At 39.7% G+C, this 564,417-nt stretch overlaps 44 protein-coding genes, 11 long non-coding RNA genes and 1 other non-coding gene across 99 annotated transcripts in view; 28 read left to right on the top strand and 28 right to left on the bottom strand.

Moving 5' to 3' along the window:
• Positions 1–10,985, top strand: part of fut8b (fucosyltransferase 8b (alpha (1,6) fucosyltransferase)) — a 64,854-nt gene extending 53,869 nt beyond the window's left edge. For both annotated transcript variants that reach the window (XM_077711542.1, XM_077711534.1), the window contains 4 exons: positions 1,560–1,806; positions 7,305–7,481; positions 7,567–7,717; positions 9,482–10,985. In XM_077711542.1, the coding sequence (XP_077567668.1) occupies positions 1,560–1,806; positions 7,305–7,481; positions 7,567–7,717; positions 9,482–9,820 (914 nt within the window). In that variant the 3' untranslated portion in view covers positions 9,821–10,985. The remainder of the gene's footprint in view (positions 1–1,559; positions 1,807–7,304; positions 7,482–7,566; positions 7,718–9,481) is intronic.
• Positions 10,986–37,975: 26,990 nt separating this feature from the next.
• Positions 37,976–98,465, top strand: gphnb (gephyrin b). Of its 5 annotated transcripts, none has more exons than XM_077742726.1 (27): positions 37,976–38,045; positions 48,521–48,728; positions 50,452–50,582; positions 68,292–68,370; positions 72,804–72,861; positions 72,952–73,044; positions 74,947–75,041; positions 75,210–75,276; positions 76,739–77,011; positions 78,123–78,257; positions 83,986–84,027; positions 84,690–84,764; positions 87,781–87,837; positions 89,769–89,811; positions 91,768–91,905; positions 93,141–93,233; positions 94,276–94,331; positions 94,493–94,612; positions 95,226–95,296; positions 95,722–95,875; positions 96,111–96,232; positions 96,337–96,424; positions 96,518–96,591; positions 96,657–96,724; positions 96,860–96,963; positions 97,169–97,265; positions 98,046–98,465. In XM_077742726.1, exons 2-27 carry the CDS (start codon positions 48,643–48,645, stop codon positions 98,177–98,179), a joined length of 2,553 nt encoding a protein of 850 aa, XP_077598852.1. In that variant the 5' UTR covers positions 37,976–38,045; positions 48,521–48,642; the 3' UTR covers positions 98,180–98,465. The 5 variants fall into 5 exon arrangements, with proteins under 5 accessions (XP_077598852.1, XP_077598856.1, XP_077598853.1 ...); XM_077742730.1 differs by having other exon boundaries at positions 37,978–38,045; positions 95,238–95,296; XM_077742727.1 differs by having other exon boundaries at positions 37,979–38,045; positions 96,657–96,721.
• Positions 98,466–99,776: 1,311 nt separating this feature from the next.
• Positions 99,777–102,110, top strand: LOC144185932 (uncharacterized). Its single transcript, XR_013324814.1, has 3 exons — positions 99,777–99,828; positions 101,191–101,268; positions 101,358–102,110. It is a non-coding gene; the product is annotated as an uncharacterized LOC144185932 (long non-coding RNA).
• Positions 102,111–102,355: 245 nt separating this feature from the next.
• LOC144193359 (uncharacterized) lies at positions 102,356–105,373 on the bottom strand. Of its 2 annotated transcripts, none has more exons than XR_013325736.1 (6): positions 105,168–105,373; positions 104,892–104,984; positions 103,066–103,603; positions 102,820–102,915; positions 102,600–102,745; positions 102,356–102,523 (listed from the first exon to the last, which is right to left on the bottom strand). It is a non-coding gene; the product is annotated as an uncharacterized LOC144193359 (long non-coding RNA). The 2 variants fall into 2 exon arrangements; XR_013325737.1 differs by having other exon boundaries at positions 103,305–103,603; positions 105,168–105,372.
• Positions 103,758–104,346, bottom strand: LOC144193360 (uncharacterized). Its single transcript, XR_013325738.1, has 2 exons — positions 104,055–104,346; positions 103,758–103,978 (listed from the first exon to the last, which is right to left on the bottom strand). It is a non-coding gene; the product is annotated as an uncharacterized LOC144193360 (long non-coding RNA).
• Positions 105,374–105,869: 496 nt separating the features above from the next.
• Positions 105,870–114,479, top strand: pals1b (protein associated with LIN7 1, MAGUK p55 family member b). 2 transcript variants are annotated; one of them, XM_077712085.1, is made up of 14 exons: positions 105,870–105,984; positions 107,805–108,267; positions 108,675–108,883; positions 110,585–110,662; positions 110,760–110,879; positions 111,117–111,278; positions 111,353–111,430; positions 111,522–111,705; positions 112,308–112,388; positions 112,445–112,516; positions 113,212–113,373; positions 113,437–113,639; positions 113,713–113,823; positions 113,912–114,479. In XM_077712085.1, the coding sequence occupies exons 2-14, from the start codon at positions 107,940–107,942 to the stop codon at positions 114,086–114,088; spliced, it is 1,965 nt and encodes a 654-aa protein (XP_077568211.1). In that variant the 5' UTR covers positions 105,870–105,984; positions 107,805–107,939; the 3' UTR covers positions 114,089–114,479. The 2 variants fall into 2 exon arrangements, with proteins under 2 accessions (XP_077568211.1, XP_077568210.1); XM_077712084.1 differs by having other exon boundaries at positions 105,878–106,103; positions 113,912–114,478.
• Positions 114,480–114,524: 45 nt separating this feature from the next.
• atp6v1d (ATPase H+ transporting V1 subunit D) lies at positions 114,525–116,595 on the bottom strand. Its single transcript, XM_077712087.1, has 8 exons — positions 116,379–116,595; positions 115,868–115,985; positions 115,725–115,804; positions 115,544–115,656; positions 115,349–115,452; positions 115,181–115,247; positions 115,030–115,108; positions 114,525–114,965 (listed from the first exon to the last, which is right to left on the bottom strand). The coding sequence occupies exons 1-8, from the start codon at positions 116,549–116,551 to the stop codon at positions 114,821–114,823; spliced, it is 879 nt and encodes a 292-aa protein (XP_077568213.1). The 5' UTR covers positions 116,552–116,595; the 3' UTR covers positions 114,525–114,820.
• eif2s1b (eukaryotic translation initiation factor 2, subunit 1 alpha b) lies at positions 116,543–118,716 on the top strand. The gene is made up of 8 exons (XM_077712086.1): positions 116,543–116,730; positions 117,173–117,415; positions 117,485–117,564; positions 117,632–117,783; positions 117,897–118,003; positions 118,069–118,166; positions 118,238–118,381; positions 118,481–118,716. Exons 2-8 carry the CDS (start codon positions 117,175–117,177, stop codon positions 118,604–118,606), a joined length of 948 nt encoding a protein of 315 aa, XP_077568212.1. The 5' UTR covers positions 116,543–116,730; positions 117,173–117,174; the 3' UTR covers positions 118,607–118,716.
• Positions 118,717–118,757: 41 nt separating this feature from the next.
• Positions 118,758–127,506, bottom strand: rbm25b (RNA binding motif protein 25b). Its single transcript, XM_077712082.1, has 17 exons — positions 127,340–127,506; positions 126,795–126,899; positions 126,437–126,642; positions 126,265–126,322; positions 125,975–126,135; positions 125,712–125,894; positions 125,550–125,633; positions 122,951–123,222; positions 122,750–122,867; positions 122,603–122,692; positions 122,380–122,453; positions 121,313–121,463; positions 120,692–121,139; positions 120,311–120,597; positions 120,139–120,237; positions 120,016–120,063; positions 118,758–118,991 (listed from the first exon to the last, which is right to left on the bottom strand). The coding sequence occupies exons 2-17, from the start codon at positions 126,871–126,873 to the stop codon at positions 118,899–118,901; spliced, it is 2,451 nt and encodes an 816-aa protein (XP_077568208.1). The 5' UTR covers positions 126,874–126,899; positions 127,340–127,506; the 3' UTR covers positions 118,758–118,898.
• Positions 127,507–129,017: 1,511 nt separating this feature from the next.
• hsp90ab1 (heat shock protein 90, alpha (cytosolic), class B member 1) lies at positions 129,018–133,819 on the top strand. 2 transcript variants are annotated; one of them, XM_077734402.1, is made up of 12 exons: positions 129,018–129,185; positions 130,163–130,297; positions 130,367–130,573; positions 130,696–130,855; positions 130,947–131,080; positions 131,157–131,471; positions 131,540–131,705; positions 131,788–131,978; positions 132,061–132,208; positions 132,286–132,554; positions 132,847–133,180; positions 133,252–133,819. In XM_077734402.1, exons 2-12 carry the CDS (start codon positions 130,163–130,165, stop codon positions 133,368–133,370), a joined length of 2,178 nt encoding a protein of 725 aa, XP_077590528.1. In that variant the 5' UTR covers positions 129,018–129,185; the 3' UTR covers positions 133,371–133,819. The 2 variants fall into 2 exon arrangements, with proteins under 2 accessions (XP_077590528.1, XP_077590538.1); XM_077734412.1 differs by lacking the exon at positions 129,018–129,185 and adding an exon at positions 129,950–130,080.
• A 561-nt stretch (positions 133,820–134,380) lies between these two features.
• Positions 134,381–138,307, bottom strand: slc35b2 (solute carrier family 35 member B2). Its single transcript, XM_077712182.1, has 4 exons — positions 138,042–138,307; positions 136,882–137,072; positions 136,642–136,802; positions 134,381–136,090 (listed from the first exon to the last, which is right to left on the bottom strand). Exons 1-4 carry the CDS (start codon positions 138,059–138,061, stop codon positions 135,161–135,163), a joined length of 1,302 nt encoding a protein of 433 aa, XP_077568308.1. The 5' UTR covers positions 138,062–138,307; the 3' UTR covers positions 134,381–135,160.
• Positions 138,308–138,564: 257 nt separating this feature from the next.
• Positions 138,565–142,587, bottom strand: nfkbie (nuclear factor of kappa light polypeptide gene enhancer in B-cells inhibitor, epsilon). Its single transcript, XM_077710711.1, has 6 exons — positions 141,790–142,587; positions 140,127–140,229; positions 139,807–140,017; positions 139,602–139,690; positions 139,213–139,461; positions 138,565–139,143 (listed from the first exon to the last, which is right to left on the bottom strand). Exons 1-6 carry the CDS (start codon positions 142,092–142,094, stop codon positions 139,075–139,077), a joined length of 1,026 nt encoding a protein of 341 aa, XP_077566837.1. The 5' UTR covers positions 142,095–142,587; the 3' UTR covers positions 138,565–139,074.
• Positions 142,588–142,730: 143 nt separating this feature from the next.
• On the bottom strand, positions 142,731–146,583 carry slf2 (SMC5/6 complex localization factor 2). The gene is made up of 2 exons (XM_077710710.1): positions 146,446–146,583; positions 142,731–145,759 (listed from the first exon to the last, which is right to left on the bottom strand). The coding sequence occupies exons 1-2, from the start codon at positions 146,511–146,513 to the stop codon at positions 142,948–142,950; spliced, it is 2,880 nt and encodes a 959-aa protein (XP_077566836.1). The 5' UTR covers positions 146,514–146,583; the 3' UTR covers positions 142,731–142,947.
• Positions 146,584–147,021: 438 nt separating this feature from the next.
• On the top strand, positions 147,022–155,003 carry gtf3c2 (general transcription factor IIIC, polypeptide 2, beta). Its single transcript, XM_077710709.1, has 20 exons — positions 147,022–147,263; positions 147,885–147,973; positions 148,041–148,680; positions 148,734–148,852; positions 148,914–149,083; positions 149,155–149,213; positions 149,292–149,369; positions 149,438–149,536; positions 149,716–149,943; positions 150,077–150,188; positions 150,516–150,633; positions 151,871–151,902; positions 151,971–152,100; positions 152,177–152,321; positions 152,391–152,552; positions 152,629–152,707; positions 152,776–152,904; positions 153,000–153,197; positions 153,607–153,711; positions 154,513–155,003. Exons 2-20 carry the CDS (start codon positions 147,925–147,927, stop codon positions 154,645–154,647), a joined length of 2,787 nt encoding a protein of 928 aa, XP_077566835.1. The 5' UTR covers positions 147,022–147,263; positions 147,885–147,924; the 3' UTR covers positions 154,648–155,003.
• Positions 155,004–155,158: 155 nt separating this feature from the next.
• Positions 155,159–159,390, bottom strand: slc30a2 (solute carrier family 30 member 2). 2 transcript variants are annotated; one of them, XM_077710707.1, is made up of 8 exons: positions 159,018–159,390; positions 157,530–157,747; positions 157,312–157,458; positions 157,102–157,255; positions 156,829–157,039; positions 156,320–156,425; positions 156,115–156,249; positions 155,159–155,830 (listed from the first exon to the last, which is right to left on the bottom strand). In XM_077710707.1, the coding sequence occupies exons 1-8, from the start codon at positions 159,104–159,106 to the stop codon at positions 155,685–155,687; spliced, it is 1,206 nt and encodes a 401-aa protein (XP_077566833.1). In that variant the 5' UTR covers positions 159,107–159,390; the 3' UTR covers positions 155,159–155,684. The 2 variants fall into 2 exon arrangements, with proteins under 2 accessions (XP_077566833.1, XP_077566834.1); XM_077710708.1 differs by having other exon boundaries at positions 158,974–159,096.
• A 709-nt stretch (positions 159,391–160,099) lies between these two features.
• LOC144181383 (uridine-cytidine kinase-like 1) lies at positions 160,100–166,036 on the top strand. Of its 3 annotated transcripts, none has more exons than XR_013324671.1 (16): positions 160,100–160,234; positions 161,456–161,655; positions 162,121–162,227; positions 162,311–162,481; positions 162,684–162,755; positions 163,007–163,196; positions 163,263–163,324; positions 163,420–163,436; positions 163,769–163,867; positions 163,926–164,019; positions 164,100–164,162; positions 164,227–164,349; positions 164,478–164,585; positions 164,656–164,812; positions 164,943–165,069; positions 165,950–166,036. XR_013324671.1 is itself a non-coding variant. In XM_077709805.1 (15 exons), the coding sequence occupies exons 1-15, from the start codon at positions 160,104–160,106 to the stop codon at positions 165,017–165,019; spliced, it is 1,671 nt and encodes a 556-aa protein (XP_077565931.1). In that variant the 5' UTR covers positions 160,100–160,103; the 3' UTR covers positions 165,020–165,524. The 3 variants fall into 3 exon arrangements, 1 of the variants encoding a protein (XP_077565931.1); XR_013324670.1 differs by lacking the exon at positions 165,950–166,036 and adding an exon at positions 165,210–165,524; XM_077709805.1 differs by lacking the exon at positions 165,950–166,036 and having other exon boundaries at positions 164,943–165,524.
• On the top strand, positions 165,654–174,722 carry mpv17 (mitochondrial inner membrane protein MPV17). Of its 3 annotated transcripts, none has more exons than XM_077709875.1 (10): positions 165,654–165,707; positions 165,950–166,035; positions 166,606–166,679; positions 167,165–167,280; positions 167,355–167,447; positions 167,525–167,620; positions 167,996–168,028; positions 168,118–168,170; positions 168,579–168,667; positions 171,475–174,722. In XM_077709875.1, exons 3-9 carry the CDS (start codon positions 166,607–166,609, stop codon positions 168,646–168,648), a joined length of 534 nt encoding a protein of 177 aa, XP_077566001.1. In that variant the 5' UTR covers positions 165,654–165,707; positions 165,950–166,035; position 166,606; the 3' UTR covers positions 168,649–168,667; positions 171,475–174,722. The 3 variants fall into 3 exon arrangements, with proteins under 3 accessions (XP_077566001.1, XP_077566009.1, XP_077565991.1); XM_077709883.1 differs by lacking the exon at positions 171,475–174,722 and adding an exon at positions 169,925–170,053; XM_077709865.1 differs by lacking the exon at positions 171,475–174,722 and having other exon boundaries at positions 168,579–168,868.
• Positions 174,723–175,466: 744 nt separating this feature from the next.
• On the bottom strand, positions 175,467–180,583 carry dnajc5ga (DnaJ (Hsp40) homolog, subfamily C, member 5 gamma a). Of its 4 annotated transcripts, none has more exons than XM_077709834.1 (7): positions 180,397–180,583; positions 179,077–179,183; positions 178,438–178,582; positions 177,849–178,062; positions 177,628–177,784; positions 177,161–177,300; positions 175,467–176,984 (listed from the first exon to the last, which is right to left on the bottom strand). In XM_077709834.1, the coding sequence occupies exons 3-6, from the start codon at positions 178,566–178,568 to the stop codon at positions 177,164–177,166; spliced, it is 639 nt and encodes a 212-aa protein (XP_077565960.1). In that variant the 5' UTR covers positions 178,569–178,582; positions 179,077–179,183; positions 180,397–180,583; the 3' UTR covers positions 175,467–176,984; positions 177,161–177,163. The 4 variants fall into 4 exon arrangements, with proteins under 4 accessions (XP_077565960.1, XP_077565951.1, XP_077565977.1 ...); XM_077709825.1 differs by having other exon boundaries at positions 179,077–179,106; XM_077709851.1 differs by lacking the exon at positions 177,161–177,300 and having other exon boundaries at positions 179,077–179,106.
• Positions 180,584–180,655: 72 nt separating this feature from the next.
• cad (carbamoyl-phosphate synthetase 2, aspartate transcarbamylase, and dihydroorotase) lies at positions 180,656–192,413 on the bottom strand. 2 transcript variants are annotated; one of them, XM_077709776.1, is made up of 44 exons: positions 191,911–192,413; positions 191,331–191,470; positions 191,107–191,236; positions 190,898–191,040; positions 190,677–190,818; positions 190,430–190,601; positions 189,796–189,981; positions 189,623–189,732; positions 189,407–189,549; positions 189,176–189,307; positions 188,864–189,097; positions 188,571–188,792; positions 188,312–188,500; positions 188,114–188,238; positions 187,910–188,043; positions 187,721–187,833; positions 187,424–187,588; positions 187,238–187,323; positions 186,924–187,170; positions 186,742–186,840; positions 186,447–186,671; positions 186,196–186,378; positions 185,911–186,129; positions 185,657–185,824; positions 185,405–185,587; positions 185,216–185,320; positions 184,906–185,151; positions 184,695–184,776; positions 184,439–184,605; positions 184,203–184,367; positions 184,004–184,135; positions 183,720–183,921; positions 183,458–183,648; positions 183,236–183,376; positions 183,064–183,141; positions 182,853–182,994; positions 182,592–182,785; positions 182,414–182,488; positions 182,028–182,240; positions 181,825–181,950; positions 181,605–181,760; positions 181,267–181,368; positions 181,093–181,187; positions 180,656–181,016 (listed from the first exon to the last, which is right to left on the bottom strand). In XM_077709776.1, the coding sequence occupies exons 1-44, from the start codon at positions 192,014–192,016 to the stop codon at positions 180,917–180,919; spliced, it is 6,708 nt and encodes a 2,235-aa protein (XP_077565902.1). In that variant the 5' UTR covers positions 192,017–192,413; the 3' UTR covers positions 180,656–180,916. The 2 variants fall into 2 exon arrangements, with proteins under 2 accessions (XP_077565902.1, XP_077565893.1); XM_077709767.1 differs by having other exon boundaries at positions 182,853–183,141.
• Positions 192,414–192,566: 153 nt separating this feature from the next.
• On the bottom strand, positions 192,567–195,416 carry LOC144181367 (dynein regulatory complex subunit 4-like). 2 transcript variants are annotated; one of them, XM_077709788.1, is made up of 2 exons: positions 195,234–195,416; positions 192,567–194,675 (listed from the first exon to the last, which is right to left on the bottom strand). In XM_077709788.1, exon 2 carries the CDS (start codon positions 194,598–194,600, stop codon positions 192,783–192,785), a length of 1,818 nt encoding a protein of 605 aa, XP_077565914.1. In that variant the 5' UTR covers positions 194,601–194,675; positions 195,234–195,416; the 3' UTR covers positions 192,567–192,782. The 2 variants fall into 2 exon arrangements, with proteins under 2 accessions (XP_077565914.1, XP_077565922.1); XM_077709796.1 differs by lacking the exon at positions 195,234–195,416 and adding an exon at positions 195,072–195,088.
• trnaa-ugc (transfer RNA alanine (anticodon UGC)) lies at positions 194,942–195,013 on the top strand. The gene has a single exon. It is a non-coding gene; the product is annotated as a tRNA-Ala (tRNA).
• ift172 (intraflagellar transport 172) lies at positions 195,320–209,114 on the top strand. The gene is made up of 48 exons (XM_077709896.1): positions 195,320–195,732; positions 196,011–196,154; positions 196,259–196,371; positions 196,438–196,477; positions 196,588–196,653; positions 196,737–196,816; positions 196,906–196,993; positions 197,062–197,276; positions 197,348–197,471; positions 197,550–197,645; positions 197,834–197,995; positions 198,075–198,128; positions 198,188–198,291; positions 198,729–198,814; positions 198,928–199,040; positions 199,124–199,291; positions 199,366–199,502; positions 199,580–199,687; positions 199,808–199,892; positions 199,969–200,061; positions 200,129–200,206; positions 200,279–200,527; positions 200,628–200,706; positions 200,772–200,892; positions 201,230–201,374; positions 202,349–202,438; positions 202,518–202,615; positions 202,702–202,837; positions 203,090–203,206; positions 203,289–203,431; positions 203,495–203,588; positions 203,699–203,763; positions 203,850–204,030; positions 204,112–204,221; positions 205,116–205,245; positions 205,915–206,013; positions 206,097–206,206; positions 206,286–206,349; positions 206,434–206,520; positions 206,597–206,713; positions 206,776–206,880; positions 206,955–207,074; positions 207,284–207,379; positions 207,462–207,521; positions 207,627–207,725; positions 207,791–207,944; positions 208,027–208,118; positions 208,521–209,114. The coding sequence occupies exons 1-48, from the start codon at positions 195,694–195,696 to the stop codon at positions 208,608–208,610; spliced, it is 5,244 nt and encodes a 1,747-aa protein (XP_077566022.1). The 5' UTR covers positions 195,320–195,693; the 3' UTR covers positions 208,611–209,114.
• Positions 209,115–211,315: 2,201 nt separating this feature from the next.
• On the top strand, positions 211,316–214,774 carry msraa (methionine sulfoxide reductase Aa). Of its 3 annotated transcripts, none has more exons than XM_077710887.1 (7): positions 211,316–211,474; positions 211,765–211,877; positions 213,229–213,297; positions 213,362–213,481; positions 213,565–213,669; positions 213,874–213,980; positions 214,562–214,774. In XM_077710887.1, the coding sequence occupies exons 2-7, from the start codon at positions 211,799–211,801 to the stop codon at positions 214,730–214,732; spliced, it is 651 nt and encodes a 216-aa protein (XP_077567013.1). In that variant the 5' UTR covers positions 211,316–211,474; positions 211,765–211,798; the 3' UTR covers positions 214,733–214,774. The 3 variants fall into 3 exon arrangements, with proteins under 3 accessions (XP_077567013.1, XP_077567012.1, XP_077567011.1); XM_077710886.1 differs by lacking the exon at positions 211,316–211,474 and adding an exon at positions 211,498–211,652; XM_077710885.1 differs by lacking the exon at positions 211,316–211,474 and having other exon boundaries at positions 211,660–211,877.
• Positions 214,302–218,122, bottom strand: LOC144191200 (12-(S)-hydroxy-5,8,10,14-eicosatetraenoic acid receptor-like). Its single transcript, XM_077710884.1, has 4 exons — positions 217,723–218,122; positions 216,839–217,091; positions 216,624–216,773; positions 214,302–216,066 (listed from the first exon to the last, which is right to left on the bottom strand). Exons 1-4 carry the CDS (start codon positions 217,866–217,868, stop codon positions 215,599–215,601), a joined length of 1,017 nt encoding a protein of 338 aa, XP_077567010.1. The 5' UTR covers positions 217,869–218,122; the 3' UTR covers positions 214,302–215,598.
• A 611-nt stretch (positions 218,123–218,733) lies between these two features.
• Positions 218,734–220,940, bottom strand: gpr31 (G protein-coupled receptor 31). The gene is made up of 2 exons (XM_077734587.1): positions 220,393–220,940; positions 218,734–219,738 (listed from the first exon to the last, which is right to left on the bottom strand). Exons 1-2 carry the CDS (start codon positions 220,933–220,935, stop codon positions 219,277–219,279), a joined length of 1,005 nt encoding a protein of 334 aa, XP_077590713.1. The 5' UTR covers positions 220,936–220,940; the 3' UTR covers positions 218,734–219,276.
• A 1-nt stretch (position 220,941) lies between these two features.
• On the bottom strand, positions 220,942–224,503 carry LOC144208653 (uncharacterized). Its single transcript, XR_013328900.1, has 3 exons — positions 224,217–224,503; positions 222,066–222,242; positions 220,942–221,834 (listed from the first exon to the last, which is right to left on the bottom strand). It is a non-coding gene; the product is annotated as an uncharacterized LOC144208653 (long non-coding RNA).
• Positions 224,187–241,564, top strand: igf2r (insulin-like growth factor 2 receptor). Its single transcript, XM_077734599.1, has 51 exons — positions 224,187–224,407; positions 225,292–225,431; positions 226,509–226,627; positions 226,899–226,997; positions 227,069–227,201; positions 227,274–227,385; positions 227,942–228,050; positions 228,115–228,274; positions 228,339–228,531; positions 228,606–228,709; positions 228,781–228,945; positions 229,041–229,187; positions 229,278–229,430; positions 229,492–229,629; positions 229,704–229,854; positions 229,976–230,144; positions 230,223–230,338; positions 230,413–230,572; positions 230,638–230,814; positions 230,901–230,996; positions 231,269–231,370; positions 231,470–231,632; positions 231,710–231,886; positions 231,947–232,093; positions 232,176–232,354; positions 232,429–232,516; positions 232,582–232,791; positions 232,901–233,031; positions 233,105–233,208; positions 233,281–233,414; positions 233,492–233,688; positions 233,778–233,904; positions 233,988–234,119; positions 234,234–234,393; positions 234,466–234,574; positions 234,848–234,929; positions 234,999–235,135; positions 235,212–235,358; positions 235,428–235,586; positions 235,729–235,936; positions 236,008–236,163; positions 236,220–236,454; positions 236,519–236,655; positions 237,012–237,129; positions 237,383–237,529; positions 237,597–237,781; positions 238,659–238,842; positions 238,908–239,060; positions 239,125–239,194; positions 239,266–239,550; positions 240,001–241,564. Exons 1-51 carry the CDS (start codon positions 224,259–224,261, stop codon positions 240,154–240,156), a joined length of 7,509 nt encoding a protein of 2,502 aa, XP_077590725.1. The 5' UTR covers positions 224,187–224,258; the 3' UTR covers positions 240,157–241,564.
• Positions 241,565–241,975: 411 nt separating this feature from the next.
• slc22a2 (solute carrier family 22 member 2) lies at positions 241,976–245,097 on the top strand. Its single transcript, XM_077734574.1, has 11 exons — positions 241,976–242,408; positions 242,681–242,784; positions 242,846–243,000; positions 243,128–243,296; positions 243,362–243,476; positions 243,558–243,661; positions 243,886–244,100; positions 244,188–244,290; positions 244,414–244,526; positions 244,592–244,691; positions 244,805–245,097. The coding sequence occupies exons 1-11, from the start codon at positions 242,010–242,012 to the stop codon at positions 244,899–244,901; spliced, it is 1,674 nt and encodes a 557-aa protein (XP_077590700.1). The 5' UTR covers positions 241,976–242,009; the 3' UTR covers positions 244,902–245,097.
• Positions 245,094–250,226, bottom strand: plg (plasminogen). 2 transcript variants are annotated; one of them, XM_077734555.1, is made up of 19 exons: positions 250,075–250,226; positions 249,531–249,669; positions 249,271–249,377; positions 249,032–249,146; positions 248,792–248,931; positions 248,598–248,721; positions 248,403–248,521; positions 248,173–248,335; positions 247,792–247,916; positions 247,563–247,722; positions 247,256–247,443; positions 247,041–247,189; positions 246,843–246,936; positions 246,663–246,777; positions 246,479–246,553; positions 246,259–246,399; positions 246,088–246,194; positions 245,409–245,554; positions 245,094–245,322 (listed from the first exon to the last, which is right to left on the bottom strand). In XM_077734555.1, the coding sequence occupies exons 1-19, from the start codon at positions 250,124–250,126 to the stop codon at positions 245,158–245,160; spliced, it is 2,424 nt and encodes an 807-aa protein (XP_077590681.1). In that variant the 5' UTR covers positions 250,127–250,226; the 3' UTR covers positions 245,094–245,157. The 2 variants fall into 2 exon arrangements, with proteins under 2 accessions (XP_077590681.1, XP_077590689.1); XM_077734563.1 differs by having other exon boundaries at positions 248,598–248,718.
• Positions 250,227–251,290: 1,064 nt separating this feature from the next.
• naga (N-acetylgalactosaminidase, alpha) lies at positions 251,291–254,581 on the top strand. Its single transcript, XM_077710213.1, has 9 exons — positions 251,291–251,457; positions 251,918–252,074; positions 252,139–252,279; positions 252,751–252,962; positions 253,031–253,125; positions 253,197–253,358; positions 253,438–253,635; positions 253,701–253,841; positions 253,909–254,581. The coding sequence occupies exons 2-9, from the start codon at positions 251,920–251,922 to the stop codon at positions 254,113–254,115; spliced, it is 1,311 nt and encodes a 436-aa protein (XP_077566339.1). The 5' UTR covers positions 251,291–251,457; positions 251,918–251,919; the 3' UTR covers positions 254,116–254,581.
• A 10,112-nt stretch (positions 254,582–264,693) lies between these two features.
• LOC144186957 (uncharacterized) lies at positions 264,694–306,909 on the top strand. 2 transcript variants are annotated; one of them, XR_013324830.1, is made up of 8 exons: positions 264,694–264,785; positions 266,075–266,220; positions 288,704–288,878; positions 297,714–297,786; positions 297,952–298,032; positions 300,296–300,372; positions 304,102–304,296; positions 306,830–306,909. It is a non-coding gene; the product is annotated as an uncharacterized LOC144186957 (long non-coding RNA). The 2 variants fall into 2 exon arrangements; XR_013324831.1 differs by having other exon boundaries at positions 297,947–298,032.
• Positions 268,838–280,600, bottom strand: vegfab (vascular endothelial growth factor Ab). Of its 3 annotated transcripts, none has more exons than XM_077710355.1 (7): positions 279,956–280,600; positions 278,302–278,344; positions 276,267–276,463; positions 275,876–275,952; positions 274,470–274,502; positions 270,631–270,783; positions 268,838–270,198 (listed from the first exon to the last, which is right to left on the bottom strand). In XM_077710355.1, the coding sequence occupies exons 1-6, from the start codon at positions 280,007–280,009 to the stop codon at positions 270,648–270,650; spliced, it is 540 nt and encodes a 179-aa protein (XP_077566481.1). In that variant the 5' UTR covers positions 280,010–280,600; the 3' UTR covers positions 268,838–270,198; positions 270,631–270,647. The 3 variants fall into 3 exon arrangements, with proteins under 3 accessions (XP_077566481.1, XP_077566480.1, XP_077566479.1); XM_077710354.1 differs by having other exon boundaries at positions 270,652–270,783; XM_077710353.1 differs by lacking the exons at positions 268,838–270,198; positions 270,631–270,783 and adding an exon at positions 271,119–271,924.
• Positions 306,910–310,447: 3,538 nt separating the features above from the next.
• On the top strand, positions 310,448–314,588 carry mrps18a (mitochondrial ribosomal protein S18A). The gene is made up of 7 exons (XM_077712161.1): positions 310,448–310,592; positions 312,827–313,052; positions 313,225–313,256; positions 313,544–313,648; positions 313,719–313,842; positions 313,949–314,021; positions 314,100–314,588. Exons 2-7 carry the CDS (start codon positions 312,908–312,910, stop codon positions 314,242–314,244), a joined length of 624 nt encoding a protein of 207 aa, XP_077568287.1. The 5' UTR covers positions 310,448–310,592; positions 312,827–312,907; the 3' UTR covers positions 314,245–314,588.
• rsph9 (radial spoke head component 9) lies at positions 314,589–316,010 on the bottom strand. The gene is made up of 5 exons (XM_077712160.1): positions 315,585–316,010; positions 315,361–315,517; positions 315,123–315,252; positions 314,900–315,046; positions 314,589–314,821 (listed from the first exon to the last, which is right to left on the bottom strand). The coding sequence occupies exons 1-5, from the start codon at positions 315,809–315,811 to the stop codon at positions 314,661–314,663; spliced, it is 822 nt and encodes a 273-aa protein (XP_077568286.1). The 5' UTR covers positions 315,812–316,010; the 3' UTR covers positions 314,589–314,660.
• A 2,819-nt stretch (positions 316,011–318,829) lies between these two features.
• tmem63a (transmembrane protein 63A) lies at positions 318,830–325,467 on the bottom strand. Its single transcript, XM_077710503.1, has 23 exons — positions 325,246–325,467; positions 324,269–324,441; positions 324,115–324,194; positions 323,914–323,992; positions 323,798–323,835; positions 323,583–323,725; positions 323,292–323,343; positions 322,988–323,096; positions 322,852–322,922; positions 322,702–322,782; positions 322,413–322,530; positions 322,174–322,307; positions 321,906–322,049; positions 321,681–321,834; positions 321,501–321,607; positions 321,351–321,437; positions 321,162–321,227; positions 320,704–320,866; positions 320,370–320,475; positions 319,975–320,142; positions 319,797–319,912; positions 319,669–319,719; positions 318,830–319,585 (listed from the first exon to the last, which is right to left on the bottom strand). The coding sequence occupies exons 2-23, from the start codon at positions 324,437–324,439 to the stop codon at positions 319,445–319,447; spliced, it is 2,379 nt and encodes a 792-aa protein (XP_077566629.1). The 5' UTR covers positions 324,440–324,441; positions 325,246–325,467; the 3' UTR covers positions 318,830–319,444.
• On the top strand, positions 319,687–347,780 carry LOC144185836 (uncharacterized). The gene is made up of 3 exons (XR_013324812.1): positions 319,687–319,766; positions 320,727–320,852; positions 347,468–347,780. It is a non-coding gene; the product is annotated as an uncharacterized LOC144185836 (long non-coding RNA).
• On the top strand, positions 344,126–346,051 carry pou3f2a (POU class 3 homeobox 2a). Its single transcript, XM_077709661.1, is given in 2 exon segments — positions 344,126–344,273; positions 344,276–346,051. Coding segments are annotated over 2 exon segments (1,398 nt in total). The 3' UTR covers positions 345,526–346,051.
• faxca (failed axon connections homolog, metaxin like GST domain containing a) lies at positions 347,730–351,380 on the bottom strand. Its single transcript, XM_077710504.1, has 6 exons — positions 350,938–351,380; positions 350,339–350,474; positions 350,075–350,271; positions 349,800–350,017; positions 349,280–349,396; positions 347,730–349,216 (listed from the first exon to the last, which is right to left on the bottom strand). The coding sequence occupies exons 1-6, from the start codon at positions 351,207–351,209 to the stop codon at positions 348,921–348,923; spliced, it is 1,236 nt and encodes a 411-aa protein (XP_077566630.1). The 5' UTR covers positions 351,210–351,380; the 3' UTR covers positions 347,730–348,920.
• Positions 351,381–352,102: 722 nt separating this feature from the next.
• Positions 352,103–353,862, top strand: LOC144187424 (uncharacterized). Its single transcript, XR_013324860.1, has 3 exons — positions 352,103–352,154; positions 353,580–353,648; positions 353,735–353,862. It is a non-coding gene; the product is annotated as an uncharacterized LOC144187424 (long non-coding RNA).
• An 882-nt stretch (positions 353,863–354,744) lies between these two features.
• Positions 354,745–357,695, bottom strand: LOC144193327 (uncharacterized). Of its 2 annotated transcripts, XR_013325726.1 has the most exons (6): positions 357,494–357,695; positions 357,222–357,314; positions 355,661–355,959; positions 355,210–355,304; positions 354,989–355,134; positions 354,745–354,912 (listed from the first exon to the last, which is right to left on the bottom strand). It is a non-coding gene; the product is annotated as an uncharacterized LOC144193327 (long non-coding RNA). The 2 variants fall into 2 exon arrangements; XR_013325727.1 differs by lacking the exons at positions 355,661–355,959; positions 357,222–357,314; positions 357,494–357,695 and adding an exon at positions 355,455–355,654.
• Positions 357,696–358,704: 1,009 nt separating this feature from the next.
• On the top strand, positions 358,705–360,877 carry LOC144215889 (uncharacterized). Its single transcript, XR_013330523.1, has 3 exons — positions 358,705–358,920; positions 360,362–360,456; positions 360,800–360,877. It is a non-coding gene; the product is annotated as an uncharacterized LOC144215889 (long non-coding RNA).
• ccnc (cyclin C) lies at positions 360,612–363,943 on the bottom strand. The gene is made up of 12 exons (XM_077745079.1): positions 363,776–363,943; positions 363,386–363,492; positions 363,221–363,305; positions 363,089–363,158; positions 362,978–363,029; positions 362,849–362,904; positions 361,643–361,678; positions 361,484–361,575; positions 361,339–361,406; positions 361,191–361,270; positions 360,946–361,064; positions 360,612–360,857 (listed from the first exon to the last, which is right to left on the bottom strand). Exons 1-12 carry the CDS (start codon positions 363,805–363,807, stop codon positions 360,803–360,805), a joined length of 852 nt encoding a protein of 283 aa, XP_077601205.1. The 5' UTR covers positions 363,808–363,943; the 3' UTR covers positions 360,612–360,802.
• Positions 360,957–361,832, top strand: LOC144215895 (uncharacterized). The gene is made up of 2 exons (XR_013330525.1): positions 360,957–361,117; positions 361,208–361,832. It is a non-coding gene; the product is annotated as an uncharacterized LOC144215895 (long non-coding RNA).
• Positions 363,944–364,154: 211 nt separating the features above from the next.
• pgm3 (phosphoglucomutase 3) lies at positions 364,155–368,443 on the bottom strand. Its single transcript, XM_077736872.1, has 14 exons — positions 368,306–368,443; positions 367,891–367,998; positions 367,197–367,405; positions 366,936–367,120; positions 366,798–366,865; positions 366,278–366,411; positions 366,020–366,212; positions 365,804–365,961; positions 365,650–365,733; positions 365,487–365,585; positions 365,144–365,263; positions 364,730–364,852; positions 364,503–364,676; positions 364,155–364,438 (listed from the first exon to the last, which is right to left on the bottom strand). The coding sequence occupies exons 3-14, from the start codon at positions 367,401–367,403 to the stop codon at positions 364,349–364,351; spliced, it is 1,635 nt and encodes a 544-aa protein (XP_077592998.1). The 5' UTR covers positions 367,404–367,405; positions 367,891–367,998; positions 368,306–368,443; the 3' UTR covers positions 364,155–364,348.
• Positions 368,039–375,806, top strand: LOC144210261 (clathrin coat assembly protein AP180). 3 transcript variants are annotated; one of them, XM_077736839.1, is made up of 16 exons: positions 368,039–368,203; positions 368,580–368,736; positions 368,818–369,041; positions 371,221–371,363; positions 371,437–371,512; positions 371,585–371,687; positions 371,758–371,851; positions 371,920–372,031; positions 372,110–372,216; positions 372,647–372,688; positions 373,209–373,282; positions 373,864–373,876; positions 373,941–374,071; positions 374,195–374,268; positions 374,340–374,354; positions 374,739–375,806. In XM_077736839.1, the coding sequence occupies exons 3-16, from the start codon at positions 368,912–368,914 to the stop codon at positions 374,921–374,923; spliced, it is 1,299 nt and encodes a 432-aa protein (XP_077592965.1). In that variant the 5' UTR covers positions 368,039–368,203; positions 368,580–368,736; positions 368,818–368,911; the 3' UTR covers positions 374,924–375,806. The 3 variants fall into 3 exon arrangements, with proteins under 3 accessions (XP_077592965.1, XP_077592958.1, XP_077592973.1); XM_077736832.1 differs by lacking the exon at positions 368,039–368,203 and having other exon boundaries at positions 368,224–368,736; XM_077736847.1 differs by lacking the exons at positions 368,039–368,203; positions 373,864–373,876; positions 373,941–374,071; ... (1 more) ...; positions 374,340–374,354; positions 374,739–375,806 and adding an exon at positions 373,394–373,418 and having other exon boundaries at positions 368,231–368,736.
• snap91b (synaptosome associated protein 91b) lies at positions 375,293–388,355 on the top strand. Its single transcript, XM_077712237.1, has 14 exons — positions 375,293–375,305; positions 375,745–375,936; positions 377,774–377,845; positions 378,754–378,825; positions 379,051–379,112; positions 380,349–380,402; positions 380,566–380,628; positions 380,719–380,820; positions 380,978–383,408; positions 385,159–385,307; positions 385,487–387,185; positions 387,795–387,891; positions 387,966–388,111; positions 388,188–388,355. Exons 1-8 carry the CDS (start codon positions 375,293–375,295, stop codon positions 380,803–380,805), a joined length of 615 nt encoding a protein of 204 aa, XP_077568363.1. The 3' UTR covers positions 380,806–380,820; positions 380,978–383,408; positions 385,159–385,307; positions 385,487–387,185; positions 387,795–387,891; positions 387,966–388,111; positions 388,188–388,355.
• On the bottom strand, positions 381,855–384,037 carry LOC144210277 (inactive serine protease 35-like). Its single transcript, XM_077736860.1, has 2 exons — positions 383,884–384,037; positions 381,855–383,707 (listed from the first exon to the last, which is right to left on the bottom strand). Exon 2 carries the CDS (start codon positions 383,694–383,696, stop codon positions 382,542–382,544), a length of 1,155 nt encoding a protein of 384 aa, XP_077592986.1. The 5' UTR covers positions 383,697–383,707; positions 383,884–384,037; the 3' UTR covers positions 381,855–382,541.
• Positions 388,356–389,255: 900 nt separating the features above from the next.
• On the bottom strand, positions 389,256–390,957 carry LOC144186662 (uncharacterized). The gene is made up of 2 exons (XR_013324826.1): positions 389,473–390,957; positions 389,256–389,383 (listed from the first exon to the last, which is right to left on the bottom strand). It is a non-coding gene; the product is annotated as an uncharacterized LOC144186662 (long non-coding RNA).
• Positions 390,958–395,586: 4,629 nt separating this feature from the next.
• On the top strand, positions 395,587–399,469 carry LOC144190567 (terminal nucleotidyltransferase 5A-like). Its single transcript, XM_077710847.1, has 2 exons — positions 395,587–396,391; positions 397,587–399,469. Exons 1-2 carry the CDS (start codon positions 395,996–395,998, stop codon positions 398,400–398,402), a joined length of 1,212 nt encoding a protein of 403 aa, XP_077566973.1. The 5' UTR covers positions 395,587–395,995; the 3' UTR covers positions 398,403–399,469.
• Positions 399,470–412,330: 12,861 nt separating this feature from the next.
• Positions 412,331–417,345, top strand: elovl4b (ELOVL fatty acid elongase 4b). The gene is made up of 7 exons (XM_077710337.1): positions 412,331–412,567; positions 414,506–414,597; positions 414,696–414,883; positions 415,079–415,159; positions 415,588–415,759; positions 415,841–415,968; positions 416,092–417,345. The coding sequence occupies exons 2-7, from the start codon at positions 414,531–414,533 to the stop codon at positions 416,377–416,379; spliced, it is 924 nt and encodes a 307-aa protein (XP_077566463.1). The 5' UTR covers positions 412,331–412,567; positions 414,506–414,530; the 3' UTR covers positions 416,380–417,345.
• A 1,693-nt stretch (positions 417,346–419,038) lies between these two features.
• On the top strand, positions 419,039–425,192 carry LOC144192206 (microtubule cross-linking factor 3-like). The gene is made up of 9 exons (XM_077711283.1): positions 419,039–419,531; positions 420,046–420,270; positions 420,329–420,487; positions 420,561–420,623; positions 420,930–421,199; positions 421,276–421,653; positions 421,713–422,348; positions 422,478–422,794; positions 425,045–425,192. The coding sequence occupies exons 1-8, from the start codon at positions 419,400–419,402 to the stop codon at positions 422,586–422,588; spliced, it is 1,974 nt and encodes a 657-aa protein (XP_077567409.1). The 5' UTR covers positions 419,039–419,399; the 3' UTR covers positions 422,589–422,794; positions 425,045–425,192.
• Positions 425,193–432,566: 7,374 nt separating this feature from the next.
• Positions 432,567–433,493, bottom strand: cenpw (centromere protein W). Its single transcript, XM_077745054.1, has 3 exons — positions 433,259–433,493; positions 433,080–433,193; positions 432,567–432,877 (listed from the first exon to the last, which is right to left on the bottom strand). The coding sequence occupies exons 1-3, from the start codon at positions 433,343–433,345 to the stop codon at positions 432,851–432,853; spliced, it is 228 nt and encodes a 75-aa protein (XP_077601180.1). The 5' UTR covers positions 433,346–433,493; the 3' UTR covers positions 432,567–432,850.
• Positions 433,491–435,230, top strand: hddc2 (HD domain containing 2). 2 transcript variants are annotated; one of them, XM_077745044.1, is made up of 7 exons: positions 433,491–433,549; positions 433,730–433,806; positions 434,109–434,230; positions 434,299–434,401; positions 434,464–434,532; positions 434,613–434,751; positions 434,874–435,230. In XM_077745044.1, the coding sequence occupies exons 2-7, from the start codon at positions 433,744–433,746 to the stop codon at positions 434,969–434,971; spliced, it is 594 nt and encodes a 197-aa protein (XP_077601170.1). In that variant the 5' UTR covers positions 433,491–433,549; positions 433,730–433,743; the 3' UTR covers positions 434,972–435,230. The 2 variants fall into 2 exon arrangements, with proteins under 2 accessions (XP_077601170.1, XP_077601162.1); XM_077745036.1 differs by lacking the exon at positions 433,491–433,549 and adding an exon at positions 433,595–433,621.
• Positions 435,231–435,601: 371 nt separating this feature from the next.
• Positions 435,602–440,774, bottom strand: tpd52l1 (tpd52 like 1). Of its 5 annotated transcripts, XM_077712110.1 has the most exons (9): positions 440,590–440,774; positions 438,589–438,606; positions 438,152–438,267; positions 437,934–438,082; positions 437,398–437,499; positions 436,903–436,917; positions 436,178–436,216; positions 435,917–435,977; positions 435,602–435,838 (listed from the first exon to the last, which is right to left on the bottom strand). In XM_077712110.1, exons 1-9 carry the CDS (start codon positions 440,606–440,608, stop codon positions 435,719–435,721), a joined length of 639 nt encoding a protein of 212 aa, XP_077568236.1. In that variant the 5' UTR covers positions 440,609–440,774; the 3' UTR covers positions 435,602–435,718. The 5 variants fall into 5 exon arrangements, with proteins under 5 accessions (XP_077568236.1, XP_077568237.1, XP_077568238.1 ...); XM_077712111.1 differs by lacking the exon at positions 436,903–436,917 and having other exon boundaries at positions 440,590–440,772; XM_077712112.1 differs by lacking the exon at positions 438,589–438,606 and having other exon boundaries at positions 440,590–440,770.
• A 402-nt stretch (positions 440,775–441,176) lies between these two features.
• Positions 441,177–463,403, bottom strand: usta (uronyl 2-sulfotransferase a). Of its 3 annotated transcripts, XM_077712095.1 has the most exons (10): positions 462,142–463,403; positions 461,854–462,017; positions 461,499–461,764; positions 450,062–450,105; positions 446,667–446,822; positions 444,642–444,721; positions 444,405–444,558; positions 443,843–443,940; positions 443,611–443,768; positions 441,177–443,079 (listed from the first exon to the last, which is right to left on the bottom strand). In XM_077712095.1, the coding sequence occupies exons 3-10, from the start codon at positions 461,743–461,745 to the stop codon at positions 442,787–442,789; spliced, it is 1,230 nt and encodes a 409-aa protein (XP_077568221.1). In that variant the 5' UTR covers positions 461,746–461,764; positions 461,854–462,017; positions 462,142–463,403; the 3' UTR covers positions 441,177–442,786. The 3 variants fall into 3 exon arrangements, with proteins under 3 accessions (XP_077568221.1, XP_077568219.1, XP_077568220.1); XM_077712093.1 differs by having other exon boundaries at positions 461,499–462,017; XM_077712094.1 differs by lacking the exon at positions 462,142–463,403 and having other exon boundaries at positions 461,499–462,069.
• A 185-nt stretch (positions 463,404–463,588) lies between these two features.
• sash1a (SAM and SH3 domain containing 1a) lies at positions 463,589–558,887 on the bottom strand. Of its 10 annotated transcripts, none has more exons than XM_077742150.1 (20): positions 557,628–558,887; positions 489,684–489,812; positions 483,521–483,571; positions 483,162–483,211; positions 480,472–480,512; positions 480,303–480,392; positions 480,117–480,229; positions 478,682–478,780; positions 474,837–474,975; positions 474,353–474,750; positions 472,100–472,174; positions 471,137–471,280; positions 470,284–470,416; positions 469,916–470,085; positions 469,639–469,848; positions 468,653–468,803; positions 468,460–468,588; positions 465,759–466,699; positions 464,825–464,956; positions 463,589–464,739 (listed from the first exon to the last, which is right to left on the bottom strand). In XM_077742150.1, exons 1-20 carry the CDS (start codon positions 558,126–558,128, stop codon positions 464,482–464,484), a joined length of 3,954 nt encoding a protein of 1,317 aa, XP_077598276.1. In that variant the 5' UTR covers positions 558,129–558,887; the 3' UTR covers positions 463,589–464,481. The 10 variants fall into 10 exon arrangements, with proteins under 10 accessions (XP_077598276.1, XP_077598268.1, XP_077598285.1 ...); XM_077742142.1 differs by having other exon boundaries at positions 473,807–474,750; positions 474,837–474,972; XM_077742159.1 differs by having other exon boundaries at positions 474,837–474,972.
• Between the last annotated feature and the right edge of the window lie 5,530 nt (positions 558,888–564,417).

The raw sequence follows: 564,417 nt of genomic DNA, 5'->3' as shown, positions 1-564,417 counted from the left end.
GATTTTAGCGTTATTTTTAACACAATGGAGTAGTAGAACACAGTTGTGATCATATATACTATGAACTGATCGAGTTATGTATGGACTGGTATATCTCTTGAGACAAAATTGTGGAATGTGGATCAAACAACTAATTTCTTAGTGCGACCCATTAACTGAAAGTGAAAAGTTTTTGTTTTACTTGAGAAAATTTAGGCGAACAAGAGCAATGTATAATTAGACCAAGATAGGTTATTCCTTGGAGGATGTGATTCAGTTCATTTGCAAAGTGACTGGAGAAGCATCATGTTTATTGCTCAGTGTTCTCTTGTCTCTTTGGATTCAGCTCTTGAAATATGTATGAAGCCTTCTAGGTGAAAGCTTTTGGATCTAATTGAGTGGCTGTGGGTGGAAGATCAGTCCATTTGTGCCAAGTCTTAAAGCTACATACATACCTCCAAATAAATAAAAGGCCCTGATTGTTGTATAGGCGAATGTTTTTTTTTGTCTATTTCATAGATGTGTATACTGTGGTTAACAGGGTTTACACCAAAATGCTACATGTGTTGATAAAATGCTTCTTCCATCTTGAGATTGCTTCACTCAAATGCTTGTCCTTGTCCCTAACACGTTTTGATGGACCCCTCATATTAAAAGCAAATTTTATGCAATCCTTGTGGCCCTTTATTATTTAGGAAGTAGGTGGTGTACAGATGTTGTTTATAGCTATAATAAGGCTTGTCTTGTCTTCTGTGCTTTGGTGGTCTCAAACCTGATTATATGTAAAAGTGTAATACACATACACATGCATGCTTGTGAGGGTTTTATAACTGAAAGAAATTGAAGGTTGTCTTCCAGGCATATCCCTGCTGGTAAAATGAGATTATCAGGGCTGCGTGCTTCCAGTTTATTGTTTTTTTCATTGGCTGCTCATTAGATGCTACATTTGCACCACCTGTTTTCCCTTTTGTATGCATTTCAATAGTGTGCATGTGTGTGCAATTAAATGCACATGGTCAGACAGTTGGCCTCGATATGAACTTGGAGAATTCTGGCAATGTTCGAAGATCCTTTTTTTTTATGGTACCCGGAGAGTTGACCTTGTTTAATCAGCAACCTTTTGCCCATGGCATCTGGCAGTCTCTACTCAACCTCCAGCGCACATAGCTGACCACCACCATCTCCCCAAACATGACCATTAGCCAACCTATATTTAATTCAAAGTTACTCACTTTTGCCTTAAAGCAGGAGTATTTGAAGAAAAATAAATACCAGCTCCAGTTTTACATTTCCGTATTCATTAATGCAAGTCCCTCCACCAAGACCTAATTATTTGTTTCTTTGCAATCCAGTAGGTGTGTTTTCATTTGCACAGATAATTGGTCAGAACCTGCTTTGAAAGCGGACTGTAAAGTCCAACAAATGAATTGTTAGATTTAAGATAAATTTCTGTGTTTTGGTTATCCAAGTTAAGGAAATGTGAAGCTAAAAATACTAAGTTGTACAATGCATTGTTTTTTGGAAGTGAGAAAATAGGCCCATTAAATAAAATAATTATTTTTTATTCCTGATTTTTACAGGGGAAGCCCATGATAAGGATGTCCAGGTTGTGGAGTTGCCAATAGTGGATAGTCTCCACCCTCGTCCCCCCTACCTGCCTTTGGCTATCCCTGAAGACCTGGCACCACGTCTACACCGCCTGCACGGTGACCCCTCCGTTTGGTGGGTGTCCCAGTTTGTCAAGTATTTGGTACGGCCCCAGGCTTGGCTCGAGAAGGAGATCCAGCAGACTACAGCCAAACTGGGCTTTAAACACCCCATCATTGGGTAAGAATACTCACCTGTTGTGTATTTTGTCTAAGAGTATTTGCAGTGTTTACTATGTTTGAACATAAACAGAACCCTGATAATTAGGAAATGAAAACATAGCTTTGGACCTAATTTGTAAGTTTCTGTAGAGGTTATTAAGGTTAACTAGTAGCCTGCCATGCAACTTTTGGTTTTTACTCTAGTCTTAATAATCAGTTTGAATATAATGAGGTTCTCTTGTTCAATTATTCGAAATATCCACAGCTAAAAAAAGGCCTTCACCAACATTGGAACTTTCCAACATGTAATTATGTCGATATAAAAACCATCACATCTACTCATAGTCCACTAAAAGGTTTTAAACACCTAATTGAGTTGCATTTTTGTTTTTCATTAATCTCACATGAACCACCCTCTCCTTAATGTCCTGCTAATTAAAGATAACACTAATATAGCCGGAACTACATTTTGTCTTTAGTGAACAGACATATTCTTTAATGAGGCTTTCCTAAGAACTTCAAAGTATATTTAAATACAAGGTTTTAAGGGATTATAAAACCTAGTGTTGGATGATGAAACCAATTAGAAGTATTGCCTTTCGGTGAATGCAGCATTTGGTCCGATAACAGTTTTTGATATGTGCACGATACACTATTGTTAGACTATCTTTGCCTTATACATAAGGGGAACATGTCTAGATAGTTTTTGGGTATAGCTTTTGGTTGTATCTTAAGGTGTAGGTGGTTTATACCTTTGTGTAATGCTGAAAACATAAGAAAATGAGTATTTATAATGGTTTAATGTGCCTTGGATTCTTTTAATAGTATTTTATTGCATAAAAGTGAGGTTGGAATCTGATGTAAAAAGTATGAAGGACTCAGTTATCCTAAAAAGGCCCAAAATAGCACTATTGCTCCTCTACCACAAGTGTAGGTATTTCAAAAAACTCCTTGGGGTACTTTCTGAACATCTGTCTTGCTGGCAAAGTGTGCCGGACCTGTCCAGCCGGGAGCAGAACAGAAGGGAACACTGGAGGGACTGTATGTCAAAACTGACCCTCGGCTTAACATGAGGAGGTGGCCGAGGTACAGAAAAGTCTGGACATCTTCATTTTAGACTGATGCCACCTGGAACTAGTTGCAAAGAAGATAATGCATGGACAGATGGATGTTTCGTTACTCATTTTTCTCCCTTCTTTGCAAGACAGCTCGATGCCCAATTCAGGGAGCATTTGCATTTTGCCTGCAAGCCTATTATTCTCTTGCCTTGCATCAGCTATTATTGTAACCTACTCATCGACCCGGATGAGAAAATTTATCATTCAAGAATCTTGTGCATGATGATGAGTGCAGAGCAGGCAGTCAAGAGAAAATTTGCCGTAAGTGCAACTCACTTTGCTCAGATGGACGGAACTTTTTCTCACGTCCCATGAGTCTCCAACAGGCATCAAATACTGGGGAAGTAAAAAAAAGTTCAAAGTAAACAAGACTGCAAAGTCTTAGTTGTCCTCGAAAATCACGTTCGTACATTCTTGCCGCTCGAGACCGGTCCCTCACAACTTTTTTTTTTCTTTCTGGGGGAACTCTATATGGTTTCACTGCAAGCAATACTTACTAATCATGGTCCCTTTTGCCCCCCGCTAAGCTCATTTCTCTCTCACTCCTGTTACATTCTGAAAGCTTTCGTCTCCTTTCATAATCAGAGCGGCTGCTGTCTCTTTGAGTGTTGCTTGACTCTCCTCCTCTTTATCTCTTCTTTCCTTTCTACTTTCTCACTCATTTCTGATCTCGACTTGCGTTTCATTTGTTTTTGACACTAAGACTTTCAGATGTTGGACTCGTACCTCTCCCTTGCGTTCCCTTTGGCGCACATCTGTATTCCAAAGCTCCTCACACTCATATAGTTTTCCACACATCTGTTACGCTTCTTTGTGTCACCCACGCCTCTTCTACTCCTCACACTCGCTCGTCGTACACGTTTTCCTTCCGAATCGCTGAGAAAAGCTTTGATCGCTCTTTCCCGCCACACTTTAAAACTTCTACAATGAGCTAAATGTTGCAGCAAATTATATTTAAACTAGTGTCAGCATTCTTGGCGGATAATGTACGATTAAGGTTCAGGGTGTGTGTGTGTGTAAAAGTTAAAAATGATAGTGGTTTACCCTGTAAAGCGTCGGTCCCTAACCAACAGTCCGAAAGCCACCAGAACAGAAAGAAAGTCTCCAACCCAATCACAATAAAAATAAATATAACTCGCCCAATTTGTCAGGAAAAATCACACACCTATTTTATTTAGCCTGTATTGAAGATAAAATGCCATGTAAATGATAAATATGATCATTTCATGCTTTCTGACAAGGTTTGTCATAATTAAGTTGGACATTTGGTAGAATTCAGAAGGTCTACACTTAAGAGTAGCACTCGGCATGCAATCTTTTTTTGTTTGTGTCTTATGTTAGGTGCATTTCTTAAAGCAGGTGCATTAAGGATACATGAACAACATAAATATTCAGTTTAAATTGGCTCCATAAACACCAAGTGCTCTTTTTTTATTTCACCCCTAATCTGTGCAACCTAGCCAGGGCATCATGCAACTACTGAATAAGACAATAGTGCATCTGCCTAAAGACTGATATAGCTCCTTAGACGAGCAGCACAGTGATGTTTAAATCCTTTTGATATTCTTCCAAGATACTGACGTCACATGTAAATAAAAGATTCGTTGGCTGTATATAGTTTTTTTTTTAGGGGAGCACACACAAACATATCTCTTGTGGTGTGGGTGTCTCTGAAGTATTGTGGTACTCATTGCCAAGATGTCGTCTGAATAGAGTTGCGTACTTTGAAATAATGTCAGGGACTTGGGTGAGAGAACTCAGGTATGACATCAGGGGAAAGAAGAAGGAAAGTGATTGTGATCATTACATAACGAGTCAGAAAGACGAAAGGTGTAGAGTGGATAAACACTTTATCTTTTGTCACTTAAAAAATGGGCTACTTTTTTCATAGTGTCATATTGTCTTTCAAAGTTTAGATCTCATACAATATATTCCATCATTTTAGGACTATAAGCCCTTTACTTTTTCCAACAATGATGATCACTGAAGTTTATAGTATATGGTGCATTATTGGAATGATGTCTTTTGGTGTAAATATACCATAATATGATCTGGATAACTGTGTCTTATTGCAGCTTTGATGCAAATGATAGCAGTTGTTTTGCTGGGGTTGGCTTTTAGTCAGGTGCAGGTTATAGTCCGAAAAGGACATGTTATTCAGTAGAGCTGCTTTGTTTAAATGCTCCTTGCTCCTGAGGCTTGCTCCCAATTTTCTAACACATGCATGTCAGGCTCATTTAAGACCGTAAAATGTCCATTAGTTGTAAATGATGATGGTGTGTACTGTGTGTGCTCTGCAAATCGAGGGCAACTAAACCATGAAGCACTCAACCTCTTATCCAAAGCCATGGTGGTGTTTATTAACAGTGGGAGATTTCTAAGCAATGTCAAGTCTGCCAGAAGGCTGAGTCTTATTTGTATGACTATATCCTTTTCAATGCAATGAATAGCAAAGACTGTTTTGGCATTTATATGTATAATTTTTTTTATATAGAGCAATCAGGTTTACTACCAGGTTGTAAACTCACTTCAAATGATAGTAAAATAGTGTAATGTAATATACATTATTACTCAAACTCATTTAAGCCAGTTCAGGTTTGAGTCTCCTTGCTAATAGATGGCTGAAGTAGGCTCAAGCACCCCCTCAGGTGGATAAGCAGTACGTAAGTTGGATGAATGGATCTCCTTGACCTCCTTCGTTTTGTCTGCTACTGAGGGAAGCCCTCATCCAATTGAATGACGAGACTTAGTTAAAATTATCTGCCAGTAAGCTAGTAATCAGACTTTTTTTTTTGGGAGCTTGACACCCAACAGCAGTATGATGGAATATTGCAGTAGAGATTTGACAGGCAGGAATTTACTTTTGGAGAAGATGATGTACTAAAGTTATTAAAATAACGCCGAGAAAAGTCCAACAATTATTTACAGTTCCCAAGGGACAAAATCCTTGAAGTGATTTGTCCATTTGAAAAACACTTATGAGTTTTATTTAAAATATTAGACACTTTTATAAGCCAACTGGGTGGACAGATTTAGAAATAAAAAAGAACATGCAGTGAAAATGTGCTCCCAAATCACTCCTTGAACTGTGGATGCCAAACAAATAAACAGATTATGGTTTGAAAATAGACACAATTATGGCCAAATAGGCCAATTATCCAAATGGATAAAAACCCCTTCAATATCCTTGATTACAAATTTGTCATAACAAATGAGCCCACCCTTTTTTTCCCCTTTTTTAATAGGTTTCCGCCCTCCCCCTAAAAATCCACAAATGACAATTCCAATGTGGTTTCGTGTTTATGTAATGAATAACTTCTGGATGGAATAAAAATTGGGTTTCGGCATCCATCACATTGAGGCATGTGACATGAGGCATTTTCACCTATCCTTTCTCTTTTCGTTCACCTTCACATATTCCGTCTGCTGCTGCTCTGTCCTAGATTGCTCGAAGGAATGACAGAAATAACAGGAGTGTTGCCTTTTTTTCCCCCTTCCCTTCCCTCCTCTCTTGCCCTACATAAACCACTTCAACCAAACCTGTGCGTGTGTGTGCAATCACTATCTTCATTTGGTGGTCTATACAAAAATATTGGTGCTGCACAAATGGAAGGTTGATGCAACTGTGGTATTTGTCTGAAAGTTTTGGGACACAATGTATCAGGACACATGATGGAGTCGTTCTGGTGGGGTGGGATTTAAATGGTGCTTGGACATTTGGTCACCGGTCAAATGTTGACAGAGAGTTTACTGTTGAAGCCAGCTCTCAAAATTATATTCATGAGAGAGCGTTTAATATCTAAGAGAGAGATTTTAATATCTAAGTACTGTTTAATATCTATGTACTGTTTAATATCTAAGTACTGTTTAATATCTAAGTGCTGTTTAATATCTAAGTACAGTTTAATATCCAAGTACTGTTTAATATCTTAGTACTGTTTAATATCTAAGTACTGTTTAATATCTAAGTGCTGTTTAATATCTTAGTACTGTTTAATGTCTAAGTACTGTTTAATATCTAAGTGCTGTTTAATATCTAAGTACAGTTTAACATCTATGTACTGTGTAATATCTAAGTACTGTTTAATATCTAAGTACTGTTTAATATCTAAATACTGTCTAATATCCAAGTACTGTTTAATATCTTAGTACTGTTTAATATCTAAGTACTGTTTAATATCTAAGTGCTGTTTAATATCTAAGTACTGTTTAATATCTAAGTGCTGTTTAATATCTAAGTACTGTTTAATATCTAAGCACTGTTTAATATCTGAGTACTGTTTAATATTTAAGTACATTTGACCAGCGACCAAACGTCCAGTCACGGATTTAAATAGTCTTCCCTTTTATGTAAGGCCAAAATATTTCATTATATTTTTTTCTCTGTTTGTGTTCACAGTGTCCATGTTAGGAGGACAGACAAAGTAGGCACAGAGGCAGCCTTCCATCCTATAGAAGAGTACATGCTGCATGTAGAAGAGCAATTCCAACATTTGGCAAGACAAGGCCACGTGGACAAGAAAAGGGTGTACCTCGCCACTGACGATCCAGCCTTGCTGCAGGAAGCCAAGACGAAGTCAGTCTCCATTACACATTTTGCTATTTACGATCTGTACGTTGTGGATTTTTTTTTAAATCATGATTTCTTGCCCTTCTTTTAGGTATCCCGATTATGAGTTTATCAGCGACAACTCCATCTCGTGGTCGGCGGGCTTACACAACCGCTACACGGAGAATTCTCTGAGAGGAGTCATCTTGGACATTCATTTCCTTTCCCAGACTGACTTTTTGGTTTGCACCTTCTCATCACAGGTTAGTGCACCCTTTATTAAAAAAAAAATATTCACTGCATCACTGCATGCTTTTAAAATAAAACAAGGAATTTTTCCATCTTGGCTCTTCTTAAAAGAGTCATTGCAACAAACAAAAACGTTCAGTTCAGTAGTCCTTGCTGAAATATTCCTCATTGAATGCTTTCAAAATGTTGTTAATGTGAAATTTCAGGGCTGAAATGAGTAAGCAAACATATGACCTTAAATAACTTCAAATCAGATAATTGGGTTGGGTTATGATGCAACTAAGGGAAGTAAAAGAATTCTGAAAGCACAAAATCTATTTGCAAATTGCATACTTCAGAAAAAGAGGCAAATGTTTAAGTATATATTTTTTCTCTATGGCTTCTGATGGTTAAATTGTGCACACAAAACTCAACAAGTCTTTGTGATATTTTGTTTTTGTGTGACAATGAACCTGAGTGCATCAGTACGAATACCAAAAAAAAGCATTTCACATGAATGTTTTGTTCAAATTGTTTGTAAAAAAAACCGGCAGAGTTCACAGGAGTCATTTAAGCCACAAATGGAAAAAAATACATCTCAATTCTTGCCTTCTTTTCTAAACTTAGTGATTCTTCCCTCTAAGAACAACATGTTCGATCAATGAACTTTGGATCTGTTGCTATTTGTCGTTCGGGTCTTAAAGCGTGCAAAGTGAACCGAATAATTGGACATGTACATTCTAAAGTTGAGGAAAAGGTCAAATTCAGTTCACCTATTAATGTCCTTGTACTTTTTTATCTTTGAAAGCTGAATATACTTTACTTAGAATACAACTTGAAGTGGACCTTGCATTTCTATAGCAGAAAAATAAGTTATACTTCATAGTGTTTACATTATAATAATAACAGAAAGATTAGTTTGAGCAAGAAAACACTTGCCAATAATCTTGCTTCTTCTCAAATGTTGACTCCAGAATGCTTATAGTTGCACTTTTTCATAATTGCTGGCAAAGTAAAACAACACTTTGGTCCCATAAAATGTGCACCTTCATATTTTATATAGATTGCTGTCTAATTTCATGTTTTATAGTGTATTCGGTAAACTTCCAGACAAAGCAATTCTCCCGGATTGTCTGCACTTGGCTCAAAATCTTCAAATAACTAATTTGGCTTATTTTTGACAATGGCCATGGCTACATGGGGCAATTTCTCACTTGAGCAAAAAATATAGTGCTACTGCACTATTAATATTACAGCACTGAAATTTATGGTGTTGATTCCCATTAAAATACTTAGGAAAGCAATTGGAATACCTAGTCCAGTGGGGAAAAAACATTTTCCACACTAGGTAAAGAGACTTTGCTACTTCTTGGGGATTCAACTTTAAATTTAAGTCAACAATCCACTCGATGATTCAAAGTGACAAAGCATAAGAATCACTATCAACTCAACAAAGTGTTCATTTAACACTGTACAACCAAAAATGGGATAAAAACATCATCCACTTCGCTTGTCTACACTGAAGATCCTCTTTCCATTTCCCAATCAGCTTCACCCTCTTTTCATCCCTCATCTTCCTCATCTCCCATTTACTTGAATGGTCATTTGCCATTGACCAATCATATTTCCATCTGCAGAACCTTAACATATAAATAACCTGTTTGGTGATTTCTGCCATATTCTTTTTAAAAATCTCGCTATACCTTGAAACCTGCTTTTGGTATAAGCTGAGGGCCACTAACCCTTTTTCGGCAAACCCACCCAACCAATATCACAGTTCTGATTGGTTTCCATCTCAGGTGTGCCGCGTGGCCTATGAGATCATGCAGACCCTCCATCCAGATGCTTCGTCCTTCTTCTATTCTCTGGACGACATCTACTACTTTGGAGGCCAGAACGCCCACAATCAAATCGCCGTGTACGCCCACCAGCCTCGTAACAGCGAAGACATCCCGTTGGAACCCGGCGATGTGATCGGAGTGGCCGGTAACCACTGGGACGGATACTCCAAGGGTATCAACCGTAAACTAGGCCGCACTGGCCTCTACCCTTCCTACAAGGTCAAAGAAAAGATCGAAACGGTCAAGTACCCGACGTACCCCGAAGCTGACAAACTGCTCGAGTCCCACAAAAAATGAAAAGAAGGGAGTACGTAAAAATACAATTTAAATAGTAAGAGAGGAGACGAAAGCCGTAGACTCCGGTTTTCAGGGAAGGAGGCTGTTTTTTGTACAGGAGGAAGACGCCGGCATAGCACGCCGGATGAGAAGAAAGGACCTGCACTCATGTGTGATAGGACTGCACTCAGTATATGTTTGTGTGCGACTGTGTGTGTGTGTTTGTGTGAGTGTGTGAGGCGGAGGGGTGTGTATGGACGGATATGCACTTGTGCTTGTGTCAGGTCACACAGGACTTGAACCACTACTCCCCCCGTCTGACGCCTTCAAGCGGGGTCTGTCGAGTCTGTAGATTTCAAATAAACCAAGGAAACGTTTGGAAAAAGGAAAAGATCAAACTGTTCAAGGGCAGAGCGGATCGTTACTTTAAAAAAGACTAAAAAAAACTCCCTTTTCTCTCCATAACTTTCAAAACTGGAGAAACAAGTGTTTTATTTAATGAAGTGGATTTTGATTCTCTAACCGGCCTTTTGTTTTTGGTTTTATTTTGTTAAATGAATGTAGTGTATCCTGTTTTTTTTCACACTTCATGAAGTTCATACAACATGTCCCACGTGCAATTAATTTTAATGTACCTCTTGTGCTTTTTATTCTTTTCTTTTAATGGTCTTTTTTTTTGTTTTTAAGTGTGCTGCTTTTGCATTTTGTACTGCATCACGTATGTGTGTGTAAGAATGGGAGAGGGGATGTGTGTGCTGCTTTTAAGGGACCATGTCAGCAACTTGCCTGGTGGTGCCTGCTTTTATTTCACCGCCTCCGACTCAATTGTGTTTGTGTGTGTGTGTGCGTGCCTGGCAGCGTGGGATTGGGGGTCGGCGTATGCGTGTTTTGCAGTGGGGGGAATAAGGACAAGTTCAAGCACCCCCTTTGTTAACAATGATCGGATTATTAGGATGATGCACAACAACACATTCGCCAAATGAAGCACTCCACAGCTGTCTTATGTTCTCACATCCATCCTTTTATTTTTTTTACTTTGCTATTTTGAGAAAAAATGAGGGCCAATCTGTTTTTAGTAACAATAAGGCTATGTCTTTTAAAAAAAAGAAAAAATCCATCTTTAATGAATTTTGTTCCTGGGCATTGTCTTTGATGACCACACATCGAATAAACTTGAGAAACCAAATGTGGGTTTTCTATTTAAATTGTTGGAATTTGAAATGTGTGATTGAATTGTGCATCTTTTGATAAAAGCCATCCATTTTTTACACAGGTGGGCAGTTGCAGGGAGTGGACTGAGCAGTAATTGAACCCATTAAATTGTCAGTGTATTGACATTAATGATCTGCAAATAATTTAAAGTTTCCTCTCCATTTTTCGACTTATTAAGCATGTTGACAAGGTAAGTTCCATAACTTGTTTTATTATTATTATTATTTATATGAAAGTGACTTTTTATTATTGTGACAGTGCAGCAAATGAATTATTGGGTTTCTAATGTCAACAAGTCCATTGAACATTTTTATATTTAATAATTTTTGTAAGAAAATGTCTTCTTCTTAACATATACTCAATTCTATAAGCTTTAGCATCTCAACATATGTTTTCAGTCTGAGAATGTATGAAAAAAAGTCTTATTTATTCCTCAGTTTTCAGACAATATAGAAAATATGTCATCTGTCCCTTTAGGCATGTCTCCAATTATCCAATAGAATCCTAGCTTTTAAAATTTGTCCTCCACCCCTCCTGTATTTTCTCACGACTATCCCATTTTCTCCTGTCATCGGAAACGTTAAAATGTAACATTGTAGCTCATATGACTTCATTCAAAACAAATCAGCCCACTCAATGAATGATTTTTATTCCAAAAACAACCCAACTTGTCTACTGGTAGGCATACTAAATCAACGCCTGACATTTGTCTCTCCATAACCCTCTCTTGCTCTTATCCACTGGCCTACTTCCTGCATTTTTCCCTTGTCGTATTCCCTTCTAATCCCTTTGTCTTATTTATGTGATGTCTTGTTGCTTTCGCACTCAAGGGGGGGAAAACCCGAGGAGCTTCATCAGAGATTGTAGTTTAATTTTGCTATCTGCATGCTTCATTGAATTCCCATAAAAGAAAAGCCTAGCTGCACAATGTTTCCTGCACGGGCAAGTCATAATAATTCTATTGGTTTTTGTTTCCCCTGCTTTGAGAACAGTTTGGAGGCAATCTAGTACGTTTTGGCCAAGAAACGTTAATGCACCGCTCTGCATCAAGCATCTCTTTTTGAAATGGAGCCAGTCCCCACTTGGGCTTTACAAAATGTACATGCTAACCGGAGGCCACTTTAATTAAAATGTGCTCTTCGCTGTCACACAGTCATTTAAGAGAGATGTTAGCGCACTTTATTATTCTCTTAATTGGCCGCTGAATTGGAGCGTGCATTTCTTTTTTTTTTTTTGCAGGCAACTTCTTTTGACACATTGGACTTTTGTCCGCTGGGGAACGTGATGGTAGAATTCGCGGGTCGCTACCCTTTAAGCAGGGTTCGACCCATTTGCTCACATTGTTCCTGTGGAGAATTAAGGCCGTCCTATTTGATAATGTTGGTTTAAATCTGGGAGTTTTTGCTCAAAGAGTGGCAAATAGAAAAATGGATGGGTTTTAATTGGCATTCTTGGGATGTGTATATGAGATAAAGATAAAAATAATAAGTATACAAGTGCATTGCACTCATAATCATATGTTTTTCATCATGAGTAGGGAAATATATATTGTTTATCAATTATTCTATATTATTTGTCATATGAGGCAGCCATTATGCAATGATATGCAATACAATGTTTGAAAATGTGAACTATTTCCTAATTTTCCCATATTCATGCTTACATTTTTAAGAAATATCTTCATATTATCCTCCCAAAAATATTTAAATTTAATTTGTTAACATTCATTACACTATATTTCACCTAACATAAAACTACAATATGTACAAAATATATATACAATACAGTCATGGCTGCCATAGAGACTTTACCACTTAAAAGTGAGTACTTTTAGCTATTAAAAAATAATGGCTATAAATGAATAATTTGCTGACTCTGTCCCTGAATAAAATGTCGCTTAATTTAACTTGCATCCATTTAGAATTTTTAGCAAACCCTAAAAGATCCTAATAGGAATCCTGCATGTACATAGTGATATATTCCTTTAATAAGAAACTAAGGAGGGAACAACCATAATGGATATATATACGTTATTGGGGGGTGATGTACAAACAATGCATGTACAATAAGTGTAGCAATTTATCCTGCAAATGATGAAAAACGATGAAACACTTAGCAATACTGCCTAGCCGGCGGAGAAGTCGCTAGAGAGACCGTCACACTGCAGGCCATCATTCTTCTGACAGTTGATTTAATTCTGAATGACTCATGCAAAAGAGGAGAGGATATAAAAATGATTCTCATATGCACAGCTGCTTCCAACGTAGCTCTGTAGTACCATCAAATGTCACCTTTGCGCAAAAGTAGATAATAAGAACTTCATCATTCTGCCATCGGCCTTAAATCAAATCAGCACTTGGTCCCGCCCCTGCTTGACATTTATCCGATGACCATTTTCAACCTCCTCCCAGTAAACCACTACGTAAACACAATTCCTGGCAAGGCGTAGGCATCACTATCCCCGGGAGCAACAAAAGGGTTTCGTTTTGGCAACATGGAGTCCAAAAGTAGTGGACTTTGATGAGATTCCTGCTGGGAAAGCAATGAGTCACCCTGGAGGACTTTAAGTTTACATTTGACATAGTCTATAAAATGCTGTTTGCTTGCCAGTATTTTGAAGCATACACTTGTGTACTTCACACAAGTAACACCTGCGTGTGGGCGTGGAAAATGTGCTTTTAATGAGGGGCGTGTGCAGGATGACAGATTCTAGAAAAGCGCAGATGCTAGTTGGAATTCCTTCATGATGAGGCAATCTTTTTGCACTGACAATGGGCCCTGTCTTCTTTTTTTGTTCCACTACTATCTTATTACCTGGATTTGTTGATTTTTGTTATGTTAAATGCTATGGAAAGCCCCCAAATGTACCCTCCCCATTGATTTAAAGTATCTTACATGAAACTAGAGTGAGAAAAACACAGTTAACCCAGATATTTTTGCTTCTATGTTGTATAAAAATATATTTTTGAACAAGAAATGATCCCTGATGATTAGGATGAGGTTTCCCAATGCACTTTTCACATGTCATCAAGTTAGCTGCGAGGTTTTGAATAACATCTAACGCTAATTGTCTTACTATCTAGGTTGCAGGTGAAATACGCCTCTTCAATTTTCTGACATACTATTCCAGCTATTTATAAATGTAGAACAAGATAAGTTGAGTTTAAACAAAACATATTGTATTTGAATTCTATGTCCCATTTTTTTAGATTTGTGTTTATGACAAAATAACAAAATCCTGTATATTTAAACTCCACAAAGGATTATTGAGCAAAAATAACACTTTCTATATATACATATATAAGACAATATGCTGAAAAGATACTTTTTGTGGAGTCTAACGACCAAACCATAAATTGTAATGGTCATTTTACACAAAATTCGAAGACTATTTTCCTGCCTCATTAATTGGCAAATTTCCCTTTCCCACAAATTATTTCCCAAGATTTTTACCCTGATTTATGATCCCTTGCAATGCTTGCATCAGATTAGAGGTGAACAGCCTCTCTAATACCAGAAAAAAAGCATTGCAATGATTCCACATCAACCATCTCATCTTTCCGCCACTAAAAACTGGCATTGGAACATGAATGCATCGACTTTTTTCCATCCACCGTAAGTCATTGTCACGTAAACGTCCGTTGCGATGTGAAGCCGACAGCAATGCAAGGGAGAATCCCCCCCCACTGCACCCCCCTTTTAGACGTGTCGCCGCCTGCCAGCGGGCTTCTTGCCTGCCGTGATGACCATTAGTGTCTGGCTGCGGCTGCGGGAGATAACAGGTGATTTAGGGCCCTCTACCTTGACACAGCCAGAGAGAAATAGCCAGCTGCTGCTTATCTCACTCTTTGCCATCCTCCACTCACTTTTACATTAGGCACCCCCATTCAAAGCCATCTGTCTTAGCGCTCAGACTTGGAAAAAAAAAAAAAAACACTTCCACAGAGGGCGTCCTCATACCAGCTCACCATGTCGTAGCGACAGAGAGAAGGCGGTACTGGCGGAATACCTTCTTCCCACTGAATAAGAGCCCAAGGGGGCAGCACAATGGGGGGCTGCCGTGCTCACAAAGCTGCTGTACCTGATGCTGAGTGTTCTCATACCATCCTAGGGCTAATGGCAAATCAATGGTTTGGCTGAAATGAATGTGTCGGGGTTAATGAGCACAAAGGGTTGCCGTCTCTGACTGGTATACTTGCGCTGAAATAAAAGAGACATAGACTTTATCTTTTTTTTTGAAATGGACAAAATAGTGTCATTGGGGGTTAGCACTTTAGGGATATGGATATTATATATGGCCATTTTTAGCTTGATTATGATTAAAAAGTAAGTTGAAATTTGGTTTTCCGGTTACTATTTAGCAATATGGAACTATCAAATCTTAGATTAGCGAATCTCATATTTAAATGGTGATTTTTTTTTTAATTCCTATTGCATGGGTTATTGGATATTTGGCAGGATTGAGTGGGAAATACAATCAATTTTATCTAATAAGTATATAATTGTTCAACTCATTTTTTGGGGATGTTCCGTCCTTGTTAAAAAGTAAGTTGACATTTGGTTTTCTGCTTCTTATTTAGCAATATTGAACTATCAAATCTTAGATTTGCTAATCTCACATTTAAATGGTGATTTTTTAAATTGTTTATTGCATGATTTATTGGATATTTGGCAGATTTGAGTGGGAAATACAAGGAATTTTATTTAAATTGAGGCAGCAAGCCAAATAACTTCAACTCATATTTTGGGATGTCAAATTTTATCGATCATATGCTTCACTGCTTTTTTTATCATCATATAAATTTAATGGTAAAAGGGTCTTTTGCATGCTAACTGACACTCCTATGATTCATAATTGAAATATTAATTTTGTTCAAAACAAATTTTCGCACTGTTACAAAAAAGCAATGAAAAATAAGTACTCCGAAACTTCAATTTTGTATTTTCATGTGTTTTTTTTCACATTTGAAGCATAAGATTATAAAATATTCTTCATTTATGAAGTGACAATTATAGACTATATAAAATATGAATATTGTGTAGCCTCTAAGGAAGGAAAAAAAACAGATTGCCTCATCCTTTTTGCTGTGCATATGCGAGAAATATCTTTAGGGCAGGAAAGATAAATTGCCTGTTGAGCATCATGCAAAACTACTGCAAAGATTAAAAGAGAAACGTAAAAGATCGCGTCAAAGAATCCCTTGTAATAGAGTATAATCTACTTGCTTTCTGAGTCGTATATGTCTTTTTTTTCCTCTTCATTCTTTGTCTACTCTGTAATTATGGTGTCTCAGTGTGATGGCTGCAAGGCTGACATGCCACATTCTCTTGAGCTTGGACAGCCACGAAATAGAAAAAAAGAAGGGATGAGACAAGACTAGTTTTCTTTCCTTTTCTCCCTCCCAATTGCAAAAGCAATTTGCTCTGGCCACAGTTCTTTAAAAGGCTCTTGATTGCAGATTACAACACGAGTCTTAAGTGCATGTGCTCATTGCAACACTGCACTTGATGGAAATGCTTCTTTTTCTCGTTTGTGCGCACCTTGACGCCGGCAATCAATCTGCATGAAGTCCTGGGTAGCTTTACCGTAAAGTAGTAGGAAAACAGGCAGCTACATTTGCTCGTTGACATTATTTGGGCTATTTAAACATTTAAATTTACTGATTTCAAACCCTTCTATGTGTTTTTTATTATTATTATTATGATACAAAAAGGTTACAGTACTGCACATTTTTGCTCTAAAACAACTTCCCAGAATATACCTTGTTTTGCAGGCCACCATTATTAGGTTTTCATCCTAAAAAATATATAAATATAATATGCATACATGTATTTATTCTTTTTTTTTGTTACAGTAAAGAAGCACAGAATATCAAGGCTACTCAGTACTAAGTACTTCATCACTTTGTTCAAATAATGCTTCTGATAAATATGACCTTCTCTTTCTTTTAAGTTATTTTTTTCTTGATGATTTAAGTGCCCTTTTTTTTTCCTCCCTCCCCGCCAAATGCGGCTATTTCAATTTGTCAGACCAAAACACTAGACACACAAACAGGCTTAGATAGAAGTACTTTAGCTGGTAAAAAGTCATATTTTTCTCAAGGGGCTTTTTTTTTTTAGTCCCACAAGCATGTTCTGTTTGCCTTTCTGTCACTTTAAGACGTTCCTCTTGAAGTATTTTCCTTGCACGAATGTTTTCCTCCTGTTAAAACACCACCTTGATGCTTAAGTTTGCTTTGACATTGACCTAAGCCTACTAACTAACTGGTTATGATGTCAAGAGTGCGTCAAAAAGCTTCATGTACCTTCCATCCCAATGCAATGTTGCGTTTTCTATTGCAAATTACCTGGAAAATTCATAAAGCCTTTTGTATATTATTATTCTCCTTTCATCTGGCTCTTATCAAAGGCTCTGTTGTTAGTGTGTTCAGCATGTTTTTGTTACGTATTGTCCTGTCCAGTACTAGATTTCACTGACCTTGTTAATACTGCATTCTAGATCTCAATGTATTTCTTATGTATTTTCACAGTGTTAGAATTTTAGGAGAATTTTTTTTGGGTGAAATATTGTTAATTGCTCTTTTTAATGTACACTTGGAATTGAGGGCAAAACCAATGTGACACTTTGTGCTTTTTATTCTCCCTCGTTCATTTAAATTGTTGACACTTTTCTAAATGCCCTTGCGGCCCCCACTCAGTCAGGGAGTAGGTTGAAATTATGAGCAAATATTTTTTAGCATGAGTGAGCACGATATTCATCAGCCGCACAGTGAGGGAGCTGTTTCTTTACACCGAAAAAAAAAGAGCCGCAGATGTTTAAATGTGATTATTCGACAGCCTAAACAAATCAAACAGGTGACCACACTTTTCACTTTTATTAGAACACTTGGGAAATGAGCTGAAATTACATATATTTCATATTTTTAACCATAACACAGCGTAATCAACCCAAATTTCACTCTCTGTGTGCATGTCAGTCGTTGAAGGATTAGCCTCTGCACCACCTGTCTTTTTAATTTAATTCTATTCCATGACAACATCAAATTAAGTCGGATTTAGTGTTGAATGGTAAAGTAGGACTATTAGGGTCACTATCATAAAATATATTATGATATAGATTGTCTGTGACGGTACAGTGTTCTTAGTGGTTACCATGTATGCCTCATAAATCTGAGGTTTGGGGTTCGAACTTGTAGCCTGGCCTTTGTGTGGGTTTTCTCAAGGTTACGCCAGCTTTCCATAATTCAAAAAATATATATATTTAAAAAAATTAAATAAATGTTTTATTGATATTGTGTTTTAAAAGGAGAAATATCTGTTGTATATCTATATATATAGACACATATACATATATATATTTACACATACATATATACACATATACATATATATATATTTACACATACATATATACACATATACATATATATACACATATACATGTATATATATGCACATATATATACATGCATACAGATTACATACATAATGTAATCTTAAATAAGTGCTCCCAAAAGTATGTATTTTTTTCTTATTTTGGCTTAGATCTAGGCTAAAATAGTATAAATATAAAAACACATTTTAGGTTACTAATCCTTTGTTATAAGGACACTCAAGCTATTTTTCAATGACATCTCCATCTCTATAATGTATAAGAGTATAGATACAATGAATGTGATTTGTACTAACCTGCACATAGTTCTTAAAAGCCAACCACTTCCTTAACCATTATCAAACATACTATAGTAATTCTGCACTAATACTGTAACTTTTCAATGGGTTCTGATCATTGTGCAGCCTGCTCTGTGTGAGATTCAAAAGGCTAATCAGTGAGCTAATGACTTCTTTCCACCTGAACCAATAGGAGGCTTTGGCAGCTCAACAAGGGTTCCTGCAGATTGAGATAGGAGCGTACAATTTGACAGGTCAACCTTCAACGACGGAACTAATGAAGCTGCTGAGCAGGTATATTCGCTTACAAATGACTCTTTAAATTACATTGCGTTTAATCTCTTCCGGATGTGAAATCTGCCAAAGTTATTCTTTTGTAACTGACAGTCAATGTCAAGGTTTGAATTATTTTTTGTAAAGTACTGAAACGCCCCACGCCAACTGTGATGGCGGAAAAAAGTACTTTGTAATATGTTTATCATAATGTTTTAATATATGTTTTGAATAGTAGATGACAGAATATAAACAGACCAAGTTTTGGGAGTATTTTATATGTGAATTGAGTCTAGAAGTTGTATTTTACTTTCAGAGCTGTTCTAATGGGTATCATCAGCGATCTGCCAAACCTGAGCAAGCTATAAATGACAGATGGCACAACGTAAAACGTAAGTTAAGCGTTTGAAATTTTGCAACAGCATGTGGTAACAGTCTAGCATCCAACTTTAGGGAATGACAAGACAAACTAAGCTCTTCACTTTTCACAACTACATTCAGCAAACACTTCATAATTGATTTTCCTCCCCCCAAAACAGCTATATATAATTTTACTGCACAAAAAAACATACAATATGTGAAAAATCAATAAGCCCAACAACAACAAAACATTAAAGAACAATACAACCGTCCAAAACGTTTAAATACAATTGCTGCATACAAAATTGATTGTCTTTAACCTTGAAAAAATGCTATTTTCCCCCCCACCACTCATCATATAATATTAAAGCATTGTTTTTTAGTGAGCTTTCATGCTTATGTGCACCTTTCTGTAGAAGTCACGCGAAATGAATTTACAGAAAATTTGTGAAATGTGAAAATGTTTTCTCCCTGACTGGTCTAAGCTGCTTTTGTCTCTATTTTTTTTTTTTTGTCTTGCCTGTAGGCGAAGACAAGACAGCGAGTAGGCCTCAACCCAGATGAATAATGCACCATTCAAAGTCCCCCACGTGTGAGCCGAGCTAGCGAATGCCCCGAGGTAGCTCGGTACACCTCCATGTAAAAGCTTTTTGCCAGTCTTATGGCCTTAACAACCATTTTCCCAGGGCTCACAGCATAGAACCACTGTGAAATCCTCATCAAGTCATCCCAAAGGAGTGGCTTTGAAATGGCGGTTCGACCACACGCAAAGGTGTCACCATGAATATTCCTGGGAGTACTCGCCAATACTCTACTACTGAGATAAGGTAAAGACAGATCTTATCCAGTCCTGTGTATGGGTTTTGTCAAAGTGGCAGGGGGTGGGGGGGGAAAAGGATGGAGAAAGCTCACCACTTAATTGGAGATAAATGGAGGAGAAAGCACTGTGAATAATTTACACAGGCAAAAATTACATTAAAAAGCTTTGTTGTCACCACATTTAAAGTGGGAGGAAGGAATAGAAAGATACACAGCAGGCCAGTCCAATCATTAATTGAATGTTCGTCATGCATATTTCATCACTAACTCCATTTTGTTTCATTTGGACAAGCGAGAGCAAGATTTATGTCTTACTAATGTTATCATTCATGTACATAATTTAGATATTCGTGTCGGTATATTCAGTAGAAGTTGATTATTTTCATCCTGATGCATTTTTTATGGGCAGGCACAATGCGTAAATTTGATTTTTTTTACCCGTGTTTTTGTTTCTAATTCCGTATTCAATGTGTCAAATGTCAATTGCAGTTAAGATATGGAAATATAGACAGCCTGTCGTGATAATGTATGGATGTTATTCACAGTTCAAAAGTTCACAATGTAATGAAATCCACTCAGAGCTTAAAGTTGTAAATCATTTTGCAGTTGGAGATGAAAGCTCGGCCCCACTCGTTTTCAAATGTTTAAAAATGCATGCTCGCAAAGTACATTAAAATTCCTAAACAAGAAGATCCTCAGCTTTTAACCAACTGACAATAACTTTTAAATTATTTGCTGTAGGAAGTTTTTTCAACTCCAAAAATACAAAAATATATTAATATTTATATATTTTTTGAGTGTTGACATGCATACCATTTGCTAAATATCTCAAAATAGATATTACTTCTTATTTATACATCATGTTATTCTATAATATAAAGTCAATTTACATGTAAATATATTTGTAATATAATGGGGCTTTAAAAAAAACATTACTTGTAATATTCTTCATTTTAATATTTTACTCTGTTATTCTTCTAAATTTATCTATTTTGCTTCTAATAATCCTGCTCATTTTTCATATAAATAATATATATCCCATAAGAATAACTTTATTCTTTTAAAATTAGGACATAACGCTGTAGGTTATATGTAATTCCTGAAAGGTAATATAGTTTTTATTGTTGCATATTTTAAAAAAGGAAGAACTGAGTTGACCCTTAAATTCATAACTTTATTCTGACTTATTTTGAAATATGATTATCTGGTTATTTTATTTCATATGAGCATCAATGCCCATTCTGCAAACTTTATAACAAACTCAACAGTACCCATTGATTCTTTCCCATCCAAATTTATAGATTCCTCAAAAGACCTCAAAGTACTTCTCGTCAATGTTGCAGTGAGAGCAAACAATAACTCTCAGCAGTTTGTTGCCCAGTCGACTTTCATCTGCCTCTCAGTATCCATTACAAATATTACCGTTGGAGGCCCTTGGCAATTCTCAATGAAAGTTTAATGTGCTAATACCATGCAGGAACTCCTTCAGCTGCATGTAATAGCTTCTTCACACCCGACTATGCTGTTTTTACCAAAAAGTCCAAGCAAATAAACATTTTATATTGACATAAATAACACTCATTTTTAAGAAAAAAAAGTTTGACAAACTTATGATCATTTCAATGCCCCAAAAATACTGTATTACAATATCCCAAATCCTCACAAAGTACTATGCTTGTGAGAAAATTAGTACAATTACTTTGTAGGGGGCTAGTTTTAGTTACAGTGATTACATAATGTTTAATTACATTATTTGTAATGAGTAGGAGGGGGGTGGGATTTTAATATGCTGTGTTTTCCTTCCATAATTTCCATAATAGATCTTTTTTTGACACCCCCAGGTAGCTCAATTATTTCAATCTACAGGCTCTAAATATTAGATATTTTTATTTATCTATGTTAATTATGTTTTTAGAACAAAGCTAAATCATCCAGCAATATATTATAGCTTTTAATTGTTCCATAAAGTTAATTGTGCTTGAAATTTATTTGAGAAACACCCCAAAATTGAAGGTTCAAATCCTGGCTTGATTTTCATTTACTCATACACCCCTTAACTCTCCAAAAATAAACATTTTAGATGAAATAAAGACTCTGAATCTCCTCCTGAATGTGAGTATAAGAGCTTGTTCAAAGCAGTATTTCCTGACCTTTACTGAGTGAGCCATGGCATCCATTTGCTATCAGAAGAATGTAATGTCACACCAGAAAATAAGATACTGAGGCAATGATCTCTATTTACTCACAAATGGACACATTCGCTGTACAAAGTGGGTCTGTTTACTTCAACTTAAAGTTGAGTAACTAGCAGGAAACCATGACTAGAAGCAAAGGAAAACATATGAATAATGACAGTATATACTTTATATATTTAGCGATTTAGTCTGATTTTAATAAAAGTGCACTCTGGACTGGTTGCCAGCCAATTCGGAATCCTGTAAAATAAAATAAAAACATTCGGTGCACATGTTGAAATATTTCATAGTAAATCAATGATTTATTATTAGATGGGATGTAGTATTTTTTGTTTTAGAAAGCACTTTGTTAAATTTTATAAGTAAGATTATGACTATGCAATTTACATCATATATACATGTATATGTGTACTGTATATGTCATAAAAGTTCATATTTGGCATTTGGGTCAAAGTCAGATAGATATTAAAAGTGTTAAAAAATGCTTAATGTAAAAGAGGGACTTCTTATCATTGTGATACACTTTATTTGTCCCTATTTTACCTTAATATATGTTTTTAATCATGCTTTTTTCCTTCATTTTTGCATTACAGTATCTTGCCCTTGGGTGTGTCTCCCAATCAACTTGTGCATCCCAAGCTGTCTTTCCTTTCCTCGTTACACCATGCCTGCAATGGAGGATTCCACTGTTTGTTTGTTTGTTTGTTCCTGGTGGTGTTTTTGTCATCATTCATGCCTTGTGGGATGCTCTATTTCAAGTAAGTTGAATTGTTACTCTCACTTTGTGTTTTTGCATCCTCCAATCCTTCATTTGTACAATTTTCTTGGTCATGTAAACTGAATTTAATTCCATCAGTCATTTTCACCTGCTAGCCTGCTACTCCTAACAAATTAAAAACATAAAATAAAATCATAAATTCTAGTGAATTGCATCAATTGTATGTGCTCATCCACTAAAATCAAGTTCTGTTAAAAAGAGGTAAACATGGGAAAATTGTGGCTACTTTGGAATAGCACGATTATGTCTTTGCAATTGTGTGAGTTACTTTTAGACACTAAAAAAGCAAAAAAATCCATCTTTTGAAAGGCTTTAATCGGCCAGTCATTTGGTAGCAGTGGCAGGAAACCATAATAGAGTGAAGTGGAAAGACTCAGACTGAAGTAATAGCACAGTATTCTCTTCAAATAGCCTATTTGCTGCCTTTACTGAACCTATCATTTGTTTTTTGGAATGCAGTAGGAAGTCTGAGATGTCAGTATGAACCCACATGGTTTCTTCTTCTTCTTTTTGTGCATCAAATACTGAGCATCCAACTGCAAATGGCATTTCCCTGAAATGTTCTTGGTCTTTCCAGCTTGCAAAGCTTTTTCACAACGGAATCATGGCCATGTAAAAGGTCAAAGATGACAAGTTTGTCCAACTTGGTTGAAGAAAGGCGACAACGTAAATGAGTCCACAAAGCAATTGGAGCAGCTTCCCTTCACAGCGCAGTGTGTGACTCATAGATCATCTTGAAGGTTAGTGTACATGCTGTGTGTGCTATTACCATATGTGTCTTGTAGTCACACACATGCTTATGAAAGACTTGGTGATAGGTGGCTTTTTTTATTCTCTGATTAATTGTATTCCTGTGGAGAAACACATCAAAGACGTTATATGCACTCGGCTGCAGCCAAATTAATACTACTTTTAACTCCTGTTATATAAATAGCATTTACATGACTTGAACTCTTAACCATTTTATTTCTATGACGTTTTGCGCTATGTCAAAATATTCAACTTTAATGAATACCGAATTGTAAACATGTCATCATCTCATTGGTCGAGCTGATGTAATTATTTGTTATAACTTTGTGCTTTGGGGTGTTTTTTTCTGGCCATAAAAAGCAAAAATAGGACAACAAAATCTGGCGGTAGGGACAAAATTCCACTTGTGATTGGAAAAATCAATTTGAGCACTGAGGAAATCGTTCAAGTCGAGGCTACAGCAGATTGTATCTGTTTTTTTTGTGTGTGTGTGGCTGGACGTGGAGTAAGATTGCCAGATAGATGTTGTTCACCTTGTCAAACTGAGTATAGCTACCTTATTTTATTTGCTTTTTTATTTTTTTGGGCCAAGTTTGAATCTATTCTGTTGGACAGGTACACATTTACTGTCAATATTTGAAGGCTCAACATGCTCTATAAGGGAACATATGGCTCGGGAGCCACATGTGGCTCTTTTGATGAGTGTATTTGGCTCTTTGCTAACCTTTGAGCTAAAATATGGAAATTGCTGATGACAGAACTGAGATATTACATCTAGAACTGCTTTAATCCTCATTGTATTGCAGTATAGTTTCTGTAATACATCCTCTCATTGATTGGAAACAGCATAAGAATATATTTTTTTAAATATTCATTTTTTTTCACTTTAAAAGTGGTGAAATTCCAAAATGCTAAATCTATAAAATGCTTATGTGCATGTGTGTAGCTTTCACAGTGTATAAATTGTGTATTTTTTTTTAAATTAGTCAATTTTAATATGAAATTAATTGGATTGACGTCTATAGCTGTCAATGGCATGGTCTAAGTAAGGAAAATGTAGAAAAGGGAATGCATTTTGCTTTATTATATATTATGGCAGATTTGAAGTAATCATCTTCAGTGATATTTTTCTAATATACATTGGTTTTATCTACATTTTTAATAATATACCTTTTTCCTTTGATACTGTCCTTCAATATTAAAAAAATATTCATAAGAGAGTTTATGTAGTTTTCCAGCCAGGGCCTTTTTAAAAAAAATCAGGCTAGTCAACAGAGAAATAATCCGAAAGGCGAGACAACCCTTTATCTAACCCTTTCCATCTGACAACGATTATTGATTCATGAATCGTTGGCAGGGTTTGTGATGTGTCCTTGAACTCGCCCACATTTGCAACTTTTATTAAGTTCTTTGTAGCTGCTGCAAAAGACGACTTGACATTCCACATAACGCCTGAAAAATTTATATTTCTGCTTTATTCCTTTCGGGTTTGTCCTACTCAACTCTGCTACAAATTATAGCTACTCAATGTAGTCACATTCAACCTCCTTTGTCATAATGACATCAATTAATCGGTTATTAGGCCGCATCTACGCCGATATATATCCTTGTCTTGTGCTCTTGGCCCAAGCAGGGATAGAAATAGTCACTATTCTATTGTCAATTTCTTTGTTGTGAAATCGTAGTCTCACCTAAAGGTGATACACAGCCAACTTATTTGGAACTGTTAATGATCAGATCATTATTACTGCTTTAGTTTGGAGACTGTAGCAATAGAATGTAAAGTGGAATTGTAGTAATTAACTGTACAATGATAATGCTGTGTTAAATTCATGTTTGTATGAAATTTTAAAAGGCCCCATGTCAAAGGGTAAGGAAATTGTGGCTCGGGAGCCATATGTGGCTCTTTTGATGGGTGAATATGGCTTTCCGTCATATTTTTTCCTCATTAGACTCTTCTGCATGCATTCTCCCATTGATACTCATTGATTAGAAACCGTGAAATAATGTTGTCAAAAGACTTTTTCTGCCTTTCAAAGTGGTAAAATGAATAATAAATGCTCACATTTTCATATATTATTACTTTTAAATTCTGAGTATGACTCTCAAACAATAATGTTTGAAAATATGAATTGTTTATGGCTCTCTTCTTCCAAAAAGGTTCCCTAACCCTGCCCACTGGTGCTTATATTTGTTGTCCTATATCAAAAATTTAAGCAAAATGTCTTCTTTATTTTTCACAGATCATATTCATCTTGTATCACTGTCACTGTACTTCAATGTATTTGACAAAAAATATATTTCTTCTTGCTTATTCTTAACTACAGATGGATCTTGTTGGAGACCCACACTGGACTGATGGCAGTTCTGTTGGACTATTTACTGATGGAGCTGGGGATTGATAGACTAATGAGGTCCATATGCACCATTGACAGCAAGTGAGGTAGCCCCCCACTTTGATTCTCAGTCTTGGTTGACACCAACGACATTATTGGGCACACTAATCCACTGTTCAGCCCAGTGGCATCCTGAAATCTAATTTCCAAATCCATTTGGGAGCTCTGATATTACAGCTGCACCTGTTGATTGGCAACGCTGCTTTTGCCACATAGCCACCTGATTTTACTCATCCTGCCCGCTCACTCCAATGGTTTCTTTGCATAGTTTCCATAGCAACCATTGACTTCTATTCTGTTGTTTCTTTCTTCCACTGAGAGCCGCTAATTTATCAAAATGAGGGTCTTTGATGATGAAGGAAACTAAATTTCAAGATTTACATAATGAAGGGATGCCTTCCTTCTCTTGCTGATTATTGTTTTTTGATGAATTTCAGTCCCCTTATGTTCTCTCATGAGCTCAGCTGTGGCAGGCTATTTATTGTCTAAAAAAAAGAGCAGCTCAAAAACCCAGCTAGCATAGACAGTGTTTATGTAGGTCGCTTTTTGTGTCTTTTCTAAAATGTAGTCAGATTCCATAGGCTGAGGACATGCGTCAAGAGCTTGTTAATCTTTTTTTCACACTTTTTCATAAACCAAAATGACACCAAATGGGTATTTTTGGACAAAGTTAATCTACCGAATTTGCTTCCTTTAGAGATACAGTGAACCTTTGGGAAATATATTTCAAATGTACTTTTGATGGTTGAAAAGAAATGTCATCTATAAAAAGGATGGACGGAAACAATTATAGTTTTACCACTCAAGCCACTTTAAACATACATTTAAACTACTTAACATGGAAACATAATTTCCATAGAATGTGCTACTCATAGGCATTATTATTTTGGCAGTTGACAATTGTAAATCAACATGTGGTTGTGCTGTGTTTTACAGGTTTTCAATAAATGGCTGTCAACACCAGTATGACCAGTGACTGCGCTTCCACTATCACAGATGCAAAAGCATGACAAGTAAGTGCAACTTCTTCAGTGACTAAGACTTACTGTAAAGTTTTCAGTAGTACAGGTAGAGTAGATAATCTAGGAAACATAATATGACTCTTCATGACTCTGTTAAAGCCAAAACAACCATTTCTAATAGAAACATAATAACTCCTGCATTGTCACACATCTAATAGTGTGAAAGGATGCCATTTCACAATGTGAGATTACACACAGTTTGTTGCAATATCGCGCTTGGCTGTTTCATTTTCCCGCATCTGAACTTGTTATACTGTTGGTAAATTGCCAGTGTTTTGTGGTTTAGATGCAGTAGTGTTTCTAGAAAAAAAATCATGCTGGATTTTGTGGCATTTGGCATGATCACATCATACTTTTTCAAACTTTATCGTACATTTTAGTCAGTTTGCACATTTTGGCCGTCCATGGCCAAGCTTGGCGGTCGTCAATACGGCAATGTGAGAATTAAATCCCAACCGGACAATAGTGCGCAGTATTGATTTGTGGCTGTTTTGCGAGCTGCCTTCAGGCCCTCCAAGAGGGACGTAAAGCCCTCTATCAAAAGCAGCCTTCTTGCAGGATTTATTCCACAGCAACAAACTGCATGGCATCTGCGGATAGCGCAGAGGACGACTGTGATTTTTCCATGCGTGCAATAGAAAGGTGACTCTGAAGTGCTTGTTCAACTAGAAGTCTCATAGGGGCACTATACAAAACTAATATATAGATATGGGGATGGAAATTTTGCCGAGGCTTTTTGACTGGAGTACCCATGGCAATCAATACTTTTTCTGCAAGTTGAAAATACTACTAGAAGTTCTGCATTTAAGATTAAATTTAATCCAGACTATGTATATCTTGACTTCCTCGCATGTAGAACTGTGATTTTCCCGTTTTGTATTTGGTAGTATAAGTTTGCTAGTTGTTCTTATCCTTTTATTTAGTGATTTTGTCTGTTTTTCCATACTTTTTACAAGGGAGTGAGAACTGCAGTATTTCACCCACATTTTTCTTCCCCCCCTGACAAGATGCTGAAATAACATGACCTCTGAGTTTGCTTGTTTTCAGCTCTTATTCACACCATATACAACAACTCTTATTCCCCTTTTTGATTCTCTCTTCGGTTGCCCATATTAGCTTCAAAAGAAAACCCAAAACTGACACGTACCTCCCTTTAATGATCAGGGGGGCAGAGAAGCCGAGTTTGAAGCTCTCCCTAATATCCCTCTTAACACTAATCTGCAGGGAGTGTGAAGCACAAAGTGAAGGAGGGAGGCGGTCCGAGGGGGATACGAGAGGCGCTATGATTGTAACGCAAAAGTGACTTTGGGATAGAGAAAAAAAAATAAAATAAAATAATACATACCCAGTGAATGACCAGTGAACCCGTCGTGGCTATTTAATGTCTTCCCTGATGGACTGTGATTGGCTCATTAACCCCACCTCGGCGGGGTGGCAACTATGGCCTCGCTACGTATTCGGCTCACGTATGTCTGCACACGCAATTCTCCACACATGCAAACAAATATGCTCATTAACAAGCCGATGGAGTGGGCAAGCATTCACATATAATATATATCTTCATTAGACACACAGCCGATGGATCATTACGCTAAGTATGCGCTCTGTCAAGCCTGAACGTTGAACAACAACGATCCCTGCGTGGTGCAGTGCCACGCAAAGTTCACGTTTATCTCCAAAGCGATTAAATCGCCAGCAATGCGAATTTAACTCTGAAGAAAATGGACAAAAAGGGTTTTCATTCAGTTAAAATGCCACTTTGCCATTTTAGAATTGTTGTTCTTGTACTCCAACGGATCTCATTTAAGTGAGTCAGCTACATACGAGAGACAATTTAATGACAGTGAACTATTCCATCGCATCGCAAAAGATATCATTATTTTTCCGACCTTTTCCAAGTAATTTGACTGCAATGTCGAATCCCAGTTGATTGCCGGCATTAAAGCGCATCTAAATGCCAGATTATTACATCACGTGATCTTTTGCAAAAGCTACTTTTTTTTAGGGAATCTAGCAAGAGCCAGCCAGTTGCCACCAAGCTACAGCAATATACAAAGTACGTACATATATACAGATAGTAGTATATTTTAAGAAAGTAGTAAATAATGTTGAAAAAGTCCTGTTGTGTGGACTAAAAACGAAATATTTCATACACTTAGAAAGTCAAAAAAAACCTTTATTGTCATTATAACAGCTGCATTCAATTCTCATAGGCAGTCTGTCAAACATATTTGGTTGCATTTGCAAAGGGTGCACAAGCACCCTCTTGAAACCCGAATAAAAGAAAGAGAAATGCCCTCGACATGAAAACCAATGTCAGGCTTTATCACCACACTCTCCTTCTTTCACTGTCTTTCATCTCTTTATATTGTATGCCAAAGGAACACTCTTCAGTGGTTTTACATAGTGATAGATTTTTTTATTATTCATTTTTATTAATGATTTTACTTGTTTGGGGTTTTATTTAACTTTTGGTTTTCTAAAAATGTCATGTTAGTGCTATTGGAGTTTTATTTGTTTCAATGTAGGGTATTTGCTAGGTAATAAATGTCAAAAGATGCAAATTGATCAACATAATGGACTATATAGTTAGTATAATAGTTGGTTAACAATCTCCAAATTAAAAACAGGCGCTATTTGTAAGTACACAAAATTTACAGGAACTAGAATGCATATTATTGCATCTAACTTTGCGATGTATCGGAACATACATGAGGCGTATTAGTGCAGCATGTACAGCATTATTTACATTATATTGCATTATTTATTACTTGTGTATGTTTTGTTGTTTTATTTATGGCTTATACATGATGAATGTGTCTGGAATACTTTCCTGTTACAGTATACCAAAGTTATATTTTAGCACTATAATTTCAAGGTCATTATACTTAGTATAATGACAATAAAAATCATTTAATTCAATACGTAAAGCCTACTATTAATTCATGGGCAAATTACATATAATAAAAATGCAGGAGATATATTTCTATCAATAATTGTTCACAATTATTAATTCCAAACACAAGGTGAACAATATTGGCTCTTTCTTTCAAATTGCAGATTTGTGGTTACCTATAATTAGTTTGAGAATATCTAATATTATTTTTCCTTAAACTAAAATGACTTTTGACATCTGATCATGTATTGCATTTGGGAGAAAGTACTATATACTCTTATTTTTTCTTAGTTCACTGTCACTGACTAAATTCCAGACAACCACTCTTTATAATCCTTTTAATACATCACGACTTTATGACACTTTCTTGCCCCATTTAAACTCAAACATAGAAATCCCGGTTAAATACGACGCCGCCATCATTTCACTCTTTGAATAACTTATTTTTATTTTTCAACTCACAGTACTAACTGCTTACCCCATTTCAATTCTCTATTATTTTTCCACCGGTCTTTTTCATCTCTACTATTATGCTGACGCCAAACAGGCTGTCACGGCTTATTGCTTAGTTAAATTGATGAATGTGCTTCACATGTCCAAATCCTGTGACTGAGAAATTGCTCCATTTACACATGGAATGGTACTTGTTCGGCCATCTTACCTCCTACAATTTAACCTCCAATTCAAACAATACATTACCGTGAAAGCAAAAGGCCCCCCCCTCAATGGAGGATGAAGAAATGTCATTGCACATGCCCCCCACTCCCACCCACACACACACAGAGTAAAGTACAGTATAAGTGAGACTTCTACTGGTCCCTGAAATACATTCACACGACCCTAATTTGCACCAGCATTAGTAGTCAGAGAGTCATTTGCTTCGACATGTTGTTTCACACCGTCAGCAATATAGAGAACAGACGGTTGTAAACGTTGATCTCTGGCTGTGTTTTTATGCTCGGGTCACTGTGAGATTTATAACCTTTGACATTTGAGGTGTGGAACAATCAATTTTACACACCAGGGTGGAAATGCAAGGTTATAAAAGGTTGTTGATGGAAGGTTAACGTTTAAAGCCATTTGGTCATTTGACAATATGTCCCATTGTGATTACTAATGAGTTTGTGGTGACTTTTTGAAAGCACAGCATGGGAGGGAATTAAGACCTGTGAGCAACTCAGTACTGTATTCAGGCATAGGATTTTTGTACTTGTAGTCAGAAGTAAATGACGTGTAATTGTGATGAATGGAAGCCGAAGGATTTTTTTTTTCAGGGTTATGTTGAAACAAATTATGTTGATGGTCATATTTTTCTGTTTTGCTTTGAATGGGATTTTATATGGAGCTATTGAGGGAGATTTTGTTGCTTGTTGGCTGAGTTGAGGTTGAATAAGTTCTCGGAAAGCATTTTTTTTAAGTCCTAATTGAAAAATGTTATAGTTTTCAGCTGTTGTTTCATTGAAGTCGTGTCTAAAATATATAAAAAAATAAACATATTTTTCATTTACACTACATTACAGAAATGTAAATTTGACTAACTGTATTATATGTGCTAAAAAAACAACTAAAATTAGACCCTCCACATATAATTTAATTCAAATTCTTATTATCCCTTTAAATGGTAGCGCAAATTTCAGACCAAAGTCATCCAGTCACAGCCTCTAATTGTCAAAATTCTTTGGTCAGTATTTAGTAAGATGTCATATAATCATGTCCTCTAATTAATAGTATGAGACATTTCTTTGGTCGTCACTGATGTCAAGGGAATCTGAGAATGTAATCACATCCTGACAGATGTGCGCAGTATTGATTTGCGGCTGTTTTGCAAGTACAGCTTCAGGACCACGGAGAGCGACATAAAGCCTCTCTCTATCAAAGCAACCTTAGGATTTCTTCAATTTAAAATTGCTTTATTCATTCAGTACAAAGGTGAATATGTAATGCTTGTTGAATTAGAATTCTTAGGGGGTAGATTATTTGGTATGATAGTAGTGTGTGAAAACAAACTGAAGCAGTAATAAAATAACCTTGAGGGAAACTTAAACGGAATTGCTAATTAAATTATAATGCTATCATACGACGGTATTGTGTTTTTCTCTACTTTTGTTCACTTTATTTGAATTGTGAAAGATATTAGTGCGTGGTTAATGGTTAAATCAGTATTTTTAAATGCAGCACTCTTTTTTTATTGGAAAAATCTAAAGAGAAAACACCATCTGAAAATATTTTAAGTTAAAACTGTCGCCTATATTAACTAATGTCATTCTCACTATAGTTTTATCAGCTAAAATCACATAAACCTCCAAAATTATTTCAAAATCTATTTTTTTAAACTGAGCTAATGTCACCAAAAGTTTCTTTTAATAGTATAAACTATAATTTAATGTTCATCCTATTTTAATTATAACCTTGTAATAGTTACATTTCTGACCATTTCTCATGACAGTGGTTGAGAAACACTGAGCTAAATGAATAGATAATTTCTTCTTACTTATGCAGAGAACCAAACATCTCGCCTTATTGTTTCTACTTAGGAAAACATTAACATTAGACTAGCAAAGTTAATTTGTGGCAATGTATTCAAATGTCTCCCAAACTGCATTTACTCTTCATTTATTCTAATGCTTATCTGCTCTCTTGGGATTTCTACTACATGTAGGAGATAAATCGATCTCATGTCTGTCACTGATTTCTATTTAATGAACATTGTTGACCTCCCTCCTCAAATTTTCAGTAATTGTAGTAATGACTGCTCAGAAACGGTGTTTGCATGTTTTGCAATGGTGATAGTGGCATGATTTGTATTATGTTGTTTTTTTGTGTCATTAAATTAGCCAATTATTTCAGATATTTTCCAAACTATAAATTACCATTTTGTTTTTGGGCCTATTTATACACAGGTGCCACTTTTTCGCTGGCAGATGTGGGTATGCGGCGTTATTTGTGACCCAAAGTCAAGATTGTTCAGTGGTGACACTTAAGATGCAGACTTGAATGGATTTGGTAGTCATTTTGAAGTGAGATTGAACGTTGGAAAAACAAGTTGTCATATCAAGTTGTGTTGTTTTGACTATCTGAATCACAGTTAATGTTACGTTAGGACCCAAAAAAAAAAAACGAATATGTTTTTGTCCTTGGTCTATGATCAAATACAATTCACGTGTGCATTGTACTTTGAAAAATACAGTAGTAAATGGGTATGTCCGGCAGTGTACACATGCGTGCATCCATGTGTGATGATATTTGTTTCAAGACGAGGGGTTGAATGCATATACAGTGACTGCTTCATCGCTCCCATGTTTCTCATGCAGCTACTGTGAAGTGAAAGGCATAAGTAGAATTTACGACATTCTCCACATGCTCCAGCACCTAGAGGATGGGCCCATTATCAGCCAAGGACTCCAAGTCAATAATAATCTGCCAATACCAAAGACTACATTACCACTGGGCTTGATTGGCCATGCTTTAAAGAAAAAAAGTGTCCATGGGGAAGGGGAAAAAGCAACGGATTGAATCGAGTTTCATAAAACATTTCCACTACGACTGCATGCTAAAACATGGCAGCTATTTGCTGAATAGAATTTGAAGGAATAGCAGAATTAACTGACACAGATGGTAGACTTACTTTATTATTTAATTACTCATTTTTACAAGCAATTAAAAATACTTGTGCGCATTTGCATACCTCTTTCTCTCTCTTTTTCCACAGTTAAGATAAATTTGGATGTTTTGTCCTCCTTGACCCTCTGTTGAACTGTCTTACCCTTATCTTTGTCTTAAAGCACCACAGGATATGGTTTTCCTGTCACCAACCCCCTCTCCATCCCCCTTCTGGCCCAAAAAAAAAAAAAACGTAGCTCAGATCCTTGATGGCCTTCTGCACTGCGACACTTAGTTCCCGTCCATTGCCCGCTGCCCGCCTGCTAATCGAGAGTGGTGGAAAATAATGCATCACTGCGAGACACCATGTCCCCTAAAGCCCACAGAAGCAGGCCAAGGTCGCTCGTATCGTCGTTGCGCGACAGACGCCTCGCCTGCTGTGACCAAAGAACTATTTGCTCCTTTTTAAAAGGACAGAAAGATAAGAGTTAGTCCGACTTAAGAAGTCAAACAGGGATGACAAAAGCGTCAGCATTTTATTAGCGAAACACAATCAGAGAGAAGAAAAAAGAGGAGCCTTATCTCAATATTCCACTTAGAAGCTTTGTAATGAAATCCTTTGGCTTTTCCCATGCGCTCATACATATATGCGCTCATTCAGCCTATTTTCCTTGATCAGCATTCATTAATAATTAACTCACGCCCTATTCCTTTTCATAGAAGAGGATCGCAATTTAAACTAGCAAGAAATTAATTGGATGGCTAAAAAAAGGTGAGCCTTTAGCCTACACTCGCCTTGGAATTTATGCCAATAACAACTAATTGACTTCCTTCTTTTTAGTTGTTGCTGGTACTTTCCAGCGGTGGGTTAAAGCACCCCCTATTCTTTGCATGGCTTCTCCCTGTAGGGTGCACTATACATACATGCCCCCTGCCGACATGCTAATCTTTGATTAACTGGCCTTTATCCACGTGGCCATCTGTAAACCCGTTCAACTCTTGAGCATCATCAGCGCTTCCTTCTCAAACCTTAACTGGCTCTCTGGCTCACTGCCCACTACTTAGCACTGTTTGTGATCCCACTTTGCAAGTCCTTTAATCTCCCCTTGGCTGTACACACTGCCTTGTCACAATGATTTCTGATTAGCTTCTGAGGATGGTCCTCTTTTTACTATGGAAGAGCAACCAGAGAAGGATCATTAAAAACTGGGTGCAATCCAAATAACTTTAGACTTGTATTTCACTTCTTGGCGCCATTTTGGGAAGCAACATAGCAACAAATTGATTAATAAGACTGTCACATTTGCATTGCCATATCATCAGCACCAAACTTCATTACTATGAAACATCAGTATTTTTACTCGAGGGATAGTACTCATACGTTTTTAACCACCCACACATAATATATGCTTAAATGTCCCACTTTAATGCAACCAAAGATTGAATATTTGTAATTTATAATGACTTTGATTATTGTTACATACTTAAAGTGTAGTAATTTCCCATAATTCTGATTTCTGTAACTGTTATTTGGGAAAAAAAACATGCTCACAGACACATTTTGGAAAATGATAAGCTAATGAGATTCACTTGGTTGAGTAATTTCACATTTTATGTCTAGACCAGCATTCCAGTGATCCAACTAATTGTATACAGGTGATAAAAAGTCAATTTTCTATAATGTGCAATGTCCCTTTCAGGCAAGGTCATCCTCTAAATTATGAGTATCAAGGTTAATAGGATTTGACTTTTTGTAGTCTCCCACTCTCAACACAGCCATGAATTTAACGACGTGCTCAATATATCAATAAACATTTTATCTTAATCAAAAATGTATTTTTAGATGTTAACACAGTTACATAATTTAGATTAAAATAAATATTTTTTAAGGCAAACAATCATTTTTTACCATTTTTTCCCTAATATACTAATATGTTCTAGTAAATATTTTCTTTTTAGTTCATAATGCATTTTTAACCAAAAAAAAAAAAAACTGCCAATGCATTGTAAGTAATTAAATACCCTTTGTTGTCCCTAATTATTTATACAAATTCAAATTTTTTGGGCATAAATTAGCCTCAACCTTATTGATTTAAGTATATTTAAAACTCTCTTGACATACTATGACAGTGAAACATGTCATAATCGCCTTTGCCAGGTTTTGCGGTGCACTCATTTGCATAATCCATTCATTTAGGCATTTCAATTCCTCTCATTTCTCAAAAACTTTTACCTATTTGAAGATCCATTTACGGTTTAGCATCATGTCAAACATTCCCACTTTCCCTGATAATATAATGTTGTTTATTACTCATTAAATTGCAACCGATCTAAAAGAAACACCCCACAAAACTAATGCTAATCTTTATACCAAATGGACGGATGAGTGAGTTTTAAATACATCAGGGTTTTATAGGAAACCACTGGAACTTATACAAAGGAGAAAAATCAATACCTCACCTTAGAAAGAGTGGAATCCAAGTGCAAAACTCTATAACGTATAGAACCAACATCAATACATTTACCCCACTCATTTGTAATCAAGCCAACATGTACATGTAATTGGATAGCTGGATGTCACAGCAACCCCCCGCTGTGTCCCTCCAGGATCAAAACTCTTCACGAGCGATTGGGCTTCCACTCATGGCATGGAACTTTTACCCCTCCAGATGAACCTAGACGGGGGGGTGTTTCAGCGGGTGGCAACCTGCACTTATCAGCACCTGCCAGCATGCATGTGGCGTCCACTTCAGACACCACTAGCTTGATTTGCAATCCCAATTTCATCAAATATGCTGCCAGATAAACATAAACATGCACAAAAGTGCAGCATTTGGGTATGGATACATATTAATGTACTCCACCCCCATTTTTGTTAATATTCCCTCTAATTTCCATTCAATCCAGCTTCCAAATATCACCAATAACGTTAGTTGCAGCATAGAAATACATATTTCCCAACAAGCTACATCAAATTAACATGATTTTTGGTTGTCTGTGACTCCCTCCAACCCTTTTTTTGCTCAGCCTGGCAGGGGGTCTGTTCAAGCCACGCACCCATGACCCCCAAACACTAGTTGTTGTCAAGGAATTCTCTGGCCTTCTGAAGCTGTTGCTTTTTAATTGAATTATTGCAGCAGTGAGGCTCTTTTCGCTCACTGCCTTCCCTCCACTAATTGCTCCATTTTCCCTGTATCCTTTTCACTTGCTAACTCTATGCAATTTTCTGCTTGGTGTCTCTTTCCATTTTCTCCATTCCTTCTGTCAACAGTTTTACACAAACTGCCTGTAATGTTTTAGTTTTTTTTTGTAATCAGTCATGCTCCTTTTTTTTCCAACTTCAAGCAAACACAAATATTTCTGATTTTACAAAGTATTTTTTCTCGTAACGCCAGCATATTGTATCTTTTGAGTCCATTTTTTTTAGCTTTTTTGGGATGCCGTATTGAAGAAAAATGGATAAGTTTATAACTAGGGCGGTATAGAACATTATTTAAAAGGCATTAGAATATAAGTCAATCCTAGAATGTACATTCAAGGTTCATTCATAATGTGTGGATAAATACATTTTTATATATATTGAAGAAAAAGATGAAGGTAATATATGGTTTGACATTTAGTGAGTATCTCATGCAATGTAACACTCTAACAAATAATGTTTCTTCTGAAATTCAATAGCCATAAGAGTAAAAAGTACATTGCATTGAATTGACTCTGTGTCCAATGTTACTCAAGAAAATGTAATGGGAAAAAATGTTTGCTGTTATTGCCCATTTGTAATTTCATACCACAAAAGGCACAATCAGATGCTTAAAAACCTCACATAACCCTAAATCCAAAAAAGTGCCATCGGAACTGTCGCTAACACTGCGCAATTAAGGAAACTTGTTGCCATGGCAAATGTATGGATGTGTGGAATTGCTTCAGTGCAGCACATTTGTTTACTTTATATTCAACAGTCAAGATAAAACCTTCTGATGGAACCAACCACAGTAATTGTTAATATATTGACTAGTCGAAAAAAAACTGGAACCCCATCCCCCATTTACACACTGATGCACCGTTATTACTATATCAATACTCATGCTACCCAATTTGTTAGTGATTTCCTTTAGAAATATTAACATGAACCAATACATTTTAAATAATGTTTTTATTTCTTCATTCACAGCCTCATTGAGCTTCAAAACAAGGACAAGATGCACCAGAAGTCTACTTTCCCGAACCACACCCGCTGTTTGGCAACAAGTCTGCAGAAAAGGCAACATTTTCAGGTATTTCACATTGAAATTACTGAATTTCTTGAGTCCAGGCTGTCCCTAGAACACAATTGATAGAATTTTAATTGCGATCACAATTTTAGTCGCCACGATTAAAGTAAAATGTTAGGTTTTTGCCGCTCATCGACCGGTTGGCAGTCAGTTTCTAAAGGGAGAGAGCATGTTGAGGCTTCATTAAGTTGCCTACGTAACAAGCGAGTACTCCCTGCTGAGTGACAGTGAGGGAAAAATAGTAGTATTGAATCACCACCCGTTTGTGCTCAGCTCTTCTCAATTCTGTATTTTTACTCGTAAATATGCTTTATTCACGCCAATAACTTAGGAGAGGCTCGGAAGCATGATTTAGAAATGAGGAATGTATAGAAAATTGTCAAATCTACCCCAAAATGTTGAATTTTAAGCATTATTTCAGCACACGTTCTTTGCAGAAACCAGTCTTAAGTACTTTTTGCTTCTTTCATCATCTACATGAAGCCTAATGGTCTTAGAATCAATAACAAGATCTATAATTCCGTGAACTTTCTTGAGCTTCTGTTCTGATGTCTTCCCAATGGGGTTTGCATTTCTCTTCTCTCCTCTGGATTGGTTTTGTCTTCACCATGCTTGGTTTTGTAAATGTCAATTGTTCCCACGTGTCCACAAGGAGAGGCTAAAAGGTGCTTTCCTTGATTGTTTTTCCTGTTTGATCGTGACACTCATTGGTAACAAGGTGGCTCTGAAATATGACTTGAGATGATGATTAAAAAAAAAGAGTCTTGGCGAAGATACGACATTAGGTCACACTACCCAATGGAACCTGCTCTTGCTTATTAATTGCAATTTAGTCTCCTTGTGTTTGATGCACTGCGGCTGTGGCTGGCCAGTCGGCTTGCAGGCCGCTCCCCTCTGCACTCCTAGCACTCGCCTTCCTCACTATCAGCGTTTAAAGACTGCACTGACATCTGCTGGTTAAGACTTGCATTTCAAACGTTCAAGTTGAATCCGTCGTGCTCGGTACAGCCGCTATGCAAAGATATTTTTTTTAAGTTGCAGGAAAAACTCGGCAGCTATATTCGTATGCTAATATGGCCATTAGACCTCGACTTTGTACAAATGCTCCATTATTTAGGTGTGATGGGGGAGAGCTAAGCCTTTAAGAGTGGCTTAAAAACTCCCATAAGACATTAAGTCATGCCCTACTTTTTCCTCCTGCTACATATTTTTTTTCCTCTCTCAAAATCCACCACCGCCTTTTAATAAATAACAAGACTGAGATTGTCCACAGAGCAGCGTCGCAGTGCAGTTCTGACTTGTTGTTAGTATTACAGGCTGAAGGTTTGCCTAGTTGTTTTTCTTCTTGTGAACACTAGCTTGAAGTCTTACTGCTTTGTAATTCTTGAACTGATTGTCTTATAACTTGGTGGCTATGTAGAATGGGAAGGTATCTGTTGATCCTTGGAGCCCCTTTTAGGTATTTGTGTGTGTGTGGCAAGGATTATTACATTTTTGGACTAAGAAGTCTAGCACATACTGTTCTGCTTTTGAGTTGAGGACTCTAGAATACCAGCAATTGAACTCATAAAACTTCTCTGCCTTTTCTGAAAACAATTGTATTAATATTCTTCTATTATTGCTTTGTTATATTGTATATAGTTATATTATTTATTTGTATTAATACATTTGTCTATATTTTGACTTGAATTTCGAGCATGGGCGATAAATAGTGAACTATTCTATTCTATCTATGGAAAACGGATGACTAATTAACTCAAGTCTTTGTTTTGGTGGATATTATTGGGAATTTACGTCAAAAGTGTGTTTTGCGTTGTTAAATTGGTTTTCTTTTGGGGGTGAAGTCATTATGGAAGATAACAGAAGTGGAAAATAGCGAAAGTAGTACTTAACCTTATGGATTTGATTAATCGACTGCATTTCCGTCTTGTTGTAATGATGAGGAATATTTTGGCATAGTTCATTTCTATTTCTTTTTTTTTATATAACAGTCATCTTGTTAAAATATTAGTTACACCACATGCACTAAATAGTATTTTCAATATACCGGTAGTTTTAGCTGTTTCCTTTAAATTGTGCATTATTTTGAAACCTATCAGCAGCTCATAATCTTTACAATGTGACTCTTGAAATTAAAAGTAATAGTAAAGAGTGATTTGCTCTGTAGGGGATTATTTATCATTGAAATACCTTTTGCACTCACTGTAATCTTTCCTAACACTCATTTTCTTCTCGTTATCTTCACATACACACCCCCTAAACCCCTCCCACCAGGTAAATTAACATTATTGGCTCAGAGGCAGAATAGTAATATCATCATGTCATCACAGGGTTTCTTAATATCAGCAGGATTATATTGACAGAGACGATTAAATTGTCCTACACGGAATATCACAAATCTTCTGGGGGGGAGGAAGCTTGCTAGATTGCTATTAAGGTTTTAATGCAAGCAAGCCCCATCTCCTCCTTACTAAAGGCATTTATTTTTTACTTTCTCTTCTGCATTGCCACAAATTAACATGGCGTAATGGCCAACTGGCAAAGAAAGCCACCATTTGATAAATGGGCTTTATTGATCCATGAAATGGCCCAAAGCGAGCTGGGTTTTTTGTAATGAGCAGGCCTTAATGAATCAATGTAAATTAATGCTCCAGATGACCTCCTTGTAATTATTAACTCTATGCCATTGAGGACGGTCTATAACTGCCACATAATCACATGTTTCCAAACTTCATGTATCGACTAGGCGAAATATTAATTACTACAGTAGCTCCTAAATTAAAATAAAGAAATGTAGATTAGTTTGGGGAGAAATTCTTATCTAAATCTTACCCCGAGGGCTCAGTTGCTCAAATCGATTTAACACTTATTACTTGGAAGGACATTTGATTAGCTTTTTATGCACAAGCAGGTTTTGTTAGTTTCATCTTTTTTAATAGAGATTAAACATGATATTAGTGGTCTGATATGTAAGTCTTGTACTGTTTATTTTTTGAATTATTGTATCCTTGTTTGAAGCAGTCTTAGACTTTAGGTATTTATCAACACAAGGTGGTGCTCTTGTCGTCTAAAAAAAAGCTTCTTGAGCCATTGCAATGAAGATTGTAGATTGCATGCACTACTATTAACATTTATAAAATAAGGAAGGAAAAAAGGGAAAAAATATATGAAAAACATCAAAATGGGGACTGAATGAATAATTGGTCAGTTTTTAGTCTATTAACTCTTAATAAAGTACATGTTCTAATAAGAATGTAAATAAATGAATAAAACCTGGGCTATGAAAGGTTTAAGACCAGATAAATATTGTGGCACAATTAATAATAAATGATGAAATCCCCTGATTTAACTTAAATATTTGTTCTTCAAGTCAGGTGACTTTAGTCTACTTTCAAATTAATAGGGAACCAATGTAAAAAAAATATCCTGTCATAATGTAAAAGTAACACAATTTTCACATGATCAATTCATAGTATTTGACTTTCCTTTTGAGGATGTGTTTTAATGTAATTTATGATGAAAGTAAGCCTCTTGACCACCAACTCCTCCAGATGATGATGCAATTGTCGGACATACAGTAGTTATTTAAATTGAGACGGAAAAAGGGGGGATTGCAGCGTGCATGTCTTTGGTTCATTGAAATAAGATGAATTTGTATACACACTTGGAATTTAGCAAAACTTTGGACAATGTTGGCATAGTTCTGCAAGTCTGTACCATGTGTTGTTGTTGTTATATTTTTTTAGTTGTAAGCCTTACTGTCCCTTGAATCTTGCTGTACTCTTTCCTTTCCACGGCCTTCAGTGGGGTCCCGGCCATGTAGTGGTCTAGTCATTTCAATCTAAATGCAAATTTAGCCTCTCGCTAAAAGGACTGATATTAGTATCCAAATCAATGTGTCATGTGGACATGTCAGTCTCAACAACGGCTAAAGATCTCGGAGAAGAGACATTCTCTTGCCTTTTTTTTTTTTGAGGATTGGCGTTTCTTCTATTTAGATTTTTCTTCCGGAAATAGCTTGGACATTTGAAAGGAACTGAATAAGCGCCTCTGCCTTGATTTTTGATATTTATTCTTGGTTAAGAGTTTTTATAGTTTGATGTCATCATATCACAAAAAAGGGAGTATGTACTAGTACTTTTTTGAGAGTGATGGTGCTCAAAAAAGAACAAGGTAGCCTGAGAGGTCATACTCAAACCAGATAAGACAGTGAGAGCTTCAACATATTCTTGACAGGTTTTACAACTTGCTTTGTTTTAGTAGTTAAGTGTAAGCAGGAAGATGCTGGTTATATTTTAATATTTCTTTGAAAACGGGAGGATTCTGTTTTCCAGGAGAGAATTGCCAAACCTACTTTTCATACAAACTCCTTGCTTATTACTGCATATAAACTATATATGCTTAACACTTTTAATTCTAAGTAGGAATTCCCCTTTTCTTGGATGGCCTCAGTCTATTCTTCACACTTTATTGCTACCTAGTATGTTGAGGGACAACAAAATTGACTCACATTTCAAATCTTTTTTACTCAAAGTTATATTCTAAATAGCCATATTAACCTGTATAAACTATGTGTCATTTCCCACATAATGATTTGTGGTCAACCTTCGAGGTACTGTAGCACTGATCCAAATTAGGATTATTTGGCCCTAGCCCCACCGGCTTCCCACCTCCCATTTGGCCTTTCCCCCCCTCTCAAGAAACCCTCCAAAAAAAAAAAGCTCATTAGCCGTCCATATGTTGTGTTTCGCCTCCTCAAGCACTCTTGGCCCTGCTCTGTTGCAACTCACTGGGACTCACCACATGTTTACAAGACCCACAGAAAAACACAGCTATGATAAATCCATCCTCAATCCTTTCCCATTTTTCTCTTCCCCTTTGCCACATCCTCCATTTTGCCATCATCTGTCCTCCTCTCTTGGCTGCAGTCGAGCTAGGTGAGGCCGCATAGAGGAGGAATAACCGACTAAGAACGGAGGAGGAGTAAGAGCACCCCGGGGAGGCTGCGCTCTCGGGGTTGTTAACATGCAGGTTGCATATTTCTGAATTGCAGAGCAGCCTTATCTCTCTACGCCGGGTCACTCGAGCACTTCCTCACGAGTGTTTGTGCGTTAGTGCACAAGTGGGCAGAGTAAGTGTGCATGTGCATGGCCGCACATAAACACGTGCACATACTTATGCTGGGAAATGCGAATCTCTGACGGGGAGGGATTCTGGATTCTCTCTTCTTCCCTCTCTCATAGCCATCTCTCCCTCTCTTTCTTTCGCGCACTGCAGCAAGAAACACTCATCAAACTGCAACACGCATCCCACAGAAGCACTGAGATAGAGCAGCGGCGTATAGCACCACCGGTAGCAGCAGCAACAGACCGGGCCTCCCGTTAACACACGACAGCCAACAGCTTAACACTGGGCTCCCGCACTGGCATTTGTCTCAGGTGGGCCACTAAGGTCTGCCAGAGAAAAGCTCACACCACAGGAAATTATTTGTTCTAGCCAGAGGGTGGCTCTCAACGTCACTCGAGAGAACTCATCTTAATTTTGTGATATAGCTGATGTTTGTCGGTGTAAGTTGAAGATTTTGGTAGCTTTGTTTGTCCTTGGGAGGTCAGACTCCACTCACAGTTGCGATACACGTCTTCAGGCTGTCACTGCACATCTTATGAGTTTCTCTTCCTTAGCGCTTTTGTCTTAGTGGTTGTCGTCAGTCTGTGGCAGCAAGACTTTTGTTGCACAGTTTGTTGTCATCAGAAAAAAGCTTGGTGCGGTGCTCACTAAGGGTTTGGCAAGTTAAGATAGATTTTCTCTCATTGTATTTGTTTAATTATTTCCACAACAGTTTGAACAGTTGGATTTTAAAAAGGTTAGACATACTAAGGTATCCCATGTTACTGGCCTTTTACTGGAAAATTAATAAACAAAACATGGGAAGAGTTCCAATAGGAGTAATAAAATATGTGTATATGTGCTTGTTGTCCTGTATTTCCCTGTGAAGAGGGACATGTGATCACAATTAAGGCAATGACCCATCTTTAGTGTCACTTCATGACTGAATGATCCTGCACTTTGTAGATTCAGGTTTGCAGACCAGTGCTTAGAATAGATGCACTTTAAGTCTTGCTGAGCAACCTTGCCTCAATCTTAAATGGAACTGTTGACTTACATTGCATGTTGGTGCTCAACTGTGTGTTCTGGTTTCTCGAGGAATAGCTTACATTCAATACATTATTGTACTGTTTGGAATAATGTAAAGTTTTCCTGTTAATTTTCACCTTGTCTTACTTCAGGTGCAACTACAATAACCACTACAATATGTATTCAAATTAATTAATCAACTAAAAGCTTTCCAAAGTTTCAACTGTTGATTATATCCATTTGCTACACACATAGAGCAAATCTATGTTTGCAAGACTGAGTGTTCAAAGTAGCGTTCATAAACCGTCGTAAATCTGAAGACCCTCAGCATTCAATTATGGCAGTATTTATGTGGTCATAAATTGAGCTCTCAAAATGTAACCCACACATTGACCTAAATACTGGTGCCAGTTTGTTAGCATTCTCATAATTTTTATTTTGACATGATATTGCTCTCTTCCACCTCCATTAACATGAATGCTGTGTTTTATGGGTTGCGTGTTTGTTGAATCTTTTTTTTACCCATCTGCATTCCTGACTCATTTTTTGCTGACCACTTCTGAGTCAGGACTCTGTCATTCAAACAGCTGAATCTATTGGGGGTGCTAAGCAGTTTCAGTAGACTTTGTAGTACAGGTAAGGGCCAGTTTGATATACCTGTATCTGAATTGATAGACAAAGATCGAATTGAGACCCTGGAAAGACCTGGAAAAATGGAAAGGTGCTTTTGTGGTGTTCTTATATCTACCAAAAGGGTACGATGAGTAGTAATATGTCATCTATGAGCTGACTGTGGACATGTCATCCCTACAGCATCTTCATATGAAGGTAATATGAGGTGGAGGAAGCAGAGTTGGATCAGATATTATGATTGTTAGCTGTGTAAATGCATACAAATATGGGTGCACTTCATGTTTGTTGGACATTGCAATGATCTGTTATGGTCTTCAGAAGTGAACTTAGTGCAGGACCATGTCTCATTGAGTCTGGCTTTGCTATCCATCTCATGCCCGGTCAAGTTCGCCTTCTCTTTTCTCTCTCACCATCACTCTTTGCTTTTTCCATCCCCTCAGTTTCTCTCTCTCTTTCTCTCAATCACAATTTCCCTCTTGCGTCCACGTCCCCCTGCCACCATCCTCCCCACCGTTTTTCGGCTGCAACAGAGCTGACAGCTCTGCCCCAGTAGCGCGCTAACCAGATTACCTGAAATCACCACTGTCATTATCCCACACTGAGCTCACTGAAGCTTGAAAGTCACTCCCAACTTTTCCATTGGTTATTGGATATGTGTGGAAGAGAGGTTACACATCTCCAAGACAACCTAATGTCCAACAAATCCCACATTTTGTTAGTGTGTTTGTGTATTTTGGGTGTTTTTGTGTGTGTTTTTCCCAATCCTTTACAGCTTTATATGTCAAATGTAATGAAAAGTGTGTCTGGAATGTTCGTGCCAAAGAAAGGGAGGGATTGGATCCAGTTTCAAGAGATAGTGCTATATGAAGCGTGAAATGATAGATGGGAAGCAAACTCTGTGTATTTTTGCTATCAAATTCATTTGAATTATGCAAAATTAAGTCAATAATTCATCTAAATGGTTCATGGGCCGTTATAAGAGAGGTTTGAACACTTAAACACTATAATGTAGCTCAGCACATCAGCTTTGGTTATTTTTAGTCTTTCCCTTCACCCACCCGTGCCCCCTTTATGCAAGCAAACCTGGGTCTTACAGGCCCAGTATCCCTTTAAACCTCTCTCCAGTTATGTCCCAAGTTAAATGGACATTATATTTTATTATTTTCTCTAAAAAAATGCAATCTATTATCATTTGGGGTCATCCAGGTTTAAAGTCCCAATAATTGTGGTCAAATTTTTTGGAAATTGTTTATTTCAGTCTCATTTTTATATCACAAAAATAGGGAATTCTAATACATGTTTGCAGTTTTGTTTTAATATCTACTTTATATTCATTCCTGTACCTGCAGTAAGGAGATATCATAAATCAGCACCGGTCTGCATGACTGAAAATATGCTTGTTGAACCATGGCTTTATTAATAAGGGTCAAAGCGGGCTTGGAAAAACAAGAACTAAATCTGGGTGCCAGCTGTGGTCCTTCATACGGAATTCATCTTTATATACTGGCAGTTTGTTTGAGGTTGTTTGTAGCTGTCAGTTGTGATGAGCTCAGAATGTCGTAAGGCACAACCAAGTCTGTGCCTGTACTCAAACATTGCATCAGATGTGTCACTTTAAATAGGTAGAATAGTAAAGATTCTAGTATGCCTGAGTTTGGCTATGGATTATTTCAAAATCCAAGATAACAAACGTGTGTTTATGACATTCATTTCGAAATGAACTGACACAAAGTGAATCCATTTAGTAGTCATTGTCCCAAACTTATCAAGCTGAGACTCAACCTTCAAATTCAAATGCAATGGAAAAGAATACTGAGCCAATTACCAGACACTATTTAGGGCGAGGTGTTAAGGGCAAAATCTCAAAGTTTAAACACTTCTTGCATTAGGAGCCAATTACACGGCTGAAAAATTGACCTCCGGTAGTTTTAATGTCCAAGGCTGACATTTCTACTTCTCAAATGTCACTCTGTTAATTATGCAAACTATGTAATGCTACAAGACCCTTATGTGAAGATATACGAGGACCCCCCTTATCTGTAAACACATACATGTATATATTACAAACTGAATTGTTTTAGTATAAAATAGTGCCCTTGCGTGCCAAGCCGAGAGTCCATCCCAGTTGAAAATACTTAACTCACCATTAACCTATTAAACCTTTGACACTTATGCGTCAATAATATATATGTTTATGTTTTATTCAATTCCATAACACCTCTATTGTAGGAAAGAACTTTTCTGGAGGAGGTTTATATGCACAAACAATAATACTGACTGCACTGTTACATCTTTGTTTTTGGAAACTACCATTGATATCAATTTTAGTCAAAACATAGCATAACATACCTACATTTCTAGAGCCTTTTCGGGCTTGAACCCTTGGTCTCAAAACTGTGAGGCAGACATGCTAACCACTCTCCATTCCACTGCATAATTCCCCCAAAAAACACAATAGTAAAACTAATTTATTCCAAAGGGTGTGGTAGGCCCTACTGCCATTGTGGTGGGAGTCTGTCACAATCCACACACACATTTACTTCCACTGTAACACACAAACAAACACACTTGTCACCCCCCCCCCCCCTCCTTAAATGTCCTGAGGTAGAATCTTGTCTGATTACTGTCTCTAAACAAGAGGCCCAGGCAATTAAGTGTCTGCTGCTTATTCGCAGATGGGTAATTGTTTTTTTTTTCTTCCCCCCATTCACCCTACTCCAACTAACATTGGCACCAATGTAGTCAGGTGTTCCATGGATGGCATCATGGGATAATATCAACTCAGCCTCAGGGTTTGGGTCTTGTTTTCTTTCCCCCCACCCTTTTTTCTAATTAAAGAACAGCTTGTCCTCATCACTAGGGCGACTGTCCAAGACAACATATGATTGGCTAAAGAAGCAACAAGTCTAATCATCTGCTACTGATAAACAGACACACACGTATATTAGGAAAATGTGTACAATTGATAAATCACGTGCTGTTAGAATTCAAAGTGATGAAGAAGCGTTAAACAAAGCGGAACCTACAGTTGCATGCACCATAGCTCCTGATGTTTTCCTTTAGGAATGCTCTCTCAGTGAGGTGGAAGTAAAGGTTTGTGGCTCTTTGGAGACATGCCCTGCATGTTTTATGAACATGGGTAGCTCTATGCACCTCTCAAGTCTCCTGACGAGGGAGCGTCATGGAACTGTCTCCAAAAATAACCTGTGTAAACCCTCTAGTGAAATGGAGAGTAACCTCCAAAGTCAAACAAAATCTGTTGAAATGCCAGATGATTTCAGACTTGTTTTGATTCTCTAACATTTCCCCTTAACAACATTATGGTGAAAAAATGAAGCATTTTCACTCGTTATTTTGTTATCTAACGATACATGCACCCAACCTACCCAAAGAGAAACAGTAGACTATCTTCTTTTACCAAAATAGGCTGTTTTCAGCTTTTTTTCCATTTCTAATGACTTAATCTGAAAAATATTACAGTATACGTAGCAAATACTTAAGACATATTTACTTTCAATACTCTCTGACCATGACAAATGTGTAATGACAGTTTATTTTGACTATTCTTTTCCAATTTGCAATGAATTTGGTTGAACTCCTCTCACTATTTCCTCCAGCTAAAGCTTTCCTTGTATTCTTTTTTCTCCATACTTCCATCTTTGTAGAAGATTACGCTCCCTGACATACACTCGTGTCCCGCTTTCCTATAGATCGCTGCCTTCTCTCCTTGCCCTTGGCCTTGCATCTGCATCACGTGGAGTGGAAAGGAGGTGAATCACGCATGTTTACAGCTCCCTCAGTCAGCTGGGGGCTCTCCTTATTATTGTGATGGATGGCCAGGGAAAAAAAAGGCAGAGCGATGGCCCATGCCTCCTCATCACCTATCCGTGATCAGCAAGCAGCTCAACTGACAGTGAGGTAATTACCCCACCATTACAATGCGTACGCACACACATTTCGTCAACGTGGCGGCCCTGTAGAAACGCCAGCTGGGCTTCCTCTTGGCATCGGCCAGGGAATTCTCCTCCGTGTGTTGTTGTTTGCTCATATGCCCGCTCCAAAACACTTTAAGAGTCGGCTTGTGGTTTCCTTGCTGGATATTTGAACTAAGATCATGTTGGGAATAGTACAAATTTCTGACATTTTTTGGGGTTAATTTTAGGTCATGTCAATGCATGGTGGTAATTGGGTCTATCCTCTCTATCAAACACTAATTTGTGCTTAAAAACTATTATTTTTTAGACATGCACATTTCTAGAATATGTTTTCTTGATCGAGACAGTCTACTGCGTCCAATATAGATTTAATGTCTTTTAGTGGTTTGAATGGAACGATTCCACCACTCCATAAACCGATTTTTTTCATACAGTTTAATGGTAATTATGTCATTTTCATGGTTGGTTCAATACTGATACACATGGCAACATGCGTGAAGCGAGCCAATCAAGCTTAAAGTGTGGCCCCATTTCTTCCATGTATATGTGAATGTGTCTGTCTGTGTATGTGTGTGTGTGTGTGTGTTAATGAATTATGTATATTGATACCAAAGCTAGAGCATGGACATTTTTTCCATGAGAACAAACAAGAGAAATTATACACAGTGGAGGCGTGCAGTAATTCTATAAATAGCGGCAGAGCTTTTTTAGCCGGGGGATGCGGTTACATTTTTACAGGTCAGACTGTGATCTTCTCTCAAAAAGTCTGTGCTTTTGAGAGTCAATGTGTTTCTTCTTGGATCACCCCGACTTTGCTGGTGGACCCTTGGAGTTATAGCTTGGTGTATTATATCATAATTTTTGGCTATTTAAAAATATTATGAAATTATATTACTGGGCATGAGGCCTTTATTTTGTTCCCAACTTTATATTCCAAACATTAGTTGACTCTAATTATGTAAAGTAACATGTTTTTTAAATCAAATATTTTGGAGAACAATTAAGCATAATGTATACCGTGTGATTGACATCAGTTGAAGATAACTATCAAATATTAACTACTTAGAATTGCTGCAAGAAAGATGAGATTCATGAGATCATGCAGTCTGACCTTACATCCTACCTTGTGTGCATATAGAACATTTCATTTGACAGGAAGATATTTATATCCCAAAGGGAAGTCAGGGAAATATTCGCTTCATAGCGATGGTGCTGCTACATTTATTTTGTTTTATTCTCTGTATGAGCATAAGTGTGGATGGTTGTTTGTGCCCTGCGATTGGCTGGCAACCAATCTAAAGAATTGATACTTTTTTTTCCTCATGTAAAAGTTTCCATTTCAATCATCATTTTAAAACTGACACTAGTGTTTTCCCTTTCAAACAACAACTGTTTTTTCATGGTATATCTAAATCTTTTGACTTCTATTGCTAGCTTTAGTCCGAATTGAATGGCACATCCCATAAAATCCAATTGTAATTGTGTGTCAGTGGGGCAGCTGCGCGGTGCACGCCTTGGCGCGTTGATCACTCGACATTCTACTCATCTCGTCTGCCATTCTCCCCCCCTCCCCTCTTTTCTCCATCCTCACACTCCTTCTCAACCTCCTCCCTCCTCTTTCTCTTCTTCCTCCATCCCTGCTACATTCTCCTCCTCCTCCTCCTCTTCCTCCTCCTCCTCCTGCTCTTCTTCCTCCCTCTCCCCAGCAAGTTCGATGCGATCGGCTCTGGGCCCTGCCGTGAGTTGTCGGTGCGGGCGACAGCGCTGCTGAACATGGCGTCGGACGGGATGATTTTAACCAACCACGACCACCAAATCCGGGTCGGAGTTCTGACAGGTAAGAAGAAAAAGACACTCAAGCATTACCACTTTTATTTTAATCAGCCCTAAGCCAAAACTGCATGCATTTTTGTATTTTATTCTATTTTTTTTTACACACTGCGTGCACTGTAGCTCCTTGCGCGTTCTGTCTTAATTAGGAAAAACCCTCGTTACGGCCCATGACATCCAGCGGCGTGGATGCGCGGACCTCAAGGTGGGCTCGCCGTTGTTACCCTGTGTCCGTCTACTGGTGTCGAGTCCTTTAGGGGAGAGGATAGGAATGGGCGCGCGGTTTATGTGTATTGAATAATTTATGTGCCAATCTGTTTGTTTAAAGCTGCAAATTAGAGCCCGTGTGCTTCGACATGCGTGTGTATGAACACGCCGCGCTTCATTATTTATTTGGCTGGAGGTGTTGAGGGGAAGGTGGTGGTGTGTGGGGGGCTGGAGGGGGTTTACCTTGACTTATATTCCTTTGCCAAAACGCTCAGAATGGACACATGTTGGTCTCGCAGTTTGCGTGGTGGATGCCAGATCAGTGTGGGTTGGTGTGTGTGGGCGTCTGCGTTTGCGTGTGTTAGGCTGGGGGGATCCTCCACTAGACGCGATGACTGCGCGTCTCTCACGAAGCAATGTTGGGGAGGGAAGAAAAAAAAAGGGATGTGTTGGATCTGTTTGCCGTCAGCCTTCGTTCGTGAGAGCGGAGAGGCACTCTGCTGCTTCGTCATGTTAGTGTGGGCTCGTGTACATGCCCGTGCTAAACAATATTTCCGATGACGCGCCGAGCGAGGATGATGGGGTGGATGCGCGATTAAAGCTGTCCGGAGGAATAATCTCCCATCGCCCTAGCTCGTCTCCCCTCCTCTTTCTTTCCCTTAGTCCTGTTGTCCATCCTGTGTGGTGCTGCCTCGATCAATATTTCATGAAGGGCGAGCTCTCGCACACGCGGCAGACTTTATTCCCTCCACATGCAGAGGTGGTGGCGATGGGGTAATGACCGTGGCTCCAAATCTGCTAGGGAACCCCCCTCCTCAAAAAAAAAAAAAAAAAGCACCAGTCCTGCTTTTCACCCCCACATCATCAGTCCAGTCCGCCACCCGCGGCTGGACAGCGACAGTGCTTAAATTGGGCTGCACTGACCTTAGCATGCTAGTGCCGCATCAGCCATGTAGTCCAGGATAAACGTCTGCGTTTCTATGTGGATGCACTGCACTTTTGTTACCGTTGCCATATATCTTCTTATTATTTTTTATCGATCTCTGTTAGGTTGGTTGGTCGGTGACTCATACTTAGCGTTACTACACATGCTCAATCAGAGATTAACCTGTCTAATATTAGTCCATCCATTTTAGTTTGGGTTTGTCCTTGAGTGACCTGGTGGTCTATCATATTTGACTTTGGAGAGTAAGGAGTGTAAAACTTTGATTGTCTGGAAGTCGGTTACATGCAAAGGACTATTGACTATGTATTTTTTCTATAAGGAATTTATTACAATGAAAATACATGGCTTGAAAGCCATTTATAAGTAGGGAGTTCTATGCAGAAACATTGTGCAAGTTGTTCTAACTGTTTGATCACTGTTGTGTCCAATTCTGTAAAAACTAGACGCTAATGTACGCCTTTACTCTTGTTGTCGAACAACACAAACAGATGGATGCAAAGGCATGGCATCAGTCACATTGAATCCTAATCACAGTCCGTTATAGAAATCAAAGACATTTGCTGCTGCTTGAGTGCCAGCCCAGAGTCTGATCAAGCCAATGGGAATGGAAACAAAAGGATAGAGAAATTGTAAACCTTCTGAAAAAAAAATAAGCTACATTTTGTGATTAGTCAAATAGTCATCCTTTCCAGGTTTCATAACAGTAGAATATTGGGAAAAAAATGTCAAAAGTACCTGTTGCATGTTCTTCTGATGGTACTCTCCAACCAACCTAAAGGTGAGCTTCCATTAGTTTATATACTGTATACATGTGTGTGTGTCTGTGGTAGTTTGGTATAAATATATGTACATGTGTATATTATTTCATATTAATAAGAGTTGTATGGTAATTTGAGCTGAAAATACCCACATATTTAAAGACGGCGCTTCTGTTGGTTCTATCTTAAGACAATACTTAAGCATCAGCTATTGTCATTTGGGCTACCTTTTGAAATTATGATATATATTGAAAAATATAGATGATAGTTTACTTGGCGTTTATGGATGCTTTTTCATAGTCTTTTGTCATTTAGCCAGAAGGAAGTGCTTCAGTCTGTTTTGATGAATATGAGAGTTGGGTTGGGGTGTGAAAAATCATTCCTATTACATTCCACGCCACAGGATAATCACTCTGGATAATCTTTCTGAGACATTCAAGAGAGAGAGAGGGGCTATGAGGAGCTGGGGATTGTACATTTGGCAACATGTGAGGAAGGGCGTTGCATTTTCATTCTCTGATCCCAATTAGGATTGTTGGCCTTGGCTGGTTGGAGTTGTGTGCTCTGCTGAGTGTTCTAATTCCTCATTGTGTGGGCGTTTTTTTGCCTCCTGACCAACTTGACGTTCTAAGGAAGCCCTGCCTCTTTTTTGGAGATTCCATCAAGGGCAATGCTACATCAGAGAGGGTTAATTTATGTGTCATCAGTCACTACGATCCACAACTAGAACTCCAACGACTGCTGTGACAGATTGACGGTTTGATCTCGCTGTGGCGTATTGACAATTCTTACGTACATATGGCGACAAAAGCGACAGCCGTATTTGTCTTTTTGATGTACTATATTTGTGGCTATGGAGCAAGATGGCTCACATTGTCATAAGGAATAAAGCATCAAGGAAATGATGGTTGACAGTGGTACTGTAGTAAATGGTTTCAATGGTAGAATATGTTTGGGTATTTTCAGTAAATTTAGCATTAACTTGTTGCTATGTAAAGAAACTGCACTCTGATTGGTCAATTGTTATTTTCTATTTCCAAATATACCAATCTCTAGTTGGTCTATTGTGACAAGTGTTCTAACCTAAGACTGTTGTAACCATCTTTATCATTGCTGATCAATATACATTATTTCTATTTTATTTTCTATTTTATATATCCAGTTCTTAACACTAACTTTGAAACTAATTCCTACTGGGAATTTAAATGTGTTAGCCATATGAGATGTGTATTCACTTTAAATGAAAAATCAGTAACACGTCTTGAATAGAACACGATAGCAGGCAAGAGCGGTGCTCAATCTCCTTTCCCGCAAAGGTGAAAGGTCATCTGTCCACTGCTGCATTCAGTCACCAGGGGAGGAGATGAGACCCTGGCTCCCTCTACTCCATCATTTAGCCCCTCCCAAACCCTCCAGACAGGTGACATGAAGCCCAAGGGACATCTCAGTTTAGACTCTAGGCACGCACTTGAATCGTGCGTGGGTCGAATAATGGATGAATATCACCGTATATTTGATGAGCAGGAGTTTTAGTTTGTTGGTTTATTTGCATGGAGGGGGGTGATGGCAAAGTTGAGCTCTATTTCGATCATCTTTAGCTGAGAAAAAGACAAAGATGAATGGACTGATCTCTATGTTTATTACAGAAACAGGCATTGACAGCACGCGAGATTCTAACGTGTTTGCAGATTGCACTTTCAATCTTCCGCTTAGATGGAATTTATGCTCTGACTAGCCCCTCCAATTGGGATTACCGCATTGGCTTTTGAGGTCGGAGGAAACAAGTCAAACATTTCATTTGCTCACGCACAAACCTTAGACTCTGGAGTTAGTCCTAATGCTCAGAAGCTCACAGAGGTACCCCGCAGTGACCCAAATAAGTCACCGCTTTTATTCTAGTGCAACCTTCTTCACTGTACATTCTGGCTTGCCATCTACTACTAATACTGCATACTCATATTTAGCTTTGTGTACTGTATATACTACCAGGTTTGCATTTTAAGGTAATTGAAGTAATATTGAAGTATGAGAAATAGCTTTGTTGTTGTATCAGGCCCTTCCAAGCTGAGTTGCTATTTATTTTTTGATTTCTCGTTTTACATCTTTTCACACCTCTGCAACTCTGCTTAATTTGCTATTGTTGTTTGGTCGCTTACTCTAATGCGTTGCAGTGTTTCGTGCTTTCAAAATTGTAGGCTCAGAAGAGTTAACACTTAGTTGATACTCTTGGTTGGATATTTTAGGTAGTAATATAAATGCTAGTAATGTGTGACTTTTGTAATTGTGTAGAAAAGATTAATGTATTTTTAATGCAGGTCAATGGTTGACAGTTAGTGATACTCCTGGATAAATCTGTGGAGATGGATTACTCCACAATTCCATTTGGATTTGGATGTTACTATATTATCACTTTTAAATTTCCAAGTGAGTAGAGTTAACCAAAAAAAAAAATCAGTTTAATCCAGAAACAGTCTGAATTTGAAAAATAGGAATACATGTGCAATAGGTACACAAAATATAGCTTCCTCTTTTAGCATGTATCAACATTGAGTATGAAAAAATCCCAAAAGATGGGTGTCTAGTCTACCCACTTGCTTGAGTTCTTCTCCCTCAGCTCCCTCTTTTGACCTGGAGCTCTATGTCTATTCATGCATGAATCTCATCTAAGCTATTCTTCCCTCCCAGTGACATATAGACATCTGTTCAACAATAGGCTGACAAAACAAGGCAGAATAATCCTTCTCAAAATACCATTTGGTATGTTTACATTTTCCTCTGAATTCCATAATTAGTCCTTGTGTCAATCTCCATGTAGATGTAAATTGCCATTATATTCCTGGACCAGTCTTAACCATGAAAGTACCTTTATACGAGTTTTATCCTTCATATTTGCCTTGACTTTGTAACTGTAACAAGACATGCAACACACATTGACCCTTGTGTCACTTTGCCCTCTTTTGCTTGCTTATGTACACACACACACACATTTCCAGCTGTCACGGCGGACAGCAGTAAGGCTGGCGACCACATGAGCAGAATAGACAATGCTGAAGCAGGGACACACAAACAGAATAAGAATTAAGTCCTCTCCGCAAAGGAATTATTTTCCGTGCTGAATCAGCCAGAGTGGACTAGCGTTGTTGTAGTTGAGGGAAAATTGAGGCCTTCACTCCTCCTGCTTCTTAGCACATACCCATCGCCAATCGTCTACACAAGTAATCCTTCCTTACTGTAAATCGGGATGAGAATTGGAACATGGGACAGACAGTATTAGTCTTTTTGGAGATGGGTTGCCTTGTAAACGATGCAAGTTTAAGTGGGAAAAGGCCCAAAAATTGTAGTTTGTCATTCAGGTGAGGTGACTGATGGTCATATGAAACTAGTAGAGCCAAAGACATTAAGATTGCTGGATTTTAAGGAGTTACAAATTAGTGTTTTTCATACCAGTGTCTTTGTTTAGTTGTTAACTGAAGTCAGGAGCATGTTTTCTAAATATTAAATGTCTTCAATGCAGGATATCTTTGGTTTATCTTATAGTATTATGGTGATTATGTACAATTTTTGCTTTGACTTTTTTCCTTAGCCAGCCTACATACTGCATTCTAATATTTTTTTTATTAACTGTAGAAGTTAATTTAAAAGCGTAATTACAATATAAGGTGAGCATGTCCCATAGCTACTGTAAGTGTTCTTAGGGCTTTTGTTATTGTTGAGATGTTAATTACAGAAGGTTAATTAATCATGTGCCGTTTTGGACAGACTGTTATCTCACGTGGCAATTTCTTTGCTCAATTCATAGTAGACTCTTCTTTAGAAATGGCGGTAGAATGGACAGTAAAATTTTGTCGTTTATTATTTTATCAATTGTAAATGCACATTTTTTGGTCTCAAAGTACCAAGTCCACCAGTTATTTTTTACACTGCATTCAGGTTGTTTTTTTTTGCCTTTTAGCTGACAGAGATCGAGACCATCGCTTAAATCAGCACTTTGTGATAACCTACATGAGTAAAAACGTTGAATGATTGCGATGAAGATTTAGATAAGATACTTGGTTTCAACTGATGACTTCCCCAGACAGTGTATTGCTGTTGCAAGATCCTTTGTCCTTAGCGGAGGTGTTAATTAGACCAGTAGGGATGAGAAAGGTGGTAGAGAATCCAAAAATGTGGAGTGAAGTCATAGCGGTAGAGTGTGAACTGGTTTTGCTGATAATAGTACCTCAAAGGTGGTAAAAATGAAGATCTCTTCCAATAGTTGTTGACAGTAGGGCTTGACATTCACATTAGAAACTGGCTTTTTCATGCTATGTTTTCGAATAGTAATGTAGTTGTTGTTTGGGTCTAGCTTTCTATAACATTATACACCCTTTGGATCAAATTCTGCATAGGAGTTTAGCATATGAGGTATTTTCAATGTGGAAAGCAGGTTAAAAGCTTATGTATACCTTACAATGTTAAAATTGTGTTTTCTACTGGATTTAGCAGAATGTTTTTATTCCAATGACAGTTTAAGGCCACTGTAAGTCAAAATTCAGAATAGTAATTGGTCTTGGAATGGTTAGTCACTGGCCTCAGTCGCTATATATTTTTTTAGATTTTTATTTGTTCTCACTATAAGGCTGTATCCACATTTTTATGATGAGATTTAGATGATTTTGTTGAAGAAGTGAAGGTGTCGTCAGATGACAACAACCTCCTGGGATTCATCATTTTGATCTGTTTGATCTGTCTCCTGTTAACATACTCTGAAATTAAAAGGCTAATTTGTTTGGAAAGGAGTGCAAGTTTGATGTTCAGATGTGTATACACCACATCGTCAACGCTCAGATTCTTTGCAACCTGGAAAATGTGGATGAATAGCAACATTTTTACTTGAAAAGGGATTTCCTGAGACACTATTGTTCATTGTTAAATGATTTTTCATTGCGTTTTTGTCACTAAATAGGATTCCAATGACCGACATTTTGAGAGAGGACGTTGTTGGGTTTTTCTGACTGCCATCCTTTATTTTAGTGCTGTTTAGTTTGAGTCTTTTTTGCCAAACAGTCCAAAGAGAGCAAAGTGAAAGCACCTGTATTTTCCTCTAGTGTTTACTGTTGCTATGGAGTCTTCCGACATTGCTTTCATAATTGACAGCAATTGCTGCAGTCATTGGCCCGCTCACATGATACATTAGTAACATTAGTAGCTGTAATAAATCCCATATCAATGATGATTAAAATCGAGTTTGACTAATCCCAATACACGCCGGCGAGGAATATATCGTCATCGCTACCCATTAGAAATCCCCCTACTCCATCCGTGAGCATCTCCCTTTTTCCCCGGCTTGCTATTTCTGCCTTTCTGCTCTTTCTTTATTTATTCTCGTATACTTTTCTTAGTTTTATTTCTTACCTCGCCTGTCTGTCTGCACTCAACTCCTCTGCAGCCAAGAGCGGAAGCTAGCAGTAAGAGGGGAACATGCATGTGTGAATAATTGAGGAGGTCAGCGTCTCCCTAACGAGGTGTGTTTGATAGCTGACCTCGTGTGTCTTTGTGTGTGTATGGTCAAGATGTTCTTCTACATTCCCTCAATTATTCAACATCATGCATATCTCAATACTACCACAAAATCTTTTCAGATTATGACAAAAATAAGAAATTAATAGAGCCAGAAATATGCAAAAGCAATACATATATACAGGGCGACAGTTTGAGTGACAGGAAATGGCTTTGTTGCCCTTTTGCATCATTCATGGTTTTGCAACAGGTTTTCCAATGTGAAATAATGCGTCAGCATCTCCCTGTCCACAATGGAAGTGTGTTTCACTTGTCAAGGAATTGGAATGTTGTGGAAAAGTACATTTATTTCAGGAGTTTTTGATAAAGTCAAACTCATAAATAGATGCGACTGATGTCCTTTGCTACTTACATTAATTGCCCTTTTTAAGTTTCTTGCTACTGCAAGGTTGTGTTTACCTCAGGACTTTTGAAATGAATTGCAATTCACAGCTGTATCGAGACCCTGAAAGCAAGAAATCATTTGGAAAAAAAATACTTTAGAGTGTGATTTCATAATCAAAAATCTGGATTTCATATATCATTAAGCAAAACTCACATCTGCCTCACATTTCTGAGATTTGGGCTTTGCATCTTGGCTCTAGCTTGTACTGAACTTTATTACATACAACATGATGCATATTTTAAATATGCCTGATTATTCCGGTTGACATCAAGATGACATAAAAGCCATCTGAAAAATGTGTTCTTTAAATGGGCTCTCTCTTTCTCTTCCTTCCCTGGAGCTCCACCCTTGATTGTGCTAGCTCTGACTTGTACATGTATGTGTGTCCCTGTGATAAGTGATGAGATGTGTGAACTAAAGCAAGTGGAGCACTCTATTAGGCGGCTTCTTGCCTGCAGGCCACCAAACTACTCCACTATCCACAGTGGAAAGCAGTGAAGAGAAACGCCAGGCAGTCTGAAGTCTGATTCGATTTGGATTCCATAAATTTCAGCTACTGTTTATAGTAACTCTCGTTGTATCCGTGTGTCCAACCCTGATTTAGTGCTGTTAGTTTTTAATACAGATTTCTAGTTGTTTTCAAGACCTTTTTGGCTGTGACGTAATGGTGAATGGTATTGAAATGAAACAATTCAGGAAAAGAAAGTACTCTAAAATGTATTTTAAGAACCAGACTTACAATGACTTCGCCTTTAAGGATTACAATTGAACTCATGCAGTTGTGATGGTCCAGCTTAATTTAAATTATTACATTGGTTGCCCTTCAGATAAGATGATAGAGACAGTATTGTATTTTAGTACGACTGCGGGCTTAAGAGCGGAAATGTGTACACTAGCTGACATTGTCCAGAGAATAGAAGGTAATGAAGGTAGCTGAAAAGAGGCTGCTTCATTAGTAGAAGCAAGCCTGGGGTATTCTGTATGTGTGTGTGCATGTTTTTGGGTGTGTGTGTGTATGTAAAACATTGTATCTTGGGAAATAAGAGGAGCCGAATGGTTCATGCACACCCATATGCTCACAGATATACACACACAGCAAGTATTGTTGGTTTATGTGTAACTTTAATCCATAAATTTCTTCTATTTGTCTCTCAGAAAAGGCCACACTTCAGGAAATATACATGGTAAAAAAAATTGATGCAGCAAGCTACGTTAAAGGCTCTGATGACATTATTTTGAATTGGGACTTATTTTTCAAGCAGTGCTTCATGTTAGACAGAGCACTCAAGATAATCTTGCATTAGCTGATTGGCCCTGGTTGACAGATTCATGCTGTATAATCCAAGGCATCTCAGATGTTTCCTATATGACTAGAATGGTCCACTTGTGCGGTATTTGTTAGATCCATGGTAATTTGCTGTTATGTTCATATTGAAGATGGTTTTTCCATCTATTTGTGTACATTTCATGAGTATTTTGCAAATAATAGATCATATTTTTGTAATCTGAGTATCTATTACATGTAAATTAGGGTTTGTATCATCAGTCTATGTTTCTTTTTTTGCTTTCTAGAGAAAAGCAGTTGTAGCTGAGAGCTTCCGACTTGAGAACCATGTTGTTTTGTTCCACAACTTTTACATTGATTGTCCACGCAGCGTTGCGAAACCTCAGGCGTGTCGGCCAGGCTTTTGTTTTGTTTGTCTAGTATGAAATAGGATTTGTGGACAGTGAACGGAAGGGCTGGTCACGGAGAGGGCAGGCCCATCGGTGGGTGAAATCAGACCAAGATGAGACTGCCGTTTACGCCAGATGAGGATCCTGTGTGCCAATATTGTTGATATTAACTTCTCACATTGCCTAGATTTGCCATGCAGTTTTCAATTCAACTACTTTACACTTAATTGCAGGTGAACCGTATCCAATTTCATTGGGCACTCTATTACTTAACACCTGAAACCATCCGTCAGTGGCGATAGCCATAATACTGGTAAACAAAATGGAAATGTATGCAGCAGTGGTTCTCCCCAATGGCAATCTTGTAAGTCCATCCACCATATGAGTATTTCAGAAATATATTTTGTTACATTGCAACAGGAATTGTCTGATGTACGTCCTTCCTCTGAAATTGAAAGGAGACCAACAGCATGGCGATGAAAGTGGAGAATCTTTTCAGCTAGCAAGGATTTCCCAGCATTGTCCAACTCAATCAGTCCTCCGTAACAGTATGTCCCTCTCAATAATGATTAGTGTCCACCTACTAAGACCTGTTTGTACCAAACAGAGTTGATTGTCCATTTCACAAATGGCATTAGGTCTTGTTTGTGACCCTTTGATCAGTAGCCCGCCATTGATTTCAGATTGACGTCTGACATACCAACCTTGACTCATGAGCCAGGCTTACAACCATCCCTAGTCACCCTTGGCCGACTCTGCCTTGGATCCTCCCACTCTCCGTCCCTTTGAATAAGTGAACACAGAGGAACCACGAGAACATTGTTTTCTCTGTCACTATGGTCGATACCTGATCTGATTAGACTTCAGCGTTCATGCCTCTCGACTTGCTCTAAACCCACACAGCAGATGAAGAACAGGCAGGCTAGCATTAGCCAGTACACCCCAATAAATGAGAAGACTTCTCTGTGTGGATTCACACTGCTCATCCAAGAATACAGAGAAGCCATGTGTAGCTAAGCTGTAGATGTTGTGGGTTTCCCTGCATCTGCAGTTTGGAAGGATGAAGAGGTAGGTAGAGGAGGGGGATTATGGGATGGGTAGGGAAAAGGGCAGTGTAGGAAAAATTCCAAAGGGAGGTATTGGATATCCGCAGCTGTATTGATAGCACTGTAAGCACATTTCTATTTAAATCAATGGAGCGCCCCTCAAGATCAACAAAAGAAAGGTACCCGGTGCACTTAAAGAGCACGGCTACCGAGTACATAAACTACAGCAAAATGTGGGACATTAAAATGTTCAAACCTCTGAAAGCAGGTGGGACTTCTTGTGAAATCTCTTAACCATAACAATAGCTATATCTTGGCCTTAAGACGATCCCTCGTATAACCACCACACTGTGAGATTAAGAGCAGCTCACAGAAATTTACTTGATGAAGAGCTGTCTTCACCAGTGATATTAACATTTAATTCTTTTGCTAACGTTTCACTTGCTTCTCTACATGAGAATTGGCTCCATCAGGGCTCCATCTGCTCTGTCCTTGACCGAGACACGAACCCTAAATTGCTCTAAGTGGGCATGGCAGGGGTACTGCATTCAGGTGTATGAAAGCCAGCCTTTAAAGTCCTTGCAATTAAATTAATGTTAATTTCTTATTTAGAGTTCCATTGGTTCATGTTGTCAGGAGTCTTGTCTACTTTTGCTTGCACAAAAAAAACTCACCCCCTGGATGAAAAATGGCAAAAAACCCTTAGCATATTTTGTCTGGGTCTCCATGTGTAAACAGCTGTCAGAAAAACGACATAGCACTGACATGCCGTGGGCCATCAAAATGTACACAAGGCTTGAAAACCAATGTTGCCTCATATTCAGTAGCCACGGGAACATGTCACACGCTACATGCACACAAACATACCCTTGCACGACTTTGTGGTAATGCCATACCGAAGCACCGGCACATTCATCATGCCGCAAGTCATCATGAGCAACCCTCATTAAACACTGAGCACATAATTTATGATTAATATTTGCAGAGGGTGGCCTGTCATCAAGTCCTTTCAATTCATTGATTCTATTGATCAACAGAAAAATATAAGCCAAATTGATGACTGGGTTGGTTGTGTGTGTATACTTTGAAAGCTGCAGGGCAATTGCAATGGTGCTATGGAGATTCATGTTAGGAAGCTGGGAAAGTATAGAAAGAAGTTGAGGGTGTTGTATTCAAGGTCTCTCTGCATTCCCTTGTGTTGTAAATCGTCTCCGGAGCTTTGCGCGTGGCTTCATTAGTAAGTGTCTTTTCAATATTTATGCCCTTATTAATAAAACATCAATAAGAGAGGTTTTTTTGTGAAGAACTGTGGGATGCTGCAGTCTCCAAGTTAAGGATGTTCCCTTTTTAAATACAGATGCTCAGGTGAGAAATGTGCACGACTTGGCGGTAAACGAATTACGGTGGGTCACGCAGAGGACATTCTTAAAGAGATCTATTCAAATTCTAGATGGGACACTCATTTTGCAAGTGATTACTTGGAAATTGGATCTTTTGAAAGAATTTAGTTCTGGAGTGGGCATTGGTTTCTGAGTTAAATCTTTGTTCGTACTGTGGTTAAACCTTAATCATGTTTTATTTATCATGGCCCAGGCAAAAAGTGCCGATAGGACCAGGTTTGAGGGACTTCAGGGTCACCCTCTCTCCCTTAGCTGCACTTGTCCATCCCACTTGCCCCCTCTTTCACGGACGGCGCTGCCTTTTCTCTCCATGGACACACTTGCATGGAACTCAGCTGATAAGAACAGAGCTGTCTGTTCTTCGTTGTCTCTGTGTCTCTGCACATCTGGTGCATTCAGTGTGTGTGCTCATCTGCTTGCTGGTGTGTTTTAGGTACAGTTTACAGTCAATCCAGATATCAGATTTTTGGTGATGTCACTGTCCATATGGTGTTTTATGAGACTCCCAATGGAGGAACCCCATCTATATTTATATAGCATCTATTGTTGTTCAATTCAAGCCAAAAAATGTATGTATACATTAGTGACAGTTGTTTCCATACTGTAATTTAGCCATTTTGATAAATAATTTGTTCATCCATCACCCTTAATACTTATCCTTGTGAGGGTAACAGGGGTGCTGGAGACCCCTACTACTATACACATCATTTGTTCAAGTCATACTCAAGTATTTATTTAGTTCTTTAGTTCTCTTTGTTTCCATCCCTTGTTTTTTCTGCAGTAGCAGACCCGCCAGCTGCGGCAGTCAGGTGGAGTGTCGTTCTCCTTGCGTTACGTAACCCCCTCCCACCCCCAAATTAGATCCAACTTCAAATAAATGAAAAGCAAGCCGCTGTTTGCCTCCTTCCCCCCGCAGATATAAATAGCATTCTCACATCTTATCTAGAAACCGTGTTGTGGAGAGGAGAGGCTTTGAAACGCGGCCCGACGATTAGGATCCCATTGTTCCGCTCCACACCCCCCCCCCCCCCCCCCTCTCCCTTTCCCCGGCTGCTTACAGTAAGCCCTGGAATCCGTGTGCATGTGTGTGGATGCAATGTTTAAGCGCATATGGATTCATCTGCATTGCAATATCGTGGAGATAGCGGCCATGATAGCTGGCGTGTGCGCAAAGTGTCGTGGGCTACCGAGTAATTGGTGTGCGAGTTCCTGCTGGGTGTGTCTTTGATGACGGGTGCCGCGCTTGTGCTTCTTACCCCTCTGATCCTCTCAGAGTTAACAAGGTTGCTAAGATACATTGGATTTATATTAGATTTATTTATGCTGTTATTGTTGCTGCAATATTTTACTCAGGACTATGAAGCCTTTATTCATTTGGTAATGGAGATGCAACGTTACCCTCTCCTGGTATGGAGGCCGTGGGGGTTTAGGCACGTAGTTATAGATGTCAACCCCACCCCGTTACCATCTGGAGGCGGATTCGTACCTCCATTTATCATGACATCATTTAATCCAAAAGTCACAGCCCAGATTTTCTATTGAGCGTAGACCAAGGCAGTAGAAGAGCAGACGAGTAACCTCACTTTGGCTCAGGCTCTTTGGCATGGGGAGCCGCCGTCCTTGCTACCAGCAGATGTCATCTCAATCTAATGTCTGACCTCCATTGTGGCTTCTCCTGGCTGGGAAGCCTTTGGCACTCCTGGCAAGCTAACAGTGTTAGCACAAAAAGAATAGGAAATAATAGAGGTGGGCTGATGAGACAAAGGCTGCCAGGGCTCTGCTTCATTTCTTACAAATTTTTGCATATTAATGCAATGGCTATAAACAGCCACATAACTCCATGGTTGTACATATGATTTTTCCTATCTTAAGGTGCAACCCTATTAGTGGAAGATATAAAGGACATGATGAGTGCTGAATGTTTTAAATCCCAGAAATGATGGAGTAGGGACAACATAGTTTATGAATGCTGCCAGATTGACATACTCATAATAATTTAGAACAGAATATAAGGAGAAGTAAAGCCAGGCAATTGCCATTTAAGTGTTTTGACCTAGTCATGACACTATTTTACCAAAATCTATTCTTTATACTATCCAACATTTTTTTTAATAGTACATTTTGCTGTTTCATGATTTATTCCCCAGTGCCCTGATCTTCTTATTTTTTTCCTGGCTGCTTGATTAACCCTTCAGTCCCAAGTGCGAACACATGTTTTTTGATGTTGGGCACATACTCACATCCCGTATGATCACTTCTGGCCCGCATCTCGCTTCCAACGCTTTCCTCCCACTGAGTTGCCTGGGGATATCCATGCTTCTCCAATCACATGCAATCAGTCAGTCTAGCAGGTTGCACATGAACATCAGATAACTAAGATAATAATCAATGATCAAAATACATTGATTGACACCGAAAAATTACAAGTAGCACAAATTGTACATGCATCTATTCATCTCTTGATTTTGAATACAAAATGCAGGGTCTTTTTTTTACAATCTGAAGGCCTGTTACATTGCCACTCTAGCAGTTTTTGTTCTTCTTGTGTACACTTAACTTTTATATCCTACACCTTTGACATTGTGAATATATTGTCTTGATACTTGGTAACTATGTAACTTGGGCCTTGATTTCTTTTTGGAGGAGATCAGGGCTGATTACTTAATAGCATTTTTGGTATTTATAATCTGTATTGGATAATTATACATTGGGTGTAATGAGAGGGAAGAGTAGTAATAGTAAGGTTTGTTCTCTGACATAGTTTTGTCGCTGACAGCTATCTGTGTCCAAGTGCAGCCATGCAAAGGACTTGTCCTTTTAGCATCCACCACAGGAAATAGTGCTCTCCAGAGGGGGTGACTGTCACTACATTGGTTCATTGCTTCACAGTTTGATTCTGAACCGCTAAGCCTTTTTTGGGAAGTGTGACCAATTTGAAAATACACGTTTTTTTTTTTGTAGTCACAGATGTACTGGTTGGGTAATCATTTAATAACCAAGATGCCAATTAAAGGTGAATTTTCAGGTTTGTATTCAGGCCACCGTTGTGTTGAGTTTTCTGATCTTTGCCTGGCGTAATATACCAAGTCAATTCAAATACAGCTTCAAATATGTCTTTCAATGTTTAAATATGGCTGATTGATTATTTGATGGATTGTCCTGAGTGAGAGTGCCGGTTTAATGCTAATAAATCTTCATAATGCTCATTATCAAGCTTCTGGGTCACATAAACTGGACTAATTAAATATTAAAAATTAAGTCCTATGGCCTGCCAGTCACCAATTTACAAACCATAATTCTTATAAAGTTTGGGAGTCGTAGTGAAAAGACTGACAATATTTAAAAGCTATAAATCCAAGGCACATAATCTGATAGTGGACCTAATCCACTATAGTTTTAGTTTTTTCCTGTAAAGGTTTTTGCATTTTTATCCATGTTGTCCTGTAAATGGCCACTAAAATGTATCCAAGCGACAGGTAGCTTGAACAACCGGTAGAGTGACACATCAGTTGAACAATCTCCATCTTAATTCATGTTTCTTTCAACTATTATATCTTAAATATTCCTATGAAGCTTTTTTCCAATCCCCCAACACTCTCACATTATGTCCCCCTCTTTTTACACCGCTATTTTCTCAAGCCATCGCCTCTACCGCACTCATACAAATGGCTGACAGCGGCGAGGAAAAGAGGATACTTTCATAGAGGATGCTTTCATACCTTCAACCAGGGGTTCCCCCTCATTGCGGACGTGGAGGGGTGGAAGGCACGCACGCCTTTGACAGAACACGTTGATTGGTTCAGAATGGTTGCTGCCTCTTGTAGGAAAAAAGGAAAGGCTATTTTTAGATCAAGGGGTAGCTGGGAGAGGAAAAACTGAGGAAGGGCTACGTGTGTGTGCATGTGTGTGCGCCTATGTGAGGATTACTGCAGTCATGTAGGAATTTCCCCATTTCTACACACAGGCAGTCACACAGAGGGCTACACGATGCCCCCTTTTTCCTTTCTTTTCTCACCCCTTTTGTTCTTTCTCTCCTACCGCAGTCTTTCTCTCTCCCTCTCTCTCTCGGTGTCCTTCTTTTTCCGAGCTGGCCCAGTGTGCAAATGTCAGCACTCTCCCATTTATTTGCCAGCGCCCAGAGCAACGTCCTGCACACTCTGTTTACCTCCACATGGCTGCTCCCTGATCCACACCCTCAGCAACCCAAAAAAATGTCTCCCTTCATTTGATTTTTCATAACTTTCTCTTTTATCACTTACCGCCCACTCTTTTCACACATCCCCCCCCCCCCCCCCATCCTTCCCTCTCAGCCCCTCTGTTGCAGTTGCCATCTTTTACGCCATTCTTGCTTCACCTGGCGGCCCCCTCCATCCCTAGTTTACCCCCGCCCTCTTTTCACGGATCACAGCACTCCAACCGAGCAGCATCGTGACATTTACATCCTCGTCGACAGTTTGATTTCCATTGCTACACCGTCATCAACACTTTGCGTCGTTTTTTGGTCCGTTTTTGGGCACATTTCACGCCGCACCTCTGTGGTGCCGACCTCACCGTCACCTCGTCTCTTTTTGGGTTATTTTCTGAGCATATTCGCTTCTCGCTAATGCATGTAACAACTCACGTAGCTCACACCTGCTCCACAGTGATGGGGCCGCACAATGTGAATATCATCATAAATTAAAAAGGGAAGCAGGGGTAATACCGTCATATTAAATTTGATACAGTGGAAACACACTGGGGGAAAAAAGAGATATATTACCTGATCTTATATAAAAGTCAACTGCATGAAAATAGCGCAATTTTCATATAGTTACAATATTGATTCTAAGCATGAGATTTCAAAACACTACCATGAAATAAATGTTCACTTAAAAGTAAACTCCAGTACTAGTTTGATTTGATTAGGAACAGAACATATTTTATGCATGTTAAGGAACATATATATGTAAATATGTAAGATTATAGCCAAGGGGAGATCCAGGAATGTGTAACATGGACAGAGAGGATGCTTTGGCTGAATTAACTCTTCTTTTAAGGGAACTTCACAGTCACCTATAGAGCCAGCCCTTGTTCATGTGATGGAATGATGTTGGAGTGATGTACAATGCTTGAATTTTATGACTTAATTCATCCTGTATTTTAGTATCAGATCAATAGATTTAGAAGAGCATTTAAGGATTATTAAAGGAAATATTACTGAATAGTTACATTAGGCTTTAACGATCTAAACATGATTGTGGATTGTACAGTGCACAGAGGAGACTTAAGAGTGATTTGACACGATGCTGTGACTCGTCAACGCGTCCTCCATATTTGATATGGCAGGTCTGTTCGTAAGCAAATGCGAGTCACTACTGTAGACTAAATGTCACCAAGCAAAACAGCAATCAGCAAAAAAAAATGCAATTTTAGGGGTACCTGAACATGCTTGACGAATGCCTTCTAGATTTGCATAACATTTGTGGAACCACCTTGACCTTTTCCCAAAATAATTTGGGACCTGAAACTCTTTCCAATTTGCACTACTAATAATAACAACTGGTCAGTATGTATTGAGCATCTCACAAAAATATAAAGATAACTCGCTACAGTCTTGCAAGATGAGCTTACTTTTGATATTATTTCCCAACATTTGGTCTACTCCAGGTGCCAGATTTTTTGCACCATAGTCAATGTGTTCATTGTTTTGCAGCCTATCGTTTATATAGTTATTTAGTTTGCCTCTCCCTCTGTCTGCGCAGTGAGTGACAGCTGCTACCGAAACCTGGCAGAGGACCGCAGCGGGGTCAACCTCAAAGATCTCGTCCATGATCCATCCCTGTGAGTAATTGCCTCCTTGATGACTCATACACATGGCAAAACGGACCCGATACACTTTTGAATTTAGCATCCCAAATGAACACGATGGTATCTGTGTATTAGTACACACTTGATGGAGGGAGCTTTCTTATGAACAAGTCGAACAAAGGGACTAAAAATATCTCTTTAACGCAACGTGTCGGGGCTCAGTGTCGCCCTGTGGAGGGAAATTCCCAGCATGCACAGCAACAACAAAAGAGCCGCAGCGCTCTTCTCGCTCACTGTGACTGCAGGAGTCGTTAATTTCTGGAAGACGAGGGGAAATCTGCAATTGTTTTTTTTAAGCAGCATGAAAAACAAATGTGTTTGTGTGTGTAGCAGTTTTACAAATGATCTTTTTCAATGAAATTCTAATGCCAAACGTCGTTTTTTTTTCTTTTTTCAATAGGGATAGCGCCACAGTCTCCGTTTTTTTTGTCGCCCGGGTCATTGTCATTACGTCCATTGATTTACTGGAGCGAGGGTGTCGGCGTCAACGTAGTGTCTTCGCCCTCCCGCTTGAGGGACCCTGAAGTGCTCCTTTTGCTGTCATGTCTTGGCTACTTGTCCGCCGTGTTGGCTGCTCATGTCTCATATGATGTTTGCGCGTGACGCAGAGTGCGCCATGTTGTGTTTGTCATGCTAGACTGAGCCCCAGATTGTGATCGGGAACTTGTGACTCACTGTTTATAAATATAGAATCGGAAGAAAAAATACTAAGTTGTCACTAAAAGTCTTACAAATTAGATTCTTATATGAAACACTGCAAATTCCCTATTTGTTGATGTGTAAAATACGATTGGATATTCTGAGTGCAGGTTTAAAACCCCAACAGAAATTGTTAAGTTGTAATTTTTAGTGCACCCAAATTTAGGCTGGTGACGACATTTCAGGTCAAGGATTCTAACGTCTGATAAATGTCAGTGAGTGTCACACTTTTGGCTATTTTGGCAAAGAGGTGAGGAAGTAGAGCAGTTTGAACTGGATTTAATGCACCTTTCAGAATGGTTTCAGCACCATGGACAGATCTGCTCAAAAATGGCATCTAGAGTCCCGATTTGAACGTCTCTTGAAGTTTTGTGGGGGCAAATTCTGAAAGTGGCATTTTTACAGAAAATTCCCATTAAAATAGCTGGGAACTATTTTAAAATGTGGGGGGAAAAAAACAGCATGCTCAATCAGTTTCATTATCTCTGTTAAGATTCACTGTTAATGCCAAGTATTTTCTACCCACAATTAGCATCTTAAAATACACTGGGGATAAATCTAGAGCTTGATTCAACTCCAGTCAAACAATTGTTGATATTTTACACTAGATATACATCTAAAGCCATTTTTATAAATTTCTTCACCTTTTATATTTGGTTAAACAGTCGAAAAGTAGAATATTTACCTGCCAGCTTATTTCAGAGCGTGTAGGTTAAAATCATGCGAACGCAACATAACACAACGCTATCTACGTACTCTGAACTCATCAGGGATTTAAAGAGGTGGGCTTACCGGCCGGACCCCTCCCCTCTCTCTGCATCAGTGGAGAGGTGACCCCTTGAGAGCTCCCCTATATATGGATGGCCTGTAATGGGCTCCATGCCACTATGAGTCCAGTGTGTGTGTGTTTGTGCATGTGTGTGTGCCCCCCACAATGCACTGTGTCTTGCAAGTGAAGGGGGGAAAGAAGGGGAGTATGAGAGTGAGTGCCTTGTGCGGAAAGCTTTTTTTATTATTAATAAAATCATCCTGGCAGATGGGTTTCATCTTAAAAGTGTCCCACTACTACAGAGATTTGCAATAGGCACACACACACACATATACACTGAGTAAGTGTACCCCTGACGGTGTATCTCTTGGTGTTCTTAGGCCTTTCACTCACTGTGTTTCTCATTCTGCCTTTATCCTCTTACTGCACTCGTCTTTTATTCATAGATTTTGGACGTTCAGGCTTTCAGGCCCCTACTACTACCACCATACTCGAACCCCAGACGCACTTCTTATATTGAAACTACTTCCGAACCGTCGTCATTCTTATTCTATTGGGATTTTATGTTTTTTGAGGAGAAAAAAATAAGTCTTGGCTAAAAGGCTGCGCCTGCCCTTCAACATGAGCTTTTATTGATTTCTTATTCTCGTGGATGAATTTCAGTGCATGTTGGTTTGGATAGCTGACAGTCAATGGCGGGTTAAACTCAGGTTCAGATAGTTGGCTGATTCGAAATTGTTGATTTGATATAAGGAAGTTTAAAAATTAAGTTTCATGACAAGCCTAAATAGGAAAAATGTCTGACCAAGCATGTCATGACCTTTGATTTTATTTTGTGGATTATTTCTTGCTATTCAATTGACATTGAAGTACAGGAGTTGATATATATACGCAAATATGTGCAAATATGATCTTAACATTGTTGATTATTTCTAGATGTTCAGTTTATTTCTAATGTGCAAGATGCTGCTTCCTTTCTAGATATGACAAATATTTGTTGTTAACATATATGGCTAATATGGCAAAAAATAACTTCTTTTTATCTTTCAATTTGTTCTAAACTAGTGAACAAATGAGGCATAGAGAATACTACTATATAATATGTATCACATTTTTATACTAAAGTACAGGGATGCTGCACATATGCATTTTGTGAACTCTTTCAGACTTCTGAGTTTATAACTATAACGTCCAAGAATAGCAAGTTCAGCAAATTTCCCTGCATGCATTATTATGTAGATGTACAACTGCATGTATTGATCACAATACAGTAAAGTGCAAGCTAAATTCAGGCTCCAGTTAGCAAACTGTTCACGTTAAAAATACCATCCTCTATCCTTAAACCAACTTGGTATCAAGAACATTTAGCATGAAATCGGAAACTCGCTCGCTCATGATGAACAGCGGAGCATATAGAGGATTCAAACAAGGAGGGGTTGCCTAGGAAACAGTCGGAAGAAACCCTCGTTATTTGTGTTGAGCATATTTTCATTTGGGCTGAAACAGAGCCCCATAAAAACCTGGGGAGAGGGAGAGAGGTTATTTGTCTTGACAGCTCCTTTTACTCTCCTAAGGTATAACACACACACATTTAGGATGAGAATAGTACACAAACTTGTGAACGGATATGGCGAAAATCATCTTCCTTCCTTTGCACATCAGAAGCAAATCACTTTTGCCATCGTTGAAATGTCAGCAGGTGTGGGAAAAAAAGGGGGCATGTAGCGGTCTTTTTCACCATATTTACTCAGTACACTTTCTATTTTATTTTTAGTGTTGCAGGTTTTATTCTTGTGTGACATGTCAACCTGCCTGAGTGGCTTAAAAAGGCTTAAAAATTAATGTGCCCACAGTCGGTGGGTATCGTTTAAGTGGCTGTCACAAAGGAAAAGCATGATGCAAATCTCTTCTAAAAATAGTTTTCCTCTTAAAAAAAATGATGAGGCATAAATAAAAATGGTCTATGCGAAGACTGAGCTTGCTTGTTTGGGGGTTAAAATGTTCTTCTATATTTTACCACAGGAGGTCGCCAGGGCTTGACAGAAGCATCTTTTTTTTGGGTGAGCTGTCCTGCGCAAAGTCCTTTTTAGAAAAAGGATGTTCAAGGGCATTCTGACTCTCCTCTTTCTTATAGTTTTTGTTACCAAGGCTGGATTTTTTGACACACTTTAGTGTTGCATTTAAAGGGACAAGTCCATCATTATTAGGGTGGTGTGTTTCTAATACATGCAATGTTAAACATGGATGCTAAAAATATTTAGTATTGAATCTTAGAGGTATAGCATGAACTGGTTTTTAGTTTTTAGAGATGTTAGGACTTTTTTGACTGTATTTTGAACCATAGATGAACTTAGTATTGGTATAAAATGGGCTATAGTTGCCTCAGGCTTTATTCAAATATTTATTTAGGTAGCAGAATATCAGCGAATAGGAGTCAGGGTCCATTGAAGATATTTAGTGCATAAAGTTGTTGCATTGTAGTTCAGTTCTGCCAACAGTCCGCTGAATTTGTGCGCAGATTCGTCTGTTTTGCTCTTTTCGATGAGAAAAATGCGACTACACATCTTCAAAAGGCATTGCTGGAATTGTTAATGAAGACATGGGAAACATCTAAATAAAGTATTATCCTTTTTTGTGACAAACTATGGTAACAAGTACACATTTGGCACTTGAGCAAACGCCATTCTGTCAGCTAACGCACCTACCGTGCCGGAAAACTTCATTGTTGCCACATTTTTCATGCATTATTAACTATTTTTAGCATTTTATAAATGAATTTTAATGTTGTAGAGTGTATCTTATTATAGGATTACTATTCCTGTAAATGCTGAGTGGTTCACAGTGTTGTGTTTCCATCTGAGCTTATTATATTATACATAGATATGTTTAATATACACCTAGGATGTTTCACTGACTCTTTTTTTTCCTCTTTTTTTAGGCTGGGTGGTATGATTGTGGCATACAAGATAGTGCCGGATGAAATAGATGAAATAAAGGTACATGTTATATGACGTTTCTCACATTATTTGATGTCATTTCCGCCACATACTTGTCTTAAATGTGTGTGCATGCTGTCATTTTAACAGGAAACTCTGGTGGACTGGTGTGATGAAAAGGAGCTTAACCTAATTCTAACCACCGGAGGTACCGGCTTTGCTCCAAGAGACGTCACACCGGAGGTGGGTTCATTTTTTATTTTCGACTGAACGTGGATTATTGTTGTTTTAAATTACAACAAACCACACACAATCTGTTCTTGTGCTTCTGTAATGCACCATTTTGGATTTGTTTGACTTGAATCAAAGAGGTTTTGACTTCTAATAGTGAGTCTGTCCTTCCACTATGCAGATTTTTTTGGTTATTTATGACTCCAATCAGGCTTTAGATGTGTATGATTGGCCCAAAAGGCTCCAGATATCCATAAAATGAATCATCAGTATGGAAAATGACACTAATTCAACCATGTTTTGAAAAGAAGTGACTCCAAAATAACAAGAAAATGAGTTAAACACAGGTCACTCTCGTCAATTTTGAGGCGTATTGCTTTATGCATCATCACCCCTAAAAATAATATCATCACGCTTTTGTTTCCAAGAAGAAAAGACAGACAAATGACTTGCCATACTCCCATCTTTTTAGCATTTTGCTGACACAGGGGTGTGCATGTGTCTGTGTCTGTGTGAGCAATGATTAACATACAGTGTAATTAGCCCCAAGGCCTTATGGGAAATAAAGAGGCTGAAGTCAAATCCTTACTGATTCTCTTCTTTTTTTATATATATATATATATTTCATAATGTTGGATGTTGTAAGCAATTAAGAAATAATGGCTAGCAGGTGTCATTAAATGGTAGTTGTCAGCATTAAAAATGGAACTAAAATGATATTTAAATATTTTTCTTCCATTTATCAATGATTTTTGCATGGCTCTTAATATAAAAAATCCCATGCATGTAAGAGTTGCTGGTAGGCATGCAAATGCTCATCCTTCAGTGCCATTGACAGCTCTTGACATCCAATCTATTGATCGTTCATTCGTCCCTCCCAGTCGAAATGGATTGGACGTCTAGCACTGTCAACTGCAGCTAATGAGGTAAAAAAACCCTGTTAGGTTAGTGTGGAGAAAAAAAAAACTCATATTTCCTGCATGAAAGGGTGAACATTGCTTGCCACTTTAATGACTTTATTTTTTTCTTCAACGTTATAACATGTTTCTTATGAGAGAAATAAATTATATAGTCTTTTTGTGGACTATATTGCTAATCAAAAATCCAGCACGTTGCACAATAGCTTATACCATGTCCTCAATTTCACTGGCTCACACACACACACATGGGCGCACACTCAATTTGGCAATAGCTGAGCTTCAGCAGTATCAGTGGCCCTCATCAATCTCGTTAGACACCAGCAATCTCCCTGGAAGGAAGGCAAGAACGGAGAAGGGAGTAGAGGAAGATGTGTACATGTTGTCTGATAATGCCTTGTATCTGATTTAACCCTGTGTGCACACATAAATCTCTTCATCTCGATGCGACATATCGTGGAACTCAATTGGGTTTCAATTGATAATGAAAAACTTCTTTTTTTATGTTTAGAACAGGGTTTGGGAACCTTTTTGACAAAGAAAGCCATAATAAGTTCATATTTTTCCATGTTATTCCTTGTGAGCCATATTACAAATTTCAAAGTCAAAATACATACATGTAAACGAGTGCCTTATCAATTTTTGGGAGGAATTTCACAATTTTTAAAGTGAAAAAAATTGAATATTTTAAAACAATATTCTTATGCTGTTGCTAATCAAATAGACGATGCATTCCAGTCGTGTCTTTGTTGTTTTTATTTTATTTTTTCAATGTCATGGAATCACAGGTGCAAAGATTTTTACCTGGCAACCAAAAAATTGGTTGATTTTTATATTATTTTCGTTGCTTCATGCTTGTATTGATTTATTTGTGACATCCTACAAAATAAAACACCCTCCAAGTGGCTTAGTTTTTGTGCTTGGCTCTTTACGGAATTGGGATGCAATACACACAGAGCTAAATAATGATCCGTCTATAATAATGTCATTTCTCCAGGCCACTAAGGAGGTGATCGAGCGTGAGGCTCCGGGGATGTCGCTGGCGATGTTGATGGGATCTCTCAACGTCACACCACTAGGCATGCTCTCCAGGTCAGACACACTTTTTCTTCATTACCTCACCAAAGGCACTTATATCTGCTTCAGCATTATTCCCTGAGTCCAACAAAAATACATACACATTAGTATTTCAGAATTTAAAAATTGTTAGAAAATAGTAGTAGACTTAACACATTTCTGACATGCATGTTTATTTTGCAGACCTGTATGCGGAATCCGAGGGAAGACACTAATCATTAACCTACCAGGAAGCAAGAAAGGCTCCCAGGTAGGATAATCCAACTTCATTTTTTTTACTGCATTGTAAAGATGCTACACAATAGTGATAAAGCACATTATAGTTGTTTAGGATATTTAGACAGTCCAGCATACCAAAAAAGTCTTCTCTGGACTTATCCCATTAGCAGTCTTTTGATCACTGTAATGGAAAAGCTTGTCAGAATGCTCAATTTCATCCCCCCTTGCTCAAGTCAATAACTCCATATAGATTTTTACAGCACATGTGAGTGTGCATGTTCACAAGCATAGATGTGATATCATCACACATGCACACGTGTGCAAGTGCGTATTTTCCACCCACTCGTCTCTCTGACACACTTCTCCACCGTGCCGACCAGACGCACATGCATCCCAAATGATTTTTTTTTCCACTCTTGCTTTTATTCAATGACTCGGGCCCCTCCCACAGCGATTTGCTGCATATTAGCGTCTCCTTCATCAACTTGTAGTTAAAGTTAATAGTGCAGGCAGCACATTGCAAGAATTCATTATATACTGATGTTGGAATTTAAGGTCCAGTTAAGGCCAGACAAAGCCATGCATGTTAGTGACGGATATGCGTCTTTTATTATTGGGCTTCATGTACTGATTGACTGACTTTAATACCGTTAAGTATCTGTGCAGTGGAAGCTTATATGTATATGTAATACACTTGTGTATCTACATTACCTTTTGCTTGAGCCAGCATTTAGTCACTGACAATATAATATAACAAAGGATTCTGTTCTTTAGTGTTCTTGACAGTTCCCCACCTCCATTAAAAAAGCAGGGGTACTCCGAGAGACCCCAGCTTGTCATGAAAAAGCACACAATGTGCAGAAAGGAACATCTTTGGGCTTTTGACACCCGTCTGTACTCCTTTACCTCCAGACAAGACACCTTAGTTCTTTTTTTTCTTTTACAAATGTCCAGACAGCTCCATTTTTTTTAAGAATCAAGGTTACATTCACCGTGACTGTTAATAAGGCTTGGATGGGGAAAAAATGATGTTGTTGAAGCCTGTTTTGCAATTCTTGTAGATACAGTATGTCTTTGGCTCCATTAATAATGTATATTTCAGTGCTTAAAATATACAAGAAGATAAATAATTTCACACATTAGTTCTCGTCTCGTGAGAGAGGAGAATGAAGCGTTTAGCATAGCAGAGGAGCCAAAGGCGCACTCACAATGATTTTCAGTACTTTTCCGACTTCTTTTGTGTACATCACTTCTTTTTGCCTGCTTAAAATAGTAAATTTTCATTTATTTTTTAAATTCATTCTATAATGTAATCATTTTTTGCAAAAACTTATCAAGAAAGTGGTGATATGTCATAAAGAGGTTTTAATTGATCCATCAATACACTGAAAACAATTGAAAATATGCGTTTTTAAAAGAACAATACACTATAAATGTTTGCAAAAGATGTAATACTGTAGTAGTAGATTTGCTAAAATTTCTGTGCACAACAGGAATGCTTCCAGTTCATCCTCCCGGCGCTGCCGCACGCCATCGACCTTCTGCGTGACGCCGTGGTGAAGGTTAAGGAGGCGGCGGACGAGTTGGAGGACCTGCCATCGCCGCCGCCACCTCTCTCGCCGCCGCCCAACGGTTCGCCACGGCGTCAGACGGAGGACAAGGGCGTGCAGTGCGAGGATGACGACGAAGAGAAAAAGGACAGCGGTGTGGCTTCTACCGAGGACAGCTCCTCGTCACATATCACCGCGGCGTCCATTGCTGCCAAGGTAAGAACGCAAAGGATAAAAAGCGGACTTTTTTTTGCTTTATTCTCTTAAATTTATTATAGTTTTTCATTCACAAGATACATTGTCCCACTTGATCAGAACACATTTCATTGGGAGTCGTTATTCAAACATATTTAGGATTTATTTCATCGTTAAATATCAGATTTTTGAGCAGAAGCAGACTAAAGTATGGTTGGATTTTTATGGGGGAAAGATTAACTATCATTAAAAAAAAACAGGTGAAATACAACCTTAAGAATCATATGTCCAATCCATTGTTAACTTTGACCATCCATATCATTAAATGTTTTATTACTTTTCTTTTATAGTTTCATGGAAGTAAACTAGAATGGAATATCCACTTTTAAAGTCAATCATGCCAATGTATGGTATTATTTATATCCTCAAGTACAATATGAATGAGTTGATGAATTGTACTGTTTAAAGCCACTCATTTATTAATGACTCAACTTCAATAACAAAGTAGAAGTACAATGAAATCATCATGTATACATCATCCATTGCACGTGTGTTTCCATTCTGTGTTTTTTATTTTTTGTAACGTCTCTCCATCTCCATTTCCATCTTCCCTTGTTGCACTCAGGAACCTGCTTTAGCCCTCTTTTTGTCAGGCTACCATCCCACCTCACCTCACCAAAGTCAATAACATATGTTGGTAAGAGACCCCAATTCCATATAGCAACATCCATATTTTGTTTATTTGAGTCCTGTGAGTCTTTGACATTTAGTGTGCGTGTTGTATATTTATTAGTTTTGGTAAACTGACCAAGCCATGATGCAATAGCTTTACATTAAAGTGAGTATGCAGTCATTTTGTATTAAAAATAAATAAAAAAATACATACTAAACACATTAATTAATCAAATAACCTATATATATATATATATATATATATATACCTATAGATGCTGCTGATTTGTTTGGCCACTAGTGCAGAGATGATTACACTTAGCATCTGCTTCTTGATAGGAAACTAACTGTAACAAAAAATATATTTATTTCGCAGATAAGTTGTTACATATGCTACTGTGTTTGTGCTGTTTTATCCTTTAACTAATGTAGCTTTTGCCGTGTGCATATGTGATTGCAGATCCCAGACTCTATTATCTCACGGGGCGTGCAAGTGTTACCCAGGGACACGGCCTCTCTTAGTACCACCCCTTCGGAGTCGCCCCGTGCACAGGCCACCTCACGCCTATCGACCGCTTCCTGTCCCACACCTAAAGTATGTATACACTCATATCCCACACTTCCACACTGTTAGGCCATGTTACAACACTTCACTTCAATCTATTGCAAAACCATGCAAAATATGGAAAAGTGATCATTGGTTAGAAACAAAAGTACATTTTACATGATCTTCATGAACGAGCCTTATTTAAAATGGCGTGTTGACATGATGACAAAGCTCTCCTGCAGGATTAAACCAAAAAAAAGACAATGGGCCTTCCCTCTTTCTGTCCTTTTCTCTCTTTCACCTCACGTGTCAGTGTCATGCTGCTATGTGTCTGGCAGACAGCAGGCAGGTGCTACCGGAATGGAGGAGGCGGTTGCTATGGGAACCGGAGAATGGGATGTTAGTTAAGGGTGGGTTTGCAGTTCAGGCGACAGGAGAGGGATCTGTTTCTGTCCTTCTTTTTCTCATAGTTATTAATACTTTGCTGGTCTCAGAAAAGTAAGTACATTCTACATATTTTGGGATGCATATTTGCATAGGATAGTAGTTTGGCTGTTGATATTAAAACTGCTGGTAACAATAGCGGGTGCACTATTTAGTGGAAATGTTTAAGTGGAAAGAGTATGGAATGTAAACAATATGATTGTACTTTACTGTAATTTTGGTAAAGGAGGCTGGTTTAATATTTGAGGATAATTGTTGCTGACTTTGGTCTGTTTATGGAATGTGGAGAACTTGCCTTGACAGTATAATATTTTGCAGTACCCTATTTTACATGGAATTTTAGTGTTATCGTCACCTTACTGTTATTATATATTTTTTTGTTTCTGTTGTTGTTTTTATCATTTATAGTACAAGCTATCATTCCTTCAGGCAGTGTTGGTTGAAATTGTGCATGAGAGGAAAGAAAATATATGCCGTATATAAGTGTGTTTATGTTCTTAAATGTGACATAAAAAGGGAAAGTTGGTGTCCAGTTTGGAGAACCTTTAATGTTCTGATCTATGATTGGATAGTATTATTTTTTTGTTGACATTGGCAAGTCATTTGGCATTTTTTTGTATTTGCTTGGTTAACAACAAATAGTTTAAAGGCTTTACAGAAAATATCCTCATTGCAAACTGTTTCTGCTGATAATTTCTCTAGAAACAGAAACTTTCTGATGATACATTTGGTGTGCCACCTTGAAAATTATATAGTTGTTTTGTTACTACTGTACATGTAGCCTTCAACACGAGACAGTTTTTGCAATGCCAGACTTTGTGTAACACTCCCAATACACTAGACTCAAAAATGGCATAAATATGACATTTTGCATCAGATTTTTGTGGCTTACACTCTTGTTAGCATTTAGCACAGTTATATAATGATGAATTTGAATTAATGAAGCATACGGGTGGAGAGAACTTGAATCCGGGACAGTCAACCTTAAGAAAATACTCCCATGTAAATATTTTAAAAGTCATTTATAGTGTGAGTCAGTTTCAGGATGTCTTGTGTGACATTTAGATTAAGACTTTGAGACGTTTGACTATTTTATTTTGAATAAGCCCTTTATTCAAATTGATCAGAAATACTTATGCTCTGTGGATAAAGCATTCATTTGAATTAATAAATTACTGGAATCCCTTGAATGCTTTAATTGATGAAATTCTCGGTATTCGACAAGTTTTGTAGTTTCGCTGAAAAGTACTACATGAAATTCAAATCTGTCACTCTAAGAGATTGATTGGTTCTTAGAATTATAGTTAGAATAGAGTCAATGACATTCTTCTCACTTAGTTCTTGTCGCATGACTTTTCCTTGTAAGCAATTAAGATGCTCACTACAACAGTAAAAACATGTCTTGCAATTTTTATGGAGGAGAATTCCTGCTATGGGGAAATACAGCTTTGAGTAGTAGTTGTACTTGGTAAATATTCATGTCAGTCTAAAAGAATTATGATACTACATGCCTTTTACCCTCATGATCAAGCTAGGACTTTATTACAATATTGCAGTTGTTTATTATTGTTATTTTTAGTATTTAGTGCCCAGTGCCCATATGGAAATTTTCTCGCCACATTCCTTCTTCTGTTTTTGTTCATTCTTGCTTTTTTTTGTTAGAAAAGCTTAATATTCGGTTGCCAATTCCTGGAATTCAAGTAGTCAAGGGATTCCAGGAATGTGTCTTGTTATTATCAGTTGAGAAAAACTCCCCCTAAATCTTCCTCAATGCTAATAACTTTGATTTGATGCCATTAGACAGCTATTAAAGCAACTCATTTTCATATCATTTCCTTTTGAAAGTCTTGTAAAGACACGATGCTCATTGGTTATTCATAGAATATATCAAGGATAATCTTACCGCTGTCAAAAATGAACAAAATGAATGCACACTCAGCTCAGGCAGATAATAAGTTGTAGAAGCTTGAGGAACATTGCAAGTGCCATTAACGTTCGCTTATTGATCTGCCATCTGCCGCTCTGATTTAACACTCCATGATCATTCCAATGATTGTTTACCCTTATATCAATATAGCCTTTTTTTTAATTGCACGTCTACTCTGATCAACTACTTGATAGTATACGTTTGTACATTCCTCCAGTCCCCATTGAAGACATTTCGCTTTGTTCTGGCAGACTTTTGTCACATCTCCAAGGTTTATCTCTGTCTAGAACTGACAAATAGCATCTCTTAGATCCTATTTGGTCTCTATTAAAATAATGTCACCTTTGTTTTTTTAGCCAGACACTATTGATCTCCCTTTCCGTGTTTGTTTAGTTACATACTTTGTAGAAGGTTTGCCAAACCAAGTATATGTTATTGTCGCCTTCCCTGAAACTATAAAATGGCTTACTTTGTCTTGTGGCCCGCCGGAGGTGGAGACGATTTACGAGACGCGGTGAGAAAAAGCCAACGCGGTTGAGAGTTAACGACGTAGAGAGGACGCGGGAGGTAATCCGGGGGAGAGTGATGGGAACTAAGATGGAAGTAATGCAGACGAATTGAGCCAAAGATGCATCCCGTCCTCATTCATTCATTGTATACCCACAATGAGACCACTCTTGTTTTCTCTCATTTCTTTTTCGCCCTCTTGTGCGTCGTCGCTCCCCCTCCAGCGCCTCTCCCCTTTTTCCTCTCTCTCTACCAACGCGGCTCAGACTAGCGCACTCGCCCTCGCGCTTGTAAGCGTGTCCTCCCGGTGTGCGCGTGCCATTCTGTCTCCACTACAGCCAGAAGATGGTAAGTGCCGATTTTTTTGCCGCACACCATTGAGATGGATCCCTAAGAGTTGGCAGATTGGGAGTGTGTTGTTCAAAGGGGAGGATTTTGATTGATACAGGAGGAGGTGTAATGATGGATGGATTACGTGTGCGTAGTTTGGGGGATTTGTTAAGATTGTTGGTGTGTTTTGTGTGTGATGAAACGGTGGTGGTGGTGGTGGTGGTGATGCCAGAAGGGGGTGACGTTTGCAGGCCATCAGTGTGATGTGCTCATGTGACGGTGTCATAAAACTGGAGGCAAGAGTTGCAGGTCGAGGGGAATGATATTGGGATGCCAGATGAGAGTTTTGTTTGGCGCATTTCTTATTTATTTATTGTGGGTTGTGTGACCAGGTAGTACAGTGAAGTAGTTACTAGGTATAATACTTTTGTTGAGAAAGTGGGACCAATCAGATGAATTATAGACTAAATTGTCAATAGATGTGTGATGTAGTCTCTACTGAAGGTTTTAGTGATAAGATTGAGGACAAGAGAAATGAACTAAAAATGTGGATGTAACATTGTGGGATTATTTGCTATATATATAGATGCAGATCTAGTTTTTTTCATATATATTTTTAACTGAAAGTTGTTTTATCTTAGTTTTTATGTGGATTATTTGTCAAGTGTCAGTGCTTTTGTAGTAATTTGAGCCAGGCAAAGAAGGAAAACTTTAATATCTCTTGCTTTTTTTTCCCCAATGTCTCATATTAGAAAGACCATTTGGGTCAAAGTGCTTTAGGCTTGAAGAGCAAATAGCTGTCCTGATTCATGGTTTTGCGCTTCAATAGCTTTCTGGTTTAAAACAGATTCCTTCCTGCTTATTCAAGAAAATGTCAGAATATTTTTGCTTGGTTGCATCTTAACAAATTGATGGGAACCATTCTCATGTAAACTTTACATGTCTATGTATGTATATTGCTCACATTTTGAAGCAGCTAAACCCTCAAGGCAGAGAATGGGAGAAAATATGAATAGTGGGTGATGAAATAGCAAAAAAAATGAAAGTGAAGCGCTGGAGGGACTGACAGGAAATGAAAGGAGGACCGTATGAGAATGTCTGACCAGCTGGATGGAGCTTGCTCATTGGCCATGTGGGCCGCCATGGCAAGTGGGGACCAGTGAGCCTGTCAAATGTGCTGTGTTCGCTCCCACGCTCTGCCAACGCTGGCAAAGTCGCTCAGGAGCTCATTAATTTCCATTTTCCAACTCGCCTCTAATATGTTGGGACGCCGAGACAGCTGTGGGAGACCCGCCATGAATCAAAGTGCTGGAGGATGAAGCACGAGTGCTTCGTCAGCTTTGGTTATTGGTTTGCGAGGCTTACCTGACAACAGCTGTATGTGTTTACCTCTGCCAAACATCAAGGCGAGAGCAATTGTTCTTCTAAAGCACACATTTCATGTGAAAAGAAGAAGAAAAATGAGCAGTTTTGGTAGATAATTGTAGTATATATTATGGACGGTATGCATAATCATAGTTTTGTCTATTTGGACTTAAGTTAACTTCTGATATTTGAATGATTTTTCTTATAGTTTCACTTGGGTTGGATGGTGGCACTTGAAAATTTGTTTTAATTCCAAGGGAAAGATTCTTATCTTTTTGACGGTGTCATTCTATTAAAGCCGTTTGTTATATAATCAAAGCACTACTGACGGCTTTGGCTTTAATTTAATTAATTTAGTAATAATCCAACATGAGCTTGGTGTCTGTGTGTTATTTTCTGAGATTTAGATGTGATATTTCCTTACAGATGTGCCAAGGAAGTGTCAGATTTGGAGGAAGGTGCTTTACAAGGCTAGCAGATGTCTCAAGGAAGACGTGTTTAAAATGTGGTTTAGCACCTGTCGCCAACGCACAAGCTGTTAAAAAAAGGAGTGAACTGTCCAGCAATATTTATACAGAAACATATGTGGATTTTATCAGCACAGAAATGTGCCATATTTTTTCGAGGAAGAGTAGATGACATAAAATGATGATTTAAAATCTCTAGTGCCAAAGAAAAATTACCACTTACCCAACAATTCCACATTTTTGCTTTAACTTGTACTAAAATTCAGGAAATTCTTGATACGTTTCGTCACATTCTAAACACTCCGAGTTTCTACACATTTCTATATTTTACATTATGGAAGTATTCTTCCCACATTTTGACATTATATAAGACCAAGACAACACGTAAATAATACAAGGCTACCAACTGAAATTGAGATCTTTCAGTATTGTTAGTTTTTGTGTATTATCCTTAATTACAAGCCTTCTAGTGAAAATTGAATGAGAGACGTGGTAAAGTGTGAGCTCCTCCCTGCTGTTCTGACCTGACCTCCTCTATCCTATCTCCTGTTCTGTCTGTCCCATCTTTCCCAATCTGACTGAGACATTAGTCACACAGAGACTGATCCTTCCCCTTCCTAAAAGAATGGAAGGCTGTCCTGTCAGCTATCAGTCTCTGTCTGCCTCCGTCCTCACCTGCTTGGAGTCTGTTAACCCTCTTTCTCTTCTTCCCCTTCCTTTTTTTGTGTCGCACCAGGCGCGGCTTCCCTCTTGTTCGTCCACCCTAAGCATTGCCGAGGTACTCCTGCATGCTTCCAAGATCCAAGATCACATCTTGCCGGCATGATTTCCTCCCCCCTGCCTTTGTCCTCAACTCTATGTGCTTCCCTGCTTGTTTATTTACATCCCATAATTGTAATTGTCCCTGTTTCTTCTTGTCTTTGTGTGTTTTGACTATGTCAAATCTCCTTACATTCGCTTTCTGGTACACTAACTCTTGCTAGTGAACTTTTTACTGCTTTTAACTAAACAGTCAATGCATTGATTAATAGCCCTAATGAGACGTCCTTATACTATGCAATTATGCCTCTAAGAAGCATATTTGTCCTTCTTTAAGTACTATTTTTGGATCATTAAAGAACAGTTTGGCATTTGGGCGGTGCTTCATCATATCATAGAATATCAAACTGTAGATGCGTTTTATTTTTAGGATTATTATTTTAACAGAAATCCTACTAGTGTTTTCCACCCAATCAAGTTTGCCACTTTGGCGTCTTGGCAACTGGTTTGCTGGTATTTTTTCGTCATATTGTGTAACAAGTTGGATCTGATTTGGGATGGAGGATAACATTATAAAAGGCAGCTTGTTTGTTCAAATTCGCTGGCTCTTTCCCCGCTCGTCTATGTGCCTGCTTGTATTTGTGGCATGAAAATAAGTAATTATCCTATGGCTTCCCCCAGGCCTCACGGAGAGAATTCAGGGCTCACCTGGATGAGGTCATCACGCTCAAGTCAAGGTACTCTACCTTGGACCAGGTAAACCCGCTAACCTTCTAGTAACCTCTCACCGATCGACATTGGCATGCAGGTCACCGGCATCTCACGTAGCACCTGACCATGCTCATAACACGCACTGACACACATCATTTCGATGACTTTACTCTGAGAGGCCTGTTCCTATTATGTGCTAATTCCACTTGGGAAAATAATGATTTGATTTATGTCTATTGCCATAATCAACAAATATCAAATCATATTTTCCCTTGCATTGTAGAAAATGTGTCTCTGTGGTTGTAACATTAGATGGTTTAGTGAAATGACACCTGATTGGGGTATTATTTTTAATATTCCCATCCATATATGCATGTGGACACCAGGTTTTAGTCTTAGAGTTGTTCCTATAGCACATTACACAGGGAAGTGTGTGTTGTCACTGGTGAAAGTTAGGTAATAGTTGCAATAAATTAATAAAAGGTTAGTTTTTATTTTTCCCCAAAGCTGACCTGTCCATCCCCACTTTTAGTGGTCACTTGTTCGCATGGGCTGGTAATAAAATTACATTAGATGGACAAAATTATTTGGTTAAGGAGGTGCACAGCTCACAATCACTGTTTGAGAGTTTGTAATGTTTAATGAAATTTGCTTTAAAAGAAAACAGTACAGATTTTCTCATTAATTTTTCTATTTATTTCTATACTCGGAGCATAGGGGCCTCAATATTATCTTCAAAGTGAAAATATAGAAAAGCGGCCAGTGAAACGACTCACAATTTGTCAAGTAAATATTAATAATGACTATTTTCAGACATATAAACAGATTCTGATTTACTATTATTCATAAATAAGCAAGTATAAATACAGGAACTGATTGTGAACTGTCAAACTAGTTTTCTTGGACTTGAATGAAACAAAATCCTCACCACAACCAAATTATATATAGTATAGAATATTGCCCCTTGCATTAATGATAAAATAAGCTAAGATTACTTTGTTGTTTACAACTCCTTAACTTTAGACTAAGTAAGACTAAGTTTAAGTACTGCATAGTATAGTTAAAAAAAAAAACAGTGTAATGGTTTTGTCCACTTGGTGTACATTAACCAGCCCACATTTTCTTTCCCTCATCCCCCATCACCATTTTAGTCGGCGTCCCGTTTTCCAGGCATCTCTTATCGTCTAATTTAAGTTGTGCTCCCCCCCCAGCCACGACAACTTGGCCACAGATTTTACAGCGTAGACGCATTCTGTCGTCCCTCAGGCCGTTTTACAAGAGCACATCCCGATCGGTCAGACTCAGGCCGAGCAAACGGATAAATCCCCCTTCTTTTTTGCATAATTTGTCCGACAGCCCCTTTTAATTTTGTGCTGAGCTTAGCAGCACGCCGGTTACATCTCATCATTTCCTGCAACGTCTCCTCTACTCGGATGGTTATTAGCGCCATCGATTTCCTGCGGAGCCTGGCCACCCGGGTCTCGCTGACCTGGCCGCCATGGCTGTTTTGTATTCTACGAGGAGGCTGGAAAGGGCAAATCCGAGGGGCCCTTGAATCACATTAAAGGGAATAGTTAATGGGGACCGCTATTATACATAGCTACAAAGTATTTTAGCCAATGTTGGGCTCCTTTTCTTTAGATTGAGGTTGCCATGTTGAGGGATTAGTGTTTTTGCGCATGTACACAAATGCAGGTCAAAAGGCCTGATATGGTCAAGTGCCCATTAACCAATCAGCTGCTTTTCCTTACGTTAAAACTAATATGGTGCACTTTTCAAGGTCGTCAGATGTGTGCATGATGTGTGCGTGCTCACATTTGCATCTCCACAATCTCTATTGACGCATATGTTAGTTTTAAGGGGTGAATTAGAAACTTTTCCCCCTATATACTATGTCCAGCATCACATCTTCACAACAACAACTCATATTCGACCACTGTTCTCATTGTCATATGCTGTCGTTCCACTTTTTTGTCGTCTTTTGAGAAGAGCTTTTCTTTTGTTTGCTTTGTCTCCTCTCACTTGAGGTTTTTTTGTGTATAGTAGTCCGGCTAAAGGATTGATTTTTATGATATTATGGAGAATGGATGAACTTGTTTGCTAAAAGTAGATGTGAGTCTGTTTGAGATACACATTTCAGAGTTTTTGTCACTGTAGGTCGTGCAATTTTGTCTGTGGCTGTCGACTGTTAGTTTTCATACGTGCTTCTTCTTTTGATCTGTGTGTGGCTTTTAATGTTTTTAGCACCCTGAAATCTTTCTATCTCCCCTGTCTTCTCACTTCTATGCGGGTTGTGCTTTGGTGGTATGACTGACTATTTCAGTTTAAAGAAGGTAAAAATCAAGGATAAATATTGGTCATAAATTGTCAATCAAATTGAACTAGATTGAGGAATATTGCATTTAACTTTAGGGCAAAAAAAGTCAATGTCTTTCTATTTGGTTGTATTTAAGGATGCAGGATTTATTTTAGCAAAACATGACAGAATGTTATATTTTTATCTCATCTTTGTGCATCAACCTTAAAGTATTGTCAAGTCACATTAAAATATGACTTGAATGCTGTAAATATATACAGAATGAATTAATGAACTAGTATTTCTTTGCACTTCCAGAATTCTAAAACAGAGTACCATGGAAAATATGATTTGCATTTTTCCATTCATTTGGTACTCCCATAATATCATTATACATTGTCTCTTGTTGATATTATTTTTTCATATTCCAATCTTTTAATATCAACTCATTGAAATCAAATTACAAATCCTTTCATAAAAAAATAGCACTAAATCATATGCCCAATTCTCATTTATAATATTAAGTTGAACTCTTACTCACATTGACATGATAATTCAATAACACTAATCATACCGTTGCACCCCTGGAAATCCAGTCAACCACCTGAGAACATCCCCCCTTTCTCCTTCTTACCTTCACCTTTGTTGCTCCTGCTATTGGGCTGTCCCGTCCGTCTGTTTGAGTGTGCGTGTCTGTGTGTGTGGTGTTGTGGTTGCCGGGACCGATGCACTGATGCCTGTGATTCGATGCTTTATCTCCACTAGCTCCAGTGTAGGTTGGAGGGGCTTAAAGATGATCGCAGGAGGACCTTCAGCTCTCGAGTAACTATCCCGCCCCCACCCGCCCCGCTGCCCTTTGCCTCACCCTCCTGCGAAGAGCGTGCAAAACAAACGCCCCGCTCTCTACCCCCGTTTTTCTTTCTCTCTCTCTCTTTTCCCTTTCTTTTTAATTTACCCCGTGTTGTTCTGCACCAACCCCTGCTCCCATCGTTCTCACCCCCCCCGTCTACGCTTCTTTTCTTTTGGCGCAAAGTCCGTCTGCCTGTCTCTGTCCTCCCCTCTGTCGGCTTTGTCCATCCGTCTCCGCGGTTAACGTGAGTCCGCCGTCACTAGCCATGTCTGGTGTGTGTTGGATGTCTGTCAAGTAGATGTCATCAAGGCCGCTCCAGTAGTCTTTGTTTCTTCTTCTTCTTCTGACTTCAATGTCTGGGCTCTGTAGTTTTTTTAGCCAAGTCTGTCCAGTCTGTGCTTTCTGTTTCTGCTGCTCTTTTCTTTTTTCTTCAACTCTGCGAGTTGTAGGGACACGTCCCGCTCATCTCATCCCATCCCAAGCCGACACGTCGTCTAATATGTCCGTCCTTGTGTATCCATGACCTCTCATCCCTCATCCCAGCCCGCCCACTCACCTTGGCTGTTTTGGTGCCTAGTATGATGGCGGTGAGGGAGGGGAGGAGAGGTAAAGGGTCGCTTTAAGCCAAGCAAACACATACACACACACTTTGCCGGCTGACTCGTGCACTTGATGTCACTCCGGGAGGTTTTTGCATAAGTGAAAAATGGATATTAGCTGATAGTGAGAGTCAATGTGTGCCAAAAGGACCACTGTTCAAAAAGGAATAATGCTATATTGGTAAGTGTTGCAAAAAGTGGAATTTGTGAGACTGTTGGTGTTGATCAACACAGACTTCATATTCCAATAATACAAGTTTATATGTTCTTTTATAATTCACATCCACTAGTTTACATTGGTTATTGTTGTAGATTATTAATAGGGATGACATTAGGCCCACAAAATTTGAAATAATTTGTAAAAGTCATATCCAGTATGGTAATTATAAATCGTGTAGATTAATTGAATGGTAAGTGCCTTTATTTTTATTTATTAATAATATTGTACAAATTTGTTCACTTTTATTGCACATCCAAAGCATTTATTTACAGTTATCATATATCTGCAAATAGTGGCTTGTAGAGTTTGGATACAATCCAAATTTTATGGATCTTAATTATATCATTAAATGTGAGATTTTAAAGATGGATACTTGGCTTTTGCTACTCAAGGGAAATGTGTACTAGCTGTCCCTTCAGCAGTGTATGTACCAAATATTCCAACTTTTAAGTAAACATTGTTTTTAGCCAATGTCAAATCCAGAACCTTTTAGTTTGACACAAAGTCAAATTTAGTTTAAGACCTGCAAGGAACCTTAAAATATTCATTTTCACCTTATTAGAAATAAGGCCACTATTTGAGGAAAGGGGGTATTTGATTTGTGACTTCATTCTTATATTCTATTATTCTGAGACATTTTTAGTTGACATCATTTGTGCCATCAATATTATCTTAACCCCTTTCTTTTTCTCTCTTTCTAACATCAGAACCTCTACTTTTCTCCTCCCCATCATCCACATCTTACATGAAGCAAAAGCATACCATCTCAATTGGATTTCAACACTACATTCTGACACCACGCAATCGCAACGACTTGAATCCGATAGTCGCATCACATAAGGCGAACTCATTCATCGCGGATAAAGATGAATGATGCGGGCACTCAGTCTGTGATCTTGACGGAGATGCAGTGGTCTCCAACAAGCTGGACAAATGGCAGAGTGTATGGCGACATGACACTTTGCCACCTCCAGCATGTTAAAGAACCACTACGGTTTATCTCCAATTTCCACCGCTCTCTCTCTTTCTGTCCTTGTGTCCTCTATGCCCTGTCCTTCCCATCAATCCCTCTTTCCATCTGTAGGTGCAGTCACGATGCAGCAGCAAAGAGAACATCCTAAGATCAAGTAAGTGGCAATGTGGCCACCTCAGTTACTGTCACTCATTTGTGTGTGTGTGTGCTTCTTTTCATGAAAGTTGAGTCAAGAAGAGCTGCAAAATGTAAAGTATTAGGTCAATATGTATTAGTGGGATTACCATATCGGTTTCCCCAAGTCAAAATTAGTTTGAACATTGACAAGCAATATTAAATTAACAGTTAATGTATGTTAAGATATACCAGGGTGTCGCAATCACCACAGCAGAAGGATTCAGTCAATGATGAGCCAGACACATACTCAGGTAGCCTTCAGTGACAATTTATTAACAACAAAGTGCACCAAAACCTGGACTTAGGATGACATGAAGCAAAAGATACTAAAGTGACACCCTCAGATAAAAATTGTAAAAAAAAAAATGAAAAACTCCAGTCAGATTTTCAAATAAACACCCACAAAAATACAGGAAATTAGGCTGAAGGGTGCCACTGTCAGAACTGATGGTAGTTCAAGTCCAGAGAGGGGAATTAACTACATGTGTAAATGCAACAAACTATACATATATCCCATGATGTCTAAACTTATCTCAAGTCCTCCTATGCAACCCAAAATAATTAACTTCACCAACACAAATTCTCAATATAACAATGAATAACATACTTACAATATCAGGTAAAGCTGAGGCAAACAAAACTTACTTAACTCTAGACAATATGTACTATCTTTGAGAAAGTAAGGACTGCACTGCCTCGGCATCTACAATCACAGGGAGTCAAAGAGAGAACTAGAAAATAATAGGGTTTAAATAAGGACAGGAAGTGGCTCATGATTTGAGGGAGGATGATTGGGAAGTATAGTCACAGGTGTGTTGGCATGGGCAGGGCTTTGCCATAGGGGGTGGAGCTACAACTCCAGGTACGTCCAGGAGAAAAGAAAGCACACACAAAACAACAGATGAAAACTGACTAATTTCAAAGAATAAATGAGTGTATTCAATCTTGAATAGAAACTTTTAACTGTAATATTTTGCATATAATAAGACAAAAAAATGAATTCAAAAATTCAATTGTCCATAGACATATTAAGAGTCCTTAATTTGATTTGTTATGAGATTCCTAAATACAAATGTTGGCTTTAACAAATGTAACTTTGTCATAATTGGAGGAATTCTCTTACCTGTATTTATACATTAAATTGCTCAAAAAGATTTATATGCAGTATTCTAATTTTTAACCTACACTGAAGCACAACAAATCTACACAAAAGTTAATCATAGTAAAATGTAGCTGATAAAAAACCAAGTCTTTACATACATGCATATCACATTTTTTTGTTAGTTCCAGCACAAATTGCCTGTGTGAACATGTTTTTTTTTTTTTGCTGTGCGTACTCGCTTTTATTTGCTCTTGTGATGTGACATGCAACGTGTAATTTTGTGGGTTTGTCATGGCGCGTTTGCGCGTGCGGGTCCCATGCCTATGTGATGTTTTGCCAGGAGGTAGTTAAGCCTCTCGTTGAGCAGGCAGAATTTGCCGTGGAAGTGTAAGTGTATGTTTAAAGGCACGAAATTGGGTCAAGGCAAATCAAAGCGTTGCGCCGATTCGTTGCTGTGAGCCGGAGAGAAAGAAAAAAGGGAAAAAAAGAACAGATTATTTATTAGTTTCACTTTCTTTGTTCTTTTTTTTTTGTACTTTTGCTATCATTAGAGGGATATTATTAGACATACATGGATGCTATCAAAATCCTCCTAACCTCACTCAGTTATTTTTTGTCTTGTATATTATTCTATGCCAAAGAAAAGTATCCAAGTGCATGTACCGTATTATTCGGATTATAAATTACCAACCAAATAACCAAATGGTACAATAATCTGCTAAGTAAAGAATTGATATTTTCTACAATGGTCTCACATTAATTTACATGCACTTTTTGAGTTTATAAATGCTTAAAGTACATAATATGTTGTCATATTTTTTTTTATCTTAGGTCACAGTGCTGTAGACATAACTAAGGTGGCCCGGAGACACCGCATGTCCCCCTTCCCCCTCACCTCGATGGACAAGGCCTTCATCACTGTGCTGGAGATGACTGCCGTCCTGAGCACTGAGATCATCAACTACAGAGGTGGGAATCAGGCTTTTTTGTTGTTGTTTTTTTTTAAAAAGGCTCCCTGTCATGTGCAATGTTTCTTTCCACTTTGCTGTCTGACTCTTGGCCATGTTTAGATGTTTGCTGTCACACCTCTCAGGGTGTTGTAGCAACATGGAAATGCTAAGTCCACATGGCAGCTTTTTAAACACAGTCTGGCACAGTGCTGAAACAGCACTTTATCTGCACAACTCACACAAATGTTCACACAACTTGCTCGCAGGTTGGATAGGAAATATCTATCTATCTATTTTTTGATGGAGTGTCATTAGAGTAGCAGGTTAACCCTAACAAGTAGATGAGTATAGACGAATGAGATAATAATATGCATGTTAAAATGCAACCAAATGTCCATTCTTTAATGATTTCTGCGTCGGAGGATGTTTTTTTGTGCGTATCAAAATTCCACATCACTCACTGTGAGCACTGTTTTCATCTTTGTTGTGTCATAGACGTGACAAGAATATTGCTTACGGCTGTTGTTGTTGTTTTTGACTCTGAACTTTGAAGAAACGTCTCACTTTTAAATCCGTCTTTTTACCTGAATAATGCCCTTTGCAATTGGAATCAATTGGAAATCATTTCAGTTAAAGTTTACTTGCATATGAAGCACCATTTTTATTTTTATTTTATTATTCACTTTTATTTTGCCAGTGAATTTAAAGGCTTATAACCATATTACCATCTCTAGGGTGTGTTTCTTCACTTTTCAGAATACATATTCAATACTACCTACACAGTAAACAGTATTAGATGTGTAAGGGTAAGAAATACATGCATTTGTTATTGTTTTTTAATCAGTTGTATTCCATTTAAGTTCATTATGAATTCAAATACCAGCATTTTTGACAGTTGTAAATAGACATGAACTGAGAAAAGACCTTGTTATAACACAGTGGCCTAAACCAGGTCGATTTAAAGACAAATGCGGTGTTAGAGAGGGAGCCATCGTCAGGTTTGTCGTTGGGTTTAAGGTTTTTAGAAGAACAGGGCGGAGTAAGCGCTGGATTTGCAGGAGCACAGCTGGTGAGGCGACAGAGCAGTGAGAAAGAGGGGATTTGGGAGATGAAATATTTAGACAGGCAACAGCAGGAGAAGCTACCCTGCTGGAATACTGTGTAATACACTGTGTGTGTGTGCAAATGACATGTAGTATAGTCATCATAATATTAACTTTTGTTTTATTTTTCTACTCTTTTTGATGCTGATAGACGGGATGGGTCGAGTCCTAGCTCAGGACGTTTATGCCAAAGACAACCTGCCGCCCTTCCCTGCCTCTGTCAAGGATGGCTATGCTGTAAGAGGTAACGCTATTCTTTCCTTATTGTGTTGTAGTTGCTTGTATTCATTCTTGTTTGGCTTGCTTTTTTGTGTAAAGGAAAATATAGATTAAATGTTGTCATTTTAAGTATAAATACTACAGTATTTTTCGGACTATAAGACGCAACTGAGTACAAGTTGCAACAACCCCAAAATGCATAACGAAGACAAATAATATCCAAATATGCAGTTTTTGGGAGGACATTTTTTTTCGTTTTATTAAAAACTAAAAACAAAGTAACAATGGTCAAATAAGGAATCACAGATTAAATAGGCAATAGTTAATAACAATTTTCAGGCAACTATAGCCTAAACAAACAAACAGTCCAGAAAATATGGTTGTAGAATTGTGTTATTGCCGCTTAGTGCAATAAATCTACTTAATTTAAAGAAACAATCATTAAACATGAGGTAGTGGTACTCTTTTTGTCCCATTGTGAAGTTAGCTCCCCTACAGGCACTCATACTTGTCTCCCCACTCCACAATGAATGTCCTTAAGGCTAAGCTTAGACTTCATTGGAGGTGTTTCCCCTTGAGGCCCATGTTCTGGGGCCCAATCAGGGACCTGCAGACCTAGTGAGCAAGATGGGACCTTGTCAGCTTGAGGCACAGTATATAAAAAGAAAGTCTTGTAAGAAGCATCTGCTCGTAGTGCCTCCTTCCGTTAAAGACGGAAAAAAGAGCAGCCAACAGGTCTTCTCTTGTGTTTTATGCATCTGTTGTCCTGAGGGCCCACACTAGCATTCATGCTGCTTAGATGGTAGACGGTAGAAGGAACTAAATTGTGCCTGTGCACCTCAGGCTAGATTTTAAGTCATGAAAAATACAACACGAAAAATCACTGCATAGTATTATTGTTCTCCACAATCAGGTTCAAAATGCATGATGGGAGATATATAATTCAATAAATTCACATTGTCTGTCCTCTTGATTATTCATTCAGTAATACAATGACTAAATGACACACTCACAGAGTTCTTGTGGAAGATGACACAGTCGACTAATACTTTTTCTCGCTGTTTTAGCCGCTGATGGACCGGGTGACCGCTTCATCATTGGCGAGTCCCAAGCAGGAGAGCAGGTCAGTACTTGTATTGTATCCAAATTCCATCATTTACATTCAACATTGTTCTATTCTGTTTTGCACTTAGTATGCTTGTATTTATCTGAAATTGACATTGAGAGCAATAAGTGTCATGGCTGTGTATTTACCCTTGATTGTCCTTTTGTGTCTGGTGGCAGCCCACCCATACTGTGATGCCTGGCCAGGTGATGAGGGTGACAACCGGCGCTCCCATTCCCTGCGGGGCTGACGCCGTCGTTCAGGTGGAAGACACTGAACTCCTCCGCGAGTCGGAAGATGTAAGTCTGATTTGAATGGAAGGGAATGTCACCCTCAGCCTTAACAGTATCCACCAATAGTCTTTTTTTAAGATTATCTTTCCGATTGAGCCCAACATAACCTTGTCTAATAATTGTGGCAAGAAAATATTCATCAGTATCATTGTTTTATTGAAAGATACATGTCCCAAATGTTTTTTTTAAAAGCACACTGTTAAATGCATGCATTGTTAGGCTTTAAATTTTGAATATTGTTTTAATTAATAAAAGTACAATACATTTTAAACACAAGATAGTCCAAATAAACTATACATTTTTTCATTTATGCAACCATAACATGCAAATGACCATGACTGAAGAAATAAGGTTGAAACTTCACAAAAACTAAATACTATGACTTTATAATATACACTTAACCTAAACAGAGTATACAAAAATGTTCATAATTTTTATTAGTTTGATGTAAACATTATTTTAACATTGCATGCATCTCTGATATGGACCAGTATGACAATTAAGAAATTAATTTAAGTTGCTCCAATAATGCAGTATTATGTAAAACACTATATTTTCAGTCTAAATATATTTCGAGAATAAGCTGATTCAGTAGAAAAGCAACATTGATGTCATCTAGTTTGTCTTTCAGGGCACCGAGGAACTGGAAGTACGAATTCTAGTCCAGGCTCGCCCAGGCCAGGACATCAGGTTAGTTTTAATGAATCAATTCTACAAATAAAATCATTCATTTTAAACTTGAACTCGCACCAATAATTTAGATGCATTGCAATTTGCAGTACTTTCCATTTTTTTGTATATTTGGACCTCCAGTTTTTACTAAATGACTCATGCTACCAACCTTTGATGGGCCGGATTAAATGTCACAGCAACAGCAGCATAAATAATATTTCAACTTCTGACAAAACACCAGATTTTATCTTTTGATCACTCCCAACTATCAATGTGGTTTATTCAGTCATTTTAGGTGTAAATTCTTACAGACTTTTTAGCAGGCCCTCAACAGGGCATTGATTCAAACACAAATAATGGAACTATATGTAAAATATAGTCTCTTTCCCACATTTGTATGATGTCATTATACAATACATTTTTTCTATTATATTTATGAACAGGCCTATAGGTCACGACATCAAGCGTGGCGAGTGTGTGCTGGCCAAGGGCACCCACATGGGCTCCTCTGAGATCGGCCTTCTGGCCACAGTGGGAGTCACCGAGGTGGAAGTCCAAAAATTCCCTGTAGTGGCGGTCATGTCGACAGGAAATGAGGTACTTGACTATAAATGTTATTTTTCATTAAGGAGGAATATACAGTCAGAAAAGCAAAGTACAATTTACTTTGTGAGGTGTTCACTTGTCAGGAAAAAAAGCTGTATTTGTATTTTTAAATGGTTTTAAAGGGGTTTCTTAAAGTTTTTGAATCTTTAGAATCTGCTAGTTTTGCGTGTTTTACTCAAAATGCACTTGTTAATTTTATACACACTGTCTTTTAAATCTCATATAGCTTCTGAACCCCGAGGATGACCTCCATCCCGGTAAAATCAGGGACAGCAATCGTTCCACCCTGCTAGCCACCATCCAAGAGCACGGTTACCCCACCATCAATCTAGGCATCGTGGGAGACAAGTAAAACCTCCATTTTTTTTTAACAACACACCTTTCCTATTCCTTTTCCCCCTCACCGACTTCCCATCTAACACGGTTCTTTTTTCCTTACGTGCATCTTGCAGTCCCGATGACCTTCTCAACGCTCTGAATGAAGGCATCAGCCGTGCTGATGTCATTATCACCTCAGGCGGAGTATCTATGGGGGAGAAGGTATTCACCCAATCCACTGACATGTACTTATTCAAGTAAATACTGCATATTTCATTTTAAAAGACTAAACAAGATGATTTTTTTAATTTGCAGGACTACCTAAAGCAGGTGTTGGATATTGATCTTCATGCCCAGATCCATTTTGGCCGGGTCTTCATGAAACCAGGGTTAGTAGCAGGTTTTTTTGCAGGAAAATTAGTATTTGACGTCTGTTATTTTTATCTTTTTGTAGGCTCCCAACTACCTTTGCCACGCTGGACATTGACGGTGCTCGTAAACTTATTTTTGCCCTCCCAGGTAGTGTGTGAAGTTGAGAGATAGACTTGATTTATTCTGCTTTTATGAGAAAGTGGTCTTCATATATATGTGTCCCCTCTTTCTCTCTGGCGTCCTTCTGTCTTTCCGTCCTTCTGCCCACCCGTCCTTTTGTCCTAGGAAACCCCGTATCTGCTGTCGTTACTTGTAATCTTTTTGTCATCCCTGCCTTGAGGAAGATGCAGGGTATTTTGGACCCAAGGCCCACTATCATCAAAGCAAGGGTAAGTAAGCAGAACTGAAGCACCCTCACATTTATGCACACCTCTTTTTTTATCTATTTTTTAACACACAAGTTAAGATGACATTTTTGTCTTGTTCAGAAAAAAAAGGACCAAAGTTTTGGATGGCACCGTACACTATTTAATTCAAGTTTATTTGACTAAAGGTCATTTTTTTTTCTGATGTGACTTTTTGGTTGTGTTGCAGTTATCTTGCGATGTCAAATTAGATCCTCGTCCCGAATACCACCGCTGCATCCTGACATGGCATCACCAGGAGCCTCTGCCGTGGGCACAGAGCACAGGTAACAACACATACTTTTTTTGACATATGCATGTTTTTTGGGTGGCGAGGACATTGATACTTCTCGCTTTATTCAAAAAACTAGAGAAAATATTTTTCAGATGTTATGTATGTCATGAAAAAAATCCTACTGTAATACCTTGCTACAAATTGACTATTGTGGATTGGCCAAATCGTGGCTTAGATCTGCCAAATTTAGATATAAGGTTTATACTGTAAGAACAACAATCCTACTTGTCAACATCAGCCAATTGCTCCCATTTATCAATGATTTTTTTTTTAAACTGTACAAATTGTGACAATCCTTGAGCTAAAGTGAGTAATACGAGATATATTTTACAAAAATGTACAAAAAAATCTGCTACAAAAGTTGATATTTGCCTACAACTATTTAAAATGATTAAAAAAATACATATAATACAGTAAAACGTATAGTTTGACTGGTATGATTACAATTTCTCCCCTTAATTATGATTGCAATTCCCCTTATTAAGCGATAAAATAAAAAATACAAATTACGACGATTTGGATTAGAGTCAAAGTAAGTAAAACGTGCTTCCTTTTGCAAAAACGTACAAAAATAATAATCCCCTACAAAAGTTGTTATACGCAATTTGAAATGATCAAAAAACTATGAGAAAACTTATAAGTTGACAGGTATGATTACAATACAAAAATAAAGTAGAGGAAAAATGGCAAGTCACACAAAAATATTAGTGGAGATGGTTAATAATAATATGATACTATGAGTATACTTAGTCCAATGTGATGCTTTCCAAAGGGAACCAGGTGAGCAGCAGACTGATGAGCATGCGCAGTGCCAACGGGCTCCTGATGCTACCTCCCAAAACAGAGCAATACGTGGAGCTGCACAAAGGCGAGGTGGTGGACGTCATGGTCATCGGCCGGCTATGATGTCATGACCGCGGGGGCGGAGGGTCGCCGTCATTTCTAGCGCGAGGGAGGGGGGGTCGTAACGGGCGCTTCACGGTCGGTCGGTGCATGTCCACATATCATTGACTATTCTGTAATATGCAACGGCACAGCTAGTTTTTCTTGATTTTGGAGAACTTTGAGGTAGAGTCGACATCTCGTTGGTCACGGCTTACATTCTACTGGATGATGAGCTGTGATTCATTTCAAAAGATTATAGTAGTATTTCAAAGAAAGAGGATATAACTTTTAATGGAGAGAGAGAGAGTAAAGAAAAAAATCCAATTATAAAAAAAAGAGATTTATTCTGTAATATATTATTATGATTATTCTGCTTATTATTATGATTATTCTTCTTATCATGATTATATTAAGGCAACTTTGTTCCTTTCATTGCAATTGCTTTGTGTGTTCAATGCTAGACCTTATCTATAGCAGTAGCATTTTAATAGACAGCTGTAGGTGCCTGCCAGGACAACAACGAGAACAACAACAACAACAACAAAAAGACAAAAATAACAACAAAAAGATTCTTATTCTTTTCCCTCATCTTTCATAACTTTATTTTTTTGAACCAAGAGACATTTTAAGGAAGAATACAGATTTCCCATGGTGCTGCAGTTAGGAGGAAAAAGAGGGGGGACATGTCCAAGGTCCTTTTCTTCTTTTTGAGGTGACACTTTTTCTCTCTCATTAGTATGCATCATATCGGCTTCACAAAAAGCTTTGCTTGTCGTTTATCTCGTGAGTCTTGTTTATGTGCGCGGTGCCAAATTGCCCGGGTGGGAAAGGGAAGAAGAATTTTTAAAAAAGGCCGGTAGGGTGTTGGGCTTCATTCATTTTGAGAGGTTTTGGTAGAGAATATTTGCCCAATACCCTACTGTTCCTTATCCCTTTTCCTAGGGAAAAGCTTGGGGTGGGGAGGGAAATATATTTTATTTGAGCAACTATTTAAGAGGAAAAAAAATAGCAAGAGAAGAAGCAGCTTCTTTAATTGCTGACGGCCTTTTTAAATGACTTCACAAAATTGTACAGATTAAAGAGAAAAAAAATAGAATCATATTGTACAGATATGTGACCAGCACTCCTAAGGAAGTTATTATTATTATTATTAAAGCAATGAGGAGACATTGAACAACGCTGTACTATAAACATTTTCTGTAATGAACCTGAAACTGATGAAAGAGTCTACGATAATAAAAATCCTTGATCATTATGTAAAAAAAAAGAACACAGAGTTATTGTTGGGTTTCTTTTTTAATAAATTATATCTAAACCACCACCAGATAACTTGTTTTTCTTTCCTGCATAGAAAAAAATGGATTTTATCATCCTGATAAAGCTTTGGTTATCAGGGAGTTTTAGATGTATAAGTATTTTTGATTGGTATTTTTATTGATGTATAGGTGAATTCCATAGATGAGCAGCAAAATCCTCACTTTACTGTATGAGCGTGGTAATTGCAAAATTTCGCCACGCCACAGGAGGGCAGTAGTTGTTGGCTGCAACAAAAAAATAACAGCTGTTATGCGTAGGCCAACCAGCTGTTTAAATTTGGCACATGCGCGGTACCTCATTCTTTCAGGAAGCCATTTCTCTTCCGGCTGTCGAGACACTTGCATCCGAACGAGGTAAGTTTTCTTGCGTTTTACGGTCATAATTGCGTTTTATCACGCCATCGTGAGATTTATTAGGAATCGATTGTGCCCAAAACGCCGGTTAATCTGTTACTTTAATGCCAGCTTCAACACACCGTCGACAATTGAAGTTTGAGATCCTTTTCCTCTCCAGGTGTGTGCCGCATCTGAACAGCTATTTTAGCATTAGTGACACGACTACACTTTTCATTTGGCTTTAATCGTATTGTCCGTTTCCTGTCCATTATTCCGTCGTGTAGAAATACTTTAAATCTAATCAAACAAAGTCGCGATGTCAACGTAAGTATAGTTAGTTTGATGGGTAGATGACATCAAGTGGCACGACTTGTGTTGTATGTAAACAGATTTCACACTTAACATTATTGATGCAAAATAGTTATGTCAACTTTCTTATAACTGTTATCGCTACTGTGTATATTTAATCGCCTTATCTGTACTAAACGCCTCAATTTGTAATTGTTCTGATTTCACACTAAACATTATTGATGCAAAATAGTTAGTCAACTTTCTTCTAACTGTTATTGCTACTGTTTATATTTAATCACCTTGTCTGATAAAGGGAAAAGAAAAGCACAACACGGCGCACTTACTTATTTTCATTTATTAGCTTTTTCGTATATTACTAAGTTTTTTGTCAGATTTATCAACATGAGTATGGTTAGTTTGATGGGTAGATGCTCTCTCCTAAATTACATCCAGTGGTACAACTAATGTTGTATGTAAAGATAGATTTCACCACAAGTTCTAAACACCCATTTCCAATTTGTAATTGTTCTGATTTCACACTAAAAAATTATTGATACAAAAATAGTTACGTCAACTTTCTCCTAGCTGTTAACACTACTGTGTATATTTAATCGCCTTGTCTGAAAAGGGGGAAAAAAGCACAGCACGGTGAAATAACTTATTTTCATTTATTAGCTTGATTGTATATTACTACGTTTTTTGTCAGATTTATCAACATTAGTATAGTTAGTTTGATGGGTAGATCCTCTCTCTTAAATTACATCCAGTGGAACTACTAATGTATGTAGAGATAGATTTCACCACAAGTTCTAAACAACCATTTCCAATTTGTAATTGTTCTGATTTCACACAAAAAAATTATTGATACAAAAATAGTTACGTCATCTTTCTCTTAGTCGTTAACACTACTGTGTATATTTAATCGCCTTGTCTGAAAAAGGGAAAGGAATAGCACATAGCACTCACTAACTTATTTTCATTCAATATCTTGATTGTATATTATTAAGTTTGTTGTAAGATTTCTCCATCTTGCAATAATAGTTTTGCAACTCCCAACTAGTTTGGTTAAATCAAGTTCTCTCTTTTTAGCATCCGGATGCAGCTCTTCCAGAGTGTCCAGAACACACGCTCTCGAGGTTAAAGGAGAGGAGATTGGGCCAGATCAAGGTAAAATTAATTCAAAAGAAAACATTAAGCCTTTTTGGTGAATTTTAATTCTCTATATTAAGTTTTGTCTTCTTCTTCTTTGTCATCAGGTCCATATCACTTGTGACTTATCTGCACTTCAGAGATGACTGGCAGGCTTCTCAAAGGTTAACGTATTTGTTTATTGCAAAGTATCCAAGTCTTCATCCAAACTAAATAAAAGCTTTAAATATTATAATCTTGTGGAACTCCATGATGTGATATCTGATCTTTATGGTGAGGTTTCACTGAACATCAGTTGGTGTTGTGACCTCTTCTATAGGTAAAGTCCACAAGGATCTTATTAAAGATTAGAAACTTCATTTGTTAAAGTAGATTTTTCTTAAGTCAATTTACCAAGTACAAGACTCGTGTTTATTCTTTCTTCCAAGAGGTTACTCCCCTTGGTTTTTAAAAAAAATAAATACTAAATATATTCTCCAGCTTTTTAAAAAAATATTCTAAGTGTTAACTGCTCCAACTTTCTTTTAAAATATGGTTTATTTCTTGTGCAATTAAAAAAAAGTTAAATTCCCCTTGGTTTTAAAAAAATATATATTTCTCCAGCTTTTTAAAAAAAAATTCTAAATTATTATTTCTCCAACCTTTTTTTAAAATATTTATGCCTCCAGCTTTTAAAGAAATTATTTGCTGAATATATATTCCCCTGATTTTTGGATATTGTCCCAGCTTTTTTATTCTGTTCATTTCCCCAGCTTTTTTGACTAAGTGTTTGTTCCCCTAAATTTTTTGACTAAGTGTTTGTTCCCCTAAATTTTTTGACTAGGTGTTTTTCCCCCAGCTTTTAAAAAAATATTCTAAGTGTTTTTGTTAATTTCTTTCTAAGTGTTTTTGTTCATTTTTTTTTCTAAGTGTTTATTTTCCTTTTTTTTGTTCATTTTTTTTTTCTAAGTGTTTATTTTCCTTTTTTTTGTTCATTTTTTTTTCTAAGTGTTTTTTTTATTTAATTTTTCTAAGTGTTATTTCCAAATTTAAAATGTTTACTTGTTAATAAAATATTTTAACTTTAATTATTACTTGCATTTTTTTTAAAGACAAAACACATGCATACATTTAAAAGCTTTTATTTTGAAAAACTTGAGTAAAATGAAGCAATTCCTCCAGTCACCAGCAGGAAAAACAGGAAATAAAAGCTCCAGCTTTTATTTTGAAAAAGTTTGTAGATTGGTTCCCGTTGTTGGTCCAGCATCGTAAAAAATCGAATCTTCTCCACCCCCTGGTGGAGAAGATTCGAAAATTGAAAAAGGGGGATTAGTACACAGTTAGTTCAAAAAACAATGAGAAGGGCTCACCTTTTATTTTGAAAAAATGAAGTAGTTCCTCCTGTCACCAGCAGGAAAAACAGGAAATAAAAGCTCCAGCTTTTATTTTGAAAAAGTTTGTAGATTGGTTCCCGTTGTTGGTCCAGCATCGTAAAAAATCGAATCTTCTCCACCCCCTGGTGGAGAAGATTCGAAAATTGAAAAAGGGGGGTTAGTACAGTTAGTTAAAAAACCAATGAGAAGGGCTTACCTTTTATTTTGAAAAATGTCAGACTGGTTCACGTTGACCATCCAGCGGAGAAAAAAAAATTAAGGCGTCTGAGCCTATCTGTTCAATGGTGGAATTCTGTAAAACAAGAAGGGGCCAATACATCAAGTTTAGGACAAAGTATGAACTTTTATTTTGAAAAATGCATAGATCAGTGCTGGCTATTACACCAACACCAATCTATGCATTTTTTCAAAATAAAAGGCAAGACCTTGCAAATATTTTTACCTGACTTTGGTGGAATTCTCCCAATTCAGACATTTTTCAAAATAAAATATCTTCCCAATTCAGGTAAAACCTCACTTGCAAATTGTTAAGTAAAAAATATATTCACAAGGCCTTACCTTTTATTTTGAAAAATGCATAGATCAGTGCTGGCTATTACACCAACACCAATCTATGCATTTTTTTCAAAATAAAAGGCAAGAACTTGCAATTTTTTTACTTAACCATTCACAAGGTTTTACCAGAATCAGGGAGATCTTTTATTTTGAAGAGTGCTGTAGCCTCCTGTGTGGAATTCTCCCAATTCAGGTAAAACCTCACTTGCAAATGGTTGAGTAAAAAATATATTCACAAGGTCTTACCTTTTATCTTGAAAAAAATGCATAGATCAGCACTGGATGTTACACCAGAATTAATCTACACATTTTTTTCAAAATAAAAGGCAAGATCTTGCAAATATATTTTTTACTCAACCATTTGCAAGTGAGGTTTTACCAGAATCAGGGGGAGTGGTGTAGTCCATCTTGACTTGGGTGGAATTCTGGAAACAAAAAGATTTGCAAGGTCTCAACTTTCATCTTGAAAAAATGCATAGATCAGTGCTGGATGTTACACCAGAATCAATCTGTGCATTTTTTAAAAATACATTCGCAAGGAAGGTTTTACCAGAATTGGGGAAATCTTTTATCTTGAAAAATAAAAATATAACATTTGGGGCCTACTACTTTTGCCTCGAGTTTTTCAGTCAATCATTTCAAATCTATTCATTCTTAAAAAATAAATATCCTAAAAAGAAAAGTTATTTTACCATACGTTTAATTAAGTCAAAAATGACCCCTGCACTATGGTTGAATAAATGTCTCACTTATATTTTGTCAAAACCACATTTAAAACTAAAAGTTAAAAGATCCAAGCCCTGAGGTTTTTAAGAAAGTTAATGGGGTAAAAGTACATAATTGTTTTAATCTATCAAATATTTGCGGTTCCACTACATGGCAGATTTATTTAAATTCAGAAAAATGTGAAAAGCCACATTGAAACTGGCAAGTGAAAGCTACTTCTCTTCTTGCCACTATAGTATTTATTTTAAAAATTAAATTCAATAGGGATAAACCTACTTTAAAATTTTCCTTTCTCAACCATGTCTGGTCTACATTAACCATGATAATTGAGAAATTACTGTTTAGCCTTGGTCTTTAAGAAAGTTAAGGGGCTAAAATTATACAATTTATTTAAGTGCACAGTGCCACTACATGGCAGATTACTTTTTCAAATTCAGAAAAATGTGAATTTTTTAATTAAACTCAATAGGGATGACCCTACTTTAAATTTTTCCTTTATAGCAGCCATGTCTGTTCTACATTAACCACGATAATTGAGGGATTACTGTTTAACCCTAAGGTATTTAAGAAAGTTAAGGGGCTACAATTATATTATTTATTTAAGTGCCTAGTGCCACTACATGGCATAATACTTTTTTGAAATCAGAAAAATGTTTAAAGCCACATTGAAACTGAAGCGGAAGCTACCCCACTTGCTACTATAGTATTTTTTTTTATTAAATTCAATTGGGTTGACCCTACTTTGCGGTTTTTCATTAACCGCGATAATCGAGGGATTACTGTTAATTCCTTTCGCATCCACTAATGCATTTGTGTGGGTGACTTATCCACAGATTCTTGCTGTTAAAAAACGCAAAGTTAGTTAGTGATTTCATTCAAAATTTGAATGTATCATGATGAAAAACGAGCCAATTGCGCAAATCCTTGAATGCTGAAAGCTGAAGTTTAAATATTAAACGGAGAAAATCGGAACTATTCAAAAAATACCCCCTTTGTTATGGCGTCGACCAGTTGATCCTTTCTGGTCGTTTCGGCCACATTCTTGATGTTTCCCAGTAGTCGGCGGTGCTCGTTGAGGGACTGAAACACACAAAGGAATGATTAGTTTAAAAACAAAGAGCGATCGGTAACGCAATGCAGCCAATTTGTTTGCAAACATTTTGCCGTCATGGCTGCATCACGCTAACGGAGCATGCATGCTACCGTCAACGATCACTCTCAAGATGAGAACCGGGGCTTCGAAATCCCCAAACGACGACATACAACATGTGCAGCAACGTCTTGAGAGAAGTTTGTCAGCCATTCTTCGTCAAATCGTCAGCTCTGAGCAGCTCTGCAGTACACGCCCGTGCAGTCTCAATCGCCATTTTGCTGAATGACATCGACTATTTGAACTCCAACCTCGGCCACGCCTATTAAACATAGACAAACACAAAATAGAAATTGTTTTCATAATAACGTGCATTAGTCAGTGTGTGTGTGTGTATGTGGGGGGGGGGCGTGGCTCCTTGGTTGGATTTTAATACTTAACAAAAAAATACATTGTTTTCATAATAACATGCGTTAGTCAGTGGGCGTGGCGGGGGCGTGGCGGGGGCGCGGCAGTAAATACGCATTGATTGGGCTTTCATACTTAAAAAAATGCATTGTTTTCATCATAACGTGCATTAGTTAGTGAGGGAGCTGTAAATACTTTTTGGTTGGAGTTTAATCCTTTAAAAATACAGTATTGCACATTGTGAACATTGTGATGACATGTACTTTACTGTTTGTTTTTTACTTCTAGACATTTAAATGTTACTTGGTGAGCATAGCAATCATCACCCGATGCTGAGGGCAAAGAAAAGCAAAAAAAAGTCCCCATTTGGCTCCATCCCAATCCATCCTATTGTCCCAAAGGGCAACCTTTACAGTGTACGATCTTGTCTCACCGTCAGGTGTCGCTGTGTCACCTTGTTGTTGCCAAGGGAGACCGCATGAAAACACCTCGTGAACGTCTTCAATGGTTTCATAAGTCTTGGGACGACGCAACTCTCACTACGAGCCGGACGTGGACTACTGACTCCCCGAGAGAGACAAGGTGATGCTTTTCTTCTGACATCGCACCGCGATCTTTGCCTTTTTCCTGTTAAAAAGAGGGTAAAAAGAGCGCAGGGAGCAACAGGCTTTTCTTAAGCCGTATTCACAGACATTGGAGTGGTGAGTAAACTCCGCCGCAGACTGGACAAGGCTACGTAGTTGACTTGAGAGTTAGCGGTACCGCCACACTAAGCTAATCACTGCCATTTAAACATCACAAATAGGAGCTTTCTGAGTAGAAATGACTTGATTTTACATCATTCCAATGACTATTTAGTCAGATCGGGTCGTTTTACTTCTTGGTAATCGCTAAATAGTTACACGTGAAGGCTATTTAAACTAATCTCTTTGCAAAGCAGCATCGACATAGGCGCTGTAGTTACTCATTTATATCATATTCTCACTCAAAGAGAGACAGAATAAAAGATTGCATTGATGGAAAATATATTAAAGGGCAGATTTAGACGTTAGGGTAACAAACAAGTTTCATCTGAGTCACTTTTCATCACTTGTAGAAGGTTACAGTTTCTCTGTTACACTGTTACAATCATATATGGAAATCATGGCAGAATAATACAATGAATCAAACTAAATCAGAAACCATAACAAACTTAAAAGAATTGTGTGGGCTTTTCAAAAGGATCCACAATCATGTTTTTATGAACATATGGAGAAAAAAACGTGGGGAAACCATGTTACTGTACCTCATGAAGATCAAAATGTGCACCTTAGTTAATGATCAATGACTATATAACCCTGATAATTTCCTCTGGAGTACAAAAAAGTCCACCTCAAGTATATATACATATATATTTTGATGTATTTATTTAATCCTGAATAATTTGGGCAATCATATATTCTGAAATTCTGCAATTTTGCAGCCCCAGAAAAGGTAAACAAAGATCCCAAACCACATGATATATATTTTTGCTATTACAAAATACTTATTTTGAGCACAAAATATCATTGGAGTGATTTCTTGCTCAAGGGATGCATCCCTTTTTTTTTTCCTCCCCATTTTTCTTTTTTTATATTCCATTCAGTCATGTGACCAGTACAAATTTAATAACCTCACCTCATTTCATCCAATACAGTTTGTGCATATATCACTGTCCTATTCAGGTACCTCAGCCTGCTGAGATATTGGAGGATTAATTAAGGCTGCGGTGACAGATGGCCCTCTCCAAGTCTACGCTGTTTGTCAGCCGCCAGTCTAAACGGAGATAAATGCTTCCAGAGCTTCCAGCAAGAGCCGTGGCAGGGGGGGTGCTAGCTAGGCCTGCCAATTGTAATTAGCTCAGGCAGATCACCAAGAAAGGGGGAGGGCCACCAGGGGTCTGTGATATTAATGGTTATTGAACACCACCATTAAAACTGAGACTTTTCTTCTAGACACGCCCATAAATAGAGCAAATATATTCCTATGATGAACTAAATGGGGTCCAACGTATCTGAGGATTGCGGTTCGAGATATTTTTAGGTAAAAATTATGCATAAAATGATTTTCGGGGGTGCATTTTAATGGGATGCCAAGGGACGTCATCCATAGGCCAGGACGAGGGATTTTCAGGTGACTGAGGTTGTCGCTTTCCACGTTGAGATTAGTGCAAGAAGGTCAGAGGAAAGGTCAACCATGGGAAATCAGCACAGTATCTCACATTTACTCTAGTTTTTTGTTATTTTTGGCCATTTTTCAGTCTGTAATCAGGTCATATGCTATTCAAAATGACTGTTATTCTTGTCAACCCCCCCAAAAAATGCTTCAGTATTATTATTATTTCATCTGTGTATTTATACTGCTTCTCTTTGTATCTAAATCAGGATGACTCTTCAAAACTACGTCCCCTATTGGAGTAAAATGGCTCCTAGTGAGAGGTGGTTCTCCAGTTCCTCCTAACATCCAAGCAGAGCTCAGCCAGGACTGAGTAGGCCTGGACCGCATGCTTAAGGGAAGTGATGATAACATCCCACATGAACGGTTACGTGCAAGAGGGCTCCGGCCAGGTCGCCAACCACAGGGAGCGGGCGGTGGACTGTCCCGGCGATGAGAGCTGCCTGGTCAAGCCCGTGCACTGCAGCGCCCAGATGGAGAGAATTCAGCACTACCAGGAGGAGCTGAGGAAGAAGAGAGAAGAAGATGGTCGGGGGAAGCACGACATCGACCCCAATGCTTCGTTGAGGCTCAAGAAGTTGGCACAGAACCCTAAAGTGGGCCTGGACAATCCTACCTTTGAGGGGAGGGAGAAAACCGCCAAAGATGAGCTTTCCCAGGCCCCACTTGCTGGTGAGTTGACTGGGTTAGATAGGGGGTCCTTAAAGGGGGGTGAAAAGCGAAGTTGGGAGCTATTGGGAGAGATAACCAAAGACAAAAGGACTCTAAACAAAGACTCTTGAGGAGGTTGTGTAGAGGGCAGGCGTGGAAGTGGGTGGTATTTTTTATAGGAATCGTAAATTTGTGTTTGGATGCTTTGTTGGAAGCATGACCTTTGATTCCATTTCAATCTTAAAAAGACTAAATTGCTAGTTTAAACCATTAAATGCAAATCAGCTACATGGTGTAAAAAGTCATTCAATAATAAATAGTCAGCAGTAGTAGTGCTAGTTTTAATGGAGGTACATTTCCAATATGAAATAATGAAATATGATTAGCCTAAATCTCCAACAAGGTTTTTGGTATGTCTCTATCGACAGAGTTGGAGGACCTGCTGCAGGCTGTAAAGTGGGTGCAGCAAAGCTTGACTGACACTCCAAGCCAAGAGGATGCAGAGCTGCTACTCCAACTGCTGGCAAATGACGACTTCAAGTGTGCATACAGCATCTACACTGTTGTCTCCCAAAAGATGAACCGAGTCAACCCCACATCGCCCCTCACTGTGCAAGCGGAAGATCTCTGTCTGGAGGTAACCCTCGTGGTCTACTCTATTAACGCTATCAACTAAAATAAGTACAAAACTACTAATAAGTACAAAACTACTAATAAGTAGAAATACTACTAATAAGTAGAAATACTACTAATAGGTACAAATACTACTAATACGTACAAATACTAATAATAAGTACAAATACTACTAAGTACAAATACTACTAAGTACAAATACTACTAATAAGTACAAATACTACTAATAAGTACAAATACTACTAAGTACAAATACTACTATGTACAAATACTACTAAGTACAAATACTACTAATAAGTACAAATACGAATAAGTACAAATACGAATAAGTACAAATACGAATAAGTACAAATACTAATAAGTACAAATACGAATAAGTACAAATACTACTAAGTACAAATACTACTAAGTACAAATACTAATAAGTACAAATGCTAATAATAATAAGTACAAATAATAATAATAATAAGTACAAATAATAATAAGTACAAATAATCATAATTAGTACAGATAAGAATGATTAGTAGTAGTTATAATAATAATAATAAACAACATTTGTATTGGTCCCTAAGAAATGTAACATTTCAAAAATACTCCCAATGCACAGGGTGTACCTGTAACTCATATAGTTTATGAATGAAGTTATGATTTATTCATTATGTGCAAGTATTAGGGCAACCTTTAAGTGTACCCACTGTTTGCAAGGAGTACAGGTAACGTCTTCAGGGCAAACAAGTCAGTCGGCCTAAAGCAAAGCAGCAGTAATTGACTTATGTCCCGACACTGTTGAGCTCGTCTTGTTCCCTGTCACACAAAACCAGGGTCATGAATTGTACCAAGTTTTGCTACTATTTGGTTAAAAAGGGCCTTCCTCTGGGATTGGCATGGACTCCCCTGGCGAGACCAACCAACGTAGCAGAAACAAGCTGCACCAAGGCATGCAAAGTTCATTGAAAGGGCATCGAGCGGCACTGCGGCTATTCCAGTCTTGCCTTGAGACAACCCCATTGAGCGGATCTAATTTGCACTCAGACGTAGCAACGCCTCGGCCTCGCCGCGTACAGTAAACCGCTGTGATCTCACACGCCGGCCACGAATCCCGAAGCGCTTTAACAATGCCTAATAGCCGTGGCCGGCCCGCGTTAGACGTTCCTATTGGATCAACTAATCTGACACGGTGGAGTGGGGAGAGGGACAGAAAAAGAAACTCCAGCAGCTTACCGTAGTGCAGTTGACGGAGCGGCAACACGGGCCAGGGGAAGATGTGCGTCACTAGTGGAAAGGGACACAGTAAACTGCTTACGACATGTCAAAATATGTTCCAGATCCTGTATTTGACATATATTGTACGTATAGTCGACATCATCCAATCAGGCGGTAAATTCCATTGACTGATGTCTTTTTAGTTGGAATAATTCCATGTATGTGTGGAGGCATTTTTCATTGGAAGAAATGCATCTACTCATTGAGTGATGTGCTGTAACTAAAGGATTCAAATGGAGAATCTTGTGACTGAGAGGTTGAATGATGAGAATAGAAACAGTGGAAATGCTTAAATGTCTCTTTAACATAGGAACAAAACTATTAAATTGTTAACAATATTTTATGGCAGGAAGAATTTGCTGATGTGTAAAATTACATTGAGATTTAAACACAATGTGTGAGAACCTTATAGGTTCATGTACATGTTATGAATCTTATCTAGGTCCAAAAGATCCTCCAGTCCAGCCAACAAAGGGAAGGCTTGGAACTCAGGGCCCTGCTAACCAATCCTCATCTCCAGGTCAGCTGATTTTTGCTTGTTCATCTCCCATTATGACTGACATTCATTCTCATATCATTGCAAGAATGCTTCCTGACTCATGGTTCGTTATTTCCAGGCGCTGATGCAGGCCCATGACAGTTTAGCCGTTCAAGAAATATCAGAAGACAATGTGATCCAGTATTTTGGAGAAACTGTGAAAATGGTGCGGCTGCATAAAACCCGTGACACGCCACTGGTGAGACTTTAAATCAAGTTCCGCATTTAAAAGGTCAAAGTTGCAAGTACGCAATAGTACTGTATTATTTGGACTATAAGTCGCACGAGCCATAAAAAAATGGTTAAGTACTATATTTTCCTCAATGGATGACACATCTTCATTTTTTTTCTCCATATATCTAGCACACTGGATTATAAAGCGCCCTGTCAATTTTGGAGTAAATTTCAGACTTTTAAGTGATGGCTTTTTCACCAGGGTGCCACTGTACGTAACGACATGGACAGCGTGGTGGTGAGTCGAGTAGTGAAAGGCGGAAGCGCCGAACGAAGCGGCCTCCTCAACGAAGGCGACGAGATCTTGGAGATCAACGGCTTTTCCGTTCGCGGAAAGCATGTCAATGAAGTCCATGACTTGCTGGTGAGAAACTATTTAGTCCATTGGGTATTGACAAGCACAAAAGTGAATCAATATTCTCTTTTCTGGTGCGTCAGCAACAAATGCACGGCACTTTGACTTTCCTCCTCATCCCGAGCTCTCAGATTAAACCTGCCCAACACAGACAGACTGTGGTAAGTCTCTAATATGGACCGGTTTGGCCCGTCTGCACGCACCAATGTGATCCAAAGACCATATAAACAAAGCTTCCCACCTTGTTTGCAGATGCACGTGCGAGCTTATTTCGACTACGACCCCTCGGATGACCCTTTTGTGCCGTGTAGGGAACTTGGCTTGTCTTTCCAGAAGGGGGATATTCTCCATGTCATCAGCCAGGATGACCCTAACTGGTGGCAGGCCTACAGGGATGGTGATGAGGAAAACCAGTTACTTGCTGGACTCATTCCAGGTGGGGATTATGGGGGAGAAATTCAGAATTATGTAGCAAAAATTGGTTTTTGCTTAAAATGAGAGACAATAGGACTTGAATTAGGGTCTTAATATTTTTTAAATTGGGAATTGAATGTGATTCAGACTATTTTTATCGCAGTAATGTTATTAGGATTCAGCCAGACTGTAACAAATTAAAGAGAAGTACTACACGCCACATCAAACCAGTGGTATGAAAATCCAAATAATACATGTGGGCAGACTACCATGTTAACACTATCCAAGCCATCCTGAGACTAGAGAAAAGGCCGTCCCATCTGGTGAAACCAACAGATTAGACGCAACGCCTAAGAATTATTTGAGATTACTCTTTGACCTCAGATTGCGCCCGTTGGAAAAGGAGGTTAAGCAGTGGAAATGGAAAGTACGCCAATTTGTTAAGATAGCAGATGAAAACATGACACTTCTTCCTAGAGATGGGTATATAATTCATATACTTGCAGTTTAAAAATCATTTAAAAACACACTAAGTGTGTCAATGTACTTTCCCATGTTTTTTGAAAGGGATCAAATCTTCATCATCATAGCAAGGATGCTATTTTATTTTGTTTTTTTTATCAGGGAGATGCTTCCAACAACAGCGAGAGACGTTGAAGCGAACAACGCCAGACAGGAGTAGTGAACAACAACAACAACAACAAGGTAAGAAGATCACGTCGACGTATTCCAATCACAAATAACCTTGTTTTGCTTTTCAGGCAGACGTTGGTATGTAAAGAAGAACAAGAAACTGAAGAAGAAAAGCACATCGCCTGTCAGCAAAAGCACAGGTAAGAAAAAAATAACAACAAAAAAAGGAAAGTGTCTTTAATCACTTTGTTCTGGGTGTACGAGCTTTTGTCAGTGTACAACCGACGTGACCTGGCCTTTACTAGGCTGGGATTAGTTCCCCCCTTCCCAGACGGGATCAGAGGAGGCATCGGCAGGTGCCCAGCAGGGGCCTAAACGGCTTGGATGGACACTTTGCTACAAACAAATAGACAAGACATGCTTATCATGTGAAGTTGTGTGCTATGTTTGCCCTCCTGTGGTCTATAAAATGGATTTGAGGCCAAACTTGCACTGAAAAAGGCAATAACAATGGGCCTTAGTTCAAATCTGTAAATCTTAGCTGCGCACTTTTTAAGTATAGTCAAGTCGTGGCGCTCTAAGGAATACTTTGACATGGTTGAGTGGAATTGAAAAAGATTGAGCCAGATGTTTTTTTTAAAGTTGTGTATTCTGCTCACGTTGTACTTTATTGTTGGACATTTGGCTATGCAACACTTTGTTATTTAAGGTTACACTTTAAGCCATAGTTTTGTAGTAGTATTTAGTAATTGGCAAATTGTGCAGATAAATGGTTCTCTTATATTAGATTTGGTTTATCTGATTGTACTTTGTCAATAAAATCACTGCAATTATTCACAAATATATAAATATATTCATATAAGTAGTATTAAAAGATTTGACTATGTCTCCCCAGAATGCGAAGACGTCCTAACCTACGAGGAGATGTCCCTCTACCACCAACCCGCCAACCGCAAACGCCCCATCGCCCTGATCGCCCCCTCAAACAGCGGCCACGATGAACTCCGTCGCAGGCTTCTCTCCCTGGAACCGGACAAGTTCGCAGTCGCCGTCCCACGTGAGTTCCCCCAAAGTACTACTCCGAAAATTCAGCTATTGACATCAACTCTGGCCTTTCCAGACACCACAAGAAGCCCCAGGATACACGAACGAAACGGTCGCGAGTACCACTTTGTCAGCCGGCAAGGCTTCGAGGCTGACCTGTCGGCGGGGAAGTTTATCGAATCCGGGGAATACGAGAAGAACCTGTATGGAACCAGCACGGACTCAGTGCGACACGTGGTCAACTCTGGACGTATTTGTTTGCTCTCTCTGCACACCAGGGTATGATAGACTACTATAAACTAAAATACTGTAAAATGAAGAAAAACATCCTCACCCAAATGTGTCTTTCCAGTCGTTGAAGGTCCTAAGGTCATCCAACCTTAAGCCTTTCGTCATCTTCATAGCTCCTCCTTCTCAAGAACGACTGCGCACCTTGCTGGCTACTGAGGGAAAAGCACCCAAGGTCTATTTTTACTATTTAAGTGGTTCAAATGATGACAAATTGACCTCAGTGGTCATTATTGTTTAAAAATATGTCATTACCTTAACAGCCAGAGGACCTGAAGGAGGTAACCGAGAAGGCCCGCGAGATGGAGCAGGACTTTGGCCACGTTTTCGACGCCACCGTCGTGAACTCAGAGCCGAGTGAGGCTTTCTACGAACTGCGTAAGCTCATCGAGAAGCTTGATACGGAACCTCAGTGGGTGCCCACCTCCTGGCTCTGTTGAACTTCTCAGACTGAAAGCAAGGCAGATGTTACTTTTGCACATTTCTTCATTGTTTTTTTTTTTCCTCCCAGATGAACTCAGGTTTCTTACAGTTCTTTTCTGTGCATTTGTCTATCATTCTCCCCCCACGTTAGCCATAGACACATTGGAAATATTTATAACTGTAAATACAGATTTTTTTTTTTTTTTAGGAAAATCTTGTAAACATTTTACTCCTTAATTGTATACAACGTGAGGACCAAATCGACTTCTTCCTACCGGAATCAGTGTTATTTCTTTGTGTGTGTGCTCTGTCAAAACGCCTCCCAACAAATTCTATTGTTTGCAATGATTGGTTATGATTAAAAATGTCATACAGCAAAAAATACTCGCTTCACTGTCTAAATTCACACTGGAAATATGCAACTGTCTTCTTTGAGATTGACAAAATGCCAACTTTTCAATAGATTCCACGTTTTATTTGATGACATCACCAGTGGGGATCAATAGTAAACATTTTTGAAACGAGGTAATGACACTCAACACACTTGACTAGCACAACCATCTAAAGATATACAGCATTTATGGATCAATTACTTTTAAGTATATATTCTTAATGTACACCTATTTTGACTTCACTGTTAGTTCTGTACAAAGAATAGTTTCCAGTACTGCCGCAAAAGAACAAATCACAAGACAATTACCTTCTGGAGAAGACTTTGACAATAAATAAGTGTAGGGATTACTTTAGTTTTACTCAAAGAGCATATCTTCATCCGTTTCTTCGGTCAACATGTTGGAGGGCTCCGCGATGGGGCCCAACTTGGCCAAACGGGCGGCAATCTCCTTCTCGGTCCGCTCTCTCAGCTGCTTTTTCTTCTCCTGGATCTTCTTCAGCCTGAGATGAGCAAAAAAATGTGAGGTAACCATTGATGTGGAGAACTAATAAAGAAGACACTTGCCTATAGAACTCTTCTCGTTCCCTCTCATCCAACTCTGTTATGATGTAAGTCAAAGTGCGGTCAATCCGTGGGATGATAACTGGAAAAGGTGAAGATTAGAGGGGTTGGCATACAATTTTGAAGATCAAATGTTAAAATAGCTCAAGCTTACCATGCTCAATTGCATTGACGCGGCGATTGGTGATCTTGATGGCCTCATCCAGAGTCACAAAAGACGTCTGGAGATGAAGAGTAAAAATTAAGATTGCAAATGGGTGAGCATTAGTCTTTTGACTGAATCAGCAGTGGAATTATTTTGTTTTTAGAGAGCACCACCTACCTGCAGGGAAGCCAACTCCACTAGCAGCTCAACGGCTCTGGCGTAGTTCCTCTTCAATCTGGAGAGCTGCTCTCCTCCCCTAGCCAATCCAGTTAGCTCATAGCCTGACCATAACAAATAGGTAAGTAAAATGTAATGTGGATGGGGATGATTTTTCCCTGTTTTATAGGGACAGATTGGAAAATCTTGACTTACTGTCTCCGCCTTCTTGGTAATGCTCGAAAACAGGGAGAGTCACGCCTGCAACATTGTCCTTTTTGGCACGCACCTTCACCTGGGCTTTGTTGACGTTCTGAATGACAGTGGTGCTATGGGTGCAATATGCATGTGGGTTAATGGCGCCCAACATCCAGTCATTTAAGGTCAATACTCTTACCTGAAGTCACCAGCTGCAAATTTGGCCTCTGCCAAGGAGAAGGCTGCCTCTCTCATAACCTCTCCCATTTTGGTCTTCGTCTATGGAGGAAAGGAGCAATACTGTTAGTACTATTGCTCTATGACAGTTTCTATTGGACCGACCTCGATAATCTTGCGAAGGATCTGACGGAATCGCATGGAGAGAGCGTCCGACTTCTTCTTGAGGAGGTTGCGGCCAGTCTGGGCTCCTTTCATACGAGCCTTCATGATGGTCTGAGCCCTGCAGAAATAAACATTTCAAAATCATGTTGGTTTATCTTATGATTAAATGAGGAATGTAGTTTTCCCCCATCTTTGACTACAGAGCTCGATTCCAAACCACCTTCACAATAATAATAAGCAATAATCAGCAGTTTGTTCCATACAGATAGCTATAGACTATTTTTGCCCAGATTAACACACGGTCATTTTACAAAATGTCACATGACAGCTATGAGTCTTCCTCTTTTTTCATTCTGAACGAAAGATATGTCAAAATCGCATGTCATTAAATCCCAGTGGTGGAGTTAATGCAAAACACGTCCATGCAAAAACAGAAGCACATATCCTCAATATTGATATTATTGACGCAATGCTAAATAGCCTTAGCTCAGGACGCAATCAAAACACTCACATTCTGGATGGGAATACATCAATCCTGTCCTTCCCAGACATCTTGTCGGCTTTTGGATGGTTATTTTTGACCCAATTTCCAATAAAAACGCAGGTTTTCGTGCAGAGGTTGATGTGAGATGTCTTCAGACCGAGCGGATCAGCTGACTTCTGGTCACGTGAACCACGACGCATGCACGATGGGAGACACCCGCCACGATAGTTTCCGGGTCAAAAATTAGCCCAACCGAGAATTGACTCAATTACGCTGCTTATATCCTGACCCTAGGGCGCACACCCAGACGTAACGATCGGGCATTCAAACTCCCGGTGAAGCACATCTAAGGCCGCTTTCATCCAAGTGCATGACACAGGTATGCTTAAACGAACAAAATGGACTTTGTGCTGTTCGTTTAGTCGTGCTAACTAGCATGCGCCGCATGGGACGATGGAGCCGGCTACGAGTTAGCAATGCTACTAGCCTGAGCTAAGCATACACTGAACTCTTTTTGTTCTATGTGGATATGGCGTCATCTCTATGTTCCGTGGATTGGGACTCATTTCAAATCGTTTATGAGAGTTTGTCTTGTCGATCTGTGCAACAGATCGACCGATTGTACAAACTGATGCTGTTGCATCATATCGGACGACAAAAAGTGCGAATGGAGTCAACGACCTTCAGATTTCCTTTCGTAGCAAAAAACTACAAAAACTACAAAAAAATCAGCATCGTGTGTCCAGGACATCAATGGTTAAGCTTTTCTTCTCAATGATAGTTTCACTTGTGTTTTGATTGTTTTTTCTTTTCTTTAACAGCCATGCCGGGGCTCAGCTGTCGATTCTACCAGCACCGCTTCCCAGAGGTGGAAGATGTGGTCATGGTGAACGTGAGGTCCATCGCCGAGATGGGCGCCTACGTCAGCCTACTGGAGTACAACAACATCGAGGGCATGATCCTCCTCAGCGAGCTGTCACGTCGGCGTATTCGCTCCATCAATAAGCTCATCCGCATCGGGCGCAATGAGTGCGTGGTTGTCATCCGGGTGGACAAAGAGAAAGGTAACACCCCTTTCCAGAATTTTCCCGATCTCCCATGCCAAAGGGCTTCACTCATTGTTCCCCCCTCAGGATACATCGACCTGTCAAAAAGGAGAGTTTCACCCGAGGAGGCCATCAAGTGTGAAGATAAATTCACCAAATCTAAAACAGTGAGTGCCACTGAGAAGGGAGACTGACTTTCTTCAGAAAGAGTAACTCTGATCCATGTTATGACAGGTGTACAGCATCCTCCGCCATGTTGCTGAAGTGCTGGAGTACAGCAAAGACGAGCAACTGGAAAGTCTGTACCAGCGCACGGCTTGGGTTTTCGACGAGAGGTACAAGCGGCCGGGTTACGGCGCCTACGACGTCTTCAAGCAAGCCGTATCGTGAGTGCATCGTCATGGTTTTCTTTTTTAAAATGACTGAGCCTTTACATGACATTGGCAGCAATGATATGATGTGTGCATCATGATAAATCTAATGTGATTTGTATTGTTAGTGATCCTTCCATCCTGGGTGACCTGGACCTGACGGAAGAAGAGCGATCAGTTCTCATTGACAACATCAACAGGCGACTCACTCCGCAAGCCGTCAAGATCCGTGCAGGTATGCATGGCGATGAGAGGGTAGGGAAGAACACCAATTCATCTCTCCTTTCTTCTCCACCGCAGACATTGAAGTGGCATGTTACGGCTATGAGGGCATCGATGCCGTGAAAGAAGCGCTGAGGGCTGGGTTGAGCTGCTCTACGGAAGTCATGCCCATTAAGGTACACTCATACATGTCTTTTCCAGTTGTGTTTACACTTGGATTTATCACCATTCCATTTCATCCCTCCAGATCAACTTAATCGCTCCACCTCGCTATGTGATGACCACCACCACTCTGGAGCGCACGGAGGGACTCTCCGTCCTCAATCAGGCCATGGCAGCTATCAAGGAAAAAATTGAAGAAAAGAGAGGTGTCTTTAACATTCAGATGGAAGTGAGTTGTTGCATATTTAAAAAAACAGATTATATTCAATCATACAACTTTTTGGGTCAAATTTACCTTATTTTTAATGGTCCTTACTCTTCTCTTCAGCCCAAAGTGGTGACAGACACTGATGAAACAGAACTGGCTCGGCAACTTGAGCGGCTGGAAAGGGAAAATGCTGAAGTAGATGGTGATGATGATGCTGAAGAGATGGAGGCCAAAGCTGAAGACTAGGAGAGCAAACAGTATTCTGCTGTGAAGTTAAAAACTTGGCCACAAAAACTTCTGTATTTTTTTTTAGGAATGTTTAACCAACTTTGGCACAATAAAGTTGTTGCTCTTAACTTGGATTCCAGCTACTTTATTGACAGTCATGACAAGTAACTTCTTATCAAAGCATTTTTATTGTAATGTTCAACAGGATGTAAAATTGAAATAAACTCTTATGCCCAATGTATTTGAATGTTTATCATTGACTATTTACAACCAAGCAGCAGGTAAGAACAAGTTACTACTTTAAAAAGGTTTATTTAACTAGTCCAATCTTCTTAGCTTCAGTTTCGTAGATCAGCAACCGCCACATTTTGACAATGAAGACTTCAGCTTCTTCATCAAGAACCTAAAAAATAGGATAAAACACCAGGTTTAATTTTTAAAAACGCTAAACCCCCAGAAAGTACTTCTAAAAAAAAATTAAAAACTTAGAACTATTTCAAAACCTAAAATTGAGTGCAAGTGCTTTGCAGTACCGCAAGTGCATTGCAGTACCGCTAGTGCTTTGCAATACCGCTAGTGCTTTGCAGTACCCCAAGTGCTTTGCAGTACCCCAAGTGCTTTGCAGTACCCCAAGTGCTGCAAGTGCTTTGCAGTACTGCAAGTGCTGCAAGTGCTGTGCAGTACTGCAAGTGCTATGCAGTGCTGCAATTGCTTTGCAGTACTGCAAGTGCTTTGCAGTACTGCAAGTGCCTCGCAGTACTGCAAGTGCTTTGCAGTGCTGCAAGTGCTTTGCAGTACTGCAAGTGCTTTGCAGTACTGCAAGTGCTGCAAGTGCCTCGCAGTACTGCAAGTGCCTCTCAGTACTTGAAGTATTTTGAAGTACTTGAAGCATTTTGAAGTACTTGAAGTATTTTGATGTACTTGAAGTATTTTGAAGTACTTTAAGTATTTTGAAGTACTTTAAGTATTTTGAAGTACTTGAAGTATTTTGTAGTACTTGAAGTATTTTGTAGTACTTGGAGTATTTTGTAGTAATTTGAAGTACTTGAAGTATTTTGAGGTACTTGAAGTATTTTGTAGTATTTTGAAGAACTTGAAGTATTTTGAAGTACTTGAAGTATTTTAAGTACTTGAAGTATTTTAAGTACTTGAAGTATTTTAAGTACTTGTAGTATTTTGAAGTACTATGTAGTAGTTCAAATACTCGCAGTACTACAAGTACAAGAATACATATAAGTATTAGTATAAGTATTAGTATAAGCATAGTATGAGTATAAGTATGAGTATAAGTGTGAGTATTAGAATTGGTATAAGTATTAATATTAGTATTAAGCAGAGAGTGGACGGGCAATGGGCAGTGAGTGGGTAAAAAGCTGGTAGTGGTCAGAGAATAGTGGACAGTGTAGAATGTACAGTGTAACACTCACCATTGCAACGTCATCCAGAATGCCTTGCGGGGTCCCATGAGCCATTACCTGAGAAGATACAATAGTAATGGTAAGTGAAGTGCATAACCAGCACAGTAATTATAATAATAATAATAATAGTACCTTGGAGCAGACAAAGTCCACTAGAGTTGGTTCCTCTTCTCCAATATACTCAATGATCTTTTTATTGATCCACGGTCGCACGCGGCGTTCCATCAACGTCTGAGGAAGAGTGAGAGAGCCGTTAACTTCCACCCTTGCCACGGCGAGAAAAATACACGGAGCGAACGCTTACCGTGTCCACCATGGACCAGTCCAAAGGATAAGAGAAAAGGTCAGGTTTGGCCGTGGGGATCTTTTCGATGAGACTTTTAATGTGTTTACGCTTCTCCTCCGAATTTGGCCCTTTGGCGCCATCCGAACCGAGTCCCTTCTCCTCGTCGTAGTCTAGCGGCACAAGTTTCCTTTTTCGCGGTTGCTCATCTGCCTCCTCCTCCTCGAATTTGCCAAAGACGCTATCGACAGGGAGCTTCTTTCTCTTGTTCCCCCCCGTATTGGCCTGACTGGGACTTCCACCCGCACCTGCATAAAAAAAATAGTGTCTAGTCCAAAATAGGAAACGGCACAGTGATAGTATCAGTCGACATTTGTCTTTATTTTGAACAAAAAAACGCACCCATTTTGAGGCTGAGTCCGATCTTGGGTCGGTTCTCATCCTGAGGCAGCGCGTTGAGAGGCGAATTCTCATGGGGGATGATGATGCCACACGGCGACTCATCTCCCCCCGCGTCGGGCGAAGCGTCGCCGCTGGCCGACGACACGGATGGCGCCGCCGTGATGGGCCGCATGGTGGGTTTGAGGCAGGGTTTCACATCCAAGTCTTCATCCTGTCCGTAATCATCATATTCCTCTTCGCCCTCCTCCGCCTCTTCATCCTCCGAGCGAGCGTGATGCACCCGTCGCTCGGGTCTCTCCTGATAGATGGCGTGGTTCTCGCGGTAGTCGCGGCGTTCTCCACGGCGCTCCCGCGGGTGTGCCCTATGGCGCGGTTCCCGCGGCTCTTCGGGTTCGGGCTCTTGGATGACGGGGGGCCGCCTCATTCGCTCCTCCTCTTCCTCCTCCATCTGGGCCAATGGCAACGGCGCGGAGGTAAACGCACAAGGAATGATGACGTGACCTTCACAGAGACGACGCTCACGCACACCCACACGTACGTGCACGCACGCGCATCCCTCTTTGTCTCGCGCACGCACAATTTCCAGAACCGGGCGGTGGCGACGGCGGCTGCTGCATTTACCCTTCGCAGCTCTGCGTCTGGGTCTGGGTGTCCCTCGTCCAGCAGCCTCTGTCGGATTTTTTCCAGCTCCTCCTTCTCCCGCTTCCTGTCACGCTCGTCGGCCTCCGCCTCCTTCTCTCGGTCTCGGAGGCGCTTCTGCAGTGCACTGCCCCTAATGGCCGCGACGAGCAACGACAACTTTTAGAACAATGGCTGCAGCTCTCCCCCTCTCCCCATTTTTTTTATGCACGCCTGCCCCCAAAGACAGATATTGGCCCATGGCGTCTTTGATTGCAGTCAAGCCAAAAAAATATGCAAATTGCAAAAAAACTAGACTAATCATAACTGTAACCCTCCCCAGCTTTAAAAAGCATGCATGAAATTTACATGCAAAGTCATGCATTTATTATGATGTGCATACATGATTGCTGCAAGCATGTACAGTATGTTTACAATTCTGTCAAATAGACATCAAATAAAAAAATATAGATTTGGAAGTACAAAACACCACCTACATTGTCTATGTTACACATGACAACAATTTTATTTATAACAAAATAAATAGATCTTTTCAAAACACAAACATTCATGCATAATGTCAACACCAGTGTCTAACAAATGCATTTTTAGAGTTGACCATCAAATTGAGCATCAAAATACACAAATGCTGTCTGATGTCATTATGCATGTAGTCTCGACTTTTCGAAAGTACATGTTGCCATTGTTTAGCATCCAAAATTGAGAATGAAGAAAATTACACATCAGCAACTGAAAGAGAGAAGCTGGTGAAATATTTATCAGAAATTACATTGATGATGACATTGTACCATCAAAAACATTGTGACTTCAATAAACAGATACATTTTCAATAAATATGGTTATTTAAAAAAAGGATGCATAATAACATCAGACAGCACATTTGTATATTTTGCGGGTCATTTTATTAAGGTTGTTTGCAACTCCAAAAAAAAAAAGAATGTATTAGACAAGTGTTGACAATAATGCATGAATGTTTGTGTTGGAAAAGATCCATTAGTTTTGGTAACATGTCACATAGTATGTACCTGAAAGACTTTAAGCTCTCCTACCTGTAATATTTGGGGTCGTCTCTATCGTCATCGTAGTCTTCCAAGAACTCTTTTAGTCGTTTGCCTTCCTTCATCTGACAGACATGAAATGAAAAATAATGCAGGTGTCATTGCCATGCATTTAAATGGTTTAGGTTGTGATTTTTAAATTTATTCCCATTTCATCATTCTAAATGTCCCAAGAAAAATGCCTAATTTTAGGTTATAAGATAAGGGCCATTACCATTTCTCGTCGGCGTTCATCATCCCTCTCGGTTTCTTTGGAATAGTCGCGTGCTTTCTTCCTCTCTCGAAGTTCCCAATTTTTCAGGCGCTGTTGACAAAAACCACATCAGATGTTGACCGCTTTAACTCCAGCGTCCATTCCTACCTCCTGATAGGCCGCTTCTTTGTCCCGGAGTTTGCGTTCCAGTCTTCTGCGTTCATGGACCTCGTCTTCATCTTCTTGATCTCGTTTCCTTTCTCGTTCTCGATCCCGACTCGGCTCCCTACAAAAAAAAAGAGAAACATTGTTAGGGTATGTACAAAAGTTTTAAAATAAGAATTCACCAATTGTGACTTTTCTTGTTACCTGGAGCGACTGCGAACAGCACTCTTATCTCGACTCCTGTCCCTCTCCCATTCTCGCTCTCTGGTCCTGCGCTCCCGGTCTTTGTCCCTCTCCCTTTCTCGTTCTCTTTCTCGCTCTCGATCCCGTTCCCTCTCTCGCTCCTTCTCGCGTTCCTTCTCCTTGTCCCGGTCCCGCTTCTCTCTCTCACGCTCCCGTTCTTTTTCCCGCTCTCGCTTCTCCCGCTCAAACTCCTGTCGCTCCTTCTCCAACTTGTCCTTCTCCTCCTCCCTTTTCTGTCAGGGCAAAGCACAACATTTTTCAGAAGACGGGCACGGATCGATACGAGCGTTGGCACTCAACTTGCTTTAGCCGTTTCCAGATTGTGACAAAGGACGAGTGGCTTTCCTACGCTCGTACTCGTCGAGCCAAAATGGCTACCAATCCTCGCTTTTACTATAAAGAGCCAAGATTAGCATAGATGTCACTGGAAACACAATACGAGAAACGACAAGGAATCAAAAAGGTAAATTAAGACTATTTTGTTTTGGGTCGATGTGCCTCCATCAGCACGAGATTAAAAAAAATGTACAAAAACAAAGAACAGACGTCAGTCTTTGCTTGAACTAGTTGTTTGGGACTTACAGGTGATGAACTATGGACTCAGCCCTTCGCTGCCCCTACAAGGCTTTTAAGTTAGGCCTGGGAGGAAAGCAGGTCACATGGTATACAAGGGAAACACGTTATGGGATTGGTTTTGGCTTCAGCATCATCAACAGACAACCTTTCAAATTTCAATAAGTACATTTTGGAACATTCTTTGGCACAGATACATTGAAAAGTATTGGAGAAACTGTCTTACCCCTTGCCTGAAGTCACAGCGGCTCTTGGCGACCCAAAGCACACACACGCCCAAACACACACATACGTATGAATCAACTCTGCCGTTAGTGGCATTAAACACAAGGCTTTTGATGGAGGTATTGTTTGATAAAATGAACAAACTGACCAAGCCTTGGGGCTAATGCAGTACTAAGCTAGTATAACAAAGGAGTTACGGTTGATAAGTATTTCTTATTGAGTGATACCAGTTGACAGTTGCTACACTACAGTACTTACCTAGAAAAAATACAGGAACAATCCTAAATGTAAAAAAGTACTACTCAAATATGACCACTCTGCTATGAACATAACTTGGAGTTAATTGCTTGATTTGTTTATTCTATAAAAAAAATAATATTTCTTAGGTTAAGTGCAGCTCTATATAAACTATTGCCTTAACCAACTGAATAGCTTACCTTAATTGTCTGGTAGGTTTAACCTGTGGCTCATGATGACTTAAAAAAATTATAACCATCTAAAATTAGATTAGTTGGTCGTTTTTTTCCGACTATAATTTAATATAAAATAAATAAAAATAATAGATTTGCCACTCAAATTATGCATCACAAGCACCAATGAGCCCATTTGAAGGCAAACCATTATTGGTACCAAGTGGCATTTTTGTTTTGTGGCCATTTCCTTTTTCCTTTAACATGAATACGGCTATAGAATAAAAAAAACTATTAAAAAATTATTTGCACAAATGAAAACACCTACTCTTACCTCAATCCAGTACTTTTGGCACTTAAGTAATTTAACACCATTGATACTATGTCTATATATACACAACAGTATTAAAAAAATACCCAGTTTCTATTCTACTGTGAAAATAAATAAATCACAGCTCCCAAAAAAGGCATAGGGGTAACTGAGATGTTGTTTATGTTTTATAAATATTAGGAATAAATATCAGAACACTTATTGTGTGCATGCTCGGTATAATAGCATTAAGACTACGGCAGAGTGAGCCAGGCACTGAAAGACAATAACAACAACAATTATTATTTTTCAAATATGGAGACGCCACCTCAAAACATCACCACATGCAGAAACACATACCTCCAAAGTCTTCAGATCATTGTACTGCTGTGGAGAGGACGCCCCCCTCTCTTATTACCCCATACTTATTTATGCATCATATTTGGGACTACGGCCACAGTTACTGCCTTTAAACAATCATCACTATCATAAAAAAAAAAACAGTTTAAAGAAGAGTCGCACAGGTTCACGCACTCTCCGGCCTCGGGGGCGCCAAAAAATAGGTGCAAAATGCTGCTGGTCAAACGGGCCAAAGTGCAGTGCAGTTGCCGCTGTGCAAATCCCCAAGAGGGGGGCACCCAGTTTAGGTAGGAAATAAAAGAAAGCTCATACTTACATCCTATCCGCGCAACTTTTTCCAAAGCTCTGAGATTCATCTTGCTTTAGTCACCATATGATCACTATCATAATGGTGGGGTTTAATGAATAGATTAGCTTTTAAGTAACTTTACATCGTCTCCATGCATTGTTTGTGTGTTTGCATGTGGGTGATAAATGCATAAATAATCTACAATTCTTTGTTTTGCAATAAGTGTGAAGCAGTGTGTTTTAATGACATCCAATTCACAGGGCTGTTTGAATGATAGTCAAAAATGTGTCAACTGTGGCTCAGTGTGCAAAAGCTACAGGAGTGAACTACGTGATCAGCTGCTGTCCAAAAACCTGTAATGTAAATTAGCAGAGCCAGAAAAGGGGTTTTTACCTTGTGAGTGTCTCGAAATTTACTAATCTCTCGGGTAATCAGGTCTCTCTTGTCATCCTCCATATCCATTGCGTTCAAGTCATCCTGCAGGGATTAAGTCATAAATTGATTATTCACTTTGCATGATTAAAAAATAAATAAAAGTCTACAAAATGCACGCACCTCATCTTTTTTATCCTTTTTTCTCTTTCGTCGCAGGGCATCTTCGTCCTGTGAAGGCGCGCTGAGCTCGTCAGCATATTCCCGCATCAATCCATCGATAGCACCTTGGACGATTTGGTCTTTCTTTTTGGTCTCCTCGTCAAGAACCTCCTCTTGATCGTCTCCGTTGTCAGAGACTATTTTCTGGAGATAAAAGCACAAGTGAACTCTAAAGCACACATTTTAAATTAAAGATTAAACTTGGAATACAAAATAAGTCTTACCCCATTAGCACTCTTTTTCTTAGCCTTCCACTCATCTAGTTGTGCTTCAGTTTTTGGATCCACTCTCACTAGAAGACTTTTGTCACCAATGTGCAGCTCGTGAAGCAACCGCAATGCACGTAGTGTAGAATCTGGTTCCTTGTACTCGCAAAACCCAAATGCTGTCAATTTATCCATTTGAATACATTAGTTAAGGCCATCTGACTCATGCAGTATTCATTTTAAAATTGGACACAACATTTTAGGATCAAAGATTGACACTTTGGAAAAAATTAATTCCTTTTGTTTACCTTGTAGCTTGCCTGAAGCTCCCTGAACTCGTTTCCAGCTCAGCACTATTCCACATTTCTGTAATGAGGCACAAAAAAAATAGTCTGAAATATGTGACCATGCCAATAATGTATGTACCATTTGTAATGACAATTTTAAGAATGCAGAAGCTAGTAAAATCATCTCCCTTACTGCAAGTAGCTGTCGGATAAGCATGTCCGAGGCTTTTTCGGAAATATTGCCTACGAACACTGTGGTGGTGGGCCCAGCTTCTTCATCTTTCATTCGCAGATAAATATCCTTTCTGTGGACTGGAGGTTTGCTGACCACCGGCATAGAGGACACTATTACTGGGCTTTGAGTCATGATGCCCATGTGTACTGGGATCATTGGTGCTCCTGTAAAAATGTATACAATATTAGTGTAGGAATCATTTTGAAAACATTGATCATTTTGCCAGTCAGGTTTTCCTTGACAACTGAGATTTTGATGGGCGGTTCAGCCATACTAGAAATGGGTCAAGTATTGAAAACGTTTAAACCTATGTTACCTGGAGGGAAACCAGCATACTGGGGGGGCATCCCAGGAGGAGGCAACAGTGGCCGGTTCAAATGTGGGGGAAAGGACATCGTGGGTTCAAATCGAAGCAAGCTACCTGTTGGAAAATAAGGGAAACTTATCAAGGACTCAAAATATATTAATTATCTTAATTGATTGCTACCATGAAATCGATATTTGCTTCACAAAAAGGAAAAAGCAACTCGCCTGTTGCAACCTGTAACTTTAACCTTATGATGTACGTACATTCATTCACAAATCATTTCATCTGCTAACAAAGCTAAGGAAATAAACAACAAGATCCGAGTCAGCGTCCATTGTCTGCAGGAAAACATACTTAGTCGCTTTTAAAATACGTATTTATAAATGCAGCAGGAAGAAATACAACGATGACGCCAATCAAAAAGCATAAGCGACCATGAACCGCGCAACATTACCCGGCATGGTTAAAAATGCGCTAAGCTAGTTAGTTAGTTAAGAAAGGTAAAATGGTTGGGGTGGAAAATCGCGCAATCTAAATAACTTAAGTATACATACCCAGGAGTAGCTTTTATGTGAAAGGATCAAAACAGTGAAAACTGTTTTTTCTAAACGCAAACTCCCTAAAAGACTGTAGTTTGGTTAGCTAAAGAGCGAAGCCTGGCACGCCATTACGCGAGGGCAAGCTGCTTTGAAAGGCAGTCGAAGATGCGCGTGGTTAGACTTTCGGATCTGGCAACCGGGCGGTGTTACAATTGGCTCGGTTCACTATTCAGTAGACAGAAAAGATTGGTACAAATCGAACGAACCTAATTGGACAGTGTATGCGTTCATAATTGTAATGCTTTAAGCATAAAGATTTTATCCATCTTCACAAAAAAACATTACCAATCCCAGAAAGGGATATTAATTATTTAATGTTTAGCTGGAATCTACATTGATAAAAACTAAAGCCACGACGGATGTACATGTGCCACGGAAGTCCACGGAAAAGGATGTGATGAAGTCAAGTCCAGTTAAAAAAAAAACGCATGTTTACAAAGTCAACCCTTGAAATCCATAAACAATCAAAATCTATTGCTATAACTTGATGATAATTAATTTCCCGGAGAGTCCACATGTTTTTATGCCAACAAAGACCACGTGACATTTTTAAAAACAACCACCTAAGATTTACGTCACTAATACAGTTGACATTGTCCGTCCTTTACTTGGAGTAGAAGTTTAGTAAGGTGATACAAACAGATTATAATTCTCAATATTAACTATGTTGCGTCCGCTTTGAGGAATGTATTTTGAACATTATTGTTTGTTTTTGTCTGCATTGACTGACTGAAAACATGAATAATATCCATTCAATACATGCAGTACTGTCATTGCTATTACACATTTAGAAGATGCATCTTAAGTTATTTGTTCAGGCGAAGACTGGGTGAGGCTATTTGTTTAATGCAATTCTATCAGGTCGTTATGGTGTTTTGTTTATCTTGGTCGGTTGGATGCAGCTATAAACTGAGGGCTGCAGTTGACAGGAATGTGACGTCATTTAAAGCGCGGGTTTTTTTCACTGTGGAAAGTGCTAGAAGAAACGAAGCACGCCCTCTCCATCTTTAGTAACCCTCCCTCCGCTCAAAAAGGCCATGTTGTTTGTGCACATTTACTCCGGTACAATATTGGCTTGGGGTGAATTTCATCAAGTATATTTCTTTTTTAATTAAAGTGTAATTGTTTGTATCATATACTTTGACAGTAGTTAAAAATTAGCCCTTCTCGTGAAAACGGCATGGAAGGCGGAATCATCTGTGATGCCACTAGATGGCAAGAGCACAGTTGAATCAAATGGCTTCATATGAGATTTGCAATTTGAAAAGCACAATGTTTAAAAGAGGCGTACAAATACTAGTTCAATGTCTAAATAAGGGCACACTGAAATTAGAGGGGATGTATAAAGTACTTGAACCCAGCACTAGAGTTAATAATATAGTAGTAGTAGTAAATATGGCAGCACATCAAATCTTGCAATAAGGTTTAAACTACTAACTATATGTATAAACTAGTCGTTCATTCCGTTCGTCACTACAATGCTGCTTGAAGGACAGCTAAGCGTGGTTAAATTAAATGATACTACATTTCATACGTTGAATATAATGTTAAGATTGCCGATGAGAGACGACGTCCGTCTCCATTGGTGCACAATGGGCATCAGACATCTAGCCTTGTAATGTAATATCTATGGTCGACAGTTCATCGCGGATGGATATGACTTGCACCAAGTCGAAACGCATGTGTATAAAGAATCCGGTCTATTAAGAGGAAGTCCCTTTCTTTTTCACTGCAATCAGAGAGCAGAGGGGGACATTTGATTCTTTGCATTTTATTCAAGAAAGTCAACACAACAAACAAGGTTGGTCGGCACTCTTACTTATTGGTTATACATTACTGTAAAGTAGTGATCACCTTGAATTGCAACGTTTTTCCCATATCAATGTGATGATACCCCAGGCCTGAGCTATTACAATGCAGTATTTTTAATATTATTATTTACAGTCTTATTATTGTAAATATGGGTTAAATATATATTAACCAATATATTTTATTCAGTGTTTTAGCGTATGGTTGAAGGTCTTAGGATGCAGCACTGCAGATATGGGCGTTATGCCGAGCTTTGGTTGCATAAAACGGGTGGTGAGGATGATGGTCGACATTATTTGGATTGCGTGTTTTTACTGGAATTAAAACGGTCGGGAAAAGGCTATGTATAATAATAATAAAATTGAATATATTAGAATGGCAAGATTTTGCCTGGTAACATCTGCTCTGCATTTGGTTGTTACAACTATGTAATAGACATACACCCACTAGTCCCTAATACATTTCTATTCCCAGTGAATTAACCCACGCAATTTCTCCCTTTAAAGATGCGCCTTTTTCCTCGACAACATGACAGCGACGCTTTGAGCTTTCGTATGCGTCAATTGAATGCGAGTTAGGTGACGTTATCGTTTGAGTTGCCTTCCTTTACTATGTATCGCAAGAATACCTAGAATATTCTCTATGGATTGTGTTTTATGTCGTTTTGGTGCGTAAGCACGTGCGTTGCGCTGCCATTGTCTGCGTGTGGACGGGCGCCATGTTGGTTAAGGGCTACTTCCGTCATCTGGGGCGGTACAAGGGCTACTAGGTTGAAGAAACTTGAGGGAGGGGCGATAGGGTAGTTGTAGTTCTTTAAACTATTACTGTACGACAGTTTCTGCGCACTTGTTAGAAAAGCTGGGAGTTGTTCCTGAAACCCTTCTAACGTATGTTAAGCATACTCAAACAGCTTTCATTATTCATGAGATCCAAAACACTGACCTCTTTTGTTGTTTTTTGTTCCCGCAGATGCCTGAAGAAATGCAAGACGTTGAGACCTTTGCCTTCCAGGCAGAGATTGCTCAGTTGATGTCCCTTATCATCAACACCTTCTATTCCAACAAAGAGATCTTCCTCAGGGAGTTGATCTCTAATGCCTCTGATGTAAGTCTGCCAAATGTCGAACCTGTGTTATTAGACAACATTGTGACATTAGCTTTGTTTTGTTGACAGGCTTTGGACAAAATCCGCTACGAAAGTTTGACGGACCCCACCAAGATGGACAGCGGCAAGGATCTTAAGATTGACATCATCCCCAACAATGTCGACCGCACCCTCACCATCATTGACACTGGCATTGGCATGACCAAGGCTGACCTGATTAACAACCTGGGAACCATCGCCAAGTCTGGCACAAAGGCTTTCATGGAGGCTCTTCAGGTACATCTCCAATCTTGCCCAAAGCACCTAAAGAAAAATTAAAGTTTGTCAAATTGTGCGCCACAGGGTTGCACTTGGAATGTATTTACATGATACTCGACTTAACCTTTTTAATGTCTTAGGCCGGAGCTGACATCTCCATGATCGGTCAATTTGGCGTGGGTTTCTACTCCGCCTACCTGGTCGCTGAGAAAGTGTCCGTCATCACCAAACACAATGACGACGAGCAGTACCTCTGGGAGTCTTCTGCCGGTGGCTCCTTCACGGTTGCCGTTGACAACGGTGCGTTGGCCAATCTGTGACACAAATGTCAACATTGGTATAATTACTAATAAAGACATTTATTTATTCACTGTAATGCAATTCTCCACAGGAGAGCCCATTGGCCGTGGAACAAAGATCGTCCTGCACTTGAAGGAAGACCAGACTGAGTATGTTGAGGAGAAGCGAGTGAAGGAAATTGTGAAGAAGCACTCTCAGTTCATTGGCTACCCCATCACCCTCTTTGTGAGTAGCACCTGCACATTTAGTCTGAAGTATAGCCGCGATCTTGACCAGATTTTTTTTCCATGCATTGCGCTAGGTGGAGAAAGAGCGCGATAAGGAGATCAGCGACGACGAAGCCGAGGAGGAAAAGGCTGAGGCAGAGGTGAAGGAAGACAAGGAGGACGGCGAAGACATGCCCAAGATCGAAGATGTCGACGACGATGAGGAAGATGACTCCAAGGATAAGGACAAGAAAAAGAAGAAGAAGATCAAGGAGAAGTACATTGACCAGGAGGAGCTCAACAAGACCAAGCCCATCTGGACCAGAAACCCAGACGACATCACCATTGAGGAGTATGGGGAGTTTTACAAGAGTCTGACCAATGACTGGGAGGATCACCTGGCCGTGAAGGTACGCTAGGATGCTAACTCCATTCTCATAGGCTAGATGTTCATTCTTTTTGCTTGCTTCCCTTGCAGCATTTCTCCGTGGAGGGTCAGCTGGAGTTCCGGGCCTTGCTCTTCATTCCCCGCCGTGCACCTTTTGACCTCTTTGAGAACAAGAAAAAGAAGAACAACATCAAGCTCTACGTCAGGAGAGTCTTCATCATGGACAACTGTGAAGAGCTCATCCCCGAGTACCTCAGTGAGTATGTCTCTTCTGGTTGGCCTCCTTCGCGGGGGTTCTCTCCCAGGACGGTAGCGTAAACATTTGTGTATTCCTCCAGACTTTGTCCGTGGCGTGGTGGACTCTGAAGACCTGCCCCTCAACATTTCCAGAGAAATGCTTCAGCAGAGCAAGATCCTGAAGGTCATCCGCAAGAACATTGTCAAGAAGTGTCTGGAGCTTTTTGCTGAACTGGCTGAGGACAAGGAGAACTACAAGAAGTTCTATGAAGGCTTTTCCAAGAACATCAAGGTAAAAAAAAAAAGGACCTATGTACATTTTTCAATGATACCCTTTGAAGCACTGACACTAAAATCTAACCTGTTTAATCTAGCTGGGCATCCACGAGGATTCCCAAAACCGCAAGAAGCTGTCAGAGCTGCTGCGCTACCACAGCTCCCAGTCTGGAGATGAAACCACCTCCCTCACAGAATACCTGACCCGCATGAAGGACAACCAAAAGTCAATCTATTACATCACTGGTCAGTTTTCAGCATGTCTTGAATAAGTTACAATTGCTTACTATTGGAGAAGATCTGACTCTGGTTCCTCATTCAAGGTGAAAGCAAGGACCAAGTGGCCAACTCTGCCTTTGTGGAGCGCGTCCGCAAGCGCGGCTTCGAGGTTTTGTACATGACAGAGCCCATCGACGAATACTGCGTGCAGCAACTGAAGGAGTTCGACGGCAAGAGCCTGGTTTCGGTCACCAAGGAGGGCCTGGAGCTCCCTGAAGATGAGGAAGAGAAGAAAAAGATGGAGGAGGACAAGGCCAAATTTGAGAACCTCTGCAAGCTCATGAAGGAGATTCTGGACAAGAAAGTGGAGAAGGTAAGCATCTCTGGAATTTTCAGATAGGGGCTATATGCAGAAGCACTTGGACTTTTTCCCAAACTAGTTGTGTTGTTGCGACAGGTTCCTAGTTGAGCATTACTCGAGTCCTGGTGAGTCGGGCCTGCTGAGTTTGGAATAATTTGGACTGTTTTTAATAACCAAACTTGTGAATCTAACTTAAAAAGTGCCTGGGTTGAACATTTTTGATTGTCAAATTGCATGCCATTGGCGCACGCCTACTCGGATTGTTGTGGACACATACCTGACATCCGTTAATTGTCCCACGCAGGTGACTGTCTCCAACCGTCTGGTGTCTTCACCCTGCTGCATCGTGACCAGCACTTACGGCTGGACGGCCAACATGGAGAGGATCATGAAAGCCCAAGCCCTCAGAGACAACACCACCATGGGTTACATGATGGCCAAGAAGCACCTGGAGGTCAATCCCGACCATCCCATCGTGGAGACCCTGCGACAGAAGGCCGAGGTCGATAAGAACGACAAGGCTGTAAAGGACCTGGTCATCCTGCTCTTCGAGACCGCCTTGCTGTCTTCTGGTTTCTCCTTGGATGACCCTCAGACCCACTCCAACCGCATCTACAGAATGATCAAATTGGGACTTGGTAAGAAAACATTGCATTTTTTTGGTCATTTTCCATTTTCAACTCTCCAACTAACTCCTTTCCCTCTTCAGGAATCGACGATGATGAAGTCCCCATCGAGGAAGCCACTTCCACATCGGCCCCAGATGAGATCCCACCTCTAGAAGGTGATGGCGAAGACGACGCTTCACGCATGGAAGAAGTCGATTAAATATAACCCGTCCCTCAGATTTGTATCAATCGGTCTCATGTTTCTATTGTTCATCCTTTAAACTGCAGTAACTTTAAAAACGATTAGTCATTCATGTTGTTTGGTGGACCGGTGTATTGCTCTCGTTCCAGAGCATTTATCTGCAAGACCCTCCTTTTATTGAAAAGAAGCTGTTTGGTTTGTTTGTTTTTTTTGCTGTAAAAACGGATGCTGACCGGACATTTCTGTTTATCGAGTACCCTGTTGCACTGAGTTTTAAACGAGGGGAGTGAACACGGGAATGGTACATTCCATTTAATTGGGTCTGAAGGTTTGGCTGAGTTCTGCACGCTGCATGGAGAAAGAACTGACTGTAAGATTCCTTTTTGCCTGAGTCCAGGCTTGTGTGTATTCAAGTATTGTTTTGCAAAAAATAAAACGTGAAAATAAAGCGATACTTAACTCATAAATGCTGACTTTGACTTTTTTTTTTACTTGTATTACTACAACACTAAAACTTTGCTATGTTGGCCACTAGGTGGACATGTACTACCAGTAAAAAGGATCATTATGCATTAAAGATACTGCAAAACGTTACTAAATTTGTATAGTGATGAATGTGACATGACCTAAAATTATAGTACATGTCACCTTGGAAAATTATGGTTGGAACTATAAAAATACTTACTGTCTCATGCAATGACATACTCTTATCAGTGTTCTAATTTTATAAGATTCTATAGTCCAAGTCAATTTCTGAATTTTCAGAATGTCAATTCATGTGGATATAACCTTTCCTAAATTGCCAACACGAGTTGAATCAGGGCAACTGGTCATTTTATTTTATATTTAGCTTTTTAATATATTACTCGTACATTATTTCTTTTGAGGATATACACAATTATCCTTAAAAATTCCATTGAAATTCTCTTAGAAAATGTGTTATTTATTTAAAGTTTCAAAATACCTTCCAACTTTTTTTTTGACATAATACCTTATTCCCTTTAAAAATGATGAAGAACACCATTCTCATATGCGAATATTTTATTATCAATCCACTTAGCATAAGTAACAGAATGTACCGTGAATGTGCTTCGGGTTTCTCCTCGCTCGCCCTTCATCATAATTAATATTCAATGAGGAGAGCTTTAACACAAAGGATGCAGTGCAAAAAGACATGGTCGATAGAAACTTTCAAGATATATTAATATGATTTAGACTCAATGCTGGGAGGGATGTGTTTTAAAAAAATAATGTGGCACCTAAAACAACTTTTAAGCTTCTTATTTGATCACATTAAGGGGCCCAGAAATGATAATACAGGGCACACATATGAGTTTGAAATGTTTGTCTAGCACATTCAAGCTATAGTACAAAATCTCACCTGTAGACACGAAGGCCACTTGTATCAGACGGACGATATTTTGATGATATCGACCATCTTAAGTATTCAGTGTGGAGTCAATCACCAACTATGTCGTCAACTGTTTTAGCCATGAAAGTCACCTGCTCTATTCAAAAAGAGGGGTCAAGTCATCAATACATTAGCAAGTAGAAACATGTCACTTTACCTGTAAAGGATATTTAGTGCATTTTGCATTGGTGGGCAAATTGTATGATGTATTAACAGGACTTATTTTGGAGGAAAACATTTTTGTTGTGACTGGATTGGAGGCACGAAAGAAAAAACAAATTAAATCAAATAAAAATCCCTTTCGGGCAGTACCTTAGACATCAAAACAATGGACGTGCGGTGTGTAATAAAGAAACAACCACAGAAAACGTGGTCACAGTTCTCAGTTTGATAGGCGCTAGACCTTCTGCGGTGGCGCCAACCGCCGTCCCGACTTCATCCGACTACGGGCGTAAACCCGCAGAAAGAGGGCGAGGAAGACCACGGCCACGCCGACGCCTCCCACGGCGGAAACGGCGTGGCCGTAGAGGAAGCAGGAGAGGAGAATGGCGAAGGCCTGCCTCAGGGTCATGATGATGGTGAAGACGGCAGCGCCGAATTGGTTAATGGTGTAAAAAATGAAGAGCTGGCCGCACGCCGAGCAAACGGACAGGAGTACCGCATGGAAGGCGAACTCGGAGTGGCGAGCCATGAACGCCAGCGAGTCAAAGAAGGCGCCCTGCTCCAGCAAGGAGAAGATGGTGAATAGACACGAGAAGAGGTTGACCCCAAACATCATTTGCACTGAGGACATCTTATACTTGAACAGGTTGTCCTGCCAGTTGGAGGTGAAGCTGTCGAAGACCACGTATCCCCCCAGGATGACCACGCCACTGAAGGTGGTGACCCTGGTAGGCAAGTGTTTGTCGGCGGGACTGGAGAGCAAAAACATGCTAACGCCCACGGAGATGAGCGCCGCCGTTAGGTACTCCCAGTACTCGTAGCTCTTTTGGGAGACCATCTTTCCCATGAGCATGACGGGAATGACCTTGGAGGCCTTGGCCAAGACTTGGGTGGGGAAACTAATGTATTTGAGAGCCTCGTACTGGCACCAGCTGCTCATGATATTGGAGAGCGAGGCGAAGGAGTATTTGTACATGGGCGTGCCGTGGTGAGGTTGCTTGAATAAAAAGCACCATAGGCCCGACACGGTCAGGGCCAAAATGCGGTTCATGAACACCAAAAATTGAGAGTCCTTGAATCGTTCGCCATCTTCGTTCGTAGCCGAGGCGCCGTAGGAGCGGGTCATGACCCTCTCCTGGAGGACCCCCCATGTCAGGTATGATGCCTGGTATACCAAAACAGCATAGTCAGCAGGGAGATGGGGGCAAAGGTCAGGAGAAATATTTTGTTGCCACAATTGATATTCAAAATTTTAACTTAAGCGCATATTGGGTTGATGTTTGTTTTTTTTTGCAAGCTATGATTTGGGTTTCAAGTGTGCTTTAGAAATTTCATAGTTGCTAAAAATAATAATAATAATACAGTAGTAAAGAATTGTGCAGAATTTAAATTTATGAAACTTGCCTATTCTATTCTTCCAAAAATAAACTGTAAACGTCTCAATAGTATGAGCATATTTCACCCATTGTTCTCCATTTAACTATATTTACTTTCTAGTATATTTCCACTCTATTAAAAATTGCCCTCCCACAAATGCAACTTATAGCCCGAAAAATAGACATCCCGGATACCCCCCCCCCCCTTAGTAAAATATAAATTTTCAAAGAGCAAGTAAGAACATAAACAGCCGGTGAACTCACAAAGGATCATAAAAGGACACACCATATCTAAATTGACAGACTATCTACTCTTGTTTACTTAAAGGGAGGTGCTCACCTGCAGTCCCGCGGCACAAAAGATCAATCTTAAAGCCTGTCGGAGGGACGAACCGGATTCCCCCTCATTCCTTGAGCTGACTGATACACTATCCAACAAGCCTGTCTTTGCCTCATTTCCAAAGACGCAAGATTTGACGATCCTATAAAGGCACCCACTACCTAGAAAATGAAGACAAGTACCACATAAGGCACAATCATAGAAGAGTGAAATCACGGAAAACTAGATGTAGAGACAAACCTGTGTCCATGTAATTGCTGCGCTTCAAGTAGCGAATGAGTAGATAGCCGGGGATAATGATGGTCGAGTACCCCAGCATATTCACGAGGAAGCGAAAGAGCCACACGTCGCGCCATCCCTCCAACAGGGAAGGCTCTTCTTGAGCGGTGACGACAGACGGCAAAATAAGTGACAGCAGAACAGGACAAACCCTATAAAACATAAACAATATGCTTCATAAAAGAAGAAACATGACCAGGACTACCACCAATGTCAATACAATACTTAGATATTTTTTTGCATTATTTTTACTGGGTGAACAAATAGGGCAATGCCACTTATAGTACTTATAGTCCGAAAAATAGACGTCCCAGATTTCCACCCTAGTAAAATATATATTTTTAAAGAGCAAATAAGAACAAAAACAACCAATTTGTATCAGCAAATCTTTAAAAAATCAGGTGAGAAGTAGCACAAAAAAATCTACATCAGGGCATCCCTATGTGAAATTTGTGGTGAATATTATTGTGGTGATGACAAGAAAAATTGTAATAACATTTGTTTGCAGTACAGGACAGTCAATATTTTCCAGCATATTGACTATCAAGCACATCATTGGTGCAATTTGTGCATGAATGAAGAAGGTGTGCTCTTTTGCCTCCGTGGCAGAAGGATGACATCCCATCCGGGGTCCACCCGCTGGAAAGCCGCCGTTTCTGACTCACACAGAAAGTCTTTGTGTGGGACAGCCAAGACCTGAACTTGAATAAGTCAGCAATTTTGGTACAGGTTGGTCATCATTCCAAAGAGTTAAACTTTGACCCCCTAGAATGTCTTCAGTATGTTTGAGACACTATATTATGACACATTTATGCCATACAGTAAGGAAAATCTTGAAGGATGTTCTTTTCAAGAATAAAAATGTAACACAGTCTGTTTACTGGCATATAACGAGGATTATAACCCCGATATTATTGTAAACAAAACACAAGCAAGATCCTTTTTACACAAAAAAATATATATTTGGAAGCCTAACGATGGTGGCTTGCAGTAATTTAACGACAGGAATCAAAAGTTAATAAAACGTCCTATATATATTATTCCCGGTGATGGACTTTGACGAAACTTAACACCAAAGATCTCGCTTATTTCACCATTTTCTCCTACAGGCATAACATTACCTCTGTGTAAAAGATGACATTTTTCTCCTGTGTGGCCGAGATCTGCCACAGCCCCGACACACTCAAACTCCTCGACTGAATCGGTGCATAAAAACAGTCCGTCAGGAACACGAGGATACACTGGAAAGGTTTATTTTCTTCAAAACTAGCTGTCTTCGCGTGCTAGTGTCAACTTATGCTTGAAAAGCCGATGTGTTCACTTGAACAGAAAAGAGACTGTCCTCTTCTCTCTACGGGGGGATGCGGTTCAGGCTACGACGTTTCATTATCGCCGTCTTCTGTTTCGGAGGAGTTACTGCACTACTGCCTCTTAAGGGCAATGTTGTTACAGCATTTCAAATAATTAAAGTGTTTATTGATTGACAAGAAAACTACAACCTTTTTATTTTATAGTTTATGATAGATGTGTGGGAACTGTTCACCCCCAAATAATAAAGTTATAAATTAATTTAAAAAAAGATAGGCTATGCATGTTTGCTATATTCTACCAAATTAGTTTGAGTGAATAACACAAGACACATCATACCATTATCTTTTTATACATTTTATTACAAAACCAAAGAGCATGAAATGATGTATTAGCTAGTCAGGCCAGTGCAATTGACACCAGAGGCTAAAGCACAAATCTAAACTACAAACAACTTAAACATCATCATACGTTACAATTCCAAAAAGGGATCATGTAATCTTGCTTTAGCAAAATGATGTGCTTTCAAAAATAAAAACAGCCAAATAAATACATGACTGGTGAAATTGAAAAAGAGGGGATACCCATTTAAGAGGTAGATCTTTAAAGTGAACTTAATAAATCTGCTTATGCAAAATAAATTGTTAATAGCAGAGTATGCTCATGCAAAATGGTGCTTCTCCCCCATACATATGTTTGTCTAGAAAACATGGATACACATTGCAATCCCAAAAAACTGCAAATAGTACAATTGGAGCAGTTTTGCTGACAAAAGTTTGTAGTCGACATGCAGTAAGCCTCTGACTCGCCTTCATTTTAGCCTGTAAAGCAGCTCAGCGCGATATCTCAAAAGTTCACCCCCACCACAGACCTCCCCGAGATCTGAATGTCATCAAATGGAAATAGAGCCAGAATCTGAAAAAGACAAAGCCTTGTCACAACAATGCCACAACCCGTCACGGGACGCCACTTGCGGTTGCTTACATCATCGTTGCCGTCAGCCAGGTCCAATGCCGTCTCATCTTCCAAATTCCGCAACATGGTATCTGCACCAGACTGGCAGAGTAGATTGGAGATGGTGGCATCCTGCCTCCCCACGGCGAGATGGAGCGGCGTGCAGCCGTTGAACATAGCGGCGTCGACATTGGCTCCGTTGCTGAGCAGGAGCTTCACCGAGGTGGAGTCGTTCATCTCCACGGCGAGATGAAGTGCCGTTTTCCCGCTAGTCCCCTCCTGGAGGACGAAAAAGACATAAATAATAGTTAAATAGCTTCACCGAGAACAATTTTAATTGTCGTGAGATGTATGATATTATTAAGGATAGCTTTAAACTAACTGGGGATAAAACAAAGATATCAACGGGTTACACAAACCTGTATATTGAGGTCTGCGCCCTTCGTCAGCAAGAGTTTCATAATCTGGTGTTGCCTGCTGAGCGCCGCTAAGTGAAGACAGGCAAGACCTGACAAATGGGAAACATGAACGGCAGACCTAATATTATTGGATTTTTTTAACAACAGAAGACTAGACAGCGACTGGATAAGCTACATTTACACATTAGTACAAACAAGACTTCACCTCTCCAGTTTTGGGTTTCCAGGACTCTGGATAGCTTGCTGGGAGACATTTCACTTGCCATCTCTGCAGCGCACATGGTTAGGCCGTGATGACACGCCACGTGGAGTGCTGTGTTTCCATCATGGTCCTGTAACTCCATGTTGACCATTTTGATCACCAGGCTCTTAACCACGTCTGTTAGGTTCAAATAGGTGGCTAGATGCAAAGGACTCTGCAAAAAAAACATTTTTTTGACTTATTTGGCATGATAAACTTAATGACACTTACAAATTACACTACTACTGTGACGGGAGTTTCCACAAAAGCCACTTGTAAATTACCTGATACAAATTATTCTGTATATCCAGGACTTCTTTAGGGAATAGTTGAATCAACTGATTCGCAATTAATGCTTCCTCATGGATAATCGCCAGGTGCAGGATTCTACAAGTGGAAAAAAATGTGAAAGAAAACTTATTAATCAAGTATTACTACTATAGCAGTTAAAAATCAGCAGAACATTTCACATAATGGATGGAAAATAACATTTCTGATGTATATTAAGGGAAAAAAATGAATAACCTCAAAGTCTGAAGGGGAAGTTGTAGCAAATTAAATGTTGCCTTGTTGTGTGCAAAAGACAGGAAATGTAACCAAGCATTATCTAACGTAAAGAGCAAAACTGTTGTGAAACACTACTGCAAAACATACAACAACAGTAGACTTACAAATTTATCAGTCCTAGAATTAATCACATCTATCTTTTTTTGCTTAGTTTTCTTAAGTTTTGCTCATAAATAAACCAGTTGTCATAGCAATTTGCGTAGCAAATAATGTGGTTGAGGTTGTATTCAAACTGTCACTTGATACCTAAACAGACGCACAGTAACGTTTTTGCAACTACTCTTTTGAATGTTTCTATCATTAAAAACATATTTAGCTGTATTATAGTCAAATCGAAAATCAAATAAATCTGATTTTATTAAATAACATGCAATGAAAAACACTCAAAGCTCCTATTTTTTGGCCAATTGTTGAATTTTGCAGTTTCTTTTTTTATCTGAAATTCAATCCCACAATAATGGGTGACGCATACATGGCCTCCAGCCATTTCTGTCATGTTTGAAATTCTGTCATAGGATGCCAAATTCTCTTACTGTTTGGAAGTAACCACCCATAACCGTAATAAACGTTAAAATTCCCACACAAAAAAACACAAATCCAGTACTGTGCTATCCTGATGAACAAGTTTCTTGGATAAAAAAAACAAAGCAAAAAACAAGCTGTGCCGCCCTCACAGCTCAAGCTTTGTCTTTTTTTTTGCGTGGGGAAGTCCAGGCCTCCTCTCTCTTTCACTTCTGTTTTCGCTCTCCAAAAAAAGTTGAAGAGCAATCTGTATGCCTGCAAGCATGACAAGGTCCACTAAATACAAAATCCCCTACAATACCAGTAGAACCGGCCAATTCCATGTGGGGTATTATTAATCAAGAATAATACAACCACAATTTCCTATTGCAGTTTTGGCGTGTTCAATGAAGGCCTTCATTATATGTGACCTAAATAGTGACCAAAACTAGGTCTTGTAAAGTTAAATTTTGGTGTAAAATGGAGTTTAGAGTGAGAAATAGAAGCTTTATAAATGATAATATGACATATGCCAGAGGACATCTTGCAATTACTACATGCAGATTGGACACTTTAGTTCTTGCTGCAATGGTCATGCTGTGATGATTTATTTTGTTGTTTTGTTTTGGAGAACACAATCTGTCTCTGCTGAAAGAAGAAGAAAAAAACATTCCACACATGCACATGTGCTAAAACAATACAATGTTGCATTTCAAAGCAAATAAATGCAATTTTCAGATTGCAACATATCTTTTTCCCAGAATATATTTTGCCATTCCCATTTTACATGCAAAACTAGAAGACAAACAATATATTTGTATTTGTTTTCTTTTTCTTTTGCCATTTATGCTCCAACTTATTGACATGAGGTCAACTTACGTATCTCCATCCTCTGTGATTGACGTGATAATGTTCTCCTCTTTTTCGGTGAATCCAGAACAGGCCGCCGATGGTGATGGTTCCTCAGTGGCAATGTTACAGGCCTCCACGATTTCCGCCAAACTCTCCACCGTCGACCCGTACGAGGAATCCAAACGCTCATCCACGGAGGAAAACTTCTCCCTCGGCTCGCTTACCTCTCGCGGCTGCTCCTCCGGCTTGACTATGGAGCAATACGAGTCAATACCCGAGTCCACACGGCTCTCCTCCGCGAATGCATCTTTGCGATAGTCGCCGCTCGCCATAGCGGCTCTCCCGGTTCAATTTCCGGATGGAATTCAGAGTCTGCTAGCGGGGGTGGTGGTTGCGATGGTGGTCGTGGCCGCCACCGCCCGGCAGCACTCCGAGGACGAAGAGACCACCGCTTGTAGGGAAGACCGGGGGGCAAATTGTGGTGCCTTTCATGCCACTGGACGACGCTCGTCAAGCGCTTACGGTTCTTCGGGCGTGACGTGGTTTGCAGCTGCCTTTGAAAGTTTCGATGCTCATTACTTGTGTCGTCGCCGTGCGAGTTCCTCCGTATGAGCAACGCAATGCGAGAAAGGGAAGCGCCGACATGTTAAGAGGCGATCTGTTTTTGTCACGCGGGGAATCCCCTGATGAGTGGGGACTAGAAAAAAAACACAACAAAAAAAAGTACATTCATCTGAGGGCGCATGCGCAATAGCATTGTACTTTATCGTTGATACTTCATTTGAATAGTGTTAATCCTATTAGGACTCATTATAAGAGTATAATGACAATGAAAACATTCAAAAAAGTTTTATGAAGACTTCTAAGCACATAAACATGAGCATCCACAGTCCACATTGCAGTTTATGTTATATGTAGTGTTGAGTTTAAGACCAAGAGCAACAAAGTAATCGAGAGGTAAAAGTATATATTTTTTTATCTGCGATTTTATTCAACATCTTCCTAAAAACACTTATAAAAACAAATTAAGGTTTTATTGAACCTAGTGAACATGTTGGACAAGCACTCTCAAAAAAATTGACCTTTTGAGTATTTTTTTGCGTCACTCCTGGTCATGATCAATATTAACATTTGACTAAAACTGTCATGAACACTGCCAACAAGTAACTTAACATATCTTTCTTGTCATCGCTGCCATGAAATTCCGACGGATGACGGTTTCCAGTAGTCGCGATGCTTTGAATGAAGAGGCTGCATCTGCTGGAGGACAAGTTGCCACCCAGTGTAGATCCTGGCCAGAAGATCCTTCACTTTGCTCTTGTACAAACACTTTTCTGATTTCCTCACATAAGACACGACATGCATTCTCAAATCTGAGCAGAGAGTCAACAGGTGCTCCTTCTGATCCGTCGGGAACGACTCAAAATTGGAGGCGTGGTTGGTCAAGGTCAGCAAGCTGTGGCAGAGGTAGTATGACTGCTGATCCAAAACATGCGAGTCACCATTGGAGGAACTCTCACTGGAGCTGTTGGAAATCAAACGGCAGAGGGATGAAGGTTGCATTCTCAGTACATATGGGCGCAGCGCCATCAGCTTTATTTCCTTCCCGCTTGGTCTGTATAGACACGATCCGTCCAAGAGTTTGGAGATCATGGACAGGCTGAGATGTTGGCGAAGGAATTGGTGGGGGGTATTCGGCAGTAGCTGGACCAGATAGCACATGTTGTGGTGGTCATCCGTCACCTGGACCAGGGCCTGGCAGATTCTGGGGAGCGTGACGTCCCAGTCCTGGACATTGCTGATGATCTGATACATCAGAGTGGCCATCTTGGTGCTGCACAAAGTAGTGATGTTGACATCGAGGGCCACTCGAGCCAATGCGGTCAGCAGAAGGAGAAGCTCATGGTCGCCATATGCTGACGGGTGCAGGCTGAGGCAGTATGACGTGTACTTCAAAATGTTGCTGCAGTTGTGCTCTGGAAAGATTTCCCGTATCTCATTGGCGGAAAGCCGTTCACTTTGAATGTCCTCATTTTCCAGGACATCTTCTTTGGTGAACGCGGGATGTTCAAATGGGAACAGTGTTTCAAATGAGACACCCATATTCATTAGTACCAAAGTTAAGTCGGCCAAAGATGGAACCCACACGGTGAAGGCCTCACTCTTGGTTTTGGTAATATTATAGGCGGCTGAATTAGCCATGGCACAGAGAACCTGCAGGATCTTTTCGGAAAGCATCCTCTCAGAATGCACTGACATCATCTTGAAGAGGAACTGGGACACTTGAGGTGGACATGGCGAGTGATAGCCAAACGCTTGCTGGAACAAGCCTGCATTTAAGTGCAGTTTGAGCAACGTGGGGCTGGACCCAAGAATTATTTTCTGCACCTTGTTCTGCGCTTTGATGGAGCACTGTCTGAGTTGCAGGGAATCCTGACTGAAGATTTGACCCAATTTGTCAAGGTGGAAGACGGTCATACCTGGTGGGACCTCCTTAATCATGCTGGAGTCTACCGAGTGGTGTAGTAGGAATTCCGGTATTTTCTCAGTGTCACCAATGGAGATTTCCTCGGATACCCCCGACATGACTTCGTCACACGATGTACGGAGTTGCGCCTCACATTCTTTGGACTTTTTTTGAGCATCGATCTCATCGAGCATTTTGTCCAGGCTGTTTTCGTACGACAGCCTTCCAGAGATGGTCGGAGTGTTTATGGCACAGCTGGAAAACCCACCTGACTTCTTCGATTTAACTGGAGCCTTTGAAACCGGGTTCACGATATCCTCCAAGGACAATAGCTGATCTTCATCACTGCTTTTGGATGAGTGGCTTGAGTCTGATTGGATAGAGATACCTAGACTCAAATCCAGATCTTCATCGCACGAATCGACTTGAACAACCGGTGACCTGCTCACTTTGTTTTTATGTCTCTCATCTGTTGAGGGTTTGTTAGAAATATTGTTTTTGGGTTCGTTGCGAAAAGGTTTACATGCTTCGATATCATCATTTTTTAGCCTTGCTAATGATACGTAAGGTAAAAATTTAAGTCTGTATTCTGAGGAAATTAGATCTTCCTCAGGAGAAGCACTTTTAGTAGAAAAGTTCCTAGAATTTTTGCATTGTGGATTTCTGTCGTCACATTTGAACAATTGATTGGAGTCCTCGGGAATATCCGTCGTCCTTCTACGATGGCGCAGCTTTTTCTGTTGGGTTGGCAAATGATGAGAAATGCTTCGAGATCTCAGTTTCCGAGTCTTAATTGACAACTGGGAAGAATTTTGTTGGGGTTGCTGAGGTACAATAATGTCTTTAATCTGATCAGTTCTAGTTTTTTCCCTTCTGTTGCGTTCTTCGGGGATTGTATTAGAAACGTCTCCCAAGTAGACGATTTTACCGTCATAGGAATAGATTTTGAGCTGCCTTAGATACCTAGGCTCAAATCCAGATACTCCTAAAGAACATTGCTTGCCATTGACTTGCATGGACTGTTCATCCACCATTTTGGAAGGGGACGGTAAGGACTTGAGACGATACCTATTAAGGACACCGTCCTCACACTCTCTGTGGCGTTTCTGAGGGTACCTCAAGCACACGGCTGGAATGGATTTTTCATTTGGAGGTGCTGTCAAACATTTCTTCGCAGATCGTGTTAACCTTCGTCTGGAGTCAGACACAACTATGGACTTGGATTCTTTGCCCATGTTTTGTGAAGGAGAGCAAGTGCTTAGATTGGGTGATAGCGACTGAGCTAGCGATGAGCAGAACGGCATCCGAAGAAAGGGAGGACACTTTTCCTGGTGTTGTGACTCTGGGGAGCGTATTTGTTTCAAAGTACTGGGGAGTTGGTGCAGCAATGGCAGGTGGTGGCACTGTAACATCTCGGGACTTGAGAGCGGCAACCTTCTCCTGGGCAAGTCTATTAGGTTGGAGGTCTGAAATGGTTTCGTTGGAGTCTCTTTAATAATTGGGGAATAGTGTTCTCGAATTTTAAGCACCCTGTAAAAGAGAGAGAAAAAAAAGATGTAAATGAAACAGTACAAAGGGGAAAATTAAGGTTTTTTTGTTGCCTTAAAGGTGCATGGTTTTTATGCAGGGTGATTGCATATATTAGCAATGATTAGATTTGTAAATAGTGACACATTGTATTATTAGCAGTGAGACTAAAGATGAAATGAAATTGTTGAGCACTTATTTTGCAATTGAATTATTAAGAAATATGCATTCCTATGAAAAATGGGGTCTCCGTTTTGTTGACAATGTCACACCAATACACGTTAATTCAGTTATTATTATTATCATGTGGTATTATTCAAATTTTATGGTTGATCCCAAAAGTATGAATACTTTGTTTATCAATAACACATCGGAGGCCATTTAGGAGGCAACGACTATTAATCTTTCAGTGCCATTGTCGACGATGGACGTCCATTCCATTTTGACATAGATAGGCAGGCGATCTCTCAGTAAAGCTAGATTTTTATTTATATTCAAGGGCACAGCAAAACCTTTTGAAATCTTTAGATTGACAAAATTTCACGAATGCAGTGCAGGGAATCTCGCGAGATAATTCATCGGTTCAACCGGCTCCATAAGCAAATATGAATTTGAAGTTAGCGATAACCTGCAAAAACACCAACACGAGCACTTACCTCGCTGTTTTCTAAAATCTATACGTTACTCACCGACTATCCCGTTTAATTTCAGCTCCCATTTTCAAGCTGAGTCTAAAATAGTGCTTCGTTATTGTCATACGTCAGAGAGGATCTAAATATTAACATTGGCGCTCGAAGTAAACGAAACTGGGTGCGTTGCATTGTGGGGCTTTGAGTCTTCAACTGGCTTTACTTCTTCTTCTTCTTTGACCTTTATTTGGTGACGTAATCACAGCAGATGAAGGAATCTTGCAGTGCAAACCTGCACCCTGCAGGTCAATATTGCATATTGCAGATTTATGTATATGAAATGGGGAATTAAATGGGGGATATATTAGAATTTAATTGACCCCCCATTTAATAGATCCCCCATTTAATAGACCCCCCATTTAATAGATCTCCCATTTAATATATCCCCCATTAATTTTTTCATGAATCTGCAATATACCCCCCATTAAATATAGATTCAGATAGATAGATACAGATTAGTGGATACAGTTAATAAGGAAATACCTGACTAAAACTACAAATGAGATCATGCGCGTTTCAGCACGGCTAAATTGTAGGTCCGCAGTTCTCCTGATCGCCAGTAGGCGGCAATGTGAGATGTCCTCTCTTCTGAGTGTAAACATGGCGGGTTGACGGCGAAGCTTGAGTTTGAGTCAAATGAAGTGATGATTTTGAGTTGGAATCGGGTCGTTTTGATTTATTATACCAACTGCGAATATTGTCTAATATTCCCTACTATTTTAGTGTGCTTCTACTCTTCGGGTTGGGGATTCGAACCCGCGTGATCTGGACGTGTGTCTTGATCTGTACGGTGACTATCAGTCTTCGCCACCACTAAAGTAAGTGGAATCCACAGCAGGTGAGCTTTTAACCATTATGTATTTGGTTTATCATCTGATCTCTTTTAAGATATATCCTGCTGATATGTGGCTTTCTGGAGTACAACATTTTTACAAAAAGTACTTTGACGATGGCCTTAAAAACCCCAATATTTTACTAGCAAGTTAGCTTTAGCTGCATGTTGCCCAACCAGCTTGAGTGACAGAACATATTTTCAAAATAAAAACACATATTATTAAAGATCAATGCTGAATGAAAGAAAAGCTATGCTGGGTTATTTAAACATTCAAATAATTTTTACATTGCTGAATATATTAGCAGATGAGTTCATAACTTTCTGTGGTATTATGTATAATTAATTGCAAAATATTTATAATTATATTGTACTAGTAGTGGGAATCTCCCAGTGGCCAGTACAACAAAATGACTTAGGATGCTGTACAAGTTAGTGTTTTTGATTTTTATAAAACAAAGATGACTTAAATGAGTCCCCTTTTGAGGGTCAGCACGGTGGTTGAGTGTTTGATAAATCTGCCTCGCAATTTTGAGGATCATGGTTCAAACCCAGCCTCATCATATTCCAAATGATTTCATCAGAGTTAATATATACATCTCCACAGCTGACGTAACAAACCACATGAGGCAACAACAAAGAAGATAATGGTGAATGAAACGACGGTATCGGACGACCTCGACGACCCTGAGCCAGGTATATATACAACAATTCCCAATTTGCAATTTTAAACAAAACACTGACATCTCTCTTCTTCACACAGGCCAGGAGACTCCATCTAAGCCCTCCTTGGAAATAACATTTAGCTCTAGAGGTCGTCAACGCAAAAAGAACCCCAAATATGCCGACTACGACACAATGGAGGACCCGATTGATATCGAGTCATCGTTCAAGAAACCAAAAGAGAAACCAAATGTCCCAACATCCAGACAGACTTCTCCTCGGAAGCGAGGACGTCCCAAAAGAGTCCCTCTTCCCACCGTGGAGGTCTCAGAAGCACCTCACGTGGCTAATGGAGACGCAGCAATGCAAACCAATGTCACCTCCCCATCCCTCCCGGAGGGTTCTCTAGAAAATGGTACCCCAAAACCCAAGAGAAAGTATGTCAAGAGGAAGACGTTTACGATGGAACCCATCATACCACTTTCTTTGGAAAATGATGACCCAAAACCTGTCCCAAGACCCCAGAGAAAATACGTCAAGAGCAAAACGTTAACGATGGAACCCGTCATACCGCTTTCTTTGGAAAATGGTGACCCAGAACCTGCCCCAAAACCCAAGCGAAAGTACGTCAAGAGGAAGACGTTTACGATGGAACCCATCATACCACCCGAGGAGACCGTCAAAGAAGAAGAAGAGGCATTGGAACCAGGAATGCGCCCGAGGAGGAGCGCCGCTAAATTGTGAGTTACCCATTGTTATTCTGCATTTCTTTCTAATTAAAAAGTTGTCATAGAGCGCTGAAGTTCCTTCACGCCATGGCTGAAGAAGAGACACCAAAAGCCACCGGTGGGGACGTCACGGATAAATCGACACCAAATATGACAGAGGGGGAAAAAGGCCAAGTTCGAAGAGGTATTATGAGAAAAATAGTGTATATAGTCATATATAAAATTGTCATGAAATCCACGTTTAGGCCGAAAAAGGAAATGTTCTGATGGAGACGCCGCGGAAGACAAAGACTTTGTTCCCGTTGCGGATGAGATGGAGGAAGAAGAAGAAGTGGATGAAGAGGAGGATGAGGACGAGGAAGGGGAAGATTACGAAGATGCTTCCGATCTTGATTCCGAAATAAAACACAATAATGTTAGTATATCCAGACTCTTAATGTTTTTGTAAAGTAATTCTTAAACTAATTGTCATTTGTTTTCTTCTAGTCCTGTCGGCGCACAAATTTCCGCCCCGCTTTGGAAATGGTCTCCAATCACAAGAATTTGTAAGTCAAATATCATTGATCTTATTTTCCAGACACAGTAAGGAATAACTAAAGTTTTTTTTGGGGTGTTTTTTTTAGCCGACTCAAGCACCTTAGTGATTGGGTGTTCCCAGATTGGCTGCCCTCATCTCATACCTGGCATCAGGTGCCATCATGGTACTAACTTTGGCTTTTCCTTGTCATCACAGTTGGAAAATTTAACAATTTAATGTGTTTTTGTGCAGTGAACTGGAAAACTATCTACCTCAGGAGCATCTCTCGGCGGATTTCAAAGTGTCAAGAGAGAGTAGCGGCGACCAAATGCCAATTCAAAGGCTCGGCAGGTTAGCTTGTACTTGTAGGATTTCATAAAAAGTCTCGTTTTATTAACTCCATTTCATGTGGGCCTGATCTAATATCTAGATTTTTTTATTTTGTTTAAATTGGATTAAAGGAACTGGATCAAAAGCCCTATATAGTCCACTTTCGCATCATAACTACATTGAATTGATGTTTCACACAGATTTGAGGCTTCACCCGCCCACCCCCAAGGGTGGGACATGCACCTGTACACCGGTGGGCCGGTGTGGGCGATGGAGTGGTGCCCCATCCCCGACAACGCAGTGGGCTCGCAGTACTTGGCCGTGGGATGCTACAGAAACATGGACGACCAGCACTTCTACCATCAAACCTATTCTGGACAAGCGCTAGTGCAACTGTGGGATGTGGGGACTCTGGAGTACAACACCAGGTCTCCATTTTTTGTTATATCTTATACCACACTTGTTTTTGTACATAGATGGTTTTGCTTAGAAACCCCACATTTCTATGTATTGTATATAGTGAGGGAAATCTGAAGTATCACTCATTCTGTTCATGTGCAGGCCGAGCTTCAAACCTGCACTTGTCTACGGCCTAGTCGTGGACTCCAGATTTATCCGGAATCTCAAGTGGTGTCCATCAGGAGGTTGGGAAGAGCCCACCATGCAAAAAGAGGTATATATTATACTTTACTGGGTTAGTTAGGGTAATTGGGAAGCGCCAGAAACAAATTGTCAGTTTTGTGAATGAAAAACTGTTGTGTGTGTTAATATATAAATATATATACATATATATACTTATATATACATATATATACATCTATATACTTATATATACATCTATACATCTATATACTTATATACATATATATACATATATAACCTATATATACATATATATACATTCATGCATATATGTATGGATATGTATTTATTTATGTATGTATATATATATGTATGTGTACATATATGATATTCATGGAGTATTGATTATGTTTTCAAGGCTCCCCTGCTGCCCAGACTGGGTCTCCTGGCCGTGGGCTGTTCCTCGGGCGTGGTCACCATCTACAGCCTCCCGCATCCTGATGCCCTGCGTGCCAGCCATGATCACTCAGACTCTGGTAAATCTCTTTTAAAACTAGAAAATGCATGCATGTTTAAGGAAAATTGAGTACCTGAAGAAAACCCACACATGTCAATCACACTACCACCGGATGGGAATCGATCCCACTCTGCCCGAACCATAGTCAGGCGAACAAACCACTACACCACTACACCAGCCTCCTTTTTCAAATTGTTATTATTTTTTCCCCATTTTATTCTTTTGTTTAAAAACACTGCAGTGCATTTTTCTGTCCAGTAAATGTCAGTATTGCCCACCAACTTAATTTCCAGTATCCCATCCGCAGATGCTATCCATTCCCAGTCAAGGTAAAGCTAGAAGTACGTCGTCAATCCCCCACCAGCATCGCCATCAAACCTGACCACCTATTCAATTAACTTCTCGGCTCGTAACACCACCGTATTTAATGTCTTATAGAACCAACGTGGCGGCACCCGCTCGTTTATCGTGTGTCAAGCCTATACGTGATGCCAGAATGCACGCATTGAAGCATGACATCAATCCCACGCTTGTCTTCATGTGTTCCCAATGGAAAGCAACAACATACCAACCTCACATATTTAAATATAAAACCAAAGCCTGACATTTCTCCACTTGATTTTCCGCCTTTCCTCCCCCGGCCCAGTGCGGCGTGGCCTCTCGATTTCCATTTTATTTGCCTAAAATCGCATTTGCTCAACTCCATAAACCTGCAGAATATGACACTCTACTGGATTAATGTCAGTGTGTGAACTGGAAGTGCATTTTGTTGAATAAATGGCGCTTAAGGCCTTTTTGTCAAGCACAAAAAACTCTAGGAAAAACCCTGACATCATCCACATATCCATAGTCAGGTCATTACAAATGCTCTCTTGTGAATGAATGAGCCATGAAAGAGAAGAGGGGGTTGTAAAAAGACAAAGGTACGCACGCGGTGGTGCCTTTGGAGTAATTGACTGTTCCTGCACCCCCCCATCAGAGCAGGATCTATAATTGAAATGACAAAGAAGATGCATTACACGCGTGGAAAAGCTGCAAAATTTACAACGCTCGCTGTCTCGTCACGTCGAACTGACCCGCGGATACGTTACGTTTACATGCTCTGTCTTTTTCAAATATGTTCTCCTTTTACATCAAAAAATATCTTTGGTCCCCATATTCAATAATACAAAAAAATGCTGGTCTTTTCTAAGCAATTTTGCACTGAAACAGTCCAACACTAAAATGACTAAAAGTTACATATTTTTTTCCCATAGGTGATGACAGCCTACCATTCATCATTTACAAGGTAAGATTGTGTACATGCATTTTTTTTTATACTGATTTCAACAATAACATTCATTTTTCTCCCTTCAGCCTGATCCAGTGGTCACCCTAAAACTAGGTTCCTTAAAGGCTCCTAACTCAGACCAAAGCGGTCAAGTCCTCTGCATGGATTGGCTCCCCATTCAACCCCATGACGTCATCGCCGTGGGCTTCTACGACGGTATCGTGTCAATCTACCACCCATTCTTGCAGCCACTAGAAAAATCCCATTCCCTCCTTTTCTCTCCAAACAACAGGTATGGTGGGTTTATGGGATCTCGGCACCAAATCCGCATTGCTACGCTTCCAGGAGTCACCTGACTCCATCACATTATTCCCATATAAAAGCTTCCTTGCTCACGATCAGGCAGTGCGAGCACTCACTTTTTGTGCCGCTAGCAAGTAAGACGACACACTTGAATGGCATGAAATGATCCAAATATGTAAAAAATGACTCTTGTTTTATGATAGGTATCTGATGGCGACGGCGGGGGAGGACCGCGTCGTGAAAACGTGGGATTTGCGGCGCATGTACGGGCCGGTAACGACACAGAGACGACCCCTGATTAATGAGATCTGCTGGCCGGCTTGTAGTCCAGGACTCTTTTGGGCTCAAGATGTCACCTTTGCTGCGTAAAAACAAAAAAAAAACATTTTTCTTTGCTTATTTTGTTGTCTTCACTCATATTTATTCCTCTTTTTATTCCAGGAAAAACACAAACGGAGTCCATTTTGTAGACCATCAAATGAACACTTACTTTGCCATCCCCAGGAAAAGCTCCCTTTGGGTCCGTCTGCTCGCATTTATATTTCTCGTCCTTACATCGGGTTCAAACCGCTTCCTATCTGGTCGTAGTCCATCTCGTACTCCGAATGGCTGCACTGCGTGGTGACGTCGGATATGCTGGGTGAAGTCATCATCAGCACCTTACCCAACTTCGTCCACTTCACTCCGTCCGTCAAAAGGCCGGTGGAGAAGAGATATGTGAGTTTAAAGCTGTCTTTTTTTGCTTCTCAGATTGGCTCGAACTCCCAAGATTGTTGCAAATTGTGCTGTAATGGCTTATTCTCTCTCCTCAGCCTGTTTACGTGACATCTTTAAAGCAACAAGAAACGGAGGAAGATCAGAAAGTGTGCCAAGAAGAAGAAGAAGGGGAAAAGAAAGGGGATGACGGGGCAGAAAATGGCCACGGATTGCTCGATGCATCCAAGCGATCTGGTGAAGAGTACACAAATATCAAGAGGAAATACTACCTTCACTATTCTGACAACAGCATGGTTTGTATCAGGGCTTCATATCACTATGTTGACAATTTTCACATACCATATTTTCACAACTATAAGGCGCACCCTCAATAAATGACACATTTTAATTTTGTTTCCATATATAAATAACACTGGATTATAAGGCGCACTTCCCATTTTTGGAGGAAATTTAAGACTTTTAAGTGCGCCTAATAGTCATGAAAATATGGTAAATATTTCAATGTTTTTACAATTATGAAATTTTCATTTTGTTTCATTCAATTTTAAATATCTTACATTTTTTGTATGAATTAACCACACATTAATCACAAGTCTTTACATCCAATTAGATAATTTCCTATCAGAAAAGATCATTATTATACCCCCTTGAAATGTTATCATTGATATTTCCCTCAAAATTTTGTGTCATTTTTATCTCTAGGTGAACATCTTCAGCACTGCATCACACTTATGGAAGCAAATGAAAAACAATGAGTACGACCATAAGCTCAACCTGGACGAGCTGCCTTTGGCTTCACTGCACAAGGTATACACAAACATACACACACACCACACACACACACACACACACACACTCATGAAAAGATCAACTCCTCAAGGAGTGATGGCCCAGGAGACTCCTCATACTCTGCGTGCGTGTGTGTAATGAAGTGTAAAATAAGAAAAATGTCGCCCTGGGTGGAAGGCGCTGGCCATAGGAGCCTTTTGATGTGTTTAGCTTGAACACGAAATAAGGAGAAGGAGACCCGGTAGCTGATAATAGACTCTCAATGGGAGATAACATTTGAGGGGTTTTCTTAAAATGCATTTATTTGCAACATTTTATTAAATGGGAATAAATGGAGAGTGCTTTATTTAAGATGGACCAATTTTTTGCAGTATAGCACTATTTGACTGATATTTATACAAATTAATGTCTTCTTCCATCATTCTTTTAACTTAATGAAATTTTTAGAGAGACCTTAATACTGTTACTTTAGTACCTCCTAAAAACAGCAGCTTGATATCAAGTGTTATGAAATGCATTTTTAAAAACTGATGTATTTATAGCAGGGGTCGGGAAGCTTTTTGATGAAGAGAGCCATAAACAAATCATATTTTCAAACATTATTCCTTGAGAGCCATACTCAGAATTTAAAAGTAAAAATACATAAAAATATGAGTATTTATTATTCATTTCACCACTTTGAAAGTAAAAAAAAAGTCTGAATTCCTTTGAGAACATTATTTCACTGTTTCTAATCATTTAGTATCAATGAGAGTATGCATGCAGAAGAGTCGAATGCAGAAAAAATAATTTAATTTCTAACTTCTTATTTATCATCAGATTCGCCTGAATCCAAACCTCAAGTGCCACACATGGGTCGCTACAGGTGGTCAATCTGGTCTAGTGAGGCTCATCTGCATCCGAGGTCTGATCAACAAAGACATGGGTGACATCATCAATGGCGCTTCTCAATGACCTTCGGTACCAATTTATCATTTTTTCACCCCGACACGTAACGCCTCAAAACAATTTAGAATTAAAATAAAGTTAGCTTTTTTTTGCAGCTAAGCAATTTGCAGGTTTTTTTTGTTTTACAAGGAACTAGCTTAAACCAGGATAAAGTTAATAATAATTTTCCAATCATGTTTATATTGCAATTTGTTCATATGTACATTAAATTGCCAGATAGTAACTTTGCTTATTGTGTACATAATGTATACACATTTTTTAAATTATGTTGTTTCTTATGGAGAGCAAAATGTAATTGTTTTTTATTGTAATTTATATATTGCTGTCATTTTCAAATAAAGTAATTTTGGAATATTAACCTATTTTATTTCATGTCATTTGTTGGAAATTTATGACCAAACATTTGCAGTAAATGAGTTAAATGAACCAAAATCATCCATCATGTGCAATGTTTTATTTTTGTCAAGTTACAAAAAAAACAACAACATCACTTCAACGTCACACAGAGACAAAAAAGTATTTGTACGCGACGTCCAAAGAGTATTTACACATATACACAAAATATTTACACAGACAACACGACACGGGGCATCCATACATAATCCGAAATACTACATCATGGTCCTTGTTACGTTCACTATAGTAATTATATTTGTCATATTTCAGGAATTGGCACTTGACAGCTGACGAGCATGCAAGCATAGTTTTTTTATGAAATGACCCCAAAATAATTCAAATGTACTCCATTAATTTAATAATATCTGGTATTTTCTTCTTTATTTTAGACAGCATGCTGTGAACACAACACTAACTTTTTTCATTAAAAATGAATGACATAATTGGAGTTTTTTTGTTGAATTTATTATTTCTTGATTGGTTATTCCCAAAATGGTTTTAAAATATGTTAAATTAAATAATCGCCTTGGGGGAGGAACATTTAACATTTAGGTAAATTGGCATTCAACGTTTTCCGAGTGCTTGGTTGTCTTACTAGTGGTGGTCGATTTGGGATATTTTTCTTTTTTTTAGGGGGGGTGGGCTTGTCAGTCCCAGGGGTCTTGGCAGAGTGTGCAGTTCTGCATGTCATTGTGGTAGTGTTCTACTTGGATGGTGACGCTGTGGAAGCCAAATTTAGTGTGGAGGAGCTCCGTGGCCTCTTGCAGGACGGACTGAGTGTCAGTGCCCTCATCTGGATAGGAGTACAATAATACACATGGCAGGTTAGTGCAGTAGTATGACAAAAACAACAAACATTTATATTAGCATTTTTAATTACTATTTTCCTTTGTATAGTTCCATCATTCATATGTTTGTTTGTTTCTATTTCGTTTTATGGGTTATCTTATGCTGCTCATTTTTCCATCTATTTTCCCCATTTGTATAATTATACTTTATGCTTTGATACACTTTTTGTTCCTATTTATGATCTTATGTTTGTTTGCAGTATTATGTACTCTGTATGTGGCTATTTACCAACAGCCAGGTGTACAGATGCCAGGGTCCGTCCAAGCGTAAGCGCCCAAAGGTGCAGCGAGTGGGCCGAGCGGACCGCCTTCACAGTCAGCAGAACTTCTTTCACTGAATTGAATTCGATGCCTTTGGGGGAGCCTTCACAGAGGGGAGCCACTTTTTTATATATTGTACGAAAGGTAAAAAAAAAATTGCATATTTTGTCCACCTTCCATGAGTATCCGGAAGACATCTTTGAGGATAGTGAAGGTGGTGCAAAGGACAAAGATGGAGAACAGAAATGTGCAGATGGGATCCGCCACTTTGTACTCGGGCTGCCAATGATAAACAATAAAGTGTTATTAGCTGTACAACAGGGATGGCAAACTTGGATTGGTTTGTGTGCTATATTTGTGCCAATAATATCTCATCTTTACAATTTGAAGACTTTTTTTGGTCCAAAGTAATGATCACCAATGGAGATGTTGGAGTTGGAAGTATAAAGGAGTGAATGGACATATTTTGGTGGCAGTCAATTGTGGCAATTTAAAAAAAGAGACATTTTGGCCTAAATTTTTGCCCAAAAATCTTTGTGCAAATGTATGTGTACATATGTCACATATGTGTGTTGTTTATGATTATGTTTATATAAAGGCAGTCTATGTGGCCTTCATTTTTCCTGCATAGTAAGATCACATGACATTTGAAAGTCATCAGGGACGATAAATCCTGCCTGACCCGAAAGAAGATGACGATAGCAGCCACCATGACGCCCACGCTCTGCAGCAGGTCTCCCACCACGTGGATGAACGCCGCCCGCACGCTGGTGCTACCATGGGCGGCGCCTAGGAGGGCGTGTCCGTGAGGGCTCTGGGCCTCTTCGCCCATGGGGTGATAGCCATGGCCGTGGGCGTGGAAGGTTGTGGAGTGGTGCAGGATGTACGCCATGCTGAGTATGTAGAGAAAACTCGCTAAAGATTTTGCAGTCTTACGGAAGGGTCGGGAACTCACAGGATGTTGACCACCACGGCGAAAGCGGAGGTGAGCAGCATCACGTGACCTTCGATCTCATAGTCATCGCGGATGATTCTTTGTATGGCCAGGTAGACCAAAACGCCCGTCACCATCCAGATGGACAGGACGGAGATGAAAGCGCCCATGATCTCTGCGCGAAAGAAGCGAGGTCGCTGTCCGTGGTGCTGCGGGAGGCGTTGGTCTCACCTGAGCGGTGCCAACCGAAGGTCATGTTTTTGGCGGGGGGTCTGGAGGAGATCCACAGGGAGAAGATGCTCACCAGCATGCTGCCCAGGTCTGTCAGGAGGTGGGCTGCGTCTGTCATGATGGCCAAGCTGTGGGCCAAGTAGCCCCCTGAAGACGCCATATTTTATTTTAAATAGATAAACTTGAAACCACGGAGGGACCATAAACAAGATGGTTACCGATGATTTCCCCAATCATAAAGACCAGACAGACTGCAGATGCCAAGTATAGTTTCTTCTGAGCCAGCACGCCATCTCGGTTGGCGTCATCCCCACCGGGCGCCGGGAGCGCTGCGTGACGGTGGCAGTGGGAGTCACCGGCTCGCTGGAGAGCCACCTCACCCCCCACCGTGCCACCATTTTTCAAGGGGAAGGGCTCGCTGGGGTCTAGGAAGGAACTAGACAGCATTCATTCTTTGAGTGCTTGACTATACCAATTAAATGGACGTCTATGGCCTTCACTGGCCATGAATGAGTTAAGTAACATATAGCAGTCTAACAAAATGTATTTTCCATCTTTTTTAAGCACCCTCTGCGACACAAAATATTCTATTTAAGTATAATAAACGCCGGGACACAGATGATACCATGTGTAAGGGGGTGGGGGGCAAAAAGGTGCATGGTGATAATAGGTTTAATGAGGTGGAAAAAATCTCATTTGGACTCTGTTGAGATAACCACACACACACACACACACACACACACACACACACACACACACACACACAGAGGGGTCGATGTCCATTGTAAAAAATGCACTGAAGTGTAAAAGAGATTATGTTCAACAACACCTCTGGGATGTACACAAATACACATACATGAATGGTGTATTCTCTCTATTTATTTTTGTCCAATCCTATTGTTAAATAAAATCAATATTTTCCTTTACAGTGCGAAAAACAAAGATTAGCACACTTCATTGATGTTAGAGTACACTGTATGAATGTCTTTTTAACGCCAATGGTAAAAAAGGAGGTGGAAATGTGAGCTCCACACATTTTTTTTCCAAAAAAATAGCAGCAATCTGTCGGCGGACATGCACGCGCCGTGCCCGTTACAAATGGTGCATGAAATTTAGTGGCAGATGCACCTCAGTCACACTAACACTAATAAAAAAATATGTATACTACTACTGGGGTTGAAAATAAGAAAATGTAGAATGTGGTTTCTTGGAAATTATTGTTCTAAAAGGTTAAAAACAATACACCACTGCATTTTTAAGGCCCTGAGCAAGCAAAGGCCATTTTTCTATCTGATATAAATGACCATATTTGTTTTTAATGTCTCCTATGTCTGTTTTGCATGAATTTTTATCAGAACAGTTTAATTGTATGAAAGGCATATTTTCTCATGTAAAATATGCTTGTGCAATTAATAAAGAAACATATTTCATGCACTGAAGCCAAGTCAATTGATTATGGCATGCACATCCTTGCAGAAAATCCCTCATTTTAAGCCCCAAAAACATATTTTCTTTACCATCCAACTGGATATCTAAAGAAATAATTAAGCCAAAGATTGTTATTGCTCTGGTAGTTATAATGTTTGGGCCTGAATAACAAACATGTACTTGTTTTTCAAATTAAAACATGGGTTAGTCAAGTATATCAAATTTGTCACCCACCCAGGCTCTCCATGCACGTGCACGCGCGTGCGTTCCTCACCCACCTGTGCACGCGCTCGCAGTAGTTCTTGTGGTTCTGGTCGTGGATCAGTTGAGACTTCTCCGAACTTGATGCCTTTACATCCATGGACATGTCACAGGGATGGGGAAAAAAGTACTAGTGATGCTGAAGTACAAGATTTGGAGGGTGGTCCGCTCGCTTCGGGTCCGATGCCGTAATCACTGCTGGTGCAGGAGAAGGAAAGTCCTAGTGGGGCAGGAGGAGAGCGTTGCGGGGTGGGGGGCCTGCATTTTGGGTAGGAAAGGAGGGGGGTCCAAGAGTGAGGGTCAATACTTTATTTTTTTTTTTAGGCTGGGAAATAAATTGGCTTGCAGGGGCCCATGAGCTGGAAGCAAGGAAAAGTGCTCACTGCGGCTTCCCCCTGACTGCGGTCAATTCAGTGGACCTTTTCGTTTTTGTGTCTCATATGAGCGGATGCTCAAAATAGTCTGCCCGTTTAGTCCAAGCGTTACGGTAATTCAATTCAAAACAGAGACGCAGTGGTGGCCCGTGTATTAGTTTCACTTTTAAACCCTCAAAATACTCCCAACAGTAAAAGAAACAGCACTGTATAGCTCATAATTTAACATTGAAATAAAGTAGATGCATTAAAAACCCATACTTCACTCCACAAGTACAATATTATGTGAATCAACCCTGAATGTCTTTTTTTGTGATATTGTAACTGTCAAGATGTTATCATAATTTCAAGACAAGGTGTGTCAATCCTAGCAGTACAGATAATCAATATTATGCAGTTTCACAGATTCCATTTGGAGAAAATTACAAAAATGGGAAGTGAAACAATGAAATTTAGTGTAATTAAACGCAACACAACATTGGACTGTGGTGCCTTCATGGAAACACAAATGAATGTCATCCAACATACTTATTCATGATTAATCACATGTCAAATCTCCATTATATTGCCACATTTACTCATTTGATTTACATCCTCAGTTGTATTAATGTATATTTATATAGAAATGGAAACACATTCTAAAGCAACAGTATCTTATTACACATCAAAATTCCAATGACACGTGAAATGGTCTCCACCCGAACGTGTTCTGACGTCATGATGTCTCTGATGTTTGTGTTCCGCGCCTTCCGGACACACATCAACATGAGCTGCACCACGAGTAAAGCGGACCCTGACGAGTTGCCTATCCCCAGCGATGGCGTAAAAAACACGGACAGAATCATGTCCCGTTCTGACAGGTAAACACAACACGCGTGAGACGTTTATTGTGCCAAGTTATGGCGACGAAATGGAGGCAGATTTGGTAAAGCGGAGTTAGCAGGCTAACGTGGCTAGCTGGCTTTTGAGAACTACAACGAGACACAAAGAATGACGCTACTCTTAAAAGAATTCATGTCATGCAAAGTGAATTATTATCTTTGCAAGTAATCTTATTAATTGCTTTTTTTTCTTGAAAAGGTAAGTCTCTCAAGGAACAATTATTCAATTGATATATTTAGTATTATTTCTTTATCAAGTTTGTTTTTTCTAAATATAAAACCGTTATTTATTAAAAATTGTGACTTATTTTCATTAAAAAGTGTGTATATTAGTGTTTTCAATGTTTTTAAATGTAGTGTCGGCATTTTCAAAAAGATTATTTCTCCTAAATCATGATGACGTGTATTTTTGGCGACACCCACAGTTCTGGGCACGCCCCCATTTTCAAAATGATTATTCCTCATTAAAAATACCAACTGTTGTTATTGGCCACGCCCACGTCATTTGTTCGCCCGCCCCCATTTCATATTCATATTAAATGCTAGCCCTGACGTGATAACATCACCAAATACAATATCTATAATTTTTCTCCTCTTCTGCCACATGATGATAGCCTTACTCATGCGAGTTGCGGCCCCACCTCTCAGCTGCTTTCCAGGCATCGTTGCGTATTCCTGGAGAGGGCCGGCACCTCAACGTCCCACCGCCCTCTTCCTCAAGCGCACCGACATTAAAATCAATGTGGTGGTCTTTCAGAACGGGGAGATCCATGAGTGATTGGACTTTCTGCCTGCCTCCACAGAAACAAGCAATGTCAGATTTGACAACATTTTCAATCATTTTACATTTTTTTTAATAAGATTGAAATCTTGTGAAAACTGACTTTGCTCCATTCAGAAAAAAATGCCTGTAAAGAGCAGTGTGGGGTCGCCGTGAGCACATATGGCATATCTGATGGCAGCAAGCACTAAAAATTGCAATGTAATGTTCAACCATTTGAATGTGAGACAAATATATTATATCATAAAGTAGTACTATACCCAATAAGTGCACTTACATGCTTATATACATGCCCACAAATGTCTAAGAATCAATGTTACCAGGTTAATGTGGCTAGCTGCCTGCAAAAATGACTGGTGGACAAGATTGGCACATTTAAATGGAATAAAATGTCATCTTTTTATTTGTTCCAACTTTAGTGGCAGTGGAGAAGATTCCCTAGACGGCATCCCTCGTTGCTGTCCCCTGACGCCATCGCTGTCACCCCAAAAACGTGCCGGCAGTCAGTCCCGGAGGGAACCCCCGTTGCTAAGGACCAACAAGAGGACCATCTACACCGCTGGTCGGCCCCCCTGGTACAATGTCACCGGGACCACCTTCAAGGAGGCCTTTGTTATTGGTGAGGGAGTTGAAATGTAAATTCATATTGTAATAAATGGGTTTAATATTTTTAGTATTTTCATATAAGTGTTCTCAAACCTGTGAATAAATGAAGCTAATGCTAACTAAATTTCCACTGTTTCTCATAGGGTTAACTTGAAGTTAGGATATAGATTTTCTACAAGGTTAAGTTTTATATGACGCTTGACATTTCCATTTTTTTACAATGAAATGCTTTTAATGAGATTTTAGAGTGGTTTTTGTGTCATTTTTTTTAAAAGTGCTTATTTTGAATTTCATCTTTATGAGGCCAGAAATGGTCTGGATCATCATAGTCTGCACAAAACTCAAAGGATAGCAATAAAAATGATATAAAGTTGATGACATATAAAATGTTAACAACAGTGCGCCAGCGCGAAACTGTTTACGTCAATGGCGGCTGCTGATGCGTCAGCGACCTCATTTTTATTCAACTTTCCTTCAGGACTGTGCGGGGGGAGCGCTTCAGGCAAAACAACAGTAGCCAATAAGATCATCGAGGCGCTAGATGTTCCTTGGGTGGTTCTACTGTCAATGGACTCCTTCTACAAGGTACTAAAAATGAAGAAAAAGTCAAAATAACCTTAAAATTCTGGCACTGTCTCATGATGAGCGCCATATTTTGTTTTTTTTAGGTGCTTAACAAAGAAGAACAAGAGCTAGCAGCTAAAAGCGAGTACAACTTTGACCATCCCGATGCATTCGACTTTGAGTTGTTGGTCAACGTCCTGAGAAAGTTGAAGAAAGGGAAAAGAATTAAAGTTCCCGTTTATGACTTTACAACACATTGTCGACGGAAGGAATGGGTGAGTAGCAAACCACAATGGCAGCATTTCTCCCATTGACATTTTTACTATTCATGCTAATGTGTTAATTTTATAATAGAAAATAATCTTATTACCCTTTTGAACCAATCATTATAACATATTTAAGGGAAAAAAACTATTTGTTTATGACAGAAAATTTACAAATTGCCTTATTTTGTCATGTCCTTTTTTGTTGTTGCAGAAAACGGTTTATGGTGCCAACGTTGTGATTTTTGAAGGAATTCTGGCCTTCGCCAACAAGGAACTGCTGAAGGTTGCATTTTTTCCCCCTCCTTTGTTTCTTTTTCTCCAGCCGTGTGTGAACGGGTGCGATAAGGCTCGCAGTCTCTCAAGGGAATCTCCTCCCTCACAGTTATTAATGACCCCTGTCTAACTGGCGATTAACGCTTTCAGCGCCATTGGCGGCAATAGACATCCAGTTGTGGGGCATTTTTTCATCATGTGAATTTCAATGAGTTGAAAGATAGCAGTAGATGATGATTTTTGATGAAATCTGTTTCCCAGCTTTTGGATATGAAAGTGTTCGTGGACACCGACTCGGACATCCGGCTTACTCGGCGGTTGAAACGGGACGTGTCACAACGCAAACGGGACATCACCGGCATCATCAAGCAGTACAACAAGTTCGTCAAGCCCGCTTTCGAGCAGTACATCGAGCCCACAGTGCAACTGGCCGATATTGTGGTCCCTCGAGGTCCGCTCCATCACCCCCCATGTCATCTGGTTGATATTTTTTTTGATGGTTTGTGTCTGCTTGCAGGTGGCGACAACTTTGTGGCGCTGGATTTGATCGTTCAGCATGTTCACAGTCAACTAGAGAAGGTAAAAGTAAAAAATCAAGTTGGATTCAATCAAACGCAAGTGACTCACTTGATTTATTTTTGTGTCCTGGCGCAATTCTGTGTGACCGTGTGAAGCGGGAGATCACTGTCAGGTACTACTTTTACATTTTTTTCTCCTTAAATTTGATTCAAATTTGATGAAAAACATCAACAATATAATTTGGCCTAAAATGGAAATTGTGTTTAATGAGACTTAGCACCACCTTGTGGAATAACTTATTTGTCACTTGATCATCTTCATTTGATTTACAATTGTTATTTCGGCTATTTCCTTTTTTGCTGTATTTTTTCTTTCTATAGTATGTATAGTCCAATTAATCCATTTGAAAATAAATAAATTAATGCTGACATTTATTATAACAATTAAAATTGTAACCATTGAAAAAAAGAATATATCATAATACATCATATATCACTTTTTCAGGTCCGCCCTGGCGTCAGCCCCCCAAGGCCAGCCTCTCCCCGCCACTCTGAGCGTCCTAAAGAGCTCGCCGCAGGTGCGCGGCATGCACACCATCATCAGGTAGCTCAAACTCACTCCCGACGTCTTCACAATCACATTTTTCTATTCTCTTTATTAGGAACAAGGAAACCAACCGTGACGAGTTTGTCTTCTACTCCAAAAGATTAATGCGACTCTTGATCGAACACGCTCTCTCTTTCTTGCCCCTCAAGGTCTGGCTTTGTTTTCCTTTCAAAATGCTTATCAGCAGCACTGACTTATTTTCTGACTCTATTCATCTTTTTGCCAACAGCCGGTTTCAGTAGAAACGCCTCAGGGTGGGGTTTACCACGGCAAGAGGCTGAGCGGCAAACGAGTGAGTGTCGGGCCAATTATCTTGCGGCGAGAAGCCCCCAAATCACACATAGTGTGTTTTTTAGATCACAGGCGTTTCCATTTTAAGAGCGGGAGAAACAATGGAGCCTGCGCTCATGGCCGTGTGCAAAGACATCCGACTGGGGAAAATTCTCATTCAGACTAATCTAGACACAGGTGAACCTGAGGTATGACGCCATATTGAAAAACCATACCAAAAAAAAGACATTTTTTTTGCCTTATATTTAGTAATAAAACAAAATTTGGAATAATCAGAGTAAAATTTTTAAAGTGTATAAACGTTTTGTGAGTGCAGTTGCACTACCTTCGGCTTCCCAAAGAAATAAACGAGGACTTTGTCATCCTGATGGACAGCACCGTGTCCACCGGGGCCGCTGCTCTCATGGCTATTCGAGTTCTGCTCGTGAGTATGCCGCCTGTCAATCAAATCCGCATCCTGCATATAATTGACGTTTATACTGTTGCACCGAAAGGATCATGACGTACCAGAAGACAAAATTTTCCTGCTTTCACTACTCATGGCTGAGATGGGTGTCCATTCTGTGGCATATGCCTTCCCAAAAGTGCGCATCATTACCACTGCTGTGGATAAAGAGGTCAACCATCAGTTTCATATCATTCCAGGCATTGGTAAGACAATGAAAAAATGGTCTCACACACACACACACACACACACACACACACACACACACACACACACACACACACACTTGCATTTGACCAAAATAGTTATTGATTTTTTTTGCACCATTGGTTTCAGGTAATTTTGGTGATCGTTATTTCGGCACGGACGCTCCCTTGGACCGTTGTGAAAGTGATGATGGGATGGACTTGTGACAGCAGGTTGATTGAACCAAAACGTGGATGCAAATACTTGATTTTTTCGGGTGAGAAATCGAGCCACTGTGTTATTGCCAAAAGCACATCATTTTAAAAGTCATATCTGATTTCATTACAGCAACCTCAGATGCACGTAAAGGTTTTTTTTTTCATTTAAGAGATTAACATTACTCATTTATAATTTCAGGACAACATTGGAATGACTATAAGAAAAAGACTGAAAATGTTGTACTTCAACCACAAAACTTCTATTTACTTTATATGTGTCTGATAAATTTATGGTGCCTTTCAACATATTTGTGTCATTTTCCACCATGAGCCAAATGTCTATCTTAATTGTTGCCACCTCTTTTGTAGCTATTTGGAATGTTTTAATTTATTTTATTAATTGACTCTGACTCAACAACCAGTTAGTGCTTCTAATGTTATATTTTTATATGGTGGCACTTAAAGGGAATGCACCCCACGTGAATTGAGGGTTAAATAAACTCCTGGGTGTTAATATGTTTGTTTTTATTTTGTCATCTAAACCTTATTAAATGATTGTATAGTCAAAATGAACTAGGGTACTACATGAAAGTGTCCACTAGGTAGCGGTATGTTTTGTGTACGCTTTTTCACCTTTGATGAAGGAAGTGACGAGTTGTGATATGGTGCGTGGCTTTCAATGCCCGTAGAAAATAAGGTATTTAACATTGATTGTGGTAAATAAAATTACGTTAGGTTAAAACAGCTATCAATTTAAACTAAATTCTCATGTAGGAAATTATTCGGTGTCAAACAATTTTTTGACAGCAACTTTCGTTTTCTCTAGTTTACGGAATAACCTGCTCGTTATTAACATGTATTTTTCATCTGAATTAAGCTTCATTCACAATTCAGCAGACACGCAAAATAACAGTTAAATGTGTTTCTAATCTTTCCAAGGAGGAGTTGTGTGACTTTTCCGTGCATCCTTGAGGGTACGTTAACGCATCATCAGCCTTTTCGCTGTGCGGCTTAATCAAAATCAGGTACGCAAACATCTTCATACTTTTGTAATCATGTTTATTAATATCAGTTATTATTTTTTGACCATTTAAACAAGTGTATTTCCCCCATAAACATGAAAGTTTGTTATAGAAGTTCCGCCGAATACGCTCTCGTTTCAAGCTAGGTAACGTTATATGAATGTTGTACCTGAATCCGCACGTGATGCTGACATGTCATTAAGATAGACAAACATTTTAAGTTCATACATTTTTTGAAGAAAAACAGTACTTCGTTTGGTAAAAAAAATACATTCTATTTCTCTCATTAAGTAACCCTGTAACTATCTCAATAAATAGGCGAAGTAACGTCACTAATTTGCAGTTTTGACTGAGTGGAGTCACGTTGAAATGTCGTCACGTAACTAATATGAATATTTGACACAGTTGCGACGTTAAACGAACTCTTAAGTGTATTTTTAAACGGATATTTGACTAAAATTCTAAATATGTCCACATATACAAAATCTTTTGACTTGTTTGGAGATTTTTTTTTCACCAAACCGCACCATATTTTCTAAACTCGGACAATGTGGTACTGTTGTTCAAACAAAGGATGGCGGCCCTGTGGCGGTCCTACCAAGCCCTTATGACAAGACGCCCTTGGACAGTGCAGATTGTGACAGCTGGTGAGTGTATGAACACAATCTTATCCTGACTTTCACCTTGACTTGTGTTTTGTATACTTTTGAAATTACACAATAGGGAATCAATAAGGGGAAAGAACTTTGAACCACACACACACACACACATTTTGACAGAATACTGTTAGCTGTATTATTAATTGAGGTTTTTAGAGCACATTAGTATTGTTTACACCTCTTAAAGTGATTTCTAATTCTGGTTTGAAAAGGTTAACGTTGTTTTAAAAACCTAATTATAATTTATTTTAGTGACTGTCCAATGACTTTTCACTCATTTGTAGTTGTCCCAATACTTTTCTCCAGAACGTTCATATGATACAGTTGTAGATTATATGTCAAACTAAACCTGAGAGTAATAGTCATTTTTAGAAACACAATGACTGGAATATCAGTTATACTGCAGTAATAACGTTGACCACACGGTGGCGACATTTTTTTCTTACATTTGGGATTTTTTTGCATTTTTGCAGGTTCTCTTGTCGGCATTGGCGACATCATCTCACAGCAACTGATTGAGCGCCGTGGTCTCGCTCAACACGATGTGCGCCGGACGGCCAAAATGATGAGCATTGGATTTTTCTTTGTGGTGCGGGCCGGACGAACACTTTTGATCGGCTTGTTGATGTCTGCGAATTAAGATTTGTCATTTTCTTTCCAAAGGGCCCCGTCATAGGTAGCTGGTATAAAGTTCTGGACCGCTTAGTGGTCGGAGGAAGTAAAAGTGTGGCTATGAAGAAGATGATGATTGATCAGGTTGGTCTCCCACTTCAGACGGATTGGGGGTCAATGGTAGCCAATGAGATTAATGAATAATCAATTATTTTGTGTAGTTGTGCTTCGCTCCTTGCTTCCTGGGTGCCTTCCTGGCTTTGTCAGGAGTTCTGAACGGGCTAAGCATGGAGAAGAACATCGCCAAACTACGGCGGGTGAGATATGATTACTAAAGAAAGGTAGTTTTTTTTCGAAAAATTGAAGGATGAACAATCCAAAAAAAATTGAGTAGTATGACTCAATAAGTCATTACTTTTGTAACCTTGTGTACTGAAACACCACTATGTAATATTATTCTCATTTCATAATCTGGGTGACATCTGCAACCACGCGTGAAAGTAAACTCAATGAAAAATGACATTTGATAATTAGGAACATGTTTTACTCCCACAACAAAATCTTGTATATAGCGGACTTACATTTTCATATTACATGCCGTGACCTTCAACTCATATAGCAAATGCACACGTCCGCATTTGCTTTTTTGTTCCTGTTTATAACTCATTAACTGAAATGCAATGTCGTCACAGGACTATAAAGATGCTCTAATCTCCAACTACTATGTAAGGTTCCATTTTTATTATTATATTTTTATTATTATTAAAGTCAAGTTTGTTGGTTAACTAATGCATTTTTTAAATTTATTTATCAGCTATGGCCACCAGTGCAGATGGCCAATTTTTACTTCATCCCACTGCAACACAGGTTAGTATTATACTCCAAATTCTACATTTAAATTAAATTTAAAAACATGTAAGAATATATTTTTGAAAAATATTGCTTATAAAAGGAATATATTTTTATTGTGTTTTTAAATTAAAAATACATAAAGAAAACATTGTTTTCCAATTTTTGCCAAGATAATGAAAAATACAAGTATAAACAAAGTATTTTCTTAAATTACTTTCTCTTTTCACATTAAGAAACAGAAGGGTAAGAAAATACTATTTTCATCTTTATATTCAAATAAACTGAAATATATTTGGAAATACTTTGTATATTAAGAATATAAAAAAAATACTTGATGAAGTACTTAGGTCAACAATGTCTTTAAATGAATGATTGGATAATCAAAATATTTGTCATCTGATAATCAATTTGTGCTTTTGGCAGGTTGGCTGTCGTCCAAGTGGTCGCTGTGGCATGGAATTCTTACTTGACATGGAAGGCCAACACCGATTGAGCAAGACCTGACAGATTTGGTGATTATATATACATATATATATTATTGTTCTTCCCATGGATTCATGTATGGCACAAATATTGAAACCCATGCAAACAAATGGTTCCTTGACCCCAAAAAAGTGTTACAATGTAAAATTACTAGCCAATTTCTTATTACCTGTCCAAAACATGTTTTGCAAAAGTACTCAATGTGAATAAATGCATACTTTTAAACTTTATGTAGGCTTGGCTGCTATACATACAAAGAAAAAAAAGTGGCCGCAAAATCCATTAAGCACATATTTACGGGCCAACTTGGACCCGCATTATTTTGCTGATGAAAAATTAATTTTTACTCAAAGTGCTCTTTAGCAGGTGAACAATGTATCCAGTTTGTGTGCATATTTTCAAAAACTTTAGGCAGGAAAATGCTGCCGTCATTTGGACGCCTGTTATTTTGGAATTGTTTATCCAAGAATAGAATAGAGATGAGTTTTTTTTAATCGGGAAAAGTGTGTGTGGGTGTGGGTGAGGGAAAAGTGTGTGTCAGTGTCAGTGACGTAAAAGAATGCGTGTATAAAACACGCCGCTCTGGTCCGTCGGTGTGAAGAAACGAGCCTCAGCGGAACCCCAAGACGGCAAAAAAAGCAAGAGATTTGAACAAGTAAGATTTATTCATGAACTATTTGCATATTGTTGTTTTAGTTTTGAATTTAAAAGTGTAATCTGATGATTTGAAGTAAGTTAGTTTTTTGCGTAATTGAATGTTCAAGCATATTTTAATAATGTTAAAGTACTTTTATTGTACATACTTTAATTATATATCTCGTCTGTTAATATATCTAAATTTTATACAGTTAATTAATTTAATCAGTTTAAGCTAAACTACAATAATTGTATATTTTTAACAAGTTCATTTAATTTTAATCTAATAGTATTTAATTTTTCTACCTAATTGTTTTATTTTTATTTTCCCATTTAATTATAAGTTGTTTTAATGTAGTAGATTGTTTTTTTAACCTTTCCACTGATGGCATTCATTTTAGCTATTTACATTTTTTAAAATGATTCTATATCCAATAACAAAAGTGCCATCAGAATTAATATAACTACAATTGAAACAATTTCTATGACTTTTTGGCTGCCACTGACAACAATAGGCGTCCAGTCATTCATTCACCCCTGACCAAAATAGATTGGACGCCAAGTGCCATCATTGGCAGCCAATCAATTCAAAATAAACATGTGTATATTTTGTCAGTTGACATCCAAATTAACAAAATACATCTTTTCAGGGGGATTGCAGGCATGAAGTGTGCATCATTTCTCCTCTCCTCACTCCTCCTGGGTACCCTCCTCCTCCTCCCGCAGACCACTCAGGTCCTTCTTAGGAGGGGGGCCGCCAGCAACGGCATACCTCAGTACTTTCTCCGAGGTATGCCAGAGGAGGAGGACGCAATTGACTTTGAGCCAAACACGAGAAGGCGCAGGGAGCACATGCCGCTCTCCATCGATTTGACCTTTCATATCTTGAGAAACCTGATCCAGAACGCGCGCATAAAGGAGCAAGAGCAACTCCGTGTGCACCTCAATAGGAAAATGCTAGATGAGATGGGAAAGTGAAGGAAATAAACAAACACTGTAATGTCACATAGCCAGTATTGTAAATCACTTAATTTCATAGAGGAGGGACCTTTTGTGTCTATTTTACAATAAAAAAATATTCAACAAATGTCTATGAAGAGTCAATTTTTTGATTCGCTTTGATTCCACGTACAAAAAAAATACAACATCCAAGGGAGTTCACAATGTGAGTGTGGTCTGTGTTAACTCTTTGCAAATGGAGGGCCTTTATAAAAAAGTCTTAAATATGCACCTACTGTTCCTGAACGCATTTCAGCCTTTTATAGACAAATGAATGCATTTAAAGTGCTTGAAAAAACTTTACATCTGCTTTTCTACTCAGCTAACAATGTGCACGTGGACCGTTATTGCACCTCTGACTCATTGTCAAGGTCATCTTTACCTGAATGACAACATGTGCACAGTACATGAGCATATATCATATATACTATAAATAATAATATAACAAAGTGATTTGATACAAGCCATGCTGGTAAGTGAAAAGACTCATCTTGAATCACTTCTCCAAGAAAATGCTATTGTGGAATGTGTTTTATATAATACAATGACTTGACCCTTTAATACATTTTTTTTAAACCCTTACAAGGTACTCATTTGTGCAAAATGTCCAATTCAATTTATTGGGTTTATGTATGCATGCATGTGCATCTATCTGTATGTATATATGTGCTTATATATAAATGTATATGTATATTTGTACTTATATATATATGTATATATGTGCTTATATATAAATGTATATGTATATATGTACTTATATATATGTATATGTATATATGTACTTATATATATGTGTATGTATATATATATGTACTTATATATATGTATATATGTGCTTAAATGTATATATGTGCTTATATATGTATACATGTACTTATGTATATATGTGCTTATATATGTATGTGTGTATGTGTATGTATATTTGTGCTTTTTTATGTATGTGTATGTATATGTCAATCAATTTTGGCGCGTGTCATGGTGACGTCTGCGTCTTATTCGTCTTCGTCTCAAATTGAGTGAATCAGAGCGCGAGATGGCGGCCAAATGTCCGCGCCGCCATCTGCGTGCGCACACAAACACTTTAGGTGTTTTAGTGTGACTCAAATGCTTCAAGCCATTTCATCGACAATGACCTTCACACTCTTTTTACATCTTCATTTTGGACACATTTGTCATAGATTTTTATCCATCTTTATTTCAGTTACTCATTATGTCCGTGGACTTGGGAGCGGCGTTCTTCAGGGATGCATCCTGGAACCACTGCTCTTCTATCAGGTGCATTTTTTCCAATTAGATTTGTTCCAAATCGCATTCTGCAATGTAGCACTTGCACAGTACTATTTTCACATCCCAGAAAGTTGCCCCCTTACTCTCAACAAATATATACGTTTTAATGTCTCATCATGTTTAAACTATTATGCCCCAATTAGGTCCCATATTATGAAGATGCTAATATGACCCTTCATGTCCCATAATCCTATTATTAAGTCCCATTTTGGCCCATAGTGTCCCATACGACTCCAATTTGGATCCCATTATGACCCATAGTCGTAGCTATAATGTCCCATAGTATCCCATCATGCTGCCATCATGTCCCAATATGACCCTTAGTGTTCCTTAATGTACTATATTTTATCCCATTATGTGTAATTTTGTTTCATAGTGTTCCTTAATGTACTATATTTTATCCCATTACGTGTAATTTTGTTTCATAGTGTTCCTTAATGTACTATATTTTATCCCATTACGTGTAATTTTGTTTCATAGTGTTCCTTAATGTACTATATTTTATCCCATCACGTGTAATTTTGTTTCATAGTTTTCCTTAATGTACTATATTTTATCCCATTATGTGTAATTTTATTTCATAGTGTTCCTTAATGTACTATATATTTTATCCCATGATGTTTTACCCATAGTGTCCCCCACAATGCTACCATGTGTCCCATTTTACCCATAGTGTCCCCACAATGCTACTGTCTCCCATTTTACCCATAGTGTCCCCACAATGCTACTATGTGCCCCGTTACCCATAGTGTCCCCACAATGCTACTATGTGCCCCGTTACCCATAGTGTCCCCACAATGCTGGATCCCATTATGACCCATAGTCGTAGCTATAATGTCCCATAGTATCCCATCATGCTACCATCATGTCCCAATATGACCCTTAGTGTTCCTTAATGTACTATAATTTATCCCATTATGTGTAATTTTGTTTCATAGTGTTCCTTAATGTACTATATTTTATCCCATGATGTGTAATTTTGTTTCATAGTGTTCCTTAATGTACTATATTTTATCCCATTATGTGTAATTTTGTTTCATAGTGTTCCTCAATGTACTATATTTTATCCCATGATGTTTTACCCATAGTGTCCCCACAATGCTACTATGTGCCCCATTTCTCTCCGTGTCCCCACAATGCTACTATGTGCCCTGTTACCCATAATGTCCCCACAATGCTGGATCCCATTATGACCCATAGTCGTAGCTATAATGTCCCATAGTATCCCATCATGCTACCATCATGTCCCAATATGACCCTTAGTGTTCCTTAATGTACTATAATTTATCCCATTATGTGTGATTTTGTTTCATAGTGTTCCTTAATGTACTATATTTTATCCCATTATGTGTAATTTTGTTTCATAGTGTCCCTTAATGTACTATATTTTATCCCATGATGTTTTACCCATAGTCTCCCCACAATGCTAGTATGTGCCCCATTTTACCCATAGTCTCCCCACAATGCTACTATGTGCCCCATTTTACCCATAGTCTCCCCACAATGCTACTGTCTCCCATTTTACCCATAATGTCCCCACAATGCTAGTATGTTTCCCATTTTACCCATTGTGTCCCCACAATGCTACTATGTGCCCCATTTCTCTCCGTGTCCCAACATTGCTAGTATGTGCCCCATTTTACCCATAATGTCCCCACAATGCTGGATCCCATTATGACCCATAGCCGAAGCTATACTGTCCCATAGTATCCCATCATGCTACCATCATGTCCCAATATGACCCTTAGTGTTCCTTAATGTACTATATTTTATCCCATTATGTGTAATTTTGTTTCATAGTCTTCCTTAATGTACTATATTTTATCCCATTATGTGTAATTTTGTTTCATAGTTTTCCTTAATGTACTATATTTTATCCCATGATGTTTTACCCCTAGTCTCCCCACAATGCTAGTATGTGCCTCATTTTACCCATAGTCTCCCCACAATGCAACTGTCTCCCTTTTTACCCATAGTGTCCCCACAATGCTACTGTGTCCCATTTTACCCAGTGTCCCCACAATGCTAGTATGTGCCCCATTTTACCCATAGTGTCCCCCACAATGCTACCATGTGTCCCATTTTACCCATAGTGTCCCCACAATGCAACTGTCTCCCATTTTACCTATAGTGTCCCCACAATGCTACTATGTGCCCCGTTACCCATAGTGTCCCCACAATGCTACTATGTGCCCCATTTTACCCATAATGTCCCCACAATGCTGGATCCCATTATGACCCATAGTCGTAGCTATAATGTCCCGTAGTATCCCATCATGCTACCATCATGTCCCAATATTACCCTTAGTGTTCCTTAATGTACTATATTTTATCCCATTATGTGTAATTTTGTTTCATAGTGTTCCTTAATGTACTATATTTTATCCCATTATGTGTAATTTTGTTTCTTAGTGTCCCCACAATGCTGGATCCCATTATGACCCATAGTCGTAGCTATAACGTCCCATAGTATCCCATCATGCTACCATCATGTCCCAATACGACCCTCAGTGTTCTTTAATGTACTATATTTTATCCCATTATGTGTAATTTTGTTTCATAGTGTTCCTTAATGTACTATATTTTATCCCATTACGTGTAATTTTGTTTCATAGTGTTCCTTAATGTACTATATTTTATCCCATTACGTGTAATTTTGTTTCATAGTGTTTCTTAATGTACTATATTTTATCCCATTATGTGTAATTTTGTTTCATAGTTTTCCTTAATGTACTATATTTTATCCCATGTTTTACCCATAGTGTCCCCACAATGTTAGTATGTGCCCCATTTTACCCATAGTGTCCCCACAATGCTACTGTGTCCCATTTTACCCAGTGTTCTTACAATGCTAGTATGTGCCCCATTTTACCCATAGTCTCCCCGCAACGCTACTACGTGCCCAGTTACCCAGAGTGTCCTCACAATGCTACAGTCTCCCATTTTACCCATATTGTCCCCACAGTGCAACTATGTGCCCCGTTACCCATAGTGTCCCCACAATGCTACTATGTGCCCCATTTTACCCATAGTCTCCCCGCAATGCTACTACGTGCCCAGTTACCCAGAGTTTCCCCACAATGCTACTGTCTCCCAATTTCCCCATAGTGTCCCCACAATGTTACTATGTTTCCCATTTTACCCATAGTGTCCCCTACTCTACCCCATTTTGGTGCAATAATGTTCCCCATGTATATGTTTTGTTTATTGTTACTTCACATTTTGTCACATATTACCTATCATTATAACCCTTCATGATCCATAATCTCCATAATGTCAAATGTAGTCCCTTAACCCTGAAAAAAAATACTGTGCCAAAATGTTCTCTGCTTAAAATGAATTTTTAGACGAGAAAAACGCACCAAGTCTATGAAAATCGAATAATGAAGTTCAACAAATTATTATTATTTCTGTTGTTTCTGCACAATGTCACCCTAACAAAATGTGGTTAAAAGTACCCTTAAATTAAAGTAGAACAAAAATATATTTTTTCTCAACCTTATGTACTTTGAAATACTACATCGGAATGAGTCATGCATTCCAACGAGAACAACCCTGTCTATTATGGGATGCCGGCATCCATCTGCAAATACAGTCAGCGTGAACGTGACACGCACACAAACGCATCATCCCAAATGTGACTGCTACACTTAGACGCATTGCAAGCTAATTTTGACAACAAAAGAGGGACATGCAAACAAACTTTGCAAGCTATTTTGACAACAAAAGAGGCTGTCCTCTAGTGGACATAAAAAAAACTATTGTGATGGACTTCTTATGATAGAATATTCAGAAAAATGAAGAAAAAGCACTTAAAACTACATCCAATTCAAAAACAATGTGAAGAATATTACAAAGTAACCTTTTTTTAAAAATTGTCTCATTACAAAGTAAAAACACAAGTAGTCACTTTTAACCAGGTCAATTTATTGTCTCCTTTTTCATTTTTTTTTTCAAATTAATATCCGTTTTCTGATTATTAATGACAGATTGTCCTATTGGATTCTTATGAAAGGACACAAAAAACAAAAAAGTTTGTCTAACCCTAAACATGCTAACAAAATAGCATAATGACACTTGGCGTACTCTGTTCACATAACTTAAAAAATATTCATACACAAAACACATGGATAAAAATGTATGATGACCAACTCTGTGTTTTTTATGACCCAACAACAAAAATACAAATGTCATCAATCATTATTTTCCAATATTACTTTTGAAGTTAGTAGTCACATTTAAAATGTGCTCCGAAACAGCACAAATACATGACAAAAACAAAGTTGAAAATATTTCACTCAACTCTCACAAATACCAATTTTTTTTAGATTTTCCAACTTGATAAAACGGCTCAATTGAAAAATGCTGGCTTGATTCTAAATGAATAATTTTGCATAGTGACTCTCAACCGTTGCCATTTAAATAGTCATAATTCTATCATCAGATTAAATCAGATTAACTCTTAGTTATTTTATGCTTGCCACTTAACCCCAGTGTGTTTAAAGGCACAACACAGTGGGAATTTTCCATTACGTGGGGTTAACGTAACGAGGAAAAAAATACACTTTCCTCTTTGCCAGGCGGTCCATTTATCATGAATCTTTGACTGCTACAGCCGTCAGTGTCGGTGAATGAGTTAAAGATTCATCTGACTGTAAAATAAAGGAATCAGTCTTATATGTAAACATTGAAAATGGACTCGGCATACATAAGAGGAATAATAAATCCTCTTTCAATTGCCTTCATGATGCTACAGCCTCAAATCAAAAGGATGTCTGCCATTTTGTAACATTTTTGTCCTGAAAAGACAAAAATAACAAAAATTGGTTGGACTCAAAGAGCAATGTCTAACTTTGAACTGCAAGTCAGTCATTTTGGATGACTTTTCATGCTTTCTCATTGAGGAATCCACCCCAATGTACGCCAATGTGCTTTTTTTTGACTACTTCAAAGATTCTACATCCAAAAGTGGTTATGACCGTCCATCATCTTTGATGATTATGTGGGAAAAGACTGCAGCGCTACATAGGACGATAACAACAGCGTATACCTGCTAACACTCAGCAGATCTCACCACTGTTAGCCGGCTACATCAGTCAATTTGCTGGTTTACTTTAGTTTGCAGTGACTGGCACAAAAGGGAGAAAACTCCGGGGGGTACGTGCATGATGATTCCAACAACAACAAAAATTCACATGCATGCCAGATTTCCCAAAAGTCTGCGCCTCTCAAAAGAGGTCCGTTCCAAGAGGACAGTTTTACTCCGTCTCCTGGATCCCGATGAAGGACCTTGTGGAAACGGGATGCGGGGAGGGAGGTCCATAGAAGAAGAACAAGGAGAAGCTTTTCTCGGAGGAGGTCGCTGCCAGGGAAGGAACCCAACTTCTCTCTTGTCCATCCATGCGTACGTCGGGTGTCATCGTTCTGTAGGAGGAAAGCGAGAGAGATGAGCTGATGTATATTTCTAGTCGTCCACATGCAAATGGGTCACATTTGAATGGAATGCTGTAGTTTGGAATGCAACATGCAATTAGTAGGACGGAAAAATGTGGACATGCTGGTCGAGAACGGAGGCGGACAAAGAACGAGGCGGCTCTTACGAGTCATTTCGACTCGGGCAAGCTCTCTGGGGGCTTCTCCTCCTCTCGGGGCTCGGGCGCCGGCGGGATAGGCGGACCGTTGCCGTCTGGGGTTTGGTCGACCCCGCTAGATGAAGGCTGGTCTATGATTACCGTGTTGCCTGTTTTTGGAAATCAACGTCAGCGACAATATGCTAATGCTAACAATGCGTCTTGAAGACAACAGATGAATATTAAGGAGTATTTTAGGGGAGATGAAAAGTACTTGGAAAAATGCTTCATGTCAGAGTCAGATGGATATTTCACTTCAAGTTTAGGATTGTGAAGTTGTGTTGGCACGCTAAACGGCTACACAATTGGGCAATGTTGGCCATTTTTTGAGACGCTTTGACTGTTTAAATGATTATTTGATGGTAGTTGCTGAATAGTAGGATAGGGGCGCCAACCCAGTGGTCACTATTCACTATAAAGTCAACGTTGCCTCTCACCACTGTTTGCTTCAGTATTGTTCTGTTCATCCTGGTCCTCTGGGTCCACATACTGGTAGTTTTCATCATCCTCGGGGGGTTTGCACTTTCCGCAACAGCAGCAGCAACAGCAGCAACAACAGCAACAGCTGAACAGCGTGCAGCAGACCACCAAAGCCTGTGCACAACTCGGCCTAAGTTTGCCGCTTAGGATTGGAATGACATCCAAGTGGAGGACCTACCTTGAACCACCACTTGGACATAAGAAAGTAGTACTTGACACTCTCCTCTCCGAACTGCTCGGACACGTAGAGACCCAAGGAGCCATACTCGTCGTAGATTTTTCGCTTAGTCTCGTCACTGAGGATGGAGTGGGCGTTATTGATCTCCTTGAACTTCTCTGCCGCTTCTGGGTTGTCCGGGTTCTTGTCCGGGTGGTATTTAAGCGCCAACTTTCTGCCAGGAAGGACCAAAAGAGACTCCATGTTAGGGATGTTCCAATGCTGTATTTTTTTAAATGTAATTTTACTTGAAATCCGATGTTTTTCCAATAATACTCACTTATAATAAATACAAATGATTGATGAAGCTTGTAATTAATCCTATTTTTTTGTCCCTAAGTGAGCCCAACTGCTACATACTCAAGATTTTTTTTTTGTTTACAAATATTATTAGTTTCTAAAGAGACTTAGTAGTCCCATTCAGCGGACATTTTGCCTGGTGGTTTGATTTTGAGCACCATGCTACTGAAAACACGCACAATTACTGCATCGGACTGACCGATACTCCAAAATTTGCCGCGTCAGACATCACGACTTGTCGAGAGGCAACCTGTAGGCTTTCTTGATGTCTTCAGGTGAGGCTCCTTTCTCTAGGCCCAACACCTTGTAGACGCTCTCCCCAGTCGTGGAGGTCTTCCTCAGGGGGCCCGGGACGTGGGCGTTGGCGTTAGGGTCGACCATGGCTCAGCTCCGCTCTAAATGAAATACACTAACAGTCAGTATAAAAAATAATGTGTTTTTACAATGACCACATAGTAACTTTAGTAACTTTTCTACTGTTCTAATGACTTAGATATCCATTCTATTTATGACATTCAATGCAATATGTATAAAAATGTTGTGTGTCGTGAGCTTTATGTTCACAAAGGACAAAAAAGGCATTTCTTAATAAAATAGCCTAAATTTGCAAGGTAGGTGATGAGAAATTAAATTGTCAAATATCAGAAATATTGCAATGATTTGAATTTGTTTGCTTAGGCAGCAGTTTGCTCTCTTAGAATGCTACACTAATTAGAATTATTTTTAGTTCCATTATATACGTTGTAGGGGAAGCTTATCTAATGTAGTCACTGCATGTAAAAACAGACAGACGGACACACACACACACACACACACACACACACACACACACACACACACACACACACACACATGGGTCATTAGGCAAAGAAGATTACATTTTGCTGACCTCTCACATTAGGGGTAGGTGGCTCACAGTCTGGTCAAGAGGAAACAAACACATACACAAGATGGCACATCTTGAAATACATCAACACCATGAATTCTGCTTATCCCCTAAACACAAAAAAATGACATCATTAATCCCGATGTTTAACGGTAAATCCTGGTTTTGCTTTGGCGTTTCTCCTTACTCCCAGAAAGCGTATCAAAGTAATTAAAAACAGGCCAAACGAGAGCTCAAGACGGACGTTGTTTTAATCATTCTAGCCGGACACGCGTCCAGATGGTGGCGCTCATGGCCATATTGTGCACAGACTATTATGTAAGCATAGGCAAAAGGAATAGAGCACTGGTAAGTATTTTGAAGATTTGCAACAATGCAACTATCATTGACTAAAAGAAGTATTTTTTAGAAAACCTTTGAGTACTTCAATCTGTAAATCATTTTAACAAAACAGTTTAAAAAATATATATATCTTGCAAGATTCCTGCCATCCTTCAGGTCAAAATGGAAGGAATGAGTTAACATGTTGAGACTACTGTGCAACTCTTGTGATGCTGATGCTGATGATTGACAGGTAAAAGGGGCGGGGCAACCGGCGAGGTTGCATTCAGGGCTAAATGCTGTATTGTGAGAAAGCGCTTCATTATCATTTAACTCGTTGTGATTAAAACTCTTCTTTTTCAGCTCATGTAAATGAATTTAGGCTTTTCTGACTATATGCTTTGCCCAAGTGACGCCGCGTGATTGTCGCCCGTGTCCTTGCCTGGCTAGACCTAATCCTCCGGCTAATGTTAATCTCCCGGCACGTTGACAATTAACTACTTTCTATGATTCCACCCGACAACAAATAACTGTCATTGAGAGATTTAATGTCTAGAGTAAAACACAGAAGATAAGATAAAAATGGACGTCCCGGGACGTTCAAAGATGAACTATAGTATGGTTACAGCTATTTCAAGTACCGCCAAACCGCGTTGGAATTTTGTGCTATTACACATTTACCCATTTTCCATCTGTTGTTAAGCCTTAAGAAATTCTACTAAAATGTTTAGAACCCTCAATTACTACTGGATCTTGAATTCTGATGTATTGAATTTATAAGTCTTACCATGATTTTCTTTTGTTTTCCTCTATATATTCAAATGTGTACATGGATGCTGCACGCAAATGCAACCACAGGTTGATCAACAATACCTGACATCTTAAAAAATCATCTTCACTTTGTGCATAAAAAAATCTAAATCGAGCACAAAGTGTCAGATTTTCCCGATGAAATAGGCCCTCCCGAGGCTGCTTAGCATCGTGCTAACTAGGGTGTGTTACCTGATGCTATCTGGATCATCTGGTTTATTGTCCGGATCCCGAGTCATGAGCTCGGTACCGCGTAGGGAAGGTCAGCCGGGGCGAGTTTTCATGTGGCGGCAGCACTAACCGAACCCAGCCGAACCGCACCGGTCTAACCACAGCCCCCTCTCAAGCTCTTTCCAGGGAATGACGTTATACCACCGTCGTGACGCGTTCAAGTCAAACGGAAATACTATAACTTCCAAGTGTCAGATTCAACAATACCAACACAACAATCTCCAAGGTATTATTGTCTTTTAATCAATTTTTCCACAGTACAAAAAATATCCAATACCTATGTGACAAGATATATTTACCATCTAAAATGACACCTGGAGTACATGATAGGGTAATGCAGCACATTTAAACTAGATGAGGTATATGGCATAAAGGGAGAAAAAGCAGGTTTTTGGCACGTATATTCTTAAATGCTGTTGCTCAAAACAGCATTCTTTCCCCTGAGGGTTTCCTTGTAAAAGAAAAACTGCTCTGATGTAAATTATCGTCCCAACACAGTTGCCAGCAGTGCCATTCGGATATACATGCCGTTTTCAACCTGGCGGAAGTAAGCGGCCCTGGGGTCAGTGTCCACTTCCGCACTGAAAGTACAAAAGAATCCCAAAAGGTCAGTGGGATAATAAATTGTAAAGCCATTTAATAGTATAATCATCCAACCTGATTTCATTGACTCTGGGCATCGGATGCATGACGACCATCTTTTTCTTGGCTCCGGTCATGATGTGAGGGCTGAGGATGAACTGTCCAAAACACTGCAACCAAGACAGAAATTGAACTTTAAATGTGTATTTTTTTTGTTTAAATGAGCTAAGAGTTTAAAAATCATCTTACAGCCTTGTACTCTGCATCGGATGCAAAGCGCTCCTTCTGGATTCTGGTCATGTAGAGGACGTCAGTGTCGGGTAGTGCTTCCTCAATACTGTCAAATTCCTCCTGTAAAAACATGATTGAATTCACTATCAGTTTAGTGCAGACTTTACCATCAACAACTGACTAGTGAATGTTAATCAGATATAACTTAGTGACAGTTTTATAATGACAACATTACTGTTTAAAAGCTCATACAAAGAAGAGTGAAAACTTTTTGAAATGGATTTCTTTTTAAAGTTCCTCTTAATGCAGTGACATAACAGTAAAGAATGATTTTTGTTGTTGTTGCCCAAACCAACCTGTTTTATGCCCTTGGAAGCCACAAAATTGATGATCTCAGCTGGCATGTGGAGGTTCTTGGGGGCCACATAGCGCAGTGTTATGCGGTACTGAGTCAGCAATTTGGCCAACGAGTGGACAGTTCGGCCGTGCTTCAGGTCGCCAACCATGGTGATCTGGTTCAAAAGGTCAAACATTTAAAAGTCATTCCCTCAAGACCCACCGGACAGCGAACCTCACCGTCATGCCATTGACGGTCCCGAGCTCCTCGCGAATGGTGAAGACGTCCAAAAGGGCCTGAGTGGGATGCTCGCCAACTCCGTCACCTGCGTTGATTATGGGCTTGCGGCAGTGGCGAGACACTCCCTGCACAAGAGCATAGGAGTACAAATTAAAAAAAAAAATACTTTGAGTCGAGTGGGATTTTAAGAATATGGGCGCACCTCTACAGCGCCAGGTTTGGGGTGTCGCAGCACTATCACGTCAGCGTAGCCGCTCATGGTTTGTACAGTGTCGGACAGGGACTCGCCCTTTTGCGTGGATGAGGTGGATTCCGAGAAGTGGACCACGGAGCCGCCAAGACGTTGCATGGCTACCGCAAAGGAGCTGCTGGTGCGGGTGCTCACTTCGTAGAAAATGGATGCCATCACTTTGCCCTGTGGAGGCAATTGTAATTAATGAGAGCATATTTCATGCCTGAATTTTTTGTGGTAAGGCCAATGCTTAAATAAATGTGATGACTTCACTATGTCTTGACAAGTTATGGTTAGAAAACATTGTGAATGGTTGACTATTTCTTTATCTAATCTTAATTTAACTTAGGACTTACTTTGAGAATGTCCAAACTGACTTCCTTCTTAACCATTAACCGTAATGTGTGTGCAACGTTGAACAGGTGAGACATCTGAAACAAGACAAAAAAATAAAATAAAAAATTAATGTTATTTCAGTACATTTAAAGGCTGGCAGCTATTGATGGAGTTGATCATGCAATATAAATATCCAACCTGCTCTTTGCTGAATTGCTTGACAGACAGGACATGCTGGCCCACTAAGGGCTGCAGCAGAGGGGATACTTGAGGGTGGGCTTGCTGTACCATAGGCATCTGCCCTGGCATGGCTTGGGGTGACAGGAGCCTGGACAGTGGAGGCGGGTGGCTGTAACTTTCGCCCATGCCCGAGGGTGGCAATGTCACAATCTCTGTGTTTGAGGGAAAAAATGAGGAATCCCTAAAACAGACTTCCCTCATTTACCCTTTTTCCCCTACCTGGCGGCTGTCCCGGGTCCGACGAGCGATGAACCCGAGCGGGTTGTAGGTAGCGACCATCTCCGGCTGAACGGCGGGGACTGGCGGCCCGGGCGCGCAATAGACCATCTCGAGGAGGAGTCGGGCGAGGACGCTCGGGGGTCTGATGAATAAAAGTTATAACCACTTCAATGTTCGTCTGTTTTGTTAAGACTGGATTTGAACTTCTTACCATTGGGCTTTCGGGCGTAGGGATGGGAGCCACGGGCCATGTCCTCACATCTTCACCATAACCTGGAGGCACTAAAACCTGAACACAAAGAAAATAAGGACATTCATTTAAGTTTGAGGAGCAATAATATAAAGCCAACAACAATATACATCCCATTTCTGTAAAATTTTACCTGCCCATCGATGTAGGCCACCTCTCCTCGCAGGACCACTCGGCGAACTTTGCCTTTCACTTTTATGCCTTCGAATGGCGTCCACTTAGACTTAGTGAACTGCATGGCTGATGGAATCACCCACTCCTGCTCCAAGTCCACCTAGAAGAAAACACATGGGAAAACCAACTTGTCAAAAATAAGATTCAGTATTTATTCAAGGATCTTCAGTGAAAAATTAACCTCCACGTAGGTGTTGTCCTGCACAGGTAGGTTGAAGATGCGGCGCGGGTTGTCGTAAAGACGTCGGATGATGTCATCTAAAGTCAGGCGGCCTTCGCTAACGGCAGTGAGTAGAAGTGGCAGAAGGGTCTCCAGACCGGGGTAGCCTGGGGGAGGATTGTCGCTGTCCTTCTCTTCCACAGTGTGAGGAGCTACAAAAAAAAAAAAATCAGAAAAATGCCACTCTTTTCTTTTGCTTCTTGGAGGCGATGCCACTACTAACCATGGTCTGTGGCAAAGCAGTCAATGATGTCCATATTTTCCCACAGCGCCTCCATGTCCTCCCGCGAGCCCAACATGGGTCGCACTTGTGCTCGCTTGTTGCCCATCTCGACCAGGTTTTCTTCGTTCAGGAATAAATGATGGGGCGCCACCTCACATGTCACCTGGATGCCCCTTTGCTTGGCGGCCCGGATAATCACAATCTGAAAGTGGAGGAGGGAGGGCGGCTCATTATCATGAGTAGTACTCCTGAGTCTACTGTGTGAAAGAATAGTGTCTTCATACCTCTTCCTTTTTGGCCACATGGCAGATGTGCACTGGCCGCTGGTATAGTTGAGCTACCATCAAGACGGCAGCCACTGTCTGCTTCTCAGCATGGACCACGATGGGGAGATGTTTGGGCCATTTCTCAAAGTGCTTCAAAGAGAAGAAACTTACAAAAGGCGAAGTCAACAAACATTGCTAGCTGGTAAAGAACCCATACCTCCATCCACAAGGAAACATTGTCCATCTTGAGAGTAGAATAGGTGTCATTCAGGTACATCTTCAGGCCATTAGCCTGACTGGCCAAAGAAGGCAGGATGCCCGCGTTTTCCGATCCGGCGCCCAGGTAGAGGGAGTAGTCGCAACGGCAGCCAGCTTTGGCCAGCTGTGACGTTAAGTGAAGCCAGTGAGTCGTAACATGGGATGCAAAAGCAAGACTTTTGTGCTGAAAATCACCTTCTGTACGAGCGCCAGAGAGGCAGCATCGGTGATGGCTGGAGCGGTGTTGGGCATGGCGCACACCATGGTCACGCCGCCTGCCAGGGCAGCCGCAGTGCCTGAAGAAAAGTCCTCCTTGTGTGTGCCGCCAGGTTCCCGCAAGTGGACATGGACGTCGATAAGACCTGGAAGCCCAGACAAGCATTTTAAACTCATCCTGTATTTTTCTGGAAGTTAGACATACAAATTACTTAAGCCAAACTTAGACACTCACCAGGGAGGCGGACCAGTGTCTGTGACGTTATGCTGTCAATGTGAGTCTTCACCGCTGGACTTGGACCAATCCGAAGAAGCGCCTGGCAACAAGAGTTTCAATCACCAGATTTAAACTTAGACCAAGAAATATGACAAGGTGTACAAAGTTCTTAGCTTCACTGTAACTCTTTAACTGTAACTCAGGAAAGAGTTGTGTACTATCTACATACCTGAACAAAGAGTTTAGTACACTTGATGTCGATAATGAGCGGCACCGAGTAGTCGATAGCCATACGGCGAGTGCGGTAACCCTTGGTGACGAAAGAGGACAGGCGGCGTCCACCACTGTTTCTCATGGAAAGGTTGATCACCAGGTCAAAGTGGTTCTCCTCCAGGTAGTTCATGATGCTACGCTGTTTTTCCTTAGTAGGACATGCGCTGTCTTCCTCCTCAAATGGCCAGTCCACTGCCTTCACCTGCCCAAAGAAAAATACAAGTAAGAGCACTGGTAGAATTGAGAGTTCTGGTGCATCAACTTGCCTTGACACCATGTTCAGTGTAGAAATCAGCAGTCCCCAGACTTGCATACAGATCGTAACCGAGTGACTCCAGGGCCTGTACTGTGGGCAGCAGCTCACTCTTGTTCTAAAAACCCAGAACAAAATATATCATCCCATCCAGTTAACGGTATGTATGTATTCAAGATGACAAGTTCGGTGATGACCTTACCTTATAGCTGCCAATGGAGAGAAGAATGTTCTTCTTGGGAATCTTGAAGCCAGTGGAAATCATGGCTTTGATATAAGCCTCGTAGCGGTTTTCACCAAAACAAGCCACCTCTCCCGTACTGGTCATTTCCACACTGAGAACTACATCAGCGCCCGCCAGCCGCGAAAAGGAAAACTGAGGAACCTGAGAGCAACGCAAACAGTCAATGTCGCCTGAGGAAGCAAGGGGAAACGGTAGGAAAGGGGTACTTACCTTAACACCCACAATGCCCATGCCTCTCATTAGACCAACGGGCTCCACATCCTCGCCCATTATGATCTGTGTGGCCAGCGCCACGAGGTCCACACCCAGAGTTTTTGACACAAAGGGGAAGGAACGGGAGACCCGAACATTGCATTCAATCACCTTCAACTGATCATCCTGGAAATAGAAGGACAATCCATAATAGTGTCACAACATTTAAGCCCAGCCCTATTATTCATCAGGGATGAACTGCAACTGAGTACCTTAGCAATTAATTGCAGGTTAAAAGGGCCAGTGACTTGCAGTTCTTGCCCAATGGCGTGGACGATCATCTTGATCCTCTCAATGGTCTTCTGGTTGAGATCCTGAGGGGGCGTCACGAGTGTGGCGTCGCCAGAGTGCACGCCGGCGTTCTCGACATGCTCGGACACGGCGAAAGCCATCACCACCCCGTCGCGGGCCACTGCGTCTACATCTATTTCCTATTGGAAACTGTTATTTCAGAGACGGAGTTCTGTAATGCCCTTCTCTCTCTTTTTTAGTCTCACCTTGGCCTCCTGTATGAACTTGGAGATGACCACTGGATACTCCTTGGAGACAGCCACGGCATTGCTCAAGTAAGTCTCCATGTCGTCATCACTGTAAGCCACGTTCATGGCGGCACCGCTCAGCACATAGGATGGGCGGACCACGCATGGGTAGCCCACTGTCTCACAAAACCTGATAGCTGACTGCAGGGCATGGCACAAATGTTTAAGGCTAAACTTTCCATTCGCAAAGCAAAACGTTGTATTATTACCTCGGTATCAGAGAGTTCTTTCCACTGTGGCTGGCTGATGCCAATGGTGTCCAGCATTCTGGAGAACTTGAACCTGTTCTCTGCCGAATCGATAAATTCTGGCGAAGTTCCAAGGATGCGGCACTGCTGGCGGTGCAGAGACATGGCGATGTTGTTGGGTAGTTGGCCTCCCATGGAAAGGATCACGCCCTCTGGGTTCTCCATTTCGTAGATATCCATCACCACCTGGAATCTCAGACAGTTTTTCCATGAGCTTTTTTGAAGCAAGTCTCTTTCAACTACAAAATGTACGCACCTCAAAGGAGATTTCATCAAAGTAGAGGCGGTTGCACATGTCGTAGTCCGTGCTGACAGTCTCAGGGTTGTAGTTCACCATTATGGTCTTGTAGCCCATCTTCACCAAGAGAAGAAATGGACAGATTACTCAGACGTCCATCATGAATGAGCGAGCAGGTCGGCGAGGTTTCGGAGGCATACCTTCCGGAGCTCGGTGATGCAGCCTACCGCGCACCAGTCAAACTCCACACTACTGCCAATGCGGTAGACACCCGAGCCAATCACCATAACGTGCTGGTCGCTAAAGCTCAGGTCGTGCTCTGCGCCATTGTAGGTGAGGTAGAGGTAGTTGGTGAAAGCCGGCCACTCCGCCGCCACGGTATCGATCTGCTTGACGACGGGGAGGATGGACCAATCTTGGCGTAGCTTCCTCACTGCTAACTCGGTGCTGAAGACGGGAAGAACGAAGACATCAGTATAAACTATTTTCAAACTTATTTTTAAATTTGTCCCACCTTTGTACAGCCAGTGCGATTTGCTTGTCAGAAAAGCCCAGCTGCTTGGCCTTGCGCATCACTTCAAGAGGCATGAGGCTCTCATCCTGTGTTCCCAATCCCAGAATAGGATTAACAACCTCGGTTTTGGTAAAGTTAGGTAGTCTAGTAATATAGTCAAGGTTCTGCTTGTGTCGAACATCATACCTGGTTGTACATCTCTAGCAGTCGCTCGTGGTCAGCAATGTTCTTCATCTTATACAGGAACCAGCGGTCAATCTTTGTCAAGTCATATAGTTGGTCCACAGTGTAGCCAGCACGGAATGCGGAGGCCAGAACGAAGATGCGCTTGTCGGTAGGCGTTTGAAGCTCCTGTGAGCAGAGGGTGTTACTGGGAATGTGTCAAACACTGGAAACTCAACAAACCAGCTTTTAAATTAGATTTCTGTCCTGAGTGTAGTTCCCCTTTGTAATTTTGGGGTATTCTGTCAATGAGCTGCCCACCTGTTCAGAAACAGGCTTGATAGTGTGGTCAAACCCAACGCAGTTCTCTTCCACCATCCTCAAAGCCTTCTGGAAGGCCTCCTCGAAACTGCGGCCAATAGCCATTACCTCACCTGGAGACATCAGCCAACATTTTTTTATCTTCTCCCCCTTCCATTATCTATACTCTTGAAATCCATGCTCTCTTACCGACACTCTTCATGGAGCTTCCGATTTTAGTGGAGACCCTCAAGAACTTGCTCAGATCCCAGCGGGGCACCTTCACCACACAATAGTCCAGACTGGGCTCGAAATTGGCCGTGGTTGAGTTTGTGACAGAATTCCTGCAACAAAAAAAAAAACAAACCTGATCGAACTGACCCAATGTGGGGAAAATGAGGCGTTCTCATTAACCTGAGTTGCGGTAGTGGGATCCCCAGGCCCAGTTTGGCCGCCACGTATGCCAGTGGGTAACCTGTGGCCTTGCTTGCCAGGGCAGAGCTGCGGGACAAGCGAGCGTTCACCTCTATGATGTAGTACTGAAAAATACAAAAAGACACAGGTGGAAGTAGAATGACCTTTCAAGTGGTCTACACCATTTGTGAGTCTTACCTGGTCCGATTCAGGATTGAGCGCATACTGGATGTTGCATTCTCCCACAATCCCCAGGTGGCGGATGACTTTGATGGCAGTATTCCTCAGCATGTTGTACTCATGGTCATTTAGCGTCTGACTGGGTGCCACCACAATAGACTCCCCAGTGTGGATGCCCAATGGGTCAATGTTCTCCATGTTACATACCTGAACAGAACACAAGTAGTGGTTATTTCAAAACTCAACCTGAAACAGTGCCAAGTGACATGGAGCTCACCGTGATGCAGTTGTCATAGGCATCGCGCACCACCTCGTACTCTATTTCCTTCCAACCCTTCAATGACTTGTCCACCAGCACTTGCGAGGTGTGTGCAAAAGCCGCCGTGACCAGGGAGATCAGTTCTTCGCGGTTGTTGGCGAAACCAGACCCGAGGCCACCCAGAGCGAAGGCCGAGCGCACCATCACGGGGTAGCCCAGGCGTTCTGCAGCACCCACCGCCTGGAGGTCCCACAAGTAGTCAGTGGTCAACATTCAGCAGGTTTCTCCCGACCTACACTTTCTCCGTTCACCTGCTCTACAGATAAAGCCGCCTCGCTGGGCGCCACGTGCTCATTGATCTCCTCCATCTTCTCCACAAAGACTTTCCTGTCCTCAGTCATCTCTATGGAGGCCACTGGTGTACCTAGAACCTTCACATTGTATTTCTCCAGCACACCCAACTTGGTCAGTTCCACGCCGCAGTTTAGCGCCGTCTGTCCACCAAACGTCAGCAGGACGCCATCTGGTCGCTCGTTTTTGATGACCTTGGAGTCAAGGAGTCTGTCAGTGCGCTACCCACAAACCAGAAGATCCTAAAAGATGGCCTGTCTTCAAAGACATACCTGAGTGACATACACTGGCGTGATTGGCAGAAAGTAAACCTTGTCTGCCAGTCGCTTGGAGGTCTGCACTGTAGCAATGTTGGGGTTGATCAGCACTGTCTGGATGTTCTCCTCCTTCAGAGCCTTAATAGCCTAAAAGAAAAAAAGGGGAACCATTAGAATATTTTTGACTGTCAATCATCTTTAAAGAAGAGTAGTAGGTGAGGTTTTTGAGGAACGAGAATGACCAACCTGAGAGCCAGAGTAGTCAAACTCGCCAGCCTGGCCAATGGAAAGTCCTCCTGAGCCCAGGATGAGAACCTTCTTCGGTCGGGAAACGTCTTCAGGCTTGGGAGAATCCGGGTAGGTGAGATGATCCATCAGACGCTGCTTCACTGCGGAAACGTGATCATCACGTGTCACAATAGTGTTCAATGATTTTGCTTGATAAGGCCTTCAACAGATTACCAGATTTGCCAGCATTGCCCTCCTTGTGGTCTTTAACGGTGTCCAGATACACATCGAACAAACCAACCAGATCTGTCGGGCCGGCTTTATGCTCGGGATGGAATTGGACACTAGGATGGAAAAATTATTATTATTATTATCCAAGCTAGGAGTGAGTGTAGGTAGGGCTGTACCTGAAGAGTGCCTGTGTGTTGTGCACTATGCCCTCATTGGTGTGGTCGTTGGCGTTGGTGAAAAGAACCTCCCAGTCGCTAGGCAAAGTGTCAGGGTCCACCGCAAAGCCGTGGTTCTGACTGGTGATGAAGCAACGGCCGGTGCCCGTGTGGAGGCAGGGCTGGTTGTGCCCACGGTTACCATACCTAGCAACATAACAAAAAACATCTCAATCAAATCAACAATATGCATATAAATGGGGAAAACACAGACAATGCATTTTATGCTATAAATATTTTCAGACTCTTGTTAAATGGTGATCTGAGTCGAAGTGTTTGGTTTGGATACACTTTCCAAGTTGTCATACCACGTTGGTTCAAGTAACCTTGGAAAAAAAAACAGCTGTCGCTTTTTCGAGCCTTTGGTCTGTTTTTAATCAAAAACATGGAGGCTGAGAACGGAAACAAGTTCCATTTCACATGAGAAGCCAAAGAAGTAGGTCCCTTAAATCCAACCTAGGAAATAGTTACATGACCTGACCCCACAAGGTCTTTGACCTGTAAAGTCTGGATATAACCAAAAATAAATCTTCAAATTTGACAACACAAATATTTCGGATTTACTTTGCATATGAGATTGAACCGAGTTACTGACTTCATCTTGTAGGTCTTTGCTCCAATAGCCAAGGAGAGCAGCTGATGTCCCAGGCATATCCCGAAAACTGGTTTTGGGCGATCCACGCCCACCACTTTCCGCACGTTGTCAATCGTAGCCTGACATTGCAGTGGATCACCGGGGCCATTGCTAATGAACAAACCATCAAAATCTGAAGGGAGCAAAAAAAAATCAAATAAGTAAACAGTATCTTAATAAACAGCCTTAATTTGAATTTAATATCCACCTGCACTGTCCAATGGGTGGTCCCAGGGTACCACAGTGACGCGGGCCCCTCGTTCGGCCAGGCAGCGAATTTGGTGGTATTTGATGCCGCAGTCCACCACGGTGATCCGCACATTGCCGCTGGGGTTGAATATCTGTGGTGTCTGTAGAAACACAAAAAAGCGTGAATGGCTCAGCAAAAAAAGATGGTTTGGAGATAGAACTTTTTTTTTAGATAACTACCCCTATGGACACATCCTGGACCAGGTTCATCTTGTTAGGATTCTCAAAAGGAAAGGCCTCCTCGGGGGTTCCCTCCAGAAGCAGCTTCCCTAACATGGTACCTTTCTCACGGATCTTTTTGGTCAGCAAACGGGTATCTATGCCTAAATCAAAATGCAAACAGCTCAGAACATATAATCTAATATATATTTTTAACTGTGTTTTCCTGCCTTGTAGTCCAGGAACTCCTTGTTCCTTAAGCCACTGGTCCAAGGACTTGACTGAGCTCCAGTGACTTGGATTCTCCGATAGCTCCCCGATGATGAGAGCGGCGGCATGGATATTGGAAGACTCAAACCACTGGGAGGTAAGATCATTTGGAATTATTGTAAAAATTTAACAGGCATTTGATTAAAATGAAAATAATAAAAAGTGTAGCATCATCTTGGAGAACCTTGCTTAGTCCAAAAGCTCCATCTTGGGATGATGGCACGCCATAGTTGCCCACCAGCGGGTAGGTGAGGGTAATCAGCTGGCAGCGATAGGAGGGGTCGGTTAAGGCTTCGGGGTAGCCCACCATGCCTGTTTGGAACACTATGGGGGAAAAATCATCAATCATATTACCAAAGGGAAGAATAACATTTAAATTCAGCTTTTACAGTTTTCCACACTACGTACCCACATTCACAATTGCAGATGTTTCTCAACCATTCATTTTAAGTAGTAAAAACAATTGCATTAAGTTCTACTCTTCTTATGGCTTCAACGTGTTGCCACTAGTAAACACATCAGCTGCCATAGACGGCAATAGACGTCCAACCCATCTGGACTGGGAGGAGCTAGTAGCCACAACATATTTGCCGAGTTAGTTAAAAAGCACAAATTACAAAGGGACGCGTTGGGTCTTGAATTTTAGTCAACAGACAGGTTCCTCTGGATCGACTTTTATTGCATTTTGGTTAACAACATGGCGAATGCCCAAAGGGATGACAGCATGCGTTTTGGAAGGGAATGAAAAGCCAGATCTCACTTACCAACTTCCCCACTAACGGACACGTTAGCCCCGAAAAGGGTGCCCGTAAAACGCGTCCCATCCTCCAAGATCAGGGTCGCCTTTGTGTCGGTGCTCTTCCCGGACATCTTGCTTCAACTTCGTGGTGCTGTGCTACTTGCTGGTTGAACAAGATCTGGGGTCTTTTCCACGTGAAACTCGGGGATCGGGAAAAAAATGAGCCAAAAGAGCAATAGATGAGTCTCCTTTGGTGAAGGTTACTTGGAAACTGGAGAATGTCTGATGGGAGACGGCGATCGGTTTGAGTTTTCCCGGTTTATGGGTGGATGCCGATGGTCCCAAAAAGTCCCACGTGTGCGGGGCAGGTTAACTCGGCTTCGAACCCCCCACGTCAAGCTGGAATGAAAATTTCCGGTAAAGAGTGTCCACATATCATTAAAAAAATCACCCTCTTTCATTCGTCAAACATAGATCAGGAGGGAAAGACATTCTACTTATTGATTACATTTCGTATTCATGAATTTAGTTTGCAGTATTTTAATAAATAGCCTACAGTTCACGTTTTATTTTACAACCTAGGGAATTTATCTACTTCCCTTACAATATGCGCTTGACAGGCATCATCGTGTGCGTCATTTGGGGGCAGGTCTATTGCTCAACAACAACATATGGCAACAATTTCACAACAGCCAGATTTATTGTGACTTTTCCTTGCACAAAAGTACAAACAAAAGTATCATAACGTATTGAATCTCCTTTCAGAATATAAATATTGGTCATCATTATGAAACAATGTCAAAAAGCCCCAACAGGGGGCAAATGTCATCTATTTTTGTGTAAAATGTCTCAAAATAATAATATGAGTGACCACTTTTTTGATGACTTTGTGGACTGTTACATCAGGTCAAGCCGGATCAGCGCTCCTTCTACACTTTTATTTTGATCGGCAGCCAATCTTTGTTTCTCCAGTTCCTGGTTGGTCTCCTTGACTTGGCGTTGAAGGCCGTGTAGCTCGTGCGTCTTGTCGTTCAACATCAGAATCAGTTGTGTCCGCCTCTTGCTGGCCACCTCGGCATGACTCTGCAGGAGTTCTTTGCTGTTCCTCAGTTGCGTGTCCAGAACCTGGTCAAACACCAAGGTACTGAACTTGTCTTGAGTTTTGCCACGGCGGTTTTTGCACACAATCTTCACAATTTCTTCCATGAGGCCACCCATGGGGCTCCGATCATCCTGGAGGTAGATCGGAGGCTCCAAGGGTTCAGGAGTAGAAAATCGAGAGCCTTTGCCAGAATTGGACTTGATTTCCATTTCCATCTGGCGGAAGACATTTTGGACGGCCATCTTAGCTTGGAAGACCTCGTCAATCTTCTCATTGATCAATTTGGTCAAAGCCGCCCTCTCCTTGATGGCGGTTTCTACGTCTCGTTGAAGAAGCTCTTTGACGTTTTGGAGCTGCCAGATGACTGTCTGGTTGAGTCTGGTTTTCCGGCTCCAGTGATCTTGTCTAGGGTCTTCCTTTAAGTCTGGGATGGCTTGCTTGAGGTGTATTCCCATGGACGAAAAGTCGAACCCAAAGAGTCGGGAGCAAACCACGGCTTGGAGCTTTTGAAGTTTCTCAGATAATACAGCCAGTTTAGACTTAATCTCCGCCTGTTCCTTTTCAGCTCTTTGGTGGATCTCCAGCATCCTCTCCTGGTACGTCTTGCGCATCTCATTTATGTCCCGTTCAAGTTGCTGGAACTTCTGATTTGCCACATCATACTCACATTTCAGTTCATCCAGCTCGTGACCTTTGACCGTCTCATTGGGGTGAGTCTTCAGGATAGGGTTTCTCATAAGTTTGCGCAGTTTGACGATTTGAGTCTGGACCTTTTTCTGCTCCAGTTTTATCATCTTGACATCCTTTGCGTCCAAGCGTTGGTTTTTGTTCTCCTCCGTGACAAAGACTTGGATTTGCTTTTTCAGCTTGTCTTTGTGGAGAAGGTCTTTCTTCTTGCAGTCTTCCAGGAATGTGTCAAACTCCCTGAAGCGCTTATCATGGTCTTGCTGCAAATTGTGAATGAGGCTGCTCCAGTAGTACTCCCTCTCGCTAAGTTTGGTCTTTTCCTTGTTGGTCAGGTCATGTTGGAGCAGCTCCAGCTTCTTCTTATACTTTTGCTCCGTCTGAAGGAGCTGTTCTTTCATCTGCTGGCCCCTCCTGGCCATGTCTTCGTTATTCTTATTCTTCACCATGTTGACGGCGTCCTCAATGTCCAACTGCTCTTCTAGTATCAACTCGGAACGTTCCTTCTCATAGGGCTTGACTTCCAATTCCTCCACCTGCTGCACATGGCTTCTATAGTCCTCCTGGTCCTTCTTGAGATCTTCTCTGTAGAGCTTGATTTCACCCAAGTATTCTTTAATGTACTGTCTGTGGTTGAGCTCATCCATCTCGATTTCGTTGAATAGGTTAACATACTCTGCGTTGGTCTCTACCAGCTGTTGACCCGTCACTTCCCAGAAAGTTCGCAGCATGTCCACCTCCAACTGGAACTTGTTCCTCTCCTTCATTTCAGTTTCCACATCTTTTCGGAGCTGTTCGACCTGTACAATGAGGGCCTTCACCTCATCAGAGAGTTCAGGCGGAGGACCGGGTTCCGGTGGGAGCTTGGGGCTCTTTGCCTTTCCCTTTGGTTTTGCCTCCTTTTTACCTTTGCCTTTCTTGGGAGGCATTTTTGCAAGTTACTGGTGCAAACTTCTTAGCAGGCCTTTTAGGTAGGTTGGAAAGTTGATCATTGCCAAGCCATCCTGCGAACAAGAGCAACATCATCAAAGCTTTGCAAATTGTTGAAGTCATAAATCCTACCAATGCTCCTTTGTGACAACAAAGATAGATGTCATCATTGGAATTCTTGTTGGGTTTGCTCTAATTTTTGCAAAATAACCCGACATCAATAATAGGATTAACACTATTTGGTTAATACATCAAATGAGTTGAACAGAATACTACAAATATGAGAAAGTAATACACATTTAAACGAATATGATGGCCTATTTCAACCCCGTCATCATGAGGGGATGTAGCTCAGTGGTAGAGCGCATGCTTTGCATGTATGAGGCCCCGGGTTCGATCCCCGGCATCTCCACTCCTTTTCTTTGTCATCAGGATCACGAATTCATAGTCTACTTTTTGCATAAAAACACATCATTTCTGATCCATCTTTTTCCAATCTTACAGTTACACTTCGTTTTCACAAAAAGTAACAAAACACCTGGATCTGGATTGTATATAAAAGATCGTTTTCATTTAAGACCCAAATCTACTTAATAAGCGGACAATTACGATTTATAGTATTCTCTACCTACGTGGTGGTAACCAAGGAGATGAGTTTGTTGACTATGCAAGTCCTGCATTTGTACAGCATCATCACTCAGCGACAGTAGCTTTTCACAGTGTCCAGATGAAAAAAAACTGCTATTATATTTCAATCTAATGTTTGTCACTAAGTGCGTTTTTGAAGTGGTAAATTATTATTTGTCCTGATAGTTTTAGTGGCATTGTTAATGTGTTGACGTCAGAACTACGATCACTTTTCAAAAGGTTCACGATGACGTCCTAAAGATGGCGACTGTTTCCATAGCAAAATAGTGTAGACTAGCCAGTACGCGAAGCTAAAGATAGCCATGAAGAAAGCCTTCTCCATGGCACCGAGCGACGCCTCAGCCCATCGCTTGCTCCCCAAGATGCTAACTGAACCCAATTAGAAAAAAAAATAACCCGATCGAGGCTGTTTCCATGTTGCAGGCATACCACTAACGTCCAAACATGCAGCTGAAACACCTAAAGACGCTTTTAACACCTCAGGTAAGAGGATAATGTTGTCGTTTCTTATCACGATTGAAGAACAAAAACAAAATGTGCTTTCTTGCTTCGGATTGTGCATGGATCTAACTCATCTAATGTTGTTATTATCTCGTTTTAGAACGTGTGAAATGTGGTGCGTTTAATGTCTCTGTGAAACTCAGCTTCCAATTTTGAAATGTGTTATTATGAAGTTGCATGGTGGTCAAGTTGGAGTTTCCATAGTTAAGCACGTGTCTTTTTGTTTTTGTGCATTCATTTTTGTGCATTTATTTTTTTAGGAGGCTTCAGCCAAAGTCACATGCATGACTTGGGCTCCAAATAATGGCAAACTCGCAGTTTGCACAGTAGATCGAGTGGTGCTGCTATATGACGACCAAGGTGAAAGGAGGGATAAGTTCTCCACCAAGCCCATCGACTCCAAGGTATCTTCTGTCATCCTTTGTTTTGTCCTTTGCAGCATCTCAATGTCCCATCAATTATTGTCTCATTGAGGTTGCATAACATATGTGCCGTATTGTCTTGTCAGTATGGGAAACAGAGCTATGCGGTCAACGCCATGGCCTTCTCACCCGACTCCACCCGGATCGCCATCGGCCAGTCAGATAACATCATTTACGTGTACCGGATCGGCGAGGACTGGTAACGTGACATCATTGTGTCTCATATTCGGTGCCAATGTGTGTAACATGATTCCCTTCTTTGCAGGGGGGACAAGAAAACTATTTGCAACAAATTTATTCAGACAGTAAGTATAGTTATATATTTTTTTAATATTAAAAATAGAATACAGGAATTATTATACATAACTGTATCATACTAATGTTCTCATCATCTTTTCTTTTGTTTTTTTTCCAGAGTTCTGTAATGTGTCTTCTTTGGCCGGCAGAGCACGCTATAGTTTATGGTTTATTGGAAGGCAAGGTAATAGTGACATTACTTTATATATTATAAAATAGGCAAATATTCAATTAAACTTTCATCTCTATTTTTCATTCCTGTGTTAGGTTCGCCTTGCCAATGTCCAGACAAACAAGTCGTCCACTATGTACCTCACAGACTCCAGTGTTGTCTCATTGGCGTCCAAGTATATATATTTTTTTATTTCCTAACTCCTCCAAATCTTAAAGCCAACACAAACATTTAATCTTTGTTGCTGTTTGCAATTTTTTCTAGTGTCTCGGGGAATGGCGTCCTCTGCGGTCATGCCAATGGCAATGTCGTTCGCTATTTTTTTGACAACGAAGGCACGGTAGAATCTCAGGTGAGTTCAAATATTGGAAGAAAAACCCCCCAAAAAACTTTGTAATTAATTTTTACTTTCTTCTACAGGGCAAGCTTTTGAAACACGGGTGCCCACCATACGCACTGGCCTGGGGCGCAAACAGTGTAGTGGTAGGGGGCTGCGACAAGAAGGTCGTGGCCTATAACTGCCAAGGCGAAATACTGCAAACTTTCGACTATAGCCGCGATCCCAGCGAGAGGGAGTTTACAGTAGCTGCCAGCAGCCCCAGTGGTCAGTCGGTGGTGTTGGGCAGCTTTGACAGGTTAGCAAATGACCAAGTAGGACATTAATGATAGAAAATGAATATTCCCGTCACATTGTCCTGTTTTCCAGGTTGCGAGTGTTCAATTGGGCCCCTCGCAGAGGCATGTGGGACGAAGCAAAGTCCAAAGAGATCACCAACCTTTACACCATCACTAGCTTGGCCTGGAAGAAGGACGGATCCCGGCTTTGTGCTGTAAATGCACTCTCTGCTATGTCATTTTGTGCGGAAAAAAATCATTAGTGTATTACTAAGTGGTTGCTGTTTTGACAGGGGACGCTATGCGGTGGTGTGGAGCTCTTTGACTGCTGCCTAAGAAGAAGCATCTACAAGAACAAATTTGAAGTTACATATGTGGGCTTGAGCCAGGTATGGCAGACAAAAGTCAACAGTAATAAGTGCAAAACTAATGATTGATTTTCAGAAAATGCACTTTTAATTATTCTATGTCTCTAATAATGGATTTTACTTGACTTGTTATTTTTGCTTTAACAATAGGAAACAAATACAGTGTAGGATAATAACTCAATGATGCATTTTTGCCACTTCTTCTTCAGGTCATTGTGAGGAACCTCTCAACAACCGCACGGGTGGTCCTCAAGTCGCACTACGGCTACGAAATAGAAGAGGTGAAAATCTTGGGCAAGGACCGCTACCTGGTGGGACACACCTCCGACACCCTCCTGTTAGGCGATATGCTGGCCAACAAGCTCAGCGAGGTGATCCACTTCAATGATTGCCACACAAACTTTTTTTGTTTTTGTGCCCTTGTGTAATCGTCATACCTTCACCTTTAAGGTGCCTTGGCCCGGGGGCGGAGGAAATGAGAAGTTCTTTTTTGAACACGAGTCGGTAAGTAACCTACATAATAAAACGTCACAACAACTGGAGTTAATATGGTTGATTTGCAGGTGTGCATGATTTTTAATGCGGGAGAGTTGAGCCTGGTGGAGTACAGCGACAACAAAGTGCTGGGATCTGTACGAACTGAATTTATGAACCCTCACCTTATCAGGTACTCCCCACCAATAAAACAGCAGTATTTAACACTAAATTCAAATTGCCCAATCATAATCCTATTGATTATTATTGGTTGTCTAATTATGTTTAGAACACTTTTACCAGTTGGCCTTTATATAGTGTTTTACATGCACATTGAAAAAGAACACAGCCTTTCCACTTGTGTACACTAGAGGACGATGTTGAATTGAATTGAATGCTTTTATTTTCATTATTTTTATTTTTGTCATAATTCAAGTCTCAAAGTTACAAAAAAATATAATAAAATAAAATGAAGGAAATCAGGATACTTTCTGGTTATAGCTACAATAACACTAATTTTTTTTCCTTTCATTACATTAAGAAAGTACTACAACATTTAACATAAGAACAAGACTAATATTCAATTATGCCAAAATAATATAACACCAAAATTTATTTGTGAATTTTTAGTGTACGCATCAATGAGAGGAAGCACAAAGGAAATGAAGACAACAAAAAACTTGCATACCTCATCGACTTAAAGACCATTGCTGTTGGTAAGTATAATGATAAATGGAGTCTTTACTGACCCCTTAAAAAAACTATGTGACTTGCTCATATCAACTGCTGATGCTAATTCCAATTCAAACCATCTTTTTTTTTATCTCAGTGGATTTAGTAGCCGGTTCCACCCTGGGAACCATCAGCCACGACTCCAAGGTGGACTGGCTGGAGCTCAACGAAACCGGCTGCAAGCTGCTCTTCCGTGACAAAAAGCCGCGGGTGAGGGCCATAAAAGCAAGATGTTCCTTAAAATGGCAGCGCCTTTAAAAGACAAGGTTAAACCAGTGAAATGTCTTTTTCAGCTCCACCTCTACGATATCGACAGCGGCGTAAAAAGCACGCTGCTCAGCTTCTGCTCGTACGTTCAATGGGTCCCTGGCAGTGACGTGGTGGTGGCGCAGAACCGTGGGAACTTGTGCGTTTGGTATAGCATCGACAGTCCCGAGAGCATTACCATGTTTCCCATTAAGGCCAGTGGACTCGCATGTGACGTCATGGGATTGTTTTGCAATGGCAAAAAAATGTTTTTTTCCCTCACTTATAGGGTGACATCAAAGATCTGCAAAGAGCGGAAGGTAAGACGGACGTGCTTGTTAGTGAAGGCGTCAACACGGTGACATACACGCTGAAAGAGAGCCTCATCGAGTTCGGCACGGCGGTCAATGACGGCGACTACGGAGCGTACGCTTAACTCCGCCATCTCTGTCGCTCGTTACGTGGCTGTATGGTAATATTTAGATGCCTCTGTTGGTCCAAAGTGTCACAGCCTTCCTGGAGACTCAGAAGATGTCGCCAGAGACCGAAGCCATGTGGAAAACACTCCGTAATCTGGCTCTCGAGGCCCGTCAAGTGCACATAGCGGAAAGGTTTGCAAAATAGGGCACACACTGATTTGTTGACAACTGCTGTATTATACTCCATAGTCAGTTTTGTACTGTTTTTTTACTATATATAACTGCCAAATGTTTTTCTCATTGTTTCCATAGGTGTTTTGCAGCTTTGGGCGATGTGTCCACTCTTCGTTACCTCCACCAAACAAACCAAATAGCTGAGAAGGTTTCTAAAGAAATGGTGGGTGGTGCGTTAAGAAATGCTCAAAATATCCATTGACCAAGCACACTATAAGAAATGGTGTATTTATGTTTAGGGTGGGGATGGAATGGCGTTCTACCAAGTGCAGGTGCGCATGGCCATGCTGGACAAGAATATCGAGTTAGCTGAGATGCACTACATAGAGCAGGTAAGACATGGAAAGGAAACTTCAAAATAATTACAGAGTCAAAAACGAATGTCTTGTTTTGATACAGAATGCCATTGACGAAGCCATACAGATGTACCAAGAACTTCACATGTGGGACAAATGTATTGCAGTGGCTGAGGCTAAGGTAGACCACCTCCCATACATACTCCCAATTGAACAAAATTAAAACTAATTTTTATTTTGTTGCTGAATTTAGGGTCACCCAGAGTTGGAAACATTGCGTGGAAACTACTACCAGTGGCTGACCGACACAGGCCAGCATGAGAAGGCTGGCGAGGTCAAAGAAGGCGAGGGCGACTACCAAGGAGCAATTAACTTGTACTTGAAGGCCGGGCTTCCTGCTAAAGCCGCCCGTCTAGCTATGAGCAGGCCCAACATCACTAATAATGCTGACACTGTCAGCCGGATAACATCTAGCCTTGTCAAAGCCGAGTACTATGAGCAGGTGGGTTCTATAGGGTGACCCCCAATAGGGTCATATGTCAAACTCGTACACCATAGTCACAATTTTTGTGCTTCACTTTTCTTCATTTGTCGTCATACAGGCTGGCGATTTGTATGACAAGATACGCAACCACCAAAGAGCTCTGGAATGCTATTGCAAAGGAGCCGCTTTTATTAAAGGTAAATGGCTTTGGTATAGTATATCAAAATGTTGGAGTTTGAGTATATGTTGTTGTTTGGTGCAGCCGTGGAGCTGGCTCGCCACTCCTTTCCTGCCGAGGTGGTGAAACTAGAAGAGGCCTGGGGGGACTACCTTGTCCAACAGAAACAGATGGACGCGGCCATCACACACTTCATCGAAGCCGGGTAAAATGGTCTGAAGCGATGGCAGATGGACAGTTGGGAAGAATGACTCGCTCATTAAAACTCACATGAACTTTGGTGCTGGCAATTTGCAGTGAACTTTTGGATGCTACATTTAAGACCAAATCTAGTAGCGTAGTCAACTATTGGTGGAATTTGTGATTTTGGGATGCAGTTTGCTTCTTCTCCCTGGGCTAGTGTGGGTTCTCTTCCACATACCAAAAACATGCATGCGAGCCTGCTTGAACACTCTAAATTTCCTCTGTGTAAATGGTTGCCCTGGCAATTGGCTAGGCAGCAATTCAGACTGAGGAATAAAACAAATGTTGTCATTTTGTAGTTGCTCCATCAAGGCCGTGGAAGCAGCTATTGCAGCTCGCCAATGGAAGAAGGCTGTCCACATCCTGGAGCTCAACGACGACCCGGCCACTGCCGTCCATTGCCTTAAAATCGCTCAACACTACGCCTCTGTGCAGGAAATGGAGGTAAACTCCCTGGAAACAGGTTTTTACACTGTAGTCACATTATTTGGGTTGCCATTATATAAGTAGTATATAAATATATAAGTCTGGGGTATAAGAATTTATGCACTTTTTTCCTAGGCCTGTGACCTTTTAGTCCAGATATTACCATACTAAATATTGCCAATGCTTTATATTATTTAACTCTTTATCCACTGCCACTTTTGAAGATCAACTAGCAATAAGCCTATTGAAATTCACAGCAGAAGGATGATGTCACATCATCATCAAGTCACTCTTATTACTCCTGACTGGTGCTCATCACTTCAATAATCTACTGTAGCGCTCAGTGTAAATACTCAACATGGCAATTAGCTCTTCAATCTTTACGACTAATTGACAAAGTTGCTGATCCAACGATAAATAGTACATGGCGGCGATAGCCTGGAGGCAAAACTCGAGTTGCGCATTTGCAAGTTTGTCACAGCGGGGTGAATTATTGCTGACGGAAGAAGATGAGACACAAAAAATGCAAAGAGAGGAATAAAAAGCCACGCAGGACGCCGCTTGTGATGAGCTCAGCTTGGCCCAACCGCCTCTGCAAAGCTGAAAATAGTCGTCTATTTGCGTCCGTTTGCTCCACGGGCGCATTCTGGCAAAGTCATTAAGATAACAAGCTCGCCCCCGCCTGCAGGAAAGTGTGATTCGCTACAACAATAAAGATCACCCAGGCGGATGGCACACCTGCGGGAAAGAATAACGTGGCACTTTTTAATTGGAACAACGGCAAAATGCGCATTTGCTGCATTGCGTGATCATATCGCGCCCACCACGCTTTCACATTCTCAAGCATGAGAGATTGAAAGGCAAATATTTTCATGTATGTGAAGCATTTGGGGAATACTCAAGTACATAAAAATAATATAAGATGAGAATACTTCAAAATACAAAAAAATCTTTAATAATTTGCATCAATGCCATTTTTGTGTGTTTTGCAGGTGGCTGAGCACCTGTTTGTCAAAGCAGGCCACATTAAGGACGCCATTGACATGTACACGACTGCAGGATGCTGGGAGAAGGCTCACAAGGTTTTCTTTTTTCTCTTTTTAAATGGCTAAATATTCCAAATAGAAATTGAAATGTGGATATTGTTGTCTTGGGATGCAGTTGGCACTTAAGTGCATGAGCAAAGAAGAAGTCACTGAACTTTATGTGCGGCGAGCTCAGGAAATGGAGCGAGATGGCAAATTTAAGGAGGCTGAGAGGTACTTGGAATTGTTCTTCCTCAGACGGAAAAGACATTGCAAGTCAGACATATTTGTTTTAAAGTGGACCTTCCATATCCCTTCAGGTTATTCTCCACAGTGAACCAAACTGACCTAGCCATCGCCATGTACAAGAAAAATCAGATGTTTGAGGATGTGGTCCGTCTGGTGGCTAAACATCATCCTGACTTGTTGACCAATACACATCAACACTTGGCCAAGGTGAGTTTTGCATTTTATATCACCATACTTTCACAATTAGTAGTCTAAAAGAAACCATGGGTACGAATTGACCTGCAATAAAGACCAGGTTGACACTTGTGGTCAAAATAATAAAAAAGCCAATAAATACTAAATACAGGCGAATTTCATCCCTTTTGCTGAATGCTGTATAATAGAGCACAATTCCTTTATCTAAAAGCCAAAAGGCAAATAAAGCATAAAATCAAGGTTTTTTGTGTATAATCTTCAAAGGAGCTGGAAGCTGATGCCAAATTTTCAGAGGCAGAACATCATCTAATGGAGGCCAAAGACTGGAAGGCTGCTGTCAACATGTATCTAATCCGTGACATGTGGGAGGATGCGTATCGGGTACACAAACAAACACAAACATATTTTCCCGTCTACTGCATTACAATGAAACAATACAATATTAATGCACTTTTTGCCACAGATTGCTAAAAATCACGGTAGCCCCAACGCTCCAAAGCAGGTGGGCTACCTTTGGGCCAGGAGTCTGGGCGGCGAGGCTGCGGTCAAACTGCTCACCAAGTTCGGCCTCTTGGACTACGGAATTGAGTCGGCGTCAAACAGCTGGTAAGCCCCGCCAACAAACTCCCTGCATTCTCAAAATGAGGATGCTTTTCTTTGTTTTTGTAGTTTGTTCGACTTTGCCTTCGAATTGGCTCGCCTTTCCAGCAAGGAAAAAATACCTGAAATTCACCTGAAGCATGCCAAGCACTTGGAAGAAGAGGTACATTTGAAGTATCACTTTAAAGGAAAAATGGCAGAATTTATAATTGTAATTTTACTTACATGATCAAAATTGTTAAAATTGCTAAATACTCCATTTTTTGTTTTTAGAACAAGTTTTCAGAAGCAGAGGTGGAGTTCATTAAAGCGGGGAAGCCTAAAGAAGCTGTCCTCATGTGAGTATTGGCTGCCATTGACAGCATAAGATGACATTTAACATATCCTATAAGAAAGCCAGATTCTTTTTGTCTATCTTTTCTAGGTATGTCCACCACGAAGACTGGGCCAGTGCACAGCGAGTGGCCGAGATCCACGATCTGGACAGCGTGACAGAAGTTCTGGTGGGTCACGCCAAGTTCTGCTTTGAACAGAAAGATTTCCAGAAGGCTGAAGCCCTCCTGCTCAGAGCCGAGCGATCTGACTTGGCTGTTAAATACTACAAGGTAGGAGGACTTTTATGAGGCAGATTTTTAATTCAGGTTTATTGTTGTTTTTGGGAGGTTTAGACATTGTTTTTTTTACAGGATGCGGACATGTGGAGTGATGCCATGCGTATTTGCAAGGAGTATTTGCCCAATAAGCTGTCCTTTCTTCAGGAGGAGTATGAGAAGGAAGCTACTAAGAAGGGAATGAGGTGAGGTTCTTAAAAAAATATATTTGTAAATTTTATCCATAAATAAGATTAAAAATAATACAAGAAATAGCAGAATAGTTAATCCTCTCAACATGAATTAACACCCATGTTAAAAAAATAGAATAAAGGAGACTATTAGCGTCATTTTAGAGGGTCTAATATGAAGATTTGGACCATTTTTAGATCAATATTTCAAAATAATTGATGAACTCATCAAATATTTTTTGATTCATTCGATAATGATGGTAGTTGGCAATTAATCATAGCAGCCCTAGTCAAGATAAATCAATTTTTGTTATCTATCCCTTCGCTCTGCACACATTTATAGTCACTACACCTACACCGACTCCTGGTTGCCATGGCGCGGAGAAAAAAAAATTCTTATTAGCTCAGTGTTGGACTGCTCATCGGCTTCAGAGGCTAATGATGCTAAGAGATGTTGGCTTTGAAAAGAAAAGAATTTGAATCTCCTGGGGCGAATGGAAAGCATGCACAAAGCTGCCGCTCAGCCCAGACAGGAATAACTTGGCAGCTTGACGACTGGTGGGAGAAAACATCAAACGCTACCCGTGGAAACCGTGGGGGAAGATGGCTGTTTTAAGCAAGACAACACTGAATTATTCAACTCCGGCTCTCTGATATCTTTTTTTTTCTTTTTCCTGCATGCAATCTATTCTGAATTTCTTTAAAAACCCATTCCCTTCCGTGGATATTCATTTAAAAAGTATCATTAGCCATTTGCATTTGTAAAGCCTTACAAAAGATACAAAAGATGAGACTATAATTCCATTTTATATGTCACACAAGCCCAAAAAAAATCTAGCATTGCTGACCAAATAATGGATAAAATGCAATTTATAGTCCGTAAAATACAGTACTCATTTTCTGTTTAAGGGGTGTTCAAGGTCTGCTGGAACAGGCTCGGGAATGGGAGCAGTCGGGCGAGTATTCCCGGGCAGTGGAGTGCTACTTAAAGATAAAGGACGATCCCAATGCAGCCCTAATGGAAAAGTACTGGATCAAGGTGAACATTGTCTTCTTTGCTCTTTCTATTAGACTCGTGTGGTCAGATACCGATCCATCCCATCTCCAGCCATGTGCAGGAAATGTGGATATCGGATGTACAACATCCTGTTCTCATGGATGTATTGCTATCTTGTCCTTCTTTGTATCAAATCAAGCGCTTTATTGATTTTCCTGAAGCTCAATTCCAATAGATACTATAGCCATATCCACATATAGAGGGATATTTTATAACTCATTGGTTGGCATTGAGAAAGATTGATGAGATCTATTTGGCATAGTCGCTGCCATCCCATAATTCAAATGAATTGTCTTTTGATAATCACTCATGGGATCTATAGCGTCCATAAACAGAAGCATAATTGAATATACATGTATATATACACATACATATATACATATATGCATATATATACACACATATATACATATATGTATATATACACATACATATATACATATATGCATATATACACATATATATACATATATGTATATATACACATACTACATATATGCATATATACACATACATATATGTATATATACACATGTATATATGTATATGTGTTTTTTCTTTCTTTATTCTTTTTTTGCCTTGATTTTTAATTATTAGGCTAAGAATAGATTCCTCTTAAAACAACATAATATTGTCATTTATTTTCTCCAGGCCGCTGACCTTTCCATTAAGTTCCTGGGAGAGGAGCGAGCTGTGAAGGTGATTCAGGTGGTCGGTCCTCGTTTGGCCCAGCTCAGGAAGTACAACACTGTGCGTCTTCATACAAAAACACGCTTTTACCTGAAACACACCCACATTTCATATTAATGTATCTAACACGTTTCACCTTATAGGCGGCTGAGCAGTACATTCACGTCGGCCTGATCAAGGATGCCATTAACGTTCTCATGGAGGGGGAGGAGTGGAGCAAAGCCAAAAGGGTGGCGAAGGAACTGGAGCCAAGGTATGACATACAATTTTTCTCTTGGAATGTCCAGAAAAAACAACAACAACAACAATGCAGGCTTATTTATCTCCCACAGATATGAGAGTTATGTGGATCAAAAGTACAAGGAACACTTGAAGAACCAAGGCAAGGTGGACTCGGTATGTCCAGCATGACTCTTCATGCACAAATTATAATAGTTTTTTTCTTCAATGTTTTTAATATGGGGATCATTTTGCCTTCAGCTGGTGGGCGTTGACGTCATGGCTGCTTTGGACATGTATGCCGAAAGAGGCCAGTGGGATAAATGCCTGGAGACTGCGTCCAAGCAGGTGAGCAAAATTTCAAAATACTGATATTTCCTGAGTGACAGTCATGCCAATTTGGAGTGTTTTCTTATGATTTCAGAACTTTAAGATCCTTCACAAATATGTGGCATTGTATGCTACACACCTTATCCGTGAGGGTTTTGCCATCAAGGCACTGCAGCTCTATGTGCAGCATGGAGCACCACCAAATACACAGGTAATATAAAACTTAGTTTTTTACCACTAACATATTTTACTCAGTTTTTCTTCTCTTTCTAGAACTTTAACATATACAAGCGGCTATTCCTCGACATGCTTCACCTTCCCGAGGTTACCAACTCCTACCGCACATGGGCCGATCTCCGCAATGTTCTACTACAGCTGGTACTTGCCCATCTCAACATTAGTTGTATAATTCATCATGAATTATAGTTTTTTTCCTTTTTATTTTTTGCCAGTGTGAGAATTTGGCAAAATCAGCAGGTGAAAACTCTCCAGCACATGGAGAATTTGAGCAGATGCTGCTTATTTCGCATTATTACACCACCAGAGCTGCTGTGGTTGGGCTAGAAGAACTGGTATGTATCTAAATTCTGGGGAAAAATACAGGAATTTTGACATAAAATGAGAAATAGGACATAATTTGGATGTTTGCTCATGTCTAAATTGTTTTTCTTCCTCCTTTCTATGAGTTAACATTATTGTATTATATTGAGTAATATGCCATCTTGAAAAAAAGCCTTATATATTGGTCAATCCTTAATTAAAAGTTGTTTCCTATTTGCAGAGTAGCATTGCAGCCAAGGTGTCCGTGTCTCTCCTGCGCCACACAGATGTTATCCCTGCAGATAAAGCCTTCTACGAGGCTGGTTTAGCCTGCAGGGTGAGCACATTCTCCATTTTAGATCATTTGGTCCAAATATTTCTTGACTTCTTACATCCCATTTTTTTTCTTCTCCTGACAGGCAGCCGGATGGGAAAACATGGCCTTCATCTTTCTCAACCATTTTCTGGACGTGTGCGATGTGAGCATCCTCATTGGCTACTCGGGTTGAACAATTTTAGGGGAAAAAATGGGTTACCTATTTTAATCATTTTACAAAAAAAATTAATAAGCATTTCTTTGGTAGGCCATCACGGACGGTACACCTGACTCGTTGGATCATTCAGATTTTGCCGAGACCGACATCCCTTATGAAGTTCCTCTGCCCACCAAACCTTGCGTTTCCGTACGTACCACTGCCCACCATCTCACCTTCTCTTCATATCTTACATATTTCCTCATGTTTTCCAGGATCCCCAGCGAGAGGAGATCCGCAACTGGGTCCTCACCGTCGCCGTTTACGGTCGCCTGGAGCAGGTTCTGCCGCGTGATGAAAGAAAAACGTACGAGGCGTCGCTCGTGGACGCCAACAGCGGTCTTCATTCCCCGGCGTGTATTCTCACGGGTGAATAAAAAATATAATAACTCACTTGAAATAAGTAGCTCAAATTTGTGACTAAAACTAATGAACATTTTGCCCTACCCAGGTTATCCCGCCCTAAAAAGCAAGGTGGAATTTTCCTCGACGGGAAAAGTTGCCAATAAAGAAGACTGGAACAAATTTTTGATGGCCACAAAGGTGAGTTCATGGTTAATAGAGAGGGCTATGATGCAGCATTAAATGCCTGGTATTGGATAGTACTAATATATAGTGAATATGTACTATGTACTGTATTTTTGTGTTCAACTAGAAAGAGGTGGAAGATGAAGAAAAATATTTTTATTTTTTGTATTATTAGAGGAGTTGGTATTCTGGTAAATGTTGTTGAATGTGCTAAATTTGTGTCATATTCTTTTCTTTAGCTCTGTTATTTAAATAGAGGATAAATGTACATTTCAAATGCGTTTTGAGAAGAAGTGAAAACTGGTAAGCTAGTAACATTGCGTCCTTTGCTACTGTATGGAATTAGTACCTAAGTACAAGTGGATATTTTGGGGCATGGATTGTGTTTTTTGATTGGAGTTTCTTGTATGAATTCAGACCAGTCACAGTCCAGAGTGTCAGGATGTCCTAAAGTTCATCAGCCAGTGGTGTGGTGGCCTCCCTGCATCCGGATTTTCCTTCCATTGACGCTGACAGAAGGTTCCCAAGAATTCCAATTTTGTCTTGTTATATATTTATGATTTTTTTCCAATCTTCTTGGCTGTTTTTTTTTTTGGTTTTTGTTTTGAATTCTATGTTCCATGTTTGTTTGTTTTGTATAGTTATACTTGAATGTGACCTCATTTCAATTCTCTCCAAAAATATGTATTGATGTCATTATTAACTATTTTTGTGTGTTTTTGTAGCTTCTTATATAAATGACCTCAACATCTTACTTTGTCTACTTCGGGTGAGTCCATTCGCATTTCAATTAAAATAAGTGGTGGAAGACAAAATACACACTCAGACAAAACCTTGTAATAAAATGTACTCCGAATTAACCTATGAAAATCACATTTTATTTCTCATCATGTTCATTTATTCCCCAACAGTGGCGACCTCCGTGTCAAATCAATTTGAGTGCAGAATTAATATAAGTATATGTACATCACATCATCACCAACTTATTATAAACAAACAATAGATTCCTTTACAATGTGTACCAGTGAACTTTATTAGGTCAAGAAAATAACAGTTTTTTTGCACTGTAAATCAAAATTAGGGCATTTACACATTCCCTGAACATTAAATTAATGCAATCTGCAAATAGTTTTTACCCGTCAAGATGCTCTTTTACTTTGTATTAGTCAGAAAACACATTTTGGAAAGAATTTGTCAAAAATATTAATAAACTGAACATTACACACAGTAATTTCCCACTTAAATCACATCTGCCATTCAACATACATGCAACTTTAATATTTTTTTTCAAAATTATTGTCAATCCTAAGCGCAAAAGTTTGTATTCCCTTATTTTCCACATAATAGAAATTTAGATTGAGAAAAAAATCACAAATAATCGCTGCAAGCCTCTCCCAATTCAAATAGATAATCTTTTTTTCTTCTTCCCAACCACCCTGCTGTCGTTATTAGGCCTCTCTCTTGGCATTCACCGCGTGCCTTAATTGTATGGACATTTAAATCAAGGTCCGCTGTGAACACGACGAGAGACGACCCCCTTTTCACGTGAGCGCCGACTGCATCGGCTGGCCTACTTTTTTTCCCCTGCAGCACCCCTCCCCGCCTCTCCCCACCAACATGGTACACTCTGTTCAATTCCTCCGCATCCCTCCCGTGCCATCCCATCCTCGTCACCTTCATTTGTGACCTTGTACGTGACACCCACATTGCACACCTAAATGTTGACATATTACTCTTCAACTTAAAACTTCTCTTTTTAGGTCTACGATCCCCAGACCCCCCCCCCATGGTGTAAAAAAGAACATTTTCCAACAACGTCTTTCACCTCGGATGCATCCCCGGAGCACAAATGGAATGTTTTTTTCTGCACAGACGTCAGGTAAAAGCAGCGGAATGGCCCTTTAGGCAGCACTTGGGCCCATTAAAACCTCCAGCTTCCATTATCCAGCAGCCATAATGCACCGTCTTATAGAGCACTGCATTAATGGCTCAGCTGCAGGGGTGGGGGTAGGGGTGTTGGGTGGAAAAGATGATGCTGATGCTGGGACTTGACATCATCGTCTGTGTGCCCCCCCTTTTGCAAGTAAAAACTAACAAAAAGCCTCCTGCAGCATTTTCTGTTTGCAAAAGGAGCTGCAGTATCGTATGCTAATGACCTAGATAGCGAGCTGCCTCAATATGAGGGAGGGGGGTGTGAAAGGGTGGGGGGGTGGGGGGCTGCTCGGCCGCCTTTTGTGGGGGTCGTGCGTAAACCTGACGACCACCAAAAATCCCCATTCGAATCAATTTAAATGACAAATAATATTAGAATTGAACACGAATAGGATGCATGTATTATTTACGAGGGCGTATGCGCATCCTAGTCCAAGTTGCGTATGCACAAGTGCACATTGCGTCTTTTTTCCTCTTTTTTTTCTAATGCGCAACATAAAAATAGACGTTTAAACGCAGATTTAAATATTTTATCGGAAAAAAATGTATAGTGGAAACAATACCTTGCAGGAAAAAGCACACACACATTTTTTTTTTAACCGTGCAGAAAGAGATGCGAGAGGCCGACACGGGCGAGTCCGTCCCACCGACCGTCGAGTGCTTTCGGCGTCCTCGGAGCTCCCCGCCGGTGGTCCACAAAGAGGGAGAGAGGGGTGCTAGATCCCTTATTTTTGGTTGATGTTATGTCTCCAACCGAGTCCAGGTTTCTGACACATTCCAATGAGAATTGTGGAGCTTGACATCTTAGAGGAGGGCATGATGTTGCGGCAGGATGAGGATTAAGGATGAGGATGAAGAGCTGGGCGCAGTCAGATGGAGAGAGGAGAGGATGGGGAGGGGTGGTCCTCTGTTACATCCTCAGCCTCCAGCTTGGCTCCCCCTCCTCCTTGCATCCTCCCCCTCCTCCTCCTCCTCCAGCTCAGAGAGGGACCGGTCCATCATGTAAAACCCCCTCACAAACCAATATGGCCAAGTGAAACAGTTAAATAGTAAAATGACTCAGAGAATGTTCATAATGCATCATACTGTAAAATAATTTGTGTCATTTTGTATACTTATAGGCATTGGTAGGCATTTTTTTTGCTTCCAGCCCCTCCCATTCAGAATGGATTGGACGTCTATTGTCGTCAATGATATCTCATAGGATGACAATGTGATATTTTTGGATAATATTTATCTCTATATGATTGTGTTTTTTGTCTGCATTGCATCACATTCCGCTTCTTGTGCAAAATGCACCATTGGGAATTGCCTCACTTTACTTTCGCTTTCACAATAAGTCAACATAATGCATCCAAATTAAAACTTGCACGGTAGCATATTTTAGTTTTAACAATTTGCATGGCAAACTGGGGTTTTTAAATCGTTTTTTATTGCAGGTAAGGATGAAACTCAGAAAGAAACTTGTGCAATGCTGTTGTATGATGTCATCTTCATTGCGGCAGAAGAGTTCAATACTTGACTCGGGGGCATTTCTAAGATCAAAATCGGAGGATTTAATACTGTTTTTATTTTATGCACGTGTTAGCTGTCATCGTGTCATAACACGAGAGTTGGGTAAGCATGTGGATGATGTTACGTAGCTACAAACTAGGACAGCTAAACTATAGCGACTAGAGGAGAGGTTTTTCCTGGCTGGCCGGCTTTCAATGGTCTCCTCCTTTTCTAGGCTACTTATTTGGCGTCATTTTATCAACCATCGGATGGGAAACATGGCCACGATGCAACTACCGAGCCCCGATGGAGCACTTGCAGGACGGATCGAAGGCATTAAAGTAGCCGGTGAGTCTCCGTTGCTTAGCTTTAGCTTGTTAGCTGTTTTAGCAGATCTAAGACTTTAACACACAGTCAAAGTTTTTTTTATTGGTTTAGTTTGAACATATATTTGAAGCATTGGCCTGCATCCTAATGCATGAGAAAATCCTACTTTAAAAATATCAATTCGTTGTTGTTGTTTGACATACGCGCGCATGCGCATTCATCACTTCTGTGGAAACTCAGAATTAATAACAATATTAAAATAACAGCTTTATATATGTATATATCTTTGTATTTTCATTGATTTTCAATTCAGGGCAATTGCATATATTTAGTGCAATTCAACATCACAATTTAATCTGCTATACCTCACAACAATAAACTATTAAAAATTTAAGAAATACTAATTAAAACACATAATATTAAGATAAACAAGACAGATTTTATTCATAAATAAAAATGGGAAACATAATTTTCTAAAAATGAAGGCATGGATAAGTATTTTTCCCCCATGTTTTGTTTAGAGATAAGCCATATAAATAATAGTAATAAGCAATATGTTTTATATCTGTTCATAATAATATGATCAATTGCCAAAATTTGTAATGCCAACACTCATAAAAATTCCTTCCACTTTGAATCTAGACAAACGCAAATTCTTGTTTATTTCTTGACAACAGTTCATTCCTCTCATCAATCTTATCGAATGAAAGAATTAGATTATATTAGAATATTTAAATCCGTATTCAGGAAACTGCATCGTGAATTTTTCCTCATAACATGGCCTGACAAAAACATCCACCGTCCATCTGCTTATACAGGATGTACTTTTATTTTTAGCATTTGGGAACGGGCAATGTGGCCTGCGCGTGTGTGCAGTCAACAAAAAGGCTGCTCGCAGCTTGATTCTGGCAACCGTGGGTTCCAATTGGCACCACAGCGCTCCCCTCTTCAGTACGAGTGGGCCTGCCGACCGTTGGCGCTCCTTGAATAGATGTGCACTGGCATCGCAGCCGGAACAGAAGAGCATCTATTTATCTGCTTTTGCCTTTGACAAGGCTAGAAACGCTTTGAATAGGTTGCACTATTTCCATTGGCAATGCAGCATTATGGAGCCTTTTTTTTTGGGGCATATGAGGTACTTTTTAAATGGCCAAGTCAAAATGAGCTACCTAAAATATAGTATTGTTTTTGAAGTGTCGACTTATATGGTCATATAGTAGAAATCAGTGTAGTTTTACTGTGGGATTGATGTTTTAGTTGTATATTTGTGTTGGGATAAAAAAGATAGGTAGTCAGAAAAGTTGGGTGACATGAAACTACTGTTTTCTAATGCCAATTTATCATTAATTTACTATCTCGTGTCTTTTCTCAGGCAAACACCATGTGAATGGCAACAAAACCTTGCAGCCATTCCCGGAAAACACAGAGACGGCCATGTTCGGTACGTATAAATGACGCAAAGGTCAATTTGTGAACCTGAACCATATTTTTGGCTGTTTTTTTAGGGATGGGCTGCTTCTGGGGAGCAGAAAGGAAATTTTGGACTCAAAAAGGGGTTTACTCCACTCAAGTTGGCTATGCTGGAGGATATACTCGCAACCCTACCTATGAGGAAGTTTGCTCAGGTACATAGAAGTACACACAAGTTTCATTTTTTTTTAGAACATCAGCTGTACAATTTAATTTGATTATTTTTTATTATGTTCAGGCAAGACGGGCCATACTGAGGTAGTCCAGGTGGTCTTCTCCCCAAATCAGATTTCCTTTGCCAATCTGCTCAAAGTGTTCTGGGAAAGCCACAACCCAACACAAGGTATAGTATAAATTAGTCTGAAATATGCTACTTTTGTCATGATCTAATATATGTATATACATATACATATACAACACTAGATAGCTTAGGGAGCTCCACCAGGAGGTTAAATTGGTCAATTTTGCCCCTATTTTTTTTAATTCATTGACTTCTACTTTGCCATTATACTCAAAAGAAAATATGTTGTTTTTTGTGTACATTCAGGTATGCGTCAGGGCAACGACAGTGGTACACAGTACCGCTCGGCTATCTACACCAACACCCAGGAGCAGCTTGACGAGGCTCTCGCCTCCCGTGATCAATACCAGAAGGTATTGTATCTTCAAATTTGGCTATTTTTTTATAGGTTCTGGTGCCTTAGAAGTCAAATTGATAAGAAATAGGTGGTGTCTTCATTAGTTGTCTTAGATATTACTTACCAGACCCCCCAAATCCCATCTGTGTGTGTGTGTGTGTGTGTGTGTGTGTGTGTGTGTGTGTGTGTGTGTGTGTGTGTGTGTGTGTGTGTGTGTGTGTGTGTGAGCAGTTGGCCCAAAGAAAACACACACAAAATGTTGCCAAACCATCTGGGTCGTAAATCTGTCCCCCGCTGAAGTCGCAAAAGTAACACACGAGGACACACGCACACAAAATGTTCTTGGAAGCTTTTTACTTTAATAAATTCTAGGGGGACAATTTCTCATATGTGCGACATACTTACTAAAATTTTGGCCGTTTGTCAGGTTGAGTTGAACCCATAAATAATAATAGATAATTAAAAAAAAAACTACAGACCTAACTATTTCCCTGCCATTGATGGTGGTAAACGTCCAATCCATTTGAACTGGGAGTTTAACCCAGTTCAAATGGAATGGATGTCTATCACGGTCAATGGTGGTTGATTTTGGCACAGGTTCTGACCAAAGAAGGGTTTGGAAGCATCACTACGGAGATCTCAGGAGACAAAACCTTCTACTACGCGGAAGACTACCACCAACAGTACCTTAGCAAGAACCCCAATGGCTACTGCGGGCTGGGTGGGACCGGAGTCTCATGTCCAATAGGAATCAAGGCCAAGGTTTAGATGACCATTCCCAGCTAAGCCTCAAATAAATGCTTAAACAGGTTTTTCTTTTAATTTCTCATTTTTTATAGAAATATAATTAAATATAATCCACATTTATATTGAAAGATTGCTTTCAGATAGTAAAATGATGCCCTGGAAAACAAGCATTGAATTGTATGTATGTACTCAACTATTTTTGTCCCTTTTCTTTATAAAGCTTGTCGGAAAATAACACAACTTGCAGCCAGTAGAGGGCTTCAGAGCTCCCTTGATACAAATGAGTTACTCCACATCTCGTAAATATTACAACGCATTTTAATAGTACTTATCTTTTGGCAGGAATGTGATTTGTACATGTGTCATCAACGTAATGATTATCAGCGTGACTACAACAGCACAGTACATAATTATTACTACGCAAAACACTAGTACATAACATAAATTACTGCTACATGCCGCAACGTCAATGTACAAAAAAATATATGATGAGATTTATGACATCTAAAGTCAGTCAAAAGAAAAAGTAAAATGATTTTTTTCCCCTTGTTAACAGGCCGGCTTGTAGTTGGTGTCACATTAGCGAGTGGAAGCTGAGTAAACATACGTAAACATACATTTTACCAGCTTCAAATGACCCCTAACCCCTGTAATTGCATTATGTTTTTCTGTTTCTTTTGGTAACTGATGATAATTCACCTCCAGGAATTCCTTGTAGTGGACAGCAAAGTTTTTCCGGAGCTGCCGGACTCTGTAAGTCTAAACTTTTCAATATTGATCACTCAAAACATCAACACAAATCATAGTTTAATCAGCACAGCACTGCTTCTAACGTTTCTTCCAACGTCCAAGTCAGGTCACTTTCACGTCTACATCCAAGTCACGTTTTAAACTTGTAATTTCTCAATCATCGGCAAAGACGTGCTACGCCCCTTGGACGTGGTCGTCGTATTTGTCGTCGTTTGGGTCCCATCCTTGCGCAATCTCTGGTATAAGAAAGCCGGGCAGAAGGTGTCCAAATAGGCGTCCTTGAAGCCTGAGTAGCAGAAGCAGTAAACCAAGGGGTCCAGGAGACAATCCGTGTAGGACAGCACCATTAGGGCATCGTAGAACTGGACCACCACTTCTTCCATCTCCTCCCATCCTCGGATACGCACAGTGAGTAAGGCCACCCGGGCTACGGTGCTTGGTAAGAAGCAGACGGAAAAGATGACCACCACTGACACCACCACGTACATGGCCCGCCGTAGTTTGGCCTTCTCGCCAACTGTCTTCTTCTTCAGCCGGTGGACGATGCACACGGTGCAGTAGAGCAGGACGATGAAGGGAAGGATGATTTGCGTGAAGAACACCGTCTTTGGCAGAGAGGCAAAAGTGCAGGTTTAAAAGTTCATTTCAAGTACTATCTTGTTTTTGAGGTTTTTTTGTGGTGGTGAACTTCCCTTTTGTTGGGGAAATTGTTTTCTGGGAGCGTATTTATTTTTTCCATGGTTAGCATTTGAGGTCCCCTTTAGAGTAGATGATTAACTTGGAGGGGAAATGATTATTTCAGATGAGAGATTTGTTTTTATTACTACAGTTATATAGGACAGAGTTGGCAAATTTGCAGCCCATTGGCCAATTGCAGTTTAGCAGTATTTTCATTTTAGATGTTAGATTTTAAGTAGTATTGGAGTTAATGTGGTGTTTATCTCATAAGTACATTTGTAGAATTATGCATCTATTTGAGGTTGATGACAAATTTAGTTTAAAAAAATAGTACTGCCAAAAAGTATTTTTCATATTATTGTATTTTTCTAATTCATCAGCTAGTACATATCCCAAGTAAATGCAGAGCATGTTTTTTCTCATATTTATGTCATTATTTTCCTCTTAAAAATCATAATAGGAAAAAAATATGCCTGATGTTTACCTCTCTGAAGATGTCAGTGATATTCTGGTTGTAGGTTCCATTGCGTCCCAGGCTGTTGCAGCACTCGAAGGTTTGGAGCGTGGCCGGGATGGCCAGCGGCAACAGGAGAAGCCAAATCACCACCGAGATTTGCGGAGATTTCTTCAGGGCCTTGACGCGTGGGTCAAAGGTCAAGGTGAGATCGGGAGACAGCCGTAGGCAAAGTACCGCCTCACCTTGACAAAGTTTCTCCTTCCCAGGTGTACCACGTTGAAGTATCGGTCCAGCGAGAGTGTGACCAAAAAGGCGATGCTGGCGCCGCGGTTGAGGAAGAGCATGAAGTGCATGGCCTTGCAAAGGCTGTAGTTGGGATTACGACGTTGGCCCAGTGTGTAGCTGTAGGCTTTGGAGGGGAGACAGGCCACCAGCAAGAAGTCGGCTGCAACGATGTTGAACAGGAACACGCTCCTGTTCTTCCAAAACTTGAACCTACGTCAGAAAGAAGGGTAAGTTAGTTATTTATCACATTAATAGTACATATAGTGCACTTTAACCAGTTGTTGAAACAAAAATTCAAATGTGTATATCTGTACATGTGTATGTATATGTGTATATGTGTATTTATGTATATATGTATGTGTATATGTGTAAATGTGTATTTATGTATATATGTATGTGTATATGTGTATTTATGTATATATGTAAGTGTATATGTGTATTTATGTATATATGTATGTGTATATGTGTATTTATGTATATATGTATGTGTATATGTGTATTTATGTATATATGTATGTGAATATGTGTATGTATATATGTATGTGTATATGTGTATTTATGTATATATGTATGTATGTATATATATAAATACAACACACACATACATATATTCTTATATACACATATACATATATTCTTATATACACATACATAAATATACACATTGAATCTGAATTGTTGAATTGGAAGTCAAAAAATTGAATTTTTATATTTTATTCTGTATTCCATGGCTCATAGTCAGAAAAACATATTCATATTTCTTAATTTAACAGCTTCGAACAAGCAGTACAAAATTGACCAACTGGACGCACTTGCAACAGGCGAGGAAGTACTTGCTTACCTGAAGATGAAAACGTAGAGGACAGACAGGTTGAGCGGCAGGCCCAGGACAAACTGTACAACGACGACCCAAGCCAGGACCTCATAGGTCGCGGCGTTGCTTACATTGCAGTGGTCCGTCACCTCCGAGACGTTGGGCCCCGTCATCCTCCGTCTGGCTGCTTTAGAAATCCGCCGTCTCAGTTACTCGTCCGCTTCGAGTCACATTCCTCGGAGGCGTTTGCTCAGATAACGGCGAGCTCGAATGCGCCGACCGCAATCGTCAGGCGGATGAGACCGCGCGTGAGAAGTGGAGGTGTGGTTTCCACTCAGGACTCGCCATCCTTTCAGGTCCACTCCCGTTTTTTTTTTTCCACGGGTCCAAAATCCAGCCGCTGTGAACCAATGTGTGACAACTTGCTGGAAAGAGCTGTGAAATTCCTCAGGTGTCCGTAACAGACTTTCTTGTCTGCACTTGTCTGTTTCGATGCGTAATTTTCAGGACATGCGCTTAAACCTTTATGGGACACTTGTTTATCTCATCTGCTGAGACACCAGCATTTTCATGCAATCCTGCAGACGTCTATTACTGTCAATGGCAGCCAATGAGTGAAGAGTACTCAATTGAAATAGCTTAATTCAGAATCCTGGCAGGAAATCAAATGAGTTTATCTGCCTGGTGAGTGCTTATCTCTTGGGAAATCCTGCGGTTCGTTATACGAGGAAGTTGTTTCGATCTTGCAGCTATTGCGACACAAATGTTACAAACATTGTTTTTGGTTGTTTTTTTTTTGTCGGATGGAAAAGATAATGCGAGGAACAAAGCGTCCCAGCATGTGAAAAGTTCAGAAAGAAGTATTAAAACTCCTAAGAGTCGCTTTCAGACTGAAGGACAAACCAGGCTATAAATGATTGGCATCTATGTTGCCAATCAATGACCAGACTTAAGTTTGTCTGTCATTGAACAAAAAAACCTCACAAATAGAAAGACTGTTCTGTTTAAACAGGAGTAAGATATAGTATTCCGTTTTTGTTTTGTGAAACATTGTTGTTTATTTTATTGTCAAAATATTTATCACTAATACAGTACACCAGAAATATTAATACTATATACATTGTGAGTTCATTCCCCTAAAGTTGAAGTTAGGGAGTCACTATCTTTCTTGTAACAAAAGTTAACAGCAGCCCTGAGTTCATTAATACAGGTCAGTTATGCCTTGAGATATGAATTCAACTTGTTGCAAAACTCAAACCACAATGTGGAAAAAAAATACAGATTTTTTTTGTATCTATTTATTTTTCTGCATCATCAGTCCATACTCACTTGAATGTAAAGTCATTGTTATGATGGCTTATTCAGGCAAGGCGGCCCTTTTGGTGGATTTGAAACTAGTTCTTGCCCATCATAGGCCAATTAAATCTTAGACCCATGACATCACTCAAGTTCCATATCGGTCTCAATCCCGATGCTATTCATAGCTCAAGCTGGATGACTCGTATCTCAAGGCATCGTTTTTGTCCGCTCTTTCCAAACTGCTTCTTGGAAAATTCAGTTCAACGCAATCCACATTGTCACTCAAATGACATTATTGCGTTTAGGGTTGGATGTGTGCGCTGTAGAGCTGTCTGTGGGAATCTCATCTTCTTTCAGCAAGAAGGGAAAATAATGACTGAGGTAGAGTACTTTGAATTTTGTACTACAGAAGCAGTAGATGAGCGGATCCAGCAGGCAGTCCAAGTAGGACAAAACCATGAGGCCGTCAAAGGCCACGGCGGCCTTATCCTGGGCAAATTCAGGCCACTCCTCCACACGAGCCACCAGTAGGACCATGCGGGCTATGGTACAAGGCAGGAAGCAGAGCGAGAAGACCACCATGACCGAGGTAACCACGAAGACGGCTCGTCTGAGTTTGGTTTTGTCGCCCACCGTCTTCTTGCGTAGGCGGTTGACGATGCGCACTGTGCAGTAGACCAGGATGACGAAGGGGATGATGATCTGCGTGAAGAAGACGGCTTCCCTTAAACTGTCCACTACGTCCTGGAGGAGAAACGATGGAAGGATAAAAGGTAAGAGAAGCGTTAAATTTGAAAAGTCTGGTGGTCTCCTGCCAAAATTTTTGGACACAGTATACTAGTCTGGATTTAGTCACAGTGAAGCAATATTCTAAATAATCCAGGACCTAAATGTTTATTAAGAAATTTGTAAGTCATGAATGTTAATTTAATCTTGAGCATAATTGATGTTTTATACACACCAAATACTCTTTCGTCTTGTCAGAACTTGTTTTGACATCCATTACCTTAATATACAGTGCATATTTTTAATACAGTATGCACATTTCAAAAGGTTTACAATCACTTCATTTTTCCCTGACAACTCAAAGTCTTCCATCTATTTAATGCATGCTGCAACGGCAATTAAAACATCAATACATTTTTTCCTTGTAAATATTAAAGCTACATTATTTACATCCCCAGTTCAGCCAGATGTACTTTCTTGTTGTAAACACTGAAAGTATATTTTTGGAGTAGCCAGAGTAGAAGCCCAGATCCTTCTTCCCGTGAGGATGCAGTGCTAACCGCCGAGCTATTTTATTAATAGACTGACGCTACATTTGGGATAAGACCCAAGACTTTAGAGCATTTAGAATTCACCCAGTACTGGAGTGATCTTCTCTAAGACCTTACATACCTTAATGAGGGTGTCATCTTGGTTGCCATCACTCCTGTGACTGTTACAACAGTCAAAGTTCTTGAGCATGGTAGGGATGGTGAGTGGCAGTAGTAGCAACCAGATGAAGATGGAAATGTGGGGGGACTTCTTAAGAGCCTTCAGAAGGTTCTTCCGACCCGGGTGTACTACGTTAAAATAGCGGTCAATGGACGTGACGGTCAAGAAGGCGATACTGGCACCCCGGTTGAGGAAGAGCATGAAAAGCATGGCCTTGCACACGGCGTCATTGCCGCTTCGTCGCTCGCCCTGGATGAAGTTGTACGCCTTGATGGGAAGGCTGAAGAGGAGAAGGATGTCGGCTAGGACCAGGTTGAAGAGGAAGATGTTATTGGTGTTGGTTTTCCAGAACTTGAGCTTGAAGATGAAGAGGTGCAGGACCGAGGCGTTGAGGGGGACCGCCAGGATGATGATGATGATCATGACGGCGGCGTAGAACTTGTACAGAGATTTGTGGGTGGCCTCGCAGTCCTCGATGAGTTGGTAGATGGAGTTGTTGGCCATGGTGCTCTGGAACAGAATCGTTTTCATAAGATGTTGGAAACTATATTGGAGTTGTTTTGTGGGTTTGGGTTGGATTGAGAAGCAGAATTTTCTTTATGTGCTGCCAGAAAGGGAATTTGAATTATTTGCAGTGGAAATGGTGCAAGTGGGAAGAGCCAAGATTGAAATTGGCCTCGTGAACTGATTTTGAGTTGTTTTGTTGTGGATATATTATAAAACATATGCAAAGTGTTAGTGTGAGAACTAGAATCTCCTTTAGTATGAAAACGGCACAAAAACATGCACTTTGAACTCCTAAATCAAGTGTAGGTCAAAGCTAAGGCTAAAAAAGAGGATTGGCTTGGAATATTTTTGTGCATTTATAGTGCTTACCTACCTCAAGGAAAGAGACGGTTAAAGGTGCGGTCTCAAAAATTTATTTGAATTGCAGTTTTCAGTTCCTCCAACGTGGGTTGTAGGGTCTTGGTATCACAGTCCGGGCATCAAATCCACAAGAAAATCCTTATCGTAAAACTCCCGATTCCAGTCCGACGGGTTTCTCCCTTTGGAATGCAGGTCAAAGTTGCCAGTTGTTTTCTTAGTGAAATGGGCTAAGTTACCCTTTGGGTAGAAGGTTCCCTTCAGGCACTTGCGGGGTCCCGCCTAGTAAAATGGGGCTCCTGCTTCTTATGCTTCTGTTCACACCAGCAAGCTCCAGCTCTGGAACTGATTGACAGCGGGAAAGAGGCGCGACTGGTTTCTGCACTCCACTCAGGGCTCCTCCTTATAGCCCCAGGAAGGTGAGTCACCAAGGGCCCGTAGTTGGACGGCTCAACTCAACGTGACCCCCCCGTCGTATATTTGGACGTCCTTTGTGGGCGTGAATTGTGATTGACGGACAGTCGTTGACAGCCTGCAATCTTGGCAGCAAGTGTGAGAATTATCTACTGGCTTTAGTGTAGCTGACATATTTTCATGAGTGACACCAACCACCTCATTTCATGCACCTCGTGCTAAAACCTTGAAAGAAGCGAACTCCTCTAACATCAATACAAATAACTTTGCTTAAAAACCATATTTTCAAGGACATTTTGTTTTCTCATGACTGACGTCCCCCTCCCCTCCAATGTCGCCCCCTAAGCATCACTTACCGCCGCAAAGGGACCTTCTTTTGGGATGCCTGGGAATCGACGGTGGAGCGACTGATTTATGTCGCGACCACTGCGGAAGGAGAAGCTGCGAGGAATGCGGCGTCCCTCAGGGAAGACCAGGCATGCCTTATAACTTGACAAGTCTGGACAGCTCTTATACAAATACTAACTTTTTCTCTGTCAAATAAGGGAAAGAAGAAGAATGGTTATTAGTATGGCCTTTAAAATCCATTGTAAAGTTCCATTGTACTTGTGTATTCAAGTTGGAGTATTACATTAGCTGACCTTTGAACCCTTTTGTCTGGGTTTGTGACAAATAACTATGAGGCATTTTTATGGACTATAAACATCATGCTGACTTGTTCATTAATGAGCAAGAAATTGCGTGTTAGGTCGCATTTTTGCACAAGAAAATGGTTTCTCTTTCATACCATTGCAGGGATCACACTAATATGGATAAGCGTTCTATAGATGTCCAATTTGTTCCAATTGGGAGGATTAACAACATGTTCTAGTAAATTTTGAACTTCCCTACTTTTTCCACGTATTTCATGTTTCCTGTCAAGTGTAATTTTTCGACCAAACGTCATCAGTGTCGGTGAGTCAAATGAGTCACTGCTTATTTCATTGGTCAGTTCACCCACTGAAAACGTGAATCAGCTCAATCCCGTACAAATTGTCAACTGCAACTCTTTAAGTTCAAAAGGGTGAACTCAATTACGTCTCGGAATCTTTACCCTGGAAAAAATGACGGAGTGATCCTAGACTTCTTCTGTCATCAAGTAAATATTTTTATCTCACTGTTGATCATCCTGAGTAAATCTTTCAGGACCTTGTTTTGCCTGGAGGCATGTCTTCCAAATGACACGCCGACATCAAAACCAATCCAAACCTGTCTCATATATTACAGAACCAGTCAACCGTTTAATATAGAAATCCTTTGACTAATAGCTTCATCATGTCTATTTTTTCACCAAGTCATGGCTATCAAATGGGGGGCGGGAGTTGAGCAAAATAATTCAATTTCACAATCCTTGAAAGTTAAAAATTTCCCTGTTTAGGTCACAACTGTCATTTTTTTATCCTTCTCTTATTAAGCAATCAAGCGTCACCAAAGTAGAGGTATTAACCTCATTAGAAATGGGTGTATTTTAATAAAAAGTAGAGTAAAACTACTTGACAAGCCATACTTCCCAATTTAAATAGATTGGACATCTACGAGATAAACTCATTTAAGGATTTTTGATTGAGTTTAGGGTCATCTATCATCAACAATAGTACTTCATTGTTCTATTCCATAACAAATGGCACATAGATAATCATTCAAATGGGATTAATCAGTTACAGGTTTGAACATTCACCATCCTAGCAAAATGGTGGAACATTTCAGGCAACTTTTATAACTCCAATGCATGCATAGAAGTTATAATAGAGCGACAATAAAACAAAAACTGCTTTCTGCATTGTGGCTGATAACAATGACCACAAATATGCAATGACATTTCTAAAAAAGTCACTTGGATTTAAAACTTATTTGTGCATTATTTTTTCTCCAAACAGGATGTTTGTCATTTCCATTTGAGGGGATCTAAACATTGCGATAGATGATGTTTAAATGGGTTTTAAGAGGCAATTCTTGATCCTGCATACAAACAACACCCCAAACTAGGTGAGTTTTTTTCCTCTCTTTTAGCAGACAAGTTGCTGCATGTGTTCTCATCTCGTCATGACTCGCTTGTGTGAAGGCATGTTTTAAACATCTCATCTCCATCTCTAAACACACTTTAAAATGCATGTTTCTTCATCACAAATAGACCCAGAAGCATGTAAACAAACCCCATCATCCACCAATGAATCAATGTCCCTTTTTCACTTAAGTTACGTTGCCCTCCTGTGGTCATCTTGTGTAAACACAGGGAGTCATGTTTGGCGTTTCCGTGTTGCTTTTGATGAGTTTTATATGGCAAAAAACATAGGATCAATTTCGCTTATATTCAAATAGCATCAAAACATATTTAAATGAGGTATTTCTACAATGTGTACTGAATTCCCCAGGTTTGTTGAACGCCACACGGCTGAACAACATGACAGTCATGTGACGTTGCAATCATGTGGCGCAGTCACTTCCCACTAAGCAATTCTTCACCTCACCTTCTTATCATGTCGTCCTACTGAACAGATCGCACTTCCAACATGTTTATTCCGAACCGAGACCGTTTTCGCCTTCCTTTCGGGTGTCTGCTTTACCTACTGACTTGTGCGGGATGCTTGTTTGTCAGCTCTGAAGCGAAGACAGAGGCGGAGGAAAGGGATGCAAGCCTGTGGTACCAGGACCTGTGCGGGTAAAAAGCATGCCTTTTATCTTCCATAAAATAACATCCGATCTTATTTAAAATTAAACTGATGAATATTACATAAGATCAACTATCATATTTAGACTGAAAAAGTGCCATCTGGGTTATGAGATAGTGCTGACGCCTCTTGACATTCAAAGGTCTGCTTTAAATGAGTCAGCCATTGATATGCTCCCTTTGTCAACTTTTTACACCGTAATAACATGACTTTTCTTTCAAAGTGGGTTTTGCACAAAGCGAAAGGTCTTGGCAAGCTTGGAGAAGCTGTTTGCACACAGATCGCTCCACGTTTTTGGCCATTAGAGTTGATTGCGCTCAAGCTAAAGTAGCAAGCTAAAGGCTAAACGGTCAACAACATGAATTGGACGCACTATTATATTCACAAGGTAGCATCGCTGAGCTGTGAAAGTGCTGCAAAGTAAGCAAATATTGACACAGTAACACAGCAGTGAGCTAGCACACTTTTAAATAATAGATCCATGTGTCCTGGATAATAAACATTAAAGTATTAAATTGGCAAAATGCATAAAAACAATAAAAACATGTATTTTTTTTTTAAATCCATCATATGCAAGAAATATTTTACTATCGATAGTAATTGATTTAGAATTGGTGCTATTTTGTAAGCCTTTTTTTCTAATAAACAGCTTACATTAACTCTTATGTCAATTAATATTGTTATTTATTTACAAACTGTGGGCTGCCATCAGGTTTCTCTTTGCAGCTTTTCTGGGGGTAACCCTGGAAAGGGCTGTTTATAGTCTTCTGAAGATAAAGAGAAGCAGGGTTTACTTAAGATCTGTTTTAAAACATGTGTGCAAAAATATAAACATGACATATGATGACCTCCATCTTGCTCTTGTTTTTCATAGCTACAAATGGGAGGCCATTGACCTGGATCATAAAATAAGCTACACCCTCAAGCTATGTGAGTCGTCCCCTTCGACCCCTTGCGGCGCCGGCACTGCCATTTGTGCCCGCGACCTGAACGGGGATATTCACCAATCTGTCGGTGAGTCCTTAAAATGTAACTGGAATAATCTCATTTTCATGTGTCTAATATGACTATCAACATTTTGATCAATTTTTCAAGTGAGTATGAACTGATGGACTCTCCCTCATATCCCATGACTGCCACATGGCCAACAATGTTTTACAGCATTTTCAGTCATACTACAGGACAAAGATGCTTGCACAACTAGATTATATTGTCATGGTGCCAAAAGCCTTGTCATTGTAATTACATCATTCATTTAGTTGACGATACAGGAACAAGCAACTTTGACTTTTACTTTGTTTATTTTTACGTTCTAGTTAAAAAAGACAAATCAATGGATTGTAGATCTGTAATTGATTTTAGGACTGGAAACGGGAATTAGTTAAGCACTCCTGTTCTCAGAAATGTTGGGTTCTTTCTTGAAAGAGAAACCATTTTATTGTACTTTCCATGCGTATACACACACAGATGTAAATTATTTAGAAAGATAAGTTTTTACTGTATTGTGAACCTTTTGTGACAAAGGGCAAATGTACACAACCAAAATAGTATTGCGTTAAGTTCCTTTTTTGACTCATTTCCTTTTACAACAGTAAAACAAAGACTTATCCCACTTTTTTGAAAAATGCAAATTAGTATCTACAAGGCAAAAATTGAACATTTTTTGCAACTTAAAAGACTACATACTTCAGACTATAAAAGTAATGTTTTCAAATTGCAGTGGGGTTCAATTGGTGCACAAATAATTATTTTAGCATGGTCAATTAAGAACAGTACATGAAATATTAGTCATTTAATGGAACAGTCCTGTTATTTTTTTCTTCATTTATTATAAATTACACATCATCTAGACAACACAAATGAATAAAAGATAAGCAACTCTCAATTAATGTTATTCAAGCTCCATTTTTTACCCTTCCAAAGACGCTGTAGTCCGACTTTGTTTTTCTAACTGTCAAGTCACATGTATTAAGCTACTCCATGTCAAAGGTTATTTACCCATGTAGATCTTTTCCCACTGCCGTTTAGTTGACGTCAAATGTATCCACTCCTCCAAATAAACTGATATATCTTTCTCTATTTATCATTCAGGTGATCTTTCCCTGCACAGCCTATCCGGAACCGTCCTGAGTTTCAACAGCACCGTGAAATGTCCGGGAAACGACAACAACATTCAAACCACGATCGGTTTCCAGTGTGGGAAAACCATGGTGAGCTCCTTTTAGCTACAATGACAGGAAGCCGAAGCGACAATAGGGGCCGCCATCGGGAATTGGCGGGTTCCAATCATTTTCATGCTTCTGCAGAACCTATTGTGGGGGGTGTAGAAGTAGATGTTTTGTCACGGGGCTCGTGAAAAAGCATGTGACAATTGCGGGGAAGTACTAACGAGAAGCGGGTGACTTGGGGTGGAAGAAAAAAGTTCTTTGACTTGAGTAAAAATGATGTTCTTGCATTAACTGTCATGTTTTTGGGTTGCAGGGTACCCCAGAGTTTGTGGCCGTGTCTCAGTGCATGCATTATTTTGAGTGGAGGACCTATGTGGCCTGCAGCAGTGACAAGTTCAAACCCCACAAAGAGGTGCGACACTTTTGACAATTGTGTGTTTCAGTTCAAGTGCTTATTGATTCCTTGTTTTTTTTTTTTTTTAGGTGCCCTGCTTTGCCTTCGATTCTGACAGTAAGAAGCACGACCTGAGCCCGCTCATCAAAATGAACAATGGCTACCTGGTGGATGACGGTCAAGACAGTGTCGACTTCTACATCAACATCTGCCGCAGCATCAGTCAGTCACTTTCTAACTTTGTTCCAAAATTTCAGAATATTTGTGGAGTGACATGTTCCTTCACTTTATCAGGTGGTGGAGAATCACTTTGTCCGGAAGGTTCGGCTGCCTGCCTCATCACCAAAAACGTGGGCTACAATATGGGCTTTCCCACCAAGCCTTTAGAGCTCTTAACCAATGACAGGTAGCCTCAATGCAGTGTTTCTTCTTAATTCCGTGACCGGACGTTTGGTTGAAACCAGCTCTCAAAATTATATTCATGAGAGAGAGTTTAATATCTAAATATCAACTTAGATATTAAACAGTACTTAGATATTAAACAGTGCTTATATATTAAACAATAATTAGATATTAAAGAGTACTTGGATATTAAACAGTACTTGGATGTTAAGCAGTACTTAGATATTAAACAGTACTTTGATATTTAACAGTACTTAGATATTAAACAGTACTTAGATATTAAAAAGTACTTAGAAATTAAACCGTACTTAGATATTAAACAGTACTTAGATGTTAAACACTACTTAGATATTAAACAGTACTTGGATATTAAACTCTGTCTCTTACATATTAAACTCTCTCATGAATATGATTTTGAGAGCTGGTTTCAAACGTCTGAGCACTATTAATTTATGCTCCCATGGCACCTCGATCTTCCTCCTTCAAATCCACCCAAATAAATCCATCCATCATTTTAAACTCATTCTACAACCCTCATTCTGGGCCTCCATTATGTATAGATTGAGGCTGCAGTACAACGTGAGCGCCGACGTGACTCCACCTGTCTTCTGTAACGGACATTCCCCAGCCGTCACCATCACCTTCATCTGTCCCTCCAGCAGAAGTTCGGTAGGTCGTCCTCACATTTACTGCAAGGAACCTTTTTTGACCCCGAACGCCCTACCGATCGCAGGGCAGCACTCCTAAAATGACGGCCGACGCCAACTGCCGCTACGAGGTGGAATGGGCAACAGAGTACGCCTGCCACAGGGATTATTTAGAAAGCAACAATTGCAAGCTCACCAGCCAGCAGCACGACATCTCTGTCGACTTGACACCCCTCACTTTGACTTGTAAGTTTTATAGTACTTCATTCAACTTGGAACTATGACATTAAGTACACATCTCCATGTCTAGCTGCGGACCATCCCTACTACGCCCATTCCACAAAGATTGATGGAACTGAAAGCTATATTTACTACCTGAACGTATGCGGAAAAGTGCCTTCGGAAGAATGCAGTAGTTTGGGAGAGTTTGTTTCCTCCTGTCAAGTTAAGAAGACGGGTGACGTCAAGAAGGTGGCTGGGAGATACCAAAACCAGACTCTGCGGTAATTTTCCACCACTCTGAAAAGCCATTTTGTATTTTTCATGTATTTTTTAATTATTATTTATTGTCTTCCAGCTATTCTGATGGAGATCTGACTCTTATCTATCCCAATGGTGCCAAGTGCTCCACTGGCTTTCAGAGAATGACCATCATCAACTTTGAGTGCAACAGAAATGCATGTAAGAAGTGCAATTCCCAACATTAGTTTTGGCTACAATGCTTATTTTTAATGTCTTGTATCTTTGATCAGCTAACGGGGGTGTCGGAGCACCCCTGTTTATCGGAGAGACGGACTGTACATACTACTTTAACTGGGAGACGACATACGCATGCGTCAAGGAGAAGGAGGATCTTCTGTGCCGGGTTACGGATGGGGGGAAGCATTATGATCTTTCACCGCTCACACGCCTTTCTGGTGACTGTTTTTCTTTTTTAGAAACTTGAATTGTGGGTCCTGTTTTGGAACCTTTAGGTTTGAGGAGCTAAAAAAGGGCCTTTTTTTTGTTCCAGGGTCAGAATTGAACAAGAACTGGGAGGCATTGGATGCCGAATCTACTGATTCGGACTTGAAGCGTGTCTACCTCAATGTTTGTCACAAAGTCGTCCAAGCAGAAGGAGCTGAAGGTTGCCCGGAGAATGCTGCCATTTGTGCCTTAGGTAAGAAATGGCGACCATGATGACCATGATGACATTCATTGAGTTGTACATTGTAAACAAATGGTTATTTTTTTATTTTTTATGTTCTAGACAAAAATGAGAAACTGATTAGCCTGGGCAGCTTCCTCTCTTCCCCTCAAAAGACAGAAAATGGAAATGACTTAAGGCTAGTGTACACTGATGGAGGCTTTTGCAGCAAAACCACAAGAATTCAAACTATTGTAACACTCAAGTGCAAACCAGGTGGGTTTAACAGTACCTTTTTGATAGTGCTTAATAATGACTAATTTTATCTCTCTTGTAGGGGATTTGGAAAGCCCCCCTGTCCTACGCAGCGTTTCATCAGACCGCTGTGTGTACGAGTTTGAGTGGTACACTTTAGCCGCCTGTGTTTTGTCCAAAACGCAAGGAGACAACTGTAAGGTGAAAGACCTGGAAGCTGGTATGCCACTTACTAAATTGTCTTGACCAAAAGATTAATTTAGATTTGAAAAACATAGTGTTTTTACTCTCTAGGTTTCTCATTCGACTTGTCACCGCTCACCAAAGCTGCTGGCGGCTATTATAACTTAACCAACGACAACTATGATTACTACATCAATGTGTGCGGGTCGGTTACTGCAGCCCAGTGTCCTGAAAAGGCTGGTGCGTGCCAGGTAGAGAAAAGGTAATTCAAAAGAAAAGGAAAATTACATCTGTAGAAGTACAGAGCAAGGAAATAGTGTTCCAATTTTACTTTGAAAGCAGGTGGATTATACGACAAATTTGTTGACCTTCTGTCATTATAGTAGTTGGAGTCTCGGGCAAGCAAACTCACGGCTTTCCTACTACGACGGCCTTATCCAATTGGTCTACAGTAACGGTTCGCAGTACAACAACCAGCAACACACGCTCCGATCCACCATCATTTCCTTCCTTTGCGACCCCACAGCCGCCATTGGAAAACCAGAATTCCAGGTAACCATACAGTCACATTTTATCCCTTCCAAATGTATACAAAATAATTAAATCTCTAATTCTATTCACTGACTTCAGGTAGAGGACAAATACACATATAACTTCCATTGGTATACCTCCTACGCATGCCCAGAAAGGCCACATGAATGCTTAGTGACCGATCCCAAAACTCTGGCCCAGTATGACCTATCCAGGTAAAGTCATTAGAATATTATCAACAGCCATTTTAAAGACAAACAATCCTAATCCAAGCTTCTACAAACCACAGCTTATCTCGCACTACATCTGCCGGAAACTGGCAAGTCATGGATCTGTCTGACCCTGCCAACCGCCACAAGTACCACATTAACATATGCCGGCCCATCAACGCCGTTCTGGGCTGCGACCGCCACGCGTCTGTATGCCAGATGAAGTATGCAACCAAACAGGTACGTCTGAGCATTTTAACACGCATTTCTACAACTTATTTCATTCCTCCTTTATCATTTTACAGGGTTTTCCCGAAGAAGTCGTCTCTGTAAGTAACATGGGCATCTCCAAACGCGGCCCCATCATCGAAGGACGCGACCGGCTGCTTCTGGAGTTCACTGACGGCGCCCCCTGCGAGTCAGATGGCCTGAAACTGACATACACCACCAGAATTCACTTAGTGTGCAGCAGGGGAACATTGGTCAGTGGAAATATCTTCAATGTGTGAATGATATTTTATCCTTTTTTTCCTTCTCATCATTCTTTTGGTCTTTTTTACCCATTTAGTCAACGGGTCCTCAATTTCTTATGTACCAAAACTGTACTGCAAACTTCATGTGGGAGACCAGGGCTGCCTGTGCCATCACTACTATCAGGAACAATGTAAGTAATTTAAAAAAAAAAAATTAAATTAGTGGCTGGAAAGAAAACAAACAAGCCATTTTGAGCAATCAGGCTCCTGTTAGTTTTCATACTTAGCCAAAATGAAGTAGTGTTAGTCAATTATGTACTTGAAATGTAAATGCAAAATATCACCCACTTGTGTCTTTCGCAAAAAAATGGCATCAAATGTGAACAATTTTAGGAAAAATAGGAGACAGTTTAAGCCCTCCGCACTCTTTTCTTCAGAAATAACCAATATACTTCCATTTCAGAGCTGCTCTGTGATCGACCCTAACACAGGCCTGGAGTTTAACCTGCAGTCACTAGCCTCCGAGAAAGGATACAAAACCAACACTAAGGGAAGAGACTTTTTGGTAAGGCAGTGCTGAAAATATTTATTTTTCTACACTATAGTCAAGCCAGCTAGCATCTTCTGTACTTGACACTTCATCCCGGTCTGTACCATCTCGCAGGTGAACATCTGTGCCAATCTGGTGGTTTGCGGCTTGGGAATGGCGGGCTGCGAACTGGAAGACGGGCATCCCATCAGCCCAGTGGGGGTGGAGAAGAGTTTGCAGTACTCCACGGATGGTCACCTCAAACTGACTTACAAAGGGCCTCGAGATGATTCTACAGGTAATTAATGTGTGGCTGCAAAAGACGGATGGCTTATTTATTATTGGTTAATTCATCTTTGTTTTCAATGAATTCAGCAACCCGAGACACCTTCACTATCAACTTAGTGTGTAATTCAAGTGCTCACATTGGCTCCTTGAAATTCCTGGGCGAGGAACTTAACACTCTCCCCACCCACGTGGTCCACGATGTCCTCTTCGAGTTCTCCACCGCGCTGGCTTGCGTCCCCGCTCCGGTGGACTGTCGAGTCATCGGTAAGACCACCTAAATATTTAAATTAAAGGATGGAAAAAGAAGGAAATGTGGCGTTTCAGATTCCCATGGAAACGAGTACGATTTAAGTCACTTGGTCCGAGATGGAGAAGACAGCCCTTGGGTTGCCATAGATACGGACACTGTTAAATCCAGGAGTTTTTACATCAATGTTTGCAAACCCCTCCCCTCTCTGAACCAGTGTCCGGGTTAGTAATGTCTCTCATGTACAGTGTTACCTTGACTACATAAACTCTGATGGTTATAAAATTCATCTATGTTCTGCTCTAGTGGGTCCTTTAGGTGCTTGTGCTGTAATTGATGGCACCAGTTACAACTTGGGTCTGGTCCAGGCTAGTCCACAGGTGGCAGAAGACGGCTCCATCAGCATCCTTTACCATCATGGTGACAAGTGTGGCACCACGTCTAGCTATTCCACGCGTATCATCTTGCTGTGTGATGACAGACCAGTGAGTCATCATCTTCTTATAATTTTCATGCTAAGCTAAAATAAATATCTAACCCAGAGAGATTTTTTTTCCAGGGCCCGCCTATGTTTGACCGTTTGGATGGTTGCGAGTACGTCTTCATCTGGAGGACTTCTGAAGCCTGTCCCATTGGGAAAGCCCAAGGTACAGTGCATCAAAGACACAGGGGGATGATAACATGACAATTAATCAAATGTGTGTCGTCTTAGGGGACGAATGCCGAGTCCGAGATCCAAGAAGTGGCTTTGAATTCAATCTGAGCTCCCTAAAGGACAAAGATTATCCAGTAAGGAGTGACAAATACATCTACCATCTGTCAGTATGCAGCGGGCTCCAGAGGAAAGTCTGTACTGGAAAAGACACGGGCAGTGACCTCGTCTCGTCGTGTCAGGTGGATGAAAATAACCACAAGATTGCAGGTGCCACTTTGTCTTTGTTTTCTACCTGGCTGTTGTATACTACAAATCTTGAACTTTGTTTTTTTGGGGGGAAATAACAACCTTGGTAAGCAAATGTGTGTGAATGCAGGTATGGCGAACCAGTTACTCAGCTATGTAGGAGATGTCCTGATCCTCAACTATACTGGCGGGGAGACGTGTCACCAGATCCACCAGCGGTCCACTGAAATCCACTTCTCCTGCAACCCTGACATGCACCCTGTAAGGGTCACTGTTCTGGAAATGACTTGTGATAGATGACTTGCAGTGACTGTACTTCTTTTTTTCTCTTTAGGGAGCTCCAGAATTCATCAAGGAGACTACAGACTGCACTTATATATTCAGGTGGCCCTCTGCACTGGCCTGTCTGCCTGTTAAAACCAGTAGCTGCTCCTACCAGTAAGTATGGTTACAAGACTGTAAAATGTATTGACTTGTTTGGCATCTTTAGTTATGTTTTTTTTGTGTTAGTGATTCCACAGGCCACTCTTACGACCTCTCCTCACTGGCTATGGAGACCCGAAATTGGGAAGTAGGACTTTTGACTCAAGATACAAACAAGCGATACTACATCAATGTCTGCAGGTCGCTGGTACCACAAGGAGGTGACTTATTTTTTTCCATCCTTTACTTTTGGAGGAGCATGTAAGTGGGGTATTTTAAGTTTTTGATCCCATGACAGGTTCGTGGAAATGCCCCTCCGGCAGTGCGTCATGTTTGAAGCTCGGAGACCAGTATGTGAGTCTTGGGCATGCGACCGATGGCCCAACCTGGGACAGGAATAGCCTAAAGTTGCAGTATAATGGTGGGGAGAAGTGTCCAGATGGAGTTCGTAATAAGAGCACTATCATTCGCTTTAAGTGTGATAAAGACAAAGTTGTAAGTGGGGAATCGAGCTTTCTAGTTCTACTAACCTGCATTTTCCTACTTTAAAAAAAATATATTCAATGTTTTTTTTCATCTCTCAGGACTCTCAACCGACCTTCATTTCTTCAATTGAGGACTGTTTGTACACATTTTTGTGGTTGACACCGGCCGCCTGCCCGCTCAATAGTAGCCAGCATGATGGCTGCAGAGTCGCCAACCCAGCTACAGGTTGAATTTCATTTTTGAACCAAAATTAGAATGACCAAAAAAAAATTTGCCCATGATTCTAATGAAAAACTGACCTTCTGCAGGTCATTTGTTCGACTTGAACAGCCTGAGCCGGGACAACGGTTACACTGTGTACGATCACCATGTACACGACAGGATGTTCCGCATCAACATTTGTGCAGACATCGCTAATGACGGCTGTGGTCCTGGAACTGGTACGTTTTATTTTAAAACATGAAGTCAATGTATTTTTGATAAGCTGTAACATGAACATTATTATCAATGTTTCAAAATGGGGATGTGTTAGCTAAAATGTCAATTTGTGACAGCGGTGTGCATTAAAGACGTCCAAAGTGTACTAAGCGGCGGTCAGACTAGTGGCAAACTCTCATATAAGGATCAAGTTTTAGAGTTGACATACCAAGGAGGAAGTCCATGCCCTGCTAATTCTGCCCTCAAGCACAGCACCATCATCCACTTCATCTGTCGGTATGTTACCGACTCACTACAACATCTGCTTGGAACTGCTTGGCCACCAACTTATCTGATGTGCTTTTGTAGACCAAGCAGCATGAGTTCATCCACTCCGGAACCCGTTCTCATTGACTCCAATGCAGACACCTGCACGCATTTGTTTGCCTTCCATACTCACTTAGTGTGCGAGCAACCGGTGAGTACACATTTAAGGATGTTAAAGATTATGTAAACATTTTGGGAAATACCAGGGGGCAAAAAATCTATTAGCAGAACTTTCACAAATTTATAATGTGGTCTTGCATCATGAAAATATAAACAGTAGCTTAATTTTGCATAGTTGTAAAACACTACTAAAATAGTGAATGCATATTTGTATTGTCTTTATTAGTGGCTAATTATTTTGCATTGTACCTTATGATGCCCCTGTTTTTTTATTTCAATTTTTTTATTTTGTTGTCATTTTCAGGTTACATGTTCTGTCCGAAACGGCTCTGCCATGATCGATCTGACTTCTCTAATCCACTCTACTGGCTACTACACTGCTACAGGTTCATTTGGATGCATTTAAGATTAATCAACCAACCACGTTAACCTCCATTTTCTTTCCACCTATACAGACGATGCAGTGGAGCAGGACGACGACGATTCCCCGGATTTTTACATCAACATTTGTCAACCTCTGAACCCAATTCCCGGAGTCACCTGCCCACCCGGTGCCACCGTCTGTATGGACCCTGATAATGGGCCTCCAATTGTGAGTCACCAATTTTAGACTTAAAATATTCTATTTAAAATTCCACTCACAAGGAGCTTGACATTTCTCTAAAAAGGACATCGGGCACATGACAAGTGGCCCTCAGATGAGCACCACAGGTGAAGTGTCCATCACTTACTCCAGCTCAACCCCTTGTGCATCAAACCCAGCAATGAACTACACCTCAACCATCATTTTCATCTGCCGGAGAGGCGTAGAGCTAGTGAGTCCATTATTTCTTCCTCTCAAAACTTTTTTACTTTTCTGTAAAATCCCATATTTTTCCATTCAGGGATCTCCACGAATGCTGAGGCTGCAAGGTTGTGTTTATATATTTGAATGGGCCACACCTGTGGTGTGTTCAGATTCCACCCACACCAGCGGATGCAAGTTGACCGACACTCAGCTGCAGTACACTTTTGACTTGTCGGCATTGAGCGGCCAAGTACAGGTGGGGTCGTCTACCAGCTCTCTCAGTCAAAATAGAGTGGTCATTTAGCGCCCTCATTGGTAGCCTAAAAAGCAAAAGTTTGCCCAACCCGGCTAAAAAGTGTCAAATCACACAACCTATACAACATTTGTTTGTTTTCCAGGTCCCGATAAGCTCCTCCAAAAATTACCTCATCAACGTATGCAGCTCAGTATCCGAGCCAACTTGTCACGGGGGCGCCGTTTGCCTGGTGTCCGCCTCGGGTAAATCAGCAGCGTCCTTTGGCATCAGTAAGGCCATGACCATGGACTACAAGCACGAGGAGCAGGGGGTACTAATGCAGTATGGCGGAGGGGATCCCTGCCCTCCAAGTAAGTAACCCATGGCATTTGCACCTTGGATATATCACAAGAAATTAATCAAAATCAACTGTGTGTCATAGTGACATTGGAGAACAAGGCGTGTGTCTTTCCCTTCACGTTAATGTCGAAGTCGTACAACGAATGCACCACAGACGGGAGAACCGACGGCAAGAAGTGGTGCGCTATTACCGAGAACTTTGACCTGGATAATGACAAGAGGGGCATCTGTGGGCCAGGTGAGCCTTGATTCTTTTTCAAAGTGGACCAAGGCACTCATTTAAGTCTCTTTTAGTGTCCGGAAAACGCCAGTCGTCTATTTTATTTACCTGCGACCCATCGGCGGGACACGGTTCACCGCAACTGCTGTCGGAAACGGCGGGTTGCTCGGCCACCTTTATGTGGAAAACAAATGCAGTGTGTCCTCCAAGGAAAATGGAATGCGCGCTGGTTAGCCAGCATAAGACTTTCAATTTGAGAGACCTCTCCTCCCTCACTGAGCCTTGGAAGTTCAACCACCAGGGCGACTCGTGAGTAGCTTTTAGGAAATAGACGCCGTCAATTTTTGTGACCCGTTTTATCATGCGTCTGCAGATATTACATCAACCTGTGTCAAGGGATTCATAAACAACTCCCGGGTTGTTCCGAGGACGCCACGGTTTGCCGTCACTCGGTGGACGGAAGCAACCAAACGCTGGGTCGTGTTCACACTCAGAAAATGAGCTACAAAGGTGGGAAATCATTATGGCCATTACAGCTTAATACAAAATAGAAATTGCGTCGTTTCAGGTATGACATTCGCGACACTGTTTAACAAAGTTTTGGGCAGACATGCTGATGTTGTATAATGTTTACAGTCTACAGTTTAAAAATTGTTTCGTTCCTTATCAGAGTTCGAAGAAATGTGTTGTTTGGGAATACGGTCTTTCATATGAGGGTCATTTAGGTTTCTCATGTTAAAAAATATTGGGCTATGTGTTGAATTTTGACTTGTAGGTCTAAAAATCTCAAGTTTAACATCATTTTTCGAGGTTGGCTGAGAATTTTGTCCCAGAAATGGCTTTAGATTCTATTTTTTGGGACACAGACGGCAAGATTTCCGTCAGCTATTCGGCCGGTGACAACACCTGCGGTAATGGCGTGGCGGCAAAGACGGAGATCCAACTGACCTGCGGCACCACTATTGGACACCCAGCCATTATCAGGTATGAACTTGACATGTGACAAAAATATGGGATACAAGTGAGTGCCATTCATTTACTTTCCAGTTAAGATATCTCAAGCAGCCTGTTAATGCCAGAAGACATTTTTTTAAAGTTAAACTTTGGCTTCTTAAGACGCCATTATAAAGTAATACACTTTACAGTATCACTCATGCCATTTGGGTCCATTAAATCAGTTTTTTTAATTTTTTTTTAAATTTATTGACTTTGTTTATATATTTTTATTCTTTTCAAGTATTGACAAAGAGTCTTGCCTCTTTGTGATTGGCTGGGAGACTCGCTCAGCCTGTGCCGTCAAGCAACGTGAAGTGGAGATAGTAAATGGCACTATTCAGATCCCCAATACTGGTGCACGACTCAGTCTGGGAGAAGTCTACTTCAGGTGAGGAACAAATGTTTGGCTTTTTTTGTAACTTGACCTTTATTGACTCTTTACCATGTGACCTTAGTCATCACCAGGCTTCCGGAGATGTGCGCACCAATGGCGATATTTACATCTACCACATTCAGTTGTCTGGGCTGACCAATGCCTCGCTGCCTATGTGTATTGGAGCCAACATCTGCCAAGTTAAACTCAATGGAGAATACAGAAGGCGGATTGGCTCATCCAGCAAGGCAAAATATTACATCAGAGGTATTTGGAGAACTCGAGTTTTGTCTATTTGAGGACTGTGAGTGATGTTGACAGGAATATCATAAACCTCCAAAATGATTCACAAAAATCACATCATTTTTAGGACTTTTCTTCAAATATTACTTTGATCTCCTAATATTACGCAAAAAAATGTGCTCACATACTTTAGCTGGTTAAAAGTTGACGCCCCAAAAATCAAACAACTTCATGTTAGAGAAAAATAAACAACTAAATGACTCTTTCACAAATAGAATCTTAATAGTACAATCTATAATGTAACATTCATAATATATTTATTTTAACCTTATAATAGTTCAATTTCAATCTTGTTATATTCATATTCATTTTTGCTCATTGCACTAGTAGAGAACACTTTAAAAAAATTGAATCCAAAGTTGTGAATTGACACTTTTCCTACTCCGATTATGCAGTTTGATCACCTAAAGGTTAATCAGTCATCCCTTCATGCGTCATAGCTGTCATAATGTCCCCAGAAGAAATCTGGCTTGGTGACTAAATGACTTCAATGCTTCTTCTGTACTTGGCTGCAGACCATCACCTTGGCAACAGGACCATTTAGAGATTATTTGTCAGAAAAATAGGAAAATTATGAAAAACATTTGGATGAGCATCAGTTTGTTTGTGCCAATTGGATTGTTTGTTGTTTATCAGGATGGCGACCAGACTTTTACTCTTATGATCTGAAAAAAAACTAAAGTCAAAACTTGAATGATTTATGTACATGGGATTTATTTAAATTCATCATAAAGTGTTGTCAGCAAAAAATGATCATTCAGCTAATTATTTTTTTTTTAAATAATGCTGTCAATTGTAGTGACAGATTTCTTGTCTAATGTCAAGTCTCAATCCCCCTCAGGTGGCGATCTGGACGTGATCGTACCTTCCGAGTCGGCGTGTGGGCGCGATAGCAAGATGATGTCATCCATCATCATGTTTAAGTGCAGCCCATTGGCCGGCGTGGGCATCCCTGTCTTCATGAGAGAGACAGATGGATGCCTCTATCTCTTTCTCTGGCACACTGACGCCGTTTGTGGCCTTACGTAAGTTAAATAATCGAAAAATACTATTCATTCTCAGGACTTAGAAAATCGACTTTATCCCATAGGACCACCGATGCTCAAACGCAAGATGGAGACCAGGACGCCGATCTTCCAGCTCTTTCTAGAAGGAGCCAAGCGGCGGCTATTTTGCTGAGTCTGCTCATGGCGGTTTTCAGTGTTTGTTTACTGGCACTGCTGTTCCGCAAGCAAGAGAGAAGGTAAGAAAACAAAGCAAGCTTTTGTGAAGAACTACATTTATTAGATAAATATACATTTTTACAGAGAAAAGGTGATGCAGAAAGTGGCTGGCTGCTGTAGGAGAGGCAACCAGGTCTCCTATAAATATTCCAAGGTGAGTCCTCCTGATAACTGAAGAAATGTCCTGATTTGGGGTAAATAAACATTGTCCTTGTTGGTCCTCAGGTGAACATGGATGAAGATGCCGGAGAAGATGAGATGGAGTGGCTGATGGAGGAACAGGAGTCTCCTTCCGCCGCCTCCTCCGCCTCCTCTCTGTCCTTCTCGTCCTCGCAGAAAGGCCATGGCAACCACAGCAATGGCCATATCAAGACCAAGCCGGTCAATACAGACGGCTTGCGCTCCTTCTCCTTGGATGAGCAGGAAGATGACAGTGAGGATGAGGTACTGAGCGTCCCTGGAGTGCGAGTGGTCAAATCTTCATCTGTCCATCGTAGCGCTTTCTTGCAGGTGGGTTGAGTATTTTTAGATGAATCCTAAAGATGTCCTTATCTTGTTGTTTTGGCTATAGTTATCCGAAAAATTATTTTTGGTTATTTTGTAAATTAAAAAAAATGCCTCCCTTAAAATGCAGGTTATAGTGCAACTTATGTATGTTTTCCCCTTTTAATTTAGCATTTTTTGACCAGGGCGTCTTATACTCGGGTGCAAACAAAAATAGCCTATTCTGTATTGGCTATAGTTATCCGAAAACCTTTTTTTTTTTTTTTTTTTTTTAAATATGCCTCACCCAAAATATAGCTTATAGTTAAATGGGTTTTTTCCCCCTTCATTTTGGATTCTTTAGCTGGTGCGTCTTATACTCAGGTATGACTTATTGTCCAAAAAATAGGCTATTTTCTTGTATCTTGTCCAGACAGTAACATTCCTGTGGTTGGTCTTGATTTTCATGTTTTTCAGGAGGAAAGCGACGAGGACCTGGTCGGCCTCTTGGACGAGCCCGAACGAAAGCGGAAGAGCGCTAAAGCGCGCTCGGCGAGTCGCCGGAATACCAACGAGGCTCCCAAGGCCAAACGGGAGGACGACGATAGCGACGAGGACCTCCTACGGGTGTAACTGGCCCCCCAAGAACAGTTCTGGCTCGCTTTTTCTCAGTGAATGTCGCCATAGAAACTCCCTCAGCATTACAGACAATTCCTCCACTTCCCTTCAGCAGCCATCTTGTTATTTATTGATTGCTTCATTATTTAAAAGTGTTTCTCACATTTGCTCTGCAAGCGAACAAGATGGTTGCATGATTCCCCTGGTGCGACTAGTTGGCATTTTTGCCAAAGTCGTGCTTTTTCTTTTTCTTCTTCTTTTCCTCCAGCTTTTTTCTTTTAATTGTGCCATTTCTTTAGCACTTTATCACAAAGCGAGCATCTCTTTGCAGATTGTTTAAGACGGCAAAAGCGGTAAAAGCGCAGATGAAACGACCAACTTCGGCTGAGAGGACGTAGGCGGTGAAGGTCAGTCGTTTTGCGGCTTTAAAGGGAAGTAAGGCATTGTTTACAGTCATAAAAAAGTTATTTCTAACCCTGGAAAAGGGTGTTTTTTTGTTTTAGAAAAATTGAATGTTCTCCCTCTTTCTCAGACGCTACAATCTGTGATTTAAGCCTGATTTTTGCTAAGAATTTTTTGTCTCGATTGTCAATGTTAATGCATTTGTCTGGTCAAAGCCATATTGTCACAACTGTTGCGCGAGTTAAACGCATGCCAATAGTCAGATAGTCTAATGAGTTGATGTATAAACAAACAGACCCTTTTGTCCTCCAAATCAACACTTCACCTCACATTACATCATTTTTCCATTCAGAGAAAGGAAAAGCAGTTTCCCAATCTAAATGGATAAATGGCTCTTTTTACACCATTTTTATACCACACAAAAAAGAAAAAAATAAGTTGTAATATCACAGGAATAGTCATACTAGTACTACATTGTACTATTTTGAGATTTATCGTAATATGAATTCGATCTTGTAATTATTACAACTTTCCTTTTTAATCTTTTATTGTGTGGCCCTCATACTCTGCTGTAACCCATTTTTTTCCTTAATCAGGAATAGTGTTTAAATGTTGCCATTTCAAAATACACAAATGAATATGTAGTACAATTTCTGTCAAACAGTATTTACTCAAGTCATACCAATTTTGTTTTAGGGTCAAAACTGTGAGGTAGAAAGAGACTGGCTTGGCGGTACGCAAATTTTTGGTACAGATTTATTGTTATTATTATTATTATTTTTAGAGTTTATTGGTTTGAAACATATTATTGCAGAGACTCGCACATATTTTGCGATTCTGAAACCAGGACAAAAATGACCGTGCGCTGGAGTAAAGCACAAAAAAATGAGATGTAATCATCATCATCCTGCTTTTGTTGTCTCACATTGTTTTTTTTTGGTATTTAAAAGAACCTCCTTGTCTCAATTTGAATAAATACCTTATGAAGGCCTTGGTGATTTGACACAAGGTTCACTCAGAACTTGTGAAGGCTCACAATGTCTTACTCCACTAACTTTTTTAACCTTACACTTCTGAACCACAGATTGGATGAGACGTCCAGCATCGTCAATACAACTGAAACGTAAGCATTCCAGCTGCAAGATTAATAACAATTCCTTTATTCATTCTTGAGTTATAGTAACAGAAAATCTCCCAACACACATCAGTAGACTTCACCTACAGCCCCACGTCAACCATGACCAACACCCCCTTATTTAAATGCCTCTTTTGCACCCACGTGCTGGAAAGTGCGAACTGGGTGCACTGGTTGGTTATGTAAAAGCAGTTAGGGAAGCCATGTGACATCCCCAAGAGTACGTCTGTAATCACGCTTTAACGCTTCGCCGCGCAGTCCGGTGAACTTTGCTCCGACCCGTCCGCTTAAAAACCCAGGCGGGCCGGACCGCCGGCCACTGTCCGCCGCCATGACTTCATTTGATGATATCTTGGAAGAAGTGGGCAAGTTTGGCCGATGCCAGAAGCGAGTTTTCGCCCTTTTCTGTCTCGTGTCCATGCCCTGGGCTGGTGTCTACGTGGGCATCGTCTTCCAGGGTTTCACACCAGACCACTGGTGTAGGGATGGTGTGGCGGAGCAGTGGAGGCTGCAGTGCCACCGTAGCCCGTCTGACACCCGGCGCTTGACCGCGCTGTTGGTTAATGCATCGGGCGAGGTGCAGCGAAGCAGCTGTGAGCAGTATGATGTAGATTGGAACGCTACCCTTACCTGTGATACGCAAGAAGTCGACCTTAGCGGGATGCCCACCAAGCCTTGCTCCAACGGGTGGGAGTACGACTACGAAGGGAGGCGGTCATTTGTCACGGAGGTAATCAAGACACAGCCATGCCTTCCTTATTTTTGCCTTGATTTGTATGCTTGTAGCTCTTCTAATTCCATCTTAACAGTATTTCATTGTTTATACAGACTTGTTTTTGCGACTTTATTACTTTATATATTTATAGATGACTGTATTTATAAATCTCACTAACATTTATGTTAATCTACCCCCACACACACATAGAATAGCAATATCTGGGCCTTGTAAAACTTAACAACTGTAGGAATGGTTGTTGAACTTGTGTTTCTGATTGTACGCAGTTCGACCTGGTGTGCTCTGACGCCTGGCTGATGGACATGTTCCAGGCCATGCTCAACATCGGTTTTCTTCTGGGAAGCATTGCCATTGGTTACCTGGCCGACAGGTGAGTTATCATCACCCAAGTGTGGTTCTCCGGATCCTCTTGACAATTTTTTTCTGCATAGGTTTGGCAGGAAATTGAGCTTCGTCATGTCCAATGTGTTCAACGGCGTGGCAGGGATTTTGGTGGCACTGTCGCCCAACTATGTGTCCATGCTGATATTCCGCGTGCTCTTCGGGTTCGGCGTTAAAGGCGGCTGGATGGCGGGATACGTGCTGAGTGGGTAACTCTCAGTCTGAGAGCAAAACAAGACACAATGTGCCTCTTGTGAAGCTTGTTTTTTTATCACAATATCAATAATGACTTTTCCCCCAATTGACCAGAAATTTGTCATGTTGCCTTTCAGTCACGGAGATCGTGGGCGTAGAGTCGAGGCGCACGGTGGGCGTCATATACCAGATGTTCTTCAGCGTGGGCCTTCTGGTTCTCCCCTTGCTTGCCTACTTTATCACTGACTGGCGTTGGCTGCAGGTGGTCATCACCATGCCCTATTTTCTCTTCATCATCTACTACTGGTGAGATTGACTTTGTGAATGAACTAGTAACTGAAATCCAGAGTGAGATATTTATTCATTGTCAGGTTCATCCCCGAGTCTCCAAGATGGCTTCTATCCCAGAATAGGAAGCCTGAAGCAATGACCATTACTGAGGCCATGGCTAAGGAGAACAACAGGACCGTGCCTAAAAATCTGGAGGTCTGACCTCGGCAGATTTCCCCTGAAGTGAGATGTAAAATCATGGAATCTTGATCCACTTCTGCTTTGTCTGCCTCTTAGACACTAGCGGACGACAATGCCGATGAGTCCTCCTCCGCCTCCTTGATGGACCTTATCCGAACACCCAAAATGAGAAAGCACACCTTCATCCTCAGCTACAACTGGTCAGTTTCTATTGGTTAATGTCTTGAAATGTCTTGAAATGTCTTGAATGAAATGTCTTGAAATGTCTTGAAATGTCTTGAAATGTCTTGAAATGTCTTGAAATGTCTTGAAATGTCTTAAAATGTCTTGAAATGTCTTGAAGCTTTTGCCTTCCTTCTTCAGTCTCTTCAATATTTTATCATTATCACAAAGCCCAAGATTGTGTCTCTCGGTCTTGTGGCAGGTTCACCAGTGCGGTAGTATACCAGGGACTTATTATGCGTCTGGGCATCATGGGAGGAAACGTCTACATCGGTTTTCTGATCTCCGCCCTATTCGAATTCCCTGCCGCCTTCCTCATTCTCTTCACCATCGAGCGACTGGGCCGGCGTCTCCCCTTCGCTGCAGCCAATGTTGTGGCTGGAGCTGCCTGTTTTATCACTGCCATGCTCCATGACGGTGAGTGCCACCAACAGCCATTTTTTTTAAACAACATTTTTACTTTCTTTTTTGCGATTTTGCCAACATTCTGTTTGTCACCGGCAGGTTGGTTGAAAACGGCAGTCGCTTGCATAGGTCGACTGGGCATCACCATAACTTTTGAGATGGTCGTTTTTGTCAACACTGAACTCTACCCTACCTTTGTACGGTATGACCATCTTCATCGCATAATTGTCTTCATTAACCAGGCACTTTGTCCGGCTGCCTGGATAAAAAGCCTTTAGTCAAATCCTCGATCTGTGCTAAGGTTGTGAAGTCTTCTGTCCGTCAGAAACTTGGGTGTGTCCGTCTGTTCGACACTCTGTGACGTGGGTGGCATCTTGGCCCCCTTTCTGCTCTACCGACTCGCCGTTATCTGGTTGGAGCTGCCCCTCATCATCTTTGGTAAGGCCGAGGGCTACCCAGCATCCACGGAGACGCTAACCTCGGCAATGTATCTCACTTTGCAGGCTGCTTGGCATTCCTGGCCGGTGGTTTGGTCTTGATGCTTCCTGAAACCCGTGGCGTGCCGCTTCCCGACACAATCGATGATATTGAACACCCAAACAAGTGAGTCAACACATGAATGCTAATTCTTGGGCAAAATTATATGGTCTTTTTTCCTTTGGAATCTTCATAGTTTAAGCAGACGTAGTAATTCTAACTGTTTCTGTCGTCTTCAGGAAAAAGCAGGACGCAATGGAGACGCAACAACAGTTGTCCAGCAAGCTTCTCCCCAACAGCACCATTTCCACCAATCAAGAACCCGCAAGTGTCTGAGCAACTTCTTTAAATCCACATTATTTATTTTTGCTAGAAATTATATCTGTTCTCCACACAATTGTACGTCTCGTGTTTCGCACTAGTGCCCTAGCAGCAGCTACTGTGTTAACCAAGCTACTGAGTTTAATGTGCTACACACGCGTAGAAATTCTCTCTCTCGGGGAATAAACCAGAAAGACGGAAACCCTCGAAATATCCCCAGTGTTTATTACAGTTGCGATTAAATTTCCGCTCCCTTACTTCCCCGCCCACGTCAGTTGGCACTGATGGTTCGTTCTATCCAGGCCACGAACTTGGAGACTCGAGCGTAGACTCCAGGTTTCATGGCATTGGCACAACCTAAACCCCAAGACGTGACACCCTGCAGGATGAATTTGTTCTCGTTGTCTTTACACACTAAAGGACCACCACTGTCACCCTGCAAGTGTTGAGAGTTATGAGGAGATGTAACGTGAGAGTCAGATTTTTTTTCAAGGATATTTGGCGGCAAGGAGTCAGGATTACCTGGCAAGTGTCGGTTCCGCCGTCAATGTTTCCAGCACACATTTCGTGATTTTTTACTCTGCCGTTCAGGTATGACGGGCGATTGCAGATCTTGTTCTCGATGACCGGGAAGCCTGTCTCCTTAAGGAAGCCCTCGCCTCCCGTACCTGGTAACCATGGTAATAGCCAACATTTTAGATACAGCGGCAACCACAACTGTAAATCAAGCTGTACTCTAATGAAGTTGTATCGAAGAAATTGTTACTTCATGTCATTACCAACCTATGTAAATGAATATGTAGCAGTTGTATAGAAATGAAAGTCAAGTTCATCTATGGGGCACCCATAGAAATGAATGGTTGCTTCTGAACAAAATGTAAGACTTGTTGTGGCTTTTCTTACGTGGCTCCATGACACTGAACACAATGTAAGACTTCTTGTGGCTTTTCCTACATGGCTTCATGAGACTTTTTTGCTGGCTCTACTCTTGAATAGACATGTCTACACATGACATTGATTCCTCAAACAGATTTCTTTGGAACACCAAAAACTGCCCATGCTTGAAGTCATTAATTTTGCTTTGCAGCAAAGCCATTGACCTAAAATAGCTTCACTTAATTCCAGGTCTATAAGAATTACTAATCAGCAACACTTGATGGCCTTTACCACAAATGTATTTCTTCTTCCAACACACGGATACCTTGAGTTTCCCCCCAACCAGTGACGTAGCATTCAGTTCCGCTTGGAACCACGTAGTCCTTCTCCGGCAGACACGCTGGCAGGACTTTGTCATTAATGACTGCAGGCCTGAAACATGAAAACAAATATATATTTTTTCACTGGTTTAGAGACAACACTAAGGACTCGTCACCTTTCCAGTTTGAGGAGTGCAATGTCGGCTCCGAAGGGTTCCAGCACTAGCTTCTCCAAGGCCCTTTGCTGGGCAGACGACTCAAACAATCGCTCTCTATGCGTGCCTAGTACGACCATGTAGGCTGACGGTCGTTTGGATCTGTAATTTGTACAAGAAAAAGCCAACCAGTGTTTTTGAGTTGCCTCATCTGCTGGTGGACTGTTAATAAAAGTCTGACCTCTCCAAGCAGTGAGCAGCTGTTACCACCCATTGAGGGTGGATTAGAGTTCCCCCGCAGAAGTGCGTTCCTGTACTGGGAGGGGGGAAAAGTTCAGTTAAGTGGTGCATCTAAAAACATAAGGTTTCTTGGATAAAAATCCTTATATTTTTACTATCAAAAGCCTTTGTGTATCAAGACTCACTTTGTGCGAAGGCTAATCTGCCATGGCCATGAATGTGGTTTGGCAACACAGCCGCCCACGATTCGACCAAAGCAGCGCTTGGGTTTCGTGATGGGTGTGCCGCAAGTCATCCCCGCTGTGAAAGAATAGTATTGTTATTGTCCAAGAATAAAAAAACTCTGAGAGGAAGTTTTTGCATACCGCAGTCAGGGATCTGACAGTAATCCCATTTTGTGCTGCGGTCTGTTGTGTAGCACCAGGGTCCATTCGGGTCGGCGTCTGGATTCCTGCAGCTCTGCAAACAGGGCATAGAAAATAATTAGGACTTGTATAAAGTCTGGAATACACAGGTAACAAAATGCAATAGCCCTTGCTGTTACATAGGTGGCCTCAACCCACATTTTTATCCAGATTCTTGTCAGGATGAGTTTCTGGGGTGAAACTGGTGTGCTGGTGGGGCGTCTGAGCAGCCCACGCTTGGCATGTCACACCCGCGATGGTAATAGAGGTCGATCCACGGTAGGTGGAGCCATTCCCAACCTTGCATTCTATGGAAAATAAATGCAAAATTGATTAAGCAAAACGACACCCCTAAAAGTCAAAGGAGATTTTACCTTTCTCGGTTGGAGTCTGGGGTTGTGTAGTATCAGGTGTGGTGGGTTTGGGGGCTGGAGCACCATCAGAAGGACGCCGGGGACATTTGTCCAATTTGCAGTACTCCCAGCGGACGGTAGGGTCCATGGTGTAGCACCAGGGAGCTCGATCACTGTCAGGGTTCCTGCACAGGTTCCGCCTCAGGTCCCTGTTGGTCGACAGAGATGATCTCAACAGATAAGATTTGTGTTTGTATTAAGGTCAAAGGTGATATAGTAGTTGAGAAAACAAAGGTATCTCAGGCAAGATCTGGAAGTAGCTTCTTACGCTTCGGGGTACTGCCGTGGAGTTTTGGTGTGAGTGTGTGGACTCATGGAGGTCCAGACCTGGCATTTTTTACCACTGATGGTCTCAGAGGTCACCCCACGATAACTGGACCCATTGCCCTCATAGCAGTCGTCCTCCTCAGTGGGAATAACTGGTTCATCTGCAGAAAGACGCTAATGTGATATAACTTGACTGGGAGCACCTTACTTCTTGTTCTCCTGCAAGTCACCTGGTCCAGGTCCATCTCCGCAAGTGGGGATGCTACAGTATTCCCAGCGGGTGTCTGGATCGGTGGTGTAGCACCATGGCTTTCTCTCATTATCGGGGTTCCGGCAGTAGTTGTTGTCCAGACCCCTGTTGCGTGTATAGAAAACTAAACTTAACATGGTAAGCGTAATTTTCAGTTAAGCCGTGGTAACAGTTGTATTTTTACAGTTGTACAGGTCATGGTCACATGCAAATCTTGGAAAAAGATCTGTGCTTGATTGATTTGAAGTTTACTGGTAGCTTCTTGCTCTACTACTTGGACAACTGATTGTCAGATGTTGAGTCTGTCAGAGGAGTCCCATTGCCCTAATTACCCATCCTGCTATCGAGGTATTGTCCTCACTTGCAAGGGTAGTTTTCAGGCGAGCGGTTGTGCTTCTGAGGGGTTTGTTCCGACCACCTCTGACACGTTTTTCCCGACTCGGTCACAGCGATGCTTCCCCGGTAAGCGATGCCCTCGCCCGTGGTGCAGGTGGTCTCCGGAGCCAAGGTGGGAGTTTCTGAGGCTATCGAAAACACAAAAATGTTTTCTCCAAACAAGAGATATCTACAGTAATCTCTACTATGGCTTACTGCAACGAGGGATGGAACAAAACTCCCATCTTTTGTTGATGTTAGTCGTGAAACACCAAGGCTGAGGGTCTCCGTCTGGGTTCCTGCAGTAGTTCTCCTCCAGGTACTTGTCTGAGAGCCTGGAAATGGTACAGCAATGGCGTTGAATTTGGATACAATTTTTGAAATACCGTGTTGGAGACACTAGGAGCTCACGCGTCGGGGTCGTAGCCATGGTTGTGTGGTTTCTGTGAGTCCCAGCGCTGGCAGGCTACACCGCTCGAAGTGACAGAGGTCTTACCTCGGTAGTTCTCGCCATTGCATTGTATACAGTCTTCTGCTGGGACATGGTTTGGGAAGTCATTTTGGACATTCTGCACTTGTGCAAGACGTGAGTGGAACTGGCAAACCTGTGCAGCTTTGAATATTGCAGTGCTCCCAGCGGGTATCAGGGTCGGTGGTGTAACACCAAGGACCCCCCGCGTCTTCATCGGGGTTTCTGCAGAAGTTGGACAGCAGGTCTGCCTTGGGGTGGCTCTCTGGCGTCATGCTGGAGCCAGACAAAGAATTAGAAATTATAGTTGATGTAAATGACAGTCATTTTTGAATAGTAAAGCCCATAGCCCAAAAAAGGTCATCTTGCTACCTACTTGGGCCTGTGTGGGGATTTCTCACCCCACCGCTGACATGTCTTTCCAGACTTTGTTCTGGATTTTGTCCCTCTGTAGTCTTTTCCAACTCCATTCACACACTCCAGGAGGTAATCTGCAATGTCAACATTTTAATCAATTTAGGAGCTAAAATTGCAAATCGGATCACTATAACAATGTGGTTCTTACTAAAGTTACCCCTAAAATCCTAATGGAGAAAAATAAAAAAACACACTCGCCTTGTTTTTCATATAAAGCTGTACTCGCTCTGCGGAGCACCGTCTCCGTTTTGGAGTTTGCCCCTACTGTCCAACATTCCTGATCCTTGTCCACATACAAAAATGACCTGTAAACACATGGTCAAAAACATTGTAAGGGTTCATCACAATTACAATTGTCCAGAAACATTTTTAAGATATATGGCAAATGAATGTAAGGACTTTGCTGAACATTGACATAGCTGTATAGATGAGTACATATGATTGTAAAATAGCCCAACCTGCACATGAAAACAGTTTCGGCGTCACATTTGGCCGCACACTCTTCCACCGTGTTGGTGGAATACAAGCGCTTGTCGATGGAGAGTAACCAGGCACCCCCAGTTTTGGAATAGCCCGAAACTGCTTCGCTACCGCTCACTAGTGGCACACAAAAACACAACATTTAATAATTTAATGTTGTTGTTTCATAATCAGGAAAAAATATCTTCATTTTAAAGTATTAACTGATTGACTGCCATTATTGTGATGTTTTAATACAGTATGATCATTTGTTTGATTCTACATTTTAATTTAAGGACTTTTTTTTAATTTGGCAAATAAAATGTAATTTTCATCATATAAAAATGTCAAGTAAAATAAAAAAAATGTAAATATATTTAGAATACAGATAAAAAAACATGCAGAAACAGGCCTGAGAGGAATATATATACTACATAAGTTGAAACTTATGATTGAATAATCGTCAAATCACAAACATGTTTACCATGCAAATTAACTTCATCTTCTTTCTAAAAGATTTAATTTTCTATTTGTGGTTCTTACCGGCGATGCAGACGAGCGCTGCCAGCAGCAGGGCCGCTTTGGACGTCTCCATCAAGTACTTTTTGAGGTCCTGATGCCAGCCAAGCAGCGGCAAGATGCGCCCTGGCCTTCTTTTCTCATGGAATCGCCGTCCCTTAGGCCACCGCCGAGGTCAACTCGGACTCTGGTCAATCATTGGCTTCCAGGCAAGGACGCAAGCACACGCCATCGGGTCAAAAACCTCCCAACGGATCTTTACACTATGTGTATCTATAGGGCAAATATGTGCTTAGAATGCAAATGCCAATATATTAAAAAAAATGACCTTAACCAATGTTTTGGGGGGTTTCTCACTTTCAGAAAAGATCCTCGAGATAACATACAAGCTTGAAGAAAAATCCAAGATTTTAATTATACAGAAAAACAAGGTATGAGTGAGAACAAAGTATTTTTTTTTAATCATCTGTATCATGGTATTTTGGTTGTTGTTGTTTTTTGGTCATCTTGTTGATAGATAGTACATTGTAGGCCAATTTGTCTTACTGTAGATGTACTGATCTAAAGATCTAGAAGCCCATCGATTTTTCGGAGTTAATGTTCAGCGCCAAAGGGACCAATGCCCTCGTTCACAAACATTTGCCTTGTGGCTTCAGGCAATCTGCCAATCCAATCAGACCAACTCATGGCTTTTTTTTGGACTTAACTACTATTAAAGTGTGTAGAAAAAGTCTTCACAGCCCACAACTACAGTCACGATGGGATACATAAAATGTTTATGCATCCTCAGGCTCATTTAACAACTACCCTTTTTTTCCTCTCATAAAAACCTGGATTTTGTAGGGCATTTTTGATTTTGTGAAATTAACACAATTGTAAATTATTACAACATAATAGCTTCTATAACAATGCAAAAAACAAGACAAAAAAGGATTTAAACTATTATTATATTACAACGTTGGCTGTCTGAAACAATAAGAATTGATTCAATCATAATACTGCATTTACTACTTAAAATCATTTACTATATGAGGGTCAAATGAAAAGATGTTGACCCTAAGTGCAGGATGTCATACTCGTTATCACCACTAGAGGGCAACTAAAACCAAGACAACCCTACCTTTGTAATTTATTTCTTTTGTGTATGCGTAAATAAACATTAAAAAAGGTTCATTGCGACTTAAATACTGTTTTCAGAAAAATATTTATTATTTTTTCAATTGCTGGCAAGTTTAATTAGTCGTCAGCTGACACATACGCATGCATGTCACGTGACTGGCATTTCCGCGTTTCATATGAAAAACGTTGCCGGCAAACAAATACAACTTTTGTCTCTCCAAAATACATAAAACGTTGAAGAAACATTAAATACATCTCGTCTTATAGCTTCACATTGCTGCAAAATCGGTAAGATTCTCAAAATTACTTTTGATGAGTGTAGATATTCAGTATGTATAGATCACTCTTAAGCTGTAAATGTTTGTGGGCCTTGTAACACAAAGTTCTGTTAAGGGTGAGATCAAGAACATTCAAAATGCTAAAATAAACTTAAGTTTTTGAATTGATAATGCTCGGATGTGTCGCTTTCTGTTTAGATCCGTTGTAAAATGAAGACAAAATTTACTTGAAATGTTTAAAATGTGGTCAACAAGTAGTGAAATGGCAGGTGTTTTCAAATTTAATCAGACGTTTCAATTTACTAAATTAAACAGCAATAAACACTAAAATCTAATAATTTCAACAGGTTTAGTCCAAATCGTTTCATCTAAAGGGGAAGACAAAAATAAGGATTAACTGTGTATTTCACAAAATGATTAAATGTTAAAGGGAGTATTAATTAATGAAAAAAAACATTTTACCTATACAGGGATGCACTGGACAGGGCTTGTTTTGGCATCATGGCTCCTGGTGGTCACTGTCTCCCTGGACAACGGCCTGATGCGGACCCCTCCCATGGGCTGGTTGGCGTGGGAACGCTTCCGCTGCAATGTGGACTGCGAGCATGATCCCAAGAATTGCATCAGGCAAGTCCCACATTTGCAGTCCTTCATTTTTAGAGTTTCCTAACTCGACTCCTTCCCCATCCAGTGAGAAATTGTTCACCGACATGGCCGACAGACTGGCAGAGGACGGCTGGAGAGAACTGGGCTATGTGTACGTCAACATTGACGACTGCTGGTCGTCCATGCAGAGGGACCAACAAGGGCGGCTACAAGCTGATCCCAAAAGGTGTGCGCATATACAAACATGCACAGTTTAACTACTGTTAATCTTGTAGGTTAATAAATGTTTGACTTAAGGTGTTGCCAGTCATAAGACAATGAAACATGGGTCAAAAAGACTGAAGGAATTTGTATTATGTGTCTATAAATCATACTTGGAGTATGAAAACAAAAAAATAATGTAGGTTTTTCAAGGTTGACTCAGATAGTAGTTATTCACAATAAATATTAATCTCTAGAGTTAAGCACAAGTATGTCTGTAACATTTTTGGACTAAAAAAAATATTATGCTTTTTAGATTTAAATATATGGTTGAGCTTTTTATATGGGAAAGGGTAAACAGTCATATTTTTTTTATTCAAGGATATGCATTAAATATTTTATTTTAAACATTAAGATTAGATTATACAAAGTGATTCAAATTGCTGCACCATTTGCTAAAATCAAATCTGGATTAAAAAAATGATGTCCTTTTCAGATTCCCAGGAGGGATTCGCCGGCTATCCCGCTACATGCACGACCGAGGGCTAAAATTAGGCATTTATGGTGACATGGGCACACACACCTGTGGGGGCTATCCTGGCACGCCATTGGACAAGATCGAAGTGGATGCTCAAACCTTTGCAGAGTGGGAAGTGGACATCTTGAAGCTTGATGGTTGCTATTCCAATGCCACAGTGCAGGCGCAAGGTAAACAAAATGCGGAATCTGTGACTAAATTAGGATTGCTTACTCAATTGTGTTCCTCTCTCTGATAGGCTATCCCCGAATGTCCAAGGCCCTCAACGCCACAGGCCGTCCTATTGCCTACTCTTGCAGCTGGCCCGCTTACCAAGGTGGTTTGCCCCCTAAGGTATCAGAATCATTTTGCCTAACAACCTCCATCTTTGCACTCAGTTTAAGACACTTTACCATTTTTTTTAGGTGGATTACAGTCTATTGGCCAAAATCTGCAACCTTTGGCGTAACTATGACGACATCCAAGACTCTTGGACTAGTGTCTTAAACATTGTGGATTGGTTCTTCGATAACCAGGATGTGTTGATCGCTGCCGCTGGGCCGGGACGTTGGAATGACCCTGATATGGTTTGTACTAGTAACATATGCAGACTGGATAGAAATGCAAATGAGTTTGTGTTAAATAATTACTGTACATTTCTTATAGTTGATCATTGGCAACTTTGGCCTTAGCCTGGAGCAATCCCGCTCCCAAATGGCGCTTTGGTCCATCATGGCCGCCCCTCTCTACATGTCTAATGACTTGCGCACTATTGGTAGCAGTGCTCGAAGCATTCTGCAAAACAAAATGGCTATTAAAATCAACCAGGATCCTCTTGGTCTTCAAGGGAGACGCATCCTCAAGGTATGATGCTCATTTTTGTTTTTTTCCTTTTTAATCTCATTTGAATTGCAATTTCTTCCTATCAGGAGAAAAGCAACATCCAAGTATTTTGGCGGCCGCTGTGTAACGACACCAGCGCCTTGGTGTTTTTCAGTCGACGGGATGACATGCCGTACCGATACCAGACGTCCCTCAGCAAGTTAAACTACACCACGGGCAGCTATAAGGTTCGTATGGGTAGCAAGGATAGAAAAGCGTATCCACATAATGTATTTTATGGTGTCAATATTTCAGATTTATGACGTCTTCTCCGGGAAAACCATGATTCTCAAAGACTCGATTAGCTTCGTAGTGTCGGTCAACCCCTCCGGCGTAGTCATGTGGTACGTCTCGGCGCCCGCAAAAAGCAGAACCCTCGCGCGCAAGTTCTCGTCAAATGATCGACTCGAAGGATTTTTCCGGGGTTACTTTGCCAACGCCGTCCCGCAGGTCTTCCTCTGATCTTTTTGTTGCTTATCTTTGACTGAAAAGACATCAAAGTGCGCACTAACGAAGAGATTAGCAGAAATTCCGAAGACTGAAGTGAACTTGGAGTGAGGCTTTTTTTCTGTAATGCAACAAAATCTGAAAAAAATGGTGTAACAATCATTTGGAAGGAAAACTGCACTGGAATTTTTGATTATGAACTCTTGATCTGGCATCATTAAATTGATATCAATATATATATCTGTATTTATTTCTCCAAATGAGGCCTTTTAGGAGAAGAGTTAAAATCCAAGGTCTAAAAATCACTTGAATATCTGCGGGACAATATTTTGCGAGAATATTAATTTAAAAAATAAATAGATAAAAGACAACAAATGTTAAAATATGTTTATAAAAGTTAATTCAATATCAAGTAGTAGGAAAAAACATTTTAAAAAATTGTGAACAAAAAATAGGATAAAATACATTTGGTTTCGGGGGGGTTATATTTGGTGGTGTTTTTTTTTCTCCCAGCAAGTGATCCAAATTTCAATAGACATTTTGCATCCTCTTATTTTGAAACCAGCAGATGTCAGCGTTGCCCTTCAGACTTTAACATGAAGGTAAAGTGCCCCCCTTGCCAAAAAATGCACCTGCTGAAAAGCACAAGGTCTGTCAGCTGCTACCTTGGACTTACACTACCTCTATCACCTGCTTCCTTAATATCCGTCCTCTGGTCAACATTGGCTACCCACTTTGACCTTAACACTTTTATCTTCAGAAAATCTCCACTTTAATCGGAAGCCAGTGGCAGTAGCTCTGTCCACTCTTATTTATTTTACAGCCCTTCCATCTTTTTTAAATGACACTTTAATATTTCTAAATACTACATTCCTTTTTACTTTACTTTGTACTTTATACTTTTTACTTTAATGATGAGTGATGAGTATGTTAATACTTTAGTCCTTTTTTTCTCTATGTTTCATATGTACTGTTAACGGATGCACTTTTTTATATGTATCATATCTTGTGCTGACCCATCTTTCAAATTTTTAAAGTCAATGTGGCCCCCAGGCCCCAAAGTTTGCCCACCCCTGGGTTAATACCTTTTTTTTTTAAAGCAAAGTTGTTACTTCCCTCACAGCAGGTTATCTTGGTCATATCAGGTCATATACTGGCAACACCTGGCCCATAGTGACGTGGGAAAGCCGTGAAGACGGATTTCACCCAAAAGCAAAAGAATGGAGTCAGTCAAGTGTCTATTGGTAGATTGGGCACATGGTAGAACGGGGAGAGAAGAGAAGGCAAAAAAGGAGGGAGGTTTCTTTTTCAGAGCTGAAGAGCGAGCGTTCCTGCCGAAGCTCACGTAGGCCCCGCAGCTGCGGGGGCACGCCGTCGCCGCTCGTTGCGCCCCGCAAATCATGTGGTCTGATTTGATTAAGTAGCCCCCACCGCCGGGCTTTTCCGCCAATGGCGAACGGGCACCCCGAAAATCCGACCTAGATGAAACGATTGGCGCCCCAGACGGGCTTTGGCTCGCGATACGAGCATCGTCTCAAAGGAGGTCAAATAGGAGCTAACCTAGTTAAGCTGCGGTGGGCTTATTGGGGGTTGTAAGAGGTATAATGTGGGGATTTTGAAAATACTTTCAAAATTGGACTCAGGATCGTTTATATCGGAGGTGAATTTGAAATGGTAAAATTTGGACATTTTGGACAGTCTTTTCTTGTACTTGACTATGAATAATATAACAAAAAAATAGGACCAAGATAACTGCATACGAATGCACTATATTTCCCAAATTGATTAAAACATGCCATTTTCCAAACAGAATTTCATTCATATGAGTATCCTCATTTGAAAATCACAATAACATTAAATTACAAACACATTTTTACCTTTTAAAAAAAACTCCATATTTTACTCAACAAATAAGATTATTATTATTATATAGTATAATAATATAATAAAGTTTTCTATTTAGAGGCCCAATGAAAGGACTCATTCCATTTTTATATCCGTGACTGCACTAACTCATACTTACGTAAAACAAAAAGGCTTCATTTAACAATCCAGCACAGTCATTTAAAAAACACACACACACACACAAAAGTCCCTTTTTCTTTTTTATGAATGAATCCACATCTACTTTCAGCCGTTAGCGGCCGCTGTGGCCAAACGGATCGTCTACTTTCCGTCAAGGCGCTACGAACGAGGCGAACTGCACGTTGCCTGAGGCGTCGGGGTCGCGTGGCCTGCCGCCAGATTGTCGCTTGCCAATTGGCAGTCGGCGAGGGTCATAGTCGAGCGACTGTCTTTCTCTCTCTCTCTTCCGACTGACGCACTCACTCGCGCACCCTGTCATGAGCTCACTCTTTCACTTTTAACTCACTCACTGCCATTTTTTTTTCAATGCCCCTGAAACCAAAGTTCTCAGTGGAAACTTGTCTTGGGTGACATATTAACAATTTACAGTCCATATGTAATCCTGTGTGTGTGTGGCCATTGTTGCAACAACGTTTTTCCATGTCTGGGCACGCGAACAGAAAGACTTTGCGGACCGGAGCCCAGCGTGAGGTTAATGCAGCGGCGAAATTGGGCCTCCAACATATTCAATGCTTCTTGGGGGGCTTTCAGTTGGAGCAGGTGGGCTTTGTTGGCATTGAGGGTTTTTGTGGCATATGGTGAAGATTAAAGCACATTGAATTATTTGTCTATTTTGTTAGAAAATTTCAGCCTTATGTGCGCCTTATATTTGTAAAAATACAGTAATTTTGCTATTAAGAGTCTTAAAATCGACTAGAATAATTAAATAAACAAAATCAGCATACTTTTAAAGAAAATAATGACTGTTGCAAATTTAGATTTTAGTTTTGATGACTGGGAAAGTCTAAAAATGAAGATTTATAAGAACTAATGTGGTGTTTGAGGTTCATGTGAAATGATTGATTAACACTGTCAATAAAAATGACAATGTTGGTGTATAAATATATATTTTTGGGAGTATCAAATTCAATAAAGTGCACATTTGTGGGTCGAAATTGTGCTGACACTGTAATAAAAAAGGCCAGGCACATTTCAACAAGGTCGTGCGGTTCCACGGGCGCCTACCGCTTAATACTGCGACATTTCGGGTCAAAACGAAAAAACCAAAGCGCCGGCGAATTGGCAGAAAGGCCGTCATGTGACTGTAGCGGCCAATAAAAATAGAGAGACTTGATCGGTCAACAATGCCTCTCGCAAACTCTCATGTGGTCATGTGAAGATCCGCGTGCGGGATTTGTTGTGCTTTTTTTTGCGCCGTCAGCATTTGGGCGGCCTCATTTGGACGCAGCTGGATTTCCATGTGTTTCCGTCACTCCTCTGACAGGGCTGGACGGCCATTTATTTGCTGGCTCGTCCACCCTCGCTGGCATTAATGCCGCCTAAGTGGCATTGGAGCTTAGAAAAGTCAGCTGTGTAACGTGATATTATGTTTGAGGACCCAAAAAAAAAAGAAAAATCATCAGCTCAGGGGATGATGACTGAGTAAATGTGACTATGTACACTCAGTGGAACATTAGCTTATGATTTAGTTTCCTCCTTGACCAATTACATTTCAACACGTTTTGCCATGTCACTTTATCCTGCCAAAGTCAAATTTGTACTCATAAATCAGGGGTTGGGAACCTATGGCTCGGGAGCCACATGTGGCTCCTATGATGAGTGCATAGGGCTCTTACCAATAGGAATGTCATGTCAGGATTGTGTCATTGATTTCATTGATACACATTGAACTCATTGATAACAATGTTGGCAAAGGAATTTAGAGACTTTTTGTACTTTAAAAGTGATAAAATGACTGCAATTTTTTTGTATTTTGACTTTTAAATTGTGAGTATGGCTCATAAGGAATAACATTTGAAAATAGGAATTGTTTATGGCTCTCTCTTTCAAAAAGGTTTCTGAACACTGTCATAAATGATCTCATTTAAAGTCTAAGAGTGGAATAATTCTTTTGAATTGTACTATGTAGAATACTTCAATTTCTCTTTTTAATATATATATATATTTTTTCCCCATTTAGATTTGAACCAACCAATCATTTACCACCATTGATGACAATAGACATCAATTTGAAATGGATTGCCGTCCATCACAGTTCAAATGGATTGGACTTCCATCGCTGTCCATGGTAGACAAGGTAGGCCTTCTGGAAATATCCATGCAACACTTTGGAAAACAAGCACACACACATACACACAGATCAAAGAGGACATGCAGACCGACCTTCAGCCCAAGCTGCGTATATCTTGCTAGGCCGAGCTCGTCTAAACATTAACTCTGGGGACTTGGCACAGTTTAGTCTAATGGAGCTGAACTGTGTGTGTGTGTTTGAGTAAAAAAAAGGGGATGCTGCGGATGGAAATGTATCACAACTTCTGTTGGATTCACACACGGATAGGTCAATAGGTCGTTGATATCAATTTTCCACAACTAGTTTTGTTTTTTTTGGCCATTTAGAAGAAAAAAATTGTGGAATAAAATCATATTATGAGCATAGTTCGGCTCCAAACATGATTTCAAACAGAATTTTCCATATCTATACAGTTATATTACATACATACATTATATACATATGTGTATATATATGTATATATATATATATATATATATATATATATATATATATACATATATATATATATACATATATATATATATATATATATATATATATATATATATATATATATATATATATATATATATATATATATATATATATATATATATATATATATATATATATATATATATACATATATATATATATATACATATATATATACACATATTTACACATATATATACACACATATATACACATATATATATATACACACATATTACACACACATACATATATATATAATGTATGTATGTAATGTAACTATATAGATAAATTCCATATATAAAGCACACTGGATTATAAGGCGCCCTGTCAATTTTCTAGAAAACTTAAGACTTTTTATTGCGCCTTATAGTCGTGAAAATACAGTAGTCCTAACTAGTGAGGACAAAGAACCCCGGTCGATATCAAATAAAATGCCGAAGCAGCTTTTTCCATTGCCCTCAGAAGCTTGTTGCACTAATACCCCAGCATGATGGCACATGGCTCATAAAGTCCATTTGTGTCCAATGCCACCTGCATACACCACAGGACCCCCCCTTTTTTTTACCCCCAGCAGTCAAGAGTCTTGGAGCCGACGCGTGATCAGCTGCTACTTCATTCCAGGCCGAGCACAGTTTGGGCTTTGTGTGTGGCAAAGGCATAGCGCTGACGCGAAGGTGACGCCGTACTCTGACAGCAGTGGCGGGCGGGCGGGCGGGTGGGCGCGTGACCGGGTCCACGTAGCCCATTTGTTTTCATCCAGGGATAATGGCTTTTGCTTTCTCCCGATAACTCAAAGTGCATGGGATGATTTCCTATCAAAGATGTTATAATCTGACACTCGTGCACGTCCTATTGGGTCACGTTAGAGCGACGTTGAGGGTTTTTTGTCAATGAGATTTCATTCTCGGGAAGGTCGTTTAAATGTGGAGACCACTGGAGGGCGCTGAGATGTTATAACTAGATAAAATTATTAAGAAGTAGGGTTGTTACGAATCGTCGATTTTCAAATTAATTTCGGAAATTGACTTAAAAATAGTGTAAATCCATTCATCCATTTCATGGGATAGTGAATATTTTTGGTCCTTTTTTTATGAGGGGAAAAACTAAAATTGTTAATATTCTTAAATAAATTTAATGGCAATTTAGTGTAATAAAATTTAAACCTTTTCATTATGCAGTTGTATATGGCCATCAACCAATGAGTGACCTATGAGGGTTTAAATTATAAAAAAATAACATTTTTCCTTTGTAAAAGCGTACATTTTGTACAAAAATTAAACAAAATATTTTCTTTGTACTTATTTGTATTCATTTTAAAAAAGAAAGAGGGGTGAGGCATATGAAAGTGTGTAACAGAGTAACCTTAGGATGTCTTATCTTTAACTAATGGAACACCCTATGATTCTCAACGCTCCCTTTTTTACGAAATGGTTCATTGTAATCCGTCCCTTTGAGCGCTTTGAGGTGAACGTCGTAAAAAGCGCCGATTGTTCATCCCAGAGTAGGCCGCAGGACAAAAATGCCGATCTGTCACTTGTGGAAATTGCAGACATTCCAAGCAATTGAAAATAGAACTGAATATTGTGCATGTACATTTGGACTCTTAAGTATAATTTCTTCAAGTGAGCTATAAAAATGTGATGATAATTGACTAAAGAACAAGTCAAGATCTTTTTTTTTTTTGCTATGTCACTTGGCCCTAATTACACAGGCATAAACGTGCCTTCGGGGCTTGGTGGAAAATTGACTGCGTAACATTACGGGACTTTCTGTTCGCCAGGTTCAAATATTTACTCGGTCATTACAGCCACCTGTCTCTCTCTAAAACACACACATGCACTTTCTTGCCTTGCAACCATGGTAACCGACATCAAATGACACCGGAACACAAGCGACGCTCCATTCCTCAAACATATGTTGTCATCTTGCATCATCCCACTGTAGCTGACGCAAGATTTCAACGCTAACCGCTGTTACATCACTCTGCCATGTTTATTTCCAGGTCGAATACCGAGAAGCCCCGGATCGACCCCCCCCACCCCCTGGGCCAATGGCGAGGGTCGACGCAGTAGCAGCAAAAGACGCGGCAGCACCACGATGACGATGCGCCCCGCTAAACTTTACGGCCCCAAACCAACTGGTGGGTATTTTTGACGACACAGCAGAATGTAAATAAACACATACCATTTAGTCACGAGTCCAAGGCCAGCCGACCTTCCCTGGCAACAGTGCTACACCCCTTTTGCCAGGCTAAGTCACAATTACAGACAAACCGCAATGTATAAGGGTTAGCTACCTCTGAGTTATTATATTTCAATACTATTGATGCTTATCTATTTCATTGGAAAAGACAGAAAAAATCTATCATGTAAATCTCAGCAATTGACTTAGGGTAGTCGAAAAAAATCTAATTCATTGTATTTTAAGCATTAAACTATAAAAGGCTAAGTCGCATAGAAAAATATCTTTATTAAGTGCTTTTTTGGCGCTCTGAAAAATAGTTTGGACTTAAATACTCACACATGAAGGTCATTTATACTCAGTTTGAAGTCTCAACATGAAATATTTGTATTCTTTAAGCGTGTAATATACTTTCATGATATATACTTGTCATAGTGTCATGAAAAATGAATCCTAGTCATTTCTCCAGATAGCCCAAGGAGACGGTTGAGGGCATCTTAGATGTGGAGGAGTTGAATTATTGACTATGATGGAAGGCTTAACATGGTTTATTTAGTATGAAGAAATATGAGCAAAGTCAAACAATGACAGAAGTGGATGTTCTCAAGTAGTACAAGTAAAACACACCAATTGTCTAAATAAACGAACACCCTCAATTAGTTTTTCAAATGAAAAACATGCCTTCCATTGGCTGTGGTCAAATTTTACACGAATGCTAATCCTAGGCATGTTTTTTCTGTTTATTTGGGGCTTTTCTCTATTTATTTAAATCATTCTTTTCCATGATGGAGCTATTATGTTCACAGTTAGAAAAAGGGAAAAAATAGGCTTCGACTTTTTGGGGGGAAAAGTGATGACAAGTATTAGGATTTATGCAGAATTATTTTTCTCGAAAAACCAAAACCACCCAACTAGTGTTAATATCTATTTCTACTTTTAGATCTTTATTGTGTTATTGGCTTTTCCATTGTTTAGAATGTCAGTCAAGCTGATGAATGTTACCAAAACATTTTTTTTAAAAAGAACTAACAGCTGCAGTCAATCATAACCACGAAAAAGATGGTAATAATGCTTGGCCTTGTCACGTCAATCGACTCTTTAGAATAATCAGCGCTAAGATTTGGGGAAGGTTTCGTGTTTATTGTGCTTTTAGGTGTAATTTTGATCTTCGGTGGATTAAAGTAAATCATGGATAATTTTGAACATTGTTCAAATGTTCTCATGCGATGATTTTTTCCCCTATAACAGGAAATAATGTAAAAATATGTGGATTTAGGATAGATCCTTGTGGAACGCCGTTTTTTTAGCTAGTTTGGTTCAGGCGCAATACAGATTTAAAGTTGGAATTTTAATTAAATACAAATGCGGGAAATGCTGGCTTTCTTAAGCTAAATTAGGCACTTGATTCGCAGTCTTGTAAATGACGAGCGTCGTAAATCGTCTCGCCAGTAAAACCAGGACCCCCTGTAAATGGGACAATGTTCGACAACACGCTCCTTGCATGTGCTGGCTTGCACAGTTAGAAGAGGTCATTATCACTTCTAGGAAACTCGGGCTCTGCCATTTTCTTCTGAAACCGGATCGGCGACATTGACATTTTCTCTGGCTAGAAGCGTTTATTGCTGGGGGAAGATGCGGGAGAACCACCCAGGAATATGCTTGCTAATGCTTAGACTGTCTTGTACTGAGTGAAAATATGAAAAGATAAGCCCACTGGCAATTTTCTGGTCCAATTTTGTCATAGCGATTGATACCAAGATGAGAACACATCTTAAAACTGATCAAAGTCATCTACAAGTCTGAAATTCTATTCCATCTTGCAAGAACCCCCTCCGACCTGACACAAAGATCACCATCAGGGCAGTGGGGGGTCACTCTCAGGGGAGGTTGTCGGCCAAATGACCCCAGAGAGCCTCTTGTTTGTAGTGGCCCGCGTCCGTTAAGCTGCCAATTGGGTTCACATGCCATTCCGCAGAACCTTGAGGGTCTTGAAGGGATCTGGTGACAGCCGCACTTGGTTTGCGGATAGTCCGGGCTAAAAGGGGATCTCCAGGCCTCGTGGGAGGTTTGCCGGCTGGCGTGGGGGCTACTGGAAGTGTCAATGAGGTTGCGTCCCAAGAGACCTTCTCTGGTCTTCGCTCTTTAATCAATCGGGGTGTGGAAAGAGTCAAGTGAAGCTTAGAAGCGACAAGTGTTATACAATCCACGTCAGGAAAGATATTCCATTTGGTTTCGCTATGAACTGTATTGGGTACAAAGTCCTAGTTTAGTTTAAGGTACATTTGTAGACATATGTTCTAGATTCCCTGCCAAGAAGCAAGAGGAGGTAACACTTTGGAAAGCGAACATCGCACATGCCAATTACTCCCGCAGTTTTTCCTTGAATACGACGAATGTTTGATTTAGTCTTGGAAACGTGTATGCATAGAGCCAATGTCTGTTATCTATTCGTCCTTGAGCTTCAGCTTGCCAGACAAACCAAAAAAGCTAGCAAACGGGAGGGAGGAGGAGTCAATGCTTTTAGCCTTATGGAAACCTGGGTTCACTCTTGTATGAGTAGAAAAAAAATCTTTCCTCCATTTCCTTTTCGGATTTATCTGCGGCTATCAATCCATATAGTACGTGAAAATCCGCCAATACGCTACTGTAAGAAGATTAAATGTAATCCCCTTAAGGCATTTAAGATTATCACCCTAATATATAGGCAATATACTATGTGATCACAACATGACATTAATGCGATAGGGTCACCCATGATGGAGATTTTAAAGGAACTGAAAACACACAAAAAAGATCAGTTTTTACCGGTAAAAAAGATGAAACTGGCAACAAATCATCATGGTATACTTTTTCTTTCACATGTATAGTTTCGATACATAAGCCAAGGGAAGGTAATCACATGTAAATGATTTAAGTGTTCACCAATAGGCCGATTTTAGTGAGAACACGCCGGGAATGTCTTAATCTTACTTTATCGCATCCCCCGCAACCTCGCCTCTAATCTGGTAGAAACGTCTGCAACTCTCAGTCCAGACGTCTCTCGCCCGCTATCCGCTCCGTGATGGAGGGTATTACGTATATCTTTTTAAACAAAAAGACAGATGGCACACTTGACTTCAACCTCATGTCTTTTTTAAAGATCATACAGAGCTATCAAAGGTCAACTTTTTTTGTTCTTGCAGGTGCTGATTAGCAAATAATGATTAAGTCATTTTTGGGAAATGTATTTCTTATTTTATTGTATACAATCTGGATGTTTTTAATTTTTTTTGAATGATTTTATTACAGATTTTTTTTGTTAGTGTCAATGATAGCAAAATTCTATAATGACCATAAAAGAAAGCATTGAATTAATTTCATATGTTAGCTTATCTGTTGCCAGTTTTTAAAAAATTCCACATTATTAGCTTTTTATATGCAGTTTAATAATACTACATGCTAATTCAGTAATACTCCATTCACAAGGCAACAACTTGGTTAGTATTTTTCAATGGATAATAGCAAAATATGCTTAAGATATACTTTATTCCTTGGCTTTAACTACATTGGCACTTAAACACATTGTTTAATACAATTAATGTTATATTTCATATTACAGTTGAACCAAGTTAAATCGCAGTTAGCTAATATGGCAATATTATTCATGTCAGCCATTCTGTTATTGAATATTTGTTATTACCATTTGCTGTCCTTTTTGCTTAAAAACATTATTTATATTCCTCTAATCAACATGTTGTTTATGATATAACATATCATTTTTGTATCAATGTTTTTCAGGTCAAACTTTGGGAAAGATGGTGACATTTTGGCAGCCACAAGGAAAAATATGAAAATAAAAAAAGTCAATGAAGCACGTCTCCTTCAACAGGTTAGTGTCTACTTTTTCCTCTAAATACACACACTAATACTATTTTCTTTAGTAATAAATACACTAATATGTAAGAAATGATTTTAAAGTACTTCCCCAATGTTTTTTTTATCAATTCCCGGAACCTGAAAGTCTGATGATATTATTTTAAAGTCACTAAAGAAAGTAAGTAAAAAGGTCAATGGAAAATTGTGTATTATTTTCAATGAAATGTTGGTCAAAGTTAATTGTGTTCATTCAGGGGGGAAAACAAAATAGATTCTGGTGACTTCTAGGAATCTAATCGCGAGATAGTCAGGAAGACAAAATCACCTTTGACTTAATAATAAGTACACAATTCTTCTTACATGGCCGTAACTGTACAAAACACACAGTTAAATTATTCAAAATAAATCTTTCTCTCCTTTAAAAAGATACATATTATGCAAGGCATCATTGTAATTCGTCAATAAAGCAGCTTGGGAAGTGGTTTTAAATGTTTAGTGTCATATAGAACCAGGTGGTGTATTTAAAAAGCACCATTGTGTATGTTAAGCTTACTCGTATTTGTAGTTGCATATTGTATTGCGTAGGGAATCCCCAAATGGGCTAATGGGAAAAATGTATTCCAAATTTGCAATCAAAAGACTGGTTATAACAACTTCCAATAAAAAAAAAGAACATTGTTTAACGAAGGAACGAGTAGTGATCATAATGAAGAATAAAAAAAAAGCCCACAGTGTTTAACGAGGGTACGAGCAGTGATCACGATGTTAAAACTTCAAACAGTCATTAAACTCATTTGAGTACAAAGTGATTTGTGGCGGATTAGGAATTTCAAATTGCGGCCAAATCTGTTTCCCCAAGCTCTTGTGATTTTCTTTTTTTTTTTTTTTTTAACAAGGCCGAGCTTGTGGCAAATAAACGGAGACGACAGCTACCATTTGGGATTTGATTAACGGTCCAATTCCTGAAGACTTGAAAGAGCATTCAGACATTGAATTTTTGGTGAATGGTTCATTTATACAGGGTCCACCATTACCCCACCCTCCCTTTTTCTCCATTTTGGATGCCGGCAAGCACTAAGTCAGCTGTGCAGTGTCATCACATCGCAAATAAGAGCCCAGTTAAATGCTGATCCAATTTGAGACATTATTTCTCAACAAAAGCATTCACAGTAATCAAAAATGTCAACTTTCGCCCATTTATGGAAGCTTACATAATATACCATGATGGAACAAGATGTTTTGTAGTAACAAAAAATGGATGAATATGAATAATGACTTATTTTTGTCACTTTTGTATTATAGGAAAAATCAATTATTGATGACATCATGGATGGATGGAATTTCCAAACTGTGGAAATGAACAGATTTAAACAAAAATGAAATAAAGACGAATCTAAAATGTACTCTACTTCTCACCTACTCAACTGTGACCTGGAAAAGAAGAAAAGGTAGGACATTTTTATTTTTGCTACTACTGAATTTAGTTCTAAAAAGTGGATTGTCAAAGAGTAGCATTGGAGTATTCAACTAACAAGTAAGTACATGTACAAAAAATATTGAATCCCATTTCCACAAAGTACTTTTTGACTGTTTTACCCATATTTAATAGTTAGTGTAGTTACCCAATACCTGAACTAGAACATCCCAAGTACTAGGTGCCCTATAACATAATTTATATTAGGTCCAACCTAAGATACATGTTAAATCGTTCAATAGACAAGCTTATTTTTACTTTTACCTCAGGCATAATTGCGAATATATTATATTTAAATAAGATCATAGTCTCAAATTTGTCCTTAGGGAGACAATTACAGCATTTTTTTCCGGTGCCCGTTGAACGTCAATTCATTGTAGTACTATTTCATTCTATTTTGTAGTAATATTAGTATTTTTGGAATGGTAGTTGAACTGAAATAGTTGCAAAACGAATATCTGTAGTCCGTAGATTTGAGTAATTGTTCCACTTTTTGGTGATTAACAAACACCAAACACATTGTCTTCCTCATTCCAAAATTTTCCACTCTTCATCCTTTTTCTCCTTAAGCTCAATTACTTTCTTTCCCACTCCTGATCCTTTAGTAAACTGATTTGGGTCCTCTTATTCTCCTCCACATCATGACTCACCCAGGGCATTTTCCCGTGTCGCCTTCGGTCACAAACGTGGGTAAATATAGATTCAAGACGTGGTACGTGTGAGCCAGCACATATTATACCTGACCACACCGTAGACACGCCTGTGGGCCGGGCTTGGTGCCAAGATGTGATTAGAGTGCTTTTATATCCGTCCGGTGCGCTCATTTACCTGCTGGGAAGCACGTTTACCGCCTCGGGTTTCCAACATTCATCTCAGCCAGTCTTTGCGCTTTCTTTGTGTCTTGAGCTAAAAGGTCGCAAAAGCGAAAATTATTCCTATCGAATAATCAAATCAATACATCTGTAACAGCACTTTTTTTTTTTGCTGTTAAAGCACTTTGGAGCGACAAACCTTATCTAGCATACTAAAACGATACAAATGCAGTTATGATGAAATGTTTATGGTAAAGGTGTACAAGTATTTTGATAGGGAATGGATTTTTAAAGTTGAAACTTTCATTTTTATTGTTCCGTTTAAGTTTTTCGATCCAGAAAATAAGTCAGTTATTGCGTTCAAAAATGGTAACTTCATTCATTTTAATTCCCAAAGTGGCTAAAAAACTACAAAAGTGATTTACATTTTATTTTTGCTCGAAAACTAAGTTGATGGATATAATTTACTTTTGCGGATTACGTGTCTGGCCCCTGGACCTTGAGTTTGACACCCGTGTTTCACGGCATTCTTTGGGGAGTTGTACCCTCTGAAAACCAGAGGGCCTCCTGAATCTACTTGGATTATATGGTGCGCTTTAGATATGTAGGTATGCGTGTAAAGAGAGCGGAGCTAATCCGGTCAGGAAACAGCAGGGCAACAGTACTTAGAGGGAAGCGGTTTCAAAATAAACATGGACAAAGATCCCCAAAGGTCCAGTTAAAGCACTTCCAGGGGGCTTAGATTGGTGCCATGGGGCCTACAGATCAGCTACTGAAAAAGTGTTAGTGAGCAACTTGTTAATCCGTTAACTATAACTACTCCTACTCAAAAGAGAGTGACGGCCAAGGCTAGTTATAGCACAGTCTGAATACTTTTATTTGTACTTAGTTAGTTCCTAACCACTAAGGTCCCACCAAGGCGTACTTCATTATTCCATGAGCACGGTGCACAGAAAAGTAACTGCGTTAAATTCCTTCAAACTAATGATTAGCCAGCTTCACACTATAGTATTCCGTACTCGTTTTGTGCAATGAGAACCAGAAAGCCACAAAAAAACTATTTTCCAGACAATTTCTGTCTTGTAGTACATGTATACGCGCAAAATTGTGGCTTGGGATTACCCATGCATAAAACCGATGGGTCGCTGTTAAAATTAACGACGCTAAATCGCCTTAATGACTCACACTTTTCACATGACCCGCTCATCTGATGCCATTACGTAAGACGTTTGGCCCGAGTGAGAAAATGTTATTGGCGCGTTATGAGCGACAGCTGCTCTCGACGCTTCTGGCGTGAACAATCGATCATTCCACTTTAGGCATGGCTCTTGGCAATTGACGTTTAATCAAGAAGAGACACCTACAACTGTCTTAAAGGGAGAATTGCTTTATCTGGCATTATATTTTATCAAATAGATCTTTCTGTGTGGTTGTTTTGAAGTCAGTCAGTTTCTATTTCCTAGGGCGTTCCTCAGGGGTCAATCTTAAGACCCTTGTGATTTTTCTGTATGCATTCTCCATGACCTCTACATTTTTTTTATTTCTTTCCCTATGACTCCAATTTCTGGTTGATAAAATACCTCCTTTTTGTAAATAACGGCATCCAAAGTATTTTCTGACTAGTGTGTGTTCTATAATAACATCAGTCTTAAATATTTGCGTGTACGACTCAGTTTTTCAACCTGACATGTATTTTTTCCTCAAATATTGACTTAAAATTTGGACAATACAGCTTCTAGTGCCGAAATTATGCGAGTTAGAAAGACAACAAAAACAAGAAACTTTTCAATATTTTATATAAAACAATATAATTTGAAAATAAATATGTTTTACAGTTTTACATGGACACCAAAAGAGGGTATTAGTAATAGAACGACAACAACAACAAAAATGGAGCTAATAAATCAGGTTTCTAAGACTGATGGCAGGTTTTTTTTTTAGTTTTTCTTTTTAAATATGGTTCCAACGTTTGTAGGGTTGTAGTGTTAAGTAGTAGTATTTGTTTGTAGCAGTAGTTATTTTGTATTCTCATGTTGTTGGACGGACAAAACACGTGCTACTTCCTAACATATATTTCTACATGTGTTAAAAGCTCAACACACGTTTTGTGTACGAGCGGCTTAGGGAATGTTAGTAAATATCTGAATTTTTTATTTTTTTGGTTGTTGTTTTTTGTTTTTTTAGTTATATATGTAAAAAAAAAAGAAATAAAGCATAGATAATCCATGCTAAAGGGGACAATTGTCAAGAGAGGTGGGACACAACACTGAATATATAAATAGCACATTAAATATGGGCAATAAAATGAATACTGAATGAAAAATATTCTATGACATTATAAATTATCTAGAATGGACTATGGCATGAAGGGATAATATTAGCTATATACAAGTTCAGAGAGGATGTGTGATTGACCCACTACTGCATTAAATCCTCATTTTCCTGGAACAAAAAGAACAAATAATTTATAAAGCACTTTTCGTAGTCTTTTTTTGTTTGTTTTTGTTTTTTTTTCGAAGCGAGGCACTGGTTTTTCCGATGGAATCAAACTACAGTAGAGTTTTCATTCAGTGGTTTTCTTTCACTCAAGCCATTTGCAGTCTCCCTTTAAAGGCACTCGTTTTCTAAAAATGTCCCTCGTTGGGGAAAGCAGCCATTTTTGTTTTTGGAAGATCCCCCGCAGAAAGACATCCGCGTCATAAAGCAGTCTTAAATCTCCGAGCAATTTTGCGCACCAGCACAGTAGTCTCGCATCCAGTGAAGTCAAAGCAACAAGGCGGTTGGTTGGTTGGTTGGTTGGTTAGAAGGCGCTTCTGTCAAATGATGCGTTTAGTTGATTGAATTGTTTTGTTTCTTTTTGTAGCAGCAAATAGTTGTGGAGTACGCTGACCTACACACTCACTCACACAAACATATACTGTAGATACACAGTGGCAGGCAAAGGTACGTCTCTCTTTGCGTCAGTCCGGAGCGGAATGCTTTCCACGGGAAAAAAAAACAAAAAAGCTTTACGGGTGGAAAAATGTCAAAGTGCTGTGCTGTGAAATATCCGTTGTATTACGTTCTGATAATCGAACGGAGTATTCCTTCATCTTGTTTGTGCCCCGTGTCACTTGCCTCATCTTCTGGGCTTGTCACATCTGAGCAAAGAGGAAAATAGAAGTCAGAAACATAGTTAAAATGGAATTTCAAATCATTGCAATTTGGGTGAAAGCCACTTTAAGATATTAATATTTTCTTGGGTGAAAGCCACTTTAAGATATGACATTTTTCTTGGGATACATCTCCAGTATTGGCCGTGTTGTTTACTGTGAAGTCCTTGAAAAGGCATTTCAGGCATTTTATTTTAGATTTCGGTGGTGCAAACTGTGCAGCTAAACTCATGTTGATTTTGCATGATATGGAAATAGAAATTGGGATCTATTCTTAAGTAATTTTGAGTGGGAGTGCTTCTGGCAAAGTTTAAGGAGGTTGGATGTACACTAAAACTTAAACAGAATCTACATATAAAAATGACAGAAATCGGTATAGTTTTCCCTTAGCAAAACCATGATGGAATTAAGGAACCGGACCTGCTAAGACGTGGCTCTCACCTGCAGGTCCTCTCGTTGAGCTCTTGTTGGCGATCTTTACAAAACTGGTCAGTGTGCTTACAGGAACAGCGGCAGGTTTGCGGATCTTGCACGAAGAAATGCCTTCGCTTCTCCGCGCAGGGCTTGCAAGTACTGCGTAGAGACAAACAAACCAGATAGACAGACACAGAGACAGACACAGGGAAGAAAAAAAAAGGAAGGAAGGAGAGATGAGGATTATCAGAGTATTGCGTTACCACGCCAAGAAAAAAACGGTCACCCTCAGGTCACACGGCCTAGTTTGCTCTTCCAAATGTTTGCGTAGCATGTGACATTCTGGCTTGTATTGCATTGCACTCCGTGCTGTGCCACCTTGACTTAAGAGTCTCAAATGGCCCAAGCTGAGTTCCAATGGTCGCCCAATGGAAACAGCTGTAGGCTACATTGTGTACCTTTGCCTCTCCGTCAAAGAAGACGCAAGAATCCGCTTGTTGTACCTTAGAATGTTTCTTTTATTGTGAAAAAAGGATGAAAGGACTGTTGACAAACCAACAATCCACACTTGAAACACAAAATGGAGGCGGAATTGTTACGGGGTAAGAGATCGGTAGGCGACACAAAGACAGTACTCGCTCGGTCGGTATACAATCGGCGGAGTTTACAAACGGCCCGTAGAAGATAGCCGTCCTTCCTAATCTGAAAAACTGACAATGAAAGCGTACCAGCATTGTGCACGGGGAAGAAAATCAAAGATGAAAAGCACAAGAAAGGACGAAGGAGGCCGAGGCGAGACACAGCAAAGCCAAACAGACTAAACACAACGATTACGATCCGCCTGATAGAGGCGCAACAACCACAACCGCTAAAAATGCGTTTATTCTTGCTCGTCTCTTATCGCTCATCTAAACTTGAAACGTCTCAAGGAACGCCAACATCTGCTTTTACTTTTTTTTCCCCCGTGTTTTTTTTTAATCCCTCTGCTGGTGCGCTGATTGTCAGGGGACGATTGATTAGCGTCCATGGCTGAGATGGAAGTTAGCGTCGTAGCACAAGGTTAGAAAAACACTACAAGGCAGTGAAATGACAAAGTGGGACGGGGGACGTTAGCCAACATGCCAATGGACGTTAAAAAAGCCAAAGGATCTCCTCCCAAGCCGTCCTAATGACGAGAAGTACGACACTCAGGTGCAGGGAGGCGGAGAAGGCGGAGCTGACGTACACGTCGCCAATTGTAATGTCTGGATTTTTCTTTCGCTTTCGTTTTTGGACATTAGTTGGACCTCGCCGGGATTGTCTGGAAGAGAGACAGCACAACAACGCAGAAAGACACAAAGTCTGAGACCGAATAGACGCTATTAACAAGAATAGATTGTCCTAGTTATTTCCACCAGACTTCCAATGACCTTCAACTTATTTTAAATCAACAGGCGTTATTTTCAAAAATAATTAAGGGGCCACCCCACATGCGCAACAATGCGACCTTCTGTCAGGACATAAATTAAAGAACGTCGTGGACCTAAATGTGTTCCGTGAGAAGACGAGCGTGCAAGCCATTTATGATGTTCTCTTTCTCTCCCTCCAAGTAAATAGATAAATAAATACATAAAACATGAATGGAGTTTAAAAGAACGTCCTCCGGACCACATCAATCAATTCATGTCTTGACTTTATTATTGATTTAAAAAGGAACAAAATGAGAACAAGCTCATAAAGGATTAGAAGCCCACAAAGGATGCACCTGGGGCTTCACATGTGCACATTTTTGCTGACTTGACATTTGACTTTCAAGCATGTAAAGAGCTTTTAATAAAGGCTAAAAAACTCACTAGGTATTCATTCCGTTATTTTTAACATAGTTCCGCATCGACCAATAACTAACATTCAAAGGAAAAGATAAATAGTTTGTTTAAGTATCAGACTACAGTTATTTGGGCTAAAAGTCGGTTCACATAAGAAACAAAGCATTGAATACAATATGTATTTTAGAAGCAAAAAAAAAAGGGAATAAATATGTGGGTAAAGTGCTGTTTTAGTTAATGTTTTATTATTTTTAGTGTTAAATAAGCTTATTATATTATAGCTTTCTGTCCATTTGTCCACATTCTTGTCTGCTTAAAAGATTAGACTGCACAATATACTCACTCTTTTAGATTTATTGCTCTAGTGCTAAATCTGTCATCTTTGTCGTGTTTATACGAGCATTTTTCTTCACTGTCAGAAAATTTGTCAGGCTTTGACAGCATTGACTTATTACACGCTGTTGTTTGGACTAATTACTAAACTCGGTGTAATTCGGAGCACAGCGGTCGGCTACTTTTTCCCGACCTCTCGCCGCCATGACTCCAGTCACGCTTGCGGCCAAGCAACACAAAAACAAAACAAAAGCGCCCGGGTTGAATGACCCCGAGAACGTTGTTGTCGTCCAACCGTAAGCCACCGTGGGACAACTCGTAAACAATGAAGACGGGGTTAAAGAGGAGGCCCCTTGACACGGACGCTTATCTCGATGACAAACGACTACGTCTAAAGCCCAAGTGTAAGCAACCGCCCCCGATATTAACCAGCATTCGCGCAATGAGTCGTTTTAACACTTTTTTTTTTTAGTCGCTTCCTCTTCAAAAAACGCCGCTATCTAGTTCAGAGCTAGCGCCGATCGGAATAACGGGAGTTAAGTGGACGTAAAGGAGGGGAAGAATGTAAATAGCAGATAGTGCGAGAGGGAGGAAAGGCCTAAAGGTCAGGTGTGGCGAGGGCAACACACTCGTTAAGAGTCACTCATTTACCGCCCTGCTTTAAAAGCTACCTGCATTGCTCGCCAGTGTCGTTTTCGTTCACTGTGGAAATGCGTTTGGGATCTTTTGAGTCATTGATGTGATGAATTACATTTTTATTTTGACTTGGAGAGTGGATACGGTTGTCCTGATCAATATGAATTGGATATCCATCATAGTCCGGAAAGGGAGGTAGTGGTATTGTTTGAGCTACTGAAACTACAGTGGCAAGTCCACTCAAATGTCTGTAACACTATAACTCGACACCATAATAACACTATTGCCACTATTTTTGCTATTCCGAAAATCTTTCAATTTTAGGACAGGCTAATTACAAAATGTTCGAAGTTAAGTTGAATTTTAGGTTGAATCTAAAATGCATTTAAGAGTTAAACTTAAATTGACCTTTAATTCTTAGAATTCAGATGATGCCAATGGACCAAAAGTTATTCGGTCATAAAATCTAGTAATGTTTTTAGTTTAATTTCAGAGTATGCCAATCACAAAAAGTATAATATTTACCTTAGTTTAAATTTCAGCATGATCCTAAAAGGCACTTTACAGGTTTGACTTCTGCCAATCATTTTAATTCAATTGTTTTAGTTTAAATTGATCTCCTTGTCAGGCCAACATTAAATTTGATTGTTATGAATTTCAGATCCAACCTAAAATGACCCCTTGACCTTCATCATATATCACACATCATCAAAAGTATTCAAGACTATTTGCGAAAATATATTCTAAAATTTTATGATACCCAACATGGTCTTATGCATATAGGAAACACTGAAATTAATTTAAAATGCAACTTAATACACTGCCTGTACATTGACTGAAGCTTTAACTGCACTTGGAAGTAAACCAGCATATCGTGTTCCACTTTGGAATCTCCATTTTAGTCGGAACGAGTCTAACTAACAAAAAAACAAAACAAAAAAAACAACAACAAAATCCGAGAGCAAGAAAGAAAGGCCCGACTTTTGTTTTGTGGGAACAAGATCAAATTTCTCCCAGCTATTTTTGAAACACAATCATTAAAGCTGAAAAGATGCTCTCCACGGTACTCACTTTTCTTGCAGCTGTTTCACTTCTTTCTTTAACCTGAAAGCAGGCACAAAACCAAAAGTGACATTAGACACAGCCACTGTGTCATTGGATCAACATTTACCAAAAACCCGACCTCACAGGTAACGGGTTAGTAGGCCATTTTATTTCATAGATGTACACACACAAATCGACTAGCAAAGACCGTGACGTCTCTTACTGATAAAGCTTTGTTGCCGAAATCTACAGTTGAGCAAAAGTGTGAGGAAAGACACGATTTCATTCGCCAGGGTCATTTTTGCAACGTTTTGTAACATTTTTGGTCTGAAATCGGATTGCATCAGCATTCTTTCAAGACTGTCTCAACCTCTAAACAGAGTTGATTCACTTTTCAAAGCATTATCTTGAAGATATTCCAGATGTACCTTGTGGCATGTGGCGGAAGTGAATTTAATTGTTTGGATAATGAGCCAGTAAAACCGCAGAGGGCTGTTTTTCTTGACGGCGTAACCGGTTAGCATGTGTCAACGGGGCGGATGTTGGGGTTTTTGCAAATCTGAATTAGATTGTTCTTTTCTGTCAACTTGTACTTAAAGGTGATGAAAGGGACTCTTTAGATTGGTGGAAAATGGAATTGTCTGTAATCCCTGCAACAGTGCAAACTGCTCTTTTATGGCGTTCCTGCAATAGTTAAGCAATAGTCTTAAATGTCCTAATCTGGATTAAGAGTTTTGGAAAGGCATTGAATTTCTTCTGGAAGGCCTTAAACTTTAAATAGAAGATTTTTTTTATAAATTGTTTCTATTTTATATCTGTTGGTGTTATCTACATGTGGTTGAACTGTAGTTTTTTTTGTAGATTTAGATATCCAATCTATTTCTGTTATGTATTTAGAGTTTATTCAGTTTCCATGACCTGTTTTCTTAAAGGTTTTAGAGTCAAATCTTTTTAACTCATTATATTCAGGGACATATGATGTATTTCATTTTTAGGATTACAAGTTTAGAGCTTCGAAATCTCTTCAAAGTGGTCTTAAAAAGTCTTCAATATTACTCGACCTGTGGAAACCCCGTCTTTCAAATACATCGGAACAAAAACGCAATACTTAAAAGCGAAGTTCCAGAAGAGGCGATAAAACAAAATTTCGGTAGTAGCCGCACTAATCTGTCTCCGCTCGATGGAATGAGGATAAGCCGGCGCGCAACTGTGGAGAATGTCTACTGGGATACGCTTCAACCTGTAGCGGCCTTTTTTATCGCCAGCCAAGAGAAGGAAGCAGACGATAAGGCGATACGTATGAATTTAGCAAAGCTGTCAAAGCTGTCATAGACAAGCGGAGGAGGATTTGACGTTTCTTTTTCCACTACATCTTCGCATGCTTTAACCATGGCAGTCTGTGAGTGTGTGTGTGTGAGTTGAAGGGTTCTTACCTACACTCGCATGCGCTGTGTTCTGTAAAACTCATATAGACATCATTCTGTTGCCTTAGGGTTGCTATTCTTTTGATCTGTGGAAACATCAGACAGTCCATCAGGACGACATGGAAAAATATACAAAAGGCAGCCAAAGTTTCAAACAGAACAATTGCAAAACCCCTTTTGCACTCCATCCAAAAGTACTCCGAAACTCATCCAAAAACGCACCGGAGATGCTATTATTGACAAATTGGTGAAAGGATAATTGCCTTGTTGAAGTGAAACAAATTCCCACGCCAGAATAAGCAGAAAAAAAGAATAATCCAAGCATTTTTTTTAAGCCACAAAAGCCCATACGGGAAGGACACTACCCGGAATTCTGATTAGATCAATGAATTGGCCAGACCTCCAATGTCACGTTATGGCTGGACGTGGGCGTACACTGGAGCCTCTCGTCGGTGCAGCAGCCGGCGCAGCGCATCAAGACCACGCACGACGGGAAGAATATGTGCTCCACTTCCTCAGGATATTCCTGCAGGATCTCCACCACCATCTCTCGAGGCTTACAATAGCTCTTGTTGAACACCTCCATTAAAGGGATGACTGTGGAAAGAGGCGGAGCAATTTTTTAATCATTTTCATTCAGGCGCAAAAAGCCAACATCTCACAAAGTCTTAGAAAGCCATACTTTCCTTATGAGTTTCTTAGTTTAATGGAGGATAACATCAGGATAAACAACAAACCCATAAAGCATTTATCAGATTCGACAAATATGTTTTTGTTACAAGCCACATTCGAGTTATACCCGCTTATGGCTGCCATAAATGAACAATTAAATCATTATGTAATGTCCACATTTTTTTTTTATGGTTATCACTTGGCATGACACTTAATATTCAGTCCGCCGCAAGCCATGTAAAGGTGACTCAGCTTTACATTGTCATTTTTAAGTTTGTGGGAAGTTATAAGGAAATTCCTGAAGGAATGGAAGCCAAAACGGTGGGAAAAGCCGCCATTGCCTTTTAAGACATGACAGAATTTTGGAGCACGTTGCTGGTTATTTTTTGCAAATTTCCCGTTAGACCTGAAAGACGGCCTGCTGGCTCTGTTCGTCTTTTTGCGCCGCAAACGCAGCCAACAAGACAGGAATGACCTGATTATGGCAAGCCGTTTAAACATTTATTCAATATCCACTTTGAAGTCTAGCATATGCGCTCTTTGCCCTCACTGTTGCGTGCTAATAGGACACCTACGTTACTTCTAGTGAGTCCAAACCGGACATTTGTCCACAATTTGCTGCTCTTAGAGGCGGATCTTAATATTTTAGCCTACGTGTAAATCCATCAGCGTCAGGCGGAGACCACCGCTCGTCCCTTGAGCAACATACCGGCCTGGCCCCTTCCAAGCTTTCAATCTGAGAACAAGTAAGCGGAAAACAAGCTTCCAACCGCCAATACAAGCATGACGCCGGTGCTTGAAGAATAACTACAAGTTTCCTTTTTTATACCCCAATGGCAACGTGTCCCAAAAGGGAATGAAAGGATGACATTCCATTCCATTCCTTTCTAAAAAAAAAATGTGAATCTCTTGACCGTAACATTTCCTTCAGGCTAACCTCAGACATGAAAAAAATGTCAGGGAGGGTTCCCAATGTCTCCATTTAAAGTTTTTAGTGATGGAAAAGGTGAAACTAGCCACTTGGGGGCGATATGTGCTTTTGCAGTGTCGAAATGAACAGCCACTCTCTCACACACTTGTATTCTCACTTCCATATGCACACTGAAAGACTCACACAGTGTTTCTAAATTGCAAAGTTTCATTAAGTGACAGCCCCAAAGAAATAGTGTGTGATGTAATTTCTTAAGTATTCATGAATCTTCAATGATTCACTTATCAAGGTTTCCCCATTGCTTTATACACCCGGCGGGCCAACAGTTTTCAGCAGTTTCCAATGTAGGATAGCCTTAGTGGGTTTTCATATAGCAAATGTGTTTTGCATTTTCATGTATGTGTTTAGTGTGGTGTTTAAGTTAAGGTCCTTTGGCTGAATGCACTCTTTTTGAAGGGAACTACACAGTCACCTCTAGAGCCAGCCAGTGTTAATGTGATGGGATTTTTTTGTACAAAATCTTGTAGTGGAGGAGTAGCTTTGTGTTGGAACATTTTGTAAACTAAGGCATCTGTATATTTGACAGTATTGTCCCAGTCCAGTTTGTGTTTTTTTGTAATATCTTTCAGTGGTGGTGTGTTTTTGGCTTTTAGTACTCCAGAGTTTGCTTATACATGGTTTTAATTGGTTCTAGTGTTGTATTGCATATATTTATCATATGACCATTGCGATTGAATTTTGTTATCGATCTATGACCTTAAAACAGCCCACCCAATACAACTCTTATACTTTTTCATATTCACACAACAGTAATTTTCTCAAAGCCACTTACCGTCATGCGGACCTCTCTGCGCTTCCCTCGGTAATTGGGCACTCTGCAAAAAAATGCGCCAAAATGAGTTGTGCAAGGGATTCTTGCTCAAAAATACATATTTACAATTTGCCATTGAACCCCTTAACTGGAAAAAAATCTTATCTCAACCTAAATATAATGACTAGATGGTAAAGCTAGGCACGTACGATGATAAATCATGATTATGAAGTCTAAATTAAGTTTTCCCAGACTGTTGAATTGGAAATAAATGAGTTATCATAATATAACCTCAAATTGACATGTAATGACTCAAAGTCAATAAAATAGCAATTGACAAACAAACGACATGACCCGAGCTCAGTCCCAAACGTGGCAAACTTTTTTTTACAAGCCCTCCTGTTAATTTCGTAACCTTTACAGACTCTCGGCTACGTTTATACCACCGTTAAAAGCCGGCAAGAATGTCAACCAGCCAACCCCCCGCCTCCTTGTCACCCCCTTTCACTGGTTCACCGCATGTGTGTGTGGAGGCACCACACAAACGGATTACTGGCCAGTTTCCATGAGTTCGCTATACCTCACTCATGTTGCGTGAGACGGCAGCACTCGGCCCCAATTGGACTTAATGAAAGAAGAAGAAAAAAAAACTAGAGAGAGAGTCATTCCTAATGAAGGGATGTTGGGTGGCCCGCCCCTTACGGGTGGCGTGAGAGAGCCAGAGAGTGGGGGGCCACTTGGGAGAGTATCCCACCAACCCCCCTCCCCTACCCCGATAACCACCCACCAACACACTCGCTCAAAACACTGGAGACGGGTGACAGGCTTTAAAATATTGTGGAAGTTTTAAGGGCGAGGCTTGGAATGATTAGGATTGATTTGTACAATTGTGACTTTTAACCGACCGTTGTATTTCCACCTTTGGATTGGTCAATGAGTGTCTGCCACACTTTTGGCCAATGAGCAAGCAGGCATTACAGTAACTGGAGTTCATTGAGTTGATAGATAATAGAGGCTCTCAAGGGGACAAAAAGTTGAGCTAAATGCAGATATATTAACCACCATGGCTCTTAAATGGCACTTTTTCTTATTTTAAATGACCATGTCAACATAATTTTTTAAAAATATACTTTAAGGATGGTTTGAAGCAACCACTGATTTGAAATAGTAAATTTTTGTGTAATAATAATGTGTAAAAATCTCAATAGACTATAGCCTTAATGGAAAATCATTTTACCAGTCTCATTAGATTTATTACAGACCTTTTTTTAATTTAAAATACATGTAAACTGTCTTAGGGGGTTCTTACTATATCTGTATTTCTTTAATAATAGAAGTATTAATGTAAAATGTGTAGAAACATATATTTCCATGTACATTTTAATTGTTTTATTATATATTTAAACTTTATTTTAAATTCTATATAATTTACTATTGCATATTAAAAACTACTGCACAGTTTAGTCATGATTGTTTTGACCTATTTTAAGTTAACCTCATTTTAAGTCCTCAGAGTTCAGAATATTTTCAAGAATCAAAACGAACATGCATCAGAAGTCCTTGAGCAATTAAAAAAATAATACTCCTTATGCCGGCATATTTTTTAAAGGGCCAGTAGTGAACCGGCAAGGTCGAGTGACGCGTTCTTTTTTTTTTTGTCCCACGTTGCACTCACCTTGACAGCCGACAGCGTCAGAAATAATAGTGTCAAACTGTCAATAAAGTTCATGGTGTTGTCAAATCCAAATCCGGGCGAGGTGTTAGAATCCGCTGCGGTGCTGCCGGTGGGCGGTGGGGGGCTTTACGCTCATCAATTTTCTATTTACAAGCAAGAAGGGTTAAAAAGGGGCTCCTGGGGGGTGAGTCACGGGTGCCGCGTCCATGGCTGAGTAGACGCCTTCCAAAAAAACCCCAAGAAATCCCAAAACCAAAATCCTCTTTGCGCCCAAAACTCTTCTTCCCTTGTCGCGCGATCCTCGGGTCAGGGTGGGGGGCGTTATTATCCACACAATACCGCACACACAAACACAGCGAAGGCACGATCCGGGACGTCTCACATGGTGCGGCGGCGCACTTTCCCGCACAGCCTTACGCGCCGGAGAATATTCCCATGCTTGTCCCGACCGTGGCAGTCACTCCACCGCTCTGTAATTCCTTCCAATCCAAGCCGAGCCACGTCAAGAGAGGGAGGAGGTGGTTGGTTGGTTGGTTGGTTGGATAGACGACTATAGGTTCCGCTCTGACGTTTTCCTTACGCGCACCTACAACCGGGATGCGTCCACCTTTCCAGATCCTCAGTGCACTCTACAGTGTGCGTGTGTTACTGTGAGTGCGCGTGTGATTCTAAAAAGGGGGCGGTCGTGATTGGTGACTGAAGGTAGGGGGAAGGCGTGGCTTGTTAAACTCGGGAGTTGCGGCTAGGACGCTCCTGGAGAGAGAAGATATAATGGTTTTTCTTTTAGTACTGTTTTAAGGTTTTAGGATGGGTTCAGGGACAATGTTCTTAAAAGACTCAGATTTTTGGGCTGTTGTTGTTGACGGTGGTAGAAGTCCAAGCTATTTGATCTGGGAAAGGTCGCAGTGGATCGAGAGAGGTTGAGCTGCCAGCCCAGGCAAATGGATTAGATGTCTACTCTGGAAAAACTCATTAAATATTAAGATGGGATGAAATGAGCCTCAAGGTTGGACATCTATCATCGTCAGGGGCGCTGAAAATGTGCATTTGATGGATGGTTGTATGCTCATACATGGTAAACACTTATATAGACTCCAGTATTGGTGCATGTGGTAATGGGTTTTAATGACAAAATGATCCTCAAATTTGATTGGCTAAAATACTACTTGAATACATGTGTTGTACCCAAAATGGGTCAGTTCGACCCGTGAAGTAACAGTAGGATTAAGACTAAAGTTGGCGTTCCGCAGGGCTTAGTACAAAGACTTTTGTGTTTCTAGTTATAAAATGTAGGACTGAATTTCATACTGAGTTGGGATATTGAAAATATTCAAGATTCATTTTCTTCACAAATTTCTCTTCTGATTGTATCCGCCTCCCAATCCCGATGAATTAAAATCAGATATTTATTATCACTCATTTACGCCGTCCGTCTACTGGGCAAAGTACTTTTGCTTGACCTTGGTAGGATACTGTGGTCTACTGGCTACCATTCTAATTATAGGTCGTCATTACTGCATTGCTAAAACAATAACGTTACTAACGGCATTTGATCGCCACTGACTCTAACTTTCCAAAATGTGTGTCAGCGTCCGTGCACGCAGGCAAAAGTTTGCGTGAGCGTTGTAACGTCAGCGTCAACGCGTGGTCGTGACTTCCCGTTTTTTTTCTCCCCCCTTGAATGGGGCTTCTTACAGATCTCTTGCGCAGAAGGAGCCACCTGTCTTGAACTTTTTTTGGGGGGGTGTAGCGGCGGGGGCGCCAACAGCTGGTGCATCCCGCCGACTGGGCGGGAGGAAAGGAAAGAGGAGTCATCCGACGTGATGGCAGATGAAGCGCTTCATTCAAATGTTAATCATAGTTAAGAAGGGCCGACGTGCAGTTGGACACACTTGAGATTTAAGCGCTCGTAATGCATAGAGATGCTTTTTAGTTCCCCAATTCGGGGGTGTCAAACTCATTTTTCATCAAGAGTAGCATTGTTGTCCGTGTGTCAACAGGCGGAAAAGCTGATTGGTCGAAAGAAATATCGAATATCCACATTTGGCAAAAAGGCAGATGGGAACAATGGAATTTTAATTATGGCAAAGGCCTGAGTGCTTTTAAAGCGCCTTCATAAAGTGCTGCAGCCCTCTGCTGGCTTGACCGGTCACTGCAGCTCTCATATATTTATAAATAGTATATAAATATATATATATATATCAAATATAGTAGTGACAAACTGATGACTCGACGGCTGTCTGCGACATGACAACTTGAATCGGCGTCAGACTGACGACAGAAAAAAATGAGTTCCCGATGAGTGGCAGTCTAGAACAAACAGCATTTAAAATTATATTTCAACATTTATGAAAGTATCTTGTGAAATGCGTGATTGCGTAGGTTAACACTGTTGAATGCTTTGACATTTGTTAACATAATGAGCCATCAAAGTTTCCTCAATGCGATGATCTGGTCTTCCTGTTGAAGTACTTTTTTTTTCTTTGTAAAAAGGTTCTACTGTAAGTTTCCAGGAAGTTAACTTCATCTGGCATGGAAAGTTCCAATATGTTGATGAGGAGTTTGTAAAGAATCTTAGTAATCTTGGGAGGCGGCAACCCATTGGTGTGTCATAATGTCAGGTATCTAAATATTAACATCATGAAGAGGAAATGCAGATTTTATACTTCTTGGAAATGGGTTGTATGTAAATGTTGGTGTTAAGAAAAACTAAATCCAGGACAAATGGTAAAAAAAAAAATCAGCAAAATGCTCCTAAATAAAAAAAGCATTAAGCTTTGGCCATTCAGGCTGAAAGAAGGATTCTTTCCAGATCAATCCGACCGCAATTTTATCATCTTTCCATTGTGTCGGTCGGCTTCAAAACACAGATGATTTTGCGCGTGTGGGAGCATGTTCATTGTTGTGGTTCGACTGTAAATTACATCAGCGGCGCCACCAAATTCACAAAAATGGCCGCCTGCCGAACCACCTTTGGCCAAATCCTACATTCCTGGCTCCTTCCCGCTACCTCCACGCCTATTTCCCAACCCTACGTAGCATACCCGGAGGGACATTTTTCACCAAATATCCACTTCTGTTGCCATTTTTTGTCGTAGGACCCTCCAGGTGTAGTTTTTACCCATTCTTTGGAGAAGACGCAGATGTAAAACGGTCTGTTGAGTCTGTTTACCGTCTCTCAAAGACAGACAGCGCCCAAGTCAAAGCCTTGTTTGTAGTCTTTGGAACACAAAGCACCTCGTTGCAGTTTTGCGATCTTTGGCCAAAATGTCACTCTGACGCTTTCTCTCAAGGCGGGAGAGAGAAATTGGCAGGGTTTTTTTTTTGGGCCTCGCAGATGACTTTGCTCATGTCTGATAGTGTCGGAATAAATCATCCACCCATCAGCCTGGCGACGGTTGACCGGGTCCAGCTGGAAAGTGGCGCACCGAGACAGCGGCGGTCCTAAGGAACCACCCACCTTCATCCCACTTTTTTTTATATTTCAATGACCAGATAAGTCAGGGCTTTCAGACATGGTCATAACAAAAGCTATTGGAGTATGTTAAGGAGACTCAAAAATGGATTCCCATCTCTTTGCGAGTGGTTTGAACCTCATTACTCTTCTTCTTATGCTCACTAACAGTACAAAGTAAGCGACCCGTGTACTCCCACTTGAGTAGTTTATAGAGTTAGCAGTGTTCTCGTTACCTCTGCGTCCTGCGTCTGATACGCACAGCTTTTCTTCCAGACGCACAATTTCAAGTAATGTGCTTTTTTCGGACGCAAAGAAATTTTTATCAAAAAAAAACAACCAAAACACCTATATCCGATAGCAAACCAATTTATTCCACATAATCTTTGCGAAATAGTTCTCGCGTGAACGAGACTAGCAGACACTAGCAGACGAAGGAGAAAAAGCGATAGCAAGAGTTTCGTAATAGTGTAAGAAAGATAAAAAATGTTTCAGAAAAAGCAAAACAGTCTGGATAGTTATTTCGCAGTTAAAAATACAACTAGTAAGAAAAGAACTGCAGAAGATTCGATCGATGATCATGAAGCAAAACGGGGGAAGCAAGGAAAAATACGCACATTTCAAAAGACTTTTGGCTGCAAAGAGAGGAGGATCTACGAGCTGAAAGACTAGTACAATGATAAATAAACCCTAACCCTAAACTATATAATAAATAAATTAAATCTGAATGTTTATATATCGTTGTTTATGTTTTATTTGCATCCGTAGTATGTTGGGACTCGTGACAAGTTTCCTGGGACGCACAGTTTTCAGACAAGCGAATCCCTGGGACTCGCAGTGTGCCAATTGTAAAATTATCACTGAGTTAGTACAATAATTTAGTCAGCCAAGTGAAAAAGGTGGCCTTAACTCTTTCACTATCATTGATGTGGAGTTACTTTGAATTCAGAAAGTGGAAAATTAGTCAACATAACTCTCAAAATTGGTGTTCTGGTTGGCAAAGTTTTTGTTAGTGGGATTAATAGAGTACCTTAAAGATTCTAGTTTTTTGTACATTTCCAGGATTTTCCCAAATATTCTTGAAAGTCTCAAATTTACAGATCTTGATGAAATAAATGCCTTATAATTAAAAAAAATGGCCAAACTGTCTAAAAGCAGGTTTTCTATGAAATTTGCATCAGTATTGCTATTACATTCAGTTCTAAATGTTCTTAAAAAGTCTTCTTAGAAACCCTGTACTTTTTTACTCTGTCAACAACAGAAAATGTCAAATTGTACTGAAGATAAATTTTCAACTGTGGTTAAGATTGTACATGACTGATTTATTGATTTTGATATTAAGGACTTCAAATCTGGTAAATGTTGGACAGAAGATACTTGTAAGAAAGTAGAAGGTTTATGACTTTGGACACAAGTATGACTGTTGGTGGCTTATGTGTTGTGTTTTCTTCAAATGTCTTCTGGCATTATAATATTTTTTATATAATCGGATTTCACAAACCCTGCCTTCAGCTTCTGTTATTATTGTTGTATTTTCACTCTCATCATTTAAATGTATTCACTGCGACCACTCACTCTCATGTCATCTTTTCCCATTCCAATAGATTGGGGCGTCTATCCTGGTCTGTAACGCTGACACATTTACCACATTTCCCCGTTTTTAAAGCTAAAATTTCAATGGCGTCTTTGAGGTCGGAGAAAGTTTTGTGTCGTGACTCACCATGCTGGCACGACGCAAACTGTGGTTTGTTTGCAGAGTGAAGCAAGACTAATCTCTTTGTTTTACTTGTCTTCAAATAGCATCCGTTAGATAGTCTTAAACAAAAAAACTCCCCTTTTCCAAATAAGTATGATTTAGGCCATTTAGATGAGCACTGTTTGTGTGGCCAGCTTTTGGAGCTTTTTATCTGATGTTAGTACGTCTCCAGGTGTGTTTGTGTTAGCGTAGTCATTGCAGGAATTACCCAAACACACACACACACACACGCACTCATGCAGTTTACCATTGTATTGGTGTCGCAACCGTGGCCAGCGCACGGCATCATCACAAACACAAACAGCAAAGCTTTCACCTGAATGAATAGACTTTACATCATCAGCCAATGGAACGGCTTCGTTCAATAGCTTGCATTGATACCTGAGAACACTCTTCTTAACCTGGTTTAGTTCAGGGTGGGCTTTTTTTGTTTTAAATCTGACTTTGTCAACAGTTTTTTTCACATCTTTTCAAGAATTTGATGGTATTTGAACTTTGTTAATGTGTAGGATTAAAGGTAAAAGTTGTTACCCTTTCTTTCCCTTCTGTAGAAATCTTAATATGCAAAGAGATAGTTTTTTTATTGATTTATAGCAGCGGTAGACAGTTTGGCAGCAGAAAGATGCACGTAAAAGGACAAAGTGGTCTGCAAGGTTTGGAAGGTAATGGTAATGAAGATGTCGATACAAATGCAATTTTGAAGAAAGAGAATGGAAAGTTGGCAATAGTTATTTAATAGATCATTCCATTTAAATGAGTATCCTTTTGTGTTTGAGTTTTTGGTATTTTAGGGCGGACACCGCAAAGAGGGAGATGACTACAGAGAGAAAGTCATTTGATTCAGGAAAGGAATGATGAATTTTAATGCTAAAATGGAATTAATTCCTAATTTTCATTTGTATTCAGAGAATTCATTCAAAATAACCTGACCTCCATTTACAATCCCAATTCTAATAAGGCAGTTTAATTCTATTCATTGATTAGTCCTATAAAACAATAATGGTAATGTAACTTAACTCATTTTTAATAATCAAAACATGACCCTCAGTTCACTTTTTGCACGTCCACATTTCCACGTACACATTTGTACTCAACCTCAACCTAACCTAATGAGGTTTGTGAACTCATACTTTTCAAACAGGTTTAACAATTAGGCACTGTTGTTCACAATGATCATACTCTGCTGTTTTTACGTGCCTAAAATGCCATAAATCATCAGCCTTGGACACAATGACATCATTAAACCGTCACGTTCACATTACCGCAAACGTCTCCGGCGATATGCCACACCTCACCAGCGCTTTGAACCGTTTTAATGGTCATTTACCCATTGAGAGATCTATTACGTTAGCAATGGATGCAACCAATAGGACACGCCGTACTAGCTCTCACCATTGTTTACATTTGAAATTTACTTTCGTACTTGAATTTGCCACTTGATAACTAATTTATGGTGATGTGTACTAGCACAAAAATGTCAAATATTTCAGTACTTCAAATCATTTGACATTCTAGTGTTTTTTTCTTCCTCCTCCTCCCTTCTTTCCTGTAATCAATGGGCTTCCCAATCAAAAGAATCATTTCCCACAAGTGGCTGGACCAGTAGTGTGGTCTCTATAATCCAATTAAAAGACCATTTTCTGCACTTCAAGTCTTGATTTCCCCTGAGATGCTTGACTAATAAAGTTAATGTTCGGACTAATTGCTTTAGAATGACAGAAAGTGGAAATATGACAACTCGGATAGGAACATTACCAATGCAGTTAACTCATTGGCTGCCATACACGGCGATAGATATCCAATCCATTTTAACTAGAAGAGCTGGATGAATTAAAACCTAAAAAAATCTAAATACAATTTTGAGTAAGATAAGATATATTTGGGATTAGTAGCACAAATTGTGGAAGCCTACCAGTATTCTTCCATCAATTATAAGGAATTGTGACGTGGGCATGCATAGTTTCTGTATGAGTGTGCTGACTATTCACTGTTCGAACTTTTCCATCTATGACATCATTACTGTAAGTAATAAAACTGTAAAATACAAACAAACACGCAAATCTAAAACCACAATCAAGTAGTTTCTTGCCTTGTTTCCTTATTAGTGAACAGCTTTTTTCTTAGAGTATTTTTCTCTAAAAAAGAAATGATAGTTTCTCCACATAATCATTAAAAATTCTCACATTTGACAAATTTTTTGCTATTTTTGTGCCCATGATTTAACTTGACCATTCATTTTCCATGCAACTCATCCTTAAGGGTGCTGTAACCTATCCCAGCCAACATTTTTGTTATTGTTTTTGATTGTTTTAAATCACTGACCTACATTACAAGAACAGGAAGAATGTCAATAAGGAAAAGCAGCTGAAAAGATATCCCTCACTCCATCTATCTACCCTCTGAGTCAATATTCAGCAGCAAGGGTTGGCGGGAGATGGAAAGCGTAGCTCCGGGCCACTTTTGGCGGACCCGCTGAGAGAATACACCAAAGAAATACGAACGCTTCTCACGGGCAGAATTATTGTTCTGTTTTTGGTTGCCTGTCAGGGTCACTGTGGCGATCACAGAGGAGAAGGAAGAGAAAAAATGCAGTAGTCACAACATTAGAAACACCTGCGCACTTAAATCAGATCAAGGGGAAGAAATTGGATCTTAACAAATGCTTTTCGCTTTACAAGTTTTCAAGTATTCAATGTTAAAATGTAAAATTTTCATCTTTATTACTGTTCAGAAGAGAAATTCCCATTGGCGACAATTGTTGGTTTAACTTCCATGTCAAACTCTGCCCAACCAATGAATGTGTGTGCGTGTCCTGTGGCTAAATGACTTGCTTTGTTAGCATTTCTGGTTTCCCAGATACCCTAAATCCACAGATGGGCAGGGGAAACCCAACACTCACTCCCAAAAAAAAAAAAAAAAACAGGGGAAAAAAGCTTTTTGCGTGACTACTTTACGAGGTGTGTTGTTGCAAAAGGTGGGCCGCACGCCGGGGTGTCCGCTAAACCCGACACGGAACGCACTCGGCGCGGCCCGGCCACTTTAAAACACACCCTGAGAAATGACATTTGTTTAATATTGCCCATGTAAATCAATGAAAGGGAGAGAGAGGGAAGTCATTTGGGTCAAGTCGGTCACGTGAAGGTTACAAGCCGTGAAGATGGAGCTTTTATTAAGTGCAAGTGTGTTTGAATACGTCTTCAAAGTACTACATTCGAGCCATGACTTGTCTATCTGCCTTATGTCTCACCAAAGAATGGTTCCCTGGAACGTATCCCCCCCCCCTACCCCCCACCTAACTATGAAACGTGCCTTGAAATTCTCCTTCCCAGCAATTATCCACTAATTCCCTCACAGCCAGACGTTACACAAGGCATAAACAATTTGTTGACTGTGCAGTTACTCACCTCTGTTGTGGTTTTAGTCTGTGTACTTTTCAATGAGTAGTAGTAGTAGTACTTTTCCAAAAATGTCTTGCTTGGTTGTACATAGAATGAGTGCAAGACCCCCTGGCTGACATGTGTTTCGTTTGTTGTGACAGGACAATTTGGAGTCGGGCATCCGTGGAAGTGGTTCCATCGGGAGGCGTCTTTGAAGGTGACCCATATTCTACACGTGGCTGAGGACACAGCGGGGGGCCGTGACCCGGCCTGGCGCTGACCCGCCGGTGAACCAGTCTTGCCGGCGGCGTTAAAAAAGGAGGCGCCAAAGATTGGGTAAGTTCAATTTTTGGATTTGGTTCTCAATGCAATTGATAGATATAGTTTGACCTATTTTGTGGGTTTTGGCAATTTATTTATTGGGAGTTATGATTGGTTGTTGTTGATTATTTGTTGTTAGTAATGTAAAAAAAATCTACAATTTTTACATTTTAAAACATTTATATTTAGAGAGAATAGTCACCAAAAAGGTACACAAAAAGTATTCTTTTTTATCAATTAATCCTAATTTTATTCTCTCAAAATACCGATTTCTACATATTCTAATTATTGATTCAAAAGTTCTCCTCAAATACCAGAATCTTCGCTCAATGAAATTTCCCAAATACGGGATGAATAAAGTTATCCATAATTCATAATCCATAACATAGGTTCGTCCATATCTCCATCGGATGACAGATTCGTAGCGTTTAAGTAAAACTCCTGACAGCTTGGGCCGTCGGGGCATTTTATCAACACGCCACCCGATAAATGGCTACTTGGCGGCGATTACCAAAAGCGAGTCATAAAAGTGCAGAGGAAGCAGAGGTATTCACTAGGTCGTAAATAATTCTGCCCTTTCACGGCCAGCACATTTAGATCCCAGCTTAAAACAGCACAAAATGTTACAGTCTAATAATCCCCACAAGTCCGCCTGGAGGGCGCACCTCTGCGAAAACAAATGGTTCTGATTAAGAACACGCTAGGTGCTTGTACGAGGCCTTTACGGGCCCGGTGACGCTTTACAGAAAAGTGCTTTTGAATGATGAGCGACTTATTCACCTGGGTGAGACCATTCTTATTAAAATCAATGAGAATTTACTGCAAATACACAATTATTTTTAACTCCAATCCATTTGAACTGGACTAAGTTTTACCGTAGTCGCGTATAATTGTGAATTTATTCGTAAAACTGGGAGTTGTGGACTGCAGAGGCGGACTGGACTGGCTGTTAAAACCGTTAAATATTGCCAGCGCACATTTTTATCTCAAGCCTTGCCTAGATCACTGGCCTTTTATCCATCGGTTCAAAGCAGTTGGGGATTTGGCAGATTGAATCGATCTCTAAAGACCATCCCGAGGTTGAGAAGTCAGGAGTTTGGATTTTGGAACTTTGGCGTAGTACTTGACATCTATCTGATTAAAAGGATGATCGGTCGCCAGCGCAACGATGCGAGTCCAGGGAGCCATTCGCTAACGCAGATCAATTCTTCTTTGCGCCCCGATGGGTAACTGAATGTGTGTGGGAGCTTCGTAAAGCCAGGAGGTGTGGTCAGTCTCCAGAGAGTGATTTGTCCGTTTGATTAGCTTCCTTTCTCAGGCTCGCTTCTTCCTCCTGCAGTTTTAGTGGAAACAAATCAACTGCCGTGGACAATTAACGCAGGTCCCTTTGACACCTCTGCATTCAAATCTGTGATCACAATGTATGCCTCTACTTAAATTGGGTGACGTTTTGGTTTAAAGCTAAACTAAGAACCAGCTACTAAGGTTTTATGGAAAATGGCCTGGCAAAAACATAGTCTGATGATCCCGAAATAGCTTTATAGACTTGAATTGTAAGACGTAAACATAAGGATACAAAAGGAGCCTCTTTAAGGGTAAACGCCTCAAAGATAGCCCAGGCCAATAACATACTTTAGTTTTCAGGGCATTGAACAAATGTTTGTTCCTACGTTTATCAAATACTTGAAATGAGGTGCCCTTGTATTTAAGTCCAAGTTCACTACGTCCTGATTGATTGGCATACAATTTATATCATTGAACAGATTGACTGACTTGTCAAGTTGGAGCCAATGGTGGCAAAAACCCATCGGAAAATTCCTGGCACTGTTGACTTTTAAGCAACACGAGCCAAGCTGAGTGGCGACCAAACAAAAAGCTTTAAAAGCAACGCTCGGCATCCCACTCCTCCGCCGTTGCTCTCCGGCCTCGAGAGTTCAGTCGAAAGTCAATATTGACCCGCAGTCGGGGAGGCGGGGGCGGCTAAGGGGGGGACGAGCCCTCAGATCTAAAGTGATTTAGTGCGTACAGTAAAATCCAGAGTCGTATGGGAGCGGCCGACGTGATTAATTGAACTGGCGGTGACCGTCGGGGAGGGAGTAGTAGACCAGAGCTCGGTGGGACCAAAAAATGTTGTAAAAAAAACTAAAAAAACGCAGAAGGCAGATTGGGGGCGCTGGTGAGGGCTACTGAATCTCGGCAGGAGTTTGGGAACGGGTGAACCTTGGCCCCCGAGCGCCTCCCGCACCACCGCCCCCTTCGTAAATGTGGGGAAAGCTTCCCGGTGCGCCGCCACGATGTTTCCCATGAGCTTTAACACGCCGCGCATTAAATTCCCCCCGATGACACAGCACGATGACGCCATCTTCTTCGTGTTCTGTGGAATCTTCAACCAACAAGAAAATAATATTTTGGACAGCCCGGAATAGCATTTATAGGGGACAGGCAAGGGCCGCGGGAAGGACTGCAGCAGTCTTATAGCAACATTTCCCCGAAAAGGTCCGTGAGGGCTTGACAAAAAATGGAATCTTGCGTAACAGTGGCTAAGTCGTCTTTGTTATTAAACAGAAACAAGCGAGTTTGAATCGGGACTTTAATGCAAATGTTTCGTTCGCCTTTAATGTTCGAGACTTGATGCCTAATTTTTAAGGTAAATCCAATAAGGGGAATTTCGTCATCAAGAATCAAATGCTAGTGAGTAGAAAGTAGCTACCAAATAGATCAATTTAACATCAGGTGTGTTCTTTTTGTGGAATTAAATCATTCAAAAACAGTTACTTTTATATGGCAATTTGCCTTAGTCAAATTTCACCACCTAATGGTCATCTTTGACTCAAAAACTGCCGTTTTTCAATGCAAAGTGCAACAAATTGATCTCTAATAATCTGGAATAAAATTCCCATTGTAAATTTTGCTGGCAAACAGCAAATTTGGAAAGAAAATTGAATTATATTCCACTGTTGTACTCATTAAATCCACCTCTTTGTTTTTTAGTTCATGTTAGTGTTTCGTCACATCTGTTACACGGAGCCTTCACAACCCCCGGGAGGCCCCCCCATTTAAAAACGTCCTCACGTGTCCCACCCCTGCTTCGCAACACGCAACATCAGATCCAATCTAACATTTTCCTGCTTATGTCAATACATCGATAAGAGCTATTACAAAGATCCAGCCGGGTACTACTTGGTTATCAGTCCAAAGGGGGATGAAAACTTGGGGAAACAGTGGCTTAGAACGCCATCTGTCCTCGCCGTTTCCACTCTGCGCCGCTAATGCCGTTGATGGCGAACTACGATAAACGGAAGCGTGGCCGGCCGGCTTTGCTCGTGTCATAACATTTACAGTGTTTATCAGTTAGAGCGTTTTCTTTTAATATCTTTAAAAGCCAGTTTAAGATCCGCTTATGTGGTCTTAGGAAATGATCACTTCATAACTGGCTGATAGGGTGGAACCAGTCCTGTGTGGAAAATAATTAACAGTCTGTAAAACTAATTTAGAAGTCCAGAGCACTTGGAGAAATTCAAACTCTGCCAAGACTTCAACATCTTCCACCTGTCAAATCAATGAGTGAGACACTTTTGCTGTTGACATTTTGTTCACCTTGGATCGAGATGGAATTCCGGATCCGGATAAAACTTGTCGCTCCTTTTAGTCATCAAGGCCCGGCCAGTATAATCGTCTGAACATGTTTTGTGGATTTTTTTTAAACTGCTTTCAATGCAGGAAGTGTAGTTTGGCATGAGGGTGTCTATTGGGGTTTTATACTTGCTACAGTATTGGTTTAGATTAGTGTAATATTTTTTTAAGGTCGTTGGTATACTAGTTGTAAGTAATAGGAATGTTAAAGTTAGTTTGTAGTTATTTAAAAGGGGAAAATAACGGAAAATAGAAGAAATAAAGTGACTTTCTTAATAGAAATAGGATATAATATACAAAATACAATCTGCAATGCCATTATTCTGTAATATAATTTAGATTTTTATCGTTTTTTTTAAACATCCCATAATATCATCCTTGCAGAATCTCAGATGTTGAAAGGCCATGGGAAAGCTGGATAAAAGTCCAGCCAGGAATCAAACAGCTGGAAGGCAGAGCGAGAGAGAAAATAGCATTCCAAATATAATGCAGTCAAAATAGGTCCAACAACATTTATGACCCGCGCTTGCTTACCTCCAAATTCAGAAATTGACTTCACTTTCACGGCCGTAAAGGAACTTTCACTCGACTGTTTTCACAATTACAAAGGGATGGAAACAAACGGGAGTGTCTGCAAATGTACTTTGCCAACATGCCAAAGAGACACCTGGACTTATTCTAGTCTTGGCCCAAAAAATACTAATAGATCTCCTTTCAAGTGACTTTTTTTTAGACAGTTTACAAGGAAACTGAGTATAGACGATTTCATTTTGTTTGAACGGTTTGGCTTTTTTTTAGGGCTTCGTCATTGGCCAAGATATCAATATCATGTGGGGATAACGTTGCCAATTGTCACCAAACAAAACATCAGACGTGAACACCCGCCCGTTTGAAAATAAATCCGCCATATTTGTCTACTTTGGTCTGGCGAAATCCGTCGGCGGACTTGTAAGTGCCGTCCAGAAAAAACTTTACAGTGGGAAAACATCGATTAGAAATTGGAAGGAGTTTGCGTGTGTGGTACTGGCGAGGAAAAGGGTTGTCATACATTCCATACTGTCTTTTCTTCCCAGCTTGCTTTTTACGGACATGATTATGTGCAATCTAGCAGAAAGGTTCTTTAAACACTTATGTAAAGCTTGAAAAAGCAACAGTGATAGCTGAGCTGCCGTTAAACAACCACAGACGCGATTCTGCTAGAAAGGTTAAGTCATAGGCGCTCGCCTTTGTCCTTAGAAAAAATTGTATTTGTATATGTATATGTACATGTGTATACATATGTATATACATGTATACACATGCATATGTGTGTGTATACACATGTATATGTATATACATATGCATATGTATATACACATGTATATGTATATGTATATACATATGCATATGTATATACACAAGTATATGGATATACAAATGCATATGTATATACATATGTATTTATATATACATATACATATGTATATACAGGTATACACATGCATATATATGTGTATACACATGTATATGTATATACACATGCATATGTATATGTATATACATATGTATATGCATATGTTTATACACATGTATATGTATGTGTATACACATGTATATGCATATGTATATACACATTTATGTGTATATGTATATACACATGTATATGTAGTGTACACATGTATATACACATGTATATGTAGTGTACACATGTATATACACATGTATATGTATATACACATGTATATGTAGTATACACATGTATATGTAGTATACACATGTATATACACATGTATGTCTTTACACATGTATATACACATGTATATGTATACACATATGTATATGTATATACATATGCAGATGTATATACATATGTATATATAGATACATATATACATATAAGTTGCGAATCATGTTAGAGTCATGCAAATGTCCAACCGAACATTTTCCAGCCAAAAACCTAAACATTGAAGTAGGCCATGCTCGATACAGTACATAACTACACATTATTTATGGAAAAGAAATGTAAAAAAAAAAAGTCATAGCTGAAGAGGCACAGGTGCAAGCAATAACATCCACGGTGGTCAAATTCCATTCATGTGGTAGACGAGCCAGGTCACTATAACATGCCGCAAAAATTTCCATGAACAATGGCCGTTATTCATGTGTAAGCAACGCTTGCCGCTAATGTCAAAATCACCCTGTAATGCTTTTTCCCCCTTTTTAATAAATGAACATGTCTCTTACACGTAGGTTCGCCACACGCGACGTCAACTGAATTGAACGTAGCCACGTCTTAACAGACATAAACATTTACATTGACTTCCAAAGTAGAATAAGAACAGGAGCTGAGTGGTTTTTTTTGCTGTCAAACACCAGATCCAGAAGTAGAAAGTCTTTTAAATCACAAAATGAGCAAAAAGAAACTCATTTGCTGCCCCTGACGGTCCTATATGTCCAATTCATTTTAATAGGGAGCTGGCAATCTTGGTCAATGGCAGCCAATGTTTCCACTCAACGGGACTTACTCCATGAGGGCCAGTACTTTGTACTATACACTCCAAAAGACAAAAAACTTAAACGTCTCTAAACTCATTTCTACCACAAACTGCATTTGTGTTGATCTTGGCGGAGGATAAAGAAAATATGAACAATTTCTCGTTGTAAAATCAAATAAATAGCCTCCTTTACACGAGAAATCCCAGACGTGAAAAGCCACGGGAGAGCACGAGAGATCATTTTGTAAATATTTAGGAGTGTGTAGATCCTGTCCAGGAGGTGTTCAGCATTTTGGGTTTCTCGTCCCCCACCGCTGTTTATAAACCAATCCCCCCCCTTGTTGCCTCCTGTGAACTGCTGGAGCGGGAAAACGTGTCTTGTGATCGACGCTCAGATCTCCGGCCAGACTAAGAGAAAATGGGATTGTCCAAAAAAAAAAAAAAAAAAGAAATCCCACCATAACTGAAGCTTCCAAATAACTTCAGAGCACTTTTAAAAGAATCCAAATGGCCTTATCTCATTTTAAATGGGTTTGAATATCAAGGAGAGGGATTTGGCTTCAATATGGGATTCCTATCAATTCCAACCTGGCAGTATTTCCATGACTGTACTTGCCTCAACCAAACTTTTTATCAGTTCACTATATAAAAATGTAAAAAAGATGAGACAACATATTAAGAAATATTTTTATACATGCTCGCCGAAGGTCCTCCCTTATGGAGATGTACCGTTCACATGCGTACCAGAAGATACGACGGAATCCTGGCATTCCTCTCCCACACTGCACCTGCGTCATGTGGGAAAAGGGAAAGGATAGCGGTACGTTGATCCAGGATCAGCTCGCCGTCAAACATCTTGTCAATTTACTATGGCTGTTCAGTTGCACAGTATATACACACTTGCCCAACGTAGTAGTTTCCCCAGAAAACGTGCTAAGGCCCACCATGCGCTTGGAAAAGTTGAAGTAATAGGCATTTTTAGATGAGTACAAATTGCTACTATGTGTTATTATTATGAAATGTTTACGACAAATACTTTATTTTGTTGCAGAATAGGTACAACATGGAAATACAGCTTTAACAAGTATACTTTCATTGCAATAGCAAATATTTGGGAGAGGTTTGTTCATGTATCGGCCATAAAAGAACTAAATTAATCATTTGTTTCTCAAGATTGAATTTTACACAAATGATAATATTGACTGCTATTTTTTTAATTAAAAAATGTGTAAAGGTAATTTAAAGGCATTTTAAAATATTTTATAGGCCCAAAAATACAGGATTTGGTTTTTGTTGGGCTAAAATATGACTCCATTTGATTCAATTTCAAAATAGTTATTTAATAAATGAATAGATTAGATTAGAATTTAATTTCAGCTTGTATTCAGGAAATTTCCTTGGTTGCAAGACAGTCATAAGACACAGAAGACATTATAAACCTAGTTAAAAAAAATAGTAGTAGTTGTTGTCTATTTGTTTCAAGATTAATCCACAGAAATTTACAATATTTTAGCCAATTTTGCTCCCACACAATCACATTTTAAATAAGCACACATTCTTTTCCACATTCTACATTTCTGGCCTTGTCCTTTTGCTTGTTTAAGAATCTTTTGGACATTTGAGTACTTTTGAAACATCTATAGTACAAACAAGTTGGCTAGAAGAACATTTTCTGCTTGACTGCTTCACACGTCTTTCTTTCTGTCCGTCCTCTTTGTGTTAACACGTGCGTTTGTTGAACACCTGGAGCTTGAATAGACTGTTTAAAATGTGTGAGTGCATTTTTCCGTATATGTTTCAAGTTCAAGGGTCGCTGGAAAGGTTCCAGGTGTCAACAAACACATCAACAGAAACACACTATCCTCACCTCAAGGTATTAATCACTATCGGTACGTTTGTGTGTACTCAGGCTCTCGTTTCACGCATGCAGCTTAAATGGCAGATGCGTCTGTTGATACTTCCTTCAATACAACAAACAGCCATTTTTTTTCCCTCGAAATTTGATGTTTTGGTGGAGATGCGTCACGCAAAAACACAGGAACTCAATGTGTGCGGTCCTTGGAGGTTTTTCGAAAGAATTATTTAAACAAACTCATCTTGGATGCCGTCTATGTTAGAATTTTGGTCCTGTTTGGAAGGCGCCATCTTGTCTGATAAGTAAAGATGCTGTGATTATTTGATTGTTCATTGATGACTATTTTGATAGTCTATAAAACGTCAAATTCGATTTTTGTTGCCAATACCAGCCAATCAATTAATAGGCAAATATTCTTGGGATTCTTATGATTTAAAATATGTTTCTACTTTATATTTGTTTTTTAAAAAGATAATATTTAGAAGTACATATTCATTTGTCGTTTTAAAAATGTGTTTATGATTTTTTTCAATGTGTTAAAACAGTAGTTATATTTTCTGAATGTAGTTTTTGGTTCGTAGTTTTTAAGATGAAAAACTGCTAATATATTTGACCTTTTTATGTATTCACTTTAGATTTTAATAACTTTTCTTTAGTATTCTTACATTTAATTATCAATAAGAGAGAAAACAATATTGTTTGAACGCCTGTAAATATACTTTCAAACCATTAAGCGTATTTTTTAAATATATTAAAACCTCACCTCTGATCATTTATTGAGAAATTGCAGAAATAATAGAACTCTCCAAAATTGAAAAACTATCATTAGTATTAGAAAATTATGATATATTTTTTGCTCTGTTTGACAACTTGTATTTCCGTTTCTAGAGACATCCGAGTCCATTTCCTGCAGCCCCCGGGACAACCTCGCTGACCTCTGCGACTGCCCCGACGTTTAGAGGTGAGAGATGAGTTGAGAGACGACGAAAAAAGGAAGTGAAAGAAAGAGGGGGGGCTGTCTAAGTAGCTTATGTCTCTTTTTTTTGCTCTTCATTTGTTCTGGATCAAAGCTAGCTTTTCTCAAAAGAGTTTTTTTTCTTCTTCTCCCTCTCTTTTGGAAGATTAGTCTAAAGGAAGCCCCCTTTTTTTTCCTGTCTCCGAGGACGGGGAGGAGTCAAAGAGGACAGCAGCACGTTGAAGTACACAGGTGGGGAGTTCAAATCACAATTTTGCAGTAGGATTTTACAATACAGATTACCCATTAATATTAACTTTAGCTCAATTTTGGCTATTATACTTCATTTATCAAACATGCTGAGCAGGTAGTGGACAATAATATCCAATATTAATAATTTTAATGCAGTTATTTTGCATCCAGTTGGGAAAAAACTTCAATAACTATAGAAAATAACACCAAATTAATGTGCAGAAAATTTTTATATAGCTCTTATGCTTTGTTATAGTTGAAAAATATTCATCCACATATCTTTCCTTTTGTGGAAGCCCCCCATTTGGACCACCCTCACTTCACTTCATATATAAGATAAGATGGAAACAGGTAGCAGATGAAACAATTGGCCGCACAATCTACCCTTCCTCCTCGTGTCTGCCTGTCTGCTTATCTTATCTTTTAATAGGCACTTTAGTCCAATCTGCACGCAACTGCCGGAGGTAGAAAGTAGAGCAGGGGGGCCGAGGGGGGGTTTGTAACCCCCTTCTTATGCACAACAGGTGACTCTTGTTTTAATATCAAACTAAAATAAGAGGCACGCGTCCGTGGAATGACTGGTGACAAGAATAGGCCACTTTATGCATTGTGACATTTGATGGGCAACACACACACACACTCACACACACACACATTCACACACAACCTTCACCTCACACCACACGGACGCAATGTTCTGTATGTCGTCTGACTTGGCGCCGCGTGTGCGAATCGCCAAAGGCCACGCGCAAATGTGTAGAATTGCCGACTGCGACTTCGTCGCACTCAGGCGGGCACATTTGATTTAATCGGCATGACTTCCCAGGTGGGGACAGGTCTAAAATGTGGCACATGCTTTGTTAAATATAGCAAAGTGATACACTGGTTGCTACCTGGTTTGTTAGTGCTTTTTTTATTGTAACTGATTATCTCAATTTGGGGATTATTTTGGATGGTTTGAAGCATTTTTTCAATTAAAAAAAACACAAAACATAGTTGTTATTATTAAGATTTATTATTAGTGTAAAATATTAGGATCAAATAACATTAAAGCTTTTATTTTGAATGTAGTATTGCATTGGTTAAAAGGGCGTACATTTTCTATGGTTGGAATTGAACAAAATTCCTTTAAATTAAAGCAGCAAAACAGGCAAAATTCATATAAATAAAAGAAGTAGAAGGAAATAGAAAACATCCATAACCAAGTCCTTGTATTTAACATATAAAACTATGACGTTAGTTAGTTTTAGGCCAACAAGAACCAGACCAGCAGCAAGAAAACCCAATTTAATGCGTTAAGTGCTAGCAGGCCATTTTGTCTTGGGCGGTGACAAGCGTCCTAGCTGACGTGTTCCGAGCCGTTTCACTTTGGTACACAAACAACGTGCTACTGTCATCACCCCATCCCTCAAATGCCAAAGACCACCTGCTCCCCTTTTAGAGTCTGCTCCCAATTTGGGGGACGCCCCAAAGGAGGGGCCCCCACCCCACCCAGTCTAAGTATCATGTGAAGCGTTACTTGTAATTGAAAAACCCTTTGGGAATAAAACTGACTTTCACACTTTGTGACACATCGGCACGACGTTTGCGCTCGGACTCACGCGCTCCCCGATGGCGTTTTACAGCCGGCAGTCAATCTGTCACCCCGTAAAGGTGGCGGCCTCGTGTCACTGTGCGTTAACGGGACTTTTTTTGACGGGTTATCGCTCTCGCAGCTGCGTCGCTCGCCCTCGTTCCGCGCCGCCAACTTAAGATTTTCTCTGCCGCCGTAATAGCTTTCACAGGTTTCTCCCAAAACCCCCCCGGGGGTCTAAAACCCGCCACATTTGATACCCTGAGCCTTGGGTTGGGATTTACTCCACTTAACTCATTCACCACCATTAATGAGATTCAATGCCAATTCAGTGAAAATTTATCATATGTCAAATGTTTAATTTAGTATGACCTAAATAGCATCTAATGTCCAATTCTTCTGGACTGGGAAAGATGGCAGAGACCATTCATGAGTCATTAGGTAACAAATAGGGATAACAAAATAAGCACAAGTATTTTTAATCAATTATTTAGAGACATTATCGACTTATAAATTGTCTAATTCCTATTTTTTGTAAATATTCTGTTATTTTCTTGTATTTTATGTCTTAATTTATGAAAGCCAAACACAGAGAAAGTCTAATATGATTGGTCGTTATTAATTTTTTGTTTCAATGAACTGTGATTTGACTTAAGTGTAGTCACTGACCCAATGCACTCTTATCTCAAGGCAATGTATTCGAGACGTGGAAGTGAAACGAAGACGACAACGTGAAGGAAGTCAATGGACTCATCCAGATCACAGAGGTAAGAAAGACGGGGGTCCGTGGCGTCTCGCTGGGTGGGAAGACCACACCACATGACAGGAAGTAGACAGCCGCCTCAAGGCAGCTTGCCTCATTTCAGAAGGTCAACTGAGAGTAGTATTTAGGTTAAAAAAACTCTCATTATTACTTCCAGGGGGTTTTCGAGGAAAATGGCAGGGGAGGAGGGGTGGGTGGGTGTACTCGGGCGGCAAACTTCAGGGAATGTCATTTAGCAAAACTTGATTCAAGCACCGGAAGATTCCAGTTTGTTTGTTAGGTCCAGACCCAGTGTTATGTTGTTATGTCTGTCTGGTGTTTTCTGGGGCGCGCTGACGGAGAAGGAAAGACGAGTGCCCCTCTTTTAAAGGACATCCATCCTCTCCATCCGTCGTTGGCCGGGGGATATTTGAGAAGGCAGGAATGAATGGCACGAAGACGTACAAAGAGAGAAAGACTAGCCATGGCTTTGAAGGAGATCTCTCGCTCGTTAGTGAAAAGGAAGCCTTGCGATACCCCCCCAACAACTCTGAAGAGGAAATGATAAATTAGCACTTCAAAACGAGACGGGATGGAAATATTTGGCAATTGCGGCCTTACCATCACACTATTGGACGTTTCGTATATCCCTTATAAGAATACCGGCCAATCCCGCTCTCTGGAGATAGTCTGTTTTCATCACGTCCCTTGAGAATCAATCCAACTCGCGTCATTATGACGGCGCCTCTGTCTTGCTGACGTCCATTTTGACTTCTTCAAAGCAATCAAACCTCAAATTTTGCCTGCATTGGCAATCGTTTACTTGTTAGTGGTAACTTTTGAAAGGCTATTTTGGGGATCTCTCATTGGCTGCCATTGACAGTCAGACATGGGATCTGTTTTGAATTGTCAGAATAGATTCCATGTCAATCATCGTCAATGTCAGTCAATGACAACATTAGCTAGTGGTTACATATCTTATTTCATATGAATATGTTCTGGTGTATAAGGCTCCAAACTTTGACATAGTACAGTTAGAACGTAATACTCCTTAACTTCTTGTGCGATTTCCTGCTAAATCCTCACGAGAATTTTTAACTGCAGCCGTCGAGGGGTTGCAAACGTGATTTTGTCTCTTTTTTTGGGTGGGGGGTTATTGTATACCAATCAAATTTGACGTCAGTTTAGTAGAGGAGCGGGTGGGAACTTTTGCAAAACGAGGTCAGCGGGATTCGTCCTCACGAGACGGCGGGTGTCCGATGCAAACTTCTCAAACATCCGTCAAAAACGTCCGCTGCCATATTTCATTCGGCGATGAAAGAATGAAAAGTGACGCCCAACGTCCCCGGGAAGACGCCATTAGCGTGTAAACCATGCTGTAATGAGCAAAATGGTTTTGACGGTGCAATTTAAGATTGGAAGTACATTTTTTTAAACCCACGTTCAAATGCGTATCGGGGGAGAGAAAGAGAGAGTTATGATTTAAAGACGTCGGAGGGAGCGCTCACAGCTGTGGGCCTTTAAGTCAGAGCAACTTGTGGGAAAATACCTTTTCTTAGTACAAGTTAGGAATGGAAAAAGACAAATTCTCAGCATAAAGTCAAATCATATTGGATCGGATTGGATCGGATAACTTTATTCATCCCATACTCCGGGTGAGGATGCAGAATAGGTAATAAGTTCATAAATATATGCATGCATAAATATATAAATAAACCGTGTTGCTGAAGTACATACATACATACATATATATAAGCACATATATACATACACATATATTTAAGCACATATACATACACATAAATATAAGCACCTATACACATACACATATATATAAGCACATATATACATACACATATATAAGCACATATATACATACACATATATATAAGCACATATATACATACACATATATAAGCACATATATACATACACACATATATAAGCACATATATACATACACACATATATAAGCACATATATACATACACATAGATGTACATGCATGCATATGGTAGGTCCTTGTATAGTAAATCTATTTACTTAAAAAGGGGAAGTGTGAGTATAGTATTTATTGCACTATTTTCAATGTATTTTACCTTTTTAAAGTCACCATAGTATTGACACTAATTTAGGTCAAAAACACGGACAAAATTGGACAAAATGGTGCTCCTTGAGGTCCCCCGCAACTTTGACAGCGTCCCAAATCTCTTTAATAAAATCTAACACATCAACAATATTTATAAGCCCACCGGGAGATGATCGATTTTAATTACTATTTCTCGCTCACTTGGCCGTTACTAATCATGCACATCTCCAGTATGAAGTCAGAAAATCACCCCCAAGACGAAAAGACAACTGCGAAACGTTATATAAGATGGACTCGAACGTATTTGCCGGCCGGACATGACGACAGCGTCATTGAATTAAATATGACAGACTAACACCCTCTCTGAGGACACCAGCCAGGGTCTTTACTCTGATTGGTCGTCGGGATGATTGCGATCTGGCAAAATTCCCAGACAAATGTTGAGACGCGGCAGACGACCCGCTCGCTACGTTTCGGAACGCTCGGGTTACGTGTCGTTGACCCCTCGGGCCCATAAGCGTTTTTGCAGAATTCATCCTGTCAAGTGTTATTAGTGCGGCGTGGGGCTGAGGGCAAGCAAATAAGGCAGATGGTTTACATCTGCAGGCAAATTAATTAACACGAGTAGGAGGATGAGGTGGGTTTCATTACCGTGGAGACCCTCTATGACAAGTTCTATGTCTCAGGGGGTCTTTGAGAAATAAGAATGACCAAGTTCATCAGCGGCAAGACAAAAGGACAGATTTTAAAAATGGGAATGCAGATCTAAATCAACATTAACTTGTGGGATATAGCAGCGAATGACTATAGCCATCAGTGGTGGGCATTAAGTTCAATTACATTAGCCTGGTAGTGTTGTAGTAATGTAATTATGGATTGACTTTAAGTGTATTACGCTAAGTGGAAAAAAAACTGTTCTGAAACATTATTTGTGATATTTTCTGCTCCAATTTCAATACAACTGAACTCTACTCCATAAATGCATTGTTATAGATGAAGAAAACTTTGTTTGAATATTTAATTTTGTCAATTTTTCATGTACCAGCAGAGGATCCTGCTTAGAACTGCACTACTACAACATATCTGCTTAGAACTGCACTACTAGAACATATCTGCCAGGAACCATACTACTAGAACATATCTGCTTAGAACTACACTCCTAGAACATACCTGCTTAGAACCGCAATACTACAACATATCTGCTTAGAACCGCAATACTACAACATATCTACTTAGAACTGCACTACTAAAACATATCTGCTTTAACTGCCCAACTAGAACATATCTGCTTAGAACCTCACTTTTCAAATCAAGCATATCTAATTATAACTATTTCTCTAAGGACCAAAGGGATATGATGAATAGTCAGAACAGAACAGGACGACGACAGTAACTTACCTTAGTAATTAAATTTCAGCAGATAATACAGGACATTATAGGACAGGACAAATTCAATTATAATAATCTCAGGCAACCTTCACTTTTGAGTGATACCCTTGTTGAGATATTAGGACTCCGCTGTGAGTTTAGCGACTTTGGACAGCAATATTACGGCCGTCTGGCAGACGCCATACCTGAGGCCAAGCAGATATTACTTTAGCGTAGAAGGATCACCTCTTGCAGGAAGCTAATGCCCATCTTTCGTGTGTTCACTCTTGTTCACAGCACAGAGCCAAGAGCTTGAAAGTGATTTCCCGGATGATGATGCCAAAGGTATGTCCTCTTGGAAGTGTTGGCAAGTCCTATTCAAGATATGGAAACTCTGTTTCGCATTACCCTCCGCCTCCTGAGGTTTGCCCTCACAACTGCACTACTACAGTAATGAGAGCCACATTTCAGCTGGAAGGGGAGAGACCGTGGGTAAGTAAAAGTATGGGTAAGGTCATACTCTTAACTTCAATGGAGATGATCCTTTTGAGTTGTGTAGAGCAAGTTTTTGGGTTTTTTTTTCCCACACGAATCGGTTATTTGAGATGTAATATCGCTTAAAGTAGACAAGGCTCTCTCTCCTTAACATGGAACAGGTTAGGGAGAACAGGAAAATTTTCGAGAGACAATATTTTGGATCGTTCAATAAGATAGATAGATGTGAAAATTCTCCTCCAATGATGTTAAAGCTTCACATAAAACCAGTCTACGTAACTCGCAGGAACTGACATAATCCAGATGTGGTTTTTCACGTCAAATTGTATTCAAAACCAGCATAAATAATTCAATTGTTTGTCGTACAACGTCTTCTTGTCAGTCAATGGTTTATGTTCATAATGTTAAACTAAAAATCTGCAGTATTTTTCATCCAATACAACATTCAATAGGAAATTTGATCCATTTCATTTTCATTTTAGTACTTTTTTAGCCCATAGATTCCTTCCCCATTCTCATGAATGAACATACACCAAATGCATTTTGACATGAACTCAGCAACACGTATTTAACCCGATAACGTTATCCCGATACGGGTGCAGGTAGCAGCAAACATCTGCGACGTGAAAGGCATTAAAAGCATCACTCCGACGTGAACGCTTGCCCGTCTTTTGATGCTTTGTGCATTTTTCTTAAGGGCTGGTAGGGGGGCTCGGTCAGAGTGACAACAGGGTGTTTACCAGGCACAAAGAAAACCAAGTCAGCCAAGAGATCTCTTGTATTCTTTTGCTCCACTTTGCTGCCTTTAATCCCGCTCTGCCGCCGCCATGAAGGTCCCTGGTGTTTTGGGATCATTGCGCCGACCGCAGCAAAGAGAAAACAGCCCACATTTGTCAAGGGTGTTCTTTAAACAAGCGCAGAGCAGCGGGGAGGACGACATGTCGTCTCCTTGCTACGTCCTGGCAAGGAAGAAGAAGAAAAAAAAAAAGACAAAGAGAACAGATTTGCGTCTAATTTTCCCGCGGTTGACATCATCTTTTAAATTCCCTGATACGAGCCTACGCTGTCCCCGGTGAGATCGTGAATATTTTTTCTTTTATCGTCCTTCCTGTGATGATAGAAGATGTTGGGGATTTATAAATCATCACACTGGTCTTGATTCTTGGCCAATTTTTTTTCTTTTGCTTTTTAGCGCTCTTTATAGTTGGGAATTGATTTCTACGTTAGACAGATGTGTTTTGACTTTAACTTTCTTCACCGTGGATCTCATTCAAACTGAAATACATTGAGAAGTACATTGAGAAAAAATTGGAGATAGGAAAGTTGCACTTTAGTATTAAATTCCATTCAGTTCCCACCAGTCCAAAGTAGTTCAGCACTTAGTCTGTTCCAAGCTGTTTCATGGCACTTCCAAATACGTTTTTCCGTTAAATTAAACATGGAAGCCATCAACGTCTTAAAAAATTGCTCCGTTTTACCTCAACTTGAAGCCAACCAAACAAGCAACAGACTTAATAGAGTCATAATCGTCTCTACATAGTCTGAAATTTACAACTTACTTTCGTCTTCTTACTGTATTTGGCACGCCAGCTTCTCTGACTGCAACCCCTTCGAAAAATGTCCAGAAAATTCCTGCAGGGACTTGGATGGAAAGATTCAGAAAAGAAAAGGCCACAGTGGAATTATCTTGCTAAATTTCCAAGCCAGTTGTGTTTGGTGTTTTAATTTTATGACGCTGGTAAAAAGCGAGAACATCAAGGAGGTAACATGCCGAGCTCTCAAGGACGATTTGGTCTTCAGGACCATGCATGGACTGTAGAAGATCCCGGCCAACAATCCAACTCTGACAACAAATATATACAACATTCACATTTATCTTCAACTAATTCAAACCATCTGCTCTATTTAACAAGACTTACGAAGAGCTAAACACAGTGCAGTGGGAAGCCTTCAAACTCTGATTTTTGAGTAACATTTTCAAGAAAAAAAATACTACTATCAAACAAAACTTACTCCAAAACTTTTTGGCTGGACCTCAACAAAGGAAACTATTAACTATAATAACATTGTTTTACAAGCCCAAAGTTTTGAAATACTTTTTTTTGGCCAATGTTTAGGGTGTTGTTGTCAAAGATTGGAGTTTTTGAGGGCCTGAGGTTAGGACAGGGAACCAAATTGTCTCTTAAAAAACTGAACTCTTGTCACTAGCTACTACTCGTTAATAATGGAGTTCCACAAGGCTTTGTATTCAGTACATTGAATTTTACATTATACTTTACATATTTATCAAGAGATACAAAATATAATTGTTGAAATTTCGATGATATATAGATTAAACAGTTAATAATATACTATGTATGTTTGGTCACTAGCTACTAATCGTTAAGGATGGAGTTCCTCAAGGCTCTGTACTCAGTACTTTGAATTTAACATTATACTTTACATATTTCTCACTAGATACAAAATACAATTGTTGAAATTATGATGCTATGTAGATTTAATACTTTTTACCATACTATGTGTGTTTTAGGAACGTTGGAAGGACCTTACAAAGGGAGAGACCATGATCTTGACCTCCTGTCCATTTTTAATGTGAATCACAGCCTTGAGGTAAGAGTTGCCGAGCAATTTTTGACGTTTGTGGAAACGCCGTCGTGACGCACACGGAGGTTGCGTTGCGGTCAGGGTCTCAACTTGAGGTCACCTGTAACATTTTCCTTTCAACTGACTCACACAAATTCTCGCAATGAGTGTCGTCACGTCAGCCGTGATGACGCCACAAACCAAAACAAACGCCCAAATATGACCTTACTATAAAGCAATTCAATTCATATCCATCTTGTATTATGAACTGTCAGCGTGATCCTGTGTGGGATTCTTAAAAAAGGTCTAATGAGAGTGGACTCCCTAACACCACAAAGCCGTTGCACCAGTGCATTTCCTCTTCCTGTCTTTTGCCGCAGTGGAATTCTACTGAAGCTCGGGCCCTTAGAGAGCCCAGTGAATGGGACGTGGAAGGACTCGAGCTTGGCTTCTTTTCAGGACTCTTGCTTTTGTTGCGTCACGTCTCTCTTTTTCTCCCCAGTCTAAACGTCTCTTCATTAATCGCCCAGGCTGCAAAGCTCTTGACTGTACTACTCGGGCCTCCTTGTACACTAAAGGTACACCGCTTCCACGTAGTCCTTCACGTTTGACTGACGCTTACAGCGACAACCGTACAGTAATAACCAGTAATGTCTTGGAGTGGTTCACATCGTTTTGACTTTGCATTTCTTCTGGTAATCATCACTGCCCCCTGCTGGGATTTCTCTGTCCATTCACTGTCTATTACTTCTGAACATGATCAGGCCTCTAGCAAATAGAATGCTATTGTGTGTCAAGAAGGAAGAAGGATGTGAGTGGAAGCAAATAAAACGGACAGTCCTAAAAGTGACAAGTGCACCATCGTTTAACCATTAAGGTGAAGTAGTGGGTCTCCAAATGCCACAGCGGGCAACCTGGCAACATCTACACACAAGGAGAAAGTGAAGTGCATGCTGGGAAATGGAAAGTCTTGCACAAATCAGCACCCCACTTGGCCCAAAGACCAAGCAAAACCATAGTGTTTATCGCTTGATTTATACATGGATTCCATTGGCCTCAGCTTTAACCAATGGGATTTGATCAGATATGCACACATTACAGGGTTTCCCTCAGTGCTTTATCATCCTGGTAAAGTTCCCAGCCCCCCGCTAGGCTAGATCATCCGCTACATAAGAAGGTATATAACATACATGTTTTCACCATTTTAAACAGTTGAACCAAATGGCGACATCTTATGGTGGTTATTTGAACCAACCTGTCCCGGTTCTTTGCCATTGCACTGAATTGCATTGTATTTGGATATGCTTTTTAAAAAACATATTCACAAACTACCTTTTTGTAAATATATGTCCAAGTATTGATCATTATCTCCTTATTGAAACGTCTATCACATCATAATGAGATCAAAATGAAGGACAACTCCATAAGAGACGGCTGTCCACAATGGCGTAGTCAAGACCCAGAATTTCTTCCAAAAGCATAAAACTAGTGTTGACGTGGACGTGTCCTTGGCGCCCCTTAAAAACCTCCATGACGGGGGAGAAGTCCGACCAAGTGTTTCAAAACATTGCAAGAGGCCCGTCTCGGGGCTATGGGAGCCATTGTATCACTGGCAATGCAACCTGCATGAAAATTGGATTCGGAGGCCTTCCGACGCCGGGAATGTGTTCATACGGGGGCGAGCAGGGGCAAGGGTGGGGTTTGCTATGGGTGTGGAGGGGCCGGCCGGGGTAGGGGGGGATAAGGATAAGTGCCTCTTCAAAGCAACCCATCTACTGAAGAAGCCAGCGTCCTGATTAGTGTGGGAAGACTAGTGGCTGAGAAGACAAAAAATAGTGGGGGAGGGATAGTAGAACTTGTACTACGATGCCGGTCGGCCTTGATCTCGGGTGAACCCATTTCCACTTGTCGCCTTGCCTAAGCAGCGGGCGTCTACAACCAGAGTCATCCCCCTTGAAACGGGCTAATTGTGTCCAGTTGACCTCTTGGGATGCAACGGACCTCACGAGTTAATCACGCAGCAAAGCTTCTTAGTGATGACCATCAATCTGCTCGGCAGCAAATCTTCACATTCCATCCGCATGGGAATGAGGGAACGTCTATGTTTGGGATGAGAGGCAAATCTGCACCAGATTACTAGTCTTCCTTCCAAGTCTACATCTCCACCTAAACTAAATTTGGCAGTCCAGATGGAAATATCCAACTTCTGGCATTTAGTATGAAATCCCAACTTTTGGAGGATGTCCATTGACTTCTTTAAAAAAAAATATAAAGGTAAATCATTGATGTGATGACATAACGAAAGTAATTCCAAGTGGCAAATCTCTGATATTAAAAACCACTAAAAGAACACGTTTGTTTTTACCAAGCAATCATTTTGCAATTAAAGTTCATGTTGACATTTTGGACACATTTTTTGTCTTGTCAGTTTAAAAGATGGCTATGGAATAAGAAAGCATTTTGCAAGCAAAAACTAAATGCAAAAATCCCAAAGTCAATGCAATGGCTTGCAAATAATCCGGATCTCAATCCAATGCAAAATACATGGTGCAATTTGAAGAAAATACTCCACGACATGCAAAGCTGATCTGGCAACTGTATTCAGAAAAATCTCAAGCCAGAGTGATGAGGAGTGCCCACCCTTTGCCACTTTCAGGGTCTACAAGCATCTGCATGGTTGGAAAAAGTAAACACACCATCATTATTTTCCCCTTTTTTTGTCTTTTTCAGACCCAGAAAATTGCCATTTGAAATGACTACTTGCTGTTGAATACCATGGTAAGTGAAATTAAAATAATAGCTATATTTTGGACACAAATCCCCGCCCATTAAATCATCTTCGAACTGAAAATGATAGATGACACCCAGATTTTTTTGTAGTCTGCTAGCATACTATCCATAGACTATCTTTTCCATTGTTACCAAATACAATAGCTTGGATAAAACAAAAAATTATAGACTTGATAATCAATTATGCTTATGATGATGTCACAACCAGAATGGCAGGCAAAAAAAAGCACTTGTAAACTTATTTTTGTATGTTTAGTTTTGTGTTTATGTACTTATTTTGCTACTACCATGCAACTGTGATTAAAAATATTGTATATATATAAGGTTAAAGTATTACATTTACTATATTTTTAATTGAAATGTAGAACTATAATTTGAATCAGATTTTCGTTATATTTTTGGGGTGATGTGTTTAACTTGATGTCTAGTTTTTCTAATTGCTGTTTTATGTCTCTTAGTATTACTTGATTGCAAATGTTTATTAGTTTTAATTGTATGCTGAGAAGGTTTTTAATAAGTAATTTCCCATTTTTACGCAATAAATAAAATTCCTTTCAGTAGAAATATAATTCTAACTTTAAAAACTACCACATTTGTATTGTCCATGTAAAAATTACATGAGAAAAGTCATTTCATAGTCACTAGTTTAGTTTTTACACCCCATCTAATTTTCCTCCACAATAAGACAACTGACATCCATCGGGATTGTTGCAACCATAACTTTTCCCAGGACTTAAATTTCAAACTAATCCATCTCTCTTCTGGTCTTCATGATATTTCAAGGGGCCCCCCAAAAACCTTCATAGCCCACCAAACCCAGTAGCGTGACGATAAACGGGGAATGCAACTCGCCACCAGCTGGACTTGGTTTTGATTTTTGTGCTCATCTGCTTCATCCACGCTGAGCCCTGGGAAGTGAGGTGAAAACACTAACCTTTTCCACAAAGCAATAACTTCCCACCATGACATCGAAGCAACACGGCTTCAGTTGTTCTTCAGCGCTCGCTGTGAGAATGTCAGCCGAGCTCTTTTCATCTGAAGGGGGGAATCCTATCTGATTTACTTTGGCTAGGGCGCCCGTTTGTACCAGGCCGTGTTTCATTTGAATATCAAAGGCGGGCGAGGAGGTGGCCAGACACTTTAGACGCAATATTTCGGTCTTACATTGAAGAATGCGACCCCTTAAAAGTGTCCTACAAAAAGACCTGATCAAGTAGCACAATGGAGCTTCTGTAGAGGCGGTGGCCCGATGCTAATTTATTTTTGACGCCAATGAAATCCTTGCATTTGCATCTCATTGTGTGTTTTCCACGCTTTAAACGCTAATTGAGGTATAGCCTCCATTTTTTAACATCAACCTTGCCTATATTGTTAGAGTCAAGACATGGATTGACAGAAATAATATCATATTATTGAATTGAGGATATAAGTCACTTAAATATGTCAGGCAGTTCAATAGTGGGCATGTATTCATACAAGTTTTTGTTCAAAACGTTCGTCATTAATGGGGATAAATGGACTGTTTCTCAAAATTCAAAACAAAAGCGCTATAACGGGCCAAAAAAAGTCTTAGAAATGCTTCAAAGAGTGTCTCTAACTTTAAAATACAACAAAAAAACATGCTTAATTTTCCCTACCTGTATAAACAAAGCAAATATTTAACAATTGACAATACTAAGCTTTGTGTATTACTATAACGGGCCAAAAAAATGGGAACTTCAGCCTTAGAAATTCTTCAAATAGTGTCTTTGACTTTAAAATACCACCAAAAAACAAGCCTCATTTTCCCTACCTGTATAAACAAAACAAAAATGTAACAATTGACAATACTAAGCTTACAAAAACCCTAAAAAACAAAGACACAAGATAGCATTATCTTACCCTCATGCCAACATTTAAACTTAAATACAGAAGATCCTTGTTCTCCTCCATTATCGTTGTCAGTTTGTCTGTTTCCCTGTGATGCATTTAATCTCCCACAGGGGTTTTTATTTTAGTTCTGTATGTTTATACAAAGTGAAACTTTATAAGTCGAGGGCAATGAAAGGTTAAAGGAGAAAAAAGCTATTTTGTCCATCCAACTCAAATGCCTTTTGGCTCTCGATTCTTGCAGATAATGGCAAACAAAAACACTGTAATTGTTGCATAGTGTTCTTACTAGCAATAGAAACTCTTTCTCTCCCTTGAGTGTATTTTTTATATATTTTTAACCGCCATCCTTTGGTTTGTGATGTGAAACATGGCCTCATCTAGTTTCACAAGCACTGTTAAATATATTGTTCCCCCCAGCATGAGCAAAACTGTATGACCTCATCTTTGTTTTTTAGATTCAATGCAACACACAAAAACTTTTATTTCCCTTGCAGATAATATTTGAAGAGTCATTGAAGATATCATGCATTGTTAATATTTACACTTAAAGCGTTTTTTCCCTTGTGTGTCATTTTTTTTTGCAGAATTTTTCTTCAAAGTCCGGGATCGTAGATTAACTTGTTGGATTTACATCTTGACACATCTCGTGTGTCCTTTCTGGGGACACGTTTCTGATAAAAGTCCCTTTAGGTATCAATAAATCTCCAGTTAGAAAAGGAATTTCCGTTGGGCTGAGCAAATGTTGTTTAAAAGCCAGGAAAGGATAAATTTAAAAAACTCAAAAGTCAGCTCAACTTACAATAAATTAATCTGATATGGTTGAACATAAGAAGAAGATCAAGACACATTAAGAAACCAACTGGTTGTTGACTACTTAGAACTTATACTTTATTAATTACTTATTTATTGATTATTCATGAATTATTGTTATTTACTATCTACTACTCCTCCTCCTCCTCCTCCTAATACTACTACTACTACTACTACTCCTACTACTACTACTACTACTACTACTACTACTACTACTACTAATACTCCTACTACAACTACTACTACTATTATTTTTTTTACCTACTACTATTACTACTCCTTCTACTCCTACTACTACTCCGACTACTACTACTACTCCTCCTGCTACTACTCCTCCTACTACTACTACTACTACTATTACTCCTACTACTACAACTACTATTACTACGACTATTACTACTACTACTCCTACTACTACTGATACTACTACTACTATTATATATTTTTTTATTTGTCCATTGCTGTTTCCTAGGTGACTGCAATGTGACATCCTGACCGCTAGTATCGCAATTTCCAGCTTTTTAAACGGAAGACTGCAAAATCAAAACCCAACATGGCAGCCCACTGTGTTATGCGCTCCGTCTGGAGCTCATTTTCAGCACTACACGGTGCTGTAAGTGGACATCTAAGATCCCTGCAAAAGATACAAGTACCAAATTTACCTCATTCCATGATTCAAAGAAGAGGAATCAGGCAAGGTGAGATAATACAAGATATTTTCACGATCAGTGCCCGATCGCATGCTGACAAAGTCATCAACAACATGAATGTCACTGACGACTATGTTTATTTATTCCTTCTTTTAACATCGCTTCTGTTTTAAGGAGCAAGGATTTCAAATAATTGTTTTTTCTTTTCTTATTTCTGCAGTCATTGAAAAGCAAGAGGGGAAAACGTTGACTGTAAGTACAATTTTGTTTATTATGATGTAGAATTTTGTGGTACTAGATAGATCTACTGTATTGCTTTAACATGATCTGCCCTCTAAACTAGTCATAAATGTCAAATATGAATATTTTGATATTTTATTTTCAGTTATAACAAACATATACTTAATTCCCTTCCCATCAGTGTAGTTATAACCATGCATTTACTCCTTAGATGATAATTAGGGCCATTTTAGTGAATAACTCTTAAAATGATCAATAAAATCAAATATACAAATTTCTTTATGAAAATGTCTTATCAGATTGAAGGAAAAATCCTGGAAATGTCAAACGTCTCACAACCTCCAAACCCAAGCGCCAAGTGTCCAATTTATAAATGGAACCTGCAGAACAAATACAACTACACGGTAAATACTACCAACATCCCATCCTTTGTAATAACTCACTTCTAACAACATATTTTTCCTACATTCCCAGGATGTTTTGCTGCTTAGTCAATTTATCCGATCAGATGGTGGAATGCTGCCCAAAAGAATCACTGGTCTTTGCCCCGCAGAGCATAACAAGGTTGCCGTTTGCGTACAAATGGCTCACCGAGCAGGTACTTGCTTACTTTATTGTGGCATTTAACCAGTATTCCTACTCCCTTATTAAATAATCTATGTTGTGACTAAGAATCTACGACTAATAGAATTCCCCCCCCCAAGGTTTGCTGCCCGACCATAGACCAAAACTCCCAGAAGGCCACGTCCCAAAGAGAATCAGGCCCGAACTCAACAGGTTTATTTTTTCTCTCTCCATTCAATTGTATTATTTAAACTTAAAAGTCTTAATCTACCTTATCCCACCCCTGTGCAGATACCTGACCCGGTGGTCCGTGAAATCTGTCAAACCCATCTACAAACGCGGGCTAAAGTGGTGCAAGAAGCGCATGTGTGTAGGAAGTCCTTTGCTAAAAAATAATGTACGTTTCGGACCTAGGCCACTTTACATAAAACATTAAAGAACACCAGAAGAGCAGGTTTAAATCTATGTTAGAAAGCTACAGCACCAGAAGCTCCAAATTCTTACATTTATGTCAATTATAATAAAACACCTTTACATGTAGCTAAACAAAGTTTAGAGTGGTCCAAGTATTGAGCCTTGTGGAACACCCCTAATTCCTTACTAGCAGTTTTCAACTACAGGATACCCAAAAATAAATCTGTAATGTGTGCCAAGTTTTAATCAATGTAAAAATAATAACATAATCTTGGCTCCCACCCCTATTTTTTTTCTCTCTGTTAATTTTTTTTATGTTAAGCTAAATGAACTTGAGGTAAGCAAATAAAACCTACTTTACTGTCATTTGGTATTCATTATTTTTATACACATTCAAACTGAACTGAAGTATATTGCAAATTGACAGTGTTTCTTTTCTTAAAGCATAAAAGGCAGGTCTAAATTCTTGGTTCCATAACCGATGTATACGAATCCATGCAGTGGCGTCATGGGGACGTGGTAGAAGGTCAAACCCAACCACAGCAAGCTACGGATCACACATTCTTTGTTCGCACTCTCAAACTGAAGACTCCACGATCCTGCATACACACAAAAGATGACCATTCACCAATAAGTGGGAAATATTAAAATGTGCATTTGTTTATTTGTATGTTTACCTTTTGGAATATCCTCACTTAACGGATCCAGAAAGTCCAAAGCAGGGTTCAAATCAGCCATTTCCAACAATGACTTTTTCTTCAGATTCTTGGGCGGAGCAAAGTGAAGGAAATGTTCAAGCTTTCCCGCCTGAGTGTAAGAAAGACCTGAGAGACCGTCCAGTCATATTTCATTGTGATGCGAGTACCAGTAAAAATATACGCAATTTGTCTCCTTACTCACCACCGAAGCTGCGATTAATCTGGACAACACCATGCATGCTGTTGATAAAAGCACCCCGGGGGACTACTGAAGCTTCCTCGTTGATGTGATGGACCGTCACTGCCAGTCTCGTTTCCTCTGTCACTTTTGTCTTCATGCAAGAATAAACTAGGTTTGTTTTTCAATCCAAGCACCGATGAACAATTTGCTTAGTATTTTTTATCATCAGAAGTCATTGCAATTTCAAAATTGTACTCACAGTCGACTCTTCTGGAACGGGATCATTTCTGTCTGTAGGTCTGGACTCATACACAAATGATGGGTCGCCTTCGAATCGACCTTTTGCTGTTTTGGCCACATCTTCTATCATTGCAGTTGTGGTTGCGGGGATCAGAAACCAGTCGATGCAGTTGAAGCTAGACATCCACACAACAATTAATTAGACAAAGGTATTTTTACAATACTTTTGAATGACTATTTTACCTGTAAAAATGCTGTGTGTCCTTCAACTCATCATCCCTTCGCCCCTGAGCTATAAAATAATGCTCCTTCAAACCAAGGATCTTTCCCCAAAACAGCACTCGGTTAAACTTGTAGTTCTTCTTCAAAATAATCAATGAAGTTTGAAGAGCTGCCCTCTGCTCCGAGTTTAAAATGCATCCACTCCCTGCAACCATCTCCAACGAGTAGAATAACGAATTAGCATCCATTGCTGTTATTGTTGACACTGTAAAGTGTCAGTTAGCTCTTAAAAACGCTTCCAAATTGGCTATTTCCTCGTTGGAATGTCAATAAATCCACGTTTCACAAATTGTCTAACGGTACTTTCTTGGATTTTGAGTCTGCTTCCTACGCACTGCGTAAATAGATCCATGTACCGAGTTTAGGATGACATTCTGGTTGTCATGGCAACCTGTACACTGACTGGGACACGTGGAGTAGCTGTCACGTGACCAATGACGTCATTGGCGTGTAACCATCTATGAATATGGCGCTGTCATGCTGCACTACAATTCACAAACAAATCGTAAGGAAAAGTTAATTACAAGATATGAAAAGTGATGTTTTGGAATGTATAGGGTTTATTGCACAATCGGTTGGCTTATTACTGTGTAACATGTTTTGATTATTACGGGATTGTTCGGCGTTCGCGGACTTAACCACCTGCTAGTTAACCGCATGCAATTGCATCAGGTGGACTTCCCCATGCAGTCAAACAATAGAATTAGAAATCTACCCTCGGATCGGCCTTTGCAAACTTTTTATCTTCAGCATAAACAAATAGCTAATATTACTTGCAACATATACATTAGATTTTTTATGCCCTCTTGTCCAAATCACCGTCCAAGAACATTAACAAACATTTCCACATGTAACACCATTGCAATAATGAAAGTCAGTAGACTTTGTGCCTATTAAAGGAACATATGGAAGGATAATCCAATATCCTGTATGAAATATTAATTATTGAATCTTTTGTTTGTAGGATCTGTTTTGGAAAGCAACTACAAGAGCGCAAAAGATGTACTTATACTATATACTGCAGTAGTTCACAATCAATGGTAAGTGATCAACACCATTGATAACTCAGATGAAATCATAATAATATTAAAATCTTTAATAGAAAGAGATGTGTTTATAAACATTTATGATGGCACAAATCTTATTTAATTAAAGCCAAACACCATTACAGCACATGTAACTTAGAAATCCATGCAAAAGTACTGTACTTTTTCTATAATGTATTTTTACAGTTTAACTTAATGCAAGTAAATACAGGCAAGAAAAAAAATAGTTTCAAAGTGTGTTTAGTATTAGCAAACATTTTATTTCAGGGCCAAGCAACCAATTCCTTGATCCACATAGTCCAATCCCACGTGGGACTCGTTCTAGGAAACCCACCGCCCCGGGTGACCGCCGTTGCCACGACACTAATCCGGCCACACAAAAGGCCAGGCATCGTCACTTAGCACGTCGCCGCCCGTTAGCTCGGAGGTCACGGCCATCGATCTTGCCGCTGACACGTGGGCGAAACCTGTGCACTAAACTGCCTTTAATTCCTATTTGATACACTTGATATAAATGAACACTCTAGAGACGCTCTATAATAGCCTGGGAGTGCCGAATAAAGAATATACTCAAATACTCAAAGAGAGGCAACCATAATGGTGTCTGTGGCTCACAAAAGGACAGACGGTAAGAATGCATTCAGAGGGACTATTTAGATGGGTTGTATTTAAAAAATAAATAAATAAAAATACTTGTTGAACTTAAGAAATAGATCAGACCACCGACGTGGAGCTAAATTTCTTCACGCATTTCGCAATTGAATCTCACTTTTTCACACGCTCACCAAGTCCAGCAGAGCCACATGTGGCTCAAGCAACGCGTCATTGTGTTTCTCGGGAAAGCTGTACTTAACTTTCTTCACATCATCCAATTATAAATGATTACACATACTGTTTGGTATTTGGACCGCCATAGCCTATTGTCTTGAATACCATTGCGGATTTGAATTTAAGCAAATGTAAATGTTCTGATTTCCAATGAAAAAAAACGTCGTCTTACATTCAGGTAGCTCAACCATCTGCTACCAAAAGACCTTAATTTCCAGGATCTACAATTTAAAAGTACTTCAATAGCCACAGAAGCCGCCCTGCCCTGATCTTTAGCCAATCTTTATGCCTTTTTTTTTTTGCTTCTTGGAGACAAAACATGCTTTCCTTTCCCAACAGCTGTAAATCAGCATTTCTCCTTCTCAGATCTTTACCGACATACTTGGACTTTTCCATTGTTCTCTGTACTGCAGAATCTGTCAAACAACTGCTTTTTTTTGTAAAAATGTGCAGCTGTTGTCAATCACAGTGAAAAATGGGAACTACATAAGACTTGTCGAGGTCACACATTTTACGGTTTACCGAATTTTGTCCTGTCGGTGTCGACAAAAACTTCATTTGGAACTCTAGTCAGAACACAGAGTAATTCTATCAAAAACATGACAGGCTTATGATTACAAAACAAATCATAAATAAATATCATGTCTAAATACTCACTTTAATACCAGTACCCCCCAAAAAATAGGCCCAAAACACAATGATCTTTTCATGTCACCTACTAACCTACATATGTATATGTTGTAAGTATAGCACCCCCCCACGCCCACACATAACAACCGCGCTAATCAGGCACAACCGAAAATCTTTACATGACAACAGACTCGCCCGCGGAGGCCTCGGATAGCCCGTGTTTTGAGAAAAAAGAGGGTGAAAGGAGGGGAAAAATGGCACCAACACAAGAGGGGACGATAGTGATGAGAGATCAGGTGAGGGGGCGGAGCCACGGATACTATTGTGTCCAGGAACAGGCCGCATTCCAAGGTTAAATCCTTGGTCAAGTTTGTGCATAGAAGAGATTCAGACCATCCTGCGCTACAAATCAACATCGCCCCCTAAAGATCTAAGTCTCTCATTACTTTAGATGATATTTGTATATTGAGGAATAGCATTTGTAGGGTCATTTTTTGTTTGAAATTCGTCAAAAATTCCAAATATCTTTCTGCATGTCATTGGATTTTTTTTTTTTGTGTGGTATTTGAAAAAAAATGCGCAAAAATGTACCTCAGGTTAAGGAAACATTTTTAATTTAGAAAGGATTTTAAAAAGAAAAAGTACTTAAGAAAACTATACATAACTGTAAAAATGGATTTTTGATAAACATAAAAAAGCCACTTTTGAGTGCAAAAGTCTTTATTTCTTAAAAGCTTTTTTTATTTGAACATTAAAAAAAACAGTTGGATACATTTCAACTATAAGAATTCTTTTAACATTAAGTTTATTAGAATTTTTATTCAAAATGTGTGTAAGGTCAAAGTAGAAAACAGTTGACGAATTGTCTTCAGTCTGCATTTGTTCATTAATAACAGTTATGACAGTACATTTTATAATTATATACAAGTGCGTTTACAATGTATTCATACAATTACAATTTGATATGTAAACACAAATAAAGACCATCTTTGGTGGCATTTTGTAAAAAAGAACTTTTGACTAATTTGGCTTGATCTTTTCCAGCATTTTTTTCACCCTTTTTGTGGAAAATAGATGACTATCCTAAATTAATACAAAAGATACATTGGCATCAATATTTTTTTTTCTTATGCAACATTCAATTACTTTCTTAACATTCATTCCACCATAAAAATGTGCACTATGTTTGTTTACATTTTTTAAAAGTAATGCAAAAAAGCTAAGAAGTGCATATTCTTGTAAACATAGCTCTCTCATATCAAAGTGTCTCTGTGTCCATTAATGGCTTGGTAAGTCACAAGGAAGCAAGATTTAAAACTATGTTTGTTTTTTTGTGTCTTCTGCAGAACTGATGCTGTGTTCTAGACTGTCTTCCGTGGAACCGTATGATTGATAATTTGGCCCAACTTTGGGAGTTCCTGCCGATGATTTAGGATTAAGAACTCTGGGAAGGTAAACCTGCAATAAAATAGATAATAAAAGATACTCAGAAATAGGAATTAAGACATTTTTACTGTGTCTGTATGCACATATTTACTTACCATGGTGTTCTCATCTCCAGCAATAGTTATGTCTTCATCTTCTTCCTTCACCTACAAAGAACAAAAAAAAAGATGTCAGCAGTTTACAGACAAAATGGGTAAGTATACAAATAAAGTGTCTAACTCACCACGTAATTATGAGGACTGAGGTATTGAAAATGGCCGAAACAAGTGTAGCTGAGGCAGATGAATACCGTGATGACAAGGACGATAAGTGTAAATAAAGATGTGGGTGTCCGGAAGCCTGCAATAACAATTTTTTGTTAGATATAGTTGTAATAATTAAATAATGCTATTCCAAAATACCTGTTCTGAGGACGGAAAAGAAATAGAGCCATATTAGGCAGATGATTGGCGCGGCTAAAGCTTGATTGACAGCTTTCAGGTGGACTTGACGGGTGAGGCGTGTCGGCAAGTAGGCGAAATATAAATTGTGCTTGTCCACTAAGTGCTTCAGGGTCATGTAGAGGAGACCTAGTGGGAATAACATAGCCATGAGAACAATTCTAGATAGTACAGCTCATATTTACTCATTTTTTCAATGAGAAAAGTAGTCTGACGTGTCATAAAGTAGAAAATATTTCAGTTTTTCATACAAATATATAGTGTAGTCACTTTATTACTACTAGTGGAGCATAAAAACCTTCTAAAATCAGGACAAAGTATCCCATATTTGTATGTATCTGTATTATAGTACTCACCAAAAGGTACAATAATGGGACAAATGACACTGTATGCCATAATAACAGTAAAGACACACAGGATCCAACCATACATGGCGCCGTATTCAAACTCATAGGCTTGATTCTGGTAATAGAAAAACAAATCATCTCATGTGAAAAAAAGCAGATGAGTTAACTTAGACAACAATATTTCTAAATGACATATTACAAGGGAATAGTTTATAGTGACTAAAGGGCAAAATGAGTCAGTTTGTGGTCAGGGGAAAAAATGACACATTTTTATGACTATTCTTATGAATCATCAAAAATTGTCTTTATCCTTTAAGTTGCTGTCGAATGATATTTAACAGACCTGTTTGACGTATTTCCTTTCAGCGGCCGAGCGTGCAAACGCCAGGCGAATGGTGTAAAGCAACAAACCGGGAAGCCGCAACAAATCCATGGCCGAGCCCACCAAAGCGGCTGCGATCACGTAATTGACGAAAAAGGCCCCTTGATCAGGTAGGAAGACGCATCTATTACACAAAAACTTATTAGTCAAATGTGATGTAAAAGGTATTATATTGCGTTTTATCTAAAAGTACCAAATATATAACTATTATATATCAAATAGGGTAGTATTATATGTTAAAAAAGGATAAAATAGGTACAAAACTACTATTAAAAGGCCCCAAAAATAGGATTTGTATCATTTTTATGTCAACAATGAATGATAGTTTGATAATAAATTAGTCAACTAATTGCAGTAGCCCTAATACTACATTGTAGTACTTTCAAAGCCGGAAAACGTTAAATCTGAAAGGGACTTACTCAAACCTCGTCTTCCCATCGATGAGGAATTCTTTGTCAAACAGCCAGCGGAAAAACAAGGCCAGACTAAATGACAAACAAAAAAACATTTGTTCCATGATTAACCAACCATTTGTCATCTTGAATACCAAAGACGTCGAATCTGTTTCAATTGGTGATAGGGTTCAAATGATTGACGGATTTGTTAACCTGGTGAGTCCTAGTGAAGGTAGGATGAGCACCATGAAGAGTAGGAAGAAGTAAAGCTTGTGCATCATACTCAGCTGTTCGCTGGATCTGAAAGCCAAGATTTAAACAATTAAATCCAGTGCCAACATGGGAAATCCCTTTCTGGTATACCTGCTCCAGTGTGCCTCTCCCAGTGTGGAATAGTAGACGATGGTAGGCAACAGTGCGGAGAAACACCACAGTAGGAACGTTGGGAAGAACTGACTGATGATTGGGTTCTAATGTAGAAGGGAAATGAGTAGAAATTCATATTTGTGGTCAGGCAGGGTCTTCCAAGTCTGGAGATCGTACATTCAGGTAGTAAATGGGCTTGGTGACGTTGAACTTGTCTATGGTGTTGATGATGATGGTGGGTGTTGTCAGAAACGTGAGCAGGAAGAAAAGTAGGAAATTGAGCATGATGTAGCGCATAAACCAGGAGAAGCCTTGGACTGATAGGTGGTCCCTAGATAAGAGGAAATAAGGGAGTTAGTTGACTGAATATTGTAAAGTGAGGGGTCAATGTTAAAGGCTTACCAGTAGAGGTTTTTGGGATGAGGCGCAAAGCTGACTTTCCATTTTCTGACTTTGAGGCTTGCACTGTCGCTGGATGGCTGAGGTTCTCGGGCGCAACAGCAACTTCTGCTTCCGCATTCCAGCGCGTTGAAGTCTTTTAAAATGCTGATAAATGAGTGGTATTAGAGACAGGAATATTTGTGAAGTGAATTTTGGACTTGGGTCCTAAAACACTGTCTTTGACAGCTAGTGTAGGGCTAAGATTCTAGAAAGATAAATCAACACTCACTACTTAGCCATGGCCTCTGTCTGCAAGGTGACAAAGGCAAGACCCAGGGGGCGCTCTGGTACTACTTCCACCTGCTGCCGGATCTCCTCGAGTAAATCTTTTTCTTTGGTGCTGTAGTACTCTATTGCGTCCACCTGAGGGAGGACAAACATCGTGTTTAATTTTGCAGTCGAATGTAGTGTACTGTCGTAACAAATATATTTAGTTATTTTATTTTTTAACCTTTTTCAACCTCTCACCTTATCACAGTTGGCACAGCAAAAAAGATAACTACACATACGGGGATGTATTTTTTCTCGTTGACCCATCTTCTCCAAGATACGCTCGTAGTAACGTAGATTTTTCCCAGCTCGGACCCTAAAAGGTTAAAAACATCTTGGCATAAACTGTTGGCTTTTGAAATGCTTGAAAAAATGTCAATGTTACATTTTTTATGAGCATTCTGCTCACAATTTGCTGGCCAATCACTGATTAGTTTGATATTTTAATCCAAGTCATTTTATAGTAAAATAACATGAGTTTTTTTACCTTTCCTTATCGAGGTGCATGAGCTTGGCAACATCGTAGGCAATGTTGACTGCACAAACTTGGCAGGTAGGGTAAGCCTCTCTGTAGTAAAAAATAAATGTTAAATAAGTAACAGTGAGAAACGCAAAAACTTAACAATAGCTTACTCACATAAAATGAGTTTTTATATCCTCTTCTGTCGCTGTTTTCGGGACAGATGTCACAAACAAGGTGTTTCTGGCCTGCAAAAATGCCAGATTACCTATTGTGTCAAAAGTAGGATTGAATAGAAGGGAATGAAACTTACTATGTCTTGACCCATGCCTTTTATTTGCGATGTATGACGTCGCAGTAGAACAACAGTGAGGCCAAGGTAGAGGACGGCAAATACTGTGTGAAGCCACAACCAGTTGTTTCTAGTACAAAAAACGAAACTTAATCCATAGCCCTGTACATTTTTGTAACTTAAATATCAGTGTATCTAGTATTGAATCATGTGGAACACCAAGTATCAGTTCTTATGTATTTAAACATAGCCCGTACATTTTTGTAACTGCAATTAGTGTAGTTGTAATTGCACTCTACTTTGCTACCATGTTTTTGTGTATTACCCCTTTTGAAGATTCCCAATAGTCGTTCTTCCAAAACTCCTTGGATCATTGCCTGAAAGACAGAATTGAACTATTTTTTTGTTCCTCCTCCTCTTGCAAAAAGTGTCATTAGCTGTTGTACTGTTTGCTTTCATGAAGTTCCCCTTTAAATGTACTTTAGTCTTGTGTAAAAAAAGGAGAAGCAATTTTAAAATGGGCTAACTGGACTTTTACAACATGGAAAGTTATTGGTAGAGATTTTTTTTGTTTTGTTTAGAGTGAACAGGCTACTTAATATTTGAAGTAACTCACCTAGTAGGTCACCTGTCAAGTTGACAGGCATTATGATAGCAAGGGAGGTGACTGTAATAACCAGTAATAGGATGACTAGATGACGTTGGAAGGATAAGTAGTGAACGGCATCACTGCCACATCTGGCCTTTATCTTTTTGTCGCTAAAATAGAAAAAATAGACATTGAATTTTTGGGACTTGAGCATAAGGTAGACATTGACAATTCATACTTACTCCATTCTAAGGATGAAAGGCAGCCATGAACAGCAGCCCTATAGAAAGATGCGTGGAATAGATGTTTTATGTGACAAAGTACTTCACAATATCATAATTTATACTTTTATACAAACCATTTCATACTCCAGGTCCTCCACTGTGGACACACAAGATGACATATGTCTATAACGATGGTGTCCCGACTCGGTGACCCTAAAACATAGAAAGAAGGTCTTTAAGTGCCCTTTTTCCCTCTCATAATATTTATATTATTAGCTACCACAACATAGTGAAAAATCCAACTATAACTCTAGCATGTCTAATCCACCACTAACCCTTCGTTGTCTGCAACCAGCGCCAGACGTCCATAATCCCAGAATTTCCTCCGTATGATTGAGAACACGATCAGCAAAACCTGAAAGACACATTTGTAAAAGATCAGTCCAAAATAAGAAATGTTAAACTTAATTGTCAGGATCCAATTTGTACCAAAAAGAAGCTAAAGTTGAGTAGCAAGACGACAGGGACTCCTCCAAACTGGCCTCCTTTTAGGACTGTATTTTGCGTGCTATTGAAACAGGCGGCGTTGTCAAGACCACTAGAACCAACGGTACCATTTGGGCTTAACAGGGACCACTGCTCCCACCACCAGGACGACATTACTGCAAAAATAGAAATAGAATACATTGAAAGTTTTTGTTTTCATACTAAAAATTAGTCATTGCTTAGGCATAACATTAAATTACAATTTTAATGTTTATATAGTATATATATATTTTTTCTCCATAAAACAATGCCTTGATTTAATAATTTCAAGGACAACAATAACAATTGTGGACATCTATCCAAAAGTAGACACTTAAGACCCATTAAAACCATAAATTAGGAATATATATGAATGTATACATTATTCATGTGTTAATAAAACTAACTTAAAATGCATAGATCACAAATACACACTGATTACAGCCTCAAATAACACTTAAATTATGATATTTAACTCTCTGCATGCCATTGATGGAGAGAGGCGTTCAATTCATCTAAAACAATAGGAATCCTCATGTTTCAGTGCCATTGACGACTCTAGACGTCCAAATTCATTGACTGGACAGAACTTTTGTCACCCCCTTGCTGCAATTGTACGCCCCCCAGATTTTTCCCATCTTAACTCCGACCACGGGGTTTTGTTTTGGTCATGCAGGCATAATTTGATGCGCCCAAATTAAACCCACACGCGAGTCACGCGTTTCCAACTGCCATTCCTATTCATTTTGAGCGCACTATATAACACATTTATTTATAACAGACGGATTCCGCCATGTTTACATGTAACATTTTAGCTTGTTTAACACAAAAAGAAATCTCATTGAGTAAAGTTACAAAGACTACGAGTTAATCGCGATGCTAAAAGAAGCGAAAAATCGGCGATCGGTTAGAAAAGTAAAACTTTGCAGAACTTTTGCTACCTTTCGGGCGAGACGTCAGCCTTCAAGATCCGCCATCCAAACACGATCAGCAGGTTAGAAATCGAGACGCCCCACGAGTTTAGCGTGCTTACGTGGCAGGGAAAACGCAGCTTGATTTGTCTTTTGTGTAGTTTGCGCCAAAGTAAACTTGTTTAAGCAGTGAAACGGGAGTGGAAAGTGCAGTCACCGCTCCGTGCTCTGCACATGCGCGAATACTCTGCTGTCAGAGCAGGGTGGTCATGTGATTTCAGGAAGCCAAAACCATCAAAAGTAGTATATCTACTATTTAATCTTTATAGTTTTGTTCGAGGGTCGTTACAATTGTGCAAAGCTAAACATGACGTTCATTGTAAAATAAAGATTTTGTAGATTATGGATTGTGCAATGTTGTTTACTAGTTTTTCCCATTGACTTCAATGGGAATAATGATGAGTTTTTGGAATATCTTTATTTCTGTATTGTATTTGCGAGGAAATATCTTACAAAATTAGGGATTTGACTTGAAATGTATGCTTATAAAGCCTCTTGCAAAATTGGGATGAAAGGTTGTTTATGATATAGCGGTTAGGATTTTTTATGTCAATACACATAGTAGTGACTATCACTTAAGTGGATTTTTGTATTATTATTATTGTTTTTTTCAGAATTTTCCTCAACATAAAGATACCTTTAAAGCCTTCATTTTATTTTATTCCTACATCCCAATGCCCTCAGTTCTACATGACGGTTATTTGGCAAAAAAAAACGTGTTGTAATTTGCTTGAAGCAAAGCATAGCAAAGCAATGTCACAGGCTCCGATCTGATGGTCAAATAAATGAAGCCAATGCAATTAGTCATTCAATTTACTGTGACATTTTTTTTTTGCTGTTCTGCAGCAGCCCCCCTTTTTTGTTTCCCACGATGCCACCATGTTTACAGGCTTCCAGCTGGACTGTTCATTTCTACCCGCTGTGTGTTTGTGTCTTTCCCCATCCCGTGTCAATGTGTACTCCCGCTGATGTTCATGATGCGAGTGTTCATGCCTCGCCGTGGGACACGTTGATTAGCGCGCCCCACGGCTCAGCTCCCAGCTGTCCTCCCAAGCCGGCCGCTGATTGAAACCAATCAGGCTATCGATGGCCCCATTGCGGTGACCCCTCACCCGGCGTGCCCCGGGCCTAATCACCTGCTGATTGGCCCACGCGGGTACCCCCTCCCTTTGTCGCCATCCCTTCCCTCCCTTTGGCGCGGAAGGTTAATTTGACCGGCGGATGAAACCTCCAGGAGGGAATAGAAACGTGTGCCGGGTGATATTGCATGGATATAGACCGCCTGTCAATCATGGCCACTTAGGGGTACAGGCTGGGAAAATGCTGGCAGTCAGGAAGCACAAAATGGAGAACGCCTTGATAGTAAAAAGATTGATTGGAAATGTATTCACTTAGCTCGTCGCCGCCCATTGACGAGGATCCGCGTCAACATTGTGTTATTTTGAGGACAGGCTTTTGTGGTCTACACTACTTGCTTTGTCAATATTTTGACTCCAACTTGCCTTTTTTCTGTGTTTGGCCACACAGTTTGTTGCAAGTTCCTCTGCCTCCCAAGTTCCCTTTGGGTAGAATAATGTTGCCAGATTAGCATAGCATTAGCATGCGATTTCCATGTCATTATAGCCGTATACAGGATACAGTTGTAAGAGGGTGTGTAGGCTCTCTTTACGCATGAGAGAACTTTGGATCAGATCAATTGTTTCCGTTCATCTAGGCTATTATGAAAACGTTTTATCTTTGGATGCCAAACGTGTAAATACATAGTCATTTTTGATAATCTCACATTTTTAATCTCCTTCTTCGGCGTCTGTTTGAGAGAAATGTATTGTAGAGACTGGTGTTTCTGGATAGTTTGTTGTTGTTCTTCTTGTAGACACTAACTTGGGAATCCTATTTTTCTGCCATTTGTAAACCAATCATCTTGATATTTTCTATTTATGTAGCATAGACACTATTTATAATTGTAGCAGTATTTTAATAGTTTGTATCAGGGTTGATTCATTTATTATTGACTTATAGAATATAGATTTTGTCTGTAAAGTATAGCCTTCTGGACAATAGTAACAATTCAAATATTTACTCTAACTTGTTTACTTTTAATTTTTTTCAGTGCAATTTAAAAAATAAATACTTTATGTAGTGTTATATATAGTATACCGTCTTACTGATTTCCAGATTCCTTTTACTTGTATTTCCCAATTTTTCTGACCTATATAACTGAACTCATCCCATTCATTTAAACCCATTTTCTCCCAACACCGGCCATTTTGGAGAGATGGGTCATGACGTTGTGCAGCTGCTAGAAAGAGCCCATTTCGGCAGGGCGGCCTGTTTCGGGTCACGCCCTTGTTTGCGAGCACCAGCCAGAGCTGATGGCTTTAAAATGGCGTCCAGATGGCGACAGAGGCTCTATTGCAGAAAGCCTTCAAAGTCGCACATCTCCTCTCCACATCAGCTGGCAGTAAAAGATCACGTTTGACGGCTCTTACCGTCAATGGCAGCCAATTATTCAAAACACGCCCGTGGCGTTGCCGTTGGCCGCTGGCCCATCTCCGGTCGTTGCCAGAGGAGAGAACGAAAGCAAACAGGAACACGAGAGAGAGAGAGAGAGAGAGGCTAAAAACAAGGGCGAGGGGTAGACGCTGTGTAATTAGGAGCAGGTTTTTTAGCAGCCCCCCTGCTTCTCTTTAATTAAAAGCTGAAAGAGAGAAAGTGGGAACAGGGAAAGAGGAGAGAGGAGAGCGGAAAAAAGGTTGAGGCTTTTTATTTTACCCGCGTAGAGTTAATTCAGGCCTTGCCCAGGGGCAGATGCGCAGTTAGCACCATGGAGAGCGCCCCAATCGCTGAGAGATGTTCCCACTTGGCTATGGAAAAACAAAATTTATTTATTTAAAAGTGGTGCAAGAGCCAATTAGGAATAGTCCAGTTTGATTTTAGAGTATTTCAACATACCTACTAATCAATGTGGTGTTGTGGCTGTCAATTTTTTTTGGGTTGAATTTGATTCGTTTTTTTTTTTTTTTGGAGCATCCCTCTAAAAGGTCAATGTTTTCAAGCAGTTTTTTAGAGTCCAATACTTTTATTAGAGGTAAACTGTAAGTATACTTAGCTAAATAAATGACATGTAGTAGGAAATACATAATATATTTCATTTTGCAGCTCTTGCTAGTTTCATGTGTATATGTAGTAGTAAATGCAGTAGCAATATAAGTAAAACTAAGTATTATTATTATTATTATTATTACTTCTTATTGGTAAGCATTTTTAATGTCACTTCAAAATAGAAAAGCTGTGATTTGTATTTTTTACCATGGCTCTGCCTAACAAAGTACCCTCAAAAATAGCATTAGGATACAATGTATAGTCAGTCATTCATTTTTTTTCCACACTGTAAAAGGTGGCTGCAAAATAACAAAAACAATTCCTCACTGTCATATAGTCTTTTAGTTTCGATGAGTCACTTTTGTGTTCTGATAATAACGCGGATGATGAATATGAGGCGAGGAGATGTTGACTCCATTGACAAAGAGAGACGTTTTGATTGTTTGTCGGCGAGGTGTGGTGAATCAGCGATATCGGCCGCCATTATGGCGGGGATGGACATTTCTGTGTCTTCAATAATGTCTTTCCTTGGATCCATATTGCTGAGCTGGTGCTTTCTCTTCCTCCATCACAAACTCTCCTTATTCTTTCTCTCTTTCTCTCCATCGAGGCGGCTTCAGCCACTTGATGGCAGCATCACTAGACGTGACCGTTCGCCAGCTTGATTGATTCTCAGAATAATGATGACTTGACAGCAAATTATCGCAGCCATAATTTAGGAGAGCGTTTTGTGGAAGTCATTAGTCTTCTTACTTGATGAATGAACGTCCGTCCTCTGTAATGCTACTTTTTTTTGTATCAGGATTGCGTATATAAGGAATAAAGATTTATGAGTCGCTCGTGTTTTGGAATGGTCAATCGTTATATTGCTTTTGTTTGGAATGTGCGGGTTAAGTAAATAGCGTGACATCATAGCGTACTTAACGTTAAGATAGAGGACAGCAGTCCACCATTTTTGCATTTTTAGGTCATTCTCTTGTACTTCACAATATCTAATCAAATTAAAGTAGAACCTTTGCTAATCTGCTACCTTATTTTGAGTAATATTCCATAGTTCCTGACTGGTCAGGGGTAATAATAATGAGTAATAATTCATTTTTAGAGCAATTTACATTGTCTATACCACTCATTTCGTATTTTTTTTTAACTTTGCACATATATATATATTTATGTATGTATATATATATATATATATATATATATATATATATATATGTATGTATGTGTATATATATATATATATATATATATATATATATATATATATATATATATATATATATATATATATATATATATATATATATATATATATATATATATATATATATATATATATATATATATATATATATATATATATATATATATATATATATATATATATATATATATATATGTATATATATACCTATATATGTGTATATGTATATACATATGTATATATGTATATATGTGTGTATAAGTATATATTGTAAGTGTATTAGAATTTTTTTTATGGGGGGGGGGTAGTGGAATTTTAGTTCTTGTTAGTGGGGAAATTATTAGGACACCCATCAAACTCAACTATTGTAAATTTACAGGCAGAATCAGGCTTGGTAAATATTCAGCTATGATCATCACTAGCACCACTTTGCTGCTATTTATTTTCCCTGATTTCACATGTCATCTATGCTCAGGGTCTTCCAGTCTAAAAAGAGGTGACGTTCAGCCAGGTTAGTGGGGATAGGGGGGCTGCATTACAGAATAACAGCTTGGCAGTTGAGTAGTGTTTTGGGGGGTGGTGTTCAGCTGCCAAAAGCAGCCACTTGGGGGAGAGTGAGGAGCAAGGAGATAAGAAGACAGCCAGAGAGCGACAGTTTGCAGCCAGCTAGCAGAAAGACACTGATACCTTTCACCCCCCCTAGCCCGGGCCCCCCCATTCCTTCTCCTCTCTACCCCTTCCTCCCTCCACTCCCACTCATCTTTCCTCCTCCTTTGTGCCGTGTCTCGACGGAGCCGCCTTTGAGTGGCAGGCCGTCACACATCACCTAACAGCAGCTCTCCATGTGTGTGTGTGTATGTGAATGTGTGTGTGTGTTGTATAGTTGGGCAGATCAGGGGGACGAGTCCAAGCGGGTTTATTGAGGCAGCGCTAGTGTCGCACACAAAGTGGAGAAACAACAACAAAAGCAAGAGGACACACGCACTCACGTCTCACGTACACTCACGCAGAGAAAGAAAGGAGAATTAGAGCAAAGCAAAGCAAACCTGCCAGCGTGAAAGCGCCTTACTGCCTGCCAGCAGAAGATGTGACTGGATTCTTAAGCAGCGAGCCCTACCACGTACACACACATACACACACGCGTATATATATATATCTCCAGGTTCAGGTGAAGGCTGGCGTCGAGGTAGCCGTCCGTCGTCGGGCTGCCGTGTGATTTCCCAGGGCGTCGCGTGACTCCTTTGATCGCGTTTATTGACCTTTTAGGTGAAATCTCGGGACGTGTTGGCCCGAGTACGTGCGTTTGCCTTGGTGCGTCACTACTCGGGCCACAGAGGGAGCGACTAATACGGGAATTAGATGCCGAGGTGCGGGCGGCCCAGTATGCGCGGGTCCTTAAAATTTGATTAAATTGATGTTTTCGGCGGGAGGAATGGGTAGAATGAGTCTGGCAACTCTAGGGAATTTGCTCCTCTCTTCTCGAGAGTCTACTTGGCTGTTCTCGGGTCGATTGCATATGCAGAAGTCTAAATCAAATGTTTAAATATGAAGCTCACTAGTATTAGCGTCACCTCTTAATATATATGTGATGTAAAAAGGCTATCGCTAGCTTCGTAGCCAAGACAGTTGTGTTTGATTACAGGAGCATTTTTGCCTCAAACTCAAGTGTGTAACCACTTTGCGGCCATCTGTTGACTGAGCCAATCGCGAGGAAGAGGTTGGGGGGGCCGCAGACGTGACCAGGAAGCAACTGTCTGCCGCAAAGCGCTTCTTGTCAGTCATCTTGTCAGAAATATGCTTTTGTTTCCTCACGAAAGAACAAAGAAAGGAAAGAAAGTCCCAGAAATATTTGTTGGAGAGAAACCGTGTTCTTGCTCATCCGCGAACCAATACGTCATAATGTGGCTGAATGAGGATTAACTAGGAAGAGACTATTTACTTAAATATTATGGTAGAATGCATACGATTCTTATGGATAGGTTCATTTTCCAAGTTTTATCAGGAATACACTTATATTTTCCTCGTTAAAAAAGAAGCTAAAAGCTTTTTTGATGGGAAACGCAAGGGTGACGATAAGAGCCATCAACCAATCAGCAACTGTACATATTTTTCCTGGAACATTTCTCCCCTAAAAAAACTTCTCAATTAGATCTTCCCTACATTTAATGTGTGTAATATATTCAAAGCAGAAATATGCAAGAATCATGTTAGGCTCAAATTTCCAATGTGAGTTATTCATTTGAAAGCTCCCCAAAAATGACTTCTTAATATCCCGGCTCAAACCAGTTTCCTTATAATTATAATAATAATATGAATCTCAAAGATTAAACCTGCCTTAATATGCCCACTTTGTTCAGATTTAAGCGTGGTATGTATTTTTTTCCCCCGAACAACCTTGTAAATTGTCATCTGTTTCCCTCAATTGCTTTGCTGTTCCCTTTAAGGGAAGTCATTATCCTTGTTATGTGTACACAATTCAGATGTAAAGGCTAATTAAGATGCATGCCTACATTTGTGTGAACCCTCTCCCACCTTGGCGCGGCGTACGATATCTCTTTGCAGCTTTAATTATGTCTTAAAGTGCGTAATTAGGGGGCCAACATAATTGGCGGTTTGTACGCTGACACAAATCAGGTTTGACACCACGCGAGAGAGACTAGTTAGCTGCCCCATGACAGACGCACGCGCACAACCACCGCCATTGACATTTGACGCCCCGTGATTATTTTCAATATTTATTTGCAATAACAGATGTTTCGTTTGGATTTTTTTTTTTGAGGGGGCGTTGAAAGTAATTCTCACCTCGCTGACACGTTGGCCTTGTTTTGCTCATAAACAGGAGGATATTTTTCAAAACAGGAATTTACTCGCCAATACTAGTGTGAAAACTAAATTAAACACAAATTACTAAGAAGAAAAGTTCCCGAATTTAATCACAACAGACTGTGAATCTGAAAACCTAAATATTTTCCTATTTATGATTTTATATATATTTTTATATATATTTATATTAATATATATATATATATATATATATATATATATATATATATATATATATATATATATATATATATATATATATATATATATATATATATATATGATTATATATATATACATATACCCATATACACATATACACATATATACATATATTCTTATATACCCATATACACGTATACACATATACACATATCCATATATCCATATACCCATATACCCATATACACATATACACATATACCCATCTACCCATATACCCATATACACATACACATATACACATATACACATATACACATATACACATATACACATATACACATATACACATATACACATATACACATATATCCATATATCCATATGCCCATATACACATATACACATATACACATATACCCATATACCCATATACCCATATACCCATATACACATATACACATATACACATATACACATATACACATATACACATATACACTAATACACATATCCACATATGCACATATACACATATACACATGTATATATATTTATATATAACCCCCCCAAATTTCAGTTTAGATCCCAGAGGGTGTCATATCTCATTTTGACAGTGTGAGCTCACGTATTTTATGGCACACACACACACACACTTTGACTTACACGCACGCACAAACACAGAGGATATGAAAGCGAGAGATTGACGCGGTCCTCTGGCGTCCGCTGAAGGGCTGTGTGTTCCCAACGAATGACACGTGTTGCTGAGGAGGAAATGATCTGCTTGGCCCCCGCGTAAGATCCTCCCTGGCATCAAGAGAGCCTCGCTCAGCTCTTTTTCCCCCCAAACTCCCCCACCTCCTTCTCTCTCTTCACCATCAAACACAAACGCACCCTCCTTCATCTTCTCAGCTCCAGCACATCCATCCCTCGTCTGTCAGAGCGGGGAGTGCAGCCAATCCATCACGGATTCAGGCGTTGGGTTCGTGTGAACGACCAAACGCGCCCGTCGTATGTTTGTGTATCAAAGTGCAGGAGCAGACTAAATACGAACAGGTTTTTTTGGCACCATCGTTGTGCTGCTGTGCTTTTGATGTAATATCACATTAGAAAAAATGGTCGTACGTAGCCAATCGCGTCGAGACACTTACCTAATCCAAGCGTTAGTCTGCTAGAAGTCCCCCGCGGAGTCATTACGACGTGGTGGTGGCGAGAAGCCAGCCTCGCTAGTCTTGTTTTATTTACATAAAGCCTGCTGATTTGCTCTCCATTCTTTTCAAATGTGAAAATAAACCGCTTTGCATTTACGAGGGCCATTTTGGCACTTGTTACTACCTCAGAAAATACGAGTGTGAAATGGCGATACTGTAAATCTTGGTGGCTCACACCAAGTGCAATTCACCTATTTCAGGATGACTTTATATTGAGTACATTCATATCAGAGTACATTTTCAAAACATTGACTTTTGTTTAATATCTTAAAGGGAAAAATACAAATTAAATGTCCTTACCTATAAATGTGGAGTAAAAACATCAAATAACAACCAGTATGTATTTTCCAAGTTGTAACTTAACAATATATGAACAGCCATGTTATCAATACTTGTACTATTTTAGCCTAGCCAATGAAAACTGCCATTTTTAAACATAAACACCCGCCTATGCATATTTGTTATTGTCTGCCTCTTTGAGGAAATACTTAGATTCATGTTGTCATAGTATTTAATGTCACTAATGGATCTAAAGTACCATTAACAGCATACCTGTAGTTTTTCTCTTGCCGAATTCATTTGTATTTATAATTTATCCATCCTTCTAATGCTAATTTTTTCCATTTAGTTTGTACTTTGATATACAAACGCAGTATCTGTAAACTCCCAGTAGCACTCTCATTAATATGCACGACCACAGAATCAGTGGATGGGAATTCATTCAGGCGCTTGTGAAAAAAAACAACCCACACGATAACCCACACGCTATTCCGGACTCGTTTTCACCTTATTAAACTCCAAAGGGTGTCATTTGATCCAAACATTTTGCGTGATGTCATCAAAAGACGCCACAAGAATCCTAATGACAACAACAAGGGCAAAAGACTACTAATATTAGTCCACGATTGGACATCCATTGACGTCAGTGGTAGAGTGGCACTAAAACAAGATCGTTTACCGTCACCAAGACCACAATCTCGTTATTGATGGCCGGCGTTTTCATAAAAATCAATGGCGCTTGCCTTTTGTCAGGCAGGGTCAACTCTCCAATTCAATTTCCTCTTGGGATGGAGCCACACGGCCAGAGGTGAGGCAGGTCGGTGTGTTTTTGTTGGTGTATGCCTGCCCGTGTAATGTACAGTGCGTCACCTCAGGTCGACTCCTATTGCTGCTCTTTTAGCGCCTAACCTTGAATTTATATATACTGAGTTTGGTATTGTGTTATGATAGGGTCCAGAAAATTGTTCAATGGTTATTGCGGGTGTGTAATGGCTTTTTATTTCATTTATCACCTTGTGTGTTGATTGATGCGTTGATAGTTCTTGACAAATGGTTACTGTAGTATTGGGTATATGTGTGTATTAGGTAGGGTAGGTGGTTTTAAGATCTGATAGTTTTTATTTTGTCTTTTCAATCCTCCCTAGTGATCAATAATTGGATAGATACTAGAATAGTTTGGCAGATTTGGAATACTTTACTTTTGATATACTTTTCAGGCAGGTTTTTATGCATATTTACTATAGAGGCATATATAAGACAACCAGAATTTTAGAGTAAAACTGTATTTGGTTATGTATAAGATACCTCGGACTGACTATGAACTGCAGTAAAAAGTAGTAGCAAAAAATGATGGTATATTTGTAAATAAATATAAATAAGACGTTGAAAAACATCTTAATATTAGGAAAAAATTGATTACTGTAAAACTGTATACTGCATAGTTTTTCTTCCAATGCCAGTTCCAACTTAAATGTATATAATAACAGTAAATAATGTCATGTAAAAACTACTTAGCTGCAAAAAATGCTTGATTCACTTTCAATATAATTAATGGAATTAGTCATATAGAAACCAAATATAGTTAAATAGAAGTATTCTAAGTTAATTAATTCATTTTTATTGTAAGTAATTGAGTCATTTTTGCACAGATTGAACAATAACAAGAAATTTGCCCCAAAATATTCATTACATTCAAACTCTACCATATTTAAAACCACTGATGTAAATAATGTCCTAACTCCATTAAACCTCATATTTTCCGATATTCATTAAGCTCCATTTGACGTCACCAACCCAACATTTTAAAATCTACTTATTTATTTCCCTCGCCCTATTTTTCCGTCCATTTCACCGTTCACAAAACCATGAGTATTCGGTCCCGTCTAAACGTTCCCATCGCTCAAGTGTTATTGATGAGCAACCGGCAGGTGCGCGTCGGCGACTGGGGCGTAAAAATGTCGTAAAACACATTGAGTGACGAGCAAATTGCCGCATAAATACAGAGCGTTTACCGTTTTATCTTCATTTGGAATGCATTGGAAGCTTTTTTAGTGGTGGGGGAAAGGCGCCCTAGACCTTTTTATATGGACCCTCCATTTACACAGTTGGACTGGTGAGCTACAACGTGCCTTTGCTCATAGAAAATACATCGTAGAATAAATATAGGCTTCCAGTCGGAGACATGGGGGGGGCTGTGCAAGTAGGAAGTAGGCTGGGGGTGAAATGGGGAGACCCCCGCAGTGCAGAGGATTGAAACTTCATTATCTTAACCCAGTATATAGTACCTGGATCGACTTTGACATATTTATAGTCTGATCCCGCTTCTTCTTCTTCTGTTTCTAGAGATTTTCCTCACAGAGTATAAATAGCAGGATAGATATCAAGATGTCAGTTTCATATTTTGATACGTGCCAAGAAGCTTTATAGTCGTGCTCCCCTGGAACGACAAGGGCGGGAAGGAGAATTTTTTTATATGATTGGGGAAAGTATTCGGGTTGATTTTTTTTTTAGGTCTGACTTGGAGGGAATGATGGGGGTGCTTGATCACAGCCAATCAGTTTTTATATGGATTCCAACTATCTTGGTAAAGTGTAAGGAAAACTCTCAATGGTGTTATAGTAACTTATTCAATTGTCTACTTATTGTCTATCGCTCTCAGTTGACTATGTTTTTTAACTCATTCAGTGCCATTGACGGCAATAGGCGATTGACTATCTCTTCTTATTGACTATGTTATATATTGCCATTCAGTCTGAGTATATCCATCTCTCCCAGTTGACTATGTTATATATTGCCATTCAGTCTGACTATATGGATTTCTCCCATTTGACTGTATTTTATTAACACATTCAGCACCATGGACAGCGATAGGCGATTTTCCATCTCTCCCAACTTAGATAAAATCAAACATCTTTCACCACACCCTTATCTCCGACCCATCACTCCAGATTTAATATCATAACACCTCATTTTTTTAGATAGAACCATGTAAAAAGAAGGCCAGAAACCCCCTCCCTCAACTCCACCATTGTTTCCAAGCAGATCCCAGCCATCTGCCATCCGCCGATCCCGATATCATAGCCATGTGCGGCGACACGTTACGTACAGTGGGAAATTAAAATGAAGGCGATCTCCCTCACCCCCCCACCACCCCTCACTCTGCTTTTCTCTGGGCCGATCCTCCCTCTCCCCTCAATCTCCTCACCCCCTTCCTCCCCCTCCACCGTCGTATCATCCTCACCCCCCTCCTCTCGGGTAATCAGCGCTCTCCCTCATTCCACGCGGAGACACATTGATCTGGCAGCACAAACCCACCCCCATCACCCCCTCCTCGCCCGCCGCATGCCTCCACACACACGTCCGCCGTCTTCTCACGCACATTAACACACGCGCATCGATCCGACCCGCAGGTCAAGTTCAATAGGAACAGCCTTTTTTTTTCCCTCCTCCCCCCTATATTTCACTCCCCTTTTCTTTTCGAATGCCACAATTGCAGAATTGACAAACTGCTTTTCGCCGGCACCCCCGTATTTATTCGTCAGAACACTTATCTCGCCGCAAACAAGTGCAATCAAAGCCACCAAAACATGAAAATACATGAAGCGGCCTGCAAAGGGCGCTGCGCTGAGAGAAAACATGCACAGATAGGCAAAAATATCAAAGTCTTGCCAATGCATGCTGGGATTGTTGAGAAAAGGGAATCCCACTTGAGTGAAATCCCTTTTTTTCTCCCCCCGTCTTCTTCCATTTCGCTGTAATTTTCTGCTCTTTTATGATGCCGGAGTAATTTATCCCTACGAGAGGGTGGCCCGCGAACGTGGGGGAGACAGAGAGAGAGGGGGGAGTCGTACATTTTGGCGCCACGCTCTGATTTAGCCGAGCAAATTTAATTTTGTTTGCTTTATGCAAGAGATAGAAAGAGGGAAGAGAAAAAAACCCACCAGGGTTTGTGTTGATTTCCACCGCAGGCAGAAGCGGCGCTAATGGGAGTTAGCGCCGCTCGCCGAATTAGCCTCATGCATATATTTAACGCCGACCTGCCGCACAAATTAGCCTGGCGGTTGGTACATGTAGCCTAGCACCTCTCCAGTGAGACTTGCAGATCTGAGCTGCAAATTAATTGGATAGGTTGTTTTTTTTTCATCTTTTGCTATCCTTCTAGCCAAAATGATGCTCTTTAAATTGCTGAAATGCAATTGAAATGCATGGAAAAAGGCGTGGAAAGCAGTCGGCGAAAGTAGTAGTTGACAGGCAAAAAACTGAGAAGCTGTTAGACTGTCAATAGAAGCTTTGACGTTTGGGTATCGGTCGGTAAACATGTTTTTTTTTTTTAAGGAGCTGTCATTTTGTGGGTGGCAGGACTTGTATGTTTGTTTTAGTCCTGTTGAAACCAGAAGTGGTAGTTAGTGAAAATGCAAGAGAGATGCTTATTTGAATTTGATCCCTGTTTTCTAGCCGTTTACGTATCATTGACTGTTTCTATTGGGTGAAAACTCAGTCGTTTGATCGCTTTTAGTCATTTATACAATTTTGTTTATGTTCATAGTAGTACCACATGATTTAAATATTGTTAATATTTTGATGACGTATAATACGATGGCAGGCAATGAGTTAACTTGACCAGAATTTTGAAATAAGTACACCTTATATTTACTCTGTATTGCATTTTAATCATACAAAAATAGCATGCAATTCACAGATTTGTCTATAATATGTATTCTTTTCAGCACTTATTTTTGAACATTTTATTTAGCCTGGCAGCCCACCAGGTCTGTAAACAAATCCTGCTTAAATGGGCACTAGGAACAATTAGAGAATATTTTAGTTTTGGATTATGAGTTTGTATTGTATTGATGGGCTAAAAATGGACTACCCCTGAAAGTACCCTTTTTTTAGCATGAGTTTTAGAATCATAACAAATAGAAGTGTGGTGGAAAAGGTGCTTAGTTACCCTCATAGTTGTCATCTTTAGCATTGATTTCCTCTTATTTTTTTCCAATTTAATCCCCTCTTTGTTGGTATGTGCCGTGGGAGGGCAAATGGAGGAGAATTGTCATAGCGCACATACACACACACACATACTAGTGTGTCCTCCATCGTCTGTGTCAAACCAATCAAAGATGGCAGCCATTTTGGTGCATCTATTAAACCCCCCTTACGGGTCCTCACAGGCCTCCTACGAGACGTACCTCGCCGGATCACGTAAGCGTCTTCAGAGAAGCTATAAAGAGATAAAGGGAGGCTCCCGAGCTCTTGAGCGAACGCTCGTAATTCACCAGCAGGTGTTTTCAGCCTCAGCAATGGCGTGTCATCTCTAGGTTGATATAAAAAGACAGTAGACGCGCGTGAGTCATATTTCTACAAAGCGGAAAATTGCCAGGCCTTGTGTCGTTCGACTTTTGCGGGTAAAAACTCTCAAACGGGGGGTAGGGCGGGCGCAGGTAAGTCGTTAAACCTACTTGAAAGCAAGCGAGACCCGATCGATCGTCCCGGCCTGAGCGGGGGGATTAAAATAAGGCTAAGTCTGTTCCCGATCAATACTGATGGCTAACCCCGGGGTTAAAACACGAGTAAATCTCCATACGTGTCCGTACACAAGTCGACGGCGTGGCCTCTGCGGCAGATCATTCCGCACGCCGCCACGCCAACGGACACACGTGGCGTCCACGCGGTACGCCAACGATTGGCTGTTGCCACGTACGGTGGATGGACACAACAAATGAGTTCATCGTTTAGAAAAATCAATCAGGGGTTGGATTGTGCGCGCCGTCAAATTGGAGACCATTTTGGAAGGGAAATAATAGCAACAGGAAAGACTAGTTTCTTGTACTTTTAAATGATCGGCTATAGTTTGCTCATTTGTGCGTAGAAGGGTTATATTTATATTTAAACTTAATGAATTATGCTTAATTGAAATTGCCGTATGTTTTAGGAATCATGAACAACTAGTATTTGGTTACAAGATCATAGCGTAACGATTTTTCGTCCAATAATGCAATAGTTTAATGCTGCACTCCAACTCATTGTACTTATCCTTTTTTGTTGAATCTGTAAGGCCACTGGGAGGCAGTATCGTCATGTTTTGTTGTTATAGATACACCTGTAATATTCAGTTTTATATTGTAGTTAATTGTAGATTTAAACAAACATACTGTATATTGAAAACTCAATATTTTCAGACCTTATCATGTATTTGTGACCACAGCAGTTAAACATAATATGGTGGTATTGCTTTGCCCGTGAAGTTTTGGGGGGTGCTGGGGTTTTAGCCAAACGCCGGCCGGCATTTGGGGGGCGACGGACGTGTGTAGATTGTGATTACGGGGGCGAGTGTGGGCAAGAGCTGGACGCTGACGGCCAAAGGCTCTTCAGTGTGTTTTCTATTCAACCTTAAGTCCTCTAAAACCTCCTCATCTCTTCTGAGTGCGGCACACTGAGATGTGATCTAATACCGAGTGCCACAAGAGTGTGTGCTGGCTGGCTGGCTGGCCCATGTCTGTGTGTCTTTGAGTCTTTGATGAGACCCCCGCTGATGTGTGTGTGCATGCTCAGCTTCATCCCTCAAGGGTTGTTTGGGGTATTCTTCACAGGTTTTTCCCTTTTGGGGAGACTCCACAGAGGGGGTGAGGTAGGGAGTTCTCCGGGCTTTGCATTCACATGTAATTAGTAGTCACAAAGGCACGGTTAAAGCTGGAATCCTCCAAGCTGCACTCTGGCTTTGATTGTGAGGGCCAGCTGTGGTGGAATGGCCATTATCTCTATAAAAGAACCCCCACCCTTGGGCTAGCTGAGCAGACCCCTTGCTCCAGTTAGCTTGGCGTTCGGGTTCCCACAGGGGGAGGGACACAAAAAATAAAGCCCAAACCCCCTAAAAATGCTGCTTTCTTACAGTAAGAGATCCAGATGAATATTAAGAGGACCTCCAAGGCCACCATAGTCTGTTTTTTTGTACAGCGAACTGATGTGTGTTTTTTTGGTGAGGAGAATGTAATATCACCATGTTGTTTGGATGTTGTAGTCACAAAACTGCAGTTTTCTTGGTGAATCAGACGTTGTGGTCATGTGATGTGACATAATGGAGGTTTTTGAAGAATATTTTAATATAGGGAGAAAAAAAACAACTATAATTTTCCGATTAAGACATTTTGCATGTTAAACTGCATTTGTTAACGTAAAACCGAGACTGGACTATAAATGGCAGGTGTTGAAGTATAATGGGATGTTTAATAGGATTTTTTGGGCTATTTTTCTTTAGATTATGTTGTTGTTTGTAGTTTTTTAACTCCAATAACTCCCATTGACAAATATAGGCATCAATTGTATTTAAACTGGCATTTGAGTGATTACTTTTCTCCCAACTTAAAATGAATTAAATGTTTATCGTCATCAATGGCAACCTCTTTTAGTGACTACTTAAAAATACATTTAAAAACAAATGCGTAAAATCTATTTTTAGTGCCGCCTTGAGCTACTTTTAATTTCCCATAATCACTACAAACTGTAGCCAGTTCATTAAATAAAAAAACTTAAAATTAAGCCACTATGCTTTCTTAGCCCAATTTGCAAAGTTGTTGTTGTTGTTGCTGTTGTGTATAGTGTTACATTTTAATCATAAACGTCCGACAAACAGTTCGGGGACACTTAGGCCCATTAGCCTTGTGTAGAAATTGAATCTTCCCAGCAATTGGGGCCATTTAATTAGTGTTAATTTAACGCTCAGATTCTCCGTCAGCTACTCTCGGACGCAACAACAACAGGCGGAGACGACGTGTGTGTGTGTGTGTGCGTACATTGTGTTTTGACATCACAGTCAGTCCTTTGACTGGAATTAACGGCGACCTCCTCGCCGTGTAAGAAGCAGGATTCGCATCGTTTACGCGTTATTAAGTCCCCTAATTGGGCAGCCAGTAGTTTGCATATTAGCCTATTAGGCTAATATGTTTTGCTCCTCTCGGCTGCACGGCCCCCGCCAGAGCCCCCCGGCGACACATTTGGCGATTCGGGGAATTACGCTCTAATCGTAAAGTAGTGTTCTTTTGATTCCCCCCCCCCCCCACCACACCCCTCCACAATTCAGTTCCATCTTCGCCTCCATTTGATTTAACACGTTTATTAATTAGGCCTTCCCGTGTTAGTCCTCGTTTTGCATCAGCCGGGCAAAGTTTTATTGCTGTTGACGCGTGTCGCTGACTGAATAATATGGCTTCTCCTCTGTCAAGGTTAAATTGGAGATTTATTCTTTCGTCCTCTGGGATTCGACCAACCTCGTCGTATTTCCTATGTTTTGCTTTTAGTGCTTTGGTTTTTATGTATTTTGGACTTTTTTGGATAGTGTTTGAGGTGGTTTTTAGTTGAGGGTGTAATGGTATATCACTTGGTTTAGTAATGGTGTCATCCATTGAAATGGGAAATATCTTTTAGAAGTACTTTTTTTTGGCTTATATTGTTCATACTATTATCTCAAATAGGTCAGAGGGCATTGAATTAAATATTGGGAGATGTTGTCATCTTGGCTAGTGTTGATATTGTTGTAAAATTGGCAATTTGTAGTGGTTTTAAATCAGTTTTATGACTTTTAGCTCCAAATTATGACTCTGAAATCATACTTATTCAGATAATAATACTTATACAGAAAAGGAATCAGCTCACAATAAAAATAACAAACTATTTTTTATCATTTTGAGGTTGGACTTGTCATATATTCTTTATCCTCTATGTGAAACGACCAACCCATCCATTTGGACTGGACTGCAGTTTATGGCACTTTTAGGACCTTTATTTATAGTGATTTTGTTGACGCTTTTTCCCATTTGTACCATAATATTGAGAGGGTCCGATTTAGTTCCAAAACAAATGCAGGCATTGCAGCAACTCCCTCCCTCTCGCTCAACCCTTTCTCTTTTTCTTCTTCTGTGGGCTTAGCCAAACAACAGCATGCCTCCATCCCAAAGTTTAGCCAACAAGCAGGTGGAGGAGGGCAACATAGGCTTTGGGTTCTCCATTCTGTTTTAGCCCCCTCATTGCCCTCTGCAAACACTAGCCCCCTCCTCTTCATGGCTTGATCCCCCGCTATTATTTGTCCCGAGCGCACGGCCCCCAACGGGCCCTTTTGGAAGGCGGCAAAAAAAAAGAAGAAGAAGACGAAGAGCGATTGCAGCTGTGACGTGGGCGTTGTTGTTCCATTCAGCGCCCTCGCCATGGCAACGGGGCAAAAGGCCTTTGCAAGCATGCGGCTAGGCGCTCTGGACAGCGTGGCCAGCTGGAAGTTTTGCTGATGAAATGGCCCCTATATTCCTTTAGGGATGACTCGTTTAGTTTCAATTAATACCGTTAAACAGAGAGAAGTAAAAATGACTTAAAATGAGGCTTTGGACTTGTTAAACATGGAACAAATGGATAAAGTATAACTTTTTTACTATGGATTGTCAGTAACTGTTGCTTAAAATTTTAAAAATGGTTATCTTAAAAATTTATGCAAAATATGTGACATCTAGGAAGATATTATAACCATTATTGTTTATAGAAATTAGAAATAGAGGGCCTAAAATAGAGCTTAATTGCTGTACACATTGGTGCCTTGTTATTGCAAAATATTCATCTACTCAACAAAAATATAATAATAATGTGTTAATTCCATTAGGTGAACTACTTGAGAACACAGCTCAAAATCCATATGCTTAAAAATACTACTAGTTAAAAGTACTACTACTTTTCCATCTACTCACATATCATTAAGGCAAAAACTTAATGTATTTTTTTATGTTGTGTAGATGTTATTTTGGATATGTCAATGCCAGTTAAGGAGTACAAGGAATGAATATTTTTTTAAAATATGTGAATGGGAAAAATTAACATATAGGGAAGTATAGATCCTTAAACGCTGAGCCCAAAAAGTGATTGACGGGTGATTAATCTCAGCGGCGACGCATGAATGAGAGCGACTGTGGCGCGTGTTTACACTCTGCCTCCGCCGTAGTGAGCTCCGGCACCACGCCGCGGGACCGCTCGTAGTATCGCGGGGGCCGAGGGGACGGGACGAGGGGGGCTCGCGCACAATCTCCCGTGACCAATGAGCGGGGTGCTGTCAGGGGTAACCGCACGTGTCAGCCACTCTCGGCCAATAAAGAGCGGAGCGAGGCGGACCACAGGTGCGCGCCTCTGCGTCCCCTTGGCACGGAGCCCCGGAGATGCTGGAGAGAGACGGCTGGCTGCCCCGTGGCGCGCACCGCTCTCCCGTCAAAGGCAGCCCGATCCCCCCTCCTGCTCGCCACTCGGGCGGCCATGGCCACCGCCACGTCCAACCACTTTAGCGTGCTCGGCAGCCCCGGCAGCTCTCCGCCGCCGCCGCAGCCGCAGCCGCAGCAGCAGCAATCGGAGCCCGGGACCATGCAGCAACAGCAACAGCAGCAGCAGCAGTACAGGGACGCGCACGCCCTGCTCCACGGCGACTACGGCGCGCACCCGCTCAGCCACGCGCATCAGTGGATCGCCGCGCTGTCTCATCACGGAGACGCCGGGCCCCCGTGGCCCTCCAGCCCACTCGGGGAGCAGGACGTCAAGCCCGTATTGCAGCAGCGTGAAGGAGACCGCGCGGAAGAGCTGCGCGAGTCTAGCGGCGGCGGCGGCGGCGACGCGCAGCAGCCGACACCGCGACACCCCCACCAGTCCGTGCATCACGACGCCAGAGCATGGCGCGCCGGCAGCGCCGCCATGGCGACGTCTGAGGGCCAGGGTCTACTCTACGCGCAGTTCGGCATGATGCCCGGCGGCGGCGGGGAGTCGGGCGGTATGCTTCATCACCCTCACGCGCACCACCACCCCTTGGCTCGGGACGACGAGCAGCACTCGCACAGCCCGCAACTGAGCGACCACGGAGGCGGGTCCACGCAAGCGGCGTCGGCGCCGCAGCATCACCAGGACCACTCGGACGAGGACACGCCGACCTCGGACGAACTGGAGCAGTTTGCCAAGCAGTTTAAGCAACGGCGCATCAAACTGGGCTTCACCCAGGCCGACGTGGGTCTTGCCCTGGGGACCCTGTACGGCAATGTCTTCTCACAAACCACCATCTGCAGGTTCGAGGCTCTGCAGCTGAGCTTCAAGAACATGTGCAAGCTCAAACCGCTGCTAAACAAGTGGCTGGAGGAAGCCGACTCCACCTCGGGGAGCCCCACCAGCCTGGACAAGATCGCCGCGCAGGGCCGCAAGAGGAAAAAGAGGACCTCCATCGAGGTGGGCGTCAAGGGGGCTCTGGAAAGCCACTTCCTCAAGTGCCCCAAACCCGGCGCCGCCGAGATCAACTCTCTCGCCGACAGCCTACAACTGGAAAAGGAGGTGGTCCGGGTCTGGTTCTGCAACCGCCGGCAGAAGGAAAAGCGCATGACGCCCGTTGGGGGGGGCCCACCAGGCGGCGACGACGTCTACGGGGACAGCCCCCCGCACCACGGCGCTCAGACCCCGGTGCAGTGACCGGCATCCAGAGCCGGGCTACAAGGGGAGGGGGATTGACTGGATTTACAGTGCGGATGGAGCTCTCCCCCATCACTGCAATGGGGGGCATTCCGCAAACTCTTCCTTCCTTCCTTCGTCTTCATTCTTAACAGCGGACGTGGCCAGACGCCTTTTTTTGTGCGTGGCTCTGCACGCGGAGGGGGGAAAAAAGAAAGACGGCGTCGGAGCGGGACGTGCCCCCGCGCGGGCTGGAGGAACCGCAGTGAGGCGAAAGTGGGGGAATAAACGCCATCTTTGCGGGGGAACAAAAGCAACAGGGCTGCCTGCGTACTCTCCTTCGTACAAGTGAACCAGCAACAGCGCTCTTATTATTATTATTATTATCATCAGCATCGTGGTTATTATTGTTATTATTCCATCGTGTCGCTTTTGGCTGTTTTGCATTTCTGGGTTTAACCCGTTGTAGGGCGCTCCTCCCTACACGCCCTTGACAGCAATAGACGTCCAATCCGAGTTTAGAGGAGTTAAATACCACAAAAACTTATTTTTTAACTTATATTTTACTAATTTTGGCCTGGTGGTACATATGTGTTTTTATTTTAATCATTTTGGCTGATTTAGGCCTTACTTGAATACCAAATGTTAATATTTTGGTATTTCATGTGATCTATAAGCTCATATGTTTTATTTTAATGAACATAAATAGTCACTAAATATAAATATGTCAACTTTTGACAAGCCAGCAACATCCATCCCTTTTAAATATGTATTTTTTAAATCATTTTCAACCAATTGTTTAATTTACTCTTATTTCAGAAGCATTAGTTAATGATAAACTATTTTGACCAACATAAATAATATGATCTCCTCAATCATAACAATAAGAAAAGGAATTTTACAATAATAACAACAATAATAATGATGATAATAATAATAGAACGCCTTTTGTCTGTTTGTTATTTCTGTACTTTTTTCTGTGAGACTCCAAAAGCAATCCAGCTCATTTATGCCTTCTTCTCCTATGAAGATGGAGGACATATTTCATGAATTTAAAAGAAAATATTTAAAAATAAGCTGAATCGGACTGTCCATCCATTCAGCCTCGTTTGTGGGATGTATTTCATTCGTTTATTTGTTTTTGTACAGGAAACGTTTTGTATATTTGTCAGTCTGTGCCAACACACACACACACACACTTATACACACACATATACACAAATATTAATGTGCTACTTTACTGTGATTTTCATAAGCATTAAATATGGAAACTCAGACTTAGCTTGAGGTCCAAGTCGTCTTTTCAACACGTCAAATGACGTCAAAAAAGCTCTGAATGTATTAACGGAATTTTCCCAGCAATGTTTTTTATATTAATTTTCATGATGGAAATGGGAATAATAAATATTGTAAGAGGGGGATTGTTTTTTTTTAATGTTTTTTTGTTTTGTATAGTCCTCAATGCTGAATTTGAGTTTCTGCCGAATGAATTCACACAAAAACCAAAAGGAAAGATTTATTGACCTAAAATCTGTGACAAAGAAGAACACAAAAAAACGAACAAAAAACGAACAAAAAAAAAACAAAGAAACAAATCGACAATTGCACAATTTCTACATGCTTTTTTGTCATTAAATCCTATTTGTTTTCTATAAAAAATAGTCTGTGGTTTATTTTTAAATTTGCAATTAATATTTTGTCAGAAAAGTTTTAAATAACGACATCATGATGTACTTTTTTAACGAATTTACATTGGAAATGTTCATTTATCTAAATTCTGCCTTTTAGGACATTGTTAAAAATGCTTTAAAAAAATCTGTAACCTGTTTTGACATAAGAGCAAATTTTTGTTCATTTATGTCTAAAGAGGTTCCAGTAAAAAGTCCATATTTTCCTGCAATTGTTAAAATTCTGACGTATTTCCGTTTGACTCATCTTGTCGTCTTATCCCATTACGTCATAGATTCTGCAAGGAGTCAGCAGCGACCAGCGCCACCTGATGGAAGACCAAGATACACATTTTGTAAGTTTTTACATTTTAGTTCAACATTAAATCATACATACATAGATTTTTTTTAGCCGCCATTGAAGGTGAAAGACAATTCCCTTCTTATTCCAATACACTGAAACAGGATCTGGCAACCCAACAGTCTTAAAACTACGATTAAATTCATGTCATATTTTGATAAATAGCTTTGTGCAGAGGATAAAGATAATACAAAACACAGGCATAAAATTACACATTTTTATTCAGTTATTTCTACATACTTTCAGAACATTTACGTCATGATGCACACTTTTTTTTAACATTTAGTTGGATTTCCCGATGATTAATGTACTTTCCGCTCTTTATTTACATTTTGCGCGATGATATAATGCACATAACTTTGAACAAGACACTTTCATAATGATTTTTCTATAATCTACAAGCAGAATAGTTCCATTTTTTTTTTTTTTGCTGCCCATAACACAATTTTCCATTGAAACACAAATAAATCCAAAAAATACATTTGGGAAATTTGACAAAAGGTTTTGAAAATACTTTTTACAGTGCACTTCAAATAAATAGACAACAAAATATAAATACATTAGGCCTAATGTGAAAAGGTAAGGCAAGAATAAATCAAGTAAACTCCCCCCAAAAATTGAAATATGGCTATTTAAAAGTTTTCAATTTGGAAATAAAGTCGTGTACATCTGCTGAGTGACAGAAGCACAAAACGACTTTTTGTCAATATGACATTTTTAGTTAGTTAAACTAGCTTTTTGTTGTTTTTTACTGAATGTCACAATAAAAATTAAACAATCACAATTTGGATCAATAACTTGTACATCTTTCTACGCTGAAAGAAACAAAAACAAAACATAAGAGCATAGCATAAAAGCATAACATAAAAGCATAACATAAAGGCATAACATAAAAGCATAACATAAAAGCATAACATAAAAGCATAACTTAAAAACAAACATAAAAATTAAAATTTAAGCCCTAATAAGACCACACTTAAATTAATTTAATTCCCATTTGAGGCCAAATTTCATAACTAACTTTACAAATGGAGCCTAATTTAAATTTCAATATTAAAAACAAATAAATACTTCATTAAAAAAATAACTGTTTTTCCTCTCCAAATTAAAAGAATCTGAGTCAATATTGATGATCATTTTCTTTCAAAATGGAACAACAGAAAGGGGCTTTTTTATATTTGCAGACTAACAATACTATGTATGATTATATACATACATATATCAAGCTGATATGTATATGTATACACATGTTTATATATATATATCGATGGATATATAAATTTATGTATTTACACTGATGAGCGTGTCGATATGAAGGACATCATTGACACATAATGGTGCACAAAATGTCATTTCCCCCCCAACCAGCGCCATGTTTTTTTTTTTGGTCAACACTTAAGTGGCTCCATGTCAGAGTACTCTGTATCCATGTCCGAGTCGTACAACGACATCCCCGTAGGGTCGCTAACGGGCGACTCGGCCCGCGTGGGTTCCGTGCGGGCCGAGCGCGCGTCCTCATCCGGGGAGCTGTCCGTGCCAGAGTAGTGTCCGAGGTCAGAGGGCGAGGCGCCGCTGTCGGACGCCTCGTCGCCACGGAAACGCAAGTCTTCCAAATCCACAAACCATTCGGGCCAGAAGCGGCGGCGAATTCGCTCGCAGTACATGGCCAGGTTGATGAGCTCCCCTAAAAGGCAAAATGAATGTTAAAAAAGTAAGAGTGGCAAGACCAATGTCGTTGACCCCTTACCTTTGATGAGCTGTTCAGCTCGTGTCCCAGGGAGGGTCCACATGGCGGGCGCCAGGTGTCCAAACACTGTGGCGTCCACGGTGGAAATCTTGGCGCCCATCAGGTACTTCTTTTTACCTTAAAAAACACAAGAAAGGATCATAGGATGTAACTACCCATGATCATTTACTGCCAATACCCCCCACACCCCTTGTCAAAATAGATTGAATGTCTGCAAAGTCAGGACTCATCATTTACTTTCTTGGACCGCACAAAAAAATGCAGCGGGCCAGATTTGGCCCCCGTGCCACCACTTGGACGCCATGGAAGTCAATGTACCTCCATTCCAATGACCTCTATTGACCTCCATGACCACTATGGCTACGTCCTCTTGGCCGAAGAGTCTTTAGACTTCAATATTATGATTGGAAAATATTTATATCATATTTCCAATTGTTTCCATGACATTGTTTAATATCCATTATTAGCATGACTTAAAAGATGCTGATAAAAACCTGCCCCCTGCCCAAATGTTATTCACCTAGCAACGTGGCCAGTGTCCGCATGTCCTTCTCCATCATGTCGTAGACTTGCTCTTTGGAGAAGCGTCCCATCCCATGGCCGTACATCTCTCGCCGGACGATACCGCCGGTCACATGACTCAGGATCCACTTGAGTGCCTGGCTCAGTGGCCCGCTCACGGACAGCATCTTCCTAGTCTCCTCCAAGTTGTCCACCCACTGGCAATAAGCCACCGTCCTGCAACAGGACGTTTTTCCTTTTTAAAACCCACCAAACTGACATTCCGCCACTCACCAGTAAAAGTGCTCCTCCACCATTTTGGAGACGGCACGAGACACGGCCTTCTCCCTCGGCGTCAAGCTCTGATCCAGATTGACGCCCAGATGTTGGTCCAAGAAGTCGATGATGAAGTCGGAACCGCAGGCCCTCTGGTGGTTGTACTCCATCCACGGCATCTTGCCCAGTGGCGACAGCTTCCCATCGAAGTAGTTCTGAATGTCGACGTGGGCTTTTTAGCCTTCCCAAATAGTTTTATTCCGAAAAAAAAAGAATACAAACCCGGTAGGGTAGGTCCACCATACGGAGGTAGGTCTCCGTCTTTAGGCAGAAGGGGGACAGCGACGGGGCTCCGCTTTTGGGTCGGGAGAACTGGTGCAGAATGATGGCATCACTGGAGTCCAACTCTTCCTCTTTTCTGTAAGCAGAAAAGGGACATTTGGACCACCCTGGACCCTCTTTAGCTTGTCAGAAATGACGTCACAACAATTTTGGGCCTTCCACGTCCTCATGTAGTCTCAAAAAAAGGAAACAGACCCCAAACTTACCCTCAATACGAATGCTAAATTAAAATGCTCGTTCAAAAAGTCCCTCCACATTTTCAGTTCAAATCACCCATGATAAAAATATACTATAATATGACCTCACATGGCCAAACAAGAATATATTTGGCCATGCATTTTTTTAACACCCATTAACTTAAAGTGTTATGCACGTGCTTATTATGTAGGGGGGTTCCGTTACGTCACAACCGCCCACTGACGAGTCCATATTCTCCACGCAGTCTCCTCTTTCACCCCGCCCAACCTTGGCGACATTAAGTAATAACACCCCCCCTCCCCTCCCACCATCCCATCATCCCATCCCCCCGCCATAGTTACCTGATGGCCAGCAATTCGTGCAGCAAATAGGCAGCAGCGGCTAGCAAGGCCCCCCCGGTCAGATAAAGCGTCTTCCGCCACCACGAGTCGGAGCCAAAAGCCGACATGATGGCGCCGCGCTGGCCGCCAAGTGGGAGGGCAACGATAGCCCCATAAAACGGCGTCCCCCCACCACCACCACCGGCCGAGACGCCCTGGCTCCGGCCGAGGTCAAGCGCGCACGAGCGCGTCCAAGCAAGGCCCACTTGCCAGCAGCAGCAACTGCAGCGCATCCTGGGGGCCGTCGGCGGCCGCTTTTCGCCTGGCCGTCGGCCTCATGGGTGCCGCGGCGTCGGGCCGACGGTCACGACGAGCAACCCGGCCGCGGATGGTACCCGCAGCGGGCTCCTCAGCATCCTCCGTGCTCCCCCTCCCCTTCCTCCTTCCTCTCCTTCTCGTCCTCTTCCAAGTGGGCGTCAGTGTAAATTTACATGGTGGTGCTTCCGGTAGGGACTTTAACAATAAAGCTCCAACCTGATCAGCTACACACAGTCATGAAGCATATAGGTGTCTTAACAATGCCTATTTGATGACATAGTATAGTAAGACTTTATTTCTTTAAAAATGACATAGTATAGTAAGGCTTTATTTCTTAAAACATGACAGTATAGTAAGGTTTTTTCTTAAACAACTACATTGTATAATTAGACTTAAAAAGTTATTATTATTATTAAAGCAATGAGGAGACATTGAACAACGCTGTACTATAAACATTTTCTGTAATGAACCTGAAACTAATGAAAGAGTCTACGATAATAAAAATCCTTGATCATTATGTAAAAAAAAAAGAACACAGAGTTATTGTTGGGTTTCTTTTTTAATGAATTATATCTAAACCACCACCAGATAACTTGTTTTTCTTTCCTGCATAGGAAAAATTGATTTGATAAAGCTTTGGTTATCAGGGAGTTTTAGATGTAAGTATTTTTGATTGGTATTTTTATTGATGTATAGGTGAATTCCATAGATGAGCAGCAAAATCCTCACTTTACTGTATGAGCGTGGTAATTGCAAAATTTCGCCACGCCACAGGAGGGCAGTAGTTGTTGGCTGCAACAAAAAAATAACAGCTGTTGTGCGTAGGCCAACCAGCTGTTAAATTTGGCACATGCGCGGTACCTCATTCTTTCAGGAAGCCATTTCTCTTCCGGCTGTCGAGACACTTGCATCCGAACGAGGTAAGTTTTCTTGCGTTTCACGGTCATAATTGCGTTTTATCACGCCATCGTGAGATTTATTAGGAATCGATTGTGCCCAAAACGCCGGTTAATCTGTTACTTTAATGCCAGCTTCAACACACCGTCGACAATTGAAGTTTGAGATCCTTTTCCTCTCCAGGTGTGTGCCGCATCTTAACAGCTATTTTAGCATTAGTGACACGACTACACTTTTCATTTGGCTTTAATCGTATTGTCCGTTTTCTGTCCATTATTCCGTCGTGTGGAAATACTTTTAATCTAATCAAACAAAGTCGCGATGTCAACGTAAGTATAGTTAGTTTGATGGGTAGATGACATTCAGTGGGACGACTTGTGTTGTATGTAAACAGATTTCACACTTAACATTATTGATGCAAAATAGTTATGTCAACTTTCTTATAACTGTTATCGCTACTGTGTGTATTTAATCGCCTTATCTGTACTAAACGCCTCAATTTGTAATTGTTCTGATTTCACACTAAACATTATTGATGCAAAATAGTTTAGTCAACTTTCTTCTAACTGTTATTGCTACTGTGTATATTTAATCACCTTGTCTGATAAAGGGAAAAGAAAAGCACAACACGGCGCACTAACTTATTTTCATTTATTACCTTGATCGTATATCACTAAATTTTTTTTGTCAGATTTATCAACATGAGTATAGTTAGTTTGATGGGTAGATGCTCTCTCCTAAATTACATCCAGTGGTACAACTAATGTTGTATGTAAAGATAGATTTCAGCACAAGTTCTAAACACCCAGTTCCAATTTGTAATTGTTCTGATTTCACACTAAAAATGTATTGATAAAAAAATAGTTTTCAACTTTCTCCTAACCCAGTGCTTCTCAAATAGTGGGGCGCGCCCCCCTGGGGGCCCCCTGGGGAACAGGGTTTTATTTGGCCGTACTAGTATAAAGTGTAATTTCGCATCCACTACAGTAGCTGGCCGTGGCGCTCTCATTTATTTTTTATTCCAGGCATTGATGCACTTAAAATCTTTTCTGTTGCAGACTTAAAACAAGATTTAATAGTTATTCTTTGTTTGTTTGACTATTTCTTTCTTTTTTTCCTTTTCTTTAATGTTAATAAGGATAAAATATTGTACTTATAACAATTTTATAAAATGATTTTATTTATAGTCACGCGAATAGTTTTTCCCCTTGCTAGGAGGGTCCTAACAGAAAATAATTGAGAAGCACTGTCCTAACCGTTAACACTACTGTGTATATTTAATCGCCTTGTCTGAGAAAGGGAAAAGAATAGCCCGTAGCACTCACTAACTTATTTTCATTCATTATCTTGATTGTATATTATTAAGTTTGTTGTGAGATTTCTCCATCTTGCAATAATAGTTTTGCAACTCCCAACTAGTTTGCTTAAATCAAGTTCTCTCTTTTTAGCATCCGGATGCAGCTCTTCCAGAACACACGCCCTTGAGGTTAAAGGAGAGGAGATTGGTCCAGCTCAAGGTAAAATTAATTCAAAAGAAAACATTAAGCCTTTTTGGTGAATTTTAATTCTCTATATTAAGTTTTGTCTTCTTCTTTGTCATCAGGTCCATGTCACTTGTGACTTATCTGCACTTCAGAGATGACTGGCAGGCTTCTCAAAGGTTAACGTATTTGTTTATTGCAAAGTATCCAAGTCTTCATCCAAACTAAATAAAAGCTTTAAATATTATAATCTTGTGGAACTCCATGATGTGATATCTGATCTTTATGGTGAGGTTTCACTGAACATCAGTTGGTGTTGTGACCTCTTCTATAGGTAAAGTCCACAAGGATATTATTAAAGATTAGAAACTTCATCTAAGTAGATATTTCTTAAGTCAATTTCCAAACTACAAGACTAGTGTTTATTCTTTCTTCCAAGTGTTTACTCCCCTTGGTTTTTAAAAAAAAAAAAAATCTTAAATATAGTATTTCTCCAGCTTTTTAAAAAAAATATTCTAAGTGTTAACTGCTCCAACTTTCTTTTAAAATATGGTTTATTTCTTGCTCTATTAAAAAAAAGTTAAATTCCCCTTGGTTTTAAAAAAATATATTTCTCCAGCTTTTTAAAAAAAAAATTCTAAATGTTTATTTCTCCAACCTTTTTTTAAAATATTTATGCCTCCAGCTTTTAAAGAAAATATTTGCTGAATATATATTCCCCTGATTTTTGGATATTCTCCCAGCTTTTTTGTTCAATTTTTTTTATTCTGTTCATTCTTTTTTTCTAATTGTTCCCCTAAATTTTTTGACTAAGTGTTTTTCCCCCAGCTAGTAAAAAAATATTCTGTTTTTGTTCATTTTTTTTTCTAAGTGTTTATTTTCCTTTTTTTTGTTCATTTTTTTTCTAAGTGTTTATTTTCCTTTTTTTTGTTCATTTTTTTTTCTAAGTGTTTATTTTCCTTTTTTTTGTTCTTTTTTTTTTCTAAGTGTTTATTTTCCTTTTTTTTTTTTCTAAGTGTTTTTTTTATTTAATTTTTCTAAGTGTTTTTTCCAAATTTAAAATGTTTACTTGTAAATAAAATATTTTAACTTTGATTATGACTTGCATTTTTTTAAAGACAAAACACATGCATACATTTAAAAGCTTTTATTTTGAAAAACTTGAGTAAAATGAAGCAATTCCTCCAGTCACCAGCAGGAAAAACAGGAAATAAAAGCTCCAGCTTTTATTTTGAAAAAGTTTGTAGATTGGTTCCCGTCGATGGTCCAGCATCGTAAAAAATCGAATCTTCTCCACCCTCTGGTGGAGAAGATTCGAAAATTGAAAAAGGGGGGTTAGTACACAGTTAGTTCAAAAAACAATGAGAAGGGCTCACCTTTTATTTTGAAAAATTGAAGTAGTTCCTCTTGTCACCAGCAGGAAATCCAGAAAATAAAAGCTCCAGCTTTTATTTTGAAAAAGTTTGTAGATTGGTTCCCGTTGTTGGTCCAGCATCGTAAAAAATCGAATCTTCTCCACCCCCTGGTGGAAATTCTGGAAAACAAAAAAAAGGGTTAAGGCACAAAGTTAGTTAAAAAACCAATGAGAAGGGCTTACCTTTTATTTTGAAAAATGTCAGACTGGTTCACGTTGACCATCCAGCGGAGAAAAAAAATTAAGGCGTGTGAGCCTATCTGTTCAATGGTGGAATTCTGTAAAACAAGAAGGGGTCAATATATCAAGTTTAGGACAAAGTATGAACTTTTATTTTGAAAAATGCATATATCAGTGCTGGCTATTACACCAACACCAATCTATGCATTTTTTCAAAATAAAAGGCAAGACCTTGCAAATATTTTTACCTGACTTTGGTGGAATTCTCCCAATTCAGGTAAAACCTCACTTGCAAATTGTTAAGTAAAAAATATATTCACAAGGCCTTACCTTTTATTTTGAAAAATGCATAGATCAGTGCTGGCTATTACACCAACACCAATCTATGCATTTTTTTTCAAAATAAAAGGCAAGAACTTGCAATTTTTTTACTTAACCATTCACAAGGTTTTACCAGAATCAGGGAGATATTTTATTTTGAAGAGTGCTGTAGCCTCCTGGGTGGAATTCTCCCAATTCAGGTAAAACCTCACTTGCAAATGGTTGAGTAAAAAATATATTCACAAGGTCTTACCTTTTATCTTGAAAAAAATGCATAGATCAGCACTGGATGTTACACCAGAATTAATCTACACATTTTTTTCAAAATAAAAGGCAAGATCTTGCAAATATATTTTTTACTCAACCATTTGCAAGTGAGGTTTTACCAGAATCAGGGGGAGTGGTGTAGTCCATCTTGACTTGGGTGGAATTCTGGAAACAAAAAAAAGATTTGCAAGGTCTCAACTTTTATCTTGAAAAAATGCATAGATCAGTGCTGGATGTTACACCAGAATCAATCTGTGCATTTTTTAAAAATACATTCGCAAGGAAGGTTTTACCAGAATTGGGGAAATCTTTTATCTTGAAAAATAAAAATATAACATTTGGGGCCTACTACTTTTGCCTCGAGTTTTTCAGTCAATCATTTCAAATCTATTCATTCTTAAAAAATAAATATCCTAAAAAGAAAAGTTATTTTACCATACGTTTAAATAAGTCAAAAATGACCGCTGCACTATGGTTGAATAAATGTCTCACTTATATTTTGTCAAAACCACATTTAAAACTAAAAGTTAAAAGATCTAAGGCCTGAGGTCTTTAAGTTAATGGGGCAGATTATTTATTTAAATTCAGAAAAATGTGAAAAGCCACATTGAAACTGGCAAGTGAAAGCTACTTCTCTTCTTGCCACTATAGTATTTATTTTAAAAATGAAATTCAATAGGGATTAACCTACTTTAAATATTTCCTTTACCGCAACATGTCTGGTCTACATTAACCATGATAATTGAGGGATTACCGTTTAGCCTTGGTCTTTAAGAAAGTTAGGGGCTAAAATTATATAATTTAAAGTGCACAGTGCCACTACATGGAAGATTACTTTTTTAAATTCAGAAAAATGTGAAAAGCTACTCCACTTGCCACTATAGTATTTTGTTTAAATTAAATTCAATAGGGATGACCCTACTTCAAATTTTTCCTTTATAGCAGCCATGTCTGTTCTACATTAACCACGATAATCGAGGGATTACTGTTTAACCCTGAGGTATTTAAGAAAGTTAAGGGGCTAAAATTATATTATTTATTTAAGTGCCTAGTGCCACTACATGGCATATTACTTTTTTGAAATCAGAAAAATGTGAAAAGCCACATTGAAACTCAAGCGGAAGCTACCCCACTTGCCACTATAGTATTTTTGTAATTAAATTCAATTGGGTTGACCCTACTTTGCGGTTTTTCATTAACCGCGATAATCGAGGGATTACTGTTAATTCCTTTCGCATCGACTAATGCATTTGTGTGGATGACTTATCCACAGATTTTTGCTGTTAAAAAACGCAAAGTTAGTTAGTGATTTCATTCAAAATTTGAATGTATCATGATGAAAAACGAGCCAATTGCGCAAATCCTTGAATGCTGAAAGCTGAAGTTTAAATATTAAACGGAGAAAATCGGAACTATTCAAAAAATACCCCCTTTGTTATGGCGTCGACCAGTTGATCCTTTCTGGTCGTTTCGGCCACATTCTTGATGTTTCCCAGTAGTCGGCGGTGCTCGTTGAGGGACTGAAACACACAAAGGAATGATTAGTTTAAAAAGAAAGAGCGATCGGTAACGCAATGCAGCCAATTTGTTTGCAAACATTTTGCCGTCATGGCTGCATCACGCTAACGGAGCATGCTACCGTCAACGATCACTCTTAAGATGAGAACCGGGGCTTCGAAATCCCCAAACGACGACATACAACATGTGCAGCAACGTCTTGTCAGAAGTTTGTCAGCCATTCTTCGTCAAATCGTCAGCTCTGAGCAGCTCTGCAGTACACGCCCGTGCAGTCACAATCGCCATTTTGCCGTATGACATCGACTATTTGAACTCTAACCTCGGCCACGCCTATTAAACATAGACAAACACAAAATAGAAATTGTTTTCTTCATAACGTGCATTAGTCAATGTGTGTGTATGTGGGGGGCTGGGGGCGTGGCTCCTTGGTTGGATTTTAATACTGAAAAAAAAATACATTGTTTTCATAATAACATGCGTTAGTCAGTGGGCGTGGCGGGGGCGCGGCTGTAAATACGTGTTGATAGGGCTTTCATACTTGAAAAATACATTGTTAAAATACCACTTATTGGCTGTTTGGAAAATATGTGGCAAAGGAATTCATTTCATTTGAGATGTCCATTGTAAAGCTGCAGAGTAAATAGCTTTGAATAAAAAAAAATCAAATTTCTATTGATATCATTGTTAAAGTTTTGAAATGCATACTCAATCAAGCTTAGAATGTTAAAAATTAAAATAATTCATGATTGTATCATCATAAAAATACAACTTGGTTGCATGTTGACTATTTTATAGAAATGATAGTGTTTATTAATGTATTTTTTGTATTTAAAGGAAAAGAGACATAACAAGACATCATTCTAAAACACTTACTGTATTTTTCTTCTTGTCTTTTTTAAATTAACAACACTACCGTCTAGACAACTGATTACAATTGTTGAAAATTGATGCAAAACCATATAGGGTATGAATTATACTACATTTACACATACACATTCTAGTTTCCCAAACAACTCAATGTTATTTTTCATGAATGAATCAACAGAACATTACAAATGAATGAATGCATGCCCCCCTCCTTCCAAACACCCCCTGTTTATCCTCATCCTCTTTGTCCAAAAAGTAAACACACATTTCTCATTTGCTCCAATGGAATCCCTCCAAGAAAAACATGGATTTAGCGTCTTCCTTAATTTGCTGTCCTGAAAATGAAGCTCTCCCTGGGAGACAACAATCAACCCGAGATAACACTACGATAACCTGAAGATAAATCCCACTTAACAGGATATCAAAACATAAAATATATTACGTTATTACTCAAATTCCAAAGTGTGTGTGTTCAAATCCAATGAAGGAAATTAGATTTCCGGCTGAACTGGCTTTAGACTTTCCTTATGTGGAGCCACAACTTGTTTATAATTTAGTACAAAACAGTAATACAAAAGCAAAAAAAAAAGGGCCACAATGTTCCTCCCCCAAAATCACAGAAGTGGGATGTACAGTAGAAAATTATGATACACTAGAGGAACTCCTGCACAAAGGTTGCCGCATTTTTTGCAGCGGGTGGACCATTGAAATTTTCCTGGGAAGTGGAAAAACAACTTTTAGGTAGGTTTGGAATATTATCATCGACTATTTGAACTCTAACCATGACCACGCCTATTAAACATAGAAAAACACAAAATAGAAATTGTTTTCATAATAACGTGCATTAGTCAGTGTGTGTGTGTATGTAAAAGGTTATATTCCGAACTGCCTTCGGCAGAAACGTTAAAAGTTGAAACATTTTATCCAAGGAAATGGGGTTAAACACTTAAGTCATTTTTTGGACCAAATACTTCATCCACCATTGAAGACTTATTAAGTTAAACACTTAGGCATTTTAACTTATTCTTTTAACTGAATATTTGGAAAATCTTTGCCGGCCTTGGGAATTGAACCCAGGACCACACCGGTGGCAGACTGATGACTTAGCCACTGGGCCACCAACCTGTAAGAGGATGCAGTAGTACTTATACTTTTATCCAAAGAAATGGGGTTAAACACTCAAGTTAGACACTTAAACATTAATACTTATACTTTTACCTGAACAATTGTGGGAAAATCTTTGCTGGCACTGGGAATTGAACCAGAGACCAAAGAGTTGGCAAACTGATGACTTATCCACTGGGCCACCAACCTATAAGGGAAATTTGTAGTACTCATAGTTTTGTCTCTTTTCACTCCCAGGTCATACTTAGTGATTTATACTTAACTTCAAATGGGGAAAAGTTAGGTAAGATTACCAAGCAGGATTTGAACCCTGGTCCAAAGTGGTGGGAGGCAAATGACTTATTCACTGGGCCACAGGCTTCCAAAAATAATCAGTGGGATTTATTATTTTGTCTGTTACAACTATTAGTATGGTTAGGCTTTTTTCTTTATAAATAATGACATATATTGTTAGACTTTTTTGGGTAAGAAATGACTTGGTATAGTAAGGCTTAAAAATAAAACATAGTAAAATTAGGCTTAAAAATGACATAGTATAGTAAGGCTTAAAAATGACATTGTATAGTAAGGTTTTATCTTTAACAAATAGATCGTATAATTAGACTTAAAAATGACATAGTATAGTAAGGCTTAAAAATGACATAGTATAGTAAGGTTTTATCTTAAACAACTACATAGTATAATTAGACTTAAAAATGACATAGTATAGTAAGGCTTAAAAACGACATAGTAAAATTAGGCTTAAAAATGACACAGTATAGTAAGGCTTAAAAATGACATTGTATAGTAAGGTTTTATCTTAAACAACTACATAGTACATTTAGACTTAAAAATGACATAGTATAGTAAGGCTTAAAAACTACATAGTAAAATTAGGCTTAAAAAACGACAGTATAGTAAGGCTTAAAAAACGACATAGTATAGTAAGGCTTTTTCTCTCTTAAAATGACCGTGTATAGTAAGGCTATTTAAAATTAAATTGACCACCTATAGTAGGGCTATTATAGTTAAAAAAAATAAACATACCATATCTCAATCAATCTTCTGCTTTTCTCAGCTGACGTCCGGCTCAAGGCAGTAGACACCAGAAACAGGTCGCCAGTCAGCCGTAGGACATACATGAAGAAAACAACCAAATACCAACAAAGTCAGGTGAGTGAACCTAAAAAAATGACCGTCTATTGTAAGACTGTTATTTGTTAAAAAAGACAATGTATTGTAAGGCTATTTTGCTAAAAAATATATAACCATTTATACTATAGTAAGGCAAAACTAGCCCTTATTAAAAATTACACCTTGCTGCATGATGCAATGATATTTCCTTTTAATCCACGTGTAAATGTACAAAGAAGAAGGAAAAAAAGTGGAATTTTCACAATATATATACAAATCCAAGTGAATAGAACGACACGCCCTGAGTCATTAGCGTTAACACTTGCGTTTAAGTTAAGTCATGTGGCGTTCTAAGCGCTTGCTGTTTTGGATCTTCCCTCAGCATCTATGATTGGCTGTACGAGTTGCTCTGGTTGCCGTTGGAGCTCTGATCATTCTCACTGTGGGAGGTGAAAAAAAGAAGAAGATAAGGTAAGCCTGGACTTCTATTTTCCTCTCTGTAACTTGTCTTATGATGATATACAATACCTGTTAGGTGGAGGTTTCGGTTTGGGCATCTTGTTGAGCACGGCGGCGATCTCCTTGCGGTCGTCAAAGTTTTTCCACTGGTCGTACAGCTTGAGGATGACGCGGATGATCTCCAAAATCTGACAATGGTCACAAAGAAGACATTCAAGCATCATGCCTACACCAAAGTTAGGTGAGAGTTTGGTCCCACACTATCCCCTGCCTCCCTCCTGCCTCCCTGTGTGTTAATGTAAATGTTTCCCTACCTTGTCCATGTCTACAGATAGCTCAGCAAACCATTGCCTGGCATCCTTTTGCTGCACCACGCAGGCCACGTGCAGGCATGCTGTTGCCAGGGAGAAGAACAACAAGGTTAATGTGGCCCAGGGGTGGGTGACGAGGTGCAAAACATACCTAAAGCGATCATGAAGGGAGGGTAGAGCAGACAAAGGTCGGTTCTATATGTGTCGTTGACAATGCGCCTGGAGGACAACAAAAGCCACAAATGAGGACAGGAACGGAACGTCGATGGATGGCTCGTGAAGGATGAACCACCAACCAGGCCAATGGCAGCAGCATGTCTTCTTGACCCATGTCCTGCACGTATTGTAGTAGCGGGCGATATGGATGGTACACAATCAGGCAGCAATCCTATAAGGAGAAAACGCAAAGTATGTTAAAACTTTGGACAAACCAGTTGAATATTTAACTAACTCACCATTAATTCCAGCAAGTAGAATTCACACTCGAGAATCTGGAAAGAGAATGTCAACCATGAGCTGGACAAAAAAAAACTAAAAATAAAAATGTGATTGTTTAATAAATCTAAGTTTGCATAACTTGTGTGAAATTTATATACCAGTACACATACATGTCCATATGTATACATACATATACACACATGTAAATGCATGTATATGTATATGCCTGTGCATGCCTGTGCATGCCTGTGCATGCCTGTGCATGCCTGTGCATGCATAAGCATACATAAGCATGCCGGTGCATGCCTGTGCATGCATAAGCATGCCTGTGCATGCATGTGCATGCCTGTGCATGCCTGTGCATGCATGAGCATGCATGAGCATGCCTGTGCATGCCTGTGCATGCCTGTGCATGCCTGTGCATGCCTGTGCATGCCTGTGCATGCCTGTGCATGCCTGTGCATGCATGTGCATGCCTGTGCATGCATGTGCATGCATGCGAATGAATGTGCATACATGTGCATGCATGTGCATACATGTGCATGCATGTGCATGCATGTGCATGCATGTGCAAATGTATGTGCATGCATGTGAATTCATGTGCATGCATGTGCATGCATGTGCATGCATGTGCATGCATGTGCATGCATGTGCATGCATGTGCATGCATGTGCATGCATGTGCATGCATGTGCATGCATGTGCATGCATGTGCATGCATGTGCATGCATGTGCATGCATGTGCATGGATGTGCATGCATGTGCATGCATGTGCATGCATGTGCATGCATGTGCATGCATGTGCATGCATGTGCATGCATGTGCATGCATGTGCATGCATGTGCATGCATGTGCATGCATGTGCATGCATGTGCATGCATGTGCATGCATGTGCATGCATGTGCATGCATGTGCATGCATGTGCATGCATGTGCATGCATGTGCAAGCCTGTGCATGCATGTGCATACACGCGCATGCATGTGCAAATGTATGTGCATGTGTATATGTATATATATATATGTATGTGTAAACGTATGTGTATGTATATAAGTGTATGTATAAATGTATGTGTAAACATGTATGTATGTGTATATATGCTACTGTGACAACGACATTTCCCAAATACGGGATGAATAAAGTTATCCAATCCAATCCAAATGTGCTGTTTGATGTTATTTGTGCGGATGGCGGCCATGCAATGGCGCCAATGTGTGACGACTTACGTGATTCATCCTGTACGGGAACTCCTTTGGGAAGGCGTAGGAGAATCTTGTTTTCACTAGTTGGAGAAGCAATTGCAGAATATCTCATTAAGCATGAGCCTAATTCGAGGAAGACATGTGGTGACTTACACACGGATGTTGCAGCAGAAATTAGCCTGGTGTTGGAAACCACCCCGAATTCCTAGGACAAAATACACAGTCAATCTCATGATAAGTCATCAAAAAAATGTGTACACCTACCTCCACTTTTGACGCCAAGAAAACACAAGTCGGCGCCATTAGAACAGGGTCGATGCTTTTGAGAGAATATCTGAAAATACCATTTGTCAATAACACACATAGATGATAACTGACAATCAGGCCAAAGTTCACCTTGCATAGAAGCGTTTGAAGTAGACGGTCGCTGTGGCGATGACCTGTTGCCTCAGTTTCAAATGTTCTCCCAAAGCCTGAATGACTACAAAAAAAGACCACACAAATGGTTTTAGACCAGAGATCACATCAAAGTATCAAATCTTAATAACTTGTGATGAATACCATTTGCAAAAAAGATCTGCAGCTTCCAGTATTCCTCTTCTGAGAGCAGTTTTAGGTCTTTCTGGCGTTCTTTGGTCAGGTCCTGCTTGTCCAGCACCCACTGCAGACTTGAGGGGGAGAAAAAGATCAATATTTCAGTGCCATTGACGGCGATGGGCGTTCAAACCGTCTAGTAATTATGATTATTAAATGCCAGTAAGCCCAGTTATAATGGATTCGTTGATTTCTGCCAATGATGCGTAGTTTTTTAGATACTCGGATACCACAAAAACGACGGTAATAATGAAAATAGGGGGCGGGGCAAACAAATAGTAGGCCAATGCTAAAGAAAAAAGACGGCGGATCGGGCAACAAAATAATTTCGATTCCATCACATTGTTGCAAACTTACTAGTGAGAACTTTGCCAAAAGTTTCCAGCCATTGCAGACGAGATGAGGTAGAAGAGGACACCTCAAATGGACGATGTTTTTCTGGTGACAAAATGCAACAGTCAGATGTGCAACGGGAGAATCTTGCCGGGTAGAAACAAGGGAACGAGGAGAATATTTAACGGTTCCACTTGAAGGGCAGCCAACATTTCCGTTCCATTCCTGCTAAAACAAAACACACCCTGACAGTAATCTGCTTATTGCACGTCTGACATACCCCAGTGATATAAAGGTTGCATTTCATAACAGGGCTGTGCAATTAATCCCACAAAGGACTGGATTGCCCAATATTATCTTGAGTGTAGAATATTTTCACAATAAAAGCAAGCAGCTCATCAAATTGTGTCGCATGATTATTTTATTGTTGCATGATTCTTGTATATTATCACAGTATTGCATATTGGATGTAAACATGATTTCTGTCAAAGTGATGCAGGCTGATGGAACCGTTTTAAGAACAAAAATACTAAAAGAAAATAAATGACAATCCATGATATGATCATATATGAGGGAGTTTAACGTCATTGATGAGTTCTAGTGCAAAAGTTTTGGTTCTTCTCCCACTCCCCCGGCGAGGCGATACACCGCCAAGCTCACTTCATGCGCGAGGGAGTCGGCACTATCCTGCAAAAAAAAAAATATATATGAATATAAAACATGTCAAAAAATTGGAAACCGCTGTCTTTACCTGAGTGTCTGCCTCGGCATAAACCCGGACCACATCCTCAGTCCCAGACGGCCTCACGAAGGATCGAGCATTTTTGTATTTCCCCACCGAGATGTCGATGGCGTCCTGCAACCCCGCCGGGCTCAGCGCCCGTCTTTCGGCGTCTGTCGTTTGGACAGCTTGGCGGTCGGACACCTGCCGGGTAGGCGGTTTATAGGATGCCAAAACACCATTCGGATTGGTCTTACCTTGACTTTAAGCTGCCTGTTGGGCAAGTCGGCGTAGATGGCATCCCACTGCTGGACGGTCATTCCTCTTAAGGCTAATATGGCCTCGACCAAAAGCATGTCAGAAATAGCATCACCCACTGTCTGCAGGGAGATATACACAGAATGAAAATTGGCATATTCAAAGTTTAGAGCAGGGATGGGCAAACACAAGATACGATACATATAAAAAAGTGCATCCGTTAACAGTACATATGAAACAAATAGAAAAAGCACTAAAGTATTAACATACTCATCAGTCATCATTAAAGTAAAAAGTATAAAGTACAAAGTCAAGTAAAAAGGAATGTATTAAGAAATATTAAAATGTCATTTTAAAAAAGTAATGGTAGGTTGTCCATGTCTGGTTCAGAGGTATATATAAAAAAAGTATACCTGGTTGATGACGTTTATAGTGTGGCGAAGGAGAATGGCCGCCCGCTTTCTGGTGTCATCTATGTTGACATCCTCGGACATTTGTCGGATTTTCTCCTCAGCAGCCCGGCTGAATAACACCTAAAAACATATGCACTGTTTTTTTGGGTCTATGGAATTTGGGTGTAAAACAAATAATGGGTCATGGAGGAATACAAAAATGAAAAGATTTGATCTAGATTTGCTGAATATTGTCATTAAAAAAATCTAAAGCTGACAAGTGAGAATGAAGGGCCCTACTCACACACTAAATTAAACTAAATTAATGAATAATTGTGAGATTAATTCACAGTTGATGACTTACTGTTCCATGGCCATTTGCCTCAAAATAAACACTCATATCAAACTCCTTTGCTGCATGATGGAGATGCTTCACTCCCGTCTTTGCGCATCTGACAATCACCTGAAAGGCCACAAATCCTCTTAAACATCTCATTGTTATGCTCCTTAAATATATAAAAACAAACCTTCATGGTGTCCTCCAAGTAGCTCGTGGAGCTTCCGTTAGCATACGCCGTTTGCACTACTGCCATTTTCAAATTGAGACCTGCCTTTAAGAGACGGAGGGGAGAAAAACTTTGAGGATCGCTGCTTTCCACGTAGGTGTGGTGCTGAACGTACCTGAGTAAGCAACTCTTTGAGGAAGGTGCTAATGAGTGTGGAGATCTTGTCTCCATCCAACAAGTGGAAACGACCACTAGAGTCGGTGTAGTAGTAAACAATGCGGTCGGCGTCGCCGTCAAATGAGCAGCAGCGCTCGCCACTGTTGACCACAACTCCTGCAAAAAAGGGAAAAAAATGAAGGTTTGTTGTGTGTAAATGACATTAAAATCTTACCAGTTGGTGGCTTTTGCTGCACTTTGACAAAATCGGCTCCGCACTGATAGTTGAGTTTCCCGTTTCCTTCGTTGAAGAGCGATATCTGCAGCTCCTTTTTCAGGTGATGTTCCATTTCGCGCAGCTTTGTGGCGCCGATCCCGTTAGCGCCATCCACGGTCAAATGTTTCTGGTCGTCTGTACGATTTGGTGTCTACGCAAAAGCATGAACATTAGTTATTTTTTCATTTTTTTTCCTTGTAGTGTATTTATTCTTACATTTTTGGTGAGCTCGATGAAGGCCCGGCATAGTTTGCTGTAGTATCCTTCCAAGGTGGCCTCGCCATAGCAACCCATTGTGTTGTGACAGCAAACCATGTAGTGGAGTTGTGGGGTGGTCACCAAGCCGTAGTCTTGTTGGGAGGAGAAGGTGGGATTTGAAAATCAATGCATGTTATAAGGCAGGGCTTGGGAGCCATATGTGGCTCTTTTGATGGGTGTATATGGCTCTCCGCCTTTTTAAATCATATTTTTCCTTCATTAGACTCTTCTGCATGCATACTCTCATTGATACTCATTGATTAGCAACACTAAAATACTGTTCTGAAAAGAATTAAGACTTTTTTTGACTTTCAAAGTGCTGAAATGAATAAAAAATGCTCACATTTTCATGTATTTTTACTTTTAAATTCTTAGTATAACTCTCAAGGAATAATGTTTGAAAATATGAATTGTTTATGGCTCTCCTCATCAAAAAAGGTTCCCTACCCCTTATAGTATAAGGACATTTAACACCAACCTTTGTAGCGTCCTCCCAATAAAGACACCCCATCGATGACCATTTGCGCCAGGCTGGTACTGCTGATCCTGGAGACATAAATCAGAATTAAAATAGGTTGATTTAGTCATAAATAGAAGATCTGAAGTTCCACTTTACCGAGTATCTCTGCCCACAAACACTAAGGCAGCCTGATTCCTGTCAATGTCTTCTTTCTTCACGATGTCCTCCAGCACGGAAACCAACTGATCCGTCTCGGCGTTGGCCAATTGCGTGGCGTGGTCTTCCCAAGAGACCTTCAACATCTCGCCCATGGGGTCAATCAGCTTCACTCCGTTGTCTTCCTGGAAGAAAAAACCCAAGTGTTGACAGAGGAAGACGAGATGTCTACTTTGAATTGGGAGGATGGAGGAGGAGCACCTCAGGGTTGTGGGAAGCGGTAACCATGACGCCGATAGCCGCTTTGGTTTGTTTAGATCGCAGCGTCGCCAGAAGGCCCATGCGGAACATGACATGTTCCAGTAGGTCGGCGTTTGTTCGGAAACCGGCCGTGCCGTATTGGAGGATCAAGCCGGGGGGCTTCAGGGGAACGCAAGACCTTTTGAACATTTCCTCAAAACTGCCCATAGCTGAAAGAAAAATACAATATGTCACTCAGTGAGCAGTGAAAGGGGCTAAAATGTCAACAAAATGCACAGAAATACATTCCTATTACTCAATTATGTATTTTGTTTAATCCTGTTTGGTTAAATATTGCATTTTTTATCCTGTTTGGTTAAATATTGCATTTTTTATATGATTTTTAAATCTTTTTTTGGTAAAATATTGCATTTTTACATTAACATGTAAAACGTGTGTACAAAATATGAGAAAAATACCATTAGCATACTTGGATTATGGTTAAAATATACTTTTATGGGCAATTCATGTCAAGAGTATGAGCAGGCAAAGTCCAAATTCCCTGAAGTCATTAAACATAACATAAGACGCCCAACTCGCTCAGATTTCCTTAAAATCTAAAAGATCTATTGCCAAAATAAAACATTTCCGAGCAGACAACCTAAAAAAAAACACCTTAACACATTCTCATTACTATATTTTATTCCGTACTTACTTGTTTTTAGTGGATTTTGTGTGGCAAGGATCCACTTCCTGGTTCGAAGATTTTACTTTGTTGACGTGGCCTCCACTTCCGCACATGTCATGAAGTTGGGCGTGACATCTAGCAACAAAAACACACACAGCGTTCAATTACATTTATTTGTCATCACACACGTGCAGAAAATTATGTTTGACAATCCACCCGTCTCATTTAAAATCGTGAGCAATAGAATAAACATTTTTTTCTATCCAGAGGGCGTTGCCTTGCAGTCAAGTTAGCGTGTGACGTCAAAACGCCAGGTGCGCCTCGCATGGATGAAAAGAGGGTAATTATCCGATTTTTTGTGCTATACTCTTCTATAAAAATGTTTTCCATGCATTTAAAACAATATATACGACGGTGAAATATAAATACATATTATATTTACAAAACTGGCAGCCACTAACGTCCCATCTATTTTGATTTGGAATAAATTGAACGTGTGTCGTCGTCAATAGGCTGCATTGAGTCAGATAGTCCATTTTAATAAACGCCAACAAATCTGGGGAGGGGTTCTATCACAGCGTAGAGAGCGAAAGAGAATAGGGATTTCCGCCGTGTCTCCTTTACTCCTCCTCCATTTTTTTGCGCACACGTTTTGCGCATTCGGTGCCGCAGAATACCGCCGCACATTTGGGCCGATTGCAAGCAATTATTTTCAGGAGGATATCACCGACGATCGCATCTATGGAGCGTTAATTAAGGATATCTGCAACAACAACAACAACAAAAAAGGTCGCGTGAGTGATTCGGGTTGCGGCGACTTACATAATCGTGTGGCTTGAGCTGTCCAGAGTGCTGAAAAGGCGCACAACCTGCGTAAGTGACGCCAACCCCCCACACGAGCGCATTTCTCCGGCAAATCGACCATTTTTGCGGGATGTTTTTCTTCCCACACAGGCAGAAGAAGGTCACTGGTTCGTTTGCTGCGGTTGCACAGTTCTAGTAGGATTGATTTGTTCTCTTTGAGGACATCCCAAGAGAAACGGTCCAAATGTCGGGTCAGACGCTTACGGACCGCATCGCGGCGGCCCAGTACCAGCTGACGGGTTCGGATATGGCCAGGGCCGTCTGCAAGGCCACCACGCATGAAGTGATGGCGCCTAAGAAGAAGCACCTGGAATGTGAGTACAAGTACCCGATTGCATTCAGTGAGGCCCACCCAAGCATGCTTTTGGTACTCAAATGAATTGATGGAAAGGTGGGGATGACCCTAAAGGAGGATAAAGCATGAGGATATTGCAAGAAGAGCACAGGCTAAACGATGGGCGTCATAAAAAAATATGCAGGCAGACAGCTTAGCTGTTAGCATGTAGCATCTGCACAGTAGAATCCATCTCGTGTCGAGTGGCAGCCTGATTTACGAGTTGAATTCATTGCAGGGCCAAGCTTGTAACTCAATTTTATGCCTAAAAATGAATGGAAAGGCTTCTAAAACTGACATTGTTGCAGGATGAAGTGTCAGCATTGAAAAAATGTGCACCTTGGGGTGTTCACAAGTCAAAATACGTCATTTTATCAAATTAAAATGATCTTTGGTTGTACTATAGCAATTTGGAAATACATAGACAGTATGACCAGAGTTAGCAACTTGCTAATTTGACAGCTTTGAGATGGCAATCCCATAAATATTGATAAGTATTGTCATGAAGCAGTGGCTTGACCACACATAAAACCATACAAAAAAACTACATTTTTTGTTGCTCTCTGATCTTTCTGCCCGCCTTGAGCTCCAGCGTCTTATGTTCTTACGCTCCCCTTGTGAATAATTCACTCATCAGCCGATGACTGGCCTGCATTATTTACATCTCAAAAGGCGACAATGCTATATTGCTTTTCTTTACTTGTCGTATTTGAAGTGATAAAATGGTTGGTTTAGACTCCCTGGTGGTCAGAGGCGAGGTTAAGCTAGTATTCGCCACAAAAAGCCAATTTCCTCAGCCGACGATATTTATGGGATCAATTAGCTCATGGCAAGTTGTTGTTTAAGTCTGTGTCCCGGGTGTGTGTTTCTATGTCAGCCTGATTCTTTTGTATCTGGCAGGAGGTTTCTAACCTAGATATTGTGTGGATACATACATTATGAGTGAGACCAGATTAGAAAAAGGGAGTAAGTTTGGCTATATTTGGGGTCAAAGTGCCAAAATGAGTATTAGTTTGAGTTACATAAGCAAAACATGGGCTAAATTCAATTTGAATTCATTCTGCATTCTATTTAGAATGAGTCATATTTATTCCAGTCTATGTATGGATTTTTCCAATTCATTATTTGTATGTTTTTGAACACCCATTGGAAAATATGAGTTAGCTGCACTAATATTGCAATTTAATGTCAAAGAAGAATCAAAATATTGTATTACAAGTTGCAATTTTGAGAAAAAAATAAATTTCAGCAGGTTTTCATATTGATGTCATGCAAAAATTGGTCTAATCTGAAATATTTCAGCTAAATTTAGACTTCAATTCAATGAAAATAACCTAAGCTGTATATTTTTCTCCCTCCCCCTTAATTATGTGCCCTGACTTTGGTCAAACAGGCACCAGTGGGGGCATTTCTAGCCAACACCACAAGGTCAGCTGACTCAATATGTTCTTAAAAAGAGCCTGCAGTTATGATACAAATAAAATTAAAAACTATATTTTTAACCTTGAACATTTTAACCTTATGTTCAAACCAATCTGATATCACATTGTCCAATTGAGAAGATGTTGACATGAAGAGCAGGAGATCTCACCGTTCAATTCTTCAAGCTGCTGGATTACCATAAGAGTCTTTATATAGCTCAGCCAATCTGCGTGACACACAAAACCACCACGAGTTTGTTTACTTCTGGAGCAGATACGTTCACAATCAAATAAGATTCAAATAATGATCATATAATATTCTGCTTCTGCTTTCTAAGCATTTCTAATGGTCTCATATAAATAGACAAAACACAGGCGGCATCTGTCAGCCATGTTGGATCAGGATATTACAGAATGTGGAGGACAAAGACAGATGAGTGATTAGAAATAATCTCTTTACAAAAGGACCCCCTATAGGAGCGACCCCACCCATTCACAGCCATTCGTAAACACAAACACAGTAAATGTGGCTTAGTTAAAATAAATAGGAGACCATGTATTAATTATTCCTCCATTTATTTTCTCCTCACAAGGGTCACGGACAATGTTTCTTCTAATTTTTCATTGGTCTGGTCAAAAAGACAACAATGGTCACCTATTGGTTTTTGTTGGCCATTTTGTTGCCATTTAGAGTCCAAATTGTACCAAAAAAATGCAATTTTTTTGTCATCTTTCCAGACCTGGTGTCGGCCACTAACACTACCAACGTGAACATCCCCCAAATGGCCGACACGCTTTTCGAGCGGGCCACCAACGCCAGCTGGGTGGTGGTCTTCAAGGCCCTGGTCACCACTCACCACATGTGTGTGCACGGGAATGAGGTATGTAGTAGTGTAGTATACTTTTCTAGGGGCGTGGCTTTGGAGTTCTTTCTAAATATCTTCATTACTTCAGAGGTTCATCCAGTATTTGGCCTCCAGGACTTCTCTGTTCAACCTCAGCAACTTTATCGACAAAACCGGCGCTAACGGTAAAGAAAACATGTCTGGCCTTGAAATTTCTGCTTTTAGGAAGCCTTTACCTTTTAATTTCTTTTAACCAGGCTATGACATGTCTACATTCATCCGACGGTACGGCCGATATTTGAACGAGAAAGCCTTCGCCTACCGCCAGATGGCTTTTGACTTCACCCGAGTCAAGAAGGGGTACGTCTGTCCACATTTGGCATTCACCTAGACGTTATGTTGGCTCAAAAATCCCTGTTTGAAACCCTAGGGCGGATGGCGTGATGAGGACCATGACCACAGAGAAGCTCTTAAAGGGAATGCCTGTGCTGCAGACTGAGATTGACACACTCCTGGAATTTGATGTGAGTTCTCACGCAGTCTGTAATTGTTCTTAGAAATAGAAAGAATTAATCACCTGCTTTTTTGGTAGGTTCATCCCAAGGAGTTGAACAACGGCATCATCAACGCAGCTTTCTTGCTGCTTTTCAAGGATTTGGTCAAGCTCTTTGCGTCCTACAATGACGGCGTCATCAACATGTTAGGTCAGTTCCAAAACGCATGCAGCCTGTAAAGTACAAATGAGCAATCCTGTGATTTAAATAAATTAAAATGTAATACAGAGAAATACTTCAAGATGAAAAAGAGTGACTGCAAGGAAGCATTGGAGATCTACAAGCGGTTCTTGACCCGAGTCACCAAGATTGGGGAGTTCATGAAGCTGGCCGAGGTACAGCATCCTGCAATAACTGCAATAATTAACATGTTTGCCTCTACCAACATGGTCACCCTGAACATCAATGTCCATTGACTTAAACTTAAGACATTTCTCTTCTAATTAAAAAAATATCACTGTCAAAGCAACTGCTATTTACTCAGTACTAGATCCATTTCAATGCCACAATCCCATTCCATATAGATTGGACATCTTTTAGTGATAAACCTCTTGAAATTCACAATAGAAGAATGATTGGAAACCACAGAATTGGACCTTAATACCTGGTAGCCATTTTTCTGGGGCGAATAGCAACTAAATCTCAAAAAGTACATATTACACATCATCATCATATTAGTTCTTAGTATCAGGCAATAGCAATGTGGTCAATACTTATATCATATTGGCTCTACACTACTTTTAACTAAAACTTTCCTCTCTTTAGACTGTTGGAGTGGAGAAAAACGACATTCCCGACATCAACTATGTAAGTACTAGCCAAAAACGAGTACGCAAACATACCACATGGCAACAATTGTACCCAGTGTCTCCACCCCGGCGTGGTGGTGGACCTGGCAGACTCAGACGCCGACGACGACTGCCCGTTTAAACCTCCGGATGAGCCGGTAACCGTAGCAACGGCTGAGTGCCTGTTCGCAGGATGCGGTGTCTGCATGCTGAGTTTAATTCATTTTGACAAACGGGCCAGACACGCACACACATTGTCCTCAAATAACCTATTCGTTTTTTTTTTTGGAGTGGTAGAAGTATAAAAAATTAAGGAAATACCCAAAATAGGAAAGGTAAAATACGTGCAAAACTCGGTACACCCAATCGGCACACTCAAAACATGTGATTAGCGACTTAAAAACATTTATTTACATTCGTTGCCGGCCTCAGACGACGATGGAAGTCCTATCCGATTTAACTGGTTGGACGCCTGTTGCTGTCAATGGCATCATTTGTCATTTTTCTTCAGGTTGTTGATTTTTATTCTTGTGTGTCAGGCACCCAGCAGCATCCTGGAATCCCTGGAAACACACATGAACGGCCTTGAGGATGTCAAGGGTGGCAAGAAGGGGTAAATAATGCATTTAAAAAAATAATATATTATTTTAAGAGCTAATAGATGGCCTTTTATTTAACTTTCCTTCTTTTTTATGCCCTTTTTTCCTTCATTTGGGATGACCAGTGAAGGGTGAGCATAAACCATTGGTTGGTTTGGGGACCATCCATAAATATTTGGGAATAGATTATTATTAGATTATTGAATTAAGTGTGTTTTGTGTTGATGTGAATACATGTGTGAAATTTACAAGACACACATGCTATGGAAGTCGACTTGTGTAAATACATCATAATGCAGTGGTCTCACGAGAATTTTGAGGAATTAAAAACAGTAATTATGACAAAATCATAAAGTTATGATGATCAAAATATTCCTGAAGAATGAAACCAGTAGTATATTCTTCTGAGAAGATACTGCATAATGTAGAGCATGTTTTTGAGTCAATGTTTGTCTTATTTTAGCTCAAAACTGACATATTAACAATCTGTGTTGCTTTTATGGATAAACCCTTCATATTATCTACATAATCATTTCATTTTGCCTCCATTTTACAATTAAAATCCCTAATAATTTGTCTTTTATTCTACTTTTAGGTCTCCAACTAAGGTAAGCTTTTCTTATCACAATTCTTCTTGTCCTCATACTTACATCTCATCATATTCCCCCACAGGGTTCTCCCACCAACAACGCATCGCCAACTTCCACCCCGGCCAAATCCTCCAACGCCGTCCCCACGCTGCAGCCTCCACCTGGTGAAACCGCCGCCGCCGCCGCTCCGGCTGCTCCTGAACCAGCAGAAGAGTACGTACCATTGATTAGAATTACCATTACCATACCTACTATCTTAATGATACCTAACACAGTCTATATGCAGTCTAATCAATTTTATTTCACTGTCCTTAAACTTTTAACATTATGGTGCAGTTCCTTGTTGGACTTGGACCCTCTATCCTCCTCTGGCCCCCCAGCAGCATCTGCCGGCCCCACGTCCTGGGGAGGTAAGACCATGGTTTATCTTAAATAAACATCAAATTGAGACTAATGGACATTGCTCTTTTTCTTTTTTTAGACCTTCTTGGATCAGGTGAGTCTTTTTCAACTGTTCCAATTGCGACATAATAGTGGTGATATAAATATTGGACAGAGTAAGGTAAGTTGGAAAGAAAGATTAGTCATTGTTCAATGTTTTTTAGTCTGTTTCCAATCCTGTCGGACCTCCTTGTTTGTCCTCTAGAGGCTGTTTTTCTCTTTCTGGACTTTCAGCACTCTTGTTTTTGTTTCTTGTCTCTCTCTTCCCTCCACAACTTTCATTGTCTCAATTTGTTTTCCCACCCCGGGGGCAATTTTTCTTTTACTTTAATTGGTCTTAATTTGAATTTTATACCCACTACACAACATGGTCCGGGTTGACTTCCTTTGGGGGACCACAACCCCCCCTTCTACACAACCCCATCACCCCTTTCCTCAGAAATGGGCGATTCCATGCTCGCCGAGCCCACCCTGGCAGCGGAGGCCGCCGCCCCTTCCCCCGCCGCGTCTACGCCCGCCCCGGCGGCGGCGGCGCCAGAAGCCGGAGTCCCACTAGCTCCTCCCACTAGCACGGCAGCCGCTCCCTCTCCCGGCGCCACCAATATGGATCTGTTAGGAGGTTAGTGGGCTTCCGGGGAGGGGGTGGGGCTTTCACCTCACCTCCTTCCCGAGAAGCTCAATCCCCCCGCCCCACAAAAGCCGTCTGACACTTAGCTGCATGCACACCAAATCTGTGGATTGGCATTTAAATTACAGTCCTGTTTCAAGCCAAAAACTAGATTCTATACCTTAAATCTGACTATTTTCTAATTAATTTTAAAAAATATTTTAAAAAGAAGATTCTGTACATGCTACACTACTACAATGAAGCAAAATTAACAGGCTGTAATCTAATGTGCAACTACAGTAAAAAATTTGCCAATACAGTGGAACCACCCGTAACTTCCATTGTTGCTAGGCAGAATTGCAGGGCAATTACAGGTAAAAAGAACAATGCCTAAGGCAGGTGAGAAGGAGCGCTAGGTAGGGAAGGAAAGTCCGACTCAGTGAAAAAACGACTGGTACTTTTGAAGGTTCCGCTCTATTTGCAAATGCATCAAGCAAAGCAACGAACTCACGGCGATGCGTTGATGTGCAAATTGGCCAACATGATCAGCTTTTCGACCCTAACCGAAAGCCACTTGAACATGGATTCCATGATATCCCAATATCCAATATTGGACTGCTATAGATGTCTAATCCACTTAGACGCCCATAGCCATCCATGAGGTTTAAATTGGATATGAAGGAGATGGAAAAAGTGCTCAAATGTCTTTCAGCAGACACTTTTGTTTGATAGAAACTCGGCCCGTCTATCAAACGTGTCCTGGATCCTCCTCCGTGCGCTAGAATTAGAACGCCTCCTCGTCTGTGCTTCCATTCGTTTGTCCACATTTGTGTCCGAGGCCAAAAGACGTCAGGTCTTTGCACTCACCTTCTCATTTCCCACTTCCGTTTTCTTCCTCTTTTCCCGGGCCGCCTTCTTTCTTCTCGTCTCGAAACTTCAGATACCTTCGCCACGCCAGCCGTCCCCACCGCCGCCAGCGAAACCCCAGCAGCCGAGGCCGCGCCGGTTGTCGGAGCAACCGCAGGAGCTGGTGGGTGGAAAGTCACATTTGGGTTTTAAAGACTGGCTTCGGTCCATCTGTACTTCATTAAGATTTAATTTGAAATAGTCAATTATTGACTTCAACCAAAACAGCCTCAGGCGTAGCGCCATTAATAGGATTTTTTTTTATAAACAAGAGTTGTGCTAGTGATGAGTATTTTAGTGGAAAAGATCACTCCTCACCTTAAATCCCCTGCAGTAGAAAAGTCTGCTGGAGAAGTCTGGAAAAGGATTTACTCTTCTGTATATGCAATACTTAGCATAACTCTGGGTAGGTGACATCATGATTAGGACGGAATTGGCTTGAATTGGATTGATCGACTACTATTACTACTATAACTACCACTAGTACTCCTAATATAACCACTACTACTAATACTACTATAACTACCACTACTACTACGAGTACTATAACTACCACTACTACTACTAGTACTATAACTACCACTACTACTACTTCTACTATAACTACCACTACTACTACCGCTATTATAACCACCACTACTACCACTACTACTATTACTATAACCACCACTTCTACTACTATCACTATAACCACCACTACTACTATTATAACCACTACTTACTACTATAACCAACACTACTACATCTACCACTAATACTATAACCAACACTACTACTTCTACTACTACTATTATAACCAACACTACTACTTCTACTGCTACTATAACCACCACTACTACTAATACTACCACTGTCCATCTCTAAATCCTTCACTTGTTTGTCAAGTGTCCAACATAATTCAGTATTACTCAACTCCCTTTCATGACAGCAAAACTACATCAAACCTCCATTTTACTTGTTGTAATTTGTAAATGTCTAACCCAACTTCCACCTCCACATCCCGCCCCCTTCAAGACCCCTTTGCCACTTTGGACGAGTGCCCGCCACCCACCGCAGTACCTACGGGTCTAGTAGACCTTTTTGGCGTGGAAAACTCATGTTTTAGCTCTATGGCGACACCCCCATCTCCATCATCATTCCTCAACCCCGCATCCGGCGTCGTGGTCACCACGGCGACAGTGGCCGAGGCCGACCCTTCGGCTGACCTTTTCAGCGGTAAAACGTTGGAATGACTTTGCATGAGGAGTACTTGCCACATTTGAGCATTTTGATGGTCTTTGTAGCCTTCTTTGCGTTGACGCCGGACACCCGAGCAGAAACCACGCCCGCAGTAGACTTATTTGCAGCAGGTACCCCTTCCTTGATGATGCACGTGGCGTCCCTTCTGGTGTGCTCTTGCTTTCTGCCTGGCCAAAGATAGAATGAGTGTTACAAATTCCTTACACTGCATTTTCCCCACAATATGTAAACTATGGGTTTGCAAATCTTGTATTTCCTCAAATATTTGCCATCACATGTTGAATTTTTACCTGTTTTAGTTATTCAACTGCATTGAAATGTAAAAAAAAATATATACATAATTTGAATAGCCATAATTTGAGGAAATACACCAGAGATGATTTACATCATTTATCACATCCTTCCATTAATTCCTCCCTTTGGCAGATTTATTCAACTCCTCAGCCATCCCACCCATCCATTCCTCACCACTCAAAACTGACAACAGGGACATCATGAGCCTATTTCGTGGTGGGTAGCTTCACACTTTGGTGGAGATGATAAACATAGACTGGAACGAGATGCTAAAAACGTTTTTCAAATCATCAGTTTGCGGCATAATTACCGGTGTCTGCCCCTATCTAACTGTGGTCCTTTTTTGACATTAGCAGTGTGACGCTCCCAGGCTGACTGTCCCCCTTCCCTTCTTCTCCCTTAACGCTGCAATGGACTTGACCCAAAAGAATCCACCGGAGGAGCAGGAGGAGACGCCCCGGCGGCAGTCGGTGCTATTCCCGCGGCAGAACTCGCTTCAGGTAAATGAATCAGTGGATGAATACCATTTGAATAATGTAAAAATAGCATTTACTGGTCAGTTATCATGCTAGACAATCCCTAGTACCGAGAATAGCCGTAATATGAAATATTTTTGGGTATATTTAATGAACTTGAGCTAAAAATGTGTAGAAACTTGAAGTACTATGTTTAAAAAACAAACTAATCCAATCCATCATAATCACTAACTTGAAAAGTATAGTACTTGAAAGCTGGTAGGTTGGCTTAAGCAGCCAAAATCAAGGCACCAGCACTTATCTGACCTTAAAAACTAACTTGAGGTCAATAGACTCATCAATTTAGAAAATGTGCACTACTTTTAAGACTTCTGTAACTTTGAGATGGCCATACCAAATTTTTAACCCCCAAGCCTTTATTCCTCTCCACTATTATTCTATTCTATCTGTGTTTTTTCTCCACTTGCCCACTCACCTTATTCTCTTCTCTTTTGTCTCCCCTTATGTCTCTCGGGCGGCCCACCGCTCGATCCTGACATCTAACTTGGTGAGTTTCCAACCTGGCTCTTTTTAACAGACTACTGCAATGCAGTATGGGAGAGATACACACCGTTAGATACACACAAACCCAATATTCCAGACATTCAACCCCCATAGATGACCAAAATGCACACAACAACAACATTACTATGTACATGAATCCATAAAAATAGTATTGTTTAAAAGAAAACTATGAAGGAGTCAAAGTTTTTGCAAATAGTGCATCTCCAAAAATTTGAAAACAGTTCAAGGGTCTTAAAATTGTACTATGTTTAGTACTTTACAAAATTCCTCAAAATTCTGTTTGCCTGTACCTCCCTTTTTCCCTTTAAACGTCCCTTTGCACCCCCCACCTCCACCCACTTGCCTCCCTGTAGCATTTGGCGGGCTAGGGGACGTAATGAAGCCCACCTTGACCCCACAGGCGGGCGATGTTGACACCTCCCTGGCTAATATGACGAGTAGTAAGTAGGCTTTTAAAACTCGTCAGTTGGGCCTGCAGATGCTGTTTTTTATATAAACAGGACCCAAACATGACAAATCCAGTAAATATCTGATGTACTTGTCATGTTTTTGGGTGTATTATATTTACTTTTATTGGGAAAGTACTTATACAAACATTATAAGAGAGTTATTTTGCAGTTCCTTACCTTCTCTTGTTTTTTCTTTCTTTGTTTTGGACCAATCAGATCTGACGATGGGATCTCCAGCGGCCCCTCAGGTAGCTCCCCCAAGTTGGGGTGCCCCCATGGTAAATGTTGTGTGGGTTTTATGTGTGAGCACGGAGTGAAAGCGCATGGCAGCTTCCAGATGAGACACATTGCCTTCAATTTTCGCCAATGGAGAAGGAGAGAGGGAAAACATCATAATTATTTGAAATCATCTTTCGGGAGAAGATGATGGAGATTGATGACATGGCAAATTATTAATAGTTTCAAGTGCATGACGAGCACCCGTCTTTGTAGGAAAGGTGGGCAAACTTTGGTGCACTAAAATGGGAAATATTACAGTGTTTCAATGGCAAGGATTATTTTAAAATGACTTATTTTTTAGAAAATGGTATAATAGTTTATAATACACAGAAAAAACAAAACCATACTTTGCTCACCTTATTGCTTGTCATCATAAACAAAGTAGTAGTAGTACTTTAAACACACTCACAAGCTCATACCTGTCAACCTCGAACCATTTGTGATCTTACCAAATTTTGTTTTCGCCCTTACATATATGTATAAATACATGGAAAATCTTACCACTTTACTTTTTTGTAAAAAATCACGAACAACAAGTGAAAATGAAAGTAAACATAAACAAGGGAACAGGAAACGGAAATCACATGGTGAAAGTGTTACAAAACGAAATGTTTATCATGATCTTTTTTTTTTAGCCAATCAGAGGCGCCGGTACATATATCACTTGGCAGACATGCGTTTCCGGGAAGAAACAATGGCGGATGGTGAAAAATGGCTAGAAAGTGCCTTAATTTATTTTTTTTTCTCAAAATCACCGTTTAGCGTACCATTTTCATGTGTACAGCGTACCAATATAAAAATGGGCTTTCAGTTGTACCAATTACGGCGAGAACGTACCAGTTGACAGGTATGCAAGCTTATAGAAATCAATTTCAATGCATTCTTTGCGTTATCCTTGATATTAACCTAAAAGTATTGCAAGTACACAAACAAATACTATGATAACTAAGTGCTTGTACTACAAGTAACTATTGTAACATAATTCAAGAACAACACATTTTTACAGTAATACCAAACAGTAGTGGAAGAAAAAAATACATCAACAAAGAAGGTTCTACAATAATATTATTTTAAAAAGTAAATACAATACATATATCAGGGATATCAAATCAATGCAAAAACATCTTTCCAAACTCCACTCGCTCGTTTTGTCTGTCATTTTTTTGCCCGTTGTGCGTCTTGTATTGTCATTGTCTTCACTGTAGTGATCCCAACTCCCCCCTCTACACCCTTAGCCAACCCCCATGGGCGTCCCCCCATTTATGGGGACTCACCCAGGCTACAGCATGGTAAGCACATCCCTATCCCCCCCACCCAAATCAATACATGTGAACATTATCATAAAATGTTGGACATCCAGCTGCGTTTGGAATCCCAAAGATTCCAAACCCAGCTTCAGTTTGAATCTCATCCACGTGTCGTAGCGTCTCCTGTCTTTTGTGTCTCGTTGAGAAGTGCGTAGGATCTCCCATGATGCCTTTGGTTAGGCCGGGCTTCCCTGTCACTGGCGCCCCGGTAACCCAGTTCCTTAGATTTGTCCACCTTAAAGTACAGTTAACAGCATGGCTAAGATAACAATTGTTATTGTTGGTGGTGTGTACACAGATGTCTCCAGGAGTGACCCAGAGTCCTAGAAAGCCTCCTCCACCCAGGAATGCTTTGGATGACCTTAATATCAAGGACTTCATGTAGGAGACCCTCAACCAGGTACTTAGTGTACCATAGTACCAGTTAGGGATGTCAAACTGGTAGATTACACAATCGGTCAACTTTGGGTCCATTTTTTTCAATTTAGTGGCTTAAAAATTGAATAATAAAGCTGGAGATCATTTTTTTTAATCACAAACTCATCCTTCCATTCCAGGTGGTACTGCGTGTAGCACTACGTGGGTCTGCGCTCCCCCACTGCCGACCATCAGCTCAATTCCCTCTCTCCTTAAAGAACACAACCCCTCATACCCCCCCCCCCATAATGTACTGTTGTAGCACAACTGTGAATGTGAACCATAGATACAGAACACTCTGTTTTATGTGTGTGTGGGTGTGCGTGTAAATCAGTGTTAAAAACATGACTTAATATATCACGGCGAGTGGGGGGGATGAAAAAGACTTAAAATTTAAAAAATAGGGTGCTTATTTCAATTTGTTCTGGACAAAAAAAGCTGAATGGAATGGTTTCTTTTGCGCATCTGGCAGATGAGGACTGTGTTGTTCAATGTGGACTGTGTTTCGCTTTGTGTAACTTCCCCTGGCCAAGCCCCCCCACCCCGCTTAAAAAAAAAAAAAAAAACCAAAAAAATAATCACACTCCTCAATGACCCCAGCTAAATAACCGAGCTAAACTCGTCGTCTTCCCAGCTAATATTGAGCTACGTGTATGTCATGGTTCTAACTACAGTATGTCAAAAAAAAGCTTAGCCACCCAAGCTCCCGCCCGATTGGTCAGGAAAAAAACACCTTTTGTCAACCTACAGATTCCCCCAGATTTGAGCTCTATCAGAAATATGCATTTTACACAGTTTTAATGAAAGAGTCTACTTATTTTCTTTATTTTCAGGCAAGAAAATACCATATTTTTTCGTTACATATCTTGAGGGGAAAAAGCATGTAAATGTGAAGTGAGTTTTCTAGAGTCAGTATTGTTTTGAAAACAAAGTGGCTGGTGATTTAAACGTGGAGTGGGATTGTGCATGTGATTGGACGCCCGTTGGGTACATTTGCTCACTGGGAAGACCCCCGCCCCCCCTGCTGTAAAGCGCTCTCGTTCTTTGTGTCGTTTCTTTCCAAAAGTGGCTGTATCTTAATCCGTTGTGGCAAATACTTGTTGGAAAAAAGAATAAATAATAAAGGCGACAGTGATATTGACATACAAAAACCATGCAGGGAGATTATTGGCTCAGTATTTTTGTGAAGGCTGCATTGTTTTTAGGGGGGGAATTGGGGAGTGGGACTCAAAATGGATGGTATTGTTCTGCCCTTTCGTTTTAAACCTGCATGTGAGTCCTCCTTTGAGATGCAATAAAATACTAATCACGTAAATAACCTTCATACTTGGTCACGTATCGCTCTTCTGTTCATTTTGGGCCTGAAAATTTGGATTGACGGAGCAATATTTATATTTTTTTTTAGTGTGTCACGGTAGCAGCTTATGAGTGAATAAACTCTTACCTCAGAAACGTTCACTTGAAGCTTAAACTGTAAGAAAACAATGACTAAAAGTTAAGCACATAAAAACTGACTTAACAGATAATAAATCTGGTCTTGATGCTTATTTTGAATAATAATAATAATAGCAATTAAAGCGAATAAATAGATAGTTGCTAACAACTAGAGCAATACAACTATTTTATGTCCAACAAGTATAATGTATTGCTTTTGGGAAATACTTATCTAGCCTGAATATATTTTGTATATATAAATATTGTAGTTTAAGGGTTGCATTGAGCTGGGTCTTTGTGTATCCAATGGCATATTTGTGCATATTTAGCAGGAGTAATCCTTACTGCCACATTAAAATCCCCCTGCCCACCCTGTCCAGTTTCCACCCAGCGATGACCCGAGAAGACTCCGATGACTCTTCGGCGCCACTTTCCTTTTCCTCCATCTTTTCTTAGGCGGACATAGACCCCCGCCCCGGCTGCCCCCGCTTGAGCATCACAACGCTGGTACATCAGATCTTCGGATTCCTTTGCCACTGAACAGAAGCGGTAAACCACCTTTTCGCCTCCTTGGGCGGCTTGTAGGTTTTTGTCGTCGTCGTAGCCTGAGAAGTGGATCCTGGTAGGGTGGAAGGACGGGGGTGATACCCCGATTTCCATAAACTTCTTCTGTTTGACGGCCCGTTTCAGATCCATCAAGGCGTAGTCGTAGTCGGCGGCGAGAGAAATGCTGGAGTTCTTTGAGTGGATCCATCCTTGAGGGATGCGTGTTTGTTTGACTCGAATCCAGCGGAAAACTGGCTCTTTTTTCTGGGTTTTGCTGGTAGCCCTAGGCCTTCTCCTCCTCTTCCTCCCTCTTTTATTTTTGAGATGCAGCACACCAACTTTGAGTTTCTTCAGGCTTTCCAAATAGAAGCGGCCATCATGGACGCAATGAGCCGCCGTCAGTACATGTTTTGGGGTGACGAGGACGCCAGAGCATCCTGTGGAGAGGCGCACGGCGTTGGCGAAAGGGTAGCTTGCCACAAAGTGCAAGTCGGAGATGACGAAGCGACCATCGGCGCCGTAAACCTGACGTTTGGTGCGAGTAGGCCGAGCCGGTTTAGTTGGAATCCAACCTCGCAACTTGACCTTTGTGTGAGTACATGTGCCGTTGTCGTACATAGTTTCATATCCCAGAATCCTCTCTTGGTCAGTTTGGTTTAAGGGTGGCAGGCTACTTTGACACTCGATTCCACAGAGTTTTGAGACTAGCCCAGTGGGGGAATTTTTATCTTCTGCTTCTTCTCTGAATAATGATTTTTGAAGAAATTCTGTGTTTTGGTCCATCAGCCAGGGGAGATTCTGCCCAGTCTTCTCGTGGCCCTCAATGTGTACAAGATTGACAGTAGTAGTAAGATAGAGTAGCAAACAAAGTAGCTCCATGGCTCTTGAAACTAGAAACAATACATTAGGTAAGAATAAAGCCAGACCAAAAAAGCGCTGTAAAAAGTTGATGTCATTACTGCCATTTAGGATGCATTTTAAAGTCTATTCATCATTTCTAACAATGCTAATGTAGGTATCATCCTTTTATACTAATTAGAATAAAATAATAATATTCCAAACCTACCTAAAAATTGTTTGTCCACTTTCCAGGAAAATTTCAATGGTCCACCCGCTGCAAAAAATGTGGCAACATTTGTGCAGGAGTTCCTCTATTGTATCATAATACTCTACTGTACATCCCACTTCTGTGATTTTGGGGGAGGAACATTGTGGCCCTTTTTTTTAAACTTTTGTATTACTGTTATGTACTAAAATATAAACAAATTGTGGCTCCACATAAGGAAAGTCTAAAGCCAGTTCAGCCGGAAATCTAATTTCCTTCATTGGATTTGAACACACACACTTTGGAATTTGAGTAATAACGTAATATGTTTTATGTTTTGATATCCTGTTAAGTGGGATTTATCTTCAGGTTATCGTAGTGTTATCTCGGGTTGATTGTTGTCTCCCAGGGAGAGCTTCATTTACAGGACAGCCATTTAAGGAGGATGCTGAATCCATGTTTTTCTTGGAGGGATTCCATTGGAGCAAATGAGAAATGTGTGTTTACTTTTTGGACAAAGAGGATGAGGATAAACAGGGGGTGTTTGGAAGGAGGGGGGCATGCATTCATTCATTTGTAATGTTCTGTTGATTCATTCATGAAAAATAACATTGAGTTGTTTGGGAAACAAAATGTGCATGTGTGAATGTAGTATAATTCATACCCTATATGGTTTTGCATCAATTTTCAACAATTATAATCAGTTGTCTAGACTGCAGCGTTGTTAATTTAAAAAAGACAAGAAGAAAAATACAGTAAGTGTTTTGGAATGATGTCTTGTTATGTCTCTTTTCCTTTAAATACAAAAAAATACATTAATAAACACTATCATTTCTATAAAATAGTCAACATGCAACCAAGTTGTATTTTTATGATGATACAATCATGAATTATTTTAGTTTTTAACTTTCTAAGCTTGATTGAGTATGTATTTGAACTTTAACAATAATATCAATAGAAATTTGATTGTTTTCGTTCAAAGCTATTTACTCTGCAGCTTTACAATGGACATCTCAAATGAAATGAATTCCTTTGCCACATATTTTCCAAATAGCCAAAAAGATGTATTTTAACAATGTATTTTTTAAGTATGAAAGCCCTATCAACACGTATTTACAGCCGCGCCCCCGCCACGCCCACTGACTAACGCATGTTATTATGAAAACAATGTATTTTTTTTTCAGTATTAAAATCCAACCAAGGAGCCACGCCCCCAGCCCCCCACATACACACACATTGACTAATGGACGTTATTATGAAAACAATTTCTATTTTGTGTTTGTCTATGTTTAATAGGCGTGGCCGAGGTTAGAGTTCAAATAGTCGATGTCATACGGCAAAATGGCGATTGTGACTGCACGGGCGTGTACTGCAGAGCTGCTCAGAGCTGACAATTTGACGAAGAATGGCTGACAAACTTCTGACAAGACGTTGCTGCACATGTTGTATGTCGTCGTTTGGGGATTTCAAAGCCCCGGTTCTCATCTTAGGAGTGATCATTGACGGTAGCATGCTCCGTTAGCGTGATGCAGCCATGACGGCAAAATGTTTGCAAACAAATTGGCTGCATTGCGTTACCGATCGCTCTTTGTTTTTAAACTAATCATTCCTTTGTGTGTTTCAGTCCCTCAACGAGCACCACCGACTACTGGGAAACATCAAGAATGTGGCCGAAACGACCAGAAAGGATCAACTGGTCGACGCCATAACAAAGGGGGTATTTTTTGAATAGTTCCGATTTTCTCCGTTTAATATTTAAACTTCAGCTTTCAGCATTCAAGGATTTGCGCAATTGGCTCGTTTTTCATCATGATACATTCAAATTTTGAATGAAATCACTAACTAACTTGGCGTATTTTAACAGCAAAAATCTGTGGATAAGTCATCCACACAAATGCATTAGTCGATGCGAAAGTAATTAACAGTAATCCCTCGATTATCGCGGTTAATAAAAAACCGCAAAGTAGGGTCAACCCAATTGAATTTAATTACAAAAATACTATAGTGGCAAGTGGGGTAGCTTCCGCTTGAGTTTCAATGTGGCTTTTCACATTTTTCTGATTTCAAAAAAGTAATATGCCATGTAGTGGCACTAGGCACTTAAAGAAATAATATAATTTTAGCCCCTTAACTTTCTTAAATACCTCAGGGTTAAACAGTAATCCCTCGATTATCGTGGTTAATGTAGAACAGACATGGCTGCTATAAAGGAAAAATTTAAAGTAGGGTCATCCCTATTGAATTTAATTTAAACAAAATACTATAGTGGCAAGTGGAGTAACTTTTCACATTTTCTGAATTTAAAAAAGTAATCTGCCATGTAGTGGCACTGTGCACTTTAAATTATATAATTTTAGCCCCTTAACTTTCTTAAATACCTCAGGCTTAAACAGTAATCCCTCGATTATCGTGGTTAATGTAAAACAGACATGGCTGCTATAAAGGAAAAATTTAAAGTAGGGTCATCCCTATTGAATTTAATTTAAACAATATACTATAGTGGCAAGTGGAGTAACTTTTCACATTTTTCTGAATTTAAAAAAGGAATCTGCCATGTAGTGGCACTGTGCACTTTAAATTATATAATTTTAGCCCCTTAACTTTCTTAAAGACCAAGGCTAATCCCTCAATTATCATGGTTAATGTAGACCAGACATGTTGCGGTAAAGGAAATATTTAAAGTAGGTTAATCCCTATTGAATTTCATTTTTAAAATAAATACTATAGTGGCAAGAAGAGAAGTAGCTTTCACTTGCCAGTTTCAATGTGGCTTTTCACATTTTTCTGAATTTAAATAAATAATCTGCCATGTAGTGGAACTGCTAATATTTGATAGATTAAAACAATTATGTACTTTTACCCCATTAACTTAAAGACCTCAGGCCTTAGATCTTTTAACTTTTAGTTTTAAATGTGGTTTTGACAAAATATAAGTGAGACATTTATTCAACCATAGTGCAGCGGTCATTTTTGACTTATTTAAACGTATGGTAAAATAACTTTTCTTTTTAGGATATTTATTTTTTAAGAATGAATAGATTTGAAATGATTGACTGAAAAACTCGAGGCAAAAGTAGTAGGCCCCAAATGTTATGTTTTTATTTTTCAAGATAAAAGATTTCCCCAATTCTGGTAAAACCTTCCTTGCGAATGTATTTTTAAAAAATGCATAGATTGATTCTGGTGTAACATCCAGCACTGATGTATGCATTTTTTCAAGATAAAAGTTGAGACCTTGCAAATCTTTTTTTTGTTTCCAGAATTCCACCCAAGTCAAGATGGACTACACCACTCCCCCATTTCAGACATTCTTCCTGATTCTGGTAAAACCTCACTTGCAAATGGTTGAGTAAAAAATATATTTGCAAGATCTTGCCTTTTATTTTGAAAAAAATGTGTAGATTAATTCTGGTGTAACATCCAGTGCTGATCTATGCATTTTTTTTCAAGATAAAAGGTAAGACCTTGAGAATATATTTTTTACTCAACCATTTGCAAGTGAGGTTTTACCTGAATTGGGAGAATTCCACCCAGGAGGCTACAGCACTCTTCAAAATAAAAGATCTCCCTGATTCTGGTAAAACCTTGTGAATGGTTAAGTAAAAAAATTGCAAGTTCTTGCCTTTTATTTTGAAAAAAATGCATAGATTGGTGTTGGTGTAATAGCCAGCACTGATCTATGCATTTTTCAAAATAAAAGGTAAGGCCTTGTGAATATATTTTTTACTTAACAATTTGCAAGTGAGGTTTTACCTGAATTGGGAGAATTCCACCAAAGTCAGGTAAAAATATTTGCAAGGTCTTGCCTTTTATTTTGAAAAAATGCATAGATTGGTGTTGGTGTAATAGCCAGCACTGATATATGCATTTTTCAAAATAAAAGTTCATAATTTGTCCTAAACTTGATGTATTGGCCCCTTCTTGTTTTACAGAATTCCACCATTGAACAGATAGGCTCAGAAGCCTTAATTTTTTTTCTCTCCGCTGGATGGTCAACGTGAACCAGTCTGACATTTTTCAAAATAAAAGGTAAGCCCTTCTCATTGGTTTTTTAACTAACTGTACTAACCCCCCTTTTTCAATTTTCGAATCTTCTCCACCAGGGGGTGGAGAAGATTCGATTTTTTACGATGCTGGACCAACAACGGGAACCAATCTACAAACTTTTTCAAAATAAAAGCTGGAGCTTTTATTTTCTGGATTTCCTGCTGGTGACAAGAGGAACTACTTCAATTTTTCAAAATAAAAGGTGAGCCCTTCTCATTGTTTTTTGAACTAACTGTGTACTAACCCCCCTTTTTCAATTTTCGAATCTTCTCCACCAGAGGGTGGAGAAGATTCGATTTTTTACGATGCTGGACCATCGACGGGAACCAATCTACAAACTTTTTCAAAATAAAAGCTGGAGCTTTTATTTCCTGTTTTTCCTGCTGGTGACTGGAGGAATTGCTTCATTTTACTCAAGTTTTTCAAAATAAAAGCTTTTAAATGTATGCATGTGTTTTGTCTTTAAAAAAAAATGCAAGTAAACATTAAAGTTTAAAGATTTTATTTACAAGTAAACATTTTAAATTTGGAAAAAACACTTAGAAAAATTAAATAAAAAAAACACTTAGAAAAAAAAAAAGGAAAATAAACACTTAGAAAAAAAAAGAACAAAAAAAAGGAAAATAAACACTTAGAAAAAAAAATGAACAAAAAAAAAGGAAAATAAACACTTAGAAAAAAAATGAACAAAAACACTTAGAAAAAAAAATGAACAAAAACACTTAGAATATTTTTTTACTAGCTGGGGGAAAAACACTTAGTCAAAAAATTTAGGGGAACAAACACTTAGGAAAAAAAATTGAACAAAAAAGCTGGGGGAATGAACAGAATAAAAAAAATTGAACAAAAAAGCTGGGAGGATATCCAAAAATCAGGGGAATATATATTCAGCAAATATTTTCTTTAAAAGCTGGAGGCATAAATATTTTAAAAAAAGGTTGGAGAAATAAACATTTAGAATTTTTTTTTTAAAAAGCTGGAGAAATATTTTTTTAAAACCAAGGGGAATTTAACTTTTTTTTAATAGCGCAAGAAATAAACCATATTTTAAAAGAAAGTTGGAGCAGTTAACACTTAGAATATTTTTTTTAAAAAGCTGGAGAAATACTATATTTAAGATTTTTTTTTTTTTTAAAACCAAGGGGAGTAAACACTTGGAAGAAAGAATAAACACGAGTTTTGTACTTGGGAAATTGACTTAAGAAAAATCTACTTTAACAAATGAAGTTTCTAATCTTTAATAAGATCCTTGTGGACTTTACCTATAGAAGAGGTCACAACACCAACTGATGTTCAGTGAAACCTCACCATAAAGATCAGATATCACATCATGGAGTTCCACAAGATTATAATATTTAAAGCTTTTATTTAGTTTGGATGAAGACTTGGATACTTTGCAATAAACAAATACGTTAACCTTTGAGAAGCCTGCCAGTCATCTCTGAAGTGCAGATAAGTCACAAGTGACATGGACCTGATGACAAAGAAGAAGAAGACAAAACTTAATATAGAGAATTAAAATTCACCAAAAAGGCTTAATGTTTTCTTTTGAATTAATTTTACCTTGATCTGGACCAATCTCCTCTCCTTTAACCTCGAGGGCGTGTGTTCTGGAAGAGCTGCATCCGGATGCTAAAAAGAGAGAACTTGATTTAAGCAAACTAGTTGGGAGTTGCAAAACTATTATTGCAAGATGGAGAAATCTCACAACAAACTTAATAATATACAATCAAGATAATGAATGAAAATAAGTTAGTGAGTGCTACGTGCTATTCTTTTCCCTTTCTCAGACAAGGCGATTAAATATATACAGTAGTGTTAACGGTTAGGACAGTGCTTCTCAATTATTTTCTGTTAGGCCCCTCCTAGCAAGGGGAAAAACTATTCGCGTGACTATAAATAAAATCATTTTATAAAATTGTTACAAGTACAATATTTTATCCTTATTAACATTAAAGAAAAGGAAAAAAAGAAAGAAATAGTCAAACAAACAAAGAATAACTATTAAATCTTGTTTTAAGTCTGCAACAGAAAAGATTTTAAGTGCATCAATGCCTGAAATAAAAAATAAATGAGAGCGCCACGGCCAGCTACTGTAGTGGATGCGAAATTACACTTTATACTAGTACGGCCAAATAAAACCCTGTTCCCCAGGGGGCCCCCAGGGGGGCGCGCCCCACTATTTGAGAAGCACTGGGTTAGGAGAAAGTTGAAAACTATTTTTTTTATCAATACATTTTTAGTGTGAAATCAGAACAATTACAAATTGGAAATGGGTGTTTAGAACTTGTGCTGAAATCTATCTTTACATACAACATTAGTTGTACCACTGGATGTAATTTAGGAGAGAGCATCTACCCATCAAACTAACTATACTCATGTTGATAAATCTGACAAAAAACTTAGTAATATACGAAAAAGCTAATAAATGAAAATAAGTTAGTGCGCCGTGTTGTGCTTTTCTTTTCCCTTTATCAGACAAGGTGATTAAATATAAACAGTAGCAATAACAGTTAGAAGAAAGTAGACATAACTATTTTTGCATCAATAATGTTTAGAGTGAAATCAGAACAATTAAAAATTGAGGCGTTTAGTACAGATAAGGCGACTAAATATACACAGTAGCGATAACAGTTATAAGAAAGTTGACATAACTATTTTTGCATCAATAATGTTAAGTGTGAAATCTGTTTACATACAACACAAGTCGTGCCACTGGATGTCATCTACCCATCAAACTAACTAAACTTACGTTGACATCGCGACTTTGTTTGATTAGATTAAAAGTATTTCTACACGGCGGAATAATGGATAGAAAACGGACAATACGATTAAAGCCAAATGAAAAGTGTCGTCGTGTCACTAATGCTAAAATAGCTATTCAGATGCGGCACACATTTGGAGAGGAAAAGGATCTCAAACTTCAATTGTCAACGGTTTGTTGAAGCTGGCATTAAAGTAACAGATTAACCGGCGTTTTGGGCACAATCGATTCCTAATAAATCTCACGATGGCGTGATAAAACGCAATTATGACCGTAAAACGCAAGAAAACTTACCTCGTGAGGATGCAAGTGTCTCGACAGCCGGAAGAGAAATGGCTTCCTGAAAGAATGAGGTACCGCGCATGTGCCAAATTTAACAGCTGGTTGGCCTACGCACAACAGCTGTTATTTTTTTGTTGCAGCCAACAACTACTGCCCTCCTGTGGCGTGGCGAAATTTTGCAATTACCACGCTCATACAGTAAAGTGAGGATTTTGCTGCTCATCTATGGAATTCCCCTATACATCAATAAAAATACCAATCAAAAATACTTATACATCTAAAACTCCCTGATATCCAAAGCTTTATCAGGATGATAAAATCCATTTTTTCCTATGCAGGAAAGAAAAACAAGTTCTCTGGTGGTGGTTTAGATATATTTTATTAAAAAAATAAAACCAACAATAACTGTGTCCTTTTTTTTGTACATAATGATCAATGATTTGATGAAAGTTGCCTTTTTGCCTCATTTGTAATGTTCTGTTGATTCATTCATGAAAAATAACATTGAGTTGTTTGGGGCACTAGAGTGTGTGTATTTTAAAAAAAACTGCAAATGTAGTATAATTCATACCCATATGGTTTTGCATCCATTTCCAACAATCATAATCAGTTGTCTAGACTGTAGTGTTGTTAATTTAAAAAAGACAAGAAAAAAAAATACAGCAAGACAGCTGCACTTTGTATATGTGACTCATCCTTTGTAGGCCAGATGTTCTCCTCGTGTTTTGGAATGATGTCTTGTTATGTCTCCTTTCCTTTAAATACAAAAAAAAATACATTAATAAACATTATCATTTCCATAAAATAGTCAACATGCAACCAAGATGTACTCCTTTAAATAGTATAACTTCCATGGCAAGTTTTTCACAACACAAAATGTAAATAATACCTAACCCCAACTTGTATGTTCTCATAAGCCTCTTTTGCAATTGCGCATTACTCTCATCTTCTCTTCGCAGCAGCAATCATATGGCGTGCAGTAAATAAAATCCAAACTTTGTTATTATTAGCCAGTGGTAGTAGCTCTGTCCACTCTTATGTTTTTTTTATGTTTTACATCATATTTTACATGAAAAATTAGAGGAAACATTGACATGCACTTGCTTATTCTAGGTATGATACTAGTGTGCCTCTAGTGAGGAATGATGATGTCACACTGGTACTCAGGGAGGTTGTCTTTCTGCCCAGACCAACAAAAAAATTAAGAGGGAACATTGTTTATAACTTTAAGAAAATATATAAACCATCTAAATTTGTCCCTTGCCCTCGAAAGGGTTAAGAATTTCCCTTATTTGCGTATTACGTGTGTGGCCTATCAACAATGTTTACAGCATTTATCACACAACAAGACAGAGATGAAATGTGGGTGTGCATCAAATCGTATTGAAGTCTTTGGAAATGAACACAGCTGTGTTGTCACAGCCGCGTTTTTTTCAGAGCTCAGGGGGCTTGCTTTAAGGGGGGATATGATCTCTGACTGCCCATTCAGAGCAATACACTGTCCTCTTTATAACTCTTAGAGAGTATATTTCCCTCGGTCTATCTCGAATGAGTCATAATATTTCTTTTGAGTGATATCCAGTGTGATAGGAGGAAATATGTTTGGGAAAGAAGCTGAAAAAGTCAGTGGGAGACTATTTCCATGCTCATTTTTTGTTCTCCCATCTGTAAGAAAATGAGGAGTGTACACTACAGATTACAAATATTTTGTTTGTGGACATTCTGGACTGGATAGGAAGTTAAATACAATAAAAAAATACAAGAAAACAGGCAGCTGTTGTTCTGTATCCGGAGGATTTGGTTCCCATGTTCTCTCATAGAAGGAATGTTGTGTGTGCATCGCGACAAAGAACGACGATGGTAAACAATTTCAAGCGTGTTAACATCTGTTGGTATGTCATATGGACGCGCCATCGTGGATTTAAACAGGAAAAGGCAGCGATTATAAACATGCCGCAATTATTTATGACAAGAGTGAAGGGTGAGGTCTGGTAAATAAGGGTGATATGGCACAGATTTGGGGTTTGGATGCACTCGTTGGCCTTTTTGTTGCAGTGAGACGCCACGTCAATGATCTAATTTAAATTAAAAAAAATGAAACCAGAAGATAAATAGAAGACAGCAGCCACCAATTGTTTGTTTTCTGACTTTGTTGACGATCACAAGGTGGGACATTTATGACGCGTATGTCTGGGGAATATAAGAATACAAAAATAATACAAATATGGGGTAAAGTCAGTCTGTATGAGGATCTTAAGTTAGATACAATGTCATGTTATGCTTTTTTTTAGAGACTTTATACTTTTTGAATGTTTCTAAGGTGGGGGTTTATTTGCAATAACCTTGGAATTTGGGGGTGTATACGATGCGCAATAATGTAATATTTTAAAATGCAAGCATCTGATGAGTTAAAACATTTCTGGTATTTAAAAATGGGCGTTCACGTAAATATTTATGTCCACTATTTGGATACCTATGTTTACTGCCATTTTTTTCACTGCATGTTTCAAAGAAGACTATTTTTGCAAGATTCATTTGATCAAAAAATATTTTAAAACTTAGCTGTCATGGATTAAAAAAAAGATGAAGAAATATGATGGTATAAGAGAATAAGATGTTTCAGTTAGGGCATGCAGCAGATGGCACTGCAGCTCTTTAATACACTTGGGATGAGGCATCTTGCCCAAAATGGACATTTCTGTATCATAACCTGAACATTATTAGGGTTATAATTTTTTTTGGTTGACAATTTTGGTAGATTAAACAAAGTATTTATATTGGAAAGCAAGAAAATATAGCAAGCTTGAAATTATTATTAATATTAAGATAATAGTGGCCAGATAAAAGTTTTTTCCTGATCATTTAGGGCAAACTATTTGACACACAATCACTGTGGACTAAACAATTATTATTACTATTATACAATAAACTTACCTTAATAAAAGTGAGTATCCATTTAAAAATTAATTAGTTGTTCATTACACTTTCACAAAGCCACATTGTTTAACTTCTGCAAAAATAACTGCTGGTGTAATAGTGGATTAGAACTATTAGCATGTCTGTATAATAATAATTTGGGATTGGGAATAAGTGAAATGTTCCTAATCCTAAAATAACATTTATATATTAATTTTGTTCTATAGTCAATGCAACCAATAGATGAGTGGTTGTCTTACATAAGTTAGTTAAACTTGCAATTAAAGGTTTATAGTGGCATACTGTGGACTAATGAAAATCCATACAAAAGAGTAAAAATAGGGTGGGTACGCAGAAGAGGTTTGAGCGCACGTTCAGCTAACGGGCTCACTGTAATCTCTTAATCAACTTCCACAATGGAAGGCAAAAATGGTAAAAGAGTTCGTCGACCATGGCTCAAAACATGCTATTGGAAGTCAATTGCAAAAATCCAACATTGCCCAAAAAACGGCACCCTTCTAAGAAGAGTGTCAATGACGTGACCGACACGTGGTGCGTTGTGTTAAAGCACCCGGCCAAGCCGGCACGATGGTCCTTTTGTCAGGCCCCACCGACGGGTCCCGTCCGAAATCCCCTCGTCAATCCGCCAATGTCGTCAGACAGCGCAACGCAAGCCGGTGTCATCCACTTGTCGGGTCAGAGGGCAGTTAAGTCGCCGTTTGGCGCTCAATCCAACATTGAGCTGCCTAATGAATGGGGAAAGTGGCAAAGGGCAGGCCGGCAGGCCGCTGTCTGGCTGCTTGCCAATGCTCGTGCAATGACAAACCATTGAGTATTCAATTCAATTAAATCTCTAATTGCCATTTTATGGATACATTTTTCTCCCTCTTTCAAATCTCATTAAAAAAAACAACACTAAAGACCTTTAGCATGAAAAACTTCATGTTAAACTTTCTCTGGTAGGTGTTTATTCCTATGCAACATATCGCCTTAGCACTTCTTTCCAAGGTGATATCCTAATGGCCGTCTATATTACACAGATATTCGGATTAAAAAGTACGGCTATGCACATGATAGCGCCAATGTATGTATGTGTTACTGCACAAATACACACTGACACACACACACATCTCTATTAATCTGCAGTAATCTGGTTTATGGGCTCGTCTGCAGTGACGCAAGTACGCTGGCTGACAGATTTTCCCTGACAACTAAACCAGGCACAGTGTCCAGTCCACACCTGAGTAGCAATGTTCCCTGGGAAGCAATTATTCGCCCAGAAAATGAACAACAATGCAGACAAAGACTGCATAGGCGGTGTTCCAATCTTTCATTTAACTCAATCATAATTATGTATAGTGTTAGAAAAGAACACTGTCATTGTTGGGCTTTGAATTTAATTGTTTGGGTGTGTTACTTTGGTAAAAAGGTAGGTTTGATTGCACAGTTAGTTATACACAATGATTTGTCTGCACGCCAGGGATGACAATAGATGTCTATTGTATTTGAAATATTACAGAAAACTATGTTTTGGGATTAATAAATAGAAGCAGCCTTCCCTGTTTAAATAGATTGGACGTCTAAGACCGTCAATGATCTAACTCATTCCCAATATAAATAAAGAAATAAAATTGAGTAACAGTGCTGACGTCAGTGGCTTTCTCCAGTTCCGCCCCTTACTTCTCCAGCCTAGAGGGAGTTCTTGTCAATCCCTTCAGCTCCGCCCCCACCCGCCGCTCTTAGCAGTCAAACGGGAAGCTGGCCGCAAGCTCGCCCTTTGCAGCTGTGCGACTTGAAACCCAATGACATCACGCGCAGTCGGCGACGGACGAAGGAGGCAAAATGTCATTGCAGATGCCGAGGAACGCCGCTTGAAGCCAATCTGAGGCCAGAAGAATCGGCCAAGTTAAAGTTGCTGTTTTTTTAAACTGGCGTGATGGACGGCTCTGTGGACTGAGAGGGATTCGGACCAAGTACACGGAGACGTCAGTCATTTCAGGCAATTTTTTTTCCCTCCTTTGGAGCAGATCAAGTCAAAGCCGTAAGCTTTTCTTTCATTTTAAAAATCCGCCAGCCATGTGGGCGCAAGGGACAGGTTCCAGTGCGTAAAAACTTTTCCTGGAGATGGAAACTTTGAAGATGGATGACCATGACATGAGCGTCCTGAATTGGGAGCAAGTGCAGCGACTAGATGCCATCCTGACTGGTTCCATCCCCATCCATGGGCGATGGAGCTTCCCCACGTTGGAGGTGAAGCCGCGGGACATTGTGAAGGCGGTCCGAGGCCGAATGGAACAGGCGCAGATCCGCGTTCGCGAGGTACGCGTCAATGGATCGGCCGCCAGCTACGTCTTGCACGAGGATAGCGGCCTCGGCTGGAATGACTTGGATCTCATCTTTTGCGCGGAACTCAAGGGCGAGAAGGAGTTCCAGATTGTCAAGGATTTGGTCTTGGACTGTCTGCTGGATTTGTTGCCAGAAGAAGTCAACAAAGACAAGATCACACCACTTACCTTAAAGGTAAATAAATGTTTTTTTTTGAAGGGGATGGGGGATAGACGTCCAATCTATTTTGTCATTAAAATGAATTGACCTGGCATGAGTGGGACAGTCAAGATTTGTCCTCAAAGTGAACTTTCTAGAAGAAAAATCTGAGTGGAGAATATACTTTAGAATTTTAGCATTAATCCACCCCAAGATAAGATGTTCATATTTATAATAATCTCTAAATCTTACTTGTGGGATCTTGTAATATGATGTCAAGATGGGAAAACACAATTGTAATGCTTAAGTTTATCGCCATAGTTTAAAGTGGAAATTGTATACGATCCAAAGTACTAGGTTGACATTCAATTAAAAAGAGTAAGATGAGTTTCTCTCCGTCATAGTATCGATAGAGCTGGCTTCCCATTCAAAGAGGATTCCATCTAATCCAATTGCTAGCGTTGTAACTCTATTGGTTTGGAGACCACATTTTCAAGGTCTTGGATTGACTCATTTGAATGGAAAATGACCTGGAAATGACCATAGCATTTAATAACAATAAAGGACTTGATTCTAAGGATTTGTGTTAGGAATATTACATTATCTGTTTAAATAACTGCAACCTTAAGAACCATTTTTGTTTCCAAAATGGATTTTTATGGTCTTAAGCTAAAACCATTGGATTCAGGTCCAAAAGTTTTTTTTTTGCTGACAGACCAAGTCGCCAATAGAAAAATAAACATCAAATACATTATCTACTCCAACCTGACTTTGTCTGACAAAAGAAGTTTTGTAACACAAACCGCTTAATGCAACAAACTGGCATAAAACTGCCATTTTTTGCTGCTTGTCATCACATTACTTCTGCTTTTGTGTGGGTATTTTAAGTGTGTTCTTAGCCGTACCAAAACCTGGCCAATTGTACTATTTAAAGCTAAGCAAAAGAATACACTGCAAGAATTAGTTAACACATTCCACACATTGTGATGCTAACTTGTTGGCCACTAAACGTCATGGCCTGAAGGCTAAAAGGTGACGCCACTGGAAAATCTTCTGAAAAGCCGCCATTAGCATTAATGATGATTTACAAGGCTGTCTCAGGTGTGGCCTAATAGAACCTCAAGCGAAATTTCAACACCGCTAAAAAGCTCAGAACAGAGATAACATAGCCCCTCCATCACTAAAAATATCTCTATTGACAAGTTGCTCCTGGCTGTTTTTGTTTTCACAGGAGGCTTACGTGCAAAAGATGGTGAAGGTATGCAACGACTCGGATCGCTGGAGCCTCATCTCGTTGTACAACAACCGCGGCAAGAATGTGGAGCTCAAGTTTGTGGACTCCCTACGCCGACAGTTCGAGTTCAGCGTGGACTCTTTCCAAATCCGCTTGGACTCGCTGCTACTCTTTTACGAATGCTCGGAGCACCCCATGACATCTTCCTTCCACCCCACTATCCTCGGCGAGAGCGTCTACGGCGACTTCCCCGTGGCTCTGGACCACCTACGAAAGCGCCTGATCTGCACCAGGAGCCCCGAAGAGATCCGAGGCGGCGGGCTACTCAAGTACTGCCACCTACTGGTGCGGGGTTTCCGGGCAGCCTCCGACTCGGAGATGAAACTCTTGCAGCGCTACATGTGTTCGCGTTTCTTCATCGACTTCTCCGATGTGGGCGACCAGAGACGGAAGCTAGAGTCCTTCCTGCAGAACCACTTTGTGGACCTGGAGGACAGAAAGTACGACTACCTAGCCGTGCTATACAAAGTGGTTCAGGAGAGCACGGTATGCCTGATGGGCTACGAATTAAGCCGGACGCTGGGCCTCATCTCCTCACTGGCATGGCGCGCCTTGGCAGAGCGCAACGCACTACCCAATGCCGCCAACGTCACTTGCTTTTACCAGCCCGCCCCGTACGTATCCAACTGTAACTTCAGCAACTACTACGTGGCCCGGGTCCAGCCCCTGTTCGCCTGCCCACCTTCGCCGCACCAGCACTACATTCCTCCTTCACAGCACCCCATGCACGCCACTTGGCTACCCTGTAACTAGAACCTGCACTACGGCCACGCGCTTGTGGAATTTCTCCGAAACATGCATTACTTTGTTGTTCCTCACTGATCCAGTTTCTTACAAAGTCCCAAAGTACTGACCCCATGGACTTAAAGAGTTTATTCTAAATGGCTGCTATTTCAATAGAGGAAGATAATTTAAAAATACTGGTGGTCATTAAATTAAAAGCATCATTTCCATTTGATAGATCCTTGTCAATTTGAGGATATCTTTCGTGATCTTTGATAACTAAACTAACATTTCGTTGACATAGTTACAAACGAGAAGCCCAGGCTGCTTCTTGTTTTACTCAGGTTTCTCTTACCTGAAAAGTTGCCTTTTTTTGCATCCCCTTTGTCAGCCATATTTACAATTGACATCCTCTTACTGTACCGGATAGTAGCTCTGTCCTCATGATGTTGAGTCATGGTCTAAACTCACGGGGACTTTCTGTCAGTTACCTCTAATAATGCAAATTAAGGAAGTGACTGCTTCTTATGAGGAATAACAAACCAATGCATGTTTACACAGCAACAAAGTGCCTTAAAAAGGGGGAAAAGTATATTTTTTTGCCATTTTTGGGAGACGGGTTTCTTGATACGTGGTCAAGGAGCAATATGCAAATTAATTATGAATGTACTGCTAAACAAAGTTTACCTATGTGGAGTAAGGCTTTCTGCACTGAAGAACTGAATCAATTGTTGTTCTTGTAATACTTGGTCGTAACTCTCATCCGAAACGTAGTACCAAAGAGGAAGTTATGAGAAAAAAACTGCACGGCGTCACAGTGACAGAATGGAAGGGAAGCGGTAAACTGGTTTTCCGCCAAAAAATAAAATACTTCTACAAAAAGGAGAATGGGGAAAACAAGTCATTTTACAATTTCATATCTTTTCAACTTTGTTATGTCAGAAGCAATATGTTGACAAGTTCTTAGTCAATGCCATGAATAGTTAATACTATGTACTTGTTGTAGTCCACATACCAAAAAAAAGGGAGATGGTGAGCTTTCACAACAATAAAACTGGACGTGTCACTGCACTTTGCAGAACGCACATCAATGCAAATGTGTGGTTACTTGTTAGCTGAGGAAAATGGAATGTTCTGGTTAAAATTACATTGAAAAAGACCACTCACTGAGCCATTGAGTGTCCAACGAACGCTAAAATCTCAGCTCACCGTGCGAAAAGCTGAAAGTAAGAGTCGCCACCGGGTCAACGCCGCTCGCACATGGCAACCGCCCAGCCAGTGACAGCTGAACTTAAAGGATTTCCCCTAGGAGAGACGTCAATTAAAAGCCGCTGACCGTCATCGTGCCGTGTGCCAACCCTCACTTACGTGCGTTGGCACATGCCGTTTTGATCTTACAACACCTTAACGTTACTACCGGCTGGCTTGGTGAGAATCCCACTTAATGGATACTGTGACCTCCAGCTGTCACTTTCCCTGATAGTAAAACACCTTACACTAGATTTACTAAGATACTACTATCAAAAAATGAAGGATTTCAGATCAAATATTTCTATATTTTTCCAGAATATGTCATTAGGTGCATGAAAGAACAAAAAGACACCAAGTTTCCGGACTGGTTGGAGGCCAGATAAATTTCACCTCCGCATTCCACATTAATTAAAATAATAGTGGTGAATTAAAGCTGATATGCCAACGAGAAGATGAATGTCATCCACTGCTAAAGAGGCTGACAAATGGACACTAAATTTAGAACCCCATCCACTGTAAAGACATTAGCCCATCCACAGCAAGCTGATTATCATCTCTCTGTGTGTACTGTGTCACTGTGCAAAGATTTAGATTTACTGTCCATAGCCAATGCTTACCCTCACTTAAAAGAAGACTAACCCAAAAAATAGCAAAGACATTTAGACAGGCTATATATTTATCTGGAAAAAAACGGAAGTGCATGCACATATCATGGTTAACTCATGACGATTTTATCAGTAGACGTCTGCTACAAATGACCTAGATGATCCAGATTAAAACCAAAATGGGGAAGACGACATCAATTTAGCAAAAATCCGGTCCGAAAGTTGCTGACACAATTTGGAATGATCAAAAAGTATATAAAATACAGGAAAAACATATATACATTGACAGGTATGCAAACCAGATCATTAGGTATAATACAAACATCCACTTTGCCTACCACAGCATATGCTTTAACGACTGCACCTATGCTTAGAAAGGATAATAAATAGTTGGATGACTTTCTCCACCCAGTATTTTTTTATACAGGGAGGCAGCACACATGGCAGAAAAGACTTTATCGAGCCAATGATCTCATAAGAGCTAATAAAAGATTATTTGTAATACCAAGTTGAAAGCCCCACTTAGACTTGCTTAATAAATGGGTCATTCGTAGAGGAATTGATACTATATTCTAATACTGTGTTTTTGTAGACAAGTTAAACTGTACAGACATGTAGTGCATATTGCTTCAGGGTATATTTACCAGGGAGTATACAAATGGATGCCGTCATTAGCACATACTGTACACACTCTCACAAGTACATTATCTAGTTATGTTGGAGATGGACCAGTTGGAAAGGCCCGAGGGCCAAAGAGTGCAACTCCTCCCAGCCCAGATTAGAGGTCAGTGAGTAAATCAAACGTCAGCCAGACTGTGAGAAACAAATTGTACTGCAGTATTACGAGGAGAACTAAATCGGTTGTGTACGTGGATTGAATTAAAAAAAAACATTTCCAACACTACAGTTTTTGAAGAAGATAGCAGATAAAAGCCAAACAAATAGAGTGACCACACATCTGGAAAAACTTTTGTATTTGCTCACATTTAGAACAAAATTTGGACTAAGTCCATTTTCTTATGTTATCGTATCTATTCTCATTTCATGGTAACATATCTTTACGAGTTTGACACTATTTAAGGTCAGGAGATAGTCATCTAATTGAGGAATGATTTTATTTTAAGGTGAATTCAAGCATAATGTGCTCATGTTAAAAAATTGTGAGTCAACGGCAGGTAATACATTAAAGAAGTACAAAGCCACACAAACTATTATACTTTAAACAGACTGCGAACTTTAAGAAATCCTGCCCGAGCCAAAACGTGGAAAAATATTTTGGAGTTGTCATAGTGTTCTTTTATCTTCAACAGGGAGATTTATATTTCGTTCCACATAATACATACAAGGATAAACATATTCCCACAGATGTACTCCAAAACCCTTGTTTTAACTACTCCTAGAAGAGTAGAAGCTGCAAAAGCAGTCGGACTGGACTGAACCAGGTGTCCCAATACTTTGGTATGAAATGTCCCTCTCGAGTTATGACTTTGATTAATTTGCGGACGCCGTTGCTATTAAGAGAGCAAAACTGGATGGCTTCGGTTCTAAGGCGCGGCAATGATAATGTTAATAAGTCATACTTGTTGGAGAAACTGACGGCCACGGGTTTTCCGTGACATCAGATGCCGAAAGAACTGTCTGAGCTCGGCCAATAAATCAGACTCATCCCCAATCTTGAGTGTTTATGCGACTTGTGTAAACGTTGGCCAGCTGGACGGAAGCCAGTACTGGAGCGAAATTAGTTCGTTTCGGGGCAGAGCGCCGAAAGGCGGGTCTCCGCCAACAAAGACAGACAAGAATGGAAGCGATTGGTCTATTTGTACGATAAGACTTACTGTAAAAGAAAAACAAATTGCAGTGTTTTGACTTCAACCCAGCAGGTTGCCAAATGTCCTCAAGGGTCCAAATGTCTTCTAAAGTCTCAATTTATCACTCATCATTCTCTGCTATGCATATATTCTTTATCCTCTGCACTGTACCAAGTGGATTGTCGTTAAAGTCAACTAACTTAAGGATGATAAACTGTAATAAGACAGACAATAACAAAAAAATTACTGCCAAGTAGTATATGTGCCAGAAATAATTATTTCTATGCCTGGATTGGCAAAAGATGGGTCTCAAAATAACCATTTTAATTTGAGGTTGTGAGTGACGGCCCGGCTTAGTTTGAAAACTGGGAATGACTTGGGCCCAACATGCTGCAGTCATTTGTGGCCAAAAGTGTAATTTGAGGGAGTTCTAGCCTTGTTGTGTCTTAAATCATGGCTCTCTTTTAAAGCTGTAAAGAGAGAAGCTGAATATCAGGAAATGAAGCAATTGACCAAAAAACAGCACAACTAGCTCAAGTATTTGACCATGTGAACACAAAGTGGTCTGAGCTCATATTAGCTAACGTTCCGACCGTTATACTTTTACTCTACTTCACTTTTTTTGCTAGTTTTTTTCACCCTCCTTTTAAAAAATAACCGTTTTTTTGGGTGCTACAAATGAGAAACAAGTTGGCAAAATATAAGTATTTTTAAAGAGACTGTATAACTTTTGGGAAGAAAAACGGGGACTCTCTAGAAGTTGAAATAAGGTCAGATTTTTGAACATGTGAAAGTTAATTCCCCATGAAAATGCAAGCAGAAATGACTGTCAATCAAAGACGAGGTGACATGAATGTATGGAAGTCTGTCCTGAGAGGAAGGCAGCCAATTTTTTTATCCATTCGGACAGCTGGGAATTAGACAAGGTCTCATTTGGGAATGTTCTGTTTCTATGGAGTGATTTTCTCATGACGGAAAACAATAATGACAGGCACTTAAAACCCTATTTTGTTTCATTAGACAGAGCAGATAATATGAATTTAATGATACCATGTATCCGTCACCAATTACTTTATTTCTATATTTTAAAAGGGGCTAAAATCATCCATTCGGAGTCTAAAATTCCTCCAGATTTGCTCCTCAATTCAAGAGCTATAATCGCCAAATTCCTAATTGCGATATGATTACACAGAGTGGGAGTTGTAGTACCTAAAATCCATAAATTCTACTTGAAGACCACACAATTCAACTACTGCTAGAACATTTTTATAGCAATAAATTCCAAGTATTTTAGCTATTGGCCCACACAATTCCTCCTTTTTCCAGCTGTGGAGTCGAGTGATCTAAAGGGCAAAAATGCTGACTTTCACGTGGTTAAACCAACACCAGTTCTCCCACTAACACACCTATTCTTCCATGGGATGTAATGACAGTGATTATCACATTGTACAAGCGAGCAAACATGAGTCACCTTCACTTGCGTCAAAAACACACCCGTGTTCTGACATACGAAAAAAAAAAGTGACAAGCACGTGGCTGTCATAAATAGCCTGGCTGAAGATTAGTTGGATAAGTAATTGAATAATTATTGGGTCAATGCCGAAAAAACTAATTGCATTCGCAAGGGAATAATTGTTTTATGACTTGAAATGAGGTGTGCTGTTAACTTCGCTTCCATGACTTTAAGTAAGTTTTAAAAGGTTGTCACCGAAATTGACCATGGCCAAGTACATATTGACCGATACGTGAGGCGACATTCGTCACAAGCGTGGAAGACGCGTGATCGACTAGCAAGCGGCAGCTGTGTGTCCACTCACTGTGATGTTTACACAGCAAACATGCTTTGGAGGGAAATGAAGTTCCCATTCATAAATCAAATGCAATGTTAAGCCTTTTAATAACAGAGCACTTAGAATTTGCCAATGTCTTCTTTTGTCTTGGCTTTTTTTGGGGGTGGAGAACGCAATAGTCGTTGCTGTTACTGGAAAAAGATACTTTGTCTGAACTTTAAGCTGAAAAATGAATGTTGACTTTATTTTATCTGTTTTTTCTTCATATACTTATTATGTAACAAGCTTTTTTGGTTAAACTCATCTCTTTAAAAGCACCAAATGACTGATGTTAACAGAGGTGCAGTGTACTTGTTTTTCTGGTGACATATTTATGTCTTTCCACAGTAGGCTCTAGAATCACCCCAAGCAAGGCCGGTCAAAGGTGAGTGGTGAGCTAAAGTCACCGGAAGGCAAGACGGAAAGAATAAAAAGCTCTACTTTTATGTTTGGAGTCAATTACCGTGCTTAAATGAGGAAGGGAAATCCAACGTTAGGGAAGAACATGCACGTCAAGGACACAATTCAATGTAACGCCTGATGAAGTCACCGTCGTAAGTCAAACAAACGATGGCTGCATAACGTCTGAGTTGGGCCAGACTGGCATCAAAACACCATCGGGTCGCCATGGAGACGACACATTGCACAGAGCAACACTGTGACGGGAAAGTGTGAAGACTCGGGTCTGGCGTGTTTGTGTTTGATGGCTTGACTACATCAAAGTTAAAGAAGAAATACTATAGGTCTTAAAAAACTCTGGTACACGACAAAAAGCTTAAAAGTTCAGAGTTACTACCCAAATCTGTATTTTTTTGCAAAGAAGGCATCATGCAAACAAAATAATATGTATTGGTCGCCATTAGTTTTCACTGTAATATCCAAAAATCAATAGTTCAGGACCCAAGTAACCCAGAATGTGCCAAAACCACAATATTCTACCCATAACAACAACCACAAAGCAATTCCACATTCTCCTTTTCTAGTTTATTTTTAACTGCGCAAAGTAAACTAGTGAGTACAGAAAATGAACATCCTTAAACCACTTAAGGCCCATTTACAGTCTCCATTTTCAGCATTTAGTTGGCAACCACTTCCACTAATACCCTGTTTTCAGACCTTGGGTAAGAAAATTATGTCATATAAACAGTACTTCAAGTTAAACAAGGTAAGTCCAATTCACACTCCTTCCACAACGCTGAGTCACAAACTCTTAATGTTCATGTCCTCTCTCAATCCGGAGAAATCACACAGTGATAAAAACAAAAATAAACCAACCCGAATACCACCACACAATTCCACCCAGTGTACCACGTAAACTAATCACTGACTTTCCAAAACGAACCCAATTGGTTGGAAATAAACACAAAACACAAATGCTTCAGCTGACTACGAGAGCTGTACAAAAAACATCTGCTTTATATTGAAGAGGAGAGTTGAATAAACCAATAGACCTGTCCTACTTTCAATTGTTTTGTGTGGGTCTCTGTGGGTGTTTGTGTACGTGCAAGCCATTTAAAAAAGCCATCTGAGCACAGCTGGTGAGCAGACATCTGGGGAGAAAGTGAGAAATGGGGTGACGCTAGGGACAAAGGTAACTCTGGGATCTTCAATATTATTTAACTCATTGATTGCATTAACTAAACAACTGAACTTTCAAACCCGATTTACCTGTTCAAAAATGGTGGGACCCTCAAGGACATACACCAGCAATCCTTACAGTTTAAAATAATGGAAGTGTATTCTCATCAATACCAAGTATAGAGTGAAATACTACAAGAATAAATCTAACAATTTCAAATATTCCACATTTTGTAATGACATAAAATAGGCAAAAATGTCAAAAGCTGTCTACAAGAGTTGATTCAAACATGCCGAAATTATTGTTGGCTCTTTTTCCCAGTGGATAAACTTCAACTCTGCAAATAATAGGAAACATTTTGAGCAAACTTTCATCGCCAAACTCACCGCAAAGAGAAGCTTGACTCTAATTTATAGTGTCAATGCATAGAGAACCACTGTACATTTAACACAAAGTTACACAAGGCCTTGTATATCATAACGTAAAGCTTGACAGTTAGCTGAAAGATGAAGTCAAGGATTGTTGATGATCCAACAACTGCGTTCCTAGATACATCACCCTAATTAGTTTGTTTACAAGCATGGTTCCTATACGCCTAGAAGACAATTTAGTGACAATTCCCAAGTTAATCGTTTATTTTGAAGCCCACAATTCCGGGATGAACCCATCAACCCTGACTGAATTCATCTCTCCGCAGGACATCTGACAAGAAGCAAAAACAAGCCAGCTCCTCCCACATGGCCCCAATAGATACGATCGTAAATAACGTGCAAAGTGGCGTAAAAATATAAGAGTGCTTCCCTTCCCCTTGCCAATGACAGCCGCTGGCGTGCGTACAAATGGTTAATCATATGGGAGCTATCATTAAAAAGGGAAACCCATGCACATTTGTAAATTAGTGTCTTACTTGAAAACATGGATGATGTCTCCTTTCTTACAAGGCCTGAAAAAAAATCTAAATACTTGGATAATTAAACAAGAGTGTACAAAAGAAGGATATATGTATACATAACTAAAAAGCTTGCTTACAACAAGGTACTTGATAGTACCTTGTTGTAATAAGTATTAGTAATAAGATAGCTGGGTCGTAGGGTATGTTTTTTGTTATTTTTGAATACACATTTAACATTTGCTCCCTCAGAATGACAATTAATGCAGAATAATCTTGCCATGTTAGTACAGTCCATTTCTTTTTGTTTAATAATACTTCTCACACAAAGAGTGCAATTTTTTTGCCACTCATAAAAGACAAACATGTATGCTTCCAAATCTTCCATTAACAGTAATCACTTAACATTTTATAGGATTTTTTGCACATTGACCTTAGATTTCTGAAGGTCACTTTTTCAGGTCAACTATGTACTTGTCAGACTAACTAATCGACTTACAAGTTATGTTAGGTCAAAAATGCAACTCTTCAACAAACCTCCCCACACACTTCCAACTGCTAATCACTCCACAAACATTGCTATCTTTACTCATAATCAGAAGTGGAATATGACAACAACAAAAAGCATATTTCAGTTGATAAAGCAAGCAGACACAAAAGTCGACATGTTAAGTTATTTTCTTTCGGAGCTCTACGCGTAAATGTGAGAGTTTTAGATAATACCCCCGCAGGCTTGTTTCATTATCGGGAACAAATAAAAGAATTCCAGTGACGGCAGCCGTCTGTAATGTGTTCTCCATTTTAAGCGCAATCTTCGCAAGGGAGTACGTGTAGGGACGCATTTATGTGGTTTGGCTCACGTGAAACAAAATAATACATGTATAAGATTAGCTATGAGTACTCAAATGCACTCTAAGAGAATTCTAGAAAGGTGTTCTTAATGTACTGAGTCAGCAACCACAGCAAATATGATGGGAATTAGTACCATGACTCATCGCCTACCGAAACAAAGTCAACAAACAAATGGGAATGCTGATTGGAATTTAAAAATATATTCTAAAGAATTGCCAGATGCTCACATGTGTGGGCATGTGGTCTTACAGTGTCCTTATTTTAATAAGAAGTATTCTGAAGAAGTATTGATACGCTCATGTTTTACAAGTCCTTGTATTAAGCCATTTGTACTGCAGGAAGTATTTGTATTTTAAAAAGGCAGCAGACAGAATTTGGAAATAATCAACATTTTCCTGAACTAAAAAAGTGGAAAAAACTGTCAATTTTTTTACTGTATACTTCTATTATCATAGTAGAAAGAAAGCAGGCACCTACCAAGGTATTTAATCAAAAAGATATATTTGCAAACATCTGCTTTTGCTTTGAAAACAATGATATGGTTTCATAGTTACGGAATACTCCGAGTCCAATTTTTTTCTGTATTTTCGGTTAAAATGTAAAGTCTGGCATATAGATAAGAGTCAATACTTTGTTTAACTGTATATAAAAAAGCCATTTTGTGCAGTAATGAAAATGATTTAACTAACTAACTATAACAATGATCATTTGTGGCGGTTCTAGTCCACTCCCACTGAATTGCAGCTAATCAATAATCATTCAGAACAGTATTGGCAAATGTTTTGACATTTGCAATGACTATTTGGAAGAAATGCAGAGAAAAGATGACATCAAACTCTTCACCCGCATTTTCCAATGTCCACAAAGTCCATTTGATGTTGCAGATTTGAGGAATCGTCAGAGTACAACAATGTCCGTCTGCCTCACGTCTTTCCAATTGCGGGTTATGTGGCACGTGGACTTTTGCAACAACCAAAAAAACTTGAATCTTATTCGAATGACTCAATCTGCACTGTGACTTTTCCCAGTTTCTTTGGATTTACAATTGTGGATCATGTGGACAACAACAATGCCTCAACGGGAAACTAAAACTCAGCCTTCACTTTTCTAGCCAGTTTTTCAAAACAATTCCCTTGACGGGACTGATTTAGTACATTTTCAGAGCACAGACCTCCGCAGAGACTGAGAGAAATAGTGATACATTTCTCCCGCCATTGTTCCAACTGTTAAATAGCTGATGGTAGTGGATAAGGGGGGTCTTGACCCTAAGTAGCAGCAGGGTCGCAGGCAGTGGGTCAGTCCATTGAGACAGGGACGCCAATTGAGATTAACATTAACAGAACATGACAGTGCTGAGAGGCTTTGAGCCCTTGCCGGGCCGGGTTAGTGGATTAAAGCGCTGGACTGCAGTACCTGCAACGTCTACCTACAACTAATGCGTCCCAATTCCTTATCAAATATGAACTTACCGGCTGCCACTGACAAGTATAGCCATCCAATTCAATTCTTATTGGTTTTCTTTTCCCTGTTGATTCGGGGAAATATTGAAAAAATGACATGTTACAATTATTACAGGAGTTAATTGATTCAAATCTCAAAATTTCAAATGGATTTAATGTTTATTGCTGTCAATGCCTCTGAACTTTACACAGGACTCCATTCAGGATCTTGAATAGTTTGAATAAATTGTACTACTCTGCTCAGTTACTTAATACAGTTGCCTGTGTTATTATTATTGTTTTTGTTATCGAATTTTCGAGAAACCAACGGTTTACAAGTTTGCACAAGACAAAAATTGCACCACAAACTCTAACATTAATGGGAAATGTTGGTGTGTAATCATTGCCTAACTCTATCCCTGTTGTTTTCTTTTTTTTGAGAAACCTACCAATCTTTTAAAAAGAACTTCATTGAATTTATCTCTATTTACACTTCAAAGAAACCTCTTTTGAAAATGTGAAGACACGGCTGTCAAACACAAAGAGTGAGGGCCAGATTGGGCCTGCCACATCAAGTTGCACGGTCCACAAAAGCTAATAAAGTACATGCAAAAATACCAAAGTTGCTCAAAAATACTGCAAATTTTAACACTCTTCTATCTAAAATAAAGAAATAATTATTGAACAAAACATTCCATAACTAACCGCAATTCCAATGTGGCTCGTGACAAAATAAAAATAGTACAGATATCCAAGCAAAGCAACTTTTCCAATTTGCCTTCAGAAAAATTCAAATACTGTATAATTAATAACAGCTATTATAAACTTAGTCTGAAACAATAATAAACCGGGATCAAAGAGCGTATTAAGTTCTATTTGCAAAAGTGATGGTTTTTGGTCGGCTTGTTGGATCCCAAAAAATAGAGCTAAGGAGTTTTGGGAAGAACTGGCCTCCAAACAGCTGTAATTAGTAACCACACAGCACTGGAAGAACCTCGTGTTGACATCTGCCAGCCAGGCCACACTTTTGCGGATCGTTTCTGCTGACGTCGAGCGAAAAGCTAAAAATGATTAAAAAATACATTATTTCATCGCGGCTCATTTCGCGTCAATTTGCAGAACGTCGCATAGTGTCCTTTGACTCATTCTAAGACCCGAATGGCCCAAACTGGGTGCCAATGGAGGACAAATCCTTGCATGGTACTCAGATTTCCTGTGACTCTGCCAAGTCAGTGAACTAAGCGCAATTGCCTCCAGCTAAGTCGAGTGCGGAGAGGAAAAATATTTACCCTTAAAAAATATTAGCAGACTCTTTAAAACATGGAAAGTTCAGGTTGTAACGGCACATAGCTCTGCTTTTAGTTTCAGCTTTTTTTTTGGATTGGCTTAATTTATTTTCTTTCCACCAAAAAAGGCACAGATTTCATAGGTTAAGCCTAAAGTGAGGACAAAGAATGTCAACCCTTATTAAGGAAGTCGCCTGCTTGGAGCCAAGATTCAAATTTCATCAGAAGAACATAGCATTGTGTAAAAAGAAATCCTAAATGTAGTCCTGTGCATGTTTTAGTCAAAACCAATGCTCCCAACATCTTGACACATTTTTCTCCAAATAATAGCATTACGTCCACATTTACTCTTATCTAAAAATACTAAAAATCCCACTCTACTTGAGAAAAATCTCCATGATAGCAATAATGACGCCAAACAGGGCCTACCTCGTCCTGTACCAAAATAATTCTGCCATTTAAACAACCTCACCCACTTCTTCATCCCATGCCAAAATTCATTACTGAGGTAATTTGACTGTAAAATGGTTAGTTGGCAACAGGAAGCAATAAACGTTACAGAATGCGCCTTAAAATGCAGACACTGATTTAAAAAAGAAACCTAAATCTGCATCATCTGGGCTGTGTTAAGCACTCCTGGCCTCAAAATGCAACTTCCTTTCCACGAAAAACACATGACTGGAACGTACCTATGGTATGTATGCAGTAATCCACCTTTTTTTAAATGAGAAGCGGTAAAAGAAACAGTCATTTGACCCGCTTTAATACCACATATATTGAAGCACTGTGGATGTAGAGCTGGAGAGAGATGGGCTACTGAATGGAACTAGTCAAATGTCAGCTTGACGTATTTGCCTTTCCAATTAAAACCATATGAAAAGACGGTAATGGAACACACTGGATTCAGATTACACATCCACACTCACACACTTATATAGTGACAGTCTACAATTTACACTCACATAAGCTAGGGAGTGAATTATTAGATAAAAAATGTGAGAAATGTATGTATATATGAACAGTAGACTGTAAAAACACACAAATCTCATCTGTTTGTTACTAGGTTGTACAGAAGCACTTGCAATAATAATAATAATGATGGAAGATCTAAACGCCTAATCATTAGAGGCTTTTTTGAGCAACATAAAGTATTAGTTAGAGGAAGTTATTTTGTAAGAAGCAGCCAAATGGTCAGTTTTTTCCCTTTTTAATCCAATTGGCATTTCCCAAAAGGCTCTCAGGTATGTTTAAGTGAGGGTTAAGGGAAATTTCCTTTAGAGATTCTTCCTTAGAATGTTCTAGTTGGTTTGTAATTGGCTATGATTGATGCTTCAGTGCCAATTTTTACTTGGGAGGTGTTTGTTTGTCATTTTAAATGACGTGTATAAGGGTGTTGTTAGTTTAAAGGATGTTTGTAATCAACTCAAGTGATGAAGAGTGAAAACATTCTGTCACTCAGACAACTCTATGTTGTTCAGGAATCCTTATTTTTGTTCATTTACAGGTTCAAAATGAAGTTAAACTTTGACCTGAAATGTTGTTGTGATCAAATGAAAGCCTACTCACAACTTTTACAATTTATAAAGGATTCTACATTTAGATTCCACTGTACAACCGCAGTAATAAACATGGAGAGAGCGTCGGTTAAAGTCATTTGGGGAAGAAGAAAAAAACGCCAAGGAGGATTCTCTGTTCTTTCACTAGTTTGAATAACACCAATGGAAAAGTAAAGATCTATTATTAGGTTTGGCATATTTAAGGTATTTTAACGAGCAATTGCATAAATTTACACAAACAACTAAAAGGGAAAAAAGAACTGTACTACAAGTAAAAGATGTGTTGTTATGGAGTTAAAGTGGACCAATGGATGTTGCAATATGAATTAAAAAAATACTATTCTTCCCAAATCACTATTGCCACACTGGACTTAAATATTTACAAAATATAATCAGCGATTCAATTTTTAATGACATTTCACTACTCTACAAACCTTTGTATCGACTAGGGATATATTATATTATTTATAATCATAAACTGTGACTGTAATCTGCAACAATCTTATTAGATACTATTTTTGACTAAAAACCTTTTAGTCCAACTTGTCTGCAAGTCGACGCTGCCATCTTGTGTGTAAAAAAGCAGTGGCAAATCATTAAGCATCTTTCACTTTGCACTATTTTAAATAATTTGACAGCATTAATAATGTAAAAAAAGGAACATTTTTTCAATTTGTAATGGTTGGGGTATTTAAGGTGTGTATTTGATGGATTCAGGTTCACTACAAAAGATCCTAAAAATAAAAGTCTACTGCTTGAAGATGGCTGCCACTTACTAACACTGCAGTTTGAGACTTAATTTTCATCTAGCTCCGTATATGTGATATCTGGCAGAAAAAGAGGGATGAGTACGCATGCGTATTTGATGCCGGCTTCTCTTGAGCCCAGCTGAGAGAAGATGAAGAGGCTGAGCGGACGGCTCGCACTGACAGCATAATTTAGCAAACCTCATTTTATACAAGTATAATCGCCGTCTTGACTTCATTGAGTAGTTTCTTGCTCTAGGAAAATAAATAAAAGCTATTTTAATGTCGACGGGCAACGGGGGTCCTGCTCAGACGGACGAGGTGTGACTCTGGAGAGATTAATTTCACCAAGGAGGTAAGTAGTTGGGTTATTATCATATTTCTTTAAAAAATATATTGATATGACTATATTTAAATGCATTACAGTAATTATAACAGTCTCTGTAAATAAAAAAGTTCAAATGTAATGACAATGTAACTATTTTTTCTATTCAATTGCAGCGATGGTGCAAAATGTACAGAGATATGATATATTATATAGAGCAACAAGTTTGTGCAACAGGGGAGCGTAAAATATGCACCGGGCATTTGTTCTTAGGCCTGCAAGCGCCTCTAAGCTCGTTGATCAATTGAATTTAAGCCTCTTGAGCACCCGACACAAGAACTTGCTGACGCATGCGCCACTGTCTTTTTGTCTGTGCTCAACACTCTCAAATGCAAGTTTTTACGCGCGCAATAAAATGGTATTTGCATTGAAATATGCCAAACAATAATCTCGTTTTTCAATGACCTTATGCCTGCATTTATTCACAAGGGAGGTAATTAGTATTAGAGACCCTCAGTCCAGCCCTCAATGCTGAATTATTGAAAGGAGATCTAGTCTGGTGCGAGGGATTAATTATAAATTAATAAACAGACACCTGATCTCATCACACAGGTGATTATGTAACACTACTTAGTGAGTGAGATGAGCTTCCTCAAATATTGCCATTCAAATATTCAACATACACCCCCCATTACGATAAAAAACTGAACATATAATGATGTAAAGTACCACTATTAAAATACTGTATTGGCCCGAATATAAGACGACCCCCCTTTTCAAGACTCACATTTGCAAAAAACATTTTCCACACCATATTTTATTTTTAGACAGAAAATAATTACAGTAACATTGTCTTCTCCACTGTGCCCTGTGTCACTATCCTTACTCCCATCCTCTGGCTCCTCTCATAGCACCCCCATCTTCACTTGATATGCAACATTTTTTAAACCTGTGGATGCCTCACAAGGCAAACAAACTACCGGAGGCACCGAATCATTCCAGTCGGTGTGAAAGTTTGATTTCTTTTCTGGTAATTGAAAGGTTTGTTGACCACAAAATCCACTTGTTTCCATTTGTGTGGTTGGCTGACATGATGTGACATGTAAAATGCCTCTTCTCATTTCCAATGGATTTTCTAAGAACAGATTTGACATCTTTCCTGTGTACAATAACATATGTTGGCATGTACAAACTCATCATTGCCAATGTGATCCAGATATAAGAGTGCTTTTTCCTCGAACATCTTTCCAAAGTCTGACCGCAGGCGCTGGGTTAGGCTAGTTCTGCGTTTCGGCATTAGTCCGTTACGCCGGATCATTCTTTTACACCAGCCGAGGCTCACATTGCAGTTAGTAGGTATGTTTTGCTCCTTGGCTATTTCCTCGGCTATTTCACAGCTGCTTTTAAATAGTTTGAAGACTCTACCTCATTTATCACCATTATCTTGAAGTTTGCATCATAACTTTTCCTCAGCTGGGGTTCACCTGGCCGATCTTCAACCCACTTCTTTCCAGATGGTGGCTACGTTTCTCCATTGATGTCTTCTCTTCTTTTCTTCTATTTTCTTTCTTACTGTTATTTAGTATTTTTCTTCTTCGTGACAGTGGTTTGTTCTGGTCCAGGGAGTTAAGTTCAGCTTTTGCTTGAATCATATCTAGCAACATCAAGCGTTGTGAATAAGAACGATGTCTAGACTCCGAAATTACGACGACCCCCTCTTTTTAAAATCTTATTTCAATGCAAAAAACATCATCTTATAATCGGGCCAATAGTAGTTCTTTATGGTTTCAATGTCGAATTACACAGAAGACAAATAAATAACTGCTTAATGTTAATGAACGAGCTTAAAAAGTCATATGTATGTATTATGTTACTCTTGATATTTAAATCTAATTGCACATAATATATCCAAACATCTGGCATTGAAATGTTGATGACTTCATCTACCTTTCTGTCTCTCTGCCAAAGTATAATCTAGCACAAAGTCAACGCCATGGAGGCAGTAACGCATTTGATGAATGACACATTAGAGTTTTACAAATGGAGCCTTACTATAGCAGGTGAGTGGCTTTTACTATTATCATTTTTAAAATAAATCTAACAATTGCAAGATGTCAACCCAACAAACTGTTGATATGACATTGTGCCTTTTTTCCAGACAAGCGGGTGGAAACATGGCCGATGATGACATCGCCCTGGCCCACGTTGGCTATAAGTTGCCTCTACTTGCTTTTTTTGTGGGCGGGGCGTAAATACATGCAGGACCGCCATCCCTACACGCTCAGGAAGGCCTTGATTGTCTACAACTTTAGCATGGTGGTTCTCAACTTCTATATCTTCAAAGAGGTCAGTTAACTGGAATGATCATAATCCTATGTGGATGATATCATTTTTTCTATAATCGGCACATTGGCTGGATTGTAAGAACATACTTGCAGTGCCTGCTTTTTAAATAGAATTTTCCAAAGGACTGCAAGTGTACTTAAAAATACCTTAATTGATGTGTGGACTAAATGTAGACTGGATTTTTCGTCCAATCAGCTCCTGCTTGCCTCCAGAGCAGCTGGGTACAGCTACCTCTGCCAACCAGTCAACTACTCAGAAGACGTCAATGAAGTCAGGGTGAGTTTTATCTAAAACACATCAAAGTTGTATTTTGATTATTCTTTACAAAATTACATTGATAAATTCTTTTACTGGTTTTCAATTGGGTTAAAGTCAGTAGATGGCTACCACTACATTTTGTCACAATACACCTGCAGCAATTAGTTACCCCTACAATTTCTGTGAGTAACATTGTAAACTAAAATGGGCAATAGTCTGCTTCTCGTGAGATTAAAACTCCGCCCCTATAAGGCCACCATCAGGCCATGCTTTTCTAGGGTGGCATTAGTCGGGGATAAGAGATGGCATGGCACTGTGGCTTACAGAGAGTAACCGGGTGTTACTATGTCATTGTCCTCCCTACGCATAGCCAGACACTGTGCAATGAACGATACCAAACATGTAATAATAATATGGATTTACCTCCTTCCATTCCTGGTCTTCAGATAGCATCAGCACTTTGGTGGTACTACATCTCCAAAGGGGTGGAGTTCCTGGATACTGTCTTTTTCATCTTAAGGAAGAAGTTCAACCAAGTTAGCTTCCTCCACGTGTATCATCACTGTACCATGTTCATCCTCTGGTGGATTGGTATCAAATGGGTACCTGGTGGGCAAGGTGAGAGGGCTCATTAAGGATTGTAAAACTTTGAAATAATGGATGCCATTAATCTGACAATATTTCTTCCACTTCTCACAGCGTTTTTTGGTGCAACAATCAATTCTGGCATCCACGTTGTCATGTATGGTTACTATGGTGTGGCTGCTTTGGGACCACAGATGCAGAAGTATCTTTGGTGGAAGAAATACCTCACCATTATGCAGATGGTGGGCATTACATAAAGAATTTAAGAATGATGGACAGAAATATGACATTCTTCAATGAATTAGTCTGAGTTTAAACCATATTAAGGCCCACTACAAATTTGTTAATGCTCTTGTGTCCATCAGATCCAGTTCCACGTGACCATCGGCCACGCCGGCCACTCCCTCTACACGGGTTGTCCCTTCCCCAACTGGATGCAGTGGGCCCTGATCGGCTATGCGGTCACTTTCATCATTCTCTTCGCCAATTTTTACTACCACGCTTACCGAGGCAAACCATCGCCGGCCCTCAAGGGTCAAGCCAAGTTCTCCGCCAATGGCATCTCCAAGGCTAGTAACGGCCACAGCAAAGCGGACGAATCGGTGCCGGATAACGGCAAAAGGCAAAAGAAGGAACGGGCCAAACATGAGTAAAGGACTGCTGGGAGGACAGTATCAAGGGCCGAACGATGGCGTGCAAAACGATTACATGGCGGCTGCCCGTCGTCTTTTGTCAAAAACGCTGAACATGTAGGCTTTCACGTCGTTCTGGCCAAACTATTTTTTTTTTTTGAGGGGGTCAGCGTCACACTTGGAATGTTGTCGAAAATGCGCCAATTTATAAAAACGTTGACATCCAACTTTCCTTAAAAAGGAGGCCCATCATGTTTTCTTTGAGAGCTTCAATAGTTACATTTTGCTTTTATGTATGATTATTTTAGAGCAAGGTTCACAAATTGAGGGATACAATACTGGAAAAAGTTTATATTAAATGGTGGTATTAATAATTATCATACTTTAACAGAAAATGTCAACATCCAAGACTTTATAGAGTTAAGATTTTGAATGAAGACTTTTGAAACATTCCTAGGAAATTACAATGTCGGTGACTACTTGGTATACCATAAAGTAACATTTAATGGGATACCATCTTATTTTTTAGGGAAAAAAGGGTAAGCCATATGTTTGCAAGTTTTCGCTCTATAATGAAAAACATGGATTTATTATTTATTTGTATTTAAATTCACAAAATATATCCAAATACATTTACTTTGCTCTCATGTCAAAATTACGCTTTTGTTTGGATACCAATGGAATTGAAGTAGCAATTTTAAAGTAGTTACTATTAAACAAAAATAAGTTCAGATTCAACTTGCCACTGTGCTCAATTCATTTTTTTTATTTTTAGCATTAATATTTTTCCCCAATTTTTGGCAACACTATTTTTGTGGGTCCTTGTTTTTTTTTTGCTGTGCAATGTAGCCAGAAAAAAATAAAAATACATTTTAAAAAAAGAAAGAAAAGAGACTGAACTGTGTTATCTTCTCACTATAGTTAGGGTCAAAGGGAGCCATTTTTGTGCAAGCCCATAAATAAAAGGACAGTGACAACACCTATTCAGCTTGTGTCTGCTCCTTTTTCTTGACTGAAGTATAAGGCTGCCTTTGACCTGTCCAGACAGATCTGCCCTAATCTTTGGGGGTAAATTGGCTTTAGCTCCAAAAGAGCTTACTACGTCACTGCATGGGCTGCCCATGAAAGCAGGTCACTGGAGAAGAAGCCTTGGCTTATCTTCCACTGGAACTGAGATGTTCTTGCCTCAGTATTTCCTACCAATTTTAGATGGGGGAAAACTGGAATATGCTAATCCATTTGTAAACAAACCTCCCCAAAATTGGTGTGTGGGGATGGAAAATTTAGACTGGCATGGGCATGTTAGAGTGCCTCATTGTCTCTGACCAGAAAAAGTCAGTCTTACACATTAAGTAGCTGCATTTTGTTATACTAGTCAAAGAAAAAAATGCCAGACAAGGTCATGTACATTTAGAATTCTTTAGAGTTGGCAAGGCTCATTCATGCTGTTGCAAGAGTTCAAATGAATTGGACATCTATACTTTAAATTCCCAAGAACTATCATAGTCAACCACACTGAAAGACTTAACTGTACAGTGAGTAGACTTTAAGATGGAACTTTTTTCCCCCTTGAGTGGAATATTGCTTCGAATTAGAACTTTGGAGCTGCTAAAAAAAGTCCTTCAAACTCTCACACACCAACCTTAGTGGACCCTCCTCCCCAGACTTTTGGTAAGGGGGGTTAAAAAGTGTTTTCCTCTAACCACCTTCGCTGAAGGATGCCAAGGTTGAATGGTGGAGCGGGCGGGTGAAAGGTCTGGGATGAATTTGTCCTCTGGGGACACGGGAACATAAGCCCAAGGATTTAAAAGGGATTGCAGGAGGACCGCGGCTTTCAGTCAGGGCCATTTAACTGCCTGGTTGCAATAGCCTGGTGTGCATGCCACCATTTTGCAGGGAGGGGTAACACACTGACTCTGATAAAGGTAGCCAGTGTCTTGGAAAGGAACTTTTACACTCAACAAATAAGTCTTTAGAAATGGGGGGCATTCATTAGGCTGAGTTCAAGGGTCGCCAGGAGGGGGTTAAGCCCTGTAAACCTAACCCTCCACTAGCTCATCTCATTAGCAAAGAAGCTCATTCTACCCAAGCACAGAGGAAACAGTCAGCGTTTTATGTACTCACCCTCCTCTTGCTTTTCCATTAGCAACTCTGCCCTCTATTGGAGATTCAAGTAGTAGACACATTCCTCCTAAAGAGCAAAACACACAAAAAAAGTAGAGGTTAAATAAGTATTTTTCTCCCCAACTCTATATTAGTACACTTGTAGTACAAGGCAAAACATTTGCAGGAATTATGTGGTAATGTTAAATAAATATAGTATAATGCACAATAACAAGGATAGGTCATAGAGTCTCAAAAACATTAAAACAAGAGTGAATTTGTCAAAATATGAGTCTTATTTAATTATTGTTGTAGTTAAGTTTGAGTATCCTTTGCAAAAACTCACTTATTATAATATAATAATTTGTATAATTTTCTGGGATGCTTTGTTAAATGAAGCATCCTACTTGCAATATTCCTTCGATATTATTATTAATATTGTTAATCTTATTCCCCTCACTTTTTTGGGCACACATAACATTGCAGAGGTTTGTTGGTGTCTGAAGATGGCGCTACCGCCCTCCATAAACACTAAAATCTGAATGCCTAAACGCCGACGGCAGTAAGAGGGAGCTCGAGAGCCTTGGCGTGTCTATTCCGCTCACTCGGATGGTGCTGAAGCTGCTCCCGGAAGAAAAAAAAAGAAGAAAAAAAACAGAACAGGGCGGATGCCGCTGCTCTCTTCTCGGTCCTATGACTCGTTTCTATGCCTTTTTCAACGCAAACCCCGAATTGGATTATTTCCATCTCTTGGGGGGAAAAGTGACTGCGTGCAGTGAAGCTTGCACGGCGGCCTGGGGGAGGGGGTAGAAACTGACGCCGGTTGGGGCCTGATTGCTGGCGGCGGATGGCAGGGGGGGATGCTGGCTGGATGACTTGGTCCAGCACGCAATAGAAAGAGCAAACAGGAAAAGCAAGCAGAGAAATAGCGAAACAAGATGGAGGAAGCTGCTCTCGGAGCTGTGAGACCGGCTGTGCAGGCCACCGATGATGGCTCGATGACACAGCAAAACCAGGCCCTTTTGGAAGAGGAGATGGAGAGACTATTGGAGGATAACGACTACCTGAAGGTTGGAGATGTTAAAAATGTTCTGTTTAGTTTCTCTGTACACATTTTTACTGTAAAAGGCAGTTTGGATTAATATTCTGGAGGGCTTAATTCTAGACATAAAGGGCAAACAATTGAATTTACAGCAGCAAATTTAGACAGGCAGATAATTAATTGCGTATTGATTGACTTTGCATTGATCCACTGTGATCAATAAGGTATTTTGTAAAACAGATGGTGCTGCTCATTAGGTTTTTGAGTTTCCAGTTATGGACATGCAGGAAAAATGGAGTTGTCGGCATATTTGTCGCACTTATGGAAATCACTATACAAAAATGTCATATAACAGTGTACAACTGTGTCATGCTTAAAATTTAAAACATAACGGGGCATTATTATGGATAGTTTTGGGGGTATTAAACATTATCAGTTTTGGTCACAAGGTTGGATCCAATCCAGTATGCACTCATTCAAATACAACTATAGTAAGTTTAGTAGTTTCTGAATGTAATTGGCCTATGTAACACTAACCCCAGTGCGAGATCGAGGAGATGAGGGCCGAGATGGACGAAATGCGTGACACCTTCTATGAGGAAGACACGTGCCAACTACAGGACATTAAGCGAGACCTGGAACGAGCCAACAAAAATTGCAGGATCCTTCAGTACCGTCTACGCAAAGCCGAGAGAAAGCGACTGCGCTATGCCCAGACGGGGGAGATCGATGAGGAGCTGCTTAGGAGTCTAGAGCAGGACCTCAAGGTATGATGTCTGCTTCTACTGATGAGATTCAAAAATAAACATTTGGAGGCTTGGACAGGTGGCCAAAGATGTGTCGGTGAGGCTGCACCATGAGCTTGAGAAAGTGGAGGAGACACGCTCCAAAACAGAAGACGAGAATGCCAAGCTGAGGCAAAGCCTTATTGAGGTGGAGGTTACCAAACAAGCCTTGCAAAATGAACTTGATAAAGCCAAAGAAGTGAGTCCATGAATGTCACATTTAAAACAGCTATGTTAGCTTTCTTGCTGATGTTGTGGTTGATTTGGCCCAGAAAAAACGAGGAGTTAAGGACAGTCAAAGGACAGACAAGAAAACAGCGCAAACTCCCACCGAGGTGAGTCCATTCATGCATGTTCTGGCTCCATTTTTATACCTAAGTCTACAGATTTCCTTAATACGGGATAAAAATTAAGTTCTAACCTAACCTAGTGCTTGCTTGCCCCTGTAAACATTGCAAGTGGATTACAGAGTTTTCTAAAATCCTCATCCTTTACTGGGTCTATCAGCAAAATGAGCTCCACAGTTGATCTTCGTCCAATCTTAAGAACTCTTGGCTCGGAAAGACATCAAATCTTCTGTTCGCTTTAAGCTTAAGTCATTCTCCCTAAAATCAAATGACTTTTGATTGCTCTTCATCCAGGAGGACAATGAAGACCTTAAATGCCAGCTGGCCTTGATCAAGGAGGAGGCCGTACTCATGAGGAGAAAGACTGCCACCATTGACAAAGAGAAAGACCGCCTGGAGCAAGAACTGCAGAAGTACCGCTCCTTCTACGGTGAACTGGACAGCACCCATCCCAAGGGAGAAGCTGGGGGACCACCGTCCACCCGCGAGTCCGAGCTCAAGCTTCGTCTTCGCCTGGTGGAGGAGGAGGCCAACATCCTTGGGAGGAAAATTGTTGAACTGGAGGTGGGAAGGGTGATGGGTGTCAGTGACTTGCACGACCGATCCTGTTTTGTCAAGGTGGTTTTCGTTGTCTTCTCAGGTAGAGAACCGGGGCCTGAGGGCTGAATTGGACGACCTTCGTGGAGAGGGTGAAGGAGAGAGCGGCTCTGGGGTGGGCTCAATGGGTGGCCTGGGTTCGGGGCGAGGACTCGGGGACGACCTGACCGAGCTAAGACAGCAGCTTCAGCTGGTGGAGGACGAGGCCGAGCTTTTGCGGAGGAACCTGGCCGACGCCGAGGAGCAGAACCAGAGGGTTACCAATGAGCTGAACAAGATGCGATTCAAAGCAAGCACCCATGAGGGCGGTGCTCGGCATGGAGGTGGCTCTGGGGGAGGAGGCCTTGATGGAGTGAAGGCTGAGGCTCTGCAGGAGGAACTGAAAGCGGCCAGGCTTCAGATCAACGACCTTAGTGGCAAGGTATTAAAAGTCATTCCAACTAACTCATATTCATGAACTAAACATTTTCCCCTGTTCAGGTGATGCAGCTGCAGTACGAGAACAGAGTGCTTCTGTCCAACATGCAGAGATACGACCTGGCCTCCCACCTGTCCCTGCGGCCCAGTCCAAGGGACAGTGACGCCGAGAGTGATGGCGGGACGAGTGGACGCCGGGAAAGTGACGAGGAATCCACCTCGTCCCGCCTGCTTCCGCCTCACCGTAAACGCGAGGGTCCAGTCGGTGGCGAGAGCGACCCAGATGAAGTCAGAAACAATGGCTCTGGCCGTTGTCCGACACCCACCAGAGGCCTCCTGACCCCATCTGGACCTGAAGGGGCTGCTTCCTCGCCGTTAGCCCGTTGGCTGCCTGGTGGGCTGTGCAGTCTTCGCGAGAGGCAGCAGATGATTGACATCCGTGTGGAAGCGGAGAGGCTGGTCCGGACCATCGACCGGCTGATTGCCGACACGGCGGTGATCATCTCCGAAGCCAGAGTTTACGTTTCCAACGGCGAAGCAGAGCGAGGCAGCGAAGATGACGGGAGCCGGATCCGGGAGCACGAGCTGCTGTATCGCATCAATGCCCAAATGAAAGCTTTCAGGAAGGAACTGCAGGCCTTCATAGACAGAATGGAAGTGCCAAGGCTGGCGGACAGAGACACTGAAGAGCCACTGTCGGTAAGCAATGACAAATATCCACTTGGTCCTCCTTCCAGGATGTGCTTGAAATTCTTGGAAGGGCTGAGTTTGAATCTTTTGGTATTGATGGTCATTTCTATTTTCTTCCTCACACAACCAATTTCCCAGATGTTCCAGCCTATCATTTTGCTCATCCTCATACTTGTGTTGTTCTCCTCTCTGTCTTATGCTACTATCTTCAAACTGGTCTTTCTCTTCACTCTCTTCTTTGTTCTGTGACCGTACACCTTACCCGCCAAGTCCTTTTATTTATTTACATACACCATCTCTCTGTCCATTCTTCTGTTGATTGATTTTTTTTGTTCCCACCCACCTCACCGCATTGTTTGTTACCAAGGAAACCATAAAGCCCAAGGGAAAGCTCATCACCTCCATGTTATGTTCCCGTTATCTTTGACACACTACGGAATAAGTACCAGGGGAAGGTAAGTCAACTTTAAATTGTAGTAATACTACATACGAGTAAAAAACACTGGTGCTGTTTTGACAGATTAGGCTCCTTCTACACAACAGTTTTGTGACATTAGTTTGTAAACTGAAAAATGCCCTTTGGATCTTGATTTAACTATGCTTGTTACTTCTATTTTGACTTGAGAAAAGCTAAGGACAGCTGTCAGTGCTTTGCTGTTCAAAAACATGTTACATGTCACGAGCTTAAGATATTACAGCCAAGGGTTTTCCTTTATTTACAACAGCGACAGGTGGAAGCTTGCCAATGAGAGGATTCTGATGCCTGCCACCATTTGCAAAAGCGGACGCCAGTGATTAGAGAGCAGGAATTAGTAAATGAGCGTTAGGGTGGCAGATGAACAGTAGCAACTGTCCGGCACGGGTGGGAGTTATAGCCGGATGTGTGGTGACGTTCCATGCATTTCTCTCATGTTAAGCAACCTAGAAGTTCGGAGTCATTCTTGGAATCTTTACTCATTAAACTCCAGACAAATTAAGACAGCCTCCATTAATGTTATCGCTGGTCTGGAACAGAACAAAAATACTATACTTCTAATTCATAGTCTAATTTGTTGACTAAACGGAGTATCTTAAGGCACAACTGGTTGACATGGCCACTATTGTGGATTTTCACCTCTCCCGATTGGCCCTGAAATATAGTACCTCGGAGATAAACAGGAGTTGACTGTACTGAATCAAATATAATTAGCCACCCACTTGGCATTCATTGGAAAAAATGGTTATAGAGTCACAAGACAAAATCTGCCCGGACGCCTGCGAGTGGAGTAGCAACAGAGCCTCTGATTGGCCAGTAGATGGTGGCGGGCTTAAATAGCTATGTAAACACTTTCCCTCGTTCCCAGTGCACAAGCCCCTGCCACCCTTGAGTAATTTTAGTCAGGATGATGGTGACGACAGTTGTCCTGTTGGAGCCTTCAGATGCTGGAATAAATTTGACATTATGATATTGGATACCAGCATCACCACTCCTTGCGCCCCTCAGACTCCACCTTCACAGCTGAAGGGGGGGAGGTTGTTTACTCTTTTGTTCAATGACTTGACCTCGATATGGGGGTGTGTCTTAGAGGGTTGGCGGGGTATCTTTAAAGCCCAGCTTTACGTAACGCAAGAGAGGAAAAACAAGCGGACCGGTGTTGAGGAAAGGTTCTTGGAAGATTGGAGGTGAGCGGAGGTGGATCAGGATCAGGATCAAAACTAGGAAATATATTGGATTGATTTTGTTTCCCCAGGCATTGTAAAGGTAGGGACATTAGTAAAATATTTTTTTATCCATTAATGTTCTATTTTGCTTGTCCTTTTAAGTTCACTGAACTGAATTGAAACTAGACTGGTTGTCAATCAATCGCAGGGCAAAATTACACTAATAAAACTTATGGATAATTTAGAGTGTTTAACGGACTTACTGTCCTGTAACATGGGAGGAGATGGAGTACCGACCTACTAGCCCACACTATGTTGTCTTGTAAATATTTGACATTTTCTCTTTTACATCCAGTGCTATTTCCAGGCCTACATGGGCTATGTTCCACTGTTAATTTTTGTCCTTAATTTAAGTTTCTAAAGTAGATTCCTAAGACTTGGCCTTCCACACTTAGCTGGTAAAAGCACTAAGTTGGTGATGGAAAATTGTTGGATTTCAGTTGCCGAATCTAAACATCCTGACCATTGAAGGAGTTAAACTTGCTCCTCACCTGACCAGTTTGCATCTCCAATTTTGTTATGACTCCTTAAAAAAGAAGCAGTCGTCACACAGTGCATAGCAATGACATGAGCAACAGGAAAGCCTGGTGTCATGCTTCAGGCCACATGTGTCCTCATGGGAAATGGACGCCTGGGGGAGTCTTTCTAGTCACATGGCGAGGCGTGCGTTCACGTAAGGAAATAGAGGGGGCTTGGAGCTGGAGGGTCGAGGTCATTGCAGCGACCCAGCGAGCTAAAACGGTGCCACGTAATGTGTCCAATATGTCCACACGTGCCACTCAGGTGGTCAAACATGCCTGAGGTTTAGGACAAAGACATAAGAGAAGAGGAATGAGTCACATTTAGAAGAACAGAAAAGTTGGCACGTTGTCTTAAAACGTTTTTCAAAAATAGTACACTCTAGTGGATTTTTGTGAGAATTCATAGATCCCTTTTCTGTGATTTTTTTGTGTATTCAGACATGCAACAGGTGCTTTGAAAAGCCCATGTGTTTGTCTTTCTAGTGTTTCCCAAGCCATCCATCTATCGCTGTGATACACAGCGGCATCCCTGAAATCACTCGGAAAAGTGAAACATAAATCACCTCTGGAGAAAAGAAAGAAGAGGGATAGAAGAGGCCTCAGTTCTTGGGCGACCTGCGACATGGCTGCCATTGATTTAGAACGCGGGCTGGAACACGGACGGCGAGGCTGGGGGAAAGACAGATGTGATATGATGGACAATTTCGACTCAGATGTGCAAGAGTGGGAGGACCAGCTGCAGGATATTCAGAAGAAAATAGAGGAGGTGAGAACTATTTATGTATGGATGTGAGTGAAAAACATTGGAAAAACAAATGTAAGAAGACTTCGCTTTCGATATATTTGTTGGCAAACTTTGAACTACAAACATAATCGCAAAAAGTTGTAAGATAGATTAGTTATTTGAACTGTAACATTCCAAAAACATGATCGGTCGACCATAGGTTTTTCTATCACAGGGCTATGCTAGTATTTAGGGAAACCCATATCACATAAACACATAAATCATTCGTGCTTGTCACGATCTTGTCTCCAGAGTATGTTCATTAGTCTAGTATGCACTACTTGCGTGTGGCCTATTAGCGCGTTGGCAGTGGCAACAGCGATGGACAAATGCTCACGGGCTAATGAATATCGGTGCTGACAGACGCGATAAACGCCACCGGACTCACACGGGTACGCTTTGAAAGCCGAAACCAACGGATGGGCATCGGTCGCCATGTCGAAAATCACAAAGGGATTACCACAAGCTGAGTGGCAAAATCGGTAGCATTACGAGGGAAGTCATCTATGTCCCATTTGTGTATTTCAGCTGTACAATGAGGTTCAGGCACGTCGATGTGGGAACGGTGTTCCCAATGTCAACGAAAGCCATGGGAAAAGCGTCTTTGGAGCTGCCCATCAGAGCAAGTATCACCCTGGCAACGGGCACGGCTACAACACGGGCCATCAAAACGGCGTTTCGGAGATTGGAGACTTACTGCAGGACTACTTGGGCCGTGGGAAGAACGGGAATCGGAAGAACAATGGCGCGCGCCACGTGGTAAGTCGGCAAATAGACATTTAGATAAGACTGAAAGTATTCCATCACAAAGAGGACAATTATAGAAAACTCAGTAATAAAAGGGAACGTGGCCAATGTTGTCAAAGTAGCCTACTTATTTAAAGATTTGACGGACAGATGCAGTTTGGCTATTTTAGAATACGTGCTTGCATCTCTTTCAGCACTTCAGTGACACTATCAAAGTGAGTCAGGATGTGCCAGTCTACCAGGATGAAATCGGAAGGAGAAAAGCCAATCAAAGGTAATTTTGTTCACTCTGCAATGAACCTACTTTTACCACAGGCCGGTTATATGTTCCATACACAATCTGCCATCACAACAACCTTCTAAGTTCCTGCACATATTTACTCCAGGTTGGGTCGTGAACAATTTCTGTGCAGTTTCGAAGAGATGGAAAACCGAAAGAACCGGCTGCCTCACGTCAAGTGTTGCCCCAACAAAGAAAACTCAATGACCAAACCCCCTCTTGGACAAAAAGAATCCAGCAGCGGCCCCACTCTAGCCACACCACGTTCCACATCTCAGCTCACAAGTGCAGAATCGCCTACGACAGATAGAAAAGCCTACGTTGCCGGTATGCTGGGTGACAGAAAGTGCGGCAGCCCCTCCATTCTCAGGAAGTTTGGGGCCATGCTGCACGAAAATGAAGGCAAAACCCTCAACGACGCAGGCGTGGTGACTTCGGATGTTAAGTGCCTCAGTCCCGGGTGCCAACGAAGGGGGTCTGCCACAGGACTTGGCAAGACCCCCCTCCCAAAATGCAATTCTGAAGTGGAACACAGGGGATCAGAGGCCGGCAGACATCACAAGGATCTGCGAGGAGGACCGCAAGTCAGACCACAGGTCCCCGGGAGCCCAAAGACCAGACCTAGGTCAAACAGTGCGGCCGACAGGGACAGAACAAGGAAGCCCATGTCCCATAACGGGGAGCCCAATGTGGATTACGTGATCCAAAGAGGCAGGTTGGGGAGTCAGTCTGACTTTACTACTTCAAGACTAGATGAAGGACTCGTTGAATTGCTGGACATGCTAGAGATTCAACACGAGTACTCTTCCAGAACTGGACACATGGTCCACAAGACTGATCCACGGCAGGTATGTTCTATTTTTATGCCTAAAGAAGGGTTAGAATAGAACAAACCCCAAAACTAAGAGGTCTTCCTTCCCATCTTTCTAGATAAACCCAGGCCAGTGGTCCTCCGAGCCCAAGCAGAGTTTCTCTCGCCCAGCCCGGCCGGCCAACCAGCGTCCCCCTTCAAGATGGGCGAGTAGAACACCGAGCGCCAGCATCGATGCCCCTGGCTACCGTCCCCCAAGCCCTCTTGTCCGCCCTCCTACCCCGAAGACAAGAACGCCCAGCCCGGCCCTAAAGCACCGGCAGGGTGTTTCCTACCCACGACCTGCAGAGACAGTCATCATGTGATAATGTTTCATTTCCAAACAATTTCCATCCATGCCACATTCTGTGTAAATACTACGGACTGTTTGACGAGGGCTACAAAGTTTATGCAGGGTATGGAGAGCCATTTGGGTGCCATATTTCAATGACATAAATACTATAGTGGTTGTTTCCACTTGGTAAACATGTTTGCCTTTTAATTAGCTGTTTCTCCCCTTTTGTCCAACTTCTTAGCCTTTTTTTTTAAATGAACTTTCTATAATTTTCTCATGTCTATTTATGTACTTGGCGATATTGCATGCAGCCCAAGATTTAAGGGCGGCAATGTGCTGTTAACATAACATTGTGACTTCCAGTTTTGTTATCAAAGTATACATATTGTATGCATATTTAAAATGTGATGAATGACTATGGTATGCTTTAATGTACCTCTTCTTTTCTCGGTAATAAATAGTGATTTAACAAGTCTTGTTTTACAGTATACTACTGGCAAATTACAAAACCCTGATCTAATAAAAATAATTAAAGGTTCAAAATAGGTATAGCATACAATCCTAAGTATCGTCATATTTTGTACACGTGTTGCGTACTATTTGTTTACTCCTTGTCAAATCTCATAAGTCACTCTTATTTTGAGGCATTGCTATAGGCTTCGTAATGAAATCTAAAATGGTATTAATAAGTAACCATTAACAAATTCACCTTCACACTTACATGAAGGACGTAGAGTGAAACTGAAACGGCGCTTGGTGTACGGAAGCCCACGGCCTCCGACACGCTGAGCAACCCGCCGGCCGCTGTGTGGCAACTCGGGCCAAAAATAGCCAACGTGACGCGTGTTTTGGTGCCAGAAATCTTAGCCTGCCTGTTTCAAAGAGTGCTATAAATAAACAGTGTGTGGTATTGGTAGGCCTGCTCGCTCATTGGTTGCTTAACTCCAGTTAAAAAACGACAAGATCTTTACAGCGTAATAAATGTAAGCTAAGGTACTATAAAAGTTCAGCTGTGGGCTGCAACATTCCCCTCCTTAATTGGAATCTTCTACATTTTTACCCCACCCAAGGGTCCATCTTACAGGCTGACACCTTCTCAAGCAGCATTGGGGTATTTTAATGAGGGGTCCCATCAGCCCTGGTCTCTCCTCGGTTGACCTTCTATTTGAATAGAAACAGTGGAGGAATATGTAAAGATAATAAAAAATATCATATTTTGTCTTGGATTGACTAATTCACTGCAATTCAAACAGATTTAAAGTACATTGCATACAATGACTAAAGATACAAATGTTTTGAGTTACAAACTAGTACATTGTAGTTCTTTTCGAATTTGGTACTAGTAAAAACGTAGGCACTAGTGTCGCATTGTAAACAATGTAAAGCACGCTTGGGTTGATATAGCAGCGATCACTTAGAGTGAGAGATTGAATGCCAGGCTGGTGCCAGGCAGACTCCACAGGCTCTATTCACATGGATATTGCATCTTTGGCGCGAACGCGATTACTGCCAAGACATCTGTCAAGTGTGAGGTCTGGACGGCTGACATAATGTCTTCTCGGCAGTCTTGGGCCACCCGTGCGAATCTCACGCCCTAGCTTGCAACACTCCACCTGTCCTGCCACCCTCGCTTGCAACAAGGCCTACTAGACCTCTGATTGGCGCAGATGCCATTACAGAAGATGGCCCAATCAAAAACAGCAGACAAGGACGTCTGTGAAAGGAGCAAGGGACTAAAAGACATTGAACAATAGGCGCAGGACAGGAGCTAGTTTTTCATTGTAGGTTTTGTTAATCATGAATAATACCATGACAATGGGTTGAGTATTTACTGATCTTGCGGCGCCAGGGTGTATATCATAGATAATGCTAAAATATGACTTGGTGGTTTAAGTATTAAATCATTTCAGTGCTTGAGTCTCAAGTTTGTGTACCAAGAGCTGTGCCAGGGACAGTGTCATCTTAATACAATCTCTGATACGCTCTGGACGCCAATGTTGGTGGATCGTATGAACGCTGAACTCGGGTTGAGTGGCGTCATCTCAATGTTGCAATGACTGAGAAGCAACACTTTCAAGCAATTATTTGCAGTGTGAATCTGGTATGCAAGACCCAAATTCAGATTGCAGAAGGTCATTTGGAGTCAGTACCAAGAATGCTCCGTCTCTGTAATCACCCAGAAGGTGCTTTTTGGACAAGTGTCATCAAGTCTCTGAAGCATAACTAACCAAGAACTCCTTTGAGAGAAAGCACATTCTGTCCTGAGTGTCCAAAAACAGCACACATTGCAGGTTTTTGAAAGATTTTTTGGGGGGCTTCTGTCCAAAAGCGGGTATCGATCCATACACTGCTGAGTTCCCAGTTGTCTTAAAAAAAATCTATCTTTTAATCACTACCCTGAACTGAACAGACATTCGCATTGATGGATCTGTAATCCATTTTGACTGCAATCGTTCACTTTAAACTTTATCCAATTCAAAGGAATGAGAACACGAAAAGGTACATTTGTGCATTACGAACTACAGAAAACAGAACACGAAAAGGTACATTAGTGTAAAACGAACTGCAGAAAATACAACTATGACAAAATCCAACAACTAAAATTATTACCATTACGCAACTCGATTTATTTCAGGTCCGAATGACATAGACGGCTAATTATATTCACATTAAATTCACTGCCGACGAATAAGAATAATGTATCGGAGAACGCAAACATGAGACAGCACAACTCGGCGGGGGTCGAAACCAGACGATATGAGCTCCGCGTTGTTCTATATCCAGTAGCTGTAAATACTGAGTATGACAGATTGATGGGATGCATTAGAATGCGGAATGACGTCGCCAAAGTTACCCAGTTAGTTTCACAAAAGTATTCAGATCAACAGACATTATGCTTTTAACTAAATCAAACTCAACTAATTTCTCCACACTATCCAAACCGGTGATGCTAGGCCAAGAATATCATCTTTAAGATTTCGAATGTCATCATGGCAGTGATGCATCGGCGTTATAAATGGTTCAGTCGCGAGTGGCTTAGCGAGGTCCGTCACTTGATAGGCGCCGACGCCGATAACTCGGTACTAGTCACGCTTCGGTGAGGTCATTCCTGGCACTGGATGGCGTGAGACAAAATCTCAGCAACCCCCCCAAGGTTGTGATGGCTGGCAACACCCTTGACATACATTTAATATACAGGCGCTATTTGAATTTCAATGGCGACGACAGATGCAAAGCAGTAGACGTGTGATGGACGTCTATAGGAGGGCATAATGGAGCATGATTAAAGTCATAAATAATGCCGCACAATAAAGCTATAAACGGAATATGTGGGCCTCCAGGTGGTGAAAGATGTGTGGCAGGACTATTTGTGGGGGCCTCAGGATACTCAATACCTTTAAGTACATGATGGGTGTTTGACTTGAAAACTTTACTTAAAAATTTGGTATTTGAAGTATCTGCTGTTGAGTTAGAATTACTGAAATAAACTTGTTCCATGTATAAAAAATGGTATCATTTTGTCCATATATTATGCAGTTATAATGTAGCCAGCGTGGAATACTACAAGATTGTATTATAAATATATGTCAAAATTTGGGGATTATTACAGAAACAATGACAAACAAGCAAATAAAACTACTTATTAGTTTAAGGTAAATCGGATAAATCAACAGTGAATTAGTATTTGTTTATTTTTAATGTATATTAAATAAATGTGATTTTCTATTGCCAATTTAAACAATATCATTATAGGAAACAAAAACAACTGCCTTTTTGAGATACTACAAAAACTATTTAAAAAAAGAGTAGATAATCAAAAAATACTTCAATAAATCTGACTAAACAAGTCATGCTATTTTTCAAAGTTGTCTCATTTAAGTCATTTTCAATCTACCTCCATGATTATAAATATTAACTATTATTAGTATTGCACTTAATGTGCATCTGTATTTAAACAACTTGAAGGGCAGACATGGCTTTAACAGCATGTGTGAAATATTCATTCCTGTCTGTTACCCTACCATATATTCCTGTCCTGGATATATACGCCGCACATACATCACATAGCGTTTATTGCCGACTTGGGAGCCCTTGGCGACCTCTCTTAGCTTTCTGTTATTTTGACTGGGCTATCCTATTGTGTAATGGTCCCTTTCTTAAACGCCAGTACATCAAATGTCTGCTGTCCCAAAATGATCCATGACCCACCCGACCCTACCAATTCCACTCCATCCTCCTCCCAATATGTTCTTTGCATCTAATTTTAGCAGTCTGTAAAATAGAAGGTACATCGTGTATATCTTAAAATATAAAACTGCACCATTTTAAGAGTAAATAAGACAATGCAAAACAAGGGAATAAAAATGGTCCACATTGAATGATGTAACTCATTTTTTTCCATTAATATATAAAATATATATTTCTTCCACCCTCTTGTGGGGACATCTTACCTTTACAGCATGTTATTCAATCCTAACTATTTTTCATTATATTACATTGATAAAAAAATCCTGGTTTGTAAATTTGCCTCACAATTCATAGTAAGAAATCAACTGTAAAATTTATGTTTTGTCAGGGGAGGGGTGACTTACCATATTGTACAAAATACATATACTATATAAGAACAATTTTAAAAATTAATAATCCTGACTTACCTTTATTTGTGGAAGCTGAAGATGAAGTTTTGAAGTGGAGGCTGGTTGGACTGTACATTTTTCCAGACAATATAATAACAAAAGCTGGGTTGTACTCTTATCCTCTCATTATTACGCAAGCTGTCAAAAAATATAAATGTTTATGAGTAAACTAGCACTGTAAGAATTGGAATTAATATTAACAGAATGGATAGGAATCATGTTATAACTAAAGCATTTGATCATAAGATATCTAGTTCAGTTATTGCTCCAAAATGCTTAAGATTAAAAATTACAATGGCATATGATGTTAAAAATACTTCTTATAATTATTTTAGGATAGATTTTTTTTTAAATACACTTTTCTAGCTTGGATTACTGACAAGCAAGAAAAAAACAAATTGTACCAGTGTAGTAAATGCTGCAAACATTTTTAATGGATGACACATTTGAGGATTTCTTTATACAAATCCATTTGTTCAACCAACATATTAATAATACATGTCAGCACACTCACACATAAGGCTATTCATGAGTATCAGGAACCTAATACTAAGTGATTTATTATATATATTAAAAGAAAATCCAAAACAAAACATGCAAGAAATAGATAGTATGCATGTACAACAATTGATTAAAAAAAAAAAAAAAATCCAAGAAAGTCAGGAGAAAAAGATGGCAGCAATGAATGAATAGACTTCATCCTCTGGCACTTTTCAACACTTTCTGTTATGACATAAAATAAATCAAAATTTGAATTAACATCCTTAGGTTTAAGGATCGTTTGTGCTAATCATCTAATAGTAATATACTATACTACGTACTCTCTAGGAATCAAGTGATGTGGGGAAAATACAGGAAGTGCAGTACTTTGAGCATCTCTTAAGTACTACATAAGTACTACATAACAATGCGATCGCGGACTCACCTTCGCGACGGCTTTTATATGATGCGATCGTATAATCGTGGATTTCTCCTCACATGCTTTAGTTCTAGCCTCTTGTGCCAGATCGTTAAGAAAAAGCAAAGTAACAAGCTCGATCTGCAAACAAACATAGTTTAGTACACTAGATCAAGTCCGTACACGCGTTAATAACAGGGTCTTACCATTGCTTCGGACGCCTTCCTAACATTAACGTGACTTTTCATCTTCGATTTAACTGTTTGTTTCATTCTGGGTGCTTTGTTCAACATGTTGGATCAGATCCTCTTAGGAAAGAGAATTAAAAAACAAATGTTTTAAGGCGATTTCAAATAAACGCGCTTTGAAGGCTTCTTCGCAGACTTCCGCGTTGGTTGATTCTTCCGCGAGGGTTGATTCTTCTTCGACGGATTGTTTCTTCTTCTTCTACGGATTGTTACTGTTTGGCTTCTGGAACTTCCTGAGAAAGCCTAAAAGTAATAATAAATATAATGGGTTGAGTTATAAATGAGAATGTATTTAATGTATGATGTTTTGGATGAAGTGGGGTATTTATATTTCATTTGAATCCCATAATTGTACTTGTTTCCATATTATAGACGGCGTTGTAGTTTACCTTGCATTTTAAACTTGACGCTCTTGATTTTGGTGCGTAGAACAAGAAACAGACATGGCCGCACCCGCAGACAGCATGAGGATGCTCCAGTTTTTCAAATTAATTGGGCAACTTAAAGTAAGTAATAGTCACTTAATAATTGGTCCATTACATTCATTTTAGATTGCAATTGTTTTGTTTTAACAGTACAATGTCCATTGTGTTCAAATATAGAGTATATTGCCACAGAAATTATGCAAATCACCAAATACTTTCTGCATAAATTGTGTACTGTTAGTGTATAACTTAATACATATAATTTCTATTAAACACCAGAATGCATTGGTTCAGAATGAATTGCATTCATGACCTAAATTTGTCCCATAAAATTGCATGTATTTTTCATAAATATGCACTAACTAACTGTTATATTTCTGCAGAGGGTCCCACGGACTGGCTGGGTCTACAAGGATGTTAAAGACCCAGAAAGTGTGTCAGACCACATGTATCGGATGGCCCTGATGTCTTTGCTCATCAAAGACCCCACAGTGGATAAGGACAAGTGAGTTAATTTGCAATTTGAAGTCAAATATGTTCTATAAATAATTCCACATCTTTCCTTGGCTTCAGATGTATCAAGTTGGCGCTTGTTCACGACATGGCCGAGTGTATTGTCGGCGATTTGACGCCATCAGACAATGTCAGCAAAGAGGAAAAACATCGCCGGGAAGAGGTAAACAAGCCCCAAAGCTCTATTATTAATTTTTTTATATATTAACATGCATTTTCTTTCAGGCAGCCATGCAGCAGCTAAAAAGCCTCATACCAGAAAGCTTGGGAAAGGAGATTTTTGCACTATGGGAGGTATACATTAGTTTTAGCACTATTTAATCAGATTGAACCAAATTTTTGGTGGTCAAATAACAGCATTTTCCTGCATTTAGGAATACGAGCACAGAATCAGTGCAGAGGCCAAATTGGTGAAAGAATTTGACCGTCTGGAGATGATACTGCAAGCTCACGAGTACGAAGAGCTGGAGGGAACCCCTGGGAGATTGCAGGAGTTTTTTGACTCCACTCAGGGTTAGTTTAACATCTCCAGAACATAAAACATTAAAAAAAATCCTGCTAGTCTGAGAGAGAAAAAGGAAAATGTTTAGTGATGGTAATATAACATGATTGATGGCCATTTTGTGTCTTTGCAGGTTGTTTCCAGCATCCGGATGTGGTCCAACTAGTCAGTGCTTTAAATGAAGAAAGGCAAAGTCACATGACAGAAAAAAAGAATTCCCAATCCACTTGAGACGCATCCTAAATGCAATAGTTTTGTTCTTAGTTTCAGTGGAAACAATCAGCAATGTAATGCTTGAAGAATGTTTTATTATAAAACGAGACCTGAGATGTACTCGATTCCAGTAGAAGATACAAGAAGGTTTTTGTTGTTGTTGTTCTTATGTTAAAGTGTTCTTATTCTAAAAAGCATGAAAAATACACAAACGGGTGTAAAGCTGGATTGTACTTTTGTCAATGGGTTGCAAATAAAGATTGTTAATATGCTATAACTCCTGAAAATCTCTTCCTTTATCAGCATTATGAATACAGAATTTGAAAGATTCTATTGAACATTGTGCTCAACCTTATTTACCCTTTGGTATAATTTAAATTACATTAAATGTGTCTCATCCTGTGAGTCACAAGAGCATTTTTAATGTCATTAAAGGGGGCACAAATCCTTCAAATTAACAGCACATGGGCCATTATTGAACTTTGAGTCACAGTTCATCACAGAGAGAGTTATTTACACATTGCACAGCTCTGTGTTAGTTTAAATATACATTGGTATTCCACCAGGTTCATAATAGCTGACAAATATGACATGAAATGAAATTATTAGGTTAGGAAGCCACCATTTCATTATGGATTAGTGAAGATGTTCAATTCTAGCACTTTCTGATGCTTATTATGCAAACCAACCTGATACTTTTATATATACTCTTGATATAAATGGATTCCATAATATAAAGCAAATAGGAATACTACTGTTAGTCTCCTACGGCCTTTCGGGTGTGTCTGTCAAGTTGTTGGTGGGTGTATCTTGAGCGCTGGCTTTTGCTGTGGATGAGAGGACGTCCTCGAAGCTTCCTCCTGTGCCGGGACCCCCAACTTTAGTCTTGGAAGGGTAAACAACAAAAAGTAGAGTTATGATGGATGTCAATACACAAAGATGTGTTTTCACATTTGTACACACCTTGATGCTAGTGACTGTATTCTCCACTTTCTCCTCAAAGGATCTGAAGCTGGGGGAGTTCCTTGAGAGAAAATATATACATTTTAGTACATCTGTTGTTTTTTAGAGCGCAATAAACAATTCTGTAACAAAAATGCACTGGAATCTGATGTCAATACAAGTGCAGCACATGGACAAATACTGTTATGTATATGGAGTTTGTAGTAAAGGGTAATATTTGTACTCATGCATGTACATGTACTGTATTGTTGGTAAAATTACCTCATGGCAGGCATGCTCATAGAGTGAGAGATGGAGTAGCTGTGCGCAGAGAGAGGAGTTAATGTTTAGCTCAGCTCGCATCATCAAGGTCAGCAGTTAGTATAGTATGCAATGATTGACTTATGCAGATAGAAGGGAGATCAGGACAAAATATAATGCACTTTTTAGACTTATTTATCACTAAAGGAGTATATTATGTACTAAATTATATACTAATTGTATATATATATACATGAAATAGTTTATTTTGCTATTATTTTAAAAACATTGGCTGTCATAGATGTTCAATTATGACAAATTATAAAATGTATTCTTGTAATTTTTTTGCCTAAATCAAACTTGCCAATAGAAAAAAATACTCATAACTAGGAAAAATATGAATAATAAGTTGGGGCACAAAAGTTAAAGTACTAGCAAAATATAATGCACTTTTTAGACTTATTTTTCACTAAATGAGTATATTATGTACTAAATTATATACTAAATGTATACATGTATATATACATGAAATATTTATTTTTGCTATTATTTTAAAATTATTTTGCCTGTCATAGATGTTCAATTATGACAAATTATAAAATGTATTCTTGTAATTTTTTTGCCTAACTCAAATTTGACAATAGAAAAATTCCTCATAACTAGGAAAAAAATAAATAATAAATTGGGGCACTAAAGTTAAAGTACTATCAATATACTATTATTTTATAGCAACTACATATTCTTACCCAATAGAGCCCGTCCTTGGGAGCATGCAATATAAAGCAAAATGTAAATATTTTATGTAAGGCTACAAAATATAATAAATTAGAAATATGTCAACCTTAAGCACAGCAAGAAAGCAGCAGAAATGGACAATTAATTGCAAAGCAGCATGCACACACACACACAGTCTTGTGGGAGTTTTAAATTAAATAAATGATTTCAATATGACTTTGGTTATATTGTAGTTAATAACTAATCATGTCGTGTGATTCTGGTTTGTCAATAATGATTAAATATTAAATGTCATCAAGTCTACAAAATATTTTTGGCAAAAACACATCTTATGATCACACACAAACTCAAACACACTCGCATACCTGCTAGGCAAAAGAAACTGAAGACCAGCCAGACTGCATGAACAACATTAGTACATTGTTTCTTCCACCAGATTACATTGATAAAATAACAGCGTTCCATAGGGGTAACAATCAGTTGAGTTAAAATATGTTGAACTGTACCTCATATCTCCAAACTTCCTATTGATGGCATTGCCAAGCGTACTGAAGGCGGCTGTAGTTTTCTGTCCTGCCGAGGAAAGGCTTTCCGATGTTCTTTTGTACCTGAAAAAACATGAATGCATCATTTTTTAGAATATTCTACCACTGTCATCTTTCTTAATCTGAGGTACTGTGTTAGTAATAGTGAGTACTTTAGTTTCCTAGTACCTTGAAAGTCACTTTGCTGTATTATTTATGTATGCAATGGGGAAGTGGCAGTGTAACTGGAGAACAACAAGCAGAAAATGGTGCTTAACAGGCTTCTTTTGTCTGCACATTCAATTGGATTTACTGTACTTCTGCAGTACTGCAAATGTATTGTGTTTTCCAGCTAATGTCGCCTTTGGCTATTACCATCTAATCTAGGCATCTTCCTAATTTGATCACATGATCATTAAATTGGGCCATATTTGTCATTTTTTGAGAGTCAGAATCAAAAGATCAATTTTTGACTATGTATTAATAAAAATAAAAAAACTGTCAATACGCGACAGTACGCGACAGAGCTCTGCATGTCCTGCCATCCTCGACTCAGATTATTTCGCAGTTCGCCCAACGGAGTGACGCCTAGTTTATGCTTAATCTCGGTGTGCCGCTTCTCCTTGGACGCCAACACTTGTTTCAATGTGCTGATCTCATCTTCCAGCTTTGTAAAACAAAATAAACACATGATATCATCTCAATACAACACTATGAACACTCAGTGTGTGTTTACTTTGGTTAACTCTTGTTGAATTTCCTCTCTCTCTTCATCTGTCAGGATGGGATTACTCAAATTGACATCCGATGTATGTTCATCTTCTTCCCTCAGAGGCTCAGAGTCGAGAAAATCTGACATAAACACAAAACCAAAATGCATTTTACATATATGTAGTATGACGTCAATTTCTGATACTGTGTTACCACGCAATTGAATGTTTTAGGGATGCCGTTATGTCATCAGACGCTGCCGCCTGTTGTGCTGTAATCCAGATTAACAGTCGTGGATTATGTAGTCAACACACAACACGCACAAAATGCAACCAATAGAATTTGGGATGCTACTTTTGGGTGTTGAGGAACATTCAAGCCTTAGTTTAGCTTCATGTTGACATCCAATTGAAAATAACAACAAACATTTAAAGAGCACAAAAACACATTGAACTAATGTACCTGAGAAATGCCATCCATCTGGATGCAGTACAAAAATTAAGATGAATATTAGTCACACTTGTGAAAACTCACGTGCACAAGCAAACATTTTTGTTACATCATACTTGGAAACAGTGGAAAGACACGTCAATGCTAAATTCTGCTAGGGTTTTGTTTTTGAGGAAATCCTGCATTTTTCTGGAACTAAAAGAGGAAACGCAAAGCAGAAAGTTGTCTCATTTGTAATGCTTTATTTTCTAGTCGTGTTGTGTTTGCACTTTATACTAATGTTGAAATGTCTACTTCCATATTTTGACATATAGAGAGGGGAACACATTACCTATTGTAGAACAAAAAATGTATTTTAACTTTGTGGCAATGTCTTGTAAGCACTTTACTTCCAAATGCATGTATTTTTTTAAATTGGCTTTTTAAATACAATGGGGTTATTTTGGGTACTATTATAAATATGTTTGAAATATTAATCTGCATATGTGTGGAATACTAATCATTATATGTATATGAGACGAGCGCTTACTTTAATTTGGCGTTTTTTGATTCAACGTACGAGAATACTAGCGGATTATTTTAAAATAGTATTGCTCGGTTCATCTAATACGGAATTGTATTAAACTAATGGACTTGTATAAATTCTTAAGCAGTTTTTTTTAAGTTCCAACCTTAATAGTTGATATATAATTGTTGTTGCAGTTGTTTTTTGACCTTAAGGTTAACACTTTTCAATTAGATTTAATAGCTAACCTTATAATTGTTTTGATTCGAGGTCTTAAATGGGCAAGAGTTGAATTCAGTCCTTTAAAATAAGCCACTTGCAAGATAACACTGAAAATGTGCCCCAAGTCTTCCTTGTATTGTATTATATTACATTAAAGTTAACTAAAAATGAACCTAACAGCATCCATGCATGCTAATTTTTTTTATTTGTGTGTGCAGCCTTGAATACCTCCTGGTCTGGTCACAAGTTTCCCATCTAGGTCATGTGGGGGAAAGCTAAATCAGAGGCCTGGGGACAGTCATACAGCAATCAAGAGTGTACCACCATAAGTCCAATCTTACATTCATTCAAATGCGTGCAGAAAGTTTGTAGGTTGAAACTTCCAACCTTGTTGTTGGACCGTTTTGCCATCGAACAGGGAGTCACTTATAAGTGGAATGCAATTAACTAAGTGGATCAACAAACTGCCCGACGTCCTGCCTTGTAACAAAACAAAGGGAGAAGTGACTCGGAAAATTAGTTACTACTGATGTTTGGTCAATATCAATGCTTGCATTGTATTGTTAGAAATAGAGCTAATGGAATGTTTACCCATTTCGTGGTAAAGGAAAACCGGTCTATCCACTTTGGGGGATATCAGAGTGTCAGAACTGTCATCAAAAATGCATCTGGTGGAATTATTATCATTTGAATGAGTATATGAGTCAAATCTGGGGGTGTTTAGATGAATACAAATGTTTTATTGTTGTAGGGATGGCAACAGGTGGTTGTAGTAGCTCATAGTTAAGTCAATTTTTAGAGGTAGTAAAATAGGAGTTTAAAAAGGATGCTGTAAGAAGTGAATACAGATATTTGTTTGATTATGAAGTACTATGTTGCAATTTTTAACTATATTAGATCTGTTGCAAATAAGGGTTTCCACATGTCACGATTTCTTACTATTAGAAACCTCAATAGAAAAGCCTTAGACAAAAAACAACAATAAAATGTACTATCAAGTACCCCCAATTAGTAATGTTAATTAAGTTCCACCTGTTGTATACTTATAAACATTTTTTAAACGATCAGAATGATCTGTTCTATTGCATTAGGCATTTAGTCAGTTTCTAGACCAGATCTACTCGTTAATACTGTTTTAAATGCGTTTTTTAAGGGGAATTTTGTACTGTACTCGTGGACAGAGTAGTGGTGCGTTCAAGTGACATTCACTATACCGGCGAGTTTCAATGGAAGCTTTCATTCAAATAACAGACTAATCTATACACTTGATGCAAAAATGTACTAACCTTGTTGTTTGGTCTCCATGGTTGATTTCTAGTCGCTTTCCAACACAGATACAAGACGGCATCGGCGATCTGGTCAGTTTGTGGACGCCGTCTTCTCCCTGGCTTGTCAGTTGTCACGAGGTTGGGCAGCCAAGGGGGCGGAACTTGCGCACCATGGGGACCAATGAAATTGCTGCCCGTCTGTTCGTGTGTCCAGTTACTTCCTGGTACTTAAACAGGCTCCTCCCTGCTGGTTAACACTATCATTTAACTGTAATAAACAAGCTCTTATTTGCACATAAACCAGAATTTCTGCACATATTTGTAATACTTACATTTATCAGCTTTACCAAAAAATGTTATTAAAAAACATAAACATTGCTTTTGCATTTTTATAAATTATTTTACTTTAATTATTTCTACAATATGACTATTTATCCCTGTAAAACACCAGTGAAATTAAACCAGTAACTTAGAAAATGCATTTTTTTATACAAATGAAAACAATATACATACCTGAATAATTTGTTCCATTATTGTCATTCTTCAATTCCTGTTGGCATCCAAAAAAAGTAAAAAAAAAAAGAAAACAGCAGACATTGTTTTATTCTAAGGAAGTTTATTTTGGAAGAGTGTAAAATGTATTTTTTTTCCTTTTTTAAAACTCATCCAAAATCTTCCCAAGGAATGCCAGGAAATTTCTTCATAACCGCTAAGTTGGAAATGATGCAATAATTTTTACAACAGTTTTTGTCTTTCCTTCCTGAGAAAGTGATGCAGAAATGCATAAGAACAAATAGATAATAAGAATAATAAATTAAAAAGGAAGGTAAAAACAAAAGCAGGACAACATTCATAGAAAACCAAGCAAGTTTATCGTTCGAAGTTATCGTGTAGGTGACGGAATTCCGTGTTTAGCTGCTTGTGGAAAATAGTTTTTGGCTGAAATGGAACTCTACACATACAAAAAAAGTATTTTTCATCATTTAGCTTTAAGTATGGGAGAAAACAGTGGTAGACCACCATGTCAATATAAATTGTGCTTTGACATTAGGACAACAATTCATTAAAAACAAAAAAAAAAACCACTATGAATAGTTTGAAATACTTCAAAATTGAAACCAAGTATCTGTCCATTAAAAATTGGGTTATTTTAAAATGTAATCTATGCGTACACTGAATTTCTGAGTTTTTTTTGTAATACCTGAATAAATATTATTATATATCTTTGCATGGAACAATATTTTATCCCTAGCCAAAAAAAAAAGTTCCAACAAAGTATATAAATCTCGTCTAAACTACGGTCAAACGCAGTCACACTTGCACACTTGCTGGAATTCTTTGAATTCATAATGGAGTGCATAACGGTTTAACCCTCATTTATACCTTTCATGACAAGAATAATATCTCAAAACGTACAAATCACTCATAGCCATGGTACAGTTTGGTCCATTTTTTAACTGGGAAGGGTTTGGGTAGATTAAGTTTCAGTACCATTAACTACAATGGATGTTTAAGTCTATCTGAATTGGATGTCAATGTTAAAATCTGTACCGTTTTTTTTTGGAAAAGCTGCACAGTGGAAATGTGCTTTATATTAAACAGCATTATGTCTTAATAATGTTTAACATAGTAACATAATTGCTAAATGTATGTAATCTTGGGGTGAAATTCCAATAGGAACTTGCATATACTTGAATATTACTGCATATTTTGTATTTTTTTGTGTGTTTTTTAACATATTTGTGAATTGGTATGGATTTTTTATGCAATATCCCAAAAAGTTTTTTTAGAAGCGCAAAAAAATTGGCACTTTTCTGTTTGGTTTCTCATTTTTTTTCAATTTTCTTGTTTTTTTAAATATAATATATACTATATAAACATCAACTCTGACCTTAAAGTACCTTTGCCTGTTTTAAGGGTCGCTCGGCGTATCCCCCCTCGATCCACATCCCCCGGTGCGTTATCTCTCCTGGAGAATACAGCAAAATAACCGCTCCTGTATTGAAGGAAATGTTGAAAACAAAGCAAGAAAAAAAGGAAAACCACTTCAAACCCAAGTTAATTTTTCCGCCATCCTCAGTCAACTTTTAAAATAATCTTATCCTTTTTCCATGTGAGTCGTCCCCTCTTCCAAACGTGTCCTCAGAGGCACCTTGTACCCAGCGTCTCTGTCTTGGAGGACAAGTGATCATTTCATTCCCCAAAACTTCAGTTCTTACTGATGGATGAGCCAGTTATTAGCGTCCTCCAGATCATTGTCCAGGTCCTCGTCCTCATCCAGTGGCTCGGGGGTCCGCAGTTCTAGCTCCCGGAGGAAGGCGGGCGTGTAAGCGGGCGGTCGGACTTCCGACTTCAAGCCCAGTTTCTTCTTCATCAGGTGGAACTGGTCCCGGATGAAGTTGTAGAATTCGTATTCGTAGCGCATTCGGTGGTAGAGGACTTGCAGCGCCTCCAGCGTAGGCGTGTGTTTGCGGACTGTGCCTGTCATGTTGCCCATCTTCTTGTGGTCTAGATACACAAAAAAGTATCAGTTTCTCTAAAATGTCATTAAAGCATAAACAAATACATTATATATCATAGTAGTATATTTTTTTTAGGGCTGCACAATGATGGCCAAAATGAACAATACAATTATTTAGAAAAATTGATTTAATGCAATATTTAGTGCAGTTTTAAATTGAATATTAAAAAAACAATATATAATATAGTATTCTATAACCTAGTAGTATTCTATAACTAGGGCTGCACAATGATCATTACAATTATTTTTATGTATAATCATAATGATTGTTGATGAATTATGAAATAGATTTAATGCAATATTTAGTGCAGTTTTTGTGTGTTTTTGCTGCTTTTTTGTCTTAATGATTTGGTGATTCTTAATGATCCCATTTACTTAGCTTTGTACTTAATCCTTTTTGTTGTTGTTCTGCAGCCTTTGCGACTAACTATGAGTTTATTTTTTTCTGTATCCACAATAAAATTTCCCAAATAAAGGATGAATAAAGTTATCCAATCCAAAATTGTATTTTCGCCTACCTGGGCTTTTATAGATATTAACCACTCCGGTAAAATAGTGCGGTAGGAGCCTCTCCAAAAGCAGCAGTACATCTTCCAACTCCTCCAAGATGCCCACCAACAGGTAATTCTCCATTACATTCTGCTTGGCTCTTTCCAAAGCCCACGGACCAGGCTCTCTAATCATTAAAAACAAGAACAAATTAAACAGAATGCACCCAAACAGATGCTATAATCTCAAAACAACAATTACCTGCATTTGGGATGCTGTCCACAAAAGTATGGGATGATGTAAAAGACCCTGGGGTTGGAGCACTCTGGATAATTCTCCAAAATGCACACATTTATGTCCTGAAAAAGAATTGACTAGTTCAGGCCACTAGAGGAGGCTGTGCAATCATACCTGAAATTGAAATTCTATATGCAAAATGACAATGTGTTTATAGGAAGAAAACCCTTAAAATTTGCCCTTAAAAGAGGTTAGATTTACTTTAAAAAGGATTATATAGTATTATAATCAATATGGCATCTCCTTGTATACCAGCCTAAATGAAAGAAGTACTCCAACTGATTTTGGTTCTTAAAAACTGGTCTGCAAAACACATGTTGTCTATGATGTGGTAGCATGGAAATCGGATCTCTAATTGAAATCAAAGTGGATTTAAATACTGGGTTGACATCAGATTGCTATAATCTTAAACCCCCTTGCATCTTCAAAATGACCCAGGTACTTTTATGTGTCCTACTCCATATACTGCAATTTTGTTCTTGTTTTTATGGATAGGAACTCCTTAAATTAGTGATGAAAGACTTACCAGGTATCTTTCATCATCCTTCATTTGGGGGGTACGGATAAGGTGGTTTTGCTCCCCCCTCCAGTCTCCAAAGCGGCGGAAAAAGTAGTTGGATAGGAAGCGGTTAATGGGATCACGGATGATGTTGATGTAGACGGGCTCGTCGATTTTAAACCTTAAAAAAAGTGTAAAAAATGTAAGTAAAAAAGCAGAAAATGTGCAATAAGTTAAGTACATGTGAGTGTAGTATTTATCTACCTGGTAAAGTTGAGGAAGTGAACATGGCGTGTATAGAGGAAAGGCTGGGGGATATTACTGATGTTCTTCATGAGATCCACCTGAGGATAAAGAAAAGATTAAAAACATAAAAATCTAGCCAAAAAAGATGACCTCACTGATATGGGCCAATTAACTTAACAGAAAGCACATGTATACTTTGCTAATAAGGGACTTTATGAAAGATAAACACACACAAGTGCTTTTTTAAAGGCAAAAAGGATGACATAATTGATTCATAAGGCATTATTTTGTTCGCAAAACTGACCTTGGTGCAATCAAACTTGAATTTGATTATGTCCTTCATGTCGCAATTTTCATGTCCTGTTTTTTATTGTTCATTTCCAAGTAAAATGAACATGACGGCCATGTTTTTACTACAACAGAATTACCAAGAGGGCCCAAAATTAGGAATATACAATTTATTCCAAGTCTTATCTCGGAATTGCATTGACTCATATGTTAAAGCAAAAAAATATCTACAAGTTAGTGCCCTTTAAATCAAAGTTTTGCCTAAAAAACAAAGCAATCCTAATTGACAGAAAAGTACAAATAATAACAGCATTTTTCCTCCAATTTCATAAATGCCTCAACCTTGGCCGAGTGCCATTTCGGCTTTCTTCCTCTTCCCTTTTTTACTTTGAATGAAAGACACTGACTGCGGAAGGCTTTCAAGGTTTGCACGGAGCACGCGCTCAACACAGCCAAAACAAATGTGAAATATGAATAGTGATGTCATCAACTGCACAACATCCAACTATAAAGTTATGCAATCTGACACATTATTCACATCAACCTTCACAAAAGTGCCCTCATTTTTCAACACTATCGAAAGTGGACGCTGAGAAATATTTCCATTCCCAAAAATATTAATAGCATCGTAATAAGTATACTTGGTTATGGCTGTTTTCCCCTTCAAACCTCAGCCAAATGTTCCATTTTTTTTCAATGGCTGTCTCGTTTGGCCGGTAAAGTTAATATTCCGTCTTTTAAACCTTGAATGAGTCTTCTTATAAGCCGGCATTCGGCAAAGGGCGACGTTTATCAATGCGGCGCTCTTATAAACTGGCAGTTATGTCATAGCGGCGGCAATATGTATACTTGTTTATGTACTCACGCCGCTTAATCTTAGGCCTCAGTCAGCATTGGGTTTCTGGCTCTCTCTTGCAGTACATTTCCACTGGCTGCCATTGAACTTTAGCCCGACGTTTCGTCGCTAGCCATCGTATTGTTCCGCTCTTTATCCCCAAGTGTGTGCGTGTCGACTCCCCAGAGACCCCCAGACCAATTATCCCAAAGTCAAGCCCCATGTGGCAAACCCCTTTACATCGGTTCATGTGTAGGCCCTAAGCGCATTTGGCATGTTTGCCCGTGTGTTTTCTGACCCGAGCCAAAGGCCGTCTCTCATTCAAGAAGTGGGGCTGTGGGAAGGGAAAATGTGCAGAGATTCCAAACATACCTGCAACCCCCCACCCCAATCCTTCTCCCTTAAGTGATAATAAACTGTACAAATACAACAAGGCACATATTTGCTCATTTGAATCTGCAATTTTCCCCAAAATGAACGGAGTGCCACTTTTTGGATGCAAAAAAATTAAGATTCTGTAGACTTCTGTAGACTGTCTGACTAATTGGGTACATTGCTTGCTGACACGCTATATTTATATAGTGAAAAGGGTGCTACTAGTGACTAAGACGATTCAAATTAGAGCCAAAATACTAATAATAAAAAAGAAATACGGAAAAAAGTACTATGTTTCCTGCACTAAAGTTGTTATATGGCGTACACAATTTAAAATGATCTAAAAACATACAAAATATGGGAAAAGTATGCCTTAGAAACGCTTGAATTTAGCTTTCAACATCCAAACTGTTAGTATTGAGGTAGTATTGGTCCCTACGGTTTTTTGATTTGTAATAAAACAGTGTTTAGAAAGTACTTTTCTACCCTCCAAAATTTTCAACCATAATGTTATTCAACCCCAGAAAAAAATCATAATTATTCACCTGCTCATACTTAGTGAGTCGTGTTTTATTATGGATGTCCGAGGAAACCAAGTTGAACTGATGCTTCTCGGCCAGCAAGCGCAGAAGGATGACTACCGTTCGACTGCCGCACTTTCCCACCCGGTTGTAGACCACCTGGCTGGGAAACGGGAGCACCTGGAAAACACACAAAAACGTACAGGCTCATCTATTAGACTTTGTTTACGTCACAGCCAAACTGTTCAGGGCTTCTAGGAAATGAGGTCGTTCCACTAAACCACCCGGCGCCCGCTAAGCAGCCACAACTGAGTGACTCAACAATAATCAAACGTAATTGAACACAAGTCTCATTTAAGCGGAAAGCCAGAGAAGAAAATCCACATTTTTGGGTCTACAAGACTGAACACCACCACTAAAGGCCAACGCAACGTTGATATTGACTCACATTGACGGGAAGTGAGTCAGGGATGAGGAAGATAAACAATTCCCTCAAGGGTTTGAAACCAATCTCACATCTAAAAAACAAAAGCATGTTCCCTTCATCTCTAATGGAAGAAAAAAAAATCAGGGAGTTTTGGATTCCTTTTACCATTAGTAGTCGGAAATTGTAAGGATGTTGTCCTAAGTGAGGGCTAGTGAGGAAGGGTGGTCTGTGGGTTCACCCACTCGGAACCAGCTAAGAGGTTTTACCACTCAATGCAATAAGAAGTGGCTTTATTACATTTTAAATTGAGTTTTAAAAAGAAAATATCAGTTAAGTTAGAGCTTTATGTATTCGGGAAATGTCTTAGTTGCAGTAGCAAGACAGACATAAGACACAGAAGACATTGTAGACCTAGTTAAACAGTCTGGAGCTACACAAAAGAAGTCCACAAGGTGGGGACCTTCCGAAGACTGAGACTGAGCTTACCACAGTAGTCTGGAGGTTTTAAAGTTCATTTTCCTTGCCTAAATCCTCCTAAACTGTCCTATTATCTAACTAGGTCAACTCCAAATACAATTCTAATTGTCCCTATGATAAGAGAAAGTATACTTCAAGCCAATGGTGGAGTATTTTGGTCTAGACACGACTCCTGTGAAACAGCAAAGCCAACCATGACTGGGAAAAGTGCAGGCATGACATCATGCCAAGTATTCCCACACTTTTTGTTTGTTGTGTTGACTGGCGAGGCATTTGAGGGATAAAAAAAAAAACCCAAATTGCCTCCATGTGGGAACAAGGTGTCAACGTGTGTGCACTTGAGTGCATGCACAAAGTGGCCCTGGGGGTGAAAGGCGCTGAGACGAACCCTACTAAAAAAAAAAAGCCATTCACGGGTTTACTCAAGTACACACATGTTTTGATAGCCGTGGTACTTCAGCCTGGAACTTGTTGATATCTAGGAAAGAGGCGGGACAATCTGACTGAATCAGTAATAAAAATTCAATCCATTCATTCCTATGTTGTTGTTTTTTTTAACTGGATCCTCAAAACTTTTAATGGGCATCTCTTCTCAATGATAACCTATTTATTAGCAAAAACTCATATTTTTGGTGCTTATAGTCGATCATTCTGTCTTGAAAAACCAGTCAACATGCTATAAAACGGTTTATAGCTGTTTTTAGCTAAACTAGGATTCATATTCATGACACATTTTGGCCTAAAACTCTCAAATTTTGCAAGAATCCTACTTCTCCATGGACGCTAATACTCGGATATAGTCTGTCTTAAAGTACTAGGTTAAGTAGTATGTTCTAACAGCCTGTTTCCTTATTTATCGTCATCTTCCAGACAGCCGTGTAAGTGTACTTTTCTGGACATTTTAGTCAACGCCCCTTTCGGATTATGACCGATACTTTGTCCGCAATGCACTTTGTCTACGTTGGAGCAGATGTGTTAGGGTGAAGGGTAAATATGGCCAAAGATTATAACTTTCCTATAACAGTTTGGAGCGCCATGCAAAAATTAGAGCGTAGAGAAAAACCACGCGACACTAAGAATAAGAACTTTGCGTGGAAGAAGGCATGACGGGAATGTACCCCGCCTCTGAAAATATGACTTTTCACGGTCAGTTCTTCATAGTGGTCTTGTACTAGACATCTGGTCAAGACGTGACCCGAAAATGGCCGCTTTAGACTTGCTGCCAAGCCAATGTGAATTTGCAAGAGAAAGAAAACAAACGGTCTGCTGGCTTTTCATCTGTCACGAGAACATAAAGTCGTATTTGGGACACGCTTATTAAATTACTGCAGTTGTGTGTTGGATCTTTAATAGAATAATCCAACGTTTCCAACATGTCCAGGCTATTAAATGTGAATCCTGACTTGTCATGGCTGCTTAAAAGACAAGTAAATCAACTTTTTTGTTGATATTACACAACCCAATTGGTACTGTATCTGAAAATGTGTCCAAACTTGTGTTTCGATTGTGTAAAAGTACTGTAAAGAGTTCAAGTTGAGGAAATAGAGTGTCTGTCAGAACACAAATGTTACATAATGACTTTTTACAATTTTTTAAAAGTACAATTAACTTACTGGAAGTAATCGAGAGAATATTATCTTTTACTTTCACAACCTGACTTAACAGTCACATTATAAATCAAGTCAATAAAGTACTTTTTAACGACCTGCTTTCAGTGTTCTGAAGATCTTTGTCCAATTTTATGAAATGATTAGACAATGTTATGTTCGTATTAAAGCTCAACCATTTGTCATTTGCAGTATTTAAAAATAAAAATACGTGTACAGATCACTCACTAATGTTAGTTTACGACACTCAAATCGGAAAAACATTAAAAACGTTCCCACGGTTTGATCGGCTTTAACAATTTAATAAATTAACTCATCTGCCAGCCCTTTTAGTCCAAATGGATGGAAAGACTATCATCCTACATAGACGTGAAATACACAAAAAGTGATTAGAAGTTTAAATTTTACACCTGAAATCCTTAGAATATTATCTCCAAAATGACTGATAAAAGTCACTTCACCATTAAAGAGCTCCAGGGTCAAACTTGTGGCCCTCATAAAAAGGTGAATGCTAGGAATCTCTTTACGACAGAACCTTCATCACACAAGATTGGGTTTGATCAAGGTTTGACCTTGCGAAAGACTGACATATTACTTTTACGACCAGTCATCAAACTTGGCCGCCTTGCCGCTCACTCCAAACGACAAGAAACGTTCCCTATTAAGAACAAGACTCCCTAACTACTATAACTTGGCGATAAAGTGACAATTTGGACAAGAGTTAAGGAGCAGAAGTTGGACGAAAAACCCAAAAGAATTAACTCAAGACAGCTGGATGCAAACAAAGAGCCTGTGTTTACAAATCTGTGTATACATAGTGATGTTGCAGGGACATAATCTATTTGAATAAACACGCAGATAAACTGAAACTAAATGTAAACCAGGAAAATGAATAAGATGGTACTCACTCTGGGAACGGGAGGTCCGTGATCGTCCTCGTAAGTAGACGAACCTGCAACAGACAAATATGACTGTTAATTAAAATATGAATTCATCGTAGTCAGGCATAAATCCACACTGACTTTATTTAAACAATGAGTCACCAATATTTTGCTCAAATTCAGTTAGCTTTTCAATTTGTCAGCAACACGCCTTCCCATTGGGAGCAACAAATACAGTTTAGCATCCCAAAGATGCTTCGTGTGGGAACAATTGAGCTCTTTTAAGAATTTCTGGCCTAAGCCTATTAATGGAAGCGCTGACTTCAGACAGCATTTTATTTTTTTTGTAGCCACAAACAACACTCCTCTCTACATCCAGGTGGTGGGAAGAAGAAATGGATAGAAATTGGCTAGTGGGCAAGGAAAGAAAGCTAGGAGAAAGGAAATATTACATAATAGAAGAAAATTGCCTTGTGTTTTTGAATTTGAAGCTAAATACACAAACATGCCGATGCTCGCCAAGGGTCCGCTGAAAGTGCATCTCACAATAGCAATATGTCCATTGACGGGATCAATTTTGATTCAAAACTGATCATTCTAAGCCACAATAAGTGACAATTTTAAGTTGATTTGAAGTATGCTACATTCAAATTGTGGTCATCAGTCCCACCTACCAAAGTCCAACCCATGTGGGCTTGTCATTAGAAACACACACTTTCCCTGGAAATAAAGGCGCTCATTAAAGTTGAGGGCCCACCCGTCAGGAAACCCTCAAAGCAGCTATTGCTAATAAATAGACTTTTAAAAATAACAGCCTGAACTTTACACGGGTTGCCAAAGAGGTCGGAAAGATGTCACTGCGGTTGACACGGCAACGCTGGATCATTTTCCTTTGGGGATTCCCTGATCGGAAATGGGGTATGTTTTCCGAGAATGGGGTTAACCGCCAGACTGCTGATGAACATTACCTATAAAATACCAATTGAGACTGTTTACAAGAATATACAAGAGTGCAAATGAACTTCTAAATGAAAATGAACTTGGTAAGTCACCTGATTCAACTTCATTTTAACAGCAGGGATAATAAAAAGCAGAATGGAACAGTTCAGCACAGTTCAAACTCCCAAGAATGGCACAAAACGACCTAAAGGTGTTAATTACATTTTTGCTTTCCCCATTGACTTATGCGGACTGACATCGAGGTCAAAGGTAAAGCATGGAAACATTGACAGATTTCTCAGCCTGCTTAAAAAATCCCTGCCCGTTTCCTAGTTATCTTTCAGCAACTAATGAAGACAGAGAGAGTTTGTTAGTATCTATTTAAGGGGAGGAAACACAAACATAAGTCGACCAGAAACATGAATGTGTTCAGATGTGACTAAGTGGAATGTGGCAGTGCATAAGTATGGAGCTAAATGCTTAATTGGATTACTGGGTCACAAGATTTGTAGCTTGGCTTCTGGCCTGCAGCTACACGGCACAATTAATATCTATATTAATACAGACGCATAAAGTTATCCAGGGCATGTTCCTTAAGGACTTGTCGTTCCAAACATAGGCCAATGTTCATGTGGATTGGTAGAAAAACTTGAAGATATCTGAGAACTGGTTGGTAGAATGAGTGGATGATAAACGTGACGAGGGGAGATGAACCTTAAGGGATTCGTAAGGTCACCAGACGGCTGCTCTGGAATGTTCCGGTTATGTAAAAACAGATTTCAGGTTCTTCGGGGAGAGTCAAAATCTTCTTGTCTCTCAACACATTCGACTCACACTTGAGATTGTGCGTGTTTCCTTTCTAGATAAACATGTGGAAGCTTTGTTCTAATTTTTTTCTTTACACAGGAAATGATGGCTTCCATTTATATTCGGGCTGCAATGAATATGTGCTAAGCAGTTACAAGCAAGTGCGTTTTAACGAGCAACATTTGCCAAAACTATTTAAACTATTTGGAGAAAACAATTAATCCAATTCTGCTTTAAAGCACTACACATATCATGTAAGTATGATATTAACATATTACTCAGATCGGCTAAATACAAATCGTAGCTCCTGTGCCAGAGAAAAAGCTATAAATTTCATTGGCAAGTTTCAAATATCATCAAAAATAAAATAAAACCCAAATTAAACCAAGAGCCAAAAGTCCCAAAACCAGCTGTTAGTTACACGCAATCTTAGCCAGATTCAATCAAAGACAATATGCTTCCTTTCACTACAATTATTGTTAAATATGTTCTAGAATGCTCATATCTCCATATACATATCAACAATGCTAGCCTCCCAAACCAGATTCAATCCAGATTCCCACCTCAAACTAGTCTAGACAAGTTCTACACATCAATATGATTGATAACTGAAAAAGAAAGAATCTAAAAAGCACATGTAAGCACCCGTATGACTTTATAAACACCATTAAATTTAGAAACATGGCCATATGCTTTTGACTAAATACTATAAGGCCATAATTGACACTGTACATAAACCAAGTAGTGCTACACAAGGACATACGCGGTGTTGCCACCCCACCCATTGATTAGGCGTGTTGAAGTGACCGTCTAAAAACCCCACACATCTCCCTAATTATAGTAAACTCACGGTTTTTGCTTACTCCTTCTCGCTTTACTGCTCCATGTTAAGACAACTCAACTTAGAAGTAAAAAAATGCCACGTTGTCGCTTTGTTTTTGCAGGTGTTTGAAACCACTGTGTAACCGAGACTACAAAAATTTACATTTAAGGACGCCAAAGCCATAAAATACAACATATGGGATTCTAAAAATATATTTTTACCACTATGGAAGGAAGATCTGCTATATCCTGAAAATGAATTGTCACATTGGAAGAATTGGGGGAATTTGCGTGGCAAAAAAATGCAGCTCCGTCAATTCGATTCGTCTAAAGTCACGCAAAAAGGATCAAATCAAATGAGGTGCAAAGAAGCATGCAAAAATATCTAAATTCACTCAGTTTGCATGCACAAAAATGCATTGAAATGGATCATTTGCCAAATAAGAAAATCCCCATAACGAGTAAACTGGAGAATATTGGTTGAATGCACATATTTTGAGGCTCATATTCCTTTTCATTCCACTGTTGTTGCTTCAAGTCTAGCGATAGCGTGCCAAAATATCCGTGAAAGTAAGCGGTTCAATCAATCCCTCAACTTTTGGTCACAGGAATCTGTGGTTGTGTTGGGTCACAAGCATTATCCATTTTCAAAAACAATACACAATTTGGGGGCAATTTTTAGACTGTTGGTGAACCAAAATGTGGTTAGGCGATTTCGTTGGCTGAGGAGCATAAAAAAATACAACAATAAAAAAAAAATAGAATTCCCCTTGGTGATATTAGGGGACATCCCAGTTAGGCAGTACAGTGAAAACGAAGGGGTGAAAAAAATGGTGTTATTGAGTTGATTTATGATCTGACGTCAGCGCAAGATTAATTACTGTCTGCTTCCTCGATGGTTTGACATTCCTCGAGCAGAAAAAAAATACTTAGAGAACATGAAAGACACATAAAAACATTAAAACTAAATCAGACATGTCAATAACCATTATTAACAAATGTTTATATATGCTATATGCACCCAAATTGGCTATTTTTGGAAATATACGACTCTACAAAATGACTTTCTCTGGTTCTGGATTTAACTATGACACCTGCATCTATATAATTGAAGCAATAGATGTCCAATATCCGTTTATAACTATTTGACTATAAATGCGTGACTCAAAGACCCTGTAATTTCTGGTGAAAATTTGCCAAGGCTAAGCATTAAAAAAAAAAAAAAAAGTATGTCTCAGTGCGCATGTGTGTCAACATGAAAGCCCGCAGCGCTGCTTAATGACACGGTGCGCGGTGGCTTCATCTGCTGTGTAAATTCACATTTGATGGAAAGTGCTGTCGGGTTCGGGGTGGCGGCCTGTGCCAGATTAAACCGCCCTTGGAACGGGAAGAAGAGCCGCCCTTGTTTTGGACTGTTTGCTGGAAGACCAAATTTAAGACAAAAGATACACTAGGGTACTTTACAAAAAGAATCCATTCGTGTTGAATGCAATTTTAGGAAAACATTTGAAGGTATGATCTTATGGCTGCTATGTCAAAAACCTTGTCCCATTGCTCTTATTAAAATCTAAGAATACATGTACATATAAAATATATACATATGTACATGTATATACATATATAATATATATACATATGTACATGTATATACATACACATATACATATATAATATATACATATGTACATGTATATACATATACATATGTAATATATACATATGTACATGTATATACATATACATTTATAATATATTCATATGTACATGTATAGACATATACATTTATAATATATACATATGTACATGTATATACATACACATACATCTATAATATACACATATGTACATGTATATACATACACATATACACATAATATATACATATGTTTATATACATACACATATACACATAATATATACATATGTTTATATACATACACATATACATATATAATATATACATATGTATATATACATACACATACATATATAATATATACATATGTATATATACATACACATATACATATATAATATATACATATGTACATATCTATATATACATACACATACATATATAATATGTACATGTGTATATATATGTACATGTGTATATATACATGTATATATATATATATACATACATATATAAAAATATATAAAAGATACATTTGACAGTATAATACCAGGTAACAGACCATATCTATAATAGCAGTGTCTCCATACAAAAACAATTTTCCCCCCATTAACTCCACCTCAACTATCATCTTTTTAGACGCCACGTTTGTTCTGTTCCGTCCTGTTAGCTATAATTACAGGCAAGCAGAAAGGTGAGCAGCATTTATTCAACTAAAGGACGCACCTGGCAATCACACACAGAGGCATGGCATCTATTAGAGCGGAGGCAATACAGTGTGCACATGCACCTAAGTTATTACCACGTCTGTTACCGGGAGCCCATAGAATGAGGCCAAGTGTGTGTGTGTTTTTAGCAGAAGCACCTCGTAACCCCCATGACTTCATCGGAAAGCCTCCTGAAAAAAAAAATGTCCACGTGCACATTACGCCCCATTATTTTCCTCATCAACTGCCAAATAAAGTGCATGTTCCATATGTGGAGCACATGTCAGCAAGCATCCTAATCTGAATTTGAACTGCATAAACAAGGAAGAAAAATACAAATATACTGAGTTTTCCTTAAAATACATATTACAAAAACTTGGCATATTTGTGATGCACATTTTAAGGTTCTAAAATAAAGCTCTCAAGAGAAAAATGTACATATTTGGCGACTAATTTGTTGACTTCCAGTCTTTAAATTGGCCTAAAAAAGTCCAAGAATTCTCAAATCCAACATAAAATCTTTCCTTAACTTAACACACCACCTCAATGTATTCAAAGAACAAATTCAAGGAAGACAAATCCCCAGAGAATAAATCACAGTTTACAGAGCCAGACATCTGTGAAGATATAAACAACATAAACCAACTACTGAACTAACAAACCGACCATAAAAAATACAACACAATCATTGCCACTTCATTATCCACACCCCAAAGAAAAACATCTCATCTCAAACCTGTCGTCTTGGCATCCATAGTTTTACTCAATAATTCAAACAAAACCATTTTCCTAAACCTAATTTGAAGAGGCGGTGCCAAACCACGTAGATGAGGCAAGAAATAGGAGTCTAAGGAGGGTCATAAGTAGAAGCCAAGTGTTACGTTTAAGCACTGCGGGACTCAACTCGGCTCTGTTTCGGTTCAAGGCCTAAAATGCTAAATGCCCCCTCTACTGAGTTCAGGCTGGCTTGAACACCGGACGTAGTACGTCACGCTTGCACACTGTCGCTCTGTACAGTCGCCAATGCATTTCTGACAGAGTTACTCTTGCAACACCACTATGCAACCCATGTTTACATACAGTGTACTCAATTTATTAAGTACTTTTCGACCCAGTTTCACTAATGGTTATCATACGTTATAGTATATGGTTTTTGCAATTATATTCAGTTTCACAAAGTATACTAAGGATTCAAAACAACAATGACAGAGTTATACGTCATGAGAACTTCCGCGACTGTCTGACCCTAAAAACTTGTTAATCGCCTGTTGACAATCGCGGTTTTCGGAAAAACCCGCAAAATATTTGCGGTGTTGATAGCCCACCAGGGTCCGGTTCAGACTGATCCGACAAACCGTTTATTTACCTTCCCTGCTGGGAGCGCTGCAGCTAAAAAAAAACAGTTATAGGGGTAAACTCAATGGAGGGTGATGACTACAAAGTACAGGAACTCAGGAGAAAGAACTGAAGAGGTATTTTCGGCAGTACATGCTTCTTTTTGTTAGTTCAAGCTCCTGAAAAGCTAAAAAAATGTGGGTTCAATGACTTGTTGTGTGCCTTCCAAAGACTTCTTGTTCTTACAAAGATTTAATGCAGATTTTTACCATGTCATCTTGATGAAGAACAATACTGCACTCAATGACAGATGCCATGTTGAGTGAAGCAAGGAAACGATTGACGTGAATATCATGTTTGGGCAAATTGCTACAAGGAATTGGTGCTGAAAGTCGAATAGATGGCGAGACAGATGGAGTAGATGAGTCTAGCGAGGAGCTGCCAGGTTGTTCTAGGACAGACCGGCCGGTGGAAGACCTCCAAGACGGTAAAAGACGAGCCAGTGAAGAAGCCATGCTGAAAAAAGCCAAACGAGTCTTAGGATAACCCTTAGTTTCTTGTTGAGAAAAAGTGGATTTGTTAACTTTGGAATCCTTCTCCAAACGCCTTCCACGCAACATCTGGAAAATGTGCTTTCCTCTAAGCGCCGCAGGAAAAAAAAACAACAAACCCTAGCGCACTTGCCAGCGTCAAACAGAAGGACAAAAAACATCTCCGACCCAAAGACTTCCCAAGTGTGACAAGTGATGGCCGGATGAGGATTTTAGCACTCACCCTGACATGGAAGAGGTAACGATATGTCGGGAAGGGTCTTTATTTTTTGACGGATGCTATCGCACAAAGCTGGGTTTCAGGGCAAGAGAGAGGAAGCATTTTGAGACGGAGGTGCGAGCTTTGCTTTCCACGGGGAACGTCCACATTCCTTTGCTAGAGTTAAAAAATGCGTAACAATCTGTCCCTACACACACACACACACTGATGACTGTACTCTAGTAGAATGCTCCACCAAATGGACAATATGAGTCACTAATGCTTTAATACGATGTCGTTTTACAAAGGTGTCGAGTCTCTGTTCCAATTCCTACGATAAAAATCCAGTCAAAACGAACTACAATCGTCAACACTACGTTTTATTTCAACTTGACTGACCCAACTTTAAAAAAATCCACTCATTTCTACATAGTACATTCAAATGTAAAAGTTCCTCCAGTTTAACTCATCTGAACCCTAACATGTACATTATATAAAAACTTAAAAACTAGCGCTTTGTGGTTCCACCAAGGCGGGCGAGGCAAGGCAGTCCCATCTGTATATTTAAGGCGGCTATTTTAAAAACCACTACTCATTCCTCCGCCAAAATAGAGACGGAAAGACGACATGCCATTTCCACTCATGAGTGACCACCATGTAACGCGTTGTGAATGAGTGCCACCCTGCAGGGTGAGAACCCAATCAAGAACGTAATGAATGCCTTCAAGATCTGAGAAAAGAAGCCCAAATGGCGGCCAAGACGAAGTAAGGCGACATGTATGACATTACGCTGCAATTATCGTGTTTCAAACTCAAAGCGTAAAGAAGTGGGTGGAATTTAAAGATATGAGGAGGTTATCCAATTGACATGCTGTAAGCAAACACTCAATTTTCTTACAAGAGCGCTAGTTATGATCTTCTAAATTACGGGCTATCTATTTCACGCAGACATCCACCTTGTTTTCGCCCTCCTAAACTAAAGATCTTTGGTTCTTTAGGCTCCATCTGCATGAATATGTTTTCTTCCAAACACTACAGAATGTATTATACTGCTCTTGCCAGTAGGCAAATTCATTGAATTAATATTAGCGACGAAATAAATATCAAGGCCTAACCTTCAAACTTCTAGTATGTCCTTAAATTATTCTGCAAAAATTATTATACCATTACTGCCTTGGGGTCACAAGTGAACATTATCTAATCGTCCTTGACATTAAATTGCAAATTAACGAGCATTTCATCAATCAATTAATCCATTCTACATCCAAACCTTCTATTTTCAAGAAGCCCATAATGTCCAGTCACCGTCCATTGACCACTAAGCATCAAAATTCCATCTCCAATTACAAGCATCAATGTGTTTGATTGGCTCATTATTTTTTTAGCCCTTTTAATTAAACCCCATTTGAACTGGGGTCAATTTATTGGATCGTGCCAATGGTAGCCATTGGAAAAATCAGGTAAACAAACAAAGCAGGAGGTATGTAGACCTCACCATACGGGACGAGGGGGCCTCTTGTTTTATTCCCACCGCCAGCCGAGAGATTTTCACGAGCCGTCTGATTGTTTTTGGCATTCGTACCGGACGTGACGCCAATTAGGAACCTGTTGCTTCTACGTCAAGAATCCAAAGTCTGACTGTGGTATGGCTGACTTCCATCCTATGTGACATTCGGATTAGTCCGCTTAAGTAAAAGTGTCACTTGGACTAACTCAATTGGACCACTTGTTGTTTTTTATTGGAATACAGTTCAACAGGGAAGGAATGTACAAATTCTGGCTAGTTTTTCCTCCAAAAACAGGTTCAGGAGTTCTTTTACATGTGACATTACATGTATGTCAAGTATGAATACTTGGAGAAGTATTTTTCATATTTTACTGAACATAGAGGTCATCTGGAGTTCAGTCTCAGAAAGACATAGGTAAGAGTAGTTGTAGTACCTGGAACGAAGTACTATTGGGACAATGTGAAGACACTATGCCCAAATTTTCTCAAAGACACGTAGAAGGTCTGCCTTCAATTTGTCCAAGAACATCTAAATGAGTCACAGAAGGGAGAAACAAAGTTCTGTGGTTGGATTCGACCAATATTGAGCCGTGTGGCATGACTTCCACAGGCCATTTCCTTCAAAAGCTACACGGCCGTGTTCTTTACGAAACTGGCAATGGCCTACGCTTCTTTTACGACCTTTGCGGAGGCGACTGGAACGAGGAAGCTTCGGAAAAGGCTTCTTGAAAACGGATCATGTTTGAAAATGTTTAACGTCCTTGCATTTGGAAGGACAGAATTATGAGGTTGAGCCTATTTTATTGCTTTCATCGGGAACCGTTTTTAGCAAGTCTTCGGATCAATCCTGTATTTGTTCAGCTTTGAGTAGACTAATCTTAAGGATTGGAGTATCTCTGATTTAAAGTGCAGATTCTATAATCTACTATTATTCCAATGTTGGCTTTTCTAGCAAGTTCTCTCGTCTATGGTGGTCTGGATGAAGTACTTTCCCCAACTATGGTTCTATATATACACTAGGAAACACAAAATTACTACCTTGTACCTGAATAGCTAAAAAACGAAGTTTAACTGACAAAATATATATTTAGCTGCAAAATTACTGACCAAATTACTCCACTCCTCCTTTCTAACAAAAGACAGACATCAATACTAGCAAGTATCGGGGGTCAGCAGTCAAATACTCCATCCGCCTGGCCCCGAAAGGTCTACTACTACCTTTCTCCAACTCCACGTTGAGTGACATCCTGAAATTCGGGCCTCCCCTGGTCGGGCGGAACAAAAAAGCCTCTGTTCCGCCTTCCTCGCCCTCCCCGGTAAAACCAAGCGGCTATTCTCTGGTGCTCACACACCCCCACATTCACATTCAGGGACCCTCGCCTTCATCTTGGCACGCCGCGGCCAAAAGTAACACGAGCCGGCAGAAGGTAAATAAATCATCTAATCACTGGATGCTCTTAAAAGACTGCTGGGGCCTGTCTGTCACACGTATGCCTACTGTATGTTTAGTGCTTATATTATATCATATTTTCATTTACTGGGCAGTAATTGAAAGTAGAAAAAAAACTATTGACAATACTCTAGTCTAGTGTCACCTGTTTGTAAACTTTTTAACTCATCTTTTTCTTTTAGTGGTTGTAGTACTGAAATAAATTACATAATAACATAGTGACATCATTTTCTTGGGATTATAAATTTAAATAAATTACACAACTATCTATTTTTTAAAAATTCTAAGTTAGTTAAGCACACTATACCAATTTGACCTAGATTTTACGTTTTGTTATTTTATTTTAAACAATAATACTGGAAAACATAGATACCAGTATTTTACTGCAAGTGTGTTGTTTGTGTAGAAGTTGTTTACATTATGTGACCTGGTAGGTTTAAATGTTATTGTTTACAGTTATACATTACACATGAATGAAAAGTGGAAAATGGCAGAAATGTGAATAGAGTGAGCGTTGTAGACATTACAAGTTTATAAAATAAATATAGTTAACTCATTTGTTTTTTCTTTAGACTTTACAAGGCACTTATTTAAGTCAATTAGAATGAACTGCTACCATTGATGATGATAGACATCCTATCACGTCTCTTTTCATTTTATATATTTAATAACAATAAGAAATAAATCAACTTAAGTGTTACTTAGGGGCTGTAATCAATGTGTACCTGTTTTGATTCATTGTATTTTAATTGTACTTTAACACTATATGTTGCGCATTATAACTTTAGACAGAAAACGTGTGTATATTCACAACTACTACTACTACTACTATTACAACTACTACTACTAGTAGTACTACTACCACTACAACTATTACCACCACTGCTACTACTACTTCTACTACTACTACTATTACAACTACTACTACTAGTAGTACTACTACCACTACAACTATTACCACCACTGCTACTACTACTTCTACTACTACCACTATTACAACTACTACTACCACTACTAATACCACTACTATCATCACTACTCCTACTACTCCTACTACCACTCCTATTATCACTATTACTACTCCTACTACCACTATTACTACTACTACCAGTACTACTACTACTATCATTATTACTACTATTCATATTATTACTACAACTATTACTACTACTACTATTAATATTATTACTACTACTATTACTACTACTACTATTACTACCACTATTACTACTACCAGTACTACCACCATTACTACTACTACTACTATGATACACTGTAGCCAACGTGATCGCAGTGGGTAGTCAAAGTTGTAGTATCCACAAACAGTGTAAAAGTGAAAGCTGTAGACGTGTACTACATACAGGAAAAACGTAACGGTGGCTATAAAACGGTAGTTTGAAAAGGATCTGGACGAAAAAGTGAAGGTTTTACGCTGACATTTGACCTGATCAACCTTTACGCATGGCACATCCCCCCCACCCGTTGAAAAGTACCACCCCCCTGTCACTTACCGAGAAACTGTCGCAAGTCCAGCAGGACTTTGGGGGGTCCCCCGTTGAGTTGGTAGAAGAGGGAGGCAAAGCAGAAGACGAAAAGCGCCGCCATGCAGAATCCATAAGCTCGGAGGGGCAATCGCCAAGGAAGTGAAGCGAGGGAGCTCAATTTGTGGAAGTGGCGCTGGTGCGAGTCCCTGAAGTGGACGTGATGGGAGCTCTGATGGTTGCTTTGAGGCGGACTGCCGCTGTAATTCTTCATCATCTGCTCCTCACCAGACGCTCTGCAAAGTCACCCATTTGAGAATCATTGGAAAGTCCTACTTTGGAAGTAAAACAAAAAACACGCAAGATCTCCCCCTCCAGCCGTCACCGGCTCCTCGTTTGCCTCAAGTCCGCTCGAGGGGGCTCATCGCTCGGCTTGACTAGACGCGTGTGCTCGCTCGTCGTGGTTCTTCAATGATCCATCCTTCTTCTCCTTCCAGACCGGCTCCGATCCTCCTCTTTTTCTTTTTCCCCCTCAAACGTGTCAGATTACTGAACGTGGAAAGAGAGAGGGGGGAAAAAGTGGAGGAAGTACAGGATGGTCCCAAAAAACGCCATGTTATACTTTTGCCTGCAATAGAGCGCCATCATGTGTATTTCTAACATAATAAATTACCTTGATCCACATCGAAGTGTTGGAGCTTTCCGATTTCTGTTCCACATCATGATCTTTACCTCCGATGGTCAATTTTAGGCCGATTTAAGCCTTTTTTTTGGGACAATCGACGCACCACAAATGTTTGTTTGTGTCAAGCGATCCAGAAGACAGCTCAACCAATCAGATGCCTGCTAACAAAAAAGCCACGTCTGCCTGCAATCACTCAGGTAGTTAATAAAAACATATCAGTAAAAATGCTTTTCTTTTTATATTTTAATACCTTATACTTTACCTTCAACCCTTAACAGGGCAAGTCAATATTTTAGGTTATTAAACAAGCTTTATTTTAATTATAGTACTCTTACAAGTTGCATTTATAATATAAATTAGATGATTTATGTGTATATAAATGAACTTGACCATTAGAATCGCATTGCGTTACATCAATGATAAATGTTTTATATACTATACCTTAATTTATTTGTAATCTAAACTTCTTTTCCTTAAAAAGTTTGCAGGGGTGCTGGAGCCAATCCCGGAACTAATTACCAGCCAATCACAGGTCACCTTTTCACAATCATTCACAAACCTATAAGAATAATATAGAGTGCTCAATCTGAAAAAAAGATTTTGCATTTTATACCATCATATCAGAATCATATGGCAAAAAAAAACAGTTTATTATTCTTATTATAGCTGTGAATGACAAATACCTATGAACATGTTTTTTATTTTATTTCAATACACAAGCAAATCTGTATGGACAATTATTAAGTCGATGAAAAGCAGGTAAAACAATCATTTGTACACGTTATGTTACAATACAAATTGTCTGCAATGTCTCGGAGGAAGGAAAGTATTGCTATTTATAAAGTACAACTAATTACAGATCATTTGGAAAAAGGGGGAGAAAATAACTTATTTAAATATCAATTACATATATAGAATGTACAAGTAGCATTTCATATATGTAATTAAGATGATGTCAAGAACGTAGGAGTGATTAGGAAAAAGTTTTGATGCTTTTCAATAAGGATTCACCGCAAAAAAAATACAAAATAAAAGTCGCAGCTAGATTAAGTCACCCTCTAAAGTGCATTTACAGTGTCAGTATCTTGATTTTTATTTATTTTGCCCAAAAGCAACATTTGATGCTGAATAAAATGTTGAAAAATAGTGGGTAGGTGGTCACATGATCCCTGATATATAGTTTTTTGCTTTAAAATATAGAAATTATATTCTGTATGTTGTTGTTATTTGCTCAAATCAAAATGATTTCCAAAAAATGAAATTAAATTAAATCTACTTGGCTTAAATGTTCAAATATGGATATTTTAAACCATGTTTTTAATTATGTGTGACTAACCATAGGTTGTAGTAGTGCTATATTTCAAATACTACAGTTTTTACCTTTTTGGATACTCATCCCATAATCTTAATGTGTTTTTTAAGTAAATTAAATCAATGGTTGGACTGTTGAAATAAAACTGTCTTTGTATTTCTGTTGGGAAAAAGGCCTTTTTCAGCATTTACTCTATTATCAACTCTTCTCACTCTTTAAGGCGTAGGCAACATAGTAAAATAAACTATAAAAAAATTGAAAAAAACATGCTTGGATGTGTCAGATATGCTGACTGAGATTTTTAGAACACGCCAAAAAAATGAAGCTATAATACAGAAATGCAGTATGATAAAAGTAAGCCATGTGGGTCTGTGCACCTTTTGGCTATTTGTTTTATTTATATTATTTTCAGGGAAAAAATCTCATTGGGAGTTGCTTCTTAATCTAAGAATCCGAAGAAAAACATATTTTGGATGTTGTATTAAAGGGAATAAAAGCTTTTTTTTTGTCTTAAAATGAGCAATTATGAACTGGTAAGATGATTAAATCCATTTTTGTTGACGCAGCAAAAGGGAAAAATGCTTATTTATATTTATATGCTTCAAAATTATGGTCTAAAACTGGTCTAAAGGTGCACAGACCCAGGTGCAAAAAAATGCTGCATGATATGCAACATGGCGCATTAAGTTGATGGCCACTAAAAAATAAAAATGGGGAATCACTTTGGCCTTTGGGGTGAAATTCATTTGACCTTTTTGAATTCTCAAGGTTTAAACGTCTTCAATTCCACTCTTAACGTCTTGTACCCTCGATAAAAAAATCCACTTGAACTTGCAAAGCATTCTTTCTCCAAAATGGCGTTGTGCGATTGTCCTAATGGCATGATCTGGAACCATTAGGGTGCCCCCACTGCCTCACAGACATGTCATCTTTTTAAAAAATAAACTTTAAAAAGGCATTCTTTTAGGATGAACTCCGTCTCCATCATTACAAGAAGTACTCGAGTACAGATACTTTCACGCGTCATGGCGTGCAGCCGCCAGCTGGGCCTCGCCGAGCAACCGTTTGGCGTGGCCACGGTCACGTACACCCGCTTCCCAGGCTTCGCTTTCCGTCAACAAAGCCACGGCGCTTAGCGAGTCCACGCCGGCCGCCGCCAGCGCCGGAGCGTACATGGGCAAGCCGATGGACACCAACCAGTCGGAGACGGCGCCGACGTTACCGGACGAAGACGCCGATCGGCGGCACGTGTCCGTCAAACCGCCGGAAGGGATCTAAAAGCGTACGGAAAACGCCGTCAGATTGGACTAGTTGAATTGGCTGTAAGCCGGCCGGAATGGTAGTAGGCGCCCCCCTTACGGCCATGCGATGCTGTTTCCGAAGTTCTCGGACTCGGAGCTGGTCCATGGTGGAAGCCACGTCCTTGACGGCGTGCCGGAGGTCTTCGGAGTAGCGTTGCATCAGAGGCTGGGGGATGCCACAGCGACCGTGCTGGCCCAGCAATACATAAGACACGTGAGTAGTTGGGAAAATATCAGCGTGCTTTTTTTTGTTTGCTTTATAAATACTATTGTTATGTCAATATAAATGGATTCCAATGGAGGTCCTGGTTTGGCTTGGCAAACGTGGAGTGGAGGCGGGTTGGGAAAATGTTTTAGTGTTTCAAGTGTGGAGAAATAAAATAAATATTAAGGCGTGTTTTTTGACTACGTTATGTCTTTGAGGATTTTGGAGAAAAGTGTTTGAGGATTTTTAGAGAAGTCTTTGAGGATTTTGGGAGGAAAGTCTTTGAGGATTTTGGGAGAAAAGTCTGAGGATTTTTGGAGAAGTCTTTGAGGATTTTTAGAGAAGTCTTTGAGGATTTTTAGAGACAAGTCTGAGGATTTTTGGAGAAAAGTCTGAGGATTTTTGGAGAAGTCTTTGAGGATTTTTAAAAACAAGTCTGAGGATTTTTGGAGAAGTCTTTGAGGATTTTTAAAAACAAGTCTGAGGATTTTTAAAAACAAGTCTTCGAGGAAGTCTTATAGGATTTTTATCTATCAAATGAGGTGATGATTTTCAGTTATGGACTCAATGTTTAATCACTTACCTCTTACCTTAGTTTCTTTTAATACAATAAGCCAAAATGATAACCTGTTCCCCACATATTAAGATTCCCTAAAATAACTGAAATAAAATACATTCATGAAACCGTAAAAATGTATGACAACCCACTCCAGTCTCCCTTACTATCTCTATACTTTAGCCTGTTTTAACTGACTATAGCACCAAATTTGACAGATTGTTAACTAACCTTGTCAGAGTAAGGCTCTTCTGTGAGATCGATGCCCTCAGCTTCCAGTCGTTGTTCCAGCAAGGTCAATAGGTCAGGACTCATCTTGGAATGAGATACCTTCCTTGCCACAGCGACCTTGCCCCCCAAGTCGGCCAGCCACGGGGGAGCCACCGAGGCGCCCGTCGCCTCCCCGGCGGAGGCGTTCCTGGGGCTACCGGGGTTGCTCGGAGTTTTTGCCGGAAGAGGCGGTGGCGGACCACTACCGATTCGCATCACTGGACTGTTGGGTTGGGAATGGGCGAGCGAGTGGGTCGGGGAGGGGGCGGGAGATGGCGAAGAGGGTCCAGAGAGGGGCGAGTGGCAGACTCCATTGGCGAGTCTTTCTCTGGACTTCTTAGCCGGAACCGGAGGGGGTACCGGTGGCTTTTTGCTCTGAGTCCGTATCGCTGTGGACTCTGGAGGACTTGGGGCACGGGTTGTGGGACAAGGGGGTCTCAAGGGTAGTTGCGAGGGGACAGGGGGTCTGTCCAATCTGGGTTTGGGACTCACAGGGGGAGTTGGAGTATGAGCTGGCGACCTTAAGACTCGAAATGGGCTACTCGTGGCCAAAATGGCGTCTTTGTGGACTTCAACTTGGCTACTATCGTCCTTTTTATGTTCCCAGTGAAGGTCGCCTAAGGAGTGAGAGCGTTTGCATGAGTCAGCGAGTTGGAAGGGTTCGTCCAGGTTCTCGCAACTGCGACTGGCATGAATGGGGGGCCGTCTTTGGGTCTTGCGGCGGCCCGATAGGTTGAAGCCCTTAAGGGAGGGTTTGCTGAACACCGTTTTGGGGAATACGGAGCGCTGGTTCTTGGCGTTTTGCTGCATGGACTCGTTGGAGAGGGTCATGGGGAGGGTGGGGTAGTCCGGGGATTGGACGGTGGAGGAGTCGCTGGAGTGTGGTGCTTTTTTGCATTTGCCTAAGAGAGAAAAACAGTTGATTGAGAGGGAATAAAATGACTAAACTGTAAAAGTAATGCTCATTTTTTTATGTGTTCTTAATTATAAGATTAGCTCAGATTTTGCAGATGTAATGTTATGGATTTTATGCATGATACAATGAAAAAGCAGAAGCAACTTACCCCTCGGTTGTTGGGATTACAAAGCATGATGGGTGAAATACAGTGGCAGAGAAATGTTTAATGGGATGGACAGAGAAAAATTCAGGGGATGGAATGAAGAGCCTCTGCAGCAGCCAAAAAATTATTGGAAAGGTTAGTTGAATATGATCAGTTAGATTAGTACCATCACTATGTTAATGTGCAATGACTGCATGCGGAAAAGCCTGCTATTTGTGGAGAAAATGTGGATTGCATTTACATACATTCTTTGGAACAGTGGAAATTTCCATTGTATTTTGTAATTGGGGCGTATATTGCATCATTATGACTCGACAATGTTGCAAGTTTAGAATAATATTCACTGGAAACAACAACAAAAAACCACCCTTAACATGAAAAAGTATAAAGTTGTAATATTACTTAAAAGTACATTAAAATATATTTAAGAGAATTTTTAGTCAGACACTCATAACACTACAAAAAGTGTCCAAATTTGGCGATACTAATTTAATGAGACTATGAATAACCTAATACTATTTTCAAAATGAAATATAAAAATAAAAAAGTACACAATAGTACTTTGAACATGCAAAATAAAAAAGGGGTGGAAATGAAATAATATTTGGTGAACACAAAACGAGAAGCCAACCATAAAAAGCAAGCATCACCGTCTTTTATTGTCTTTTTTTGGAGGGTGGGGGGTTTGGCTTAGTTTTGCACCCACCACCCACCCAGCCTCTCTTTTCCACAACTCCAATCTTTTTTTTTTTCTGGCACATGGTGACTGTGGCCAGAACACACTCACACAAACGCACACATCAAGTAAAAAGCCAGGATTTACACTGGAAAGCATCAATCAAAAAGGAAAGTATTGTTTGACAAAGAAGTGATTTATGGGTTACGGATGTTAAAAATGTGTGAAAGAAAGCTAAACTGGGAGTTGGAACACACTCCAAAATGAAGAACACAAGTACTAAAAGTGTGTACATTTTTCAAATAGGAGCACTTCCATCAGTTTAGGCACATCACAAGATTCTCATTGTGCATTAATTTTGATCAAATAGAGCTGATCGTGGTGGTATTCTGCTCTAAATTTAGCAAAAGTATTCATAATCTTCAGCCAATGTGGATTCCACAGCCGATAATCCTTGGACTGGTAGTGAGTTTGTTTTCAAGAGAACACTTGGGGAGGGAGTGCCCGCCATTGGGGGGTCGCCTAGGCTTACTGGTCTGGGTTCTGGTTCCTTCCCAGTTACATGAGGACTTCGGTACTGGTGGCACGCAAGGCCTACAAGGACGGAAAAGGTGATGAAGGGAGGAATAGGGCAGCAAGTTGCTACTCCAAGGGGGACTCAGATGATAATAGTTTGATGTTACTAGATATATTTTCTTTTGGTATGTCCCTTTATGCGTCTAAACCAGACATAGGGTACGAATTGTACCACCTTTTGGCAGAATACCGGTTTGGAAAGTTGAAACAAAGCAAGAAAAGCACGATGATTATCAGCCACCATTCCAGAGGATTGAGAAAGGTGAAGTTAGAATGCAGAAATGTGGACAGACATAGTGAATACTTCATAAAAAAAAATACTGACAAAGTATTGAGACTTAATGAGTACCGTTCTCCAAGTTCTCGTTGCTCTCGTAACATCCCGAGTCCCGTGGGGAGTCGCCGACCAATCCCTGGCTTTCGGAAAGTAGCTTTTCTTGGGAGCCTGATAGGCCGCCGCGTTCCGGGTCGCTACTGCCTGGATACGAAAAATGCATTTTAATACTTCAAATTGGGAAATAAGACTTTTTTTTTAGGCTTACTGTCGTATTCCTGTAGAAGCTCCACAGCTCTCAGCAACACAGTTCGATGTTGGGGGTCTTTAATGTTGAGCTCATCCAGGTCCTCCTCCTCCAGAAGCTTGAATGTGTCCAAGTCCTCGTAACCGTTGAATAGGAATGTGGGCATGTGCTCCTGCGAAACAGAAACAATACAATAAAAAAGTTATGAGAATACTTTTATTTCTCACATTCTTGTACATTATTCTCTAAAAACTGCCAAATAAAGCAAGTTATCACATGACAGCTGTACAAATGTGTGAAATAGTACGAGGTGCAATGTAACAAGTCTCAAGTTAGTCCAAAACTTGCAAAGTAATAACTAGGAGAAGAATTTAAAGAACAATATAGAATGCAGATACAAAAGCGGTCTTTAAAAGCCGGACATTTAATATCTAAATATCTACTGTTTTCAACAATACTTAGATATTAAACAGTACTTAGAAATTAAACTGTACTTAGATATTAAACTGTACTTAGATATTAAACTGTACTGGGATATTAAACAGTACTTGGATATTAAACAGTACTTGGATATTAAACAGTACTTAGATATCAAACAGTACTTAGATATCAAACAGTACTTAGATATTAAAAAGTACTTAGATATTAAACAGTACTTGGATATTAAACTCTCTCTCGTGAATATAATTTTGAGAGCTTGTTTCAACAGTAAACTCTCTGTTACCATTTGACCGGCGACCAAACGTCCAAGGTTTTATCAGGTCAATTTTTGACCATTTACAGTCATTTCCAAGGTAAAAATTGACAACTGTCCAAGAATAAAACCAAACCATGGAAGTTCAATGTGGTTCAAACCAAATGGGTGTCAATGTTGACATGAAAAATGGTACACTGTAATTTACTGCGTTAAATTTAGTGCCTCTAGTCTGCAATTTCTTCCAATGTTTTCTCTTATGATACAATTTTGGTAACCATGTCAAATATTTAATCCGGCGGTTCCTTCCCACCTTGAGATTGACACGTTCCAAAAGATCCTCCACCGACGCCGGCTTGGGCGGTCGGCCCTTCCTCCGCCGCCGCACTGGCCGTTTGGGCTTCTCTTCTTCCTCGCTCAGCACGTCCACGTAAATGAACTTGAAAGTGCCCACCTTGTTGTTAAGAAGGCCCATCCAGGTGCCCATTGGCGGCTTGCTGATGATGTCAATAACATCACCGCGCTACAGAAACGAGTAGAAGGTCAAAAATGGCCAACTTCAAGTCAAGATATCTCTTCAGTTATTTCACCTTCAACTTGAGGGAGTCCGAGTCGTAAGGGCTCGGCGTAAAGTCTGTGTGGACCCTAGCTCGTCCGCAAAATGGCCCCCGGTAAGGCGGTTCTTCGTCATCGCCATCCTCCGACTTGACGCTTTCTCTGTTGCTAGCTGACGAGTCGGTGGTGCTGACGGTTTGGCCACCTGGGAAGAAAAATGGAAGAAAATAAAGACATAAATGTACAAGAGATCATTGCCTATGTTGCTTTATTAGCCTGGCGGGCCGCCAGCTTGGATGTTTAGAATGAGGCTTTTTTATGGTAAGACTTTATATTTAAGTATTGTAAAGAAAGGGTTTATAATAACACATAAAAAGATGTAACTTGGAAATAAATAACGTACTCATTGAGCTTTGTCCGCTTAGTGAACTCCGAAGACTTTCCACTGAACCTCCTGCTTTGAGTTTGGGCTTCTCAAGGGAGTCGCTGTCAGGCTGAGAGGACTGTGGAGAACCAGGTGTTCCATCCGGACTAGACTGGAGAGCACAAAGGAGCAAAAAGGAATAATGGATGTTGTTAACCGCTTGGCTGCCTTTGAGGACGGGACACGTCAAATCATGTCTTCTCCCATTTTAAATTCATTAATCAACATTAGACATTAAACACATTCAAAGTGGAAAGCTGGACTACTATTGTTGTCAATGGAAGTCATAGAAAAGTGTTAATTCCCACTTAAAGCAGACCTTAATTCACAAACCGTTGTCATTTTTAGCACAGCAGTAGAGGGCACTCTAGCCTAGAAAATTACTTGTTTAAGGTTTGTGGCCTTTTTTACAAGCAGTGACTGTGACTAAGTCTGAAAATGTGGGTCATAGTTTGCCATAAGACCACCGCCATGGACAGATGATCTGGCCAGGCCAACGGCAAGTCAAATATAGCCAGAGTAAGCATTACAGTACTCGTCCTTGAGCAAACGCCCCAGGGAAACTGGCTTGCATTACTCATACAAACTCTGTACACGCCCAAAACAAGTGGACCCCATTCGTGACAATTCTAGTGTTTATCCGTGTAACCAACACAAATATTCCCACCCACCCACAAATGTTGCCAGACTCATGAACTAGCCCAAGGGTGTCAGACTGGAACCCCTTGCAGGCCAATTCCCGCATGTTTGACACTATGGCAAAAAATATTATGTGATGAATCCACACAAAATACTTGTTTGTAACAGTTTACTAGAGAAAATAAGTTTTTACCTGTTCGGATAGAGAACTGCTGTACTTCTTGGACATTCGCTTCCTCATGGTTTCCTTGACGGATTTGACCTTCTTGCCCAGCGATATGCGAGAAGTTGTGGGGGACTTGACCACCTCTCTGTAGATGGCCTCCTGCTCTTTATTCTTTAGGGATGAAATTCATACATTTAGTATATGATGGGAGCCAGTTCTGCCTTTTTGTTTAGTGCTCGGGCGTTTGGTCGCTGGTCTTTTGGTGACAGAGTTTACTGTTGAAACCAGCTCTCAAAATTATGTTCATGAGAGTTTAATATCTATCTAAGTACTGTTTACTATCTAAGTACTGTTTAACATCTAAGTACTGTTTATGATCTAAGTACTGTTTAATATCGAAGTAGTTTAACACATAAGTACTGTTTACTATCTAAGTACTGTTTAACATCTAAGTACTGTCTAATATGTAAGTACTGTTTAATATCTAAGTACTGTTTAATATCTAAGTACTGTTTAATAGCTAAGTACTGCTTAATATATAAGTACTATTTAATATTTAAGTATACTGTTTAATATCTAAATGCTGTTTAATATCTAAGTACTGTTTAATATCTAAATACTGTTTAATATCTAAGTACTGTTTAATATCAAAGTACTTTTTAATAGCTAAGTACTGCTTAATATATAAGTACTGTTTAATATTTAAGTATACTGTTTAATATCTAAATGCTGTTTAATATCTAAGTACTGTTTAATATCTAAATACTGTTTAATATCTAAGTACTGTTTAATATCTAAGTACTGTTTAATATCTAAGTACTGTTTGATATCCAAGTACTGTTTAATATCTAAGTACTGTTCAATATCTAAGTACTGTTTACTATCTAAGTACTGTTTAATATCTAAGTACTGTTTAACATCTAAGTACATTTGACCGGCGCCCAAACGTCCGGTCATGTTTTGTTTGAGTTGGAGTCATTGGTTGCTTACGGTGGTGTCGGAGCTCGTGTTGAGGACATGGAGGGAGCGGTTGGACAGGTCAAAGCCACCAAAGCTGCACGTTCTCTGCAAAAAAAAAAAAAAAGGAGGTCAAAAAACATTTTTTAACACCACCGGACGATGCGATTAAAGGCGTCGTGATTCATGCATGACAAAGATCACGGTTGGGGGCGCTTGAGGCGGACATGATGTCATGTGAGGCGCACCAAACGGAGGATGTGATGGAATACTTGATGGGCTTTTTTTGTTGCTCTGAGAACAATTTTATGGAGGCCATAAGCGGAAAATTCCGTTCCAACATGTGGCTTGAAAAGTGGACTCCCTTGATGTGGCCACATAAAACTTTTAGGGCGCCCTCGGCTGGTGGAACTTGCGTCCAACTTTGGACAGAAAAAAATCCCAGTTGATTGTTTAGGATGAAGACAAGTCTCCAATGGGAAAGGACAAAATGAAAGAAAAACAATGACATCCTGTCTTATCGCTCTTCTCATTTTGGATGAATCCTCCCAAAGCGTCAAAGTTCAACTTCTGAAATTACAGCATTTAATCTCGGCAGGAAGATTCCTCAAAAAAATGATGGTGCATGCAGCTGCGGGCCACATTGCCGCTTTTCCCAAGCAGTTTTTTTTTTTTGCAGAACAAACACGTTTGAAGCGGCGTCCAAAAATAATGCGATGGAGATGCTCGATGGGATGGACATGCATCCAAAGATCTCAAAAGAAAAAAAAAGCATTTCTGAGGTAATTACAAGGAAAGAAAACCATCTAAAAAAAAATTAAAGAGGCACGGGCCCCCTTGAAAAAAAGGGCAAAACACAAAAAAAGCGAGAACAGAAAAAAGTGGAGTCCAAAAAAGTTGTTGGGATGAGAACGACCTCACTGGTACATCCATAGGATTCAGGTATCATCGAAGCTGCAGGATCACTCTAAACAAGGTTCATTATTAGTAGTAGTATTAGTATTTTAAATGGCTGTTATTGTGGTAATAACTGAAGTAGCTTTTAGGGCAAAGTTTGCATTCATTTTTATACTTTCATCTAAGCGCATTGCTATTAAAACTCAAAAAATAACCCAAATTAAATCTGATGTTTTCATCTTTAAATACTCATAACGAATTTAGTATGTAGTTTAGTGATGTTTAACTTTGATTAGATGTTGTTTCTAACTATGGGTAAGTTAACAGTGCTGACTAAAATGACCCAATTTTAATTTTATTGCCTATTTAATCAGGCAAGATACTTCTTTGATAGCACAAATGGGCCAAACGTAAATAGAAGTTTTTTCAAATGGGCCCTATTTTTGGGGAATTTCTGCCCCAAAACTAGGAACCAGAATATAAAGATTTTAAAGTATTTGTATACATAAAAATTGCAATGTTAGTAATTTGTAAGTGCCTATATTTGCCACAAGAAGTATTTTTCTGGATGAATCCCCATTTTTTAAAGTGGGAGATATATCAAGTGACAAAACTCTACTTCCATTGGTTAAAAAAAAAGTTATCCAACTGCATCCCCCAAACAAATCACCTAATGTACTTATTTCCATTACAAACCACTACAAAAAAACCTGCCTGCTGGTATATCGCTCTGTTTCTTCCAACTGACTCAAACTAAAGAGCTATTCTGCAGCTTTGACGTACTCCGAGTCCCTCTCACATGAGGCGAGGCGGCCGACTAGAAACCTCACGGTCTGAACTCACAGACTTCTGCTGGATGCGCAAGAGCACCCGCTTGGTGCATCGATCCACGCTGGCCGCCCATTTCCTGTCCGCCTCGCGGTCTTCCTCCAACAGACATCGCCGCTCGGCTCGGCTTAAGGTGACCGGGCGGACCAACTGAGCCCAGTTTAGATGACCGTACAGACCACGTTCCACCACATAGGTGATGTTCAGCTCGCTGACTGCGCCACGACCCCGTAGCCGACGGGATGGGAACACCCAACCGCCTCCCGGTGCAAAACATTTAGATTTGGCTAAGTCGTTACGGGAGGACGGCGGCGGGGAGGAGGAGCCAGGGGTCTTGGCGCTTCGCCAACGTTGGTACAGAAGATGTTTGGTGGAATACGAATAGTTGGGGTCGGGTTTTCTGGGCGTCCAGTTGCCGTAGTGTCGGCCAGCGCCGGGATATTTAGGCCCGCCTTGGGAGAGGTTGTCGTCGTCCAATGGGGGGAGGAGGCGGCGGGACGGCGCTTTGGGGCGGGGTTTAGTCAGCCCGTAAAAGGCGTATAGGGCTTCGTTGTTACTTACCCCGTGGGAGATGGAGCTCAGGGCTTTCCGCATCTCGCCGTCCGTGGTAGAGCGTGATAACTTCCCGTCTTCGTCCAGGCCGCAGCCATCCAGCTCCGAGAAGGAGGAGTTGCTACCGCCTGGGGTCGGGACCCCCGAGCCCAAAGGGGCTCTCCTGGGAGGCCGGATTAGGCCGTGGCTACTGGAAGACTTGTTGAAGGTCTTGACTAAACGGTGGCCAGACCAAGTGTCCAAGCTACTGGAGGATGGGGAGGTGGTTAGGCTGTCTGTGTCTCCGTCCAATGAGAGGTGGTCTTGGCTGAAGGACGACTCCTGAGGCAATGAGTGCTTTTTTAGGACCCCCGCGTACAAGGCTTTGTTGTTGTCGCAGGTGGTTAATGACTCCACGTTGAGGAAATCTGAAGGGAATAAATTGGCATATAAATTGAGAGAAATTTCACAATATTAAGATGGTTATGGGAATATTTGTTTCAGAAATACTAACCTTGAGATCCATGCTTCTTTCCCTCTTCCACTTTAATGAGCTTTTTCCGAACCCGCCGTGTGGAATTAACCAACTTGTGGAGCCGTTTGAACTTGACTGAATCTTCCGATTGTTCGTCGTCTGACTGTTCGCGAGACTGCTGTAACAACAAACAAAATTGAAGAGGATTGGCGGGTTGACAGTCTGCTGGATGGAAGAGAGAAAAATGCCAACATAGCAGTACCAAAAGAGTTTGATTTAAGAAAAAACAGAGATAAATCTGGCAATAATGTCTAAATGAGAAAAATACATTGTAGGATCCTTGCATTCCTTGAATGGAAGCATTGTTTAGGATGGAGTCAAAGTTAGTGTGGTGAGAAATGGAGGCCAGACACTGTGGAGACCACAACTAATTCACCACAAAATGGACTGCAACATAATGAATGGAGCCAACATGAATCAGCAGAACGATCTGATAGACCGTGTCGTCGTTGGGGGGCCGCTAAAGGCCCGTGGGGGTTGGCTAGGACGCTCCATTATGGGATGACAACACCCAGTTGTTTTTTTTATTCCTATCTATGGCTATTGTAGATAAACACTTGGTGTTATAGTGGTATAACTATTAAATGTTGAGCTTTAACTCTATAGTTAGGGTCCAAAAAATTATAATTCACTGATTTATATATATTTATTCATGTATTTATTTATCAACTATCTATTTATGTCTAAAATGCCTTTTTCTGTGTCTGTATTCTCACCCTCTTGCTACTGTGACAATGAAATTTCCCAAATATGGGATGAATAAAATTATCCAATCCATTCAAAGGGTCGATTACATATCCTAACTTTTGTATAACTCATCTAACAAAATGTTCACAAAAGACTTAACACTAAATAGTGGAAGCAAACTTTAAAACAAGGAGTATTTTATACCTGTAAACAACTTTACAACCATGACTAGTTAAAGCTCAAGACATAAAACCACAAAACAATGCCACAATTGTACACAAATGGCACACAAACACACTTAGACAAACAAAGCAAGTGGGCAGATGTAGAAAAATGATGTTAAATAATAAAGCATGGCCAAAATCAGGCGTTTCTGGGAGGGTAAAGATTCATGACCCAAGCATGTGGCATAATTGCAGCCTGGCAAAGAGATCACTTGTTTCCAAAGGTCTCCACGGCAACGGTGCATCACGGTTGGCCGAGGTTGACAATGCGACTTACAAAGAGGAACACGAACACGCTCATGCGCACCAAAAACGATGGACAGAGTGAGCCTGTCGAGGCTGACGGGCCATGAAGAAATAGCTTAATTGCTTGCTTCGTTTCTCAAACCTTCATTTTTTTGGGGGGGGACCACAAGATTGGCTCGATGGCAGCTGACATACAGCGAGGATGATGTAAACAACCGCGGTTTGGAACCAGTGATTGTGAGCCCATGTGACGTTTGGTAAATACTGCAATACTCAGTGATGCTGTCCAACTTTCCAAGTGCTTGTCAAGTTAAACTTTATGAATCTTCTACAAAGCTGGAAAACACGATAATTCTCAAAGACCATTATTTTATCTTTTTTAAACCAAATATTTCTTAAATTATGAACATTGGGCCACATTAATGTCACCTCAATTTCATGTGGGGCATTTTAGATATAATATTTAGATATTTTTTGTATAAATGGATTAAAGGAATTGGATTAAAAGCCCTAAATATTCAATTTTTTATAGATTATTTGAGCTTTTTTTTTTTTACATAGAAATCATTTATTTAATCATTGGTTTCCATTTCTATATTAAAATGGAAAACTGAACATATTTGTATATTTTTTACATTTTGCTAGATTATTTTTGAACTAAAAACACAGCAAAAAATGATTAAAAAGTACAACTAATAATTTAAAAGGGGGGAAATCAGGAAATTTAATATAGATCTTCACTCTTAATTCAAATTTGATCCTAAAACAGAAAGTCAGCACTCATCATTAACTTTCCTGGGCCACACAAAATGATGCAACGGGCCATATTAGGCCCCTGGACCGCCACTTTGACACATGTGCATTGCAGTATTCAATTATGGATAAGAAAAATATTACACACCCACTCTTTAAAGATCTAATCTGCACAGATGAGCCATTTACAAACTAAGACAAAGCAATGCAAACCATCAAAAACCTCACCACAAATCAATCCAATCAGTACTCAAAGATCTCAACCACCTTAGCAAGACTTTAAAAACCACAACCATGCATCTTACTCACCAATCCGCTCCAAATTTCCAAGCTCGCAACCCCCCAACAACAATCCACACTGCGCAATAACACACATGAAAACACCAAGTCCCAAAAATCCTATCTGAGCTTAGAGACCGAAGCCTGGCTTCAACTGGGGAGAGAATAAGGGGCGGTCGGTTTGGGGTGTGCCGTAACAGAACGGCGTGTGTTGTGCACAGAGAACAATCCCGGCATTTGAGCCCCCCTTCCGTGACCCCATCGTGGCCCCCGCATCCCTAATGGCCCATCCTGGAATGTGTGGCTCAGAAAGGAAGCCCATCCGTGAAAACGGCATGAATTAACAACTGTCATTAAATAGTGTCATGAATTGAGAAACAGGCATGTACTGTGCATGGATATGTCTACATATATAGCACAGACAGTTGGGATTGACCTTAATTCCATTCAAGAAAGAGGTTGACATCATAGAGAAACCCCCCCAGGAAGGAGTTTAAACAATACAAGGGATGCCAATTTTAGGATTTCCTCTTTAATGGAAAAAGATGCCGCCGTTTTGTGCTTTAAATCCCAAAAAAACTGCAGTAAATCTTTTCCAGTTTCTCCAAAAATCAATCAATGGTCATAGAAGAAGTCAGATAATCTTGATTCTTGACTCTAAAATCATTAAATTTGTACTTATTTTTTACTTTTCTACACTTTCAACTCATTCAGTAATTCTAATTGACATTGACAGTTAAGCTAGAGTTGCTTTATGAATGAATTGTTATTTTTTCACATTGGCAATAAAGTTAGAATTTAAGGCTGAGGTGATATTTAGAATTGTATTTTAATAAATGGATTAAAAGACCTGAATATTCAGTTTTTATAGATCGAATACAATGTATATTTTAGCTTTTTTTTATATATTTTTAGATTTAATAAAATGATTTTGACTTTGACACGTAATTTAGGGGTTTATAAACCCGGCGGGCTGTCAGAAAATAAAAGATGACATTCCTGGAAGTCTATCATTGTCAATAGAAGTGAATAAGTTGACATATTCTTTTTAGTAATGTACACAAACGTGCATGTGAAACTGACAATCTGCCTTCCTTAAAGAATCAACAGCAAATAGACATTTCTTATAAGGAATTAGATTTTGGAAACAACTCTCATCCTGTTGCAAAAAGTGGGTCGTACACTGGACTAAATTGCACGTTTCGCCCATATGATAGCATAGCGCGTTAGACTAATGAAAATCATCTGTGACCTAGATTACAAATAAGAAAAACCAACCAAGACAGACAATTACTAATACTTAAAAGCCTGCAATGTAATATTCTGTGGTTTGGCTAGCTTCAGCCATTAAAACGTCACCAAAGCAACTTCAGACTGAAATATAATAAAAACCAAGATGATATGGTCTAGCATTGATCCAATACAAAACAAATAGGACATAATGGAAGTATCGTTTGGCCATTGTTGAATTATTGGGGGTCAAAACAAAGGAGGAAAGAGGAAGGGTCGGCAAGATGGAAGTGAACTGGTTTTGGTCTTACAAGCAGGCGCAAAAAAAGACATGCGTTGGACGGATGGTGAAATTTTTTGGGGGTGCTGGAAGGTAAGGAAGTGGGGATTGGGGGTTTTACTTACGTCGCAGTTTGACGACTGGTTTGGACTGGTCGCAGCTCCCTCAGTCCATTCTGCAGTGTCACAACTGCCGGACTGTCTGCTGCGTTCATACTCCTTCAGCTACGTGGAGGAAGAAGAGTTAAGAAGAGAGGGAGGAGGGAGGTGCTAGTGCTCTTTTTTGTGCGTTTGTGGACAGCTGTGGCGTGCATTCAAAAGCTGTGGAGTGCTTGGGAATCATGCTTTTTGGACTAATTACAGAACTCAGATTGAGGAATTGTGTGTGTGTGTTTTTTGGTTGAAAAGTTGCTTTATAGCGGTAGGATGGGGAAAATTCTAAAGGGAAGAGAACATACATAGTAATAGGAATGGGATGTAAGATTTTTTTTTGAATGTGACTATCAATATTTAGAGATTGTATTTATAGCTATTGTTTCAGTGGGTAATCAAATTAAACTTGTGTATTTGAAGTATAGTTTGAAGTCATATTTGCAGATGGTTTCAATTGGATGTTGACTTAAATACAATTATTGGGAGAATGGCTGCATTTTATTCAACATACTTTGAATTATATGGTTTAGAGAACCCTTTAGTTTCATATTTATATATTTTTATAGTCTAAAGTGAAATATGTGGCTTGTAGTTGGGTGTGCGATTAGTTCAAAATTTAGTGTGGGTTTAAAAATTCCTAAAAAAAACTGTAGATTAATTTGATCATCAATTAATTGCTTCAGAACCACTTATATTAAATATAGAGTTGCAGTGTTATTTAAAAGCACATTTAAAATAAACTTAATATTACTATACTATACTATAATATATACTTGGAGTACAGCAAAATTTATTTCTACCTACTTTTGTTATGTGGTTCTGTATATGAGCCAAATTATTATAATTTATGGGTTTTTAACTCACTACATCCCATCATACATCTTGCTTTCCAAATTTAAAAAGTCAGTGAACACAATCCACAAATTTTACTCATTAATTATTTGTCTTCTTGTCAGCCAATAGCAAATTTCAAGCGAGCTCAAACGTTATTGGACGATCAAGCCAGTGTCGGTCGGCCATGAGCAAGGCATTTGGGGAAGTGGGTAAGTAACCGGAAGAAAGGCAAGGAAAATCAGTAACAAGTACACAGAACACACAAAACAATTGAAAGTCCAGTTCAAAAGGAGTGAGAAAATCTAAAAAGGGAAGCCAAATGAGAATCCACCATGTCCAGATACTAAAAGCGAGTCACTAGTATAATCCACCAAAGTCCTCCACCTCACCAGATTGCTACACCAAATTCTTAAAACACCCACTCCAAGAAATCATTCCCCACCAAAAAAAAAGAATAACCATAGTAGTCTGGACTTTGTGTGCAAATACCAACCCGAACAGGTTAACAGGGATTAGTTTAGTAACAGTAAGTTGTTTTAGTAAGTAGTAAGAAGTATTTTTTGAAGGTTCCTACCCTAGCAAGGGCTTCTTCTACAGTAATCATCTTCTCTTTGACCATCATCATCAGCTGGATTCGTTCTTCGTCGCTCATGGTGATTTCACTGGCCACGTAGCCAATGTCTTCACCTAAAAAAGACGACAAGGGTGAACATTGAGTGCGAGTAACATATAAAACTTGGAAAAAAGGGATCTAACGTACTTTTAGATGGCTGGCGTACAACCGGTTTGTGTTGGGATTTGCGGAAATTCTGCCAGAATGACTTGTTTTTCTTTTTGTTGTCCCATTTTCCTGAAAATATACAGTCATTTATTTTATTTTTTGACAAAAATGTGCTGTTGGGAAAGAGTAGTAATGGTGTAAAACTTACCTCCAGATCCGTCTTCAGAACTGGACTTGTGCAGGGACATCCTAAAGGTAAACAAAAACAAAAAAATCAATATTTCTTTCTATTTATAAATTCATGTACAGTAACTGGAGTTAAAAATATGAAGCTGCAGCTCCATTTCTTCACCACCTGAGGTCAGAAGTGTATCCCTATATTCTAGAACTCTAATAAGGAGCAGCACAGTAAGTATAAAAACTCACCAAAATATAGAGTAGAGTGGAAAAGAGGACACATTAAGAAAAGAAATGAAAATTGAAAGAAGGCAGACTCAGCCTATTTATTTTTCCACTTCCCTTCACTGGTCACAAGACGTGGAAAATCCTGACATATCGATAAACTGTCCAAAGTCATTAAAATTAGAAGAGAATCCTAACTCAGCGCAGAATACTTTCCACTTTTTACAGTACCTGAGTGACTATATTCAATGTATCGTAATGAGATGCTAATTGAATGGATGCCTCAACTCATTTGCTTATAGAACTACCGTTTCTGCAGCACCGTCGCCCCACCTAAACACAGCAATACTTCTTCTGTCATGCTCTATAAATTATCCCGCACACACATTTGAGCTGCTTTGTACACTTGAAAAAAAACCTGCATGTTTTTCATAGAGCGTGTCAATCTAAGCATTGTGCAGTCTAGCCTACCTAATTGGTTTAACCCTGCATCTCATTTTAATCTCACACAAACGGAAGATACTTATCAGTAAAACCCTCACTTTCCAGTATAATAAGAATTTCTACAATTGAACGTTAATTAGAGTACGCTACATATTCTTTAGGTGCTTCAAATGTCATATTATATCTATTTCGAGATCAATTTCACTCACTAGTCATTAATTTTTCCATCACTCGCTGTTACAAGGGCATTTTTATGCAATTTTTAAATGACTGTTGTCATCCGAGTAACATAAAAAGCCAGACTGACAGGAAGAAGACAGCAAATCCAAAGCGAAGACGTCATTCCAAATAATTTGGCATCTGGTTCCCATCACGTTGGAGCTTTTGTCTGTGCAACATATACATTGACGAGAAAGGCCTGTCTGTGGTATGCGCTTCCTTTACTGCACATGCTTGGCATGTGAACAGTTCCAGATCGTTTAGGGTCACCCAAGGGTGACTAATCTCCCCATAAAATACAAAAACTAAGACTTTTTGGTGCATTTGAAGCACCTAACCACCTATTTTCTCATGATTCTGCAGTCTATGTCAGAAAAAATGCCAAGTACATACTTGACTGGTTTAACTAAGGAAGTAAAAACAGTGTGACCCATTTCTATGGAATGATCTCATCTACTTTGTGTAACAGGAACCACTCCCAATCCTAGTCAATAAAGCTCCTTGGTCCGTAATCATCTGGCCATCGCCCTCAACATGTGCCCCCCCACCCCCATCTGGACACAAAGGCAGGAAGGAAAGGAGAAAACCTGTTGAACCACTGGTTTTCCTGTCAGTGTCGTAAGGATGTGGACGGAGGGATGCAAATTATGCGTCACAAAGCCTATGTGGGATATGACAATGCATTGTAATGTACACATGGGATACCATAATATACATTAACATCACTTGTAAAGGGTTGGGACCAGATGGTCTGCATATGTTAGGGGAAGAAGCCTAAAATATTCAGATTTTTATAGATGTAAAACAATGTTTATTTTAGCTTTTAGATTTTACAAAACGATTTTTGAACTAAAAACACAGAAAAAATGGATTAAAAATGACAATTATTGATTTAAAAAGGGGAAAATCAGGAAATTTAATATATATCTATACTCTTCATTTTAATTTGATGCTAAAACAGAAAGTCAACACCCATGATTTACTTTCTCGGGCCAAAAAAAATGATACGGCGGGCCAGATTTGGCCCCCGGGCCGCCACTTTGACACATAGAGCTAGAGTGTAAATTACAATTGCTTTTTTTCCCAGAAATCTCAAGTCTCTTATTTTTTGAAGGGCAACTCCAAATGTCTGACTTCCTCCCTTTGTCTCATTCATGTTTGGAATAATAACCCCACATTAACATAAGTATCAAAACAAAACATACTCCTGATTGCAAAAATAAAAATATGCAACTTTGAAGGTTAACAGTTGTTACCTTCAACCTGTCTTCCAATAGAATTTTTGTTTTACATTACAACTCTCTCTAAAAAAAACGCCAGTGTTTACATGTATCTACATGCAGCAGACTTTTCCCCAAACACAAAGTCGACCTTCTCCCCCACGCATGGCTGCACTCATCTATTAAGTGGCAGCTTTCCACCTGAGGAGTTGACCTGGACTGCCAGTAGGCACGCTTGAGTGACCTTTCCCCGAAGGCCCCTGGCTAGCAAGATCCATCAATCACCCCACCCAGCAGGTGCAAGTGCGTTTATGCATGGAGAAGCTACATTTTGACACGTAACGCCATGTTTAAGTGTGCTACAGACTATACCAGACATGGGCAAACTAATATTTCTGAATATATTCCTTTTTACTTTACTTTGTACTTTATACTTTTTAGTTTAATGATAAGTGATGAGTATGTTAATACTCTAGTCCTTTTTTTCAGTTTATCTTTCATATGTACTGTTAACGGATGCACTTTTAAAGTCAATGTGGCCCCCGGGCCCAAAAGTTTGCCCACCCCTAGACTATACAATTCCATGGTTTACTTAGAGTTGAGACAGACTTACTTTCTGTCCGTTTCTGGAGTTGAGACTTCACTGCTGAATCCCAAGGACTCCTGAGGACAAAAGACAGGGGGGACACTTGTTAAAAGTTGCCATAAATCTCTAACTGTGCACTACACAATACCCTTGGGTATACATTCCTCCATTCTCAGAGTATTAAACCAAATACAGGCCAATCTGGCTTTATAGACATTAATGTTTAACTTTTCTCTGGATAAATATGTCACTGATAACACCAGCTGTAAAGTTAACAAAAGTTTTATGACAGTGATATAGTCTAACCCTAGAAGACATGAGTCATTTTCTTGTATTATTCCGACTGTACTGACTATTAAATGTTCTTGTGTGTGTCATCAACGTACCTGAAGCTCAGTGCGAAGCTGTAAAGAGATATTGTTTGGATCCGGTTTCTCCTATGGGACAGAGAAAAGGGGAAATGAGTCAATATAGTACAGTTTCAGCACCGCACGTATGTAAAAGACAATGCTTAAGATGGTGTTGTTACAAAAGAAAAAAGCTGCAGGCCAGACTTTAAGTCATAATAACAATACACTCATGCGGCAAGCCCATTCTTGGGCATGTCCACAAACCGCCTTCACACTGGTAGAAACAAACACAAGAGCACGTGCCTCTACCTTATTTAACCCACCCCCTCAACTAGTCATGTTGAGCCATGCAAAATTGCCCTTGAAATAATATTGAAGAATATTGGACTTCAACTTTAGCCCAAAGAAACAGACTATCCCAGTATAACTCAAAAAACATTGTCAGACATTGGTGACTTCCAGCTATCCATCCTCCATACTTATTAGCTCTTTATCAGGGACTACATGCTGATTGGCGGTCAGTCCCGGAGCCATTGCCACCATCTATGTAAACTAGACGACCAATAGTCAATAACTTAGCTATCTTAAACCCACTTGGTATGCCTACCTGACAAAGACCTTATTTGCAATGAGTTTAGATAGTAGCAAAACAAATATGCTATAATGATACATACTTAAAAAAGCAAAAAATAAGGTTCTCCAGTGACAGTAATGATGTGTTCACACCAAATATTTTATTATCTGAGTCATCTGTGGTAAAAAATAAACTTTTCTATTTACTGGTATTAACTGTAAAGACTAGGAAGGAAAAGTTATGCAATTGAAATGTGACTATTGAAGCTATTACTGTCACAGATGGTGAAATCATTCCATAAATTTAAAAGTCAAACACTGGCAAGAATCAAGTATTCATTTCTCATCTAGGCTGGTTGCCAAAGAAACTGGAACAGGTATTTAAAATAAGATATCAAGAGCCACAAGGACTAAAAAATGTGTGTCTAACATTCTTACTGACAGTTATTAATAAATATCATATCTAGTTGATGAACTGGAATTAACAGCAATAGAAAAGCCTGGTTATTTTGGCTAATTGTCCATGTGTATGGACATAAAACAATATTATTAAGTAAAATAATTTGCCCGTATAAAGGAATTAACTGTCAAGTTGACACCCTGGAAGCCGACTCATAAACTTTTTATAACAAAAGAGGAATTAGGTCATCTTTACAAAAGAACAGGAAAAGAGAAATGATCATTTTCTCCCAAATGAATCATATCTTAATACGCAAAGGAAACTGAAACATACTCTGTCACACTTCCTGATCAGTATGACCAATAAATGTGAGATTTTTTTTATCCTTAGTGTTTATCAGTTGTACTTTCAAGCCCTAAACAACCTTAGCCCCATTAATCTATTTACATTCTTGTCAGTTCCAAGCCTAAACCATATCTTTTTCCAAAACCCAAAATCAGGTCATATCAAATCAGTGCAATAAACAATCTGCCCCAACTGAGACAGAATATTCCTTTAAGTGATATGACAAGTATTATCTGACTCATGCCAAAAACTATCATCTAACAGGCCAATAGAGGAAAGGGAAGTGGATTTATGAGAATACCAGGATTCATGTCGGAAAGATTAGGAAAAAATGTTTAACGATGCAAAACTTTGTAGTAGTAGGACCACAAAAAAAGATAAAAACTACCAAGTGCCTATATAGAACAGAACAAATCTAACCTTAAATAACCTTGGATGCCTGCTGAGTTGAAAGTACTGATCTGTTAACAATGATATGGCTGAACAAAGAATGCGAACAAGTTGAGAACTCAGTGGAACATCACAGGGTTTTTAGATTGCTTCGGCTATCAGATCCACTTTTATGACTTTCTCTTGCCGACCCAAGGCGAAATCTATTTTTATAAACACCCTGCCGTTCGTTAGCTGTCTGGCTCAATATGTCTACAATTTCCAAACCATACCATCTGACAGCGAATACTACATTTCATCATGGATGATATACAAAGATCCAAAGACACAACTCCCCATCTTTTCAATCTCTAACACAGAGGGAGGCTTTGAAAGTGTGAAAGATCAGCGAAAAGAAGCACTGTGAGAACAAGTTGATGCTGAAAAATTCATGCAAAAGCTTACAGGGGGAGAATTTGGAGTTGTCAGAAGCTTTGCTGACAGAGAAAAGAAAATCAATATTTTTGGCAGGTTTGTACGTGGGCGAGGGAAGGATAGTTCACAAATGAATCCCTGAGGGGGCGATGCAATACTTTACGTGGTCTTAGCTACATCAGATGTTGTCCTACTTACCTTACTGTGAACTGGTGTACATGCGTGTGAATGTGGAGATCAGTCAGTAGGCTTGTTTGTCATGCTGGTTGGCGCTGATGGCTTATGTGTGACTGAATTGAATGAAAGATCAGGTGAGGGGAGCATGGCCAGGCCATCTTTGCTTTAATGAGAATCACGCTCACTGCAGACGCTGGAAAACTATGATGTTGCTCATAAACAAGGAAATTATCTTGATATATTGCTCAGGATTGGAAACTAGGACTTTGGAGGCATTTGTGTTTTAATATGAGGAATTGTCAGTGGATTTTTAACAGTGTCTTGAAGCAATTGAATTACTAGTGTATTTATTGGCAGTCTAAAGACGACAAAATGGCATCAGCTGTAGAAAATTGAGCTGTAGCCACACGACTCAACAACTCCAAAAAAAATGATGCTCAATATGACATTAGTGTCGAAATGGAATTATCGCATATCCTTTAAAATCTCTGTTGATTGATAGTCAATTTTACAAGAGCCGAGCCAATAATTATGCTTTACAGTTGCATTTCCCCAAAAAATACAGGACCAAAATACCATGTGTGAGTTATATAGCAACAGCTGGATTAAGGATAACTGCCAAACCAACCAAGGGTCAAACTTACCACAGTATAGAGCTAGACAGTGCCAGGTTTTAAAGGTAGGCGTCTACACAGCAAAACCCGAAAGACCGGGTGGGCAAGTGGAGGTGTGCCAGTTGGCACAATTTAATAAGACTGAGTAGGCGAGATTGAGGTGGATAGTTCTGCGGGATAAACAAGCACCGACTGGAAAGCCTGGTGCAAGCCCCTAAAAACCAGTATGGCATGATTCAAGCATGCGGAAATGTCCGTACATAGAAACACATATACATCAGTTTGATGTTTTAGGTAGCCAATGGCAAAAGAGAAAAGATCCAGCCAGCCCACTCATGTTAAGACCTCACCTCAACCGTGGGCTGTTCCAAAAAATTTGGCATGTTAGTGAGAACATTCACACAAGCCTTGCTTGTTTGGAAAGCATTCCTTCTGGATCAACATTATTTTTGCTATTCAAAAAGCCAATAGTGGATTTATTACAAATTCCAATGACATAGTCACCTTCTGTGGGCTGACAAATAAATGCAAACCTAGAATTACAAAGTCAACACTTGCTGACAGGTTATCCCAACATTGAAGGTGCGCCGACATATATTTGAAAGAAGTCTTAACGTAACAAAAGATCCGCAGGCTATGCCCTGCCGGCCGGCGGTGGAAAGAACAAACAAGCACCTGGCATTTGTCTTTCTTTCTTCTTTGTGGGCCTAACCTCAATGATTTGCCACACTTAGAACTTAGTCGGAGGTGCTCCTCGGCGGCCAACCAATCACGAAGCATTCCTGAGGTTATTCCCTGAGTCTTAAGCAATGCCATCGCACAATCAAGAATTTCCTGTTAAATTGAGAATCAAAGGAACTCATCAAAGACACATTGGGATACTCCAAGCTTGGGGAATGACATTCATAAGATTTCTCTTTAATGTCTCCTGCTGCTTTATAGCATGAAGTTAAAAGGCTCACCCTACAGCTAAAAAAAAAAAAACTCAATTCCTTTTTGGCATGCTCCATCTCTTACATCTCTGGGATGGATTTTCTCCCCTGTCGCTCCATGAGAAATTACCCATCTGATTGGTCCTGTACATGTGGCTTCCGAATGATTCGGTACCATCAGCATAACAATGAGATTCCCATTGACGTATAGTATTAGACTGCTGGGAAAAGGGTGCATGGTAGTGTTAATCCATAGGTCCCCCCATTCCCTAAGGGGATGTTGATTTAGCCTCCTTTGTTACCACGCTAACATGAAGATACAGAGAAACAACACGCTGGGAGGCCCAGCAGGAAGTGGATAGTGATCTCTGAGAGCCTCCATCATCGGCTCCAAATAGGATAAGAGACATGTTTTACTTGAACTGGCAACACTGGGCTATTTAGAGGCCCCTAAAAGCCGAGCGGATACATAGTGCGAAACAACAGGGGAAAGAAAAAAAACCAATATCCCAGTACAACCCAAAAAACATTGGCGGACATCATTGACTTCCATCCATCCATCCTCGATACTTATTATCTCTTTGTCACTGACTACATGCTGATTGGCGGTCAGTCCCGGAGCCATTGCCAACATCTATGTAAACTAGACGACCAATAGTCAATAACTTAGCTATCTTAAACCAACTTGGTATGCCTACCTGACAAAGACCTTATTTGCAATGAGTTTAGATAGTGGCAAAACAAATATGTCAGCCAAAGTTGAGTGATCAAGCCATCAAAAAAAACTGATACAATACATTCTGACTAAAAATCATCCTGCCAACTGGTGATTTGATCTCATTGAGACGGGAAGAAAGACAATAACCGGAAAGGGAGTCAATGTTGTGTAGCCCAATCTTCCTGTAGCCTTTCCAAGACTTTGGCCTTTCGTCTAACAACCTCGTCCCTCTAGAGAGCCACTTTCTAAATGCCTCGCCATTAACAGACTCCATTGATTGTGACCTTCTTTTTAACCGCCATCAATCCACAGAAAGACAGGTGTATGGCATTTTCAAGCTAACTATGTCCCCTTGTTCTCATTAGACTCAATCGCCCAAAAGTGAGACCTTGGAACTTTTGGGGTAATAGCAATGTATAAAATCTTTGCATACTCTGCAAGTCAAGATCTGTGAATACTTCATAAATACAGGAAAGGTATGAAGTCAAATATATACAGCGTGGGTTGAGACTGTTGATTTTGAGACTGAACCTCAATGAGGTGTTGTCCCATTCCCTGTTCTTTATATTTTGCTGCCAAACTTTGCAGAGTGCCCAGACAGCTGCAGGCTCTCAAACTGAACTCTCTTCTTCATCCTTCGCCCCAGTCCACATCCTCCTTCAGGCTCAAGGCCCAGCCAGCTCTTCTTCTTCTTCTTCTTCTTCAACAAAAGCCGGCACTGATTACTTCCCCCTTCCCCAGGTTTTGTCCATCAAAGATGGCACTGTTTCAAATCATCTTTAGGCAATTTACAATATTATATTTAATTTGAGGGCCACACAGGGAGAAGAGTTAAAAAGATGCGTCATTATTTCCAGGGTAAATGACTATGATGTGTTGTTAAAAACTCGTTCAACCAACCAAAACCACATAGTCACAATAAAAAAGGAAATGTAGAATAAAAGATTACGGTTCAATACATTTCCATATGCAGCACGCGCGAGGAATACTTGAGTCCAATAGTTACGTCAAACGATCAGCATCTGGAGACACATTTTTGTAGTTTGCCCATGGACCTCAAATCACATATTTTAGTCTAACCGTGTAACAAAAACGTGACTTCATCAGTTTCCACTCAAATGTAACTCAAGATGGGACTTCCCAGCTTTTTGACACAATGGAGGAACGCCAAGATAGGTCATGGATTGGATAAAACGTGACTGTCCTAATAAAAAATGACTGAAGAAAACAAGTTTTAAATCCAACAGTACCCAACACCACTATCATGGGTTCTAAATATGAATAAAACATCTCGGAGCGTCTCATGTTCAACATTAGAGGATGCAGGAAACTCAATTTGTTTACATGTGCGCTCACTGACTAGGGTGCCTACACACAAACATCTTTGTGGTAGTACTCGCTTGCTACATTCCTTCAAATACTTTCTTGTAGCTAGGCAACCAAAAGAGGGTGCCCCACTACCCTACATCCATGTGAAAGGGACAACCCGACTCTCCTGTGGATTTCTACAATCACTATGGTATTGGGTTACACTCCTTTGGCCAAGTTGCTGTCATTCTGTTTTACTCTCACATGACCAAAATAGTTGCAATCTAACAACAGCTGAACAAAGTGACAGTGTCTATATACTACTCACCATGTCAAGCTCTTGGGACACCCGTCTTTTGCGAAGCTCTTCCATACGGTCGCTAACGTCACCGAAACAAGTATTGTAGTATTCCGAGTACTCCTCAGCAAGGTCATCTATGTTGCCAAGTGAACCATCCTGCACAAAAAGAGAGAGAGAAATATATTTAACAACAATACATATAGCATGAGAAAATGTTACCAGAAAACAAGAATGACATTCAGGTTGATGAAAAGTTCATACCATTACTTGCACAATTCAATTCATGCAATCTTTGAAAAGTATATAAATATTTATGAAAGTGCAGCTGTTTCTTTACCAATGGTTTAAACAGTTTCAACCAAACAGGATGATGCATTGTTCCCATTCAATAATCACTGCACATTTAATACATACACATAAGTTTGGAATCAATGGGCTCCATTTTTTTTTAAACCAAGTAATTTTTATCATGCCTTACATCAGGCCACACTTTGTTTCTGAAACTAAGCAAAGTCTTCCGCTAGCTAGTGTTCAGATCCTGTCTTTGTCTTTATACTCATAATTCAGGTCAAGAGTAGAAAGTATTCGATCCGCAATACCAAAAAAAAAAAATGTACGTATCAGGTATGTTATAAACACTGCAGGAATGACTGAAATCTTGTTTTCAAGAGACCCTATACCAGACTACTTCAAAATCCTGAGTTTGTTGATTAGCCTTTGTAAAAATGTTTGCCATCCTGGCAATAAATATTCATCAGTGTTGATCTAATCTGTGCCAGGCCGACAACTAGAATTGAGTCAGCGCAACAGACTCCCTCAGACATTCTCAACCGGACTCCCTATGCGAGTGCCAGACCGCAGATGAATAGATCACTGTGAGTGGAAGTGAGGCTTGCCAGTGACACATGCAAAGACAGGCATGGGGTCTTCTTTACAAATTAACATGCAGGAGATTCCAAAACAACTCAAGGCAGACCAAGAATGGCTTGAATAAAACGGCCACATCGTATAATAAACATTGACGCAAACAGCTGTATGTTGAAAAATCTCTTGGTAAACTGTGGACTGGTTTAGTTGGTGATAAGCTTGATGGAAAATTGGACTTGATGGTGTTTGTTGGATATCTCAAGGTTATAGATCATGTTATGAAAAGTTACCACAAACTAAACTCCAATTAAAGTGAGAAAGTTGGCGACAAACATTAAGGAAAGTCAGACACGACTCTGAATGATGTAATTGTCCTCCACCCTGAACAAAAAGGGAGGTTCCAACTTTCAATATTAACTTGGAACAATAAAAATAACACCCAAGAATGAATACGTAGGAATGCTAGTGTGTATCATCTGTCAGGAACATGTAATATAAAGTAGGGCGGGTTAATAGAGAGAAAAGAATGAATAAAAGGTCAAACTGTCAAATGATTTTGCTGTAGGGCAAGTAAAAAGACATTAATTTTATAGTTTGATATTTAAAACTATGTCCTCCCTTTACTGTAGCTACAATTTCGAGAATGGAAACAAGTGAGAAGGCCAAGTCAACTTTCCTCTCTTAATCAATTGGCCATGGAATTCCTCACATAGCATTCCTGCAAGAATGAAGACTCGCTTCAACGGACCGCTTGCCTTTCTGTGGGTCCTTTGAACAAGTCCTACATCTTTTTAAAGCCTCATTCAGAGTTTTGGAATTGAAATGATAGTATCTGCAGAGGTTGAAGTACAAGCAAAAGCCATCAGAGTCTGTTCTGGTCAATTCTTTGGACTAACATTCCAGTTCAGTGACGTTGAATGGTGGGTAGCCGTTGCATTGTCACAGAACTGGACTCACGACTGCACTCTTTTGGGAAAGAACAATGACAAAGTGGTTACAATGGAGACAGGTGTGTCATATTATATCAGGAGAACGTCAGTGGCGTGATCATTTTCACAAGCTAGGCGACTTTGCAACTGGATCGGCCGGTTAAAATGACTGCCAGCTGACTTGTTTTGTGTCTATTGCACTAATGTTTTGTCTGGAGACGAACTTTCTAGTCAGTACAATACAACTGAGCTAAGAAGTCACCTGCAACAATGTTACACGTTTAATCAATTGGTTTTAAATTTAAAATGGGCACAAAAATTCCCAAGAATTCCTAATGAGTTGAGTAAGGCAAGGGGTCCCGTGCTAAAGCCCACTGGAGTGGCCTTCCTGAGGATATCCGTACCTTGAACAGTCAAGCAACAGAGGAAGCCTGCAGGAACATAGTGATGATACATGTAAAGGGAGGAGTAGTTAGTCAATCTGGCCTTGGTCCATAGTTGAGTCTACCAATCAGTACAATACATTTATCTCGGAATGGTATGCGATTTTGAGATGAGCTACAAAAATGTACCCAAAACAATTGCTAGAGAACAGCAGTACTTGGTAAAATGTGGCCAGATAACAAAAAATACAACATAAGTATCACATTGTCTGGCACATCCCAGACACAATCAATATTCTAGTCTCAAGAGTGCTATTATTTTCTTGGGTTTAAATAGATTAAAAAAAAAACAACTGTAATACTACACCTCTCTTTTCAACCATAGAATTTTCCCCAGGCAGTTCTTCCACAATGCTTAGGTTTTAAAAATATCTGACATCATAACTAGATGTCAGCTAATCTGATGATTTCAGTGTTGACAATCAGGTTTACTGATGAGCATCAGATGGAAAGGTATTGGTTATTGACTTTGAATGGCAATTTGCAATCAACCACTACACAAGAAATACAATCATTACCTTTGTAATCACATTCCACAACTGTCTGAGAATCAAGACTACACGCACACCAAAATTGCTTGGCATTGATAAAATGTAAAGAAATACCAAGTCTAACTATTAGCTACAGGCCTTGGGGAGAGTTAAGAACTGAACCGTAGTTATGAGACCGAGTTTAGCCAGCGTGAAGATGTTTATCTGGATTGATGCCTATCTTCCTTTGCAAGTTAGACGGCTTAAAATTCTCACATGTGGAGACCAGTTAACCCAGTCCAAACATCCCCAACAGTTATTTTCTATCACATCATGAAACCCGGAATTTTAAAGGCAATTCCTACGGAAATGTATCAAAGTACAATCTTCTAAGCAAATCATCTTTTTCATATTATTAATTTAACAATAACAACATCAGGTTTTCAGATGTTTCCGGTATCCCAAATGCAAACAAGCTGCTCCAAATGATTTGTAGCCATTCTGTTTTTTTGCCCAAAAGCAAGATGTTTACCTCTTTGATCAAGAATGCAACAATGGAAGCCAATTAGCACCTCACAAAACACACAAAAGACAGTTCTGTTGTGTTTCCGAGTGTGTGTGAAGCTGGCTGGCAGCCGGAGAAGGAGAAAAAAACGTCAAAAGAGGAGCACATCTGCCTGGGGAGCAATAAATCTGGATAAACTGTCCGGCTTTAAGCCAGGTCCCCCACCCGGTTGGTGTCAGAGGGCAAAATATCAAAAACCCCTGCGAACCAAACCCCCTTCTTTCGCAATACAAACATTACATTTACACATCATTCCCAGTCAGACTAAACCAAATTAACACCTCGTCTTGACATGGAGTGGAAGTGGCTGCAAAACACTTTTGGTCAGCATATCAAAGACCACAATAGCAATTTACCCAAGAAAATACTTTACACTTACCCGATGAAAACACAAATGTTGTTTCAGTACCACCTTATCCAGATAAGATCTTTATATCTGTGCATAACATAGTTTGTATTTTGTCTCCATGTTGTATTGTTGACAATCTAACATTACAAAATACCGTAGCACCTATTGTAATACAGTACTTCACACATAGTACTACATAAATGTACACATTGTACTAGCAGGACAATAGTTACCAAAATGGGCTGAATAATGGAATTTTTGGCAAAAACTATATCTAGGGATCACAAAATAACAAAATACTGTAGTACCTATTATAATGTAGTACTTCACACATACTACCATACAGATGTACATAATACTAGCAGGACAATAGTTATCAAAAAGGACTGAATGATGCAATTTGTGCCAAAAACTATATGTAGGGATCACAAAAATACAAAATACTGTAGCACCTATTATAATGTAGTACTCCACACATACTACCACACAGATGTACACACTACTAGCATGACAATAGTTATCAAAGAGGGCTGAATGATGCAATTTTTGGCAAAAACTAAAGGGAAAAAACTTTGATAATGACAAAGAGGCCAATCATAAAGCATTAAAGATGGATATCAAAGAGCCAACTTAGATAGAGAAAAAACCAAACAAAAGTGGAATTGAAAACAAGTACGAGTACTGTGGCTTGCATGAAAGTAATTCAATGATAAAACATGCATTTTATCATAATTTGGAGGTGCATTTAGATGGGCATCTCCCTCATTTTTGTATATATATAAAGGCACTAAAACTATTATTTTACATCATTGGATTTCATTGTTTAGTCAGATGGAGTCCACATGTTTGGCCATTATAGTTAAAACATCCTTAAGTTATTTACATGGCCTATGAGTTGGAGATCAAAGAATATTCTTGGATGCAAACCCTAAATGCATCCCATTGAAAACTTTGTTTATAAAACAATGGGCTTTTAAGTGGACTATTTTGGCTGCTGTCAGAGGCTTCCACGTGTAACTATGGAATGGCAACAATGCACGTGCACGCACAAACACTTTAACACGAAATCCATGCATTTTGGCGTACTAAAAATCGATCTATCACCTTTTTTATTTGCGAGGAATCACTATTTCACGCGTTTTGCATCAAATAACCCACTTTAAAGCCACGAATACGCATGAAGCGACCCCTTTTACTCCCATTGAAACCTACCAGCATCCCCATCATTTCGGTCCAAAGTTGGGAGAAACTATCGGACCCATCGGTGTTCTCTCCCCGGGGATTCTGTTCCGAAGACGGACTACTTTCTTGGTCACCTTCCATGGCGATCGTGGGGGGCGAAATCGGTTAAGGAAAAACGACAAAATTCGGAAGGAAAGTCCAAATTATGTGCGTACAACAACGCTGAGGGAACCCTTCGAGGGATGCGAAAGGTGGTACGTGAACGCACCACAGGACATGGCGACAAAAAGAAGCACGATAAAGTTGTTAAAAAAGCTCAAGGTACACACTTGTTGCTTCCTATGTTCTCATTGCGATCTTTCAAAGTTGCAACGTCAAAGATGAAACGTCCCTTTTTCCTGATGGGGAGGAAGGGAAAAAATCTCCATCCGATGTTGACTGGATCTTAAAGGCAGAGTGTCAAAAAGTGTTGGAGTGGAGCAACGTGCGGAAAAAGTTTGGAAAACAGCGTGAAAGTGAGAGAAAAAACGAAAGAAAGGAAGAGAGAGAGAAATAGAGCGACAGGCTATTCTACCAAATAGTGCACCTCCCCCTGCCTGCTCTTTCCTTTACATGGACGTCCCTCCCTCTGTAATGTCATCATAACAAGTCTTGCACAAGGACAATTTACAAAGTATACACCCATAAATATGCACAATTTGTATATGCATAGAATTTAAAATTAAATGGGAAGAATGCATTAAAGATCTATCTTGTTAAATCATTATTTTCAATCAGTATGCAGCAGTGATGCATTAAAAAGTACAAGAAACTGCAAATAAAACTAGAAATGAGGAGTAAAGATAAATAATTCTGAATAAAATAATTTAAAATGTCGTCATTTATGCTTGCCAAGTGAAGACAAAACTTAATCCAAGTGCACAATAATCCCAAAAAGTGAAAGATATTGTTTTTTGCATGCTCCAAATTGCAAAACTTATTAGTAACATGACCTTATACTGGTTTGTTATTCAAGTTTCCCAATAACCTGCACTTATTCCTTGATGATTCATCATTAATTTGATGAACATAACCATAACAAATTCCCCCAAAATATCCATTTGTATTCCAATTCATAGAAAAATATGTTATTTTATTAGCAAGTTGCTTCCAATCTTTTGTAAGCCATGAACACCACCATAAACTTTTGTGTAACCAACCCTGACAAACCCTTGTTGAAGTCTCTATTCTACCCGGCGACAACAGCTGTCGCATCATGTGACAGATGCCAGCAGGTCTGCTCGCTCGCCCCAATTTACAATCCCATTTTGTCACCCCAGTCGTCCCTCAACATCACCTGCTTTTTCGCCATGGACCGCTCAATGGAACACTACTAAGGGGAAAAAAAACGAAAACATTTACCCGCACATTCTTTCCAGAAGCCATGCAAAAATCATCAAATCCTGTGGTATAAAACTCAGTGACAAACACACTCTCTCTGTTTTTATCATTTCTTGCTAAGGAGGTCAAACCTTAAAATTTTTAGTCATGCACAAACAAGTCTGCCGATACTATCTCTTTGTCAAAGTGGGTTTTTGCAATACTATCCTATGAAAAACACTGTTTTATTACCACATTTACAACCACTAATCACTACCACGTCCCAATTTGTGCACACAAATCAATTAAAAAACTCTTAAATTATACATATCTTTCATTTTTAGCGCTATTCACCCCTATTTTATAATTGTCTGATTCCTCCATGGTTATCTTATCAACAATATTAAATTAGCATACAGTTGAAAAGCTGTAAAAGCCATTTAATTTCCTCTCGTCTGACAACACGACACCTCAAGAGAACACACACCACACCAAATAGTGTTTGTAGAGTCAACATGCCTCCTCAATACTAGTCTGACCTCTCAATTTAGCACCCTGCAGGTGGGGTCCTAACTCCTAACCCTGTCTTTATAGTCGGGGGTCACTATTTGTAGCCTATGGATCTTCTTAAACAAGTTACTGGCTTAGATTTGGACTTTATTTCAACTCATATACGAAAAATGTCTTGGTTGTAGTAATAAATACAGACACAGAAGACATTGTAGACCTAGTTAAAACAACTAGAGCCACACACATGAATTCCACAAGGTAGGGACCTTCTGCAGACTAAGACTGATGTAGATAGTCATCTATAATTATGTTATGGAAAGACTCCAGAGCTTGTAGATGCAACAAAACTGCAGTCACATGACCGTTAAGGGCCCTTTCGTGATATTTTGTGGCCTACTGTGGATGAATCTGGAACATATGCCCTCTAAGACTGTACCCAGGCTACCCAATGATTGTGGTAGTGACCCTCGTTGCAGAGGTCAGTGACCCAAGGCATTAAAAATAGCCCCCGCGGGAGATTTGCGGGGGTGGTCACAAGGCATGCCGACAAGGGTGATTAACATGTCGCAGCGCACCACCGTAAAACTACTCCTAAGGGACGGTCTGCCTTCACACATGTATGGAGGGAGCTGTTAAAGAATGGACACATTTGATGGCTTATTATGATCCTGTATTGCTATGTTGTTTCCTTATTGCAGTGATTTCGAATTGGGATAGAAGTATTTTTAGATTATTAATTGGACTCTGTCAACAGGTCAAAAACAGTGTTAGTCCTGAAGCGATTTACCCTGGATGGACCCCGATAGGCCCAGACCTTCGGGTGCGACCGAGCTTCCCACGCCGTTCAGGCAAGCTAAATTAGCATGACAACTCCTTGTCGTTTTTCCTCGGAAGCAGAATCGTAAATCAAGCGCTTTTAAAGGGGGCTGATACGTCGCTCTGCTTATTTTCAGTGAGGTGCTCAACTCATGTTGCTTTAATATACTTATCAGGTCCGGCAGAGGTTACTTTTGAAGGTGAAAGGGCAAATAGCTTAGTTTAGAGTCCCAATAAATAATTACAAACAAAAATGACTATAGGACCCCATAGTGGGATACTTCTGTCCCACGGGCCGCACGTTTGACACCCCTGTTTTAGAGAATAATAGCGGGAGAAGCCGTTCTTTTGTGCATCCCACGCTGCACAACAAAGCAAAGCTTCTGCTAAGCCCAACGTTGCATTGTAACATTCCCCAAACGACGCACACGCGCCAGTGAGGCCACGTGATGGACGGACGGACGGGTGGACGGACGGACGGACGGATGGACGGAGCCCAGATACCAGAACGCTTCCGTCATTGGAGACTAAGGGGACAGATGTTGTTTTGGGTGTAAAGTAAGATTGCAGAGGTATGAGGGCCTGAATTCTTGTCTTGGAAGATTGCTTGGGAAGATTAACCATATGAAAGAATGGGAATATAAATAAGACGTTCCCATCATAAACTAATTACCTGTACAGGCATTTTTTAAAGAAAATATCTATAAATAACTTATTGTCTGCCATTATTAATGATAGACCTCTAAATCATTTAAACCCTGAAGAAAAGTTATGAAAAATGTTATGTACTGCTTTCTTCTCAAAAGGGATTGGACATCTATTGGTTAATGTATAGTACTCTCTATACTTTCATTATTTTATAGCATTGAAGTTAGTAGTTTTAAAGTAGTAAACTCAATGAATGTGCATTAAAGGAGAATAACTTGAGTAATTTTCCCGTGTACTGTACATGAAAACTCCAACCAGTGGCATCCTCTGCTGGTGACACCCACATTTGCAGGCCAAAGAGCAGAGAATTAAAAAAAAACTACAAATTACATTACAAAAGTGAGATAGCAGAACTGAAACTTACTATTATTAACACCCATTACTGCCGTGAACTGCACATTTCCCCTATCAATTTCATGTATATTACATTATTTGCCACTACTTGATTTAAAATGAGCAACTTCACATTTTATGAGTCCTAAAGTGCAAGATAACTGTAAAAAAAGGAAAAAACATTAAGATTTGACTTCTTCTGTGAACCAGATTGCATTTGTCAGGCATCCAAATCCGTGCATAGACAGGAAGAGTACTCGCTAAAAATATCTTCAAACCTCAAGCTGCAATAAATAAAAACCAAGAGGATCCCTATTTATAACACTGCAAAAATACTAAAACCTGATTACCAGCCATTGATGGTGATAGACATCCAATCCATTTCAATTGGGAGGAAAAGTCTGACACCAAATGATACAATACCCCAAAAAAATGGCATTTTCACCTTCTACAAAACTCAACCACCCTCTTTTTTAACAACTTCTAACTCCCATCTATAAATACCTTTAACCTCCACTGATAACTACTTTGGTGAAGCACATGTCTTCACTCAGTCTTGGCTATGATGCAAATTTGCATAAACACAAGGTTATAAATGAAACTTTCTGCAAACCCAAAAGCCACCACCGTCCACTCTGTGGCGTTGCCCTCCCTAATTAGCGGCGACATACACGTGCTAGGTCACATCCCTACGCTGCAATCGACAAATACCCTAAAAAAAGCCTCATAAACTCCCTTAAAAACCCCGTAAAGTCCTGAAAGTGAACCCAGCTTCCATAAATCCAAGTTAAATTTTATCATCATTAAGGACATTGTCATATATAAGCAGCGGTTTACAACTTTAATATCCCTAACACGTCAATCGAATTGATAAACGGCGATAGACAAGAAATGAATAGACTAAAAATCCATTGATCAGTCTGTCTGTCATGTTACATGAACGTCAAACACACACACACACATACAACACAAACAAAGTTGCAAGCTCAGCCCAATTTGGCTTTCAGTGGAATGTACACCCCCGCGTGCGTTCCAGTTCCAAGCCCAGACCGTCCGTGCTTACACCGACAAAATATGAGCCCGGTGGCACGGCCCGAGACCGCAAGGAAACACTAAACCAAACAAATGTTGTACAATTTTCCTAATTGTGTGTATGAGTTCCCCTTGGTAACGTATAATTGTCTGAAGAAGACTGGCATTTTACTCAAATATTGGTCTCCATTTACAGTCTGAAAATACATTTTAAAGATATAACATTAAGGGGTACACTGACTACTATTTTCTGGCTTAACACCAATTTTGGGAAAAGCCTCACCTGCCAATCAGGATTATTTTCCTACATTATTACAATCTATAATTGTAAAATATTGAACATGACCTTCCTTATTGAAGTATTCCCTAAAAAACAAAAACTACGGATTTAAAAAGTTTAAAAAACATATATAATTATTTCCAACAAAACCAAAACACAATAAAATCTCAACATTTAAGACTAAATTCTCCAGAGAACCACAAAATTATACCAAGTATAAAAACCATTAATTGTTCATACCTTTTAGTGCTGGAATCACATATGAGCCAAATGTCAGCTTCCACTAAACTGTTTTTTTTAAATGAATTCCTCCACAAAATTTCCCAAAAAACTACACTCATAAGCCCAGCATCTATATTGATCCCCCCAAAAATGAAATTAATACTTATCTTTAACATATACAACCCATTAACATACCACACCTTCCTAACTGTCCATTTTTACATCCACAAACAACTCTCCAAACCGACCATGACACATGGACCCGTCAGTAGCCATTAGGGCTCTGCGTATAATTACTGTCCATCCCATTTGGTTGCAAGACCAAGCCAATACACCAAATAAATGAGCCATGTCCACCACACCCGGTCATCCGCCCCTGAGTCTGAAGCCAAGAAGACTCAGCAGGACCAGCAGCGGTATTAAAAACTAATAGGCCCAAGTGCTAGCTATTAAATGCAAGTTGACTTTAGAATACAGAAGGCTTTGTGCCCGAATATTGCGTGTGTGTTGGAACACATGGACTGGACCGGATGTCTTGTAAAGAGCGGAAAATCTGTACGACATTATGCTAGTCAAATAACTCAATTGGAGTTCATTTATTTAACACTTTCAACGACAAAAAAAACTGACTTCACATCCTCTTCTTTTATGTTGTCATTTCAAGGATTTATGGTGATAAAAGTCAGGATAATTTATGTTAAATCAAAGCAGCCTGACTTAAAACTAAAATGATTTCTTATGAGAACTTGGAAGTCAACCAACAAATGGCTGCAGTTCTACTTTGAAGGCTCCTATGTACTCTAAAAATATTTTGGACACTACTTGAATGAACCATATTTGCTCAAGATGATTGGAAAACTATAAAGACATCATCAATCATAATCAACAACATTGAAAGGAATGTCTAAGAGTTCCAGGTTTTGCATTTCTGGCGATCTTCATTAGCATCCTAAGATGCACTTGTGATGCTTACCACATCATTTTCAATTCATTTCCAAAACAAATCTAATTTCTATCAAAAACAATAAGCAACAATAGCATGGAACATCTAGTTCCAGAACCAGAGCTCAGTCATACCCAAAGTTCCCTCTAATTTTTCATGTAAAACTTGCTGTAAAACACAAAAAACATAAGATTGGACAAAACTACTGATGAAGATGAAAGTAGTGCTCTTAGAGGGAACATTGGTCATACCCTCACCCAGACTCCCATTCAGTAGGCTTTCCAATTAACTTTGGGAAAAGAGGCAAACAGGTTTATAACTCACGGGGGTAACGTGACGGCAAAACAGAAGCCGTCATGAAGCTTAAACACTAAACGGAAGTTCACAGTGATGAATGGTCGGGGTGGTCTTAAGGGTAGGACCAGTAGATGGTATAAAGGGGGCACAACCTGGTGTAGGGGTGAATGCATTTTACAGTCCACAGCTGGAGCAACAGCTCCCTCTGGGGCAAAGCTGACAAAACACTCCATTTGGCCTTCAACCCCCCCATAGACTGGCAATCGTTTGGGGTAAAGTTAACCAACTTTTACAGAAACCCTGTAAGAACGCTAAAGAATTCAATCTGGTGTAAACAGACTGCAATTATTTGTTCCCCCCTACACAGTCTCGGCTCTCACTTTGGCACTTTTATGTGTTTACCAGCCTTTACTTTTACAGGAGCTATTAAACACCCACCTCAGAGTGAGATGTTAATGTCGGACTGAGGCAAAGGGATGGAAAAATATATATAATTCAAGCAAGTATGATTCAGTCTATGCTGGCAGGCTCTCCATCTTTTAACACCTCAACAGAGTCCATAACTTACTCCGACACATGAACAGGTTCGTGCCTACGAGTGCGCGGGTGGGTCGGCGAGTGTTAGCGCCCACGTCTGCATTTCAGTTGTGTGTTCATAGCTTTATCTTATTCATTCGTAGCTGGCAGTGCAGCTGTCCTGAAATGCATCGACTCGTTATTTATGGATCAACGGGTGCTCGAATGAAGGACAAGGATGAGATGGTGTTCAGTGGCTCGGATTAATGCCACCATCGTTAAGAGGTGGCGTTAGGATACGAAGGGGTTCTGTCATAAATGGCTGAATTGCTACCTAGGTTTTGTCTTCTGGTGGAATTTATGGAAAAATTCAAAGGCTAGTCTTATGAAATGTATTCTTATGGCAACATACAAGTGGGGTTATTGGACTGTTCTTGAATTTTGCTACCCTGGTTGTACATTTCAAGTGTTGCGAGGTGCTACTTCACATGTTTCTTCAAATATTGGTGTTAGAAGCAGGAGTCTTCCAGCTGTGAGACCATCTGCGGCACTAATTGGCTTGGATTGAGGAAACCACTAGAGTGTGAATCCACTCTATTGCCAAGACTGACAACAAAAACATGGCGTAAAAAAATTATCTGTCCTTCCAGATCCGACTTCTATGTTCACAGATGTTTTTCTGGTTGCTGGTGGATGGATTCTGTTTTCTGTTCCATCTGATTAGTTTTTGAGAGGTCCTCAAAACAAGTCTTGGCTCAAGATCCAGCAACTGGCTCCCTTCTAGAAGACTAGTCTTAGTCTCGGTCTTGTTTCAGCCTTGGTTGTGACTCCTAAAAGTATGTCTTGACTTGATCTCTGTGTCTTAGTCTGGTCTCCGTTGTGGTCTTGCACCTAATACTAGTATGACAATAGTATAACTTGGATACAGACCTAGAACTTCACCAACAATTAGAATTGTCAATTTATAGGAGACTTTTGGTCTAAGAGGTTTAAAATCTTTAGTCTTAGACCTTTGAAATGTATCTGAGACTAAGCCAGACAATGCCACTGTTCATCCAATGACTTCATTATATCAACAAATACACAAAAACTATCAGAGTTTGATACTATATGACTGCTATTTCATTCCCAGAAAGAACAAGTGAACATGAACCAAATGAGCCATTAAAAAAAGCCTTAAATGCCTATTATAAAAGGAGCTATTAATTTTTAAAGGCCAGTAACGCAATGGGACGACTGACCACTAACCAATGAGGTAGTCTTAGTTGACGCAATGACACAGTCAGCATTGTTTAACAAATCATAGAAGAAGGGATGATAAAACAGTCTTTGAAACAAACATCACACTTGTTTAACTCTCAAGTGTAACAAAGACACTCGTCTACCATGAAGATCGAAAAAGACGGATGACGTCGGCAATGTCTCGACCAAACAACGTAAGAGTTTGTCCAGCCTGTCTGGAAATCAATGTTAAGCTTTGTGCTCCATGTTGAGCTAAAGGGAATTTATAAATGTTTGTCAAATACTCTCTAAGGACAAGAAAACGGGTTGAGTAGGTATGCAAATTCATTGAAATAAGCCATTCAAAAACTGACTCCAAAATTTGACATTTCAATTCCGCAGCCAAAAATGCAAAAACAGTCGATTCTTGGCCAATTGTGTTTTAAAAACCACATTTCTATTTTTCTCTGTTTATTTAGCCAATACAATTGTCCTATTTGTCATATCAAACTGGAACCATACAAATAAATGTTTAGTGTTTCTTCATAAATAACAATCACATATGCAAATACTGCCGAGCCCCCCAAAAAACTGTCAAAATGCTGCACTCTCCGTTTTAGTCTCCCCGTGTTCTGGATCATTTTGAAAAGGCTGGATTACGGCTATTATCGGTTGGAGGGGGGGGAGGCAAGCTGGCTCTTTGTGTGGATACAAAACACACTTGTGATTACTGCTGGCTCTGCTGCTTCCCCGGATAGCAGCCATTGGCTAGCGCAGCGGGCAGACAGGAAAGACTAACGGTGTGAAAAATGTTACATGTAGACACGTGTTTTACGGATTCTAACCTCAATAAACGACTTTTGCCGAAAAAGCATCGCATTCATTAAGAATTTAATATCATTTTTCCTATGTTTTTTGCCTTCTATGATGGTTTAAACCATGTACGATGGAATGCCATCATAGCAGCCGACTTTAAATCAAAGTGACGCTTGCTTGTTACGGTCAGGAGTCGGATGAGATGCGAGCAGCTGCGCTGACAGCAGGAGAGGGCTGAATTACGCTCGCACATATGGCGCCGCTGCAGAGCCAAAATGGTTCCTCGTGGGACGAGATGTTTCCTTCCCCGTGCTGCTGCAGAACATGGACCTTTTGCATTGATTAGGGCGGGGTCATGCAGATGTTGCAAACAATGGGAAAGGTTTATCGTTATTATTATACAGCGAGAAAATCGTAACTATGGTAAAGTTCGGAAAATATGCAGTCTGATCTACAGGTTTGTCATTCCAGTACTTTTATGAGTACCCCCAATTTTGGGCTACTGCAAAAGGTCAAATAAACGACAGGCATTGTAGTGGAACTCTAAACAAACAGTGCCTACAGGGGGCAAACAATGCTTAGCCAAGCTGAATAAGGCAGGTGTGAAAACACCTTGTGTGTATTTCCTCTCTCACACTATGCTAGCACACAAAGACATTGTTCTCACACAAAAAAAAAGTCCACCGAGGGGAACAGTGGCCCCCTTCCCCAACATTTGTATGCACTCTTGCGCTCTCTCTCTCTCTACAGCCCATCCGCCCTCTTGTTCCCAGTCAGCTGGTGGGCCAATCCAGATGTGCTGGGATTGGAGGACAGGGGGGTGACGGAGGACAATGATGTGAAGCAAACAATGCACTCCCCCTGGATGACAAAGCGCAAGTGTTTGTGTGGCGATAAGGAAAATCAATGAACATCCCCCAGTGGCTTCAATACTACACTTGATACTACACTTGAACTAGCAATGGCAGCCAATGAGTGTAAGGTATTGTCTTTCATCTGGACATTCAATATTTGTAGTCATATTTTAAAGAGAAATATGCTGAAAGGACAATGAGATCCAAGGGTGATGCAACTTCACGATGGACGTTGCACCAGTGTGTGGATAGCCTAAATTAGGAAGTCTAAATTACCATACAGTACTTTTCAAACAAGGCAAGAAAGCTCAAATTCTCCATATAAAATACATCTGGCTCTGTATACTCAAAATACTTGAATTCATTGTCATGCAAAAGAATGAAGAAAATATTACTCTAATACTAGACTTCCTAAGACAGTAATAATAACACTACAAAAATAATGTCAAGAAAAAATGTCCATGATAGTCAGTGACAGTTTAAAGGAAGAGTTTATACTATGAATATGTAATCTACAGTAGTATTTCTTTGCAGAGGATAAAGAATATATGATAGCTAGTATTGTTTGAATGCCTGTCAACAAGTTGTGAATTTGTAATTCACAGTAGTCATTTTTTTGCAGAGGATAAAGAATACCTGCTAGTTAGTATTGTTTGATTGGCTGTCAACAAGTGTTGATGCACTGTTTATTATTAAAAGTACTACTATATATAAAAAGAAGGTATCTAAAAGCTCTGGTTACTCATATGTCAAAGCAACACTATTCCATGATGAGTCTAAAACAAACTGTATTAAAAAAAAACAACAACAAAAACTTACAGTTTGATATAATCTCAAGCATGCGGCCAAAAGTTTACACTTAGAAAAGACAAGTCAGCAAAATACTATCTCAGCCATGAGCACCAGAAAAACTTTCCAACAAGAATCACTTACCACAACACGGCCCCTATCCGCCAACCCTTTACCGGCCGGACGTCCCGAGTCGGAGTGGAGTGGCGAGCGAGGGTTTAGGGATCAACAAGTAGCGCGGACAACAAAGCCCGCCAGCCCCAGAGCAGTAACGCGTCAGCAGAGCGGGGACAGACGGGGCCAGTCATCATCGGGCTGACGCTCACATGGGATGGGATGGAATGGGAGGGGGAAAATGCACTATTGTGGATGCATTTGGAAGTGGGAGGGTTTCTTCTCAATTCCTTCCCTGGCCTAAAAATGTCTTACATTTGTTGTCTGATATTTAAAGGAACAGACAATAACATTGCCATGGACGACAATGCATTGGTTGTCAAGGACTGGGTTATCAGTGCAACTGTGTTAACTGACAATGGGAATCTGATCTGTTTGAAATGCTCTATTTATTTTAGAGATCTGTGTTTCTCCTAAAAAAATACTAACATTTCCCAGACGGCAAACTGTACGAGGCAAAACTGATGGCAGCAAAAATAGGAAGAAACCGGATACGTCCTTCTCAAAGTAACAATTATCTACATGACTCACTCGTCAGTGAGGTTTTGGGTTTGGGTTTGGTCTCTCCGTTTTAGAGAGACCAAGAGGGGGACTGGGAATGGTGGTATTCTGGAACTTTCCCCGCCCAGAGGAATCCCTGAGGTCATGGGAGAAGGGGAATGAGAAATGGAACAACACCAGACATTAAAACAAGAGGCCTTTGGGGAGGAATGGGGGTTTGTTTTGGTGGCTTGGATGCAACCCAGAGGAAGTCATTCTACTTGTCCTGCAAGCGTCAACTGGCTCATTGATTCCAACTGTGAGGATGAACAGAAACCAACATGAAAGCAAGGAAGTCCGTCACAAATATGAAGAAACTCTCATATCTGATAATGTGGGTCATTGCGCCACTCTACAAAGCCTCGATTCAGAATCCCTCGAAAAAAACAAAAGCATCACAGGCTTATTTCCATACAATCACAATTGTTCAGGAGAGTCCACAGTCTTAAAAATCTGGTGACCAAAATCATACACCAAGTTATTGAAGAACTATGAGGTCAAAGGTTAGTCCAACTTTGTGGACTTCCACAATTTGGGCAATTTAGGACATTTGCTAATTCAAGTTACAGGCAGAAGACACTGAATATCATATAAACTAAAACCACAGCATCCTGCATCCTGTTTGAATTTTCCAGACCGAGCTAAATTTCGTCTAAGACAAATCATACATACACACACTCGCAAACAGATGCGCCGCGAGAAAGAGGTCGGCATTCTTTGGTCGAGTGTTTGGGAAACACGACATCCTGTTTGAAGGGAGAGATGACTTTCGCCTCAAGTGTTGGGTCACTTTTTTAGGGAGGATCACAGTTCTGCTGAGGGCATAAAAAAAATAAAAATGGAGTTGAGTGCAGTCGATGCTTAACAGAAGACGTTAAATGTTTATAACGGCCATCTGTGCTTTTTTAAAGGAGTTCAGCTAGTTAAAAAAAGGTTGAAGTTTAGAACTTTTCGGCCATTTGGATCAAATTCAAGAGCTTCAGTTTACAAGAACGAGTTAGTATTAGTCTTAGATTAATATAGTTCTATTACTATCACGACTACTACAAAAATAGTTACTCAGAAGCATAGACAAAATGCAATTAAAAACCAATCATTCTAAACTCCAATTGACAGCCATCCCTTCAGATGTTTAATTGTGAAATAGCCCCGTAAATGGATTCCACAGCCAATCATTCAACCTCAAAATGGTTTATTTTAGCTCCGCATTTTGCCGTGTATATAAATCAGCACATGGCACAAAAGCGCCCCACAATCTATTAGTGTAGCATTAAAAAGTCGATTCAATTACTCACAGCGTCAAGCCTCAATTCTCCAGAGGCGACTACACACAAACAAATGAACCCTGAATAAGCGTACTTGTCTAAAGTCTGATTCCTCCCTACCAATCTAGAAATATCTGTTATCGAGATTCCATGTTCAGTCTGTACAAAACCTAACAACTCCATAAAATCAAGACATATTAGGTTCTAATAACATGCAGTTTTTAAAAGACCTGACATCTTCCCCTTCCACTAGATGGCAGGAGATATCTGGTCTGCCCTGACCTACTATTCTACATTTGGGAGCAGATGAGCAGACCTAACAAATCTTACTATACAACCACAATGTTGTAGAACAGTAGTAATAAACTCAGTTTAGTTAGCAAGCCATGTTAATCCCAACTAGATCTGATGTAGTATGGTCCAGATTATGATCTAAACTTTAAAAAGCAAAGACCAGATCAAAAATAGACCAAGACTCTCAAGTCCAAGACCATCAAGTCAACAGGAAAACAAAGCAAAATCAATACCAATAGTACACCAGTAAGCATTCTTAAATGTATCACATGACCTTAGACTTTGAGTTCCAGAACTGTGTCTCACTACATGTCTAAAAACGATTGACTACATCTCACTTGTCAATTCAGAAGAACTGATTTCAGGTTAGCACCAATTGCAGATTATTTTTAAAACCGGCCAGTCTACAGACAAGCTCCGCCATCCCAAGCGATGGCAATAATTTTCCAATTGGTCCAGGCAGAGTCGTAAAACCTCAGCGTACTACTACGAGGACACTGTGCTGCTGTTAGCTTTGTTCTCGTTATAAATAATCACTGTCGCCCGTCCTTTTGTGTCTCTCTCTCTCTCTCTCTTTCTGTCTCTCTCTCTCTGTGGAGCTCACAACTCAAATGATAGCTCACAGGGCAGCCAGGTCAGGCCAGAAATCCACTAAAGGCTGATGATTGGCCATGATTACAGCCCGCATCCTCTCGGATGCCCCCCGCCGACCATCTCCTCTGGTCTCATCTGGCCGGGCTCGCCTGAAGTAACAGCTCTCTGCGATCCGGCATTAATCAGAACCAGAATGAAAAAAAATGTCTATTGACGGGGGTGTGGACATGTCCTATCCCCCCTCCACCTTGACATACCCTGGAGGTGACGCCATACATTTTCAGAGTGAAGTACAGCTCTCGTGGCGTGCGAATTAAAGGGCTCGAGGGGGTGTTAGAGCAGTTCTAGGGGGGAAAAAAAGGGAGTGGGGAAGCCTATTCCCTTCAGGGTATGATTGAGGGAGGTGTTGGTATTTGTGTACAGGTTTCATTGTTTGGTCTACAAAACAGATTCCCCCTGTCAGGTAAATATATATTTTTTCGGAATTTAAAGATTGAAATAAATAGGGATTCATCACATAGCTGTCAACCTCGGCCAATTTATTAATGATTGCAATTACCCTTAAGCAATAATAAATTGTACAAATGCAAAAATGGCATGTTTACTCATATTAAAAACACTTAAAGGTCTAATATTTCCCCCAAAGTGGAATTAGTGCCAATTAGTTTGTATGCAATATATTCAAGATTCTGTAGATGTCGCTGTATGTCACTCAGTTTGGGTACATTGCTTGCTGATGCGCTATATTTATATAGTGAAAAGGCTGATGAGTGAAAGGGGAATGGCCATAGAATAATAATATTAGCAGGATGTTAAATTGGAGCCAAAATGGGTAAAAAGAGATCAGTTTTACTAAAAAACATACTTTATAAAAACGTTGTTATACGGCATACACAATTTAAAAGTATAAAAATACAGGAAAAGCGTATATATTGACAAGTATGTGATCGAATCCCTTGTTGTCACTGTTTTGTGTAAAAGTCAAGGAATAAATTAAAACGAGTACACCTGCAAACCTAGACGCAAAAATTCAACGTCTGAATGTGGGAAAAAGCAACAACCAATGAGTGACAGATGCCTGTGGCTCTTGTAAATGTGAATTCTAAATTCACCCCCACTTGCTCGCCCCTTTTGAGGTTACTGTCATCCACCCACTCGTTCATTCAGTTGTCCTGAGGGAGGTTTTAGGTGCCTAGTGGCTGGCCACCAGATTGGCGACTGGTCCTGATGGGAGTCCCCCCTACCCCCCCATCACTCGCTCACCAAGGACCGCCCGGCCACGTGTAATTAAAAAAGCAGAAAGACAGATCAAGCTCTCCACGCCTCCTCCAGGCTTGAAGGCGAGCAGCCCGTCTCGCTCGGTTAGGCTAAAGAACAGCTTCGTTATTAAAAATGTCAATGGAATGATTCGCAATAAAAAGCTGGGATTGGAACATTCATTAAAAATGTTGATCTTATCAATTAATTCATCCATCCGTAGCTAAAAATACCTTAATTCAATTAATTGTGATTGTCTATTAATACTACTGTTGGGGCAAAAAATGACTATCTGCCAAGAAATGAACATTTAAGGACACTATTTCATTCTCAGTTAACATAGATATTTAAATTCTAGAATGGCAGTAAATGTATTATAAGTTATTTGGACTTTGCTTGGAAGAAATGCTTTCACTTTTTAATATTTCCAATTGGGGGTAAAAAAATGGCTTGAGGCTACAAGTCAATGTTAGCTATGAAGATCTATGGGTGGCATTTATGGCCTTTACGTGTATAACTATTATTATACAGGCGTGGATAATGGGGCCCTTGTTTTTCCATTACACACTACAGTAATCCACCGATAAAGTGTCTATTTCCAAGACGCCTTTAAAACCAACTTGGGTGGGACTTTAAGGTAAATATAACATTCTTTTCAGGGCCTGGCATCAGTTTCCCATTTTTAACAACAACAAAATCCAAGTGTATCGGTCTAAGGATGCGTAATCAATGTTTATTTACGAGCCGAACGTCGTCGCTATTTAAAAGAATCAATTCGCGAAAGATAGCTGGCGATTGACCGCATGTTTACGGCAGCCCAAGTGGTGCCCTTGAGGCTCCGTTGGGAGCTTGGCTGTCCTCAACCGTCGCTTTACACACTGGTGTCAAAGATTTCCCACACACACGCTCAACTGTCTGCGGGTTGGAGACCCCCATTACGGCGACAGGCTACAATCGTGTCCAATTCTAGTCGCCGGTGTGGGTACCGAGCATGAGGTCAATCTCTGGGGAAACACTGTAGCGCCAAGAAAAAAAATCTAAGGGCTCAATGTTAGAGGACTGGAAAATACTTTCTGGCTGTCTACAGTATTAGGGGATGTCAGGAATTGGAATGTTTGAGGTTGATGACAAGCGTTAGAGAGTGGGCATGCTAGCGTCTGCGGGTAAGTTGAAAGTGATGTTGTCTTTACCAGCACACTCATAAAATAAACTCGCAAGGAAGGAAGAATTTTGCAAGTTTACTAAAAAATGCATTTGGATGTTGATGCTCTTTACAAGGCATAGTTTGGCCTTTTCACAGGTTCTTTCTGTTCAATTCATTAGTACCAAAACACATCTATTTATTCATAATAAAGACTACTCCTTTTTACCCAAATACCAAGCAGTTTTGACACTTATATTTCCACAAATTTAACTCTCTGACATGAATCCTATACACAAAGTACCATCTAAATATCCAATTTGACTTTAAAAATTTGCCAGATGGGCCGGGTCAGCACAAGATATGATACATATAAAAAAGTGCATCCGTTAACAGTACATATGAAATATAGTAAACTGAAAAAAAGGACTAAAGTATTAACATACTCATCACTCATCATTAAAGTAAAAAGTATAAAGTACCAAGTAAAAAGGAATGTATTAAGAAATATTAAAATGTCATTTAAAAAAAAGATCTTGGGCAAAAAAAATTGGACAACGTCGGCGGGCCGGTTTAAAAAGCCTAACGGGCCATATGTGGCCTGCGGGCCGCAGTTTGCCCATACCTGTGTCAGACAATCGTTGTCATAAATTTTCCTAGACCTTACCAGTAAAACCAGTACTCTCCCAATGCCCTCTGACAACTGAATTCCAAAAGGTGAACGGCCAATAGAGGTCTGAGGACATGTTTGTATAAGAAGCAATTTTATGAGTCTGCTTGCTGCTGTCTGCCAGCAGGCATCCACGTGAAATATGGACAGAGACACCTACCCTGAGTCGCACCCCTCAGTTCCCCTTCACTGCCTTTAATTACACAGACAAGGATAAGAGAAGAGCTGCGAAAAATAGCCGTGGTTTGGGGAGAAACCAACAGTGTTAAAATTAGGATTCAACCCCACCTGCACTCTTTGTTTAACACCCACTGACACAAGTGTGAAAATGATGGATTGCCGTGTCTACAAGATGGCAGAACTGACGTTTACTAGACCTCTCTACGTTATCGGGACGGATCGAACAGAACGTAAACGGGGCTAAGTATTAATTAGACAGACGACCCCGTAACCCTGGCGTTATTCGCCACTCTTACAGAGCGTTCCCGAGGTTAATTGACGAAAAAATAAGCTATTTTAAACCCCCCATCGGTTGGAATTGTGAAATCTCCTAACCAGGCACCCCCCCAAGCCACCCAATGGCCTAGAAATTCCATTTAATAAAGATTAGCTCGTCTTTGGCGCAGACCTCATTGAAAATTCTTAATTAAAAGATGAAGATTTACAAAAAAAGGGTGCTTCTCGGATAGAAAATATGCCGCATGAAAGAGCGATGCATATTTAATGGCAATGAAAAACAGCTTAGATCAGTTCCTTGACTGGGAAGGGGGTGTCGGAATATGGTTTTTATATGCTTTGGGGATCTTAAGTAACACAAACATACTTTGGAGGACATTCGTTTATAAACAAAGACTTGGAATGGAATCATTTCCAGAACATTAAGTTATGGGGGATCGTTTTTGACGCCCACAAACTGCAAAAAGGGAATGCTAGATAGTAAAGTTAAACTTCTTAGTACACCCAAGGGAGCTTTAGAATTTGTCTTTTGCAAAAATATGGCTAAATTTACGTAGTCTTAGACTGAGGTACTATGAGAATGTTACGTACTTGGTTAAATGTAATGTATATATACTCGTAGTGGTAATATATATTTTATGACAGTAAATAATATGCCATTTATGAAGAAAATATATCTGGATATCTTTACAGTCTGACCTAGAAAGCTTTTTGGGGGGAATATATGAGTCTAGACGGCTAAAGCAGACGAACACAAATTGAAAAATATGTTTTTCAGCTTTCCTATTAGTACTTTTAAAGTGGTTTCCGAAAGCTGAGAGATATTTGAAAGGAATCAGATTAGAATTGCCATTTCAAATGTAAAGAATAATTCAAGGCTGCACTTTATTGAAATGGACTTCTGACCTTTGTCGAGAGCACTGATGGAAATTTCCAAGGATTGTTACATTTACATTATATTTTTAACATAACGCTTCTTAATCATTTTTCGAAATATAGAAGGATTTTTACATGGCAACTAAAGAGCATCATAACAACATAATGCTTTTTCTTTGGCATCTCTCCATGCATTTTCTGTTTAGTACGTTAAGTAAGTTGTTTTCCATTGATGGGAGGGATGGACATTGTTGAAAGGGGACGGTTGGGCCACTTGTACTTCCCTGAGAGCATCCCCAACTCAATTTTGGACGCATCAAGAGCCACGAGGAGCTAATAAAGACAAGCAAGCGGCTGCGTGGAAGCCGGCCGTCATTTGATTAAGTGTGAGAAAACAAGCGGCGCTCACCGCCTCAGTGCGCCGTAACGACCGTCTCGCCAAATGCAAATCACACGGACTACCACGACACGAAGACTGGCTGACTTCTCTCCCAGAGCAAAAAAGACGCTTTAAAAAATGTCACAAAATGAAAATGATGGATCTCCTGCCCACTCAAGTATCAAAATAATGTATATAATAATAATCAGTTTACTAAATCCCATCCACTTGAGGCATGAAGGATTATAGCAAGACCCAATTACTTGACAAATCCCACAAACTCCACGTTAATTATTCCAAAATAGAAACTCGTTAACGCGGTAAATATCATGACCTAATTTCATCCATAGTGGGGACGACCGTGGAGGCGTGTCAAATTACAAATCCATGTTTTGAGCTCATTAAAAGACAACACAGTATTAAAATCAGTGAAAGTCTTTGAAACATTCCAAATATTTCTACATAAACATCCATTGGCAACATGGGGTGTTCCACAGGGTTCAATACCAAGTCCCCTACATTAACTATTACACTAATTCTAGTCTTTGAAACATTCCAAACATTTCTAGGAGCTACCTTATTAACAAACCACATTTATCTTACATAAACATGCATTGGCATCTAAGGGTGTTCCACAAGGTTCAATACTAAGTCCCCTACATTAACTATTACACTAATTCAAGTCTTTGAAACATTCCAAACATTTCTATAAGACAACTGCATAACAAACAACATCTTATCTTACATATATATCCATTAGGCAACTAGGGGTGTTCCACAAGGTTCAATACCAAGTCCTCTACATTAACTACTACACTAATTCTAGTCTTTGAAACATTCCAAACATTTCCAAGAGCCACCTCCATAACAAACCACATCTTATCTTATCTACATATACATCCATTTGCAACATAGGGTGTTCCACAAGGTTCAATCCCAAGTCCCCCTACATTAACTATGACATTAATCCCATGCAAATGCGAGTTAAATCCCCATAAACGCTACTAAAAACAGTATCCCATATTTCAAATGTCATGTCCTAAGACAGTGCTAGGAAGCTTTTGTGCTACAACGGATAATGAGTGGCTGTTTGGAGCTGCCTCGCTATGTGAAGCCACACTAGGGAGCGCCTATTGATCCGCTACACCACTGGGAGCACTGGAGAGCTATAATGATGTGATCCCTCAGCCTTCTCTCTCAGTTAGACAGCCATACTGATTTGTATTTAATCATGTTTTCCCACCGCCATTATTTCTCCCTGCCTGGTCAGCAATGTTATGGGTACCGTATGGATATGTAATCAGCACTAGATGCCTCATATTTGATTATTCAGGGATTCTAAGCGGGTCTCCCCTGTCAAAACTCCTTTAATCCCATTTCCAGAAGCACTTTTATAGTCCTGATATGTCGCGTCGCTTCTCAAATGGATTTTACGAGCGTTTCAAGCAGACGAGTGGAAGACATTTTTTATGTGCCGTGGAAGAAGGCAGCCATTCCTCAAACTAGCCATTAATAATGCCCGTGGCTTAAATTATCGAAGGCAAACAAGACGAAAAGAGCAAGAATCAAGTCGGCGTCGACTCAAACATTGGAAAACTTGCGGTATCTGATATTTTTGTGTCAAAATACGACTGGGTCTACCTTGGAGGAGTTGGCTGTCAAGAAACAGGCTTTCTTGCTCTAGTCAAATGGTGTCAAGGTGATCTGGGAGGTTGCTTAGACAGCATGAAGTCAGGATATTTGACTTTTCGCCTCTCCAAAGAGCAAACACCATCTCTAAACAGTCTGTCACACGTGTCAAGATTGAACGGGCGTCTACAAAAGCTGGAATCAATCGGAGTTAGACCTGGCTTGAAGATGACGAATCAATTCAAAGACAGATCGCTCAAGCGCCAATCAATAGTCCCATTCTGACCAAAAAACAATAAAACCCACAAGTAAAACAGCATTCCCACTCATTAACTGCACTATTCCACTAAAATGAACATTCATTTGCCTCCAACTAGTATCGGACGACTGACCAGAACCATGTAATCGGATGTCTATCACCGTCTGGGGGACATCATTGGGTCGGACAGCGAATTAGACGAGATGAGAAACACGTTCTGCTCATTTGTCTGCCACATCTGCAGCCTGTTGACAGCATGCTCAAATAACGCTTCTGCTCTTTTGCCAGTTCGCTGCCCGCCACCGCCGCTCTAATGTGCCCATCATGTCAGAGTCATGCTCGGCTGAATCTGTCATTAATGCCCATGATTGGCCGAACCATTGAGAACTAGTACGGGAACCAATGGTGAGCTCTTAGACATAACATATATAACTTGGGGTTTCTACCAGTTTGCCTAAAAACTCAAAATTTTCCTGTTTTTATTCTTATTATCCTAAAAGCCCGTAGGCCATCAACATTATTAACGTCAGTCCAATTAAAAAAGCCTTTCTCCAAAGTAACCGAGCGAGGCGCAAAGTATGTGAAAGCAGCTAAGCAGAAAATGGAAAATTAAAATTGAACACTCATATGCTAATTCATCAATAATCCACCTGGGCGTGTACGTTCCAGGGAAAAGTGTGAGTGAATTTTTTAATTTTTATATAAAGTCAGAAGTTTGTCCTTGGGGGACGATGCTTCTCATCTCTAGAGGGAGGACCCTCAAGAGGGAATGGAATATTCATGAGAAGAAATAGAGACGATGGGAGGTCATGGTTACGTTAAACGTGTATTTTTTTCAAAAATGACCTTAGATTCTAATTAATTGCAAGAAACTTTAAAAAATAGGAGCTACTATACAGTTAAATAGTAAGCATGTACAAAAAGGGGCTGATACTACATTAAAACTTGATTAATACTGAGAAATAACGCATTGTACTCTTAAAAATGTACTTTCCAACCATCGGTTACTCTTTCCAAGATAACCACCAATCACAATGGCCACCAAAGAAGCAAAACAAAGCAAGTTAGCAAACTCTACGCCCTTATTTTTGGCATAAAACACGCGTCTGGTATCAGTACCGTACTACAGGGATCAACAAAATAAGAACAATGTTGTGTCCTAGAGCCAAAATAGCTGACAACAATAACAATGGAAAAGATGGTGCTTAAAAAAAGATGTATACTAGTAGATACTCAAACAGTATTTTCTCATTTGCGACATGTAATCTTCATTCGTCCTCATCGTCCCACACACCAAAAGCACCTGAGCAATTACCCCTAAAATAACCTCCTTGATTGATAACTCAATTACAGCGTTTATCTCACACACAGGGTCGTCATTGGTAAATAAAAATCTGGATGGACCTTCAGGAAGACGACATAGGTGACCTTGTTTTTTACCCTCATAATATATTTGCTTTGAACGCTACCCTAAATGTACTTTAAGTCAAACTGAGAGTATCAAACAGAGAAAATAAAAAACATTTGTCCTACCTGGAGATGATGATTTGTCAAAGGCAGCCAAAAGACGAAACCATAGAAAGAAAAGGAGAGAAAAAAAACAGAGTTTAGTGTCATCATCTTACACTGTCATTAAGACAATTACCCAATCATTAGAGGTAACATTTACAATTAACGCAAACCGTGAATTAGTGTGCCACTGGGCTAAAGGTGTTCGTAGCTAATGACGCCGCAGATTACTAATTGATTTAAAAAGGAACGCGTCGATAGCTCGAGATTTAAGTGTGTCAATAGTGTAGATGGAAGGGTTCGTTTTGGAAAATGTTCAAGTATAGGATTATATTAACCACTAAACATGTCTTACTTCAATGCCATTGGCCATGATAGTTGTCCAATGCATTTGAACTAGGAAAGTTAATACATTGGATTGAATTGATGGCCTTATTGTCCTTGAATACAACAAAATTCCTGTTAGAAAATGAAAATAAAAATAAAAAATAGCTTTTCATTCCCCTTAAGATGCATAATACACAAAATCTAACATGATCTAACCCAAGTTTGGGTAACTTTTTCGGCCCTGGGGCCACATTGACTCTAAAAATTTGACAGATGGGCCGGGTCAGCACAAGATATGATACAAATAAAAAAGTGCATCCGTTAACAGTACACATGAAACATAAACAGAAGAAAAGGACTAAAGTATTAACCTACTCATCACTCATCATTCAAGTAAAAAGTATAATGTACAAAGTCGAGCAAAAAGGAATGTATTAAGAAATATTAAAATGTCAGAAAGTGTAAACCATATATACATAAAAAAAACATGTGTTTATGCTCTTTGTAAATTCCCTTACTGCTCCATAATGCAACAACCCAGCAGGGTATATGTCATTTTCCCTAAGGGGGTGGAGCCCTTTGCCAGCGTGCCACCACTGAGCTGTGAGACATGCCACGCACGCCAAGCATATGGCGGAAGCTTTGGCGATCTGAAACGGGAGCAGAGTTGAGCTTCAAGCGGCGCCAGGCCACACGCTACCACTTTTGGGGGGTGCCGTGGGCCAGTGACATAGCCAGGGAGGGGGGTAACCGACTCCAAATGACCTTCACACCCCGGTGAACGGAGATAACAACCGATGCTGAAAGCCTATTTTGCGGGACATTTGACTTTTTTGGTATAATTGCAAATTATCGGCATACTTTCCGCATCATTTGCATTTTTGGCTATTTATTTTAGAAATGGCTGACAGTGGACTAAAAAGGTGCTTGAATAGAGTGCCACAAACTCTAAAAAATAGATTAAGGTGGTTGAAATATTTCCTTTTTAGGAGAATAATGGAAGGAAAAATGGCTATCGGTCCAAAAACAGCAGCTTTAAAGCAAAAAAATGACATGCTTCATGTGTTTTTATACCTTGAATGCTACCAAAATGGCTCCGGGGAGTGAATTGTCTACGATAATGCCTAAAAAAATATTGAAAATGACCTAAAAAGACAGTCGAATCCTCCCCCTTAAAATCCAAAGGGTTCTATAAAAACAATTTCCAAGGACCACCTGTCACTCCTACAAAATGTACATTTCTACAAAGATGAACACCCCTACAAAATTGATGCCCGTTTGAAGGAGCCTTCCCAAAAGATTCCTCCATGAATCATTTATTGCGGCCATCTCAGCCTTGCCGTTTTTTTCCTTGCGGGTGCGCCAAGATTTCAATCAAATCCCAGCAAAGCAAACGCACTGCATTGAATGACAGAAACAACAAACTTCGTTTTTTTTTTTCAGGGCCGCCACTGCATAATCAGTGGATGTCTTTTTTTTTCCGTGGCGGAGGTTTTCGCGGTTCTAGACTGGGTGGGGTAAGACAAGGCCCATCATGTTCCCCGCCTGTACTAGTGACACATCAAAAGACAAGAAAAAAAACGGGAAAAAAGCCAAGAAACTGTCAAATCCAATCACCCTTTAACACACGCTACAACATGCAAATACAACTTCATCCGATCCAATTTTTGGCAGCAAAACACCAGATTGGGCATATGAAGAACTAAAAAAATGCGACAAAAAGTAACCAAGAGGCTAATGTGTTGACATCAGCTGCCAATCTGGTGGTAGGCAAATGACAGGCAAGCTGTAGGGGTTGCAAAAAAGAGAAAAAATAACCAACAAAAACAAACAAACCACTTGGTTGTAAAGTGATCGAAATAGAAAGATAATAGTGCAACGTTAGACCAGAATATCTGTAAGTTTATAAGTTTATAACATGTTATTTTTATGGAATTAGTTCAACATAGAGATTTATAAATAATGTGGACTTGCTTTGTGTGGCTCCAGTTTTTTTAACTAGTTCTACGATGTCTTCTGTGTCTGTATTGCTACTGCAAACAAGGACATTTTGCAAATACAGGATGAAAATGTTATAATATAATATAATATAATTTAATCCACCTTCAGTTTGTCAGTATTTGAGCAAAAGCACCCGTTGGTTAGACACAATATCGATTTTATGATTTAAATTATAGATTAAGGCATCATACTGGTTTAAATTAGCATCCTAGTTGATGTCAATCTGAATACACAATTTCTAGACAGTGAGTACTCTCAAAGACACCACAATATTTCCCAGATATTACAGCAAAAATAGCTAGAGGCTTGGCCTTTATTTTGTTGACATTTAACATTGACGGTTATTAAACGGGACGTGCAACGCAACTGCAAATCATTCGGGGTCAACGGCAGCGGATTTAAGATTGAGACCAACCAAACAAAGAAGCCAAAGAAGTTTAGCAAATATTCTCCCAGTGCAAAACTACATAAAATAATAACTAAAGACAAGAAGATCCATAATCAATATTTCATGCTTTCTCATTATCGGCGACAATTGAATATTCTGGCGACTCTGGGAAAAAAAATATAAAAAGTGGTCTAAATATGCATAATGACAAAGAATGAGGGGGGTTCAGGGGTAATATGTATATTGTAATTGCAATTTTCTATTCATTAAACCCTGATGATGTTTTAATTTTTATGCAAATGAGTAAACTGAAGTGAAAAATGGGCCAATATTTAAGTATGGAGTCCTCTGATTGGTCTATAAATCGACATTTGAAAAGTCACAAAAAATATTTCCAAGTTAGTATAATGCATTAATCCCCGTTAATGAAAAGATTTATGTTGTATAAAACCATAATTATTATAACAGTACGCGCAAAAGGAACAATACACGCAATATACATTATTAAACATGTTAAATGATTAAAGCTAGCCGAGCCAATAATGATACTTTCTTGTTTGATCGTCAATGCGGCAAATATCAAAGAGAAAGTGAGGAGACGCATTCCTCAGCATTTTCAGAGGATTAATCACGCGTTGGTTTGCTGCGTGCCGAGCCGGCTTTCCACTCCCCGGAGTACTGGTTCCTTCAGGGTCCTTTTTATTTTCCAAGGTAAAATCATTTTGGCTGCACAGTAATTAAAACGAGGTGGAATAACATTGGCTCATATTTAACCGGTAAACTCTAGGGAAAAGGCTTTGCAATTTGGTTCTTGGCGCTACCAAAACAAAGGAAAGATCATTTTGGCTCGATATTTTCAATTTGGTGCCGAAATAAATATGCTAATCGGATAGTACATTTCAGTATTGATACTATTGACAATCCTAGTATATTTCAGGTCGATATTTTCTGTTTGGTGGCGAAATAAATATGATAATCGGATAGTACATTTCAGTATTAATACTATTGACAATCCTAGTATTTTTCAGGTCGATATTTTCTATTTGGTACCGAATTAAATATGCTAATCGGATAGTACTTTTCAGTATTCATACTATTGACAATCGTAGTATAGTTTTCCCTGTAAATATCTTTACATTTAAGAAAATAAATGTCTACACTGGATAGTTTTAGGTTGCAGCACTACTTGATATATCAATTTAATGTCAAAAATTAGAATAGGGCATAATTGTTCCTTAATATTTCATCAAATAATTAAAAAAGTATATTAATAAGAAAAAAATGGACTATTTCGTGATCAATTTTAGTTCCTATTTCAACCAAACAGATCAATGTCAACTGCAAAATCCATCCCAATAGCAAAATCCTCACAACAAGTCGACTAATAGGCTTGACGTTGTCTTTACCGATTCCCACTGGGAGTCTTTAACCCACCACCGTCCAATGAGAAAACCCATCTTACAGCTGTGAGGGGGCGATAATGAGCTACAATAGATGACGCCTCCCTCGGGGAACATCTCCTTTACGGGGTGCCGAACACAGCAAGGGGCGGCAAGATCGTACAGTATGAAAGACGCTGTACAGTAGTATATGTTTACTTTTGATATGTTGAGTAGAAACAGACGTATATTTACCAAAGAAAGGTCGCAGGAGGCAGAAAGACAACCACGAATTCAAACCATAGCAGGCACAAATAGGTTTTTTTTTGGAGACGTTGGCGTTCATCGATCATTACCGATGTGGCGGCCATCTGCTGCCTCTCACCTCCTTTTCCTGAGTATTCATCAGCTACTCTGTACTCACAGCAGTTAGCAAATAATTGATTGGGTCACAAGTTGATGGATGAGCCTTGGCTTTGCTGCCATTTTATCTACTTGAATATTTGCCTGATAATGCCTAAAACATACAAATGATTGATAAGCTCAGAGTAAAAATGACTATTGTTGGATTTTATACTTGGTGGGTGGGGAATACTTGGCATAGAAATGTTAATATTAATTAAAATCTATTTTTGAGGGAGATTTTGGAAGGATAAAGCCTAGTAGAAGAACTGGCGTGTTATTTAAAAAGCATATATAGTTATTTACATAGGTTATAATAGCAAGAAAAATAAACTGAGTTTAATTTTAAACATTTAATAAAAAATGCAGTCTTACTAATTATTAAATGATGAATCTATCTGTTAAATGTGTTGATTTACTTTATATATAATATTGATTGTATTCTAAATTGAGCAAATACAGTTAAAAAGCTATTTTAGAACTATCTTTTTTTTCAAAGCTCTATTAAAGAGGAGAATGAGAGTTTATTACAAAATCAATGTATATTTTTAATAAAAAACAAGTTGAAATGCATTAAGGTACTGAGTATTTTGTATAACTGGGTTATTTTAACACAACTACTTTTAAAAGTGATAACTACTACGACTAGGGACATTAAATATTTTTTAAATAATTAACCAACCGCTATTTTCTTTGCTTTTAACGCTATATCAAAGAGTCAAAGTTTTCATCTATGTTTCAAATACATTAAAGACATCTGTAGAAGGGGGAGGCTTAAATCATCACGAGCCCACCTTGGCGAATTTGAGGACGTGCTCGATTTAACATGTTAGCGTTGACGGCAAATACTCAAATGAGAGGAAACCTCAGGCGGGCGGAAAATAATACGCAAACGCAGTTTCGGATCACGGCACACCGTGGGACATATTTCATAGCAAGTCTTGCCTAAGAAGCAGCTTTAACCACACTTACGCATTCCGACAGGCCCGGTCGGCACGCCACGCCATTGTTGCGTAAAGCTGTGCCGATCGCGAATGGCGCGGGAAACAAAGCATGATCGCAATTACCAGCAAGTCATGAATAATAAGCAGGTCCAAAACAGCCAAACTGGGTATATGTCACGGATGACTGCTAAGCTCATTAAAAAGGAGCGTGATGCAGCCATTCACATTCTCTGGGGATGGCACAACGCTGACAAATCAAGTCTCCTTGTAAAAAGTCGCCAGGCTTGAAAAAAGGGGCAACGAGACCCCCCAAAAAAGTTAAATACTACTTTAAAAAAACATTTTAGTGGGAATAACATTCTCCCACGGCAGGGGAGGATTAGAAAATGTCATTAAAATGGTGCTCGGACATTTGGTAGCCATTTGTTTGGTACCTTTTGGTCGCCGGCCTTTTGGTCGCCAATCAAATGGTGACAGAGAGTTTACTGTTGAAGCCAGCTCTCAAAATAATATTCATGAGAGAGAGAGAGTTTAAAATCTAAGAGAGAGAGTTTAATATCTAAGAGAGAGAGAGTTTAATATCTAAGTACTGTTTAATATCTAAGTACTGTTTAATATCTAAGTACTGTTTAATATCTAAGTACTGTTTAATATATAAGTACTGTTTAATATCTAAGTACTGTTTAATATCTAAGTACTGTTATAATCTAAGTACTGTTATAATCTAAGTACTGTTATAATCTAAGTAATGTAAAAATCTAAGTACTGTTATAATCTAAGTACTGTTATAATCTAAGTACTGTTATAATCTAAGTACTGTTATAATCTAAGTACTGTTATAATCTAAGTACTGTTATAATCTAAGTAATGTAAAAATCTAAGTACTGTTATAATCTAAGTACTGTTATAATCTAAGTACTGTTATAATCTAAGTACTGTTATAATCTAAGTACTGTTATAATCTAAGTAATGTTATAATCTAAGTACTGTTTAATATCCAAGTACTGTTTAATATCAAAGTACTGTTTAATATCAAAGTACTGTTTAATATCTAAGTAAATTTGACCAGCGACCAAAATACCGGCAACCAAACGTCCGGTCACGCATTAAAATTTGTCTGAGAATGTCCAGAGAGACAAGTATTCTTCTTCCTCTGCAAAAAATGACTATACCGAGTAACAAAAGTCGATTGCAATCACTTTCAAGATGCACTAAGGTACAATTTTTTCCCCCACTTTTCTCACGTCAGATACAAAATCCAATCAAGCGCAATTAATCTGGTGCTCACTCATCTACGATCGGAACTCTCCCATCGATTCCGGTGGCGGCTGCCCAAAGGTGTGCGGCGTCAACTGCTTCTAAGGCTGGAAACGGACAACGCGTGAACATTGGCTTCGCACATGAAGGCTGCATTTATTGACCAAATCCCCCCTAGTGTGCTGCCATTTCAGATTTTCCATGTAATTACAGATTCGCAGAATCGACCTCTTTCCTTACAAACAAGTATTTCCCACTTGGCGGCCATTGCCGGAGTGTCCTAGAATTCATGTCTGAACTGACTAGAAGCATAAGCACAATTTCTATTAAAATAATGTTTAAAAAAAGCATAACATTCCACCATTATAGCCAACTTTGCAAGTACAGTAATACCTCATTTATGGTGGTTCATAGGTACCAAGACATGCCCCAATAGGTAAAAAAAATCTATGCTGCATCCCCTTTATTTTTACATCTATTTTTTTTTTTAAATACAGTTTCTCTCACTACAAACCAACAAAACTTTACTCCTTTCAAACTTGTATCCTCTCGGTACCTTCCTGCGATGGAGGGGTTGAAATTTACTTTGACAGGGCACAAACAAAAGCACAAGGCACTTAATGAGCTGAGCTGGAGGCTGTTTGGCTTGGCTCTCAAAGACTAACAGAAAAGACAGAAGAGACAGAAGAAACACGACAGCACGGTTGCGTCTAATGAATTACTGGCAGAGTGCTGGCCCGGTGTCCTCTGACCTTTCAGAAACTTTGATATTACAACTACTAATAGTTTAAATGGAGAACTTTGTTACACAAGGCTTTTTTTCCCTAATCTAGGGCCATATCAGATGAAATCAATCACCATTTTAACGAGTTTCTGACTGTGAAACACTGTGAAGTCCGCCAAAACTAGTTGGCGACACCCCAGGCTTTGTTTACTTCCAAAAAAAGTCTTGTAAATCCATGCCATTTTTTACATATACAATTTTAACGGATCCCAATCACCCCTACTATGACATATTCCATTTTAAACATGTTTTACAAGCTGACATTTCAAAGAAAACGCTGTTTCAACAGTCTTCTCAGCTATAAAAATCACAGAAAATGAACAAGTTCTGCCTGAGATGGTTCCATTTTTTTGCAGCCCGAAACCGGTCATAAAACCCCCAAATAAAATGCAATAACAGTTGAACTAAGGGAATGAAAAGCTACAGCGTGTCGTCCCTATTCTAGCCCATTGTGGCCAAATGAATAGATTTGCCGAGCCTTTCATCGCGCTCGGCGGCGGAAACCAAACGCTCACATTATTGGGAGCACTGATGCTCTTCTGTCCAAACTGCCTCGTCAGCGGGGATGAATTGTGCCGTCCACAAAAAAAGAAGAAAAACGGTTTCTGGGGGAATAGGAAAAAAAATGCCTGGCCATGCTTTGGAAATCAGGGACGATTGCTAACTGGATATATATGGAGTTGGAAAAGTTGCATTTCTACACTTTGGGTAAATTGAATCTCTCCTGTTGTTTGGCAGAAAGCCTTGCTAAGAACCACATAATAACACGGTAGAGTGTTTTTTAGGAGAAAATTCCCTAAAAATCCAGTACAGCTCAACTTGGACATGTTACATTCACTTACTAGTTGATATACTACTACTACAACTCTCTACTTCTCTGCGCAGCAGCAATCATATGGCAGGTAGTAAATAAAATCCAAACTTTTTTTGTGTTTTACAGCATGTTTTACATGAAAAATTAGAGGGAACATTGGTCTCTACCACTGCATCGGTTTATGTTGGTAGGAGAACTTTTCTGAGTCAAAATCTTAAAGACAAGAATCGATTTTTGTTCCTCATTCCCAAAACGGTACGCTTACGCAGTTAACACTGACAAAACAAACAGGTCGCTGTTTTCTGACAGCTATTAACCAGCCGAGGCAGTCGGTGACGGAGGGTCCGCTCAACGGGGGGGCTACCGGGAAGACGGCAATCTCCGACTGGGAGAGACATGACTTCAAAGCGGGCCGGATCAATGAATGGCGTTTGCTTATCGATTGCCGGCGCCTCCCGGGAAAGGGACCCCCATCGACTGGCTTGAGTTGAGGGCTGGAGAGGGATTAGGCACTCGGCCTTAATCAAAGACCCCTTTACTGCATTTGGTGTAAATACTATCTGTAATGAGATAGATGCATTGGAGGGCTTGAAAGGATTCTCGTGGGTAGCGAGAAAAAATAGCTTTGGAAAGCAAATGAACTCCAAAATGTGACATTGATTTGGAGAGGGTTATTTCTGTTCTGGGTTTTCTCATTAAACTGGGTTACCAGCTCTAAATGAATAAAATGCATGTCTATCAGTTTAAGCTGAATTCTTCGTAGTGCCTAATTGCATTTTCCAAAGAAGGCAATGTTTCTGTTTAGTGATGGGAAGGACTGTAGAAAAGGTCATGTGATGTTCAGGTGAGGTTACACAGAAAGCTAATGGTAGCATCTAAGCGGTTTTTACCTTAGAAAATCATTTTCAACCATGCCAAGATGGTTTAAATTTACATTTTTGTAAAGTGTTTTCATCTGCGGTTTCACTCTGAAAAACAGCAAAATTCTGCAAAACTAATGAACTTCTACCAACAAGAAAACACATGAAAGATATTTTGCGTTCATTACCAGAGGCTCTTATGTTTGTGTCGTCTCACAAAAACAAAAAAAAATCTCCCTTAGTGGCTTGTCCATATGCTCGCCGGTGGCTTTTTCCGAAAGTAAAAGTCTCCACTGGATACCACTGAACTCTACTTGCCCGAGTAATGAGGCATATGCAAAAGATGACTTATGAAGTCGCATCTGACAAGGCGGGCGTGTTTTGACAATTCTCTGGGAAGATGGTGAGTAAACTGGCACACTCGACTTTGCCGTTTTGGGAGAAAACATCGTCAAACTCTGCTGATTCATTACAAGCGCCTGGTGAGAAGCGTGCAAAGTTCAGTTTTATCCCAAAGGCTTTGTTAGTCATCCATCTCTGGTGTGCTTTGGGAGTGGAAGACCACAGAAGAAGAGTATGTGGCTCCCTTGTGAAGTGGAGTAGTCTAAAAAAGTCAGCCTTGTTTTTATTGATCTGACTGGGAGGGCAATTGCCCGAAATAGAAGTTGATTGCAGCAGTTATTAGCAACGTTGGAAGAAAAGAATGATTGCCTGTCTCTGTCTGTCTGTCCTTGCAGGGTTTTTCTTTTAAAATCCCATCGACCTCATTTTTTTTCAAATGATGGAAGACCTTACTTTGGACACAAAGCAATAAAAAAGTAGGAAAAAGACTTAATAATGAAATGAGTCCATCTACTAAGAAAAACAGGGTCCAGTTTTTGCTGTCTACTAGTATATGGCATAATAATAGAATAGCTAATACTGCATAAGATGTTATAGGTTGAGAAATGGGAAGTGTGGAATAAGATTTGGGTGTTTAATTGGTTTTGTAGATGACAAATAACACACAAATGATACACAGATGTGTTTTGGTGGGATCTGTACGTCTTGACATCTATAAGGACCAGATAGTAAGTCCAGATTGAAAGAATGTTACAGAATGTTTTGCACCAAGGGATCAAGCGGCTGCCCTTCACAGGGTAAGTGGTAGGCTGTAAATAATAAATGGATGGATGAATGAATGAAAAAAGGATGGCTAACTTGCTGTCTTTAGGCCTCCAAGGACCACAAGTTGTAAAAATAGCTCACCATTGGTGAGACATGTTATGATAGAAATACTGTCAAAGTGAAATGACACGGCAATTGACGATATCGGACGTCCAATCCGGAATATAAACTCAAAACGATAACAGTATGAAAAAATGTGCTATTTAACCTGAATATAGGCCCCCAAAAAAGCCTCTGAAATCTACAATCGATGCCAAAAACTTCAATTGTACACCAACAACATTCAATTTTCTTGGGAAAACATCCTTGTTTTAACAAGACTATTTGCAGACATCTTACTCTTCTTTTCAAAGTCTCACAAAAAAGTATGGGGGGTTGGGGGGTGTACTCAAGCTTCCATTTCTTTATGGCTTTTCCATCTGCCAGCTACTGATAACAAAAAAGCCATTGGCTGCTAAAGAGTACTCGTCTTGGGCGCAACCAATGGCTGTCATCCAGCGTGTCATCTCATTAGCATCACAAAAGGTGTTTATCTGCAAGATTTCAGACCCTTCTTTTCTTTTTTGACAACCTCTTCAGTGAAACAAGGCCCTTGCGCTTCTCCGCAATTTAATATTTACATTTCACCGCCGACTGAACCGAACAACTGTGTCAGTTTGGACAGGTGTTGGACGTCGGAATGCAAATCTTGCACTTCTTTAGTCTTATGATGTTCATCTGAAACGAGCCATCGCAATTATATTCAAACCTGTCAGACAAGTATTCCGTTTTTGTAACCAGACGACGCTATTAAAAGTGTGTGTCAGGCAAATAGTTTGATCCCAGACGGTGTTTTAACACGGTGGGGTAAAACAGACTTATTGGATTGAGGGGAAATGGCCTTGACGAGTTGGCTGGACCGCGGCGGCGAGGCCAAAGCCATAATGAAGGACGGATCGACGGCGAGGGAGAACTGTGGTTTTCCGGCGTTCTCCAATGTGAGGTTGCCTGGAACATTCCCAGAGACGGTCTCACGTGCCAGGCCAAATCCGCAAAGCGAATGGCCTTCGGGCGACCATTGCCCCGAATGACAGGATTTCAGGACCATGCGTTAGCCGGCCTTTTGAGGCTATGCTGACTTTGGGATGGAGAAATTTCGATGGTTCATTGAGCATATGTGGGGCAACGGTAGATTCAAGCAAGAACTTCTGAAGCTGATGCATCACAACGGAGTGAAACTGTGAATTAGTTCAAGAGCCAGCGGAACAATATGTGGTCAGACAGTAAAAGAAAACGTGCTAAGTTACCAATAAATGTTCCGTTTTTTTTCATAATAGCCTTCTTTATAATTTGCTTTGACTTTTCAATCTGATTTTAACGATTCATCTGGATTTTCTAAACTTTTAGGGGTGGACTGACAACTATATTATAATCAACTATATAAAACTGCTTATTCCTCAATAGAATCAATACTTAGAGCATGAAGTAAGGTATAAAAATGCTTTAAATCAGACAAAAATTTTGAATCAAAAGCGAATTACAACTGAGCTATACAAGTAAAAACACAGCAACATCATTCATCCAGTCATACCTCATAAAATAGTATATTTCTCAAATGCATATTTTCCCTCAGATATTACATTATAGTACACAGATACATATTTCATCCAAGCAATAAGACGACAACAATTGCACTACTATTCAAACACCAAAAGAGCTTAAAACACTTTGGCTTATTTACTATTTATGCTATTTTTGATTGTTTTCCCTAGTTTCCATTGCTGAAGCCCCACCAGGGAGCCAAAGGCGATAAACAAAGTTGACCTTTCCAAAAAAAAATCAGCTCTCTCATGCATAATCTCTCAACGGCAGCAGCACTATCACCGCGCATTTTTTGGAGAGGGTAATCACTTTCCCAGAGCCGCATTAATATGATTAGAATATCCAACCAGCCGACTTATTTAAAACTACACAGCACGCAAGTCTTAGCCCATGTCGGTACCACACTGCGGCCCTCCTAAAGAGGCTTAGCCAAGTGACATGTTGACTGTAGGTCATTGGAACATGATATGTGGGCTTTCAGGGATTTGTTGTGGTAAAGCTCAAATCCCAGAGGGTACTACCTATTTTAATTCGGATGCAATCAAATTTCTGCGAGTATTGCGGTTGGGAATACAAGTAGAATTTGCTACCTGACTACAATCATATCGGAATAGAGTTTTAGAAATATATGCAGTACAGTTCAAGGGACAAGAAACTCACTGTTTGGATTGGATTGGACTGGACTCCATCTACCAGATCTAATTTGGCCCATGTGACCTTTGGCAGTAGCGTGTTTACACAAGCGGTTTCCTCACTCAACGAATACACGTCATGTGTGAAAGTGTCTACACCAAACGCAAGTACGTATGAGACGAGCAAGAACAAACGTTGGGAGAAGAAAATCAGACTGTGTTGAAGGTTTTACAGATTAATTACTATGATATGGTGCATTTCATCCTGGCTAATGGGAGAGATGAAGTTTGAATAATGTAGCAGATAAGTTTTTCCTGGAATATCTTGATATGTTAACCATTGCAAAAGAGGAATTGCATAGTTAATGAGACTGGATATAGTCAAGGTAACTTGCTAGTTAACCATCAATAGACAGAAGCAGTTTTTCCTACAGTCAGGTTGAGAACTAGAAAAATTCGACAGATGGGCCGGGTCAGTACAAGATATGATACACATAAAAAAGTGCATCCGTTAACAGTACATATGAAACACCAGAAAAAAGTACTAAAGTATTAACCTACTCATCACTAAAATACAAAGTATAAAGTACAAAGTCAAGTAAAAAGGAATGTATTAAGAAATATTAAAATAACATTTAAAAAAAATGTGAATTTTTGGTGATGATTTACGGTTAAAAATAAACTAATCTAATTGTCTACATGGCTAAAAACAGAAGGGTTATTCCATATCTTTTAATATTGGAATTGCCCTACTTTTTATCTATAAGAGATTTATGGTTATGCTGATTTTGAAAGTGAAATAACTTGATCAGAAGGACCACCCTGACCTTCCTCCGCCACAGTCTTTCTACTAATTCTACAGTATATTAAAAGCTTTCGACGCGCATGAATGCAAGCGCTTGAAAGTCACCTCTAGATGATAACGCCGACTTCCACAGTAAAGCTCAAACAAACGCCAACAATCCTCCTGTGCCTTTATCACTAACTCCAGCATGAATTCTATCACCCCACTCTCCATTAAATATGCACGTGGCCATTAAACATTTACTTTCCACTCCTCTACGTGTCTCTCACACGAACACCATCGGCCAGGACGCAAGCTCGCGAGCTTTAAACAGATGCGAGGCCACGCAAGCTCACATGGCGAGCCGTCCAAAGTCTGACCTTTTCAAATTTGCGGTACATGCGTGTTTTTCTTTGAGCTTCTACCTGCAGAGAGCTTTAGCTATTGTCCACAACGGACCGTGTTGGGTCTCCATGGAGTACCAGGAGACCTGCTGAATAAACATTCAGCATGATGTTAGCTTTGCTCTTTGCTGTAAATCCATTTCAAAGCAAAATAAAAGGCTAACACAGTAATACTGCACAAACACTTTTTGTTTTCTTTTAAATCAAATCCGAGCCGATAAGCTTATGCTTCTTGTCCATCGTTCAAATATTGTATTGATTGGCCGTGTGACACAATTATTTTACATTTGTCACTGGCTTGGCTAAATGGAGGCGTAAAGACTTTGGCTTTATTCTGCTCTCCTGATTTGAGGCATCATAAGGGTTTCAACAGGCGGGGGTAATATTGATATTAATCCTAGTACACATGGACAGAGAGCACAGCGGGGAAGTACATAATTAGCCTTAAAGTGCAGTGAACAAGCAGATGTGAAGCCACGTTATTGAATATTACAATATTAAAAGGACATTCTATATTGGTAATTTGTATGATTATGTATGATTGTGTATCTATGTGTATATATGTGTATACATGTGTATACATGTGTATACATGTGTATACATGTGTGTACATGTGTATACATGTGTATACATGTGTATACATGTGTATACATGTGTATACATGTGTATACATGTGAATACATGTGTATACATGTGTATACATGTGTATACATGTGTATACATGTGTATACATGTGTATGCATGTGTATACATGTGTATACATGTGTATACATGTGTATACATGTGTATACATGTGTATACATGTGTATACATGTGTATACATGTGTATACATGTATATATATATATATGTGTATACATTTGTATATATGTGTATATATTTTTATTTTTATATTTACACTCTCCCTATTTGTGCTGTCAGCCCCTAAATACAATGAAATAACTACATAAACTACTAAAACTATGTTTCATGGAATAAGCTATTGACTATTTGGTTGTTGATTCTTGCCTGAAAAACCTATTTTTTATTTTATATTTAACAGTCATTATCACGCAACCTAGCAGTTGTTTCAGTGGTGCTACAGATTGTTCACCATTACTCCCCCATGTAGTAAAGCCATTTTCACCTAAAGTATCCGTTTATGTGACGCTTGGAGATTCAGTAGGCGGACTTAAATGAAAATGATGGTGTGACCTTTCCCTGAGCAGGGACGAGGACTGCCTTGACAAATGATCCGGTATTCAGCGCGACGCCGCATCCGCCGCCAATGATCCCTCAGAAACCCCCACGATGCACGAGTGCTGTCACTTACCTACGGAGACAAGACACACAAAAAAAAATCAATGAGTACACACTTGTTATATTACACAGCATAACATTTAGACCTTTTACTTCCAAAATGAAACTGAAACACAGTAGTAAAACTAGTAAAGAAGCCTAACAAAGAAATATTAAAATGTGAATACTACTGGATAACAAAGAGAATATACCAGTGGTGTGTGAGAACCCCGTGATTAAGAACAGTCGTAGTCATAGCCCAGCAGGGAAGACGTGCAATGTGCCCTGTGCCCAGCTTGAGGTCTTTAGCAGATGACATATCTTTGCATAGTTAATCAGGAGATAAACATTAGGCTGGCAATAATGAGGGATAATAGACGGCTGGTAGGAGGAGAAACAAAAAGCCTGAGAGAAGTAGTAGAAATATACTTAAAACTAAATTAATGCATACTCACTTGAGTGTAAAATTGTTATGTTACCATATTTTCTGGACTATAGGTCGCATTTTTGTTCATAGTTTTGCAACTAAAATACTCGAAGTAGTAGAAATATACTTAAGACTAGATTAATGTATACTCACTTGAGTGTATAATCGTTATATACTCGAAGTAGTACTTAAAACTAAATGAATGCATACCTACTTGAGTATAAAATCATTATATTACCATATTTTCCGGACTATAGGTTGCTCTTTTGCTCATAGTTTTGCAACTAATACTGAAATATGACTTTAATATGTACTTTTAAGTCTATATATATCTGAAAAACTTGGACAAATAAATGCCTATTTAGCCTATTGTTCCCCATTTTACTACTGCGACTTTGTACTTGGTTTCTGATCCAATAAATAAAGGCCTTCCCCAAAAATCTGACATATTTTTTCCTCTTTATTGTGTATTCTTTGGCTCGTACGATTCCCACTCATGTGGGAGATCCACAAGACATCCTTGCTGTCAACTCCCCCCCCAGCTTGTGCAACACAAGGCAAGAACATCGTAACCCTTCTGCGCTATCCCATCAACACGTCCGAAGATCCCGGACTGACACGTGCGGTAAAGACCATCCCTGAAGTCATCCATCAAGGGGGCAAGATAGAAAGGTAAAAGCCCACCCCCAACCACCCGTCCGTCTCTTTCTACAAGCTGCGTCCTGCAGAAGGTGTTTAATAGGGCCCATTTGTCAGCTGGACTTGTCTAGAACAGAGCAGTCTGCAATCTAGCACGGCCCAGCAAATTGCTGAGGACGTCTGCATCTGTGAAAATAAGGCGGGGTCCCTCTTTTAGCAAGGAAGCGCCAAGAAAATTGATCTGATTTATTGCAGTGGGAGCAGCTTGGTTCGGACTGACGTTTGCTTGAGTGGGTCAAAGGTTCAAACGTCAATTGCACTTCTTCTCAAGACCTCCATCTCAAAGTCTCATGAGACATTGGCTGCCATTGGACAGGACTTAAACATGTTCATTCAATGGTTAGTGCCAGTCTTCCAGGACTAAAGACAGTTAAGTTTGTCATCTGTAGGGAATCAGACCACATTTCAGCAAGTTCTCGATTTAAGACACGAAACTGCATCCTCAATCCGTCAAAAAAAAACAATTTCAGTTCAGAAAAATACATCTAATCCTCAAATGGGACTCCAATTCCTGATCACTGTATTTACTATATTCCCTCAGGGATGAAACTACATCTAAAAACAAGCCTAAAAATAAGTAAAAAGCCAGAAATCCCCCCAGAAAAGTCTCCTTGTTTCTTTGTAATGTTGTCGAATAGAAACCTTGATAAATTCTGACAAGAACAGGTGATAGATGCCCAACGCTGATGTTGTTAACGCTTTGCCAGCAGAAGGCAGGAAGAGATAACGGTCTACGACGGCTCTGCTTTTCAAAAGTAACTCTCCTGGGGCCCATTAGCAAGAAGAGATGGATGTGCAGGACTGCAAGACTGAGGCAAAAGATACTATTCATTCAGGGTGATGGAGCTTATCCCAGAAAACTCTGGCCACCAGGTGGAGAACACCCTGAAATGATAGTCAGCCAATCGTAGAGGGAAAGACACCCAGAGACAAAACAAACATTGCATCAAGCTTCCTTCCTCTGACTTTCATAAAAGCCAGGACCCCATGTTTTGGGGGAGATACCTTTAAGCCTTTTCCGGTGCCATCTGCTACTCCGGTATCGCCACTATCTCACTGACTGAGAGCCAATTGGCATCGGATCTGAGCCTAGCCAGACTCGAGAGGCAAAAAGACAACTGGAGCTGGCCAACTTTCACAATATTCTATCCGAAAAGAAGAAAAAAAATAAAAAGCTGCAGGTTTTGACTATGCAGGTGCTTGCCAAAGATGTATCCTTCTGACAGAGTGCTATTTGCAGCTCGCAACATCTGCCAGTAGTCGTATTTCACCTGTAACACGAGCCGACCTTAAAAACGTCCCCTTTCGCAGCAGCCTTGGGCGTTTACACCGTGAAAAAAGGGAAAGGGGGCGGTGGAAAGTTTGGCTTGGAGTAGTAGCGATAAATCCTCTACGGCGCATTCGTTTCTAGTGATGCGCATCTCCGGATTGTACGTAAACAACAATGGAATACACCTGTCAGGGAGTGAGGTCCCTAGAGGGGAATGCTTATCAAGACAGACGGTTGGGTGTTGGATAATTAAAATAAATGTGATTGCCATTAGACACGGTGGAAGGCTTGTTAATAGGTAATGTGGCCCAGAGTGAACCCCACCCACTCTGTACTCATTTTTCTGGTATTGAGTCATTATGTCTAATTGTAAAGTTTTAAAATGAGTTATTTTGGGCATCCTGCAAAATAAATCAGCCTACTTAACGTCACAATCCTCACTATAATTAGTAGTCTTTGATAATAATAATAATAATAAATAGAACATAAACTATTTTCCACTATTTTGTCATTGCATTGGTTCTTCCTTGATGGTTTTGAATACAAAATAGATAAAAATAATCAAAATCACATTAAAACTAAGACAAAACTTGAATTATACTCTGTTTTCTGCCACTAAATTCACTCAAAAATTGATTTAAAAAAGAAATGTTTAAAATTATGAAGGATTAAATGGACTATTATGTTTTCCACTATATTTTAATTTTAAAAAATGCATTGTTTCTTCCTTGATGGTCATTGAATATAAAATAGATGAAAATACCCCAAATCACATTAAAACTAAGACAAAACCTGAATAATACTCTGTTTTCTGCCACTAAATTCCCCCAAAAATGGATTTAAACAAGAAATTTAAAAAATTATAAAGGATTAAAAGGATTATTATTAAATTTGGCATCAATTCATTTGCTAATTTTTTCTACATTTCATTAATGCTTTGTCACAAGATACTATAAATGCAAATCCTTTGCTAAAATGAGACATCTTTATGCAGCCCTCCGCATGATAAATGGCGGCAAGGCAGCAAAGTGGGCGAGTGAAATTGAAACAGCCGTCTGTTGATGTCCCCCCATCCGTCACCACGTTTCCCCTATTCATCCCACCCGTCGTCGTCTTTGTGTGGCCCCACCCCCGGCCCCTGTTAAAAAGAGCCCACGCGACACTCGCTGTCCATCCATCTTTTTGACGACGGGGGCCGTGCAGACACGGATCAGATTTGGCAGAAAGTTTGAAAATATCATTTTGGTTGAAGCCAATAAAAGCACAAGTCATGTCAGGATGGAGTTTAGAAGAAAAATAAATGCAAGTTGGATGGCGTTAAGTCACCTAAAAGTTTGTCTATGGTTAGTCAATGAAGTTTTTTGATAGAATATAGTGGTCAAATTCAAGGGTTCATTTCAAATGATCATTTAGGTAGGTTCCAGCACCCCCGTGAGGAATAATGTTACGAATGGTAAATATTTTACAGTCTTACATATTTTTCTGACAGCTAAATAAATATAAGTATAAGACAATATCTACTCTAAACTGCCTGTGTTCATTAAAAAAATATTGATTTTTTTGCTGTTTGTTCCCGTTTTTAACCTAAATGATTTATATAGATGAATTAATTAAAAAAAGAGACTATTGTCCACTATTTCCAAGCTTAGAAAAGACTTTTTGCACTATTTATGGGTGAAAATGTCCTTCAAAAATTGACAATTGTACTAGTTAAATTGATCTATCCATAGAAAAAGCATAACTAGGATTTGGCCTTGAAGAAAGACCAATTTGTTCTCTACAAATGCTGGCAAAACACACAAGTACTCCTTCCTCCATTCCCATTGTCTGCTGACTGGCATTTCCGCTGTCTACAACCTGACAAAGTCGTGTAAAACCCATCGAGCAAATTCCTGAAAGCTCATGTTGCGTCTGGATCAACATCACATAGAACTTGATATAGTATCAAGGAAAATATCCCAATTTGGCACGGCTTGCACCCCATGTGGTCGCTACTCTACCCGCAACGTTCTCACTGCTGGAGTTGATCTCCATAGAGAGGCTTGGGAGTCGTTCATCAATCCCTCAAAGGGGTCCGGCGCTATACATCAATCTGTCAACGGCCCCCGCCAAGCCAATAGCGCGCCAAACTTAGCGCTGTGCGGAAAGCCATGCTCGCAGTGAGGTAACCCACGCTGGCTACGTGACGGATGAGTTCGGAAATGAAAGCGCAGCAATAAGTCCAATAAAGGCGGTCGGAGTTGAGGCCTGGCTAAATTTTGATGAATCGGATGTCAAGAATCGCGGGATGAATCCGAATACCAAGGCGCTCTTCCACTCTACAACCTCACAGGCAATTGGGAGTTAAGACTTTTGACACGGTGAAGACACTGACAAGGTGAGACGTATATTCTCAGGAAGGATGTCATGGCCAGTGACCTTTCAGTGCCCTGGACTTGCCCCCTTTTCACGGATCGGCGAAGAGAAGGACGCCCAGTTCGGGAGAGTTGAAGTCTCCTGTGCCAAATTATACTTTAATATGATTTGACTATAATGAAGCCTGACAGACGGTTATTTAAAGGCGCATAACTGATGTCTACGTCTATGTTGAGAGTCGGCTTCCTTCCAAGGGATAATGGTGATTGGTTAAATCGCCAATCAACCGCCAATCGTCCGTCACGGCAATCGGATAACGGCTAGGATCGGAGATCCGAGTGCAGGCTTGATTTGGCCCTTGTCAGAGGGATACGAGTAGGGTGTTGAAAGGCGGCGTTGTGAGAGCTGGCGCAATGGCACGAAGGCACACATACTCAGGGATTTAACTACAATGACTCCATCCTAAAAGTCATTATTAATGCAAAAATCCAGGCATTGTCAGGGGCCACTTTATAGTTCTGGTTTCTTTTGGAGGGCCATTACATTAGACAAGTATATCAACTAATGGGCAGCTAATGGACAAACCAATAAATGGACAGATATTTTGATAGAGTTGTATGGTTTAGAGACATTTTAAACCTAAAAAAAAGATGTCCTAGTATTTTTAAGCTGGTTAACTGATTGGCTAATGTTTACGAATGAATGTGTTTGAATTATTTTACAATCTTTCCATAGTACATACTCAACACTGGTAGTCAATTAGTTTAAAGCTGAAAAAAAATAGCAGAAAATACTACTGATTTTCTTTTTTAATTAAAAAAGATGAGTACTTATTAAATTCTGAAAGATATTTCAGTTTTTTTAACTATACAGTAGAAGAAAAAAGCAAATAAAATCTTTTTTAATTAGTTTGTCCATTTTAATTGATTTAAATTTCTTTTAAAAAGAATTTTCAAGGCAAATACTGACTCATTTTTATTGTGATAACGCTAATCTGCCTAAAAAAAGAAATGCTTGCGGTTCAAACCAGTCTTTCTTCCTCTGTGGCTTAGCAGTACATTGTGTGGGTGTGTGAGGTCTGGAAGATCAGAACCATTGTTTTTTGTTGGCTCACAGAACCATTAGCACCCAAAGGGCTGAGCTAAATTCAATCTTGCCTATAAAGAACCGGGTTGAATCATCACTAATACAACATCTTTTGAGAGTAAACACAAACATTTTCCAAGCAAATGGCAAAACAAGACCCCAAAAATTTGACGTTTCATTGTGCATTCTTTGCCTCGTGCGACTAATACTCAGGTGCGACTTATATAACGAAAAATACTACATATGTAAATCCAGATCAACTTTCTAAATTACCCAACATATGTTCATACAAAAAACGCCTCCTTTAATCCGAGACACCCTCCCAACTTATATACGGACAAAAACATGTGACATGTCCGGCCCTGACATTTGGCACCTCCCATTTATCTTGCGAAAGGTCACCAACGGTAGCAGGTTCTATAATGAGCCACATGCGGTGAGCGGATCAAAGTTCACGCCACTACCGGAGAAGGTCAACGGACGGGGGTACGCGTGCCCTCCCTGAGGCGCCGTGTTACTAGTTTCTCATCAATAATTGAAACGTCAAGAAGTTTTGAGGGCGGTTCAATAGTAACCATCACCTCAAATCTGGCATTGATCAAATTATAGGGACATAACCAACAACAAGCCACCTCAACTTACAGAATACCATACCAAGAACACAAATCTTACCGCATATAATGTAAAAAAAACTCAATATTTCTCTGTATAAGGCTTTCAAAGTTATAGGCTTGACAATTGCCTCCAGAAGATTGTCCAAACTATCCCAAAGACACGCTTTAGTGGAAACTCTGTAGCGACTGCAATCCGTAAAAGCCACAAACGAGTGCACCATCGACCAGAGTAACTACCTCCCGATAGTGTTCCCGATACAAATGCCGCCGTTCTGCCAGCTTTACCGATGAGATAATGCTCGGCCCATGTCTGTGCCAGCGGCCAACAGTGATAAGCCATGCTCCAGGTCCACTCGTGTGCTTGCAGCTCACTGTCCAAACCAGGTTTTCGCTAGCTGATAAAATAAATCCCCCACAAAGCCTCAGGGGGAAAATAGGGAGGCCAGTACCCACAACCGTTCAGTAGTGGGTATTAAAACTACCATCCAGTAGTCAATTGTGAATTTTTGTCCTTGGTCTGTAATGTTTAAGGCATTGTTTGGACACAACAACAACAGATAAGGGGGGTTAACCATCCACCTATTGTATTCATTTTATTTCGGCATATAAACTGCAAGCTATTTCAGCACAGGGGAAGAATATAGAGTGTTAAAGGAACCTAATTTTAAGGTTTTTAGTGGTCTAAACTTCATATTTTGGATGCAACAACCTTGCAGAGTGAAGCATTGTTAAATCCAGGACTACCATTGGACTGCATCAACGTGACATTTAAAGGGAATGACAGGAGCCTATTTGATTGTCGTCAAATTGAATTTGTAGAAGACAAAAAGAGAGCCCAGACCAAACTATATGTCACTTGTTAATGTAGTAAACATCATCGCAAAAGCTAAAAATGTCACTTACCGACACAACAAATGTTGGACAGCCTACAAAGTGCTACAAAGTCAATCTCCCTCCTTCAAATCGCAACTAGCAAATGATCCTCGACATAAGCTAATGAGAAAATATACCTGACTACCCGAGTCCAAGTCGTGCAATTAAAACCCCAGCAGTTAACCGCAGCCAATTTTGATCCGAGCGTAATCTATTTCGCAGCTGCTGTCCAGTGGAAACCCAATGCACAGCGCGATGAATTAGCAAAGCCTCATCACAAGTAGAACATCTACACGTTAAAATCAAACTACTGCTAAGTAGAAATGCAATATTAGTATTCCAAAAGTGTAAATATTAGAACTGCAAGACGTGAAATTGCACAACAGATGGCGTCCAGAAAAATATCCTGCACCAATCCCAGACAACTTTAGAGTCTAGTAATTGGCAATTCATTCAAATGAAGCATGCTTAACAGCAGGGCCTTCTTGCAACAGGAAAAATAGTCTGACTATTACGGTAAATTTAGACAAATGGCAGGAGAACGCCAACTAGCACAGCCTATAATTGCTATTATTTTCTGCATTATTACCTGTTCTGTGGCTAACCTAGTGAAACACAATGCAGTCCATGAAGATTTACACACACAAAAAAAACCCTTCCTATCCCTGATGTCTTTCCCCCATGTTATCTCTACATCTGTTGTCCTCTCCCAGGCAGATGTTGCAAGGAGGGGAGGCAGCAGACAGACAATAACGCACCCCCCACCAACCCATTTTCACCCTCCTATACAAAATGACTCTCCGTCTATGGTAGTGCAACAATTCTTTCCCTTCCAATGTGGCTATGTTTCCTTGTCATAGACCTTTCCAAGGACTTTGTTGACCCTCATTTCCAGGTAATTGGAAGGTGGACAAATTTGAAGACATATAACTCTACTAGAAACAGAATCAATGGATAGAAATTTTAAAAAACTACATGACAGATTGCATGATAGGCTTAAAAGGACTTTTTAACAAAAATCCTCCAAAGTAACAAGTGTGATGCTCAAAAAATACTCATACTCAAGTCAATATAAGATAGTATAAGCATTATTTACTGTTAAAATGAAGTTATTCACTGCTATATATACTATGAAGGCAGGTGTTGGATATCAAATGATTCTAAAATACTTCTAAATTAAAAAATACTCATACTCAAGTCAATATAAGATAGTATAAGCATTATTTACTGTTAAAATGAAGTTATTCACTGTTATATATACTATGACTGCAGGTGGTAGATGATCAAATGACTCTAAAATACTTACAAATGACTTATAGGCTCATTCCAAGCCATTAACAACAACATATGCCCAATTCATTTAGATGGAAACGGTACAAATCAAGTCTACCGCCATCAATGGCAGCTTAAGACTTCATGGGTGCGGCTCTTGGAGTGAAAAATGATCTCAGCGATAAAATTAAACTACATATGTCTGCATGTCTAAATGGAAAAACATTTAAAAATCAAGACCACACCTTGACTTTCATTCAATCGTTCTCTTGTTTCAGCGTGACAATCAATTGTAATATAGCGTGACTAGTTGTGCATTTGCGAGGCCTTGTTTGACCTTCCCTGTTGACCTTGCGCTGTCTGGAGACCACCTGGCCCCCGAGGGGGGGACATGCTTGCACACACCTGACCAAGATGAATGGCTCCTCCGATATTTGTCATTATTCTCCCTAATGGCAGACGGGTTTGGCCCAGAGCCCAAACGGCTACGAGGCAAACGGACACCTCCTGCTGTACTTCGGAGCATCTGCGACTCGAAATAGGGCAACAGTTAGAAGATTAGATTTACAGCAAATGGATGTTTAATGTTCCGGAAAAGGGGGCCTCATAACTTACGCCAATGTCCAATGAAAAAGTCCAATCATTTTGTCTCACACGGGAAAAATATTCTATTTTTGATGTACCGTCCCTTAAAAAACATGTCAATGCAGACTTGATTTTATCACAAGTCAATATGGCCTGTCTATGACGATTATAATTGTAGTTCAATGACATAGTCAGAGAAAAATGTGTTGGCAAAAACCCAATGATCATATCAATATTGTTGTAGTTGTACATTAACACATTATTGACTTTTACATTGTAATAATTGCAATTGCAGAGGTTCAAAGTCTAGATGGGAATCTCTAATAGCACCCTAAAGTGATTGCAGTCTTTTTTTAAAGAAAACATGGAACTGAAATGGTTCAACTAAAAGGAAATGTCCCAAATTTCAAAATAAATCAACATGGAGAGACACACATATGCCCCAAAATGAAAAGGCAGTAATCCGATCAACAGGGAACTGCCTCAAAATCCATAGCACATGATAATCAAAAAGCCCAGACCCAAAAAATGCACTAAAAACAACAAGAACAGAGCCCAAGAAATCAAACTGAATTAGTTATTAAGTCCATTTTTTGATTAATTTCCTCCCCCACAAATGTCTCAAAACAAAAACCTGTCATCCGCATTGTGTTTACTTCAACAATTCCTAATCTAGACTGCAAAATAGCAGCAAAGTTGTGACCACATGGCAAGTCTACATCTTGTATTGATTACAAAGAACAGCTAAATACGTCCCGTCATATTGACGCTGAATTCACAGTGGATGTGTCACAGCCAAAAGCATTCACTCGCTTTGTGCCTGCCGCAAATCTGCTTGGCGTTGGTGCGAGTGTGAACGCACACACCCCCGCAAAAAAAACACTTTCATATTCACAAACACACATGAACGCGTACACCCACACGGGACGAATCAAAGCCACTGGTTTTTGTTCATTTGCATTTTTTTGCTCGGCGCTATTTCCATCCACGCGGGCCCGTCAATGTGGATTTGAGAGGATTCCGAATTCTCTTTGTTAACTACCGGGCCTCGCAGCCACCGTGTAATCCCACCCTGAACTCCATATAACCTCCGATGCAGCAAAAAAAAAATAGGGAACAAAGTAACCCCAAAAGCGTGGATCGCCAACTGCCTGCTCAGTGAATAATGCGCAAAAATCTGGGTCTTCCGGGGGGCCGCCCAAAGGACGGAGGCGCTAGTTTGGATAACCTCGTTGGAGATACGCTATCGGCGATCAAGATGCTGACAACACGCGTTGGGGCCTTTGACGCTATGTACGGGGAGGGGGAGGATTAGGATTAAACATGGCCAAAAATGACACATTCTAGCTTCGAGCTTTAGCGACACTTTGATGATTGCGCTACACATTTTTTGCGCAAATCCTACAACGATCAGTATGGGAATATAACGTCAAAAATCCCAAAACTAAACACAATCAAGGGGTTTCGAATAAATGCTAGCATTTCATTGGTACAGACCTCCATAAAAAAGCGATATACCAAAAACTGAATTATTGTAAAATCCGATCTGAAGTCAAATAGATATAAAATCTTTATAGTGTACAAATAATAATACAAACATGAAATAGGGTCACAATCGGAGAGCCATTTGGGTGATGTCTACTTTTGAGAGTTAACAAATAGTACAGAAAAAATTCCAAATAATCTTAAAGAGAGACCATAAAATCTTAATTAAGATGTTTACATAATTATAGTGACCAATAACCAGTAGATGGCAGTGATCCATTGCTTTGGATTTGATTGGTTTTGTTGAATAATAGTTTTCCGCTTGAACTACAACGGAAAGGAATGTCAGTATGCAATAAGCCGGATAAATTTTGGTGCCTTACACTTGACCATAATATTTATATCCATGTTAAACAGAAACTGTAACATGGTCGCTATTTTATACACAATAGAATAACTTTTTAGTTAGTATGGAAGACCCAATTGGCAATTGACTTTCTCCTAACAAGCAGTTTTGTGTTGCCATCTGTAAAATCAACGAACGCTTGACTTGTTTGTTTGGCGGTGACGGTTTTACGCTTGTGCAAAACGTACATCTGGAGGCAACTTTTTATATCTTCACATTGGCTCACTGTCATTATAAAAGCAACCCACACTGGAACGGCAGGTTTAAGATTCATAAGTCAAGCCAGATGCGAGATAAAATAGAGATTGAGATTCGTCCTCTCTCCGTAGTAGCCATCTTTATTCTCCCCTGCCATCATTCTATGCCTATTTTTATTTTTTTAGCAGTGCAGCGACACGGAACAGCATGTGAAGAAAAAAAATCAGTTTTTCGGGGTAGTGTGAAAGTAACAAGGCTTCGGGTCGATGTAGACTAACGTATCAGCATTGCAGATGGCCGTAGCGTGAAAGGTATCATGGAGGAAATCAATCTAGGCCCAAACATTTCGTCAAGGGTGCAGAGCGCTCCAATTTGACGGGGATGGCTTGTCACAATATTGATTTGGAAATAATTACCCAGACTTCTTAGCGATTCCTAAAAACGTACTCTGCAGTAGACCTTTATTTCGGATGTAAAACGTCAACAAAAAACTACATTTGGTTGGTATTTATAGTCAGTTTTAACGTATTTAAAAGAGGCCATATATTAGGAGTAGATATAAAGTGAGTCTAATAAAAAAAAGTCCAGTCCTTATGAATAAAAAGAAATAAAAGAGCTACGTATAAAAAAGCAGACGCAAGGAGTGGCAGACTGTAAATCATTTGTGAACTAACTGCAATTAACCTAGCGACGGCTAACAGTTTTACGATGTCAAACCATGCCAAAAAAGGGTGCACCATCTGTGGAGGATACATCTACGTCAATAAGAATCACCAATCGTGAGATAATCTAAAATATAAAAAGGGTGCAGTGTTTGCATTTCTTTTATTATTCTGCAAGCTGAAGACGTTCCTTACATGGATTAACAATTAACCTGACAGAGTAACGATTAACAGACATTTCTGAGTAGGCGTAGTAACAAAAAAATACAATGATCCTTTCTTTGTAGTATAATTTCCATCAATGGAGTTCATTTGCGGTTCACTGACTTTAATCTGGTATTGATGAGTCATTAATACTCTTCAAAAAGATTCAATACATATAATGATTTCCACAATGTTAGTGTTTCAATGAATTATCGATTTGAACTAACTTTTCCATTTAAAAAACTTAAATAAGTGCCTTAGGAAAGAGTACACTATCAAACTATTGATGATTTATTACATAGTCCACATCCCTAAACTTGGTACAGACCAACATCTACTTTAATAGAAGTTCTATGGCCTTCACTGCCGACTCTTCTACTTATTTCTCAATGAAGATTTGGCTATTTTCCGCACTAGGCTGACCCGTTAGCGAGTGGGCAGCATCTGTCTTTACGAGAACACGTAGCCGTTGGCATTTGCGAAGGCTAATGAAGAGTTCTGCATGAAAACGCCCATTCAGACGAGCTAATGATCATGGCAGTTTATGGCGGGTGGATTTCATTACCTCTAAATGCGGGCCAATAACCAGGAGGAAAGATAAATCAAAGTTTCTTTTATGGATCCAGTAAAAAATAAAACATTCAGCTGCATCAAAAGAATGAATGGTAAGTTTTGACTACTACTTTTAAAATGAGGAAATTATTATGATGATATACCCTGAAGGAGTCTAACTGAAAATTCAAATATAAATAAAATATGAATAGACATTTATTTATGTTGCATTGGTAAATCACTACCCTGTTTTTGCTGTTCAGTGTGGCGTGCATTGTGCTTTGACACCTCTGTTGTCAGCCTGCAAAGAATAGCACATGTATTTGCATTAATGCAACTCGTTGCCGGTTACGGCAAATCAAACAACACGAGCTGCATCTGTAATTCCACGGGAATTGTACTAGCCTTAATCCATCCACGGCAGAGCCGGCGCCAGCAAAAAAAAACATTTCGCTTTCTTTGAAAACAAACAACAACACGCCGTGGCTAACACGGCAGCGACTGAGTCGAAACGGAAACGTGTAGTCACAAACTAATAAGGGAGACACGTGTCTTGAGGACAAACTCCAACAATGCAGAATATTACTTTCATGACCATGAAATGAGTCGTTCTAATTTCATTTTATTCTAAATAAGACTGTTTTTACCAGAATATCAAGTACTAGTGGACTATCAAATAGTGTCTGTTGTCAGGAATGTGTTGAGTTCATGGACGAGGTCAACAGTGGATTTGAATGCAGCACTACCTCGGCGACCATTCCTATAGGATTCCCATCAGTGCTAATCTCCTTGGATGACCCTTGTATGCATTAAAAAAAAGTCAGCAGGTTTCTTGCCCCAATGGATAAAAGCTGCTCCAATTAGAGTACATTTTGTAGTACTACCGAACAAAAAATAACTAGAAATGCATTTTTAAATGCTGAAGTCAAACTAAAGTTGTTAAGTTAGGTAAGCTATGACTACTGTTATCACATATTCTGCATACTTTTCTCACAATGGCTGTGTGTCAATCATCAAGTGTTTTTCATTCATGCCAGTCAAAATGGATTAAAAATGGCACCAAATGAGTCAATACCCTAAAAATGAACACTAATACTTTAAAAAAATGCTATTTTCGATACAAAAACCAATCACACAGCCCCATTTACAAGCTCTTTTGTCCACTGGATCACAACACGTTACCTTGGAAACAGTTTCACCGGTCCCCCCCTCTAACAAAAATGTTTTTAAAAAAAATCCACACACGCAAGCTTTGGAAACAAGAAGCAATAGACTTGACATCCAATAATGAGCTGACTGTGAATGTGGATCAGAGGCTGGGGGGCCGGGTGGGGGGCATCAATGTTGTATGCTTCATGTCAGCAAGAAAAAAATGGCGCTGCCAAAGATGAGGACCTCAAGCACTTTGATTTTAGATTAGATTAGATAAATCAAAGTAGCAAGAGGGTGAGAATACAGACACAGAAAAAGACATTTTAGACCTCAATAAATAGGTAATGAATTGAAAAAGGGCAAGAAAGTAGTGTCCATAGATTCCCTAGTTTATTAAACTCAAGTTAGGAGGGTAAAAAATTCCAGGATGACACAAAAATCAAAGTGAGTGAGGAAGAAAAAAATGAATAAAATGCTTTGCTATTCTTTCTTGAGCTGCTTGGAGTCAAGACAGCAAGTTTCATTGGACGAGACTACAAAGGCAAAGAAAGAAATGGAAAGCCTGAAAACACTCACATATGAACAAGGTTAGTAAAAAGCAGAGCATGGAGACCCCGGCCTGAACACAAAAAACTCACTTTTCTACTTTTACGATTCAGTTTTTGATCATTAAAGAAAGTGGCCTTTCACACATCATCTGTAATGTTACAAAACTAGCACTCCCAATGTTGTGGGAACCGTTGTAGGGAAGGCCTCTTTGAGTCTTTAAGAGCCTTGACCTCAACCCCTTCTGAATATCTTCAGGAGTGACGGGAATTTCAACAAAAGTAAACTCTTTGCTTCAATAAAAGCCCACCTTTGGATGGAAAGTACATCTTGGAGGGCATAACTTACAACAATACTCTCAAAATGTGAATAGAATTTTTTTCTAGTATTAAAAAACCCTAAAAAAATCCAAGTCAACAAACATCCACAGTATTTAAAGTCATCTAACATTACTAACATTGATCTTGGTTTTCATGCTATAACAAAAAACCCAAATCAGTCTTTTGTCTCCATAAAAGTCAAGAGCTTCATTAACAACCTCCTGATTAGAATCCTACTAATCAACAGTACTTGACTTGGGTGGTTTTTGCAAAGGTAACACTCATCCAAAACAACAAACCCTTGAGATTTCCAGACAAACATATTTCCAAGACGCTCGAATTTGCCCTACAAAGAAAAAACTAGCCATAATACTGAATCATTTCAAACAACTTCCCCACAAGTACACAAATACTACTTAATCTACTTTCCATAACAATGCGTATGAAGGTTGGCCATGGGATTCAAACATGACAACCCTCGCAACTCCGGCGCTAGGTCGCTAATAGCGCGAGTTACGCCTTTTGTCATCCTGGGGGGAAAATAGTAGCGCGGTAATCCAATCTGACTCAGCTATTCCGGCTCACCCCTCCAGCCGCCCGAGGGATGAACGTTTACCAGCTGGTACATATTTAAGGTCGCCGTGTGCAGTTTCAGGAATGCGCCGGCGACCCGGGCGGGGGGGATTTGAACGCCACTGTTCCATAAATGGAGTGGACGGGGATGACTGCGCACCAGGAGAAATGGTTCGAGACCCGTCGGCCATTGTTGTGGGTCAATGTTTTGTTCTCAGGGTAAAGTGAATGTGGCCAAGACTTGTGGCACAATATGGGCTTTCCTAGGGGGACCTCAATGGCGGGCTTTTCCGTGCTTTCACCCCCTGACCTGATGGGCGATTCAAAAATGTCTTTCCCACAGATGTCTGGGAGAGTGGAATCGTAACAGGAGAGCTGGCTTTTGTCGGCCATTTGTTTCATGCAGAGTCTTGCAAAACGCAATGTCAGAACTACAGATCAATTGTAGTATTTCCTCAATTTAAGACTTGAAATATACAAAGGTTCTTTGTTTCTATAGACCTGGATTAGATTGGCAAGGAAAATCAATTGATTGCAATTAGGAACCAGAATCTCCGCAACACTCGCATAGATATATTTTTTATCGTCTGCAAAGAATGACGATTGAGTAACTTATGGTTATCTCTATATTGGCTATTAAACTATTACACCAACACAATATCTAATGTTTTTGAAGATAGAGAGAGATTTTTCAAGGGATTTCCCAATCAATGTGAGTCAATATGACAAACACTATTAGCCAACTGTGTGTTTACACTTGTGGGAAAGAGACAAATGCTTCTAACTGAATGCGACAGGTGTTAAACTTCACAGACCAATCGTGACAAACCGGAATCACATACACAATCCTTCCATTTAAAATACCACCAATGGCGGATTTACAGTTCAAAACGTAAAACTATAATCAGAATAAAAACAGACACTTTTTACAGTGTACTTTTTACATAGTAAATATTAAGGGAATAATTGTCAGCCCATAATTTATGGCAAGCAATAACTAAAGGTGAAGCTTTACGGACTGACTTCATAGCTAATGAGCCGTGTATTCATTATTTCATATTTAAATGCTAGGGAGTACCATATAGAGTAAGAGTGAGTACTTGGCGAAAATCGACCATGCATGCAAATGAGCTTTTTAGTTTGACTCAAATGTTCTTCTGTCAATCTCCCTCGACTAGTTGGCCTGGATCTGCTTGGCCAGGCAGGCCCGCTAGTCTGTTTGTTTGTTTTCCAGCGAGAGAACGAGGTGAAAGTGGGCGAGCCTGGACCGAAATTCCAGATGCATGACCTCCGCCTGGTCTCGCTGGGCTCTGGACGGCGAGCTGTCAGTAAGCCAGTTTATTGTTTGGAGCTTTTGTGAGGCGCTGTGGATTTATACACCCGGATTCGCACCGGAAAAGATGAGATTTAGCAGATTAACAGGAAATAGCATGGAGGGAAATTTTCCATGAGCTCATTTACTGCTATAGAAAAACCAATGCATTGGAACTGGGAGAGGTTGGCGACCGATCCGGGCTGATTGGTCACCGAGTTGTCTATGGTAAATTATATGGATGGACATGGTGGTTATTTTTTTTGGGTTTTTTTTTGCTGTAAAGAATTTTCAAAGACAAATTTAGTACAGAAATTAGATTTTTGTTTTTTAAATGGTTTAAAATGATGTATTAAATGTTAAACATGTTTAAAAAAATTATGAATAAAGGAGTGTGTATTGTATTTTTAATTTAAAAAAAGAGAAAATGGGAAAAAGATCTGAAAAATTAAACTAAAAGATATAAATATTTTGATTTAGTGTAAACATGCATTTTTTAAGTCAATTAAGAAAAATAGCTTCTCCATACTTATTTTTTTAATGTAAAATACTTGCAAAAGCCTACCAGGGTTGCTAGTTAACTGTAAGCCTATTTTGACGTCAATTTGTCTAGACAATTCATTAACTATCAAGATAGTCACTTCAGTTTAATAAAAAAAAATGAATTCATTGAATTAGTGGCAGTTCCAATCAGTCGCTATGATGTCCAAAATTACAATCCCTTACAACAAATGTTCATATTCATCACTCACAAACTATTGTTCAAACGTTTCCCCCAATCAGACTGAGTCATAATCTCCTCAAAGCTTTTTTTTTCCCCTCACAACAGTACTTTTATAAGCCCATGTCACATCAGGTCATGCACAAACGTTGAAAAATGGCAACGACACGCCATCAATTACAGTCGACTGTCTATCCGAAACTAAAGCCCTAATTTGTCATTAAATGTTGCCAAGCAAGCAAGCCAACACATGCCTGAATGGAAGCACGAAAGTCTTAAAAGAAACAGCAGTGCATCGCAAATAGCGGTAACCCAACAGCCATTTTTTCCGCCCCTTTCACAGATCCAAATGATGAGCTTCTATTCAAGTCAACAAGTCCTGGTTTGGCACTAGAACGTCTGCTGACATGACAATTGCGGGTTCCTTCCACTTGATGGAGAGAAAACGATCTTGGCCAATAAAGATCATGACCTTAGATGGAAATTGGAAAGAATAGAATCTATCTATAGCCACAGGGAGTCATCTTCTCGCCATCTCCTTGGGCCGGGTCTTCTAGAACCGGCACTACACAGCATGTCCAAGTTCGTAAGAGCTTAATAATAGTGTAGCTTGACCAGACGGGTCTTGGCAGAAGCCGCGGGACTCCAAACCCCCCCGCTGTTGTTCCAGATCTCGTATTCAGTGTTTTGTTTTTTTAGTCCGCGGCTCTTCTGTCAGCGCATGAAGCAATTAACGTCTAATGAATGGAACAATTAAGTGTAGCGCACAGCAGGGTCAAAAAGCGGCAATTAGAGTGATGAACTTTAGCCCTTCCTGTAGAGGGTGTCGAGGTGGATTGGCTAATGGCGTGTTTGACCCTGGCAGTGGATCGTCTTGGTGGAACGATAGTACTTGGGTTAGCATAATTGTGCGGTTTGGAGTGGGCCTAAACAAAAGATGGAAATATGTCTTTAGTTTTGTAACTAGAGTAATGGAGGAGGAACTACTGTTCATTTAAATTGCCAAAAAAATGGCATTTCTATCTGGACATCGGGAAATGTATGTAAACTTGACTGGTAGATCAAGTTCATCGGAAACTCTTTGCGTTAAGAAAATATTCTAAATCCAAAAGGCTTAAAGTTACTGTTAAACAAAAATGACTGTCAAACATTCTCCTTCTATTGCCTAGCCAGAGACTTGATCGTTAAATGCCAACAACGGAAGAAACTAATTGCCAGAGTTTATAGAGCGAATGGCGGTTTTGCACAGAATTTATGCGTCTCCGAAGAACAGAAATTGCACGTGAAGTGAGCCGCTTCACTGTGCAAAGGCGTGTTGTTGGAATGTGGTAACTGCGTTATAATTAGAGTTCACGTCCAGGTATGCAGAGTTAGAGGGGTGGGGGGTGCCGGGGCCGGGTAGACAAGGCGAGCAGACACTCAGCAGGTTCCGCACAACTTAATCTCCCCGCCAAGAACGTCAACGGTAAAAGCGATAGTGTAGCCACGCCGACACCGGTGTGGTCCGCCGGATCAAAGCTCTCAGCGAGGCCCCGCCTTCATACTTTGGAGCGTGGCCAATTAGGCTTAAGGGAGGAGGTGTTGAGTGCCGGCGAGCCTTGCAGCCAGCTGACAGCGCTTTGCAGACTGTAATTATTCTTACGCTCTGTCGGGATCTCTCGCACGGAAATCGTGGATGTCCTGGGCTATCTCGTTGGTTGCCTTATTATAATATTTCGACAAAGTTATAGGCATTCTTGCCGGTCAAATGTACTATGATATTAAACAGTACTTGGATATTAAACAGTACTTGGATATTAAACAGTACTTTAGATATTAAACTCTACTTAGATATTAAACAGTACTTAGATATTAAACTGTACTTGGATATTAAACTGTACTTGGATATTAAACAGTACTTAGATATCAAACGGTACTTAGATATTAAACAGTACTTAGATATTAACCAGTACTTGGATATTAAACAGTACTTGGATATTAAACGGTACTTAGATATTAAACGGTACTTAGATATTAAACGGAACATAGATATTAAACAGTGCTTAGATATTAAACAGTACTTAGATATTAAACTCTCTCTTAGATATTAAACTCTCTCTTAGATATTAAACTCTCTCTTAGATATTTAACAGTACTTAGATATTAAACAGTACTTAGATATTAAACTCTCTCTCTCATGAATATAATTGAACGTGTATATATATTATTATTATTTAGTTTTTCGATGCTATCAAAATTTCTAGTTTGGACTTCTTATGATTTACAGATTTTGCATATCGAGGAACAGTGTCAGCATCTTTTCCCCATGGAAAAAGAGGATTACTTCATCCAGTTGGGAAGGCAGTCTGGAAACGACCATTTAAGAAGGAAATACCTCAAATGTGCTCCATCAGTGGTTTTCCCTTTTTTTTTAAGAAGGCCAAAGTTCCACTTATAAAAGGAAAGCTTACAAGTGTTGAGAATTTGCATATGTAAAGCCTGAGAAAAAGCTCCGGAAACATCAGGTCACATGTAAATTTCAAGTATTACGTCAAATTTAGTCCAACTGCCATTCATCGTTTTGTCCTAATATTTTTAATCAGAGAGGTTATTGCCATACAAAGTGAACCATTACTAAAAAAGGATGTCCATTATTAGACTATAATAGACTTTTCCCAGCTACAATTCCCAATCAAATGAAGACATACTACATCATTAGCCCACTTACTGAAATATTTGTGGGCTCAAGGTTCAAATCCTTGGTCTGAGCCCTCAAAAATGCGATAAAACTTTGGACCAGGATTGCGGCTTAACCTCTGCTAATCGAAAAAATGCCATTGAGCCCCAACGGAGGAAAAAAAAAAAGCACATGCCAGTCTAATCATCCCATATTTTTAAAAGCAACCCAACAAACCGGTTGTTGTTGTTGAAATATGCTACAGTTTCCATGGCGACAGTTTGATCCAAACACCTGCGGTGGGTTGCAGTTCCTCAGATACTTTTCTGGGACTCTGAAGCAATTATGACCAGACTTGAGGTCGTGAGACCCCTCCTGGAATCAGCGCATAGTGAATTAAGCTTAAAAAAAAGAAAATCAGTTCCTATTTATAAAAGATAATTCTCCGGAGTAATCAGAATAATGAGCACGTCTCTCTGAACGCTAGCGACTCAAAGCCTTGCACTGATGTGTTGATTCGCTACTGAGTTTGCAGTTTGGAGAATTTTGGGGGGGGATTTTTGGCAATTTTCCAATACTTGGGACATTAAACAAGGTCACCAACAGAGGTTATTCCTCATTAATTATTCAGTAGTTATTTTCAATGCTTTAGAAGAGTGGCGGGCCGCTAGGTTAGTTAATTTTTTTTCTTGTATTCAACTTAATTCGGATTCCACTATGACTTAATTACATCCTTAAATAAAAACTATTGGTGCACCCCAATATTAAGAATAGTAAGATAGTATAACATATTGCCAATCAAGTAGCATTTTTAATGGTATTAAAATTGTATTGTTTTCTGAATCTGCAAGAATACTAAAAACATTATATTTTTCTATCATTTTGCATTAAAAAAATCATCTTATCTATTATGAAAAACAAATTATTGACATAATAAACTCAGCTATAGACGTCCAATCCATTTGAGCCCTTCAAAAAGATTGGTCATTCATTTCTAACACTACCACTCAGACTCTAAAATAAAATAAAGCACAATAATTTCTGGTTACTTCTATTGGGATATATCCTATTTAGATTTAACTGCAATACAATAAAAGACAAAAAAGGTACATTTTGTAGTTACTTATTGCTCACAAATGGAAACTTTAGCCCAATGACACCAATGTATTAACATGCCAATAAAGTGATGCTATTTTTTTAGGGGTAAACATTGTTTCTGGTAAAGCGCTTTCCGTTGGGGTTTGTGGTTGATGAACCAAAAAGTAGATGCAGTTACCAGAGATTCACGTACAAATCTTCCAAGTGCCATAGAAAACAAATGTTATGAGTTTGGGGGGGGGGAACCATTGCCAAGACAAGAAGGTCATTGATCATCTAAATTTGCGTGCTGTACATTAGTTTGTTTTTGGTTTTAAGGGGGGCCATTTATGTTAAACACACGCACAATGTGGTTTTGTAGACAGACTGTCTCCAGGTTTTGGACCAGAATAGCTCTGATAATGCATCTGTCATGATTGTATGCGATCAGGACGTGTTCCTCCGCAATCTGCGGAAAATTGAATAGCTCTGCAAACTACTTTTTTTTTTAAACGTTGTTGGCCCAAAGCGTTTTTTTCTAATGGTCTGATGACATTATCAGGAAGGAGAAGAGTTTTTCTGCTTTTAGCAAGAACAGGATATATATATGAGTGGTATTTTTTACTGATTTAAATGATTTTTCTAATTCACAAAACAAGACATTTGCGAGGAACTGAGTTAACAAACTTTGAAAGCATGCTGAGTCAACAAGATCCGCCCACACATACAACGATGAAAACAAAACTGGTTTGCAGTCTGTGCAATCTGTGAGTGATTTAACTTGCTACTTTTCCCAGGTACAATTCACTATCAGCTTTCTTAAACAGGCTATTTGTAAAAATCAACTAACTTGTCCCACCAAATTCAAAGAAACCAATACAAAATCCTTCAAAATAAGGTTTTAACTACACCAAACCTCAGAAAATACAATAAAACCCAACATGTAGAATACATAGGGAACTGACCATAATGCATTTATGCCTCACAGTGACATTTTTACAGCTCTCCTCACATACAACCGCATTCCCACCGATGTTATCATGTCTATGACTGAAATAGGAGAAAGCAAAGCGAATTGTCAACTTGAGGCCTGTGAAATGTCATCCCCCACTAACCGGATTCACATGTCCGCCAACCCTGGAGTCACCTGATCATGTGAAACCCCCATTTTTTTGCGTCGAGTGGACTAATCCAGCTGCAAACGCACTATATTCCAGTTCTTCCCACATTCTCACAAACTCTCCAGAGATGCAAAACGTTCTTCAGGCGGAAAACAAACTGTGAAAGTGCATGCAAAAAAAAACAGAACCTCCATTTAACCCCGTTAAAAACTCTGTTTTGACTTCTGTACAATTTCATGTAGACTCTACAGATATACCACGGTCAAGCCTTAACCATAAGGTTCGAGTTCAAAGTTCACTATGATAGCCATCAGACCTCTGCACTTCGACAAAGCTCTTAACATGGCTAACATTTTGGTTGGAGCCTCACAAAAAGCTTTTAAGAGGCCCTAAACATGGGTTGTTTAAAGCAGAGCCCCTCAAATGAGTACATATATACTTCTTTTAAACATGACCTGCCACTTTGCGGTATTCCATATAATCCAGGAGCTATATTATTAGGGACAGAATTATTGGGTTTGTCATTATTCTTCTTAAAAAGCCTCAAAAAACGGAAAAAATAGTCAATGTTGACATCAAGGAAAAACAACTACAATCACTCAATAGTATTTGTTGAAATTCCTATCATATTTCACAGAAAACATGACCAACTATTGTGCTGAAATGCATACTACATCAATGGACCATATGAATGAAGCCTTGTCATACACCATCTGTACATAAAGAGAACTCGTGGTTGTCAGAAACTAAACCTGACAAGTGCAAGCTTCCTTTTTTCAACACGGCTTTGGCAGTGGATTCAAAGGCTGCTTTTTCTTACGATGTATGTGCAGCAGCAGGCGCATGACATCAACATTACGCCTGTGGGTCAGAAAAAGGCCACCCGGCAACCATTCTCCATCACCACCTTATCAGCCAAACTTGGTTCTGTACAATAAACGACAAGGTGCCCTTTGCTATTTTATTTACAAGCACTTTATATCCTTTTTTTTAGGCCTGGATACAATGCTGGACACTTGGCGTTACTGTCTATTTGAATGGACGGAAATTGAGTATGCAAAACAGGCAACGCGGTGAAAAGACAGGCGGCTCCATCAGCCTTTGTGCAAACAATGGAGACGCTCCTGATGTTTGCCGTCCGTTTCCCCCCTTAGACACGGTGCTAACAATGATGGCTTTACGGGTATAAACCTATCTGGGTGTCATCGCCAATGAGTAGATATATCTAGTGCTGAGACCGTGTTTGTTCAAGACAAATTTGGAAGGTCCTGATCTAGTCTAAAAGGGGCATTTTCAAAACAGGAAAGTCCATAGTTGGCTTTTTTTGGTCTGGGTTAGAACACAATGAATTAATTTTGGTTTGATGCGTTTACTGTTGTTAAATCATTGGACAAAACAGTAAGAAAAATATAGAAGTTTGGTTTTTTTCATCTGGTTTGGCTCCTAACGGTCTTCAAACTGATTTGTTACAAGTCTGTCAGATTTCAGTCATGGTCTTAAACGCAAGACTAGATATTCCTTGAGCGAAAATTTAAATGCAGAACCTGTGAGACAGATGTGCTAAGCTCTCATCAACTATTCTTAAGAACCGCCCTGAAATTGTACAATCGAGAGCTGGAAACAGTTGTGGTTGGGGTTCAATGTTGAATAGATTCACTGAAAACCATTGGAGGTCATCACACTGTTATTCTAGTAGGCTACTTTGATTGGGATGATAAGACTCAAACTTAAAAACACTATTGACTACAAATTAGTGAACAAAACCCCATAATTTGACAATTCTACTACTCCTGTCATACATTGTCAGTCCTTGCTTTTATACCAAACAAATATGATGTTACGAAAAGACAGAAATAGACTTCAATCTGTCTCAAAACAGACAACATTTAGCACTTCAACATTGCTCTCCAATGACAGATTTCCAAACGTCCAAGTGTTTATTTACGCTATAAGAATTTGTCCTTGTTCACAGACAAGTGCTCTCTACGGCCTTTAAAAACGATCACGGCTATTTATTTCAGCCCATCTGAGCTCTTTGGGTGAATTGTTTGGTAATGGCTTTCCTCGCAAGGTATAAACAGAGCCTGTTTTTTTTTTAAGCGGACAAAGACGAGTTGCAAAAGGAGTAAAGAAGTGGAGATGTGGTTGCGCTATACAAAGGGCGTCCCTTGTGACGGACTATGTGTCCTGTAATTGCCCCCTCTCCTTAGAGTCTACTCTGTGAAAAGGCTAGAGGGGGTGGGGGGTCTCATTTTATCTGGAGACCAATCAGAAACCAGTTGGTCAGGGCTCCATCAGCTGCTCATGGCTCTATCTTTCAGACTTGGGGGAAAGAGAGAGAAAAAATGCACAGAGTTGGAGCCAATTCGAAAACCTTGACCTCCCAAGAGGCCCCCAGTGGCAGAGCTTTGGCTCTAAATGAATGTGGCCTCCAAAAAAAAAATGGAGGCCTCGTTTGTGTCGGCCTCGGTTCAACAGATAAGCCTTGACACAAATCCCCAATCTCTGTAGGATTCATTCAAAGTGGCAGAAACATATGAAGCATGCAACTTTTGAATTAAAATGCTGTCACAATGAATATGACTGGTTTATTCTAATCCCACTAGCCAGACAAAAATCTTGTCAAACCACATCTCGGTTGGCATTAAAAGCATTGTTGTCACTCCACGGGAAAAGGAGTGGCGACTACTCGCCAAAAAAAGTGTGGCGTAGAGGAACGTCTGAGCTTTTGAGTTGAGAAGAGAGTGAACAAAGCTGACGGCTGACAGATGGGAAGTACAGGATGGAAAGGCTAGAGGGTAACCCAGGTAACCAGAAGATGGAATGTCATTTAGACCACGGCTACTTGACAAAGAGACACCCGCCAGACTCGACGTGTCGACAGAGCCACGTCCTCGGTCGGCCACAGTAAAGAACTTCATCAAAAGGACGTTGAAGAGGGCAACTTCAGGTCATTAGAACACACAAAAACGCCACTTCTATGTTGACATCCTTTGGAAAAATGATGTCTGGGCAGATTTTTCTTCCAATTTTGTGAAATGACCGGAAAGCAACAGGATTGAGATGCAACACGGCTTGACATAAATCAACAAAAATAGCTCCAGTTTGGCATGGAAGGCCTTGAGCAATGTTGACACCACGTGGTTACTGATTCCCTTAAAAAAATGCCGCATGAGTCGACACTTTTAGCTGTTAAAAATGCTGTAAAACTACATGCTTTAGGGTGGGGACTGTTAATGCAGATTTTGTCAGGTTTGGTTATAAATCAAGCAATAAAAAACTACAGAGCTAAAAGACAAATGAAAGTCAACTTTCCAAGTAATACTAGTAATGCTCACAACTATGGATTTTCAATTAAAAACATACTATCAACATGGTTAAACCTGTCAGTCCTTTAATCCCTAATGACAAAAATCCAAGTTTTAAAGGGGACAAGTGTAGTTAAGCTCCACCCCTTTCTATTCCTAAGCAATTCACAGGTAAAATGAAAAGCCATTCCACGTATTGATCTTTTCTATCAATCATAGTGACAGCCACTCGCCGGTCAAGTGCGACGGCATTTCAAAACGCTGACATTTCCTTGCACTATATTATTTGCTTTGGAGGCCATTTGAGGACACGCAAAAACTCAACAGTTACACCGCAGAATTCAAAGTATATCGTTATAGTATATCGGTCAGTAGTAAACTCTATTGATTTATATTTAATGCTACATTTGATCTATTATAGAGTGATTCAAACAGTCTTAGAATCTATATTAGAGTATCCATAATCCCTAATGATCTGAAAACCTAAATTATTACGATTTAATAACTAATTTCCCTACATTTTGATGGAAAAAAATCAATCCCATGCATCTCAGTTTAAAATTATTTCATGTGTATACCAAAACCTGTCATTTATATATGTATATTTTGTTTTAATACCCACTTACGATTCTATACATTCCCTTTGTTGATAGTGAAATATATAGCCAAGTCAACTATATCAATTTATCACTACAACACATTAATATTGGCCATAATGGTGTTTTTGGGAAGGTTGGGGGTGCTTAAGCATCATCCTCGGAAATATTTACATTGGGATGCTCATGGCAGATTTCCTATATTGTATATATTGGAACACATAATAATAAAAATCCCTGCCCAGTATACTAAATTTGATGATATTTATAAATTACATTCACTTTCAATCATTGCCAATTGAGGTACTGATGAAATTGGGATGTACTGGTATATTAACTGGGGGAAATGGTCCTACCTTATTGGAGTAGGGCGTCCTGGCCAGGTTGATTCCATCCCTGATGAGTTTATCCCGTATCATGATTTTGAGTTTGAGCTTAGGGTAGCTGACCAGCTCCCTCCTGCTGTTATTATTGTTGCCAAGGGTCCGGTTCTTGTGCGTGTCCATATAGTCTAGTGCGCGCATCGGTTCTGTCCAAGACTTGGACGCGCGCAGTTTGGACTCGTACTGGTCCACCATGTGTCCAGTGTACACATCAGCGGAGGGCGGCATGGGCTCCAGGGTAAAGTAGAGCCCACTCGCCGCCTCCTTAGCGTCCTCCTTCAGCCTCCGCACCGCATCGTGGATCTTGCGCCGGTGGTGCGCGACATACACCCCGATGGCGTCCAGGTCTGGATCGCCAATCTGTTTGCAAACCTCCAGATCGTCATAGCCATTATCCACGAATGCTTCTACGTACTGGGGTAGCTGTAGGGTCTTGAGCCACTCGAACACGATGACAGGTCCGGTGCTTGTCATGTTTTTCCAAGGGGAGGAGAGCGGACAAAAGTGGAGCTCACTTTCCCAACCGGCGCCGTGAACGCATCATGAGATTTTTTCAGTCAGTCAATACAGTACAAGTGATGCGTTTTTTAAACATTTCCGTGCCAAAAAAGGGGGAAATAGTAGTAGTCCTCTGAATTGCGTGTGTAGTCAACACCTGCCAATGTTGACACGAGATAGATCCTCACTTTGGAGTACAAATGTCCACGGAAAATGGGATATATTTCCAAAAAGGACGCTCAGGTGACCGATTTAAGTGAGGAGTCAAAAAATCCCTTTCGTCGAAGAAGGAAACAAAGATCTCTTCGGTGCAAAGGCTCCCGATCTTGGCGTGTTTTCCTCTAGCGTGCACGTACGTCACTCAGTCCACGATGAAACTGAAAATGCAAGTCGACTACACGCTGCAGCTCCTCCACCGTCCACGCCCCCCTCCCATCAAATGCACTCGCATCCAAAGTGACACGCTCCTCCAACTTGTGCAAAGTTGCGCGTCTGCTTCTCAAAGTTGGCGTGCAAAACGTGAAATTGTCCAAAGTGTTGCTGAAGCTCGGCTTTGTTGCACTCTTTGCCTTGATTGACGCTGGTTTATTCATTCAAACATTTCCACACACTCATGTCTTCATCACTTTAGCCTGCCCTCTTAGGGCGAAAGAAAGAACTGCAGATCTTAATAGGACACCGTTGAACTTGATTTTCTAGATTAACTTGCTTCTAATCCACTTTCCTCCATTGTATTGAACTGCAAGACAAAAAAGAATGGTTCAAACAATTAGAAGACAGTAGCAGTTATTTAAAAACAATCTTGGGGAGAACAGGGTTCCTTGTCACATGGATCCATTGTCACATTTATTGTCTCAACCACAAGAGGGAAGGGTTTTGCAATATCACTATTGAATTGATTATAATTTGGGCACTTTGCGATGAAAAACATGGCTTTTGATAGGCATTTGTGCAATTGTTTTGAATTTAAAAAATGGGAAAGTCTTAAAAGACCATATATTCAAATTACAGCTTTTTAAAATTGGAAAATATCATTTCATTTTCCATATAATATCATATCTTCAACCCAACTTACCCTTTCCAACAAAAACAGTAACTGGTAGTTGACATTATACAATTTAACTCCACCTAGCATCATTTAGTCTAACAAGAACTACCAAAACAATCCCAAAATGGTATAATGTTTAAACAAGAAGTGTCCAATCTGTCCGGTCGGATGCCAAGTTGGCGAGTGCTGATGCGTGCTTTATGAAATACGAGTTGACAGCTTGTTAGGGATCGCTTTGACGCAACAGCGACTGTCTCATCTTTTGGCTGGATGAGAATTTAGGGAACATGACAGGGAGCAAAACACGTGTGGGGTGGCATATCAAACCGGAGAAAATGTCAGAAATAGAACCAGTGTCAATGTTAAATGATTTCTGAAAAAGTTAAAGACGATTTTTCGCTTTATTTGTTGGGGTTCCGACATGACAAGTTGAAATGAACTAAGACAATGAGCAAATTTGGGCTATTACTTTTATCAAGCTGTATAAATAACATTGAATTAAGATGAGTTGAAGCGACTTTAGCAAAACTAACAAGCACAGATTTACAGTCTATTCATTTTTAACACAAAATCAGATTAGACTGCATAAAAAGTGAAGATTTTTTAACAACAAACAACTACTACATCATTAGTGTTGGATACAAGAAATGCAATGTATGCGTAACCTACTTTTGATTTATTTTATCACAAGACTGGCACTCAAAAAGAAAAACTAATGAAAATGAATACAAAAACTAAGCATAAGACCAGTAGCGTGTAATAAAAAGACGAATCCAAGCACGAATGTGGCTTGAAAGAGTGAAATATTGTGAGTCGAAGTGTAAGTGCGAAGGGGGTGCGAGTCAGACAGACAATAGCTAGAGCTCCACCCCTTGCCAAGATACCGTGTGGGCTGCACAGAACCTCTAACAAGAAAAGCTGGGTATTAGTATTGGAAGGTGGAGATTTTTAGCCCAGTGAAATTTTAGCTTGACGGGTCTCCATTGCAACCTTTCCAGACCTCAATTTGAGAAGCCTTTGAAGCGGGGAATGGCTTCTGCCCGCTACGATGCCGAGGCTTTTGTTGAGGTTGGGGTTGGGATTGGGGGGGCTGTCTGTCAACTCCTGATAGAAATGGAGGCTCTTCTCCAAGGCAGCAAGACGATTGGGGGAAGAAAAAAACATAAATGTCGTCCAGTTTGGAAGTAAACACAGATTTTGGGACCGTTAAGGCAATCAAAGTGGATGTAATGGCTATTTTGTATGGTCAAAATGTCCTGGTTGGAGATACAATGGTTGTCTGGTGTTGATTTAGTCTTACAAAACGATCCCAAAAATCACTACCCCAATGAATACCCAAGAGTCTCTCAACCTGGTTCTGACAAAGTGATCTCAGATCCAACTCTAGCCAGGATACGATAAATAAACATCCTCCCGGGATGAAATGAAAGTTGGGGAAGAGTCCCCAGAGGATGTCGAACCGAGCCATCGAGCGGATTCCATTTCAGAGAGAAAAGAACCGCCTTCATGCACTTTTAATTACAAATGGCTGGCTGGGCTTCAATCTCTTCAGAGCAGAGGTGAAGCAAACATATCAAGATCTAGACGCCACCCGGCTGCCAGGCTAATGTCAACCTAAACAAGGGGGGAGGACTGAGGGTGGTGCTTTTCGGGTTCACACCAGGACTAGTTGAAGGATGGCGGGTCCAGACAACTGCCAATCATTTGGTGGATTCAATCAGCTGCCCAACGGCGCTCTGGTTTGTGTTAGCCAGCGGAGCCGTCAATCAAACGGGGGGCCAACTTCCCAACTGGTCTGGATCAAGAGATGGTTGACGGACAGATCAGATAGAATTGAAGTACTTTTCTGGTTCTCGCTGTATTCTGTACAACAAGAAATCTCAGTTGTCAGATTTTAAGATGAGTGGAGACTATGTTTTTTTCCCAGGTAGGTTTAAAAATATTTTTTTAAAAAGAGGCTATGATAAGGGAGAGAAATAGCAACATGGTTCTCACACTACTTTATTAATTTGACAGTAAAATATATATCTGTTGCTTTTACGATGTCTTTAACAAGCAAGTGTTTTTCCCCAATGAAACAACTCTGTGAATTTGAAATAAATTGAGCTTGTCCATTGTTCATTTTTGCGCTAAAATCGTCTTGTTTCCCATTTATAATCTCCTCGTAAATTAGCGTTTTGCATTCACAGTCAAGGACTAAAACGCGGGTCCACGTGGGAGCGCGAGAAAAAGAAAGAATCCTAATTAAAATCCCTCACCGTTAAAAAGAAACCGCTTTATTGCTCTGTGAAAATAAGACTCACAAGACCCGGCGGCTTAATGAACTCAAAAGATTTGCGCAAAAAGAGACGCCTCAATAAACACGTACATTTCCTTAAATGGGTCAACCGGTCTTCCCAAAAAAAATAAAAAAAATGAACAACTCTACTTTGGAATGCACTTAAAAAGAACAGCGTCTGATTTCCACCACCCTGAGAAGAGACTAAGCCGCTGCTCAGTGGCGGGAAGAGAATTATCCGGCAATACTTCTCCCATTATTGCCCGCGGCTGCACTTTAATAAGAGCCGTCTGACCTCTGACCTCGGCGTGCAGCAGGCGAGGTACTTGTCGGCAGAGATTTGGTGGCTCAAAAGGGCATGGACATGCTCCAAGGACGCCCGCTAATATGCCATCACGGTGAACCGGAGCCTGCATAATTAATATGGATGGTGGCACGGCGCCCCGGCATCTGGGCTGCTTTTGCGTGGGTGTGTATTTGCACACAAATTTGACACGTGGCTGCTAGCCTGTTAACCGTGAGCCATGATGGGATACATACAGTCCGTTATTATTGTTATTTGCGGAGAGCGCTGGTGGACTTAAAAGTGGGAAGGATGTGTCATATTAAAGATGGCAGCTGGACGGGAAATATAATGTCTTGGAAATGCTTCCAACTGACAATTATGTATCAGGACCAATATGGCCGTGAGGATTGGAATAAGTTATCGCAAGGAGCAGGTGCGAAAAGATATGACAAAGAACCAAATGAATCAATTCTAAACAATGGCAAAAGATACTACACACATACACCTGGAACAATATGGAATATAAACACAATCCTTTTTCAGAATCGTTGATTAAAAGCCATGATAACCAGCGGTCCATTTGTTGAACGTGTCAGCCACTCGACTGTGTTTAATTAAAGGTTTAGCGATAGTCTAAACAGAGGTCGCAAAGACAAAGACGCCATGTGATTTACAAAGTAACCACTATCAAAATTTTATTGCAATAGACTCTTTATCCGGATTTAAAAACTATTATCTATTCTGGTGTATTTGGACTATTCAAACTTTAAAATATATAAACCCTCATTATTTTTATTCCTGTCTAATTTCAAAAGGAATTATAATATTATAATCGGTGAGTTAAATAACAGTATCACTACATTCACCTATTGCAAAAAGTATGGAATATATTAACCGTGCTAAACAAGGTATTACTGTATATACATCAAATACATAAACCCGCAACCAATTGGGGCCAACGTGAAATAAACAGGGAATTATAGAACTAAGATGGTGTGCCGGATTTGTCACTGGGCAACCGGTTTCTGGCCGGCTCGAACCTCGAGAGAAGCGAGGACAAAAGAGCAATTAGACGCAGCCACCGCATAGTCACCCGGTAATAAATCCTGTCTCAAATGGATGGGAAAATGATGGCTGCCAGCCCAGTTTTGTGAACATGTTATATTAATGAATAGGGCTCAGAGCATTTTGACCTATCTGCTGGGTCCACTGGGTTTGGGTAATGGGGAGGAAGGAGTGGTGAAGAGATGGGGGGGTTTGGGGCGCTCATTAAATCGCTTTCTGGACAAAAGACGTTCTATTAAATGATCTGCTGTAATATCTTATAAAAGGAAATCATGTCATCACTTTTACCCTAAAGCTCTAGTACTTGGAAATACATGATACATATATTACAGTTCCAGTAATCTATATATATATGTATGTGTATATGTATGTATATTTATGTGTGTGTATAGTGTATATGTATGTGTATATATTTATGTGTATATGTATGTGTATATATATAGTATATATATGCATGTGTATGTATGTGTATATGTATGTAGTATATATATGCATGTGTATGTATGTAGTATATATATATGTATGTGTATATTTATGTAGTATATATATGTATGTGTATATATGTAGTATATATATATATATATATATATGCATGTGTATGTATGTAGTATATATGTATATATATATGTATGTGTATATTTATGTAGTATATATATGTATGTGTATATATGTAGTATATATATATGCATGTGTATATATGTTTATATATACATATATATATATGTATGTAGTATATGTGTGTATATGTATGTAGTACATATTTGTGTATATGTATGTAGTATATATGTGTGTATATGTATGTAGTATATATATATGTATGTATATATTTTTTGTATATATATATATATATATATATATATATATATATATATATATATATATATATATATATATATATATATATATATATATATATATATATATATATATATATATATATATATATATATATATATATATATATATATATATATATATATATATATATATATATATATATATATATATATATTCTATTATATTATATTGAAAAATGATTATGGTTATGCATAAAGATAATAGTGATGAGCTAATGATTTTTCAACCCAGTTTCAGCTCATCAGCTGTAAATGTTTGGCATTCATAAGCGCAACTATCTTATCGCGCTTTAGACATTTTGGCGCTGGGAAACTTCGATTTCCATAACCACATGGAGACGTACTGACTGATGGTGAAGACCGATCACCGGAAATGACCTCTCTTTCCTAGTAAATATAGCACCGAGTCACCAGTGTCTGCCCTGGTACTCAACGAGAGATTTCGATAGTACATTAAAAAGCCATAAAAATTCCCCGATCCCTGATTAAGCGGGACGTCAGTGAAATTTTAGATTCAGCACTTTGGATTACTGGAGGGGGTGGTTTTGGCAGAAGGCTAGGAAATTAGCTCTGGTCTGCTTCAGAAGAGGAGGAGAAGGAGAAAATTTGGAGTTTATCAGAAGCTCCAAAGGAAAAACAATCCTGGATTTAAGATTAGGAATTTTGGGAGATTATCTGGCATATTTGACTCTTTTTGGATCACCACAGGGTACAAATGGTGCAAATCAATC

The sequence above is a fragment of the Stigmatopora nigra genome, chromosome 2, assembly GCF_051989575.1.
Source record: "Stigmatopora nigra isolate UIUO_SnigA chromosome 2, RoL_Snig_1.1, whole genome shotgun sequence".
NCBI lineage: Eukaryota > Metazoa > Chordata > Actinopteri > Syngnathiformes > Syngnathidae > Stigmatopora > Stigmatopora nigra.
This window is presented reverse-complemented; position numbering and strand designations above follow the sequence as displayed.

What these genes read in the sequence shown, in the direction of transcription:
- gphnb (XM_077742726.1), top strand. Translation starts at nt 48,643, where the DNA reads ATGGCCAGGGAAAAAAAAGGCAGAGCGATGGCCCATGCCTCCTCATCA. An exon ending in CGGCGTCCATTGCTGCCAAG is followed by an intron (nt 77,012 to 78,122) that starts GTAAGAACGCAA and finishes ATGTGATTGCAG; the next exon opens with ATCCCAGACTCTATTATCTC. An exon ending in GAGTATCTATGGGGGAGAAG is followed by an intron (nt 96,425 to 96,517) that starts GTATTCACCCAA and finishes TTTAATTTGCAG; the next exon opens with GACTACCTAAAGCAGGTGTT.
- pals1b (XM_077712085.1), top strand. Translation starts at nt 107,940, where the DNA reads ATGATAACATCCCACATGAACGGTTACGTGCAAGAGGGCTCCGGCCAG. An exon ending in CGGAAGATCTCTGTCTGGAG is followed by an intron (nt 108,884 to 110,584) that starts GTAACCCTCGTG and finishes AATCTTATCTAG; the next exon opens with GTCCAAAAGATCCTCCAGTC. An exon ending in GCCTGTCAGCAAAAGCACAG is followed by an intron (nt 112,517 to 113,211) that starts GTAAGAAAAAAA and finishes ATGTCTCCCCAG; the next exon opens with AATGCGAAGACGTCCTAACC.
- atp6v1d (XM_077712087.1), bottom strand. Translation starts at nt 116,551, where the DNA reads ATGCGTCGTGGTTCACGTGACCAGAAGTCAGCTGATCCGCTCGGTCTG. An exon ending in TCCTTCGCAAGATTATCGAG is followed by an intron (nt 115,805 to 115,867) that starts GTCGGTCCAATA and finishes TTTCCTCCATAG; the next exon opens with ACGAAGACCAAAATGGGAGA. An exon ending in TGGAGTTGGCTTCCCTGCAG is followed by an intron (nt 115,248 to 115,348) that starts GTAGGTGGTGCT and finishes CTTCATCTCCAG; the next exon opens with ACGTCTTTTGTGACTCTGGA.
- eif2s1b (XM_077712086.1), top strand. Translation starts at nt 117,175, where the DNA reads ATGCCGGGGCTCAGCTGTCGATTCTACCAGCACCGCTTCCCAGAGGTG. An exon ending in CCGGGTGGACAAAGAGAAAG is followed by an intron (nt 117,416 to 117,484) that starts GTAACACCCCTT and finishes TTCCCCCCTCAG; the next exon opens with GATACATCGACCTGTCAAAA. An exon ending in GTCTTCAAGCAAGCCGTATC is followed by an intron (nt 117,784 to 117,896) that starts GTGAGTGCATCG and finishes TTGTATTGTTAG; the next exon opens with TGATCCTTCCATCCTGGGTG.
- rbm25b (XM_077712082.1), bottom strand. Translation starts at nt 126,873, where the DNA reads ATGTCCTTTCCCCCACATTTGAACCGGCCACTGTTGCCTCCTCCTGGG. An exon ending in AGCTTCAGGCAAGCTACAAG is followed by an intron (nt 126,136 to 126,264) that starts GTAAACAAAAGG and finishes ATAAATTGACAG; the next exon opens with CATTTGGGTTTTGCGAGTAC. An exon ending in CAGACGCAGAGCTGCGAAGG is followed by an intron (nt 121,140 to 121,312) that starts GTAAATGCAGCA and finishes CCATTGGCCCAG; the next exon opens with ATGGAGGAGGAAGAGGAGGA.
- hsp90ab1 (XM_077734402.1), top strand. Translation starts at nt 130,163, where the DNA reads ATGCCTGAAGAAATGCAAGACGTTGAGACCTTTGCCTTCCAGGCAGAG. An exon ending in GCTCATCCCCGAGTACCTCA is followed by an intron (nt 131,706 to 131,787) that starts GTGAGTATGTCT and finishes GTATTCCTCCAG; the next exon opens with ACTTTGTCCGTGGCGTGGTG. An exon ending in GTCAATCTATTACATCACTG is followed by an intron (nt 132,209 to 132,285) that starts GTCAGTTTTCAG and finishes TCCTCATTCAAG; the next exon opens with GTGAAAGCAAGGACCAAGTG.
- slc35b2 (XM_077712182.1), bottom strand. Translation starts at nt 138,061, where the DNA reads ATGTCATCTTTTACACAGAG. An exon ending in ATGTCATCTTTTACACAGAG is followed by an intron (nt 137,073 to 138,041) that starts GTAATGTTATGC and finishes TATGTTTTATAG; the next exon opens with GGTTTGTCCTGTTCTGCTGT. An exon ending in TTTGTGCCGCGGGACTGCAG is followed by an intron (nt 136,091 to 136,641) that starts GTGAGCACCTCC and finishes TTGGTATACCAG; the next exon opens with GCATCATACCTGACATGGGG.
- nfkbie (XM_077710711.1), bottom strand. Translation starts at nt 142,094, where the DNA reads ATGGCGAGCGGCGACTATCGCAAAGATGCATTCGCGGAGGAGAGCCGT. An exon ending in ATCACAGAGGATGGAGATAC is followed by an intron (nt 140,230 to 141,789) that starts GTAAGTTGACCT and finishes TTCCACTTGTAG; the next exon opens with AATCCTGCACCTGGCGATTA. An exon ending in GCGCAGACCTCAATATACAG is followed by an intron (nt 139,462 to 139,601) that starts GTTTGTGTAACC and finishes TTCGTCCTCCAG; the next exon opens with GAGGGGACTAGCGGGAAAAC.
- slf2 (XM_077710710.1), bottom strand. Translation starts at nt 146,513, where the DNA reads ATGACAATAACGAAGCACTATTTTAGACTCAGCTTGAAAATGGGAGCT. An exon ending in GAAATTAAACGGGATAGTCG is followed by an intron (nt 145,760 to 146,445) that starts GTGAGTAACGTA and finishes TCTCTTTTACAG; the next exon opens with GGTGCTTAAAATTCGAGAAC.
- gtf3c2 (XM_077710709.1), top strand. Translation starts at nt 147,925, where the DNA reads ATGGTGAATGAAACGACGGTATCGGACGACCTCGACGACCCTGAGCCA. An exon ending in CCATGATCACTCAGACTCTG is followed by an intron (nt 150,634 to 151,870) that starts GTAAATCTCTTT and finishes TTTTTCCCATAG; the next exon opens with GTGATGACAGCCTACCATTC. An exon ending in TACCATTCATCATTTACAAG is followed by an intron (nt 151,903 to 151,970) that starts GTAAGATTGTGT and finishes TTCTCCCTTCAG; the next exon opens with CCTGATCCAGTGGTCACCCT.
- slc30a2 (XM_077710707.1), bottom strand. Translation starts at nt 159,106, where the DNA reads ATGTCCATGGATGTAAAGGCATCAAGTTCGGAGAAGTCTCAACTGATC. An exon ending in CTTCGGTTGGCACCGCTCAG is followed by an intron (nt 157,256 to 157,311) that starts GTGAGACCAACG and finishes TCTTTCGCGCAG; the next exon opens with AGATCATGGGCGCTTTCATC. An exon ending in ATCTGTACACCTGGCTGTTG is followed by an intron (nt 155,831 to 156,114) that starts GTAAATAGCCAC and finishes ACTCCTATCCAG; the next exon opens with ATGAGGGCACTGACACTCAG.
- LOC144181383 (XM_077709805.1), top strand. Translation starts at nt 160,104, where the DNA reads ATGTTTGTGTTCCGCGCCTTCCGGACACACATCAACATGAGCTGCACC. An exon ending in TGGCTATTCGAGTTCTGCTC is followed by an intron (nt 164,586 to 164,655) that starts GTGAGTATGCCG and finishes TTGCACCGAAAG; the next exon opens with GATCATGACGTACCAGAAGA. An exon ending in TCATATCATTCCAGGCATTG is followed by an intron (nt 164,813 to 164,942) that starts GTAAGACAATGA and finishes CATTGGTTTCAG; the next exon opens with GTAATTTTGGTGATCGTTAT.
- mpv17 (XM_077709875.1), top strand. Translation starts at nt 166,607, where the DNA reads ATGGCGGCCCTGTGGCGGTCCTACCAAGCCCTTATGACAAGACGCCCT. An exon ending in GCATTGGATTTTTCTTTGTG is followed by an intron (nt 167,281 to 167,354) that starts GTGCGGGCCGGA and finishes TTCTTTCCAAAG; the next exon opens with GGCCCCGTCATAGGTAGCTG. An exon ending in AGAAGATGATGATTGATCAG is followed by an intron (nt 167,448 to 167,524) that starts GTTGGTCTCCCA and finishes TATTTTGTGTAG; the next exon opens with TTGTGCTTCGCTCCTTGCTT.
- dnajc5ga (XM_077709834.1), bottom strand. Translation starts at nt 178,568, where the DNA reads ATGGTCGACCCTAACGCCAACGCCCACGTCCCGGGCCCCCTGAGGAAG. An exon ending in TGTCCAAGTGGTGGTTCAAG is followed by an intron (nt 177,785 to 177,848) that starts GTAGGTCCTCCA and finishes AGTTGTGCACAG; the next exon opens with GCTTTGGTGGTCTGCTGCAC. An exon ending in CAATACTGAAGCAAACAGTG is followed by an intron (nt 177,301 to 177,627) that starts GTGAGAGGCAAC and finishes TTCCAAAAACAG; the next exon opens with GCAACACGGTAATCATAGAC.
- cad (XM_077709767.1), bottom strand. Translation starts at nt 192,016, where the DNA reads ATGTCCGGGAAGAGCACCGACACAAAGGCGACCCTGATCTTGGAGGAT. An exon ending in GGACCCGGGACAGCCGCCAG is followed by an intron (nt 182,786 to 182,852) that starts GTAGGGGAAAAA and finishes CCTCAAACACAG; the next exon opens with AGATTGTGACATTGCCACCC. An exon ending in CTTCCAAGGGCATAAAACAG is followed by an intron (nt 181,369 to 181,604) that starts GTTGGTTTGGGC and finishes ATGTTTTTACAG; the next exon opens with GAGGAATTTGACAGTATTGA.
- LOC144181367 (XM_077709788.1), bottom strand. Translation starts at nt 194,600, where the DNA reads ATGCCTCCCAAGAAAGGCAAAGGTAAAAAGGAGGCAAAACCAAAGGGA.
- ift172 (XM_077709896.1), top strand. Translation starts at nt 195,694, where the DNA reads ATGCAGCTGAAACACCTAAAGACGCTTTTAACACCTCAG. An exon ending in AAGCCGAGTACTATGAGCAG is followed by an intron (nt 200,528 to 200,627) that starts GTGGGTTCTATA and finishes GTCGTCATACAG; the next exon opens with GCTGGCGATTTGTATGACAA. An exon ending in TGTGGGAGGATGCGTATCGG is followed by an intron (nt 203,207 to 203,288) that starts GTACACAAACAA and finishes TTTTTGCCACAG; the next exon opens with ATTGCTAAAAATCACGGTAG.
- msraa (XM_077710885.1), top strand. Translation starts at nt 211,745, where the DNA reads ATGGTCTCCTCCTTTTCTAGGCTACTTATTTGGCGTCATTTTATCAAC. An exon ending in CACAGAGACGGCCATGTTCG is followed by an intron (nt 213,298 to 213,361) that starts GTACGTATAAAT and finishes CTGTTTTTTTAG; the next exon opens with GGATGGGCTGCTTCTGGGGA. An exon ending in CTATGAGGAAGTTTGCTCAG is followed by an intron (nt 213,482 to 213,564) that starts GTACATAGAAGT and finishes TATTATGTTCAG; the next exon opens with GCAAGACGGGCCATACTGAG.
- LOC144191200 (XM_077710884.1), bottom strand. Translation starts at nt 217,868, where the DNA reads ATGACGGGGCCCAACGTCTCGGAGGTGACGGACCACTGCAATGTAAGC. An exon ending in CTCTACGTTTTCATCTTCAG is followed by an intron (nt 217,092 to 217,722) that starts GTAAGCAAGTAC and finishes TTTCTGACGTAG; the next exon opens with GTTCAAGTTTTGGAAGAACA. An exon ending in GAAGGAGAAACTTTGTCAAG is followed by an intron (nt 216,774 to 216,838) that starts GTGAGGCGGTAC and finishes CCACGCGTCAAG; the next exon opens with GCCCTGAAGAAATCTCCGCA.
- gpr31 (XM_077734587.1), bottom strand. Translation starts at nt 220,935, where the DNA reads ATGGCCAACAACTCCATCTACCAACTCATCGAGGACTGCGAGGCCACC. An exon ending in AAGATGACACCCTCATTAAG is followed by an intron (nt 219,739 to 220,392) that starts GTATGTAAGGTC and finishes TTTCTCCTCCAG; the next exon opens with GACGTAGTGGACAGTTTAAG.
- igf2r (XM_077734599.1), top strand. Translation starts at nt 224,259, where the DNA reads ATGTTTATTCCGAACCGAGACCGTTTTCGCCTTCCTTTCGGGTGTCTG. An exon ending in GACACCCCTCACTTTGACTT is followed by an intron (nt 228,275 to 228,338) that starts GTAAGTTTTATA and finishes CTCCATGTCTAG; the next exon opens with CTGCGGACCATCCCTACTAC. An exon ending in TCAGAAAATGAGCTACAAAG is followed by an intron (nt 236,656 to 237,011) that starts GTGGGAAATCAT and finishes TTTGGGACACAG; the next exon opens with ACGGCAAGATTTCCGTCAGC.
- slc22a2 (XM_077734574.1), top strand. Translation starts at nt 242,010, where the DNA reads ATGACTTCATTTGATGATATCTTGGAAGAAGTGGGCAAGTTTGGCCGA. An exon ending in GGCGGTCATTTGTCACGGAG is followed by an intron (nt 242,409 to 242,680) that starts GTAATCAAGACA and finishes GATTGTACGCAG; the next exon opens with TTCGACCTGGTGTGCTCTGA. An exon ending in CTCTACCCTACCTTTGTACG is followed by an intron (nt 244,291 to 244,413) that starts GTATGACCATCT and finishes TCTGTCCGTCAG; the next exon opens with AAACTTGGGTGTGTCCGTCT.
- plg (XM_077734555.1), bottom strand. Translation starts at nt 250,126, where the DNA reads ATGGAGACGTCCAAAGCGGCCCTGCTGCTGGCAGCGCTCGTCTGCATC. An exon ending in GAAACTGTTTTCATGTGCAG is followed by an intron (nt 249,378 to 249,530) that starts GTTGGGCTATTT and finishes ATGTGTTTACAG; the next exon opens with GTCATTTTTGTATGTGGACA. An exon ending in AAATCCCCACACAGGCCCAA is followed by an intron (nt 248,932 to 249,031) that starts GTAGGTAGCAAG and finishes GTCTGGCTCCAG; the next exon opens with CATGACGCCAGAGAGCCACC.
- naga (XM_077710213.1), top strand. Translation starts at nt 251,920, where the DNA reads ATGCACTGGACAGGGCTTGTTTTGGCATCATGGCTCCTGGTGGTCACT. An exon ending in AAGGTGGTTTGCCCCCTAAG is followed by an intron (nt 253,126 to 253,196) that starts GTATCAGAATCA and finishes CATTTTTTTTAG; the next exon opens with GTGGATTACAGTCTATTGGC. An exon ending in AAGGGAGACGCATCCTCAAG is followed by an intron (nt 253,636 to 253,700) that starts GTATGATGCTCA and finishes TCTTCCTATCAG; the next exon opens with GAGAAAAGCAACATCCAAGT.
- vegfab (XM_077710353.1), bottom strand. Translation starts at nt 280,009, where the DNA reads ATGAACTTTATTGACAGTTTGACACTATTATTTCTGACGCTGTCGGCT. An exon ending in TGACGCTGTCGGCTGTCAAG is followed by an intron (nt 278,345 to 279,955) that starts GTGAGTGCAACG and finishes ATTTTTTTGCAG; the next exon opens with AGTGCCCAATTACCGAGGGA. An exon ending in GCCATAACGTGACATTGGAG is followed by an intron (nt 275,953 to 276,266) that starts GTCTGGCCAATT and finishes ATGTTTCCACAG; the next exon opens with ATCAAAAGAATAGCAACCCT.
- mrps18a (XM_077712161.1), top strand. Translation starts at nt 312,908, where the DNA reads ATGGCAGCCCACTGTGTTATGCGCTCCGTCTGGAGCTCATTTTCAGCA. An exon ending in AGAACAAATACAACTACACG is followed by an intron (nt 313,649 to 313,718) that starts GTAAATACTACC and finishes CTACATTCCCAG; the next exon opens with GATGTTTTGCTGCTTAGTCA. An exon ending in ATCAGGCCCGAACTCAACAG is followed by an intron (nt 314,022 to 314,099) that starts GTTTATTTTTTC and finishes ACCCCTGTGCAG; the next exon opens with ATACCTGACCCGGTGGTCCG.
- rsph9 (XM_077712160.1), bottom strand. Translation starts at nt 315,811, where the DNA reads ATGGATGCTAATTCGTTATTCTACTCGTTGGAGATGGTTGCAGGGAGT. An exon ending in GACACACAGCATTTTTACAG is followed by an intron (nt 315,518 to 315,584) that starts GTAAAATAGTCA and finishes GTGGATGTCTAG; the next exon opens with CTTCAACTGCATCGACTGGT. An exon ending in AAGTGAGGATATTCCAAAAG is followed by an intron (nt 314,822 to 314,899) that starts GTAAACATACAA and finishes GTGTGTATGCAG; the next exon opens with GATCGTGGAGTCTTCAGTTT.
- tmem63a (XM_077710503.1), bottom strand. Translation starts at nt 324,439, where the DNA reads ATGTCGTCCTGGTGGTGGGAGCAGTGGTCCCTGTTAAGCCCAAATGGT. An exon ending in CCTTTCATCCTTAGAATGGA is followed by an intron (nt 323,726 to 323,797) that starts GTAAGTATGAAT and finishes TTTCTATTTTAG; the next exon opens with CGACAAAAAGATAAAGGCCA. An exon ending in GCTGTGCCAACTGTGATAAG is followed by an intron (nt 322,308 to 322,412) that starts GTGAGAGGTTGA and finishes GTCCTCCCTCAG; the next exon opens with GTGGACGCAATAGAGTACTA.
- faxca (XM_077710504.1), bottom strand. Translation starts at nt 351,209, where the DNA reads ATGCGCTGCAGTTGCTGCTGCTGGCAAGTGGGCCTTGCTTGGACGCGC. An exon ending in GTGGAGGAGCACTTTTACTG is followed by an intron (nt 350,018 to 350,074) that starts GTGAGTGGCGGA and finishes GTCCTGTTGCAG; the next exon opens with GACGGTGGCTTATTGCCAGT. An exon ending in AGCTGAACAGCTCATCAAAG is followed by an intron (nt 349,217 to 349,279) that starts GTAAGGGGTCAA and finishes TTTGCCTTTTAG; the next exon opens with GGGAGCTCATCAACCTGGCC.
- ccnc (XM_077745079.1), bottom strand. Translation starts at nt 363,807, where the DNA reads ATGGCTGGAAACTTTTGGCAAAGTTCTCACTA. An exon ending in GCAGATCTTTTTTGCAAATG is followed by an intron (nt 363,306 to 363,385) that starts GTATTCATCACA and finishes CTTTTTTTGTAG; the next exon opens with TCATTCAGGCTTTGGGAGAA. An exon ending in TTCAAACGCTTCTATGCAAG is followed by an intron (nt 363,159 to 363,220) that starts GTGAACTTTGGC and finishes TGGTATTTTCAG; the next exon opens with ATATTCTCTCAAAAGCATCG.
- pgm3 (XM_077736872.1), bottom strand. Translation starts at nt 367,403, where the DNA reads ATGGGCAGTTTTGAGGAAATGTTCAAAAGGTCTTGCGTTCCCCTGAAG. An exon ending in CCGCTTCCCACAACCCTGAG is followed by an intron (nt 367,121 to 367,196) that starts GTGCTCCTCCTC and finishes TTTTTCTTCCAG; the next exon opens with GAAGACAACGGAGTGAAGCT. An exon ending in ACAGGCAGCTTAAAGTCAAG is followed by an intron (nt 364,677 to 364,729) that starts GTAAGACCAATC and finishes CCTACCCGGCAG; the next exon opens with GTGTCCGACCGCCAAGCTGT.
- LOC144210261 (XM_077736839.1), top strand. Translation starts at nt 368,912, where the DNA reads ATGTCGGGTCAGACGCTTACGGACCGCATCGCGGCGGCCCAGTACCAG. An exon ending in TAAGAAGAAGCACCTGGAAT is followed by an intron (nt 369,042 to 371,220) that starts GTGAGTACAAGT and finishes TCATCTTTCCAG; the next exon opens with ACCTGGTGTCGGCCACTAAC. An exon ending in ACATTCCCGACATCAACTAT is followed by an intron (nt 372,689 to 373,208) that starts GTAAGTACTAGC and finishes CTTGTGTGTCAG; the next exon opens with GCACCCAGCAGCATCCTGGA.
- snap91b (XM_077712237.1), top strand. An exon ending in CAAGTTGGGGTGCCCCCATG is followed by an intron (nt 379,113 to 380,348) that starts GTAAATGTTGTG and finishes CTACACCCTTAG; the next exon opens with CCAACCCCCATGGGCGTCCC. An exon ending in CTCACCCAGGCTACAGCATG is followed by an intron (nt 380,403 to 380,565) that starts GTAAGCACATCC and finishes TGTCTCGTTGAG; the next exon opens with AAGTGCGTAGGATCTCCCAT.
- LOC144210277 (XM_077736860.1), bottom strand. Translation starts at nt 383,696, where the DNA reads ATGGAGCTACTTTGTTTGCTACTCTATCTTACTACTACTGTCAATCTT.
- LOC144190567 (XM_077710847.1), top strand. Translation starts at nt 395,996, where the DNA reads ATGGAAACTTTGAAGATGGATGACCATGACATGAGCGTCCTGAATTGG. An exon ending in TCACACCACTTACCTTAAAG is followed by an intron (nt 396,392 to 397,586) that starts GTAAATAAATGT and finishes TTGTTTTCACAG; the next exon opens with GAGGCTTACGTGCAAAAGAT.
- elovl4b (XM_077710337.1), top strand. Translation starts at nt 414,531, where the DNA reads ATGGAGGCAGTAACGCATTTGATGAATGACACATTAGAGTTTTACAAA. An exon ending in ACTTCTATATCTTCAAAGAG is followed by an intron (nt 414,884 to 415,078) that starts GTCAGTTAACTG and finishes TCGTCCAATCAG; the next exon opens with CTCCTGCTTGCCTCCAGAGC. An exon ending in AAGACGTCAATGAAGTCAGG is followed by an intron (nt 415,160 to 415,587) that starts GTGAGTTTTATC and finishes CCTGGTCTTCAG; the next exon opens with ATAGCATCAGCACTTTGGTG.
- LOC144192206 (XM_077711283.1), top strand. Translation starts at nt 419,400, where the DNA reads ATGGAGGAAGCTGCTCTCGGAGCTGTGAGACCGGCTGTGCAGGCCACC. An exon ending in AGGATAACGACTACCTGAAG is followed by an intron (nt 419,532 to 420,045) that starts GTTGGAGATGTT and finishes CACTAACCCCAG; the next exon opens with TGCGAGATCGAGGAGATGAG. An exon ending in GTCTAGAGCAGGACCTCAAG is followed by an intron (nt 420,271 to 420,328) that starts GTATGATGTCTG and finishes AGGCTTGGACAG; the next exon opens with GTGGCCAAAGATGTGTCGGT.
- cenpw (XM_077745054.1), bottom strand. Translation starts at nt 433,345, where the DNA reads ATGTTGAACAAAGCACCCAGAATGAAACAAACAGTTAAATCGAAGATG. An exon ending in GGAAGGCGTCCGAAGCAATG is followed by an intron (nt 433,194 to 433,258) that starts GTAAGACCCTGT and finishes GTTTGTTTGCAG; the next exon opens with ATCGAGCTTGTTACTTTGCT. An exon ending in ATATAAAAGCCGTCGCGAAG is followed by an intron (nt 432,878 to 433,079) that starts GTGAGTCCGCGA and finishes ATGTCATAACAG; the next exon opens with AAAGTGTTGAAAAGTGCCAG.
- hddc2 (XM_077745036.1), top strand. Translation starts at nt 433,600, where the DNA reads ATGATGTTTTGGATGAAGTGGG. An exon ending in AATTAATTGGGCAACTTAAA is followed by an intron (nt 433,807 to 434,108) that starts GTAAGTAATAGT and finishes ATATTTCTGCAG; the next exon opens with AGGGTCCCACGGACTGGCTG. An exon ending in AAAAACATCGCCGGGAAGAG is followed by an intron (nt 434,402 to 434,463) that starts GTAAACAAGCCC and finishes ATTTTCTTTCAG; the next exon opens with GCAGCCATGCAGCAGCTAAA.
- tpd52l1 (XM_077712110.1), bottom strand. An exon ending in TTCAACAAGAGTTAACCAAA is followed by an intron (nt 438,083 to 438,151) that starts GTAAACACACAC and finishes TGTTTTACAAAG; the next exon opens with CTGGAAGATGAGATCAGCAC. An exon ending in ATACAGTCACTAGCATCAAG is followed by an intron (nt 435,839 to 435,916) that starts GTGTGTACAAAT and finishes TACCCTTCCAAG; the next exon opens with ACTAAAGTTGGGGGTCCCGG.
- usta (XM_077712093.1), bottom strand. Translation starts at nt 461,745, where the DNA reads ATGATGAAGAATTACAGCGGCAGTCCGCCTCAAAGCAACCATCAGAGC. An exon ending in GGACTTGCGACAGTTTCTCG is followed by an intron (nt 450,106 to 461,498) that starts GTAAGTGACAGG and finishes TGTCTGTTGCAG; the next exon opens with GTTCGTCTACTTACGAGGAC. An exon ending in CACTTCCTCAACTTTACCAG is followed by an intron (nt 444,559 to 444,641) that starts GTAGATAAATAC and finishes ACTTTTTTTAAG; the next exon opens with GTTTAAAATCGACGAGCCCG.
- sash1a (XM_077742142.1), bottom strand. Translation starts at nt 558,128, where the DNA reads ATGACAAGCACCGGACCTGTCATCGTGTTCGAGTGGCTCAAGACCCTA. An exon ending in ACTCCAGAAACGGACAGAAA is followed by an intron (nt 480,513 to 483,161) that starts GTAAGTCTGTCT and finishes GTTTACCTTTAG; the next exon opens with GATGTCCCTGCACAAGTCCA. An exon ending in AAGAGCCTTACTCTGACAAG is followed by an intron (nt 464,957 to 465,758) that starts GTTAGTTAACAA and finishes TTGCTGGGCCAG; the next exon opens with CACGGTCGCTGTGGCATCCC.